Source organism: Sus scrofa, chromosome 1 (assembly GCF_000003025.6).
Source record: "Sus scrofa isolate TJ Tabasco breed Duroc chromosome 1, Sscrofa11.1, whole genome shotgun sequence".
In the NCBI taxonomy this organism is placed as follows: Eukaryota; Metazoa; Chordata; class Mammalia; order Artiodactyla; family Suidae; genus Sus; species Sus scrofa.
In genome coordinates this window covers 123,101,570-123,678,285 of record NC_010443.5, presented here as the reverse complement: position 1 = coordinate 123,678,285, position 576,716 = coordinate 123,101,570, and the positions used below count along the sequence as shown (strand labels likewise).

General features: G+C 38.8%; 6 protein-coding genes and 3 long non-coding RNA genes across 28 annotated transcripts; 5 read left to right on the top strand and 4 right to left on the bottom strand.

Moving 5' to 3' along the window:
• Nucleotides 5,907–28,128, bottom strand: LOC102162952. The gene is made up of 3 exons (XR_002345018.1): nucleotides 27,923–28,128; nucleotides 21,779–22,032; nucleotides 5,907–6,914 (listed from the first exon to the last, which is right to left on the bottom strand). It is a non-coding gene; the product is annotated as an uncharacterized LOC102162952 (long non-coding RNA).
• On the top strand, nucleotides 21,081–43,209 carry SLC24A5 (solute carrier family 24 member 5). Its single transcript, XM_003121523.4, has 9 exons — nucleotides 21,081–21,692; nucleotides 22,418–22,597; nucleotides 35,054–35,137; nucleotides 35,217–35,320; nucleotides 35,674–35,774; nucleotides 37,451–37,734; nucleotides 40,166–40,372; nucleotides 42,246–42,347; nucleotides 42,830–43,209. Exons 1-9 carry the CDS (start codon nucleotides 21,572–21,574, stop codon nucleotides 43,150–43,152), a joined length of 1,506 nt encoding a protein of 501 aa, XP_003121571.1. The 5' UTR covers nucleotides 21,081–21,571; the 3' UTR covers nucleotides 43,153–43,209.
• MYEF2 (myelin expression factor 2) lies at nucleotides 35,407–95,450 on the bottom strand. Of its 3 annotated transcripts, none has more exons than XM_005654449.3 (17): nucleotides 77,152–77,385; nucleotides 70,740–70,948; nucleotides 69,458–69,510; nucleotides 68,230–68,237; nucleotides 68,036–68,129; nucleotides 63,614–63,805; nucleotides 62,794–62,947; nucleotides 61,976–62,025; nucleotides 61,789–61,852; nucleotides 56,626–56,727; nucleotides 55,127–55,177; nucleotides 54,756–54,824; nucleotides 54,354–54,452; nucleotides 53,980–54,051; nucleotides 51,720–51,928; nucleotides 51,589–51,640; nucleotides 35,407–43,885 (listed from the first exon to the last, which is right to left on the bottom strand). In XM_005654449.3, the coding sequence occupies exons 1-17, from the start codon at nucleotides 77,310–77,312 to the stop codon at nucleotides 43,722–43,724; spliced, it is 1,803 nt and encodes a 600-aa protein (XP_005654506.1). In that variant the 5' UTR covers nucleotides 77,313–77,385; the 3' UTR covers nucleotides 35,407–43,721. The 3 variants fall into 3 exon arrangements, with proteins under 3 accessions (XP_005654506.1, XP_013840926.1, XP_005654507.1); XM_013985472.2 differs by lacking the exon at nucleotides 77,152–77,385 and adding an exon at nucleotides 95,328–95,450 and having other exon boundaries at nucleotides 36,667–43,885; XM_005654450.3 differs by lacking the exon at nucleotides 53,980–54,051 and having other exon boundaries at nucleotides 36,667–43,885; nucleotides 77,152–77,411.
• On the top strand, nucleotides 95,403–107,995 carry CTXN2 (cortexin 2). Its single transcript, XM_005654447.3, has 3 exons — nucleotides 95,403–95,540; nucleotides 101,943–106,769; nucleotides 107,911–107,995. The coding sequence occupies exon 2, from the start codon at nucleotides 102,000–102,002 to the stop codon at nucleotides 102,243–102,245; it is 246 nt and encodes an 81-aa protein (XP_005654504.1). The 5' UTR covers nucleotides 95,403–95,540; nucleotides 101,943–101,999; the 3' UTR covers nucleotides 102,246–106,769; nucleotides 107,911–107,995.
• On the top strand, nucleotides 106,631–196,394 carry SLC12A1 (solute carrier family 12 member 1). Of its 2 annotated transcripts, none has more exons than XM_005654446.3 (27): nucleotides 106,631–106,769; nucleotides 107,911–108,523; nucleotides 120,795–120,929; nucleotides 121,087–121,162; nucleotides 127,044–127,139; nucleotides 129,312–129,451; nucleotides 130,536–130,646; nucleotides 132,585–132,696; nucleotides 134,664–134,791; nucleotides 140,868–140,952; nucleotides 143,750–143,901; nucleotides 145,072–145,179; nucleotides 145,501–145,624; nucleotides 147,471–147,572; nucleotides 149,489–149,644; nucleotides 153,099–153,198; nucleotides 153,962–154,073; nucleotides 163,652–163,792; nucleotides 166,610–166,716; nucleotides 171,168–171,250; nucleotides 180,995–181,138; nucleotides 184,794–184,925; nucleotides 185,165–185,276; nucleotides 187,326–187,412; nucleotides 193,050–193,185; nucleotides 194,518–194,585; nucleotides 195,589–196,394. In XM_005654446.3, exons 2-27 carry the CDS (start codon nucleotides 108,104–108,106, stop codon nucleotides 195,722–195,724), a joined length of 3,303 nt encoding a protein of 1,100 aa, XP_005654503.1. In that variant the 5' UTR covers nucleotides 106,631–106,769; nucleotides 107,911–108,103; the 3' UTR covers nucleotides 195,725–196,394. The 2 variants fall into 2 exon arrangements, with proteins under 2 accessions (XP_005654503.1, XP_001926177.4); XM_001926142.7 differs by lacking the exon at nucleotides 127,044–127,139 and adding an exon at nucleotides 126,431–126,526 and having other exon boundaries at nucleotides 106,721–106,769.
• Nucleotides 129,343–216,974, bottom strand: LOC102161909. 16 transcript variants are annotated; one of them, XR_002345000.1, is made up of 11 exons: nucleotides 216,694–216,974; nucleotides 204,560–204,581; nucleotides 203,406–203,494; nucleotides 202,808–202,865; nucleotides 178,453–178,543; nucleotides 168,625–168,706; nucleotides 162,666–162,778; nucleotides 144,090–144,858; nucleotides 139,540–139,628; nucleotides 132,063–132,238; nucleotides 129,343–130,623 (listed from the first exon to the last, which is right to left on the bottom strand). It is a non-coding gene; the product is annotated as an uncharacterized LOC102161909 (long non-coding RNA). The 16 variants fall into 16 exon arrangements; XR_002344988.1 differs by lacking the exon at nucleotides 132,063–132,238 and adding an exon at nucleotides 147,983–148,145 and having other exon boundaries at nucleotides 130,340–130,623; nucleotides 216,694–216,973; XR_001302231.2 differs by lacking the exon at nucleotides 132,063–132,238 and adding an exon at nucleotides 147,983–148,145 and having other exon boundaries at nucleotides 130,340–130,623; nucleotides 144,090–144,275; nucleotides 216,694–216,972.
• On the top strand, nucleotides 216,019–227,079 carry DUT (deoxyuridine triphosphatase). Of its 2 annotated transcripts, none has more exons than XM_003353371.4 (7): nucleotides 216,019–216,157; nucleotides 217,192–217,330; nucleotides 219,036–219,127; nucleotides 220,757–220,801; nucleotides 225,734–225,808; nucleotides 225,954–226,024; nucleotides 226,954–227,079. In XM_003353371.4, the coding sequence occupies exons 1-7, from the start codon at nucleotides 216,133–216,135 to the stop codon at nucleotides 227,008–227,010; spliced, it is 504 nt and encodes a 167-aa protein (XP_003353419.1). In that variant the 5' UTR covers nucleotides 216,019–216,132; the 3' UTR covers nucleotides 227,011–227,079. The 2 variants fall into 2 exon arrangements, with proteins under 2 accessions (XP_003353419.1, XP_003353418.2); XM_003353370.3 differs by lacking the exon at nucleotides 216,019–216,157 and adding an exon at nucleotides 216,455–216,663.
• On the top strand, nucleotides 258,851–264,313 carry LOC106506735. The gene is made up of 3 exons (XR_002345016.1): nucleotides 258,851–259,072; nucleotides 259,204–259,293; nucleotides 264,227–264,313. It is a non-coding gene; the product is annotated as an uncharacterized LOC106506735 (long non-coding RNA).
• FBN1 (fibrillin 1) lies at nucleotides 318,637–576,275 on the bottom strand. Its single transcript, NM_001001771.1, is given in 65 exon segments — nucleotides 318,637–319,107; nucleotides 320,314–320,488; nucleotides 323,249–323,480; nucleotides 334,747–334,866; nucleotides 335,634–335,762; nucleotides 336,021–336,137; nucleotides 338,796–338,918; nucleotides 339,170–339,295; nucleotides 341,100–341,306; nucleotides 341,882–342,007; nucleotides 344,282–344,413; nucleotides 345,714–345,836; nucleotides 347,632–347,751; nucleotides 349,497–349,613; nucleotides 349,884–349,949; nucleotides 350,281–350,430; nucleotides 354,360–354,485; nucleotides 356,872–356,991; nucleotides 357,958–358,086; nucleotides 358,895–359,011; nucleotides 361,210–361,335; nucleotides 365,263–365,385; nucleotides 368,190–368,315; nucleotides 372,185–372,256; nucleotides 375,192–375,350; nucleotides 376,116–376,238; nucleotides 377,674–377,799; nucleotides 377,895–377,963; nucleotides 380,336–380,500; nucleotides 380,814–380,936; nucleotides 382,669–382,791; nucleotides 384,535–384,660; nucleotides 386,093–386,215; nucleotides 386,353–386,475; nucleotides 394,622–394,747; nucleotides 396,663–396,788; nucleotides 398,144–398,266; nucleotides 399,639–399,764; nucleotides 399,868–399,993; nucleotides 401,226–401,354; nucleotides 401,472–401,597; nucleotides 403,933–404,160; nucleotides 405,863–405,988; nucleotides 407,901–407,951; nucleotides 408,818–408,955; nucleotides 409,181–409,300; nucleotides 410,130–410,255; nucleotides 412,600–412,725; nucleotides 414,298–414,351; nucleotides 419,261–419,413; nucleotides 420,488–420,610; nucleotides 423,701–423,823; nucleotides 425,339–425,464; nucleotides 428,480–428,599; nucleotides 431,099–431,239; nucleotides 432,096–432,275; nucleotides 436,658–436,816; nucleotides 442,749–442,874; nucleotides 451,277–451,402; nucleotides 454,009–454,206; nucleotides 520,219–520,314; nucleotides 524,063–524,158; nucleotides 543,292–543,390; nucleotides 545,243–545,325; nucleotides 575,284–576,275. Coding segments are annotated over 65 exon segments (8,616 nt in total). The 5' UTR covers nucleotides 575,448–576,275; the 3' UTR covers nucleotides 318,637–318,717.

Sequence of the window (576,716 nt, the reverse complement as noted above, 5' to 3'; positions counted from 1 at the left end):
GGCTTGAAATGCTCATTTATAGTGGAGCCCTGCTGGCCTCTTCAGCCCCTCCCAGCCTTTGACAATCTATGCATGTTCTGCCTTCACCAGGAAGCTTATACCCACAACTGCAGTCTATACTGGTTTCTGCCCACAGGACAAAGAGCAGTGGCTCTCCATCCTGGATGCACATCAGAATAAACTCAGGAGCTTTCCAAAAACACTAATGCCCATCCCTCCTCTAAGAAATCTGATTGAGTTAGTCTAGGTAGGATTGGACATCAGAATAGCTTTTAACCTTTTATTGAAATACTACATACAGAAGATGCCCATGAGTGTTCAGCTAGATAAATGTTCACAGTGGAACACGACCATGTAACCAACACACATATCAAGACACAGAGCGTCACCACCCCCTCACGCCCACCCCCAATCTGTGCATCCTTCCAAATACACTCCTCCCAGGGGAAGCCCTTTCCTGACTTCTGACAGCATAAGATGAGTTTTGTCTGTCTTTTACCATAATGGAATCATACACTCCAACTTCTTTATATTTAAATAAACTTTTAAATTTTGAAACAGTTCAGTTTTTTTTTTTTAAAAAAAAAAAGTGTAGACAGTACAGAAGGCGCCAGTGTACCCTGCACCCAGTTTTTCCTATTGTTAGCATTTTACATTGTGATGGTAGGTTTCAGTTTGACACTTTTTGTCTGGTTTCTTTTACTCAACATCATACTAAAGAGATTTATCCACATTGTTGCATGTAGTTGTTGATCTTTCATTCTCATTGCTAAGTGGTACTCCATTACGCAAATAATCCATAATTATTTATCCATACTACTGTTGATATGCATTTGGATGGTCTCCAGTTTGGAACTCTTACAAGAAGTGCTGCTATGAACATACCAGTAGGCATCTGTATTTTTAAAAAGCTTTCCAGGGATTCTAATATGCAGCCAGAACTGGAAACCACTCACATAATCTAGGCCAAACAACTCATTCCTCCTTGTGCTGTTGTCCTATTATTTCTTATCTCTCAGTCTTTTCTGCAGGAGGGGGTGGGGGAGAGGAGTTGGAGCAGGGCATGGTGTTCTCTGCTCCCACAGGGCACAGGACAGCACTGGAGACAAAACAGATCTTCAACAAATGCCTGTGCAGACTCATCCATTGATTATGCTTTCCTATTTCACAACACGTTTTGTTCCAGGTTTGCAACTACTTCTGGGCTCCAACATCTCCCGCTGATGGGGTAAGCTGTTTGATGCCTACCTTTGCTTCATCTGGCCTGAAAGAAGCCTTCGCAGTGGTCCTCACAAACTGGGTCCTGAACATGCACCTTTGGGACACGCTTGAAAAAACAAATCTTGAGTAGCAAGTTGAGAGGAGACAGAACACACTATGAGCCCAGATCAACCAACCCATGGTGATATATTAGTTACTTGCTATTGTTCCTCTGTATATTGATTGTTTCTCAACTTCCCTCATTTTTCTCAAAGCTAATTATCTTTTCCTTATTGATTTTTTTATAGCAACTCTCCATCTATAAGGAAATTAACCCTTACTAACCTCCCATACATGGTGCACTTATTTGCAGTGTGCTTTATGCTATCGAATTCTGTATGTGGTGTCCCCTCAGAAACCTCATTTCTAAGCCTTTTTTTTTTTTCCTTTCCTGGTCTTCCCTGGTGTCCACACAAAGCTGTTATGTGCCTGGCATTGTGAACATTCCAACCTGTTCTCAGTGGAACATGAGACCCTGATTTCTGCCAGGACATGGGGCTGTGCCACTGCTCAGTTTTTCTACGTATTAGTTTCCTACTGTAACAAACTACTATAAAGTAGGTGGCTTAAAACAACAGTAATGTATTATCTCCCAGTGCAGCAGGCCAGAGCTCAAAATCAAGGTGTTGGCAGGGTTGGTTCCTTCCAGAGGCTCTGAGGGAGAAACCATCTCATGTATCCTCCCTCTGATATGTTTTCCCCTAAGATGGATCATTGCTTGAGTGCAGTAAGTGCATCTTACTCTCCTTCATCTTTCTCTTGGTACCAAGGACACAATAGATGTTTATGGTTAGTTGAGTGGACCACATTAGCACTGAAGACTGTGTGCCCACTTAATCTGCTCTTAGAGCTTCTCACTCACCTTTTTTTTATGTTGCACTGTTTGAAGTTCTTTTAGAGCCTGTTCTCCTAGCATTTCTCCTCATTATTCTACATCATCTACCTATACTCACCAGAAAGGAACTACTCAGCCACATCCCTGGTCCATCATCCTCACACCATGCTGGGTGGGGCCGGGTCACACTGGCACAGCTCTGAAAGAGTGAGTTAGCTACACCCCAAGGCTCCAATACTGGAAACCTCACCTTTGCCCTTGTCATTGCTGTTGGGCCTACGTTACTGCACACGCACATTTCTGGCCTATTTGGAACATGACGCATCTACCTGTAAACTGCCAATCTGAACCTGCTCAATCATAAAGATTGATTAACTTCTTAACCCAAAGATCTAAAAAACATAAACTGAAACATGATGGAGAATCCCGAAGTATCTGAGTTCCAACCCCAAACAGATGGTGATACAACCAACTAGTGCCCAAAGAGTGAGCCAGACGGCTGGATCCTCTTCTCCAGAAGCCCAACGTGTAAGAAGGCACAAGGTGTTAAAAATTGCCCCTGTCTCTGCTGAGAGATGATGAAGGATTTGCTTTAAGCATATTCCTGCATTCTTGGTGCAGTAGCATTTAGGACTGCTGGCTAGCAAGCAAGGTAGAAATTACTATCTCTAGACTTCCTTCTCCAGCTACCTTCTACACTGTGATGGAAGAGATCATTCTGAACTCTGACCGTTCTATGGATGCAAATGGCCCAAGGCTCCTCATCTCATACAAGGCCATGCATAATCCAGCCCAAGCTTCCTCTAGAGAAACGGGTCACTGGGTCACTCCATTTCTAACCACACTACTCTACTCCCCATCACCCAAACACAGGGGCTGTCACTCCTCTATGCCTTGACTTAGGCTAGTCCCCTACCTGTACTTCCACATTCTCTCATCCTGCTGGAAAATGCAAATGTATATAGGTATATTTCCACTGCAATGCATTGCAATGAATCAGAACTAGAAGCCATGGTAAACCTTTTTTATTTTATTTTTTTTCCTGAGGGGGTGGTGTTTTGGTGGGGAGGATAAGAACAAGTGTTACAAAAATATTCATAGCCTGTGGGATGGAAGAGCTCAGCAAATTCTGGGAGCATCTTTGACAACAGCCTCCTACCTTCCCCCTGTTCAGACTGCCTCAAGTTAGGGTACAGCCCAACCCACTGGTGATGGAGGCTGGGAAGCACGTGATACCTCCAGGGCTTACTCACCATCAGGTTCTCCATCAAGAACTCCTGTTATATTACCTAAACAACCAAATGTCCTCATGTGGTCCCAAGCCTACCTGAGGGCTGTTGCTAAAGCTTTGCTTATGTAAAACACCATACAATGAACCAGGCAATTTGAGTTTTAAAGGTTGGATTTTAAATGTGAATCTGCACAACAGAGAATCCAGGTCCTTACTCCATCTCTCATCTTACCAGCTTTGACTCCCTACTGTTCTGACCCCTCTGGAGCCTCACAGTAGCTCTTGCTCCTTCCTTCACCTGATCTCAGCCCTGATGAGGTGAGCAGCAGAGGTGTGGTAAAGAAAGAACTCGATATATAAGAGGAGGTGAGGTGTGCAGTGATGCATTGCTCATGGCTGTTATTTGGCAATTGCTTTAAAGATAAAAGTTTTATTAAAATTTTCACTCAGGTCAGATTTTTTGCATATCAAATTATCAGAATCAAGGTGTCATGTGACCAAAAAAAAAAAAAAAAGGAAAACAGTCATTGCTGTGGCCAGGGGATAGGGTTGGGGGGAACTTTAGTTTCCAGCATGTATCACTGATACTGTGTGCATGCATTACCTTGTCACCAAAACATAAATGAGGTTTTTTTGGTTTTTTTTTTAAGACTATATATGCCCTTAACAGACCCACTGCACCACGGTCCTAGGGAATAGAGCATGCTAACCCCAGGAGGGCCTAAGGTTAAATATCCAATTAATTCCAATATATTTGCACCACTGCTTTGTTGGAGATGAACATTTGGGGGTTCTCTTTTAAGTGCTTCCTCTTTCTCGTATTGGAGGTAGAGTCTAGAATTGCCTGTGAATTTGTAAATAACAAGAACATAGGAGATGGGTTCAACATCATTTCTCCGACAGGAAGCCAACAAATTACACAAATATGTATCTGAGAAGAAAAGGCATATTTAGGAATGCAAACTCACGTTTCCTGTTGGGGAACATTACAGTCCTGTAATGCAACACAAACGGTCAGCAATCTTCAATAGTAGGGTTTATTGGCTTAATTATTATTTGGAAACTAAACCAGCAAAATACAACATGCTGCAAATTTGTTTCATTTGCTCTCTTCAATCAACTCCAGATGAATTGTTAAGCTTGTTACTCTCTTATAGGCTATCAATAGTTTTTCCATCAAAAAACTATTTCAACTCATTATCGATACTTTTCAAAAACACCACTGTCTAGCCACCATCCTATTGACAGCAGAGGATAAAAGAGAAAACACCTGAGGAAATGTGAGTCAAATGAATTCTGTGAGTAAAACCATCGCTTTTGTTTTAATGTGGTTCATTACATGATCTCTGATGATGCAAGTAAACACAGCAGCATCTCCATTTGCTGGGAGCACTAGCAAAAATTCCCTATACACACCCTCTCTCTGCTCTTCTGAAATAAGAGAGTCGGTGTGGCTAAGAATTATGCTTTGCAGCTCAAGAGCCAGACTGAAATGCCCCACTGGCTCCTAGCTAATCACCTTGGCCAGCTGTCTTAATTTTTCTGCCTAAGTTTCCTCATCTATAAAATAGGGTGAGCACCTGTATCTCTCTCATGGTGGGTGTGCAGAGTAAATAAGATATCACATATCTAGAGTCTGGCAGCAAGTAGGTATGCAATAAATATTAGCTCTTATAATTACATTGTACTGCAACAGCTAGACTACGTGCTGTCCTACCTGGGAGCTTTCCTATCCAGGTACTTCGCCACAGCCTCACTGATGATTTGTTCTGTTCCTGGAGAGTGCATTTCTATTGGTCACCGTTCCCCACATTTCACTGCCTCATTCTGCCTCAGGTCTTTCCCATGTCTGGTTTCCAATACTTTATAGCTGAACAAGCTGGAGATTCAGACTCTTTTCTATCCCCTCCTCTGCTCTGCTCTGACATTGCTCTTCAATGAGGACCAGTGCTGTATCACTCCATGAGGTGAGGGGGGTCCCAACCTCCCCTTGCTCCCAGTCATCCTTCATCTCTAGAGAATGCCTGAGCATAAAATCTTCAGCTCAAAGGAATGGAAAGGAAAAAGGAAGTGGAATTAAAACTCCCCTAAAGGGAAATGGAACATGATTTTACCTTGTTCCAATCTACCCCAAACTCAGGCTTAAGATATGGTGGAAAAATATGGTGGCTTGGGTAGCCTGTGGATTATTTTAAGAAGCAAATCCACAGGCTTTAGATGCAATATTTCACCCAAAATAGACAGATGAATTATCTTTTCCCTCCTGCCTACATAAATCTTACACATCATTCAAGACTATTCTGTAAGTACTCCATCCAGGAATAAACTCTCCCTTCTTTAAATGCCATCATGCCTTGTAACTTGATTCTGGCCCCTATTAATTCCAACCTTATGCGTTTGTTACAGGTATTGGTGACTAAGCCCTAACTTTTCCACTGGGCTGTCAGATATCTGAGCTCAAGGCTCCTGCCTTTATTTCTCATCCGCAGCTTGTCATCCTTGTTCATTTTCATGCTGTGTCATCATTACTGCTCCAGCCTGAATTGATGGCCCCATTTGATGCATGAGCAACAACAATTAGAGATCCAGACTTACAGTGACTTTATATTATCACAGCTTCAGAAACCATGACACAAACCAAGAAATAATCAATGGTGTTGTTTTTAATAGTGCAACTAAAAATGGATTACCTGTTCTAAGCATAGAAAAGCAATTACAGGTGGAGCTGCTATAGAAGGGGAGAGCTGATGTTCAATAATGTGGTAGAGGAAACCTCAGGAAGCTACAAAAGTGGGTGATCTATTCTTAGCCCCAACTGGGAAGTGACTTTTTCACACATAGGGGTGCAAACCTATTAATATAACCACAGCCCTTAAGAATTCAGCTCCTGGTCCCCAAAGTCCTAATCCTCACAAAAGGAATGCAGCAGTCCAATCAATCTTTTCTTGGAGGCACAAAACTCAGAAATCTATATGAACAGAGGCAGCATGTTGGAGAAATATTGAAGGGAAACAAAGTCCTATAAAAAAAAATGTCTGGTGAACTCAGAGCCAGTGACATCAGAGCCAAAAACAGTATTTTCTTCTCATCAGTTTACATATATCTCAAAGCACATGTCATTCAGGGTTGGATATACATGGTCTCTCAGACTTGATTCCAGCCTTTTTCCCCTACAGTGTTTGGAAGATTGACGAGGAACCCTGAAGAAAAGGGTCAAGTCCTTATTTCTCTGACTTCTTCTGACATCTTCAAGATTCCTGTCCACACAGTCCCTTGAAGTCTGACTTCTCAAAGCAGAGAGCCCACGCCCATCCTGCCCAGGTGCTTCAGTGACCTTTACCCCAAAAGTCTTGCCCATCCCAGAGCTCTGCTAGGCAGGGGTCCCTGCTGCTCTCCAGCTTGGCCTGCCTCTAGACCAACTTAATATGTGAGATTTCCCTGCTCTCACCTTGTGCTTGAAGATGGCTCCCTCTGCATCCCTTTTCTCCAGAACACTCAATACCATCTCTGGGATGAGCTCAAGATGTTAAAACAGGCTGGGTGAGCTTTTCTCTCAAGCAGCTTCTCCTCTCTGCAAGTTTCAAGTTTCTAAGGTAAGGAAATATGAAAAACATTGTTTCTCATCTGAAAAAGGGAAGAAGGAGGAAAAAATCAAAAACTCACACCAATGAATATGTCAACCCTTTATTCTGCCATAAGTAAAGACTCTGTAATAAAGGCATAATAAGCAAGACACATACATCCCAGGGAAGATGGGAGACTTTTTGACAAAAGCAACATGAGACAGGCAGAAAAGAAACCAGTTTGGACCAACACTAGACGAGTAAATGGTTATCTCCAAGTTCCTTGTGGAAGAGGGAAAAGAGAAAAGGGCAGAATCTGTGGCATATTTTTCTTTTGCAGCTTGAGGCCTATACATAATAACAGTGAATGGTATTTACGTTCATTCTCCACAATACATTTACCATCTTCATAAAACCCAAGGTACAGAATCCTAAGAGTGTTAGAAACAGACACTAGATTTGGGTGATGCATACCTGAACACCAGAGTTCAAATCAGTGGACAAAACCAAGTGAGTAACCCCCTCTAAAAGGACTGGCTTAACCTCAGATTATTTCCACCTGTATACACAGAATAAAAATACACAGTTTTTGAAAGGGAATCCAGGTGTCTGGGTGAGACTTTTGCACGGCATAGATGATTTGAAAAATAGCAGATGCTTTTATCCAATTTACTACACCGCTCAGTTACTAAGGAAATGGAAATTCTGGAAGTGGGCCAGCCATGCTTAACCAAAAGATTTGCGCTTTCCAAAAAGGAGTGGAGATAAACCTAGCTTATCTTTCCCATCACAGACAAGGCCTACACAAGGCAGAAGTTTTCCAACCATAATATATTGTCCCCAAACTTTTTCATTTTCACTATTTGTTGGATAAACAGTCCTGGATGAAACAACTAAAGAATCTTAAATAAGTGCGGTAAACAAGCAAACCACCAGTCTGCACACACTTGGGGCAACGATATATAACTTCTTATTACACAAGTAATCAAGTAATGCTTGTTTACTGATAAACAAAATAAACCTAGAAATTATATGTCTAAGCCAATCAGAGAAATTAAGAATTGCCTATTATCCTCCCACTAGTGTAATAACCACTATTAACATCTTGGTATAAATTTTTCCATACTTTTTTCATACATACACATAAGTAGACTATATATCTAATTTTTATAAGATTAGGGTTATTGTACATATTATTCTATAACCTATTTTTTCATTTAGGAACATACTTTCATATAAACAGACTTTTATTTAATGATTTTAATACTGACAGAGGACCCCCATTGTACCATGATTATTTTATTAGAAAATGTAGGTTATCTACATTTTTTTGGACACTATAAACAATGTTACAACAGATGAATATACTCAAGATGCACTTCTGGTCATTCCCTTTGGACAAATTCTTTAAAAAGGAATTTGAGGTCAACACTGTTCAGATTTCATAGGTTGTTTTGAGGTACATTGCCAAACCGCCCTTGAGAAGAACGGTTCCAATTTATACTCCCACCTGCATGGTGTGGGTGAGAGTCCAAAACATTAATCTTCTTGCTCTGCCGTAAACACTTTGACAGACCCATCTTCTTATGGCCATAAGAAGCTGAAGCCCTTAAAACATGTCCATCATGTGCAAACAAACACATATAAGAAACAAAATGTTTATGATGATCAGCAGTGTGTGTGTGTGTGTGTGTGTGTGTGCGCGCGCGCGCGCGTGTGTGTGTGCTCAATCAAAACAAAAATCTTCAGGAGAGTCTCATTTGGCAATACCTCTTAAATCATACTCTCTTTGTAAATACGTAGTTTAACCAAGTCACCACATGAGTCTCAGATTCTTTATCAACTAGACACTCTCTAAGGTCCCTTTGGTTCCACAATCTATGATTCTATTCCTCAGATGGAGAGTAAAAGGCACAGGCCCCCCAGGATGGGAAGAGAGGCCTTTCATGGGGCTCTGTTTCCTCTCTAGCCATCTCTCCCCAGTTCCCTGCATAGGCATCTTCCTGCCCGTGCTCTTTCCTGAGGGAACTGGCCTCTCCTGAATTCTGTGGCTTTGGACACCCTATCCATCCTTAGAATATTACCCTTCTCTTCTTTCTCCCATGGCAAATTCTACTCACCCTTTAAGGACCACCCCAATAGCACCGTCTCTGTGAAGCTTTTTTGGATGTCCCCAAAGGTCACTTTCTGTTTTTTCCATGTCACTGTTTCTGCCTCTTTTCTGCCACCAATAACCCTGAAGGTGTTGATGTTCTTGTCTGTCTCTCCCATGCTCTCTGTGCTTCCTGAGTTAAGAACTGTGATGTGCATATTAAAGATGCTTTTTAAGTACTTGATAAATGTGCAAATGAGTGCACAGGTTATAATCCTTCTGAGTCCATTTGTGACATCTCCACAAACTTCAGAGATCTCCCCAAATCTACATCAACTTGAAGACAGTTATTTTGCCCACCCAGGGGCCAGGATTTCTTCTAGGATTTATCCTAGATCCATGCTCCTCTCAAGAGCATGCTCCTCCCTCCTTTTTTTTTTTTTTTTTTTTTTTTTTTTAGGGCTGCACCTGTGGCATATGGAGGTTCCCAGGCTAGGGGTGGAATTGGAGGTACAGCTGCCATCTTACACCACAGCCACAGCAATGCCAGATCACAGCTGCATCTGCGACCTACACCACAGCTTACAGCAACGCTGGATCCTTAACCCACTGAGCAAGGCCAGGAATCAAACCTGTGTCCTCATGGATACTAGCCAGATTTGTTTCCGCTGAGCCACGACGGGAACTCCTCTTCCCTCCTTCTGATGAACAGGTAGAAACTCCTAGGCTAGGAAAGCAGGGGCTTGGACCCAGCCCACATACACAGTGCCAAGGGGCCAACCAGGGACTATCTGCCATCCACATTGACGGCTCCAGGGGGAGAAGGGAATGTTGCAGGAATTCTAGCTGAACATACGTGGGCTGGTAGGTGTAAAGGAGACAGAGTCTTTACATGCCCTTTTAGCAGCCACCTGTAGCATGACAGGGAATAGAAATGAGAGATTAAAGGGGGAAACATGTTTCCCCTACTATCGACTTCATCGCATCAGACTCAGGCAAGGCCTAATGTGACTTTCCCTCAAGCCATGTAAACATTCTCCAGGTGCATCAGGTAGGGCTTCAGAAGTGCTAACACCCTACATGCGGTTCCTGAAGACAATCCCCTCCCACTAATTTTCTCACAGCAAAACAGATACCCAGCTGTTTTTCAAATTGATTTTAATCAAAGGTCTGCTTTTCCTTTTGCCAGGAAATTGCAGCCCTGTCACACAGCCATGGCTGGAGCAGGCTGCCACTGAGCCTTTGGGAGCAGCAAATCCTGGTGTGGGAAGCTGGAATTCTAGGAGCAGAAAGGCTACCTTCAAAACTGCCCTCAAGGCCTGCAGTGAGATTAGTCCAGAACTTTGAAACACGAAGTATAATGGTTGAAAAGTGAAGTTTCCGGAGCTTGATACCCTGGGCTTGAATTCCAGCTCAGCCCTTTTCTGTGTGACACTTGGCAGGTTGCTTTTCTTTCTTTGATCTTTGTTATCTTTTATTTATTTATTTTTTGCTTTTTAGGGCATATGAAAGTTCCCAGGCTAGGGGGCGAATTGAAGTTGCAGCTGCTGGCCTATGCCACAGCTGCAGCAATGTGGGATCCGAGCCATGCCTTGGCCTACACCACAGCTCATGACAATGTCAGATCCTTAACCCACTGAGGGAGGCCAGGAATCAAACCTCAGGCCTCATGGATACTAGTCAGATTCATTTCTGCTGCACCACAATGGGAACTCCATTATCTCTTTTATAAAACTATCAGACTTACTTCACTCTCTCACTGTTTATAAGTCTTTTCTCAAATGTCATCCCTTCCAGACGACTCTGTCTAAAATGGTACTTCCTGCCACTCCCCATCCGCTGTTCTAGCTTTACATTCCTCCTGGCATGTATTAGTATCAATATTCTGTTAGGTCCTTTGTTCACTGATCTCCATTAGTAGGGAGCTCCAAGAAAGCAAGGTCTTTGTCTCACTCTAGAAAAGTTGCCAGCACATATTAGGAACTCAGGAAACACTTGCTGAATGCCTGAGTGGGAACAGTGCTTGTACCTATCGTCAGACTGCTATGGGGATTAAATGAATAAGGCACAAAAATGTTTAGCATATTTCATTAGCATATCAGAGGTACACAGTGTATGATAACCGGTGGTTCTAATAATACTAATAATAAACATTCCATTCCTAGAGTCATTTTTTTAAAAATCTAATAGTGAAAATAGGACCTTATATAGTCCTTTTTTCATGTTCTTTATTGAATTACTTAGCTTCTCCCTCTAAAAAGGATTTTAGCTATCTTACAAAAATACGTAAAACTAGCTGTACCCACCTAACTTGCATCATTCTGGAATATTTTTTACAGTTGTTGATAAATTTTTAATGCATTTTATTTGCTTATTCATATAAGTCATGGTGAACACGGTTAACAGTCTCATTCTTCTCATACACAACACTTAGAGAGTCTAGTGTTCAAACCTTAGAGAAGGAAGTGTACAGCTATCCCCAGCTAAATAGACATGGTGGTCTGGTCTCGGCCCCTTGCCAACATGTACTCATTCTCTGCCCTACAGCTTCACAGCTCTCTCTGAGGACGGCAGCTCTTAGATGTCAGTTAGCGTTCTGGAATACAGTTTCCCACAGGACTGTATTTAATGTACTTAATGTATTTAATGACTCTCCAATATGGAGTATTGCAACGCTCACAGCTGTAACAGGTTCCCTCCATTTTTCCCTTTCACTTTCTATACAGCATGTAGACCTTTGGAATCAGTGTTCCCATGTGGTTAGTCCTGTAGAGTTTCACTCATCTTTTCATCCCCATTCACTCTTCTCATCTCCCAGTGGCCTTTGTCCGTATCTGTCATCCTGATCTCTGTTTTACTGCTGCCTATGCAGTTCTTAGATGGCTCCCAAAGTCTTTAGACATGATTTCTTTTTACACTCCTAAATTACTTGATTAAGCAAATATATGCCCAAAAATTCATAAAATTTCTTAGTTAAATTAATAAATACTCAAATAGGAGTTCCTGTCGTGGCACAGCAGAAACGAATCCAACTAGGAACCATGAGGTTGCAGGTTCGATCCCTGGCCTCGTTCAGTGGGTTAAGGATCTGGTGTTGCCGTGAGCTGTAGTGTAGGTCGCAGACTCGGCTCGGATCTCATGTTGCTGTCGCTGTGGTGTAGGCTGGCACCTGTAGCTCTGATTAGACTCCTAGCATGGGAATCTCCATATGTCACGGGTGCGGCACTAAAAAGCAAAATAGATAAATAAATATATACATACATACATACGTACTCAAATAGTCTTTGGTTTAATTGATAAATGCTCATAAAAGAGTTTACTTTTTGTAAACAATTCTGTACCTGGTATTGTCCAAAATAGATGATATGCTGAGTATTATGTATTGTAGAAATTCTAAGCTTAATTCAAAAAGATTAGGTCAGTGAATCCACAGAAACATGTATTATTTATACATGGTCCTAATCAGAATCTTCACTATTATAGTTTCTAACAGGCTTGTTTTCCACATGATCACCAGAATCTTGCACCAGTTGAAGTGGTCAAGAGAACATTTCATCTAGCTAAACTTTGAGAAAACATACTTTAGCATTAAATAGTCAAGAAAAATTCTAAAATAGAAAAAGAAATGTGAGAACAAATCACCAAGATGAGAAATCAAGAAGAGATAATCAGATAAAGCAAAGGGTAAAATAATTCCTAAGAAAAAGATATGTTTTTCTGCATAACGGCTAAAGTTAAGCCTCAGCCACAAATCTGGCTGCAATGTGTAAGGCAAAGAGGAAAACATATTCGCTTATGAGACTCACAAATTGTCAGTTCACTTATGAGAGTCACAGGACTGCCTAGAAATGCAATCCTAGAAAATTTCCCTTGTGAGTCCTATAATAAAGGGAATACTGCATAAGGGGGTGAATTACTTCCTCAGCAACCCCCTACATTAAATACCATGGAGAGTTAAATAGGAGTACTTCTTCCAGCATCCACAGCAGCAGTAAATGTCATTACCTACAAGGCCACTCACAAAAAGTGGTCCATGAGGAGTTGAGACAGCAGTGTCCCAGGATGTAACTCTCAATTCAGGAATAACTTCTAGAATTTTTTAAAGAATAGACTTAACCGTTCACTCAGTAAATACTGAATGGGTATTTAATGGGTCAGGTACCACACTGGGCATTAGGGAAAAAGCAATAACAAGACAAATGTTGTCCCATCCTTCAGAGAATAACATTACTTGTTGGAAAGATAGACCAACAACTATGAAATGTTGAGATGTGTGTAAGGAGAGGGCAGCCAAACCTGGGATTTTCAGCTCCTTGGCCATCTCATCTCCGGTTGCTTTTTCCTGCACTTTACTATAGCTGATGTAGTCTTACTATCATGTACTACCTGGTTATTACTGTAATCAGTACCACCGCCGAATCTGCTTGTGAAGACCCACTCTCCACCCCTCAGCCCCTCCCCAGGCCCAGGTCACCCCCGTGATTCTTTCACCTCACTGATATCCCGAAACCATCCGCCACATTCTCACTACCCACAATCAGTCCCCTCATTTTCTTATTCATTGAGATCACATAGTCTATAATTTATAATCACCTCCTCCTTTATACCTCTCTTTTCTGTCAACACTTGCTTGGAATAAAACATGCCTGGCGGAATCCAGTTTATCCACTCCCATATTTTAAAACTGGAGTATTTGTGAAGGATAAACACACGCACAAAATAAACCTAACCAATTTCACTTTAAATTCATGATCAAAAATCTGAATAAAACACTCAATACTCCTCTTGCGTTTTCTTAGTAAATTAACTCTTCTAATTTGTACTGATTATTTCACACCTTCTACAGTTTCTCTTCTCAATGTTTCTTTGAATATGAACTAAACGTGATTTTTAAGTCCTCTTTATGATGAAAAGAAACCATCAGATAAGGATTTATATATCTTCCTCCCCACCTAATCTGTGAATCTGTATCTATTTCTCTTGTTTCAAGGGAGTAAGCAGAGCTTTGCCAACAAATGCCCATCTACGCTCTGGAGCTCTAGAACCCTGACCTCTGCGCCTTCTCAAAGATTTCCTTCACTTCGCTGCATTTTCAATTTGTGCTCGTTTTTTGGATTATCCCCATCAATGCACAAACACGCTATAGAATGTCTTCTGGTAAAAACAGACAAACAAAACCCCAAATCCCTCACCCGATATTCCCCTCCAGCTGCTCAATTTCTCTTTCACATACAGTAGAAACAAACAGACCCTCTGCTCTTTTCCTTCTCATGGTTTATTCCAATTTTACTTCTACCCTCCGGACTCCATTGACATGTCTCTGTTAATGTCACCCATGATCTCTGTGTTGCCAAATATAATGGACTGTACTGCACTTCACCTTCACCTCTAACCAGTCCTCCTTGAAAACTGCCCTTCTTCAGCTCTGGAAATACCACATTCCTTTGGTTTTCCTCCTACTTCAGTGGCCTCCTTTCTGAAATCACTTACTGGTTCCTCTTTTTCTGCCCAGCTGCACCTCTGAGCTGTGCACACCTATATTCAACCGCCTGCTTAATACAGAGGTGTTGGAAGGACAGTGTAACTTAGGGTGGCAAGAGAGAGAACATCCTTGCCAGGATGCTACTATAGAAGCCTGGGCAACAGATGATGCTAGCAATGGATATGGAGAGAAGTGTGCTGACCCAAGAGATGTTTAAGAGAAAGAGTTATCTGGATCCAGGGATTGATAGGGGTGGCAGAGGGTGAGAGAAGAAGAAACAAAGATAACAACCAGGGGGGTATCTTTCGCTAAGATTAAGTTGGAAGGAAAATGGGTTGCATTCAATACATCCTTTAGAAGTTTGCCAGAAACCTACCCATGGAATCAGTGGCATTCATTGCTTCAAGAAAAGGATGGACACAGCCTAGAACAAAGGAATTGTCAACATTGAGTTTCAAATTCAATTTATTTTTTATACCCATATACGACATTTTTGAAAGCCAAGATTTGTTGAAGGAAAAATGTATTTTCTTAAATCTAAAACTCACGTTCACAGATCAAGAGCAAAGTGTGGAGTTCTGAGTATAAAACTCTGCCAAGCTATCAGGTAGGCTAGGGCCTGTCATAGATAGGATTCTTTGAAGCTGTCATTTAAATGGAATTTGGAGTGTTACATGTTTATTGGAGCTCAGCTCCTGTGAGAGGAAAGGAGGAAGGAGAATTTGGAGGTTAAATAAGTTGAACTTCAAGGCTGGTCCAATGAAGCCTTGCTCCAACCAGTGAGGAGTTCTCAAATGAGCACTGCCCAGTGGAGTCATCTGCATGGGGCTTAAATGGCTGGGCTTCTGCATCCCTGCCTTACATAGATTTGGGCTGCTCTGGGGAGGGTGTGATCTAGGATGAGACAGCTCGGCAGCTCAGGCAGTCCCCAAAGGGGCTAAGCTGGAGGCCATCTGTGATGGCACCCTGGTTGCTGGGGCAACACGCCCTTCTTCCAGGGGTATGCAGGAGATACACATCCCTGCAGGGAACTTCCAGTCTGGGGAAGAACTAGAAAAAGAGGGAGAGAAAGGTAAGAGGTGAAATAGGTGTGTTCTTAGGTTCTATAAAAAGGTATTATAGTTCAAGTCCTCTGGGAATATCCAGCCAAAGTCAGAGCAAGCAGACTGAGTAGCCCAGCAGTCTGGAAAGCAAGGGCCCTTTTCACAGAGACTTGTGCCAACCCTGCCAGCAGGAGATTGATTTATAAAGAGTGACCACAGTCACAGCACCAACAAAAGTCCTGGGCCACGTGGGCCTGGGGTTCCAAGCTATTCCTATGACAAAGGTCAGCCTTCTTGGTCAACTCCCCTGCTCTTCTCTAGCCCCATCCCATCCCTGACAGCAGTAGAGCTATGACCACCTCCACCTGTACTGGCTAAGGAAGGTCTTGGATGGACATGAAGTGATGTGGATGACCTATTCCAGCACGGAGAGAATTACAAGGCACTTACTGTCTTTCCCTCTTCAAGACCAGGGTCTCTCATGTTCAGTCCTTTCATGCTCTAGTGCTTTTGAGTTCTAAGCCAAGGGGAGAAATTCTAAGCCCAGCAAATTTGGAAGAAGCCCATGAAGTAGCTGCCTTCACCTGCTTATTTAGAGTTAAAGGAGGCATCCATCTCCCCCTTCAGGGATGGCAGCCTTCACAAAGCAGACTAAGAAAAAATGATGGTGCTAACTCAGACTCTGAGAGGGTTTATTATATTAAAGGGAAGAAAATAAATCCTCTCACTCCAGCATGTCTGAGTTAGCCCCATCCCATTTCTTGTCTCAGCTATCCCCCCCCACCAGGACACCCCAGCAAAACAGAGCTGGAGAGGATAAAGAAGTCAGACCAAGGTACTTGTTAAACCACCAAGTGCTGAAACACTTATGGAGGGCTTGTATTTGAACTCTGAGAATGAAGACAGAGAGTGAGGCTAGCATAAATTAAGGGGGGGGGGTAACAAGCATAAAAATGCAGGCTAAATTTTTGCAAAATTCCATTTTTTTTGGTAAATATAGCTAATGAAAATCCCTCATATATTCATTTTTCTTCCCCAGCTCATGGCCTGCCCAATGCATTCAATTTCACTGAGAGCTGAACACTCCGCCAAGCTCTGGGATCATAAAACGTGCCCTCATGGAGTGACAGTACAATGGGAAAGGTGACAAATATTTATATTCTAGGACTCTAACCACCTAGCCTTAAAAGCATGTGGTGCTATCTCCATTTGTTTTTCAGAAAAATAGAAGGAGACTTAACCCATCTAGCTAATTGTAAAATTATAATCACTCCAAAATGTGTTTTTATTTTAAATAATATTTGATCTGCAAAACTTGAACTCCCCCTTAGTATTCAAGGAACTGTGATATGTCCTCCAGTAATGGGGAAAAAGAACAAATTTTGAGAGGAATGTGAAAGCCCTCTAGGCATAGAAAATGTTTTCAATAATTCTCAACAAGTTGGACCCACAGAGCAGTGGATGAGTCCAGTCTGAACTGGGTGGAAACTGGAGATGTTAGGTCATGCTCTGAGCCAGTGCTTGACCCAATGTTTTGCTGGGTCAAAGGATGAGGGTGAGAGAAAGTTGGCAGGTACCCTGTGAACACGTAAACCACTGAGTAGACTGCTGCTCATTCACAGCCATGGCTATGGCCCCAGTTAGCCACTTCTGTGACTGCTAGAGACAAAAAGATGCGGGAGCTCGGCTCAGTGGGCTGAGCTGAAAGCTCCTTGTCAGGGATTCCCAGGCTGCTCTCCTAGGAAAGCAGACTGAGGCAGAGCCACTCATGGGACAGCAGCAACTGAGACACTGAGGGCTCCCTGGAACAATGACTTAAGAGTCAGCACTACTTCTACCCCGGCCCTCTCAGGTTGTTCTGAACACACTGACTATCAATCACTCACCTTATTAAGGGTTCCCCACGAGGCCTGACTCTGCATGTTTAACCAGCAAAAAGCAATGGTAGAATACGTGCCCTCTTCTGTAGGTATGTTATATATTTCAACAAAAAGTTAAACATTAAAAGAATAATAATGACAAGCTGGGAACAATCTTAGCCATCTGCTTTCTTTCCCTTCCTCTATCTTCATGGTAGTTGGAGCAACCTACAGAAGCCTTCATTTCAGGTTTGGGGTACAGATAATAAAAGGCAGGAGCTGGCCAACATTCCTAGCTCTCCCTCCATGAAAGTCAAAAAGCTCTTTTCAAATGCCTGATTTCACAGGGCTCCTCTTTGTAGATTTTCCCATATTCCCTCCAACAGAAGTTGGAAAGCCCGGGCCTGTTTGAAGTATCAGCAGGTGGAGCTGGAGAGCTAAGTGAGGCCCTTGGTTAGGGGACATTTCAGACAAATGCTTGGAGAACTGAGCAGATGGCGCTTGGATGGGAGCAAATAAAAGGGTCAATTTATAAAAGACGCTGTGTATTCTTATCAAGTCCAGTGGATGTTGTCAAGGAAAAGTCATTGCGGAGGTCCTTATTTTCTGCATTCATTGATTCCCTCAACAATATTAAGGAGATGCCCACCACGTGCCCAGGATTGCGTTGTACACTGTAAGTGCAGAAGGAAATTAGACACAGTTTAGCCCTCATGGAACTTATATTCGGAGGAGTTGGTTCACCTTACCTGCACGTAGGCATTAGATAGACCTTTATCTGCTTCCTGGCTCTGATACTTAGTTGGGAACCCATCAAATATATTTAAATACATTGATTCATAATGTTTATTTAAGTCAAATTGATTATTTGGGGGGGAAAACAGAGAACCAAGTATCATGAGAACTGACAAATAAAGAGAAAGAATCAAGCATGTATATTGTCTTTACTATGTACACTAAGTACTCCTGGGAATCCACCAAGTGGATGATAGAAATCATCTTATTGTAAAATATTCCAGAGTTCCTGTCATGGCACAGCGGAAATGAATCCAACTAGGAGCCATGAGGTTGCAGGTCTGATCCCTGGCCTTGCTCAGTGGGTTAAGGATCTGTTGTTGCCATGAGCTGTGTTGGAGGTCACAGACGCGGCTCAGATCTGGTGTTTCTGTGGCTCTGGCATAGGCCAGAAGCTGTAGCTCCGATCAGACTCCTAGCCTGGGAACCTCCATGTGCGGCCCTCAAAAGACAAACGACAAATATATATATATTTTCCAAGTAATAAATTTAGAATTTATAGATGTCATTCTTCTGCAAGCTCTAAAAAACAAATTTATTTAGGTAACAAGCATGAATAGCTGCTAACATCCCTAAAAGAGAGGCAAGGAGACCTCATGTGCTTTCTGAGGAAAGACCTCACCAACACCTTAATGGTGCCAAAGTATAGCCCAGTAGCAGGGCAGATTCTGAGCAAGCACAAGTAGTCTTGCCAAAGGGACAGAACTGACTCTGATCAAGCCTCTGCATCCAGCTGTCGATTAACAAAAATACAGAAGATGGCGGAACATACTGAGTTACCATAGGACACAGTCAACAAAATCAGGACTGTGGGAAACTACAGATCAAATGCCCTGGGTTTTTTCAACAGATAAATTATAAGGAAAAGAAGAGGAAGTCTTCTTTAGTCTTTAGTCTCTATAGACTAAAAGAGACTAAAGAGACTTTTTTTAAGTCTATGCTATAGTGTTCTAGAGATGTACCCAATTAAGGATGGGTGATAGACTATTAAAAATACACCCACACGGAAGCGACCACTACGGAAGTCAGGAGTCTGGTTACTTTCAGAGAAAAGGATAAACTGAGTTTGCAGCATGTGAAAGGATGCCTGCGGGGGTGGGGGGGGCAAGTTCTATTTCTTGACCTGGGGTGTTTACAAAGGAGTTCACCTTATAAAATAAAATAGCAACAGTAATGATATAACAAGAAATTATTCATTTCTTTTATGTAGCTTTTTATCTGTGCTTTATTTTACAATAAAAAGCTTTTTAAGACCCATTTGCAAAATGAAGAATAAATGTATAAAGCTAATCTAATTAGCCTCCTAAATTCCCTCTTCTTGGTACATCCTTGTTTTACTGGATAATTTGTCCAAAACAAGTACATGTGTGTTCTGGGAATGTGTTTTCAAGAATCACTACAATGTCATCAGTCAACAAATGTTCATTAAGTACTTAACTATGTGCAAAGTTCCTTTGTAACTGTTCCCTTGTAACTGACTTGTAGCTTCAGATATTTGCTCTATTTCCTGTATTAGCAACATACATTGTAAATATTCACTGAGGATTTGAGTTTTTCAGTTATTTTGTTTGTTTATAATGTTTAGTTTTGTTAATTGGTTGAACTATTGCATTTTGGAGAAGAAAGGCTCATGAGACACTTCCATTCACACAAAGCTAAGTAGTCTCTTCTCCTGAGCTTAGCCACTACTAGCAATGAGACAGTCCAGGGCGCCATCTCCTGCAGGTGTTGGCAGCCAGCACTCTGCCTGCTAAGAATCTGCTCTGTTACTGGGCGACACTTCAGTGACTCATCATTCCAGCGTCACAACCACATACACATCTAGACAGTCAGTTCCTAGAAATGATGGTTTCAGAGAGGTTTTATAATGGGTAACAATTCCCAGCAAAACAAAAGGATGTTTGAGAATTTTTACCAGTTCAAGTTCACAAACATGCGGAAGCAACTTACTCCTTTCCACCAGAAAAACCCAGTTTCTAAATTTAAAACTTAGCAAGCACATCAATTTTCATGCTTTTTCTACAAAAGCAAAGGAGCCATGAGAGTTGCAAAACTAAACGCAAAAAAAAAAAAAAATCCTTTATGGCCAAGAAGCTTCTATATTAATCAAAAGCATTATATTAATGATAATAATAATAATAAAGATGACAGGTATTGGATAGATAGATAACATTGACCATGCTGCAGAGGCTGTCCTAAGCAGATTATATGCATTGATGTATGTAATCCTCATACAACCTAAATAAAGGGTACTAAAAGATACCCATTTTACAGAAAGTAGAACAGAGGAGCAGAGAGGTTAAATAACACGGCCAAGGTCACATAGCTAGTAGGTAGCAATGTTTTGACTCAACCAGTGGTATGGCTCCAGAACCTGTGCTATTAGCCACATGTTACTCCACTGGCTGAATTCTTAACATCTTGGCAAGCCCAGTAAATGCTAGGGTACAGAAGATAGTAATTTATATTTGAGCACCCCCTGGCTTGTCAGATTTGTATGTTAGAACTTCTGGCAGAGGGCACAGCTAATCAGTAATCAAATAGCCTCCCCTCCACTATGTCTCTTACTAGTTCTTGCAGCTGTCCACTTCTCTCCATCCCTATTGCCATTGTTCTGGCTAAGCCATCATCATTTATCCACCAGACTATTGCAGGAGCCTCCTAAGTGACCTTCCCGCCTCTAGCTCTAACTGAAGAGAAGATGAAAGGCCAAAACAGAAATATAAAAGGGTACCAGGAGTTCCCGTCGTGGCACAGTGGTTAACGAATCTGACTAGGAACCATGAGGGTTGCTCAGTGGGTTGATGATCAGGCGTTGCCGTGAGCTGTGGTGTAGGTTGCAGACGCAGCTTGGATCTCGCGTTGCTGTGGCTCTGGCGTAGGCTGGCAGCTACAGCTCCGATTCGATCCCTAGCCTGGGAACCTCCATATGCCGTGGAAGCAGCTCAAGAAATGGCAAAAAGACAAAAAAAAGGGGGGGGGGAGGTACCAACCCAGCCAAAGAATGCATATACACCAGTTCCAACAACTTCTAGAAACAAAGGCTGGAGATAGAGAAATGAAAGTAGATGCAAACTCAGGTCCTTACAAATCTAGAGAAAGTCAAAAGCAGAGCCAGTATGAAGACATGAAATAAAACCACTGGCAAAGGGCAAGTTGCCTGGATCTGTCATCAGGGACTATAGGCCTCGGGACTGTTTGCTCTCGTCCTTACCTCCTCCAGCCTATCTGGGCCTTCAGGCTCCTGCTCAGAGAGGCTTGGCTTCCAATCACCCTCCCCCCTACGCAGGCCTTGCTGAGACGTGCCCTGGGCAGGGCACTGGGCAGGAAGCAGACCCCTCACATGATCCAGCTTAATCCTCCCTTTTTTCCCTTCCCAAGGCTGCATGCAGCAGCAAAAGCGCTGCAGAAATGCAGACCAAAGGGGGTCTGTGGTGGGCAAGAAGGGCCCTGCTCCTCGCCATCCTCTGGGCTACTGCACACCTGCCTCCCCCAGGGGTCTCTCTGCCCCAGCGTCACCCAAGGGCTACAGGTAGGTGGACACCAGAGTCAGCTACCCCTCCTGCTTCAGACACATTTGGATGAACCAACAAAGAGGGAAATTTTCATTGGACTCACTTTTGCTTACGCTTCCTGCAGTATTTGCTCTGATTTTCGGCACCTGATAAGATATCAAACACTTTTGATCCTTTGAATGAGTTCTCCAAGATAGCTCCAAAATAATTCATGGACATCATGAAGCAGGAGAAGCCCCAGTTTTAACTGTTGGAGACTTCATCATGAAAAAAAGAAATCTTCTTTCATCTTAGAAATTCTCTCTGCAACAGTGGATGATTCTCTGTGGGGTTTGGGCTCTGCAGACAACTTGGGCTCTGAAATGGGAAAATGAAATTGTGCCGATGTTAGAAATACTTATCTTTAGAGATGTGATTTCTCATTGAGGATGAAAAGGGGTTCAGAATTCCTTTCTAGAAATGAATTAGATAAGGAAGACTGATTTCATGATTTCCTCTTTTTAATTCTCCTGATATCATTATTTTATTTCACTAAAGCACCTCTTTCGGGTCCCCAAAACTAATTTTTTTAAGGATCCACAATTATAACAGCATGTTCAAAAATGCTTTACACATTTTCACCAGAGTTCTTAAAATTCCACCCAGAAACCCCGCAATTAGTTTTCTTAAGGAATTTCTGTTTGCGGGCTTGGAATGTGCGATTCTAACATCCTTCCAATTTTCACCTCCTTTTCCTTACCAGGAAATAGCACCCAATGTGTTATCTCTCCATCATCGGAGTTTCCTGAAGGGTTTTTCACAAAACAGGAGAGTGCAGATGGAGGCATCGTAATCTACCTCCTCATTATCCTCTACATGCTCATGGCCTTGTCTATTGTCTGTGATGAGTACTTCCTACCCTCCTTGGAAATCATCAGTGAATGTAAGTACCTGGAAATCCCCACATATATATATATAGTTGTAAGTAGTTGGAAACCCCCACATATATATATATAGATGTAAGTAGTTGGAAACCCCCACATATATATATAGTTGTAACTAGCTGGAAACCCCCATATATATATATATATATATATATATATATATATGCCACACACATATATAGTTGTCTTTGAAGTGGCTGAGTAACAATCCTGTCTATCCTAACCAGATGTGGAACACGGACCTCGGTGTTGCGGGGTCCTGTATCTTAAGGACTGGCCTGAGTGTGGTTTTTCTTGGTACCTAATGTGCAGCAGAGCATCTTTAAAAATGAGTTCAAAGCAACTATCATTTTACTGCCTGCCTATCTCCAGAAGCTTTCAGTTTGTCTACCGAACTGCTTAGCTGTTTGTTAGTAAACTGCTCCAAGTTTCACATATATACACTTGTCATATCCTTCTAATACTCTGGACTCCTAATACCTGCCATCAAATACTTCAAAAAACTTTTTTCGCTTCTACTCTAAAACCTCTGTAATTTTTTTCAAAAAGGTAGGCGATAAATAACTTTAAGGACTACTCTCTTCGCCCTTCCTCTCCCAGCCTCTGACCAGTAAAGAAATTAATTCATGTTTGTGAACCAATAAGTAAATAAGTCCTGCATCACAGGGAAAGTGATCTCAGACAGGAATCAGGTAATTAAAAATTAAGCTCAGGTACTGGTTTCAGAAAATAAAATCTACCAAGCTCATCACTGTCCCTTTAGTCACGTATATCACCCAGAATTCTGAGAATAGACCTTACATTGGTGCACTGGTCCCCGAAATCAGGACATCAGTGATGTTTCATGCCAAATAAGCTCAAGTATCGGCATGTCCAGTCTTGCTTGTTTAGTTTAACTCATTGAACATGCTCACTTCAGAGAAGGTCAAATTTAAGGGTTAGATTTCCTACTCTATACTCCCAGGATTGCAGAAATAGCATCCTCCTCTACACCCCCAAACCGCTGCCCGCCCCCCGCCACATACCCACTGCTAGCATTTCTTCACAGAGGAAAAGAGCATGAATGTAAACTTTCATCCCCCACCCCTGCTGAAACATAAGGAACATAAGGAAGGCACTTTTGTTCAACACAGTGTAGCCATTCCCTAGGCCTTAAAACAGGATCTGGCAATAGCAGAGGCACTTAACATAATTCTTGAACCAAAAAAAAATTACAGAAAACAGGTCAGTGTGAGTGTATTATTATTATTTAACTTGTATTTTAACATTGATACTGCATTTGACACAGACATTGGTATTTTTAATAGAAACTAAATTACTTTAACATAATATTTTTACCTAGATTGATAAAATGCAAGAAAAATAGAAGAAAAAAAAAAAACCTCTATAAGTTCCCCCACATTTCTATCACCCAGAGATCCCCACAGTATCATTTGGTGTATTTCCTTTTGGTCTTTTGGATCTTGCTATATTACACTCAGTTTGAGGCCTTTTCCTTTTCCTAATATAATGTTTCATTGTGCACATTTCCTCATAAGTATTGAATACTCTTCAAAAATATGATGTTTCATTTATAACATATGATAGATGTATGTATCTTATGTGTTTTAAGATATATTTTCAGCTGAAAAATTTGCTGAATATTAAATGTTATGATGCCTTTCACATTCATTCATTCATACATAACATTCATTTATAAATGAACATACATTTTGGGTATTCTGTTTAAGGACATTCCTGGCTCAAGGTATTTTGTCTTGCTTTGTCATGCTAATAGGTTAAAACTGATAGGTTTTGAAATATAAATTAAAATACAATTTGCCTGAACAACAAAAAAAAAAGTGATGTTGAAGAGTAGCACAATAGTTCCTGATTCTGTAAGTGATTTGAGCACCTAACATTGATCTTTATACATAATAAGCACCCAGTAGAAATTTATCACTATTTTGAAAATTATTAATCTCATTAGACATTTGATATATTAATTTTTTATTCTAAATAATGTTATGCTCATGCTCGTATCAAATCTCTGCAAACTTCTCTGATCATTTCCTGATAAAAATGCACAGCTATGTGTATTTCTAAGCTTTATCTTATACATTGCCAAAAGCATTTCACAAAGGGTATATACCAAAGTAAATCTGCACAGTGTGTGGTAGCTTCCACTCCAGAAAACCACAGGAGTTCGCATCATGCCTCAGTGGTTAACGAATCTGACTAGAAACCACAAGGTTGCAGGTTCAATATCTTGCCTCACTCAGTGGGTAAAGGATCCGGCATTGCTGTGGCTGTGGTGTAGGCCGGTGGCTATAGCTCCGACTGGACCCCTATCCTGGGAACTTCCGTATGCTGTGAGTGAGGTCCTAGAAAAGACAAAAAAAAAAAACAAAAACAAAAAAAAAAACCAGAAAACCACGAATAATTATCATTTAAATGTCTTCGTTAAATGCTTTAAAATGGAAGATTATTTTATAAAATTTGTATTTATCTTATTATTTGAGAAGTTGAACATTTTACATGTGAATTGAAATTTGTGGTTTTGCTTGTGTGTTTTTTGGTCCATGTTCTAATGGGGGAGTATTTGTCCTTTAAATATTGATTTCTAAGATTTTAAATATAGTGATATTAACTCTTTCTAATACAATTTTACATCATATGCTTTGTTTTTATGGTTTGTTGGTTTTATACTTTATATGTTTATCATGTTCGAATGCACATATTTTTAGGTAAATTTGTAAATATTTTCCTTTAGGATTTTCCTTTTGGTTTTATACCTAGAAATATTTTTTTATCTCTAGGTCATGAAAATTGTTATCTTTTATTCCACTTAAAGTTTTTTTTCTTACATTTTAAATTTTATGTTTAATATTTTTATTTTTTCCACTAAGAATTTGTTTTGTTATAGGATAAAATGCTATTTTTTCTAAAAATTGATCCATTTTCTATTTTCAAATCTTTTATAATGATCTATTTGTTCATGTTTGTGCCAGTACCATATTTTCATCAGAAAAACTAATCATTTCATTTATATAAAACTAAAAAAATTTAAATTCACAGTACTATATCCCCACCTAGAATCTTTCTCTTTTTGGAAAATTTTTTTAAAAAATCCCTTTTTTTTTTCTTTTACACTTCTAACAAGGACTTGACTGAAAGAATAAATCCATGAAGAAATTTTAAAAAATAAAAACCTGTCTTGGAAGTGGTGAATAAATAAATAAATAAATAACTTTCCTAGCTCTATAGTAGAAACTACTGCATTAAAATTTAGATTGCTACTTCAAAATAATATTCATTAAGTGACTTCATAGAATATCTGTAATAATGACTTCCACCATGCCACTTGTGGAATTACTTTGGAACTTCAGGAGCAAACATGCATTTCTCAAATGAATTGCTCTTTGGTCTGAATATAACACGTAGCTATAATGGATGTATGACTGATGGATGCCTGTGCCACTGCCAAATCTTCAGTAGATAAGAACTGACCCTGGTCTTAAACACTGAAAATACCAGCAACAAAAAGATTGAAATAGTGCTAGCTCGATTCATTTTTAAATGCCTATAAATTAATTCTGTCATTTCTCTTCTCAAGGTCTTAGCATGGTCTTGTACAAATTAGGACATAAGCAATTTAAAAAAAAATTTCCCTGGAATTTGTTTATATCCACAGAAACTAGCTTCAGAAAGTCTGCAAATGCTTTACATTTCCCCCTAGTTCTTTCTTGTGTATTGAGTTATAATAGCCCCACCCAACTGATAAGTATTAATATAAGCCTCAAAACAATTTACTGAGCATTCTACAATGTACTGGAATGTTGTTGTATACTAATTTTAGTTATTTATCATAAAACAATTATAGAAGACCAAGCATGGTTCTAAATTAAATACATATATAATTCTATTTAGTCATAAAAATTCTACAAAGTAGGGACTATCAGATTGGTTTTACCGATGAAAAACCTGAGGCTGAAAGAGTATATAATTTCTCAAGACTACACAGCAGTGCTCTGGTCTCTCATATGCCGAAACCCAAGAATGTTTTCAATTGCTATATGATGTAATTTTACATATCCTTGTTTTGAGATTAGCCACCATACTATGGTTGTTTCAGTAGACTTGTTCTTAAAAGGTGTTTCCCTACCAAGGGCACTGAAAATTTTGACCAAAAAAACACATCAAATACTTATTGTAAGTACAGAGGAAATATACTACAAAAGAATGAGAATCCACCGAGTCACTTAAAAAATCAGTTAAGAATTTTAGCAACGTATTGGGGTTGGAAATTAATGTTATAAACAGTTACCTGCAATAATTAGACTCTGAGAGCTAAACATTTTATCTGTGATGTACATGAAATCATAGTATAGTACTATTGGGCCATCTATCATGTATGCACTTGGAGCATGACATAAGGACTTTCTGTGGAGTACATGTTCTATGTCCCCACCTAGGATACCTGTGGTTGAATTGGCAGGCCCCTGGCCCACCCCAGCCCCATCACCCCATGACCCTCTCCTCAAATCACTAGCACTGGCTCATTTGGTTAGCACAAGGCTCTTCAGCAAGATGAAGACTCGAAGAGGCTCAGAACTGGAGTCTCCGTGTAGGGGGGTAAGTTGGAGGTGGTGGAGGGCAGAGCCTCTCGCTGATACCCTGGCCAGGCCCAGCTCAAGCAAGCAAGTGCTCTTTCTCTGTCTATAGCTATATATGTTGGCCTAGCAATTTCCTCTAGAACTACCACCACTTGAGGCTTCCAGCAAGGATTTTTCATAAAAGCTGCACAACGTAATAGGACAAGGTGCTGTTGCTACACCTCCTTGATCTAATCCTATCTTCTCTTTTATCCATTTAGGTTCTAAAGGAAAAGAGGTTGGTGATGATTCTTTGAACACGGAGGGCTGATGTGAAATTAATCCACATTATAGAGGAAATAAAAATCACACTCTAGTTGCCCAGGTCATTTCACCTTCAGAAATAAGATCTGGTTTCTGTGGTGGGAAACAGGACAGGGCTTTAGAGGGAAAGGTTAAAAGATGTCCTAAGAGGGCGAATAGTATCGGAAACCAAGTTAGAGCCAAAGGAACTACAGGTAATGGGGCAAAGAATAATCCTAAGGGGAGCTCCCTCAATCCCACCAATTGTGCTACTCTAGATCTGTATTTGGTGGATACTCTGAGGGGTGTGTGTGAGAGAGACAAACAGACAGAGGATTCCAAATACTGACAATGAAGAAAAGGGAACCTCTGCAGTCTCTGGCCAGTCATATAAGTCTGACTTAGGAAACTGTCTAATACTCTCAGGCCTGGTTTGTGACTCATTACCTTGCAGTCATATCTGGTACTGTTTGCTTGGGGCTTTTTCCACTTCCTTCTTCTCTATGATATGCATGCTGAATGGTCTATGACAATGTTGAGAATCCCTGGAGGTGCTGAAGGGCAAGAATGCTGTTATATGCTTTGTGTCATACTACTATAGTAAGATGTTTGAAAGTGTCCACTCTGGAGCCAGGTACAGTCTAGGTTCAAATTACTCACCATTTACCAGCTCTGATCTCACACAAAGTGCTGAACTCTCTGCTCCAGCCAGCTCCACTGTGCAACGAGGGTAATCAGAGTTCTCAGTTTGTAAAGCTGTGTGCCAAGTACAAGAGGAAATACAAGTGAACTGCTTACACAAGGACGGAGTACACAGTAAACATTACTACATGTTTGCTATTATATAGAAACAGATTGCAAAGATTAGAATCCCTTATTTAGGGAAGATGAAAGTAGAGAAGGTGAATGATCAAAATCAGTATGGATATATTTGGGGCAAATGCTAGATCTAGTGTGCATCTGCTAGAACTTGAAAATCAAGTTTAAAGCAAATAAAAGAAGTACTACCTCACAAGGCAGGAACCAAATTTATGAAACCCATTCTTTTATTTGATCTAATAATCCATGCAGTAACAACTTTAAATTATACCTTAAATATCTCTGTAATATTCTGTTTAGAGTTCCTTTCATTTTTTTTACATTAAAATCCATACCATTTTATTTCATCTTTAGCAATCCTTCATTGTTTAAAAAGTGATATATTTAGAGAACACTTAATTTAAATATAAATTAATATGCAAATTTTAAATATAAACCATATTAACTTACAGCCCAAAGTGTAGGACTACTACCTCTCATCTTTATAAGCAGGTTCATTTTTAGAAACACAAAAGCTCAGTGAGAAGCCAAAACAAATCCTTTTTATATATCATTTTGATATGTAATGGGGATCTCCTAGAGTTTAAACTACTGTCTAAGGCAGCCTTCTTTAACTTTTTCCAAGCTAACTACACAGAAAACTGAGAGCCCCTAGTGAATGGTCACTTGATATAACCCAAAGGCCATAATGAACCAGTTATGAAACTTTTCTTTTTAAATGTTACACTAATAGGCTCTTCAGTCCAAAAGTCTAATCCCTCCATCATGCTGATCCTTTGAGGTATATAACATGTCTTAAGTGAAAATGATCTTAATAAGGTTTGGGGAAACATACTTAAAATATTTACTTTTTAATTTAAAAAGTATTATTATTCACTCTGCACTGAACTAATATTGGCCCATGTTCTACTTTCTATTTCAGAAATAGACAATAAGAAGAAATGCAAGTTTTAATTCCAGGTAGAATTGCTTCTAAATTGATAACATTGGAAGGGAGTTGGATAATTCTGTAGGTCTGGCATTTGGATAGCCAACAGTTTCAGGGGATTGTTCCATTCTTAATCCTTATGAAATTTACAGAGGCAAAGCCTTCCCAAAGATCAAAGAGTCTAAGAATAGTGCTTCCTCCCTGCCGCAGAGGCACTCATCCTCCCCTTAAGAGCATTTTCATCTTCTCTGTTTTCCTTTTCTTTCTATGTAAACTAAGTTGAAGAAATAAACATATAAATATATTGTGGTCCCTTCGGATTGCATCTAAATCTAACTCAGGTGTATGGAGCTACGTAAGAGCCAAGTGGTCTGAATATTACCCCAACGCTAATGCAGGAACAGGCAATGAAGTTAATCATAATAAAGCTATGTATTAATCTCTTCACTTTACTTACGTGAATAACTAAAAGAGCAGATTTTTAAACACGAATAGATCTAGGTGCCCATCTCATCTCTGCAACTACTACTATGTGATCTTAGGGAAGTTATGGAGACCAAATCTCAAGAAACAGGAGGTTTGGAGATAAAATTCCTTGAGTATGCTTTATATGATAGGCTTAAGGCAGGTGGAAATTAATATTATAGCTGTTAGATTAGGACATGGGGGAGTCCTCCTTTTTCAGTGGAATCAGGCCTTTCAACTCTTTATACAGGGTTTCCAAATTTATTCCATTATATCTCAGACAAAATATGAGATGATAACTATAAAGCATTCAAAATGTTTTTATTTACTGTAAAAAGCATCACAGAGCACATACATGCAATAGTGCACTGAGAGGCTAACCATTTATTCCAATGATGCTGACTTTACCTAAAATATTTCCAGAAATATATTTGAAATTAATGTCAGAATCAATTTTGCAAATCATAAAAGACATTGTTTGCTGTCACCCTTCACTTTGGATACTAAATAGAATTACTGAGCATGACTCCCCATCCTGGTTACTAGAGTTGGGTCTGAAAGACTTTTAATTGCTTTCAAAACTCAAATCCATTCACATGCATGAAAATTTGCTATCACTGAGGACTTTATAAAATTATGCCAGAAGACACAAAATTGCATATAGCCTATTGTTGTTAACTCTATTAAATGTGTACTGTGAAAGGAACTAGAGATACATAAGAACAGTAGCAGTGGTAAAAATATAATGGTAAAAGTATAAATGATCCTCACCCTCTATTTTCTCCTCCATCTTCTAAATTCTCAACAATATAGGCTTTTTTTTTAATTATAAAAGGAAGTTACTTAACACTAAGAAGTAGTAGAGTCCTAAGGCACAGAATTCATATTTTACATTTTGAGTAAGAATTGATAGAAGATACCTTAAAGATTGTATAGTCCAACCCTCCATTTTATAGATGGCAGAATAAAAGGTTTGTCTGAATGACTTATCTTAAGTCTCACATTGGGGTACCAGCCAGGCCAGAATTCAGGTCTCCATTTTAGTTTAATACCTTTTTTTACTATATTATATTTCTGAAAGAGGATTCTCAAAAATTGTTGTAAACTTTCCAACATAGTATCATGGAAGAGAACATGCCTAAGAAAGAGTCTGATGAGTTTTAGTAATCAGTTCATTAATACAAAGTTGCATTTATATAAACAATAATATCTAAACCTATAAAGAAAACTCACCTTAAACATTTTGATGATATCCTGAAGGAAATGAGATTATTCCTTTAGAATAGTAGAGAGGAAGAAAAGTAATATCTCGGGGGGGGGGGAACCAGAACAATTTATCTTTAATAATAAACTATATCACAGAAAAATGCTACCTACCCAAAGGTCAGCAAAGACAAAGCCAGTCAACTCTAAAGTTCAAAGGCATAAACCATTTTATAAAATATGCTTAGGACCTTAAGATATAATTTGTTAAAACAGCTTTGAAGTTTTACACATCCATCTATACAGAACCTTTCTTTTCATAACTCAAATAGAACTCAGTGAATACCAACAAGCTTTGTTGTTACTGCCTTTTGAGAATGAACATATTCAAAAAGGGCCACCTATTTTCCTACCTTTCAAAAGCTGGATAGGCCACCTTTTTTCGCTTGACACTGAATTTTTCTAATGAAGCATTCTTTAGCCAGCATTAAACAAAGATTGGCAACTCACTCTTTGGCCGTTCCAAGTTTAGACAGTTTTTTCAAGATAAAGCATTTTGTTCTTTTTTCAATTTCCTCCACATATTATCTAGCCCTGATTTGATCTGAGGATTCAGAGTAATATACAATATCACTAAATTTAGACATTCTCTGGAATATGCTGAAAAACTTCCAAAGTATTCCTCATTCCTATTAGCTATCTTCCCACTAGGAAATAATGGAACAGGGGTAATTATGTACCCAGTGCCACAAGGCAGGGAAGAAAATGACTGTCACCTCCCATATTATAATTGGGCTGCCTAAGTGCCATTCGTTTTGTATGTTTGTTTTGTTTTTTTTTTTAATTGTCGTCGTTTCTTTTTCAGGCTGCACTCATAGCATGTAGACGTTCCTGGGCCAAGGATAGAACCTGAGCCTTGGCAGTGACAAGGCTGAATCCTTAACTGCTAGGCTGCCAGGCAACTCCCTAAGTATCACTCTTATATTGAGCTTCTCTGTTAAAATAGAAGTATCCTGGACTTTGAACCAGCAGACTTGGGGTTTATGACCTAAGTCCTCACATTTAAGATGCTAACTCTCCATGTAACTTTGAGGTACTTAACCTTCTAGACCTGTTCCTTCATCTGTAGAATGGAAGTATCACCACTCATATTTGAAGAGAGTTGAGATTATTAAATTATGTATATAAAAGTGAATTGTATTCCATGAATATAAGATATTATTTACTTCATACATAAAATGAAAAAAGTTAGAGAACAATATGCTTTATCTTGTTAAATGTTAAGTTTTATGGCCAATTGGTCCTACTACATATCAGATTTGTAGTAAGAATATAAACATTAAATGTATATGTATGTGTGTGTGTATGTGTGTGTGTGTGTAAAATCACTCTTACCAGTAAAAGAAATGCTATGCTATGCATGGTAAGTTATATATATTATTACTTCTCCCCTTCAATAGTCACCTCAGGTAGATGTTCATTAAGCAACAAGACCAAAGGCAAATAGTAAGGAATAGGATAGAGGGTCTGGATTAAACAATTCTGATGATCCTGAGGGGACTTTTCATTGGAGGCTTACCAGGGAGAAAAACAGCTCAAACTAGAGCTGGTTGGGCTGCTGAGACCAGACAACCCCATGGGGATTAAAAGAAGATGACTGGAGCTGATATCATCAGCAGGCAATATTGCGAATGGCTTTCTAAGCACGTCTCATATTTTTCACAATAAAAGCCAAAGTCCTTACTAGGAGCTACAAGTCCTTACTAGGTCTTACATGATCTGGCCACCTACTACCTTGACCTCATCACCTACAGTTCTCCTTCACACGCTTTATTCCAGACACTGGCTTTTTCTATTTCTTGAACATACAGGCTAGCTTTGACCTCAAAACCTTTGCGCCCACTCCATCTGCCCAGAATACTCCCAGGCCTATGTGCGGCTAGCTCCCTCACTTCAAAGTCTTTGTTAAGTTACAAGCTCAGTGAGATTCTTTCTGGTTACCCAATCTAAAATCAGTCTTTCCTCCACGGCATTTTATATCCCCCTACCCCACTTTTTCTCCTTTCTCTTACAGAATACATATTTTCTTGTCTGTTCTCACTAAAATTAAACTCTTCTGGAGTAGAAACATTTGTCTGTTTTGTTACTGCAACATTCCTGGCACAGAAAAAAAGCATCTGGTATAGTAGGTAGACAACAAATATAATAGATGAACAACAGTCAGGTGTTGCAATTGTCTATGGCTGCTTAACAAATCACTCCCTAACTAGTGGCTTAAAAGAACAATCATTTCATACCTCTCACAGCTTTGGGGGTTTATCGGCCCCAGCTAGGTGGTTCTCGCTCAAGGTCTTTTATGCTGACATAGTCTGAAGAGAGGGCTGGAATTATCTGGAAGCTTATTCCTTCATGCTTCCAGTGCCAGGGATGGAAAGACTCAAAACTGTGGGAACATCAGGGGTTCCTCAGGCATCTCTATTTCTATATGGGCTCTTCATGAGGCCTTTCCAGTATGGGGATTTCAAGTATCCAGAGTTTTTACGTGGTCGTTGAGGGCTCCTGAAGCAAATGTCCCTAGAGAGAGAACCATGAAGAAATTCTGTCAGTCTCAGAAATATTATGGCTCTGCTCATCTAGGCTTAAAGGATGTAAACTCCATGTTATTTTTATTTGTTTTTAGTTTTTTGACAAGGAATGGGAACGTTCTGGAAAACCGTGTGGGTAGAAATATCGTATTTCTATAAAATACAATCTGCCATACTAACAACCAAAAAGAAATCAGTAATGTTGAAGGCAGATGTCTCAGCAGAGTAGTAGAGCCTGAGCTGGACTAAAGGGTGAGCAACAGGTAACGGTTCCCAGTCAAGAAGTAATCAGAAAATTCTGAGCACAGGTGACAGGGACTAAATCAAGCACATCTGACTTTGAGGGTCTGAGAAAACTGAATACCAAAAATCAATAGTTATAGTAAACAATAAACTAGAGATTGCTATCCAAGTTTTGGAAAACTGCATGTTAGTTCTAACTTTGACACTTTGAGACTTAGGCTAAGTAATGCCTGGCATGCTACTTTTATGGGCTATTTTTTTGTCTGCCAGGAAAGACTGGTTGGGGATCTGATGCAACCTGCTCTCAGCCTTCCTAAAGCAAAGTAGTTTCTTCAACAGCTTTCTCTTTCTTTCCCATAGTGTGCCTTAGCTCTAAAGCTGAAAGGGCCACAAATTTGACTCTCATCAACCACTGGATAATGGATTTGCATGCTTTTAAGTCTATGGGAAATTCACAAACTCTTTGAATAGGAGTATTTTTCTCTTATTTCCTACTCTGGAGCAGTTTTGGTAACTCTGTATTTCAAATCAATAGACTCTTATTATAAATTGTAAGTCTTACTTGGTTTCTAGGTAGTTTTCTCTTATTTGTATTTAGCCAAGGTTGAAATTGCCAAATTGTTAACAAACTCTATAATTCAACATCATTTATAGATTTTAAAATCTACCTACATTCACTTTTTCTCCTCTTTCAAGTAGGATTAGGACTCCTGAATTACCTTATTTTCTCAGCTCCTACTGCAGCATTGTTGACAGTGCATTTTTTTTTTGTTTGTTTTTTGTTTCGTCTTTTCTGGGGCCGTACCCACGGCATATGGAGGTTCCCAGGCTAGGGATCTAATCTGAGTGCAGGCCTACGCCAGAGCCACAGCAACACAGACTCTGAGCCGCATCTGCAACCTACACCACAGCTCATGGCAACACCGGATCCTCAACCCACTGAGCAAGGCCAGGGACCAAACCCGCAACCTCATAGCTCCTAGCCAGATTCGTTAACCACTGAGCCATGACAGTTTTAAAGAAATCATGCTGTTGCTATCCACCTACAAGCCCTACAGCTAGAAAGCAAGCTTTTCTGGATCTGGAAGGATCCCATTTCATGGCAGTTCCAATAGTCTCCTAGCCTTCTGTTTCTACCGAAGCATTAAATAATGAATGTATAAAGCAAAAAAACAAAACAAATCTGAATTCCTTGTTTTTTAACCTGTATGTTATTTTTCCAGTTGAAGTTAGTATTAGTGATTTTTCTGTGAAGATGTAGCTTGATATCTATTTAGTTATGAAGACATACTCTTTCGTCAGTTTAACAAGCATAACAATTTCATTTGTCTTCAGCCTTTGGATTGTCTCAGGATGTTGCAGGTGCAACTTTTATGGCAGCCGGTAGTTCAGCTCCTGAATTAGTTACTGCTTTCCTCGGTAAGTATTGCTCCTTCTATTTTTTACTTACTCTGTGTGATTTTATCTAAGTCAACACTAACTTACATCCTGCTCACAGGTGTATTTATCACAAAGGGCGATATTGGCATTAGCACCATTCTTGGGTCTGCAATTTATAATATCCTTGGCATCTGTGCAGCCTGTGGATTACTATCTAATGTGGTACGTAAGAAAACTTTATTCAACAAAATTTATTGTCTTGACAAATTATAGTAACAGTTTACAGTCTAGAACAAACAAGGCACTAGTAATGTGTTCAACTGAATTTATTAATCAGTAGAAAAAACAACATGGACTCCATTTTAGGTTAACCCACAAATAGCTCTTGGTCAAATTTATGAAAATCAGAATAGGCTTAGAAACAGTTTTTCTTAAAATTCCCTTTTCTCTAAGCAATATGCAAAAGATAACAATATTTCAGCTACAAATATACAAACAATTTTAGTATTACATTAATCAAATACTTGAAGAAGTTACAGCATAATGGAAAGAGTAAATTAATGATCGTTTTACAGGTTTCAACACTATCATGTTGGCCCCTGTTCAGAGACTGTGCTGCATATGCGATTAGTGTAGCAGCAGTTCTTGCCATAATATTTGACAACCAAGTTTACTGGTAAGCATGAAATAATCATTACTCTTTTGTGAAACAATTACAAGACGATTTTTATAAAATTCTCTGTTGGCATTTCCTTTTTTTCAGAAATGTTATTTGTCACTTCTCAAGTTATCTGCCACTTCCGCAGCACTTTCCAGTAGGTTTCTGAGCTAACCTCCTCATCACAATTGCTGGTTGGATTCTTCTCCCTTCTTTATGATTTCTTTTCAGTCAAGTCAGTTTCCTTTTTTGTCTAAACACTAGATGTTATCACTTTTTTCTCCCCACTGATTGTTCAGAAAGTCTCCCAACTTTTGTCCATTAAAGGCCCACCAGGTGGCTTTTTCATTTATTGGGTTGTTTACCTTGCATTGGTTAGAAGTGGTCATGGTCCCAAGACTGAAAGGTAACAAAGGAAGCAAAAGAAGTCCCTTTAAGTTCCTCCCTCTCCCTGACAATCACTCTGTAAAAGGAACTACATAGTTATATTCTTCCTCTAAAAATAGAAAATGTTTAGTTTCAATACTAAAAACTGTTCCTTTCTTTATAATATCCCCCACATCTTGCTGTTTCAAGAAAAACAAAAAAGGAGTGACTTGGTGGACAGGTATTTTTTCAGCTAATAAGTACTAGGTATTTATTAGGTGTTTATCACTATGCTAAGAATCTATGGGATAAAGAAATGTAAAACATAGCCACATGGGTTGTACACTGTCCAGTGCCAGAGGACACCAGAAAAAGAGAACAATGTAAACAGTATCCCTCTGGAATACTACAGCTGGGCAATGCTGCATTAAAACTTGCTATCAAGAAACTTTAATAGGGAGCAAAATTTCTAAAGGAATCACCCTGAAATCTAGTCTGTCTCCCAAGGAAAGTCTGGTGGTTATGACTGGGATGTTTCTGGGACTTGGTGGTCGTCTGTAAGGGGACAAGGACTGTTAGAGTAACCAAGCTAATGCTCCCTCCATTAGGAAAATCAAGAACTCTGTGCTTTCAAGCGCTAGCAGAGGTTCACTGGCTTAAGGTAACAGGTAAATTCAAGGTTCAAATGTGATGGTATCAGCTAATCACAGCTCTTTAAACAGCAAACTAAAGTATAGGAAGACAGTTCTCAGTGCCTTAGGTACCATTTTATTTTTGAGAATATCTTGCTTTCTTGTGAATTTAAGCCAAATTCATTTACGTTATAATCATCAAAATACCTCTGCATAGCAACTGAAAATCTCCAGCCAAAGCCTAATATATTCTGAATATTTTATGCAAAATTTCTATATTAGAATAACTGAAATGAATAGTTACCATATTCTTATAATTATTATATTCTTCCAGTGAAATCAGGTGAATGCCTATGACTATTCATTAGTTTCACTTTTATTTTGAAAACCTATAATTATTATTATTTTCAAAGAACTTATTATGTCCAACATTTGGAAGGAAACTACAAATGAAGATGATGATTTTATAATTCTTGTTTCTGAAATATAGATAGGATAGTGTCAATCTTTCATCAGTAAGTTTTTAATAATGCTATAACCAAGTCTGGACACACCTATAAAACTAAAATATATTTGGACTATTTCTGATCTGTTGCTGCATTAGAAAATTATTAAGCAGATACTGCTCCAAAGCTATTAACTCTAAAGTAACTTTCACTTTTAATTTAAAAACACACAAATTTCTCTAATTTATAGGTATGAAGGAACTTTACTGATTTTGATATACGGATTATATGTTTTGGTGCTGTGTTTTGACATTAAAATTAACCAATATATTATAAAGAAATGCAGTCCTTGCTGTACCTGTCTTGGCAAAGCTATGGAAGAGAGAAGTGAACAACAGCCACTGATGGGATGGGAAGATGAGGATCAACCATTCATCCGAAGACAATCAAGAACTGACAGTGGAATATTTCATGAAGATTCTGGCTACTCCCAGCTTTCTTTAAGTTTACATGGTCTTAGTCAGGTTTCCGAAGGTAATAATCACACTCTGCCCACTATTAAGTTTATTCACTGGAAAAACATAATTTCAGTTCAATTCAGAAAGTACTATATACTTATATAAAAAAGCACTATGGGGATTCAGGGATGATGAAGAGGCAGACCTATCCTTAAAGAAGCTTCTAATAATATAGGAAAAAAAAATAGTTAAAATATGAAAGCTTAAGAGGAAAAAAAAAGCATAACTGTGGTTCTTGAATGGAATATATGGTATAAAAATGATGAGGATAGTTAGCTAGGAAAGGTTATCACAGAGAAGGGAGCAGTAAAACTAAGCCTTGTAGAATAGTAGGATTTTAACTAACAACCTGATTTATGACTAATAGGTAACAGCTTTTGAAGTCTTATTAGCTGTTATTTATTAGTCATAAATAAATGACACGGAGATATGAGTAAACAGTATTCCATGGATTGACAAAAGAAATACAATCAAAAGGCCTGCTCAAGTAGTAAGGGTAAGTAGAGCACAGAATGTGCATAGTGTGGAAGCAGAGAAAAAGTAGATAGAAAGGAGTAGGACAGAAAAGGTCTTAAATGTGACATAAGAGTATTTGCAGGTTTGTGAACAAGAAATTATGAGAAGTGAAATAAAGGACATGGAGGTCTGTAAGACGTTACTAAAACGATCGATATGTTTAGCTGACATCGAGACAGAGTGAAGACAGTAGGAATGAAAGAGAACAGAAGTGAGACAATACAGAGGAAGCATCACCAAGACTAGGCAACTGAAGGGTTACACTAAAGCTTTGGTCATGACTGAGAAAATAAGAACACCACTCACAAAAACTAGGAATTTGGGAAGAAGGGCTGGTGTGAGGAAAAAGAAACAAAGGAATGATACAAGTTTTAAATATGTCATTTGAAGCAGGAGCAAAAACATTTACTGTTTAGTAGGAAGTCAGATTCAGCGAGGGCCAGAAATATAAATTTATGGGTTATTTTTTATAAAGTGGTTTTAAGAAACAGATTCTAAACTTTCTTTAGAACATTAGAAAACTTATTCTAATTTATTACCTTAAAAAAGTAAAGCATGACTTTTCCTCTTCTTATAAAAATTACAGTTTCTAGTCTTTCAGGTGCAAGAGGTACACATCTCTTAAGTTAAATTTTGTAATGAGAAACTAAAAAAAAAGTCCCAAAATTTTTTATTATATGAAAATTATATCTAATGTTACTTGCTGGCCCACTGGCTGAAGCTTGGCAAAAAAATTTTTATGAGTTCTTGTACCAGCATTAGTTGTAAAGTGGTTTGACCTAATATGTAAGTATATAGTATGTTGTAAATGCCACACAAATTTTAAACAATTTTAAAGTGAATTCCTGGAATTCTCTTGTGGCACAGCAGGTTAAGGATCTGGCATTGTCACTGCAGCAGCTCAAGCTGCTGCACTTGGTATGGGTTTGATCCCTGGCCCGGGAACGTCCACGGGTCATAGGCACGGCCAAAAAAAAAGTGATTTTCCATTTTTATCCAATATATTATCTTCCATTATTTTAATAAAACAAATTGAATAAAAAGACATACTCAAGTTTTATAAGTTAACATTGTGGCTTCTATACTAGTTCCTATTTTCTTAAGGTTTTTTTTCCTAAGAATTGTGGTGAATTCTGTTTAGTAAATTAATGAAAGAAAATAATGGAACAAGCCCCCAGTCACTTACAATGAGAATTAAAATATCCAATTTAGGGAGTTGAATACGAAATGAATCTGACTACTACGCATGAGGACACAGTTTCAATCCCTGGCTTCCCTCAGTGGGTTAAGGATATGGTGTTGCCATGAGCTGCAGTGCTGGTCCCAGAAGCGGCTCGGATCTGGCGTTGCTGTGGCTATGGTATAGGCCAGCAGCTATTAGCTCCTATTTGACCCCTAGCCTGGGAACCTCCATATGCCACAGGTGAGGCCGTAAAAAATTTACAACTTAATAAAAAGATTATGCCATAATTACCATTTACTCCTTAAGTATACATTATCTGATACTCAGGGCAGGCCAGAGGTATCATCAATTTTAGAAAATGGAGATATCTGGAGTAGCTAAGGTAAGATGCCAGGTAATCTCATAAGCAAAAGTTACTAAAGACCACCCACACTAGAAAACCAGGAGATGCTGAACTGACATTTTATGAACATTACGTCTCTAGCATATTTAATACATGACCCAGGACATTTTGATGGATTTAAGTCCCCAAATCAAGAAATGCTGAGTATCTCACTTTACACTGTCTGCCCTAAAGTCTCAATTAGTTTCGTTTTGCCAGCAATATCAGTAATGAGGTATTCGAATGTTTCAAATAGCCCCTTAAAAAAGGATACAGCTAATTTATTTCAATATAGCTTTCTAAATGGACACTTCTGACTTAATTGGCCATTTGAGAACTCAAAATCATTTAATTTTTTCTTAACAGATCCACCAAGTGTTTTCAACATGCCTGAAGCAGACTTAAAAAGAATTTTTTGGGTACTATCCTTTCCCATTATTATACTACTTTTTCTAACCATACCAGATTGTAGAAGAAGGTTTTGGAAAAATTATTTTGTCATAACTTTTTTCATGTCAGCACTGTGGATATCTGCATTTACATATATCCTGGTTTGGATGGTCACAATAACTGGTATGTACCTTAAGTACAAGAGCATAAGTTAAAATTAAACAGTTTTACATAAGCACAAACAGCATATATTCACTTAATGTAGTCTAGTTAAAGAGCAAATACCTTTTTGACCAAAGACTAAAGATTACTGCTATTTACAAAAAGATTAAATATTAATATACCAACAAGATCATTCAGGTTTTGTGAGTTCCATATCAAATATCAACTATATTCTCATGATTACACAGCTCAGGGGTACAAATCAAAGGATCATGTTATAAATGAAATCGAATTCACAGCATGTGCATGGGTCCATAATATAGTCTTTATATTGAATTTCACTCCATGATAAAAATATACCAAGGTGCCAGTGTTTTGAGAAAACAATGGGTGCTCACCATTTAACTGGATTACATTTTATTTTGCTTTCTAATATAGCAATATAAATGTACTATGAAATAAGTAAAAAGGTTATAAAATAAAGTTTTAGTTTAGGTTTCTACTACCTTCATGATTAAGATTTAACTACTAGTGCTTGGGCATTAGCAGTTCTAGTCCCAGAGAACTCCTAGTCCAGAAGGAAACAGTGAATATAAACACAGAACAACAACAACAAAAAAAAAAAATGCTAATTTCTCCCCAAAAGCTTAACCTAAATGGACTCATATCAGAGGTGAGCAAACTACCACCTATGTGCCACAATAGATGTTTTTGCAAGTAAAATTTTACCGAAGTCACACTTATCCCTCTATATGTTGTCTATGGATGCTTTCACACTACCTGGCAGAGCTGATAAATGTGATGGAGATCATATTTAAGCTTGCAAAGCCAATAATAATTACTATCTTGCCCTTTCAAAAAGTTTGCTGACCTCTGACTTTTCCCAAATTAATGTGATTCTGAAGAGTACACTATCTAAGAATATTTCTTTTTTAATGAGTAAGATGAAAAAGTCCAATAGCTTGCTTTCTAAACTATATCACAACTGATATCAGGAAAGCAAGAAAAGAGCAAAAATCAAGTATTAGATTATAGAACAATCCCCAAGATGATAAATATTAGTGTTATTTATGTACATATAAACTTCGGCAAACCAGTAAACAAAAATTAACAAACAATTACAATTCCAACATCAATATATAAGCATGCAATAAATATGTTACTTGAAGATTTTAATTGAAATTTTAAGAAAAAAAAAAGATTCTAAAGCAAGTTTTCAATTACAGTATGAAGAGCAGTTATATGTACTTCAAAAAAAAAAAAAAAAACTTCCCTCTAGTTCTGTTTTCCAAAATGAACACATTTCTGAAAAACACTGAACTAACATCAGATTTAACAAAAGTACTAAAAACTGGGACCATAAAGTTAGAAAGACTCAAGCAGAATACTATTTTTTTTTCCTAATATTTGTGGTACTTTTCCAAAGAAAACACTAAATTAAGATATGTAACTAAAGCAGAACTTAAAAATGCACACCATGTTAACACATTAATAGTTTAAAAACAGCTATAAGTAATTTGCTTAAATCTGACCTCTTTAGAAAAATGTTTTTAAAAACAAAGAGAAAATGACCAATCTCATTAGCACATATTAAATAATAGCCTTGATGAGGTTATCAGTGGACACCCAAAACTTCTGCAAGCATACCAGGTACTTCTCGGTAGAATTTTGTCTTTTAAATATTTTTGAATACCTATCATTAAAAATCTGTGCTATCTGGGTTACCCAATTTACTAATATTATTTAAATATTTTGCTAACTAAAACTGAAGTACATATTGGTTCTGAAATATAAATGTGCCTATTTACTTTTTGTTCAGGAAAGAAATATATGCAAAGAAGAGTTAGTGAATCTATTTAAGACTTGTAATCTGCAATATCTATGTTTATTACAGGGGAAACATTAGACATTCCAGATACTGTAATGGGCCTTACATTATTAGCAGCAGGAACAAGCATACCAGACACGATCGCAAGTGTCTTGGTTGCAAAAAAAGGTAAGAACCAAACCCCTCAAGCTGCAATGCCCATTCTTAAAGCCTAGCTGAAATACACTGAGCAAAGGTACCTTTAAAATATTTATTTTCTCAGTAACATACTTTGAAGAAAAAAAAAAAAGAGTAACTCAAGAGGAAGGCTTTATTATTTAATAGCAGATTAATTTCACTAAATCTAATATTTTAAATAATATTCATTTGAAATGTGCATTAAATCATAATTAACCATGTTAGAATGAAAAGCCACAAATAATCTACATACCTTATTGAAAAATGGTTTAATAAATAATTATTATTAGATAAATAAATGTTAAGACTTTAAATACTAATCCCCCAAATTAAAAATACAAACTCAGTTAAGACTTTTGCTCTAATACAATTTTCCAAAACAAACAAAATAGGTATCCAGTGTTTTTCTTATGAAGCTTATTAATAAAAGACAGTATTGGTATGCACATTTTAACAGCATGCTTTTTTTGCAGGCAAAGGAGATATGGCTATGTCTAACATTGTGGGATCCAACGTGTTTGATATGCTGTGCCTAGGTGTTCCGTGGTTTATTAAAACTGCATTTATAAACACATCTGCTCCTGTAGAAGTGAACAGTAGAGGACTAACTTACATAACCATCTTTCTCAACATTTCGATTATTTTTCTTCTCTTAGCAGTTCACCTCAATGGCTGGAAACTAGACAGAAAGTTGGGAATAGTCTGCCTGTTATTATACTTGGGGCTTGCTACATTATCAGTTTTATATGAACTTGGAATTCTTGGAAATAATAAAATAAGGGGCTGTGGAGATTAACGTTAATAATGTTATGTGGAAAATGTGAATGATGGGGAGTGGCAGAGAAGGAAAATTCCATTTCTTCATTTAAGTCAAATAAAAAATATTCTGAACTAAAACTTACAGTAATTCTTTATCATCAACAAAACGTATTTTTAAAACTAACCAAAATCATATCCTAATTTGTCTGAGCCCTTCCTTTTCAAGGACAATTACATATATAAAACAAGTTTTTTTTAAAAAAAGAACCACCTACGTTTTACCTTACAGTAAGTTGATAAAAGCTGGGAACACTTGAACAAACAAATCCCGCTATGTAGAACTGAAAATAACAAGAAAATGGCTTATTTCATTAAAAATAGTATAACCATTCATTTAAACTGAATGACCAGACTTGCTGTCTTTAAAACCCAAACTTGAGATTAACAAAAATCACAGTATATTTAACACTATACTGTTAAAAGCTGGTGGGAGTTTTAAAAGTTCATCTTTACAACTTCTATAAGCATACAGTATTACTTTAAAAATGACTTTTACTAGGAGATTCAGCAAAACAGATGTAAGAATGTTCCAACCGTGGTTTCAAATTATGCATTACGATCCAAGCGAACATCAATTTCTCTGCCACTGATTTTTATGCCATTCATTATTCTGCAGGCTTTTTCAGCTGATTCTGGGGAGTCAAATCGGACTGTTCCACAGCCTTTTGACTTTCCATTCTCCATTTTTATTTCTGCAAACATTACATGACCTACAAGAGAAAAATTAAAGAATTACAAGTCAGTTTAAACAGGTTCCATTTCACCAGTTTTCAAATTTCTCATAGCCAATGAATGAATGAAGTGACAAATAACTTGGCTAAAAACATTAATGATTTAAAAATAGTTTATCATATAAGTAATAAATATATACAGGTTATAATATACAAAATTGAAGTAAAAATAAATTTTAATATTAATTAAAATTTTTTACATTAAGTCCTTATTTCTAAAGTGAATTTTATAGCAAAATGAGGTAAGCCAGCACAAAATGACATCAAGTCACCATGCCTAATAACAAATTTATAAATTTAAACAAAACTATTTTTAGAAAAATATTGCTGCTTTATGTCCAATTTTCTAATCTACCTTCCCTTTTATCCTCCATTTCATTCCTTCACCCCTGACAATAGAAGCAAATGCCAAGAAATTTAATTTTCAACAGACCACAAAGGGCTCCACAAATTCTGCTTTTCAATCACTGTGCCAAAGTCATTTATTCAGTATCACAATTTGAACTCCAAACGTGAGTGTGGCACCAAGTATGTTATATATACAGGCATGTGAGAGATACTGTAGATTTAAATAAATACAGGTTTAAAAAAAGTGATAATAAGAGCAGAAAGAACCTCAGAGAACCTTCCAGGAGGAGGAGGAAAAAACAGACAATTGTTCTGTATACAGCTAATATTATTATTGATTCTATACAACTGCTATTTGAAGTAAATGGATTTTATCAAAATACATGGCCATAAAAATCCAACATCCAAACCAGAAACTTCAGAGTAAAAGGGAGAGTTGTTAATTAAACACAAATAACAAATGTAAAGAGTGAAACTATCCCCAGGCAAATGGAAATGAATAATTACCCACTTGAAACAGATTTAGATGTGAGCTGTGTGACTACTTACCATAATATTTTCCTCCCCTTGAATATTATAGTTGCCAGATAACTATAGGCTAACTTTAGTATGGCAACAAAATCAAAGACAGATATAATTTGTTCTATAAAGGGAGAAAACAAGGAAAAGGGGGGAAAGTCAAAGGGCTTATCAAAAACTTGCATAAGCCCTTTCCAGGTGATGCGATAAATTTTTAATCTTAATGCCTAAGACTTTTTTCCCGTTTAAATTCTGATGTGAATGATTTCTACAACATCCTGGACTACTTTTTTCCTTTTGTATATTCACCATCCCCACTTTGCCCACCCCATTACTGTGTTATTGCTGCTGCTGTTGTTTTTCTTTTTAGGGCTGCACCTGTGGCATACAGAAGTTCCCAGGCTAGGGGTTGAACCAGAGCTGCAGCGCCAGCCTATGCCACACCCTCGGCAACACCAGATTCAAACCTTGTCTGCAACCTTTGCTATACCTAGCAGCAATGCCAGACCCTTACTTAACCCACTGAGTGAGGCCAGGGATCAAATCTGCATCCTCATGGATACCAGTCCAGTTCTTAACTCACCGAGCCACAATGGGAACTCCGTGTTTTTCTTTTTAAACCAACTGGTAGTTAATCACTTACCACTCAATACTAATTAAATGGTCCAAGTTAATAAATGCCACACTGAGCCAAAACCATAATCTGTAACCCAGGTCAGGCAGTCTTTAACTATGTTCTAAAAGTTTAATTAAACAGACTAATTCCTAGAGAAGTTATAATAAAGTAGATCCAAACAATTTTTAGCTAACCTACAATTGGTTAAAAACAAACACACCCCTGTGCAGTATTAGCAGGAATGTAAATTAGTGTTGCCACTATAGACACAGTACGATGGAGTTCTCTTGTGGCACAGTGAATTACGAATCCAGCATTGCCACTGCTGTGGCATAGCTTCAATCCTTGGCTTGGTAATTTCCACATGCCACAGGAATGGCCAAAAAAAAAAAAAAAAAAAAAAGAGTAAGAAAGAAAACAGTATTCCTCAAGAAATTACAGTCAGAACTACCATATGATCCAGCAATTCCACTCCTGGGTATTTACTCGAAGAAAAAAAAAACACTAATTAAAAAAACATATATGCAACCCTAAATTCACCACAGCAGTATTTACAATAGCCAAGATAGGGAAGCAAACTAAGTTTGTCCATCAATAGATGAATGGATAAAAAAAAGACACACACATACACACAGAAATATTACTCAGCCATAGAAAAGAATGAAATCGGGCCATTTCGTACAACATGGATGGACCTAGAGGGTATTATGCTAATAAGTCAGTCAGACAAAGACAAATACTATATAATTTCACTTATATGTGGAATAGATGAACAAACAAAACAGGAACAGAGTTGCACATACAGAGAACAAGCAGATGGTTATCAAAGCAAAGGGTAAAGGGGAGAGGAAAGAAATAGGTAAGGAAGATTAAGAGGTACAAACTTCCAACTGGAAAATAAATGAGTCATGGGTATGAAATGTATAGTGTAGAGAATAGTCAATAACTATGTAATTATCTCTGTATAGTGACTTATCATACCCTAGACTTATGGTGATGATTTGAAAAGTATGGAAATATCAAATCCCTAAGTTGTGTAACAGGAACTAACATAGAACTGAAGGTTCAACTATACTTCAAAAGTGAAGAAACAAATTCATGGAAAAAGGGATGAGACTTGTAGTTACCAGAGGTGGATGGGAGTGGATGGGGTGGGGTAACTAGATGAAGGCAGTCAAAGGTACAAACTTCCATTTGTGTGAAGTAAGTACTAGGGATGTAATCTACAACATGATAAATTAATTAATACTGTTGTTTGTTATATATGGAAGTTGTTAAGAGAGTAAATCCTAAGAGCTCTCATTACAAGAAAACATTTCTATTTCTTTAATTTTATATCTATGAGATGATGGATGTTCTTTGAACCTGTGATAATCATTTTATGATATCTGTAGGTTGAATTAATAAGCTGTACACCTTAAATTTATAGTGTTGTATGTCACATATTTCAACGAAACTGGAAGAAAAATTTTTTAAAAAATAAACACAAAAAATCACATTTTCTAATAAACAGAATAAAATGAACTGGATAATATATATTTTTAAAGAACTTTAAGGATAAATACAGAGCAACTTTCCGAGTCCTCTTAATATCTTGAATGCTGCGACCTAAAAAAAAAAAGCAATTTTAATTAAAGGAGCATATCTTTGTAAATGGCAGTACTTTACCGCAGTTTTTGAACAGGACTGTGGAGGAGACCTTCAAAAGCTTTTAAATGTTAAAGGTTCTTCATTATCTTTATTTTACCTAAAAACTTAGGGTTTTTCTTAGCGTAAGTATCCTACCATAGGTTAATTAACAATGGCAAGGTTTACTCAAGCAAGAAATCTTCAAAACTTCAAAGGAAAATATATAATTATCTCTCGCAAAATCTCTCTCAATCTTTTAGGACGTTTCTTTTTTTTATTCTCTTAAATTTTCTGTTTAGGAATCATCACTCAGACTCCCAAATTCCTGACCTCACAGTGATCTCAAGCCTTCTCTAGCTGACAAGGCCTCTCAGCTAAGATACTTGAACCTTCTTACAGTTTGGACACTCAGGCTTATGGAGAAAGTGGCTTAGAGATAACTTGTTACATGGTTAGGCAGCTCCCTAAACCCCACTAGGTATAGAAACAGAAAATTCTATGTTTTCTAAGTTTTTTCTTAATTCCATAAAAATACAAATTGACATATTTTCTTTTCTAAAGATAAATAATTGAGAAAAAATCTAGTTTTAAAGAATTAATTAAAATCAGACTTCCCTGGCTTTTTACATGCTCTGAGGATATAAATTCAATGACTTAAATATCTAATGATCTTGGGTCATTCCAAGAAAAACAAAATAGGGCTGCTATTTCAGTAACAGTATAGGACAAGAATAAACAATGAGAAATAAGTACTATAATAATAGCTCTTACACACACTAGCTATAAAAATGACTTCTACTGCAATAAAAGAAAATATTCCCTCTAATTAACCCAGTCTATTAACTAACCTTGAGGGCTATACGTTGAGAAATAACGTTAAAACTATACTCAAAAAACAGACAAAATTAAAGCATGCATAAATAAATAAATACAACATAAGTAAATATATAAATAAACATTTTCACAAATCTACTTCCAAAGTAAAGCTGTAACATAACCACGGGAGAAAAAAAGACATTCTATAAGAAATTATTATTATTATATGAGACAAAACCCAAAGCTTTAGTGTTTCTTTATCAACAAAAGAAAATGCTTCTATTCATGAACATTCTTCATGTATTGTTTTTACTGTTACTGCCTTATTTTCACTGTTAAGTTATTATGAAGTCCACTGGTCATGCTTGAAGCAGCATGCGCCTTAGTAAATAAAACCTACTACTAATCTCCATTTCACAGTTAACAAACATACTGATATAGAAAACTGAACAACAGAAATCTGAGGAGCAATGTAACATTTATTATGGTTTATAGCAGGAATAATTAAGAATAGGTTTTCATTGCCCTGTGGTTGTAAAATGTTAGCCCTGCATCATACTAAGCCAGAGTACAGTTAAAATGTATAGACAATATGGAAATTTGAAAGACTGCCTAGAACCTCATTTGCACAACCTGAACTTAATGTGGGGTCCAGCTCAGAATGGGTCAGTTATTTATACTCAGCCTTCTTAAGAATACATATTACTGAGGAATTACAGAGAGCAGTTCAAAAGGAGATCTATTTTACTATACTCACTTATTTCTCATCTTGTTATATTTGGGGATACCTAAAGATATTTCTTCCTGAATTTTAAATGCTGAGGAAATGTACTGAGTTACAGAATCCATAAAACAACATTTTCTCAGCCTCTGTCATGGTCCCATCAAGGACAGTTAACCACTACAGACATTTATTAATCAAAAAACTTGCTGAAGGGCCATTTACTGGCAGTTATGGTCTAGGGGTGAGCATGGAGTATCACTAAACTCTTACTAAGAAAGAACCAAGAAAATATACTTACTCACCGAGGGTTCAAGGGGTTAAAAAAACAGCAAAATACTGATGTTTACTGTGAAGGAAGCCACTATGGCCTGGACCAGGTAAAAAGAGACTTCTCATTCTAAGGAAGAAAAACTCTTAAAATTTGAAAATAAATAAAGTGATGTAGCAAAAAATAGATGGTACAGTTCATACAAGCCAAGTAACTTCCATAGTTGTCAACAGATTGACACTTAAACTTATTTTCCTTCCCATCAATTTCCACTGGTTCAAGGTTAAAAACAGGGAATTACTTGGTATGGCATTTCTATAATATAAATACAAAAACAGAAGCTTTTGCAATTAGAATTGGGAAAACAAAAAACAAAAAATCATTATTCTCATAGACTGATCAAAAAGGGACATATGAATACAGCTAAAATAATAAAGTTGTCTACTTTATTTATTGGCCAAAATGCTATACAGATTTTTTAAATATAGATTTGGTACTCATTTTTTCCTTTTAAAAGAATTGTTTTTAAGCTGTTAATGTCCTTCTGGCAAAACGATGCCAGAAGCAAGTATAGAAGACCACCAAAAGACCTCAAATTTGCTTTGCCTTGCTCAAATCTGAGCTCAAAGGGAAATCTGCCTACATATTATAAGGAACAGTCAACTCAACATTGGTCACATTTTCATTAATGTCATTTGTTTGACCCACTTTGTTTTTTATCTTATTTCATTTCTAGTTTTTAAAATAAAGTAATATCTCACTTGGGTTTTTTTTTTTCACTGAAACTACAATAGCAGGGATTATCTATACTTGCTGCCACTGCTCCTCATTTGATGTCTTTCACTAGGCCCTAATATGTTCATTCCCCTGTAGTCTATGGGATTCATGGCCAGATTCTGCTTACTCATTCTGGTTCTGACTCTTACAAAGACATCTCCCAGCACCTGAAAATAACTTGAGAAAATTCTGCTTTCTCTTAGTGATGACTATTTACCAGCTGACTTGTTTTCAACAACTTTTTTTTCTGGCTGCACCTTTGGCATGTGGGAGTTCCCAGGACAGGGAATGAACTTGAGCCAGAGTAGGGACCTGAGCCACTGCAATGATTTAACACCAGATCCTTAACCTGCTATACCACAAGAGAACTCCAACAACTTTTTTATCAAGACAAAAATTATGTTTTTCTTCTTTGAATAAAATATAAATAAAAAGATGACCAAAAGGAGCCACAGAACATCATCACAGACAGATTCATACTGTATGTTCTTTGAGGACAGGGGTAATATCTTACTCCCCCTTTCTAATCTTAATGACAAGCAGACTGCCAAAAAAATAGTATGTGTAGATTTAATTAATGTATAAATACCCAAACAAATGAATGAAACATCTTTGCAAAATGTTTTAACTTCCTCATAAACATTTAATAAACTCCTAATCTATGTACCAAGGCAACAAAAGGTGCTAGAATAAAAAGACGACAGTTCTTGCCCTCAAGAACCTCCATCTGGGAGGGAAGAAAACATGGAAACAGATCATTACAATAAAGTTAGGTACAAAGTACTCTTAGAACACAGCAGGTAAGAATATCTAGAGGAATCACTCTGATCACAAGTGATCACTATCATGTGATAGTGGCTATAAAGGCTGCTTCTGCAGGAGAACACTAATCCTTCATGACCTTCAAAAATCAAAGATATATTCCAAATATTCTTAACTTTCCATTAACTCTCAAAGGATGAATGTACCACTTTAGTCATTTTTCTTCATTTTATCCAACCTATATAGCTTACTATCATCACTATAGAATCTGACTTACCATACAACATCAGAAAAATATGAGCAGGAAATCTTGTTACTTTGTTCTATTCACACTAATTCTCTCATCATCATTTTAAAAAGGCTTTCTTTTAAAAGTAATAAAACAGAGTTCCTGTCGTGGTGCAGCGGAAACGAATCCAACTAGGAACCAGGAGGTTGCTGGTTCGATCCCTGGCCTCGCTCAGTGGGTTAAGGATCTGGCATTGCGGTGGCTGTGGCGTAGGCTAGCAGCTACAGTTCCAATTAGACCCCTGGCCTGGGAACCTCCATATGCTGTGAGTGCAGCCCTAAAAAGGACAAAAGACAAAAAAAGAAATAAAAAATAAAAATAAAGTAATAAACCATCTAATTGTCTATAAATCTAATGAACATATTAAGGTTGTATAGCTGGTGCTGTTATTGCCAAGAACAACGTATAAAAGAAACAGAAGGGCCATCAAAATATACCTATCTAAGGCATACCAGACACTGGGTTCAATGCTGTCAGCTAAGTTTACTGTGTTGTACAGGTAAAAGAGTGTGCAGAATAGGCCTCATCTATTAGGACCTTATTGGTTAGATATAGCATTTCACTGAGTCATGCTGACAATGCACTGCACTGCATGATAAAGAAATAAATATATCCACAGGGAAAAAAAAAAAACTTTAAATGTAAGCCATGATGATATATTAACCATTTAGAGATCAGACACATAAGCTCTTTCTTCATCCACATGACACAATGACAAGACTCAACTCTAGATTTTCCTATTTAGCAGTAATTTACAAAGCTGTACATCAGAGGATAGCAAAATAATTCATTTATTTGAAGTGGAATTAAACCTGTCTTACTACCCAGGAGTAAGCATCTGGACAGGTTAAGGTCTAAACAGGGTTTAAAAGCTAAAAATCAATTTTTGATTCATAATCAAAATCAACATATCTACAGTCATTGGTATACTTACCACACTGACTGAATTTTTCTTTTAGTTTCTGCCAAGTCAAGTCAAAAGGCAGCTAGAATGAAAAAAGGTATTAGTAACAGATACAGAAGGAAAAAAATAATTTTAAGTATCCTTTACATTTAGTTGCTTACATTTCTGACAAATATCTGGTTGCCTTTGGAGCCTATTCTTTCTCTCATTCCGCTTCCCATTGGACCCGATAAAAATCCTCGATCCATATCGATGCTCCTTTCCAGTATAGCTCCTATACCTGGTCCCATTCTATCAAAGCTGGAACTCATCCGATCCAGTCCCATCCCCATTCCTCCAGTCACACTGTTCATGCCACCCATTCCACCACCTGGATTTTCAAAAAGGGAAGGGAGGATTTGGGAATTCGGTGGGTTTATTTTAAAAACAGAAGGAAAAGGAGAAGGCAGAGGAAGGAGAGAAAGAGGAAGGAGAAAATCATTTTTGAGAAAGAAAGGGAGAAAAAATTCATTTATGAAATTAGACAATATAAAAACATAAAATTATTTCCATAAACACAATATAATAATCTTCCAAAAAACATATTTTAATTTGGTATATACTCAGCTGAACATTAATGTCTAACTGACTCTGTTAATTCTAGCCACTACATAACTACACTATATATAGAGATTTCTATAAAATTATATTCTAATCATAAATATACCATGTAAGTTATGTAAATTTTCTACCAATTAACTTTATCCATTAATGTTATAGTAGTTTTTATCCTCATTTTTACTTTTTAATAATATAAAGCTTAGTAATTGTTAGAACAAGATATATGGGGTAAATTCAAATAATTAAAACTCCAACACATCAACTGCTGCTCTCATCATACTCTCCTACATAATATTCTTTTCCTAGCTTAACCTTCACCTCACTATCTTCTATTTCACATACAATTTCTCCTTCCTTATCAATTCAATTTTCAATAAACACAGAAAAACCTAACTCTTAGTCTCTCTATTATAGGGAACTTGTGGAAATAACAAAAAATGGAATCACATCCCTTGAGCCAGAGCCTGAGAATCTAGTTTGCAGTTCGTACCAAACATGATTCTTGTTCGGTGCATCTTCTTTATTCCAGCCCTACTCTTTCTCAGATGTATTCTTTTCTCTTGTCCTTAATATTCCCATTCTAAAGATTAATATCACCCTCAAAGTGCCTTTCTGTGAATAACAAATATAAAGTCAGGGAAACAGAAGTATAAACACTGAGGTGAAAAAGGAAGGTAGCGAAGTTACAATTAACAGGAAAATGGCCAAGGCTGAAAAGACGATGAAAAAAAGGAATAAAATGAAAAGCAAGGTACAATGGTAGTTAGTATCTTCAGCTGTTAAGATTTTTTTTTAATTCACTCTGACAACATTCAAGCAGACTGTGCTTTTTTTTTTTTTTTTTTTTTTTGTCTTTTTGCTATTTCTTGGGCCGCTCCCGCGGCATATGGAGGTTCCTAGGCTAGAGGTCGAATTGGAGCTGTAGCTGCCGGCCTACGCCACAGCCAAAGCAACGCGGCATCTGAGCTGTGTCTGTGACCTACACCACAGCTCATGGCAACGCTGGATCGTTAACCCACTGAGCAAGGGCAGGGATCGAACCCGCAACCTCATTGTTCCTAGTCGGATTCGTTAACCACTGCGCCACAACGGGAACTCCTAGACTGTGTTTCTTATTTGCGAGATTTCAATCAATTAAAGGAAGTCAATAAAGTATGGAAAGCTCACAGACATGGTTCAGTAAGCAAGAGAGAACAAAAACTAAGCCAGGTATTAAGGTTTATTTAATATAAGGCCTAAAATGTGGTAGTGGAAACAGATGGAAGAAACTTGACATTCCCAAGTGTTGTAAAACAGTACCCTTTCTACCACAGGAAAGGTTTAAGAGAAGAGGAAATAAGCATCTCTTTCAACCTTGCCCTCAACCTTATGCGGTCTACAGAAGTGTTGGATTTGAGGCAATTCACTTGTCTATCAAAAGACACAAGATATTCACAGATGAAATAAGCTAGTCACCAAGAGCAGTTATAGAAAATAAGCAAGGAAACATAGTTGGGGCCAAGGTTATTAAAGTTGTTCCTAACATATGGTCAGAGAAATCCCCAGCTTCTTTTGTTGGGGGGGAAAAAAAAAACTCTTAAACTGAGTGACATTTAACATATATTCTGGTGTTTAGAAATGTTAAAGAAAATTCGAAGTTAGTTTAGAAATTTCGAACAGCAATAAAACAGAAAAGCTCAATAACTATCAGTTTCTCTAAATAATGACAACATATATTAACATATAAGAACAAAGTATTACTATGCTACAACAACTACTCTTGCAAAGTTTAGTGCAAGCACTCAAATATTACTGTAAAATTCTAGTAAAATTTAAACCTACTTATTCCAGATCCTACTGGACCCATGTTAGAAGCTCCTATTCTTCCTGCAAACCCTCCAATCATTGCACTGCCTAAACAAGGATGGAAAGATAATATACTAATTAATTTAAATAATCATACTTTAAAATCCCTAAGGTACTATGCTCTTAGAAGATGTATAATAACTAAAAAGTATAGAGTCTTCTAGAAATAGCATTCAAATACATGATATACTGAAAAAGAGTTAGTATATTAAAACCTCTAAGGTATTTTTTTTCAAGTAATAAATTACATGAAACATAACCTTCCAATTTTTCACATAAGGAAAGAGAGAACCAAATTTGGAAAAATATAACCTGCAAAAAGAAAAGGAGAAGCAAACAGCTAGCCCTACCAATTCTACCAAAGGAATCTCCAAAGCCTCGATTTATTCCAATATCACCACGTCCAAAATCTCTCTCCATGCTACTGGTCATCGCACCACGATATAGCTCTGAAAAGATTATGCAACAAATTAACCTCTTTTCAAGTATTATAAGTACACAGTAATCCATTTAGGTACTTATTGAAATTAAACTATAAAGACAGCAAAAGTCACAAATATAAAAAGTCCATGATTTATCCAGCCTACCTCATTTGCCACATATATCCCAATCCCACCATGTCTGTCCCTATGCCCTAGTGCCCATGTCTCCTGAAAACATCTATAGTACCCATTCCAAGTAAAGGGAGGAAATTTTTAATAATGGGGAAAACAAAATATAACATACACATCCCACTACATACATTTACCTACCTCCCATTCGGCCCACTCCTCCAAATCCTCCCATGCTATTCATTGCTTCCAGACCACCAAACCCAATTCCTATGGAATAAAAATTAATTTCGAGAATCAACTATCAGTTGTATAGCTGAAAGGTACATTTTATAAATATTAAATCTCACTAGTAAGCTCTTCATCCACCCTACCTTGTACAGCTGCTTCTTAACATAACACCTTCCATATCCCTTAAGTATGTACCAGGCTCAATTTCTGCTAGCAGCCTTAATTAGGACATGAGCCAACAATAAACCATGACTTCTGTTTTCCTTGAAATTCTCAACAGTATAGTTTCTAATTTACTAAACTAGTGATAGGTATATTTAAAAAAAGGTGTATATACATACCTCCTCCAATCCTATTCATTCCTCCAAAACCTGGACCATCCACTCCCATACCTTAAATAAAATACATAGTATGTACTTTCAGTAAGTCTTATTTTAATGACTAAATAATAACATAATGCAATAGCAAAATAAATACCACTGGTTGCCAGAATACTAGAGAAGCAGCAGGGCACAGGTGGGATGGTTTAAAGTGTTATGCCATGGCAGCTATTTAATAATGAGTCTTCCAAAAGGCCTCTTTAAATATTCATTAGCCAAGAAAACAAAATTCACTGGTCACACTCACATTCAGGTACAGAATACCTAGTACTAGGTTAATCTTATTTTTTTTCCCCAGCTCAGACACACAAATACCATTATATACATTTAGAGATTAGGTCAGAAAGTAAGAAGTTCTTTAAACGTGGGAGCTAAGGGAGCAGTAAAAAATAAAGAATAAAAATATTGTGTTTAGGAAGGTAGAGGACCTAAGAATAAGGGAGGAAATTTCCATGTGTTTAGATCAAAATGATAATTATAACTACTCTCACGATATAAAGTGTAGATTTAGTAGCTTAACAAAAATAGAAACAAACAGCATTTACTGGTCCTTCAGTTAAAACAGCAATTCTCAAAATATGGTCTGGGGACTTTTGAGGGTTCAGTTCATCAAATCTATTTCATTATTCAAATAATACTAAGATAGTGACTATTTTATTACCATTTTCTCATGAGTATAAGGTGAAATTTTCCAGGAACCACATGATATATGATACTGTAACAAACTGAATGCAGAAGTAGATATGAACACATGACTGTCTTGCATTAAGCCAAACATTAGAAATGTACAAAAAAGGTTAATCAATACCACTCTTCTCACTAACTTTTTGTGTTGGAAATTGCAATTTATTTTCTTAAAATTATATTTATGTTAACGCACAATGTGTTTATTATTTTAAATAAATACGTAATTTTTAAAAATTCTAAGTTTTAATTTCTAATACTGACAAATAACCACATAAACAGAAGTTAGGGTCCTCAACAAATTTTAAGAGTATAAAAAAAGGGTTCTGAAACCAAAAAGTTTAAAAATTAATCTTCAGAGATAAACTGTAGGTTAGTCTGGGTGAAGAGCCAAATAGCTATCCAAAAAGTTACCTTCCTAACTAGATATTAAAATTTAAATTGCTTATGATATGGTAGCATTTCAGCCATTCTATAATGCACAAGGCTTGTACTATGCTGAATATTCTCCTTCTACTTTAAAGACATTTCAAAATCCAAAGTGCTAAAAGTCTAGCTGGCTGGCCTCAGAGGAACCCTCCTCGCCTTTGCTCAATCTCTTTCATAAATGTTCTCTGCTCTCAAGGTTTTATTCCTATTTCAGAATAAAGTGACACTTTAAATATTCAACAGTAAAACAGAGTCCTTTAAACATTATTATAATCCAGTAAATATAAGCTTTATAATCTAGCAAATGTATCATTTAAAAAAAAATAATGAAATAAGAATATTCTTACCACTTGGGCCTAGGTTTCCCATTACACCACCTATGTTCAACTGGCTGGCACTAATAGGCTGTCCACCTGGACCAAGTCCCATTCCAATACCTCCAAGACCACCTAAAACACACATAAGAATAGTATTACCAACCCATATATGATCAACTAAGTGGCACTAAATTTTTTAAAGCTGTATTTTTTAAAGAAGTAGTTCCAAAGAAGTAGTTCCAAAATTTTGCAAATTTATAAATAAGAGTACCAGTTCAGTATTATTTTTACTTCTTCTCTTAAAATTAATTATATTTATTTAAAATAAACTATAAGCAGATAATTTGATGACCCTAAAGACAATGGGAACTGTTTTATTCTACTGAATCTGAGTTTTATTTTAACGTTCTTGCTAGTCAATGTAGCAATTAATAAGTGGTAAGGACTGAGGAAATCAAACTCTCTCTATATATATATGTATTTTTTTTAAGATAGAGTACAGAAGTATGCTGTATCAAATTGGAAAGATCAGTGTGAACTGGTAAAAGAAGTATCTTTTTTCAGCTCTGTCCCTAAAAATGGTTCAACTGAAACCAACAGCGCACGTGATTACCGACAATGTTTATGTTTACACCTAACACTCATACTTTCATCTGACATCATTTTTCAATACAAGGAACCAGGACTCCTTGAAAGTAGGCCAATATCATGTCTTGGATCAAGAAAAATCTTCACAGATCTGGGAAATCCTGTTTTTATCAGAAAGTAAGAATATCATAGGCATAGGAAATGAGGAGGCTCCAATTTGCCAGGTTATAATAATCTGAGCAAAGGAAGGCATGGGGAAAGGGAGAAAGGGAAAAATAGGGAGTTTAGTAACGATTAACTTAACTAAAACAACAAACTGATTCTGTCAAAATCTATGAGTTTACATTATGTCTCAATAGATAAGAGTATATAAAAACATAAATCTCAAAAAGAATAGATGTAAAAGAAGTATGAATAAAGGATTTTTATTCTAAATAAATTGAAGAGCACTAATAGTGGCAAAGTAAATCAGAAGCCTCTCCTTTATAAAGCCAGAATCATAAAAGGTGACACACTGAGTGATAAGATAAACTTGGTGGAGGCAAGAAACAGCTGGCATACAAAGGGAGAACAGACAATATTCAAAGACACATACGCTGAGAATTTTCCAGAATTTATTTAAAATAAATGATTTATCAGATTGTGAAAGCCCAATAAATAGTAATCCATACCCACACTGTAGTAAACTGCATGCCAAAGACAAAAATCTTAAAATCAGCTACATAAAGAGCACAGCTTACCTATAAAGAAAGGACAATTCAAATGGTAGCTGATTCAATAGCAATGATGGAAGCCAGAAGACTGTAGAATATTTTCAATGTGTTAAGAGAAAATAACTACCTTAAATTATATAACCAGTGAAGCTACCTTTGGAAATATTTATAGACAAACCAAAATTGAGAAAATTTACTGAAAACAGATCCTTTCATTGAAAGAGCTTTTAAAATATATGCATCAAGGGAAAAAAAATAGTGCCAAGGTCTGCGAAAGCAGAGAAATTAGAAGATAAATGGTAAGAAATAATAATGTCTAACTTTGGGGACTGAAAAAAAGCAATGCAGAACTAAAGCACTGAGCAATAAGAGCAATAATTCAGTAGGATTATTCAGGAGGAAAGTGATTAGGATTAGAGCACTCAATGGTCACTCTACTTTAGAATAAAAATTTCTAAAAGGCAGAAAAATAAGAAAATGGGATTTAATCCAAATACATCAATCAATGTGAATAAAGAAAACAAAGCTGTTGTAGCTACATTACTATTAGACAAAAAACTTCAAGGTGGTTACTGAAGATGAAATCACTCTACAATAATAAAATCTTGATTCATTAGACAAATATCAATTCTAAGCTTCTATGTACCTACAAAATTAGCTTCAAAATTGTTAAAGGAAAAGAAGAGAGACAAATTCATCACTATAGCATTGGATTTTACCATATATCTCTCAGTAATTGACAGCACAAGTAGACAAAATTATTAGCAGAGATCTAAGATAATTTAAGTGATTAACAAATTTTGTTTAGTGGACATATATAGAACAGTGTACTCACTATGCACACTTGTAATATTTATTAAAATGTACCATACATTAGGCCACAATGCAAAGTTCAAATTAAATCCAAAGAATCACAACCATAGAGACCATTTTCTATGACCACACTGGTTTTTGTTGTTGTTGCTGTTGTTATTGTTATTGTTTTCCTTTTTTAGGTATATGACGTTCCCGGGCCAGGTACTGAATCCTAGCCACAGCTATTGCAATGTTGGATCCTTAACCCACTGTGCCAGGGCCAGATATCAAACTGGCAATGCCATAGAAACAAGTTGGATCATTAATCCACTAAACCATGGCAGGAACTTTGACCACACTATTAAGTTAGAAATTAATAAGGAAAAAACCCATACATTTGGAAATTCAAAAAAAAAAGACTCAAGAAGAAATCAGGAGTTCCCCTCACAGTGAAGTGGTTAATGAATCCGACTAGGAACCATGAGGTTGCAGGTTTGATCCCTGGCCTCGCTCAGTGGGTTAAGTATCCAGCTTTACCATGAGCTGTGGTGTAGGTTGCAGACGCGACTCCATTCCCATGCTGCTATGGCCCTGGCATAGGCTAGTGGCTACAGCTCCGATTAGACCCTAGCCTGGGAACCTCCATATGCCGTGGGTGCAGCCCTAGAAAAGACAAGGAAAAAAAAAAAAGAGAAATCATAATGGTAATTTAATAGAAATTAAATCACAATAAAAATACTCAATAGCAAAAAGTATACAGTGGCCAAATTTATAGTCCTAACTACCTGTATTAAAAAAAAAAATGCTGCACATTAGTGAAGTAAACATTCAACTTAAGGAGTTAGGACACAAATAAGGGGCTAAACCCACAAAAACTTAGGGAAGAAAATAATAAAACTAAGAGCAGAAATTAAGATATAAAAATAAAATTCAGGAGTTCCCATCATGGCGCAGTGGTTAACGAATCCGATTAGGAACCATGAGGTTGCGGGTTCGGTCCCTGCCCTTGCGCCGTGAGCTGAGGTGTGGGTTGCAGACGCGGCTCGGATCCCGCGTTGCTGTGGCTCTGGCGTAGGCCGGCGGCTGCGGCTCCAATTCAACCCCTAGCCTGGGAACCTCCATATGCCGCGGGAGCGGCCCAAGAAATAGCAACAACAACAAAAATAAATAAATAAATAAATAAAATTCACTTCTTTGAAAACACTAACAAAACTGACAAACCTCTAAGAAAAACTAGGAAAAAAAGGGAAAGTAAAAAACCATTAGAATTTTTAAAAAGAATACTACAGATGTGGTAGAAATTTAAAGAGACTATTTTATGCCAATAAATCTGAAAATGACCAAAAAAGGTAAAATTCTCAGAAAAATAGAAATTACCACAATTGATTCAAGAAGCAATAGGAAATATGAACATAAGTAGTTAAAAATCTTCTCCCAAATAATAAACCAAGGCCAAATAGTTTTACAAATAATTTCTAGCAAATATATAGAGAACAGGTTATTCTAACAGAAAAAGAATAGTCTCCAACTTATTATTATTTCTAATAAAAAAAATCAGAATAACCTAAAAATAAAAATATATAAAATGTGGTATTAGCCATTAAAATGAAGGAACTGGAGCCATATCAACATAAATGAATCACAAAACAATGTTAAACCAAAAACAGCATGTTGCAGAATAAATAATAGATAACACACCAAATTTTAAATCCAGCAAAAAAATTCATATAATATTTACAGATATGTAAATGTGTAATCAAATTATTAAAATCTAGATGATAAACACTGTACTCATAAACTGTTTCCTCTAGGTAAAGTATCTGGGGGGATGAGGTAGGGGAGGAGAATCATAACTTTATCTGCAATTTTGTACTTTTTTTTTTTAATTAATTTATTTTTAGAGCTACACCTCCCAGGCTGAATCAGAGCTGTAGCTGCAGGCCTATGCCAGTCACACCAACATGGGATTCGAGCCACATCTGCAACCTACACCACAGCTTGCATCAGTATGGATCCTTAACCCAATGAGTGAGGCCACAACCTCACAGACACTATGTTGGGTTCTCAACTTGCTAAGCTACCACGGAAAATGCCCCAAATTTTATTTTAAAAGAAAAACCACCTAAAACAAATATGGTCTATGATAGCTAGATGAGTAATTCTGTATTTGTCTGTATATTTAAAATATTTTACAATACAAACTTTAATAATAACCAGAGAAAATACAGTAAAATAGTAAGAACAAAAACTAGTAAATACTAGCTTACATGCTACATGCTTACTTTGTGCCAGCACTGTTCTAACTGCTTTAAGCATAATATATATTAACTCATGCAATACTCATGCCAACCCCATGAAGTAGGTACTATTAGCATCCTCATTTTGAGGTGAGGCACTGAGACACAGATGCTAAGTATTTTACGCTGCTGTTTTATAATTCTTTGGAGAACAATTTGATAATGCTGATCAATGAGCATACCTGAGAACCTATATATCTAGTTCAGGATATCTATCTTAAAGAAATAACCAAAAATGTACCAAAGATTTATATATTAAAAAAAAGGGGGGGGGGAGAAAAACTCTATTTGTGATTAAAGGAAAAAAAGTTAAAACATCTACATATACAAAACAGTGAAACAGTAATGGAGCATCTATGATAATTATTACATAGCCAATAAAAAATTTGGAAAGAATTCTAGATGTAAAATAATTTTTATAATCTAATGTTTAAAAGCACAAAATTATTTATATAGTAGTTCTCATCTACATAAAAAATAAACACAGAAGGAAAGACTAGAAGAAAATGTACAAAAATGCTACAATGGAGGTTACTTACAAGTGGTAAAATTATAAGGACTTTCCCCCTCCTCATATATGAGCTTACCAAATTTTTTAGTAAATACTGTTTTTATAATCAGGAAAAACTACAAAAAAAAAAGTGTCACATATTTATCTTCTCATTCTTCCTAATCAATTACGCAAAACCATCCTCATAACTCTTCATACTAAACTGTTGAAAACTTGAAATAAAGAGTTTGCTTAGCATATAAAGTGAAAAAAATGGTCTGTATTATTTCTAATAATCACTTTTACTTACGTGGTAATTGTGGTGTTTTACTATCATGTGAACGGTAGTCTTCATGAGGGACAGATTTGTCATCCTAATTGTAAAAAAGTTTATTACATGGTTAATGTATAACTAAAAAAGAATTATAAAGCAGAAGAGAGCAGATAAAAATATTTAAAGAGGTTGGAGAGTTGAAGAGATAATATAGAGAACGCACCATTTTCACATGCATAGGTCTATCAAACAAAAACTGCCCATTGAACATAGCTGTTGGTTTAGTCAAGGAATGCCAGTTCAGATGACTATAAAATTATATTTGAACACACATTTTAATAATCTTATTTGGTGGCAGATATGTCTAATATTTTAATCAACATCTTTGAATATTTTACTTATTTGTATTAGTCCACATGTTCAAAGAAAAAATTTTAATTCCTTGTTTTATATAGTTTTATTTTATAAAATATCTTTTAATTCACTCATTGAAAAAATAAAAGTAACAAGGCATGTATACATACAATTAGTAGTAGCAGAAAGTGAAATCAGAAAAAGTTCATACCAGTCCTGTACACTATGGTTAGTTCACATTTTAAGAGTGACTTTGGTACTTGGAGAGAGCAAAGGTTTTAGGGCTGGAGACCAAATTATTACTTTTATTTATTTATTTACTTATTTATTTTTGTCTTTTCTAGGGCCGCACCCATGGCATATGGAGTTACCCAGGCTAGGGGTCTAACCGCAGCTGTAGTTGCCAGCCTACGCCAGAGCCACAGCAACGCGGGATCTGAGCCACGTCTGCAACCTACACCACAGCTCACAGCAACGCCAGATCTCCAACCCAGAGTGAGGCCAGGGATCGAACCCACAACCTCGTGGTTCCTAGTTGGATTTGTTAACCACCGAGCCACAAAAGGAACTCCTGGAGACCAAATTCTAACACACATTTCTAAGCTACGCAGCCTTAAATTCCCCCACAAAATAGTATCAAACTTCTTCGACTTTATTAAATAATGCTAAAAATGTAAATCAGGATACAAATTGCTTGAACTGCTTCAATTGCTTGTTCAAAAGTGACTGTGCCCATTCCTCTGCTCTTGCCATCTTTGTCTTCTTTAATATCTGCCCGCTTTACAGTTCCAGCTATGCTGAACACTTCCTTTAGCTTCTTCCAACCAACTTTGAAGTCAAGCTTGATATAAAATGATATAAAGTTACATATTAACCCTTCTCCCCATTAATAACACCAATCTTTTCTAAACTCTCAAAAATACAAAGCACTACAATTCTTATTAAACAGTACATCAATAATATTCAAATAAAAACATCTTAAGTTGTTAAAGATCAATTAAGCTACATTCACTTTGTTCCTTACCCTTAATTTTTTTCTAATGCCCAAAACAGACTCAGAACTGCTTAATCCTATTTTATACATTTGAAACTTCCACAACTATTTCTACTGGGAAATTCAGATTTTAGAAAGTACTGTTGCTATAACTGACTTTCAAAAGCTTAAAACAAATGACAAACCATCACAAATATCAAAGCTAAAGAAAGAAATCCATTTACCAATATGAACAATAGTCACATAACAAGAAAAGTAAATAATTTCAAGAACTGCTTAAGTATAAATTCCACAGTTCTCCTTTTAAAATATCCTAAATATTTGTATTTACACTCCAACCTTATATTTATGGACTTAAATTGGGTTTGCGTTTATAATAGTTACTGCTTCACTTACTTTAGATAACAATCAGCAAAATGTTCTATAAACTTAAAACCCATTCATCTTTAAATAATCTCATGATTAAAACTAGATATCTGAATGGCAAATTTTTAGCATAAAGCTTAAACTTACATTAGCAACAAAAATTGTGGAACCAAGTCTACCAGCCTGCAAATTAGTGATAACCTCAGGAGGAATGTTTGGATTATTGAGAATGGAAGGTGGTAAATTCATCAACCCTGATCCCATATCAGGTACATGTCCTCCTGGAAACGATCCTCCTGTTCGCTGCAATGCCCTACGAGCATTTTCTCCATCAGGATCCTATAACAGACATTGAATGTTAAATGACACTTGATACATCAGTACATCTGTATCACTAAAATAACAACTTCAAATTCTATAGCTGCTATCCCAAATGGCTCAAATTATTGGCCCTCCTGAAGAGTCAGCTTCTTTCTAAAAGCCTGTGGACAAACAAAAGATTTCGGTCTCCAGGGATGTCAATTAAAGACCTTTTCCCAATCACTAAAGTCACTTAAGAACAAGAAATTAGTTTAATTTTGCTCTCATACAAGTATATGGCACATATACATAAATCCGCATAACTCAAAGAGGAACAAATACTGTGACTCTTTTCAAAATGAAGTAATGGTGAATTCTTACCACTAGATGACCAATGAAATGCCAAATTCACACTGATTCAAAGCTTTCAACAGCAGAACATTCTGTTTTAAAACCCAGGAATAGTGGGGTAGAGGGAACTGTTATAATGCATAAATTTCATTTCTGAACAAAACACAATTATCCACCTCACACCTCTTTCCATCCTCAACAATGATTATGATCTGAGATGGAGGAAGAAGGGAGATTAAGAAAGGGTTGTGGGATGGAAATCCTATAAAATTGGATTGTGATGATCATTGTACAGCTACAAATGTAATAAATTCATTAAGAAATTAAAAAAAAAAAAAAAAAAAAAAAGGGAAGGCTAAGTGTCCAAGTGAAGAATGGTACTATACATTGTTTGGTCTTTTTTTTTAAACTCATTAACCTTGTAAGAGAAATACTCTACCTTTAAACAAAACAAAAAAAAGCAAGCTTAAACATATTTCTCACCCATCTCACCAGGTAAGAGTGCAAAAAAACAGAAACCACATAAACACACTGTCAAACTATCGTCTGCAATACCAAATGATTATGATCAATTGTAACCATCAACTCTACTCTGCTGGCCTCAGTCTAGAAATACTAATAAAAAGAAAGTTGGATGACTTTAATAAATTTTCTAGAAAGGCCAGGAGAATAGAAGGTGACGTGAATATAAGAATACAGGTATTATGGCTTCCAAAGCATTTCTTTACCATGAAAAAATAAAAAGAAATACGAAAGCAAAGAAATAAATGTTTTGAAAAATGCTATAAAATTTTGTAGTTAATAAACAATAAATGCTTCAGGTCTAAGGTGTCAAAAATTTGCACAAATACAAAACTTAGAATAGTGGTTACCTATTGGGGAGGAGGAGTTCATAGGAGGGGAGCTGCTTCATGAACTATTAAGACAGAGTATTAGTCCGTAATATCATCACGTTAATAAAGCATATTGCTATACTTCTGATTTTTTACGCATGTCATATAAACATACATACACAAAAATACACACACACATATATCATGTAGAATATATAAAACATGCATAAAATACCACTATGTAAAACTATCTATACAGCATGCTTTTTATTCCCTTTTTTCCCTTAGATGTCATCCTGCCAGTTATTACCTGCTATTGCAGGTAATAAGAGAGGGCCTGTAAAAAGCTAACAACTGTTACTGACCCTCACTTAATTAAATTTAAAAATGCAATTCTAATATGTTAATAAACAGTGCAAATATACTTTTCCCTAGACTCAAACTACTATGTCTCAGCACTGACCCCAGCTACCCATGTGTAAATCAGATAATTTCACAAGAAGGATTTTTAGAGATATTAATCCAAAAAAAGTTAAATGAATTAAAAACACCTCATCATTCAGCTAAGCCAAACTCAACCATTTTTCTCTTTAAGAAGTTAAAAACGAGAGTATTCTATATAAACCTGGATCACATAACTCTACTATAAGGTCTCTGAAACACTATTGAGGATTTACAATGTGCTAAAACTTAAAAAAAACACAAACAACATGGGCTTGGCCTTTAGGATACAATAAACTTTTCATCCCATTAAAAAAAAAAAAAAAAAAGAATTTGTAATGCATGCCTTTTGAAAAGGAGTAAGAAACACCATAAAAAAGCAAGTCATAATCCTCAAAATAATAATTTCCCAAATGACGGCTATTCTACAAATGTCACCCTTATGGGAAATTATTAGGGTATCAACACATTTCTGAACATTGATTCTGGCTTATACATAAAATTTGCCAAATAAATGGCTGGCACAGACTATAACAGTCTAAACTTTCTCTACCAATTCTCTATTTCCTTGTAAAAAATATTAAAAAAAAAAAAAGAAAGAATAAACTCCCAGGGGCAAGTAGAATTAGAAAAACTCAGAAGCTGACTACAATAAACAGATATGGGATACTTGTATATGAGACACTTGCATTTGTTGGCAGCATGGCCTTTAATTTTAAACCATTACCACCTCATATCCAGGAACAAGAGACCAAGGACCAGTAACATTCCTACATTGAACAGGAATAACAACAATCAAAATTATTATTAGAGGAGTTCCCGTCGTGGCGCAGTGGTTAACGAATCCGACTAGGAACCATGAGGTTGCGGGTTCGATCCCTGCCCTTGCTCAGTGGGTTAACGATCCGGCGTTGCTGTGAGCTGTGGTGTAGGTTGCAGACGCGGCTCGGATCCCGTGTTGCTGTGGCTCTGGCATAGGCTGGCAGCTACAGCTCCGATTGGACCCCTAGCCTGGGAACCTCCATATGCCGCGGGAGCGGCCCAAGAAATAGCAAAAAGACAAAAAAAATAAATAAATAAAAAATAAAAATAAAAAATTATCATCAGAGCTAACATTTATTATATTACAATATTTTCAGCATGTGCCAAGTACTTTATAATATCACAATTATAAGAAGCAGATAACTTTTATTAAATGTTTTACATATACTATTAACTCTTTGAGCCCTTATAACACTGTCAGAGAGATCTAGTATTACTCCCATTTTAGTGATAAACAAAGAAATAGAGAGGTTAAGTAATTTGCCCTGAGTCACGCAGATTTTCTGATGTCAAAGGATGAGTTCTTTTAATCCTCATAAATGTATCTCACTTAATACTTATAAAAACCCTATAAATACTAAGTTTAGAGAATAGGTAACATGGCTAGGCACACAGCTAAAAAGCAATAAAGCTGATATTTACAACAATACCATATTAAATTAAACCGTGACTCACAGTACTGCTCTACCACCAATGATCTGCATTCATGTTGGTGGAGACACTTTAAGGTCCCAAAATTATATCCCCTATCCTTTTTCTTTTTTTTTTTTTCTTTGTCTTTTTGCTATTTCTTGGGCCACTCCCGCGGCATATGGAGGTTCCCAGGCTAGGGGTCCAATCAGAGCTGTAGCTGCCGGCCTACGCCAGAGCCACAGCAACACGGGATCCGAGCCACGTCTGCAACCTACACCACAGCTCACGGCAATGCCGGATCGTTAACCCACTGAGCAAGGGCAGGGATCGAACCCACAACCTCATGGTTCCTAGTCGGATTCGTTAACCACTGCGCCACGACGGGAACTTACCTCTGTCCTTTTTTAATATAGACTTTAGCAAGAAATACATGCATAACTTGTCTGCAATCAAACTATTCAGGTAAGATTAACAACATGCACTAAAGAAAGATATGAAAATGACTGCTATTCAAGCTAATCATTTCCAAAGTCAATTACACTTAACTATAAATAGCTTTTTATGTATCTTCTGATCATTCTTTTGTCAACATATTTATCCTGCTACAATTCCATACAAAGAGGACATCTCCATTTTAGGGATTTCCAAGTTCCAGTTATAAATTTCACTGACAGAGTTATAATTTTTCTTAAATGTTAATCTGGCACAGTTTCAGGTTAATTTTATTAAAAGTGAGTATCAATTTTGTTCAAATCCATCAGGTATTTGCATTATTAAGCAAACTTTATCAACTAAAAGAATATCTACAGTATTTCTCAAATCAAACAACACAATCTAAAAACTGAAAATGTCTCTGTCAAAGTTAGCATCTGAACTTTGACATAACTATAAACCAACTATAATGGAAAAAATAATTAAAAAAATAAATATCTGAGTCCTCTAGTTTTTTAAATCATGCACCTCTGATTATAACTTGGAATAAATAAATTATATACAGGATACTTGCTTAAGGGCAAATAGGAAATCATGTATGAGCGAAACTATCATCAATTATATAATGCTTTAATAAGTATCCGTGCTTTAAAAAAAAATGTTATAATCACACAAATAACATTACCAGATGAAAATCCAAAGAAAACATGTTCTTATTTTTAAATCTTTAAATTATTCCCAATATAAGAAAACTTACCTCTTTAATATTCAAGGGTCTTCCACTAAGATCATATTTGTTCATAGTTTCTAGTGCTTTCTTTACAAATTCTTCATCTTTGAATTCAACCACACTTAACAGGGAAAAAATTCACAGGAAATGTTTATGTACTAGGATTTTTTTCCAATCAGAAGCTTAAATTTGACTTAAGATACTTAAAAAAATATTCTTACCCACAACCCTAAATCCAGGTAGATTTGTCAATATATGAAAAAGAAAAAAAGTTTTGGATCAGTAGACGAAGTTAATGACAGATTCTAACTTTTAAATCATTAAAAACAATAAAAAATTCAACCATTTTTTATCTTTTACACTTCCAGAAAGTAATAGGCAAGTGACCTCAAATTTTCTGTAAATTTTTAGATCTATCCATTTACGATTATTAACAAGCAAGGAGCACATTTTTACTTTTCGATGACTCTTCTTTAAAACTAATGTCATCACACAAATTCAATCAAAAGTAACTCAACAAAATAACTGAAGGCTCTCATATACCTATCCTTACGTTGTTACAAATATTTTTAAAAGATATATAGTGACAAATAGCTTTTAATGTAAATTTTTCCATTTTATTAAAATCAAAATAGGAAATATTAATCTAATTTTTAAAGAAGTTCTCTGTTAAAGAACTTTAACACAATTTATGAGCACCCAAGTATAAGTATGTTAAAAAAAAAATCTATGCCGTAGAAACAGATTAGTAGAATAATTTTCTAAATAATTCCTTGTCATTATTAGTGTTCAAAGTCCCATTGGAATGTGATGACAAAGTTTTTTATTTCTTATGCACCCAACCCAACCGGTTTTTGCTAATACAACTAAACACTGCTAAAAGGCTTCCCACTGTATTCTTTACTATATTGCTTTCTGGTTGCTAAAAATCAAAATCTACTATCAACCAATTCCTTCTATGTCAATTTAATCATCAATGTTTTTCATACCAATTGGTCAGAGCACTGCCTCTTATGTAGTCCTGCAGGCTACCAGATTAAGCTCTTCAGTTTAAGTTTCAAACATATATTCTGAATTAACACCTTTAAACTATAGCCTCTCATAGAACTCTTAGGAAATATTATCAGTTCAGTGACTTTTAAAATATCCTTGAAGACATCAAAACACAACAAAAAAAATCCTATATTAAAATCTGTTGGCTAAGAAGCATTACCTTAGAGCATTAGAAAAGTGAATGCCCTTTATGAGCATTTACAAAACCCTTCCCTTCAAGGCAGCTAGCTTGGTTTGTATAAGTGTCAGACTTGCTAGTATAAAGCCTCAAATCTTGCATAATAGAGTAAAACAAAATGAAACTTAAGTTTCCAAAAACTGGTACAAGTATTATACAAAAAGTAAACTGCTGAGGAACTTTTAAACCTCAAGCAGATTATTGCCCACAGCACTTACCCTTGATTTTCCTTCCGCATCCTTAAAGAGCTCCACGTATGTAACCTCACCAACTACATAAGACATACAAAAGGAAGATACCAAGAAACAATACATTTAAACACCAATATCTTGCTTTACTGCACACCTGTGCACAACTCTACAGAAAAGCACCTATTATTCACCAACAATCAAAACCAGACCAACATACCTCCTATCAATGGCTATGAAAATTTAACTAATTTTCAGAAATGTACATCATCCACATTCTCTGAAAAAGCTAACAACCATATTAACCTAATTCATGCTACAGATCATGTTTTGGCCAGCATGATATAGTTGGTGAACAAATGCACATATACATACAAATAGTCCCTTAGCCTATCATATTAAAAACATCAACATTAGCACTTTTCAAATAACTTTGGTCGCCTACACACAACAGCTGTTTTAAGGTGACTTTCTACCTGAATGTCTTCAATCATGTTTGCCATCAGTAAACTAAATTTACAAGTCATGCTTCACAGCAAGCCACACACTTTCTAAATAAAGTCAATGAATAAAACCAATCAAATAGTTGTCACCTTACAACAGATACACCAATGCAAATTTTTTTTTTTTTATTAGAAGAGATCAGCCTCAAAACCAAGTACATAATTTGCAGGACTGTTGAAACTCCATTTTTCAGAGATAACAAAACTAACTTTTACAAGATCAAGTATTAAAATTATTTTTCCCCAAAGCCAACCATGTATATAAAATGAAGGTTTTCAGGTTATTCTGGAAACAAAACTGCAACAGCAGTAACGCAATTTTAATATAGAACTGCAGAGACAGCATCATGGCATTCATGACAATGCAAACAAAATGAATTCCACAGCCAGATTCCAGACTCCACCAAGATAATAACAAAGCAGCTTTTGGAAAAAAAAATCAGACCTTATTATTCATACTTTAACCCGCTAAATGTATTGCTTATCTAATGCAAAAGTCCTTTAAAAATCTAAAAAAACTTCAACTAGACAAAACAATCACTTTAACAAAATTCTTGGTGGCATGCATATACTGGCTCACTACTACCCCACTAAAATGGCAAGGATAAAATAACTTCATTTATCTATACTACCTTGTAATGAAATTATGTCATGGGAAAGAAGAGGAAAAGATTAATTTATGAGTCAAGAAATAAACAAAAATCAATTCTCTGACTCTGCATGGCTAAGAGGTATAAAAAAAGTTTGCTTAGCTCCCTCCCCATTCTATATGAAGATTATCCAACAAGGGGTTTATCAAAAATAGTTACCTTTTTCTCTCATTAGATCTTTAATGGCTTGCCACTTCATATCGTATGGGATGTTGCTAATAAAAACCCTGTTACGATTTGGACCCTTCTTTTCTCCAGTGCCTGAATTCTTGTCTTTTGAATAAGGATGAAATCTATTGGCTTTCTTATTTCCCATAGATTTTTCTTTTAATTCAGATTTCTCTTCTTTGACTGGTTCATCATTCTCCCTATGAATCAAAAACAAAAAGAAAACCTCAGGGGTGCTTCTAATAATGGCAGTCTACATTAAATAAATATTTCATATCTATCACTTCACAAAATTCTCCCCTAAATTAGACCTCAGCAAAGCAGCTTGAGAGTAGGCCTACTGGCTTTAAAATCACTCAGTGCCTTCAAAGCAAGGATCTAAACATATCACCAAATTTCTCATTTAACAGTCCTCTTTTTTTCCTTATTAAATAGCTGCAGCACCCAAACAATCACCCAGCTTTTCTCATCATATTATGTAATAAATGTTACTAGAACCTAACAAAGGAGGAAAGTGGGTGATTTTATTCCTAGGGTATACTAAAACTGCCACTTTAATGGAAAATTAACTTTCTGGGCCTCACTGAGAACTAACTAAAAAAATAATATATAAAATGATACCCCGAAAAAGTTCATCTCTTAAAGGTTAATGGTTTCCTCCCAGAACTTTCCTACTCCACTGCTTAAAGCATAATTAAAACACGTAACATCAGTAATCTGGTTGGTTAGGAGTGATCAGGTCATGTGAAAACTGGCTTCTGTCACCTATGTTTATGAGTTTTAAAAGGAAAGCAGGAGTTCCTGTCGTGGCTCAGAGGAAATGAATCTGACTAGCGTCCATGAGGACACAGGTTCGATCCCTGGCCTTGCTCAGTAGGTTAAGGATCCAGTGTTGCCATGAGCCGTGGTGTAGGTCGCAGATGTGGCTTGCATTCCATGTTGCCGTAACTGTGGTGTAGGCCAACAACTACAGTTTGGATATGACCCCTAGCCTGAGAACCTCCATATGACATGGGTACAGCCCTAAAAAGACAAAAAAAGAAAAACAGTTATATCCATACACTCCCATATGACTCTCATGATTTTTGTCTATTCCCACTTGTGATCAACATAGAAAGTTGATAAGGTATCCACTTCTTTTCATGCACAATATTTTCTGTGTTTTAACCTATAAACTAAGATAGGGTGCTTTACAGAATCATGCTATTTTTATTACAAGTATTACCTGTAATGGCAGAATGGGATAAAGAAGGGAAGCAGTAAATAAATGCAACATGAACCAGAATTTCCTAAATCTACTTTTAGTTGTTTCTGTTGGTTTTTTTTTTTTTTTTTTTTGCTTTTCAGGGCTGCACCCTCGGCATATGGAGGTTCCAGCCTAAGGGTCAAATCGGAGCTATAGCCACCAGCCTATGTCACAGCCTCAGCAATGCTGGATCCCTAACCCACTGAGCGAGGCCAGGGATCGAACCCGTCACCTCGTGGTTCCTAGTCGGAGTGTTTCTGCTGCACCACGATGGGAACTCCTCATAAATCTACTTTTTTTTTTTGCCCTAACAGGAAAAAAATACATAATTTATAAGATTGTAATCACATTACAAACTATATGATACTATCACCCAAGCATCTATAACATGTAAGAAACACACTTAAAGTAAATCCTAAAGGCAAAAATCTGTATATACATTTTTAAAATGCAGTTTACGGAGTTCCCGTCGTGGTGCAGTGGTTAACGAATCCGACTAGGAACCATGAGGTTGCGGGTTCGATCCCTGCCCTTGCTCAGTGGGTTAACGATCCGGCATTGCCGTGAGCTGTGGTCTAGGTTGCAGACGCGGCTCGGATCCCGCGTTGCTGTGGCTCTGGAGTAGGCTGGCAGCTACAGCTCTGATTCGACCCCTAGCCTGGGAACCTCCATATGCCGCGGGAGCGGCCCAAGAAATAGCAAAAAGACAAAAAAATAAATAAATAAAATAAAATGCAGTTTACTTTTCAAAAGTAATCTTTTTTAATAGAAGTAACAATAGATTTAAGTTTCTAATTACTCTAGTGAACTAATTGTTTTTTATTATTTTTTTATTTTTTTTAGGGCCACACCCATGGCATATGGAGGTTCCCAGGCTAGGGGCTGAATTGGAGCTGTAGCTGCCGACCTATGCCACAGCCACAGCAACACGAGATCCGAGCCGTGTCTTCAACCTACACCACAGCTCATGGCAATGCCATTGAGAGACCAGGGATCGAACCTGCAACCTCATGGCTCCTAGTCAGATTCATTTCCACTGCACCACAATGGGAACTCCTACTCTAGTGAATTTAAAGCTATTTAATTAAAACTGATTTTAAAGCACTTTTTCACAAACATATACTACGAAAAATCTCTGGGAATGATATCTAAGAACTTAAATCTTTTAAAGCTTCCTGGATTATTCTGACAACCAACCAGGTTTCATAACCTAGGCTCTATATTATATTCTAAGCCAAGTGCCTGTGGGAAACTATATACTGCAGTGCTCCACACACACCTCTTATTGCAGTCTCTTGTTCTATGATATATTGAACTTTTCAAACATTACTTTTCTGGGTGGGTAACAACACAGCCATAAATATAGTATACAGAACTCTATGAGAACAAAAACTATCTGCATTGGTATCAGCATCACCTACCATGGCAACATGTACTTGACAAAGTTAACTTTTGAATGAATAATTAGTCAATTAAAAACTCATATTCATCTGAGTGCAGATGATGCTACTGTCTGCGAGAAAAACTGCTAAAATCAAGGAAGACACATCAGGACCAAACATACTTTGCCACCTTTTCAGACCTTGGAGCACCTCCACTATCAAATACCTTCCCTCACCAGAAATGGCACAGCCTGGAAGTGCTGGTCTCAACTGTCCAACTCTAGCAAACACCTACCTGTCTGAACAGAGTGGCACTCCTATAAATGGCAGCAAGCAGTCAAAAGGCACAGAGGCCTTTCCTCTGGTTTCTGGATACAGTAGATACAAGAACAAACCCTTCTTTGTAATCCCCTCAAGAACCTATTTACATAGTAGGCTGAATTCAATGTTTTTAAGATAACTAAGTTTCCATATAGGTGAGCAGACATCTATATAGTCTCTGGCCAAACACCTCTTCCCCTGCCTATTCCTGAATGAAACCAACTGTACAAAATGCCAAAAGTACTAAGCACTCGCTATGTTCTTTTATTTTTACATGGACATTGTAAGCTGTCAACAATCTGACAATTTTATTAAAAGCAGTAGTGTTATATAGAATATGTTCCTTAAAATACTACTCAAGGGATGACCAGAGGGAGAGATTTCTTTGAGTTTTTCCTGGTTAGTAGCAACTTAAAGATACTGCTAAAATGCTCATCTACAATGCATTAATAAAGATTATCTGTGGAAGATAGGTCTGATTATTGAGAAACTAAGCCATAAACACTTAAATTCTGAGCTCATTTTCTATGTCAAAATATACTACAGGAGAGACAGTAAAGAAATATGTGAAAATTCTTAGGGAAATGATGCTACTTATCAAATACTGGCACTATATCCAAAATTCCATGTAATAATCCCTAAACTATTCATCTAAGAAATCCTGCTTTTAATGTACTTGATATCAAGACTACGATGATTCTAAGTCACAAAAACACCATCTATTCTTTCTGGGGGGGGGGGGGACATGGGGTGGGGGCACTCCCGTGGCATACAGAAATTCCAGGGCCAGGGATCAAACCCACACCACAACAGCCACCAGGGCTGCTACAGTGACAACACAGGATCCTTAACCCACTGAGCCAGAGAACTCCAAGCCCAGTCCCATTCTTTACTTCTTAAAAAAATAAAAAAATAAATAAAAAATACTACTCTACTTCAAACACTACAACTTGTACCAATGCTTGATATTTTATATAAGTACGACATTAACTCTCAATGTCCACCTACTCCAAGGGTTACTTAGTCACACATGGATAATGAAGAGTTATAATATATTTTCACATTCACTTAAGAAATGGGAAACATGTTGAATTTGTCAAAAGATGTGAACATGCCAAGTAAGTCCTCTGTATATGAGTTTCATGATCACATAAGTTCACCCTGCATTTCTTAAGTGTTTACTGGCACTTTTTAAATACAAGGACTTGGGGATACAAAGATGAGTAAGACATAGTTGTTTCCTTCTTCAATTACTATGGATTAACCTTGGCAAAAATCATTTCAGTCTTGATGACAAGCAGCAGCACACTGCTCACTTTTGGGGGAAGGGGGCATTGAGCCCAGGGCATGCAGAAATTCCTGGGCCAGGGTTGGACCCCGAGCCACAGCAGTGACCTGAGCCACAGCAGTGGAAATGCTGGATCCTTAACCCACTGAGCCACCAGGGAACTCTGCATACTGTTCACTTCTAACCAATACATATTTTAAGACAACATATGGCAATTTTTATCATCTCTATGAGTTTTTATCATTAAAATATATGGTAAATTAACTCGAAGTTTATGCATTGAGTTGTTAACTACTCCAGTCAGTGTACAGGGTCAAAAAAATGTTGTTAGATTGATGCCAAGTAAATGTCCCTAGTTATTCAGTGTGAGTGACCCGTGCTGAACTGTATATGTTCTTAAGGAATAGACAGTACAAGAAACCCCTGCTAGTAAATTGGTCTCTTTACTCAACTTTGGGGAAAAGAAGGGAGAGAGATAAATTATAAGCAATATGAAAAGATTCTGCATTTGTATTTATTGGTAATATTTCTTAATTTCTTCACCTTATATTTTTTCTTTCTCCAATCAGAAGTGAAAGGGATTTTTTTCCAACCTGTTTTCTCCTGTCTAGTAAACCCCAATGAGACTTTAAAAGGGATTAGTGACTTTTAGATCTTATGGAGGTTTAGATACCAGCTTTACCTATACCAACACTATTATATTAATCATACCCAAGTATAGTAGGGTTTCTCTCCATAACGCAAGGCTGTATTTTTTGTTTGGGAGGACAGGATGGCAGGCTCACATTTAAATGTAAACAAAAAGCACGCATTTTAAGTTTATCATTCCACTGTTTTTCATTTATATTTATATTGCCAAATCCCTGAAAGCTCACGTTTTGGCAGGCAGGGTAGAAGTGCTTCACTCACTTTTTGGTTCTTCAGTTACTGAGTTGCACCACATTCCACCTAGAAACAAACTCCACTGAGGTCAAATCTCATATACTCACACCTCAGTTTTGCCTCGAAGATGCTACCAATCCTATTCAAACCCAAACAAGAGCAAGAGTGTCATAACAGAGCTGGAAGACCTACCTTATCTGCAATCAACCCTTAAACAGACTGGTCCAGGTCTTACATAGTTTTCCAAACATTCTTATACAAAAGAAAAGTAAGAATGACATTTACCTTTCCTATTTTAGTGTAAGTATTATGTTCACTACTTTCTACTGAAGCATAATTGAGAGAAGGAAAAGTATGTTTTCACTAAATTACTAACATACTTTCAATATCAGGTTTAAAGAGCTGGGCATATGCAAATAAATGCGACTTCATATACCCCTTTATAACAAGAACAAAGGGGAGTGCAGCATTTCCCTTTAACTAGAAATCATTTTGGATTCGAGTTGACTACGTTCTTTACTGGCACTGGTGACACCTGCAATTTTAAAAAGTAGTGAATTTTCTTCAAATAAAAAAATCTTATTTTATCATTTTACCAAAATTAAGATTCTATTATGATGCATTGAGGGTTTTCTTAAATAGCCTGCACCGCTGACAAACACGGGGAGGGAGTGGGGGTGCGGTGCTGGACATCACAGCTACCTTTTTAATGTACCTCTTACCAATTCAAGGGTAACACAATGGATTCAGTCTCACAGCATATTACTAAACTTCCTCTTGGTATATATCAGTTAAGAAATGAACACATACTTTAGAAAAGAAAAAACAACATAACAGAGAACTCATAAAGCTCAGAATGAGGCCGGGGAGATGGAGGCGATATTCCTTTTACAAACGTTCACGGTGGTTAAGAGGAAATGGTCCGATGATGTCATCCCTAGTTACTCCCTAGTGATGAACACTAACTACTGGCCTTTAAAAGAGGGACCGTCTTCCTGCAAACCGTGGCGACCGCCGAGCTCGGCTTCAAAGTCGGGGAGAGGGGGGTGCTCGCTGTCTGGGACCTGAAGCAGGGGAGGGAGCGCCGACCCCGAGGCCCGCAACCAGGCTCTCCTGGTTGGGGCGGGCGGGGAGGGCCCGGGAGCCAGCCGGCTGCACCTGCATCTCCCGCCGCCCACGGCACGGGGAGCGGTCAACCCCACCAAGGCTCAGCCCGGCTTTGGACCCGCTAGGCCCACTTCCCGCCCCCCACCTCGTCCCGGTCCCCGGAGAAAAAGACAATACATTTTAACGCCATTGGAGCTGCTGCTGTGCTGTGGCGGCTGTTTCTCCTGCTCCGGCGGGTGAGGTTCTCGCCGGAGCTGGCCAGGCGACTCCGTGGGCTGCTGATGCGAGCTGTCGTCGCCTGCGGCTCTAAGCGCTTCGGGCTTGTCGGCGTCCGCCATCCCGCAGCCGCGGCCTCCGCCTCGGCCGCCTACGCTGAGAGGCTCCGAGCGCGACAATGGCGGCGGCCGGGAAAGCGGTAACGGATCCCGATTTGAAAAGGCCCCGAGCGCTCAGTTGCCCGGATCTCGCGAGAGCCGATCTGGGCTGGGAGACTGGGAGATGGTGCGAGCTGGGGGATGGGGGAGCGAGTAGGGGGAGTGAGTGGGAGGGGATGGGAGGGGAGGGAAGGGGTGATGGGTCAGGACTGCCACTGCAGGCGCAGTAGACCCTGCTCCAGCCTGAGGTGGGTTTGACTTGTCCAGAAGCCCTTGGTGGGGCACTGTTCCGACCACCAGCCTCTCTGTCTCTTGGCACCCAATGGGGTCTTCGCTTAGAAAAGTCGGCTCTGGGTGTTAGAAATCCCTAGAGCTCTGAAACCCAAACTATTTTAATCATTCCATGCAGGGGCAGTTTAAATTAGAGAAGCAGACACCGTTGTGCATCTTTAAAAACTTCTGCAAATCTTCAGACTCCCCTTAGAAATCCTTTGAAAACTGCAAATAAATCACTTGCAACTTCAATGCATAGGCACTCTGGATATTCAATAAATAGTTATTGATGACTGGTTGCAATTCACCACAATGAATGGCTTTGAATTTCTTTGAGTTGGGTTGTTCTTGAGATTAAGGCTTTCCTTAGAAGTCAGGTATGAGCTTATAAAAAGAAGACTAGAGTTTTTAATTCTCCAGGCAGGAATCAATGACGAGAATCCATGCTTTTCATAAAAAATATAGTAGATTGGCTAATAATGGTCATTTTGCTTTTTGGTTGTGTTTATTATATGCTGATGGAAATTATATTTGACTCAAACAAATTTAATTACCTTATGGGGTTTTAAAATATAGTCACAGATTTGTTTTCCTCTAAGTATTAAAAAGAAACCCATTGAACTTAACTCCTAACCTGAGAGTACTATAATAATATTTCACATTGAAATAATCTTTTTCAGCTGAAAAGTTCAAAGACTTTACCAAACCTTTCTTTTCATAAAGAGACAAATATGTATGATTTATAGGCTTTGCGGAATATCACGCACACATTAGCAATACAGCTAGAACTAATACTCAGGGAACATATAATTTCCTCAATTTCCCCTATTCTTTGACATTTCAGTGTGTAGGTTTCTGCCCTCAAGTAAAATATGCCACAAAACATCCAGTCCTACACCAGAAGAGTTGAGCTACTTCATTAAACACGCACGCTTAAACATCAGAACAATTTTATTCATGATGAGCACACTTGGTAAAATACTGCTTTTTAGGGTGCTACTGACATTATTTCATAAATACAACACAAGCTATTGTAGTTCCTGCATAAATTGATTTTTCTCAGTCAATCCCCCAAAATTTAGCATTTGGAGTAGGAGAAAGGGCATTGAATTTTGACACCAAAAAATCTGGTTTAGAACCCTAGATCAGCCACTTTCTGCCTGTAACTCCTTGGGCAAGTCACTTAACTTCTCAATCTTTCCATAATATATAAGGATAATAATAATTAACTAGCAAGATTAAGATGAAGATTAAAAGAGAGCATGTTATGTAGGGCAGAGCTCTATATGAATATAAAGTAGTAGTACAAATCTCTCTGCTATGTCTACCTTTCTAGGCTGGGCAGGATTTTAGTCAAAGAGAAGTCAGGTGATTTTCCCATAGAACTGAATTGTAAGTACTTTCAAAACATTCATCACTCTGTTATTCTTCACTGTTGTTGAATTTAAGATAAAAATTTAACCCTGCAGTCTCTAATATAGTATACTCTTGCAAAATCTTTCATTAGGTTCAATTTTATACTTTTAGGAGGACTTCATGCTTAAAACAGAGTAGTAGGCACATGAGGAATCATTGCCTCATGAGGAATCAATCAATCATTCATGAGGAATCCAAAAATGAGTACAGCCTATTCTGGGAGAGAACAGTTCTAAAAAGCACTATTTAAGGGCTGTAATAGAGATAAATGTGAAGTATAATTAAAAGTTTATTTACAAAAACAGGAAGCTGTCCTGCATATTGTAGTGTGATAATTAAAACATTCAATTAAAATATTTATCTTGACCACTGAGTTTTTTGGCACTCCTTAAATGTTGTGCCAAAGACAAAACCTCCCTTACTGTACTGTAGCCCTGGTCCTGATAAATGCATAAAGGGAAGAGGTTAATTTCTATAAGGGAAATCAATGAGAGCTTCAAAAAAGAGCTGAATCTCAAAATACGGAGAGAGTTGGGGCAGCTTCTAAAGAGAAAATGATTAATATTATTACATCTGACTATTCTGTAAATTGATCTTTCCCCATCTCTTGCTACTAATATTGTACTTGACCTTAGCTAAACCTGCAAAAAAATTTTAATTTACTAACATCCTGTTGCTATATTCCATTTCTATATTTTCCTTCCTTCTTTCCTTTACTTTTTTTTCAGTCCATATACACATGCTGAAAAATTATTGAGTAATGCTTTAGCTTGTATCCTCTCACAATTCCTACTGCAAAATTCACCCTTTGCAATTGCACAAAATGTATACCTGGTATAACCTCACATAACCACCCAGTTTTCTTTTTTACAAATTAAAGTGTATGTGTTTACATGTGTTTGTGATAGAGTAAAAGAAGGAGGGAGGAGAAGAGGGGAGGGAGAGATTGAAAGAAAGAACCATTATACATATCTGGAAAATTAACCCTAAAATTCCAAAATATCTTCAATTAATACTTTAATATGTGTTTCATTTAGAAATTGTACTCACCAGCTAGTAACAGGACTAGAAATAATACTGTCTTAAAAAAGATCAAACTTGTTATTCTCTTAAGTAAAAACAGTGCAGAGGGAGGTATCCCAGAGCAGGATAGTAGCTCCAAAATTATCATGGACTCTAGTTCCTTCTGTCTTAACCTTTCACCATCCTGGTGTGTGGCTAACATTCTTAAGGCCACCCCATGGCCCAAGATGACTACTGGAGCTATAAGGTATCTTTTCCACACTGGGGGCCAGAAGCCATTCGAAAAAGAAGGATGCTGGAGTTCACATCTTGGCTCAGTGGTTAACGAATCCGACTAGGAACCATGAGTTTGAGGGTTTGATCCCTGGCCTTGCTCAGTGGGTTAGCGATCCGGCGTTGCCCTGAGCTGTGGTGTAGGTTGCAGATGCGGCTCGAATCTGGCGTTGCTGTGGCTGTGGTGTAGGCCGGCAGCTACAGCTCCGATTGGAACCCTAGCCTGGGAACCTCTATATGCTGCAAGAGCGGCCCTAGAAAAGGCAAAAAGACAAAAAAAAGAAAAAGAGAGAGAGAGAGAGATAAAGGAAGGAAGGAAGGAAGGAAGAAAAGAAAGAAAGAAAGAAAGAAAGAAAGAAAGAAAGAAAGAAAGAAAATAAGAAAGAAAGGATCCTGTCCAGAAGTCTCACACAACACTTTCACTCATGGGTCAGAACTTAGTCACATGACACACCCAGCTGTAGGTAGGTTGACAAATAATTTTTTAAGAGGGCTCACTGCCTAGGGTTCTGCTACTAAAGAGCAACTACAATGTGATCATCCTTTTAATTCGCCTTTAAGACTTGCAAGTAAAGGCCAATAATATGAAGTCAAAAAAAAGTATAGTATGATTTTTACAAAATTAAATGGCTGGATTTTAAGCCAGTAAATCTCCAAACTTTAGATAATTATAATTAAAAAGGAATTTATAACTTTAAAAAATACTAAAAATTGTATTTGAAATCCATATATAGTGCTGTACTTAAAAAAAAGTGGATGTGGACTTTCCATCGTGGCTTAGCAGAAATGAATCTATTATCCATGAGGATGCAGGTTTGATCCCTGGCCTCGCTCAGGGTTAAGGATCCAGCGTTGCTGTGATCTGTGGTGTATGCTGCAAACGTGGCTGGGATCTGGCATTGCTGTTGCTGTGGTGAAGGCCAGTGGCTACAGCTCAGATTCACCTCCTAGCCTGGGAACTTCCATATATGGCCCTAAAAAGACCAAAAAAAAAGGGGGGGGGATGTTATCATGAGGAGAAAAAGTGTAGATTTATTGTGACAATTAACCCCATACTATTCTCCCTCTCTCCCTCTCTCTCTCTACTTAGTTTCAAAGTCTATTTTTTAGCATTTACCATTTTAAAAACACATACTGAAGAAAGTTCTCTACTAGCCAAAAGAATTTTAGAATTAGGGCAATCATCTGAATAATCCAAGCAGAAATTCTACTTTCACCTCAATTATTCAAATAATTCAGATAATACCAGGAGTCTTGCTTGAATTCCTTAGATAATTGTTTCATTTTTCTAATTCACAATTCTAGGGTCATTGCCCATTAACAGATTAACTTTTGATTTTTGTAAGCAATATTGGGATGATTTTTTTTCTGTTAGGCTAAAGACTCCTGCAATTCCCAGGTATTTGTATGAGTTTCAATCTGTATTCATTTTCTAATTTCTTAACTTAAATCACTCTACCTTTTCCTCAATCTCAGCCCAGTAACTCCATTAAAAGGAGGATTAGAAGAGCAAATTTCTAAGAGCTCTGTCCTGCTTCCCTTCCCTCCCTTCCCTTCCCTCCCTCCTCCTTAATAATTCCATGAATTAGGCTCCCTCTATCCAAAGCCATGAACAGTGTAGGGTAATATTTTTAACTATTCTAAATTTGGTATCCTAACTCCAAGAGTATTAGTGAAAATGATTACTTTAAACAAATATTGTTTTTAATTTAAATAATTACCCTTTTTAGCAATATTACTCTCAATTTCCAATTACAACATTTAGAAGGGAAAATACATTTCTTAGAAATGAAAGTTTCAATCCACATGCTGTCCTGCATATTTTATTTTATTTTATTTTATTTTTAGGGCCATACCTACAGCATATGGACATTCCCAGGCTAGGGGTCTAATCGGAGCTATAGCTGCCAGCCTACACTACAGCCACAGCAACGCAGGATCCAAGCCATGTCTGTGACCTACACCACAGCTCATGGCAGTGCTGGATCCCACTGAGGGAGACCAGGGATCAAACCTGCATCCTCAGAGATACTAGTCAGATTTGTTTCCACTGCGCCACAACAGGAACTCCTGTCTGCATATTTAAAGATAATCCTATAAATGGTGATGATAGAACTAATAACTAACATAATCCATATTTCTCTTCTTTTTCGATAATGGAAATTTATTTAAGATGACTGTGAGTATTGCTAAAAGTCCATACTTCATAGCCTCGCTTGCCACTGTGCATGGCCACATGATTATGTTCTGGCCACTAAGATAAACACAAATGTGAGAAGTGAGTAGGAAGTTACTTAGAAGAAACTGGCTTAACGGAAGAATGGCCTTTTTGTTCTCTCTAGCCTCCTCCTGCTGACAGCTTGGAATGGAGAAATAATGTCTGTAGCAATAGCATCAATGATAGACCCTGAAGTGATCCTGTGATGGAAGCTATCTTCTAAGGATGGTAGAACAGGAAAATACAATTAGGGTCTCTGATTATCCCATTAAGTCACAGTAACAACTGTAACAACCCTCACATTCCTACCCCAAGTTTGTTTTCAGTAAAAGGAAATAAACTTCTGCCCTGACCAATTTGCTATTATACACAGCTAAACTTAATCTTGATGGTCATTATTTTTTATTTTAATAACCAGTTTACTTCGATAGTTTATTCTATACTGTGGTCACACAAACACAGCTTAAAAAAAATCTCCTCCCCCTCCCCAGGACATCATTTACATTGGTTTTTATTTGTTCCTTTTCTGTATGCAGTAGAACATACGTTTCCTGCCTGATAGCCATTCTCTCTTTTTTCTTATTGACAGAACCACAATTTTGCCTAGTAGCAATATGCCCAGCTAAAATACTGGGAGTGGCCATAGAACACAATTCTAAGAAGTTGCAAAGATAGATACACTTGGATTCTAGAAGGATCATTTCTAGTAAGTTTTTTTGCCTTCCTTTCTGTGAGGCTAGAGGGTGGAGTATCCCTGTGAAACCATGAGGTAACAGGTTTGAGGATAAAAGTCAACAAGCTAAGGATGACAAATCAGAAAAATTGGGATCTGAAATACTAATGATCTCACAGAGCCATTGCATAAGCCCTAGACTCCTATACCCAAACACCCTGTTTGAGGAAAAAAAGAACCTCCACTATCTTTAGGCAGTACATTGGATTTCAGTTACCTCAGGTTCATGTACATAATCCAAAAATTCTACCCTTTTGCAATCCTTTATAATCCTTACAGCATTCCTTATGCCTGTTTATGAGCCCAGTTTTTTTGAGTAGTATGCAAATATGTTATATTTTTTCCATGGTGTATTACAGAATGGTAGGCTGAAGTGATTTCATGTCATTATATTTCAACTCACAAACTGTTTAAACATGCTAAAAATATATATGTATATATGTACATCTATAAATTTATATATGTATACAAACAAAATTTCCCATGGTTTTCAGTACTTTATTCATTAATCAGTCAGGAAAAGAAATGAAGAGTTTGATTCAGTTGTAGATATTTCACACAGGATCTAATGCACAAAGACATAGAGGTTTACATAATAATTAGTAGAGCCGATGGAGTAAAGCTCTAGGAGCTATTGCTAGGGTTTGAAAAATTAGGAACAATAGGAATCATGGGAACCAATGATCTTTGTTTCATGTGGCAGCAGATAAGTCTCAAAACTTTCTTATGCCCAGAAGCTGCTGGCATAATATGTCATCTGTGTTTGCCAATACCTACAAGGTTATTGCTGCTGAGATGAGTGGTTTCTCCTCTTTATTCTCTTAAACTTTTTTTTTTAAAACAGTGCCTCTCATTAGTAGAATTTATGTTGGAATACCACTGGCCACAGAGTGTGAGAAATGTCTCATACAAGGGAGAGCTTAGAAAGGTGAGGATGATGCTGAGTATCAGTAAGTAATATTTAGCACAGTGTCTAAATCATTAAGTACATGTTCTGAGGTACACCCAAAACATAGAAAAGAATCACTATAGTTATTTGTTCATTCATCCATTCATTCATTGTATGGATGGAATCTCTGCACTTCCAAATAAGATTAAATATGTAAAAACACTTGTAATTTATGTTTTTCTATTCCATTAAAAAACCCCAATTGTGAGCTCCCCAAGGTATCATTCATATTACTAAGGATGCATGGCAGTACTGTCAGCATATAGTCCCAAAGCCTTGAGGAAATACAGGCTTGCATAAGTGTGTGTTTACTTCAATCTTGATTTCTGCATTTGGATTCCTAATATTTCTGGAAACTAGTGTTCAAAAACGTTTCTGAAAAATTATACCTTATTCTTCATGACTGTTTATTGCTTTGAACATCATCTTAAGTCTAGGAACAGTTATATAAGAATTACTGTGTATATAGAATACTATGTAAAAAATATTAAAATTAATCAGTACACAAAACATTAGGTTTATAAAGCCTTCCTGCTAAAATCTGGAACAAGATAAGGATGCCCACTCTCACCACCTTTATTCAACATAGTATTCAAAGTCCTAGCCACAGCAATCAGACAAACAAAAGAAATAAAATGTATCCAAACTGGAAGAGAAGAGGTAAAATTGTCATTGTATACAGATGGCATGATACTATATACAGAAAATCCTAAAGACTCCACACAAAAACTACTCCAAGTAACTGATCAATGAATTCAGCAAAGTAGCAGAATACAAGGTTAACATTCAGTAATTGGTGGCATTTCTGAATACTAACAATTAAATATTAGAAAAGGAATACAAAAATACAATACTTTTTAAAATCACCCCCCCAAATTAAATATCTAGGAATAAACATGACCAAGGAGATGAAACACTTTTATGCTGAAAACTGTAAAACATTAATCAAGGAAATTAAAGAGGATTCAAAGAAATGGAAAGATTTCCATGCTCCTGAATTGGAAGAATTAATTTGTTAAAAATGGCCATACTATCCAAAGCAATCTACATTTTTAATGTGATCCCTAGAAAATTATCCATGACATTTTTCATAGAACTAAAACAAACAATCCAAAAATGTATGTGGAACCACAAAAGACCCAGAATTGCCAAGGCAATCCTAAGGGGGGAGAAAACAAGCAGGAGGCATAACTCTCCCAGAATTCAAGACAATACTACAAAGCTACAGTAACCAAGATGGTGTGACCTGACCCCCTTGCTGTACAGTGGGAAAATAAAAAAAAAAAAAAAAAAAAAAAAAAGATGGTGTGGTACTGATTCAAAAACAGATATATGGACCAATAGAACAGAATAGAGAAACCAGAAATAATCCCAGACACCTAAGGTCAATTACTCTTCAACAAAGGAGGCAAGAACATAAAATGGGAAAAAGACAGTCTCTTCAGCAACTCTTCAGCAAGGAAAACTGGATAGCTGCATGTAAATCAATGAATTTAGAACAAATTCCCACACCATGCACAAAAATAAACTCAAAATTGCTTAAAGATTTAAACATAACACAAGACACCATAAAACTCCTAGAAGAAAACATAGGCAAAACATTCTCTGACATCAACCATACAAATGTTTTCTTGGGTCAGTCTTCCAAGACAATAGAAATAAAAACAAAAATAAACCAATGGGACCTAATCAAAACTACAAGCTTCTAAGAAAAAAGGAAAGCATAAAAAAGAAAAAAAGGGAGTTCCCGTCGTGGCGCAGTGGTTAACGAATCCGACTAGGAACTATGAGGTTGTGGATTCAATCCCTGCCCTTGCTCAGTGGGTTAACGATCCGGTGTTGCCGTGAGCTGTGGTGTAGGTTGCAGACGCGGCTCAGATCCTGCGTTGCTGCGGCTCTGGCATAGGCCGGTGGCTACAGCTCCGATTCAACCCCTAGCCTGGGAACCTCCATATGCCATGGGAGCGGCCCAAAGAAATAGAAAAAAAGACAAAAAAGAAAAAAAAAAAAAAGAAAAAAAAAAACCTACAGAATGGGAGACCGTAGTTGCAAATGATACAGCTGACAAGGGATTAATCTCCAAAATATATAAACAACTCATACAACTCAACAGCAAAAAACAAAAGAAAACAAAACAGTCCAATCGAAAAATGGGCAGAAAACTTAAAATAGACATTTCTCCAAAGAAGACATATGGATGGCCAATAGGCACATGAAAAATGCTTGACATCACCAATTATTAGAGAAATGCAATCAAAACCACAGTGAGGTACCACCTCACACCAGTGAGAATGGCTATCATTAATATGTCTACAAATAACAAATGCTAGAGAGGGTATGGTGAAAAAGGAACTTTCCTACACTGTTGGTGGGAATGTTAATTGGTACAAATACTATGGAAAACAGTATGGAGGTACCTCAGAAAATTAAATGTAGAACTACCACATGATCCATCAATCCCACTCCTGAGCAAATATCAAAACAAAACTGCAATTCGAAAAGATATATGCACCTCTATATTCATTGCAGCACTATTCACAATAGCCAAGACATGAAAACAACCTAAATGTCCATTGACAGATGAGTGGATTAAGAAGATGTGATACATATAGACAATGGAATACTACTCAACCATAAAAAAGAACAACACAATGCCATTTGCAGCAACATGGATGGAACAAGTGATTCTCATACCAAGTTAAGTGAGTCAAAGAAAGGCAGATAACCTATGATATCATTTACATGTGAAATCTAAAATATGGCACAGATGAACCTATCTACAGAACAGAAACAACAGACTCACAGATGTAGAGAACAGACTTGTGGTTGCCAAGGGGAGTGGGAGTGAGTGGGATGGACTGGGAGTTTGGGGTTAAATGATGCAAACTATTGCATTTAGAATGGATGAGGTCTTGCTCTATAGCATAGGGAACTCTCCAATCACTTGTGATAGAACATGATGAAAGATAATATGAGAAACAGAGTGTGTATAGATATATGACTGGGTCACTTTACTGTATAGCAGAAATTGACAGAACAATGTAAATGAACAATCATCAAAATTTTAAAAAAACATTAGTTTTATACTTTCTTTTTAAAATCTTCATAGTTTTAAGTATTGTTTTGTATAATAGCCACTAGTTTCAACTTATTTTATAGCAATTTTTATGTAGTATTGTGATAAGGTCACTTTGTAGGCCTTTCCAATCTTACTAAACACACATTTAGTTTAGTTTTGCTAATGAGAGGTGTGATGTTAGTTTGGCTAGCTTAGTTTTAGAATTCTGATATCAAAATACAGTGTTTCTTCTTTAACAAAATATGCATTCCTGAAAACAAAAACAAGAACAAATACTCATGTCCACTACAAAATCACTCCCTAAAAATATGTGGCAACTTAAGAAAATGAAAAGACAAATTCATAGTAGGATAAAATCTTTGCAAACCCTATATCTAAGAGCTATATTTCAAAACTGTACAAAGAACTCTTAAAATTGAAAGATAAAAAGAAAAGCCATCCAACTAAAATGTAGGAAACAATCTGAAGAGACACCTCATCCAAGAAGATATAATGATGTAAAAATCAGCATAAGATATTCAACATCTTCTGTCATAAGACAATTAAAAATGAAAATGACACTGTGATACCACTGCATAGCTATTAGAATGGCTAAAATACAAAATACTAACAATGCTAAATGCTGATAAGAAATGTGAAACAACAGGAATTCTCATTTGTTGCTGATGGAAATACAAAATGGTACAGCTACTTTGAAAGACAGAATCGTAGCTTCTTAAAAAGCTAAACATACCTACGATACAATCTAGCAATCACACTCTTAGTTATTTACCAAAATGTGTTGAAAACCCATATTCATAAAGAAAAGCCCACACATGGTATTTATAACACCTTTGTTTTCCATTTCCAAAAATTGGAAGCAACCAAAATGTCCTTCAATAGGTGACATATTGACATTTAATAGCTAAACAAATTATGGTATGTTCATGCAATGGGAAGTTACTAAGCGATAAAAAATTGAGCTATTAAGCCATGAGACATCATGGAGAAAAATTAAATGCTTATTGTTAAATGAAAAAAAGTCAGTCTGAAAAAGATAATAGAGTCTATATGACTCCATATAAACATTCTGGAAAAAACAAAACTATATAGACACTAAAAATATCAATGTATTCTAGATGTCAATGAAGTGAGTTAGAGGAAAGAGGAGGCATGAGTAAGAAGAGCACAAAGCATATTTAGATAAGTGAAACTATTCTGTTATGATGCTGTTATGGTGGATACATGACATGTATTTGTCAAAACATATAGAACTGTACAACACAAGAAGAGTAAACCCTAATGTAATCTATGGGTCTTAGTAATAACGTATCAACATTAGTTCATAGATCATAACAAATGACCACACTAATGCAAGATTTTCTCTCTCTCTCTTTACAGTCACACCTGCAGCATATGGAAGTTCCCGGGCTAGGGGTAAAATCAGAGCTGCAGCTCCAGGCCAGTGCCGCAGCCATAGCAACACTGGATCTGAACCTCATCTGTGACCTATGCCACGGCTTGATGCAATGATGGATCCTTAACCCACCGAGTGAGCCCAGAGATTGAACCTACATCCTCACAGACATTATGTCAGGTTTTTAGCCTGCTGAGCCACAATGGGAACTCCATGCAAGATGTTAATAAAAGATGAAACTATAGGTTATGAAGAAAGGTGGTATATAGGAACTTGGTGTGCTTTCTGCTTGATTTTTATATAATCCTAAAACAAATCTAAAATATAAAGTCCATTCAATTAAAAAAATATGGCAATATTTAGGAAAAAATTGTTGGGGGAAAATCAATGTAAAATGCATGCAACTTCATAAAAACTCTCCAAAAACATCTACAAGCCTATGAAAGTAGTAGCATAGTTAAAAATACAAGTTAAAGGGATATATTACAATATATCTAAAATTTCACAAAAAAATTTAGCTAAGAAAGAATGATGAAAAAGTATAAGAAAAGGTTGAATTATGGGGAAAAGGGGGGCAAATGCACAAAGATCAGGAACAACTTACTCAATATGCATTTTCAAAACAGAGTATATGGCCAAATCGAGCAAAGAGGAAGGAGGAGTGAATGAGTATTGTATACAGCACTGTTTTCCTCCACAGCTTTTTGCACTCAGCTGTGTTAGTAAGCATTAAGCTGCTTTTACTTGATAGTCAAAACACTTAATGTATTGGAGAAAATTATGTATAAATCAATTGATTTTTCTCATTCTTTTGACCTTCCTATTTGTCAGTTACATTATTAACTGATTCACATTACAAAAACATACTCTGTAGCAGAATAAACTGATTCTATCTCTCTGTTTCTTTAACCCAACAAAATAACTTAAGCCAGTTAAATATTATACTGTGGTTATAGCTCACACGTTCATGGAGATTTTGCCCAAGGTGCCCTATCATACCCATTAGACTCAACAGTAAATATGGAAGAGAACTTGAAGTATACTTTAAATGAAACAATTTAAGGCTTACAGCAGTAAAATTAAAAGCAATTAAATGAAACTTCATTTAAATAGTTCACTCTGAGCTGACACATTTAGTGCATTTTTCTTGGCAGAAAAGTTTACCAGCAAAACATATCTCATTTTCAATGGGATGCATCAAATAGACCAGCATTAGATCATTATCTGCACTGAAGTGTCATCATGCCCAATTCACTATGAGTCCACTTAGATAATTTCTTCACTGTTGACAAAAATCCCACAGTCATTTTCTAATCAAATTTAATCATCCTATTACAGTACTCTCTAATCCTATTTGAGCATATTCAGAATTGACTACTCTCTAGAGATCAGATGGTAAAATGACCTAGAGAAAGAACTCCAAGGAAAGAAAACAGAAAACTTACAGAGTGGTTTAAAAAATACAGGATCCTAAGACCTCAATACTTTGTTGCAAAACTAAGAATAAGAATATGGACCATTCATTTATAGCAGAAATTTTAAAATCACCCCTTAAATTACTTTGGGGTTATAAAATGGACTTCCAAGTGTCTGTGAATGCCCTGAATTGTGAATGAAATTTTTTGTGTATGTGTATTTTTAGGGAGAGGGCACATATTTCCTGCTGAAATTTCAAAATCATTCTTAATCCTCCACAAAGATTAAAACCACTATGTAGAAAATAAGGGCATGTGTACCTAAAAATGGCAATCAAAATAGGAATGTAGTGTTAAAAAACAAACAGGTGTCTTTTGGACATAGCCAATTATCTTACTATCATCTAAAGCTAAATAAACATTGGGTTAATCTTTTAATGTTTATAACAAAAGTAATTTACATTTGTCTTTAATATAATTTCTAAGTTTTGCATTTTAAAGTTATAGTATTCAGTTCCTGAGTAAATAGTAACATTTCAAATAAAAAAGCAAGTTACTTTCAAAAATTTTAACTCAGAAAGAATAAACAAACATAAGCCAGACAAAAAAAATAATGTAGTTTTCCATGAAAAGCTGAAGATAACATGTTGGCCTAATAAATTCAAGAGAGGACCCCACTATATAAAACCTGAGAGCAAGAAGTCAATTTGAACCAGGGTGGCAAGAATTCATAGTAGGCAAAATTTTCCTCTGAAAAGAATTGAGTTGGCTTGTTAGAGAAAATTCTTGCTTTCAATTCCTTTGTGATGCCCTCATTCTAGAGTATATTCATTAGAGTGGGGGTGTCATGTTTTTGAATTTCTATAGTTACCATGTCTTCTAACAAGATAATTAATACTTCTGCTCTCTGACATAATAAAAAGTTCTAGTCATACAAGGGACAGTAATGCACAGAAGGAGAAACAGGGAAACAATACGTTTTGCTATAAAGCTTATCTGTAGCTACATAAACTGAAATTTTCTTCTCCTGGCTTAACATTTACTATTTAGTCATAATAAATTAGATTTTTATCTTCCTAGCTAACCAGAATAACTATTTTTCTATATTTTAGAATGTTGTTAGAAACAAATGTATAAAACAACCATATATATTCACCCAGTAATCAACATTTTTGCCAAAAAGTGGAGAAATAAATTTATTTATTTACTTATTTTAAGTTTATTTGCTCCACTTCTGATTCTATGAGAATATTTATATGAGGACACACATTAAAACAGATAAAAGAAAATAATATACCCAATACCTGAGCATTGAAGAAAGAACACAAAGATCTCAATGTCTTATATAGTTACTAGTTGTTAGCTGTTGATTTGACCTTGACCTCCTGGTTTACCAAAAGAAAAGGCACATGTGATCAGCTACATGATATACACTGTACATAAGAAGAGAACACACTACTTACCTCGGGATGACTTAAGTGAAGAGGAGGGATATGAGAGTTCAAGTCATGAAGTAGATATTGAAAGAAATGTTTTCCAAGGGATGTCATAAGGAATAGTAAAGGATGTATTGGGCAAGTCTTCAATTTGGTAACAACCCCATAGCAGAATAGAGTGGATTGTGTAAGATGAGGGTTGTTTTATATAGTTGTATATAAGCTGGAAGTGTAAAGTCAAAGCGTAGTAAATTCAGTTCTTTCAGAAAAAGGTCTAAACAATGATACCCACATATTTACCTCTCTAGTAATTTGTATTATTCTGAAAATAAATTATAGACAATCCAGAAGTACATGTTAATGATGTGTGATTTATAAAAGCATTCATATATTTAATACCTTTCAACAATTTTTTAATAAAACTTGGGCAGCAGACATTGGCAAGAATCTGAAATACAGGTATTCTGGGTTTTACTATTTTGCGTTTCTTCATCACTACTTTGGTAATGAAATAAATGTTTCTATAGGACTTTGTAGAACTTGCCATGTTGTTTTGCAAAGTATCTCATGGCAAGCAGAAGCCAAATCTCATTAATCTTTGTATCCCAGTATATGGCAAAGGAATGAAACATAATTAATTTTTAATCCATTATGCTTTCCTAAACGAAGAACTTTGGACACTTTCCAGAACATCACCTCCATTCATATACCTTGAAAAAGGCCAAGGTCATATACTAACACCAACTAACACCTAGGAACCTAATTTATTGTCAAAATTTTCCTTTGGCATCAATTCAAAAACATTTAACTGAAAGCACTTTATAAGTGATGTAGATATAAATAAAAAATTAAACAGAAAATCATCCAGAGGAACCTTCAAAATCTAAGTATAACTGTATTATGTCAATTATATTCACAGATCAGATATCATTCAAATGGTCTATAAAACAATGGCCCTATTCCACTTTATAAACTGGGTAAGAATTAGACCTGTAATGTCCAGTGTTTTAAAATCAGTATCATGAACATCTGCTATGGAACCATATTTAAAGTTATGACAAGTCAAAGTTTCCAATCATTATAACAAATTCTTGGAGTGAGGCCCACACCTCAGTGGTAGAATCACATAATTTTGTTGTCTTTTCTTAAGCTTGCCTTATAGAAAGAATGAGTGATTTCAGATCATAGTATGGAAATACAGAGTAGAATAATCTGTAGCATGTGTCTGGACACTGTCAAAATCAATCAAATAATCATAAACAGTTTGTTAATTGTGTGCAAACAAATGGTTAGCCTCTGAACTTATTTGAATAGAATATTCTTGCAATAGTCTAGAAACATACATAGAATAATTGATGGAAGAAAATGACCTTCTTCTCTATACTCTATGATGAGTGCATCACCAGAATACAGTATCTCTAGAACCTTGTTAGTTGAAGTGTAGTCCTGATACAAGCAACCTCTAGAATCATCTGGGATTTTGTTAGAAATTCAGAATCTGGAGTTCCCGTTGTGGCGCAGTGGTTAACGAATCCGACTAGGAACCATGAGGTTGCGGGTTCGGTCCCTGCCCTTGCTCAGTGGGTTAACGATCCAGCGTTGCCATGAGCTGTGGTGTAGGTCGCAGACTCTGCTCAGATCCTGCGTTGCTGTGGCTCTGGCATAGGCTGGCGGCTGTAGCTCCGATTAGACCCCTAGCCTGGGAACCTCCATATGCCGCAGGAACGGCCCAAAAAATGGCAAAAAGACAAAAAAAAAAAAAAAAGAAATTCAGAATCTGAACCCAGCCTCACACTTAATGAAAGCCCGCATTTTAACAAGATCCCCAGAGGATTCGTAGGCACATTAAATTTCAAGAAGTGCTACTCTAGCACATAGCACCGAAAAAGGATGTGGCCCTTAGAAAGCTTAAAAAAAAAAAAAAAAAAAAAAAAAAAAAGTCAATAAAACTATGGCTATGAACATGTTCCTGGAAAAAGATACTTATTCCACTCTCTTTTGGTGGGTCTACATTAGAGGGTGTTTAATAGTTTATTTATTAATTTATTTATTTACTTTTGTTTTTTTAGGGCCACATGGCATATGGAAGTTCCCAGACTAGGGGTCAAATGTGAGCTACAGCTGCCAGCCTACTCCAGACACAGCAATTCGGGATCCCAGCCACATCTGTGACCTACACCACAGCTTACCACAATGCTGGATTCTGGCCCATTGAGTATTGCCAGGGACTGAACCCACATCCTCATGGATACTAGTTGGATTAATTTCTGCTGAGCAACAACTGGAAATCCCTGTTTAATAGTTTCAAATTTAAAAGAATAACTTTTTTTTTTTGTCTTTTGTCCTTTTTAGGGTTGCACCAGTGGCATATGGAGGTTCCCAGGCTAGGGGTCTAATTGGAGCTGTTGCTGCCAGCCTAAGCCTGAGCCACAGCAATGCCAGATCTGAGCCGCATCTACAACCTACACCACAGCTCACTGCAACACTGGATCCTTAACCCACTGAGTGAGGCCAGGGATCAAACCCACAACCTCATAGTCCCTAATCAGATTTGTTTCTGCTGTGCCATGATGAGAACTCTGTTAAAAAAAAAAAAAATTTGAGTGTAGTCTTGTATGAATTCACAGTTATACATTGCCCATTTTTTGGAAGATCATGAAAGTTCCTAATTTAGTAAATACCTTAACATAAATTTTGTCTTCCCTTTGTTATTGAACTACAATACACCTTTACTTATGTGTTTTCAGCATTTTTATACATGAACAATGATTCAATTCTCCATCTACACTTTTCCCAATTATTAGATATTTAATAATTCATGAGGTTAATAATTAAGTTTTTAAGGAATCTACAAGTGTTTGAGACTTTCGAGATCCGGATATAATATCCAAAGATGAATAATAGGCTTGGAAACTTTTAACTGAGTTTGGAGAAAGTGAAGAGCCCCAAGTAAGGATGAGGAGAGAGGGGTTTTTTGCTTGTTTTCTTGTTTTTGTTTCGTTTTATTTGCTTTAAATGAAGTTTAGATTTGATTTCTATATACTCAATACTGTTTAGAAAATGTATCACACACCTCCGGGTGGATTTAATCACAGCCTTGCTCGCTTGGTGTCTTCTGCCTTGTTTGTGGGAGCTAGATCGTACTATGCAATGTTTCAGCACCACGGACAGAGGTTAGATACCTCGTCTTAAGGGGAGAGTATTCTGTTGGGTTTTCATAGTAAAGGAGAAGAATAGGGAAAAATAACTTCAAGTGACGCATGCAGTCCCCAGCAAAACCAATACAGCGTTTATTCACATCTTTCCTTTATAGGATGAAAAGGAAAACATAAGAATTTAGTGCCTACTCCCTGAGACTGCGGTCACCGAGCTCAGCAAAATGCCCGCGGAACAGCCACAGATGCAGGGAGAGGAAGAAAACAAGGATTTTAACAATAAATTCACTAAACCCCCACTGCCTTAGAAAGCGAAATTGGTGATGAATTCCAATTGTTAACCTGCAGAGTGTGATATGAGTGAAAATGAGCCCCTATCTTTTTTTTTTTCTTTTCTTTTTCTTTTTAGCAGAGCTAAGGACTAAGATATAGATAGAGCCTGTTGCGGTAGCCAGTTCCCTCCCCGCTCTGATTTCCCATCTCTTTCTCTTACGTACACACACGGTCAAACGCCCTCACACACGTACACACCGCGGGCAAATATTTATACACTGCCACATCGAAGAAATCCATGCACATTTTCCAGCTAATAAACTCGCGCGCGCACACGTACTTCGCGGGCAGCCACGTCTTCAGTCCCTCACCGACCGATACAGACATTTACACACATAGGCCAGGAAAGAGCTAACCGCGGCCCTGTGCCTCCACGCAGGTTCCCAGGACACGCCTTTTACATTGTTACTGAACCGATCAGCGAACACAGACAAACCTGCCAACACTTAAATCTACTCGCTGGATTTCATCTCCATGGCAACAAGCATGGAAGGTGAGACTTCTCTGCCTGGGAAGTAACTTTCTCCCCCTACCCTCCGCTTTAACTGACAGGATTCCATTGCGTGGTCCAGATGAGAAGCATGTCTCATTTTCTTGTTATTTCTGAAGCTAGGGAGCAGGAAAGGAGATGGGGGAGGGGGAAGAGGAATGAGCCTGCAGGTCTGATGAGTTCAAATTCTAAAGGAGGAAAAGCCCTAATGTTGCTGCTGCTGCCAAAAAACAACAACAACAACAAACAAACAAACAAAAATAGATGTGCTGTGTGTGTGCTTGCTGATGCTTCTTCCACAATGTTTTGTAGGTGGTTTCTATTCTTCTTCAGTTTAATATGTCCAAAGAGAAATAGAGACAAACAAGGCAGAAGGATAATGACAGAACAGGTTTCTCTAGTGAGGCATTTTGAAAATTTTCAGACCAGATTTCCAGTGCTTTGGAACAACAATGTCAGAGTCCTTGAGGGGCCATTTAAACATTCTCTTAAGAGGGAAATTCTCTTAAGGTTGAAATTTGCAAGGTTAGGAAAGGGGGTGGATTCTGGGGCATATCTCAAGGTTTTGGATCCCTGGGAAGGCCTGAAATACTTGCACTTCATCATGATGAAGACCACTGGGTTTGTGATTTAAGGTTTTCCTTAGATTCCAACATATTCCTTTCCAGAAATTAACTAGCTCTGTGCAGACGTGGCCTCAGTAATGCTTCTTTTCCCTCTTCACTTTTAACAGGATTTAATAATCTTGATATTTGATGTGGTGTGAATATATTTGTATACGGGAGAATTCATTATTTTTTAAGCTTGGGCTTTCCTATCTGTCTCATTTCATTAGGTTATGAATGCTCATATCATTAGCATTAGAGATTATTATATCTAATGACCAGTATCAAAATACTTTTCACCCAGAACACCATATTTCACTATAATAGTTGTTATTTCAGATTAATTATTTGGAAAATTATTAATAGATAAATAAACAGTAGGAAAAAAACCTGTTGATTGAAATAAAATATAGAAGGTTTTTTTTATGGGCATATACTTTTCAATATTGGTTTCTGCAATTGCACATTGTTGAATATTATGTGATAACATTCACATATATGAAAAGCTATAAATAAGGTGTACAAATACTGTTATCTTTTCTTCACTACTCACAGTTGAATGATTTGTATGACTGGTAATAGAAAGACCTTGTTTATTTATTGGTTTCTAAACATAAAACAACTCAGTGAGATTTGGGCCTATTGGTATCTACAAATATATCCTTGGCCCAGTCCTATGACTCATCAGGACTTAGAAATCCCAGTTTCTAACAATTACCATTAAGGAAATTATAGGCTTTTCATTTTCTCATTTCTAAAGTATCCAAACATTTATTTCAATGAACACAGCTTGAGGCAATAATATTTTATCATTTGCAATAGTACCGTAGAAATATACTAAAATGCTCTATCACAAAACACTCAGACCCTGATATTGAAACTATACAATGTTGATAATTCTGTCCATTTTTTTGTGAGATAGCATATTTAAAATAACTTTTACCACACAATTTTACATTCTACTCTTTTTTTGAAAGTTTATTACTTTTGTCTCAAATTTTTTTTTGAGACAAAAAGGGTTTATTTATTCAGAGTTTTATAAATCCATGGTCTAAATTTTTCTCATATTTCTTTCATTTTCTATTTCCCTGTAAACAGGATATTAAGATGATGTTTTCCTTTTGAGTTAACCTTTAAAATGTCTGTTTTGCAAAATCTGCCTTTTTTTTTTTTTTTTTTTTTTTTTTTGCTTCTGTTCAAGGAGAAAATGAAAATGGAAGGTACCCAGCTCAGCAAACTTAATAGTATATTCTCAAAAACATTAGACTTGGTGTTGAAATGATGCAATTATTTACTTCACAGAACAAGCAAAATGGAAATTTGGGGCAAATATTTGAAAAATTAAGGCCTGAAAATATTAGCATTTTAACTGCTATATATATTGTTTAAATTCCCAAGAGCATTTATTTTCTGAACATGTTAGGCAATTGCTTCACTTTTCACATATTTGCTTGTGTGGACACAATTCTTGCAGACTTTTTTCAACATATGAATATTATTCTTTCAGATGTTCTCCATGGATTATATTTTTGTTTTCATCTTTGGTATAAGGTAGAATTTTAAGATAAATATAAAAATCTTAAGTTCTTCCTTTTAGGATGTTAAGAAAATACCTGTTCACAGGAACTTCTAAATCAAGAGTCCCCAGTCTAAGTTTGTTGCATCTCCCTCCTTCCCATTTAAATATGGGGCTTTAGAAGTGTTTCTATTAAATTTTACATTTTGGTTTCAATCCAGAATGCCTGTCATCAGAATTATCTTGAATCTTGATCCTATGAGCTAACTTCAGCTCCTACTGATCCTGAGTCTTCAGCTCAGGTTTGTGTCCAATTTAATAATCAACACTTCAATGTCTTCAACTTAGTTACTGTTCAAAAACACAGATGAGGGTATAGACAGCATTAGAACTTTGTGATAGTACATGGGAAAACTGTCTCTATGACTATAGAACCCAATTTTTTTGTTTTGTTTTGTTTTGTTTTTGATATTTTTAGAGCCACACCTGCAGCACATGGAGGTTCCCAGGCTAGGGGTCTAATGGGAGCTGTTGCTGCTGGCCTATGCCAAAGCCACGGCAATGCCCGATCCATAACCCACTGAGCAAGGCCAGAGATCGAACCGGCAACCTCATGGTTCCTAGTCAGATTCATTTCCGCTGTGCTGTGAAGGGAACTCCAAGAACCCAATTTTCATTGGGACATTTAAGTGAAATATGAATCTACACGAAAATATTAGCTAGGCATATCTCAACATCTTCCCCCTCCTACAAAAAAATATCAAGGGAGACTGTTAAATGGATTGCCATGCTATTTGCATGGACTAAACCATGTACATGCTACTTCTCTGACAGTCCATGTTTGTAGTAAACTTTCGAAAAAGGAAATGAATTTGGTATTACTTCTTATTAAATTCATCTCAACTTTTAGTGACTTCTTAAATGCTAACAAATTACCTGTTAAAATAATTAATTACAAAATTGTTACAAAGATTAATTCCAAGTTACCAATGTATAATTTTCTCATTTCCCCACTGCTCTTTCTGAAAATGAGATATTTGTCTGTCCATGTCCGTATTTCTGGCAGCACTCTATGGTCAGGCATTTCTCAAAGTTTTGCAAGTTTTTTGTCCATGCAAGTTATAAATCGTCTTATCCTGGGAATTCTAACTCATCTAATGTGGATAAACATTATTCTATTATTTCCTTGTCGCCTTTTATTGTTTGATTTTGGGGTCATTTCTAAAGAGCATCCTCCATTGTTTAAAAAGACCAAAGTAGATTAAACACTTCTGCCTTTTCTTTGTCTTGTGATACCATTAAACAGTCTTGCACAAGCAGGGAGTTTAAATTGTTATCAGTCAGTTTCTTTATCTGAACATATTGTGGATGAAACCCTCCTACCTCAAAGCCTGTGCAATGACTATTTCCTCAAACTCCAGATATTTTCATGGTTGTCTTCTTAACATCATTCAGGCTTCAGGTCAGATGTTATCTCTTTAGGGAATCCTTTGGCGATTTCTTTCATAAAGAAATGCCTTTTATTCACCATCATTCTCTTTTCTCTTAACTTGCTTTCTTTCATAGCATTTATGACTACCTGATATGATATATAGAGATAGATTTTTTTTGTTGTTGTCTTTTTGCTATTTCTTTGGGCTGCTCCCACGGCATATGGAGGTTCCCAAGCTAGGGGTCTAATCGGAGCTGTAGCCACTGGCCTGCGCCAGAGCCACAGCAACGCGGGATCCGAGCCGCGTCTGCAACCTACACCACAGTTCACGGCAACGCGGGATCGTTAACCCACTGAGCAAGGGCAGGGACCGAACCCACAACCTCATGGTTCCTAGTCGGATCCGTTAACCACTGCGCCACGACGGGAACTCCTAGAGATAGATATTTTTAAAATAATTGAGTCTGTTTCCAGCAGGTTTTAACACTTATTATGGCAGGTGCACATTGTTATGTGGTTCATTATTATACTCTAGCACCAAGAACAGTGCAGGAGCAAATATTCAATATAAAAGTGTGTTCAGTGAATAATTAATATATAACTGCTATATTCATTATTATATTTTAATCTCATTCAGCACCCAGTTTTGTCCTGTATTTCACTTATATTGGCACCAACAATAGGTAGTCAAAGAGGGCTTATAAACTATTTTAAAGCCACAAGAAAACCCTTTATCTGTTCTTCCAAGGTAGTATAAAAAATGGTGACTTTATTAATTTACTAACAGTGGTTCTGTACATCCATTCATTGTTTATACTATCCAATTCCAAAAGCTTTGGAAATCTCTTACCTATGTATCTGTGAAGTATTTTACCCTTCTTAGCTGAGGGTAAAAAATTTTTAATTAAAAATTAAAATACATTCACTATACCATATTTATTAGGGCAAAAAATGATTTGGTTTAAATTCAAAATGGGGTTGAAACTACATTTTTTCCTTCTAACAAATAAAAAAGTCAAATAACCAGCATACCCCAGAATATACTGAATATTTATGATACTTTAGGTTTGAAGGTAATGGTCTTTTGTAATCCAAACTGCTATAAAATAAAATATTGTTTGATATTAACTGGTGTATTAGGTGGTAAACAGTTTTAAAATCTATAAGGCTCATTCCTATTAATTACTCCCTTTCTCCATCCTTTACCTCCTATTCCTTGTTCTGTCTCAGTTGTTTTCTAAAAATTGAATCCAAAAAGAAAAAAACCCTGAAAGATCAGTCATTTCAATTAGCTTAACCTCTAAAATTTTCAAAAGAAGCAACAATAAAGACAAGAACACCAGCAGTCTATTATTTTTTTTTTCTTTTGTCTTTTTCAGGACTACACCTTCAGCATATGGAAGTTCCCAGGCTAGGAGTCTAATTGGAACTGTAGCTGCTGTCCTATGCCAGAGCCACAGCAGCGCCAGCTCTGAACAGCATCTGCAACCTACACCACAGGTCACGATAAGGCTGGATCCTTAACCCACTGAGGCCAGGAATCAAACCCGCAACCTCCTGGTTCCTAGTTGGATTCATTTCCGCTGTGCCACTATGGGAACTCCTATTATTCTCAATTACAAGCTGTTTGGTGACAGTTCTCTCAAGAAGAGTGGCTGTGAGTTAGTAACCATTTGATTTAATTAACTAAACTTAATTTTGATTAATTAATTTAATTAACATTAAGACATCAAATGGAAAAAGGTCTATTTTGCTTCAATTCAGCCCACACTTTCTGAACACTATTACTGTAGTTTCAAAATCTCAGTATGGTAGGGGCTTAGAGAAAGTGAGAAATAATAGGTTGGAAAGGGGTCTGGGGAGCTTGCCTTGAAGCCAAATTTCATAGAAAACATGCTGTTTAACTTGGATGTTAAGACCATTTAGGGGGTGAAAGCTAATGGAGATGGTGGGGAGCTGATTAATGGTTCACAGCCACTGCTGCTTGTTACTTGCAAGCTACTATGTTAGGTACTACTCTTTTTAATAATTTTAAAAACACAAGTTCTCTTTAAGAAATTAACATTTAGTGTATGAAGTGGTAGTGGAAAAGAAAATACAAGAACATACGTCTAATGGGATTAAAAAGAAAAAAGGCCTTATACAGAAAGATTGGAATCTATCAGACAAAATGACTTTGGTGATAGACCTTAAAACATGGACTTTGGAATTCCCACTGTGGCTCAGTGGTAATGAACCCACTTGGTATCCATGAGGATGTGGGTTCAATCCCTGGCCCTGCTCAGTGGGTTAAGAATCTGGCCTTGTTGCCCTGAGCTGCAGTATAGGTCACAGATGCGACTGGGATCTAATGTTGTTGTCCTGCAGCTACAGCTCTGATTCAACCCCTGGCTTGGGAACTTCCATATGGCACAGGTGCAGTGCCCCTTCTGCCAAAGACTTTAGAGAGCTTAACCAGCTTAACCAGCTTATACCCTGCAATTATTTGTGGTTTTATTGATACATGCAAAATGAAATGAAAATCAGATGAAAACTTGAGTCAAAGAGGCAGTGATGAAACCATGTCACAATGGATCAAAGCTTTTTGGGTTAATTATCTGACTATACCCCTTCATGCTTGATTTAATGTTTAGTATATATAGGTACAGTTTTATGTGTCACAAAGGCAATTCTGTAATTACTACAATAGAAGTAGCATCTCCAATACTAATTTGATTCTGATCCATATCTGATGATGTTTTTGAGTATCTTTAATGAGGCAAAGAGTTTGAAAACTGCCAAATTTTATAAAACAATTACCTACCTAATACCATATATGGATAAGACTAAACTGAGTCCAATTTTGTTTCTAGGCCAAGAGGTGACTCCAGCAGGAATTTTGAAGAGCCAAAATGATGTGACAGTGAATAATGAGTAGTCCCTATTGTGGCAACTCTTCAGCTAAGATGAGTGTCAATGAAGTGTCAGCTTTCTCATTGACTATGGAGCAAAAAACTGGCTTCGCTTTTGTTGGGATTTTGTGTATCTTCTTGGGACTTCTTATTATCAGATGCTTCAAGATCCTGTTAGACCCGTATAGTAGCATGCCTTCCTCTACATGGGAAAATGAAGTTGAAGAGTTTGATAAAGGGACATTTGAATACGCACTTGCCTGAGTGTCCCAGCTTTGCAGTTTTTAGTGTTATATCAGAGGGGCACAGGATGGTCACAACTGTAATTTCCTTCGGCATGCTGGAAGAGGCTCATTTTATTCACTGAATTCAATAAACATGGTTACTTTAATGATTATGCTGTGTAAATGATAAACCACTTTGGCATTCCTCACCCTGAGATTTCTGATTAATAGAATATAAAGATGGCTCCACCCATATATGCTATCTTTATTCTTATCTGGACCATCTGCCTTGAATCTCTGCTTCCTTTTTCAGCCAATGAACTGTGCTAGAGTCTTTCTGCATCTGCCCCTATGCAACACCCAGAAACCCACCCTCTCTCCATATTCCTGACCCCCTTGCACTAGAGAATTAAGTGTCAAAGATAAGGATCACCTCGGTCCAAAGAATAAAGAAATATGATTTTCTTAATAATAACCATAGGTCAATAATGTTCACATGTGAAAAAACTAACACACAAACCCTACAAGTAGCCATAGGCCATAAAGTTCCTCAAATGTCACAACTTGAAATTTCTGGTTCTTCTTATAGAATTTTTTGCAATAAAATCCCCTAGTTTAGGATCATACTGATACTCCATTTTCCTCTCCTTTTATAAATAGCATTAAGAAGGGAGTTTTCATCATGACCTGGTGAAAACAAGAAACAAGAAGTCCAGTCTCCACTCTGCCACCATTAGAGCATCAACTTTGGCCAAGTCATCTTATTTCTGTGGACTTCAGTGAGCAAGCTAACAATAGGATCATTAACATCCCTTTTAATTTTAGTGCCCTATGAACTCTACAAATATATCTGAAAATCCAGAGATCTGAGATGAATGAGGATTTAAGAAGTCATGAAAAATTTTCAATTTAGGAAGCTAAATTCTGAAATTTGAATTCTAATATTGGTCTAATCAAGAACAAGCATTATGATCTAGAAAGTTACCTAAAGGGAATTTAAGTTCTACATCTGCAAAACAAGGATAAAGAATCCTCTTTTAGGAATGTTGGGAGGACCAAGTGACATATAATGAGTAAGAAAGTAATTTGAAAACCAAGTAACAGTTTAAACATACCTTGCTATCATGTATTATCCCTGTTGGTTAATTGTTATAGAGATTTTCAAGCCTTAATAAGCAATGGCTTAGTGTAATTTATTCAGTCTCTCTAGTATTTATTCTCTTCATTTTATAATTTAAAAAAATTTAAATTTTTTTCCAAATAAAAAATTCTGATTCTTTATTATCACTTAATGGGGGAATATGCCATGAGATAAATAAATAAATACAAAAATGTTTGTGTCATTTGAGAACGCAGAACTGCCAAACATAACAACAACAACAAAAAAGAAAAAGAAAAGAAAAAAGAAAGGAGATTAATATCTACCAAGTATTAGCACTAAATTAGGGGCTTGCCATTTTTTACACAATTTGATATTCTTATCAATCCTTTGAGTTCAGTACTACTATTTCTATCTTACCATCTCAACATCACATATGGGGAAATGAAGCTGAGAGAGACTGAGTAACTTCCCAAGGTCACCAAGCTATGGAGTGATTGTATTAAGAATTAAAATTGGGCTATTATCTAAGTCATAGTCATTGTTTGCAAATATCACACTATACTTCCAGATACTCTCCTCAATATGGCTACATCTCTTACAAATATGATTATTGCTTGGGTCTATGGCACTCCAAAACCAGCTGTCTCAGTGAGATTCCCTGACACTTTTCATCTCCTAGTAGATTTGGAACACATCTGTGCTGACAATTGATTTTCTGGACCAAACTTACACCTCAAGGAAGCTCTCTGAACCCCAGTAGATATGGAAGTATCAGCCTGGGACACTTTGCAGCCAGTTAGTAATCTGGTCTAAGAACAGTTTTTTGAGCCAAGTCAGCTGGACACACTGAAAGTTGTAAATTTCAGGATGCTAGTCATCTCTTTTGTGACCCAGGCTTTTGAAGTGCTGGCTAAGATATATGCCCAAGTACCATTTGTTGCTCCATTTGTTTCCCAAGGAAGAGACCCAAAAAGACCTTCCATGTTGGTGACTAAACTTGTTATGTTAAAAAGCCAGATCTTAATTTCAAAAAGAAAAAAAACCTCCAAAAACCAAAGATAAGAAAATTTTATGAAGTATGGACATTGATCCTGAAAGTTCGACACCCATAAATTTTTCAGATATCAAAAACTTCGCCTTAGTATTATTTCCAACCCTATGAAAGAGAAATTCTTTCAACCAAAAGTGTCTTCCTTCATGGCATTTATTCATGGCCTATTATACGCCTTTAGAGTTTTAGAGGAAAGGGGAGAATAAAGACAGATTAGAATCTGTATTTTTAGAGACAGAAACAACAGAAGATATAAAGGATGGTTATAGCATGGAGAACTTGGAAATTTCCTGAAATGCTAACCCTTCTAGGAATAGATTGCAATGTCTTAACCAGATCATCCCCTAGCTGCCTACTCAAGAACCCTATCTAGGAGGACAAGAGGAAAAAAAAGTCAAGGAGCACCTCCAGACAGTTTCCCCCTGCTACCTTACCCATCTGGCTGAAAGGCCTTAAAAGTTGGCTTTATGGATGATGTAATTTAATCCATATCCCCCAAACCATTTCCCATCTGCTCTCTCATGTCTGAATGCCCTTAATATAAAACAAAGACTTTCATTTCACAGTTAGAGATAAAAGGCTTAGAATGAAAATGTCCAGTTGATGTAAGACTAAGACTAAAACCAATTCACACTACACTGTAGTCAGGTACTTAGTTAGTGAGGAAAAAGGAAATTGAGGACTATCAGAGGCATGCATAATCTTTGGTAGAGGATAAAGCTGAGAATTAATTTGGGGGGGGGGTGCTCCTGGAAGAGGGCCAGAGTTGAGGGAATGGTTGGAAGAAAGAGAGATTAGAGATGGCAGAAATAACTACAAGTTCACAGCTCCTGTCCAGGGCCAGTAAATAAGCCTTGTTTTAGGTCCTAGCCTCCTCTTGGCTGATCTGAATAACCAGCCCACCTAGCTGAGTCTGAAATGTGATTATCCCTATGCCTGCTATATTGGAAGTCAGAACTCTGTTGAACAGATAAATGTCTTATACCAGTGGCCTTTAAGAGCAACATGGGCTCTAGATACTTATTTATAATTCTCTCAGTTTCTGATACACCCTCATGACATTAGCCTGACTAATTAGTATGACATTTACCTGACTAAAAACCTCTAAGGGGTTTTACTTAGGTAACCTACAGACCCCCTTCTATAATCTGGTATCTATTCACCAACCTACCTTTCCCCCTATTTTAATTGGCATAGTACCTATCCCAATCTCTTAAGGATTCACCCCAGAATTTTGGATGACTATGTAAAAGTCCTCAGTAAACTGTAAAAATTGCCATTATAGTAAAAGAAAGTATTAACTACCAACGGTGCTTTCTAAAATTAGCACTTTCACCCCATATACAAGTTAACACAGTTAACCCTCACAATAAGTTTACAACACAGTATTATTCACAACTGCATTTTACAGAGGAGGAAGTTAAGGCACAAAGAGACTGATTAACTTGCCAGAGTTCACCTAGATAGGAAGTGGCAGGGCCAGAATGTAAATTAAGTACCTGGACTCCAGAGATGTGCTCCTAATTTCTACATTACACCACAACTGTGCTGCTCAGGCAACTGGAAATCACTTGGAGAGTTTCTGATAAACACAAGGAGGAGTCCTTCAATCATCCAAACTGAAAACCAATAACAGAACCGGCACAAAGGAACTGTCTGCTCTCTTAACAATTGGCACCTCATGTATTTGAGCAACATCATTCCCTTAACAAAACTGAAAAACCACGTTTGATAAAAATGTTTTGCCAAGAGGAGGCAAAAAGTTCATTTAGCAGTGCCACTGGGAAAGTTACCCATAGTTTGATTCCTGCTTGAAACAATTTTCCCATTAGATAGAAATACTATCAATGAATCATTGATCCTACTCTCAATCTGCTCACTTCCCATGCAGAGAAGAATCAAGATCATATCTACTACAAGCAAGATAAAATAATCTCCAGTACCATTTTCTAGTCACAAAGTATAGAATTATTTATACTTCTAAATACGAGGCCTGTATTTTGCTGTACAGGCTGAACAATAGAAGGTCACTAGGAATCACGTGAAATGAGATGGCAGTTTTCAAATTATTTGGCCTCAGATGACTGAAGCACGACTGATATTTTGTTGGATGACTGCTGTTGAGCAATTCAGCTCCCCTTATGAATTAAAGAAATTTTGACTTCCTGTCTACAAGGATTAATGGTTTACTCCTGGTTACTAGTTGACGTGGTACTGAAGGTTCTTCTGTGCTAACGACTGGGCAGGACCTACAGGACTATTACAGGCCAGCCACTGCTCAGTCATCTTTTAAAGACAGACTCTAACCAATAAGAAGAAGCCTAAGGTTTGGGGCTGAAAGCTACGTGCTGCATATATGCCTGGGTGATGCTGAAGCAGGTTATGCTGCCTGAGAGGAAGGCTCCTGGGGGGTAAGTTAAACATTTCTGGGCAGTGTATATTTCATACTTAATATTATGTCATAAAGTAGATTGTGAGGAGTGGAGTAAAAGGGAGGACATCAAGGACTATAAGAGAAATAAGATGTTCTATAAAAACTAAAGAGGTAACAGCTTTACTTATAATTTCTCCAGGAAGGATTATTTGAGAGTTGAAGTTGAAATTTTTTTTCTTTCCAATTCAAAGAAATAGCTTTAATAACTGCAGGAGAGAGGCAAGTTGTTCTTTTAATTTTTTAAAATCTGTATTTCTAGAATTTTCTTTGAAAAGCCAAATTATATAGAGAGATATTATTCTAAGGAAAAAAATGTTCTAAGATGGGCTTATATTGTGGATTGTGGAAATGATTATGTAGTCTATCTCATTATGTAGTCTATCTCACAGTCAAATATAAACCTCTCAATGAAGACTGAGAATATTTCATTAAAAAGAATCAGTAGAGCATGATTATTTACTAACTATAGTAAACAACTTTATTAAAGACTGAAATTTATTTCCTTACCCTGAACACGCCTGTTTTTTAAAAGGTTCCATAATAGCATTTGTTAAACAAATGTATGAACAGATGAAATGTTTTGAAGGCTAGTGAAAGATCCAAGAATTCACAGAGACATCTTAACAGGATATATTTTTATAACGTGACAAGAACGTATTTTTTTAGAAATTTTAAAATTATTTTAAAAATGTTTTCATCATCTCATGTGTATTAATATCAATCATAAAATACTCTGCAGTTTCAGCATTTAGTACTGTCCACGAACTGTGTTTCAGGCTGAGAATATTTTTTATCAGCTCTTACTCTATTTAATTGGTAGAATTGTATCTTTCCCAAAGTCATATTGAATCCAACTGCACTGAGTACTAGCAAATGCTACCAACATAGGCAACATTTTAATGATTCCATTGGAAATTCTGTTTGCTGAAGTAGGTCCCCAGTTATTTATTATGGGATTTAATTGTCCAGGTAACTAAGGTTCCTAGACAGGTAATTTTTAAGGAAATGAATTTAAAATTTTATGTCTTAACAAAAGAAAACTGTTCTCTCATACCTCCACCCTGCTTAAATATATTTATAATACTTGGAACGAGTTTAATTTTCCTTTTCAATGACAGCTTTGAAGAACATTCTGAAGATTGTATAGGAGACAATACATCAAGAATCTTTTGAGTTCTTCTAGATCAAAAGCCAGGGGCTCCTGAATGTAAACACATTAGTGTGTGTTTTGAGAAGGAAAATATAGAGATTTTTTTAAAAACCTACCATAAAGTAGACGGCGTAGTTAAAATAAAAAATTCACTTTGGAAGATGTCACTGAACAACTCTTCCAATGCATTTCTGGATTCTGGGCCTGGTAATACCAATCGCTTTCAAGTCAATGTCATAAGTGAGAGCCATGAGAGCAGTGCGGCTGTGAATAGCAACGCTGACCCTCCACACTATGAGGAAACCTCTTTTGGGGATGAATCCCAGAACAGATTCAGAATCAGCTTTAGACCTGGGAATCAGGAGTGCTATGACAATTTCCTCCAAAATGGAGAAATGGCTAAAACAGATGCCAGTTTTCATGCTTATGATTCTCACACAAACACATACTACCTACAAACTTTTGGCCACAACACCGTGGACGCTGTCCCCAAGATCGAGTACTACCGCAACACTGGCAGCATCAGTGGACCCAAGGTCAACCGACCCAGCCTGCTTGAGATTCACGAGCAACTTGCCAAGGTAAGCTTAAAGGTCAGGCAGGTGTCCCCCACTTACTCATTCAGGTGATTTCCTCCTCCTTAAGAACACTGTAAATGTGACAATGTCCAAAGAAGAAGTTTATTCCAAATGGTCTATCCTCTGTACACAACTGTCCCCAGTTCCCAATAAACAGAAAATACACAAATGTGTTTCACAAGTGTTTACTGACTGAGGACAGAGAACTGAAGAATTAATCCTGTAAGTTAGGCAATATGTGGTATCTTGTTTACAGTTATAGTCTACTCAATTCACACTTGGTTAAACATGTCAAACTGAATACTAAGCTGGCCTCATCTTAGTGTTATTGACTCCACAACAGTTGTTAAAAAAAAAAAAATCACTGAGGCTATTAACTGTTGTTAATACTGTGGTACTGGCCTTTAGTGCACATGGATATTTTTTACATTCTTTAAAGAGAGAGAAGAGATTTATAAGATTCAGCATTTTATCCCTTCCTCTTCAAAACCTTGCTTGAGGCTCCTGAGGGCACTTAAGCATATAAAAGTAACTAAATTAAATTTAAGTACAGAAGCAGCAGAAGTGGCTAAACTTTTCATTATTTAAGGAATATAGTCAATCTGCTAGAAGCATGAGGCAGCACTTTTTCTAATCTTGTTGCAAATCATTTATAAGTTTAGTAGATTTCTTCTTCCATAACTTGCTCTAAAATGTTGATGCACTTTACTTTCTTGCTCTTCTAGAACACAATTTCGAATGAATAGCATTCTTTATGGAATATAATTACTTGCTAAGAAAAATAATTAGTTGTCACATATCTAAATGCAGTCTACTCTTACCCAGGTTTTAAGGTAAGGGAAAAAAATATTGGAACAATTCCTTTCATATTCATTCATTCATTTATTCAACCATTTTTAAATTAAATGATTGCCCACTCTGGAGAGTTCAGAAACACTGCTAACATGAAAGATGCTAATAAAGGTGAAAGGCTCCCTTTAGATGCTGCTCATCCTTCTTTCCTCAAGAAAACCCCTCTCCATAATCTATTCCCGTTGGTTTCTCAGGGTCCTTGACTCTGGGTCCTACCACATGGGACTGAGTGACTTCCTGAGAAGGAGCCGTGCTCTGTTCCTACACCACGTCTCCCCACCCAACCTTAATTATGCTGTCTCCTATATCATATCAGCAACACTCTGCTAAATGGCTGCTTGCCTTATAGAAGTAAGGTTTAGATTCTATCTGATATATTTGGTGTCTTAAAAGAAGACAGTAAGGTAGTGATTTCAGATAAAATGGCAGCGCCCAGGAGGGCTGTTGAGAACAGGGGAATTAGAAGCTCCTGGAGTCAGACTGAGGTGTTACTTTCCATTTCTATATGAGAGGAAAGGGTAGAGGAAGAAAGAATAGGGAGAAGGAAAAGAGGGGGGGACATTTTGAGAGAAGAGGATAAAAATAGTTTGCAAGATGTAGGAAGGGTAGAAAGAGAAATTTAGGGTGTTATAAAGAGATTTCAATTAAATGAGCCAAAGTCCTTGTAGACCTGAAACCTTATTTCACCATACCCTACCTCATTACACATGATAATTTTTAAAGCTGCATCCTTGACCAACATTTGGATATTCTCACTCACTCCCTTCTCCAACTTACAACAGAAGAAAATAAAATTTTAACTCTATTAAAAAAGAAATGGCATAAATTCACATTGTTCTTAGTACTGATCTTCTAGAGAGAGGAAAGTAGCTGATTTATAATTTCTAAAGCCATGGCTTATGTGAATCTTTATATATGAGGAGAAAATCTCTGAGGGCACCGTTGTTAGTAAGTGCCTGCATGACCATACAGGAGGAATGCAATAGCTGCATTTGACAGATTTGATGACTGTTTGGGATACCATATTATTTTGAAAAGGTGAAGTGAGAGAGACTAAAGGCTTAGCTTTGGTATTTTTTTTCTCAGAAAGAAAGGAATGGCAAATTAAATATATTAAAAAATAAGTTTAGTCTCAATGCCTTGAATAATCATTCTGAACCACTATAGTTACTCTTTTTATAAACTTGAACCTCATTTATCTAGGAGTTCACATTGATTAAATTATCCAAAAGTATCCACGTAACCAAATTGGAAGCCGAATCCAAATGTAACCACAGAATCTACAATGGGCACATTCCTACAGCCTGGGCCATTTTAGTGTCCTTGAAGTTTTGAGCAGTTCTTCCACGTGTTTTCTTTCTGTGCTCTCCTTTACACATTAACAGTCTGGACCTCCTTCAGCTCATTACTTCCTTGCTATTGAATTTGATTCTGCTATTCCCCCACTTTTACCCTGCCTCCCAAATAAAAGATGAAGACCTGCAGTATAATATGGCTAAGCTGCCATCTCCTTGTAGTCCTTGACAATTTTATGGTAGTTCCTCAAATCACAGCTAGGAATGTTCAATAGAACGCACATTATATATCATACTCAGACATGTCACTGATTTTATACGCAAAAAAGATAAACAGTAGTGTTTACTTAAACAATTTAAAAGTAGGAGTTCCCTCATGGCTCCGCAGGTTAAGGATCTGGCATTGTCACTGATTTGGCTCTAGTTACAGGTTCGGGTGTAACCTGGCATGGGCTTGATCCCTAGCCTGGGAACTCCTACACACCATGGGTGCAGCCAAAAAAAATTTTTTTAAATAGAAAATAATTGACATAGTATAAGTTTGGAGATTTTTTTTTTTTTTTGCACCTGTGGTTATAATGCTTCAAAAGCCGTGTAGGAAGGTTACATTCATACTAAATGGCAGAACATATTTAGTCAGAAATCAGTTGTATTTTGTGCAAATCCTAGCTATAACTTCTAAAGTTGGAAGAATTACATGGCCAATTTGTCTTAATAGGTAAAATAAAAAATAGGTTTGAAAGACATGAAGTCTCTACCTTAAGCAAAATGCTAGGAGTGACAGATATTGACAGAATTTGTAATCCCAATGACTTGAGATCATACTGAAGAAATCCTTTTCATTTTCCTATGTAGCGAAGAGCTAAATGCTTATACGAGTGGCCATGAATTACAGATTTCTGGAATCTCTAGTTAAAAGCAGAAAAAAATGACTTCATCCCTTACTTGCTCTGCATAACTTTGATTGATCTTGCAGGATGCTTGTGAATATTAGTAAAGTCTAATTAGTAAAGTCTGGCACTTTGCCTATAAGAGGTAGAATGTCAATAAATGATTATTGATGATGGTGATGATCATTTTTATACCAGATACTTCTTTTAAATTTTACTAAAAGAGTAAAATGCACAATGAAAAAAATACTTAACAAGTACTGAAAATATATACTGAAATGTCTCTTATCTATAGTAAATCTTCCGTGACTCTCTCCAGAGCAATCATTGCTGACAGTTTCTTATAAAAGCTTCCAGTAATTTTCTATGCATATGCAAATATATACATATATTCCTGCCTGTCTAATTTTCGGTCTGTTCTTTTTGCAAAGTGTTGGGACACATTTTACAATGTTGCCCTACACTCTGTTGCTTTCATTAAACAATGTACATTGGAGATCTTTCCATATCAACACATGAATTATGGTTTTTAGACATCTGGAGAAAGTTAATCTAGTATTCCTACTTTGTAAAAGTAATTCTTTTTGTATCCAGCTTGTTTCTTGCATCCACCTTTTCTTACACAATTCCAACTACAGAGCTAATCAAAATGGAATTCCATTTTAGCCTTACTCACCACCATTTCTATTAGCACTAGAAAAAAAATGTTATTATAAAGACTGAGAAAAATATGTAAACTTTCCATTAAAGTCAGTGTTCTAATGTCATTGTAATAAACTGCCTATGAGAAGTATAAAATACTATGAAAATTAGGATGTAAATATTATTATTTTCAGTGACACCAACTGTATAGAAACTGATCTAAAACAAAAACAATGTAATGATTCCATATTTGGGTCTTTAGGCCAGTAGCAACTAAAAATAGTTTGTAGATAAAAGCATTGACCAAGTAGAGTCAATAACAGAAATTTTGAGAATTTTTTATGTGTCATATGTGGTGCTCACACTTGACAAATCCTCATTCAATCCTATCACATCCCTTAGGTACTATTATTGTTATTTTATAAATGAGGAAAGGTTTATAAAATCTTACAGATCTTTAAGAAGAGAAAATAAAGACTCAAAGAAGTCAATAAACTTCCAAGGTCAAGAAGCCAAGGTCACATGGCTAATAAGTTGAACCTACAACTGCATGACTCCAGAGTCCAAGCTCTTTTATCACTATTTTCCATCATCAGCTTATACTCCTAGCTTTGCCTCAGCTCATTCCACAGCTATATAAAATGATGGAACTCAGGCACAAAGAGGAAATCTCAGCTCAGTCATGTTGGGCTGGTCAGGAGATCCCAATTTCTTCCTTGTTTCAGGGCCTATGCCAAGAGACCATGTGGTTTCTCCTACATAATTAACTGTAGGATTTTTATTGTCATTATTACAAGTATTTATTAGCTATTTATTTACAGGAGCTACTGTATAAAATGAGTTACAGAGATTTGACCTCTATTCTGGAATTTTATTTTATAAGTCAAATGCTATTCGTATGGATATAAATAAAGGATACATAGTCTAGTTAACAAACATTAAACCACATAAATCAATGTATAAATGTTTATCTTCTGTCAAAATATGAAAAAAAACTTTAGCATTCAAATTGGGGAGCTCCAAAATTATAAATAATCACTAAGCTAATAACAGCCAGATAAAATAGGCCATAAATGCTTTGAAGGCCAGTGATAACCAGAAAGCACCCCTAAAATATTTATTGGAATGAAACTTTGCAGCTAAGGATTCATTTTAATACATGTTAGGGTTTCTTAATAACCAAGGCCAGTTCTCCTGGAAGCTCATACTGTAAAAATAATCTGTGGAAACAAAACAAAAAGTGATTAAATTCCCATTATAACCAGTTCAGTGGTAGGTAGTGAATAGAATGGGATTTCCCTGAAAGGTACACTTGGTAAATGTTAAGAATCATTTAATTTAATTTTCTTATGCTGGCTTATTATACATAGATACTTTCTGGCCTACCATCAAAATAGAGGTCAATTTTTACATGTGCTATGCATTTTCAGATATACTAAAAATACTATGATTGTAAAGTGTGGCCACTAGTGGCATGGTATATAGTAACTTTTAATAAAAGAAAAAACCTCATTTTCATAATTTAAAATATTCCCCTTTATCACAAAGGGATAGAAGTGTATAAACATAATAATATTGATTGATAACAAAATATGATTAGAATCATACATTTTTTACTCTGAAATGAACTTTACGAATTATCTAGTCCTTACTGGGATCAGTTTTAAAATTATCCAGTGGTAGGGGTGTGAGAAGTTTAAGTGGAATAATATCAGCCATATATCAATAATTTTGTTGAAGCTGAGTAATAATGAACATGTATTACTCTCTCTACTACTGCATATGTTTAAATATTTCAATAATAAAATAAACTTTAAAGTAATGAGGAGGGGATAAGCTAGGCCTAAATATTTATGGAACTGTTTCTCATTGATGGTCTAAGATTTCTGCCATCCTGAGATTAAAAGCTAAAAACTTGAAAATATGAATAGTAGCAAGTATTATCTCATTATAACTTAAAGAATAAACATATGCATTTCTTTCTTCTTGGATGATAGCTGGAAAGGCACCTGTCATTTTTCTGGGATCAGAAAAATAATGCATTTTATATTAAATAAAATAATTTAATCTTTCATCATCAAGAAAAATCCATTAGGAACTTACTTATACTGCTTGTGATTAAAGCTTTACTAGTTTATCAGTATTGGAGGGGGAAAAGTCTTTTATCAAATGAACTTTCCTTCTTTCTTTCCATGTACTTTATTTTACCTTCTCTGCATACTTAATGCACAGGTAAAACTCTTGGTAAATAAATAATCATTCCCTAAAGCTATGCAATTTAAAATGCATTTATGAAAGGTTGCAGGTCATCATTTATGGTAATGGAGTGTGAGCAAACAAATTACTTCAAAGCATGAAGGAAAAAAACTGGTTTCAGGCAGCAATCATAAAACTTTCAGTCTTTGAGACTTTGGTCCCAAGAACATGCACCAGCCATGAGTCTGCCAGTCCCTGGTTATAGCTCACGGCTACCAAGTCCCCACAGACCCTCAACCTGAAGTCTCATTCAGTACTTTGATGATGAGTTAACTTTAAAATTACTGTTTGGACTTACAAAGGAGGTATTTATTAAAGAGTAAAACCAGGTTTTGCTTTGCTGGGTTAGAAGAGGAAGATGGCAAACATAGAAAAATGATTTCGCCTGAGAGTAAACTACTTCAAAGTAAGATTTTTCAGAAAACTGATTGGATTTATCCTCATTGGCAGAATCCAGGAAAGGTTAAGGAACTTGCTGGAGGACAGCTCTGAATTAACTGCATAGCCAAAACCATATTCTAAGTCTCCTAGTTTATATGGTGCAGCGATGTTTCAGCTCTCACCCGAGAAAAGCAATTGAAATGGATTCTGTACTATCAGACCTTTATTGTCAATGGAAGAAATATACATTTGAGAGGTTTTTTTCCCCCTCTGTGTTATAAATATATTTAAAACTTTGAAACTCTGGCAGGTTGAATGTACTTATCCAAGAGAAACTTGAAGGTCCTACTGTGACACTATCTATTTTTGAATAATTTAGAAAATTATTACCTAATTTCTATATATAATGATTTCCTTGACATGCCCTCATAGAAAATTAGTTTTGCTGCACATCGTGATGTCCTGGTGATAAATTGAAGAACTGCTAAACTGTGACCAGAAGGGCATCCCTCAGAAATGTTCATTTAAGGGGAAATTGTAAATATCCTATTCATTCTTTGGCCTATTCTGTAAGGGGTTTTTCTGTTTTGTTTTTTGTTGGTGTTTTTTTTTTTTTTTTTTTTTTTTTTTTTTTGCAGTCATTGGTATTCTCATTAGTCCAGATCTAAGGGTCACAGTTACTATCAGAGTTCATCAGAGAGCAGAGCAATTTCCTGGACCAAACCCTCAAGTTCAGGTTTAATGAGAAAAGATGGGTTTTATTTCCAAGATTGCTTTTAAAAAGCGAGTGACTAAGGCTCCGTCTCTTGGGATCCCCAATTAACCCAGAGAAAGGAAACTGCCTTCTCCCTGATTGAGTAGCCACTGATAGTCTGGCCATGGGATCTTGATTAACTACAATATTGACAATTTTAAAAGTTTTGCTCAAATCAAGTCAAATAAATAAATTGCCTAACCAAATAATCTCTTCAGCATTCATGAATATTTTAACACATTCCTCAATTCCATGCTCTCATTGATTTTTCCAGTTACGCAAATTGAAAGTAACATTTGACCCACTCAGCTGCCTTATGAGCATAGAATCCTTTCAGAGAAAAAGAGGTTTTTTTTTTTTTTTTTTTTTTGTCTCTTTGCCATTTCTTGGGCCGCTCCCGCAGCATATGGAGGTTCCCAGGCTAGGGGTTGAATCGGAGCTGTAACCGCCAGCCTACGCCAGAGCCACATCAACATGGGATCTGAGCCGCGTCTGCAACCTAGACCACAGCTCACGGCAACGCCGGATCCTTAACCCACTGAGCAAGGCCAGGGATCGAACCCCCAACCTCATGGTTCTTAGTCAGATTCGTTAACCACTGTGCCACGACCGGAATGGCGAAAAAGAGTTTTTAATTGGAGAACAACATCAAATGTTTTTTTATCTGAAATTAACTATATTGTATAAACATATGAGATCCATTATGCAAGCCCTAGCCACATCGAACACTTGAAATGTGGCTAGTATAAATTGAAATGTGCTATCAGTGTAAAATATACACCAGATTGCAAAAACATTGTATGAGAACAATTATATAAAATATTTCATTAATATTTTTAGATTGACTATAGGTTGAAATGATATTTTATACAGATTTATTAAGTAAAGTATATTAAAAACAGTCTGATTTAGATCCATCCTGCAGAGGGGAGTGCCCCTGTGGCTAATGAATATTTATATTGCAAATAAGGCAAATATATTGTATAAAACTTAATTTAAAAAAATAAAACTTTTACGGCTGCACTTGCAGCATTTGGAAGTTCCTGGATAAGGGATTGAATCCGAGGCACAGGTGCAACTTATGCTGCAGCTTTTGGCAATGTGGGATCCTTAACCCAGGGAGTGAGCCAGGGATAGAAGCTGCATCCTCATGGAGACTACGTCGGGTTCTCCACTTGCTCAGCCACAACTGGAACTCCCCAAAATTAAATATTTTAAAATGTAAGGATCCATAACTGAACCCAAGTTATTGCACTAATTTCTTTTTACCTTTATAAAAGTAGCTACTAAAAATTTTTGAATTACATGTATGACTTTCATTTACAGCTGGGATAGATTACCAGTCTTTCCCTACTTCAGCCTCAGTTTCTATGGGCTTTGTTTATTTATCCATATCTTACGTTGATATGAATATAGCATGCCAACTTACACTTATCTGTGAAAACAGGGACTGAGGATACTTCAGATTAAGATATTTCTCAGGTAATTCAAAACTAAATTTTAACTCTGTTTCAATTTCCTTTGCCATTTAATTTTTTCCTTAATGCTGTTAGAAAATAACAAGATAATCTGGCTTGGGATTCATTCCCTTTCTCTTTCTTATTTAATGTGGCCAGCAAAGAGGAAAAGATGAGAAATGGAATAGCCAATAGGGAAGGAATAAAAAAGAAATAGGAGGCAAGCATGGATAAGATATCAGGTCACCTGCTTTTAAGTGGTAGAGATCAGGTGCCTTCAAGTCCACTTTATGGATTCAATACTGTTTATCAGTGGCCAGCTATATGGCAGGCCCTGTGTTGGCTTTGAGAAGTAACTCACACCATGATCTTTCTCCAACTCAGTTCACATGCAGTAACTCTCATCACACTGAATTACAGTGGCTACCCAAGTGTCATACTAGTATCATGAAACAAGTCTATGGGAGAACAGAATTAAGAGAACTCTTTGCTTAGAGGACTTGCTAGAAGAAAGAGACAAGAAGTCAAAGTCACTTGGAGTGAAGAGCTTCAGTTAGGGTTATCTTTTTTTTTTTTTTTTTCCTTTTCTATATATATATATATATATATATTATTTTCCCACTGTACAGCAAGGGGATCAAGTTATCCTTACATGTATACATTACAATTACATTTTTTTCCCCACCCTTTGTTCTGTTGCAACATGAGTATCTAGACAAAGTTCTCAGTGCTACTCAGCAGGATCTCCTTGAAAATCTATTCTAAGTTGTGTCTGATAACCCCGAGCTCCCGATCCCTCCCACTCCCTCCACCTCCCATCAGGCAGCCACAAGTCTTTTCTCCAAGTCCATGATTTTCTTTTCTGAGGAGATGTTCATTTGTGCTGGATATTAGATTCCAGTTATAAGTGATATCATATGGTATTTGTCTTTGTCTTTCTGGCTCATTTCACTCAGTATGACATTCTCTAGTTCCATCCATGTTGCTGCAAATGGCATTATGTCATTCTTTTTCATGGCTGAGTAGTATTCCATTGTGTATATATACCACCTCTTCCGAATCCAATCATCTGTCGATGGACATTTGGATTGTTTCCATGTCCTGGCTATTGTGAATAGGGCTGCAATGAACATGGGGGTACATGTGTCTCTTTTAAGTAGAGTTTTGTCTGGATATATGCCCAAGAGTGGGATTGCGGGGTCATATGGAAGTTCTATGTATAGATTTCTAAGGTATCTCCAAACTGTTCTCCATAGTGGCTGTACCAATTTACATTCCCACCAACAGTGCAGGAGGGTTCCCTTTTCTCCACAGCCCCTCCAGCACTTGTTATTTGTGGATTTATTAATGATGGCTTCTGACTGATGTGAGGTGGTATCTCATGGTAGTTTTGATTTGCATTTCTCTTATAATCAGTGATGTTGAGCATTTTTTCATGTGTTTGCTGGCCATCTGTATATCTTCTTTGGAGAAATGTCTATTCAGGTCTTTTGCCCATTTTTCCATTGCTTGATTGGCTTTTTTGCTGTTGGGTTGTGTAAGTTGTTTATATATTCTAGAGATGAAGCCCTTGTCGGTTGCATCATTTGAAACTATTTTCTCCCATTCTGAAAGTTGTCTTTTTGTTTTCTTCTGGGTTTCCTTTTCTGTGCAAAAGCTTTTCAGTTTGATGAGGTCCCATGGGTTTATTTTTGCTCTAATTTCTATTGCTTTGGGAGACTGCCCTGAGAAAATATTCATGATGTTGATGTCAGAGAGTGTTTTGCCTATGTTTTCTTCTAGGAGTTTGATGGTGTCCTGTTGTATATTTAAGTCTTTCAGCCATTTTGAGTTTATTTTTGTGCATGGTGTGAGGGTGTGATCTAATTTCCTTGCTTTGCATGCAGCTGTCCAGGTTTCCCAGCAATGCTTGCTGAATAGACTTTCTTTTTCCCATTTGATGTTCTTGCCTCCCTTGTCAAAGATTAATTGACCATAGGTGTCAGGGTTTACTTCTGGGTTCTCTATTCTGTTCCATTGGTCTGTCTGTCTGTTTTGATACCAGTACCACACTGTTTTGATGACTGTGGCTTTGTAGTATTTCTTGAAGTCTGGGAGAATTATGCCTCCTGCTTGGTTTTTGTTTCTCAGGATTGCTTTGGCGATTCTGGGTCTTTTGTTGTTCCATATAAATGTTTGGATTGTTTGTTCTAGTTCTGTGAAAAATGTCATGGGTAATTTGATAGGGATTGCATTGAATCTGTAGATTGCTTTGGGTAGTATGGCCATTTTCACAATATTGATTTTCCCAATCCAGGAACATGGAATATCTTTCCATTTCTTTACATCTTTGATTTCTTTGATTAAAATTTTATAGTTCTCGGCATATAGGTCCTTTACCTCCTTGGTCAGGTGTATTCCGAGGTATTTGCTTGTGAGGTGCAATTTTAAAAGGTATCATATTTTCACTTAGGGTCATCTTATAATGGGTTTGCCAATGGTACACCAGTGGCCAAAGAGGCAAGAGGCCTTGGACATGGCAAAAGCAAGAACTTCACTTGCCCCCAAATAAATCTTTATAATAAATTTCTTTCCCCATTCTAAAGAGGGAAAAATCCCTTGTCCAAAACCTCTTAGTAGGGATGTTGGAACACATCATCCTAGGCTTAACCCAATTTACAGCACTTAAAGAAGAGAAATTTACTCTTTAATAATGATAATCAAGTGCTGAACCTAAAAGACTCCCCAATGGTTTCAAATGCTCACTTGAGACGGGTGCTTTGGGAGAGCTCATTGGGATGTAGTCTAACCATTAAATAGTCAGGTAGTTGCTAGATAGGCTAAATTAAATGGATGTATCTGAAATTATTCAGTCAAATCTAAAAGAAAAACCACAGAGTTGTTCTTAACTTGAGAAACTAGCACTAGCAATTTCCTTCCATCTGGAATTCAGAGACTATCCTACTGACAGAGAAGTTTTTTCAAAATTAGGCCACAGTGGGGAAAAAAAAAAAAAAACCAACTAAATAAAGGTTTTGACCTTTTTTTGTTGTACTTACTCCTTATTTCTTCTCGGCTTACTTTTCTAGTAGTCAGCAGGGAGACTTCTTACCTTCTGTACAATACTACACATCCCAGGCAAAGACATATCAAATCTGAAACTTCCCCTATAGGAATAGCATCCTTGTATTCATACGGTGACTTTACACCTTTTAAGAATACTCTAAACCTTTTTTTTCTTCTTAAAGGAAACACTTCTATATGTTCTTTTATTGAGTCTTTTTAAAGATACTCTTATGTGAATAGAGATGTTTTATTATCATGATTTTAGATGAATATAATGAAGCCCAGGGAGATTAATGCAAAGAAGGCCAATCACTGCATTAATGAGGAAGGTTAACTTCCTGGCCCTCTCACCTTACTTCTAAAAGACCCTCATTCCTCTTGCATCCCCCCTTCTCTCTTCTGATCTTTTTGTATTTTAAATTTATCTAAATCTGATTATTCTCCCCTAAAGCAATATTCCCACCAGTAGAAGAACTGCCCAGGTTTCTTTAACACCCTTGTGGTCTTAGTTGTGCCTAAAATCACCCACAAAATGAGCACATCAGCTCCCAGGGCAAAAAAATAATCATCCTATTAAAATGATTAGAATATATTCCCTTTTGTGTCTCAAGTTTTATGTCAATTGTTTTGACTTTCTTTTGGAAGTTTTATGGACCCTCGTGTTGACCAGATACTGTGGTTTTGCTATCTATAAAAATACAGAATGTAGCAGTGGCCCCGGGTTCAGCTGATGTGGTTGCTAATGGAGATGGGATGCCTGGAGATGAACGATCTGAAAACAAGGAAGAAGAAGATCAAACCGGTGGTGTGAAGTTTGGATGGGTGAAAGGTGTGCTGGTGAGAAACCTCCTATGTATTACAAATGAAAACGATCTGTTCAGTGTCCTAGTGGACTAAAGTGTTCACAAGACCTGAACACCAGAATTGCAAAAACAGCTGGGTTTTGCCCAACTATTGCTTCTAACATCCGTTTCCATACTTCTTCAACCCACAGGTAAGATGCATGCTGAACATCTGGGGTGTCATGCTCTTCATTCGCCTCTCTTGGATTGTTGGAGAAGCTGGAATTGGTAAGCATTTTCTCCCTCCTCTGTGGTTTTCAATGTAAATTAAAAACTCAATGAGCAACTTGTTTTTTTACCATTAATGCTGAATGTGAGATGAAGGTTATAGAATTAGTCTGCACTTGGGCTCTTTTACTTTGCCTCTTTGACCATGTTTGTTAAAGAGGAAAGATAAAGTGCTAACTCCTAGGAGACTGGAATTTTCCAGCTTGCCAGCCAGATAAACACTCAAGTAATTAATTCTATCATTTCATAGAGTTTAGGTATACAGGTATATAGAAATACAGTCATTTTAAGTAACAGTGTTCCTATTTGGGGACATACTGACGTTTATCAGACTATCCCCCCATATAATTATTAGCAAAATTTCGGTGAACAAAAATAACTTGTGGGAAAACTAATGAAAATGTGACCTAATAAAAATGCTAAATTGTTGAACATTTTCCAAAGAAAATAATTGTGTCACTTTCAGGTACAAACAGTAGGAAAAAGGTTAATAAAGTATTACCAGATAGAAGCTTAAAATGAAAGATAAAATAACTAAGATAATCTATGTAACTATTGCTAATTTTTCCAAAAGGAAGATGGATAATGTTGAAATTATTTTGAGTGCTTTTTTAATGTTTTTAAATATTATATTCGATTTAAAGTATTGTCTCCTGTGGCAAATATTTTTATTGAGAGTATATTAGTAAAATTTATACGAGAATTTATTTGAATTTTTTCTGTTTCTGATTTAATGTGATAAAAATTAATGATGTTCTACTCTATATATGGAAAATACACTATAGATTCACATTAGGGGAATACCTATAAGTCATTAATAACAAGAACATAGGAGTTCAGATGTGCTCTCAGATTCTACTCCAAAATGTGTCTCAATTCACATTTAAAAGGTACTTGGTCATTATTTATTACCTTCACTCCTCAAAACACATTCAGAATCACCAGAAGACTAAGCAAAAAAGAAAGGGCTGGAACCAGTTCCCAAAGTTTTTTCTCATTGCATGTTTGGCAACTGCTGGGTTCCTGACAAAGGGCTGCTTGCTGGCTTTATGATGCATATCAAATGAACACTTACAGCCTCGGGGTCCAAAATAAGTATATGCTGTTCCATGGAAAATCTGCATCTTAATATTGCCAAGTAGTTGCTCCAGGGTTTCACGCAAAATTAGTTTTTTAAGGGCAGTTTAGTAACTTATTGAGATCATCAGGAAACATTACTTTGTTTGGAGGTGTGAGTGTAGCCCAGGGCAAAAGTAATTCTTTTTAACGCAACTTATTTAAAATCCATATGTTTGGGCAATCATCTGAGCTTTAATCAGATCTTACATAACTCTTCACAGTCATCTCAGTTTCATGTTTATTGCAAAAAAATTGTAGAATGTGAAGAATTCTATCTTCTGCTAAACTGTTTATTATACTTTCAGACATCAGTTTTGTATTAATAAGGACCTTTTATTTGAGTAGTCATATCCAGCTTCATAAGAGAGAAGCTTTCTACCTAAATGAGGGTCCAGTGGGTTTTCCTTTGATAAAAGGGGTTTTGTGTTTTATTTTTCAATTCTGGGAAAATAGACTTTAGTGAGTAGTAGAAACTTATTGTTACTCTTAGTTTCACTGGACTTTGCTAAGAACTTAAAGCTGAACAAGTTGATTAAGTCACCGTCTGGGTAACATTTAGGTTCCCTTTCTGGGGAGAGAAAATAAATACAAGCAGTTCCTTCTTGCTTTGGGGGTAGTTTAGGGAAGAAACCTGAGTATACCTTCAAGCCCAGGCCCTGGGAACAAAGCCGAAAGGAAGCTATACCCAGGTGCAATGGTAGCTACAGTCCTTGGGTAACTTACACACATTATAATTCCCATAAATTGCAGCTGCCTTGTCTCCAAAAGCATATGGTAGAGTGAACTGATCATGCCAACTAGTTGTTCTTTGTCCTGAATACCTTGGCTTGGGCATGAAAGTATCCAACAGACTTAACCATCAAGCAAAGAAGAAGGGTGTAAAAGGGGTATGACCTGAAGCGAGTCATTTATATTCTGTGCATTTCACTTTCTCATCTGAAAATGAGTAAGCTGGATTAATTGTTTCCCAATCAATTCTTTGAAGATAAAGCTAAAGAACCTTGCTGAACAGGCAGACACAAATTGAGATAGGCTGAGTGTAGCTCAATAATCAGATTGTGGGGTGCATAAGAATTATCTGGGAAGGTAGTTAAAAAACTGCAGAATCCTAGGATTCAATTTGAAAGATCCACTCAGTAAGTCTGAACATTTTTAATAAGCACCCCTGGCATTTCCTGAAGCAGGTGGCTCAGGGACCACAGTTTGAGGAAACTATGAACTGAATGCTTCTAAGCTGCTTTTACCTTTGGATTTTATGTTTGCTTGAGAGAGAGAAGCAAATCCCTTGCTATATAAATATATACAATTTTGTTCCAGCATTTCAAATGGTTTACAGAAATACATATAAGTCAGAAGGATAAATTAAGAATTATTGGAAAAATAAAGGCAAAGGGAATATAAGGGTAGGGAAATGATAAAAGTCAGAGTAGGCTTAATGCTATGAAGCACAAACTATATGGTTCTGTATGGTTGCTGCAGTGAGCTAAACATTTGATATCAAACTTCCTCAAAACAAAGTCAAGAGTTCAAACAATGTGCAAAAAAAAAAAAAAAAAAAAAAAAAAAAAAAAAAAAAAAAAAAAAAAAAAAGAGAGAGAGAGAGAAGAAGAAGAAGAAATCTACCTGAAACCACATAGTGATGTAGGGGTGATGGTCACCACACGATCCCTGCAAAAGATATAAAGAATTTAGTGCAACTATGTCTTACAATGCCGAACTTTTAAGGGCCCAAATCAATATAGTCCCAAATCTGCATCTCATGCCCACAGTTAGCCTCTTCCTACTGCACTTTAATCTGTAAAAATAGCCTAGAAACGTCTGCTAAAGCCAAGATATTACTGGCGGCATTAAATGGGCCAGCTTCCAATATCTCATTCCCATTTCTGTCCTTAGCCTCCCTCCACTTCCCCTTCTTCTAGGGCCTGGCCATGGAATCATGGCCTCTCTTGGCTAACTGCTGTTCTTATCACCCTTGGAACAAGGGAGTCTACCAACATTTGTGAAGCATCCACTTCATATCAGGGAGCACACCAAACAGGACCAGGGTAGAGCATTCTGGCTGGAGCCAAAGTGATTTCAGTGGCTGTGATCCTGAATTTGAAGTTGGCCTCCATTGAGGAGGGTATTGCAGGGAGGAAAAACTCTTTTTCCTGTACTCATTGGCTAGGGCCCGTAAAACTAGACTGACAACGTACATATTAACAAGGGGAAACGATCAGAAGTTTATTAACATGTGCATCGTGCATACACATGGGAATTCTCAGTGATGAGTAACTCAAGGGGCTTACATGAGCATCTTAACAAAAGAACAACACATATTTAGAGAAGTGACAAGACAGGAAAAGGACTGAGCTTCTAGAGTGTACATTGTGGGAAGTCAAATATATGGGGGAACTAATGGAATATAAGAGCTAGTTAGTGAAGCCTATGTGGATTTCTCTGGTGCCATCACCAGCTGTATCTGGTCTCTAGCTGATAACTGTCCCCAGTATAGAGGAAAGATAAGATAGCTTTACAGATTTATGTCCTGCTTTTACACAAATAAGGGAAGTATCTGCTTCTTTTCAATTGTCTTTAGCTCAAAATAATCTTTATGCTAAAGTGGCACATTTTGGGACAGCATATTCTGCTACCCTTCAGTGTCCTCCTGACTGTATTTCTTGAAGCTGAAAGCAGCCTTGCCTTCCTCTGAATTCTGGTCTACTTTCTCCCACTCATACTAAATGCTTCTGCACAAGATCCTTGAGGGCAATTTTTTTTCATTTTTCTATTTCCTTGCATTTCTCATACCACCCAACACAGCAGAACATATAGTTGGCTTTTAATAAACAATAGCTGTTATGATTTTTGTGGATATGATCAACAGGTAGTGCTATTGATTATGTACCGTGTTCTACGCATCATGCTACTTTACCTTACACATATATTCTGTCTTTACATATGCCACTGCTTTCTTTACACATGGCCACTTTACACATGCATTCTTTCTAATTTCATTGCCATATTTTGGCTCAGCAAACAAGTAATTTGCCAGAGCTCACATAGCCACTACATGAATGTAGTTTCACTTGATTCTTTCCACTTTCTACATCTGCCACATGAACAATTTTCCATACTGCATGTAATTTTCCACTCCTATACAATCAAATGTATGTAAAAAAGATAGTTCCCTGGAAGGATGAACATTTACTCTCTAGTAGTATTAATAGCTTGGGATTGTACAGACCAGTTATGCTTATGGGCATCTAGAATGTCATAAAGAGTGGAGTTCACGTTAAATTTTGACCAGCCATAGCTGTTCAGTTGTGAGCAACTTTGCACTGCACATCTTAGCTCTTGAGATTCTTGGATCTGTGTAAAGGCAGAAAGCTGAGCATTTAGTCTGGTGATTTCCAGACCAACTTGTTAAACTCAAATGTGGCCTTTTGGTGATTACTCTGGACTTGCTAGCTTTTATGTAAATGATCTAATGGATGGTTCCACCATTTAATTGCCTTTATTTTTCCTCTCTCAACTGAGGTCTTGGTGTGATTATCATCGGCTTAGCCGTGACAGTGACTGGTATCACTGGTTTATCAACCTCTGCTATTGCCACAAATGGATATGTCAGAGGAGGTAATTAAACTTGTGACCCTCAGGATCATTTGTAAGGTAAAGGGAACACAGGCTCAAATAGTTCAACACTGACCTTTCTGGACTGTTTTCAAAGGTAATCCAAGTTGGTTCATTTTTTTCCCCCTGCCAGGCAAGAGAGATGCAAGAAAAATGGAGAAGGATTTAACCTTTGTCAAACCCCCAACTTTCTCATTCAGGTTCCTCTCAAGCAAGAGAGAAGGTCAAATGTTATGTTTTCTCTTTTCACAGCTAGGGTAGTTTCTCTCCCAGGACACCTGCATAAGTCAACTTTTCCTTTCCAGGGCTGAATTTTAGATTGTGTTTACTTGTGGAAACCATCCTTCATCATAATGAGGAGTTCTCCGACTTGATCTTTACGCCAGGCAAACCAGTTTCTCCTTAGCACAAAGGAACTCCGCTGGGGCCCAAGTCTTGGACGTGAAAGCTTAAATTCAAAGCAGTATAGTTTGCAGCAAGAGGGAATCCAAGGAAGAAAAGTGAAATGTAATATCTTCTATCTTTCATTGCTAACAGGTCTTGGAGTTCTCATAATTCTTCTTTCCACCATGGTAACTTCTATTACTGGGTTGTCAACTTCTGCAATAGCAACTAACGGGTTTGTTCGTGGAGGTAAAATTTCTAAGATATATAAATGCTCTCATCATTTGCTACGGGTAGGCAAAAACTTTTTATATATTTCTTTTTGGTGGGAACAAGAAAGTGGTCCATATTCTTGAAGCCTGGCTAAGTATTTGGATGAGCTGGATGCAGAAGGAAACATAAGGTACTGTGTGTATTGTCTTTGTTTACTCTGGTCAGCTGTGGGCTCTTCTCTAATGGTCCTCTCTGGCACATTGCAGGCCATGGTTTCCAGATATTCAGATTCCTTGGGGAAATGTTTTATTTTTCAGCAGTGCACGCCTCTTGCTTGCATTTCTTGGAAAATGACTCTTTGACACAGCTTCAGTTTTAAAGTTTAATACATTTCAGGTGCTTCCTAGAATTTCCTAGACCTCGATGGAATGGGATCATTTAGAACATTTCAGGTTCTTCATGAGGAGACTGACCCTTCCTTGTCAAGATTCAGACTGTCACCTTCTCTTCTTGAAGTACTGGAGCCAAACACCTTTCTTGGGGGATTTTTCAGGTCTTGGAGTCATCATCATTGGCCTGAGTGTGGTCGTGACAACACTCACAGGTATTTCTATGTCTGCTATTTGCACAAATGGAGTAGTAAGAGGAGGTAAGCCAACTCATTTACGTGTGACTATAAGCTTTGGTTATGTAGTGATGTCTAGAGTTGCTTTAATGTTGGAAGTAAATTTTGCATATAGATAATTAGTCCTCAAAGCCTTAAAACAAACAAGCAACAGCAAGGCATGATACTTTTCAGTTAAAATTAAGAGATCTCCAGGAAAGATTTTTGGAGCCCATTTCCTGGGGTTAAACAATTTTCTAGAGAATGACCAGTGTTTTGGAAGAAAGTATAGAGTGTTACAGTGAAATATATGGGTCTTTGTGCCTTAGATGAGCCCCACTGGCTCTCTCAGGCCCCTCAGAAGAGAGCTTCTCCAATACCCCAGCTGCCACTTCCCACCCAGTGAGCCCTCTGAGTTCACCCAACACTATGCTCCCAATGGCCAACAAGCATGAGAAGCATTCTTTTAAAAAATGTAACAAACAAATAAACAGAGTTACTTTCAAATCATCCAGTAACAAGCAGGCCTTGGCAGAAAATGTGTGGATGAAACTTATCATTGCTCTTCTAACTTCTATTCCTCCCCCTCCTATTCTGGCTCCTGGGATTTCTACCTAGGAACCTTATCCAGGTATTCCTATCCAGAGCCTGTTAAAATACCATCCTACTCACAACCCAGCTCCTCTCACAGCTTCTACCTATCTCTCATTTTGACCAAGCCTAGTTACTGACTGCTAAGATACTGAATGTAATCAGGACAAAAAAGTAATGGAGATTTGCCCCACCTAAATGAAAGTTTACATTTTTAGAGATAATGCTATCCTCTTAACTCAAAGGAGTTAATATAGTGGAGGAAATAGTGAAAAACATTTCAGTGAAAGATAGTTTTGGTTGTAGATATGTGTGTTCAGTGTCATTCCCCTACCACTTCTGTCTATCTCTAAAGATAGCTCAGAATGGGAAGTCATTAATCCACTATGGTCTGTGATATCATCTAGTTATCTAGGCCTTTCAACATTTAGTCATTTTTACCTTCAGTAACCTGCTCTTAGTACTCTCTAGGCAGTTAACCACTCTGGCTCAGTCTTTTCTGTGCACGGAAGTACACAGCTATGTGCAGAACTTCCTTTTCAGGGTCCAAGGTAGAAACAATCATTCCTACCTTACTTCCGATTTGCCACTCCCGTGCACATGTGGGTATTTGGCAATAACCATGCCTTCTTGAGCTAAAACCATAAAAACTAAGTCTGATTTATAAAGTGGATAATATATAGCACTACACAGGTACATTTTTATGTCATAAATGTGTACCAGAAATTACACCAGAAAGGAAGTTAGAATGACAATGATAAACTTAACCTACTTCATTTTCTGCCTAGGCCTGCCTGTTCCTAGAAATTTCAGAAATGAAATTTTACTTCAGTTATATATTATTTTTTCTTTTTTTTTTATTATTGAAGTATAGTTGATTTACAATGTTTCATGTTCTGTTGTACAACAAAGGGACCCAATCACATACATTTCCCTATGCTGTACAGTAGGATCCCATGGATGGGCATATTGGGGGTGTTTTTTTTGGATGCAAAACTTGTATTTGGAATGGATAGGCAATGGGATCCTACTGTACTTAAGTTATATTATTGATTGAAACTCTCCAATGAAGTTTTTAAAAGAAAGAATTTAGGGTATTCTTATTTGCAGCATTTGTGAACTATAGGTTTTGATATATTGGATTTTGGAGTTCTCGTTGTGGCCCAGCAGTTAATGAACCCAACTAGTAACCATGAGGTTGTGGGTTCTATCTCTGGTCTTGCTCACTGGGTTAAGGATCCGGTGTTGCTGGGAGCTGTGGTGTAGGTCACAGACGCGGCTTGGATCCCCCGTTGCTGTGGCTGTGGCATAGGCTGGCAGCTATAGCTCTTATTCAACCCCTAGCCTGGTAACCTCCATATGCTGGACCTAAAAAGACAAAAAATATCTACATGTATTGGATTTTATTTAGTCAGGATAGTTCTATTGCAGATTATATACAGAATACAAGGAAGGACTAAGTTATTCATTAAGGTGATATAAGATTTCTGAAATTACTAGGATTTTTAATATTTTTATTAGAATACTTAGTATTTAAATGTTCTCAGACATTCAAAATTATTTGGTCATATGTACTAAGTCCTCTAACAGATCCTCAATGTAAAGCACATTCATTTCTTATTTCAGGTGGGGCTTACTACCTTATTTCCAGAAGCTTAGGGCCCGAGTTTGGTGGGTCTATAGGCTTGATCTTTGCCTTTGCCAATGCAGTGGCTGTTGCTATGTACGTGGTGGGATTTGCTGAGACTGTGGTAGATCTCCTTAAGGTAATTAAAAGCTTTGCTTTTCTTCAGCTAAGCAAGATAATTTGGTTTAATTTGCTTTTTCAGGCACTTGGGGATATCATTATGGCAATATGAGAGAAAATAGATTTATTCTGCAGAATATGGAAGCTGAATATAGTTGAAGGAGCCTAGGCATGGCATCAGAACTGGCTCAGAATTCTGGCTCTCACATTTATCAGCTGAGAGATTTTAGACCAGTACCTCTGCTCATCTGAAACTTGTTTTTCAAATCTATAATACGGGCTAATAATACTGTTCGAAGTCTTTCATAGAAATGTGATATAGATAAAATGAAATCAGGTACATGAAATATAAAAATATATATAGTACATATAAAATATGAAAGAAAAGATAAATAATGGGTATTATCAGCAGCAGCAATATTATAATTATGCTTATAGGTTTTCAAACACTAGAACAACTCACTGCGGGAAACTAGACATTTTTTAGTTTAGGTGCCCCATCTGGATGGTATACATGTGAGCACACTAATTAGCTATATAAGAGCTAACCTCTTTCTAGTCTTCCTTTCATGGTAGTGATAACAGACACGGAATTCAACTGGTAACAGTACCTCTCTTTGAAAATTAGATGAATAAATGCGTGGATTATATTGCTCATAGCACTTATTTTCTGATACTCACAATAGTAGCCACTCATCATTTTTACTCCTCTAGGATTCCTCTTGACACAAAAATAATTAGTCTTTCTTCTGAAATAAAACATGATACGTGTATGTATGCATACTTTTACTTCGTGCTACAATAGCTTCAAAAGCTGTGATTAGAATGATTCTCTAAAATTTCTAACTCCTAACTTTGGCTATAAAAGGCCTATTATTATAGGGAAAAAATAACATTAGATTCTTTATCTTCTCAAATTTATGAGCATTTCATTATTTTATTTTCCTGTGTAGCCCCAGATATTAGTGTATATTTCTTCTTACTATTAAATGCCACATAAGACATACAGGCCAAAAAAAAAAAAATCTCCATCTCTAACCATTTTGATATATATATATATATATATATATATATACTTTTTTTTTTTTTTTTTTTTGCTCCAGGAGAGTGATTCGATGATGGTGGATCCAACCAATGACATCCGGATAATAGGCTCCATCACAGTGGTGATTCTTTTAGGAATTTCAGTAGCTGGAATGGAATGGGAAGCGAAGGTGAATATCTCAAAATGATGTTATCAACAACTGCTGGTCAGTTTCTTGAACAAATTGCAGGAATAGAAGGAACCCCATATTCCAAAAGAATTGTTGTTATTACTTTCTGTAGTAAAAGCAGTCAGGTTAGCACTCAGTGTAACACCAAGCCCTCCAAGCACTAAATCCAGGCAGTCATAACTCATAGCTCATGTGATCAGGCCTGTGCTTGGTTCTTCTTTATACTATAGTCACATAGACACATGATTGCCGCCCCCTTCATGCACAGATGCATTATGATCATAGCAATGGTACATACTGGAAGCCTGTGTCTTTTAATCATATTCCAGGTATCTGTTTCCAAGCTTGCCGTGAGTGCTGAAGCCCACTAGAAATTACAAGTGTGTTATGAGAAGATAACAGAAGCAGAAGCTATCATTCTTCTCTGAAACCTAGTAATTCAGCCAAAATTTGAGGGCATCTGAGGCCCTGGAACTAGAGAATATCTGGAGTTAACTATTAGTAAACCAGTTAGTAAATTTCTGAAAGATGGGGAGCATGACTTTTGCTTGCTTTGTAACTCTACAGTGACTCGGACAATGGAAACTTCTTTGTTCCTATATGTCTTGGAGGTACAATAACTAGACCTTGGGTGGTCACCAGAAATGGAAAGATGGCCAGATCCTCCCACTTCCATGAGGCAACAGGAATGTACCTACATGGCATTTATGTGTGCATTATGTATTCATACACTATACAGAAATTGACAAAGTGCTTATTAGTGACGAAGTGCTGGGCATTCTGCTAGGCACTGGATATTCAGTTGTGACCCACACAGACACACAGGCACAATTCAGGCTGCAGTTGAGCATATGGTCTATGGGGATATGAGTAATAAACAAGTAGATAAACAAGTAAATATAGAATGGTAAATGTGAAGTGCTGTAAAGGAAATAAACAGGGCTCTGTGATTGAACATAATGGGGGAACATACGTTAGATTATTCCCTGAGGGAGGCAATGCAGTTCCATGACAGTAGAGGGTAGAATTTAGAGCTCCAGCTCTGTAGTTAGACTGCCTGAATTTGGATGTGGTTTATATCTATACAAACTTTAGTAAATTACTTAACCTCTCTGTGCCTCAGTTTCTTTATTGTTATAATGATTATAGCAGTATTACCTACTTCTTACAGTTGATGGTGGTATTATTTACCTGAAAAAAACATTGGTAAAGCTACATCTGCATCTGTTATATTGTAAGCCCTCCATGAATATTAGCTGTTATGATTTAGATTCAGTGGTCAAGAAAGGCCTCTCTGAGGAGGTAACTAATAATATATAATGGATGAAAAGAAAGAAATAATTTTGCAAAATGTAGGGAGAAATGCATTTCCAGCAGAGGGAATGGCACAGGGGAATGCCAAGTGGGTAAACATACCAAAATGTCAAAGGGACTAGAGAACAGTGATTGGGCTGGTCAGCCTTGCAGACTGCTTGCGCTGGACACATGCTAGTATCAATGGCACTAGGTGTCGTGAGAATTCTATGAATCATGCTGTGTTCTCATACCCCTGCAGTTAGTACTGGGAGGGGAGGAATCCATGGGTGCCCTGCCTAGGAAAGAAATCAGCTTCTATTAGTGTTAAATCTTTTGGCCCCATTTACATTCTTAAGAACACTGCAGTAGGCTTCCTACTTGTTCCTTAGAATGCTCTTGAAATATCACCTTCAAGTGCCCAAGCACATGCACCCATTGAAAGCATAACATCTACATTCAGGTCAAATAAGGCTTATTAAGACACCATTTTTTAAGGACACACTTATTACTTACTCTGGAGAGTAGAGTCTTAAGTGGAATTATCAGACAGGGTCTTTCTTAGTGGGCACTTATAACTTTTATAATTATGTAAAAAGTCACTAAATAGATCTAATTTGACCTCCTGTTGCTTTGCCTTTCCAGGCTCAAGTGATTCTTCTGGTCATTCTTCTCATTGCTATTGCAAACTTCTTCATTGGAACTGTCATTCCATCCAACAGTGAGAAAAAGTCCAGAGGTTTCTTTAATTATCAAGGTATGGAGTTCCCTTCGTGGCTCAGTGGTTAACGCATCCGACTAGGAACCACGAGGTTGCAGGTTTGATCCTTGGCCTCGCTCAGTGGGTTAAGGATCTGGTGTTGCCATGAGCTGTGGTGTAGGCTGCAGACACAGCTCGGATCCCGCATTGCTGTGGCTGTGGCGTAGGCCAGTGGCTACAGCTCTGATTAGACCCCTAGCCTGGAAACATCCATATGCTGCGGGTGCGGCCCTAAAAGGACAAAAAGACCAAAAAAAAAAAAAAATTATCAAGGTACATAATGACAAATAACTTGCTTTGCAATAAATGGTTTTCCATTGCCCTCCCCCATCCCCATCCCCATGACTTTGGCCCCAGCCAGTGAAGTCCCAGTATGACCCAGGTAAGAGCCTGGGGTTAAGTCAGGAGAGTCAGAGTGAGTCTCAACCCTGCTGCTCACCAGCTAGATGAGTCACCTAACATGGCTGTGTCTCAAATTTTCCTGCCAAGGTGGGGGTGATAAAAATAACTTTCTCAGGGGATTTTGCAAAGCAAATAAGTTAGCAGATGTTAAAGTGCTTTGAAAACCTCAAAGTGCTGGACGCATTGTTGTCTCTGTCAAGTAGTAGAAGTAGAAGGTGTACGCATGAAAGAGAACATAGCTCAGACAATATGTCCAACTACCAAGAGCACCAAAGTCAAACATAGTCATGTTTTCTTTCTGCTAGACATTTTTGCACCTTGCTTTCTTATAGAATTACCTAGTTGAACATCACTGTCAGGTTTTCAGGCATGAACGATTGTAGGGGTTATTAATATAGCATCCTGTGATAATAGCATGACACTGAGCATTAAACTTGACTTCTCTTTTCTGTTCTAGTCTGCCTATCTACTCTTTCCTATCTTTCCACTCTAGCCTATTCAACAACCCACTGCTGAATATTTTCCTTCATTATTTACTCAATTGTCAGTATTTGTTTCTTATTTACATCACATCACTTCTTTCTTCCTGATTCTCTTTCTTTGTAAAGACTGCCTTGTTGGCTTTGCAAGTTAACATCTTTTTCCTTCTGATTTTTTTCCCTTCCAGTCCCTGATGTAATTTTTATGATGTTTCAATTTTCTTTCCTTATTTTTGCATCACGCTAAATTCTTTTGTTCATATTTTTCTTCCTTCCTTTTCTTTCTTCCTTTTCCTTTGTTTTTCTTCTAGATTGCTCCTTTTTCATTTAAGTAATTTGGTGACAATATGTGGGATATTATTATTTTATGAGCAAACGTCCTCACTATATCTACACCTATCTATCTATCTATCTATCTATCTATCTATCTATCTATCTATCTATCTTTTCCTAAAATAAGAATTTGGCATTAGAATCTAAGTCCCATTCTCTAGGGGCAGAGAGATTAGAATATTAGTAACAAAAATATAAGATAGCCTTACCTATGGATTTCCTACAATTAAGAAAAGCATAGAAAAGCAGTTTGTTGATTAAGGTGTATATATATGTGTGTGTGTGTGAGAATGTAATTGTATGTGTGTAGGGCAATGGTGTAGTATATTTGTGAGTATGCCATTATGGTCATGAGAGAATTTTCCATTTACGTCTTTTTCAATCTTCTAGATTCAAAGAAGTCAGAGAGTGGGTTTCTGTTGGCATGAAAATTATTGATTTTTCAGAGTATGTCCTAGAGATCTAAAACCTTGTGACACATATTTTGACTCCTGGAAATATTAACATGAGTTTTGTCAAAAGTATACCAACACAAGGAGTTCCCTTGTGGCACAGAAGGTTAAGCTGTCATCAGGAGTTCTCATGTTGTCACTGCAGGGCCCCAGGTCACTACTGCTGTGGTGCATGTTTGATCATTGGTCTGGGAGCTTCCACATTGCATTTAGGGCTATGGATGGAAGCCAAAAGTAATTTTATCTCCCACCTATGAAGAAAGTTTGCATGACAGTTTCCTCATTATTTGTGTTGCAGCATCAATATTTGCAGAAAACTTTGGGCCAAGTTTCACAAAGGGTGAAGGCTTCTTCTCCGTCTTTGCCATTTTTTTCCCAGCAGCAACTGGGATTCTAGCTGGTGCCAATATCTCAGGAGATTTAGAGGTATGTTGTTTTCTCTGCTTTGCAGTTCTGGAAGGTAATGGTGCAGTTGGGCAAGACAAGGAGCTATAGGCAGCAACAGCGACCATGTTTCTCTATAGATCTCAACACTAAGATTTTTGCAAGTTTTCCTAGTTTTTTTTTTTTTTTTTTAAACAGCTGCACCTGTGGCATATGGAAGTTCCCAGGCTAGGAGTTGAATTAGAACTGTATCTGTAGGCCTATGCCACAGCAACGCCAGATCTAAGCCACATCTGTGACCTACTCCACAGCTCTTGGCAACATTGGATCCTTAACCCACTGAGTGAGGCCAGGGATTGAACCCGTGTTTTCATGTATACTAGTCAGTTTACCACTGAGCCATCCTAGTTATTTAAACAACAGAAACTCCATCCTAATTATTTTAAAGTCCTATCTTTTAACGACAGAATTTGCTGCCAAACAATCCTATTCCAGATAGTTCTTCCAAAAGTCTTATCCAGTGATATCAGAAGGACAGAGTATATTGACAGTGTGTCATATTTCCAATAAAATGAACACAGTTCAATGGAAAATAATAAGAACCACCTTTCTCTTTTAAACACATAATGGAAAAGAGCACAGAATACTTAAGAAAAAAACAAAAATAAAATCAAATCACTTTACTATTGAATTCCTATGCCATTGAATTCAGAGATACATTCACTCATTTAATAGGAATTTATTTAGCCCTCCAGTCACCACATTCTATGTCAAATACTGTAAGGACCATTGTATTAGTTAGGATGTAGGTTTGAATGTTTTATAAAAGGCCTGTAACAGTGACCTAAATAAGACAGAAGTTTGTTTTCTTAGTGCATAAATATTCATGGTCATAGGCCATTCACTGGAATAAGAAAGGTCTGTTCCAAAAGGTAGCCCAGAACTCCAGATGACCTCTCTTGTGTTAGCATTCCCTTGGGATTTGCCCTCATCTGCAAAGTCCAAGATGGCTGATCATTTCCAAGATCACATTCCAGTCTACAGGAAGGGGGATAAGGAAGAAGAGGGCAATCAATCCCCGGATCTTGCATGTATCACTTCTGCTGACATTCCACTGACAGGATTTAGTCTCTGTGACCTTACCAAGTTGCAAAGAAGACTGGGAAATGTAATCTCTAGCTGGACAGCCCTGTACTCAGACAAAATTTTAAGAAGTTTCTAGTATTAAAAGAAAGAAAGTGAGAATGGATATTAGAGGACAACTGTCTCTACTGCACATGAAAAAAAGTAGAAGACATGGGTTTTATCTCAATAAATTTATAATCAACTTTGGAAGACAAGAAATACTTTTAAGAGCCATCAGAAGATATGCATAAAAATGCATAAAAAACTGTATGCATTGACTAAGTGGATTATGAAATAAAAATAATGAAGAAATAATTATATTAGGGATGATTTTCTTGAGGAAATAACTTCTGAGCAAAGTAACTAAAAGCAAAGGTTGTATACTGATAAATGGTCAGGAAATGGAAGGGTGTTCCAGGCAGAGAAGACAAAAGAACAGACAGGAATGGGAAAACTGTGGAATCAGTAAGGGGTCTTTCATGGTTCAACTGGAGAAGCCATCACAGGCTGGATAACCTTATATGGTAAGGAGAAAGGCTACTAGAGGGACCTGAAGGAGCGATGCTTGCCCTTGGAATAGAACTCCATGAAAGTGGGGACTTTGCTTTTGGTTTTGTTCACTGCTGTGTCCTTGGTGCTAGCAAGGCTTCTGTAAATATTTATTGAGTGAATGAATAAAGGTATTTAGAATTGTTATATTAAGGACCACGGTGCCATGGTAAATTCTTGAGCAGAGATATGGCATAAAAAAGAGTATGCCCAGGCTCACGAAAATTAAGTAACATGTTCAAAATGATTCAAGTAGTAAGTGGTACTGCTTGGCAAACTTTAGCTATGAACATTGAGCCTCTATTTTCTCAGATTTGGAAAAGTATCAGAGTTCACTGACTTAAATTTCTATAACCTATAAGACCACATTTAAATTAAAGAATATTGTGCTTTCTTTAGACTCCATAGAAATAATTTTTTTTTTTTTTTTTTTTTTTTTTTTTTTTTTTTTTTTGCTTTTAGGGCCACACCTGTGGCATATGGAGGTTCCAAGGCTAGGGGTCAAATCGGAGTTACAGCTGCGGGCCACAGCCACAGCCATAGCCACAGCCTCAGCCACATCAGATCCCAGCTATGTCTGCAGACTGCAACCTACACCACTACACAACCTACATCCAGCAATGATGGATCCCCAACCCACTGAGCAAGGCCAGGGATCAAACTCGCAACCTCATGGTTCCTAGTGAGACTTGTTTCTGCTGTGCCATGATGGGAACTACAGAAATAATTTTTTACTATTAGATATTTAGTAGGCAGTTCAGCTCAGCCAACACTTACTACTTAGACCATGTATTGGAAAAGCAAAGAAGACCTTGATCATTCTCTCAAGGAGCTCAGGGTCTAAGAGAGAGACAGACTAACTCTACAAGAGTCATCAGAAACAGAAACAGAGTCATGTGCAAAGGAAAGATGAAAGAGTAATTGCCTGTCCCCAGAGAAGTAAGGGAAGACTTTCAGAGGAAAATCTCAATCCAGATTTGAAGGGATGAAGAGGAGTTCATCAAAAGGACAAAGAAAGGAGGGATATTTGGAACAGACGACATGGACTGCAAAAAGGCCCAGAGAAAAATGTTGTTAATGGAAATAATTTTATGCATGGAGTAGTATATGCAAGTAAAATCTTTCCATCAATGTATGAATAAACAGATCTTCTATGTGTCCTAAGCACTCTTGGAGTAAGCAAAGAACCAGAGGATATCCCAATCTAAAAAGGCAAGGCTTAAAATTACTTTCTCACAAGATAAGTGGTAACTTATTTAAGGTTGCTAGGTTGCTATATCAGTAGAGAATTTTATTCTTTATCTATCAGTCTGAAGGAGAAATCCCTGATTTTGAGTTTACATGCAAAGAAAATGAGTTTACATGTAAAAATGTTCTATCATGATTTTCAGAGCACATGTGGTCATTGTATTGTTGTAAAAAAGGTGAATTATTTCTGTGTAAAAAGCCTTTGGTGATTTTACAATTAAACTTATCTTTTAGCACACAGACTACTATATACTACTATGTAAGACTCTGAGATCCTTTAAACTGTGAGCAATGGAGTTTGGGTATTGTCCTACATCTAGCTAGAGACACTAAGAAAGTTAGGACAGAGAGTACCATGATTAGATACATGTTTTAAAGAGAGCTTGCTAGCAGCTTGTGAGGGATGGAATAAGGGGTCAAAGAGCAGTGATAGGTAGGGAGACCCAGAGGCAGAAAGATCAGTTAGAGGAGATTTCAGTAGTCTGGACAAGAAACTACATGAGCTTGAATTAAGGCCATGGCAGGGAAAATGGATCAAAGGGGCCAGCTTTGTTAAGAGCAAGAAGAAGAAATGGAAAGCACGCTTTTTCACTATGATCTGCAGTAAGGGAAACATTACACATGATGGTCAAGTGACCACATACAGAAATTTTGTACAGACAGTTCTTCACTTCTTACAAATTGTATCTTCTGATATTTTCACATGAGTTCTATTCTATTCTATCCTTTTAATGCTGGCTTCAGCTGACCGAATTGATTCCATGGTGAACAGAAGCTCCCATTTGGGCACTGGGGTCAAAAGGGCAGAAGGACATCTTGGGGGAGATGTCTAGTGGGTTGCTACATTTAGGAGTCTGAGCTCTGAAGAGGAAGTAGGTGAGGACTAGGAGCTGGCGTGGAGGAGCTTGTCCTGATTTGAGCAAGAAGGAGGAGGGAGGAGGACCAAAGTAGCACACAGAGGACATTGAAAGTATAAATGGTGTAAATGGAGTTCACGAAGAAGAAAAAGAAAGAACTAAGAGGTAGGCGAACCCAAGAGAAAAGAGTGGGGTCATACAAGTTGAGAGGAGAGTGCTCTGAGAAGTAATCATTGACATGATGGAAAGCCAGAGTGGTCAAGCATGATAAGGACTGAAAGGTGACTGCATGTTGGGAAGTGGCAAGGAAACTTCAGGACATGTTGATAATATTTCCGAGAGTGAAACTAGAACATAATAGATTCAGTTCAACTTAGCAAAGTTTACACACTTTGGGGATATGCAAGATGCTGCCTCTGCTCGCAGCCTCAGAATCCTTCTCAAGGTGGCTCTTGACAGCCTATAAATATATGCCTGGGACAAGATTTGGGAGGTGCTCAGGTCAAATAGGAGAGTTTAGATGCACTATCTGAGATGTAAGATTAGAATGTGGTTGACACTCAAAAAGCAGCAACCTAATAGACTGCTTGTACTCTGTCATAAGGAAAATAAATACTTAACGAGGAAAGATGATAAAAGGTGAGATTTGGGATTACTGCTTGAGGGATGGAAATCAACATTTAGAGTGAAAACTAACAATCTGTCTTAAGCCTTGAGCCCTGTCTAGGGAAAGGTATCCAGAGAAAACAATGTGAGTATATGACCAGATGTTAGGATACTGGCATGTTGATTTACATCAGGTCAAGTCTGAACCTCATGTAAGTCCCAAATAAGTAAATTAAAAGCTTGTAGCAAACAGTTCTAAATAAAAACTAAGTTTTTGTGTTTTAGGTAGAAGACTACTGTAAATCTTCATACATCTTTTCCTTTCTTCCCATTTAACACCAATTCTTCACATTTCACTCAGATCCCAAGAAATCCTTAATCAATAAAATAAAATTTGAAACATACCATGGATGGAGACTGAGGGCGTCCACTTCAGCTATGTAGACTTCTCTTTCTTCTATGTGCTACTCAGTTGCACACACTTGCCACATTCTCTGTTGGAGATAGTAGTCTGGAATGAAGAGGCTGGGTACATCTGTATCAAAACAAATCCTGTGCACAGATATTCCTTCAAGAGTGGGAAGGAATGTGTGAATACAGAGTGGCTGCATAGGGCTGGGTCATTCCCCTTGGGGGGGGGGCAGGGCAGGTTTGCTTGGTTTAGTTGATATTTCCAGATGTCAGGTTGAGTCCCCATTCACCATGAGTTGATAGTTCTGATGAATTTGATCAGCAGGTTTAAGTTAACAAAACACAAAACTCAGGCTTTGTTTGACTGCATTGATTGCTCACTTGTTCTGATGAGTTTAATGTCCTCTGAGGGAGGGGGGGAACTGATGCCTCCTGAAATTGTTTTTTCCTCCATTCAGTATTTATTGACTCCTACTATATGGCAGCATTGTCTTTCATAAGCAACGAATACATTGAAATCTCTATGTAATAACCCCTGTTAAGTTGAATTCAATTATTTAGAAGTTATGCTGCTTGAAAATTGATTATGCTATGATTTAGCCCCCCAAATAGCATATAAAATGGTATATTGTATATGATGTGAGCTCAGCTTGGTGAATTTATATACATTTATGAGCAAGAGAAAAGCCCATTTTCTGGTATAAGCTTAAATTTGCTTCTTTCTTTATGCCTGCTTATGGAAATTAAATATCTCCCATTGCAGTTATTCCTGAACTAGAATTCCAAATGGGAAATTTGGGGGATTGGAGAATGTAGCAGATCATCCTTTTTGCTCAGTCAAAAATGATTTTTTAAAAAAAAGCAAGCCTGAGCTTAGCATAAAACCAATACATGCAGAGATATTATCAATGTGTCAGGTATGTTTGTATGTCTCCCCTAATACTTTGGGTTTGACACATCTGCATGAAATTCACTTGAGACCATAAGTCAACTATACTCCAATAAGAATTTTTAAAAATTCACAGGAGATAAAGGGAAGGGAGGGGCATTAGGGGGTGAAATAATTGTCTCCTTTTGTATAAATATTCCCTCCTAGGTAGCGAGAGATCACCTCTGTTCAGCACAAAGTTCTACAGAGTTCTTTACTCACTCTAAACACCTAACTAGAGCTCACCACTTTGCCATTTGCTTGATTTTTTTTTTTTTAGAACTTGCCTCAGGAAGGGTAACCTAAAATTTTGAAAATACAGAAATAACTCCAAGTGACATCTGTTTCTTATTCCATGCAGTCTGCTCATTCCTCATTTACAATTTTTTCAAAGGATCCCCAAGACGCCATCCCCAAAGGGACGATGCTGGCCATCTTCATCACTACTGTTGCCTACATAGGAGTTGCTATTTGTGTAGGTAAGTTATGTGTCTCTGGTGTCAGAATGCCAGAATCACAAGGGGTCCAAATGTTTTTTCACATCCAGTGGGGTCTCCAAGGAATACATGTAGAAAAAATTTTAATATGCAACAATTTGAATTCCCTTCTTGGATGCTCTAGTGGTTTGAATGCAACTAAACTGTAACCTAGGTGTCTCTGGGTCAGGAGTAAGGTAGACCTGAACATAAAAAGATTCCATTCTGCTGCTCTAGGTGATAATTCCACTGCCCAAGAATCTACCATTTCTAGCATCCAGCTCCCTTGCCCTTAGGAGGCAGGTGAGGAAGAGAGTAAAAGAAGCCTCAAACAACAACAGCAACAACAACAACAACAAAACCCCAAAACAACAAGACAATAGTCTTAGGAAAGTATGAACGATATAGAATGGATGACTGTGTCTCCTCTTTCCACTGCTGTCCCTAATATGGAAATGTTACTGTCACCAATTGGCAGGCAATCAGAACTAGACCCAGCTGCCAGCAGTGTGGGTGGCCAGCCCCCACACTGCTCAGTGAGCAGAAAATATGTGGATTTGCCTGCAGTTCTTAAGCTGACTTTTGTTCCACCTGCTGCCTGCAGCCACACCTCCTCCTGGTTAGGGGTCATCTCAAACTTATGCCATTACTGGAGAGGAAGCAATGTGGAACATTCAGAGAAGAAAGCTTTTCTGTGCACGCTCAGGAATACAGCTCTAGGCTAAACCACCATGGAAGTCCAGATGACCATTTAAAAGGGCATATCCTAGTTGTCCTCTTCTTAATATAAGGGAAATTGAGAAAAAGCATACATGTTGAGTTGGATTACTTAGAAAAGAGCAAAACAAATAACTTAGATTCTTGCTTCTCTTACTGCCTCTTATTTCAGGAAACTGGATAATGTTGTTAACTATATTGTTGTGACATTTCCAAGTTTAGTTACACGGAAAGAAATTGTATTCCAATGCTTTAGGAAATTGACACATTTTAAAATGACAATGAAATCACCTAAAGCTACATTTCCCAAATGCTCTTTCTTTCTCACACAAAGTAAAAAGGAAGGAATGAAAGGTATAGACCTGACTTCAGAGATTCTTCTTTTTTTTGCCTTTGATGGGCAGAAAAATCTGTGTTTCTGTACTTTTCCCAGGATAGGAGAAGGATAGTCGTGGGAGTCCATGGCTTGGCATTAGTGAAAATGACATGGCTCAGGGCTTGGTTTCATAGGAATTTGGGGAATTCTACTTATGCAGAAGTTAAAACACATGATTTTAAAAAGCCAGCTCAACATAAATGGGCAATGCAAAAAGGTAAAATCTGAAATGCATGGTTTTGCTTGGTAACCAATATCCATAATTTTAAGTGTTTAAGTAGAGGTTGGCAGGGCTATGTAAAAAGGACTCCTGCACTGATTATTTTACATGGCTCTTTCAACTAGAAAATTCTACAATTTTTACGTCTTTCCCAGATTCGGGGTACAAATTCCATGTCTAAAATTGAGGGCTCCCATTAGTACTTGTCAGTGAGACCTCTCAAAATAATTAGCAAGGAATGAGAACTCACCCTGGCTGGAGGTTGAAAAGCGAAACGAACAGTTTCATTGACTAGCATTTAGTTTGTATTTATCTTTCAGGTAGTTCAGAAATTTTTATGTATATTTCAGGCCTATATTCATACCTTTCAATAATCCTATCAAACACATAGTGGCAAAGTTAGAAAAATTTGTAAGAAAAGTCAGTGATTAAAATATATATTGAGGATCTTTGAAAAGTTCCTAAGTCCATTTCTGGAAGTCTATCCTAGAGAAATACATTGAATTACAGAAGAAAAATTTTATGCACAAAGATGTTCATAGACATGTTTATAATAGAAAAATAACAGAAATACCCAAATGTATAAAAATAATGGAATAAACTGAAATAAATATTTGATAGAATATTATTTGACTATGAACATTACCTAAGAAATCTAAATATTTTGTTCCAAAATATTTTCTGTATTATTTAAACCATTAAAATTACTATTATTATTATTTTGTCTTTTTAGGGCCGAACCTGCGGCATACGGAAATTCCCAGACTAGGGGTCGAATCAGAGCTACAGCTGCCTGCCTATGCCACAGCCACAGCAACGCCAGATACAAGCTGCTTCTGTGACCTACATCATAGCTCACGGCAACAATGGATCCTTAAACCACTGAGTGAGGCCAGGGATCGAACCAGCAACCTCATGGTTCCTAGTTGGATTCATTTCTGCTGCGCCATGATGGGAACTCCAAACCATTAAAATTATATATAAAGTAAAATTAGAGCTGGGCAAAAAATTATGCAAGGGGTATCATTAGTTGAAAATAAGGACTTAGTTCTCTTAATTACTAGAAATCAATAATGTCCTCCCTCAGTTGTCTCACAGATGAGGAAATCAATCCTTCCATTTGAAAAACAGTAGGACTAACCTAGAAATTTGAATTGAAAACATATTATGTGCAAAGCACTGTTGTGTGCACTTCAGAAAGTAACAGAGTCTCAAGCCCAAGTGTCTTACAGAGGCAGGGCAAAAAAACTAAAACTTAAAACTATCCAAGTCAGGAAAGTGGCAGCCTCTTAAAGACAGGGGTTGCTCCCAGGTCTCAGAGGATGGGACTTCCTGGTCACATGTCAGAGGAAGCATTGACAGTGAAGACAAGACAGGCAATGGACCTGTTCAAAGTCAAGGTAAACTATGTATGTTTTCAGAAGAAAAACCTTAAGGGAACAGAACCCTTCCTATAAAGAAATGACAAGCCATGGTTGTTTTCTCAGGGGCCTGTGTGGTCAGAGATGCCACTGGAAGCATGAATGACACCATCATTTCTGGGATGAATTGCAATGGTTCAGCAGCCTGTGGGTTAGGCTACGATTTCTCAAGATGTCGGCATGAACCATGTCAATATGGGCTGATGAACAATTTCCAGGTTCGAACTTCAAAAAAAAAAATAATAATAATGTTTATTTTCTATTGGTTTCATTTTAAGGACACCATGTATAATGAAACTTCTGACTCTGCAACAGATTAGTTATTGACTGATTCGAATTCAGCAAGGAAAAATCTGTGTGGGAAGGAAGGGAATCACATAGGCATTAATTATGTGGTTACACTCACTGTGGTGAGGAGAGAACAGGCACTTGTGTGAATTGCATCACCAGGGAGATTACCACTCGCCATTATGTATCTTCCAATCAATTGTACAAGATTTCTTGGTGGGGAGATGGAGAGGCTTCGATTAGTGAGCACTTGCAATGCATTTCATGCTTGGGCCTCAGCTTAGGAAACGCCTCTGTGGTGGTCCTGGAGTGCATAGAGGACAAGGCCAAGAGGGAAATTGTGAGTGGTGGTGGGGGAAGGTAAACGAGGTGGGAGGAACAAGGGAAGTTGGGAAAACTGTAGAACTTGTAATGTATTAATTTGTCTGAATGATTGGTGAGCAGAGGGAGAAGCAAATTTGTCATGAAGGCTTCATTCATCTATTTTAACAACCAACAAAGAGAAATTAACTCAGCTGAAGTCATTATTCCAAAATATGACTTCAATTGATAGAATCTCATCAGGTCTCAGATCCAAAATTACGTTTAACGAGTGCAGAAAAAGCAAAGGTTTGAAAAGCTTCTATGTGCAGGAAGAGCAAGAAAGGCTAATGCCTTGAAAAGACTGGTAAACAGCTGGCTCCCTCCCCAAACCTTATTAAAGTACCACTTTCTGTTGGATGGAATTTCTCATGGTCCAAGAAACAAGATTCCCGGAAAGGACAGAGGGGAGAAATTGTTACCAAGTAATCATTTCCTTGTTTACTCTTCCCAATTTCTTCTAGATGTACTGGGTTGAGCATTTATTATTTTTGTAAAAAACAATACCAACACCAACAAGGCCATTCCTATTTTGAAAAAAAAAAAAAAAAAAAAAAACAACTATTAAGAGCTTGAGAATGAAGCCGGGGAGAAAAAAATCTGATTAGAAGCAATTAACTTTTAAAAGAGATTTCAAATCTCAAAAAGTAGAAAGGGAAGTATGTGCATAAAAATTTGGCTTATTTTTTTTTTTTTTATTCTGTTGGATGAGACTCCTTACTTGGCCCTCTCTCCTCAAGGTCATGAGCATGGTGTCAGGGTTTGGCCCCCTCATCACTGCTGGCATCTTTTCGGCGACACTCTCCTCGGCCCTGGCCTCCCTTGTCAGCGCACCCAAAGTGTTCCAGGTGACAACAGACACCAGAGCATGTGTTTTCCCTCCTGCTGTTGCCACTGAACATGGATCAAGTGGAAATATCCATTCTCACTGGCAATCATTTTCCATCATTTTCTGAAACAGTTTAATGTTTGCATCTGGCTCAAATGCTATGTCTGCCACATAGTCAAGATCGATTCAAATAATATAAAGAATGATAAACTGCAGTGTTAACTTGTGCCTCATATTGTGTATCACTTCGTCTTTTCCCAGATCTTCTTGTTTGAATCACCCAGGGAGAATGACTGTGCATAGATAAAAATGACGAATTTCTCCTCTTCTTTTCCATTAGGCTCTGTGCAAGGACAACATCTACAAAGCCCTGCAGTTCTTTGCAAAGGGATATGGGAAAAACAATGAACCCTTGAGAGGATACTTTCTCACTTTTGTTATAGCCATGGCGTTCATTCTTATTGGTTTGTAGTTTTCTTGTTCTTACTGAAAGCCAAAGAATTCTGCTGATTACTCATAGCATTTTCCTTTGAGCTTGAGAAATTACCTGTTTTATGTTTAATACCCCTTTTGGGAATAGTGGAGTCTGTCTAAGAAGGAAATGAGAAATCCTTGTGTGTAGAGGGCCTTTGAGGACTTGAAGTAGGCTTTGGACTTTAATCTCTTCTTTGAATCTGAATGTTGGAAATCCATCTGACCAAATACAACTGAATCCTTCCTCCAACCTGCCCCAAATCATCTAATCCCACAGTGTCCCCCAGCTGCCACCTGTCATTACATCTCCAGGCATGGCAGCCAGCAAGAGAGTTGAAGAGTCTGTTCCCAAAATGTAGTCCATTGACCACCTGTGTCAGAATGAAAATCACCGGTGAGTTTGTTAGAGTGCACATTTGTCAGGCCTAACCCCAGAGTTAGAGTCAAAATCTCTAGTGATAAGGAATCTGCATTTTTTTTTTTTTTACATTTCCCCAAATTCATTAATCACTAAGGTTTGGGAACCACTTGCCCCAGCTCTTTCTCCCTAAGCAATATGGACACAGCTACATAATCTTAGAGAGGCACATGTGTCTGTGTCAGTCTGCACCTTCATTTCCCTCTAGGGTACCACCATTGTGGGTGAGCATATCAGAGGAAAAGAAGAAAAAGACAAGGAGGATGGTAACTCTGCAAGACGAGCAGAGCCAAACTCAGTGGTGCCAAACAATGAGGGCTCTTCCTATCATATAAACTCAGGAAGTGACTACAATTCATGAATCCTTCCTCCTAAGATTCCTACAAGGCTGAAGAGGGAAAAACATGACTCTCTGAGTCTATATATAATCACTTTTTGGTTTAATTTTTAAAAATTTTATGTTTGTTAGATTTTTAAAAAATGAAAAAAGTGATTATTGGTAGATAGGTTTCAATTATGTCATTTAAGCCTTAAGACTTCAAATTATTGTCCTAGACTGCTCTTGGGCAAATAGCCTAAAATTTCAAAAATCATATAAATTCAATATTCTTAAAAGTCACTCTTTCAGAACCCTCTGGATTGGCTTCATGGCACCAGCTTTGTGGCAGCTATTTTTGCCTACTTTCTTACTGGTATCCATATTGTAGAGTCACACTCAGATGCCACCTGCATTTGCGTCCATGAGGCTGATAGCTGTCTGACCTTCAGAAAAATGAGAATGTCTCTAAATTATTTTTATACTATACAGTAAACAGCGTAGCTAGGACTAAACCATACAGGATATTTAGCTACTGAGGTAAAACTTTTTTTTTTTTTTTTTTGGGGGGGGGGGGCAAATCTTGAGAGGTAGAACTCTCCAGAGATGTAGAAAAGTGCAAATGACTAACAAAAGTTCTGAAAGTCAAAGCAAATGAGCTGGCTATAAGCAGAGATGTATCCAATTAAATTGTTCTGGTGCCCTGGTATTTAACTAACCTGCTACCCTGCAGAACCTTTTGATTATATACAAAGCAGATAACGAATGCTGGATTTGGTACCTCTGCCATAGCTACAGAGGAGTTTGTCATCTGCCTGGTCCCCAAGCCCTCAACCCACTCTCACTCAAATTTTCTGTAGGTAGAGATCTCGTCTATTTTCTAATTGGTAAGTTTTCTTGTTTCTTACATTAACCCTGGTTAAAAATGTATTTGTAAAGGAGTGCAGCCTCAAAAAAAAAAAAAGTAATAACTTCTTAAACTTTGACAGATGCTAGCTATGTTTTCAATTTCCAAACAAAGTCAAGCTTCCAGGCTGTAACAGCTGTTCAGCCCCTGGTCTCATCACTCATATGTACATATTCAATTCTGCTTCGTTCACAGCGGAACTGAATACCATTGCTCCCATCATTTCCAACTTTTTCCTCGCCTCATATGCACTTATTAATTTCTCCTGCTTCCATGCTTCTTATGCCAAATCTCCAGGTAAGTTGATTTTTCAAAACTAAAATAAGCAAACACTTAGTTTGTCTCAATAAAATGAAATGTCAATGAAAATGTGCTTAATTTGTGTTTATATGTTTCCTTATATCCTAGTGGGCAGTGTAATTCACTTTATTTTGGTAAGTTGGGGGGATGACTTCTGAAATAGAAAAAGAATCATTTGAGCAATGGCCTTTTTGACCAACCGTAAAGTCAATTTTCTCCTGCGGCAATAAATTATTCATTGCAAGAGAAACCACATTTATTTCAGCAGTAGAAAAACACCACTATTTATTTCCAGGGTGAAAGTGACCACAGAAGTGGAATGAATGTATATATTTGAAACTTCCTTACTATCAATTTGTTTCCTGCCCATGGTGCAGAAGAGAAGGATGAGTAGTTTCCATAATTACCTGCTGAGTGCAGTCAATGCAGATTCACACTGAAGCTGGTGACACTCAGCACTCCTCAGACTGTGGTTTAAAGTGGTACAAAATTTCCCATCAAAGAACCTTCTCCTGTTTAGTCATCCCTCACCTCTTCTTTGCTTCCACTGGCCATTAGAATTTCTTCTGCCTTTCCACCAGAATAGAGACTTGTTGTTATTGACCTTCAGAAAGTTCTTCACTATGAGGACTTTTATCAGGGATATAAACACATCTCCACTTTTTTATGGTTTGCCAGGATCTCAAACCCCTCCTTGGAAAACCAGATGCCAATAAAACAAAATATAGATGGAAGGAGAGCCCTCATCCACCCAAGACCCCTAGGCTCCAGAAGATAACTGAGGAAATTTTGTTTCTGTTTTATTGCCTGCCTCTAAGCAAAGAACAGAAGGTTCTAGTCAGTAAATACAGGGATCATAGAAATGCGTGCCTCCATGCCATGTATGTCCATTTTTAAAAAACAAAATGAATTAATAGAGGTTGGCAGGCTTAAGAGTGGAAGAAAGGAGGGAAAGAGGAAGAGGGAAAAAGAGGAAAAATAGAAAAGCATATAGAGACACACAGATACCAAACCTAGGAGATGACTCCCCCTTCTTTCTCTCTCTCTCTCTCTCTCTCTCTCTCTCTCACACACACACACACACACAAACTCTCAGAGAAAAATAAGGTCATTTCCAGTATTGTTCTCAAAGTGCTATTTCCATCTTGTGGCCACTTTGCAAATTGCTCCTGAAGACTGAAAGCTCTGTTGTGTTTTGGCAACTCTAAACTTAAAAATATACCTCAGCCATAGGGCAAATGTGCCCTTCAAATCAGAGCTTCTTTACCCTGACCATACTGTCTCCCAGCTTCTTCATTTCAGGGAACTGACAGAACACAGGAAATCCCCATATGTGAATGGTGAGAAATGTTTTCATTGCAAAATGCATGACATATCAATGCATCAGGTTGAAGAAGACATTGCAGAAAAAGTTCTCCCTCTTTTGCCATAGATTATTATTTCTGAAAGGGCAAGGATGATCCTTTTAGGGTAAAAGAAGAAGTAGTATGAAGTCAGTGGATTGACTTTTGATGACTGCTCTGCCTTCTCCAAAGGAACAATAAACCCATTTGTGTATCTTTGTTGGGAGACCAAATTGTCCCTCCCCCACTTCCTCTGCTGTCCCTCACTCTTTCCATCTCTCCTGCCTCCTCTCAACTCCTGATGGCATAGATATCAGATCATAGAGTTTTGCAGTTTTGGAAGACCTCTGGGCATGCAGGAAGTGTGGAGAGACCAGGAATTACATGTTTTCTGCATTTCATAGCATTCTTATTTGGTGCAATTATACTTTCATAGGCCGGGGGCCAAGATCACAGGAAGCTAGGGGAAAAAAAAAACATGTTACCTGCATTCTAATAATATACAGTGGTATGATGGTCACAGTATGGAAATTTTCCTTGCACACATAGATTTTGTTTTTCTACTTGCAGGATGGAGACCTGCATATGGTATTTACAACATGTGGGTATCTCTTTTTGGAGCTATTTTGTGCTGTGCAGTCATGTTTGTCATCAACTGGTGGGCAGCTGTCATTACCTATGTCATTGAGTTCTTCCTCTATATCTATGTGACTTATAAGAAGCCAGGTAAGATAAGGACTGTGGAGTGGGGTTCCCCAAAACACTAACTACCTATCCATTCACTCAACAAATATTTATTTGGCAGCTTCTATGTGTTTAGGGGTGCTGTGTGTGTATGGTAGGTATTAATAACGTCATGTAATATGATAATAGTTAACCTTGTTGAGCACCTATTGTATACTATGCACTCATTTAATCCTTGGAATAATGGTGTAAATTAGGTATTATTAGTCCCATCAATAGTTGAAGAAACGAGTTCAAAGAGGTGACCACTTGCTGAGGTAACAGTCAGGATGTAATAGAGCTGATATTTTAACCAAAGTGTATATGATACCAAACCCCACAAGCTTTCCGCTATATCACCTTCTAAAGTCCTGATAAAGGAGATATAGTCCCTGTCCTCAAGGAGTTCACAGACTCACAATAAGCAATTAACTATATTATAATATAGCAAAGACCCATAAGCGTGACATGAAGTTACTGATGAAAGAAGAGGAAGTGATTAACTGTGATTAGAGTTGTCCAAGAAAACGTCCCTGGTTCATAGCTTGTGTTCCCAGGGTCAACACCTAGTAGGCGTTTCATAAATATTTGTTGAATGACCAGATAAGCTTCTTAAAAATAACAGTAAGAGACAGGGGTTGGTTAATCAGATAGAGCCAGAGAAAGTTATTCCAGGAAGAAGGAAAAGTGTGAGTGAAGTTAGGAAGCGTGAAAGTATGTGGCATTTTTAGAAAGCATCAGGGCCTTTAGCAAGATGGAGGCCTCGAGTGTTAAGGAGAAGGAGCCTGAGGTGGGCCTGGAAGAGTATCTTGCCCAGATAAACAAGAGACTTAAATGTCATGCTAAAGAATCTGGAGCAATGAGAAGCTGCCATAGATCAATCAGTTGGATCTGAACTTTAGATGTTACCTTTAGAACCAGTGAGAAGGATGGATTGAAGCTCGGAGAGGCTAATGATGAAGGGGTGCAAGACTCAGAGGTTGGGTTTCAGGGGCCAGACAGGCTGTGAGCCACCCCGCACTCTCTTTACTCTTACTCCACAAGGAAAGTAGAGAAGGTAGTAACTACTTTGGAGACTTTGGGTTGTTTTTCTTCATTACTTTATGCATTTTTAAACATCTAGTGCAATTTATGTGTAGTAATATTAACCCCCTTATAGATGTATAGTCGGTAAGTTTTGAGACACTTATATATACAGTCTTGTAACCACCATCACAACCAAGACAGAGGACATTTCCATCATCCCTAGAAGATCCTTTACACTACTCCTGTGTAGTCAGTCTCATCCTCCCAACTTAGCCACTAGCAACCACTTTTGTGATTTCTGTTCCTACAGCTTTGCCTTTTCCAGAATATTACGTAAAACCATTTAGTATATAACATTGGTGTAAGCTTTCTTTCAATTCACATGTTTTTAGATTCATCCATGTTGTTGCATTTATAAGTAGTTTGTTCCTTTTTACCACTGAGTAGTATTTCATTGTATGAATATTTCTCAAATTTTTAAAAAATGTATTCACCAGTTGATGGACGTTTAGGTTGTTTGCAGCTTGTGGTGATTATAGCTAAAGGTGCTATAAACATTCACATACAGGGCTTTATGTGGACCTATGTTTTCATTTCCGTAGGAGTGGCATTTATTATTATGTAAGTGTATACATAATTTATAAGAAACTGCCAAACTGCTTTCCAAAGTAGCAGTATCATTTTCCATCACTAACAGCAATGAATGAACGCCCTAGTTGCTCCACATTCCTGGCACCACTTATTATTATCAGTTTATTTTTTATTTTAGTCGAAGTAGACTACTACCTATTGTGGTTTGGTTTGCATTTTCCCAGTGACTAATGATGTTGAACATCTTATTTACCATCACACCTCTTCTTTTGCCAAGTGCCTGTTTAAATCATTTGCCCATTTTTTGAGTTGTTTGTTTTTGTATTATTCCTTAGTAAAGATCTGTGAGATCTCTTTATACATTCTGGATGCAAATCCTTTAGCAGTACATGTTTTGTAAATGCTTCTATAGCTCTATGACTTGTCTTTTCATTTTCTTTATAGTTTGTTTTGAAGAGCAGACATTCTAATTCCTATAAATTCTAGTGTATCATTTTTTTTGGCTTTTGTGGTTTGGCTTTTTTGTTTCTAATCTATCTTTTCCTAATTCTTCTCAAAGTTTTAGTGCTTTAGATTTTTTTTTTTTCCTTTGGTCTTCTTAGGGCCACACCCGTGGCATATGGAGGTTCCCAGGCTAGGGGTCAAATTGGAGCTATAGCAGCTGGCCTACACCACAGCCAGGTCACTGGGAACCAGGCCACTGGGAACTCCAGTGCTTTAGATTTTTAATTTATGTCTTTTATCCATTTTGAGTTAATTTTTGTATATGGTATGAGGAATGGCTCAAGGTTGACTTTTTTGCGCATAAACATCCAGTTGACTAATAGAATTTTTGTAAGAATATAATAACCTAAGGCATGCTAAGTGCCCAATACATAGTCAACACTTAATTGATGTTAATATTCTTTATCTTCAGATAATTACCTCTCATCATTTTCCTGACTATTCTGAGCAAGACTAGGGAGATGGCCCTGTCTGCCATCTGGGGCGAATCTGTACATTCCCATCACGGGCTTATAAAATTTAGAGGATCCATCTAACATTTATTTTGTTTTTAAAGTCAGAACATGGTAGTGCTTACTTCCCTTATTATGAAGATTAGGCCCTAAAAAATCAAACTAAAATGCTTGACAAAGAATGACCCTGGGAGTTCCCATCATGACTCAGTGGAAACAAATCTGACTAGCATCCAAGAGGATGCAGGTTCAATCCCTGGCCTCGTGCAGTGGGTTAAGGATCCAGCAGTGCCGTGAGCTGTGCTATAGGCTTGGATCCTGGGTTGCTGTGGCTGTGGTGTAGGCCAGCAGCCACAGCTCCGATTTGATCCCTAGCCTGGGAACCTCCATATGCTGTGGGTGTGGCCCTAAAAAAATTAAAAAAAAAAAAAAAGACCCTGTTCATGGACATCCAGAAGTAAGAAATTTCTGAGCTATTCAGTTTTATCATTCAAAATATAAAGATTGTTGCCCTCTATGTATGCAGAAATGCCTCTTTTCAATTTAAGAATTTGTGAAGGCCTCTTGAATTTTTTCGGGGGCTGACCATTTTCCAAAGTCTATCTGCCAGCAATGTGGATATAACACAGCCTCTCCCATTGAGTAAGGTTTCTCAGGCTGCAGCTTTAAAGTCTGATCCTTAGCTGGAAAGAGGTCTCATGTCTAAGAATTCAGCAAGTGTTCACAGAAGCGTTCTTTCTAGGAAACACTACATTATGTTTTCTCTCATTTGGGCATGTGTCACTGCTGCCATAGCCAAGGAAAAGCATAGAAGGGAATGGCTTAGAAAATATAGCCACATTTACAGAAGGAAGCTCAGTGTTTTTATGCCAATTTCTCCACAGATGTGAACTGGGGCTCCTCCACGCAGGCTCTTTCCTACGTGAGCGCTTTAGACAATGCTTTGGAACTAACTACTGTGGAAGACCATGTGAAAAATTTCAGGTAAAATTGGCTTCTTAGGCATCCTGGTGTCATTCCACATTAAAAGTAGCTTTCCTTTACAGGAGACAAATGCACTAGTTACATGCTTTATGGGAATATTCTAACTGCCACATTTTCACAACAGAACCTCCTGTGAATTGATGCTTCTTCTCTTCTACTCTGAACTCTGCCCATCCCCAAATATAAACCCTCATGGTGCTATCTGTGGCCCTTCATGCACAGAGATAGAGAGGTGATCTCCATGACATAACTTCAGAGAGATGTCCCCAAATCCCCACACACTTTAATCATTGTTGCTGTCTCCATTCAGCTTAAGGAATTTGTGGCTTACTGAATTCCCTTAGAAGTTACACTTTAAGCACTTCATTAGTTCTGTCTTATTTTGATTGGAACATCAAAAATACAAACTTTGCAAGAAGGGTGAAGGAAAATAACATGAAAATACTGGCTGAAGAAGGACAGGTTGTGTTAGGGACTCGGGGTAGGGTGATGTCCAGAGGGAAAAGACAAGGGGAGACCAAGACTACCTTTTCCTTACTTTAAATTTCTACTGTCACTAACTAAACTAAGAATAGAAAGATAGCAGGCTGGATAGGACGTCATGATGATCCAAGACTTTTAGTAAGAAACCTAAGAAATGTCTAGGAGAACAGTTGTCTCACTTTGCCAAGCCTTCTGTACCAACCCGTTCCATTGGGGTGTCTCTGGGCTCACAGCCTTCTTGCCATGATCAGTTCTCACATCTTTTCTTCTCCACTTCCAGGCCCCAGTGCATTGTCTTAACAGGGGGGCCCATGTCAAGACCTGCTCTCTTGGATATAACTCACGCCTTCACCAAGAACAGTGGCCTTTGCATCTGCTGTGAAGTCTTTGTGGTAAGAACCACTTAATCCCCAGAAGGTGCTTTTCCTCCCTACTCACCTGTGTTGAACTTAAACAAGTGGATAAAATGTGTTTCAGATTTCACAGGAGACTAACTAAAAGTGATAAGTATTTCTAAATGATGGCCTTTGAGTCAGAAAAAGAGAACTGGCTCTGAAATAAAATGAAAACATTTGGGGTATTAACTGTCCCCAGAAAAATGACAGGATAGAATAGCCAGAGAGCGCTATCATATAGATTAACTGATGAGGAGAGAGCCAGATATAATGGCCTTAAATGACAGCACGTAGAATTTAAATTAAATATTTGGATAAACTTGATGACACTATAGATAGCTAGGGAGTTAAACCAAGTTTTCCATGCCCGAGATAAACATTCAGAAGTGCATGAGTTCCTTTTTATTCAGGAATTATGTAGTAGACTAATGAGAATTTACTGGTGGTTTTCCCAGGAGGTATTCAAAGTAGATGCTAGACATTTAACCATAATTATTGACCAATCACCAATCTCTAAAGTGAGGAGAAAGCATTACAATTACAACAATGTAATAAGTCTAAGTCCTCCAAACCAGCCTACCTCTACTTGAATTCCCACACCATGCTCTCTCTCTCTCCCACACACACACCACTCAAAATCTTCAGCAGCATCAATGTATTATCATAGTACTTACCTATTCTTCAAAGTATTTTTCTACAGTTTTTATTTCATCTACATAATGGTCTAGTGAGGTAGAAAGGGGGAAAAAAAAAGACCTGTTCTCATTTTACTGATTAGAAAAGTGAGATTTAGGAAAATTAAATTGTGCACAGCTTCCCATGACAAGAAAGTGGCAGAGCCAGGATGTCAGTCCAGGTCCCCTGATTGTGCTTGGTGTTGGAGCATGAGGAGAAAGCCTTAGCAGACCTGTATCCCTCTGAGTGCTGTTAGGGTTGGGCACCCCCACCTAAACTTTTAGTACCTGCCAGGGAATAGGGCTGTCAGGAAGCTGTGTAACCCTGGGGCATTCGATTGTGCTATGATGCAGGGGCTAATTTACCACACATCATCATGGCCAGCACTTAAGCATCTTTTACACCTGGCAGTACTCTAAATGCAATATGAAGCAAGCTAGTCATATTCTTTCCTCTCAGTGCTTATGTGATGGTAACGCAAACAACTCAATAACTCAATGTAGTTATCCCATGGGGATAGAGGGAATCCTACTGACTACGTAAGATTGACAGGTTAAGTAATGACTCACAGTGACTCCAGAGGATTTTTAAAAATCTGATCAAGCACGCTTCTCTCATATTATCAACTTCTGTGCCCTGGATTAGTGGATTTCATTTTGGCCAATATAATACAGAAGCTGGTTTTGATGGAATAAGCAGTTTGGGGTGTTTTTCTTCTCTAGCTATTTAGAGAAAACTTAGTTTAGCAGGCAATAAGATATCTTTAGGGCAGGAGAAATGAACTGGGGGTATAAACAGTCATATATTGGCAAGGGAGAAAAGGTCTTTTTATAGAGATGCGATATTACTTTTAAGTAACTCTTTGCTGCTCTAACTATAACAAAAGAGTATGGTTTTGGAGTATTATTTCATGTGAAGTAGGTACTTAAGGCTGTACCTCTAATGGCCCTGTTGTTTGATATGTATATTAGGACCATGCCATCCATCACTATGCTGGTCTTTCTGAGTAAGGCCCAAGAGCCTTCTTTGCTCCCAGGTACTGAGGTTCTCTTGGGGACAGAAAATAGTTACTGTATCAGTTAATGACTTTCTAGTTAGTTACTTTCTGTGAGCTCCTGGGGCTGCAAATGCTGTCAGCATTTTTCAATTCCATGCTCATTTGTCAATCTTCTTTGCAAAAAACAGATGGAAGGGGATGAAAAGAAAGTCGGCATACCATTAAATTTCTGTTCCAAGAGCATAATGATTAGTGGTCAGGCCAACCTTGTGGAAAAGGTTAAATGGTACAATGATGTGGAGAGACAACAATTTAATTTTTAACTCTAGGAAGCTGGTGCTCATGGATTTCTGAGACACAGAGTCAAGCTCTGAATCACTGTTTTGTCACCTATTAGCTATGAATTCTTTGGGCATATAATTTAGTCTTCCTATGCTTAAATTTTCTCAGTTATAAAATGGAATAACATTAAAAAATAGTAATAGTAGCACCTATGGTTGTTACAGAGTTGTTAGAATTTTGTAGGATAAGCTTTCTAGTGCTTAGCTTAGTGTCTGTCAAACAGGAAATGCTCAATTAATTTTAGTTGTTATTATTATTATGTATTCTTTGGTACACTAGTTGCATTTTCATTCTGAAAATATATCCCCTTCAGCAGAAACCTAAAACATTCTTAGAGAAACCAGGTCCAGACACTGGATCCTGGACCTTTAGGTATACATCGGCTTGATCATGATGGAACAGTGAGATATCCATTCCCACTCACTAATCACAGGATAGCAGGCTCTATGCTCAATCCCTCTGGTGACCTTCAGTTACTTGAAGTGCTGGTTTGAAGTACTGGCTTGAAGTGCCATACACTACATGGAAGGAGCAAGACTAAGAGCTCACTAGCATTTCCATGGTGGTGGGTAGACATAAAGCCCGTGACTCCAGTTGCCATTTCCTGCAAAGAGGCATTTTTAAAGGACCAGAAGGCATAGCACTCAAAGCTGCTGAAATTGAAATTAAGAATCATTCTTTTGCCTGGCCCCAAGCCCACACTGTAGCCTTCCAACTATTCAACTAACTCTTAGCTCACCCATTAGGGCCTTTTCCTCCTCTTGCATTTTTCTACTTGGCCTAAAGATTCTAAATGAAAGACCCTTCATCAGAACAAATTGAGGGGAGGGGAGATCCTTTTTAAGGAATCCATTGTCTATGCTTCCTTGAATTCCCGCATAATAAATCAGTGACATAATTTATATTCAACATGTAAGTAATTTTCTTCTTGTGTGCCTCACTCATCCCCTATATGAAGACTAGAGGGAATGGGATTCCATCTTCTGGCATTCCCTAATATGAGAATTTAGCAACAGACAAATATTAAGTTCAGTGGATTTAGCAACAGACAAATATTAATCCAAAAGTTATGACCCCCACCAATTCTATCCATGTACCACGTTATACAAAACAAACAAACAGAGAATTCCCATCATGGTTCAGTGGAAAGGAAATCTGACTAGTATTCATGAGGACACAGGTTTAATCCCTGGCCTTGCTCAGTGGATTAAGGACCTGGCTTTGCCATGAGCTGTGGTGTAAGTTGTAGATGTGGCTTGGATCTGGTGTTGCTGTGGTATAGGCTGGCAGCTGCAACTCCAATTCAACCCCTAGCCTGGGAACCTCCATATGCTGTGAGTGTGGCCCTAAAAGGACAAACAAACAAACAAACTGCCTTTCTTTGTCAATCAGTTTCCTTACTTATTCATAGAAGTTGGAGAGATAGTAAAACCAACCACTACAGATAACTTAGGTTGGATTTATGTACTCTTCTCTGAGTATACCACATTCAGTTCTAAAAACCCTACAGCATTAGCTCATCATATGACATAGCATTGTGCTTCAGCAGTCACTTGCTCATGTGCTTCTCAATTTTGCATTTAAAGGTAGGGTGTTTTTTATTAAAACATATATACCTTAAAGACAAAAGGTGACCCAACTGATCTGGGATTTAGAATGCCAATCAGGTAAAGCGTTATTGCCAAAAAGAAAAAAAAAAATGCAACACTACCTCTTTTCTGAATTTTATTTATCTTAAAATTGAAAAAGGCTTTCAAGTTTACAGTGCTGTCCCTTTTTGTTGTTTGTCTTTTATGTTTTGGTTTTTGGTGCTTTTTGTTTTGTTTTGTTTTGGTTTGGTTTTTTTTGGTTTTTAGGGCCACACCTGTGACATATGGAAGTTGCCAGGCTAGGGGTATAATTGGAGCTACAGCTGCCGGCCTGTGCCACAGCCACAGCAACACAGGTCTTTGACCTACACCACAACTCACAGCAATGCAGGATCCCCGACCCACTGAGTGAGGCCAGGGTCCCCTACCCACTGAGTGAGACCAGGGGTTGAACCTGCCATCCTCACAGATACTTGTTGGATTGGTTTCTCCTGTGCCACAACAGGAACTCTGTGTCTTTTATGAAGTGCATTTTGTTGTGATGATAACTAAAAAATATTTTTTAATTGCTTCTATTTTTGTTTTTAAATATTAGGTTGGGGCTTCCTAACTAATTAGGTTGGAGTTCGCTCAGCAGGTTAAGAATCCGACTAATATCCATGAGGATGCAGAGCCGACCCCTGGCATCACTCAGTGGGTTAAGGATCTGGCATTGCCATGATGCAAGATGTAGGTTGCAGCTACGGCTCAGATCTGGCATTGCTATGGTTGTGGCCTAGGCTGGCAGCTGCAGCTCCAATTCAACCCCAGGAACCTCCATATGCTGTAGATGTGGCCCTAAAAAGAAGAAAAAAAAAAAAAAAGAAGAAGAAAAAAATTTTTAATTAAATTCATTAGGTTGAATCATGTGAAGTTTACATTTTTGTATGTTGAAAGCTGTTGAACACTGGTGATTTTATATGATGAAACTATAGTCAATAAAACAATACCCATATTTTTTTCTCCTAATTAATAACAGTTAACATTTTTGTCTTAGATGCTTCTACTCGCTTTCTCTTTTAAACTGGAGTATAGATGATTTATAATATTGTGTTAGTTTTTGGTGTTCCACCCACTTTCCAAATGAAATAAACCATCACAGATCAAGCTAAAGTCCTCTTTATAACCACTTAGCCCCATGGCTCTCTCCCCCTCCAAAAGCAAAGGTGTATGAGTTTCTTTGGTGTTCTTTTAGTCATTTCACCTATGTGTACCAAGATGTAGCTATATTTTGATTAATCTTTTTCTACTATTTAATATTCTTTAATACTCAATTGTCCTGTTCTGCGCTCTCACTGGAAAGAAGAAATGGAATAACGCTTGACCAGCTTTCCCATGTAGATTCCCTTTTAACAAGATTTCACCCTAACTCTTACCCTTTCTCCTTTTTTTTTTTTTTTTGAAAATTTACAAAATATCTTAATAAAACCTAAAGATCTCTTTCAACTCAAAAAATCTCTTAAGCTTGTGGTTGCCTGATGGGAGGGGGAGGGAGTGGGAGGGATCGGGAGCTTGGGCTTATCAGACACAATTTAGAATAGATTTACAAGGAGATCCTGCTGAATAGCATTGAGAACTATGTCTAGATACTCATGTTGCAACAGAAGAAAGGATGGGGGAAAAACTGTAATTGTAATGCATATATGTAAGGATAACCTGACCCCCTTGCTGTACAGTGGGAAAATAAAAAAAAAAAAAAAAAAAAAAAAAAAAAAGGCAACAAAGAAAAGTAAGTGGAATATTTGGGGCAACCAAGTATGCTAAAAGTGATATTGGGGACCAAAATGTAAATAAAAGCATGTTTATCAATTCAAAAAAAAAAAATCTCTTAAGAAAAGTCAGGGAATACAACCAACTTTTAACTCTATGCCTAATGGAGGCCAGTTCAAGCATAGATAACCCAGGGAAAACTAAAATTCTCATTTTTTTTCCCCTTCTATCATTATCCTTTCTTTTAATCTCAACTTTCACCTCTGTCAAGAAGAAAATGCTTTTTTAAGATGCATTTATTCTTTTGCAGTTGTTGAATCTCTGTCATGAGATTAATAAAAGAGCGATATAACAAAATATTGGAAGAATGAAATGACCTTTGAGTGGGCACTAGGATGCATGGTGAGATGAAATATGTACCAGCTCAGAGAGAGAATTTTCTTTCCCACAGTTCCAACCAGACAGGCAATGAAAGCTAAGACAGAGCAATAGGATTCAATATTTTAAAATATACAAGTTGGAAAGAACACTGCATTTGGCCCAAATTCCTCTATTTGATTCCAATATATTGGAAATCTTTTGCAAATTCTTTCCATAATATTCATTTATTTGAAGTACTGTCACATCAATTTCTTATCCAGACTAAATAATTAAAATTCCTTTACTGCTTTTTCAACCAATGTCGAAGTTATATTACATACAAAAATCTTAGAGCTTCTTTATTCAAATTCTAAATTAATTTATATACTCATATTTTGGATCTAAGCTAATCTTTATATTTTAGTTGGATGGTAAAGTCCCTGTTTGTGATTATGACATATTTGAATGTTGAATAATTACATTCCAGTATGTCTTCCCTTTTTTTTAGTTTGCTTTTCTCATACTACATTTGTATTGCAGCCTTGCCTCACATTAATAACTGTGCTACAAGGAAATTATAATCACTTTTAGCAAAAGGAGATTCTGCATGAAATATTTTTATGACTTCTCAGTATGGCAAATTAAGGCATTAAAGTAAATTTCTTTGTTACAATTAATGTTTAATTTTGATTTTTGTAATACTCATAGATATACATTAGAACTTATTTATTTAAATAAATGCCATTCTCCTCAGTGGGCATAGTCACTGTGGTTCAACTCAATGTACTGATGTTCTGATACATTTTCTAGCTGTTGGTTTTTCTTCTATCTCATGGCTCTTACTGTCATTCAGGTTCCTTGAATAAAATATTTCTTCTTTTGCAATTGATGGTATAAATAATGCTCAGGAAGGGTGGTTCAAAATGCATTGACAATTTAGAACCCTGAGCAAAATTTGATGTATAAGGATATATCTTTTATCAGCCTAGGTCTTCTGGTTTGATAACTATCTTTCCTACCCTTTCTATATTTTTATCTTCTCCATCCTCATTGGAGGTTCTTGTTTTTTAAGTGAAACATAAATTACCCAACTGTTTTTTTTGTTTTGTTTTGTTTTGTTTGTTTGTTTTGTCTTTTGTCTTTTTTTTTGTTGTTGTTGTTGTTGTTGATATTTCTTGGGCCGCTCCCGCGGCATATGGAGGTTCCCAGGCTAGGGGTTGAATCGGAGCTGTAGCCACCGGCCTACGCCAGAGCCACAGCAACACAGGATCTGAGCCGCGTCTACAACCTACACCACAGCTCACGGCAACGCCGGATCGTTAACCCACTGAGCAAGAGCCGGGACCGAACCCGCAACCTCATGGTTCCTAGTCGGATTCGTTAACCACTGCGCCACGACGGGAACTCCCCCAACTGTTTTGATATGTTGGTGTGGTCTTAAAAATATTCTGATAAAAATAAGTACATAAATAATCTGACCCAATTTCAAAAGAATATTAAGATGGGAGAAATCCCAGAGAACATCTAGTATTGTGTAATAGAAGTATAACATGTGCTACATATGTAATTTAAAAAATTTTAGTCGCCAATTAAAGTACAAAGAAACCAGTAAATGCAATGCATCCAGAATATTATCATTTCAATATGCAATCAATACAAAAATATTAGTGAGATGTTTTGCATTCTTTTTTCATACTAAGTCTTCAAATTCCAGTGTGTGCTTTACATTTCCAGTACATCTCAATGTGGACCAGCCACATTTCAAATGCTCAATAGCAACACATGGATAAGGGCTATCATACTGGACAGTGATGGCCTAGATAATTTTCTTATTCTTATAAATGTAGAGCCCACAGAAGACAAATGGCACACTCAGGGTATCATTTCATCAGTGCCAGAGCCAACTCTAAACCCAACACTCTGCTCCTAGTTCAGTGCACTTTCAGCTCTGTTGTAGAACAAACAAAAGGATGGGATTAGGTTTGGGATCTCGACAAGAGCACTCGTTTACTATAATAAACATCAATTTCTGATGAACACATACTATATTCCATACATCATAGTAGTCACTTTATCACGACTACTTGAAAAAAAACCTGCAGAATAACTATTTGTTCTCTATTTCAGAATAACATCAAAACTCAGAGATTATTAATTACCTCCAAAGTGGCCAAGTTTACAACCCAATTCTGCCTGAATACAAAACCTGGTATTTTTTCTTCATATACACCAAGCCCTTTCTCTTCAATCCAAGACCCTCAAAGACTATGGCTCCAAGCATGGTCTAAGGATCAGCAGCATCTGTGTCACCTGGGAGTTTGTTAGAAATATAGAACCTTGAGACACACTGCAGTTCCTCACACTACATTTTACTAAGATCCCAGGTGGTTAGCAAGAAATCTAAGACAATCAATAAAATACCAAATCTCTCCATGAATTGAAAGATTTCCTAGGAAAATGGTAGATTTGTAGCCTTGTCAGTCACATAGTAGAAAATCAGAAATACCTTTGGGGTTGATTTGAAATATGCAAAGTATAGAGCTAGGATGGATCTTTAAGGAAGGAGAAACAAGAACCAAAATTTTAATTAAAAATGAGTTTCCAGAACTCAAATCTTGAAATTACAAAATGCTTCATTTACCACCACCTGCCTCCTTCTCTCCTAATTTGTTCTATGCCTCCTATGCCATAGGTATGTGAACTTTTGTTCCCACCAAATTCACGGATGGGTGTGAAATTTCAATTTATTTGAACAGGAGTACATCAACATAACATAGGGAAGAGTGATGCAAGGGTGTCTTCACCGCTCACAAAAAGCAATGAAAGGGCCTCTTGAATTGTCAAGATGGGATGATTGTGCCAGAATTTGAAACTCACCATGTTTTGGCTCACAAGAGTGCTGTCACATTTCTTGAAACTGGGCTCTAGCTGAGATTTCCTTGGAGTTCCTAAATGTGTGGCTCTCGCTATTGAGTCAAAGGTTGTGTTGACTGAAAAAGAAAAAAAAAAAAGCACAACGTGAGGGTTGTAAGTTAAGTTTTATTTGGGACAAAATGAGGGCTATAGCCCAGAGGCAGCATTTCAGAGAGCTCTGAGAAACTGCTCCAAAGAGTTAGGAGGGAAGGTTGGTATATGTGTGATGAAGGAGAAGAAGGGAAGTACCTGAAATCAGGCACACAGTTGACAGGAGGTTGCTGCTAGTCTCCTGAAAGCTACTTCTAGTCGTGAGGAGCAGATGTCACAATGAAGGGTTTTAGTGTATTTAGGGTTTTAGATATGAGGGTTTTAGTGTATTAGGGTTTAGTGTATTTAGGGTTTTAGATATGAGGAGATGCAAGAATTGGACGCATAAAAATCTCCTGAAAATAATCTATCTGAAGAGCTGTTCTGCCCGTTTTCCCAGAATATAGAGTGCCTCACCTCCTGATCTCCACCCTGAACTCTTCTAGGGGATGTTGAGTGTCAGTAGCTATAGCAACTCATGATTTAATTCTTGTAGAGGTAGATGGCAAGTGCCAATTTCTGTTGACTGTGTATTTATCCTCAACTTCTTCAATCACATTTTTAGTATTTTCCTCATGTACCTCAATGCCCTCAGCTCCTTCTTTCATTTGGTATGAGGCAATTAATTAAACAGGTGTTAATACATCTAGACAGTCTGCATGGAAAGCGAATAATATAAGCAGCCCAGGTCCTTTCCAAAAGGTTGAATTTCCGAGAACCCTGTTTAGTGAGATGTTTTTCCCTCTTTCCCATTTCTTAACTCACTTGGGCATTGCTGGCTATTTCCGTCCTTTAGAAAATGACAGCAGTGTGATGTACAATAGCAGGACTTCTAACCAATATTTCATTGTGTCATACAGGGACCGCGCAAGCTGTGTGTTAAAGAGATGAACAGTGGCATGGCAAAAAAGCAGGCCTGGCTTATAAAGAACAAAATCAAGGCTTTCTATGCTGCAGTGGCAGCAGATTGTTTCAGGGATGGAGTTAGAAGCCTCCTTCAGGTAAGGCTGGCATTGAGGGAATGAGAACAAAGGCCAAAGGCAATTAGCACTCCATTTTAATGAAGTTCCCACATGGAATGGCTCCAGGTAGGCAGATGAGCATCAGAGATCAATGCAGATGGTTAAGGAATTCATTTCGAATTCCTGGGGATAGGCAAAGCTACAACAAAAGCAGAGAGGTTCCATTACAATGAACTATGGGTGATACACTGGAAATGGAAAATGAGGTTGCCTTTGGCCAACAGCATACATTCTGTCCCCATACTTATTGAAATGCAAATTTGTTCTGTTAGTTGACGACATTCAAGATCCTATTAAAACTTCAAACTATTTTTACATCTCATACTGCATATAGCAATGCTCAAGTCAGGCATTCTTTTCCTTTTGTCTTTTGCAAATGGTGTGAGGGCAGCTGCAAGACTCGACTAAATAAATGCCTGGTGATCTGGATGTAAAATCTCTCTCTCCTCCTAAATTATTTCCAGAATATTAAATAAAATGTAATAATCTCTATGGTTGAGCATGGAAGCCCGTAATTCCTCCATTTTTTTCTCCCTTAGTCTTTCCTTTTTCTCCCCTTCTATGATAAATTATAGAATTTTTCTCTAGTTCTGATTTTCATAATCTAAATTATGTCAGAGAATTCTAAAACAATCCAAGAGAATCTCAGAAATTGTAGGCTTTGCTTTCTAATAATTTTGGCTTTAATATGGTTGGAAAAACCTGATTCTACATATAGCAAATGATGTTTTTAGCTTTAAGAGTTGTCATATACAGGAGTGTCAAAATTCAGGATTGCATCCAGGTAACTCTAAGAGCTTATGTAGGCAGGAAAGGAAAAAAAAATTGATTAAATTGTAATATTTTAGAGAATAAGAGTATTTGATACATTCCTGTCTCTAATATACCTGAAGAGCACTTAACAAAGTAACTGCACATTAGGGAAACCATTTCTGAAAGACCTATTACCCCCAATGAGTCTCTTTTCATCTGCTATTAATTTGCTAAAGCATGGAAATAGATGTCACTGCAAGATTCTGATTTTTCTTTCAGTAGTGAGTTACCACTTTTCAGTAGCTCTTTGGTTAGATACATTGAAAAGGTTGTACATTTAATGTAAAATTATCATGGGAGATTAGTAAAATAATAAAAATCTCAACTAGGAATAAGAGGACAGACATAGAATAAGAATAGGGAAACAAAAGACATTGGTATGGAAAACAATTCGTATATTAATCCTGAAGAAATTGTAAAAAGTTGGACAATGCACAAAGCTTGTTCACATGAATTTTCTCAAAGAAAAGTGGAGTACAGAGGGGTCATGACATAAAGGGTAGGACATGGTGTGAAAGGGAAGCACTGAAAACTCTGCCATTTTTTATAAAGCCTTCTTTGCACCTAGGAAATCGTGATACAAATGACCATATCCGCAAAGCATAGTCATGGAAAAGACTATATCCATATGTCATATATCTGCTAAGAGCCAGATGATAGCATTAAGAAGCTGTCTTACTACCTGTACTTTTTTTTTTTTTTTTTTTTTTTTTTTTTGCTTTTTAGGACTGTACCTGTGACATATCAAAGTTCCTAGGCTAGGGGTTGAATCCCAGCTGTAGCTGCCAGCCTACACCACAGCCGCAGCAATGCTGGATCTGAGCTGCATCTTTGACCTACACCACTGCTCACAGCAATGCAGGATCCTTAACCCACTGAGCAAGGCCAGGGATTGAACCCACAACCTCATGGTTCCTAGTCGGATTTGTTAACCACTGCACCACGACGGGAACTCTGCTACCTGTACATTTCTAAGGGCGATACATCAAATGCGGTGGAGGCAACCACACAGGAACCCTCTATCAACGCCTTCTACTTGCTACTGTCCCCTTGAAAATGTCCCCCTTTGGTCACTTGTTTCACTATTCCCATGTCTCAGAATATCCTTCCTTCACTTCCACTGCTCTCCACACATTTACTTGGCAACGTCCAACCAAACTGCAAGATCCAAAACAAATGCCACCTCTCCCGCAAAACTACTCATGAGTAGTTCTTTAGCCAGAATTCAAATTTTCTTTCTTTATGCTTCCATATGATTTCTTACTGCATTTGCCCTTGAGTTATAATTATTTGTATGCATCTTGTCACCTCAACCTTATTCTAAGCTCCTTCAGGCCTCACAACTCTCTGTCAGCACCTAACATAGCACTTTGCAATTAATAGGTGTTCAGTAATATTGCTGGATTAAATTTAATTATCTGGAAGCCATATCTTGTCATCTAACGGGGGAATGAAACTTCTGATATGGAAGATGGCTATTAATGATACTGTTATGTAAGAGGATTAGGTTCTGGAAACATAGTTCAGTTATTCTTTAATACATAAGTAGAAGTTTCAGTGATCTTTCTATGTAAGAATTTTCCAAACATGGATTTTATTGCTAATGACATTATGGATACAGCAGGTAGAAATGAGCTTTGAACCACTAAGTTACAACATGCATGCCAATAGTGAAGCCGACCCTCACTTGATTTTAAATTATTGAACCATTTTAATGAGTGTATCAGAAGAAATGCAAATGACTGCTAATTTAGAAAAGCTACATTTCTGTCATCTAAAATCCATTTATGGCTGAGATAATTTAGAACTAATCTTTCTATTTTATGCTTGGGTACGGGCATGAAGGACATGCACTAAAATGTAATCTAATCTTCAGAATCTTCAGAACATTACTTCAGTGCTCTTTTGGACATTATTTTTCATTTACAGTGGTAGTTTCCTAGTCCGGTAAGGACTGCCCATATGTTTATCTCCTCTGTTTAGGCCTCGGGCTTAGGAAGAATGAAACCAAACACTCTGGTGATTGGATATAAAAAAAACTGGAGAAAAGCTCCCCTGACAGAGATTGAAAACTACGTGGGAATCATACAGTAAGTGATGGCTTTCAAGATGTGCTCTTGTTGATAAAGCACTAAACAGAGCAGTACATAACTGACACTGTCATACAGAATAAACTGCCCAAGAAGAGAACATTCCCCTGGTACTCTGAATTCTTTACTAAAGTGAAAAAAACACTGCCAAGAACAGAACTTGAGGGAATCATAGCATCAGAGGAGGTAGGGTGGGAGAAGTTTCAGGTCCAAGAAAAAGGTAAATATTAAGGGCTACAATCTTAAAACCTATTTATTTATTTATTTATTTTTAGGACTGCACTCTCAACAAATGGAGGTTCCCAGGCTAGGAGTTGAGTCAGAGCTGTAGCTGCCGGCCTAGGTCACAATCATAGCAATGCCAGATCTTAGCTGCTTCTGCGAACTACACCACAGCTCATGGCAACACTGGATCCTTAATTCGCTGAGTGAGCCCAGGGATCAAACCCACATCCTCATAGATACTAGTTGGATTCGTTTCTGCTGCACCACAACAGGAACTCCTTAAAACTTATTTAAAAGATTAAAAACAAAGGCTACCTAGGTAAGGAAGGCATTGTTCTTTCCAAACCCTTGGAATCTCGGGCAGGCTGGTGTGCCCAATTCAGTCACTGCCTTATCTCGAGCCTTGGGTAGAGAGTTTTCAGCCCAGAGCCTCAGCTCTCTCTTTGCTGATATGATAATTCAACATATCAGGTGCCTCGGCCATGTTGCAGTGTTGGTATAGGGATGAAAAGTGAGTTTTAAAAGGTATGTGACATCTAATATTTAAGAGTTGAAGAAGTCTTGGGATAGGAATAAGAATGATAATCCTCAAAAGACTAGCCAGCACCAGGCTATTGTCCTTAAAGTGTCTTATCCCACTTAATTCTCACAAGGAGCCTTTAAAGTAAGTACTGGTACTGTTCTCATTTTATAAGTAGAGACACAGACATTAAAAATTAAGAAAAACGTGGCAGAATGAGTTAAGGATCCAGCCTTGCTGTAGCTGTGGCATAGGTCACAACTGCGGCTCTGATTCAGTCCCTGGCCTGGGAACTTCCAGATGTCCAAAGAAAAAAATTAAGAAAAATGCAGAAAATGACAGAGTTTTATAAGTGACAGATTCCCACCCAGGACCAACCAAATTCAAAGTTTAAACTAATGACCACAATGCTATGCTATCTCCAAAAGCACATGTATACCCCAAGTATTACCTGGCTTGGTTTCTTCTTTGGGGCAAAAGAAAACAATTTCTACATATACAGAGAAGCTCAGGGTATCCTCAGTGACCATCTAGAAAATTGAGCCTTTCTTCCAGCTTGAAAATATTTAACCAGCTTGGTCTCAAGGAGGGATGTGGGGGGGCAGTGTTAGCCATTCCCAACAGCCATCATTTGGGTCAGGAGCTCCTGAAAATGGGAAATTTCCTCTGTGTGGGGTCTGACTTCACTCTAATTTCATACTACAGGATAGAGACTGTGCTGAGAGGTCTGGCTGCACTTAAAAGTCCCCTCCCCTTTAAACAAAGCATATACACAGGGCTTCTTATATGAGGCTCTGCCCTCCAGGTCCTTCCAGAAGGGGCATCATATTTATCATGATTGGAGGATTTTAGGGAAAATAGCAAAAATATTCTAAAATTAGTTCTACTAAAAAGAAGCATAAGAAAATAATTTTCATCTTCTGAAATTATAGGCATTATTGACAAGATAAAAATTCACTTAATAGTCCTCCTAACCTGGGGAACCAATATATTAAATGCATTCTACTGAAATGTGTTCCCTAAACATAAAAGGCCTGGATGCCACATGCTGTAGTCTAGCTGCTGCTCGTGCTCTAAGCTCAGTAGGTTAAGGCTAAACCAGGTGATCAGGGACAGAATTTTGCCAGGCTTAGCAAACAGCATTCTGATATATTTAGACTCACAGTCAATCGCTGACCAGATGTTCTTGGAAATAGATTAGATCTGCTCTGTCATCCAGATTCTTCAGTAGAATTTCATCCTCACCTTTGGGAACAAAAAGGAGTGGAGCAAATAGGAAGAATTAGGTAAATCTTCAGAGAGTCCATTAGTTGATACAAAATTATCTGAGTACTTCTTCCAATCTCCTGACCATCTGAAACATTCTAAAAATTTCAAAGGACGAAAATAATCAAACCTAGTAATATTACGCTGAGGAGACTCCTGGCTTTTATATGAAATTAATAATTGGTCTTTTTGGTAATAAAGTTTTGTGTTAAGGTGGCTTAAATTTGTATTAGTATAAAACTTCGCTGGTTTGGCAAAGTGAAATGACTTCATTACATTATTGAAATTACTTCATTATAGCAATGGATGTAACACATCCATATTTTATTTTCCTTTCTAACTTTTTCATTTTGTTTTATTTATAACAAAGCGAGTGTTATTATTAACGTAAAGGGGTATCACTACAATAGTATAATATTTTACCATTTTTCTTTGAATAAAAAATTTTTAATTTATGGAATATTCTTAAGTATGGTTTAATTTTAATTAGAATCTGTATTAGTTTCACGGGCTGCTGTAACAAATTACCTCAAATTTAGTGAGTTACAAATTTGTTAGCTTACAATTATGTAGATTAAGAGTCTGACACCATTTTCCTGAGTTAGAATCAAGGTATGGGCTGGGCTGAATTCCCTCCTGGAGACCCTAGGAGAGAATTCCTGGCCTCACCTCTGCTAGGTTCTAGAGGCTGCCTATTGCCTGTGGCCCCTTCCTCCATCTTCAAGGCTCTAGATGGGTCAAGTCCTTCTCATACCACATTAGGCTGATCTCTTCTGCCTCCCAGTTGCATTTTTAAGGACCCTTGTGATCACACTGGGCCCACCCAGAATATCCAATATAGTCACTCCATTTCATGGTTCTTAACTTAATCACATCTGCAAAGTCTTTTTTGTCATGTAAAGTAAAACATTCATAGATTCCAGGGATTAGAATGTGGATGCCTCTAGGGATCTAAAATTATTCTGCTCAACACAGAACCCAAATATTTTTTGTGGAACACACAGTCTACATTTTACAATCAAGGACAATTAGAAACAGATTTATAAGGAATTTACTTTGTTTACTTTGTGGCAATGCCAGATCCAAGCCATGTCTATGACCTACAGCACAGCTCTCAGCAATGCCAGATCCTCCACCCACTGAGGGAGGCCAGGGATTGAACCCATGTCCTTATGGATTTGTTTCCACTGCACCACAACCGGAACTTCTAGAATGGATCTTTTTTTAAGTGAAGATCACTTATGGTTCAAATTTAGAATGGATATTCATATTATACTGAACTTATTCATATCGTTATTTGAAAGTTCAGGTTTACCTTGGCTAGAGACTTGTTTGAGTATTGAGAGATAATTACAACCTGAATTATGTCTGGGAAAGGGCAATGGAACAGAAATGTTCCCTGGGCTTCTGATCCATGAAAGATTGAACAAAGGAACTCACAAGAATACTTCAAATGAACTCAAAGTACTAATTGATTTGCCCAATATTTAAAGGGGAGAGAGAAAAAAAATGTCCTACAAGAGCAAAAATAAGAGTTCCCATCATGGTGCAGTGGAAAGAAATCCAACTAGGAACCATTAGGTTGCGGGTTCAATCCCTGGACTCGCTCAGTGGGTTAAGGATCTGGTGTTGCCGTGAGCTGTGATGTGAGTCACAGACAAGGCTCAGATCTGGCATTGCTGTGGCTGTGGTATAGGCTGGCAACTGTAGCTCCGATTCAACCCCTAGCCTGGGAACCTCCATGTGCCATGATTGTGGCCCTAAAAAGCAAAAAAACAAACAAACAAAAAAAAAGCAAAAAACAAAACAAAACAAAACAAAAAACAAAGAAACAAACAAACGATAAAACAGAAGTAAAAGAGCAAGGCTTTCTTTCCCTTCTAGATGATCTACTAATTCTGTTGGGCTGGGTTAGAGAAGGTACAACAGCCAACTTCAACAGGGTAGAGTTGCCATAAAAAAAAAGTGTTGTTACTAATGTGTTTTCAAAGTCAATAGTGAAAGTCCTTTAGAGGAACTAGAGACATTTTTAACTGGGATGTTATGATGTTATGATGTCAAACATATTGTAGGATTCCTCCTCAACGGGTAAGAGGTTTGACTGGTAAGTTCAGAGGCTTTTTGCAGCCTTGAAACTTCTAAATATTTCAGTGATTCCTTTGTTTACAGTAGAAAAGAATGAAGTATTTTAAATAATAAAAATTCTAATCTTAATCAAAATTCTAGTTGTTTGAATGAAGTAGTTACCTTTACTCACAATACATTTTTTTAAAGGCATAAAGGGAAAACAAACAGAAAAGGCATCAGCTCTTGACTATGTTCAAAAGTGAATTTTTGTAGTTTAATTATATTAAGTCCTAGAAGCAAGTTTAGTATTAGTCCGAATCCTGAGGATTAAAGGAGTCATTTAAATCACTAATAACTTTGCTTCCGCTTTCAGTGATGCATTTGATTTTGAGATTGGTGTTGTCATAGTCAGAATCAGCCAAGGATTTGACATCTCCCATGTTCTTCAGGTGCAAGGTATGTACTTTCTTTATTCAACAAATATTTATTGAGCAACTCTTCCATGCTTGGCATTGTTTTAGGTGTTGGCAGTGGTGGTGGAGAGGGGGGATAGTGCAGAGTCCAATACAGACAAAACCTTCTAACAATGCAACTCCTGTTCTTGTGCTCACTTGAGGTGTGTACACTTTCCCTGTGTTTCCCAATTGCCAGCACAAGTGGCCTTTGTCCTGCTAACCAGAAATATACAATAATTCAGGGAAGTTTAAACTATTCTTCTCATCCCAAAATCACAAAGCCAGTATCACTGAAAATAAATACCTTCTATAAAATAAATTGCCAAATTAATTTTTGCAAGATGTTTCAGAAAAATTAAGATTAATTATGTCCTTGGAAAACCGTGTATTTTGTTTTTAAGAGCCTATGATCTGGTTTGTCACTAACAGGGAAATGAGCCTGAAGGTATCATGCTCTGAATCACTAATTTACATTGGAGGCAGAAACACTAATTCAGATTAGTGATTCTAATTTTTCCCTGTAGAAGATTCCATATACTACTTGTTTAGTCTTAGAGTTTAAATACATCCTTTCATGTATGGAGTGAAGGACACATCTAAAATATTAGGGGAGGTTAGTAATTCATACTTATCTCTTTAGCTGAACTTCACAATAGAGTCCACTGACAAGATGACACTAAAACAAAAGGATATTGGGCAGGGGGTGGTCTCTCTTATGTATCAAGCAAGGTATATGTGTCAGTGCTGGGTAGACTAAGACTGATAAGAATCTGTATCTTCAAAAGACTCAGTCTCATAATGGAAATGTATGTACTATTAGTTTGATAATAGGTATATTAGTAGAGTATTAGGAAAATAGAAAAGGGGCACTCTCAGAAGGCCTCTTGAAGGAAATACCTTTTATTTTAGATCTAGTGGATGAGTAAGAGTTAACTAGGTAATGTTGGGGGAGAGGAAAATGAGAGTTGGAGCAATGGTATTCCTGCCAAAGAGGAGAGCATTAGCAAAGATATGAAGACAGGGGACTCTGGAGGAATGTGATATGTGGGTAACCAGAAGCCAACTGGTGTTACTGAAGTGAAAATTATGAAACAGACCATAGTGAAAGATGAGGCTGCTCTTATAAGATCCTGATTTTTTTTTTGCAAAATATGTAGAAATATTTAATTACATTGGTAAAGCTTAATTAAATGATGATCCTGATTTTTTTTTTTGGTCTTTTTGCTATTTCTTGGGCCGCTCCTGCGGCATATGGAGGTTCCCAGGCTAGGGGTCGAATCGGAGCTGTAGCCGCCGGCCTACACCAGAGCCACAGCAACGCGGGATCCGAGCTGCGTCTGCAACCTACACCACAGCTCACGGCAACGCCGGATCGTTAACCCACTGAGCAAGGGCAGGGATCGAACCCGCAACCTCATGGTTCCTAGTAGGATTTGTTAACCACTGCACCACGACGGGAACTCCCTGATCCTGATTTTAAAGACCTCATTTGCTGTATCAAAAAGTGTGTACCATATTCTGCCAACAAGGAGGATCCACTAAAGAGATTTAAGGGAGGGAATAATATGGTGAAATTTGGGTTTTAGATCTCACACTATTTCAGTTACACAGGGAACAGACTAGAAGAGGACTGAAATAGAGACAGAAACACAAATCAAAATGAGTTTTAAAGTAATCAAAACAAGAGAAGGTAACAGCCTGGACTAGAGTGGCTCCTCTCAGGGGATGGGGAGTAAAGGACAGAAACACTGTGGAGGTAAAAAGAGCAACATTTGGGGTTTGAAAGGATGTGTAGGATATGGGAGAGGGAGGAGTGAAAAAAGATTCCCTGGCTGACCAAATGAACGGTGGTGCTACCACCAGAAATGGAAAACAGAAGAGGAAGAATAGGTTTAATGAACAGATGCATGGTTCAGTTTTTTCCTGTGGGAAATCCTACTGGAAATAGCCAGTCCTAAAAGAGAAATCTGAGCTGGAGTGGTTAGAAAAGTAAAGGAACCAGGAGTGTCCAGTGTCATAGAAGCCAAGGGAGCTGAGTGCTCAAAATGAGAAGAATCATCAGCATTGTCAAATACAGCAAAAAATACCTGTAAGACCGTGAATGAAATATAACTGACATGGCGTAGATAATCTTAGAACAATATCTGTAGAGCAGTGTGGTCAGAATCCAGAATGCAGTGGGTTAAGGAGAGAATGTGAGAGGATGAAGCAGATAACATGGGTAGGGCCTACCATCATGAGAAGTTAAGGAGCCAAGGAGAGGAATGAGGTTGAGGAATTTTACTGCAGGAAGACCTGTGGACATTTGAGTGGGAGAAAGTCTTGTTTCCAGGCTGAAAATATGGGCTCAAGGCAGTAGGAGAAATTGAAGATGAGAGTAATGAAAGAGATGAAATTTAAAAAAAAAAAAAAAGGAGAAAAAAAGGAAATAAAAAGAGATGAAGTTATGGAGCAAGATTCTGGAAGAACAGGAAGAATCAAGGGAAGGGCATGAATGGAAGAACCGGCCTGATTCAGAAGAAAAATGTTTCTTTTTCTAAAATCAGAATTACAAGGTGGAGCTTGATGGAGAGCTATGTGAATACGTGAGAGTCGAGTGGTAATTGAGAGAGATCATGCACAATAATCTCATTTCTCTCTGTGAAGTTGAAGCAATTTTGCTAGTTGTCCACTTTTTTCTCTAGTGGCATTTGGTCTCCAGGGTAGAGAGGATCAAGGTTTTGCTGGTAGGTTCACAGGAAGGAGACACATGCCAGAGTTTTGAGAGCGTAGGCTCCTGATGGGCTCGGGTTCAGCTTGGTCGTTTCACAACTGACACCATCATAACAGAAGGGAACTGAGTGGATCTGGTAAATTTTCTGATCCAACAATTCTTGTATTGCAAAGGAGGAAGAAAATGAAGAAATTAGAAATCAAGCATTTGTATAAGATGGAGAACCACTATCTGATATATATATTTTATGATTTTGTATGAAGAGTTTTAAAAAATAAAACTGAGAATTTCTTTTTTTATGCCCCTTTTCTCTTTCATGGACCTTTTCTATCTCCAGGTCAGATATATTCATTCCGTGTGGTGTTAATGATTAATTTACATTCCTTCTTAGTAGAACTTAATCCATTAGTGGCAACAATAGCTAACATTTTTGAGCACTTACTATTCACCATGTATTATACTTCATGTTCATATATATTATAACAATTATCATTCTGACTACCCTATCAGGAAAATATTATCATTGTCCCCATTTTATGGCTAATAAAATTGAGACTTATCTAAGATTCATAGCGCTAGTAATTAGTTGAGCTAAGAGTCAAAATGATGTCTGTTTGAAGGCTCTATTCTGCCTTTTTAAAGGAGAGCTAGAGAGGACAGTGATTTACATAATGAGAAACAGAGGTGAAATCTGAGAGATGGAGATGGAACAAGACTATTTCCAACTATTCCTGTAAAAGCCCAGCATAGGGGTTGCCTGTCTATGGTAGGATCGACATGACGTTAAGGAAAAGTACAAGAATCTAATATTAAGAGACCTTGGAGTTCGCTGGTGGCCTAACACTTAAGGATTTGGTGTTGTTATTGCTGTGGCTCGGGTTTGATCCCTGGCCAGGGGACTTCTACATGCCATAGATGCAGCCAAAAATACATAAATAAATAAAATGGAGATCTGTTCTGTTGTTAACTTTCTACATTAGACTTTAATTTTTTCTGTCTTTTGTATTGTATTTTTCCATCTGAAAAATGAGGATACAAAATACAATTTGTATTAAATTACACATTTGCTTTGTATGTTATGCTGATCTCTTAAGCTGAAAGATGTGATATAGCTCCTACCCCTCACTGCTCTGTCTGCCAAAAGGCACCATCAATTTAGTTCTATAATGCAATACAGCAAGCAAATTCTGTATGTTTCTGAAAAACCCCTGGCAGTGAACTGCATCCCCTTTTAATTTCCCATGGGATGTATCTGATTTATATCCACTTTGATGTTTGAAATATTTCTGCTTCTTAGTCAAGAAAGGCAAAATACAGTTGGATGCTAATAAAATAATTATAAGTACCAATTATCTGGAGCAAACCAGAAAACAATGTACACAAATACATGAACATACAGAAAAGCAACACCATAATGATAAAAATTAATTTTACCCCACATTTCCACGCATTGTTTTGAAGTTTATGCAATTTATGACACAATCTTCACATTAGATTTTGAATTGGAAGAAACAGGCTTGCATTTCATTGTATTATACTGTAATACAGGGCTTAATAAAAGCCGGATAAATCTTAAGTATTGCTTTACACTATGTTAATGATTACCGTGATAGCTTTTCCAACACAGATGCCATAGTGTCATCACAGATTATAAGTTAAAAGAAATATTAGCAATTCAGAGCACCCATATATGGTAGTTAATAAAGCAGTGAATAGAAATCAACTTTACAGGTAATTTACCAGCTAATGACAATTATTTCTATACTGTACACAGGCTGATGTGAGGAGAATAACTTTCTATGTAAATAAGATTGATGCTCAGAGCATTATAAGTTGTATACTGCAGTAATTAGTCCAATACTGATGGCTGATATTTTCTCTTAAGAAATTAATTTATTACATGACAACACAAAAGAATTCAGTATTTCACATTGTTCACTCCCCATGAGTATTTAGCAAGTTTGCCAACTACAACATAGAGTCCAAATTGTACTGGTAGGAAATAATGTGATGAAATGTGATTTGCAATATATTGCGATCAAGCGTTCTGTGTAAGTACTGCACAATTTACAGCCATCTCAGAGCAGAAGATTCTGCTGTGTCTGATGGAGTGGCTTAGCAAAATAAAGACAGATGGAGTGTAGTAAATAATTACTTGATTGGAAGGCGACCACTACATTATTGCTTCCTGCTTTCAATTCAACTAGACTTCAACTAGGGTACGGCGCATTGATTCATGTGAGCATTTAGAGCTTTGAGTTGACTGACCAGGAAAGAATCATAATTTAATAATTAGTAAAGAAAAAAGATGCTGTGAATTCAGAGGGGATGTGATTCCTCAGTGGGTTTCCCTGCTCTCCCTTCTGTTGTCAGATAATTGACTACTCTCCATTCTTAGGATTCAAACTGAACTGTAATGTGTAGACTCCTGTCTATTGCTAAAAGTCATTGTTAAAAAAAAAAAAAAGACTGGGAATAAACCATTCGGGAAAATCTTGACGAGGTTAAATTTCAAAATAGTCACCCCAGTTGCTTACCATACAATCAATTTATAAAGCATTAGAAAATAAACTAACCACTGTTCAAGTGGCTTTGGCATTTGCATGAAGATACAGCTGAGGATTTGTTCTTTGTTCCTCCTGTGAGAATGTTTTGGGATTATGGATGAAGACCTGGTTAGAAACTCACTCTGAACTAATAGATCCTAAAAGTCTGAGCTTTTTCCTCCATCATTAGAACCTCAGGGATTCTCCTCATCTTGGAATGAGAGAAGGGCAGGTTTTACTCTCTCTTCCAGCAACATAGCTTTGTAGATAGTGATATACTATGAAATTATTTAATATGCAAGATTCAAATTCCTACCATATGCTCAGGTGGTAACCTTTCTAGGGAAAGGACCCCTTTCCTTGACTCTCATTCTTCAGATGAATCCCGCCTATCCTACCTTCTGTTTCAGACCAGCCTGGTTTATACTATCAGCCACTATCAGCCCCTCTTTTTTAACTCTGTATACAGTATTAACTCTACTTCTTTCAGTTTCTTTCAAACATTGTCTTTAAATTTTCCTCTTTGCATATTTTACACACCCCCATGCCTGACAGCTATTCATTTGTTTTGCTTCCTATATTATAGAGATAATACTTGCAAATGTTTTGTACTATATTGAACAAAATTGACCTGTTCTTTTAGTTCAACAAATTATTCTTGAGTGATTATGGTGATGGGCATTAGCAAGGCATGGGCACAACTAAGAATATGGGAAGGTGTGTGGGAAGCCTAAGCACAGGCTCTGGAATCAGAGGGATGGGCCTGGGTTCAATTTCAGTTATTCAAATGGAAATAAGTATAGTACCAACCTCATAGATTTGTTGTTTCAGATGAAAGTATATGATGGCTGCAAAGTATTTGGCCTTGTACTCCACCCAAAATAAACCCTCAATGAATGTTGTAATAAAATATGACATAAATTACCCTCCAGGATTCTGCAGACTAGTGGGGGCTACAACAGACCTGTATGTCAAAACTCTAGTCCATGTCACACAGTTATAGTTACTGGAATGAAGGCTGAGGAAGAATACTGTGGAAATGTGGAGTGTTGTAGAAATTTTTCTGACTGAGAAATTTGGGGATGGTTTCCTTAAAAAATGCAGACTGGCTATTTTTTCAACAGGCAGATTGGCAGTCAGAGCATATCACTGATGAGGGATGGTAGAGAGATGAGCACTAGAATTGGAAACAGAAGACTTGAGTCATCAGCTGTGCAACCTCAGACAAATCACTTGAACTGTCTGAAGCCAAATTTCCTTCACAGTTAAGGAGGGAGAATGCTACTAACGCTGCCTGCATCCTAGTAGTGGTACCGGGATGAAATACGATACTGTTGGAAAGGGCATTGTGAATCCTGAACACAAATGCAGTGGTGGTGGTGGTGATGGTAGCAGTGATAGAATGAGTAATTTTTGGTTAGCTTTGTGGGAATCAGTTTGTATCTCTCCATTCCTCCTTCCCTTGCCTTATCTCCCTTGTGACTAATGGTACACTTTTGCAAGTCAGCTAGTCTGTACTCCTGCTGAAAGAAGTGTTTCCGATGAAGTCTACTTGTGATTTTGTATGCAAATGGAGGCAAGCAGTAGGCCAGATAGATAATTCAGAAGAACAGATAATCAAAATGTCACTTCTACTTAGCACTGAAAAGGGAAAAGGAGGGGGTGGCCAGGAGGAGGCCTTAGATCACCTACAAAGTGATTAATTAAGAATTAACTTTAATAAGAATTTGCAAAATCACTGCAAGAGAGCATATACTATGTGGATCTGAAAATCTAAGATGGCCAAGCAGGCAGATTTTAGCCTTTAGAATTGACTCTGTCAACCTCTGTCTCTGTCGTCTTTGAGGGAACTGCTGAATCTGACTCGTTTAAACAAAGTCTGGTTTTGTCTCTCAGGCCTGGGATTTTGCAGTGTACTCTGTCTAGGATGGGCTTTGTACATACCTTCGAGTAAATTGTTGGAGTAGCTCCCAGTTCACTCAGCCAGCTGATTCCTTACAAAGGAGGATTTATTCTTTTTCCTCTTTTATCCAACCTAGAGGACAAAGAGCATGGCAACTAGTGGCTAATCACAGGGTATGCTCGAGCCTGCCAAAAAACGAAAAGTAAAAGAACCCCCTCCTCAGTGCAACCCTGGCAGTGGTCCCCAAAGCAGCTAATAAATATGCACCTTCCAGATGACTGCAAAGATCAGGTTACCCCATAGCTGACCCCCCACAACACCCCCACAGAGGGGGCAATAGCTAGGGGGCTGTCATCCAGGACAGTGATGTTGCTGTCCCGAGGCAGCCAGCCATGTGTTCCTGTATCCTTAGGGTCTTCTCTTTAAAATGAAAATTTTAAGGGGGGCATGGTTTGGGGGGATTAACTTGGCATTACACCATTTGCCTGAGAGTGTTTACATTCAACTGAAAATGAAGAGTTGGAGGTTAATAAAACAACTCTGAAATAATAGCAACAAGCCAACAGCACAAAGTCCTCGTGGTGGAAAGCACACAGGATTTGGAGACAAGCAGACCTCTTTGCCTTTGAACCCTGTTATTTGCTGGGTGACATCAGATAAATTATTTAATCTTTCTGAGTCTGAGTTTCTTCATCTATAAAATGAGGATAATAATAGTAACTTTCTCAGAGTCATTTGGGAAGGAATAATATACAGCACAGTCCCTGGCACCCAAAGAATGTACAATAACTATTAACTGCTAAAATAACTTCCAGGTTTCTCAAAGTACTTGATTTGCTTTATATGACTAAGCCCCTTTCCAGAAGTTGCACAAATACACTCCCTATAGAAATGCATTTGTTATTTTGTTCTATAAGGAACAACAAAGCACTGTGCAGGAATTGCTGTTTTTTCTTTTTGCAAAGCTGGGAGAGAGAGAAAGGGGAAGGGTTACGATTTTCCATTTCGCAGATAGAAAATCAGAGGCATAGAAAAAGTAAATGACTCGCCTAATGTCACATAAAGCCAGCAGCAGAGCTGTAACTGGTCATGACCCCCAGTGCAATGCAGCTTGTGTTCACTTTTTGAAAGTCAGAGGTAAGCAACTCCTGTCTAAGCTTTAATACCATCTGTCTAATTTCTTAGATTTTCTGCAGCTGCTGGTCTTGAGAACCTTTGAAGCTTTGGGGAAATCACATGGGTGATTTGACCTTAAATCACATGCCACTGGCAAAAGATTAATTGCTAGGACCTGGAAAGGGGCCAGACAATTCCGTGTTGCTGAATAACAGTACCGTCTTGGGATGTGACTGTCCTGACAGATTTAGCTAGTACATAATTGATAAATCTAGAGTTGTATAGCTTTGCTTCCTATATAGATAAGGCAACGGGCTCTGAGGGTTGACATTTACAGAAGCCCTGCCAGTGTTGTGTAACACTGAATCCAGGTTTTCTACTATCTTCCTTGGAACGTGGATCATTTTCTAAGGCTCTGTTCTTAGTAGGCAAGAAGCGGGGATGTGACAAGAGTGCCCTCTTACCACAGTGAGAAAGAATGCCCATCACTCTTTAGCATGGTCATACGACTGCCTGCCTTTAACGTCTTATTTGCCCTAATCCAGTGCAGGTTGAGGTCAGAAAGGGATGCAATGCATTACATAACAGCAGTAAGGAATTTTTTGTCACAGTAAGAATCAAAAAAAAAAAAAAAAAAAAAAAAAAAAAAGAAAGAAAAAAAGAAAGGAAAAAGAAAAGAAAAGATAAAAGGCAGCCAGATGCAACATCAAAGCTTGGATAGTGGGTCTAAACCCTTGACAGGATATTTTGCACAGCTTAACTCTTATTCCAGATTTGAGTCTTGTGAGACTCTTTTCAGCGATATGGACTCTGACAGGGGCACAGGAGCCTCAGTTTTAGTTTCTTCCACTTTGGTCACTCACTCCAGAAAGTATTTCACTTATAGGAGAGAATTAGGGTGGTGGATATTTTTCATTGTAATTTGTATATGGAGCCCACAGAGTTTATTATTAGATCCAGTGCTCTTTCCTTAATTCTTGTTCTTTAGTTTTATGTTTCAATTCAGAGGCATTGTGGTGTGCCTGATATACACCTAATATACTTCTGTGATTTTGTCGCTCCCAGTTGTAAAATATCTGGCCCAGTAGCTTAGGCCAACAAATCAGTGGCTTTTGGTATACAAGATCTTATATACACTGGATCTGTTTTTTGTGCTTTTTTGGGGGAAGAGGGGTGTGCTACTAGTGAATAAAGATGGAATTATAGCCTCCCTCACCCTCACAAATAAAAACCCAGTGTCTTCATGTGTTATAACTTAACACATAGAGCTATTTTTCTGAGCTAGTTACAATTTTTCTTAATACAATTTTCTGATCCATATTACTTTTTAATAATCGTTCAGATAAATCATATTATGTATAAATAATCTTACCGCTTAGACACCATTTTTAATATTAAAATCACTTATAAGATTGTTCCTAGAAACTTGCCTGCTCTGAGTTAAGTGATTTTGTCTTCTTTCATTAGATGAGTTGGAGAAATTAGAACAGGAGAGGCTGGCTTTGGAAGCCACTATCAAAGACAATGAATGTGAAGAAGGAAGTGGAGGCATCCGAGGCTTATTTAAAAAAGCTGGCAAGCTGAACATTACTAAGACAACTCCTAAAAAAGGTAAGTGCTTTTAAAACTTAGAAGAACAATTACAAAAAGATCTATGACTTAAGTGTCTGTAGGGGTCAGTAGGTCAGCACCTAAGATGTTGAGGGCACCGAGTATAGGTAAGGGCTGAAAGACATTACCTTAAAGAAGGTAGTATGGCTAAACAGTAGAAGCTATTGTCATTTATCACCCCTTTGTACCATCTTACTGTAAAAATTTTGTTTTGATGGAGTTCCCATCATGGTTCAGTGGAAACAAATCTGACTAGGAACCATGAGGTTGCAGGTTTGATCCCTAGCCTTGGTCAGTGGGTTAAGGACCTGGCATTGCTGTGAGCTGTGGTGTAGATCGCAGATGCACCTCAGATCTTGCGTTGCTGTGGCTGTGGTGTAGGTGGGTAGCTGTAGCTCCGATTCGACCCCTAGTCTGGGAACCTCCATATGCTACAGGTGTGGCTGGCCCTAAAAATCAAAAAAAAAAAAAAGTTTAAAATAATAGGAAATTCTAGGAGTTCCTGTCGTGGCTCAGTGGTTAGCGAATCCAACTAGGAACCATGAGGTTGTGGGTTCCATCCCTGGCCTTGCTCAGTAGGTTAAGGATCCGGCATTGCCGTGAGCTGTGGTGTAGGCTGCAGAGGCAGCTTGGATCCTGTGTTGCTGTGGCTATGGCTGTGGCTGTGGCGTAGGCCGATGGCTACAGCTCCAATTAGACCCCTAACCTGGGAACCTCCATATGCCGCAGGAGCGGCCCTAGAAATGGCAAAAAAGACAAAAAATAAATAAATAAATAATGAAATAAAATAATAGGGAATTCTCTGTGGCTCAGGTTTGGTCCCTGGCCAGTGAACTTCTGCATGCAATGAGTGAGGTCAAAAATAAAATAAAATGAAATGAAATAATAATATTTGGCTTGGGTGTCATATAGTGCTTAAGTAGATTCAATGCCATAAAATTGAAAATTCTTTGTTAAGATTGAAAGAGGATAGACATTTAAGTACCCAAACTGGTTTATACACAAACACAGCCTACACACATACACCTTGTAGACATTTCAGGAGATTAAAAGTCAACTGGTATAGATAAATAAGGAATTTAACTAGAATTCTAATTTCAAAAATATATCTATCACAAAACAGAATTCTGAACTTGGAACTTTACTGACACTAATTACTTGCAAATTTTGACAGAATGGTACACTTATCTCTGAATGTTTAGTATAAATCCTGGGAATGGAGGACCACAGAAAGAGACCTTGTTATAAGTTTTCTAAATAGGTGATTCAAGTAACTGATTTATTTCAAAAATTGCTTTCTTTCCAGAAACACCAAAGGTTTGAGTTTAACGAGGTCCACAGCAACCTCTGCTGGTAGAAAATTAGAATGCTAACATTCATTTTTTTCATGCACAAATTAATCCTACAGTTACTGAAGTCATTCACTGGTGTGAGGTCCTGGAAAGATTGTTTCTCTGGTAGGGTCTCCAAATCAAGTAGCAAAATCCAAACTGAGATTCCACAGACTGCTGGTCTAGCTTGACAGGAGCCAACCTTTCAAAGAGGCCCTTCAAAAAAGCCAAATCATGCAAACTATTGCATTTGGAGTAAATTAGCAATGAGATCCTGCTGTATAGCACAGGGAACTATATCTAGTCACTTGTGATGGAAAAATAATGGAGGATAATGTGATAAAAAAAATATATATATATTCATTTATATATATGAATGACTGGGTCACTTGCTGTACAGCAGAGATTGACAGAACGTTGTAAAACAACTATAATAAAAAAAATTTTTTTTTAAAAGGCCAACTTCTACCCTGGAAAAAGTTTGGTTCTGTTTGCTTATTTTCTTACTATAACCCAAGGACTAAATTTCACCAATAATACAATATTTTTATATATTTACATAGAATTATATGAAAGCCAAATATTTCCCACCTTCAAATATAAGAGGTACCCTTGTGTGCTAGGAACATTCCACCTGCTAGGGAAGAACCTACTGTGTATTGCTCTCCTTAAAATTACATTTTCTAGAAAAATGATGCATTTGAAGCTAAAGTTGGAGGTGTATCAGGATTTCAGGGTATAAATATTAGAATAAGATCATCGGAAAGGAAAGTTTTTGGTGGATTTGTGAGAATTATCTATCCAGCGAATCTGCTCTATGCAACGGAACAGTCTGAAAATCAATGGAAAATTCAGAAGTCATAGCCCAAGACTGTTCTCCAGCTGAAAGGGAAGAGGGAAGCATTAATGTCCTTATTAATGAAAGCAAGACTTCTTTATTACAGAACCCTGTTTCTGCATCACAGTACTTTTTGGTAAAAAATGCACACCTCTGAAAGTCAAAATGTATACTGTTCAGGAAAAAAAAAAAAAAAGATGTTATGCCTTGTTTCTAACACCTTAATTATCAAACAGAGCTCTGAAGCAGACCCTTTTGCTCCTCTGGGCAAAGTTGACTACTCTTGAGTTTTAGATCAGGACTGACTGCCTCCAGGCACTCATACTTGAGTCCTCTGGATGTTTTGATTTGCATGTAAGTGGGGGCAGATTTTGGTCCATTTTGTAAAGATATTTGCTTTCTCCCTTAGCAGTTCTAGGGAGATAGAAACAATAAGAGATAATTGCTTCAGAACTGACAGATCCAAACATGGAAACAGCCAAAGAGAGAACAAAGCAATCTCAGAACCTCTTAGATCAGAGAGGAAGCTCTGAAGAGGCTGTCAGCTCTACTCTAAGCACTGTGTTGACACCACCTCTTTGAAATAGAGCAATGAAGTCACAGCTTTCAAAGACGTGGGGGAAAAAAATATATATATATGTATATATGTGTGTGTATATATACATACCATATATATATATATATGGTGTAGCAAATAGGAACAAGAGTTCTGCTCAAACACTGCCCTAGTTCCCTGGTACAGTTTCATTGTGTCCATGTTACGGTGGGAATTGCATTAAAATTTATTTTTGAGTACTTTATGTGCATACTTAACTATAACTCAAGAAAATGTATTTTTATCCATATTTCTTGGCTTCTTCATTTCATTCACAGAGATTCTAATTGCTCAAATGGCTTTACCTAAGATTCACAAGATTCCTTGAAAAAGAAAAACAGGAGTAATGGTGCCCATGGTGCCTGACACCTTTGTAATCCAGATATTCATGGAATTTATAGCAAAACTGCACTCCAGTGAACAAATTGTCTAATGAAGGAATCTTTCTGAATCTTTTGCTTATCTCTAGAAAACCAGGAATCACATGTCTACTTTTAAGTACATCTGAAAATATAAGTTGAGTTATATCTGAAATCTGGAAAAATTGGAATATTTTGGCTTTTGCCTCAGATAATTTGGTATTGTCATATCTCTAAATAATAGTTCCATTCTGAAACAGATTACTAAGGACCTGAAGAAAAATACACGGTGTTAATGAAAACTGTAATCATAAGATCAATGTCAAATTTATCTGAACAATTAAAGGTGATCTAAATTATTGTGGGATTCGAACTTTCTCTCTCCTTTTGTGGAGAATAGGGCTATTTACCCATAAGTATAAAAAACACAGATTCGAGACCCTTCCTCTGTCTTCCTCAATAGATTTATTGGAAAGTTATTTTGTTTCTTTCCTGAAAAGACAAATGGATGTACTACTTTCTCTTGTTACAGACAGCAGTATTAACACAATCCAGTCGATGCATGTGGGGGAGTTCAACCAGAAACTGGTAGAAGCCAGCACCCAATTTAAAAAGAAGCAAGGAAAAGGCACAATTGATGTTTGGTGGTTGTTTGATGATGGAGGTAAAAAAAAATTTCGGGATATACACTAGGGAGCAGAATTTCTATGTTCATAAATTTAGCAAATTGAATGGGAAGGTTTATGAAAACAATATCAGCTAAAGAATAACATTTCTGAGTTCTCCAAAGATTTAAATTATTTAGGATCCATGAATGTAGGAATGAATAAAGATATAAGGCTGTCCATTTCCTTTCCGTTAGATACACTCATCTTTTCTGTCATAACTTACTCTTTTTTTCAGGGTTAACACTCCTTATCCCCTATATCTTGACTCTCAGAAAAAAATGGAAAGACTGTAAATTAAGAATCTATGTTGGAGGGAAGATCAATCGCATTGAAGAAGAAAAAATTGCGTAAGTAACTTATCACTCATGTGTTAAAACATTTTGGATGTTTGTTGTTTTAATGCTTTAATTTTAAGAACTTAAAGTGTCTTTAAGGCACAATAAATTTTAAGACAAAGCTGCTGAGGTAGGTCTCATGCTTACTTGGTTTCTGGTCAATAAATTATCTGTGTAGTTTTTCTAATCATTGTCTTCAAGTCCTTTTATCCTTTTCTACAAAGGCTTTCAACAAGCATTTGGCACAGAAGCCTCATCTCAAATCTTGAATGAAAGTATCATTATCTTGGACAAGGTTTATTTTGTTCTGACTAGTACATGCATCTGAGAAAGGAAGAGCCTGAAGGAATCTGTGTCTAATAGTTTCTTCTGGGAGCTTCACACCTGTTAATTCATGGCAGTCACTCGAGCACAGCACACTTAGAAGAGAACATAGAGACTGCCTGGATCCAAGCCCCTCTGCCACTGATGAGCTGGACTTTGCAACAGTCACTGCTCATTGGGCCCCTGTTTCTCACTCGTAGTTTGAAAAGGTTTAAATGGATGACCATTAAAAACTCTTCTAATTAAAAAAAATAAATAGTCCCACAGTGTTAAGTCTGTATCTCTTATTAATTTAGTCACAGAGAGTCAATCTGTGGTTGTGAGAGCAACAAACGTGCTTGCTGGAGTGTGGTACATCCAAAGGTCTCTGACGGAAATCTGGACTAAGACCTTTGGCGGCCCTTGGTCCTAGCCCTTCCTGGAACTGCTGCTTCCAGAAATCACAAAATAATGACTGGCTTTTATTCCATAATCTTTCATGTTTCCTCTTGCTCTTATAAAGATATTACATATGTTTATTCCTCATAAGGAGAGTCATACGCAAATGGAAACTACATGGTATCTACAATAATTTATATTTTCTTAAAGCCTCCCATACTTAAGTTCTCGAGAATTGGGCAAGTGATAAAATTTGAAAATGGCTGATGGATAAGATGATAGTGGCACCAGTGTTAAATTTCCTGATTTCAAAAATTGTACTCTGTTTACAAAAGAAAATGACCCTGTTCTTAGGAAATACCCACTGTAGTATTTAGAGGTAAAGGGGCCATGTTAAAGTAAGTCAGGGGCTTGGAAAAGGCCAGCTCACGATACCACACCAATGCTCTGCCTCTGAGGAACCCAAGGCATGCCGAAACCCAGTGAAAACTTACTTTACATGGCAAATACGCACAACTTACTTTAATATGGCGAATATGTGAGAGGTAGAAAGCCAGCAAGCAAGAAAGATTAAAAATAGACAGATATGGAAAGAGAAAAAGAGAATGACGAATCAAATGTGGCAAAATATAAATGACTGGTGAATCTGAGCTTTCTTTGCAGTATCCTTGTAACTCTTTTGTAACTATGAAATTACATCAAAATTTTTAGTTGCTGGGGAGAAAACCCTAATATGTAATATATAATAATTATTAGTTTGTCAGTAACTCTATAAAAATTATTGTCAATAGTCAATAAGTATTGAAACTTTTTTTTTTTGCTCTTTAGGGCGGCACCTGCAGCATATGGAAGGTTCCAGACTAGGGGTTGAATCGGAGCTGCAGCTGCTGGCTGGCCTGTGCCACAGCCACAGCCACGCCAGATCTGAGCCACATCTATGACCTACATCACAGCTCCGGCCACGCCGGATTCTTAACCCACCAAGCGAGGCCAGGAATCGAAGCCGCCACCTCAAGGTTCCTAGTAGGATTTTTTTCTGCTTCACCATGAGAGGAACTCCCTGATGATAAGGAAGAGGGAACAACTCTGCATTATCTTCCCTGGAACATGAATGCAGAGCTTGGTTTGCTGTTTCCAGTGACTGTACCTACAGAAGTTTCTCTGCCTTCTTTGGAATAATTGGGTCCACGCTTATCCATATTCATCAAGTACTATAATGAAAATCAAACACTAACCAAAGCCTTTGTCTGAAAGCTAAGCTGAAATAAGACATGATTGCTTTTGATATCTTAAACACAAAACTCTTTGATTGAAAATAGTTAAATATGCAATGGTGAAGTGTTCCTCTCATCTTTTCAGAATGGCTTCCCTTCTGAGCAAATTTAGGATAAAATTTGCAGACATCCATATCATTGGTGACATCAACATTAAGCCAAACAAAGAAAGGTATGAAATATTTAACAAGATCCTTGTTTATCCGTAGTACTCTCTCTTTCTCTTTTGTGTTTATTATTAGAAGGTAAAAGTGTTATGGATTTACTGCAGTGACTTCCTGATAGGATATAATAAAAAGAGATTTCATATCTTTATGACAGGGCTATCAGGTTCTAATGGAAGGAAAAGGTGTTAAGGTGAAGATGAGCTTGAGAGAGAGAATTGTTGAAACACAGTTTTAGTTAGCATTTTAGAATTGCCCTCCATGTTATTGATTTCTTTGGTGGCAAGAAGAGCAGGAAGCACAAGCTCAGACAATTTAGACCTGAGTAGTCAGGGCAAGTTTTCATTATTATTATTTAGACCTGAGTAATCAGGGCAAGTTACGGGTGGGGCATCCTGGTTGAGGAGCAGATGAGGGCTGCCAAAGGAGGCCTTTAAAACTACCTGAAGCCTGGCAAGAAAATATATTGGTTCCAAAATTTAAAAATGAAAAAAAAAATTGAAAAAGTTGTTTAAATGTCTTCAAAACAACATTATTTTAACCTCATTAATTGTTAAATTTATCAAGTCCATGACATTTGAAAACAACTTGTAAGTTAGCTCTTCACAAAAGTTCCCAGAGGTGCAAGAAAATTGTCTGGAAATTGTAGCGGTTGTAAATTAAACTATTTAGAGCAATAACTCAACAATCATAAAATGTTTTCAGTTGCTTACAGTTCAAAATCATATGTATTATTGCATCTGGATGCCGTTTAGTACCTTTGATTTGGTGTAGAATGGGGCTTCCTGGAGGGGAGAGTAGAAGGAGACACAAAGGTTTCCACATGGCTTAGGTCCTCACTGGCCTCTTGGATCCCTTCTAATTTCCATTGACCATCATTTCTCCTTCCTCCTGCAGTTCTTAATGGGCTGCAACTCCACATTCCTAAAGTTTCTTACTCTTCCCTTATTTTGATTCGTTGTTATCCCTTGAGTTTAATATCTAACTGAACATCATCCAGATTTAAGATGCATTCTTATTGACCAAACAGCAACCTCAAACTTCCTATCATTTGAAGGTATTTATGATTCCTCCAAGGCTATGGGTCAGCTTGACAGAACACCTTATGTATGATAAAAAGATATAATTGACAGGGATGACCTGGATTATTACTATGGAATATTTCCTTACAGCATGTATACCACTAATGCCTTGCATCCCTATATTTCTGCAGTTATAGATACTTAAGAAAAATTAAGATTTATCACTCTCCTTGGTAAATGGTATTAACATTCTAATATGAACTGAGTTGTCATGCAGTAACCACTGGTAGCCTTCCACATTTCGTTTGAAGAATTTTAATTTCTAAGTCGTTGCTTTTTGGCATTTGCAGTAATGTGATCAAACAGGCTCATCTTATGGCTCTAATTGGTGGAAATGTATTCTCTTTCATAGCAAAGTGGGTCCAGTGATTCCCTAGTATGTGCCACTTAGCAAGAGGCCAGAGCTTGCCAGTGCTCTGCAAGTACAGGACCAATCCCTGCATAGTCACAGTGTCTCCTCCTGACTTTGGATTTTTCTATAAGCTCTGGCTCAATGCTGGGCACAAATTGATCACCAAGTTCTTGTAGTGAATTCTTCTTGCAGCTGTTTGTTTTATCAGCAGCTAAGGCCTCTCTGTACTTGCTAATTAATTTGTTTCTATATCCTTTGCTTCTTTACCATCAAGATGGTTTTCTCTACCCTAGTCCGTTTCCTTCCCTCTCTTTCATGCCAGTCTCTGCCCAGCAGCCACAGTCACCTGCTGCCTAGCCATCCTTTCTGTCCTATCACTGAGGATGTTAATATACTTCTTCCCCTAACCATATCTCTTCCTTCTTTGAGTGTCCATCACAGCCTCAACACTTCATCCTATTGTCCCTGACCTTTGTTCCATGGTTTCCTTTTCTCAAGAGCTAACTCTAAGCACAGTTGTAAGAAACAAAAGACCCAGGAATTTGTGCTTTTGTCTCGGTATCTAAATTTGATTTTAGACACCATTTTGATTTGATGTTTCTTACGTATCATCAGCATTCTGCAATGAAGAGCTGTATTTTCTTTCTCAGGAAAAAAACCATGAATTAGTTTTCAAAATTGTGGAGATTTCCTCTGATATTTCAATGAGTTGGGAATGATGAATGAAAAAAAAAATCCATTGTTACTAGAATAACTGCAGTTAATATACCCTGGTGTGAATACCAAAGGCCACCAAAAAGAGGTGTGCTGGAGGTGCCATCCATCCTTCTCTCCTCAGTCTTCTGCTAGAATTGATGCCATATTACTTTATAAAACAGTCATGTGTCTGATGCTGGCAGTGGCTTTTCCAATATTTCAAGGTGAATTTTAGAACAGAAAATGGTCATTCAGTGAATCTCCCAAATGGCCACTGGTGGTACATCTAGCACTTTTGTGCTAATTTTTAGAAGGCAGCCCCTCCGAGTGGTTTAATTAGAGAAAGAGCTCTTCCTGTGAGCTGATGCAACCCCAGGCCCAGGACCCAAAGCTTGCAGTGGTGGCTCAACTTCAACTCTCACATGGGCCTTCTTGACCAGGTAGCATTTATCTACCATTAACAACTATCTCCTGATCACTGTTCTTTCCTGGTCACCAGGTGACATACAGTGTTGAAAACAGTTTGTCAATGATTTCCATGTTGGAGGCTAATGTTAAATGCCCTTCAATTGCCTTTAATAGGTCTTCCACCTATCCAGAAAACATAAGCCTTGATGGAGACATTCTATCATAGGAACATTATCTATAAATATGGTAGAGCAAGGGTCAGAGGGAGTACAAAAGCACAGTTAATGAGAAAATAATTGAGCCAGGGGAAACTAAAAAGCTCTTGTGGTTACATTTCATTTTGTATTGTATAGACTGACTTAAAAGTTGCAAGCCAAAAAGATAGCAATCTTCATACAGAAATCAAAGAGCAACTAGAAGCAATTAACCAGATAATTTAAAGATACTAGTGTAATCACTAAAACAATAAATACATTAATTTGAGAGAAAAAATCTTATATGAATTTATGGGGAAATATTTATGCAGTTAAAAAATTTAAACTTTGGGAGTTCCCGTCATGGTGCAGAGGAAATGAATCCGACTAGGAACCATGAGGTTGCGGGTTCGATCCCTGTCCTTGCTGGATTAAGGATCCAGCATTGCCATGAGCTGTGGTGTAGGTTGCAGGCTCGGCTCGGATCTGGCATTGCTGTGGCTCCAGCATAGGCTGGCAGCTGTAGTTCTGATTAGACCCCTTGGCCTGGGAACCTCCACGTGCCATGAGTGCAGCCCTAAAAGGACAAAAAAGACAAAAAAAAATTTTAAACTTTGTCATTATGAGGAATGAAGATGGGAAAGAACCAGGAAGCTATAAGCTAACTTTTTAAATTGAATTAATTCTCACATATATTTAATGCTATGTATAGATGGACTATTCTAGAGTCAATTAAAAACTACTTATGAGAAAAATCAGATTCAATGATAATCAAAATAGAAATCATGAGCTACCTTTGGATCTCCTAGCTAGGAGAATGGAAAATGGCCAGTTCAGGGGTGAGCCTTAGGATGAAGAAATCGAGGATGAACATGGACATGAAGCAGTAGAAGTTTAGAGAAAAATAAATGGACAAATACAGGCCCACGATAATCTGCTGTGTCACTTGGCATGTTTCAATTTCAAGTAAAAGAAACTTAACTTGTAGTGACTTAAATAATGAAAATTACTATCAAACTTATGTCTCTTTCTCAGTGGTTGAATTCAGGTCACAGGCTCCATTCAGATTGGACCAAGCTAGGTCACTGAGTCACACTCATTGTGGCCACTGGACTGCTAGGTGCCTATCAGTCAAGCTTGCCTGGATTATGTACCTTCCCTGGCCAGTCACTCTGGCAGAAGGAATAATTTTGTTCTGACTGACTGATACTGGGGGTGGAATCATTTCCAACCAAACCGTAATGGAGAAACATAGCATGGGTGCCGGGGAGACAACAAGCAACTTCCACTCCACTTTCCATTCCTTAGGAAACTATTTTTGAACTGGTCTTTCTAATAAGCATCTGGGCTGAGATGCAAAGAAAACTCTCACCCTGATCAAAATAAGTGTATGTAGAAATTAAACAGGGAGACTGTCAATTGCTACCCTTAGTCCTGTGACTGTTGACTAAAATGAAGGCTTTGCTTTTATATGGCCCTTCCTACTTTTCAGAGCACTGTCACCCAAATTGTCATACTAACATCCACTAACCTCATGACAGCTCTGAGCAGCCATTATTACCCCCTTTTTATAGGCAAGGCCATCCAGATCAAGGAGGACAATGGAAGAGCTGGAGCAAGAGTCTAGGCTCTCCTCTCCTAGGCCAACCCCTTTGTACTGATTACTTCCAAGGTCTTTGAAGGCATAGCACTGTTGAGAGGAAAAGCAAATAAAAGTATTGTGTGATTGAAAGAATAATAGGGCTATCAGTCTTATTCCTTCTCTGTTGGTTGTCTACCATTCTAAATTAGCCAAAGCATCAGAAATCAACTACATCAAGCATCTCTTCAATCCCTGAACAAAAGCACACTAGAAGGGACATCTTACTCCTTTGTAATCTCTGTACTTTGATCTGCAAATTCTAAATCAGGTCAACCGGTGAGATCATTGAACCTATCACTTCATTTTTAATTCCTTAATCCAACAGCACACTGATTCTCATTATAGTTCATTCCGAAGTAACTAAGTCATAAGTAAGCTATGTTATATAAAACCAAAGAAAATTGCTTATATGAGAAGACAACTATTTCCATAAATTATAAACTCAATTTTATGCTATAATTTAAAAAATAAATCTTATGAGTTTCTTATGGAAAGAAAAGAATAAGATATTTCAATAATTTTTTTAAATATTCCACAGCTCTGAGATATTGCTCTTAGTTTTTCTATTCAATAATTTCTTCTTAATTACCCTAAAATGGCCTCAGATTTGAAAATATTATTAATTTTTTGTTTTTTCCTCTAACATGCACCTGAACAATAGCCATTTGAAAATCTCAGACAACATCAGACACCAGAAGGACAAACGCTGCATGATATGCAGCAAACACTCAAATTGCTCTATAGCCACTCAACTCATAGGAGCACTTTCCATTCTCCTACCTGCCCACAGCCTCCTGTCCTGCATGGGAGCTGCCATGTGAACTAAGGGTGAGGAAGGCAACCCTATCCAACTCTCAGGGAGGCTAGCCATCTCCTATGTTAATTCATGAAATGCCTCCCATAAAATCTGTAAAATAACCAGATGGAAACTCATGGGCTAAAGTGTCTACATTACAACTTTACTACACTATGTTGGAAATGTATTTGCATAATAATTACTATCTATGTGTTTATATATTTATATTGAAGATCAAATAATACCTAGTAGGCTAATAAGGCCTCACACATATTAAGGGCTTATCTTGAGTAGGGAGGCAATACTATAGCCATAGTTTTACTTACAGAAAGTCCCCTGCAAAGATTTTTCTTAAGAGATTTGCATGACATTCAGCTCTGATTCTGCAGCCAGCAGAGCCAGTCATACCTGGAGTATCTATGAAATAATGAGTTGGTTTCCCACTGTGAGGCATCTTTTATAATTCCAATTTCAGTTGGAAAGTCTTTGAAGAGATGATTGAACCATATCGTCTCCATGAAAGCTGCAAAGATTTAACAACTGCTGAGAAATTAAAGAGAGAAACTCCGTGGAAAATTACAGATGCAGAACTGGAAGCAGTCAAGGAAAAGGTAAGGACTTGTCTTCCTTAATTTTTACTTTACTGTCTAACTGGCTGAAAAGAAAACAGTGGTTGATTTAAAGATCAAGAAGTAATGTATCTATTATAGAATTCTGCTATTCAAGATTCAGGCTTTCTGCATAACTCAAGTGTTTTTTCAGTCATTTATTGACTATAAGGATTTAAAAAGCTGTTTTTAAATATAAGATCAATTTTTAAGTTAAAAATCAGCTTATTGATTTAATTTTAGAGAACATTAGACAGACCTATCAGTCTCAAATAATTGTAATCAATATGTATGCAAAGTAGATATGGATTGACTCACAATTTGACATAATAACAAAGAATTTTAACCTCATAAATACAGCTATAAAACTAATGTAGGGATCTGAGAAAATACGTAATTGGAACAATGAATATAAAATTTGGGTAGGGCATATTTTGTAGGATGGATGTAAAGTGACGAGCTTTTCTAGAGAACCCAGTAAGGTGAGAGTTACCTGCATCAGGCCTGAGCTGAATGAAGGTGAAATAATGAGGATGATGAAAAGGGTAGGGACATAATAGGCAGAAGAACTGACAGCTGAATTAGATTGGACTTTCAAGGAAAAGGACCCTAAGAACCTCTAAACTACAACATTTAAATTACATCAGGAGCTAAAGTTAGAACAAATTAGAGGAAGAGATATTAAAAGCTTTTCAGATTTAGTGGAAAAAAGTACTGAGCTAATAATCATAAATTATTTGTGTGATAAACTGACCAGTTCTAACAAAAACTCTTCATATAATTTAGCAAGCCACATATCTGAGTCTTGGTTTCTGAACCAGTAAAATGTAATAATAAATATTACTCTCCTTAATACAAAATTGTTAATGTAGTTATTTTTCTGAATGTGTCTTTTGGTGGCTTTTTCACTAAAACCAGTCTCCCAAACTGGTAGACTATTCAAAGAGCTTAAAGAAACTAGGATAAAATCTACGTTCTTAGGATATCAAATTGGCATCAAGATTAGGTTCGTTTTCTTCTACTGCAAACCTGTTCGCCAGCTCTGGCCACTCTCAGCTTCTTTTTACTGTTATCCATGTTGCTTGCTTGTTTCTTTCTTCTAGAATTTAATAAGCCATTTTGTAGCACAATGATAACCTAGGCTTATTCTTTTCATTTCTAAAATTTCCTATGGCTTTTTAAAACACTGTAAGTTTCTAAACCTGAATGACGTGATTGTGTTTTTTTTTTAAAAAAGTGGGGTTTTTCTACTTGTTCATAATTTGAGGTAAGATGATAAATTCTCATTCATAATTGGGAGAACTTCCCTCTGCAAAATTTGCATGTTATCCACAGAGTTACCGCCAAGTTCGACTGAATGAACTCTTGCAAGAGCACTCAAGAGCTGCCAATCTCATAGTTCTGTGAGTACCACCACAGACATTTATGACTGTTACAGAGAATGGGTTAATCAGTTTAAAAGCTTCCAATTATTCAGGGGGAAAAGATAAGTTTGGAAACATGTGATTTTAGACAGTGAGAGAAAATAAATGCCATCCTGACACCCTGACAACTAGGGCTTTAGAGGGCCTCATCTGGAGTGTCTGCCAGGCGTGCTCTGCGTACAGGGACAGGAGCACAGCACATGCCCACCCAGAACCCATCTCTCCCTCTAGATCCCTCGGGCTCCAGAAACTTGAGCCTGGAATTCCTTGCCTAATGAGCCCCAAGTAAGGTTCACAGGCCCCTTTCCTGGATAGCTGCTCCTAAGAGGTGGCATCCACAGCATGTTCATGAGGATCTTGGCCAAGCGGGAGGAGGCCCAGGTGGGAGAAAGAGGAATGGGCTTTTCTATTTCCATTCTTCGCCTTCCATCCCACAAATGTTAGGGGTGTACATGCTGCAATTATGAATATTTACCTAAAGATTTATTGCTAAACATGAAAAACAACAATTTCACATTTATACCTCATGAACTGACTTGTTTGTACAAAGTAAGTACATCTTCAAGCAAGGTCTACACTGGAGGACTTTGTGTCTAGGACACAGATTGGTCTCCTAAATTGGGTGGTAGGCTTCAAACAGCTGTTTTCTCCCAAATATAAGAGCTTTAAACTATTAGGAAGTATTATTTTTCCAAAAAGGGGAAAAGGTATTGGTTCATCAAATTTTCTACTTAAAGAACAGTGAAAATTTATATTCATGCTTTATCTCCACTCTATAATGCCTGAGCCTATTTTTCTGTTTGTGTTATCTGGGAAACATATCAGTTTAATATATATATTCAAAATAATTCCAAGTGCTTTCATTTTGTAGGGGAGGCATATAGAAAGTTCAAACCACTTATTACATACTGCAGATAACTAGTGGTGTTACTGCCTATAGTAATTGTCACTTTTGTTCTTTATTTTTCTTCTATGCCATCAGGAGCCTTCCAGTGGCAAGAAAAGGATCTATATCAGATTGGTTGTACATGGCTTGGTTGGAAATCCTCACGAAGAACCTCCCTCCTGTCTTACTAGTTAGAGGAAATCATAAAAATGTCCTGACATTTTATTCTTAAAAGATAAAGGATTAGGATACATTTTAACATAATGTAAGAATAATTAGGAAATGTGTTCCAATTCTTTATGTTCTGACCTATAGATACACAAATCTCTGAAGACTACCCTACCGGATTCTAAGTAAACTTTTGTCTTTTTTTTTTTTTTTTTCTTCAGTATTATTCGTCAATGGGAGCTATTTTTTTTTTTTTTTCTATCAGCTTACAGGGGTGTCAAAACCAGTACTACCCCTAGAAAAACAGCTCTGTCATTGCTGTTGATAAATATGAAAATTAATCAAACCCATGCTGGCTTACGCCCATGAAAGCCATCAACTTATTTTAAGTTTTTCCAGGCACACCTAATCTTCTGTTTGCTTCAAGGCCCTGGTGGAGGCCTCAGCCCCACAACACTTTCTCATTAAATGCTTATTGACAGGCTAGTCTAGTAACCATGGGTGGTTATCAAAGGGAAAGACCAGCTGGGAAGGAAATGTGATTAGGCTTGGCGTTCTGAGAGGCTTACACCTACAAAGAAGATTTGAAAATCAATAACTGAAAACTTTGAAAAGTACTTGAGTCCACACAATGTTTAAAGCAGTTATCTAAATAAGGTCACTTAATGTAACACAGATTATATACTTAGAGTGTGGGTGATCATTAATAACATATGGCTTTAATTTGGGGCTGACTGAAAAAAATGTTACCTGTATTAGGAGGCAAAATATATTGCAATTAAATGCAAAATGTTTCATTTTTAATATATAGATTTTAATTGCTTTTCTTACTTATATTTAGAAATTTCCAGCATGGTATTACTTTGCATATTTTTTCTAATTAAATGGTTAGCACAGAAGAGATCTTCATAGATGTCTAACTGAAAACCAAGAACCACATACTTTCAAGTTGTTATAAAGAAATATATCCTGAATCATATAGTTACTTTTACAGTGATTGTATGGGTTAAAAAAATAATTAAAATGTGAAGTGTAGAAACTTGCAAATTTGGAATAGACAAGTACTGATTTTTTCATTTGTTAGTACTCCTACTATATTTAATCACATTAAAAAACAACCAAATAGTTTTTTTTTTTTCCCCTGATGGATGGCTTGATTTTTTTTTTTTTTCTAACATGTTATGACTGTTTATTCTAACTGATAAAATATGAGGAGGGAAAAAAATCAACTTGAAATAAAAGCACTCAAATTCATTTGCTCTGGCCTAGCTCATGATTTCACCTTTCAGTCACTAAAATCATGGCGCAATGGTGTATCACATGTGAGCCTGAAAATTTGAATCAGTTGCCTCAGCTGCAGGTTGTTCAAAGTTGGATTTCGAGATTAGGACTTCCAAGCCAGACTCTGGCCTCAGCAGGATGACTAGGGAGGAAAAAGTGAAACAGCAAAGCTTAAGCAACAGGCTAACCCTATCCCAAATTTGACACTATTGGACTTAATACAGGCCCAGATTAACCCTTTCTCTTGAGCCCTATGGACCTAAAATGCAAATGACTAGATACCATCCTGGTGACCAGGATAAGGAGCACCCAGCTTTATCTGGGCCTGACACCTCTCTGAAACACTTGAGAGGTCTCTGTAAAAGGTCAAAGTAACATGACTTCTGTAATAGGAAATTCTGGCTCTTGTTTGAGAGGCTGTTGCAGGTTGGGTTCTCTAGGAAACAGACTCAGAGTTCAGCCTGGAGCATGTTTATTATGGAGTGCCCTTGGTATCAACAGCCATGGAAGGGAGGGGAAGAAAGCAGGAAGGGTGAGGAAAAGGTAAGCTGTGCTACAAACCTAAGGACAGTCTCAGCTACCCTACAGTGTGCCGTGGAGACAAAATGTCCCTTCAGAGCAGTCCAGAGCAAGACTGAGAGGGCTAAGCCTTTTTACTCCCCCAGTGACCAGTCACTGGACTTGGGCTGCCTGGGAAATGGTGTGAACTTGGATGAGGCAATTCTCTGAAGCTGAAGCATCCCCAAGGGCCTGACAGCTGAAGTCTGTCTGCTGACAGCACTCCCAGTTGCTATGGAAATAAGTCCTTCATTAATAGGATCTGGCTGGGGCATCACCTTGCCAACCGCAGGGCCATATAAAGTAGTGTTAAAAAAAAAAAAAAAAAAAAGCAAAAAACTCAGACTAGCTTGCGTTCATATCTTTGTTTCACTATTTATTAGTGGTATTACCTTAAACTAGCCATTATTAAGTTTTCGAGAACTACTGACACGAGAGTGGTTGGGGTGATGCCTCTTTGGCTCCAGGTTAACAAAGAAGAACATGGACTGAGAAAAAGAGGAATAGGTGGCAATAAGGGACTGGTGATTTTGAGGTCAAGAGCAGCTATACTGGGAACAGGTTAGAGCAGCAGAAAATTGAAAGGATGGAGGCTATGGTCAGATACCAGAAGATTTTTGTGGCCCTTGGTGTCCTGTCCTTGGCCTTTGATTCACCCAACTTTCTTAATCCAACCACCTCCCATCTCCATGTCCACACATGCTTCTTTCTGAGCAAGAAGGAGAAAGTTGCACAACCATGTTCATTGATGTCTGGCCTTCTCTGTCCCCTCACTTTGTGCACATTCCTCCTCATCAGCATCCCCACCCTTTCCTCACAATGACTTTTCAGCATTTTCATAACTTTTTCAGCTGATGACCCTGACACCATCCCTATAACATATCCGTGTACATCTAGACATAAAACTTTCCTATGAAAGGAGGACCATGCAGGGAGCAATGTCTTTTGATTTCTTTCCTTAATACTCAATTTTAGAACTCTTTCAATGGAAGCTTTGAAAAAAGATTATAGATTCTTGAGGACTTCCATAAGCCTACTAAATTAGAATCTACAGGAGAGGGATTGAGCAATCTGTATATTCTGATGAGTCACAAATTTCTGGAACTACTGCTTTAGGCAGTCTTTCCTACTCCTGTGACTTGACTCCCACCACATGCTGATGGCTCCCAAATTTATATGTCTAACCCAGGTCTCCCCTAAGTCTCAGACCCATATATATTCAATCACTAATTTCCATGGTGTTTCTTTTTGTAGGTCCTGCAGATACTCTAAATACAGGATGACCAGATTTCTATTCAAAACAAAACAAAAACTCAGCAAAGGCATCTAATTCTCTTTCTCCATTGTCTATTGGATCCCTCCTGAAATGAGCAAAGAAACATAAAAATAGGATAGTTCTGCATCACAGCAAGAAATTAAGGAAGCAGGCTATCCACACGACATTTTTAGAACTACAGCCAAGCCTAGAGTTTACATGGAATGAGATTGATGGAAGCTAGAAAAGGTTGCTTGCAACCAATTCTGAGAAAAATTAAACACGTCGTAGGAAATAACTGCCAGATACCATAGGAGAATTCCACAAGCCCCTCCCCCCAGTTTGCAGGTGGAGGTGAGAAGCTGAACGGAAGACAGAGTGTGACCCTGGGAGGGATCCCTTTTGCTGGGTACTGGGGTTATTCAGAAGAGGCTGCCAGGGAGGCCAAATGATGTGCTTGGTGAGTGCTGGAAGCCGAGTCGAGTGTTACAGTGCAGCATCTCATGGGTGTCCTTGAAAGGCACCAGAAAGATATGCACCTGCCCTAGAGCCTGAGCCAAAAAGAAAATCAGCACTTGCTGCACAATTTCTCCTAATACAGAGAAGAAAACTCAGAAATGGATGATCCTGTCCCTGGATCTTACTGTTGTTAGGCTGCTGGGTTATTATTAACTGGCACTGCCAGTAGCTATCAACTAGGCCTTTAGCTAAAATTAAGTAGGATTGTAATGATAACCAGGTGGGCTGGTGGAGGTGCCTGTGTCAATCAGAGATCAGCATATATACTTGTGTCAAACTTGGCATCTGGGGTACTTGCTGGCTAGCTATTGCCACATGGGTCACCTGGAGCCAATCCACCTCACTATTTCTAATGTTTTCTTCGGCAGAGATTTAGGAGATAGGTTGCCATAAGGAAGACATCTGTCTGGACTCCCAAGGAGGGAACAGGGCAATTCCTCTCTGGGTATGATCAGGTGTCCCCATTGCCAACAGATCAGGGGATCTCCATGAGTCATAGTTACAGCCAAGAGGTCAAGCCAAGAGTCCTCATCTGACCCAGGCATTCCTACAGGGCCACCAGTTGCCCCACAGCCAGCAAGTCCTGGTCTACAGGTGAAAACTCCTCTCCATGGGAAGGTGTGTGGTCAGACTTACCTCTTTAAGATTTCTGGTGCTGAAAAAAACCATCTCAGTCTGCCCTTTTTTTGTGCAGAAAGTGCTTTATAGGCGTTCCAGTTGTGTCTCAGTGGTAACAAACCCGACTAGTATCATGAGGTTGCAGGTTTGATCCCTGGCCTTGCTCAGTCGGTTAAGAATCTGGTGTTGCCATGAGCTGTGGTGTAGGTCGCAGAAGCTCAGATCCTGAGTTGCTGTGGCACAACTGCAGTTCCAATTCGACCCCTAGTCGAACTTCCATATGCCGCACCTGCAGCCTTAAAAAAACAAAAACAAAACAAAACAAAAAAAGCAAGAAATAAGAAAGAAAGAAAAAGCGCTTTGTCCTTCGACATTCCCCCTATCCTGGCACTTTTTTTTTTTTTTTTTTTTTTTAAAGCAGAAAACAGTGTTCAAGTTTATTGAAGGATAAAACACAAATATACAAATTTGCAAATAAGCCAAGAACTATAGGCAAAACTTTGTGGAAGAATGCCCTTTAAACCTCTACTCTGGTAGAATGTTAAATTCCAATGAAATATGTCATTTTTTTAGCAAAATATAAAGTACTAAAATTAACACATGTTTGAATACTTATTTGTAACTGTACAGAATATCTCTAGAAAGATGCATAAGAAACAAATAAGGGTTGATTCTTGAGAGAAAAACAAGATTAATGAAGGACAGGGGTGAGAGATTTAACTTACTATGTACCAATAATTACTCAAAATAATATTTTTAAAAATAAATATGTAAATAGACAAATTACTTGCCTGCTAGGCTGTATTTAATTATAAATTCATGTTTGAAGTGACATATATTGTGAGGGTCATAGGAAATAAACTTTTAAAAGTTTTACAAAGTGTTACAAAATTTAAGACATTATACTATCATATTTTGTGCGCATCATTATATTTTACAACATAATAATGAAAAGTAACTAAAATATTACTATAAAAAAAAGTTGACCTCACCACACACCAACTGATAAGTTTAGTGTTATTCCATTTTTTTTTTTAACATGAGATCTTTTTTTTCTAACTTATTCTCTCCTGGGTAGAAAAAGTAGTAGGCAAGAGAAATGTTGGGTTGGATTTCCCACTATAGCCCTGCATATTTTACAAGGTGAAGCTCAGGAATGGACAAGTATAATCCCAATAGGTTCTAGAGCTTTATTTCCTGAGCTGAATAAAACTCAGGATTGATATTATACATAGTAAGGTAGAGTAGATTAAGTTTTTACGAACCTATGCATTGCAAGTACAGTATGGTCTTTTACCCTTTTAAACACAAAATCCAAATAGGATTACTTTTTTTTTTTTGGTCGTATTCTAGGGCCACATCCACAACATATGGAGGTTCCCAGGCCAGGGGTCTTATCAGAGCTGTAGCTGCTGGCCTATGCCACAGCCACAGCAAGGAGGGATCCAAGCCACTTCTTCAACTTACACCACAGTTCACAGCAACGCCAGATCCTTAACCCTCTGAGTGAGGCCAGGGATCAAACTCGAAACCTCACGGTTCCTAGCTGGGTTCGTTAACCACTGAGCCACAACAGGAACTCCGGATTACTACTTTTCTATATTAATTTTCTATTGCTTCATTATAAATTATCACAAATGTTTCATCTTAAAACAAAACCCATGTATTATCTCACAATTTCCATGGGTTGAGTATAGGCATGGAACTGGGTTTTCTGCTCAGGGTATTACAACACTGCAGTTGAGGTGTTGGTAAGGGCTATGTTCTCATATGAGGCTCAGAGACTTCTTCCAAGCTCATATGGTTGTTAGCCAAATAAATTTCCTTCCTTCTATAGAACTCATGGTAGTTTGCTCCTTTAGGGCCAAAAGAAAAGAAAACTTTTTACCTCTAGATCATCTTTTAAAGAGCTTAAAAGATGATTAAGTCAGGCCCACCTGGGTCTATCTTCATTTTAATTAACTTTAACTCAATTAACTAAGGACTTTAATTACATATTCAAAGCCCCTTCACCTTTGCCAAACATATGGGTAACCCAATCAATGGAGTGGTCATCCCACCACACTCACAGGTCCTATTCCTATTCAAGGGGAAGAGATTACACAGGGTGTGAACATGAATGGGGCCTACTTACAATTCTGTCTACCACAAATGCTATCTCACATTTCTGTAGGTCAGATATCAGCTACTAGGAGACAAGCTGGGAATCAGGTAATAAATTAAAAATGGCCTGTGAGTATCCAAATAAACAAGTAGTAACTAGCAATAGATGACAGCAGGGATGATGCAAGACATCAAAAACGTTTTTAAAAGGAAATATAAGCCTCAAAAACATAAGAGTTTTGAGGTCTTAGAGTAGGAGGCACAAACTCCACATGCCTCACTAGAGCCTGAGGGCATCATCACTTTGTAAGAGGACAGCCTAATGTCAGAGAAGTTCAATTTTGTTCTACGCACCATGGTTAAGAAAGCAAGAATGTTTACAGTTCATCCTCAAAAAAAATTTCCTTCATGTGGTTGGCATCAAAGGACCGCTAAGCTTCAGTTACCTGGAAAATTAATTTACATGGAGTGACTCTGCAGTGAAGCAGTGTTTAGAGCTCTTGTGTGAGTGTATTTTCAGGATGGGTGGTTCAAGATGAAGAATGTAGATGGATGTAGATGGGGAACTCAGAGGCTGAGCCCAAGATCCAGGGTATGAATTTCATCACTTCAAAGAAGGTGACAAGCAATGACATCTGGAGCAAGGAGCCAGGCTTGCTTTCTCAGCGTAGAAGATCTCTCCGCACTGAGTTTTTTGGGGCCAAAGCTAGGCAGTGGACTTTTAGAATAACACATGATAACTGCCAAGCTATGGATTCAGATGCAGAGCCCTGGGGGCCAAAGCTAGGCCTTTGTTCTCATGCAGCTCTTTACCTAAAGCTTGTGGCTTTCCTCAGCTTCCCAATTCAGTTCATCAGCTCTTTTGGATGCCCTAGGAAAAGGAGATATTTCACATACAGATTTTTCTGTTATTATTTCCAAAGCAGTTATATACATGGATTTTCTAATTTTCCTGTTGTAGTTCTCCCATCAAAGAAGTAGAAATACTCTCAGGGAAGGTGAGAAGTTCAGAGAAGTCAGCAACAACAGGTCTTGAAAGATATTAAACTAATGCAACTAGCACATTGGAGGGATATGATCACCAGTTCTCTAAGTTCCTAATGTTCACAGGTACATTTTCAAAATGAGTTCTATTAAAAGCAGTATTACTTGTGTACCTTGAAGTTACAGTGTCCCAAATTGAGTCTTGATTTTCCTCCCTAAAGCTGCTCTTTTAGCACTCTTCCAAATCTCAATAAATGGCAACCCCATTCTTGCCACAAACCTTGTAGTCATCCTTGACTTTTCTTCCTCACCTCACATCTGGCCCATCAGCAAATCCTACTGGCTTCAGAAGATATCCAGAGTCTAACCATTTCTCACTATTCCCACTGCTACCTCCCTGATCTATGTTCTTTCCACCATTTCTCACCTGGATCGTGGAGTATCCATCTAAAGGGTCTTCCTGCATCAAGCCTTGATCATCTTCTGTCCCACTTCAAAATAGCAGCCCAAGTAATCCTGTTAAATGACATAGAACATGTCACTTCTCTTATCAAAATATCCCAATGGTTTCCCATTTCACTCAGTGGAAAAAAGCTACTGTCCTTACAAAAGCTTATAAAGTCATACACCAGAAACAACCCCTGCCCCCTATGATCTATGCTCTCATCTCCTACAACTGTGTATCCCCGCCCCTCTGTTTAGACCATGCCAGCCTTCTCATAGGTAATGCACCTTGGGACCCGAGTGCTTGCTGTGCCCTCTGCCTATAATGCCTTTCCCCCAAATATCACTTCCTTCATGTTTGGTTAAATGCCCTCTGCCTCCATCCCCACACCTGACACATAGCATATTCTCACAGAGGCCTTCCCTGGCTATTCTCTCTAAATCCCAAGCCTATATTTCAGGTGTCATACATCTGCTTTGCTTTTCTGGACAGCATCATTTATTTTAATCACTTCTATTTACTGTCAGACTTATTTTTGGCTGGTCTGTTATCTGTTATGTTCCCAGAGTCTAGACCAGTGCCTGTCAAATTGAACACATTCAAAAATATTTGTTTGAGAGAAAGAATGCAGCCACTGAGGGGAATAGGAGTACAGAGCCCCACATCCTTTGAGGTCTAGTCACTGGTTCACTGTGGAGCCTCAGAGCCCATCCCCCAGGAGGCTGCCCCACAATCCACACATATCTTTGTGTGTCTCTGAACAAGTAGATCCTTCTGCCTAAGATGTTTGACTCTCTTTTGTTTATCTGACTATTGTTTTTATCCTCTTTTAATTCACTACCAGTAAGTTAATTACTAGACATTTTCTCATGAGTTTATTGGTCATCTGGTATTGCTTCTTTTGTCAATTTAATACAAATGTGAAAGCTCTAAAGATATAAAGATACACTGTTCTGAGCTCAAGGTATAACCATTTTCCGTGCCCTCAAAAAGCTTATGGACAAGCAAACAAGTATGCAAATTAATTATGGATTATGAAGAATACTGTGAAGGGAAAAAAGAGGAAACTATGACAATAATGATAACTATATGACAATACAAATAACTATGAGAATAATGGAAAGGGCAGTACTTACATAAGGTATTCAGGGAGGGCATCTATGAAAAAATATTTAAGGATGAGATGCTGACAGTGTTGAATTTTACCTGACCCTTATGCTTCCAGAAAACAGTTGGTTAAGAAATCTCCCTAAACTTTTTTCCCCCAAATGCCCCACCCTTTTGGGTTCTAGAAAATGGCTAACTGCAATGAACCACCCTTTCCCACATAACTTAGAAAGGACTGGCTATCTGCTCTTCCTCATGATTCCCATAAGATTTGTAGATGGTCCCATTTTTACTGTTGACAAAGCCAAACCCAAACTGTTTCCCTTTTGCCCACATCTGTTGACAGTCAGACATAGATCTTCTAATTTCCTTATCTCATGAATGATTAGCCAAGATGAGAATATTTTTTTCCCCTGAAACTAGATAAACATTTCCTGTTCCACTGAAACTTCTCTTGATTGAAAAACAATCCCAACTACAAGTAAGCCCACCTGTAACTTGTCTGCTCTTCTATAAAAGTCTAAGGCAATACCTCCTGTTGAGACATACTGTAGGAAGCTGAATAATGGTCCTGAAAGAGAGCCAGGTCCTAATCCCTGGAATCTATATCTTACCTTACATGGAAAAGAGTTTTTGCAGATATAATTAAGGAGATTGAGTGGGACAATTATCCTAGATTATCTAGCTGGACCCTAAATAAAACAGCACATATCCTTGTAAGAGGGGAGTAGGAGACTTGACTGTTGATAAAAGAGAAGCAGCCATGTGATGGAAGCAGAGGGTAGTCAGAGAAAAGATGCTACACTACTAGTTTTAATGATAGAGGAAAGGACCCTGAGATGAGTAAATCAGCTGTAGATGAGGGAAAAAGCAAGGGAACAGATTCTCCCCTAAAACCCCTCCAGAGGTGGTACACCTAGCCAATGCCTCGATTTTAGCCACCTAGGATTCAGTTTAGATTTCTGGACTGCAGAAGTATAATAGAGTAACTTTCTATTGTTTTATGCCACTAATTATACAGTAATTTTTTACAGCAACAATAGCAAATTTAATACGTAGTCTAGTCCAGATCTGAGGTGCTTTCCTTATTGAAATAGCCTGAATAAAATCCATCTCCTTATTTGTTTTTTGTCTTTGACAGTGCTAACCATGCAAAGAGTGGGGGTGGGGGAGCAGGGTGGGTCAGAACAGTCCAGGCAGAGTGAACAATATGGACAAAAGTCCTCAGGCAAAACACAAACTCTTGCATTCTAGAATCTAAGAGAGGAATGTGACTCAAGATAAAGTTGAATGTTAAGAGTCTGATCATACAAGCCCTGGGCCATGGCAGGGAATTTGGAATTTCTTATATCTGTGATGGGAAAATTTTAGAAGATTTTAAGCCATGGAGAGTAGATATAGAGAGATTGTTTAGAGGTCCTGGTAAGAGATGATGGTGGCTCCAGAATATGGGAAGAATTTAGATGTAGGGCTGGATGAACCAGGTTCTGTTTCTGTTAGGGTTGTGATATGCAACAGAGCTCAGTCGAATTAGGATAATATGAGGACTATTTACTAAGGGGGTTATTTATAAAGGTTTGGCAAGATATGGGAAACCAAAACCATAAAGGAGAGTCAAGTGTCTTAACTGAAAGCTTGTCACAGTACAGGCCTGAAGGGAAAGGGGGAGAAAGTAGTTTCTAGAGCCTGGAAGAAAAGACAACCATGACAAGACCAGTGGTTTTCAGTGGAGGGACCCTGAAGGAACACTGACTTTACCCTCCACCCTCCCTCTGACCTCCTGCTGAGCTCTCTATTGGCAAACCCAAATGCCAGCCAGCCATCAAGGGAGCTTATCAGTGAAGTCCCTAGAGGGCACCCCCGCCCCCAACCTCTGCTCCTGGGACAGAAAACAGTGTGGAGAGAGACAAAGGGCAAGAGTGGGTATGGAGGGGGAAAAAGAGACTGCAGAGAGATGTTAAAATTAGTCCAGTTTATTAAAAGAAAATGAGGATACCTGAATATTCTACATTATCTCCTTAATACACAGTTTCACCTATCCTATCCAATGGACAAAAAACAAAGGCCTTTCACAGTCCTGACTTTTTTTTTGAACATTTACAACTGCTCTTCTGTCCCAAAAGCAATCTGGAAAGACAGTGATTAGAACACTTATGAGGACCAATAATGCTATCTTCAAAATTCCGTGAAAAAACTCGTTTGTTAAAATGTGTAGAATTTGAGGAATTGTTGCTACATGAAAACTGGGTAATATTCACTTTATACTGAAGAGAATTGCATTTGTGCAGGCTGGTAAGTAAAGGCTGTTTCAGAGGGGCAGAATATTGAATCACAATCAACTGAACCACAGCAAACCTAATTCATACATCTCTATGCATGGATACCCATATTTTAGCTTGTTTTGGTTTCTCTCTCTTTTTTAAAAATATTATTACTCTGGAAGATAATTCAATTTGCATTGCACATTTCCTCACAGAAATTTTGAATCTTATGAATATAAAAATCATGGACTTGGCCCAATTTTATTTTAATCAGTTTTTCTGTTTCTTAATTCAGGATTAACTTCCTAGGATATATGCAGAGATTTAGTAGCAAGAGCGACAGTGTGCACATTAAAATATGGAGAGTTTCAGCAGCAATTTGAGCTATGGTAATTACTGGGTTTGTTTACACAGACACAGATGAAAAGCATAACCTTTTTGTTCCTGTCTCTTTTTTTTAATTGGGAAAAACTATGTGTTACCAAAAGAAAAATCATACAACAGTTGTTCATTGTCATGGAGGAAATCAGGTGCAACCAACGAGACCAAGAAATAAAGAGATCAAAACTGTCTAAGGTAGTGTCTTAACTAGGCATCCTTTTTCCTGGAGCAAACTCCAATGCTATGGAAAGGCTGCTTTTCACATTCTGCTCAGAATAATTGCCACAACATTCGCTGCACTCAAATCAACTTCTGGTGGGTCTCTACTCGCATCTACCCATTCCAGTGTAGCCCCAACAGCAACTTCTGCTTCCATAGTCATTCTCCATATCCTGGTACCATTTGCTTCATCCAGGAAGTAGCCCTGACCAAGATGGGGCCCATGTGAGGGGAAGGGAGAAGAAGGAGGCAGATGATCCCTAGTGGAAGCTAGGAGCCAATGGGAGAGGCACCAGTGCTCTCAGGGAAGGTGAGAAAATAAGTCCCTGCTGGGAATATTTGGGGGGGAAAAAAAACCCTATTTTGTAAGGCTAATTGATCCCAGATCTGGAACCTTTCCCAAGACATCCATCCTTTCACAACAACCAGGTTGTTCCTCAAAGGCCCTTGGCAGACAGACCTTCATATGTCTTAGAATGGTTGAAAAGGGGCGAAATGACCCAAATGACTAATGTTCAATCTCAGTATCTTCTTCTACTTCCTCCAACCCATATCCATACCAACCCATATCCATACCAAACTACTGATTGCTTAAAATATCTGTTCTAGGAGTTCCCACTCAGTGGCTCAGTGGTAACAAACCCAATTAGTACCCATGAGGACTTGGGTTCGATCTCTGGCCTTGCTCTCTGGGTTAAGGATCCAGCATTGCCATGAGCTGTGCTGTAGGTCACAGATGTGACTAGGAGCCCGAGTTGCTATGGCTGTGGCATAGGCCAGCAGCTGCAGCTCTGATTCGACCCCTAGCCTGGGAACTTCCACATGCTGTGGGCACAGCCCCGAAAAGAAAAAAAAAAAAAAAAAAAAATTCTGTTCTAGGTGTTTACAATAGCCATAGTAATGGCCCCCCCAAAGACATCCATATTTTAATCCCTGGAACCTTTAAATACATTACCTTAAATGGCAAAAGGGCCTTTGCAGATGTCATTAAGATTACTTGACTTTGAGTTAGAGGAATTATCCTGGATTATCTGGGTGGGCCCAATCTAATTACTTGAGTACTTTTTCACCCATGGCATGTGGAAGATCCTGGGTCAGAGATTGAACTTGCACCACAGCTGCTACCTGCACCACAGGGGCAGCAATGCTGTATCCTTAACCTGCTGTATCACATAGGGACTTTCTAATCACATGAGTTCTTAAAAGTAGAGAAAACTTTCCTAGCTATGATCAGAGAACCAGAGAAATAGCAGCATAAGGACTCAATCTCCTTCAAAAATTGCTGTTTTTGAAGATGGAGGATGGAAGTCATAAGGCAGGGAATGTGGTCAGATTCTGGAACTTGGAAAAGGCAAGGACATGGGTTCCCTCTTAGAATTTCTAGAAATCATTGTAGCTTTGCCAACACCTTGATTTTAGCCCTGTGAGACCCATGTCAGACTTCTGACCTAAAGAACTGAAGATAATATATCTATATTGTTTAAGCCTCTAAGGTAATTTTGTGGTCATTTGTTATGGCAGCAATGAAAAACTTATAGTCTTCATCACCTCAAGCTTGGATCAGCACAATACAAAATTTTCCAATTTACCCAGCTTCTCAGGTCTCTGGGTCATCTTAGAAACTCTTACTTACCAAACTCTTGTCAACTGTCATTCTACTCATTTAACTTCTCTGTTCAAGAGAGCCTACAAATGGAAATATTTTCAAACCAAGCTCCTTCAAACATCAGAACTTCTGGAACTGCCAAAGTTCGAGACGGAAAGTTAGTGAATTCTGCTGAAGATGACCTGAAAAGATTCCTTGAGAGACTGGTCAACAGAAATTTCCAGGAGCTTCTTCACCAAACATGGTTAACAATAGGAATACTCAGGTTGGTCTATAAAGTCTTGCAATATTTACCAGTTACACTGCCCTACTGATAAAATCAGTCATGAGCTAGAGTGAAATCAGTGCTGCTACTCTGGCCAGAGTGGACCATACAATTAAATCTCTGAACCAGGGGCTAGTCAGTAGGGATGGTTATGTGACAACACATTATATGGCTAATTTTCCAGTCCTATCAGATGCTCTTTGAAGATGAAACAGGGAGACATGATTTGAAAGAGATCATGTAAGCCAGGAGAGACAGTGGAAATATAGAGCTAAGTTTTTGAGTAGCTTTCTAGTTTAGTTCATATAATCCCCCTTCCCCTTTGCTCTTTGCCTAGTCTTGCAATTGTCAAATATATCAATTTTTATTGCTCAAAATTTCACTTTACATTCTACAGTAAGTTTCAGCCTTTTTGCCCTATTTAACTGTTGGTGGGATACCTTTTGTAACCTGCTTTAATGGCCTCCATTTGGCTTACCCAAGAAACAAGCAGAATATTTGCCTGGTCTGCAAATATTCTTAGTAAAATTAACCTACAAATTTATTGCTAAGAACAAAGGCCTTGGACTTGTCTCTATATTTAAGGTAATAGAGTCGCTATCAAAACAATCCAGAGTACAGTGATTTTTGATAAAGTTTGTAATATTGATTAAATGTGAAGGAAGTCTTTCCAGCAAGTCTTGACCCCACCAGATTTTCCAGAAATAAATTCCCTAAAGCAGTGGTCCTTAGCCAAGTGTGAGCAGCAAGACTCACCCTGGAGATCCCAAGTAGTCAGCTAGTAGTGGGGTTTGGACATGTGCATTCGACCAAGCTTCTTATGTATACCCTGCTTTTAAGCCATCTGCTTTTATTTTCTTCCTGAAAATTTGATGATGCTTTAAAATGAAATAGCAGTAGTCCTTCTCTGGGCTATAATTACAGAAATTTCACCTTCTGGTACTCTTACCCACAATGGCATAATTCAGAGTCAGTCTTGCATGATTATGTTAATTAAGAGACTAAATGCATTAGTGAGAACTATAGTTGTGAATTTGTATATTAACTATTCTGATCTCCTTGAACTTTTGTGGCAGTAATTTGTTAGTCCAAAGTAGTTTTGTAGCAACGAGCTTGTTTTGTTAACTATCTGCTAGTTTCTTACTTGTTTTTTTAATTGCTCCCCCCCCATTTAGTGTCCATCATGGGAGATATTTATATGCTTAAGATTCATGTGTTGCTTGGATGAAAGTGAAAGGCTGCATATATATATCTGATCTTTGTGTTCTTTGCAAGAGCCTGGTGGGAACAGTCTCGTGGGTTTTACAAGCTAGATGTTAGTGTTTTCAAACTGGGCTATAGATACTCCTAGGGAAACAAAAGATATTCCAGGAAGTATCTTGATGGCATTCCGAACCAAGCAATATTTATTTATTTATTTATGCTTTTTAGGGCTGCATCCTTGGCATAAGGAAGTTCCCAGGCTAGGGCTCGAACCAAATCACATCTGCTCACGGATCACAGCAACGCAAGATCCTTAACCCACCAAGCAAGGCCAGGGATTGATCTGGTGTCCTTATGGATTCTAGTCAGGTTCCTTAACCCTTGAGCCACAAAGGGAACTCCCTAGACCAAACAATTTTAAAAGAAGGAACTTCTAGATTGTTATACCTATGTACTTTTTACTAAAATTGATCTGCCTATATACTAGTTCTTTTCCATCTCCCTTATTCCAATTGCCCTTTTACAAAAGTAGGCATGTGCCTCACTCATCTTCAGGTTTACTCTTAAGCTTATCCTTCATATAAAAAAACCCTGGGCTTGAAACGAAGAACTTCTAAATTTTGGTGCCAGAACCCAAAGTATAGCTTCTGGGTTCCTTTTTGGCTTGCACACATTTCTAGAAGAGTTGAATGGTGGCATGGTAAATGAACTATTATGGCCCGTGTTGGAATGCTCTGAATTCAGCGACAGAATTGTGCATTTGGGAGAGTTTATGATAGTTTTCCATTAACATTCTCACCTCTACCATTCCTGAATGATTGTCAAAGAGTGCACTACACCTGAGGAAGAGTTCAAGAGTCTGGTTCAAACTGACAAAAACTGAGAAAATTCATCTACAGGAGAACCTCTTGATAGGAAGTTTGAGCAAAAGGACAGCAATCTGAGATGGAGGTTTGAGATGCAGAAAGAAAAGCAAAAAAGTCATAAAAGTCTGGGTAAACAATTTTTTTAAATAACTATAAAAAGCAGTAATATAATGCTTATTGGGATTCAGCGAAAAGATACATTTAAAGTACTAGACAATAATAGTATATATGACAAAAGAAGAATTAATGGAGTTAAAGCATTCCAAGGTCCTTGTATTACCCAGGAGAAAGATAATAATTTTGTTTTAGATCTTTGATATTGATGAATTAAGCATGATGTTTTAATTTATCTAAAACAACAGAATTAGAGAGTAAACTTCTAAATTAGGAGAAGTGAAATAATAAAGTAATTAAGTTAATTTAAATTAAATTAATAATATAATAAAATTTAAAAAGAAGCAAGAAGGGTTAAAAAGAAACAGAACATCTGAAAGAAACCCAAATTAAAGTAGATTTAAATTCATTATGGAGCTTACATGCTAGTGGAGGACTCATATAAGTGAAATGAATAAATATGTACATAATTTCATGTACATTGTGCTATGAAGAAAAATCAAACAGTGTAAAGCATGAAGTGGTGCTTAGGAGAAGACTATTTTTAGGTAAGAGATGATCTGAGAGAAAGAGGAAGAAATACTCTAAGATTCTTCATCTTGTGCAAGAGAAAAGGTCAAAAAGAGAAAAGAAGACAGAAAAGAGACTATGAGAGAGCAGGTGAGGTGGAAAGAAAACCAGAGTGTGTCCTGGTAAAGAGGTGTGTCAACAAGGAGGGTATGATCAACCATGAAAATAAGAATGCCTGGTTAATTTTCTACACACATCTTTCCCTGTGTGAAAGACCTGGATAACATAGACAGCAGCAGGCTCAGTATTAAGAAGAGTTGTTACAGTCTCACTAGGCAAATATAAACTCAGAGAGGGGCTAAGTGCTAGCACTCTGAAGCCAGACTACCTAAGGTGAATCTGGCTCCATCTCTTTCTGGTTTTTAAGCTGTGTGATCTTGGGCAAATCATTTAAACTTTCTGTTCTTTGGTTTTCCCATCTGTAATGGGAATAATAGCACTTGTTTTTCTCTGGCTGCAGTGATTAAATGAATTAATATTTATAAAGCACTTAGAAGGAGCTCCTGCTGTGACACAGTGGGTTAAGGACCTGGCATTGCCAAGCTGTGGTATAAGTCACAGCTACAGCCTGGATTTGATGGCTGGCACAGGAACTTCCATATGCTGGGGTGTGGCACCAAAAAAAAAAGCACTTAGAATATACCTGGCTTAAAGTAATCACCATGTATGTTCTTGTTAAAAAGAGAAAAATCCCTAAAATGGCAGATAGGAAGGATGAACTTGTGTGTTAACTATGGACTTGCATTCTCAGTAGGTTCATGTTGGCACAAGCCTTAATTAATTATCAGCATGACTGATAGGATAATTATGTTCTTAAAAATATATATCCAGAAAATAAATTATTGCTGGAACATATCCTAATTCTTCTTTACTGTGGGCCCTTGAATTTAAGGTATTTTCATATCAAATTCTATTTCACTTGTCATAATGCTTCTATTAAATGCTTAATGGTTCAGATCCCTAACCTGTTACTCTTTTCCAGTTGGATAATGCCTTTTTCTCTTTTCAATCTAAAATAAACTCAGGTGAAAACTGACAATAATTCCCCTTTCAGTATCTATAGTAACAGAAGAAACAGCTAAATACTTTCTTGGTGCTAGGTATTATAAGGAGCTAAAAAAATCATTTTTGTGTAAAACACTGAAGTGCTTTGAAGGATTCATAAAAGTCTATGACTCTTACTCATGTGAAAGATAAAATGCATGTATTCTGATAATTACACAATGGGAATATGTGGCTAATGAATAACATGGTAAGTGTTATAAAAATAAGCAACCAGAGCTCACAACTGGTTGTAAAGAAGTTTCATGAATCAAGAAAGATTTCTGTTTGGGTCTGGGTAAAGGGAGTCATTAGTTTAGGATATGCAAGGACTCAAACTATCTTTAATGTGAACTTCCTTAGGAAATTACTGGAAACCATACTTCAGCAAAATGAAGACATAAAACTAAGAGGAAGATACTAGATCCATAAAACCACTACTCCAATATAAGAGAGAGGCAAAGGGGAGTCCCAGGATGACAGCCATTCAGCAGGACTAGAGAGTCAATTGCCCAGACTGGAGCAAGAGAATAGAGAAGTGAGCAAGGAGAAAATGGAACTGAAAAGGGATTTTAAATCTCAGTGGTTCATTTGATGTGACAGATGTTTGAGGTATGGGATTCCCCAGGAACATTTGGAAAGAACAAGCAATGGGTGTTCCAGCAATATACTACCATCAATAAATACAAATGGGAAAACAAGGTAATTATTAACATGAGAGGACAAGTGTAAAAAAAGGAAATAATCGTATTACTTTTGCAGCAGTCAATACTTACTGGTCATGATAAACACTAGCTACTGACTTATAAATAAAACTGTTACAAAACTATTGGCAGAATGGGGTGGAAAGGCAGTTAAGAGACTTGATCCTCAACTACTCTAATTCAGAAGATAATTTCTAAGCCATTAAAAAATAGCAACATCTGGAGTTCCCGTCGTGGTGCAGCAGAAATGAATCTGACTGGGGCCCTGAGGTTGCGGGTTTGATGCCTGGCCTCACTCAATGGGTTAAGGATCTGTCGTTGCCATGAGCTGTGGTGTAGGTCCCAGACGTGGCCCGGATCTGGCATTGCTGTGGCTCTGGTATAGGCCAGTGGCAACAGCTCCAATTAGACTCCTAGCCTGGGAACCTCCATATTCCGTGGGTGCGGCCCTCAAAAGACAAAAAAAAAAAAAAAAGAATAGCAACATATAGTTTAGAAACTGGGAGAAAAATGCTAATAAAAAGCCAAATGGAAGTATTGTCATTGAGGAGTGAGATTTGGGAGAGGGTGTCTGTGGAGGGGTTGGGAAGGGACTGATGTTTTTCATTGTGGGCCTTGAAAATGCATTTTATGGGGGAAAAAAAAACCTTTGATTAAAAACTAAAGGAATGGAGTTCCCATCATGGTGCAGCGGAAACAAATCTGACTGGGGGCCATGAGGTTGTGGGTTCGATACCTGGCCTCGCTCAGTGGGTTAAGGATTCTGCATTTCCGTGAGCTGTGGTGTAGGTTGCAGACATGGCTCGGATCTGGCATTGCTGCAGCTGTGGTGTAGGCCAGCAGAAACAGCTCTGATTAGGCCCCTAGCCTAGGAACCTCCTACTGCCACAGGTGTGGCCCTAAAAAAAGACAAACAAAACAAAATTAAAGGAATGTACTGAAAAATCAGAACACTATGAGAAGTGATCATATGCAGGGTTCTGATGGAATAGGCAATGAGATTCCTTATCATTCATTCATATAACAAATAGTTATCAAGTAACATTCTGAGCCAGCCATTGTGCTGGGCTCCAGGAATACATTTGATCCCTGCCCTCACAGACCTTATGTCTACTAGAGTAAATAGACAACAAACATGAAAAAAAAAAATGTGTAAAAGAAATACAGATTGTAGTAATAAGTGTTGCAAATAGAAAAACAAAAAACAAAAAACAGAAAAAAAAAAATTGCTCTGATAGAAAATGGTGATGAGGGGCAGACTGTGCAGCTACTTAAGTTTGTCAGGAAGGCCTTCCTGAGATGAGTGAGACTGGAAACACATGGAGCATAAACTGCAAAAGGATGTGTAGATTCCCAGGCAGGAAAGTCTGGTAGGTCTAGAAATTGTTAGCACCCACTGGGCCAGCAGTACCAAAGGTGAGCCAGATGATGACTGCAGAGGAGATTGAAGAAGAGGGCCCAGATCATGCTGCTACAGGAATAAATTTGGGGAGTCCTCAGGGTACAAATATTTAATGCCATGGGAGAAGATTGTAAATAGAATATAACCTATAACTTAAGAGAATTCGAACATTTAAGGAGAGACTAAAAAGGTGGGGCCCGTAAGGAAAGGCACAGCAAGGTAGTTTGAAAACTTGTGCAACAATACCCTAATTTTTTTTTTTAAATGGGGGCACCCACAACATATGCAAATTCCCAGGCTAGGGACTGAATCAAAACTGCAGCTTTAATCCACTGTGGCTGAACGACTGGCCCAGGATGGAACCCATGCCTCTGCAGGACCCTAGCCAGTTGCAATTGGATTCTTAATCCACTGTGGCTGAACGACTGGCCCAGGATGGAACCCATGCCTCTGCAGGACTCCAGTCAGTTGCAGTCGGATTCTTAACACACTGTGCTACAGCGGGAACTCCCACCCTACCATTTCATGTCATTTTCTAAAACTGCCCCATAGTTTGTATTTCTTTTAACAAAATGCATTACAACTGTGTTTTGAGATTTTAGCGTCAGTTCCAGAAATGAGTGAAGATACCCGTACTCTAGAAAAATCAATTTACAATTACCTGAAAAGTTATTTACCCAACCCCATTTTAAGTTATAGCAGTGTGGCCCAGGATCTTTGTGCGAATCACAGAATCACAGCCACGGGGTCCTCCCCTGAGCTCCTGCGGGGTCATCCGAGAGTGCTAGGGTTTCAAGTGAGAGGTCCCCTCTGAGACTGAACAACACACCATCTTGCACTTTCAGAGGAAGGAAATCAGACACACTGCCTTGCCCACCACCTAGGGCGCAGCACTGAGCACAGACCGTCTCCCGCATCGTGATGCGGTCACGATATTTTGGACGCTCCCGAGATTAAAACCTGGAGAGTCATGGCTGCGGGAGGCAACGCCCCAGGTAAATTGACAAAATGCGGGGTCTGGGGCTCAGAAATGTGGAAAAGGAGAGTCGAGAGAAGGAGAGAGAGGCAGTCGGAGGCGGCAGCGAGATTCAGGACGCCGAGTGCGCCGTTTTCTGGGAAGACCTGGGCCTACGCCTGCCCGAGGGCTGTCGAAGCGCCGCCTCCGTGCACCCCTCGTCAGACCGCACGGTTACTGCTTCCGAGGTCATCTGACTGAGACGCGGCTTTTGGGGGCAGACCCGCCGTGCGCCGGCAGGAGCGGAGCCAACTCTCCGCCCAAATCCCAGGCAAATGACTTCCCTGTGCCTTCGCCCAATGCTCGGCTACCATTTCCTTCCGTCTTGGCCTCGCTTGGTGTTTAACCGCGCGCGCACCACAAGGCCGGGGGCTGAGGCGGCCGGGCTCTCCGGGCCAGCCTCTCCCCTGGACCCCGCCCCGCCGGGAGTTCTGCAGCTCCCGCTGTCCAGCACCCGCAGTCTCAGCCGAGGTTGCCGCGGCGCCAGTAATGTCCGGGCCCAGTCTGGAAGGATACGTTTTCCAAGGCGTAGCGGGGGTTGGGAGCCTGGCCAGCGACCCCCGCGCCCGCCCGGGCCGCAGACGAGGCGGGACCAAATAGCGCTCCGGATTTCCGCGGTGGGGGAAGTGGGAGGGCGCGCAACCCCAGTGGTGCGAGAGCGAACCATTCGAGTCCCCCCTTGGAGGAGGGGAGGGGTTTTCTATTGGGGGATGGGGGTGAGGCCGCCGAAGCTGCAGCTTACGTTGAATTCATGCATTGAGTTTGGAGAGCTTTAATAGGTTCAGTATTTTTCTTTCCCAAATCTCTTTTCCAAGAAGGATTTCTAGCCCCAAATTTGAGGCCAGCCTCCCTTTTTAAGCAGAACTGTGGGCTCGTCCGGAGGGGGGAATAGGGCGGGGCGGGAAGTTGTTGGCGGGAAATTTAGAATTTGTGTGCGGGGCTCATCCTGCTCTGTCTTGTTCCCCCTGCTCCCTCTTGTGCTCACGTTCTCCCCTGCCATGCCCTGCTCTCAAGAGACACAAGTCATCTCCCCCAGCAAGCGGGCCCGGCCTGCGGAGGAAAGCCGCAAGCGACTCCGCTTTGCCCGGCTCTCAGAGCACGCCACTGCCCCAACCAAAGGGTCTGAGCGCGCCGCGGGATATGACCTGTATAGGTGAGTGGGAACCCCGACCGCCCTTCCCCCACCCTCTCCTAGACCCCTGCGGCCGAAGGAGTGAGAGGTCCGCTTTCTATCATCTCTACCCCTCGCAGAGAGTTCCTAATGCCCAAGTTACAGAGCTCTCAGGTTAGTTTACAGGCCGGCCCTCTGCTCAAAGCTTGAAACAGTCACTTAAAAGTATGGAAACAAACGCTTTTTGCATTATGTAGGGCCGCACCTGCCACATACGGATATTCCCAGGCTAGGGGTCTGATCTGAGCTGCAGCTACTGGCCTACACCATAGCTCACTGCAACCTCGGATTCTTAACCCACTGAGCGAGGCCAGAGATCAAACCCGCCTCCTCATGGATACTAGTCGGGTTCGTTTCTGCTTAGCTGCAACCAGAACTCCCCATGTGCTATTTTATTTAACCCTCACAACAATCCTGAAATAGATGAGCGAGCCTTTTTACTGATGTGGAAGTTTGCGAAGAGGTGAATTGACTGCCTTTGGGCTTGAACATAGTAAAATTTATGACCTTGAATTCAGTGCTTTTTTCCCTGTTGACCACTGTCCCCAGTTCTTAGAACCATTAAGGTAGGTGAACAGTGATATTGTGGGAAGGGGGTGTTTATTACATGACTAACTTCCAAGGCTTAGGATTTATTTTAAAGCATTCCGAGTAATTCTAATGTGAGAACCCCTAGTCTTCAGTTCTAAGTCCAGGAGAAGGGGAGAAAGAGTATGTGATGGTATCGGGAGAAAAGAAAGAAAAAAGTTAGATTGTAGACTGTTGGACTGTTGTAGCTAAAAGGGATATAGTTTAGTCCCCTAATTTTAATGAATAAAAGTAGAGTGGTGTAGATTTGACTACACCATACCTAGCACTGTTGCAAGTGTTAGGAGAGACTTGATAAGCATCCTCCTAATAAACACATGCGACTTTCTATATACAGAAATAGACATGGAAATAACTGACCTCTTCAATACATTAGATTTTCAGCTGTTTCAAGACAAAATTCCAGTGAAAGAAGTAAAAATAGCACTGCTTTACCAGTCATAATTAAGGGCTCCAAGGTAACTTCCAGCTCTGCTTATTGTAAAATCTCTTAAATTCCTATCAAGAAGTGAGCTATAGTAAAGCAAAGTAGCAGCATTTGGTGGGTGTACCTTAGAGAATCAGTTCCTCAGTAGTGTCCATCTCCAGATCCTATTCACAGAGGTCAGCCCTCTCTCCCTCTCAGCCAGTGAAGTTCATGGCTATCACCTGGTAAGACTGATAAACTTGTAAACTACCAAGACCTGAACAGATGCAACACAGCTGTACCCCTTCCTCCCTGTGCTTATGTCATCCATCCATTTTCTCCTTTCCTTCTGCATGTTTCCTTTTTTCCCTTAGAGGATTGTTATGAGAATAAAATGAGTTATACAAAGCAATTAGAGCTGTGCCTGACAATAGTAAGAGCTTAATAAATGTTAGCTATTATTAGCAATTATCTAACCTTTTTTGGTTCTTCCTCTTTTCATAACATGTTAGTAAAGCATATACCTATTAAAAGCCTGCTTTTTAGCCCACTCCTGCTAAACAGTTATCTCAGTTTGCTAACAAAATTTTGTTCTGAGGAGAATACATTTACATGTTGTCATCTCTTTCACCAAGAAAAATGCACAGAGAATTGCTATATCTAAATACCAGTTATTTTTCTATATCTTCCTAGTGCCTACGATTACACAGTACTGCCGATGGAGAAAGCCATTGTGAAAACCGACATTCAGATAGCTCTTCCTTCTGGGTGCTATGGGCGAGTAGGTAAGAGATACAAGATACAGGTAAACTATTAGTGAGGCTCTTCTTTTGTGATGTGTTCTTTCATCTTAGTTTCACTTGGGGTATAAATGAGGAAGGGATATTGTTCCGCCTGTGTCCTAAAATAAACACATGCCAACTGTGATGGCAGTTGCAGCCATTTGAAAACTGTCCTTTACATGCCTGCTTTTGCTTTTATTTCTTTGCTCTTCCCCACCCCCCGAATTCCTTATTTAAGCTTTTAGGAGGTTCACATTGGCCCAGGAGGTTGTTCTCACAACTGCTCACTGAGAAAAACTGAAAATAGAGGTGATTTTTAACTTGAGCTTTTCCAGTCTTACCACAAACTCCCCCTTCAAGGATCAGATTGCATATGAAGTCAGATTTCTTTGTGAAGACAGTGATGAGAATAACCAATATTTATTTTTCTAAGAAAAAGAATCAGGCTTACTTAGGATAATGGTACGTGGTATCCATCTCATCCTAAGTATGAGAATAAAGTTTCTAACCCCTGAGTATCTCAGGCCCCTAGCCTTTCCCCCTGTGGGTACCCTCCCATGGGGTGTGCAGGGTAAAAGTTGATCTTCAGTGCATTAGAGGGAGACACCTCTCGGTTGGGGAAGGGGGACAAAGTGCAATGCAAGCCAACAGGTTCGACTTTTCTGCAGTCAGTCAGTTGTCACTGTAGGGAGAGTTTAAAACATCTTTTCAAGAGCATAATTACTTGCTGACTAACATAAGGGTGAACATAAATGAGCAGATGGAACTGTGATCCCCAGGGGAGATTTTACTAGTCTGAGAACTGCTAATAGTTCATCCTTTAAAAGAAAAATGAGATGATCTCTTTGTCTCTTTTTGGCAGCATTGACTGCATTTTTAGTGTATTTTGAGTTGGGCGGGGAGGGGGGATTAGGAGATGGGGTGAAATAGCAGTGAAGGCAGGAAGAGTGTAGCATTTATTAACAAAATGCCTGATTTAAGTTATTCTGGAAGAAAATACTAGAAGTTAGGGTCATTAATGATAGGCTTGATGCTCAAGTCAGCAAGAATAAGATATAAACTTAGCTTCCTACTCTGGTTCATTTGTTTCACACAGATGCATATTTTGGCATCTGAATTAATGAGTAGGAGTCCCCAGTTCTAGGCTAAGCTCTGCTACTCTTTGGTTGGGTTTATTGCCTCTCTCTCATTCTGCCTTCTTCCCATCCACATTGCAAAGTGGTCAGATCTCCAATCTTAAAAGTCCTCTTCCTCAGCCCTGTGCCCCTGCCAGCTACCATCCTACCTTTGAGGCCAGACTTCTGGACAGAGTTGTCTGTGACCGTCCCCTCTTGCTCACCTCTCAGTTCATTCCAGCAGTCCATGGCTCTACTGCCATCGATCCTCATTTGCCTATAGACATGCTGGAGCAGTTTAAGTTTGTTTTGATTGAAACCTTGTCAGAATTTTCTAAACTATGCTTTTCTACTTTGATAATACACAATAATAAATACATTCTTTAATTCAGAAGCATTTGTTAAGGTTAAGATAGGATAGCACAGGAGATGAGTGACATGCTTAAATGTTGTTCATTATATCCAATATTGCCTTTTCCCTCTTAAAATAGTCAATTTCTCCTTTTTGTTTTTGTAGCTCCACGTTCTGGCTTGGCTGCAAAACACTTCATAGATGTAGGAGGTAATATATTTACATTTTTATTCTGTAAATATTTGCAAGAGTTTACATTGTTTTTGCTTAAGAGGTGGTACTCAAGTGACAAATTTTATTTTTATCATCAAGAAAAGAAAATGACTTTTGTTGTGTTTTGCTTTTTAGAAATTTCTATCTCTGAAGCAACAATTATGATGGAGTTTCACATGCTATTTCAATATGTATAATTTTTTAATGACCATTATGTGAAATGCATGTTATTTTAGTAATAAGCTAGACACTATCTGGCAGATAGAATTTTTTCTTGGTTTAGTGATAATCTGCACTTTGTCCAAAAATGACTTTACTCATAGAAGAAAGTTTGTTATCATAAGGGAAAGGAAAGCTTTTATGTCATTATTTAAGCAGTTGTAATGAGTGCTTCACTAACAAGACATTTGGCTCTTGGATAAGTGAGTATGCTAAATTCTCCACCTCCTGCCCTTTTTACAAAACTCCTTTTTAAGACTAGGAAACTGGCTTAGACATGAGTCCAAGTTGACACATTAAAAACTGGAAGCTGGAGTTCCTGTGTGGCTCAGTGGTAACGAATCCGACTAGTATCCGTGAGGACATGAGTTCAATCCCTGGCTTTCCTCAGTGGGTTAAGGATCAGGTGTTGCCATGAGCTGTGGTTTAGGTCACAGATACAGCTCAGATCCCACATTGCTGTGGCTGTAGTGTAGACCTTCAGTAGCTGCGATTCAACCCCTAGTCTGAGAACCCCCATATGCTGAGGGTACAGCCCTAAAAAGACAAAAAAACAAACAAAAAAACTGGAACCCATCCATATGATTCCAATACCCTTGTTCTTTCCACTGCAGTTAAATGCTGTTGGTCACCCTCCTCTGTCCCTCCACCAACAGAGCATGTCCTACATCAGCTCACTGTGGCCTGCTCAGCAGGCTGAGGCCTTTCTCTGGGCTCTTTCCCCATGGTGCCACTAGGTGGTGCTGTGGGGCAAGGCAGGAGCCCAGAAGTGATTCTTAGGGACTGAAGAGCAGCTGAGTGATCCAGCAGGGATGGGCAGCCTGCTGGAGTTGAGGATTGTCTGGGCTCAGTTGTATCTGACTTTCAATACTTGTACAAGGTCAAGTATCATCACTTAGGATTATAACTTTTTAAGTACATTTCAAAGAGTTGTGAAAGGAAGCTGGACTTTGGAATAACAACTGAACTTGGGTCCCAGCTTTGTTACTAACTAGCTAGTTATTACTTAACTTTTCTGATCCTCAATTTCATCATCTATAAAATGAAAACTGTGCTTGCCCCTGACTGATGGGAGGATTGGATGATAATTATCTAAAGCATTTAACATTGCTTGGCAGTTTGCTGTCCTCTGGGGACTTCTCAGATTTTTTTACATGGAAACTCTATTTCCCCAACTTTGTTACTAATTTTTGCTCTATTTAAAACAACCCTTAAAAAAAATCATGTAAAAGAAATGGAAAGTTAGTTTGCCTGGTGGTTGGTGTGGTATTATTCATACAATCACATTGTGGTGTGTTCTTGGATGCAGAGTATCTTAAAAATGTCTCTTAGGCACAAGTTTATCATCATTGGCCACCGTTTTTATTTCAGAAGAGGGATGTTGTTAGAAATCTCAGGCTGTAAATAAGGGTCAAAGGGAAATGTTGAATATGCAGGATTCTGTTCAGAATTCACATCTGGTAGGTGTGGATCATTTTCACTAAAGACGGTTTCCAACAAATGACGTGCCAAAGTCTTGACACAGTAAAACCTTTGCCTGAAGTCAGTTAATCACGCTGCCAGTTCCAATGCATGATTTTTCCAGTGATAACTTCAAAATACTGTCTGCTTTCTCATGAAGAGAAATATCCCTGATGTTTCTATCCCTTATGTAGAAAAGGAGTAAGTCTTTGGTTTTTCTTGAAAGTCAGTTTGCCTTTACTAATAAGGAATAAATGAACTTGAAACTCCTGGATTTTTTTAATACTGTTGGCATTCATGCTTAAAAAAAAAGTATTAATTAACCCCCTCTTTTTTTTCCCCATACATTTTAATTGACTTTAAATGGTTTCATTTCTTTAGTTAAGGACTTTTCACATTTCTGTGTGCCCAGCATAAAATCTAAATAGATCACCTGACTTTCCAACAGTCCAAGACACACAGCCAGAAATGTGATAGAACTGCTTTACAGATAATATACCAAAGGCTTTTACAAAAAGGGAGTGTTTTCATATTACAGAAGATACCATAAACAAATACTTGCAGGTCATATGAAAAATGGTTAAATAAACAAATAAAAAAAAAAGACTATCAAATATAGAATAGGATATTAAAATGTTCAACAAACACAGAGGAAAAAAGTTCAACCTCCGTATTTATCAGGGAAATGCAGATAAAGCCATGAGATACCATTTTTTACTGACCATATTGGTGAGAGTTTAAAAGCTTGCTACTACCTGGTACTGCCAAGGACTTAAGAAATGGGCATTCTTAAATGTTGCTGATATAAGCTTGAATTGCTACAACCTTTTTTTGCAAAATTATCTAGCAATATTCTTTAAAATTTAAAATGTACACACTCTTCAGTCCAGGGAAGTGCTCTTCTTTGAAACTATTTGATGAGAATAAAAAGCAATAATACACAAGAATGTATATAAGGGGCTGCTTTGTTTATTTTAGCAAAATGTGAAGACAACCTGAATGTCTGATGATACCTAAGGAAAGAGTTACGTAGACATTACGGTCCTGTATTTCCATATGTTGGATCTAAAAGAATGACTGAAGATGTAGAGTATTAATCTCAAAGGGTATCTGTGATATTTTACGTGGAAAAAATAATGTGTAAAATCTATTAGTGTAACATTGGCTGCCTAAGGGAGGGTCGGGGAACATTAGCTTTTACTTCATATGTATTAGTACTATTTGGGTTATCTAAATTTTTTCTAGTAAAGTGGAAACGAGTTCAGGGGTGATTCCACGTCATCTTTACCTGACACATTCTAGGTAAATGAGTGCTGGCCTGTTGTTCAACACACTCCCTTGGCAATGCCAAGGCTTCCCGTGTGTGTGCATTTGTTCTGGCCTGGGAGGCATGGAATGACCTGCTGCTGAGGGGTTTCTTCATTAACTCTGATCTAAGTTGTTCCTGAAGTCGAAACTTTCTGCAAAGAAGTAATATAGAAAACAGCTGATCCCATCTTTTTATCAATTCTTTCAATACTAAGGACTAATTTAATGATCAACTGCAAGTGGGGAAAGACTCCAGACTTCAATATTCTTTGAATTGGTCAAAGTTTTATTGCTGTAGAACTGGAAAAGAAGAAACTGTTTCCTTCAGTCTAGATATGATATGAACCACTTTCAGCTACTTTTATACTCACTCTTCTCACTGTTAAAATGTGTCTATCTTTAATTCAGACTCTTAAAACTGTTGTGTCAGGAACCTTTTAAGAAGTGCTTAAGTTCAAGTTAACTTATCCCTAGTAATTCATTCATAAAGCACAGGGGTTCATTTAAACTTTTACTATAATCCACTGGAAAAATCTAAAATGTTGGTTTTTCTGAGTATCCTTCCCTGTGGTGGAACTTTTTAAACATTTTGCTTCCCCCCCCCATATGAGAGAATTGAAAGAGAATGCTTAGCCTTGTTCTAAAAAAGAAAAATAAAAATGTTCTTCAGTTGACCTTCAAACAATTATGAGTCTGGCCAACCAGCATTAGTACCCACTGAATTAAAATCCTGATTCTTTTTTTCTAGATAAGAGTTTTTTATTTATTTATTTATTTATTTATTTATTTTTTTAAGAGTTGAGGTGTTAAGAAGATGATGTAAGACATGACATGGAACTACATTTAATTAGATTCACATGAATCCTACCCAGCATTTTACTGACTGAGGGCAAAGAATTAACATGTATAAAAGGAAATTGACATGTAGGGGGGAATGGGAGGATGAAAGGGGTGACTGCTAATAGGTGGTTTCTCTTTGGGGAATAAAAATGTTCTAAAATTGATTTGTGGTCATGTTTGCACAACTCCGGATACACTGAAAACCATTGAATTGTGAATTATATCTCAATATGGAAAAAGGAAATGAGAAGGCCTGGTGCAGCTGTATTATCTGTGCTTGTGTTTATGGAATGTTTTGGATTCTTGGCTGAAAGATAAATGCTAACAGGTTTGGTATATGTACTTCTCTGGGCCAGGATAAGACCCTGGCTCAAGTTTCTCCCCTGCAAAGATTTGCTGCCCTCATGTTTATAGTATCAAACAAATACTAATTGCACAGAATTCTATGTAAGAGTATACTCATTGTTAAACTTACATGCTAATATCTTCTGAGAGGTCATGTCTAAGAAAGGATGGTGGCTCAAATTAAGGAGAGGAAGAATGTGAACTGAATGGTCCAGCTCCACTTTCATTCTCAAAATGGAATGTTCTGATATTTGCTAGACTGCTCCTTACCAATTTGGACTTATTCCAGTGTGGACCTTCAGGCTTTTTGACATTTTTATTTATGACTCAGTCTTATTTCAATCTGGTATTAGCGGGAAGCTGCTACTAGGAAAAAACCTTTAAAACCCAAATCATAATTTTCTCCTAGGCTTCCTGGCAGGTGTGCTGCAGATAAACAGTAAGATTGGAAAGAGCAATTCAGGATGATTCATCTGAGATGCTAAATGCCTATTCCCAGTTAAGAGTAAAAAATGGTCACCATTTGTAAGGATGGGAGGTTAGAAAACTAGGACCACTTAATAATTTCTTCTTCTTTGTGTTTTAGTATAATAATTATAATTTCTTAGTTTTGAGGCTTTACATAGTATCAGCAAGATTCACATGTTTGTTGTAAGTATAAAAATCCCAGCAATGTAAGAAGGATTTTGAGGTAATCATATATCCTTAGTGTTTTGGTATCATAAACAAGGTTAATGTTATTTTCCTTTTCTCCAGCTGGTGTCATAGATGAAGATTATAGAGGAAATGTTGGTGTTGTACTATTTAATTTTGGCAAAGAAAAGTTTGAAGGTATGTTAACTACACTCAGTCACATAAGTGCAGTGTGTTTTCTGAACTAAATATACTAACTCCTCTAATTGTATTGTACAAGGCAGGGTATAGAGAATGTATCAATAAATATCAGTAATTGTTTTGTTTTTTTTTTCCTTTGAAGTCAAAAAGGGTGATCGAATCGCACAGCTCATTTGTGAACGGATTTTTTACCCAGAAATAGAGGAAGTTCAAGTAAGTATCATAAAAACGGAGTAGGGAATAAATGATGTAACCTCTTCAAGTGAAGGAAAAATAAAATTTTAAGGATTTACTATGCTATTTATAACAAAATACAGATCTTCCTCAGCTTAACAATGGGGTTACATCCCAATATTCCATCGTAAGGTAAAAATATCCTCAGCTGAAACTGCATTCAATACACCCAACCTACTGAACATTATAGATTAGCCTAGCCTACCTTAAATGTGCTCAGAAGACTTACATTAGTCTACAGTTGGACAAATCATCTAACACAAAGCCTATTTTATAATAAAGTTGAATATCTCATGTAATTTATTGAATACTACACTGAAAGTGAAAAATAGAATGCATATGTGAGTATGGAATTGTTGTGAGTGCATCAGTGGTTTACACTAGTGATGGCATGACTCACTGGCCACTGCAGCTCTGCCCTGCCCAGTATCACAAGAGGACCATACCAAATATCACTCACTTAGGAAAAGGTCAAAATTCAAAATGTGAAGCAGTTTTTACCAAGTGCATATTGCTTTTGCACCATCATAATGTCAAAAAATCATAGGTTAAACCATCCTATGTCAGGGACGATCTGTAGTAGAATTGTATGGCTAGTCCTATTTTAAGCAAAGTTGAAATCTTAGTTTTAGGATTTCTTAAAATGTTGTCCATAGCTATTATATAGCATTACTTTGAATGCTAAACCATTTAAATAAACTGTTAAATTCTGTTATTCTCTTAGTTTTTTTGGAAATTATTCAGTATTTTAATTTATGAAACTTTTAAAAAATTTAATTTTCTTTCTCTAGTCTCCTTTTTGAGAAAATTGGTAGCACAGAGCAAAAGTCTTACAAATTAAGAGCTGAAGAGAACTGAAAGAGGATCTGAAATTAACTCTATGGCTCACTACCTTTATGTCTTTTTAGGTTTTGGATGACACCAAAAGGGGTTCAGGAGGTTTTGGTTCCACTGGAACGAATTAAAATTTACGCCAAGAACAGAAAATGAGAAAATGTACTTTTTCCTTTAAAATAAAAACTTTGCTTCAAGTGTTTTGGTGTTTTGCACTTCTGTAAACTTAATAGTTTTGGCCTCAAAATATTTTGTTCTCTTATGGTCAAGGAAAGGGTACTTCTGTTGGGATCACATAGAAGCTTACCTTACCGAGTTTTTCTGCATTTGATTGTTATATAAATCTGACCTCTTTTTTTTTTAATTAAATGCACATCAATTACAGATCCCCCCAAAAAACCCTGTATTATTTAATTCACTATGTATTGCTCCTTCAGTAACTTAGTTGTTTTATAAATAATAAGCAATGCCTTTCATTCAATAAATTTAAATTCTTTCATAGATTCAAATTATTGCATAAACTGAACTAAAAGGCAATAAAAAGAAGGTAAAGTTATTTCTGATTGTTCCCTTCTCTTTAGTTGTCTGAAAAACGTTTTTTTTTTTTTTTTAATTTTTATTTACTTATTTTTTTTAGGGCCACACCTGCAGGAAAAGGAGGTTCCCAAGGCTAGGGGTCAAATCGGAGCTGTAGTTGCCAGCCTATGCCACAGCCACACCAGATCTAAGCCATGTCTGTGACCCACACCACAGCTCATGGCAACGCCAGATCCTTAACCCACTGTTTGACACCAGGGATCGAGCCTGCATCCTTGTGAATCCTATTCAGATTCGTTTCCATTGAGCCACAATGGGATCTCCTGAAAAACTTTTTTTAAACTTAGATTCTTTGTGAAGGTGGGAAGAAGAGAATCCTCAGTTTATTTTTAAAAATTTTTTAGTTCTGTTTTGTTTTTAAAACTTCCTTTTTGGTAGATCCCAACCCACGTTAACCGGGTAGAAGAGTCTTTGTGAAAGGAAATGTAACTTGGGAATTTCCAGTTCATTTGTTCTGAATTTCATTTGGTGGAGTAAACTGTAGTGATGTTAGTTTTTCTCACTGAGGTAACAGTAATACACCTTATAGAAAATACACAATTTAATGGTGATAACATAGATATAATGAGGGATGCTTACGTTTGGACAAACCAAGTACTTTTGAATAAGTATGTCTAAGCAGCATGAATTAGCTTAACATCTGCAATCTTGTTGAGGCGCTCTCCTTTTCTGCATTCCCCAGGCCCCTTTGCACCAGGGATGGGTGTCACCTAGGCTTTGTCATTCAGGTGCACTAGTGTGAGACTCAGGTGGCATTTGACAGGTGTGGGCCATACAGATGGAGTGCTTCTTGGCCACCCAATTCCTGGAAACACAAGCTAAAGTTAGTTTCTTCTATCTTTCCAGTGATTCTCTAGGCCATTTAATGCTTGAATGTAGTATTTTCCAATGCTTTGGAAATCTAACTGTAGGTCACATTTCATTAGAATCATGAAGTCAATTCAGTGGTTCATAACTAGGATTTTTAAAAATGAATAGAAAAACAAGACCATATATCGGGTAAATATTGTGAAGATTATTTGAATTACCATATTTTTATTTGTATTGTGTGATGGGATAAATTACTTATGAAATCAATAAAATCTAAATTATTTTGTGCTCATTTAGCCAGAATCGAGTTCTAAACCTTGACCAATACGTAGTAACAGTTGAGTAAGAACGGTATGGTTTGACTGCTAAGAGAGAGGGTCTTCATTTACTGACACTGTTAACGTTAAGTCCACCATATTAAGCACTTTTACAAACTGCTCATTTTTCTCAAGCCTACCTATGGGAGAATAGATAAAACACTTCCTTTTACTGATGACAAAAATAGACTCAGAGACATTTAGAACTTGCTTAACATTTTAGCTAATGATGACCACTATTAAAACTCAAGTCCTTTGGCTTCAAAGTCCATGTTCTTTGCAGTATCTTCAGTCTTCCAAATGGTAGAGTATAGAATGGAAGAGATAGTTAATGAAAATCTTCCTCTAGCTTGTTCATACTTAAAATATGTTCCCATCTGGGTACCATACTTAAAGGATGATCGGGTCTGAAGCTACTCTAAAGTTAGAGACTTGGAATGATACCACGGGGGATAAAGGAAAGACCTAGAGGGGTTTTGTTTGGAGAATTGTATTTGTTGGAATGGGAGGTATGGAGGTGGGTGCAGGTGACTAGAGAAGGTCCTTGGGATATGATAAAAGTTCTTAGATTCTAAAGAGTCAGGGCATTAGATTTGTCAGATGTGACCTGAGGGACTGAAGATAGGATCATTGGATTTAATCTAAGGAAGACAGTGGCTGTGAGATAATAGAAAATATATACTGGTCTCTGACCCGTTCCTGGCACAGAGCACCTAAAGTCTTTGTAATTTATCCTAAGTGATAAGAGCACTAGGAGCATCTCTTGTTCTATTATTGGTCTTTGACCTCTGTTCCTGACACAGAGCTTCTGAAACCCTTGTAATATTGTGGGTGTTAGGAGTGTCTTGTTCTGAAGTGTGTGTGTGTGTGTGTGTGTGTGTGTTGGGGGGAGGGGTGTCAGTCTTAAGGGATGAGCCCTTAACCTATGGGATCTGAGGCTCTCTCCAAGTACTCAGTGTCAGAACTGAGTCAGCTGGTGTCAGAAAATTGTTGTGGGAAAAAGCCCCTGCACATTTGCTGCCCAGAAGTGAAGTGTTTTATACAAATAGTAAAGGAGACTCACAAGGAAAAAAGACATGATAGGAAAGAACTGGGTTTTTCCCTACATGGGATGGAAAAAAGCTGTTTTTCCTTAACAATTTCATTGGACAGATTCATGGAACTTCCCTAAAACGGGGGGGGGGGAAGCAAAGAATATGCAAATGCCATACAGAAGAGTAGAATACATTCTGTTGGGTTGGAATTATTGGAGGCATTTTCTATGTTATACATGCAAAGTTCAAGTATTTTGTTCTGTTTTTGCTTTTATTATGAAATATAACATTTAAAAAGTGTATAAGACAGAAGTGGATGATACAGTGAATAACTATAGAATAGGAATACCTTAATAATGTTCTGGAATAGTTTTCTAGGAAGTAAAATCCTATGCTTAAAAAGTCTGATTCCTGAGCTCATTTCAGCTTTGCCTTATTTCAGTTAGTTTGATTCACTGTGTAGCAAAGGAAAACCAGGGAGCGTCACTTTATTAGGGCAAGACTTCCTTTCCACTAGAAAGGAAACTTTTTTTTTTTTTTAAACTGATGGCCAAAGAGAGGCATCGTTTTCACATGTAGGGCTGCACTTTTATGATGATCAATTAACTACAAATTGAATAGCAGTTACCATTCTATCAGTTTCTTCCCAGGCAATTTTCCTCTCTCTTCACTCATTTCTGCCTCACTCACTAATGATGATCACTATCCACTCCTGACCTTGGTCCTGTAGACATCAGAAGAGAAAACGGAGACACTTAAAAACGAATCTGATGCTCCATCAGTTAATTTACCTTGGTGGCTATCTGCAGAGGAAGATGCATTCTAGTATTTAAACAGGTGACTTAGGTAGTTGAGGGGTTGGTTGATGGTGGAGGCCCAAGATTTGGATTTCAAAGCACCTTCCCTACGAAGTATTTCTTGCCACATGACCAACTTCATCTTTCCTGGCAGGAGATAATAAATGATTATTTCTTCAAATTCATTTTCCGTCTTGTCAATAGAACTAATGGTGGAAGGCTAGAGGGCTGAGATACGTATGTACCTGGAATTTTGTGTTTGGGGTTAATGGACTGTGGATCTATTGACATAATTATGTCAGTGCTGAGTCCAAGTTTTCATAAAGAACGTTTCAGCGGAGTTCTTTCCTACCCCAATCCTCTTGTTCTGCCCATCCCCAAGTCACATTTGGCTCTGTTTCTCATTTGCTTTCCCCAGCCACATCTTCAACCTAAGCTGTGGTCCCTGTTTGGAGAGAACTAATATCTTCCCACCACCCAACAGGAGCTCTGGGACGGAGGTTTGATCCCAGCCGGGCCTAATGGGTTAAGTATCCAGCATTGCTCACAACTGCCGCTTAGATCACAGCTGTGGCTCAGAATTGATCCCTGGCTTGGGAACTCCATATGGCATGGGGCAGGTGGTCAAAAAAGAAAAAAAAAAAAAAAAAAAAAGATTTGACATTTCTCTTTTCCTTACTGGAAAGAGAATGAGAAAGGGGGAAAACAAGTGGAATGGGAATTTTCACAAATGGAATATTTTCAAAAATTATATGAAGAAAAAAGTATATTAAAGATGGTCTCCTTAATCAAAACTAGCTTAAGTTTGGAGAATTTTTAAAGATCGAAGAGGTCTCCTAAAGAAAATGTCTGATAACTATTTGTGAAAGTAAGATTATAGAGAGAATTTAAGGATAACAAATTACTAAAGTATGTCTTGGTTTGATACTAAGTTTTTATAATTTTTATAATTTTTTTTTTTTGGTCTTTTTTGTCTTTTGTTGTTGTTGCTATTTCTTGGGCCGCTCCCGCGGCATATGGAGGTTCCCGGGCTAGGGGTCCAATTGGAGCTGTAGCCACCGGCCTACGCCAGAGCCACAGCAACGCGGGATCCGAGCTGCGTCTGCAACCTACACCACAGCTCACGGCAACGCCGGATCGTTAACCCACTGAGCAAGGGCAGGGACCGAACCCGCAACCTCATGGTTCCTAGTCGGATTCGTTAACCACTGCGCCACGACGGGAACTCCTGATACTAAGTTTTAAAAAAAGGTTTTAAAGAAATCTTTTGGAGAATATACTCAAAAATAATAATTATTTCTGGCGGTTGGAATTGCTTTTTGCATTATCTATATTTTAATATGAAAACTATACCACTTGGTTAGAAAAATGCTTAAGACTCTATGATGAAATGTCTGTTTAATTTTTTATTATATTTACATTTAATGAATATTTTAATGTTGAAAATATGTGGGAAAATTATGACTAGAAAGTCTAAATTTGAAGAAAAATATACAAATTGGTCTAATGGTAAAACACTAGTTTTGGGAGTTTTAGACCTAAGTTTAAGTTATCTTTGACTCAAAGATCTTGAGTAAATAAAATAAACTTATGGATCCTCAATTTACTTAGCATAAAATAGGGAGAGTGCATCAGATGTAATGTCCAGGGTCCCTTCTTGCTCCCCTATTCTATTTAGTGAATATTGAAACTAGACTGTGCAGCTGTGGTGGCAAACGAGTGCCACCTGGTGGCAGTTATATAAAGTTGGGGGTTGTATTCAAGGTATGAAGTCATCATCATTCATTCATTCGCGTCTATAATTGCTTAGCATCTCTGTGCTGGGCAAGTGCCCGCATCTTCATTCATTCAGTTTAATGTTTTTCTAGATGATATAGGTGGAACAACTAAGATATGCGCTGTCATATGCTAACAGTATGACTTTGAGTACATTTAACCACTCTTGAGAATCTTCCCATCTGAAAAATAAAGATAATAATACCTACCTTCCATTATTAGAAAATCTAGAGTTGGTGGATGTAAGGTATCCCATACAATCCTTGGCAAAATATATTTGGTTAATAAATGGTAGCAATTATCTTCAGGAAAGTTACCATCTAGCAGGGGAAGGAAGATAAATCTCTGCAGTATGTAATATGTCTTGAAAATACAAAGGAGACAAAAGGCATATGCAGTATGTGGCAAAGCCAAGGTTCCAATAGAGTATTGTGTAAAGAACTTGTAGGAAATTGCTGATGAGTATTCCGGAACTGTAACTTGTAGGTTCACTCTGGAGGGTCTTTAATTGCCAAGGGAGCAATGGTCAGCTACGGAAGAGTTTGGGGCAGACAGTAACATCACCAGAGCTGAGGTTCAGGATTTGATATTAATCTAATGTCTGTGACAATGAGCCAAAATAGCCAGGCAATGAGTACAGAGTATGGCAAAGGAAAAATGGATAGAAATGACACTGAGAAACACCAAAAAATAAAATTGTGACTGAGTCTTTTTAAGCCCACCTAAGAAATTGTTAGATTTCAAATGAACTGGCTAAGCCTAAAGGGGGCTAGGATGTGTTTGGGGCCATGAAACCAACCAAACACGGCAGTTGTAGGGCTAGGCTCCAGCTCCCTGACTAAGGGTCTAGTACCCCTTCTCCACTCAGGACAGATGTTAACCCGACATTCCACTCAGGTATGAACACTGAACCAAATATGAAGTTGGCCATGTCCTCACACACTGTAAAAGTATGTAGGAAAGAAGCAAGCTTTTTTATGACTATTTTCTAATGTGGCAGTGGGCTAGAGGGGAAATATTATGACAAAATACTCTTCTTCAAGTTCAATCTCTTTGAGTATTAGAAAGGGCATTATAGGAGTTCCCGTCGTGGCACAGTGGTTAACGAATCCGACTAGGAACCATGAGGTTGCGGGTTCGGTCCCTGCCCTTGCTCAGTGGGTTAACGATCTGGCGTTGCCGTGAGCTGTGGTGTAGGTCACAGATGCGGCTCGGATCCCACGTTGCTGTGGCTCTGGCGTAGGCCGGTGGCTACAGCTCCAATTGGACCCCTAGCCTGGGAACCTCCATATGCCACGGGAGTGGCCAAAGAAATGGCAAAAAGACAAAAAAAAAAAAAAAAAGGCATTATACTTAGAAGAAAATAAAATCATAAATGTGCCCCCATTTAAAAAATTGTGGGATTTATGACTTAACTTTTAGTTGACATTAAATATTTTTTTCTAGCATCTTAGAGAAGCAGGCAATATCAGAGATGATGTTTTGACAAATAGTAGCATAGATCAGGACAAAGGACAAGGAGTTCTTGTAAAATATACTTTGACTAGAGCAAAGGCAAATAATGACATAATCCCCTGCAACTGTATGTTTGGAATGGAAACATATTGTTGGGGATGATAGGGAAAATAATGTTACAAAGAGACTAATGCCAAACAGGGGTCCTATCAGATGGGGAGTGTAGGATAAGTCCATGATATGTGCAATAATACAGTTCAGAAAAAAGGAGGTGCCCATTGACTGAGACTGTGTTTGATTATCAGAAAAGAGATGAAACACTTTTTCATGGTCAGAAAAATCAATATACAGCCAAAGAAGAGAAGCCGTTTGATGATAAGGCAATAAAAACTTCAAAGGGTAACTTGAAAATGTTTCCTAATTCATTTCAGCCTAAACTTATCCCCGTGCTGTCTCACGCTGTCCGCCAGCTATTTCAGTGGAATATGTTACCCAGTCTCCTTGGAATGGAAACTGTGTCAGACTCCGGGGGTGAGTAGGAGGGAAAATGGTGCTGGCAGAAGGAGAGGAAGTGTTTTTTCAATTTAGAGCCAGAAGTGAGTGCTGACATTGTCTCACATGTGTTTGGGGACAATGGCACATGCCAATGGTAACACGTCCACTTTTCCAAGTCCCTTGCTCAGAGGTGTTTGGCAAGTGGCTGCAGAAGCCACAGCCGCTTCTGCCTCCCTGTTCCCAAATCTCTGAATCCCTTTTCCTTCCTCTTGGGAATATTAAAAGGGGGAAGGAGGCACAGTTTCCACCTTTGTATTGTTAGCATAATCCTCCAGAGGGAATTCTTTTATTCTTTCCTGCACATGTAGTTTGAAGTGAAAAAGTCTTTTTCCTTATATGACTTTGTTTCCTCTCTTTACAAGCAGACCTTTGGGGGTGAGGGGGTTTGAACAATCTCAACGAACTTCAGAGCAGCACTAAGCAAAGCCTTCCTTTTCTAGGTCGAAGTAGACAAAGCTGAACGAGAAGATGCCAATTGATGTTAAGATAGGAGACAGGCTGGTTAATCACCGTAGCTCTAAGCTTCCGGTGCCCCTCCCTCTCTTCTTCCCTCTCACCAAGCTGGGGCCAGGGTTCAGACTCCTCAGGCCTCCAGTGCACCTCTGAGGAGCCTACTCAGCCCTTGGTTACCGGAGTAGAGTAGCAGAGAGAGAGAGAGATTGTTTATTTTATATATACTTTTATTTCCGTATGACACAATGTCTTCACTGGTCCTCTTTTGTTAAAAGGCAAAAGTAATCACCCCTTTGCCACATTTTACACTTTAATCTCCCCAAGAGATTATGTTTATAGGCATAGAATATGATCTCTGCTGCTTTGTCCTGATAGACTTCTCTGTATTAACTTTTGTTAGAATCAATAGGTCAGGACCACATTTAGAATATAAAAAGTAAGAGGAAGCGAGGGAAATTTAAAAAAAATACTTTCTATACTCCAGGTGCTATGGTAGTTGTGTTACTTTTGCCTGATGGTGTTGTATAAAGATAAGGCAGAATTTCTCTCAGGGTGAAAACTGGTTTCTTTATTTTTAGAGTCAGTAAACCGTTCTGCTGGGCTGTCTCAGTATTAGAGTGGGGTTCCAGAGCTCAAGGTTTGCTTGGGCAGCCTGAGAAGGAGGAGGGGCAGTGAGACTCAGAAGCTATGGTAGGAGACCCCAAAATGTGGTAGGAGACTAATCAGAGAAGGGACTGGAAGCCAGAGAAATTTCCTGCATCAGGGAGGGCCAAGGAACTTTTTCTTTCAAATATTTATTAACCGAATTTCAATCATTACAAAAGTAGAATTTGTTATATGATGAACCCTGTGTACTCATCACTCAGCTTCAACATTATCAGCTCTTAGCTGATTTCGTTTCCTCTGTAGCCCCACCTATTCCCCCACCCTACTCCCACCCCCAATGAATTATTTTGAAACAAAGCCCAGATTTAGTATCACTGCATAGATTACATTTTTAAAGTATAGTTTATTTACAATGTTGTGCCAATTTCTGCTGTACGGCAAAGTGACCCAGTCATACAACATATGCATTCCCTTTCTTATATTACCTTCCATCATGGTCTATCCCAAAAGACTGAATATAGGTCCCTGTGCTATACAGTAGGGCCCCATTGCTGATCCATTCTAAATGTAATAGTTTGTATCTACTAACCCCAAACTCCCAGCCCATCCCACTCCCTCCCCCTCCCCCTTGGCAACCACAAATCTGTTCTACATGTCTGAGTCTCTTTCTGTTCTGTAGATAGGTTCATTTGTGCCATATTTTAGATTCCACATATAAGTGATATCATACAGTATTTGTTTTTCTCTTTCTGACTTACTTCACTTAGTATGAGAATCTCTTCTTGCATCCATGTTGCTGCAAATAGCATTATTTCATTCTTTTTATGGCTGAGTAGTGTTCCATTGTGTATATGTACCACATCTTCTTAATCCATTCCTCTGTTAAAGGACATTTAGGTTGTTTCCATGTCTTGGCTATCGTGAATAATGCTGCAGTAAACATACATCTGCATGTATCTTTTTGAATTGTAGTTTTGTCTGATTATATGTCCAGGAATGGAATTGCTGGATTGTACGGTAGTTCTATATTTGGTTTTCTAACGAACCTCCATACTATTTTCCATTAATTCCACATTCTCTTTTTTTTTAATTACTCAATGAATTTTATCACATTTATAGTTGTACAACAATCATCACTACCAAATTTTAGAGGATTTCCATCCCAAACCCTCAGTGCATCCCCCACCCCCAACCTGTCTCATTTGGAAACCATAAATTTTTCAAAGTCTGTGAGTCAGTATCTGTTCTGCAAAGAAGTTCCATTGTGTTCTTTTTTTAGATTCCACATGTAAGTGATAACATTTGATGTTGGTGTCTCATTGTCTGACTGACTTCACTTAGCATGATAATTTCTAGGGTCCATCCATGTTGCTGCAAATGCCATTATTTCTTTCTTTCTAATGGCTGAGAAATATCCTATTGTGTATATGTACCATATCTTCTTTATCCACTCCTCTGTCGATGGACATTTAGGTTGGTTCCATATCTTGGCTATTGTGTATAGTGCTGCAATGAACATTGGAAGTCTTTTCGAGTCATGGTTTTCTCTGGATAGATGCCCAGGAGTGAGATTGCTGGATCAAATGGTAATTCTATATTTAGTTTTCTGAGGAATTTCTATACTGTTTTCTACAGTGGTTGCACCAATTTACATTCCCACCAACAGTGTAAGAGGGTTCCCTTTTTTTCCACACCCTTTTCAGCACTTATTGTTTGTAGACTTTTTGATAATGGCCATTCTGGCTGATGTAAGGTGGTACCTCATAGTGGTTTTGATTGCGTAGATTACATTTTAATCTGTTTGCTGAGCTACCTGGACTGTAGCTTCCCTATTACCCAAATTTCAAAAAAGACTACACAAACTGCTTAAGTGTCACTTTGGTGGGGAAGGGGCGAAAAGCAAAAAAAAGCCTTCATTTGGCCTAAAGTGGATAAAGAATAAGACAGTATATTGAGCTTGGTACTGAGCTGAGATTTAAAATTTGCAGAGCTTCCAAATATTCTTGAAATTTTTATTGGGGGTATGAAAGGGGAGAAAGGGATGCTAGATTTTCTACAGAAGTCAGAGGAGGGCTTCATGCAGGGTGGTGTGTGTGTGTTTTATTTTTAAAATTAGGAGTGACTCTAAAAGTCTGGAAGACCTGGGGACAGCCAGACAGCTGGCATTTGGGTTACAGTTGCATGTTCCAAGTTTTCTTTCCTTTTAAGGAAAGAAAATACTAAATTTAAACAGTGTCTTTCAATAGCTAGTCAATACCTTCCCTTTCTGTCTCGTTTACAAATACAGTTTCTAGACATCAGTGCAAGGGATTTATTCTCCACAAAGCCTTTCAGACGTATGAAATCTATGCAGGGGAATTGTTCAGCATCCCCAATCCCAACAAAGTTTTCAACTGCTTTCTGTGTAGGCTAAGTTGCTGTTTTCAATAACTTGGAGTGAACCAGCAAAACTGACCAAAGTTTATGCAAAGTAGATCTAAATACTTGCATAATTCTCCTACAGCATTCTCAGGGAAAATAGGGACAATATTTGGACTAAATATAGATTTGCTAGATTAATAGTGGTCTTTAATATTATAGACAAAACAGAGGAACTTAAGACGTGAAATATCATCTCTTAAGAACCATCTACACAGTTAATAATGGCCAGAATATAGCCAATGTTGGATACACTGTGATCTTTTTTGGGGGGGTACACTTATAGCATGAGTTACAGGTGAGTAATTTCCAAGATGCTTTATCTTGAGAGTTGTTACTCGTATGCTAATAGAAAGAGAAATTTTTCTTTGAGAAAAGAAAATGACAACTTTCCTATCCGATAACTTGTCTTTCTGTCTTAGGAAAAGAGAGAAGCTCTATCTGAGAAACACAAGTTATAAGATAAGATATTGTTGAGACTATTGCTATTCAGAGGCCTTAGAAAATAATATCCAGACATCCACTAGATGTCACTTGATGTTTGCTTTTTGTAAAGGTAGAATTTTTTTTTTTTTTGAGGTTTATCTGCAATTATAAATTGATGACTCCCAGTGGGTCCAAACTGGCAGAAAACAAGATGCAGCAATATTTGAGTGAAAGCAGGCAAGAGTCATTAAATGAGAACAATGATTATAACTTTAAGATTTGGGTGGTTGTGGGGTTTGCATAATCCCTCCTGGCATTTGCAAGGACTGAGAAAAGCCAGCAGCTTTGCCCTCCTGCTGTGTTTAAACAAAAAATGGAAAATTGTAATGAACAGCTAGATTTTTCCTATCTCCCATTTTCTTTTTTTCTTTCTCTTCCTTTCCCCATTTTTAGGAGAATACAACTTTTAGAATGATTGCCCTTTAATGACACTATTTTGTAACATCTCAAGACTGATTTTTCTTTGTTAAATTTCTATCCACAAATCAAAACTACTTTGATCCATGTTATCTCAGCAAAGGGCACATGAGAAAAGTAAATGGGGAAGTGTCTAGAAATTTTGCGATGGTTCTCTGGGGTTACCCACTTCCTGTATTTGCTCAAAATCCAATAATCAGTTCCAGTAGAGACCATGTATCCTGGGGTTTTATTTTGTGTAACAGCTATTTGTTTATTTTATTTTTTTAATTGTCATTGTGTTTTGGCTTCATGATGGTTAAATAAGACTCGGTATTAAGTAAACTTCTCCGATCCTGCCTATTTCCTGTCTTGTCAAACCTTTCCTTGTAAGAATAACAGTGTTCTTTTATTTGGTAGTGTGCAGCATGATATTTTTGGCATGCTCAACATTTTTGACTTGCAAAAATTTGTGACCTCAAGTGTGAGAGAAGTGAATGCTTGCTTTAGTACCTCATAGTGTCCCGATCTTAAAAAATGGTCCTGCTGAATATATGTTAGAGTTGCAAAAGAATTATCAGCATACTTATTCCCCAAACATCACAAATAATAATTAAGAATAGATTCTTTACTAAATCACTAAAATCATTAAACCAGTGAATATTTTGTGAACACTTCGCTCCACTAAACTTATTGATCTAGCCATATAAAGATGTAGTGCTTTTGTATGCTGTGTTCTGTCTACATAGTTCATACTTTTAAAAATATTTTTTCAAACCAATAAACATTAGGTGGCTGAGGAAGTATTGTTCTTCCAAGTAAAAGATGAGAAGGAATATCTTAGTTGCTTAATCTTTACATATCTAGATCTAAATGGCTGTTGAATGGGTTCTATAACATAAGAACCACCAAAAGCAAGACTCAACCAAGGTCAACCTCACCCTTTATTTACATATATTTTTAACTGCTGCACCTGCAGCACATGGAAGTTCCTGGGCCAGGGATTGAATCCCAACCACAGCTGCAACCTGTGCTACAGCTACAGAAATGCCAGGTCGTTAAATCCACTGCACTGGGCTGGGAATCGTACCCACACCTCTGGAGCAACCTGAGCCACCAGATTCTTAACGCACTGCGCCAGGGCAGAAACTTCCCATTTTTTTTTTTTTTTAAAGGGTGGCTATTTGAGAGCACTTTCTCTGTCTTGTAGTTTGTCTTTTATTTTTCAATAATGTACATATTATGAGAGTAACAACCATTGTGAATGTCTCTTTCTTTTAAAGATAGACAACTGCTTAATACTTGTTTCGAAATATTGAGAACTAATTGGAACATGAAGATAGTAGACTGGATTGATTTGAAGATGTCATGGAATAGATTTTTATAATCATATATCAGTAATTGTGTTTATTTTCTGAAAGTCTCAGCTAAGGATAATTTCCTAAATATCTGAAGCAGATGGAGTTTGATAAAAATACTGCCATCAGGCAGTTCTGTTTTTTTCATCTTTAGTCTAGAAATATTGTTCTAATAAAAAGCCTCTGATAGGCAGTAACAGAAAAAATTGATGCCTGAAAAGACACATTCATCATCCTGATCTGGAATACTTTTTCTCTAAGAGGCTGAACCACAGAGCTATAACCTCAATTTAAGATTGTCTTAAACTTGTCATCAGATTTCCCTCCATTGTTCATTGTCGTTGGGCACTTCTTTTTTTTCCAAAGCTGAAATCTAAAGATTTAAATAATATTATCAAGATTTATTGCATTTGTACCCCCATACACACATGCTTTCCTATATTATAGTCCAAAGCATATTTTATTGTCGTCCTTTTACAGAAATAAAAAAGTACAGTACTAGAAATTTCTTTACCATCTTTTCCACTTTTTAATAAAGGCTTTAATATGACAAGAAAATGAAAAGTATTTTAGAAAATTAAAAACCAGCTTGTTTTAAGAAAACGTCCTTCAAATAAAAAAGATGAAAATCAAGAATAAAACCTATAAGTTCTTAGCAGTCTTAGCTCTATCGTCAATTAGTTGAGGGTATGGATTTTGAATTCAGATTGCCTAGGTTCAAAGCTTATCTCTACCACTCTCTAGTTGTGGATTTGGGTAAGTTAATTAGCTTTTCTGTGCTTCAGTATCCTCTTCTGGTAAAGTGGGAGAAATCATATGGCCTATGTTCCTTTTTTTGGAAGAGTATGTAAATCCTATTTGCAAAATGCTTAGTACAGGGCCTAGTTCTTGGTAAGTGTTTAATAGGATCTACTATCATAATCATTATTATGAACCCAGGCAATTATGACCTTAAATATTTTGGCCATTTTTATATCGTCTATCATATTTGTCTTGATAAGAGCTTTGCAAAGAATTGAATGTTCAGGGTCAAATTTGCTATGCCACTGAAGCACTTGAAAATACATCTCAAATTCAGTTTGTGACTAGTTCTATTACCTTAAATACAAGCACAAAAATCAATGAACTTGATTGTTATAAATCCTTCATATTTGTAATAGGTAAATAAATATATATTTATAAATACTTTTTTAAAAATTGCCCTAGCACCTGGTAATTGCTACTCCTACTGTTAGTGATATACTTGTTGATGGGAAAGAAGTAGTCTTACCAGTTTAATTCTTGACTTGAAACAACTGTGGATTTATCAACTAAGTACATTTTAGCCAAAAAATAAAGTGTGATTTCTCTGTAACACGGTGTTTCAAGTATATTGTTTTGCATATGACAATTTTTTTTTTTTTTTTTTTTTGGTCATGCCCCTGGCACATGGGAATTCCCTGGCCAGGGATCAAACCTGTGCCACAGCAGTGACAACGCCAGATCCTTATCCGACTTAGCTACCGGGGAACTCCTGCATATGACAGATTTCAAAGATAAAAATGAAAAAATAAACATTGCTATAGGACATCTATTAATTTAAAGGATATTTTGCAAAACAGTTATTAAATATTGGTTGCTAGTTGGGTTCCTTAACCACTGAGCCATGATGGGAACTCCACCCCTTAAAATAGTGTGGCAGTTATGCACACAGGCAGGCCTGCCTCAGGAGTGGTAAAAGGAGTCAAAGGTAGTATAATTTTTCATTCAGTTATATAGCTTTACATTTTAAGTGTCTTATACTTGCAGCTAAGTATAATATTTGTCACTTTCTTCTATATTAGAGATGATCTTAAATTATAAACCGAGGCAGCTTTTTAAATTTTCAACAGTTTTTCATATTCTTCTCAAACTGCCTTATATTTACTCCTCATATGTACTAAAACAAATAATATCTGTTTTAATCTTCAAGACCACTATGCAATGTAGACATCATTGTCCCTTTTTTTCTATAAATAATTCAACCTAGGAATCTCAGGAGAATCTGATCCTACATCTTTTGACCTTTGGAACAAACCCTTTTGATCGGACCATAACTACTTATTTTTTTCTTGTCATGCCCACAGCATGCTGAAATTCCCAGGCCATGGACTGAACCTGCACCACAGTGGTGACAATGCCAAATCCTTAACCCACTAAGCCATAAGGGAACTTCTGTATCATAACTATTTTTAAGTTACAGCTTGGTATGCTTTGGTTTTCCCCTAGACTGGAGTTGATTTAGGGACTTTCTTAGGGTTTGCCTATTATTCTGAGATCACTTGATTTAGTCAGGAAACCTAAATTCTTTTGTTTCACCAGAGTTTTATATTATCCTAGTCTTTATTCTAAGGAGAGACATGATTCTCCCTACCTTCAACTTATGGAAAAGTCCCTGTTTGTTCTTCCATATATCCTGCTGTTCTTGATTTTATTCAAGTTTCAACAGGAATTTAAAAAGTAAGAATTTTAACATAGCCCTATATGGACTATGTGACAATCTTAAGGTGGTCCGTTTGCAAATGCCAATACATTCTGCTCTCCCTTCTTTTTAAGTAACTTTAGGGACATGTGTTGTGGTTTCATCTGTTTCTCTCTTCCTTTCCCACTAGCTTTTTGCTTTCCATTTAAGCATCAATATGGTCCTAGGAAGGTGAGCCCACTTGAAATGCTCCAGTGTATCCCATCTGACCAACACCTTGTTCAAGAGTAGACATGGGACCTAAGCCCAGTGCAAGCAAGTTCGAGACCTTGACTGGAAATTATCAGTTAAAGATAACCATTCTTTCTCAATGGACTTGAACTAGGAAGCATTAGCACCAACAGAGAATAGCAGCAATCTTAAGATAGGTGCCAGCCTTAGGATAGAGCTGACCCCATAGCATGTAAAGCAGAAAGCAACAGAAGGAAATTGGATACTTGGTGACATCCTTGATTTAGCTTTGTTTGGCATCTCTCTACCTCTGAGCATTTTAGATGAGTGAATAGCTTCCTTTTTTTTTTTTTTTTTTTTTTTTTTTTAATTGTTTAAGCCACTCTGAGTTGAGTTTTTTGGTTGTTGGTTGTCTACTCAGCATCTTTGCTAACACTACCCCTTTCCCCACATTGGTGGCTCTAAAGACCTGCAAAAGTTGCAAGACTAGGCCCTTCTAGGTAAAGATTGCCTTGTTTTATTCATTTGTTTGTTTGTTTGTTTTGCTTTTTAGGGCCAAACCCGAGGCCTATGGAGGTTCCTAAGCTAGGAGTCAAATTGGAGCTACAGCTGCCGGCCTATGCCACAGCCACAGCAATGCAGGATCCGAGCCATGTCTTCGACCTCCACCACAGCTCACGGCAACCCCAGATCCTTAACCCACTGAGCAAGTCCAGGGATCGAACCTGAAACCTCATGGTTCCTATTTATTTCCCCTGCGCCAGATGGGAAACCTAAGACTGCCTTGTTTTAAAGGGACTATGCTCTCTTTAAAAGAACCAAATTTTGTAAAAAGCACATTTAAATTGCACATTCAGGATTTAAAATATTGACAAAAATGATTATATTTAAAAATTCTGGGATACTATTATCATGCTATTAATTGTAGTAGAGTTGACAGCTGATAGAACTTTTTTCCCCCCTCATGACCCTATTTTCTTTGTGGTAAACATATGAGATTGACAGGGTTTGATGTCCCAGCTTTTTTGGATCCCCCAAAAGATTACAATATGATTTTGCAATGTGTTATGAACCCCTCCTCTACCAATGAAAGTTACTAGGTACTATAAATGTGTCTTTAAAAAATTAATTGGATCAAAATTTACTTTTAAATGAGTTACTTTATTTAATTTTAGATTTCTTAGAGTTTTCTGAGATGCCTTTTAATTGCTTCAGCATGCTGCTGAAATACTGTATGCATGTATCTTTAAAAGTCAATGATATAACAAGGTGCACAATGAAAAATAGCAGTCCTCTGCCTACCCTTCTGCAGCTTGAGTCAAAACAGTTTCAACTATTCATCATTTTCTTTGCTTTCATGTTGCTATATAATATGCAGCTATTTCCTTATTTTTTTTTTCAGATTTAGTCACTTTCTATCAGTTTTTCTGGGCAGCTGATGAGAATTCAGTTCTCTTACCATACCCCTTTGCTCCACGCTCCTCTCACCCCACTTTCCTTCTTTCCATCCTCCCAATGTAATTGTATACTAATATTTTGCTAAATTTATAGCTCAGCCATAGTTAATATGATAACAGGTTTATGTAACACATTTGCATTAATAATCACCTTTTTTATATTGTTGCTTAGTTTTTCACATATTTATCACTAATTCTTCCACAAATTCTTTGATAGAATAGTAGCATTCCCTTGAACAGAACTGAACACTGAGATGATCTGTCAGTTTTTTTCTTTTTTCCCCTTTTCTAGATGCTTCTCTTTGATCCCTCTGCCTTTGGCTCCAATCATAACTCTCCAGCCTATTGTACAGCTGCCATCCTGGGGCTCACCACCTTCTTAGGAATTCCCTTCATTTCTGTCCTCTGGGGGCTTTCCTATTGCTTGAAATCCTTGCATTCCTGTGTTTGGCTTATGTCCTCATTTAGGTGAATCATAGTCTCCAGTAGTTTAAAAAAACATTTTTTTTTTTTTTTGGGTTGTGGTATGACAAACTTTACTAAGTGGAATAAACTTAAGTGTTGGGCCCAATAAATTTATATTTATACATTTATATATATACACACACATATATATAGTATATATTTTATGTATTTTCAGTGGTTTATTTTTTCCCATTTTATAGTTGCTTTTGGTTTTTAAATCTGCCTTTCAGGAGTTCCCGTCATGGCTCAGTGGTTAATGAATCCGACTAGGAACCATGAGGTTGCGGGTTCGATCCCTGACCTTGCTAAGTGGGTTAAGGATCCGGCATTGCTGTGAGCTGTGGTATAGGTCGCAGGCGTGGCTCGGATCCCGTGTTGCTGTGGCTCTGGCGTAGGCCGGTGGCTGCGGCTCTGATTAGACCCCTAGCCTGGAAACCTCCATATGCTGTGGGAGCAGCCCTAGAAAAGTCAAAAAGACAAAAAAAAAAAAAATCTATCTTCGCAGTAGAGAATTTCCCTTCATACACACACACACACACACACACACACACACACACACACACACACACACACACATATTATTACACACATACACACATTACATGTAACCACCATCTAGATCAAGATACTGAATATCTCTAATGCTTTCGGGATTCTCTCATGCCCCTTCCCAATGTCTACCACCATCACACCAACCCCAGCAAGGTAATCACTATTCTGACTTCTATCACTATCAATTGAGTTTTGCCTGTTCTTGAACATCATGTAAAAGAATCATAAAGTAGGAGTTCCCATTGTGGCCCAGTGGAAATGAATCCAGCTAGTATCATGAGGATGCAGGTTCCATCCCTGCCCTTGCTCAGTGGGTTAAGAATCAGCGTTGCCATGAGCTGTGGTGCAGGTCGCAGATGTGGCTCAGATCCTGCATTGCTATGGCTGTGGTATAGGCTAGCAGTTGTAGCTCCAATTCGACGACCCCTAGCCTGGGAACCTCCATATGCCACAGGTACAGCCCTAAAAAAAAACAACAAAAAAAGAATCATAAAGTGTATACACTTTTCCATCTGACTTTCTTTTACTCTTCATTATGCTTGGGAGAGCCATCCCTGTTGTTTCATGTACCAGTCGTTTATTCTTTTGGATTTTGCTGTGGTATGTAGTATGTATGCACTCATTTCTTTTTGGTATATCACCTAGGAGTGGAATTGCTAGGTCATAGGGCAGCCATTAGCTTCTTGAAAAATGGTGCATTTAGAAATATTTTGGTAGGTTGTGTATTAGGTTAGGCTAGACTATTGCAGTAACAAATAAGACTAGCACCTTAACGGTTTACTATATTACATCTCTCCTGGCTCACAAAATTCTCCTGGGGTCGGTTAACTCTCCAGAGCAGCTATCTTTCATGTAGTGATTCAGCGAGCCAAACTGCTTCAGACTTGTCAACACCATCTTAACACAGGGCCTCTTTAGATAGCATGGAGCTCATGCTTCTCCCTTCAGTGCTTTGTCTAGAAAGGGGAAGATGTTACCTCTGGTCACAACTACTTGATCAGAGCACATGGCCCCACCTAACCTGGAGAGATTGGGGAAGTATTGTCCTCTGTGTACCAGGAAGAAAAGGAGAAACGAATATTGGTGGCCATAAATGTGTATCACACTTCACATATCTGACAATACCTCTGTTCTATGTCATACTGAAATGAAAGTCTGGCCAGGTATTAAATTCCAGATATAAAGTAATTCTTTTCATTGGAATCTTGAAGCCATTTCTCTGTTAACCTTTAGCTTCCAGGGTTACTTTTAAGAAATCCAATACTATTGCTATTCTTTGTGGGAAGTGTTTTTCTCTTTGGAAGTTTTTAGGGTTTTCTCTTTATCCTTTCACAATGATATGCCGTGGTGTGGGTATTTCACTTTCTAATATTTCATCATTATATCTTTGTAGTACCTTCTGGAAGATTTTCTCAACTTTACCTGCCAATTCTTTGCTGATTTCAAAAAATAGTTCTACTTTGATATTTATAATTTTCAAGAGATTTTTATTGTTCACTTATGATTCCCTTTCTATTACATCCTATTGCTTTACAGTTGTAATAACTGATAATTAATAATGTGGTTTCTTCTATGTTTTCTTCCCTTGCATTGCCTTTCTTTTTTCCATGGTTTATTTTTCCCCATGTATTTATAGTTGCATTTGGTTTTTAAATCTATCTTTCATAGTAGAAGATTACCTTGTATCTCTGGAAATCTTTGGCTACCTGTTTACATTTAGGTGTCAAGGAACAAAAAGCTGATAGAGAGCCCTTTGAACATGGGTAGGACTTACTGACTAGTAACCCTTTGTAGATTCACAAGGTGGAATCCAGTCATTTTGTTGGGTAACTCACAACAGTGTTAGTAGTGTTTTCTTTGGGGCTGGTCACTTTCTCCAAAGGAGTTGCCACTCTCCTCAGTGGGGAGTTTAAGCTTGGATGTCAGCATTCATGGAGCTAAGGAAAGATTTCTAAATCTTACCCTTCACAATGTGGATTTTCACTTCACCCTATTTCTGTCTAGTTTCCTGGTATCACTGAGTCCAGAACCCTGTTGGTTCAGCATCTCCAGAGAGCAAATGTCTGGCTTTCTACCAGGGCAGGGGAGAGATAGTCACTTGGCTGGGGGCCAAACAGAGGGCCTACTATGTATGCAGACTTTCAACCAGTTCTTTGGGGATTTGCTTCACCCATTCCCTTCATCTTCTCAAGCACCAGGGACCATCAATCACTGACTTTTCCAAAATTCCTTAGAGTAGCTCACCTTACCCCTTCTTGGCTTCTTCTTCTTAGGTTTTATTAGGCTTTTAGCTTTTATTAGCTTTCTCTGCTCAGTCAGCTACTCCTCTTCTTTTGGCTTTCTGTCATCCAAAATGCAGCTGATAACTATTGTCTGATATTTTCTCTACAGTTCCTTGGAATTTATACCTTTATTAAGTCCCTCACTATCAATTGTAGAGCAAGTTTATAAAATGCTTATTTTTAACTTTTTATGTTTAACTTGAATCATAATTATTTTCTAAAGCTAAAATGTAATCATATCACTCCCCTTTCTAAAATCTTGTTTATAAAATGGCAACACCTGCAGCATTAATTCTAAACTTGTGTTCACACAAAAATATTTTTATGATTTGATTCTTGGTAACTTTTCTAATCTTAACCCACCAATCCTGAATATGGTATTACTTACTATTTTTCAAAGATGGCTGTTCTTTCTTGTTGTCAAAGCCATGCATAAACTGTTTCTGTTTCTTGGAGTCTACTTTCCTTCCCATGAAACATCTACTTATTCTTTGCCTCCCCTATGAAGCATTCTTTGACTTCTTCAGATCAAAGTAGCTCTCTTCCTATGTGTTCACATAGCACTTAATATACCTGCATAAAATAATTTCAGGGAGTTCCTGTTGTGGTGCAATGGAAATGAATCTGACTAGTATCCATAAGGATATGTGTTCAATCCCCGGCCTTGCTCATTGGTTTGGGGATTTGATGTTGCCATGAGCTGTGGTGTAGGTCGCAGATGCGGCTTAGATCCAGTGTTGCTGTGGCTGTGGTGTAGGTCGGCAGCTGTAGCTCCGATTGGATCCCTAGCCTGGGAACTTCCATATGCTGCAGGTGTGGCCCTAAAAAATAATTTTTTTCCCCCAATCCTACAGAATTTGGACGTAGAATTTAGATGTTGCATTTCCCAGGCCCACAATGGAGGCCTGCTGCACATAACATCAGATCCCAAGGGCTAAGGTTTTGTCTTCTTTGAATTTTCTAGCTCTTGGCAAAAGGACTTTCATATCTCAGACATATGTATCTCAGCATATATGTGACTAAGGAATGAATGAGGAAAAGATAATGCAAGACCTCTTGGGTGTTGTAAAACAAGGGTACCAAAGTGCAAATCCTTTACCTGGCAGTCAGGATTTCCAGGTCCTGATTTTTACCTGACATGGGCAGTATATAATAATCTAGCATAACTCACTCCTGTCTTTCCACTCTCAAATGTGCATACTTACAGAGTAGGGATATCTCTCAGAATGTCATCACATTTTGGAGAGGGGTTAAAAAAATGCTTTGAGTCTTGAGACAGCTATTATAAAGTCAGGAGCACCTCTGTTTCAAATGCTGCAGCTGAGTTGATTTTTAATTATTCTAAATAAGGTTTTTCCTTCCAATACCTGGAAAGCAAGGGCACCCTCACTGGTGAACGTCCGACACTATAAACAATCCTCCACCAGGGCTGTGCTGTTCTCATTGGCAGTTTCCTCCTTGGGTAAATTGTACCAAGGCTTTTCACAAGATGCACTCTCTTAGCCTAATCTTGTTTGCTCAATCCTGACCTCAGATGAGGCTATGCACAAGTCCCACCCTACAGCTGTCTTTCTCAGTAATCAGGTTTTAGGCCAGAATTTGTTTTGTAAAAGATCCAGCTGTTTGGAAAATCCCAACAATTGCAAACACTTAGTGGAATAGAATCCGCAACCTTTTGCTGCTGAGACTTTCAGGTGGGAAAACCTGCTGAAGATCAGTCCCTCTCAGAGCCCTTCATCTTTGCACCAGGAAGCCTCTCTGACTGCTGCCTGACTGCAGAGCCGGGGCGGGGGGGATAAACATGTTTTTCCTTCAGTCTTCCTTTAAAGAATCAGCTCTGGAGCCAGCCAGACAAGGGGTTTTTGCTCTTTTTTTGCTTTCTAACATTGGCAGGTTAACTATTTTGAATTGTTTGCACTCTGTGAAATAGGACTGGTTGTGAGAATCAAATAAGATTGTATAAAGCCACTAGCTCATAGTAGGTATCTCCTTCTGGCATTTTTCCTTTTAAAAAGAATGTCAGAGTTCTCTCTAGTTCTTTTCTTTAACCATTTGCTCTTTTTAAACATTTCAGGTAGTTCCCTAGCAGTTAAGGATCTGGTATTGTCACTGCTGTGGCTCAGGTCACCACTCTGTTACAGATTTGTTCCCTGGCCTGGAAAATTTTGTGTGGTGTGGCAAAAAAAAAAGAAAAAAAAAGAAAACTGGAGAGTATTTGGAGTTCCTGTTGTGGCTGGGGATGTTAAGAACCCAACATAGTGTCCATGAAGATGAGTTTTGATTCCTGGTCTCACTCAGTGGGTTAAGGATCTGTCATTGTCCCATGCTGGGGTGGAGGTCACAGATGTATCTTGGATCTGGTGCTGCTGTGGCTGTGGCATAGAGTTTTGGCTGCAACTCTGATTCGACCCCTAGCCTGGGAATTTCCATATGCTTCAGGTATGGCCCTAAAAAGAAAAAAAAATTATGTCTTTTCCTATTCTATTCATGATGTTGTCTTTTTTCATTCTTCCTTTTTTTTTAATTGTGATGTACATTTTTTAGCATAAATGTCACTTTAAAATTTTAAACTGAAAATTTTGTCTAGTTTGTGATTATTTCCTTCTTCTTTTAAGCTAATATTTCCTTTCTTCTTTTGGGCACTTTGTATTTCTCTTGGTTTGGTGTCTTTAAAGGAAATCCCAGATAGAACTAGAGAGACTTTTTTCAGGCAATCATCTTTATGGTGGGAAGGAACAGCAAGGCAAGCCCACTTTTGGAAGGGAAGTTGTTGGGAGTGATGGTAGGGAGTGTGATGGTTAGGAAACCAAGCAGGGTCACAGGGATGCAAAAACAAGAAATGAAGCACCACAAGAACTCTTGGGACCCAGAATGTTGCTGGGAACCAAAACCATTCTTTTTAGTAGTAGTCTTCCCTCCCCGCTACCCTTCCCTTTTTCTGTATCTGTTCTGTTCTCTTCTCATTCAGCATGTCCCATGGTGGCCATCCCAGCCCTCTGTCTACATGAGCTTTCTACAGCTCAGTTTCCCAAACATTTCAGGAAAGGAATCTAACTGCATCAGCTCCTCTTTCTCACCAGACCATATGTCACTGGCCTTCGTATGGTTGCGCTACCCTTATTCAGAGTAACATTCTGATCCAAATGGATATTGTTGAGAGTACAGGACCACTTGGAACTTCTGTGACTTCCTGGCCTGCCCCTTCCAGCTGAAAAAAGTCTCCAGGACACAGTGAGGCCAGGGTTTACAGCTTTAAGCCTAGCAGTGCTCTGCCTTTGTTACAAAATATAAGTAGTAAGATGCTGATTTCAAGAGAGAAAATTTAAAAATCCAACTAATATTTCAGAAAGAGACAGTAGCCTGTGGTATAAAGTATTTGGGAAAATTTCCTCTAGTAAACATTCAGATAACGGCGTGATCATTCTTCTTCCTTTGGATATTTTCCTTCATGTGAGAGCTGTTGGCAAATAGTTTAGAAGTGACACCATCCCAAACTTTAAAAATCTCACCTCCAGAAGTTCCCGTCATGGCTCAGTGGTTAACAAATCTGACTAGGAACCATGAGGTTGCGGGTTCCATCTCTGGCCTCACTCAGTGGGTTAAGGATCCAGCATTGCCGTGAGCTGTGGTGTAGGTCACTGATTTGGCTTGGATCCCACATTGCTGTGGCTCTAGCATAGGCCATCAACAGCAGCTCCAATTAGACCCCTAGCCTGGGAACCTCCATATGCCGTAGGTGCGGCCCTAGAAAAGACAAAAAGACAAAAAAAAAAAAAAATTAAAAAAAAAAATCTCACCTCTGGGTATCCTAATATTGGGCATCACTTATCACATGTCCAGTGGCTGTTCCTCTAGCTCATTTAAGAGGGAGTGGCCAAGGGCCTGTGTGACATCTGAGCCAGTTTCTCTGCCCATAGAGTCTGAATGGAAACAAGCCTTGAGGTATGTCCCCTGGGCACATCCCTCACACAGGTACACTCATGCTTGCTGAGGAGCTCCCAAGGGAACTAGGCCAAAAAGGGCCTTGCCCACTATCAGTTACCTGAGACCTCTGTGAGACCAAGCCAAATCTAATACCAGCATTAAACATATTGTCCAAAATTCTCCTTTTCCAGAATGTATGTCTCATGTTTCACATCATGCCTAAAGTTCTCCTACATATATCTGGAGAGATACAGTAAAAGAAAAACAAAAAACAAAAAACTCATAAGCTTTACTGGGTTCTTCCTCTCCCCTCCCCGTCCTCTAGGCAATCCTCTCTCCATCTCTCTACCCTCCTCTCCTGTTCCCTAAGCTCCCACTCCCAACCTGGTCATAGTAAATCTCTGTTCTTCAGCTCCCTCAACACGGCTCTAGAAGGACATTTTCAGGCTATCTGTTTAGAGGAGCCCAACCCCCATAAGTTATTTGAATATTCACTCTGAGGCATGGGATTACAGCTTGTAAGGCTCAGACTGACAGTGTTGCTGCCTCTGGGATATGACATCCAATTTCCCCCTTTTCTTCTCTTCCTAAGTATCTAAAACAAGTCCCTTGGGCTGAATCATGAAGATGCTCTATTCTGCTTCTTCTCCTTTCTTTCTTGTTTTCTCAAAGTCAGCTTCTGTGAGGGGTGGATGACTAGGCACAGGGAATTTGTTCATGTCACAAGCATGAAAACTGGGACTCAAAACCCTCCTTACTTTACCCTAGCCATTTCATTTATTAAGTGAAATGTTACGCTAACTTCCCCAAAAGAACAGTCTTTAAACAAGCTAGGTGACATATGCCATTTGGAGAAGGGAGTTGTTTATTATTTTGGGCAATTTTTTTTACCTTTTTGACAAGAGTCCTTTGAAAGAGATAGATTAACTTCATGCTGCTATTGAAAAACTTCCTAAGGATGGTGTTAGTATGTTAGTCTGTTTTCTACACAAAGGGTGATTTGTGAAAGACACGCCCAAACAGCACAAGACTAGAGCTTGGGAACCTCAATCTGTTCCAGAAACCAGAGTTCCCACATAACTACATAATGTGCCGCTATCAGGTTACCAGCTTGCCACAATTGCCTAACGTAGCAGTGCTTTCAGGGCACTGCCTTGGGGAGGAGTAATTGCCAAGGGGATGACTTAGGCTGAGTGGTTCCAGTCCTCAGAAATTAACGTGCACGATTCATAGGCAAGCCAGTGCTCCACCTGATATTCAACCCCAGGCCAAAGACATCCAGGATTAAACTTTCCAAGGTCTTTTCCTCCTCTCCTATGTAATATTGTATGTCAGCTGTTGTTTCTATGATACGAGGGGTCAAAAAAAGGATAGCATTTAATTGCATTGCTCGTCATGGCTCTGAAATGTCTTTATTTCAGAATCACCAAAATAATTTCTGACAAGATCCCTGATTTTTCCTTTGCAATAAAAAAATTGTTTGTTGACTCTCAACAGGTTCAGGGTGCTGCTACTGTTGATGTCTTGTGACTAAATTCAGTCACCTTTATATCAAATTTTAACCCGTATCTATTCAGGTTCCTAATTCTTTACCTAGTCTCAAAACCTGACTTGAGCCAGGCTTGCTAGCAGGATTTAGGGAGTTCAGCAGTCTAGCCAGATGACAAGGTTGAATATTGATTTCACGCATTTATGAAAGTGGCAAGTTAAAAATAGAAGACAAGACCCAATTCTATGTAATGTGGTTGGTGGTGTTTGCAGCTGAACTTAGTGCATGGAGGCTCTGGGGAGTGAAGCTCAACCTGGATCACTAGAAACTAGTAGAACTCTATTACAGGTGGTGAGGAAAACCTGGAATGTGATCCCTGACATCCATTTTCAGTTCCTGTTCACACCACACATATTCTCTGACGTAGTCCTGCTCAACTCAAGAGTTCCGACCATCACAGCCTTAGTGGACCCCCCTCCTCTGACCCTGGATAACCACATTCCTATGGCTTCTAAATCCTATGTCTCAAGCCTGATCTTTACTCCAGATCAGAGCTCCCTCTGTGTCATTATAGGTGATAGTTACCTCTTTTAATGGCAAATTCCTTGGCTAAAAATTATCCAGATGTCCCAGGGAAATAAATAGGTAAGAGGCTAAATAGTCATCATAGTTTTCAAAGATTTTTCCTAAGTAGAGGAATGCTTTTTTCTTCAAATACAATTTTGTGCAGCTGCTCTGTCTCTAAAGCAGGTGAGGTGGCATTGCAGAGGTGGTCCACTGTACAGTCAAGTTAACCCTGAGAACTTTGACCAACTCCAGAGCTCCTCAGGGCATGGATTGGAAACCACTAACATACAGGATTCTGAAAGGGAAGGGGAAGCCAAAATGTTTGCGGCCCGTTTCAACAGCTGTTTCCCTTAGTAATTATAGCTTTATTCCCAAGACCCACTTCTGAACCCAAGCTTCCTGGATCCTATTCAGAGAAAGGGATGGGTATGACCCATGTGAGGCTAACTGCCCATCCCTTTTACTCAGTTTCTCCCCTAAGTTATTCTCCAACTTCTTGCTCTTATCAATTCAAAGGATCTACATTCCAGTTCAGTTCTGTTTCTTTCTAGCTCTGTGTGAGGATCCTTTGAACTACCTAAGACTTGATTTCTTCCTAGGCTGATAGAGATAATTATACCTCCCTTAACTGGTGAGGATGAAAACCAAAATAAGCTAATTTTATAAAAAATTGGGTATGCTATGCATTCTATATGTTTTAACATTATCATTAATACCTATCAGTTCCTGTTCACACCACACATATTCTCTGACGTAGTCCTGAGTGTTGGAGACAAGAAGTAATCATCATTCTTAAAAGCTTGATGGCTAGGGAGGCCCACATAAATGACACAGATTTAGGGGAAGATTACCTGCCTTTTTTCCAGCATCCTCCTAGTGCTAGGGATACAGAGTTGACCTTTCCCCTATAGTCATGAATCTCAGCCTGTGCCAGAGGAACTTTAAGGAAGATAGACCTGTCCATCAGTCATCTGCCACAGAGCAGAGGATGGTCTCCTAACTCAGGTCTCTGGCAGTACTGAGAAAACAGTGAATTTCTGAACAACCATTGGAGGATGTTTGACTGAGCACCTATGTGAGGCTGAAGAAAAAGCCAGGCATGTTTCAGCATCTCTCCTGGGTCAGCTATGTGGAAGTTGCCATGGAGCCCATGACTGCTTCAGTGACTTCACTCAGTCACACTCCTACGAGGGGAGGTGAGGGAGGAGAGCAAGGTTATGGAAAGGCAGCCACAGGGCTTTAGAGGGGAAGAAGAAAAGGAGGGTGGAAGAGATGGCGCATTGTCACGACAAGGTGGACTCCACAGGCCCACAAAGCGACTGTTACAATGTCAATCAGACAGATTTGGCAACAACAGCTGGATCTACCCTGAATGTTTTCTAATAACTTCTTAATGTGCTAAGCTTCTTGATGATTTCAAGTAGCTGTGCAGCCCAGGGGCCATGCAGCAAGTCTCCTGCAGGAGAGCCATGAGTCAGTGCTCAGAGTCTCCTGTATGAGCCTGCCTGGACTCGGGCCATCCTTGCTCCTCTCCTCCTCCTCCTCTCCTCCTCCCAGCCTCTTCCCAGATGGCTTGGTCCACTCCCCCGGCCTGTCTCCACTTCGGTGATTGCCTCAGCTTTCCCAGGCTGCCATGATCCATCCTGACCGCCATTCCCGCCTCCTCCTCTCCCCACCCAGCACCTCCCCTCACTGTGGGCCTCTCTATTCTCATTCCCACTTCCCTTTTCTGTAGTAATCCTTTACTTTCCATCCTCCTTATTCTTTCCTGAGTTGAACCCTTCCTTATTCATCCCAGTTCTCATTTTTTAAATTTACTCCTCTAGCCACTTTCTTCTTTTTAAATATTACAGTGCTGAGTTTTAAATTCAGAGGAAAGTATCTTTTTTCCCCTACACTGTCCTTCAGAGCACATCTTCTCAAAGTGTTGGCATTTCTCACCATGATCTACATTCCAACACTCAGTCTTTCTTGTCCCCTGTTAGACATACATTCTTCAATGCCATGTTCTAGAGCCCAATCTCATTTTTTTTCCCTTTTTCTTCTACTGGATGGGACAGGAGGATGATGAAGAAAGGGCACACGGATCTAGAAACCGCCTTACTGGATGATCTCTATCATCCTGTGAGCTCTACTGTTCTAGAAGATGCATTTGACTTCACTATTTGAATTCCTGTCCCTCCACATTATTTCTAAGAAGGCCCTTACTCCTCTACACATAGAAGACCCAGTTTGGAGAGGGAGAGAATGGTTTTCCTAGTGAAAATCTTGGGCCAATTGCTATGTGTTTATTATGTTAGGGGAAGTAAAGGGATGAGGATGAAAGGAAGAAATAGTACTTTCTCTCTCTCTCTCTTCCCCTCCCTCCCTCTTTTATTCATCTGCACAATGAGGGGTTGGAAGCTGAACTGTAAATGTTAGACCAGCTTAATCTAGTTTCCAAAGACTGAGTGAATTGGGTTTCTTGGTGGTGGACAACCTGTTACCAAGGAGGGCCCATTAAATATTGTAAAGTGGCAGCTTGTCTTCTCTGCCTTATACACACAACTTCATAGATCCATAGTTGTCCCCAAGCCACAGGTACAGAGCTGAACTAACAGGATTCATATGTCAAGGGTCTGTGCCCCCATGTATACACAGGATTTCAGCCTCCCCCCAGGTATTTCTGGGCATCTCTAGGGGACCACACCTGTACTCACACCTAGTTCTGACAGTCAGTGGTCCATTCTAGCCTCCTCACAGTATTTGCCACTGAATAGTGCTTCCTGCATGGCCCTGCCCCTGTGAGAGCTCTGTAGAGCCAGTTCCCACCCCATGGTGCTATTTCCTGGTGCTCCAAAAGCCAGCAGCCTGAAGGTGCTAACATGACAGCAGGCTCCTCTGGATCTTGGCTGCAATGGGGACTTCTGCGTTCCCTGTAGGAAGGTAGAAGGCTCTGGTACCTGTTGGTCTGTCACCCGAGCCCTGAAGCCTCTCTATGGAGCACAGAGAAGGAACTGCAGCATCCCCCCAGCCAAGGTCTTGATGCCCCTTACCTGGGTGTGCTCTGAGTGCTCCCTTCCTCTCTCACCTATGCCCTCCTGAAAATGAGCACATTTATAGCCCTTATGATGGTCGTGGTTTTATGGGTATATATTTATCCCCATACCCATTGGGTTGTAAACATTAAATATGTACAGCTTTTTAGTTATTTATTTATTTTTTGGCTGTTCCTGCAGCATGTGGAAGTTTCTGGCCCAGGGATTGAACCCACACCAGCAGCGACCTATGACTGTACTGGATCCCTAACCTGATGCACCACAAGGGAGTTCCAAATATGTACAACTTTTTACATGTCAATCATACTTCAATAAAGTGATTTTAAAAATATTAGCCAATCAACTCACTGATAGGCAGGACCCTCTACTTTTGATATGAACATTGATATGATTTTGTATGAATGATGATGTTAACATATTATTTAAAGTCACAAATGTAGCCAATAGAAGAAACAAAAGTAGTGTCTGGAGGATATTAAAAGTCTGGAGGATATTAAAAGTCTGGAGGATAAAGGGGAGGGAAAGAAATATTCTATTTCCTCTTTCTCCCCATACTCCATTCTGATCTCTCACATCAGGTGCTACTTCTCCTCCTCTGACCTCACTGGGCTCCTGTTCTCTTGTTTCCCCTCATCTCTCCTGTTGCTGTTAGAATCTTCAATTCCCAAGTGCCTGAGTGGGAGGTGGGGGATTTTGAATCTTGAATTCAGACAAACTACCCAGTATGTATAAGGTCAAAATAAAGATCTTTCCAGAAAAGCAAAGACATCCTTGCTTGAAGTTTTTTAAAGATGTGTGTTAGAAAGAATGAGAAAGAAAACTAAGAAAAAGGCAACATGGGATACAGGAAAATGAGGCTCCAACCCAAGAGTACAGTAAAAGGGAGATCTCCAATGCTAGTCTTGAGGATGTACTGATTAGAGAAGCAGCCTTGCTAGCTTGACTGAGGGATGAACTTGAGGAAAATGTGAAAGCACATTATTCTTTTGTCAATAAGGAAAAAAGGCAAAGGCTATTAGAAATTCCAGGGAAAACAAAAGTCTTGCCCAGACATGACAAAAATAATAAAGAGGTATGCTTTTAAGCAATTGATAATGGGTAAGAAAGAGTCCTTTTGGCTTGATACTAAAACTGTTTCTCCATACACAGCCCAGAAGACCTGTTAAGAAGAAAATACAATCTGAGTATGCTATTTGGTTCAGCAGTGAGCAGTATTTACTCACAGTATAAATGCTGTGTATTCACTTTCATCTTTTAAAAGTAGTCAATAGAGAGCACATACATGCCTGGCACCAGAGCATAAAGAAATATTTACAGCTTTGTTAATGCAAAGATTATACTTATAATTGTAGTTTATTCTATGAAAAAAGGGACTAAAATATTGACTACGTTTTTTTGTTTTGTTTTGTTTTTGTTTTTGTTTTGTTTGTTTGTTTTTGGTTTTTTTAGGGCCACACTCATGGCATATGGAGGTTCCCAGGCAAGGGGCCAAAGCAGAGCTGTGTCTGCTGGCCTATGCCACAGCCACAGCAAAATGTTGACTAAGGTTGATGGAGAATGAAATAGTGATGTAAATGTGTTACTTAAAATTACAAAGGTGGCCAACAGAAAAACTGATAGGAATGTAATTATTAAAGATCAGGAGGATACAGGGGAGAGAAGGTGAAGGGTAATATAAAAGAGCTAAATCATCTCTTTAAGAGTAAATTGGTGGAGTTCCCGTCGTGGCTCAGTGGAAATGAATCTGACTAGTATCCATGAGGATGTATGTTCGATCCCTGGCCCTACTCAGTGGGTTAAAGATCCGGCATTTATGTGAGTGGTTGTGTAGATCCTGTGTTGCTGAGGCTGTGGTGTAAGCCGGCAACTGCAGCTCCGATTTGACCCCTAACCTGGGAACATCCATATGCCTTGGATGCTGCCCTAAAAAGACAAAAAAAAAAAAAAAAAAAAAGAGTAAATTGATATAATTTAGAGTTGATAGATCAAGAAACAAAAATTAATGCTTATTACCCAGGAATACAGATGTCAGAGTGCTTGCTTCTGGGGCATGGCATAGGGGGGTAGGCTGGGAAGGGTGCAGGGAAAAACTATTGCTTTAAAGCTCTTCTCCATGCTTTTAAAACCATACTTATTCTTATTTTAATTAGATATAAAATTATAATTAAACCAGGTCCCATTTTGTGTATTTTTGCCTACTCAAGATGGGGAGTACTCAGCAACCATCAGGGATTAATTTTTTCCTTTGCATTTACCACACACTACATGTTCATTTTCCTTTTTTGTACCCCCATTGTCCTTGGAATAAAGTAGCTGAGGTACTGACTTCTGGCACTAAATGTCATTTCTTAGAAAAAAAACATGACTGTTTCCAAGCTGGGATTCTATGATAAATTAGGTCAGAATCCTATTTATTTGCCAGGTCTAGTACAGCTGGAATTGGATAAGAGGGCCAGGAAACATCATTCCAAATGCCCACATGCCTTTGTTTTCTTTTCTTGGGTGATGACACTGACAACATTCTGTTTTTACAGGTGGCCTCCTTGCTGAAATGTAGAGAGAAAACTGTAAACAGCAATTTGCGTCCTGTTTACCCATGTTTTTCTGTGCTGTAGTTCCCTGGCAGCTCTGCCAGACATGGAGGGGAATATAGGCAGTAGCAGAGAAGGGTTCCCTCTCACTACTCCGAGGTAAGGCCGGCTTGGAAGGGCTGAGTTAAGCCTCTCACACTGGCCAGTGAGTGCTGGTCTTGGCTCAGGTGCTCAGAAAACATTAAGGCCATTAAGAAGATGTACTGCTGTTGTACCCCCTCTTTCTCCAGATCCCAGTGTGGCAACAATCCAGTAACAGCACCAGCAGAATGCAGAAAGGGCAGCACTGTACCTCCTCCATGAATGGCCTGAGACCATTGGTGAGCTGCACCATGTTAACTACCTATAACCTAGTGTCTTGGTTTCTCTGAATGTCAGGGTACAGGTATAACAGAGCACATGAGACAGAGCAGAATGACCCAATGAGCCCAAAACATATGAGATAGGATCTTGAATTAGAAGAATAAAGGAAAAAAAAAAACCTGTCTAAAACTGATTCTCACAGTGCCTCCTACAAAGTAGGTTCTCGTAACTGTAAGACAGTGTTATCATTTGTAGTGTTACTGCTACTACTGCTGCTGCTTTCCTCCTCCTATTATGAATCTGCTTTTTATAAAACAGCACAATGTTATAATGAAATGCATTTTAATGATAATATTAATCAGAATGCTTTTGACAGCAAGTGACAAAAGTTTTACCCACCTCAAAATGGCTTATGTCATAAAGAGATTTATTATCTCATATAAGAATTCTAGTGGTGAGACAGTTCAACACCTCAGCTATGCAGTAAAGAGTCTAGTTCCTTCCACCTCTTCTGACCTGCTTGGTTAACTGTGTTAATTCAGCACCTCAGCTATGCAGTAAAGAGCCTAGTTCCTTCCAACTTTTCTGACCTGCTTGGTTAACTATGTTAGTTTTTACTCTCAGGCTAACCCTATAATGGTGAGAGATGTCCAAGGCAACTTAAGCATCATGTTCTCACACATTCATATTTGATGCTAGAAGAGCAAACCCTATTTCCCTGTGTCCCTTTTGAAAAGCTGAAGAAAAACTTCCCAGAAACTTCTCTGCAGACTTCACCTTCTTCTCATTGGCCAAAATTGTAATACATGACCATTCCCAAACCAGTGACTGGCAAAAGAAAATATAATTCCCATAACTGCTCTGGGGGAAGGGAGCCTATACTTCCTAAAGCCTGTGTACTCCTGATACCTGAACAAAGTCAAGGTTTGGTTAACGTGACAGGAATTGGCCACTGGATACACAACCAGCAGTGTCAGCAACAATGATATTGCTGGAGCTGTTTCTCAACGTAAGCAAGCTGATTTCAGCCTGCCTGATCCTTCACAAGTCTTGAGAATGGTACTAGAGTCTTTTTTATCATTAGAGTCCCCCCAAAGTACTCAAAATAGAGTGAATTTGTAGTTGAATAAAGTGAATCAGTTATATATTTTCCCATGGTATGTCTTGTCTTCATTACTGAGATCTTACTGAGCTAATAAAAACAAGATCTCCAATGATTACTGGTCCCCCAGGGACTTTTTTTTTTAAATGTCCATACTGAGTTAAGAAAGCTTAAGAAAGCATGGAACTGTCTTTGTTAGTGTTGAACATTACTGTGAGAATAGAGGGTGGAGAGCTAAGAAAATTATGTAATCAGAAATGTCTTCTTTCCAGTCCTCAAATATTTATTATCAAAGTTTCAAATGCACGGGAGGTAGTAGGAAGAGAGACTACTTTGGGTGTTTTTTGGTATCAAAATACAAAAAAAAAAAAAAGAAAAATAGAAATGGCCATTAGACTAAAATGATTAAAACTAATTTTCATGGAAAAAAATGAAACAAATATAAGTCCCTAAATCAGAATGTTAAGATTTTGATATTAATATATTTCTCTTAAAATATATTAAAAAAAAAGGTGGTGTAGGGGGATATGTAGGGTGGGAAATCTGATTCTACTTTAAAAAAAAAAACCTTATACATTGAGTTAGGAAAGTTTAGTTTATACTGCAATAACAAATAATCCCCAAATCTTGCACATAACCCAACAAAATACTTTTTACTCAAGGAAAGTGTACTGCATGTCCAGGCAGTGTGCCAGGGCATCTGTCTTCCGTGTGTTAGCTCAACATTCCAGCTTGATTCAATCCATGACACTTCCTAATCAACACATATATTAACAATTGCTGTGATGGGAAAAAGTGGGCTGGAAAGCTAAGAATGAGTACTTACATGCCTTGACCCTGAATTGACATAGGAGACCTCTGCTCATTTTTTATTGGCCAAAGCTGGGCACATGACCACAGCTAATTTCAAGGACTGGGTACATGTGCTCCTTTCATGTGCCTGAAGGATGGAGCAGAATGGGCGACTAAAAACCAGAAATATTACCAATTTGCCTATTACATACTCTTTAATGGGAAATAAATTTGTTATGAGTCCAAAATACCATAAGGCTGTTGGAAACATGTAAATATGAGGCTACATTCATAGAATTAAAATCTCAGAATGATGCTAATAATGGTGTTACTGTCCTTCCTTGGACAGACTATTTGTTGAGTATTGTGCTCATTTGAGGGATTACACTTTAGGAGGTCCCCTCAAGGTGTTCAGGAGAAGAGCTAAATGCAGGATGATCAAGAACTCTATGTTTAGACTGGAGAAGTCATCTGAGGAAAAAAAAATAGCCATTCATCCTCAAATATGTGAACATTTGACCTGCTTTGAGAGGATGTCGGTGATAATTTACAGGAATAAAGATTTTGACTCAATTTAAAAGTCTTTTTCAGTCAAAACTCTATGGATTGGACCAAGGTGAGAAGAGTTCCTTCCCAATGGTTGACTATGAGCACGGCACAAAGTTTGGAGGAAAAGGAGAATTCAAGCATCATATGGCTCATTGACTAGATGACCCTTAAAGATGCCTCTAGCCCCAAATTTGATAATTGGATTGTTCCTAAGTTGCCCACAACTCCCATCAGGATGATTGCTCCCAGACCTCCAAAACCACTAGCACTTGCTTGAACTCCCTTGCAGGGTCCTGGAGCAATACATTGCTGGCATCTGGCTACACAAATAAGAAACTGATGACATATCCCAAAGGTGAAGAGAATGGGGTGAGGTTCTGAACCCTGGGATGCTGTACTTTATCCACAATTGTATTCACAAGGTTGCTCCAAGACATTCCAGAGCTAGCTGCGGAAATACACGAAAAGTCACACACCCTATTGTCTTCCTGTAATGAATCTGGGCTGAACTAATGCAAACCAAATTTGACTTACCACCTCCCCTCAAAAAAAAAAAAAAAAAAAAAAAAAAAAACCAAAGAAATTCTTGTCAGGCAGAGCCTTTTATGTCGTTTTATTCTTGAGTGAATTTTTACAGCTGAGTTGGAAAGTCCATCAAATAGGAATTAGAACTTCTTTGCCAACTGTGATGTACATCTCAGCCACCGTGTGTACATGGACTCTGCAGAGCTGCCCTCTTAGCCACCAGGGGTTAACTGCATTCTTCACTCTAACCATTTCTTTACATCCTCCTGACCACTCTCTCTCTCTCTCTCTCTCACACACACACACACACACACACACACACACACACATACACACGTATTTTTTCTTTTTTCAATTCATGAGTTGCACTTTCTTTGTTACTATGGCTGCAAATTGTTGATACTGGATTCATCATTGAGTTTTTATTCCTTTTTGTCATTTTTTCCCATGAACTAATAAACCGCGGTGGAGTTAACAGCATGAGTTGATGTGAACCTTACACAAAGCATTTTTATATTCCGTTGCCATTCCCTTCTCACCCTTAATCATTTAGAGTTGTTAACATAAGAAAATGAAAACGTTTGGCCTCCTCCCTTCCCCCTCCTCTTCCTTCTCATTTCCTAAGCTTCAGAGGGAAGAACTATCAGCCATTTCCCATCAGTACTGTTTGCAGAGTAACACATGTCCTCAATTATTGGGATCAGAATCTGAAGGCACCTTTTGGGCTGGTAATAGTTGGCTGCTTGGCCCTGCTCTCTGTTGAATATGCAACATGAATGCCACAGTGGGAATGGCTTGGCAGGGTAACATTTTCTCTCCTGTGATTCAGGCTGCTCTTGTTCTGGGCCATAGACCCTGTTCACAGTGGGTGTGAGACCAGTCCCAGATTGTGTGTGAGCCACCCCAAGAAGAATCCAAGCTCAGAGCTCATATCATAGAAAGAAGATCTCAAACTGAATCAAGAGGAGACATGCATGAAGAATAACCTTTTAGGTGGAAAAGGAGTAGGTTCTAGAGTAGAACCACCTGGGTTTGAAAATTGCATTTAACCACTTCCCAGTTGCATGAATTTTTGACAAACCATGTAACACTTTCCTCAGCCTCCCTTTTTTTTTCATCTGGGAAAAGAAAATTAAAAATTGTATACCCAGATTTGGCTCATCATGTTAGGAACCTGACATAGTGTCCGTAAGGATGCAAGTTGGATCCCTGGTCTCACTAAGTGGTTTAAGGATCCAACATTGCCATAAGCTGTAGTGTAGGTTGCAGATGTGGCTTGGATCTTGCATTGCTATGGCTGTGGCATAGGCTGGCAGCTGTGGCTCCAACTTGACCCTGAGCCTGGGAACTTCAATATGCCACAGTTGTGGCTGTAAAAAGAAAAAATAGTAGCCCCTACTTGTCATGGTGATCATTTTGAATGATTTGAAGATCACTATGTTGTGCACCTGAAACTAACATAATATCATATGCCAAATATACTTCAATAATAATAACAATAATAGTCCCTATCTCACAGAGTTATCATGAGGGTTAAATGAGGTCATCCATGAAAAGGATTTAGCATGCTGCACAACACTGAGTATGTGATCAATAAAAGTTAGCAGTTGTACTAATTAAGAACCTTTTGGTAGGAATGGATGAAAAAATAGCCCAAAACTTAAATACAGAAAGGCACTTACTGACTTGTGGAAGGCATAGATGTTCTAGGGGTTCAAATGGTGTCAATAAGACTCAGTCTCCCCCTCCCTCTCTTGATTCTGTTATTGGATAGCTAGCCTCTCAGAGGGCTCCCAGTGATCTCTGCCTTCTGGTAGTCCTCTTGTGTGGTCCCCTCCCACGCTGTACCAGAGTTGGTCAATGTGACCAATAGAATGTGGTAGAAGAGATAGCATGTTATTTCCAAGTTTAGGTTCTAAAAGACACTGTAGTTTCCCTCTTAGTATTTCTGTCTCTGTCTCTCTCTGTCTCCCTTTCTCTAGTGATTCACTCTGGGGAAAGCCATTTGCCATGCTGTGGACGGCACCATGGAGAGGCCCGGATGGTAATGAATTGAAGTCTCCTGACAAAAGCCATATGTGTGTGCCATTTTGGAAGTGGTCCTCCAGTCTTAGTCAAGCCTTTGGACTACAGCCCCTGATGACAATTTGATTGCAATCTCCTGAAAGATCCTGAGCCGGAGCTAAGCCACTCCTGGATGCCTGACCCTCAAAAATGGTGTGAGATAATCTGTGTTGTGTTAAGCTGCTGTTCTGAGGTAATTTTTTATGCAGCAATGGATACCTAATGCAACTGAGGTTGGATACAAAATACTCTGATACTTTCACTCTTAGGTAGATCTCTCTGGTGCAGCTCTAATACCATCCTCCCAGCTTGTAATTCTAATAGAGATCCTCCCTTTCCCCCAAATGACAACACACTCCCTGGGCTGAGTCTCATTGGATGGACTTGGCCAAGTGTCCTTCCATTAACTAATATTTTCCCCAAAGTAAAAAAAAAAGAAGTATTACCAAAATAAGGAGGATTTTAGGGGCACAGAAGAAGCAATACATGTCTGCTTTGGTTATTATTACTAATCACAATACAGTTATTTTGTGTCAGCAAATATGTTTGATAGTAACAATACTGGCTAACCTTTATTGAGTGTTTCCTGTATGTCAGGCCCTGTTTTAAAATTTTATGTTTCACTCATATAATTTTTGCTATGAGCCTATGAATTTTGTACTATTAGTTTACATATTTTCTCTCCATTTTATGAGTAGGAGAGGCATAGACAATTTAAGTAACTATCCCAAAGTCACACAGCTAGTAAGTTGTCAAGCTGGGATTTGAACCAAGACAGTTTAGTTTTAGGGTTTATGACCATAAACCACTCTGCTGAAACACCAATAACCATCAAGTGTTCAGTTGTGATTTTAGGTATTTTTCTCCTTAGGTCTCTGTTTTTCATGGATAAAATATATCTTCACTGATTTAGAAATGGAGATTACTCAGCCTTACCCCTGAAGTGATAGACAGCCATGTTTAAAAACCTGATCACAGGGTGGTGGAGAGGGATATATAAAGACCTTCTAGTAATGTGCATTCCAAGTTTTGCTGCCCAAGTGCCTCCAAACTGATCAACCATTCAGACAAACATCTTTTCTTTTCCCATCTTATACCATTGACATAGAGTGAATATTTTTTTAGAAAAGGATCTTTTGGCTGAATATTTGTGGGAAATGTCACTAGTTAGGACCCATTTAATCCATTTAGGTGCATATCTAGCCCCTAATCGGAACATTTTTGTTTATTCCAGCTAATTCTTGGACAACCTTCTCCACCTGCCCATGTCAGCAGGAAATTTGGTGTTTCCTTCTGAAGCCTTTGCCCACAACTTGAATTGTATAGAACTTGTTCAGTCTACATGGGTTGGTCTAGCTTTTAGCTCCAGGATGTTTGTGCTGCCAATGCCCTGGCATGGATGGCAGCATCCATTGTGTTCTTGTCCGCTGTGGTGATGGGGCCCTAATGAGCCCTGCACTTGCTCTGGGTACAACTCACCCTTGGGCTCCAAGGTGCCGGCTGTTTTCGGTTATATGCCAAGGATTGGCTCTTGCTTTCCAAACACAGCAACTTCACCAGGATGGCTGGTCTGAGATGAACAAGTAGGCTTGTAACACCAACTGTGTTCCTGGAACTAGCTCTTCTCACAAACAGTAGCCCTATCCACTGATCCAGACTCCTCCAAATGTACAGGGAGGTCCTCTCTGCAGCTCTTCATGTCCCAGTGAACCTCTGTCAAAGTCATCTCAATCCATCAGAAGGGCTTTAAACCTGCTGAACTCCACAAGCATCCCAGTGGTTGGAGATTGGCATGTGTAACACACCCTTCTCCGTGGAGAGCAGCCAAGTCTGCTTCACTAAGACCACTCAAGTGTTACAGGGAAACATCAAAGATAATCTGTCCCAGGGTGATTTTCTGCCTCTATCTGGGCACAAAGGCTGTATGCAAGAAAATACATAAAAAATATGTTCAACTTATATAAGATTTTAAATACATAAAAATGTGTTCAAGTTATGCTTCTCTGGACATCCTGCTAGAGAAATATGACAACTTTTCAGGGTATCAGAATGTTGGGCAAACTCTCAGGTGGGAAGACCAGCCTTTCTGTCACAACAAGATCTACTTGGTTAGGCAGTTTCTCCAGAGAGAGTACATAGTCCCGGAAAAAAGAGAGGGCAGATGAAGGGTGACCAATACATTTAAGAGTGTGTCTATGGCTGGTTAACCCTGGGCATGTAAGAGGGGAAAACAACCATCTATTCAACTCTAGCTAGTCCTGTTGTCATTGTAGAAAACTAGGTATTGCCCCTCCACTTATGTCATTTTTACTGGAAAAAAATTAATTTTGAGTTGAATGAAATTTGAAAAAAGTATATAGATTCAGAGTTAGGAGGAACATGGGAGCTATCAAACAGATCTCACTGCCTCAAGATCAAGTTCTCAGTCTCTTAGGCCAGTTCCTTTGGGAATAGAGGGCATCAATTCCAACAGTTAAGAATAAATGGGTAATTTACATACTGGGCAGTATCATCTCAGAAATAAGAGGGCACCAAATTGAGCACCAGAAAATGCCAAAATTATTTGAATGACTAGAGCTGAAAGGAGAGAACTCACCATCCCTACTCTCCTTTTTCACCTTCTTTCCCTCCCCACCTCCCTTTGAGTGAACATGACATTGAGGATTAAAAATGTTTGGCAAAAGCATTTCCCTTTACAGCAAAGGGGAAATTAATATTTTTTCAGGGGGTGCGTTGGAGGAGGTGTAAGCATGAAGCCAAGTGTTGATGATATCTCTGCAAATACGAGAATTTCTAATTAAACGCTGTCCGTTGCACCAGTTTGTGGCCTGTGGGAAAGCAAAGAATGAAAGGTTGAGTAGAATGAAAAGGCCTGATGTAATCACATTCCACTGAATGCAAATCCTTTCCTGCAGGTAAATATTGTCCCAGGAATATCATGCTCTGTTCCTAACAAATTTTAGCAGGCACAGACAGAGACATATCACCTAAAAAGGTCTTCAAATGACAGTAGTTCCTGCACACAGGAACTAGAGCTGATCTCCCACTAAAGTAGGTCTGTCTCTTCAGCAGGGTTCCTAGGTTGCTGTCATAGAGAAGTTATTTGCTGACTCATCTTGATATTGGAGAATTTTCAATTTTCCATTGTACACAAGTTGTGTCTCTTTCTAGAGGAAATCTCTTTAAAAATAACAATTTTATGTAACATATGTGAACTATGTTTCACTGTTTTATATTCTAATAAGAAATGTCAGTTGTCCCTAATTCCATAAAGGGGAAAAGACTCAGTTTTTTGAATCCTTCTCAACTAAAGTGTATAAAAAGCATGATCTATGGACATTTAGTGACCTAGTTTTCTGAGACAAATGATTAAAAATGCATCTTCTATATAAGTACTGCCAAATTTTTAGTAATACTTTTTTTGCATCTAGATGTTTAGATTCTATTTTTTTTTCAATCTCTCTCTTGAAGCTCATTTACCTGTGCAATTAGTTTCAAAAGTTTTTTTTTTTTTTTTAAGTAAGAAATCAGCTTCCAATAACTCATAAGTTACTTTTAAACAAACTCTTTCTGTTCAGATAAGTTCCATTCTTCCTGTCTTGAGTCCTGGCTCTGATCAGGTGACTGATTCCAGGATTTGGGAAAGGACCTTAGAGACCTATTTTCCATATCACAACCACTGAATGTTGTGTCCACACCCAAGTGGTCATGTGGCCTCTGCTGGGCATTCAGTGATGCTTCTATTTTGTGAGGCTATTATCTAGAGGAAACGAACTCATTTTCAGAGACGGTTAGGACAGATAGACTAGATAAAAAGTCACCTGTCATTTCACGATTGGATTAGGAAGATGTGGTATATATATGCAACGGAATACTACTCAGCCATCAAAGAGAACAAAATAATGCCATTTGCAGCAACATGGATGGAACTAGAGACTCTCATACTGAGTGAGGTGAGTCAGAAAGAGAAACACAAAAACCACATGATATCACTGATATCTGGAATCTAATATACAGCATAAATGAAACTTTCAACAGAATAGAAAATTATGGATTTGGAGAATAGACTTGTGGTTGCCTAGGGGGAGGGGAAAAGAGTGGGATGGATTGGGAGTTTGGAGTTAATGGATGCAAACTATTGCTTTTGGAATGGATTAACAATGAGATCCTGCTGTTAAGCACTGAGAACTGTCAGTCACTTATGATGGAGCATGATAATGGTAGAGAAAAGAATGTATACATGTATGTATAACTTGGTCACTATGCTGTACAGTAGGGAAAAAAAATTGTGTTGGGGAAATAACAATAATAAAAAAATTTAAAAAAGAAAAAACATTGTAAATCAACTATAATAAAAGATTTAAAAAAAATCACTTGTTCATCCATGGATTCCCTCATTCTTTTGACAAATATTTATTGAGCATCATCCTCACGTCAGGGAGGTCTTGTGTTGGCTCTGAGGACAGAGGTCAACAGAGTAGATGTGGTCCCTGTCCTCATGGTGTTCCCAGTAGGGGAGATATACCTTAAACAACTAGGTGCACAGAAGACTAATTACACTGTTTACAATGATGATAAGTGGATGAAGGACAAGTAGAAAGGGTGACAAGAGCCAATCATAAGGAGACACACCCTAGACTGGGAATCAGCTGCTGCAGCTTTAATTAAGACTCTTCATTTTTCTCCTATTTCATAAATGAAGCTGAGGTATGAAAGTATGGGCTAGAACTTCTTAAAATAACTACATGTTAGAGGAGTCAAGAAGGGTCATAAATGACACAGTACTGTTATAATGTAGATGTTCTCAACAAAGAATAGTTAGGGTTTTATTTTTCCTTTTTATGGCCACATCCGCAGGATATGGAAGTCCCTGGGCCAGGCATCCAATCAGTGCCACAGCTGTGACAATGCTGGATTCTTAACCCTCTGTGGCACAGTAGGAACTCCCAATAGTTAGTTATTTATAATATATACTATTTGGCAATATTATATAGCCTTAAAATTAGCTTGGAAAAGGGTTTTTATGAATTTCATAAAACCTTATGTCTACTGTGGTTTAGTGAGAAAAGTTGCAAATGCAGAAATGTTAAATATTATGTATATAATAGGTACACACATATATTATATATGTATATATCATATGCCCTGAAAATATGTGGAAATTATTTTAAAATGTTTTCCTTTAATTTTTATTGCTAGCTGTAAGTATGCAGATAAAATATATTTTTAGTGAATATATATCAAGCAAATATATGTCCAACCACAGCCAGATCAAGGACTAGAACACTGGCAGCACCCAAAACTCCCCTCCCCTTCCTTTTTCCCTTGTACAGTGTTTATCATTTATGATAAATAATCCTCTCTCTTTTTTCCCTAAAAGTAAACATTATTCTTACTTTTATGATAATTGTTACATATATATCCTGTTTGTATTATTAAGCAATACAAAATTAGTTTTGTCCAGTTTTGAATTGTGTATACATGGAATCATACTCTTTTTGTTTCTTTGGCTCCACATTATGTTTGTGGAATTCATCCTTGCCATTTTGTCATTAATTCACTTCATTGCTTTAGTGTTCCTTTGTGTGAATGAACGTAGCACAGTTCACTTCTCCATTCTAGCATGGGGGGGCATATGAGTTGCCTCCAGTTTGGATCTACTACACACAACAGTGCGACCACCATTCTTGTACATGCACACTGTACATAGCACTTTGAGCTTCTTTACTGTTTAAAATCTCTTAAGTGCACATATTGCTCATGGGAGATTATTTTTTTCTATCCTCATGTCCTTGATCCATTCATTTTTTCCCTGCCTTGCTTTGTGTCTTTTAATGAACCATATCACCAGACGGCCTTGCCTCCAGCTTTTAGTTAGATTTTGCCAATGGGACCCAACAGTATGAACCTGGATAGTGAAAAGACTCCTTGGAGTATGAATTACCCTGACTTCCTCTCTGCCTCTCCCCGGTTCTGGAAGTGGCTGCCCTGAATTTTCTCTCTGTTCTAGTTCTAGCTCTCACAAGGCTCTGGTAAGACTCCTCCTCCTGCCACCTCAGGCCCAGCAGTGGTAAGTCCCCAGTGGTTTGCCATCCTTGCGGTTCCTTTAACCCTGTTCAAACCTTTGTAAACAGTCCTTTGTTAAACTCTTCACTCAAACATTTTTGAGCATGCCATGTATTTCCTTTCATTTAAGGTGTATCATTCAATTTTTTTTTATTGTCTTTTCTAGGGCCACACCCATGGCATATGGAGGTTCCCAAGCTAGGGGTCTAATCAGAACTGTTGCTGCCGGCCTATGCCAGGGCCACGGCAATGCCAGATCTGAGCCGCATCTGCGACCTACACCATCACTCACACCAATACCGGATCCCTAACCCACTGAGCGAAGCCAGGGACGGAACCCACAACCTCATGGTTCCTAGTTGAATTTGTTAACCACTGAGCCACGATGGGAACTCCTCAATGGCTTTTAAATTATTCACATAAGTGTGTATCCATTACCATAATCAATCTTAGAATTCTTTCATTACCCTAAGAAGAAACTTTGCAGCACTTAGCTATCATTTCTAGTTCCCCTACACTCCCCCAGCCTCAGTTAACTACTAATCCACTTTCTATCTTTATAGATTTTTCTATTATTGATATTTCATATAAATTTCATATTTATATATGTTTCTTATATATATATTATAAAGGCTAATATCTATCTATTTATCTATCGATCTAGATATATCTATATATATATTTAGATCTTTAGGCCACCCAGAAATTTTATGATGATGATGGCATGATGGTGATGATGGAGAAGAAGAAGGAGGAGGAGGAGGAGCGGGTGAGGGAGGAGGCAAAGAAGAAGAAGAAGAAGATAGAGATCTTCCAGAAGATTCAGTTTCTCTTGACAAATGCCCATCCAAATTGTCTCATCACCATTTATTGAAAATTTTCCTTTCCCTGTTGATCAACAGTACAATCTTTATTTTTAAGTTTGATTCCCATATGTGATTAATCTCAGAAAAAATACTATTTTCTTCCTTACAACTTTCTTGTTCAAATTTTCCAGAGTGAGGCTATATCATTTACCCAATTGGGGGAAAAAGTTTCTAGAGAATAAAATGAAAAAATTTTTATCTAAAAAAAAATTGAAGATCAACAGCAGAGGACAGTTAGAGATCTTCAGACTCCAGAGGAGGACTTCTTTTTACTGCCTTTTCTACTTATGTCCCAATATTCTCATTATCAGTGGCCAACAGCCAAGATCCTTCTTGTATCTGAAGCATCGAGCAGAGGCAGAGCCTCCTGAATAGCATCCAAGAAACCTGGGTCCTCAGCTTAGCTCTCACACACTCTTTCTCCAGGTTTGTATGGAAGACACCTTACCTGTCCACTGGAGATTTTTTCCCCTGAGCTTTGCTCTGATCCAGGTCCAGAATCTATGATTCTAGGAGGAAATCATCTTCTTTGTGAAACAGATCATTCTCTCTCAGTACCCAGATTCTATTGCTCATCTAATAATCTAGTAGGCTCTCTCATCCCCATATCCCCTTCACCCACCTTCTGCTTCTAACCCAGATAGTCCAGATATTCATGAAGCTATTTTTCACTCTCTAGTGATATTTGGGTTCTAGATAGGGGACCTAGATTGGCACTAGTGGTAAGTGGCTGTCTGGAGTCAGATTGCCTGCGCTTCCTGCTCCAGGAATTTATTAGCTGTGTAGTCTTGGAGAAGTTACTTTACCACCTTACCACTCAATCTCTTAATAGAGAATTTCCTAGTCTGTAAAATGATGATAGTTGTTAGGATAAAGTGAATTATTCTCTCTAAATTTCTTAATAGTGCCTGGCACAAGGTACATTCTCAATAAATGTGAGTTATATTGGTGGTTTTTTTTTTTTTTTTTTTTTTTTTTTTGTCTTTTTGCTATTTCTTGGGCCGCTCCCGCGGCATATGGAGGTTCCCAGGCTAGGGGTCTAATCGGAGCTGTAGCTGCCAGCCTATGCCAGAGCCACAGCAACGCGGGATCCGAGCCGTGTCTGCGACCTACACCACAGCTCACGGCAACGCCGGATCGTTAACCCACTGAGCACGGGCAGGGACCGAACCCGCAACCTCATGGTTCCTAGTCGGATTCGTTAACCACTGCGCCACGACGGGAACTCCTATATTGGTGGTTATTTGATGTTTATACTAAAAAAAAAATTCACCCACTCTCATGAAAGAGGTATCATATTTTGGCACATGCAGTAACAAAGTGTTCCCTCCCTGAAAAAAATCCAAAGCAAGCAGATATAATAAGAATAAAACGTTGTCATCTGTAACAATTGCTTTACATCACCATGATGAAACCTCTCCTCCATTTCGCCTCAAACCAAAATCTTTTAAAGGTTACTTTGGAAGTGGGAGGGGAGCAGAAGTGTGCAGAAGTTGGATGGAGGTAATTATGTTTGATATCTGAGTCAATATGATGCAGACACAATATTCTGGAAAGTAGATGCTTAAGTGGCAGGGGAGACAGTGGTAATATTCAGGAGTTCATAGAAATCTAAGCAAGAATGTTGAATTTCCCCAATCTAAGTTGGCATAAAGGCCAGGATAGGATTCAGGACTCTTGGGCCGGATCTAAGGAGCAGAAATACCCCATCTGAGTTCCTCAAGAGGTAGAGCCCCAAATGCATTGCTGGTGCCACTTCCCCAGGTGTTGGCTGCTGAGCAAGGTACTGGTAAATCTTCAACTGCTCTCCTCTCTGCTGTGCTCTTTCTGGGCAACGTCTCTTATGGACAGGCCATGTGGGCAGCTTTGGATGCTGTATTTGCTTTGGCTGGTAGTTTGCCACTTACTTCCTGTTAACATTCCTCCATCCTCACCCTAGAATCTGGGTGCTCCAGAGCCACCTGCTCCTTCATTTCTCTGTAGCCATAGCCTTACTCTCTGATTTCTCCATCAGCTATCTGGCTCTTGTCTGGGACTCAAATATAACCTCTGTTCAAGTATTTGCCATCTGAGCTTCTCATTTGGAGCCCATTGTGTTTCACTGTGGTGGGCCTTTGTTGGACTAGAAGGTGATCAGGAATAACACTTGAAAAGTCAATTTTATGTATCCAGATGACTTTAAGTGAGACCGAATAAAGCCCTTATTCCATGGCTCTCTGTCCAAAAAGCCTCAGGCAAATATGGCCAAGGAGGCTAGTGCTGAGTTTGAGGCCAAAAACCAGCCTAGGAATGGATTGAGGCTCATAGCTTGCAACATGTTTTAGATTCTCTCACATTTATCCTCCTCAGTCTTCTTAACCTAGGTCATTGGCCTAATAAAAGTGCCATGTCAAGCTGTAGTCCAATGTCAACATGTGTCCTAAACTACCACACCCCATGTACAGCATGACATGTCCTGGCTACTCAAAAAACCACTGGATGAGATGGATACTGGATGGAGCTCAGATAAGTACTTTCAGCTTGCCTTTCTCCACATAATTTCCCCACTTTTCCCCAGGTCCAGGAGTTTAAAGAGAAACACATATACCTATTTAAGGAGCCTCTTCTCTTGACTGACTTGGATGGGTGTCTCAACCAAGAACACCATGTTAGCAGGATGGAACTGTGCTGTGTTGTGAATCAGGTGTGAGCTTAAATCCCAGTTCTACCATTTATAAGCTGTGTGGCCTTGACCAAATCCCTTTGAATTACTCTGTTTCCTTATTTGCGAAATGGAGCTAATAAGGCAAAGGGGTGTGAGACTCTAAAAAGATAACCCCCTAAGAGTAAAGTGTGTGGTTCCCTGAAAAACTTGTCTTACTGAGACAGAAAATGGGATTGATGTTGTAAATAAAGAGGTGATCCCTTCTTCAATGTTTAAGAGATAAGATCCATAGCGTAATAGAAAGTACAAAGGGTACTGAATTGGGAAAGATAACTTTCTGTGTGAATTCAGAGTGCTCTGTACCAAAATCAGAGCTGTGCCCTGACACTTGATATTTGATGTCTAAGGGTTTCTGAGTCGAGGTGACATGGACAAAGGACAGTAAAGCATAGCATGTGCATGTTCTAACATCCACAGTACTTTTGAACTTATTCCTGTTGCTGAAAATGCCCTGGAATGGGCAGTGGCCACCTCGGATACCAGGCCATTGACTTTTTTTAAGGGGATTTTGTGGAATCTTAATAGTGACTGCTAGCAGTGGCAACCACAGCCAAAAAGAATGAGGTTCCCTGGCAGACAGAGCAAGGTTTGGGTTTAATGCCTTAAGGCAATACTAAACTGGACTGACCCTTTGGACAGAAGAAGTCTTCCTGGGGCCTTGGAGCTCTTGGGCAGACATAACACGGATACAGATGCATTTAATGTTCGTGTTTGAGAGACTGTGATCTCATTTTCTGTCCCACACTGGCAAACCGGTCACATTTGTAACATGGTTAGCATGCTGCCTGGCACATTTGAAGGGCCCCATAAATGATGCTCATTATCATTAAGCACACGTGCCACAGGAGCAAAGGAGCCAGAGGGCAGGGCAGTGCTCCTTGGCAGCTGGAGCTCCCTAAGGGCAGGGCGGCAGCTTAGGAGCTGAGAGAAGAGAGTGGAATCATTTAGCAGCTGACACATACCCAGTCACTCCAAGGAATCTCCCATCCCAGCACAGAAGTCCGACCCGATTTGCTTGGCCTCCAGAGAATCTCTGGTTCCAGGCTTAGATCTGAGGTGCAAGCATCCTTCCTCTGGGTGGGCTGTGGTTGGGAGAAGGGTGGACCGGAGCTCACCCGGATTTGAGAGCCTTGAGCACTAGCTCATCTCCTCCAGCACTCTCTGGGGGTGGAAAGGCTGTGAGAAAGGGAGGAGAGAGGGTGGGGCACCCCACGTGGTCAGGAAGGCCTCTGCTCCCTTGGAACACACAACAGCCAGGTCATGGGCTCATAGGGTTGTTTATCAGCCTCAGACTGAGTGAGAACATGCCCACATGACAGTGCTTTGCAAGCTAAGAGGTACTTTCCAAATGTGCAAGACCTTAGCCTCGGATTCAGCTATAGGACTTTTTTTTAACCCTGGAGCATAGCTCCTGTGTCAATTCTCTCAAAAGGGGATTCGTATCACTTAAGTCATATTGAGTGGAGGTGCCACATTAGCTATTGCAGTTTGCAAGGCTTGGGATCCATATTCTTTCCAGGACTCTTTCTGTATCTCTAAAGAAAGCAGAATATAGAGTGACAGGGGTGGGCCCCACCAGGCATCAGATTCTCATAGAACCTGAGAGCTGGAACACAGAGTGTGGGGCACAAAGGAAGGAGATAGGGCAGCAGGTAGATGTGGGAGGTCATTCGCAGTAGCTTTCAGGAAGAGCTGTATCATTCCCTTTTAACTGAAGCACGGAAAGCCTCACCTAGATCCACTCACTCAGATCCACTACCTAACATGATGCCTCCTCTTGCCACACTAGATCACCTACTTCCTTTTACCCTGGAGGCCTTTTATAAGCTTAAAACAGTTTTACCTCCCATATGGAACTTTTTTTTTTCCAGTCACCAAAGCAAGATTGCCTTCTATAATCATCAACTTCAAATGCACATGATGAACACATGTGTCTTGTTTCCATCTCTCCCACCTCCCCACAGCATCCTACACTCAGTCCACAGTCACCAAGGCACCCATCACCTGAAGATGTCACCCATCCCAGACACTTTGAGGCCTTGGTCACACTTGCCTCATTTTTCCTTTCTTCTAACAAGTTCTTTCTCATACAAGCCCCTTTACTTTTAGTCTTCCTAAACCTATATAACCCTTTATAACCTGTCTCCTCAGTGTTGATGTGTAGGGAAAAAGGTAAAGGTGAAAAAACAGAGACAGGGAAAGAGGTGACTCTCCCTAGGTCATGCAACAGAGCATCAGGGCAAGGGAGTGACCTCTCTCCTCATGGGTGCTCTTGAATCTATTTCTTCCCTTCCACTCCCCAAACCATGACCCTGCTGAGGCCTTCTGCCTGGATTTCATTCTTTCAACAAATGATTGCGACAGAAGCCCTTGCTTTTATATCTAAATGCCCAGTGATTATACATGAGCAATGAAAAAAAGGGAATTCAGAGGCTTCCTGATTTGTTCTACCACCTCAGTCTTTCAGCTTTTCAGACAGTCCTATACACTCCTGCTATTCCTAATATTCCCCAAATAACTCACTGCATTCCAAATTACTCTAGATAGGCCTACTAGCCCCTCCATGATCAAAACCTCATGGCCCTACTTCTTTGACACACTGTCCCTGCCATCTGGCGTGGCTGCCCACTCTGTTCTTGCCCACTTCAGTCCGCTTATAAAGGATATTCTCTCTATGCAAAAGCCCGGTGTGGCTGCCAAATCTTCAAGAAGCTTACACCAACACCTCTGATGAAATGATCTTCTGATTTTCCACCACCTCCACTATACACTCTCTTACTAACTTTTAGGACTTCTTTGGTGGAAAAGGTACTTGTTGCAAGATTCTAGGAATTTACAACCTCCCTTAGATAATGAAAATCTCAACAGTGGGTAATGAAAATGGAAGACCTTGCATGATCCACTTCTTGGGACAATTTGGATAGCCTACCCTTGCCTGTGAAAATTCACAGTTCATCTTTTCTGAACCATGGCCAAGTTCATGGACATGTAAAACATGTCCCTGGCCTCTGTGAGTTTTACATTTTAAGAAGTCCCCGGGAAGGCTACAGTCTATATCAACTGAAAAGCCCTTACTAAGCCCTATTTTTTTCTTTTTTTTTCATTTTATTTATTATTTTTTTAGGGGCCACACCCATGGCATTTGATCCCAGGCTAGGGGTCAAATCAGAGTTACATCTGCTGGTCTATGCCACAGCCACAGCAACACCAGATCCGAGCCACGTCGACAAACTATGCCACAGCTCATGGCAATACCGGATTTTTAACCCACTGAGTGAGGCCAGGGATCGAACCCATAACCTTATGGATACTAGCTGGGTTCATTACCTCTGAACCACACCAGAATGCCAAAGCCCTATTTTTTTCAGAGAGCTGCCCTCCCCTGAGATCTTAGCCTGTGATTACGTATCACTGCATGTGACACGCCTCATAAATATATCTCATCATATGACTAGGATCATCATTATTCTCCCCGTTTTGCATGTTCACTCTTCTTCGCAGCCAGAAATGTCCTCCTCATGCCTGCTTTTCAGCACTCTACTCAGGTTCCCTTCTTTCTGCTCCAACCCTGTGATCTCCCACTGCTTTGAACTTCTTTCAGAAACTTGTAATTTTGCACCACATTATTTAGCTCTTCCTCAGATGGTTCAGAAGTGTGATGATTAGTGGCTTTGGAGTTGTAGCAGGGAGAGGTAGCTGACCGCCAAAGATATCCGTTCTCCTTCCATTAGGTCAAGTTTTTTCTGGAACACATCTACCCAGCCATTCCATTTCCCAACTCTTTTGCATCTTACTGGGGCTATGGAACTAATTATGGTCAATGAAATAAAAGTGATTTGTATTGATTTTGGGCAGGGGTCGTTAGAGTGTCTCATGTACCATCATTGCTCACCCTTCCTCTTCATGGATGATTTTGGAAGCCAGAAGTAGGAAATAGCAGAGCTTCAGGATGGAAGGGCCTAGATTCCTGAGTCACCACCTGGAGAATAACCTTCCATGAAAGTTCAGCCAACTAGGACCATCTTCAGACACTGGGCAAGAAATAAACTTTTATTAGGTTAAACCACTGAGATTTTCCCTTACCAAAACATCATTAGATAAATCTAGGACTGAATCCTATCTCTGCCACTTGATCACTGTGTGATGTTGGCAAGATTATTTACCCTTCATGGGCCTCAGAGTCTCCATTGATAAGAGGGGATCAATAGCACCTAACTTTGCAGGATGGTTTTGAGGCATAAATACGATATCTCTGAAATACTTGAGACATTGTAGAAACCAAGTATTTTCTGTATCTTTGTATGTATATGCTCCCATGCAGTGGCTTCATGTGTGTTCATCTTTCACCTAGACTGTAAACCCCCTGAGTAGTGGTTTGATGATGTAGATCCCTTCTGTTTGCTGTAAAGTACAAAGCCCATAGAAGGTCTCAATAAATGTTTACTAGGAGGCAAAAAACCATTTTGGTTTAAAACATAGGAAAAACTATTTTCCTGTGCTACCTCGTGATGGTCTCTCCTTTTAGGATGTCCACCACCCACTCCATCACACAGTACCTTTATTCTTTTCCACCTACCACCCTCTCCCACTGGTCCAGTTTCCTTGGCTTCCCACCAACCCACAACATTTCTGTGTAAACTTGTTGCTCAGCATGTGAGTAAATGGGTGTATCTATTTGGATAAATTGTTTTTGTGGTTTGTGACCAATGCAGCAGAAGCCAGACGGGGAAGGGATGGGCTCATTATGAGCTCTTTGGAAACAGATAGTGAGGAAACCATGCTGGAGGTGACCTTGTTTCATATTTTCATAAACGAGCTCCAGACACGAGTTATATGATGAAATCTCCAAGTTGGAAGATGTTGCAAAACACTTCTGCCCAGTATAAAATATCAAGTTGATGAAGATCAACCATCTCATCAGATTGGTATGTTGAGCCTTTGGGAATTTTGTCAATGTGCTTTTATTTTATTTATTTTTTATTTTTTTGCATTTTAGGGCTGTTCCTGCAGCATATGGAAGTTCCCAGGCCAGGGGTCAAATTGGAGATGTAGCTGCCAGCCTACACCACAGCCATAGCAATGCCAGATCCGAGCTGCATCTGTGACCTATACCACAGCTCAGAGCAACACCAGATCCCCGACCCACTGAGTGAGGCCAGGAATCAAACCCACATCCTTATGGATACTAGTCAGATTCATTTCTGCTGCGTCATGAGGGGAACTCCCTGCATCAATGTGTTTTTAAAAGGAGGACACATATTTAAAGAATAAGAGCGAAAAAGAAATGATGGAACATCTGAAGTCATTTTAAGCCTACACAGTTTAGCTTATCTTAAAAGAACTCAGACTGTGACTCATACTGCTGAAAAGACAACTGAAGTTCCTTTTAAGTCTCATGAAGTTTGACATGCATTTTACATGTGAACATATCTCCTAACCCCTTCTGACAAAAGCTCTAGAAGAAAAGGAGAGTAACACCAGAGTATTCTAATAATAGTAGGTAAAGGATAAATGCCCAACCAGTGGGAGGCAAACTTTTTTCATGAGGCCCCAGTAAAAAAAATTCTTTTAAATGTTTGGAATTCATTTTTAAAAGAGTATACACACACACACGAGCATGTACACATACCATCAGGAAATGCAACCTCTATAAATGTAGTAAAGCATTTAAAAAATTATTTTCTTGAAGTAGGTATTTCATCTAAGAGAGAGCTAAAATTTCAGAAAACAGCAAATTTAATTCGAAGACATTCCAGTACTTTTTGGAAAATTTGGGCCTCTGAACACATTTTGTGAGGTGAACACTGGTGGTGGGCAGCGGAGGCAGGCTGGGAGGCATAACTGATGGATTTGAAAGTGAAGTGCATGTGAGTCAGTCACAGACCAGGAAGGATAAACAAAGAGACAATCCATCAGGATGTCACTACCGGAAGTATGGTCCACAGGCTGCACTGAGGGCCAGGGCAAGGCAAATAAGGCACTCTAGCTGAGTACCCTTCCTTACACTCAATAACCAAGATAGGTAATATTGTAAAAATTCAGGAGTTCCCATTGTGGTACAGAGGAAATGAATCTGACTAGGAACCATAAGGTTGCGGGTTCGATCCCTGGCCTTGCTCGGTGGGTTAAGGATCCGGCTTTACCTTGAGTCATGGTGTAGGTCACAGATGCAGCTCAGATCCTCCATTGCTGCAGCTGTGGTGTAGGCTGGCAGCTGTAGCTCTGATTTTACTGACTTTACCCTTAGCCTGGGAATCTCCATATGCCATGGTTGCAGCCCTAAAAAGCAAAAAGAAAAAATAAAATAAAACATTCCTGGGAAATAAACATAGAAACTGGGTAATAAAAGAATGGTTTTATCATATAGAGGCCCACGAATGGGCCAACTATTCCCATCTCCCAGCCATTATTGGGGCCAGGATGTATTACACAAGAAAATTGAATGTTTTTGGGTTGTAAATTATACCCCCCAAAACTTCCAATTCTGCAGGATGTACCCTAATGGGCTAAACCCAAACAAGGGGGACCCTGGAAAGGAGAGTTCCTAGCAGTCCCCAAAGGGAGATGGAATGGGGATCCTGGTCACTACCCTCCACGGCAGATGGTCCAAATAGATGAAGAATGATGAGGCTGGGTTATATAAATTATAAGTAGCTCTCATATAGATTGAGAGCTACTCTTCTGATGGGAGATACACTGGTGATTGATGTTCCCCTAAACAAGGGGCACAAGATGATAATATTAATGCTAAGAACAAACCTCCACAGACAGAGCCAGTCAACTTCCCTGGAGTAAATCCCAAGATCTGGGTCAGGGACAGGTGGGACCAGCCACAGGAACCAGTTCCATGATAGCCCACCCACAGTTTCGACATACATATCCCAGTAGAAAACAGTACCCTCTCCATCAGGAGGCCTTGTTGGGTATTGTCCCCATTATGCAAAACCTAACTGACCAAGGCCTTATTAGACCATCTGGTCAGCTTATCATACTCCCATTCCCCCCATTAAGAATCCCAGTGGGGAATACCAGATAGTATAGGACCTCAGGGAAGTCAGTGAAGCCACTGAGGATATATATCCCATAGTCCTTAATCCCTACACCCTGCCGGTCACTCTACTGTCCACCAGGCCTGGTATTCTGTATTAGGTTTAAAAGACACTTTCTTCTGTATTTCACTAGCCCCAGAGTCACAAGAAATATTTGGTTTTGAAAGGCAGGACCCAAACATGCAATAAAAATAACAATACTGCCCCAAGGTTTCAAAAATTTCCCTACCATTCTTTTCCTTATATTATCTTCCATCATGGTCTATACCAAAAGACTGGATATATGTCCCTGTGCTCTACAGTAGGACCTCATTGCTTATCCATTCTAAATGTAATAGTTTGCATCTACCAACCCCGAACTCCCAGTCCATCCTACTCTCTCTGCCCTCTCCCTTGGCAGCCACAATCTGTTCTCCACGTTTGTGAGTCCATTTCTGTTTTGTAGATAGGTTCGTTTATGCTATATTTTAGGGTCCACATATAAGTGACATAATATGGTATTTGTCTTTCTCTTTCTGACTTAGTATGAGAATCTCTAGATGCAGAGGGAAAAAGGCTGGTGGGATAAACACTGACCTCCCAGGCCCAAATTGTAGAGACATGGAGCTTACCCCCAGGGACTTCAGCCCAAAAGTCAGAGCTGATAGCCCTCACCTGAGCCTTAAAACTTGGGACAGGGAAGATCTTAAATGTTTGCACAGATTCCTTGCATATATATATATGCAAGGAATATATATATATATATATATATATATATATATATACACCATCCTGCATGCATATGAGACTATTGGAATGAAAGGGGTGTACTTATTGCAGAGAATAGGCTGGTGAAACACAGCTTAACATACAGAGGGCTTCTAGAAACAGTGCAACTTCCAAAAAAAAAAAAAAAATGGAAGTGATTCACTGAAAGGATCATCAAACAGGGAATGTAGAGGTAATAAAAGGAAGCAACAAAGGGGATACAACTGCCAAAATGGTAGCCCTAGAACAAGTAATTTGGCAATTAGCTCTCATACCTAACAGATCAGATCCATTCAATCACTCCCCAGTCCATATAAAGTAAGAATTAGATGAAGTGGAGAAAGGAATGACCATGGACAATACTTCATTCCCCAAACTGTAGCTTGTCAAACCATCAGGGAGGCCCACCAGGGAAATCACTATAGGAGGGGAAACCCTATATATTTGGTTACTTGCGGTCATGGCAACTCCTGATATGAAAAGTGTAATCAGTTGGATAACGGAAACATGCCCCATCTGCACAATGAACTACTCCAATCCCAAACACCACGTCTCCTACAACCAGAGGCCTCCAGATAAAGCCCATTCAGACCAGAGGGACATATCCTGGGAATATTGTCAGATTGATTCCACTGTCATGCTGAGAGCAACAGGCAATTTCAGATACCTCCTAGTGCTAATGAACACGTTTTCAGGGTGCCCACTAGAACTGAAAAGGCAGCTGAAGTGTTACTAAAAGAAATAACCCCCAGGTTTATGTTTGGGATCCCAGGATCCTTACAAAATGATAATGGCCCAGCATGTTTTTCAATTGACAAAAGGAATAAGAAGAGCCCTGGGCATAAAATGGACCTTGCACTCAGCCTGGAGACCCTAATTACTGTGGAAAGAAGAGAGATCCAATAAACCTTAAACTGAATCTTAGCCAAGTATGCTAGGAGACTCAAGAAAATTGGATAGGAGTTCCTGTTGTGGCTCAGTGGGTTAAGAATCTGACTAATATCTTTGAGGATGTGGGTTTGATCCCTGGCCTTGCTAAGTGGGTTGAAAGATGTGGCATTGTGGTGAGCTGTGGTGTAGGTTGCAGACTCAGCTTGGATCTGGACTTGCTATGGCTGTGGTGAAGGCCTGTGGCTGCAGCTCCAATTTGACCCCTAGTCTGGGAATCTCGCTATGCTTCAGGTGTGGCCCTAAAAACAAAAAAGAAAAAAAAAAAAAAAAAAAAAAGAAAGAAAGAAAGAAAGAAAAGAAAATTGGATAAAGTTACCCCCAATTGCCTTACTCTGTATGCAATTAGTCTCAAGAGACAAGGTAAATGCATTTGAATTTATGTATGTAAGGCTATTCCCCAAACCTGAGAAAAGGGACAACTTAGCCTCTTTGAAATGGAACAACTCAAATGCAGTTTCCAGGTAAGGGAAACCATGAAAGCCTTTATTGAATATGGTAACTGGTTGCTGCCTGCATCCACAAACCTGGCCCTCCACCCCTTCTTTCTAGGTGACTGAATACATCTAAAACCCTGGAAAGCTGGCAGTCCTCCAGATCAGCTTATTCCTGAGTGGGATGGACCCCAGTTGGTGATTCTGCCCTGGGGCAGTAGAACCATGGATTACTCTGTGGACCTCTCTCTGACACGAAGCTTCTCCCCCAAAAACAATAATGTGACTAGGCATGTTCAGGCCATAGCAGTGAACCTCGACAGCAGGGCACACGTTTGCCTACAGGCAAAAGACCTAGATACATTCATTTTTAGGAAAAGTTTGACACATGACCAATATTCTCTTGCTAATACTTGGGCCAGGCATTCAAAATTGTCTGATGTCCTTTGTCTCCAAAAGGTTAGAATTTATAAAACTCCAAATGGTGGTCGCTCAGGGGTATGAACATTTCGGGCTAAGTTTTGGTGACCATCAAACATATCTAAAGGCAGCTGGGGAAAAGTTCTGCTTCTCCACCCAGGTTTATGACAATGCCCCAAATCAGCAGGAAGTACTTACGGAAGATGAACCAAGTACCTCTCAGCATGCCACCCCACTCACCCAGAATGAAGAGCAGGGCAAAAGGCAGAGGAGGGGTTTGTTACCAGCAAAGCCCATTAATAGGTCCCGGGTAAGAGAATCTGGGTAATACAATAAAAATCTAAACTTTTTTCCTTTGTGCTTGGTCTGGTTTCACTTGCTCATAGTGATAGGGGTGGAATTAGGATAGTTAGAAGTCCCAATAGGGGACCATAGATAGAGAGGGAAACGTAGGGAAGTTTGGGGGATAACTGTAAGTAAATAATCACTCAAGAAAGCCATCAGAACCAAAGCAAGCTTACCCCAAATAAAAGCAAGAGATATGCCTCAAGCCATTACCTTTAGGACCAAGGGCCAGAGTTTAAGGACCACCCTTCTGCTGATTTGAATAAGGACCTTGACAATCCTAGTTTGACCTTACAGGGTCAAATACTCCCTTTCCAGATACCAAGGAGGAGCTAGTCTTTCCTCACCTCCACTCCCCTTGGATTATAAAACTGGAGCTCATCTAATCCTCTGGGCAGAGCCTCCTTGCCTGCTAGCTTGCATCTGTGGAAAGCGTCTTATCTAAATACATCTATTTCTTGCCTATCACTTTGTTTCTTGCTGAATTCCTTCTGTAATGAGGCACAGAGAAGCTGAACCCCAGAAAGTCCAGACACAGGGTGAGTGATTCTAATTTAAAAACCGTGGGTCCAAGTCCCAATGTGGGTTTAGACTGGGTTCCAGTCCTAAGTGTGGTCAGTTTTAATAGGATACTGGTTGCAGTGATCTTTTTCTGGTTATTCAGGTAAGAGTTCTTAGTATGAAACAGCTGCGCTCAACACTAGACTCTGGCCGGCCCTGTGAACTGCGCATGACACTGCAGTTCAAGATGGCTGCCCTGAGTCGTGCACGGAGACATGAAGCCCAGAGTGCAGCAGCTGCACCATTGGCGTTGGTGTTCTTTTAAGGAGGGTTTTTCGGGAAAGTCTCTACTCTAGGTTGCTAGCTGTCACCTCGCCATCCTTTGGCTGAAGAACAGAGCTTTCCTTTGCTTCTGATCTGAGCTGAGTCTCATTCTATTGGTGTAAGTAATGCCTCGTTGGGGACTAGTGAGGGAGGGCTGGCAACAACACTATCAACTGTGGGCTGGCTGTGTTAGTAAATAAGGCTTGATTGGTACAGTATTGGCAGCTGTAATTGACAGAAATGAAGAATCTCAGGCTTCACCCCATAACTTTAAACTCATAATCTGCATTTTAACAGATGGGAGGCTAATATGTATGTTCATTAAAACTTGAACTGCTCTAGAGAAGGCATGCATTAGAGATTTCAAGGAAGGCTAAACTCTAGGCTGCTCCAGCCAGGCTAACAATTTGGCGTCTTCAACTAAATATTGCTTAAGTATTACTTAACATTTATTAGGTTGAGACAAGAGAAACAGTTTTTTTTTTAATTAAAATGGATCTCTTCAGATTCAACACAGGGAATTTATTACATGCATTGAACATAACACAACAATTAAACTTTCTCGGAATGATTTATTTCATATCTTTTCCATTATCTTGTAATTGGATGGTCCTTCACACGTGAAGTACATGGGAATATAAATTCAATCGTACTTCACACATGAAGTAGGTGGGAGTATCACTGAGCATTCTTACTCAAAATATATTTTATAGTTCGTTTTTCTGACTCATGTTGGCAGCAGCTTCCCACTTTTATGTTGTCCTGCTTTGTCTTCAGTTTTTCTTTTGTGGTTTTCTGAACCAGAAAACTTCTTGGGAAGTATGTTAAGAGGTTTAAATTTTAGGTAACAGACAACATCATCAATTCCTGGCCCCATGTTGTCATTTCAGAGTTGAGTGGTGTGAGTTTTGAGGCAGGTCAGCCGGCTTGGTGGCGGCCAGGTCCCAAATCCCACTGTGTAATTTGCATACTCTTAGTAAAAACCAATTGCTTATTGAAAAGAATGTTTCCATTTCACTCCAGATAACAAAACTGCCTGCTTCAAAGAAACAAATTGATATTTTCTAGTTTTGTAAATATCATGTGTGGAAATGAGCTAATTGGACCATGTTAAGATTTAGATACTTTTAAGGGGGTTCCCTAAAATTTTACTATGAACAGACTTCAAACTGAAGATGTTGACTCTCTGAGAATTGCTCAGTATGGAGGCAGAAATTGCAGTCTTGCTCTAAGGCTAGCTCAAGTGATGATCGTGGGATAGTTTAATGAGTCATGTCAACCACTGGGTGACATCCACACCTCACTGCTGCTGGATTGTTCCCTTCTGATGCTGCACTCCAATCCAGTGAATAGACACAGTTTGCAGAGTCAAGAAATGGCAAGGCTAACTTTATTATGTGATAACACAACATCTTTTAGACTAATAGTGTCAACAGGGGATGGGATGCATATTAGAATTACCTGGTAGGTTTTCCTAAGAAAATTATCTGGTAGATTTTCCCACAGTGCCTGTGTTTCACAATGAGCCTATCGATTTAGAATGATGGTTCTCTCAGGCTTGGCTGCAAATTGGAATCACCTGGAGAGTTTTAAAACTGACAATGGCTGGGTCTCAGCTCCAGAGATTCTGAATTGATGAATCTGGGGGGCAGCTTAGACACCAAGATATTTTAAAAACTACTTGAGTCATTCTAACGTGCGGCTATGATTGAGAACCAATGATGTAAATTCTTTGTAGTGAAGAAAGTAGAGAGGTATATCATTTATATATTTATATATAAATATAAAATTTATATTAATATAAATTGTCATAATGTAAAATTTATTATAATATGTAATTTATATATAACTTATATACTTCTATATATAAATGACCATGACAAATACAAATCTATTAATTACCTTAATACAATTATATATGTATATTTATAAATATGTATGACTCTAGATAGCCTAGACAAATAAACATAGGTAGAGATATACATGTTTATAAATATAACAAATATACACCAGATAGTAGGAAAATATCAGTAGTTTATCAGTAGTTTAATGCAATAAACTTTATTTTAGTAAATTTTATTTCTTGTGAGGGTGGAGGATTGTGTACATGTGCTTTTGGCTGGACCTGGAAATGGCATATAGCACTTCTGACATCTCCCAGCCTCAATGTAACTGAAGAGGAAGTTAGAAGATGCAGTCTTTCTGTGGGTCCAGAAGGGGAAACAGGGTTGTGTAAACATCTAGTCAGTTTCTGCCATACATAATACTATGAAAATATTTTAATTTACTTTTCTGACAAGATGTTTATAATGCCCTTATTTAAGAACCATGGGCTTAGAGTTTAAGTGTGAACATTTAAAATTAACTTTATAAATTGTCTTATATTTTAGAATCAGTAAGACTTTTCAGTTATAATTTTCTTTTTTTTTTTTTGGTCTTTTTGCTATTTTGTGGGCCGCTCCCGCGGCATATGGAGGTTCCCAGGCTAGGGGTTGAATCGGAGCTGTAGCCACCGGCCTTCGCCAGGGCCACAGCAACGCAGGATCTGAGCCGCGTCTGCGACCTACACCACAGCTCACGGCAATGCCGGATCGTTAACCCACTGAGCAAGGGCAGGGACCGAACCCGCAACCTCATGGTTCTTAGTCGGATTCGTTAACCACTGCGCCACGACGGGAACTCCAGTTATAATTTTCAATAAGAATCATCTGCAGGGAATGAGTAGTGAGACCCAGGCTTTCTATCTCTGCTTTAACCCAAGTAGCTCTGACTATAGTTTTTATGTTAGCTTTCAGGGTAAGTTTCATTTAAACTTAGGAATCTAACTCACCACTGAAAAATCACTACTTTTCAGCATTATGTGGGGGAGATATGCTAGAATGGTGTTTCTAATTTTGTTGTTGTTTTGTTTCTAGTTTCTAATGGTGTTTCTTTATGATGTAATGCAGATCATGAAGATCTGGACTTGGAGCCTTGTAGGTGTCATTTACTATAGACTCATACCTTGCCCCCTGTCTTCTAGGACTGTGAGAAGTGAGGACCCCTACACCCTGCTACTTTGTTCAGGAGTCTGCAAAGTCTACCCATGACCTCATCAAAGATACAGCTGAGAGAGAGATGGTCTGTCTGGAAACCTGGCTTCACTCATCTTTGCCCCAGTGCTTCACACAGGTGGCACAAGGCAAGTGCTCAGAATATATTTTCTGAGAAACACTAAAAGGAGGAGAGATAGAGAAACAATGGAATGGGTTAGTCTTCTGCATGAAGTTTTTGCTATTTTCACTTGTAATTTTACTACTTCTACTCTTAAGTCATTGATTCCTTCACTACATATTAAGTGCCTACTGTATGCCAGTTTTTGGTCAGGGCATTTGAGATGGCTGTTCTCGTGCTCTTTGTATTTGTTCTGGACCAGTTCCTGCTTCAACTACACCTACTTAGGTAAACCTGTTTGCCCCCAGGCCCAGCTGGTGATTGTCCTAATCTTTAGGTCAGAACAGCTCCACCCATTAGTTTATTAAAAAAAAAACCTCTGCTCTCAGGATGGTCATTAACCTGAGAGGTTGTGAGGGACACTCCCCAGTCCTGGTTTCCCTGGTAACTAATAAGCCAAGCTGACATCAGTTTTCCTGTAAATGGTAGCCTCCCTCTCCCCTGAGTAGCAAACATTGCTGCCATGTCCTTCCTGCCATTCTCCACACACTGAAGCTGTCACTCCAGGACATTTTGCTGTGGACCTGTAAGATTCCCCCGTCCAGCTTACCACTGCTGTCTTTTGTCACTATTTCTGGGCTCTTTGTTCAGTCTCAAAGCTGGGCAATTCCAAGGCCTGCAGGCCTGTAGGGGGTAGCCCAACAATTGGCAAGCCAGCTGGGAGGCTGGGGAATCTCCTGTTGAGTGTTGCGATGTTGGGAAATGGAAAGTTGTGGGGACAATCCCAAGGTGGCCACCCACTAGCGTGTGGGGCACTGTGGCAGCTGATGACTGTGTCTTTGTCTTCTATTATATTGATGATATCCTGCTAACTTCAGAGTCTCTTTCCAGTTTAAAAGTAGCAGCCCTGTGCTCATTTGACTGCTTAGGAATGGCTGGTGTGTACAAAGTGCAAGTGTACCCCCAACCCACCACCCTTAAACAATGGCAGACACAGGCTTTAGGGATATTAACTCAGGTACAGGTTTGTGAATTGATGTTGCCAGTTAGACAGAAGGTTTTTGTTGGGGACTGTGTCAAGGGCAAAATAATAAGAATATCCTTGGGCTTCTGGTCCCAGCTATAGAAGGGGGCAAAGCAATGATACAGTGTGATAAAAGAGCAGCTATATGCAGCCTACACTACCTACACAACAGGTGAAAAACATTACAAAAGGCCTACCTGAGTCAGTAAGCAATACAAAGGAAAAAACACTATGCAGGATCTAGAACACCTGTGTGTGACTTAACCCCCCCCCCCCATGGACATTGATAGTGACCAAAGAATCCACTTTACTGGCCATTAAGTTCAGGAATAGGCTGATAAAAGTGACATACACTAGCATTTCCATCTGCTCTACAACCCAACTAGTGCCAGGCTTATGGAAAGGATGAATGGGCTGCTTAACAACTGAGGTGGGAAACCTGCTCTCTCAACATGTGGACCAATAGGCTACCTACCTCAAGCCCTACCAACTATAACTGTACATCCAGGAGCAATTGTCCAGTGCCTACACCATATTACCCCAGAGGCAACTAGTCAACACCGTCCTAGTTGACCATGGAAGGACCGTTGTCAACTATTGGTCGGAACAGTAACTCACTTTTGCCCTTGCCACCTATCTACCCCCAGGGAAACACACTATAAAATAACCCTGAGACTGGCAGTTAAATCCCTGGTGGTTTAGATTTGCTGTCCTGTGGGGAATAGGATTACAAAGGAACTGAGTTGTTTCACCTGTCTTCTTCCCACCCCCACCTAATTACTAACATAATTAATCCGGGCCCCCTACTGGAGAAAGGCACCATTATATTGACCCTGTGGCCTGTTTTTCTAGTCCATTTCCAGATTTCACCACAGCTGTGGAGGCTAAGGATGGACAGGCGGGGTGGCATTATCTCCAGGCACCATTACCACTTGTATTTTGCTAAATGGTCATGATATTCCCTGTATAGTGTGTGTTAAACATCTCATATTTTGTCCCAAGTCTGAGCAAAGTGGGTGATAACAGTGGCCTCACTACAAAATGAGTATGATTGCGGGGTCTATAGTAATGCCATTGTTGTCCTCTGGGCTTGCATGAAAAACCGAGCCATTGAGTTCCTGGCTTACCCTAGATACTCTTTAACTACTGTTACCTGTATTGCATTTTTTTTTTTTGTATTTGGTTGCAGTGCACCTCTACATACCTGACCCCAGGGATATCATGGAAGAAAGGGGGACCAAGGTTGTAAGGGCCGTGTAGGGGAAGTAGGGGTGAAGTGTGTGTCCTCTCAAGACAGCTGTTCTCTTGTTCTTTGTCCATCTCCTGCTTGACTGGCTTTCCCTACACCCTACTCACATGAACATGCTTGCCCCCTGCCCCAGCTAGTGATTGTTCTAATCCTTAGTCTAGAATGGTTCCACCTGCCAGTTTTCTAAAGGGAAACTTCTGCCCTGTGATGGTTGTTAACCTGAGGAGCTCTGGGGGACTGAGGGACATGCCCCAGGCCTGGTTTCCCTGGTAACTGATGAGCCAACCTGACATTCCTATAGATTGCCCTATAAATGGTAGCCACTTCATTGCCTGATAACAAAGATTGCTCCTGTGTCCTGTTTGTCATTGGTTGTACATGGTAGGATGTCACTCCAGGACCTTTTGCTTCAGACTTGGATAGGGACACTTGCAGTAAACCATTGATGTCTGTTTCTGTGTCTGGACTCTTCAATCTCAATATTGGGTGACTACAAGGCTCACAGGCCTGTGGGGTGCAGCCCAACAGTCCAAGGCTCACAGCAATGGGGCAAAAAGGATAAAGCTGACTCTGCCATCAGAGGTCTCATATGACACAGGGAAGGTATCAGTGAATTACAAGACCATGATTTGCATTTACTGAGGGTAAGGGAGGTGGAGTAGGGAAAGCAGGAGGGCTGAGCCAGGTGTGGTTCATTCTTTGCTCTGGCTTTCAAAATTGGTTGCTGAAGGAGGAGAGTGGAGACTAGATGTTGAATCATAAATTTAAGTTGTACCTTCACAGGTTCCTGTTTTGCTTTCATACATTCTGCTCATTCTTTGGCATGTACAGTGAATCGAGTACATGCAATGTTGTCAGGTGTCAGGTTTTAGTCTCAGTTATACCTAAGTGAGAGACCCCTGGCAAGGCACCTGAACTTGTGCACAATGAGGATAATTATGAGGATTGGGATGAGGTTCAGAGATACACTGTTCACAAGGGCTTCTTTAGGGGGCTTAGATTTAAAATACATATTGGTGAAAAATCTGCCTATAACCTTATCGGGGTTCCCTTGTATGTTACTTGTTTCTTTTCCCTAGCTGCTTTCAAGATTTTCTCTTTGTCTTTAATTTTGGTTAGTTTGATTAATATGTGTCTCATGGTATTCCTCCTTGGATTTATTTTATATGGTACTCGTTGTGCTTCCTGGATTTGAGTGAGTGGCTCCTTTCCCATGTTAGGGGAGTTTTCGGCTATTACCTCTTGGAATATTTTTTCTGTCCCCTTCTCTCTCTCTTCTCCTTCTGGCAAGGTTATTGGCAGATTTTTCAGCAGAAACTCTGCAGGCTAGAAGGGGGTGGCATGATATACTTAACATGATGAAAGGAAAAAAACCTCCAACCAAGATTACTCTACCCAGCAAGGTTCTCATTCAGATTTGAAGGAGAAATCAAAACCTTCACAGATAAGCAAAAGTTGAGAGAATTCAGCAACACTCAACCAGCCTTACAACAAATACTAAAGAAACTTCTCTAGGCAGAAAAGAAAAGGCCAGAATCAGAAACAAAAATTCCACAAATGACAAGGCTCACCAGTAAAGGTATATATACAGTAAAGATACGAAATCACCCATGCACAATTATACCACCAAAATCAGAAATCATGAGAAGAGGTGGGTACAAATGCAGGACATTGGAGATGAACTTGCAATTAAGAGAACGACAACTTAAAACAATCTTTTATACATATAGATTCTTATATCAAAACTTCAGAATAACTGCAAACCAAAAATCTACAACTGATACACAAACAAGGAATCTCTGAAGAAGAAATATATCTCATAGTAAATAAGTGCATAATCCACCATGAAGGGGGTCATTTGACATCATTCTTGGAATGCTGAAGTCTTCTTAGAACTGATCTTGACTTTCTCTCCATCAAAGAATTTATGATAATTATAAATAAATAATGCAACTGTATGAGTAAAAATAAAATAAAATACATATTGGGCAATGCTGATTCTCTGAGGGCATAGGGAAGGTGTTATTATTAACCTAAAATTCTTAGGAGGAGAACAAAATTCAGACATTAAGGAGTTGCCATGGTCAAATAACTTAAAAAGGAAACTAAGACTTGAACACAGCTTTACTTTTTCCAACTTTTTTAGATATAGTTGATGTACAATATTATATGTTATAGGTTACAACACAGTGATTCATAATTTTTAAAAGCTATGTGCCATTTATAGATATTTTAAGATACTGGCTACATTTCCTATGCTGTGCAATGTGTCCTTATAGCTTTTTTATTTAATACGTAATAGTTTGTACCTCTCAATTCTGTACCCTTACATTGCTCCCCCTTACCTCTCCCCACTGGTAACCACTAGTTCTGCATATTTGTGTGTTTCCTTTTTAAATTTTTTTATTATTTTGTCTTTTTAGGGCTGCACCTGCATCATGTGGAACCCCAGGCTAGGGGTCAAATCGGAGCTGTAGCTGCCAGCCTCCACCACAGGCACAGCAACATGGAATCTGAGCAGCATCTGTGACCTACACCACAGCTTACAGCAAGGCTGGATCCTTAAGCCACTGAGCAAGTCCAGGGATTGAACCTGCATCCTCATGAATACTAGTTGGGTATGTTACTGCTGAGCCATGATGGGAACTCCTATTTCCTTTTTTTATGTTAAGTGTTTTGCTGTATTTAGATTCCACATAAATGATATCATGCAGTATTTCTTTTTCTCTGACTTATTCCACTTAGCACAATACCCTCCAGATTCATCCATATTATTGCAAATGGCAATATTTCACTCTTTATGGCTGAGTAGTATTCTATTACATACATCATCTTTATCCATTCATCTGTTGATACTTAGGTTGGTTCCATATCTTGGCAATTGCAAATAATGCTATGAACACTGGGGTGCATGTATCTCTTCAAATTAGTGTTTTCGTTTTTGTTTTTTCAGTTATATACCCAGGAGTGGTGTTGCTGGGTCATATAATAATTTTAGTTTTGATTTTTTGTTCTCCATGGTAGCTGTACCAATTTACATTCTCACCAACAGTGTGCTGGTGTTCCCTTTTCTCCACATCTCTGTAAACATTTATTATTTGTGGACTTTTTTGATGATAGCCATTCTGACAGGTATGAAGTGATATCTCATTGTGATTTTAATTTGCATTTCTCTGATTACCAGTGTTGAGCTGCTATTCATGTACCTGTTGGCCATATGTATATCTTCTGAAAAATGTCTATTCAGGTCTTCTGCCTATTTTTAGTGAGGTCTTCTGCCTATTTTTGATGTTGAGCTGTGTGACCTGTAAATATACTTTAGATGTTAACCCCTTATTGGTCATATCTTTAGCAGATGTGTTCTCCCATTCAGTAGGTTGTCTTTGTGTTTTGTCAATCGTTTCCTTTGTTGGGCAGAACCTTTTAAGTCAAATTAGGTTCCATTTATTTTTGCTTTTCATTTCCTTTGCTTTAGCAGATAGATCCCAAAAAATACTGCTCTGATTTATGTCAGAATGTTCTTCCTATGTTTTCCTCTAGGAGTTTTATGGTTTCCATTCTTATATTTACTTGGTTTTGATTTAATAAAGTTTTATTTTTCAAAATGAGCAGTTGCTAGGACCTGTTCATGCATCTTCACCAGCAGCTGGGGCATCTCCACCCTTGGTGTTTCTGGCATAAATGACCTAAGCTCTGAGCTTTGAAACAAGTTTAAGTCTTTTACTGAGAAGCTCCTGAAGGGCTGCCTTGGCTAGGGAACTATGAGTCTTCAGTCTCTCAGAGATAGTAGCTGGGGTTATAAGCTTATAGTTGGGAACTTCTTTACAGAGCTTGTCATATGTTGCTTTGTCAAACAAGACTAGATAATTGAGACTGTCCTGAACCTTGCCTCAGATGTTCCCTGGGTCTTTGTATTTCTTGGCCAACTTCCAGCGTCTATCCTTTTGTCCTTGCATGGCATAGCAGGGAAAGCAGCTACTTCCACTGCTGCCTCACTAAGGTGTCTGTCAAAAAACAAACAGCAACCTACTTTTAGATTTTTGATCTTTATTTTTCTATATGGTGTTAGATAATGTTCTAATTTTATTCTTTTTTTTTTTTTTTTGCCTTTTCTAGGGCCACTCCCGCAGTATATGGAGGTTCCCAGTCTAGGGGTCTAATTGGAGCTGTAGCCACTGGCCTACGCCAGAGCCACAGCAACGCAAGATCCAAGCTGCGTCTGCAACTTACGCCACAGCTCACAGCAACACTGGATCCTTAACCCCTGAGCAAGGCCAGGGATCAAACCCGCAACCTCATGGTTCCTTGTTGGATTCGTTAACCACTGAGCCATGATGGGAACTCTTCTAATTTTATTCTTGTACATGTAGTTGTGCAGTTTTCTCAGCACCACATATTGAGGAGACTTTTCCCCATGGTATATTCTTTCTTCCTTTGTCATTAACTAATTGATCATAAGTATATAAATTTATTTCTGCTCTCTATTCCATTGATCTGTATGTCTGTTTTTTGTGCTAGTCCCATACTATTTAATGATTGTAGCTTTAAAGTACAGTTGGGGGAGTATGATTCCTTCATGTCTGTTGTTCCTAAGATTTTTTTTGGCTCTTTGGTGTCTTCTGTGTTTCTATAAAAACTGTAAAATTCTAGTTCTGTGAAAAAATGTCCTTGGGACTTTGATAAGGATTGCATGGATTCTGTAGATTTCCTTGGGTAGTAGTTCATTTTAACAATACTAAGAGCACAGTATATTTTTCCATCTATTTGTGTCATCTTCAGTTTCTTTCATCAGTCTTACTGTTCTCCATGTGCAAGTCTTTTTTTTTTTTTTTTTTTTTTGGCGGGAGGATACTTTTTAAGGCAGCACACGTGGCCTATGAAAGTTCCCAGGCTAGGGGTCGAATCTGAGCTACAATTGCCAGTCTAGGCCACAACCACAGCAATGCAGGATCCTTAACCCACTGAGCAAGGCCAGGTATTATTGAACCTGCATCCTCATGGATACTAGTCAAGTTCATTACTGCTGAGTCACAACAGGAATTCTGCAAGTCTTTTTTTTTTTGGCAGTGCATATAGCATGTGGAAGTTTCTGGTCGAGGGATCAAACCCATGCCACAGCAGGGACCTAAGCTGCTGCAGTGACAACACTGGGTTCACAACCTCCTTTACCACAAGGGAACTCCTCCAAGTACAAGTCTTTTGTCTCCTTAGGTAAAAAGACTCTTAATTTCTCCTTCTGATAGTTAGTTGTTAGTGTATAGAAATGCAACAGTTTTCTACATACTACTTTTGTATCTTGAAACTTTACCAAATTCATTGATGAGGTCTAGCAGTTTTTGGGAAACATCTTTAGGATTTTCTATATGTAGTATTATGTCATCTGAAAACAGTTTTACTTCTTTACTCATTTGGATTCCTTTTATTTGTTTTTCTTCTCTGATGGCTATGGCTAGGACCTCCAAACCTATGTTGAATAAAAATGGTGAGAGTGGACATCCTTGCCTTGTTCCTGATCTTAGAGGAAAAGCTTTCAGCTTCAATGTTGAGTATAATGTTAGCTGTGGGTTTGTCTTCTATGCCCTTTATTATGTTGAGATATGTCCACTCTATGCCTACTTTCTGAAAAGTTTTTTTTTATCATAAATGGATGTTGAATTTTGTCAAAAGCTTTTTTGTATCTGTTGAGATGATTATATAATTTTATTCTTCAATTTGTTCATGTAGTGTATCACACTGATTTTGCAGATACTGAAAATTTCTTGCATCTCTGGGATAAATCCTGTCTGATGATGGTGTATATACTTTTTTATGTATTGTTGGATTCAGTTGGCTAATACTTTGTTGAGGATTTTTAAAATCTATATTCATCTATGACATCAACCTATAATTTTCTTTTTGTGGGTGTTTGTAACATATTTGTCTGTTTTTGGTATACATGAGATACTGCCCTCATAGAACGAGTTCTGAAGCATTCCTTTCTCTGCAGTTTTTTGGAATAGTTTAAGAAGGGTAAGCATTAACTCTTCCCTAATTGGTGGAATTCAACTGAGAAGCCATCTGGTGCTTGACTTTGGGGTGTTTTCAATGACTGATTTAATTTCAGTACTGGTAATTTGTTCATTTCTTCCTTGTTCAGTGTTGGGATATTGTATATTTCTAAAAATTTCTCCATTTATTCTAGGATGTCCATTTAATTGGCATATTGTTTGTAGTAGTCTTTTATGATTCTTTCTATTTTTGTGGTGTTGGTTGTAACCACTTTTTCTTTTTTTTCAGTTTTATTGAGGTATAGTTAATTCACAAGGTTGTAATAATTTCTTCTGCACAACAAAGTGACTCAGTCATACATATACACATACCCTTTCTCTCTCAGAATCTTTTCCCACATAGATTATCACAAAACAGTGGTTAGAGTCCTCTGTGCTATAGAGCAGGTCCTTGCTGGCCAGTTAATCCGTATACCTCAGTGTGCATATGACAATCCAAAACCTCCAGTCTGTCCCTCTCATCAGCCCCACCTGTCCCCTTTGGTAACCATAAGTTTTTCAAAGTCTGGGAATCTGTTTCTGTTCCTTGAAAAATTTTTTGCTGGAATCTAATATATAGCACAAATGAACCTTTCCACAGAAAAGAAAATCATGGACTTGGAGAATAGACTTGTGATTGTCAAGGGGGAGGGGGAGGGAGTGGGATCAATGAGGTGCTTGGGGTTAATAGATGCAGACTATTGCCTTTGGAATGGATTAGCAATGAGATCATGCTGTGTAACCCTGGGAACTATGTCTAGTCACTTATGATACAGCATAATAATGTGAGAAAAAAATGTATACATGTATGTGTAACTGGGTCACCATGCTGTACAGTAGAAAATTGACAGAACACTGTAAACCAGCTATAATGGAAAAAAAAGTTCATTTGCATCCTTTTTTTAAAGAATCCACATATAGGTGATATCATATGAGGTTTGTCTTTCACTGCATAACTTCACTTAGTATGAGAGTTTCTAGGTCCATCCATGTTGCTGCAAATGTCATGCTTTCATTCTTTTTTATGGCTGAGTAATATTCCATTTCATATAGGTACCACACCTTCTTTATCCATTCCTCTGCTGATGGACATTTAGATTGCTTTCATGTCTTGGCTATTGTAAATAGTGCTGCAATTGGAGTGTACATGTCTTTTCAAATTATGTTTTGTGCCAGTACCTTACAGTTTTAATATGTGTAGCTTTGTAAGTTACTCTGAAATCAGTGAGCCTCATTTGTCCGCCTCCATTTGTATTTCTCAAACCTGCTTTTTCTACTTGGAGTTTTTGTTTTAAATTTTAATATATTTTAAGGAACCCAATGTATCTGCAATATTTTGACTTAATCAGATAATTAATATGAAGATGACTAACAAGGTGTTTGCATTCTTATTTTTCCACTTTAGGTTAGTCTGATATCTTTCATGTATTTTTTAATCACAGTAGTAATAAGCCACATTTCATATGTCTTTTATTTATTTTTTTATCAGATGGATTATGGGAAGGTACTTTTGGTTTTTTTATTTATTTTTAAGCTGTTTTTATTTTTTTATTACTCAATGAATTTATTATATCTGTAGTTGTGCAATGATCATAACAATCTGATTTCACAGGATTTCCACCCCACAGCCCAGGCACATCCCCCCACCCCCCAAACTGTCTCCTCTGGAGACCATAAGTTTTTCAAAGTCTGTGAGTCAGTATCTGTTCTGCAAAGAAGTTCAGTCTGTCCTTTTATCAGATTCCACATGTCAGTGAAAGCATTGGATGTAGGTGTCTCATTGTATGGCTGACTTCACTTAGCATGATAATTTCTAGGTCCATCCATGTTTCTAAAAATGCCAGTATTTCCTTCCTTTTAATGGCTGAGTAATATTCTATTGTGTATATGTACCACATCTTCTTGATCCACTCCTCTGTCGATGGACATTTAGGTTGTTTCCATGTCTTGGCTATTGAAAATAGTGCTGCAATGAACATTGGAGTACATATGTCTTTGCGAGTCGTGGTTTTCTCTGGATAGATGTCCAGGAGTGGGATTGCTGGATCAAATGGTAGTTCTATGTTTAGTTTTCTGAGGAATCTCCATACTGCTTTCCACAGTGGTTGCACCAATTTACAATCCCACCAACAGTGACATAGGGTTCCTTTTTCTCCACACCCTTTCCAGCACTTATTGTCTGTAGACTTTTGGATGATGGCCATTCTGGCTGGTGTAAGGTGGTCCCTCATAGTGGTTTTGATTTGCAACTCTCTAATACTGAGTGATGTTGAACATCTTTTCATGTGTTTCTTGGCCATCTGTATGACTTCTTTGGAGAATTGTCTGTTTAGATCTTCTGCCCATTTTTGGATGGGGTTGTTTGTTTTTTTGGTGTGGAGTTGCAGAAGGTGTTTATAAATTTTGGAGATGAATCCCTTGTCAGTTGATTCACTTGCAAATATTTTCTCCCATTCTGTGGGTTGTCTTTTTGTGTTGTATAGGGTTTCCTTTGCTGTGCAGAAACTATTAAGTTTAATGAAGTCCCATTTGTTTATTTTTGTTTCTACTGTCATTACTCTGAGAGGTGGATCTGAGAAGATGTTGCTGCCATTTATGTCAGAGAGTGTTTGGCCTATGTTTTCCTCTAGGAGTTTGATAGTGTCTGGTCTTATATCTAGATCTTTAATCCATTTGGAGTTTATTTTTGTGTATGGTGTTAGGGAGTGTTCTCATTTCATTCTCTTCCATGTGGCTGTCCAGTTTTCCCAGCACCACTTATTGAACAAGCTGTCTTTTCACTGTTATATATTCTTGCCTCTTTGTCATAGACGATTTGGCTGTAGGTATGCAGGTTGAATTCTGGGCTTTCTATGCTGTTCCACTGATCTATATGTCTGTCTTTGTGCCAGTATCATATGGTTTTGATGATTGTTGCTTTGTAGTATATTCTGAGGTCCAGGAGCCTGATTCTTCCAGCTCCATTTTTCTTTTTCAGGATGTGTTTGGCTATTTTGGGTCTTTTGTGCTTCCAAACAAACTTTACAATATTTTGTTCAAATTCTGTAAAAAATGTCCTTGGTAATTTGATAGGGATTGTATTGAATCTGTAGATTGCCTTAGGTAGTATAGTCATTTTGATAATATTAACTCTTCCAATCCACGAGCATGGTATATCTTTCCATCTATTTGTGTTGTCTTTGATTTCTTTCATCAGTGGCTTGTAGTTTTCAGAGTATAAGTCTTTTTTTTTTTTTTAGGTAGGTTTACTCCTAGGTATTTTATTTTTTGGCTGTGATGGTAAATGGGATTTCTTCCCTAATTTCCTTTTCTGCTCTTTCATTGTTAGTATATAGAAACGCTGTCAATTTCTGTGTATTGATTTTGTATCCTGCAACTTTGCCAAATTCGTGGATAAGCTCTAACATTTTCTGAATAGAGTCTTTAGGATTCTCTAGGTATAGTATCATGTCATCTGCAAATAGCAATAGTTTTACTTCTTCCTTTCCAATTTGGATTCCTTTTATTTCTTTTACTTCTCTGGTTGCCATGGCTAGGACTTCCAGAACTGTGTTGAAGAATAGTGGCGAGAGTGGACATCCTTGTCTTGTTCCTGATCTCAGCGGGAATTCTTTCAGCTTTTCACCATTGAGAATGATGTTCTCTGTGGGTCTGTCATATATAGCCTTTATCATGTTGAGGTAGGTTCCCGTTATACCCACTTTCTGAAGGGTTTTTATTAGAAATGGGTGTTGGATTTTGTCAAAGGCTTTTTCCATGTCTATTGAGAGGATCATATGGTTTTTATTCTTCAGTTTGTTAATGTGGTGTATCACACTGATGGATTTGTGGATACTGAAGAACCCTTGCATCCCTGGGATAAATCCCACTTGATCATGATGTACAATCCTTTGTACGTATTGTTGGATTTGGTTTGCTAGTATTTTGTTGAGGATTTTTGCATCGATGTTCATCAGTGATATTGGCCTATAGTTTTCTTTTTTTGTGGTGTCTTTGTCTGGTTTTGGTACCAGGGTGATGGTGGCCTCATAGAATGAGTTTGGGAGTATCCCTTCCTCTGCAATTTTTTGAAATAGTTTCAGAAGGAGAGGTGTTAGCTCTTCTCTAAATGTTTGATAGAATTTTCCTGTGAAGCCATCTGGTCCTGGACTTTTGTTTGTTGGAAGATTTTTAATCACAGTTTCAATTTCAGTTCTTGTGATTGGTCCACTCATCTTTTCTATTTCATCTTGGTTTAGTCTTGGAAGATTGTACTTTTCTAAGACTTTGTCCATTTCTTCTAGGTTTTCCATTTTATTGGCATATAGTTGCATATAGTAGTCTCTTATGATCCTTTGTATTTCTGTGATGTCCGTTATTACTTCTCCTTTTTCATTTCTAATTTTATTGATTTGAGTCCTCTCTCTTTTTTGCTTGATAAGTCTGGCCAGGGGTTTATCAATTTTGTTGATCTTTTCAAAGAACCAGCTTTTAGTTTCATTGATCTTTTCTAGGGTTTTCTTTGTTTCTATTTCATTGATTTCTGCTCTGATCTTTATGATTTCTTTCCTTCTACTAACTTTAGGTCTTGTCTGTTCTTCTCTCTCGAGCTGCTTTAGATATAAAGTTAGCTTGTTTATTTCAGCTTTTTCTTGTTTCCTGAGGTGGGCTTGTATTGCTATAAACTTTCCTCTTAGAAGGGCTTTTGCTGCATCCCATAGGTTTTGGAGTGTCATATCTTCATTGTCATTTGCTGCTAGGTATTTTTTAATTTCCTCTTTGATTTCTTCAGTGATCCATTGGTTGTTTAGTAGCATGTTGTTGAGTCTCCACGTGTCTGTGTTTTTGCAGTTTTTTTCTTGTTGTTGATTTCCAGTCGTATAGCATTGTGGTCAGAAAAGATGCTTGATACAATTTCAATTTTCTTAAAGTTACTGAGGTTGGATTTGTACCCCGGCCAGGATATGCTCAATCTTAGAGAATGTTCCATGTGCACTTGAGAAGAATGTGTATTCTATTGCTTTTGGATGAAATGTCCTATAAATATATATTAGGCCATCTGGTCTAATGCTTCATTCAGGGCCTGTGTTTCCTTATTGTTTTTCTGTCTGGTTGATCTGTCCATTGCTGTAAGTGGGGTGTTAAAGTCCCCCACTATGATTGTGTTATTGTCAATTTTTCCTTTTAAGGTTGTTAGCAGTTGCCTTATATATGGTGGTGAACCTATGTTGGGTGTGTAGATATTTAAAATTGTTATATCATCTTCTTGTATTGATCCTTTGATCATTATGTAATGTCCTTCTTTGTCCCTGAAAATACTCTTCATTTTAAAGTCTATTCTGTCTGATATGAGTGTTGCTACTCCAGCTTTCTTTTGATCCCCATTTGCATGAAATATTTTCTTCCATCCTCTCTCTTTCAATTTGCATGTGTCCCTAGAAGTGAAGTGGTTCTCTTGAAGACAGCATATATATGGGTCTTGTTTTTGTATCCATTCAGCCAGTCTATGTCTTTTGACTGGGGCCTTTAGTCCACTCACATTTAAGGTAATTATTGATATGTATGTTATTGCCATTTTATTAATTACTTTGGATTTGTTTTTGCTGCTCTTTTTCCTTTCCTTCTTCTCTTGTTCTTTTTTGCCTATAGAAGTTCCTTTAGTATTTGTTGTAAGGCTGGTTTAGTGTTGCTGAATTCTCTCAGGTTTGCTTATTTGTGAAGGTTTTGATTTCTCCTTCAAATCTGAACAAGAGCCTTGCTGGGTAGAGTAATCTTGGTTGGAGGTTTTTTTCCTTTCATCACGTTGAGTATATCATGCCACTCCCTTCTGGCCTGCCGAGTTTCTGTTGAAAAATCTGCCCGTAGCCTTATCGGGGTTCCCTTGTATGTTATTTATTTCTTTTTCCTAGCTGCTTTCAAGATTTTCTCTTTGTCTTTAATTTTGTTCAGTTTGATTAGTATGTGTCTCGGGGTGTTCCTCCTTAGGTTTATTTTATATGGTACTTTTTGTGCTTCCTGGATTTGAATGAGTGATTCCTTCCCCATGTTAGGGAAGTTTTCGGCTATTATCTCTTGGAATATTTCTTCTGTCTCCTTCTCTCTCTCTTCTCCTTCTGGCACCCCTATAACATGGATGTTGGTGCGTTTCACGTTGTCCCAGAGTTCTCTGAGACTCTCTTCATTTGTTTTCAATCTTTTTTCTCTTTTCTGTTCTGCATCCGTAATTTCCACTAATCTGTCCTCCACCATGCTTATTTGTTCTTCTGCCTCCTGTATTCTGCTGTTAGCTGCTTCTAGTGAATTTTTTATTTCAGTTATTGTATTTTGCATCTCTTCTTGTTTAAGTTTTATATCTTGTATCTCTTTGCTCAGTGTTTCCTGTAAGTTATCCATCTTTGCCTCCAGTTTATTTCCAATGTCTTGCATCTTCTTCAGCATCAACAGTCTAAAGTCTTTTTCCTGGAGGCTGAGAATCTCCTCATGGCTTAGCTGTTTTTCTGGGGTTTTTTTCTTTCTCCCTCATCTGAGTTATAGTCCTCAGTCTTTTCATTTTTATAGGTTTTTGGTGTGGTGACCTTCTTACAGATAATAGAGTTGTAGCCTCTCTTCCTTCTGATGTCTGCCCCCCCCATGGCTGAAGTTGGTATGGGGGCTTTGTGTAGGTTTCCTGATGGGAGGGGCTAATGCCTGCCCCCTGGTAGGAGGAGCCAATTCTAATCCCTCTGGTGGGTGGGGCTTAATCTCTGGATGGGATTAGAGGCAGCTGTGTGCCTGAGGGCTCTTTAGGTAGCCTGTTTACTGAGGGGTGGGGCTGTGATCCCACCTGGGTTGTTGTTTGCCCTGGGGCTTCTCAGCAGCTGACTGATGAGTGGGGCCAGATTTTCCCAAAATGGCCACCTCCAGAGAAAGGCACTGCTGCCGAATATTCCCGAGAGCTTTGCTTTCAATGTCCTTCCCTCACAAGAAGCCACATTCACCCCTGTTTTCCCTGGATGTCCTCCAAGAACTGCGGTCAGGTTTGACCCAGATTCCCTTGGAGACTTTGCTTTGCCCTGGGACTCAGTGCACGTGAAAGTCTGTGTGAGCCTTTTAAGAATGGGGTCTCCGCTTCCCCCAGTCCCGTGGAGCTCTTTTGCCCAAGCCCCACTGGCCTTCAATGCCAGATGCTCCGGGGCTCTTTCTCCCTGTGCCAGATCCCCACACGTGAGAGTTTGATGTGTGGCTCAGAACTCTCACTCCTGTAGGTGAGTCTCTGAGAACCAGTTAGTTTCCAGTCTGTGGAGCTTCCCACCCAGGAGGTATGGGGTTGTTTATATCGCGAAATCGCCCCTCCTACCTCTTGATGTGGTCTCCTCTTTTTCTTCTGGAGTAGGGTATCTTTTTTAAGGTTTCTGTTCCATTTTGGTGAAGAGTGCTCAGTCTTTAGTTTTGAATTTTGTTGTTTTTAGGAGAGAAGTTGAGCTCCAGTCCTTCTATTCTGCCATCTTAATCCCGTCCTGGAAACTTCTAAATGCCACAGATGCAGCGTGAAGCTGAGTGATGGGTACACATGCAGGAGTGCTGCTCAACCGTGCCCCGCAGGGGCTGGGAGCCAGGGGAAGATCAGTGTGGGGTGTCACTCACGGAGCCACCTGGAGTTGGAGGACGTGGTCCTGGAGTGATGGGTGGGCTCTGGACCTTGCTGTTGGCCTCCTCTGTACTTAGCGCAACTTCGCCTGCTCACAGCGGCCGCTCACAAATGTCTTGCACCCGGCCTCACAGACCAGAGCTCCTGATGCAAACCCGCTTCCCTGGCCCCTCAGCTCCATGTGCCTCATTTTCTTCTTTGTGAAATCACTGTCTATTAGACTTAAGAGATCTGCTGCATTGTTTGCTTCTCAGGGGAATTCGCCTACTCATTTAACTTTAAATTTTCCTCTGCTTCTACATTTTGCTTATATTTCTCTTACTCTGTGAGTTTAGGGACACAATTATCTATCGTATCCTTGGAGGGCTATTTATATGAAGGAGTCTCCCTGCATAGCTTGCATGACTTAACTAATTTTTGTTGTGAGGGCTGCTTTTGGTTTGGATATTTGCTGTCTCCTCATTTTATGCAGGCCATTATCTACCTGATAGTGTGTGGGTATGTGGCCTGTGCACACTCCTAGGGAGGTAGGGGCAGAGGCTGGTGGCTACAGCAACCTCCTGAAGAGGGAGTGTTGGCAGGTGGTGCCTGGTCATGGGACCCCTAGCGGCAGATGGGTTACACCCACCTCTGGAGTCTGATATGGCTTCTGTGACTTGCACCCATCCCTTTGACCCCCATAAGTTGTGCCCTGCTGCCTGAGTGCCCACACACACAGAAAAATTCTTATTGCAATCCCACTCCCTGCCTCACACTCCCCAACAATGTTCCCTGCTTCTCTGGTGGGCCCAGGCCTTCTCCTGCATTACCTCAGATGTGATGTACCACACCCTGGCCACCTCAGGCTAATTCTACACAACCAACCCTAGTCCTCTCCCTTGATCTAAACTCTGAAGCCTGAACTTCAGCACCCAGTCCCTACTTTCCTCAGCAATTGAGCATCAGGCTGTGGTATGGCAGGTGGCAGCATTGTCTTTGAGGCTCTCTGTCCACTTTGTCCTCCTCAGACTGGTTACTGCTCTTTTCTCTGAAGCTTTGAAGCTCCCCTTTTGCTCTGACTGATCTCCTCACCAGTCCAGAGCCCTCCCATTGACCAGAAACCTTTCCTTTTTCAGAGCTCCCTTTCATGAGTGCTGATCTTCTCCTGATTTCTTTTTCTCTCTTCTACTTTTTTTTTCCTTTTGTCCTACCCAGTTATGTGGAGATTTTCTTGCCCCTTTTGGAAATCTTAAGTCTCTTGCCAGCATTCAATAAATGTTCTGTGATAATCATTCCACATGTAGATTTTTTTTTGATATATTTGTGTGAGAGGTGAGCTCCATATCCTACTCCCCCACCATCTTCATCAGATCCTATTCAGAGTCTTTTGTATTTCCATACATATTTCAAATTTTTTGTAGTAGTTTTTTGATACCATCTTTAGTATTTTATATCTAGAGTATAGTATCATCTGCAGTGACAGTTTTACTTCTTTTCAAATATGGATTTTTAAAAAATTTCTTCTCTGATTGCCAAGGCTAGGAATTCCAAAACTATCTTGAAAGAAAGTGGCAAGAATGGGCATCCTTCTCTTATTCCTGATCTTAGCAGAAATGCTTTTGGCTTTTTCACCATTAGAATGATTGTAACTGTGGATTTGTCTTATATGGACTTGATTATGTTGAGGTATGTTCCCTCTATACCCAATTTCTGAGTAGTTTTTTTTTTTTTGTCTTTTTGTCTTTTCTAGGGCCGCTTCCCGTGGCATATGGAGGTTCCCAGGCTAGGGGTCGAATCAGAGCTGTAGCCACCGGCCTACGCCAGAGCCGCAGCAACTCAGGATCCGAGCCACGTCTGCAACCTACACCACAGCTCACGGCAATGCTGGATCGTTAACCCACTGAGCAAGGTCAGGGATCAAACCCACAACCTCATGGTTCCTAGTCGGATTCATTAACCACTGCACCACGACGGGAACTCCGAGTAGTTTTTTTTTAGATCATAAGTGGATGTTGAATTTTGTCAAAAGCTTTTTCTATATCTATTGACATTATCCTATGTTTTTAATTTAATTTGTTAATGTGGTGTATCACGCTAATTTGTAGATATTGAAAAACCCTTGCATCCCTGGGATAAATCCCACTTGACCAGGCTGTATAGTCCTTTCATTTATTGTTTATTTCAGTTGGTTAATATTTTGTTGAGTTTTTTTTCATCTATGTTCATCAGTGTTACTGGCCTGTAATTTTCTCTTTTTTTGTGTGTGATATCTTTGTCTGGTTTTGGTATCAGGGTGATGCTGGCCTCATAGAAAGAGTTTGGGGTTGTTCCTCCTCTCAATTTTTGGAATAGTTTCAGGAGGATAGGTGTTAGCTCTTCTCTAAATATTTGTTGGGTGCCTGTTAAACCATCTAGTCCTGGACTTTTGTTGGTAGTTTTAAAATAATGTTTCAATTTCATTACTTGTAATTGGTCTATTCTTATTTTCTATTTTTTCCTGGTTCATTCTGGGAAAATTGTACCTAAGAATTTATCCATTTCTTCTAGATCATCCATTTTACTGGCCTATAGTTTCTGGTGGTAGTCTCTTACGATCCTTTGTATTTCCATGGTGTCAGCTGTAACTTTTTTTTCTAATCTAATCTTACTGATTTGAGCCCTCTCTCTCTCTCTTTTTTTGGAAGAGTCTCTCTAAAGGTTTATCAATTTTGTTTATCTTTCCAGGGAAACATGTTTTGGTTTTTTTAATCATTTCTTTTGTTTTCTTTGCCTCTATTTTGTTTATTTCTTCTCTAATCTTTATAATTTTTTTCCTTCTACTAACTTTGTGTTCTGTTCTTTCTCTAGTTGCTTTAGGTGTAAAGTTAGGTTGTTTGAAATTTTTCTTGATTCCTGAGGTAAGATTGTATTCCAGTAAACTTTCTTCTTAGAACTATTTTGGCTAGGTCTCCTAGGCTTTGGACCATTTCATTTTCATTTTCATTTGCCTTTAGTTTTTTTTTAATGTACTCTTTGATTTCTTCACTGATCCATTGTGTTAAGTAGCATATTGCTTAGCCACCAAATTTTTGTGTTTTTTCACATTTTTTACTTATAGTTGATTTCTAGTCTCATAATGTTGTGACCAGAAAAGATAGTTGATATGATTTGTTTTCTTAAATATACCAAGAAGAGTGTGTATTCTGCTGCTTTTATTTATTTATTTATTTTGACCATGCCCACTGCATGCAAAATTTCCCAGGCTAGGGATCAAACTTGAGCTACAGCAGTGACAATACCAAGTCCTTAACTGCTGGGCCACCAGGGTACTATAATTCTGCTGTTTTGGTATGGAATGTTCCATCCAATAAATATTAATTAATTCCATCTGGTCTAATTTGTCGTTTAAGGTCTCTGTTTCTTTACTGATTTTCTGTTTGGATGCTCTTTCCATTGATGTGAGTTGACCGTTAAAGTCTCCCAGTACTTTTGTATTACTGTCAATTTCTCCTTTTATGGGACTTAGCATTTGCCTTATATATTGAGGTGCTCTTTTGTTGGGTGCATATAAATTTATAATTGTTCTATCTCCACCTTATATTGATCCTTTGATCATTATGTAGCGTCCTTATTTGTGTTTTGTAACCATCTTTATTTAAGTCTATTTTGTCTGATGTAAATATTGCTACTCCAGCTTTTGTTTAATTTCCATTCTCATGTAATACCTTTTCCATTCACTTGTTTTCAGTCTGTATGCATCCCTAGATCTGATGTGGGTCTCAGATGATGGCATATATATGGGTCATGCTTTTGTATCCATTCAGCCTGTCTATTTCTTTTGGTTGGAAGTTTTTTCCTTTTTCTTTTAAGGGCAGCACATGTGGCATATGGAAGTTCCTGGCTAGGGGTCGAATTGGAGCTGCCAACCTACACCACAGCCACAGCCATAGCCATGTCTGTGACTTACACCACAGCTTGTGGCAATGCTGCATCCTTAAGCCACTGAGCAAGGCCAGAGGTTGAACCTGCATCCCTCATGGATACTAGTTGGGTTTGTTACCACTGAGCCACAGTGGAACTTCCTAGTTGGAGTATTTAATCCATTTGTATTTAATCCATGTTGATATGTATGTTCTTGCCGTTTTGTTAATTGTTTTAGGGTTTTTTGTTTTTTTTTTTTGGTAGGTCTTTTTTCATCCATTCCTCTTTTATTCTCTTCTCTTATGGATTGGTTATTATCTTTAATGTTGTGTGTGTATTGCTTTTTCTTTGTGTGTATCTATTGTAGATTTTTGTTTGTGGTTACATTGTGGTTTTGATAAAGTAGTTTATATATATATATATATATATATACAAGATTGTTTTAAGTTACTTGTCTCTTAATTTTAAGTGCCTTTCCATTATCCTGCATTTTTATTCTCCTCATGATTGGTGGTTTTGATAGCATATTTATGTGTTGATCATTTCGCATCTTTACTATATATATATATATATATATATTTTTTTTTAACCAATGATCTTTCCCATTCATGATTATCTTTTTTCTAGTTTTGGTTTCTTTTTTCTCACCTAGAGAAGTTCCTTTAGCATTTGGTATAAAGCTGGTTTGATGGTGCTCAATTCTCTTATCTTTTCCTTTTTGTAAAAACTTTTGATTTCTCTGTCAAATCTGAATGAGAGCCTTGATGGGTATGGAGTTCTCAGTTGTGGGTTTTCCCTTTTCATCACTTTAAATGTGTGGAGTTCCTGTTGTGGCGCAGTGGTTAACGAATCCGACTAGGAACCATGAGGTTGCGGGTTCGGTCCCTGCCCTTGCTCAGTGGGTTAACAATCTGGCGTTGCCGTGAGCTGTGGTGTAGGTTGCAGACGCGGCTTGGATCCCGCGTTGCTGTGGCTCTGGCGTAGGCCGGTGGCTACAGCTCCGATTCGACCCCTAGCCTGGGAACCTCCATATGCTGCGGGAGTGGCCCAAGAAATAGCAACAACAACAACAACAACAAAGACAAAAAGACCCCCCAAAAAAAATGTTATGCCACTTCCTTCTGGCTTTCATAATTCCTGCTGATAAATAAGCTCATAACCTTATGGGGATTTTCATGTATGTTTTTTGTTACTCTTCCCTAGTTGCTTTATATTTTCTCTTTGTCTTTAATTTTGGTCATGTGGATTTATATATGTCTTGGCATGTTCCTCCTTGGATTTATCCTGTATGAGACTTTTTGTGCTTCCTAGATTTAAATATTTCCCATGTTGGGGAAATTTTCAGTGATTGCCTCTTCAAATATTTTCTCTGGCCCCTTTTCTCTATTTTCTTTCTGGGATCCATATCATTCCAATGTTGGTGCCTTTAATGTTGCCCCAGAGCTCTTTACACTGTGCTCATTTCTTTCCATTCTTTTTTTTTTTTTAATTTTTTTATGGCTGCACCTGCAGCACATGGAGGTTCCCAGGTTAGGGATCAAATTGAAGCTGCAGCTGCTGGCCTATGGCACAACCACAGCAATGCCAGATCCGAGCAGCATCTGCAACCTACACCAGAGCTCATAGCAATACCAGATCCTTAACCCACTGAGCAAGGCCATGGATTGAACTGCGTCCTCATGGATACTAGTCAGATTCATTTCCACTGAGTTGTGATAGGAATTCCCTCTTTCTCTTCTTTATTCTGTTCCACAACAGTGATTTTCCTAAATTTGTCTTTCACTTCACTTTTTTGTTCTTTTGCCTCAGGTATTCTGCTGTTGATTCCTTATAGTTTATTTTTTCATTTCAGATATTGTTACTCATTTTTTTTTTCTTTTTTAAGGGCTGCAGTCACGGCATGTGGAAATTCCCAGGCTAGTGATTGAATTGGAGCTATAGCTGCCAACCTATGCCACTGCCACAACAACATGGGATCCCTGACCCAGTGACCCAGGGCAGGGATCAAACTCATATACCCATGGACACTATTTGGATTCATTTCCACTGTGCAACAATGGGAATTCCTGTGTTGTTCAGCTTTGTTTGCTTGTTTTTAACATCTACCTCTTGTGAAAAATTTATTGTAATTTCTCATACTGTACCTCCATTTTTTTTTCCAGAGATCTTGGATTATCTTTACTGTCATTACTCTGAATTCTTCTTCAGGAAAGTTTTCTATCCTACTTCACTTTATTCTTCTGTAGCTTTGTTTTGTTTCTTCATCCAAAGGTATTTCTCTGCCATCTCATTTTGTCTACCTTTCTGTGTTTGTGGTCTCCCTCTGCATATTGCTGGGTTGTCGCCCTCTTGCTTCTGGTATCTGTCCCCTCATGGGTGAAGATGATATTGGATCTTGTGCAACCTTCTTGTTGGGAGGGACTGGTACCTGCCCAGTGGTGATTTGAGCTGGATATTTTACTTCAGGTGGACAGGGCTATGTTCAGTGGTGTCTTTAGAGGCAGTTCTGAGCTTAGGACAACTTTAGGCAGCCTTTCTGCTGATGAGTAGGGCTGTGGTTGTTTGGCCTGAGGCTTCCCAGCACTAGAGCTGTTGGTTGGGGCCAGGTCTCATTTCCAAAATGGTGACATCTGGGAGGAGCTTTCATAAATGATCATTCCCTGTGGCTTCCCCTCCAGTGTCCTGCCCCCACAGTGAATCACAGGAGACCCCTGCCTCCCCAAGAAATCCTCCAAGGCTCACAAGTAGGTATGGCCCAGGCTTTTATGCATCACTTCTCTTCCCTGGGATCTGGTGCATGTGAATGCTTTCTGCACCCTCCAAGAGTTGACTCTGTTTTCCCCAGTCCCATGGAGCTCTTCAACTCAAGCCCCACTGGCTTCCAAAGTCTAATGCTCTGGGGGTTCTTCCTCCTGATGCCAGATACACAGGCTGGGGAGCCTGACATGAGGCTCAGAACTCTCACTCCTGTGGGAGAAGCTATGATGGTTATTTTCCAGCTTGTGGGTCCCCTGCCTGGCAGGTATGGGATTTGCTTATATCATGAAAGCACCTTTCCCTAACATCTCACTTTGGCTTCTTCTTTGTCTTTGTGTGTAGAATATTTTGTGGTAGTTTTAAGTAGTCTTTTTTTTTTTTTTTTTTGGCAATGGTTCTGTAGTCAGTCATGATTGTGGTGTTTTGCAAGAACAGGTGAGCTCACAATCTCCTATTCTGCTATCTTCCCATTTTTTTCCTTTTAACATTTCTTATAAATCTTGTTTGGTCATGCTAAAATCTTCTAGCTTTTGCTTGTCTGTAAAGCTTTTGGTCTCTCAATTAAATTTGAACTAGAACCATGCTGAGTATTCTTGGTTGTAGGTTTCTCTGCTTTCACTACTTTAAAAATATTGTGCCACTACCTCTAGCCTGCATAGTTTCTGTTGAAAAGTAAGCCAATAGCCTTATGGGAGTTATCTTGTACATAACTTGTTGCCTTTCTCTTTCTGCTTTTTTTTTTGTTTGTTTGTTTTGTCTTTTTAGTGCCACACCCATGGCATATGCAAGTTCCCATCCTAGGGGTCTAATTGAAGCTGTAAGCTGCCTACAGCAGAATCACAGCAATGTGGGAACCGAGCAGTGTCTGCAACCTATACCACAGCTCATGACAACGATAGGAACTTCCTCTTGTTACTTTTAATATTTTCCTTTAACTTTAATTTTTTTAATAGTTATTTCCCCAATACAATTTTTTTTTCTGCTATACATCATGGTGACCCAGTTACACATACATGTACACATTCTATTTTCGCACATTATCATGCTCCGTCATAAGTGACTAGACAAGTATTTGTTTGTTTGTTTGTTTACTTTGTCTTTTTAGGGCCTCACCCGAGGCATATGGAGGTTCCCAGGCTAGGAGTCCAATCAGAGCTGTAGCTACCAGCTATGCCAGAGCTGTAGCAACTCCGGATCTGAGCCATGTCTGCAACCTACACCACAGCCCATGGCAACACCGGATCCTTAACCCACTGAGTGAGGCCAGGGATCAAACCTGTGTCTTCATGGATGCTAGTCAGGTTCGTTTACCACTGAGCCACAATGGGAACTCCTGTTGTGGTGTTTTTTTTTTTTTAATTTTTATTTTCCATTTTAATTGCTGTGCATCTTAGGTAAATACTGTTCCTCCTTAGGTAAATACTGTAAGGAACTTTCTCACTTTTTAGAACTTGGATATCTGTTTCCTTTCCCAGATTATGGAAGTATTGAGCTATTATGCCTTCAAACAGGTTCTCAGCCTCTCTCTCTCTTCTCCTTCTGGGACCCTATAATGTGAATATTGGCCCAGAGTTCTGTTAAATGGTTCTCATTTCTTTTCATTCTTGTGTCTTTTTTTTTTTTTTTTCTGTTCAGCATCAGCGATTCCCCCTACTGTTTTCTAGCTCACTGATCTGTTCCCTTTTATTGTTGAGTTTACTGTTGATTCCTTCTAGTGTATTTCATTTCTGTTATTCTTCCTTTCTTTTTGGTTGTTCTTTTTATTTTCTTACTCTGTTAAAAACATCTAACTTCTCATTCTGTGCACACACTCTTCTCCCAAGTTCTATGATCATGTTTGTGATCACTACCCTGAGTTCCTTCTCTGGTATTTTGCCTAAATCCACTTCACTTACTACCTCTGGGGTTATTATGTATTTTTCCATTGGAACATGTTCCTCTGTCACCTCTTTGCCTAAGTTGCTGTTTTCAGTTTTATGTGTCTGATAGGTTGGTTATCTTTCCCTGCTTTGGAGAAGTGGCCTTTTGCAAATGACATATTTTGTATCCCAGCAATGCACTTTCCTCTTGTTACTTGAGGTATGTGCTATAAGGTTTTCCCCCTATGAAATCTGGGTGGGTCCTTCTATTGCAGCAGAGTGACTACATGCGTGACCTAGTAGGTTCATTTGGACCCTGGTCCAATTGGTTGTCAGGCCCTGCCTTGTGTGGAGGCTGCTGGTTGCTGGTTATTGAAACTGGGTCATATGGCAGCTAACAGCAGAGCTCGTGCTGGGTCTGGTGTGTGAAATCACAGTTCAGAAGACTCCAGGGCTTTTGCCTGCCCATTGGTGAGTGAAGCCAGGTTCTGGGGTTAGCATTAGCCTACTGGTAGGCAGAGTTGAGTTCTGGAATCTTGTTGCAGGATTCAAGGCGTCACAGAGTTAGTGTTTGACCTCTGTCGGGGCCAATTCCTGACTTGTTTGGGTATGGGGTCTGGGGCATCCCAAAGCTTATATTGTCCTGCTAGTGGGGAGATCTGGGGTCCAGCTGATCCCAGGGCAGGGTCTGGCCTTATGATTGGTGGGCTTGGTCTGACAGCTGTAGGATTGTGGTTTTCTTGAGTCTAGAGTCTGCCTCCTGCTGGATGAGGCTAGCGCAGAGGCTAGAACAGCCTCCCTGGAGGGCAGGGCCGGGGGCCAAGGAATTATGGGACTGGTGCCTTCCCACTAGTGGGTTGAACTGGGTCCTGGGCCCTCTGGTGGACAGGACCATGTCCAGAGGAACCTATGGGCTCAAGGTGTCTTAGAGCAGCCTCTCTCCTGATGGGTGGGGCTGTGTCCCTATCCAGCTGGTTGCAAAGCCTGAGTTCTCAGCACTGGCTCCTACAGGCTGTTGGTAGGTCTAGGTTTTGGAACTGATGAGCTAGGGGGCGTGTTTCACTGTGGCCCTTGCAAGCACCGGTGGCCACATGGTAGAAAGTTCAACCCACAACAGCTACCATTGGTGTCTATGTGCCCAGGGTGAACTGCATTGCCTCCCACTTCTCTGTGAGGCTCTGCTAATATCAGCAGGTAGGTCTAACCCAGACTCCTCTCAAATTACTCTTTCTTCCCTGGGTATCAGAGCATGTGAGATTTTTGTATGCACCCTTTTAGGATGAAACCTCTATTTACTTAAGCCCCCTGGCACTCCCCAAATTAAGCCCCACTGGCCTTCAAAGCCATGTGTTCTGGGGGTTTAGTTTCCTGGTGGAGCACCCCTGTGCTGGGGAGCCCGATGTGGGGTTCAGACCTCTCAGTCCTTTGTGAGAAGCTCTGCAATGTAATTATTCTCCTGTTTGTGAGTTGACTATCCAAGGGTATGGAACTTGACTGTATTGTGAGTTTGCCCTTCCTACCTGTCTTATGGTTCCTCCTTTGTGTATGTAGTTGAAATCTTTTTGGGAGGTTCTGGTCTTTTTCATTCGTGGTTGCTCTGTGGATAGTTGTTACTTGGGTGTGACTGTGAGGGAAGGCATGGTCTTTCTACTCAGCCATCTTGGTCAATTGCCTGAATGCTGCTTTCTGACCCCAGATTTTCTACAGTGTCAGAACTCTAGACCAGGTGTTCCTAAGGACCTCAGGACAGGTCTTAACTCTCAGCAAACTTTTGTTACATGACAAAGAAAAGTCAGAGCTCTGTGAATCAAGAATCACAGGCCCTGAGGGAAAAAAAAAATCCTTGAAACTGAGAGTATCATCTTTTAGGAATGGTGCCACCAGCTTCCATGCCCTCTCCTGGTGGGTGTGGATGTAATGGGCATAATCAGGAGCAGTTTTCTCCTAGGGAGCTGGTTCTGCAGCAGACTGACTCCTGGACTCAATAATTGTTATAAATGACCCGCAAGAGAGCCTGCTATGGTCAATCTACAAGTGTGTAGGAGGCAGTAGGCCTCAGAGGAGCTTGCAGCCCTCCTGAGGTGTAGCATCAGTGCAGCTGGATCATGGAACTGCCCTGGAGAGGTATAGGTAACATGCTGAAAAACTGAGGAGTATATGCTGTTTTAATATAACAACTAAAATACATGGACACAAACTAAATCCATCCTGTCATGTTTTTGAAATTCTGGTGTATCAAGGTCCCATTAATCTTGCCTGACAGATCTGGGCCTCTACATAGCAGAGTTGTTGGGAAAACCCAGAGCAGAGCTTGCCATGGAGACACAACTACACAGGTCTGTGATCTTGCTATGTAAATGGCTAGTGGGATCAATGGGATGTTTGATGGTCATCAGGATGTTTTCAAATGTCTCCATTTCCAGGAGAAGCTAAATCTAAGTCATTCAGGTTTGATATAATTCTCCCTCAGAAGAATTTTCCATTAGAAGGAATAAACATCTTCTGATTTTTGCGACTCTCAGTACAGCTGCAAAGGACACATCAAGTGGGGTATGAAAGTTACCCAGAAACCACTGAATGGAGTAGCTGCTTTCTGCCAAATGTTCTACCTTGTTGTTTAACTTTGAACCCAAGCTCAGGCTTCTATAAATACACTGAATGTGATACCTTCTAGCTGACATCATAGCCAACCCTTGTGGCCCCAAAGGGAACATAGAGAGGGTATCTGCATTGATTTATGAAATGGAAATAGTCACAGGGATCAAAAATGATGGCAAATAGTTGGAACAAAAATGGATAGAGAGCAGAGAGTTGAGCTGGGGGAAATCAGACCCACTTACCTACTATGACATTTTTCAGTTAAAAAGGGTGCAACTTCCACTGTCTGATAACAAAAATAAAATTGACCTCTCTTTGAGAGGTCATAATTCAGGCTTGGATCAAGGATGCAAGACAGCCCATGTCCAGAAAAGTGGTTTATGACATTGCCAATAAAACCATTTTGGATTCATTAGCAGTTAGTTGAAATAACAGATATTGTGACATTGCCAGGTCCTGCCAAATGTATGTCAGGTGTCAAATGTACAAGACCCTCATGTTTATACAGACACTTGTGAGAATGTTAGAACCTCTCCATGAGACCCAATCCTATAAGTGAACCCAGTCTTGTATACACATGGGAATTTGCAAAATCATATTCATAGCCTTGTTTCCCTATAACCCTAAATTCAGAATAATATTGAGAATATTTTTTGTAACAATACATAACGTTAGGTTCACATTGGGTTTCAAAAAGTTTAACAAAGTAAATTGGCTTTTTTTTTTTAACAAAGTGCTCAAAATTGGCAAGTTGAAAATAAACTTTGTCTTCAGCTATGTATGTGAAGCTAATTCTTCTCCCAGTAATACTCTTCTAACATTAAAACAATGTCTTTAACCATTACATTTTACAATTGTAATATATCTCTAAGAGCTACAATTAAAATCAGAATCAAGTACATTCTGTGTACAGAGCTTACTGTGATTTTTTTTAAAAAACTAATAATTTAGATATATAACTTTTAAGTACACTAACATAATATCAAGCTAACTGTCCTTTATTTTGGCTCATCTAATTTACAAACATGATTTCTGAAGTTTAACAGTATTTGTAATGGCAATGTCCAAAGCAATTTTGGCTAAGTCAAGTGATATTTGTTGAACAAAAATGTAGTTGTTTGTGCAAGTTTAAACATTTCATAAGGCCAGCTGAGTTCATTTCAACCCTACTTACAAAATAATTATTGGCAAATGAAATGGGCTGAGGAGTAGAGACAAGACATTTTTAAGATTCTGAGATTTTTAAAACCAAATTCTTCAACCATTGAAACTAAAAGCAAAAGGTCACAGACAGTTAAAAGGCACAGTTTTAAATCTCAGGATTAAAAAAATGTTCGGACAAGAGAAATATTTACAGTGGAACAATGAGGAAAATGTTTTGTTACAGTCAGAAACATGAAAAATATGGCGTTGAAAATTGTTGGCTCTGAAAGACATAAAATCCAGACCAAGACTATTAAAAATATCAAAGTGATCTATGTGCCAGCTCTATTTTGTCCTGTTTTTGTAAAGAAAAGCCGTTGTTGAATATAATGCAGTCCTGCTTAAATTATCAAAGACATTTTCCATTTGCAAGCTGTTGTTTACCGTATGCTATATATTCTTCTACAATTTTAGTACACTTCCATCAGAGAAACATAGGTGCAGAGATAAGAGGGAAATTATGAGTCATACTTCAACTTCCTAATCAAGGTACAAACCCTTTCCAAACTAGTTGTTTGACTCATCTCAGTTGAGTATCATTTATGAGCAAGGTTTCTTTTTTTTTTTTTGGATGGAAAAGTTACAGATAAAAAATACTTGGAGGGAGTTTCCACTGTGGCTCAGCAGGTTACGAACTCAACTAGTATTCATGAGGATGCAGGTTCAATCCCTGGCCTCGCTCAGTGGGTTAAGGATCAGGTGTTGCTGTGGCTGTGGTATAGTCCAGCAGCTGCAGCTCTGATTTGACCCCTAGTTTGGAAACTTTTCCATATGCCATGGATATGGCCCCCCAAAAGACAAAAAACAAAAACAAAAAAACAAAAACAAAAACCCCAAACTTTGAGATGTAATGGACTGTTGGAAAAAAGCATCTGTGTGCAGTGGCTGCCTAGACTGAAATCCTCTAGTGCCAGAGAGCTCACCACATTGCAAGGAAACTCTCTCAGTGGGTAGCTTGACAGTGAGGAAGGTATATGCTAAGTTGAGCATTACATCGACTGACCCTGGGTTTATCTTCTAGACTAGACCTACTCCATCTTCTTTAGCCTAGTTTTCTGAAGATTTTGAGAGGACTTTGCTGTGTTCTGTGTGGTTTCTTCTTCCTTCATGCGGGAATCTCATTTCAACTTTGTTTTCATTACCCTTTACCGCCCTGAGGGGTTTAAAAACTTGATATGAATTGAATGAGCTTAACTGTTAAATATTCAATATTACAGTTAAAACATCATTTTCAAATTATGACATTCAGAAAACAAGAGGTTATAGCATTCAATCGAATTTAATTTGGGATTGTCCCTTTGTAACGAGACTAGCACTGACTAGCAACAGATGTTTAAGGAGGAAAAAAGGATGGAATTGCCTAATCTTGCCAACACTGTGTGTATTTGAGGGGAGGGGGCCTGATACTTTTTTATAATGAAAGGCACGTGCTCAAAGACAATCATTGAATTTGATGTTTTTAAAGTACCGAAATCTATTAGGTTAAACAAGTCACAGGATTAATTAGGCCATGTTTTAGAAACCATGCTACAAATCTATATATCTTGTTAAGAAATAACTCTGCTGTCTTGAAAGAATAAAGGACTGACTCACAAATGTTAAATTTTCTTCTAGTTGTTAGATATTTGGTACCTTCAGAAGCTGTCACTAACAGATCCAGGATAATTTAATTTCAGGAGACTGTCTCTAGACTGGCCCCTCCAATCCCACATCCATGCAAGAACACAAAGCCAAGGGGTACACTAAAAAAAGAGACTGTTTTATTGTGACATTTATGACATGGACCCCTTGTTGACGGCAATGACCGAGGCTAATCTTGGCATATTGCACAGGTGTGATGAAGGATGCACTGATGCTCCTCTGGCTGCTGAGGTTGTTTCCTGGTCCTCCCAGACCTCTGCGCGTGTGGGCCAGTCACAGAAATTTCCTTACCACTTGGTGTATACATTTAACAAGTCTTTGGTCTTAATAAGCACCATTACAAACCCTCACATTAAGGGCATTATTATTCTAGTTTATAAATGTTTCAATGATAAAAAATAGCACGATTACAGTATACACACACTTAATTTACATGTAATGTATTATACTCATAACTGAGATAAGCTACTGAACTAACTTTGGTTGATTGAAATTAATGAAGTATTTGAACTGAATACTTGTAATTTGGTTTCTAAGTTGTGTAAATATTACAGTGCATTTATAAATCTAGTTTGAGAATTTACTAGCACCAAATAGATATTATAAATGGCCAACCTAGTACTTGTATTTGGAGAAGCAAAGTTTTACAATTTGAAAAAAAAAATAAAAAGAACAGTCCATCAATTGAAAGCACATTCCTGTACATCTGCTGGAAGGATGGCATGTCAGCATGAATGGCCAACCCCCAGTGGAAATACATGTCCCAGTTTTTGAGAATCAACATATATGACAAAGTAGCTTAGCTACATACATGAGAAGCCTGAGAAAGTGGTTGTTTTGAACTAGGGGAGTCACCTGTACCTTGCTTTGGTAATACAAGAATAGTGCTTATTTATAGAAATTTATGTGGTGAAAGACTGTACCTATAATATGAAGATTCTGATTGGGGGAAAAATTCAGGTCTACCTATCTATCTTTGTTTTTTAATTATTTGGTCTCTGGATGGTGAATTAATGAAGCAAAATCTGAATTTTCATCTTCAGATTATCACCCAGTTCACCACTGAGGTAGTCTTTGTCATATTTATCTTCTAGCTGATTAAGTTCTTTCTTTTTGTAAAGTGGAGTACTACTGATTTGTAATGAATAGGTTCCAGCCACTGGCTTCTTCTTTGTGAAGTGGAGGTAGCTGATCCCTTCCTTTTGGTTGATTTTAAAGAAGCCGTTTTCATTTCCAGATTCAATCAAGTATCTGTTGTGATTCGTCAGAGTTGTAAGGGCTGGAAGGAGTTCTAGGATTCGGACCTTGTTACTGATGTGGGAAATATTGAAAGCAAACACGGCTGTCTTCTCCACATCCCAGCTCGCAAGGCTCACATTGGATTCTGTCTCAGGCTGATCCTGGAAAGACATATGGCAGTGTGTTAAATAAAAGGTAAATATGCCACTTATTACAGAAAACATGACTCAAATCTCACACTAACACACCTTTATTCTCCTGTTGTATATACTACCTCGAAAATGAATATTCATAAGACACTGTTTAGGCCATAAATGTTAAAGTGGCACATATTTATAATATTAAAACATAAACTTATGTCAAGAAGAAAGTCAAGCTGAAATCACTTGTATCTGGAGGTCTTCTACTGCAGAGGTCTGAAAGTGTGATCCCTGGACCAGCAGCATCAGCAACACCTGGGAATCTGTTAGAAATGCAAGTTCTCCATGCCACCGGAGACTTACTGAATCAAAGACCCTAGGAGTGTTTTCCAGAAATTCATTTTAATAAGCCTTCCAAATGATTCGGATGTACATGCAAGTTTGAGAACCACTGTTATAATAGATTGTTTTCTTTCCAAAGACTTATCTCATTTCCCAAACCACAGTGGGATGGGTTGCAGGACTGATGCTAAGAAAGAACCAGTTTATTTCAGTTTTGTTCACTGACGCAAAATCATCCCCACCGAAGGACACACCTATGAACCTACTTCCTGACTCTGATGATCTGCTAATATTCAATGCTTTTCACCTGGCTCCTTGCTTGCCTCTCTGGGACCACATGTGCTGGATTCTCTGGGCCTGCAGCCAGAGGTCTGGTGAATAGCTGTGCATTTCTGAGTTGACTGAAAGGCTGCAGCAGCCGTAGGCAAAGAAAACGAGGCTGCTTGAGCTCCATGTTGTTTTTGTCTAGAATCCAATTTCCCTCACCCTCCACATGGCTCTTTTCAGTAGAGGAGCCTCTAGCTTTCAGAACTTGGCATCCTCATGTAGGGAGCCTATGTCACTTCACTGTTCTGCCCACTTGCTGTCCTGGATCTCAGACCTTGTCCTCACAGCAGACTTTGGGTGGGTGTTTGACTTTCTTTCTGGCGAGACAGAGGAAATGAGCAAGTATGTGAAAACCTTTGAATGGCCACTCCCTAAAAGCAGCAAGAAACTCCAGAGAGCCCCACAGACTTGTAAAATGCAGCCTAGAGCTCAGGGAATGTCTGGATTTACTCCCTAGGGAGTTTTTTCACACTTTGGAGCATCCTCAGAGGAAACCACAGGAATCTGGAGGGCCTTTCTGCCACAGAAGACATGGGGAGAAACCACCTTCTGACCTACCTCAATGTTGAAGGCATCTGTTTCGTTCGTACTTCTCCGCTTCCTGCCCCGTTTGGGGTAGCCATTGATCTTACACTCATAACAAGCCTCTGGGGAGAGTGAGTTGTCATCCATTTCACCACTGGCAGGTGGCTCTGGGCTTCCTCGGCCCATGCCCATCCCAGAAACACAGTGCCTGTGGTAGAAGGGGAACACAGACATTCTTCATTAGAACTGGGAGATGAGATGCAAGAGTTCTGGTGAAGGCTGGACCTGTCTAGCGACATTTTAGCCCTTGATTATCTGTTCACTGGATGATCAGCTGGTTATGAGAACCACACAGAAATCTTCTGAATTCTCAGTTCCCTGAGTTGACTGATTTCTTTTTACTATCTCTAAAGGTCCTGTTTTACATATTTATTTGCCCCTTCATTTCCCAGACCTAATGTGGCAAGCAGTTTGCTCTACTGCTGGGGAGGAGACAGGGGGTGGAAACGAGACAAGAACAGAGGATGAGGGAGACTGTGTGACTTGGGAGGTTGAATAAACATGCCTTTTTTTTATGAAGAGGGCTCCACAGGACTGAAAAATGAATGAGACACCACTGTTCAATCCATTGCCCTTTTCGTGCTTAATCGATACCATTACTTCCATCTCCATTTCCACCAGCACCACTGTCACCAGCCTTCTCCGCTCCAGCTCCTAAGCCATTTCCCCTATTATCAGACCTCTCATTTTGGTCTGAAGCTCCTGAAGATAGGAAGAAAGCTCTGAGTGATAACTGAGGTTGATGTAGAAATAAACTGTGAAGATATGCAATGTATATAAAATACATGTGTCAGAGCTTGCCCAAATGTGGGAAATGGTTTCAAGTCATTCAAAACCACTAGGTCCATTGGCTCTGACCCATGTGAGGCTGGATAAACAAACCCATGCCCAAGAGAGAACTAGTTCAGCTGTTTTTCTTTGCTTTTCAGTTTTTAAAGCCAAGTTATAGAGAGAGGCTTGCATGTTTCACAAGTACTTTGTTTTGTTATTCTGCTTACTATTTCATAGGCCACTTGGAAACCAGGCTCCTCTTTCAAAGTATGTTGAAATATCTGAATGATCCTAAAAGAATCTTTATACTGGGATAGAGTCCACTCTAGTGATTCACAGAGGAGCCCAAACTGTTATAAATGGGTAGATTTCTACTAATGGGTCATACTACAGAGCAACTACTATTTCTCTCGCTTAGAAATAGTATCAGTTGACCTATTTTTATAGCTCATTTTCATTTACACCCTAAAGATTTAAAATGTAATGCCAATAAGCAGAATACTGTGAGTATTTTGCAGCAATTTACAGGTTTCTCTTGTTTTCTGTGATCCCGGTGAATCCAATACATTGTCTTTCCTCATCCTTTGTCTTGTACCATGAAATGTGTAAAAACAATAAAATGGATGAAATGATAAATGCTCATCTTGTGTGTGTGTGTGTGTGTGTGTGTGTGTGTACATTCACATAATGCTTAAATTATTGGAAGGCAAATTCCAAATTTGCAGGCTTTGGTTCCTTTCTCAGAACTCCTTTCCAGTATTTTCATATCCCTGGAACACCACTTACAAGAAGTGTGACTATAAAGTCCCACTGGCTAGAAGCCAGTTTGGAGTGTCACAATTTTTGCTGGGAAAATGGTTTTGGCATTAAACTCATAAAGAATGAGTCTACTGAGAGCCAGACACAAACATCTGGGAATTTGAGTCCTATTGCTGGCATTCTGTGTGCTTCCCATGAAACATTCTTTTACCTTCTACACGCCCCAGAATGAATCACTGGATGTTTGTGTGTGGAGAAATCAAAGACTACAGAATTAACGATTTGATATATACATGTATGTGTGTGTTGTATAATATGTGACTTTGCGTGTCAGTATGTATGTGCATATATATATTTAATGTCTCTGTGTTCCTAATTAACAAGTTAAAATTTGAGATCCTTCATAGGAGAGCCAAAACTAGATAGACAACCAAATCCAGATTAATTTAGCAGGGAAAAAGACCTCAACACTAACTTTTCAATTACTGAGTAAAATAAAAATACAGTTTCTCTGTCCCAACTCTCACACCTACGATGTAGTGAACTACTCCGCCTGGAAAATACAGCAATTATGTTAACTCTTTTTTTTTTTCTTTTTCTTTTTAGGGCCACACCCACAGCATATGGAGGTTCCCAGGCTAGGAGTTGCATCCAAGCTACAGCTGCCGGCCTACACCACTGCTCTAGCAACATCAGATCTAAGCCATGTCTGCGATCTACACCACAGCTGATGGCAACACCAGATCCTTAACCCACTAAGTGAGGCCAGGGATCGAACCCGCATCCTCATGGATACTAGGCAAATTCGTTTCCACTGTGCCATGAAGGGAACTCCTGTTAACTCTTATATTTAAGGCTGTTTTGCTGATTTTTAATGTCAATTTAAGTCTGAAATGTAAAGTACACTTTAAAACAGTAAAGGACTCCACAAAAAGGTATCTTTTTTGATTTATTCTAACAGGAGCTAGATGAGGAGGCATTTTAAGCCACGACAGAATTCTGCTTGCCCCGGGAGAAGGTGGCATGATTATCATGCAGTGTGAGTCCAATTCTGTCATAGGTCCTGGCCTCTGTACTCCTGAGGTATGAATCACTTTCCAGTGAGATGTGAGGATCAAGAGAATGAGAGGAATAAGCTGTATAACAAGGTATTTCCTATGCAGTTTCATTATTTTGACATTCAGTAAATTTCCAGAAATCAAGATGTCCTCTTTCAAATAAAATAACCTAAAACCTTTGCAGAACTAACTGCAATTAACTCATGGATCATAAAAGGTATGGTTCTAGTCTACTAGGACAGGTCATTTTGAGTTAAATATACTTAATTATGTTATGAATGAGACAGGCTTGAACCACGACGATGAACAGCAGTACTTACCCTTGGCCTATTCGGAAGTAGCCCGGTGGACAGCCACACAGGTAGCCGCCCTCAGTATTGGAACAGCCATAACTGCAGGGGGCCTGAGAAGAGCCACATTCATTGATGTCTTGGCACCCCCCACTGAACTGTTCATACTGGAAGCCAGCAGGACACATGCACTTGTAGCTCCCCAGGGTGTTGTGACAGGAGGCTCCTCCGCAAATGTGAGCACTGAGACATTCGTTTTCATCTGCAGGGAAAACAAGAAGGCACCATGTATGTGATACCAGCTAGAGGTTTCTAGGAGGCATCTGGGTCAGGCCACTTGTTGCTGATCAGCTGGCCCTTACCTAGGCTCTCAGGAAGGTATGGCAGGCACGGGTGGCTGGGGTGGGAAAGGGAACAAGAGAGAAAAATGTGGAGACAGATGTGGCCTCTTGCCCTATGGTGAGTAGACCTGATCTCTGAGGTCATGTGCACCAGGAAGAGTTCATTAGAGGATGGCATTTTGAGGACCAGCAGATTCCAGTCCTCACCTGAAGCCAATACTAGTATGTTCTTCTCCACAGGAGTATCCTGTGAAGAATGTGGGGATGGTTCATGGCTGAGGTTCAGGGAAGGAGGGAAGAAATCTGGTAGTTTTCTGTGCCTTTGCTTCACAAGTGCCACAAGATGAACCATATTCCTAGAGACTGCTTTCCCAGGCCTCTTTTTTTCAGGATGAGTAGAGCTGGCAAGAAATGATATCCTGCAAGTAGTGTCCAGCCCACTTGCACTTCCTTTTCAGAAGTCTCTAAAAGCCCCCAGGTGCTAGCCCTAGGGATGAATGGTGCCTTCTGGAATGTCTGCTTCCATCTCTGAATGGGCCCCCTTATCCAAACCAGCCTCCTGCCCAGAGTGTCTGGGCCATGTCTAAAAGTATGGCTGGAAGAGATTCAGTGCAGATTCCACCAGCAATAATTGGGGAAAACCCACAAGAGAGACAGATGCTTTAGAACCAGCTAGCCACAGGGACCAGCAAAGTCTGATGGTAATAAGTAGGAAAAAGAAATCTAACTTTTACAAATCAACTCAAATGGAAAAAAACAAGTTTCTCATTATTTATGATTTATACTTTTTTGAAATCTCCAATATATTTTTGCAGACCTGCCTTTGTAGGGCAGGATGGAAGCTGGCTGGTTAAGACTTTTTTTTAATTGCTACAGCCCATTTTCAGGCATATGCTCATTTGAATGCACGTAGATTGACCTTCTTCTTACTTGGTAAATACCTGCGTTCAATGGAGTGCCACTTAACCTGCCTAACAATCACAGAGGTAGGTGGTAAAATCTTTGTTTTCCAGATGAAGAAAGAGAGGCTCAGAAAGCCCCTCCACAATCCCCCAGCAACAGCAGCAGGGCAGAGATGCCCACTCAGGTCTGTCTGACTTATATAAAAGTCAGGTGCTTTCTTGTATATCACAGTGTTTCTCAAGAGACTCACCCACATTCAAACTGATACTTCCTTGCTCTTTTAGTTTTACCTTATTTGCCAAGATAGATTCATTTTTAAAGAACAAAGTTGATTACGATGTTGTGGTAGTTTCAGGTGTATAGTAGCAAAGCTATATTTAGATATTATAGTTTTTCAGATTCTTTTCCCTTATAAGTTATATGAAATATTGAATATAGTCCCTTGTGCTACATGGTAGGTCCTTATTGGTTGTTAATTTCATATATAGTAGTATGCATATTTTAATTCCAAACTCCTAATTTACCACCTCCCTTTCCTCTTAGGTAACTATAAGTTCTCTGTCTGTGGGTCTATTTCCTGTTTTGTATATGAATTCATTTGTATAATTTAAAATTTTTTTTTTAGATTCCACATATAAGCAATATCCTATGATATTTGTCTTTGGCTTTCTTAGTATGATAATCTCTAGGCCCTTTCTGTTTTGTTTTGTTTTCACTAGGAAAACAGGTGGGTAAAAATGGTGAGGACAGAATACTTGCATATATATATGTATATATATATGTGTGTGCATGTGTGTATATAGACACATATTCATAATGCCTTCCATCCTTCCTTCTCCTTTCCCTTCCTTCCTCGACCCGCCCCTCTTCTTTCCTGTGATGTGGTTACAGAGAAGAGGAGTAGATCCACAGTAAGAGAGCCATTGGCTGAGCTGCCTGCTATGGTTTGGTGCCTGACTATGCATCTCTATAAAATTCCTGGTATCCAAGGGCTCTCAAGTACTCACCCAAAGTCTCTTAGGCTCTAGGCATCCTAAAACAAAATAATTCACTATGCTATTGCTTGTGCTCTTTCCCCCTTATTTTAAATCAGAGATGAGATGTGTTATAGAGACCAGTGGAAACCATAGACATCTAAGGATGAAGAGCCAAGGGTGTTTAATTTGGTGAAGGGAATATCTCTGGGCTGGATGTCTTCTCCTTGCCCCTTGTGTCCACCTCTATACTTCTCACCTGCTCCCCAGCCCTACAAGGCTAATCAGAATGGGGCATCAATAGGCTCCTCTCCTGTGTCCTGTACTTTTGGTTGGCCTCAGCCATCTTTTACCTGTTGGGACTCGGATTAAAATCCCTAAGGTGTGGGTATATATGGGGAAGACCTATCAATACAGACTTAAACTTTCTTTGTTTTGTCTCAAGGGGCAGAAATAGGACCAATGGTTAGAAGTTAGAAGGAGAAAATATTCATTCTTCATGAAAAAGATGTTCATAACAATTGACATTTTCTATACATAGATTGGGCTATCTTGGGAGAGGGTGATTGTCCTTCCAGGATGGAGAGGGATTGATAACGTTAGGAGAGAGATCAGACTAGATCAATGTTAACGTTCTTTCTAAATTTGAGTATCTGTTCCAGTTAAGACCTCTCCTTGTTCCCTTTTCACATTCTTTTTTTTACTTTATTATACTTTTTCCCCCCTGAGAACTGAATGTAGTTCAAATTAAACTTGCGTATTTGGGTTAGAGAGGTGGGGTAGAGTGGAACACTAATTAAGATAAAAAAATTGGCAAATGTTCAGTGTTTAATGCTTGAAAATAGCCTGTTTGTGCATTCACCCTTTCTATCACTATACAGATAACATGATTTGTTTAATCTGTTTTGCACTTTTCCTGATCTTTTTCATCCTGTATGTGGACCCTGGAGCAGATGACTCCACAAGGAATTTTTATACACCCTAAAATTTTTGTTTTACTCTTTCTTTCTTTTTTTTTTTTTTTTGTCTTTTTTTGCTATTTCTTTGGGCCGCTCCCGCGGCATATGGAGGTTCCCAGGCTAGGGGTTGAATCGGAGCTGTAGCCCCTGGCCTACGCCAGAGCCACAGCAGTGCTGGATCCGAGCCGCGTCTGCAACCTACACCACAGCTCACGGCAACGCCGGATCGTTAACCCACTGAGCAAGGGCAGGGACCGAACCCGCAACCTCATGGTTCCTAGTCGGATTCGTTAACCACTGCGCCACGACGGGAACTCCTGTTTTACTCTTTCAACTGTTACTCAAATTGGTGATGGTTTTGCTCTTTTCATAAAACAAGAGAGAATTTTAGGAGTTCCCATTGTGGCTCAATGATAACAAACCCAAGGAGTACCACTGGGGATGTGGGTTCGATCCCTGGTCTAACTCAGTGGGTTAAGGATCCATCATTGCCAGGAGTTGTGGTACAGGTTGCAGATGCAGCTCAGATCTGGTATTATTGTGGCTGTAGTGTAGGCCGGCAGCTACAGCTCCGATTTGACTCCTAGCCTGGGAACCTCCATATGCCACAGGTGCAGCCCTAAAAAGAAAAAAAAAAAATTCTAATTCTAATGAAATAGCAGTAGAGTCTCTGAAAGACTCTCCTTAAAAGCAGATTTAAACCTACCCACTGTCTTCTAAAATCAAAATTTCCAGCACCAAATGTTACATAATGAGGTAGCGATGGTTTTAAGGGAGAGCCACTGGGAGAATTCCAAATGTAGAATGGTCTTTATTAATTTTGTCGAGGTCAAGATAGGTCAGCTCCAACTTCAAGGTGCAAGTTTGACATTTTATAGAAAGCAACACACACACATCTTAAATCAATCATATGTTGATGAACACTTAGGTTGTTTCTGTGTATGGCTATTATAAATAGTGTTTCTACGAACACTCGGGTGTAATGTGCCTTTGTGCATTAGAGTTTTCATCTTTTCAGGATATGTGCCCAGGAGAGGGATTGCTGGATGATACGGTACATCTATTTTTAGTTTTTAAGAAACCTCCATTCCGTTTTCCATAGCGGTTGTGTGTTTACATTCCCCACAACAGTGCAGGAATTTTCTCCAAACTCTCTTTAGCATTTATTATTTGTAGACTTTCTGATGATAGTCATTCTGACCATTGTGACAATACCTTGTAGTTTTGATTTGTGTAAACAAGTAGCAGTGCTGAGCATCTTTTCTGGTGCCTGTTGGCCAGCTGTATGTCTTGTTTGGAGAAAGGACTATTTGAGTTATCTGCCTACCTTTTGAATTTTTTTTATGGCCACACCCATGGCTAATGGAAGTCTCTGGGCCAGGGATTGAATCCAAGCCACAGCTGCCACCTATGCCGGTGGCTGGGCTGGGGATCAACTGCTGCTGCAGTTGGATTCTTTACTAAATTTTTTGCTTTTTAGAGCTGTACCTGTGGCATATGGAAGTTCCCAGGCTAGGGGTAGAATCAGAGCTTACTGCTGCCAGCGTATGCCACAGCCACAGCAACATGGAATCTGAGCTGCATCTTGTGACCTACACCTCAGCTCATGGCAACAGCAGATCCCCAACCCACTGAGCAAGGCTAGGGATCGAAGCATATCCTCACGGATACTAGTCAGATTTATTTCCGCTGCACCACAAGAGGAATTCCATGCAGTTGGATTATTAACTCACTGCACCATAGTGGGAACTCCTGGCTGTCGGTTTTTTTTTTTTTTTTTTTTTTTTTTGAATACTGAGTTGTAGGAGCTATTTGTATATTTTGGAGATTCTTAGTTGTGTCATTTTCAAATATTTTCTCCCATTCTATAGATTGTCTTTTCATTTCGCTGATGATTTCCTTTTCTGTACAATAGCTTCTAACTTTGATTAGGAATATCTTTTGTTTATTTTGGCTTTTATTTCTTTTATCTTGATAGACTTAACCAAGAGAAATACTGCTGTGATTTATGTCCAAGAATGTTTTGCCTCCACTTTCTTTTAGGAGTTTTATGGTGTCACGTCTTATATTTAGGTCTTTAAATCATCTTGAGTTTATTTTTGTATATGGTGTGGAGTGTTCTAATTTCATTGATTTACATGTAGCTGTCCAGATTTCCCAGCACCACTTGGATTGTTTTTTCTCCATTGACTGTAGGTGTGTGGGTATATTTCTGGGGGCTATCTGTTCCATTGATCTGTATGTCTGTTTTTGTGCCAATACCATACTGGATTGATTATTGCATTGTTTTAACATAAATAGTCTGAATTCTGGAAGGATTATGCCTCCAGCTTGTGTATTTTCCTCAGGATTGTTTTGGAAATTCTGGGTCTTTGGTGGTTCTGCATAACTTTTAGGATTATTTTTCCTAGTTCTGTGGAAAATGTCATGGATATTTGAATAGGGATTGCATTAGTCTATAGATTGCTTTGGGTAGCATGGCCACTTTAACAATATTCTGCCAGTCTAAGAACATGGGCTATCTTTCTGTTTCTCTGAATCATCTTCAATTCCTTTATCGGTGTTTTATAGTTTTCATCATATAGATCTTTCACCTCCTTGGTAAAGTTTATTCCTAGGTATTGTATTATATTTTGGGTGCAATTTTAAACAGGAATTTTTTTGCTTTCTCTTTCTAATATTTCATTGTTGGTGTAAAGAAATGTAATAGATTTCTGTATGTAATCTTGTATCTGCTACCTTGCTTCATTCATTTATTAATTCAGCAGGTTTGGGGTGGAGTTTTTAGGGTTCTCTGTATAAAGTATCATGTCATCTGCAAATAGTGACAGTTTTTCTTATTCCTTCCAATTTGGATATATTTTATTTCTTGTCTGATTGCTGTGGCTAGGACTTCCAATACTATGGTGGAGTGAGAAGTGATGAGAGTGTGCATCCTTCCTTGCCTTGTTCCTGAATTTAGCAGGAAGGCTTTCAGCTTTTCATTATTGAATATGTTGGCTGTTACTTATCATAAATGGCTTTTATTATGTTGAGATATATTCCCTCTATATCCACTTGGTAATTTTTTTTTGTATTTTTAGGGCTACATCCATGGCATTTGAAGGTTTCCAGGCTAGGGGTCTAATTGGAGCTATAGCTGCCGGCCTATGCCACAGCCTCAGCAATGCCAGATCTGAGCCATGTCTGAGACCTACACCACAGCTCACAGCAATGCCAGATCCTTAATCCACTGAGCAAGGCCAGGGGTTGAACTTGTGTTCTCATGGATACTAGTCATATTCTTTTCCACTGAGCCTATGAAAAGAACTCCTGGTTAAATTTTTTTATCATGGACGGATGTTGAACTTAATCAAAGTCTTTTTTTAATGCATCTGTTGAGATGATCATTTGGTTTTTACCTTTCCTTTTCTTGGTGTGGTGTAACACACTGAATTTGTGTGTGTTGAACCATCTTTGTGACCCTGGGATGAATCCAACTTGATCATTGTGTTTGATCCTTTTTATGTATTGTTGCATTTAGTTTGCTAATATTTTTGAGGATTTTTGCATCTATTTCCTTCCAAGATATTGGCCTATAATTTCCTTATTGTGTAGTGTCTTTCTCTGGTTTTGACATCATGGTGATGGTGGCTTCATAGAACAAATTTAGGAGTGTTCCTTCTTCAATCTTTTGAAATAGTTTAAGAAGGTTAGGATAAGTTCTTCTTGCTATATTTGGTATAATTCCTTAATGAAGCCATCTGGTCCTGGACTTTTGTTTGCAGGGAATCTTTTTCATTACAAATTCCATTTTACTTACTGTGATTGGTCTGTTAAAATTATCTGTTTCTTCTTGACTCAATTTTGGCAGGCTGTATGTTTCTATAAACTTGTCCATTTCTTCCAGTCCAATTTGTCAGCATATAACTGTTCATAGTTTTCTCTTAGATTTTTTTTTTGATTCCTGTAGTATCACTTATTTCTTTTCTTTCATTTTTTATTTGGTTTATTTAGGTCCTCTCTCTTTTCTTCTTGGTGAGCCTGGCTAGAGGTTTGTCAATTTTGTTTATCTTTTCAAAAAACATTCCCATTGTGGTTCAGAGGGTTAGGAACCCGAATGTAGTATCCAGGAGGATGTGGGTTCAAAGCCTGGCCTTGCTCAGTAGATTAAGGATCTGGCATTGCAGCGAGCTGCAGCATAGGTCACAGACATGGATCAGATCTGGTGTTGCTGTGGCTATGGCATAGGCTGGCAGCTGCAGCTCTGATTCAGCTCCTAGCCTGGGAACTTCCACATGTTGCAAGCATGGCCCTAAAAAAGGGGGGGTGCTCTTGGTTTTATTGATTGATTTTTGATCTTCATTTTTTTTCCACTCTGATCTTTATTATTTTCTTTGCTGACTTTGGGTTTTGCTTTTTTTTCTAATTCTTCTAGGTGGTAAGTTAGGTTGTTAATATTTGAGATTTTTTTGTTTTGTGAGGAAGGCTTATACTGTGAACTTTCCTCTTCAAATTGCTTTTGCTGGATCTGATAGACTGTGTAAGGTTGTCATTGTCTGTCTCCAGATATTTTCTAATTTCCTCTTTGATTCACTGTTGACCCATTGGTTTTTTAGTAGTATATTGTTTAGTCTCCATGTGTTCATTTTTTTGCCATTTTTCTTTCTGTGGTTGGTTTCCAGTTTCATACCATTGTGGTCAGAAAAAATGCTTGAAACAATTTCTATGCTCTTAGATTTGTTGAGGCTTGTTTTGTGACCTAATATGTGGTCTCTTCTAGAGAATATTCCATGCATGCTTGGAAAGAATGTGTATTCTGGTGGAGTTTTTTGGTTAAATTTAAAAATTTTTTTTTGGATGTAGTGTTCTGTAAATATCAATTAACTCCAACTGGTCAGTTGTGTCATTTAGGGTCTCTGTTGCCTAATCTGGAAGATCTGTCCATTGATGTCAATAGGGTGTTAAAGTCTCCCACTATTATTGTATTCCTATCAGTTTCTCCCTTTATATCTTTTAGTTTTTGCTTTGTATGTTCAGGTGCTTCTATATTGGGTGTATATGTTAATAAGTATAATATCCTCTTCTTGTGTTGCTTTATCACTATATGATTTATTTCCTTGTCTTTATTTATGGAATAAATAAAGCCTATTTTGTCTGATGTGAGAATTGCTGACTGTGTTTTGTCCATTATTCTGTCTTCCAGATCACTTATTCATTCTTCTGAGTCATTTAGTCTGCTATTCATTTTTTCTAGATGTTTTGAATATCAACAATGAGTTATCTAATTTTGACTAGTTCCTCTTTATAGTTTCTACTTTATTGTTATAGTAATATACATTTCTATTGATAACACTTTTTAATTCTTTAGGATTTGTGTTACCTCCTTTTTGAACTGAGGTCTAGTAGACTGATGAAATCTATTTAATGATGTGTTCTTTCAGAGGTTCTATTTTTTTTTCTGGCATGTGGAAGTTTCTTGGGCCAGGGATCGAACCCACACCACAACAGTGGCCCAAGCCACTGCAGTGATTATGCTGGATCCTTAACCCACCATGCCACAAGAGATCTCCTCTGTTTTTCCTTTAGTTGGAAGTGATTCCTTGGCCTTTTCATTTTACTTAAATGTTTCTTCTAAATTCATAGAGTAAATTATCTATGGTGGTCTGGAAGGCATGTTTTTAGTATAAGCATCCTGGTATAATATGTGTGAGGCCAGTATTTTTGGTGCAGTGGCTATTTTTTCATATGGATGCCAGCCACGTCTTTTCTCAGAGTGTGCTCACTGTTACTCCCTTGATAGGAAATATGACTAGTGTTGTGGTAGCCAAACCCTGCACTAGATGTTATGTGGTGTCTCCTCTTTGCTCTGTGGCTGTTATAGCCTTGTTAGGGGTGGTGTCTGTTCCCAAGTTGTTGGAGTAGAAGCCCTGAGGGTCAGGTTTCATAAGGCACCATTGCCCTTGGGTGCATGCTCTATTCTAAAGGAGGTGACCACTAGCAAGTGAGGCCTTTATGGTCACAGAAAACCTATGTGCCACCTACACAGGTGTCCACCGTTCTGCCAAGAAAAACAGCCCAAGATTGTATCCCTTTCTCTGTTGTGTTCATCCTAGATCTAGTGCTAGGCTGTGTTGTGGTATAGGCTGGTTCTGTGGGCTGCAGTACTGTGGATGCAGGAATGGAGGTGGTTACATGGCTCTCTGGGACCTGGGCTGCCTCTGTGGCAAACCTCTCCCAGGATTTGGCTCCCTGCTGTGGTGTGGAAGAGGTGGAGCCAGAGTGCTCCTGCTAGGGCTTGTCAACCCAAGCCAGAGATGTGTTTCTGTGGTACCACCTGGTGTGCGCTGACAAAGTCTGCTGTTGCCAGACCCCCTGCTGTATGTGTGCTGACAATGAGCTCTGTGGTTCACCCAGATCACATCCCATGCTGCTAAGGCTATCTCTTTGCAGCTAGACCAAGTCCTCTCCCAAGGATTGTCTACTGATATTTAGCACCTAGACACTGCTTGTGCTGGCAGCTCTATCCAATGCATGTTTCAGACTGAGAAGTGGCAAGGTGGTTGTCATTAGCCCTGGTCTCTCTCCATCATGAGTGCTAGCAAGTCAGCATGTGTGCAAGCCTCACAAACAGAGTCCAGGCCCCTCCATCTGTCCCAGCCGGCCTCCAAGCAGGCAAAGAAGTTTCCCAGGGTGAGGGCTGTCTCGTCCACCTTTCCCCCTTCACAGATCATCCCAGGGGCTCCAGTCCCATCCTAATGCTTTATTCTTCTTTTTTTTCCCCATCCTACCAGTTACATGAAGCTTAAAGCTTTCTTGAAGCTTGAGTTGAATAAGAGATCCTCTGCCAGTTTCCAGTGGTTTTCCGTGAGAGCTGCTCCACATGTAGATGTATTTTTGATGTATTTGCCAGGGGGAAGTGAGCTCCACAGCCTCCTATTCTGCCATCTTGATCCTCCTCTCTCTACTTCTTGCAAGACTTTTTCTTCTACAAGTATCACCCAGGATATGATCTTCACAGGGCCAAAGTAGAATCTCCAGGCAACAAGGGCATGACCTGGCCATCTCTACTATCTCTAGACTGAATGTAGGAAGAGGATGGTAGCATCCAGTAGTAGTTGACCTAACCTCTTTTATACTCTTCTCCACAACTCCAGACTCATTCAGGGGACCTACATAATAAGGGCAGACAGGCTCATACGCTAGGTATTGAATCAACAAGGCTAACGCTGGAAGTTCTATAAATGGTGTCAGAAACTGGTGATGAACAGCCAAGACCTCCCTGAGCTGATAATGAGCAAAGGCATTTTTATTAAAACCAGACAGCTATTCAGCAAGTTGTGTAGCCTAAACTCTAGTACTGGGGTCATTTTAGACAACTCTACTCATCTCTGCAAAACAGTGTCTTCTCTTGCAAAGAATCAAACCAGAGGAAAGAGATACATTTTTGATAAATGAACATAGACCCAATTTGGAGGAAAGTCAAGCATTGCAATGTGAAGCTACATCCAGGATGCAGTCACTTTTTTGTTTTTGCCAAAGAGAGTGGTAGCTGAACAGGTCACCAGAGCACCAAGCTTGCAATGCTGCTTGCTTGCTACGAAAAAAAACAAGTGAAGGCAACGCTAGAAAGGCAGCCCTAAAACATGAAATTAAGAGCTTTGGGTCCTTACCAAAGAACCGATAAGGACAGACTGCCTTCCCTCCCTGGGCTTTCAGGCCTTCATCAATAAAACAAAGGGCTTGGGCTAAATGGATTGGAGTCTCTCTAAACTTGCACTGTTGGGATTCTCTGGTTCACATTGAGAGTTATTTTCCCATGACACCATGGAATCAAAAAAATTTTTCATTTTGAGAGAATCTGTGCAACTTCCTTAATTTTCAGAAGAATTTGATAATCCTGAAAAAATTTGCCATGTTTGCTGCTTGCATTCTGCCCTAAAGACATGTAATGCTGAATGGACCCACTTTTGCTTCTGAAGGCCAGAAGCTGCTCAAAATAGCCTCTAGCTCGTAATAGCCTCTAGCTGGCTGGTAGTTTTCAGTTAGAAGCAAGATTTTGTTGGCCTTTAAGGTGAAGAGAACTCCATTGTGGGCTGATGGCCAGCAGTGAAGCAAAGAGCAAGAGGATACTGGTAATCTAGGAATTCTGAAGGAATTTCATTTCAAATATCCTCAAAGTACCCCTTATTTTCTTAATTTGATATTCTGCAGAGGCCATAGCTTCCATCTAGTTTCAACCTCTTTTTAAGGACAACTTAGAAAGAGTATTGCTTCAATGACAAGTTGTTAAAGTTTTCAGAAAGAAAGCAGTATTCTGACTGATAGGAGCTGATAGCAATTCATTTTGTTAACAGGGGAAAAGTACTTGCCAACACACTGGTTCCACTGGTAGTGCTGGAGATACCCCTGAGGGCAGCTGCACCTGTAGCCCCCGATGATGTTCTGGCAGCCGTGCTGGCAGCGGTGGTTTCCTTCACACTCGTCCACATCTGAAAAAAAAAGGCAGAGTCATCTTTTGGTCACAATCAATGCTTGTCATAGAGGCTTTCTCTGAAGCAACATTTATATGCATGCTAAAGTGAAAGGCAATTATAGTAAGAAATCTAACCCCTAAAAAATTATTCTACCACCCAAAACTTCAAGAGTATTTACCCTGGAGCTTTTGATAAGTCCAAGGAGGAAAACCTTCCTATAAAGGTAAAATCCACAAATAAAAATAATGAAGAAACTAATGCAAGATACAAGAGTACTCTATGGGATAGCTGTGTAAATTATTTGTATTTCCTTATTTGTGCCAGAATTAGAAACCAAAATGTCAATACAAAAACAGAGTCCTAAAAAATAACTTGGAAACTTTTAAGTATACATTAGCAGAAGAGTTACTCTTCATATATTTGATTCACATTGAGAGAATCCTTTTAACACTGTGGACCTAATGGCTAGAAAATTAATCAAAGTCAGGAATCTAGCTATTTTTCTTGAGGGTCATTCTCCATTATACTAAATTAATAACTTGAGCAGAAAAAATCTTGTTATACTTAGGAAAAGCAAGTGTTATGGACATGATCAAGCATGAAACAGGAGATGCATCTGTGGGACCTGTGCAAACTAAATGAAACATTTCCTATCCTCTGCTGGTTGTCTCCCTGTGCTCAGTTCTGATGTCTCATAGAGGACAATAATGCAGGCATGGATAGTCACTTAAGCCACCTCCACAAGGATGGACCAGCTGGATCAAGCTGAGGGCGAAACTCACCTTCACAGCTGGCGCCACTCTGATCAAGTGAGAATCCTCGCTGGCATTCACAAGTGAAGCTTCCAGGAGTATTTTGGCAAATGCCCTTAGCCCCACACAGGTTGATGTCAGAAGTGCATTCATTGTTATCTGTAAGAAGCAATGGGGGGAAGGAAAAGGTTCGACTTCCCTGAAGCTCTCTTTGTGTTGTTGAAAAGGAAGAGAGAAGGGTGATTTGCTCAGAAAAGGCCAAGTGAAGTCATTAACTTTTCTAATACATGCACACACATACCAGAACTCACCTATTTTTTTTTTAATATAATCTTATTCCAACAGCAGAAGCGTTTGGAAAACAATCTGTCAGAGGAACAGCTACACTCCATACAGGGATTTTCCCCTCCCACTTACCAATGCAGGCAGTATGGTGCTGGGTAAATCCAGGAGGACATTTGCAAGCGAAGCTGCCAATGGTATTGACACACAGAAACTGGCAGTTGTGCTGCTTAGTTGCACACTCATCAAGATCTATAAGAAAATGCAAGATGGAGACTGGGATTAAGCTGAAGCCCAAGTACCTAGAAGCTGCCCTGGGAAGCAGCTCTGAGTTTTCATTTCTACATCTCAAATGACCTGGTCAGAGCAGAACCACAGCAAATGGCTAGGAGGAACCCAGGAGATAAGGGTTTGAAAGATAAAATGAGGTTCCAAATGAGACCCCAAAATGCAGTTCTTTGGGGATCCAATTCCTTTTAGTTATAGGAATGCAGGAATTTCTCAACAAAGATATGTCAAATAAGTTATAAAATTTAAATAAATTGCAAAATGAAGTAAAGGATTAACTCTCAAAAATTTCCAGAACATTGAAAATATGTATTCAAGTTGAAATATAAAAAGAAATGTTGAGGCTGGAAATGAATTTCTTTGCTTGGTTTTTGGCTTCCTGTTTTTAATCTTTTCAGATGAGATGGTCAACCAAATCAAACGAAACAAAAACGACTTCTTTGTTTAGAGATTCTCCTTTGGATAAAAGAGAATTAAGCAATCAGGAGGAAGGAAACAAACAAAAATATTCTGATAAGCTTAACAGCATTTAAAAAAAAAACCTTTCTACAGTATTTATCCAATATTATTTTCCCCTCTCAATGAAACCCTCAGCTTTGAAAGGGCCTCTTTCCTCACTGTGGGAACTTGTAAGCTCATTCTGAACTGCGTTGCTATTTAAAACCTTCAAGAGATATAAAAGTGTATTCCAGCTTTTTAATTGAATTTTAATGGGAAAAAACCCAACCCACAGTGAATTCAGGAATCTACCTACCTTCTTTCCTGCTTGGCTGTCTGCCTACCTCCCTTTCTTGTGATCTTTTATCACTGAGCAGAACTGTGCTTGGAGCTGCAGGTCAGTGCCAGTTCCTGGCTAGAGTAATATCTGGAGTGGACCTAACTGAAAGAACTGCCCATATTTCTCCCAGTGCTGACATCTCTTAAAATGGAGCCAATTTTATGCTCTTTCCACTACTGGGGAGGTGCTGTTTCTGCTTTTCTGGTTTCTGCATTATTGACAGCTATGTCTCCGGCCAGCAGGTGACCTGCCCTCTCTATGACCCACCATCACACATTTGCTGAAGATTACCTGCAAACAGGTGAGGCGGACAGCTTGGTGATTTCACATCCAGGAATATCTTTTTTTTCTCTCTTACCACCTCTTATTTGGATCCTACCCATCTCTTATGGGCCAAGTGCTGGTCCCACATTTCCTCTGGGGCCATCCTCCTAGCCTCTTTCCTCTGTTTCAATAGTACCTGTACCTGCACCACTCATTTTGCTATTGAGTCATATATACCAAGTATATAGAACTTGACCTTATGAGAAGAATAGGAGAAAAGGACTTATACTGTAAATAGATCTATACAAATCATATAGCTGCTTTTTCTATACCTTAAACCGTAAAGTGAGCATTATAAATGCTTTATATACATTGTGAAAGAACATAATTACTAACATACATTTTCTTCCCTCACAAGTTAGAAAAAATGCTGTAAATTTGTTTTGCTTGTTAGAAATAATATACACACAGATATTTTTTCTTCTAAATTTGGTTTTTCATTCCCATGATGAAGTTTGTACTCTGAATTGTAGCCTTACCCTGCCCAGAACTTACTGTGATCCACAGATGTAGAATAAGTTCTATGTTTAAGGAGAACAAAGCTATGAGCCACTCTTTGTTTAAGACAGCATTTTCGAGTAGCTCTCTCAATTTCCTCTCCCCAAATTACAGGATTATATAGGATTCATTGTTCATGTGTTATCCTGTATTACCTGCCTTTTGACTCTCCCCCTTTCAGCAGACAGGAATGAGGGAGGGCCCTACTTCTCTTTGCTCTCCTCTTCCACTCCATCCTATCATTTAACTTCCTTTGTTTCCCTTTTTCTCCTTCCACGCTTCATGGCAGAATGTGCTAACTCCTATTCTGCCATCTGGTCTACCTTTCCTTCTCCAAATCCCTCATTTTTCAAATTATTGTTAACTCTGACTCATTTGTGCTATTCATTCAACATGCGAAATTCTTCTTGGTGGGGTAGATATTTACAAGAGTAAATTTATACCAATAAAATCTTGCAAAGGATAACATCTATGAGGAGTTTCTGCATAGAGTTTTGCTGTTTCTTAATTCTTTGTGATATTTACTTCTCAAGCTGCTGGAGGGCAGGAATGGCCCTATTTTGCAGGACAAAAACCTGGACAAAGTGGGTACTTAGGTACAAGGTTCTCTAGGGTCATGACATTGATTAATGTGAGCCAGGCAGGACCATGATGGAGATGTAAGCTATATTATTGTTTGAATAGATTGATTACATCCTTTCTGCTTCCTACATTGTGTTAAGGTAATCAGTTAGGTATCTCGAGCCTTGGAAAGCTGGCCCTGCTGTCTCTGAGACCCTCATGGATGTTCTCCATGGATACCCTTGGGGCCGGCAGTGAGGATGGCTGCTGCCACTGGTCATCTGCAACCTCCCTGGCCTCAGCCTGCCTCCATCCAGCATAGGAGGTGTGTCAGAGGGAGACCCCAGGGCAGCCCTGACCCCAAAGCAGCACCTTGTGCCTATGGATCCCTCAAAGGCAAATGGGTATATATCCCCGTGCCCCTGCGGCAGATGAGTGGGAGAAGGCAAGTGCTACTTTACCTTTACAGCTTCTTCCATCTTCCTGCAGGATGTAGCCTTTCGGGCATGAACACTGGTAACTCCCTTCTGTGTTCTTACAGATAAAGTTGCAGGGCTTGGGAGCCTGGTTGCACTCGTTAAGATCTATTATCAAAGAGATACAGTGTGACTGCCCATCTAAAAAGATAGGTAAATGCTCAATACCCACAGTACCTAACAAAGAATCTTAGTTTTGAGGAAAGAAAAGGTAAACTCTATGCAATCTTTGATCATTGTTTTATGCTTCCTCATGAAATTACACAGGCTTTTTAGAGTTTTGGTTTGAGGTTTTTTTTGTTTTTGTTTTTGCTGTAATGTACAATTTCTACCCAGGAATGAACCAACAGAACACTTACCTACACAGGCAGTTCCAGTAATATCTGGAGTGTAGCCAGTTTTACAAATGCAATGATATGATCCTCTGTCATTGATACATTCCCCATTTCGGCAAACATCATGAATAACCTTGCACTCATCAATATCTATAATTTAATAAATAAAAATTAAAATTAGAAAGATATTATCAAATGGATGACATTAATATGTAGGGGTCATTTCACTGTAAATACTAAAACTGTGTTACTATATTATGGACCTAAGAAATTAAACCAAAGGGATGACAGCATAAATTTAATATGTAATAGTAACATATTAAAATGTAAATGAATAACTTCATTAGACTATAAGAGAAAGCTTAAAAAATCACTCTTCTAACTTTTTGTTTTCCTCTTTTGGGTCCAAAGAACAACCATCTCATCTAGACTTAACTCCTGCTCCATCTCATGCCATCAGTCTTACCTCCTTGCAGACATCTCATAAGTGAATCATAGCAGTAGATCCTTTCGATAAGGAAATAGTGTTTTCTTCTAATAGAGAATGCCCAAATTAAGAAGGAAAGTTTTTTTTCTATTTTTTTTGTTGTGTTTAAAGTTAATACTGAAAAATAACAAGTAGCATAATATCAGAGAAATGGGGCCAAATTTCCCTCCTTTGGTAAGGGAGGCACTAGTGGATCACTGGGAGGGGTTTTTGCAGCCTGCTAAGGAAGAGAGACCCTTAGTCACAACTCCACCGTAGGGAGAAAGATTTAGTCAGTATGCCCTGTGGGGCATTAAAGACACTGTCCCCCACATCTTGACCCATCTGTTGCTTACTGTTTGGTAAGGTGCCAATACGAAATGAATTCTTAGCTTTTGATTGCCAGAAAACCATTTTTTATCAACAGTTCTTATTTTTCCTGATTTTTCTCAAGTTTACTCTAAAATGCAATAAAGCATAACCCTCATTGGTCTTAAGAAATGAGTCTTTGCACTATCTTGCTTTCACATCCTCTAGAGAATTATAATTGGTTTTGGTCAGTCCATTTAATCTTTCCAGTTCTTTTATCACATCCAGTTCTGTTATCCCACCTTTGGCCACATCTTTCTAACATGAATACAAATTATATTTAATCTTTTTTGTCTCACTTCTGATTGCCTCCCAAGGCGCTCAAAAAGTCTCTCTCCTTTCTCTTTTATGACACTAAAAACAACTGCAGTTACTATTGATAAACATAGGCCTGGAAGTCTTTTTCAGAGCTGCCTCAGACTCTTGACAGCCTCCTCATTCCTCTCAAATTAAAGCAGCTTACACTCTTCCAGATACACTTGTGTCTTAACACAAGGACAGGTTTTCCTCCATACCGAGGGCATTTGTTCCAGGACCCCTTGCGGATAGCAAAACCCATGGACACTCAAGTCCCTTATATAGAATGATGTAACAGTTGGTACACTACAGCTGCAGGTTCAATTAACCTCAGAATGATATCAATCCAGGATTTGTTGAATCTATGGATATGGAACCTGTGCATGTTGAGGGCTGTGTATCAGCCTTCTTTATGTGTCTTTCATGCAAATTGTTCAGACAATTTCATGTTAAAATATATAATGATAGACTAGCTAAGGAATTTAGTGACCATTTATTCCAAAGTTTATCTAAAATATTATATTCTGAGTAACCTGCTAACTGATTTATAACAAATTTCAACTTAAAAAGTTGAGGACTCCTTGGAATGCCATCGTAAGAACCCAAGTACACACAATCATACCAGGGACACTTGGGCAACATGGCCTTGAATATCTAAAATGCCATGATGAAGAATTTTTCTCAAACTAAGCTGGGTTTAGGTAACTCAGCCTATGGCCATATTATAGATTCTGTATTCTCGTCTGTTCTTCATAAAGCAAATTCTGGGCCATAAATGAAGTATCTGATTCATTGGTTAAAAATCAGAACAAAATGAAGTACCTGCTCCATTGGTCATAAACCCTCGGCCGTGGGGGCAGAGTTTTTTGAAGGCCACGGTGCCCTGGAAAGGGCATATCTCACAATGGGGACCCCAGCCTCTCCCTCCATCACAGCAGCATTCAGACTTGGTGACGGGGTTCCTGTTGCTGGAGCCGATCTGACACATGTTTTGGAGCACCTCCGTGAAGCAGTACCCTTCCCGGTTGTCTGGAAGGGACATGATATTGCCAACAGGATTTTAGGGAATTTTAGGAGCATAACAGTGTATTCAGAATGTGGTCAGATTAAAAAACCCAAAAAGTATGTAACACTTTACCCTGAGTGAGAAGGAGCAAGAAGGGAAATCTGGAAACATCAGTAAGAGAGAAAGGATGGCTTCTGGGGAAAACAAGACAAGAAATTCAGTAAGTGGGCAGAAAGTCACTGGCCTTAACAACATTATAACTCTTAATCTGCTCCCAGAAATAAAGGAGAATAGTCATGCTATAGAGAGGGGCAGAGAAACATATGGAAACTGATCCTAAGCATCAAGGGCTTAAAAAGGCATCTGAAAAAGAAATTCCAAACAAGTGATGCAGTGATACAATTAGCAAAGGAGGAATGTAGCTTCAGGGTGGTGCTAAGTCCAAAGGACATAAGTCATTGAGTCATCCTCAAAATATGAACATTTTTAACCTTTCCTCAAATTTCAACAGTTTCTATTATTTTAAATAAGATATCTGATTTCAGTGTTCCCAGCGTGGAGGTTGGGGTTACAAAAGCATCCTGTGGTCTGAACTCACCAAGGCACTCGTCTTGGGTAGGGCTGGCCGTGAAGCCATCATTGCACTCGCAGGTATAGCTCCCCCTGGTGTTGAGGCAGCGCCCATTCTCACAGATCCCAGGCTTGGTCTGACATTCATTCTCATCTGCATGGTTTAAAAACAAGAGGAGTCATTGTTCTGCTTTGTACAAAGACAGTTTTTTTTTTTTTTTAAATCAGTTTTTTGAATAGGTAACCTATACATGTCTCTAAATCAAAAGGTATAAAAGAATATTCAGCAAGAATGCCCCTCCCTTCCCTTTTTCCCCAGCCACCAAACTCCCTGCCTAGGAAGCAACCAGTGTTTCTGCCAGTTTGTAAAATATCCCTGTAGAAAATGAACTATGCTGTACAAATACAAACATATGTGTATTTATCTCCACCCTTTTAAAAACATAATTGATAGCATTTTTATATACTTATACATAGATGATAGCATTTTAGGTACACTAATATTTTTCACTTAAAATTTAAAACTTTCCATATCTTTAAAGGATTCTCATATGATTACTTTAAATGAACAAAAAAACCCTCAAGATCAATGTGTTGAAGAAATACTACAGAACTTCACTAGAATAATATCTGTGATAGTTTTGACCTGAGAGGGTTTGTCTACACTAATCTTCTGACTTAATGTAGATTATGCTTATTATAATACTTTAACAGTATTAAGTAATCATGATTCAGTCTCCTAGGCTTAAAAGAAGCATTAAAATAGCTGGAGAATCTTATGATTATTTGGAAAGATCATAAATAATTTGCCTAGAGGCTTCCCATCAAGAATAATTCCAAGCCCCTGAAGCAAAGATATCTTTGTGAGAGGCACAGAGTTGGAACATGACATCCAAAGCAATGTTAAAATAGCTTCAGGAGTTCCCATCGTGGCTCAGAAATGAATCTGACTGGCATCCATGAGGACGTAGTTTCAATCCCTGGCCTTGCTCACTGGGTTAAGGATCTGGCGTTGCGATGAGCTGTGATGTAGGTCACAGATATGGCTTGGATCTGGCATAGCTGTGACTGTGGTGCAGGCCAGTGGCTACAGCTCCAATTTGACCCCTAGTCTGGGATCCTCCATATGCCTCAGGTATGGCCCTAAAAAGCCAGAAATAACCAGATTTGCATTCCCAATGTGCCAGCTGCCCCCATACGAGTGAAATCAGAGTATGTGGGGTGGGACCTGAGCTCGCCACGTGATTCCAATGTGCAGCCGAAGGTGAGAACCTCTGATCTAAGAAGATATGGTGTATGATCATAAATCTACATACTTTTCCCATACTTTTTCTTTTTTTTTGGGTAGAGTTGATAGCATGTGGAAGTTCCTGGGGCAGGGATGGAACCAGCACCACAGCAGGGACCTGAGATGTCTCAGTAACAATGCCACATCCTTAACCCACTGCACTACAAAGGAACCTCTCTTTTCTGTGTTTTTAAAGTCTGCTCTTTAACTTCCATTTAATTCCTTATCTTAGAGAGTAAGGGGACAATGAAGTTCTTAAGCTTCTTAATTGACAACATAAACTATGCTTTCCTGATGTCACTGATTATTCAAAAGGAAAAGGATGCATGTGGGTATCTTCTAATACTTTTTCTTATGTTTACTGACTAAAGATCAGAGGTCAGAAAACTTTCTGTAACTAACAGCAATATTATGGTATTGCTATATAATTTATAGCCAGTATTTTAGGCTTTGCAGGCCATACGATCTCTGTTAAAACTACTCTGCTATTGTGGCATGAAGGCAGCCATGGAAAAATAGTGAATGTTTATAGCTATGTTCCAATATAAGTCTATTTACAAAAAGAGGTGATAGGCTGGCAGGCTGAATCTGGTCCTAGGGCTGTGGTTTGCTAGTCCCTGGTCTACTAATGGTTTTGATGCTGGACCCACATTAGAATCACCCAGGGAGCTTTTAAAAATACCAGTGCCTGGGCCTCCCTCTGGACAAGACCAGATTCTCTGGATGTAGATGTTCCCAGTCCACAGGGACCTCGCATCTGTACTCAGTGGGGCAGTAGAAGCAAAGTTAAGTCAATAGAGAGCCATTACAATGTGGTGGAGAGAAAGGATCTCCACACAACAAAGGAGCATAAGCAGTAAATGAAGGGACTAGAGGAAATGCCTTGCCTTCCAATCCTGGTAGCAAAATGAGCTTAGAAAGCAGGCAAAGGCCATTTCAGAGGGGAGAAAGAAGTTTCTGGTGCAATTCATAGATAACCAAGAGGTAAGGGGGCCTCCACAGAAAGTCATGATATGAGGTACCAGAGGCAGAATGGCCCTGGCCATGAAGGACACAGTGCCCACAGGGACTCAGAGAACCACATCCCTTCTGTCCTTTGTCACTTCCAACTCAAAGCTCCTTGGGCAGGGATTCCCTTACCTACACAGCCTTCTCCATCAGGTCTCCGCTGATACCCAGGTCCACAGATGCAGATGTACATGCCAATGAGATTCTTGCATTCCATTTGCTTTTCAGCACAGTCATGTTTCCCCTCTTCACACTCGTCCTCATCTGGGAAGAATGCACAATCACAAATTCATAAAAGGAGCTGCATTAATTTCCTGCCTTTTAAACACAAAATGGTATTAGGTAACCAATTTTCACTGACACTATTTCAGCGTCAACCTACTTCCTTTTGCATTGTTGGGTACTGGCCTCTCCTCTTAAAAATGGGAAGGAGTCTTCTACCAGCCTTGGAAGTGAATGGAGAAATTGCTAACTGATAACCTCTTCAAAAGCAGGGAATGTGATTTCTAGTTCTTCTTGATAAACTAAAAAGATCTTAAAGCTTTCATAAAATGATGATAATTACAACAAAACAACAGCATTATTACAATGTATTATAATTACAAACCAAAGCTTCCATTATACAATACTTACAATAAAAATATGAGACTATATCAATATCATAACATTAATATGATTTAATGTTAGAATCATTGTATAATGAAAGTTTTGGCTTTTATATTTTGAGGAAAAGGTAAGCATGAAAAAATAATCTTCTCTACTGTTTCTTCCCCTTTATTTCCTTTTTTCTGGTGTGAGGGAAGTCTCCCTCATTCTTTACTTTCTGTCTTATTGCAATTTCCTCTTATTTATCTTTCCGCTTTATATGGTCTGAGCTGAGAACATTGGACCTAATGCTTCATGTGATGTGGAGCTCTCCCTTGGGAAATCTTCCTACCTTCAGGAAAAAAATTTTCTTAAGTCTTCTGAATAGGTATCTGCTCATTTAAGACCTTGTGAAGAGCAAGTTACACCTCTTCAAGGATCCCCGTGATTTATCCAACTTTGTATAACAGAGCCTAGTCCATTGCTTTGGCAATTGAAGGTGTTCAGTAAGAATTTTTAATGGAATTTGTTTAATTAGAGTCCATGTGCTACCCCATTCTTAGAAGATAATATTCCTTTGTGATGGGGATTATCTTTTAGAATTCCCATTCCTTTCTTTGTGTTCTCAGTTCTCACAGTGTAATATGACTATTTATCTGTCTCAACCTCTTCATATTGAGCTTCTTGAATGTGGGGCAATGTCATCTTTATATCTTACAGAATGGCAGGCATGTCATAGGCATGCAATGCATAGTGAACTGAAAAGGATTTGTAGTGCAGTCCTCAACTTAGCTTGATGTTGCTTCAAGCTACAGTGCAGGAGGAGAGGTAGCAATGACAACCCCCATGTTGTCCACGGACTGCAGCAATGTTCCTCCATTCTCAGCCTTTCTCTACTAATGGAAGCAGAGGAGAGACATTTCCTATCACAGAGTTAGGGCTCCCTGGCTTAGATGGATCTTGAACGTGAATTTCTCACCTTTGCACATCCTTCTGTCTTCTCTCAGAACATATCCAGTGGGACATTTGCATTCATATGACCCATAAGTGTTTACACACCGGAAAGCACAGAGAAGGGGATTCTGGGCACATTCATTTATATCTGTAGCAGAAGGCAGTAAGAAAATAATGATTCATGGGCGTCAACCAAAAAAAGTAATACACTTTTACCAAAAGTTGTAATGCTGCATTTTCATAAACATGGATGGATCAAATAGTCTCTCACTTTTAAGGAATTATAGAATGAGTTGGTCATTTTATAATTGGTACAAGTAGCAGTTCCTGTTGTGCTTCAGCAGGTTATGAACCTGACTACTATCCATGAGGACATGGGTTTGATCCCTGGCCTTTCTCAGTGGGTTAAAGATCCAGTGTTGCCAGGAGCTGTGATGTATGTCGCAGATGTGGCTCAGATCCCACATTGCCATGGGTGTGGCATAGGCCAGCAGCTGCAGCTCTGATTCAACTTCTAGCCTGGGAACCTCCATAAGCTGTGGATGCGGCCTTAAAAAGACAAAACAAAAAATTGGTACAAGTAGAGTGATCATGTATCTTGGTTCTCCCAGCACAATCTCGGTTTATGCCTATTATCATGGTATAATTACTGTTATTTAGGCAGATGAGAAATTATAGGTCACCCTCCAGAAAGGAAGCTTTTCTGAAATGCTGGCTTTGAAACCTCAAGTTGACCAGTTGTCACTTCCTAAAGTCACATGGAGTGGGGAATAGTTTTACCCCATTGAGCCAAAACAACTGCTAGGTCAACTGCCATCAGAACAGAAGCAGTCCCATCCAGTATCATTAACCACCTCCCCTTTCCCACTGTGAAGTAACAGTGATTCTTATATCTAAGAAAATGGTATTCTGAATAATTTTACACTTAGAGAGATAGTGAGTTCATACTGATACCCAAGTTATAGCCTTAAACAGATAGGAATGATAGTAATAGACTAATAGTTCAAAGTGATATCTATAGATTTCATAGTTTGGAACTATCAGAATATGTTCTGTTAAAACAGACTGTATTGATCATCATGCTTCTCCCTAAGGCCAGTGATCCTGAAAGAACATCTGTGAGACCCCAGATCATGTTTTAGTCACAGCCTTTAAAGATTCACCAACAACTTGGACTATGGGCATTAATGGGTCATATCTCTACTGAAAAGCTCACTTTGCCTTCACCTCCCCTTCACGCTCTCCTTAGACCAGCAGTTCTTAACTTGAGAGAGTGTCTAAACTACCTGGAAGGCTGCTGGGTCCCACACTTTAGAGTTTCTGACTCAGGAGGGTCTGGGATGAGGCCTGAAAACCTGAGTTTCTGACAAGTTCCCAGGTGATGCTGATGTGGCTGATCCAGGGGCCACCCTCTGAGAACCACTGTTCTAGACATTCCATCCCCTGTTCTTCATTCCATACATCCTTCCAGGTGTACTGAGAGGTGCAAATAGAGAATGGACAACCTCTTTTGCTGTGGTTGCCCCCAAATCACTAAAGGATATTGGTGGTTATCTCTGTGTAAATGCTTCTAAGAGTAGAAAAGAAAAAGAAGAAAAGAAAAATAAAACATAAGATTCAAAGAAAAAAGCATGAAATGGAAAATAAAAAAGAGCGTAGTAGACAGAATAGCTGTTGTATGTAAATATGAGCAGTAGAGACATCAACAAGAACTCTGCATGAGATTCAGTGTAACTTGTGCCATAAACCGGATACATCTTTTTTAGAAACTATATGCAGAGATGAGGCCACGCAGAGAAGAAATTATCACATGGCCTACCAGGCCCAGATTTTCTTGATTTTATATACCTTTAGCAGAATTTCATATTAAGAATTTTAATCGACCAACTGCTGGCCCTGTGATCAGAACATCTACCCAATTGTTCTATTTTTAAGAAGCTTACCTTCACAAGTCATCATTGGACCAGGCTCAAAGCCCTCCTCACAGGTGCACTCAAAACCTCCAATCACATTCTTGCAGGTTCCATTTCCACAAGGATTGCCCACAGAACATTCATCAGTGTCTGCAAGTGATCAGAAGTGTAGTCAAAACATGATACATTGAGAGAAAATGGACTTGGACTCATATAATACCGTTCATTCTATCAGAGTACTCTGATGGCTAACATCTTGTTTTATTCTCATTCTGTCCTTGCAAGAAAGGAGTGCATGTGTCATATTATCACTGATTTATAGCTGTGAAATTTGATTTGCTAAGTGGCCCTGGCAGTAACAGTAACACTACCTGGGCTTCTAGCCCTTGGCCATGTGCCTGTCTAGCCTCCTACATTATGAACAAGTACATACACAGGGAATAGATATTTGAAGGGTTAAAGTGAGGCTTCTCTCACAGTCAAAAGTTTTCACTTACTTAAAGCTAGAAATTCATCTCCAGTTGGGTCTTACATTACATCATTCTCCAAGAAGCCTTAAACATGATAGATTTTTGCCAGATATAAAATAGAAGACTAAACTTACGCAAAGTAAGAGACCAGAGGTTAAGCAAAATTAATACACTGGATAAAGTCAAGATTCAAGTAGATTTTGTTGAAACCAGATGGTTTACATTAGGCAGAGGAAGGCTAGAAAGAATTATGTTTAGGGTATGATCTCTCTAAACAACTGTGGAGAGAGAAAAAGTCTTCCCAAGGAAGTCTAACAAATTCGTATGTGTCCTAACCCACCCACCCTGAATAGCTTCCTTTGGGAAAGGGACATTTTGGAGAAATAACATTGCTATCTTAGCTGTCTAGAGCACAGAAGAGCAACGGATTGCTACCAGAGTGGTGTCTTGTGTTAGGTTCTGAGGTCAGACAGTGAGGGCAAGAGGGTGCGGCAGAGAGACCCTGGGTGATAAGGCTCGTCTCTCACATACATCGTAGCACTAACTGAAGGTACCAAAGGGAAAACACTGACAGTTCTACTTCTGTCCTGCTACAAGAGTGCACTTCACTGTCAAGACTATTACATCTCCTTTGAGTTAATGAAAATCACAGTATCATTGATTTTTAGAGCTGTACGGTAATTAGAAATATTTTGGTCCAACTGCATGATATGACATTCTGAGGCTTAGGCAGGTTGACAAACTTGCTTAGGTTCCCACAGCCATGGCTGTAGGTGAAAACCTCAAGCCCTGCTTCCCTCTATGGAAAGAACACTTTCTAATGTACAGAGCTTCAGAATTTATGCCACTATTAATTCAGGTCACATTGCATGGCTTTGGACTTCCTAGATAAATAGACATAATACTTGTATTCCATTGGGAGCTACTCATGAATTGAGAGGTCAAAGGTCAGCCATAGGAGCCATTCTTTGACATTTTAATAAGGGGGTTAAAACAAGAGGGATTTACATAGGGTACACAGCCTTTCATAGTACTGAGTGTAACAAAATCTGGGTACATTTTGCATGTGGAGAGAATAAGACTATGACCGTTAATGATTTTTTTTTTAATTTTGAAATTCCCCAAAGTCTTTCATTATAATGCTGTCCATCCCATATCTCCAAATGTGTTCAGTGCCTTCCTCATCTGACCTTAAGATTCAGGGAAGGACTGTGTTGGCTTGGTTCAGTATTGCAGTCAAAGAACCTAGCACAGCGCCTGGTAGATGGTGGGGACGTGGCACATATTGCTAGATGAATGAGGCCTGAAGGAGTGAACAGAACTTACTTCTGACCCTTCTTGGCACTTACACTTCCTAGTGCAGATGCTGAATGGCTTTATTTCTAATTGGTAAAATCCCAAAAGGAGAAATTGCTTGGTACTCACCCACACACTCATTCCCTTCCAAAATGTAACCAAAGGGACACTCGCAGCGGTAGGAGCCATCGGTGTTGATGCACTGCCCGTGTTTACAGACATCCGGTTCTTTGCACTCATCCATGTCTTAAGCAAAGGAAGAAAAAACAGTGAATTAGAAGGCAATTTTTTTTTTGAAACACAAAGGTAAATCATCATTGATTATTCTAATCGATGGAATATCTAGTATCACAATACAATATTAACATACCATAGAATTAACATGAAATAGAATTGGTATCCTAATGAAAAGACCAAAAAACAGAGCTTACTTTTCTGAGATAAATGAAAAAATGACCAGGAAGAGGCTGGTGGAGAATATTAAGATGTGCTGAGAACCCAGCACAGGCCACTCACCAACTGCTGAATCATCAGGTCCCACAATGATCCCGCTTCCATAGGGACAGATCTGGCGGAAGGCCTCTGCGGTGGGGAAGAACCCTCATTAGTAGGCAGACCGGTGGCAGTTGGCTACAGGCTCCTCCCCCAGTATCACGTGGAGCCCAAAGTGCCACATATCAGAACAGGAGGAACAAGCCAAGCCCAGAACCAGAGGAAGTTAACCATGCTCCCAGAGCTGGTGTTGTCTCCAACTTGGGCAGCTTTGAGTCAGAAACTCATTCAGAAGAAAACAACTACCTCGGCCTGAGATAGAATGATCTTAGTGGACGTTTTAGTTAGCAATGAGATTGTCCTACCTTCTGAAGGCCTGCACCTGGAGAGACCCAAAGAGAGATACAGATGGTAGACGTACCGTCGGGTTCAGTAGGGCACAGCTCACAGGGATCTCCCCAACCTTCTCCCTTCAAGGCGCAGCAGCATTCCTGTTTGGAGTGATTTCTGGATTTGGGTGATGAACACTTTCCTCCTTCAAACTTCGCATAACAGTAGCTCATTCGCAGATCTGCAGCAGAAATTCAAAAGACCCTTCAGCTGCTTTCTTACTCCATCACTATTGTATAATACTGAATGAGAAACAGTCCATCCTGTAAAATGGGATCTCCACTCCTTACTAAAGTCAGACTTTTTAAGGGATGATCATAGTCCCTGAGCTGAGATCTTTAAAGTCATACATAGGTCACTTTTGTAGTGAGATCTGATGAACAAATCTGTGTGGCTTTTACTGTATTATTCCTCACTTTATCCAATTTTCCCAAATAACCTGATGTGAATAATAAAAACCAATACTGTCATGTTTCAAAGCTGACATCATCAGTGACTTCAGGATGGGGATATTCAAGGACAGAATCATTTGCAGGATCCATTCATTGCTAGCTCTGCTTGCATACATTTTGGATAATACACAGCAGGTTAAGGTAGACCTCCCAGTTCCAGTCCTGTGATATCACACTACCCTGTTTATTCTGTGTCCCCAAAGCCCTGGAGTCAAAAGAAAAACCCAGACTATAGGCATAGAGCAAATAAAGATGTGGCAATTTTGTGGACTGGCAAAAATACAACTCAATGGTCATTCACTGAAGCAGCTACTCATGAAGCTTCTGTTTACAAAATACATTGAGGGCTTTCTACAGATTTTATCTACACATGTGCACACACTCACAGGTAAAAGCTTGCTTAGCTCAATTCTAGAAAGAGGAAAGGTAAAGAGGAAGGCAGGGAGATGCAGGATGGGAGGGAGACAATATATTTCTTTAATATCAGTTATTTCCTGGTGACTCCAACATGGAACATGGGATCTAGCTCCTACAAAATTCTTCAATTTTGCTTGACATAATTTTGGAAACTGACTTTTCCATTTCTTACAGAGCAAACTGGGTGACTCTTAAAAAAAAAAATAAAAAAGTGAGCTCATCCAAGAGCCCGGAGTGTGTTTTCCCTCAAACTTGACTTCCAAAAAGGCTTGCTTTTGGAAACTAGGCTAAAATCTGCAGATTTTAAGGTAATGCTTTGATATTCATTTTGCACAATTCCCATTTAGGTATGATCAGGGCTGCTCTCTCCTGTCACTGTTTTTTGAATCCAAGTAGCATATTATTATAGCCATTTATGGTTTCTGTTAAGAAAATTTCACCATCTTTTATTTCATAGAAAAAGAGACAATGTAAGAATAACTGAGTTGCCCAAGATCATAGCAGAAAAATTTTCATTAATTAAAGTGAAAATATCATCCAATCAATCAACCATATTTACTAGGCTCCAGTAAGTCAAATTCAGTTGGACTTTGCAGTGAACTTGTTCACCTCTTAATGGCTACCAACTTTTCCAGATAAACTAGCTCTCTAGCTTCTACTCCACTTTCACATTTGTTATGGCTGGGACCTAACAGGCACCTTTCAGCAAACTATTCTTCTGAAGGTCAAGAGAAATAAAAGCCTGACCTTGGCCTGCAGCATCTCTGCCATTTAAATGTTTGCTTTGCTCAGAAGCTTCAAGATTGAACAATTATAGTCTCTTGAAGGACACCTTTTGACTTGCTTTATTTAAGTTCATTGTCACAGTGTTTTGTGTTTATTGGTCTGGTTTTTATTATTTATGCTGTAAGATATACTTTAATGACTACTCACAAAAATGTCTCAACAATTATATCAAAATTTAATTCCCTCCATTGTCTTCCAGCTTGTAATATTACTTTTAAACCTAGATAGACCCATGTTCGCTCCTCATTCTCTCTTCCTTTTATTACTGACCCTCTTCCATACCCCTGCCCATCTCCCCAACACCACTCTACAACTTCACCTTCAAAAAAAATCTAGGCATCAAGTTTAGAGTGAGCCTAAGTGACTAATTCCCTTCACTGAACTTTGTAAGTGGGAGTGGCTCATTTACATCTGTGGCCTTCAGGTGACAGGATCTTGTTCACCTGAGTCCTAGGTCACATTTGTTCCTTCAAAAACATTATCTGTGGTTCTGCGGAATTTCTCACTTTACAGGCAAGAGAAGCCTGACTTCTAATTTGTCATCTTATAATAAAAACCCAGCTCTTAACTCCCTGGCTCCAGCAAAATCTGTGCTCTGTGGGAGAGTTACATTTGCTTGTGGTGATTCTCTAGAATTGGTTTATTAATCAAAGGTGCCTTGCATTTGGAAAGAGAGCTGTGCGCACCCACATCCTTTAACTAGGCTCGCTAGGATGCCTGTTTACCAGTCCATCTGCAAAGAGCCCCTAATGACCTTTGAAATTTCACCAGAGCTACAAAAGTCACTTTCCCTGCTTGCATTCCTCAATTCTGGCTCTGCCTCTTGGAGCTGAGCATGTGGCAGGGCTGCTCACAGCTGGGCTGATTCTTCCTGCAGCGTTAGCTTGCTCTGTGACAGGCCAGTGCAAATTGAATTAATAGCCTATGAATTTCCTCTGGCCTGCCACATCGGCAGATTCACACCTGGTTTCTCACTGCTTTCTTTCCAAACTCAGGCCAAGCCAAAGGCACACAAAAGCAAGGCAGTAGGAGCTAGAATTTATCTGGCTAGTCTGTACCCGACAGATGGCATATCTGCTTGAATCAAGTACTGCCCCACCTGCAATCCCGAAATCCACACAGACCTCTTAATAGCTATGTACAAGATCAAACCAACAGAGAATTCTTAACTGTCCCCCTTCACACTTGTAAATATTGAGTGGCAAAATGACCAGTTGAAAAGTAAAAAGTTAATGAATTCAAATATCAATAACAAGAGTATGTGAAGGACTCGGAAATGAACAAAGCTTTGTCACGTATCCAGTAAGACTGGTTGGGCAGGTATTATTGTTGCTAAAAATAAGAAAATTGAATTCCTGCTGTGGGTTAAGAATCTGACTGCAGTGGCTTGGGCTGCTGTGGAGGCATGGGTTTGACCCCCGGGCTGGCATAGTCCATTAAAGGATCCAGCATTGCTGCAGCTGTGGCATGGGTTGCAACTGTGACTCGGATCCAGTCCCTGGCCTGGGAACTTCCAAATGCCACAGGTGCATCCATAAAAGGAAAGAAGAGAAAACTGAGCTTCCAAAAGATTGAATGACTTGTGCTAGGCTAGAAATGGCAAGGCTGAGACCCCTAAACTCAATTTTTAGAATCTTAAAATGATATGCATCACCTCCCATTTGGTAATATGGAAGCAAAAAAAAAAAAAAAAAAAAAAGAAAGAAAGAAAGAAAAAAAAGACAAAAACAGCAAGAAAAAAAAAAAACTCCAGATGGGAGGAGATAGATACATTTGCGTGTGTTTCTACTGTCCTGAATTTATTAAACTAGTCTGTATAAGTAGACACACACAATTGTATTATTCACTAAAATCTACATAGGTTCCTGAGACATCATAAATTATGATGCTTATGTAAAGATTTCTTTTGACTTTTTTTTTTTTTTGAAGTTCACAATTATTCCTGAAAACAGACTGTGGATCAGCAGGAATCCTGGTCAGTTCAAATTTATTTTTCTGTTTTCTTAGAAAACTTGTGATGTAAGAGATGGGCACTCTATCCTGGAAGCATGTGAGCTAATCTGCCTTTTTCTGTCTGAAAGTGTCGGTTTTGGCCCACATATACACAGGTTACCTCTCCAGAGGCTGAACTTCCCACAGGCTTTGCCCTATTCAGTGGCTCATGGCTGAGCCCCCACCGACAGATCTATCAGCATCTGTGTTCTTAGGGGGAGAGACAAGTTTAAAAGTGCCAGGACACTTGTACAAGCAACTATAACTTGATGGATGAGTTTTTAACCTCAAAAGTAAAAATGAACTTTCTGACATATGGTAATCATTAGATCTCCGGGTGAATGAACACTCTCCATCTTTTCTTTTACAAAGAATCATAGATTTGCCATGTTTAAAAAATAAAACCACAGCAAGTAAATATAGGGTAATGAAAGTCTAAAGCCAAAAGTCAAAAAGCACTTACCTTGGCACCTTCTTCCAGTGGAGGACAAGGAGAACCCATCTGGACACAGACATTTAAAGCTGCCTTCGGTGTTACTGCATGTGCCCAAGGCACAAATTTCTGGCTCTTCAACACACTCATCAATATCTAAAAGAAATGCATGCGTCAAAGTCACAACACAGTGAGACACCATCAGATACCAAATGCAAAATGTCAAAGTACACAGTGTAACTGAGTTTCAAAACTCTTCCAATAATGAAAATTTCTTTCCTATATCGAAATGCTATGGGGAGACTTCTAGGCTGTGATGATTTTTAAAAAAATTATTTGTGATGGTTCTTGTAAAAATGGACTCTGTAAGTGCCCTCTTAGGGATGCAAAATGAGAAACATCTTTTACCCAGACTTGAGTTTCTTGGCTAACTAGAAAAGTTGGAATAATCTCATACCACCCTAAACTAGGAACGAGGCAAGAAACTCTAGATTCTGACCTCACCACGGCACAGTAAGGAGAAGCCCTGAAATTTCAATTGTGTTAACAATGAGTTACTCAGAGATGCAACCTTCTGAACCTTTGTTCCCCACCACAGCGCTTTCCCCAATACCCTAGGCTATAACCCTAAAACTGTGTCTTTTACAAGGATGCTAATACTCATGAAAATAATCCTGTGCAACACAAACGAAAGATATCACAGGAGATGAGGCACCTGTTTCTAAGTTGCAGGTTAATTTTTCTGAAGACACAAAATTATCTTCTGTGTATAAACTATAGGTTTTCTTTTGCCATATAGATAATGGGAATTTGACACAAATGATTGTGACCTGTCTCCCTTAGCATATTAAAATACCTTAGTTATTGTAAAGGGGTCATTTAAGATGGTATGGGAAAGTCTGAATGGCTTGGGTAACCAAATGTCCTAGTTTGTCTGGGAGAATCCTAGCTTATGATTGTTGGCTTGGCCTCATTATTAATAAGGCCCCCTCAACATTGTCCTTTTTTTGGTCAGTAAAGTACACGATGACTCTACTTATGGAAAAACTATACCCACTCTTTCCAAGAGACTTTCCCACTTTCCCCCCTGACTTTCAGCAAGAATTTGTAGTGAAAAAGAGGTAAGTCTTGATTCTGAGCCATGCTATTTTTATGGAAATGCTTTTTTTCTCCGAACAAAACAGATCTCTCTTTTATCTTGGGACTCTTTATTTTCAGGTTTGTACAATGAGTTCTACCCACACCAAAATGCATTTGCATTACATAACTTTATTCCCATGAGGTCCAGCTAAGAGGAAGTTAAGAAATTAAATTAGTTATCTTGACTTAATTTTGTAAATACCACACAATAGAAATGGGCAGTGCAAAGTGAGTATCTTGCTATTCAATGCAAAACAAGCCTCTTCATCACTCCCTGTAATTATGTTACATTTATAATTGCATTATGTTTCCTGTGGTTTATTAAGGAATCTGAACTGCTGATGAGGATTGAATTATATTCCTACACTCCCTCCACCCCCACATTCCAACCTTTTACTAAAAGACAACTTTTGAAAAATGCTCAGATGTTTCCTTTTGGTGGTTGTTTTTTGTTGTGGTTATGATTCTTTCTCATATAGTAGAAATTAAACTGTAGGTGCCAACTTCATAAGAGCTGGGACAAATATTTAGACTGAGCACATTTATTGACTATTTGGGAAGTCATTTTTCTTTCTCTATATGTTCATTCTGTTCCTTTTAGAATAATTTTTCATTAATCATGCTGTGAATAAGGCTAATCGCTAATAGAAGTAAAAATAACTTAATAATCTGCATTTAGGCCTCATTTTGATAAAATATTTTCATTTGGAATATTACCCCTTGACTGAGATTTAAAATTAGATATATAATAAACATTTCTCATTGATGATATTAAAAGTGGAGAAAATTCTTACTTATTATGGATAAGTTGTAGACTTGCTTAAAGGTAGGAGCAAAGACTAGGTGACTGCTCAAAAGTCCCTTCAACCTTATTTACAAAGTTCTAGCAATTAATGTCCTTCATTTAATGCAATGATATATGTATTAAGGAATTCAATGCTATAAAATTTGCTGGGACTTTAACTGTGGTTACGCATTTATACTTCTTTACAACTCAAAACAACAGGTAAATTATATGGCCACGTTTATCTAACCTTGACTGTGATCACTTAGAGATTTTAACTGGAATCAGGACAGTATTTTTAGTTGCCACCCGTTGGCACTTAAAAACATGTAATCCAGGATTTTTTACAAGCTGTATAAAAAGCACACTGGAAAAGGGTCAGGGTCACGTGACCACCCACAGGCACAGAGAAAAATAGCTTCAACAGAAATTTGCATGAGAATTTTTTGTTCTTGTCTCACCATCTAATGAAGAGCACATAAGTCATACCTGACCCTTGGATTTGTTCCTGATATAGTCTTCCAAGATGAAGACACCATCACACCATCTTAAAAAGGTGGCTTTGCTACTGTCAATGCAATAACCAATACTAAGTTCACATATTGACCGTCCTCCTACCTTCACACTTATCATTCTGGAGACTGTATCCAGGTGGACAAATGCACCTGTAGGACCCATCCAAATTTTGACAGGTGCCTGGTGCACATTTTCCAGGTTCTAGGAGACATTCATTGATATCTGCAAAGAAAAGGGGAAAAGGAGGAAGAGGTTCCAGCTAGCATGATTTCCATCAGGCAATTAAAATTCAGAAAAACTGGAATCGAATCTAAGAAATACACAAAACTAAAGTCCCCCAACTCTACCATGGAGGAAAATGAACAACTCAATAAAAATCAGTTTTATCAGCTTCCAGAAGTGTGCAATGTAACAACCACATTTGATTTCATATACAGCAAATTCGAGGAGTTTCCTGGTGGTTCAGTGAGTTAAGGACTGCTGTGGCTCAGGTTCTATTTCTGGCCCTGGGAACATCTGCCTGTTGGAGGCATGGCCTCCTAAAAAAGTACAGTTGTGGAAAGTCAGTAAATATGAAGATTTTTGAGAACACCCAAAACATTACGTAAGAGCTTACTACAAAGCAGTTTTGAAGGACAAACAAAAAAGGAATTACAGTTGTTTATAGACAAATCAACAATGTAACTGTTGAAATGAACAATTCAACTGTTCTCTGTAAGTACAAAAACAATTTAAAAGATGAGAGGGAAAAGTGGTACTATATACACATAAGGCAGAATTAGGGCAATTCTACTCTGATCTTTTTCCTCCAGGCTTCTGAAGGGAGAACTGTGATGACTGCAGGATTCCTGGAGTGGTCTCAGGGAGTGACCTGTTTTTTTTGTTTGTTTGTTTGTTTTGTTTTTTTGTATTTTTGCCATTTTTCTTGGGCCACTCCAGCGGCATATAGAGGTTCCCAGGCTAGGGGTCGAATTGGAGCTATAGCCGCCGGCTTATGCCAGAGCCACAGCAATGTGGGATCCAAGCCACGTCTGTGACCTACACCATAGCTCACGGCAACGTCAGATCCTTAACCCACTGAGCAAGGCCAGGGATCGAACCTGTAACCTCATGGTTCCTAGTCAGATTCGTTAACCACTGAGCCACCACGGGAACTCCAGGGAGTGACCTTTCTGAAGTAGCACTCACCCACACAGGTTCTCCCATCTGGAGCCACCTCATAGCCTTCATTGCATTGACACTGGAAGGACCCCACTGTATTGATGCATTGGCCATTTCTGCAAAGGTTCCCATTTCCAGTTGCACATTCATCAACATCTGAAAAAAAAAAATTCCAAAGAAAATGTCACAATACCATCAGTGACAGAAACCTTTAAAGGGAAAAATACTTATTCTGAATTTCAGTGGCCTTTACTAGCTCAGATAAACTTAAGAAATTCCAGGGATAATCCAGTTTATGACATGGACCTGGGTTTATTTACCTATCAAATCCTAACAAGATGACACAATTCTACTAACCAGAGATTGATAAATTAGGATTTTATCAGAGTTTCACCTTGATCTTCCTTTAGATTTCGTTCTTGAAGGTTAAAACTGAATTACTAATACACAATACAGGTGAGGGTGTTACTAAGTATTCTTATATTCAGAAGTATATAAAATGTGCCTCTAGCATAATACAAAATTTGGTTCTTTACCCTTGCTTGTGAATAACATGGTTTGTTTTGTAAGAAGGATTTTATAGATTCAATAATTTACCTCTTTGAAGAGAGGCTATAGTGAAACATCTAGAAAAGTAGGTACACACTGCTCCTGAATTACATAATTTCTATACAAAAGATCACTTTTGTGTGTTTTAAAATATATTCAATTTATTTCAAAATGTATTTAATTCACAGCATAGTAGACACAAAAAATTATAGCTGCAAATGAACATGTTAATAAAATAGATGTAGTGACTATATTTGACAACTAGCACATTATATTTGACAAAATTTTTAGCCAATTGTCATACCTGAGATGGCATATATTTAGAAAGATAGCCGGCACACTGGAGATGATGCTGATTACCAAGAACACACACAAAACTGCCTTCCGTGGGTAGCCAACTGTTTTACACACTCACCTATGCAGTCGTTATTGTGAGAAAGGATGAAACCATGGTTGCAGCGACAATTGAAGGAACCAATGGTGTTTCGGCAAGTTCCATTCCCACAGGCATCTCTTTCACACTCATTTATGTCTAGCAGGAGCAAAGGACAGAGAAAAACACATTTATTAACAGAAGAGAGTATGTGGTCACCTGGGATTAAAGGGCATTTCAGAGTTCACAACATGATACACTTAGGCTGAGAACTTCTAGATTCATGTTGGTCTTAGTCCCAGCAGTGGCAGCTCCCTGTGAGAAACCAGCAAAAGGCAAGGTTCTAAACCTTAGGAGAAAATCATTTCCTTGGTTGGCATGTGAAAGGAGGCAAGCTAAGGACATGAGAACTGGACAAGAACAATTTTATTCTATTTACTTCTAGAATTCTCCACCCTTGCCACTTTTCTCAAATATTTTCACTTGGAAATGGAAAATTCTGTGCGCATCTGGGTCTTGATTTGCTGCCACCTCTGGCAAACGTCAGCCTTTAAGATTCTCACTCCAGTTTACCAAAAAGCAGTGAGTCACCTGATATTACCCCAAAATCAGCAACAAAATAAATTAGCTTTTTAACTCACCTGGAATTTCAGACATCTGTTCCCTTTTTTCCCAGTCCACCCCAAAATCTCCACAACCACTTCCACTAAATGGTGACTTATCTCTCTTCTAAACCATCCCACTGTGATGGCACTTAAACTGGCTCTTCTCTTGCAGTATGATTTGTCTTTATATTGGTCTATGACTTTTTTTCCTTTGATTTTTAGGGCTGCACCTGTAGCAGATGGAAGTTCCCAGGCTATGGGTCAAATTGGAGCCACAGCTGCCAGCCTATGCCACAGCCACAGCAACACAGGATCCGAGCTGAGTCTGCAACCTACACCACAGCTCATGGCAATACCAGATCCTTAACCCACTGTGCGAGGCCAGGGATCGAACATGCATGCTCATGGATACTAGTTAGATTTGTTCCTACTGTGCCACAACAGGAACTCCCTGGTCTATGACTTTTCACTCTATTACATAAAGTTTTTTGGTGTCTTATGTATGTCTTTGCATCTTGTAAAGTCGACATCTTTCTCACAAAGAGTGGGAGCACATTACATTAAGGAAGAAGAATTTAAAATGAAAAAAAGTTGATATTGCTGGTTTGCCAGGGTGAGGCAGGATGAAGAGGGCAAGGACAAGGGATGGAGTAGGAGTGGGAGGTACCACTTCAGGTTAGCAAAAGGTAGTGTTTAAGGTTAGGAGTTCCTTTCCTTTCCTGGTTTGGACATGAAGATAAATTCTCTGTGATCCTGAATGAAGAAGCGATTCCTGAGCCCAGTGTGACTCCAACATGGGTGTTGGTGTTGAAGACTGCATCCAGATGAGTCACCTTGCCAGCAAACAAGAACTTCTGCCTTGAGTCATTTTTAGCCAAGCAAATGAAGTTCTTTAGTAGGGAAAGTTCTTTGGCAGATAATTCAGATGGACGAGGAAGAAAAAAAGTTGAGCAGAGTTTCATTAATAGGCAGGGGTTATCTCTGCAGTGGTGAACAGGGCTGGTTAAAATCCTTTAACTTAAAACTTGTTATCTGCTCTGAAGATGACAAAACTTTATGGGAATGTTTCTTAATGGATGAATTCATATAGCTAAAGGCAAGCACTTTAAACATTGCTGTATTAATTGTTCTTTTTTTCCAGCTATGAAACTGATTCATGTTCGTGAATTCCCCCATACACTTAAGGGATGTTGCTTTAAAGTAGAAAGAAAAAGGCGGGAAAGAGAGAAATTGATTACAGAGTTGACGTTTATTCTAAATCGATATTTGTGATTCAGTACTGAAACCAAGGAAGGAATTTAAAGTTGTGAGCTCTTTTCCTCTAGGAAAATGATCTCTAAATTTGCCTTTGAGGATCTGGGGCAACTGCAGACCTTTCTCAAAGAATTCTGATACTCAACACTCAAAAGCTACACTCTGTTGCAATAAGGCAAACCCAAATAAATATTATAAAAGAATAATAGGCTATTAACATTAATAGAAAGTATTTTTTTGTCTTAGTATCTTTCTCAGCTTATCCCTTAGTCAAAAGTGTTTCTGAACTGACAGCCAAATGAATATCAAGAAAGAGGTTTATGATGTTCAGATGGCCAAAGATTAAATATCAAAGGATATTAATGCTACGCACCTGGTTGTGTTTTATAAATAAAACAGCTACTGAAAGGTTTAGTATTAACTTTTATATAGTTTCACATACAAATGAATTTTTTAATAGGCTATAAAGAATAAATGAAATGATAGTTACATACTCACCCAAACACATGGTTTGATCAGCATTTGTTTTAAAACCAGTGTGGCAAAGGCAGTAAAAGCTTCCAACTGTGTCAATACACTGTCCATGGCTGCATATATTGGGGATCTCTTGACATTCATTGCGATCTGTAGATAAAAAGCATGTTAAATGGAAACTTGGAAGACAAAAACAAACTGAATAACTTACTTCTAGGTATTGCTGTCAGGATTAATCCTAGCTCTAAACTAAGCCAGTAGAACAGACACTGACATATTTATTTTTGCCTCAAAATTGGTTAAAACTTACTCCTATTTATTGGGCATACTCAGAGTACATTAACATTAAACACGCAATGAAAAACAGGGGCAGTATCCAAAAAGTCCTCTGAAAGATGAGAAAACTTAGAAGTAGAATGGGGACAAGGGATCCAAGCTGGGAGAGCATCCATTTGATTATCTGCCTCAGCAGTATCCTAGACTGTAGAATTAATTATTTTGTCTAGTCAGGATTTGGTGCCTCCAATCATGACCCCTTCCCTCTGAAAATTTAAACCAAAGTCTAACAGATCCCATTGCTAAGAGGTTTTCACAATGGACGACCCACACTGTCCTTTGTTCCAGTTTCACCTCATTATTTTGTCTCATTCCTGCAATCTTTTGTTCTATCTTACCCAAGATTTCCTCTCTACACATGGTTCCTTTCAGCATTTGACAATCCTAATGAAGTTTCATTCTTTTTATTCATATTCTTTCAAAAGGAAGCCCTCTCATCTTGCTCCTGACATTTTTCAGGCTCTAAATCTCAATTTGTATCAAGTGAATACTTATTGCTTTCCTGAAATCTTATTATCTGAGAGGCTGAATTCATTGCAGGAATCCACAAATTATATGATTATATGCCTATTTATGTCTCTAATTTTTTAAAGCTCTCAAGATTCTGTTTAGGGAAAATATAATCCAAAGAGCACGGTGTCATCCTGGTTTTCCTGTTGTCACAGAAGAAAGCAAATAGGGAGTTCCCACTGTGGCTTGGTGGGTTAAGAACACAACATAGTGTCTAAAAGAATGGGGGTTCGATCCCTGGCCTCGCTCAGTGGCTTAAGGATCTGATGTGGACAGAAGCTGTGGTGGAGGTTGCAGATGTGGTTCAGATCTAGTGTTGCTGTGGCTGTGGTGTAGGCTGGCAGGTACAGCTCTGATTCAACCCCTAGCCTGGGAACTTCCATGTGCCACAGATTCAGCCTTGAAAAAAAAGAAAGAAAGCAAATAGCAGAATGCCACCTTGGGTGTAGATGCTATAAAGTACCTGCTCTCAGTTAAATAACCCAAACTTGCCATTTGCCTGCCCTGTCAACTGAGAAGGCAGCAACTGGAAACAGGGTCTCTTTGCTGCACAGAGCAGCCATGCCCATGCAGGAAAAGAGTACATCCCCTCTATTCCATGTGCTCAGGCTGCCATTGTCACAACTACTTCCTTCCAATTCACAGAACATTTAGAGTTGATGAATCACCATATCCTTTAAAAGTGGGACTGAGTATATCATGAAGAAGGGAAAGGTGGATAGAGCAGCTCAGGAACTACAACTAGCCTGTCCAGAAATGCTGGTGAGCAAATTATGATAATGCCCATTGGAGAAAATTGATTGCAAATGAGCAAGCAGCTCCCTGGGATGTGCAGAGGAAATTGATTTCCATTGCCAAGCTCCATGGAGGGAGGTGATTTCAAGGAAGGGTAGGTATCTCGTGGTGGTGGTGGTGGGGTGGTACCACAATTGGCCCAAACCTTGGGCACCCTCGGGTAGTACTGAACCTACAAGAACTGGGTCTGTCTTATTTCTGGGACCCATGGGAATTGGAGGGCATTAAGAATCTTATTAAAAAGGGATTCTCAATTAGGAATTTTCTTTCCTATGTTGCCTATTTTCTGATGATTTTTTAAAAATAAGACTTGGATAATGTTCTGTTGGTGAAACAGAAAGATATAAGTCTAGAGAACTTAATCGTGAAGTTTACTTTGTCTTGAGACCAGAAAACTAGGTTTCTATAAGCACCAGGATTTAAACTCCTAGGAGATTATGTCTGAGGTTGAGAAAGGAGCTTTAAACAGGGGTTGCGGGGGGGCGAGGGCAGGGAACATCCACAGAGTCAGTGGAGATGGAGGACACCATGAGGAAGTGGCTGGGAAGAAAATGTCTTTAGCTGGGCAAGACATTTCAGAAGGGGCTACATTTGCTTTAACTACACAGCTTCCAAGATCAGACCAGTTTCCTGGGCTTAAACACCTAACTGTTCTCTCATATCTCTCAGTAATAATGTGGGTATTACGGCCAGCTGCTGGGATGAGGTACTTCTGAATGCAAATAAAGCTAAAACGATGAGAAGGATATTTTAGTTCTTTCCATCTTAAACACAGGAAGAGAGGAGCATTTTATAGTATGCCTGAAAAATGCCATATATGGGATGGTATTTAAAGACATTTTAAAATGTTTTTAAAGTAAGATAAAGATACTCTCAGAATGAAGTCTCTAGCCCTAGAGGCTGAATAGTTGCAAAACTCAAACTCAAGTACATTGCCTTTCTTGTGAGGATTTCAATGAATGAGGGAAATGGAGCTTTGGCCACAGGCAACACTCCCGTATAGTACTTATCGCTGGTCGACACTTGATGAGTTCTGTTGTTAATGTTCTACAAGAAAATATGAGAGACCTTAAGCTCCAGCAGACCCTGGTTGGACATCTTGTCTTGATGTATAAATAATTTGTCCCACTTCTTGCCTGAGCATGAAATGGTGTGAAATGACACGTTCTAGATTATCAGCAGTTCCTTATTTTGATTGGAATTACTTCACCCAGTTTCAAAGAAATATAAATTAAGAGCAAAATGCAGGGAAGTGGTGTGGATGCCAAGTTTCACGAGGTTATTGTGGCTCATATCAGAGACGTCCTCACTTTTCCTGCCTTGTTTTTTTTTTTTTTTTTTTAAATACATGGATAACAACTGCTCTGTTGACAAAATGCTAAACACTTGCACATGTTCCTTTAAACCTGAAAAACAAGTCTTGATTCTCAAAGTGAGTTTTTGTTCTGCTCTTTCACCCTCTTCCCACCAAAGTCTCATAAAACAATACAAAATACCCTACGGAGAGCAGTGCACTTCCTACCACTTAATCACTGGTGGGCAAGGAAATCCAAGGAAAAATTGACCACGTTCCTTGGTGTTGTTTCATTCACAAATGCATAAAATATCCAGGAAACTCCTTGCGAAATGAACCGAAAAGCAAAATAACACATTCTTCCTGACCTCCTTGCTAAATATACAATGATTTATAACTAAAAGACTCAGATGAAAATCATTCTGTGGAATTACTTTGCTTCTGGGCTAAAACACCAGTGTTTTTATATGGATACCACTGGTATAAGATAATTGTCCGATACTTAATAACGTTACCATCAATTTAAGTTGATAACTCACTCGTCTTTCTTATTTGTACCACATCCCTGACAAAAGTGAACAACAACAAAAATCTAACCTGTAAGAGATAGCTTTTCATTTTGCTGTAGCTGTCACAGCTAATAAAAGGCTATTAATGTTTGCTGCCCTCAGTTTTGTAAGATGTTGAGGAGAAAAAGTGATGCTGCTGGTTCTTTTTTGCTTGCCTTGTGCAGGTTAATCTGGCCCAGCTCAGGAGAGCTTTGCTATATAGATTTGGGGTATGTGGCTAGGACGGTAATAAAGTGAAAGGAAAAAAAGAATTTGTTTCTGAGCATTAGTTGGGAAGTGTGTGTGTGTGTGCACACGTGCATGCGCGTATATGCGTATGCATATGTCCCTTTGTGGGAACGTGTGTTTGCAGCAGGGCAGCAGAGAGGCAAATTTGAAACATCCCATCTCTAAAGAGAGAAAAAAGCTGTGTTATTTCAACAAGTTTCCTTTTTTCCTGTTTAGTTATTGGAACCTAGCAATCTAAATCTTAACTCATGGGTTCTTCAACCTAAGCACCTCGAAGAAAGCTGAGGATCTGCAACTTGATGGAGCTGGCCCACGGGGTGGGGGCGGGGGGTAGGGACTACTTGCCATTGCACTGGCCCGTAGAGGTGAAGCGGTAGCCGGGTTTGCAGTCACAGCGGTAGCTGCCCGCCGTGTTGATGCACTCTGCATTGCGCTGGCATACTGGGCCATTCTGGCACTCGTCGATATCTACAAGCAGGAGAGAACTAAGTGAGAACTAGAGCAGAATCTGGTGTCAAGTTGATGAAGCCTCTTGCACAACATGGATTTACAGTTTTTTATTTTGATGGGTTCTATCGAATACACAATGAAAGACAGGAAATTTATTTTCTAATTTTTCTGCTTTACAGATACTTTTCGTAAGTGCAAATACCAGATTTATCACCACGTACGGGTTCTAATGATGTTAATGTCTAAAAAAAGTTGGGAAACTCAGCTGCAGGGGCCAGGGCTTGACATGGGTAGAGACTAACATCCTAGGAAATCTTATATTTGCTCAATGCCTGGGATTTTTACGATTTACTCAAGGTGGTGAGGTCTGCAGAGCATCTCCAACCTCAATGTACATATGAACCACTTAGGACCTTACTGAAGGGTGGATGCTGATTCAGCATGTCTGGGGAGTGGCTTGAGATTCTGTGTTTCCAATAGGCTCCCAAGTGATGCTGGTGCTCCTGGTCCACAGACAGTGCTTGGAGCCGCAGGGCTGCAGAAGCTCCTTCTTAAATCTCTTCACATGGCAGTCAACTCAAGGAGACTAAACATTGAGAGGCTGCACATAAAACCACTGAAAATAACCCAACCCTCACTATCAAAGGAAAGAATAAAACGGACATTGTATACTCCTGAGTGTGGATTATGCTCAGGGGGTTGTATATCTTTTAAAAATTTTAACAGCTACCTAATACAGTTCAAATTCATGGTATTGCAAATGTTACCACACAGTCTAGGTTATATCATGGGGCCAAATACATGTTCCCTTCCCCTGCTCCTATAAGACATTCTAATTCAGTCTACACCCAGTAAAGGGAAGAGCCTGTAACCTAGGTGGGAGTCAGCTCTCAGCCCCTAGTACTGGGATTTTATGCAGAAATTGGCTCAGCCAAAGAAGTTCCTACAAGCAGGGGTTGGGGGGGGGGGCAAATCCACCAACCAAGGCGTCCTGGGTGTGTGCTTTTGTGGCAGGAAAACCTCAGGACTATTTGAAGTCAGTGGGAGTTTCTAACATGGGGTGTGCCTTTGTGTGCAGCAGACACAGGAGCCCAGGGAGATCCACCCTGCCCTGGGTTACAATGTATCCAGGACCCCACATCACCCTCTCCTGCCCTGCTCTCAATTAAGGGTGTATGGAAACACAGAAGGTAGCTTTTAGAAGTGGAGCATCTCTGTGATGCATCAGATGCCTGATTCTATGCATTCTTGGGGAGAGCAGACACATAGATGGTCCCTAAGTCATTTCTAGAATCTGTCCCAATTTCACTGTGGCTTATGCATGGACTAAATCAATCTTCCTTTTCTGACTCTGAGAGCTTAGAGTGTGCTGGGAAGCAGCTGACCTTCGACTAAACATTGACTCTGAAGATGGCTACCCTGTGAAATGGAAACCAAAAGGGCAACTGTAGGTTTTCAGTCTCACAGGTGACACAACTGTAGGTTTTCAGTCTCACAGGTGACACAAGGTCTAGGTTGACCTGGTGGTCATGGGTGGCCTTGCCTATGGGTTTTGGCCAACAGCGGCTGCTTCAGCAAATGTAAGTATTAAAGAGGTGCCTAGTTACAGTAACAGCTCTAAACAGAAAAGTAGGGGCGATGCCACAGGAGGTGGGGGGATCCTGAGGCACAGCCAACAAGTGGGAGGGTGGCTGTGAGGAGACAGCCTCACCTAGCACTATAGCCCTGCTGGGGCTCCCTTCCTTCCCACATCATGCTTCCACCCCAGGCACCTGGTCCTTGACAGCCTCTCACACCACAGGGCCCCAGCCACAGCCCAAAATGACTCCTTAGGAAGGCACTCAGCATGGCTGTCACCCCATTCCCACTCCGCCACAGAACAGGCAGAGTGAGGAACACGTGCCAACTTGGCTGTAAGAACCGAAAGCCTGGTGAAGAGAATGAACAAGCATGAGCTGAGGGCTATAACTTTACTCATGGTCTATAAGCTGTCCCCAGTTTAGGAGATCTTTTTTAACATTACAGTGTTGACCTACATGCTGTAAGGAACAATGAGCTTTTCTAACATGAACAAAAACTCTGCTAGAGGCCCTCGGTTGAAGTATTAAATAGAACATTATTCTAGCTATTATCCTAGGGGCCATGATACATTTAATAACCAGTAATGTCCCTTTTACAAAAACGTAAAAGCGTACTATCCTCCCCAGATGTTGGAAAAATATGAAGTGAGGTAAGGAATGCGCAGACTCACAGTACATACACATGGCAAGGGGAGGCAATTTGAAAATGAAAAAAGCACCATATGCACGTGTGCCAACATTCTTCGTATAAAATCAAATTTGCTGTTCTTGCCATTTGGAATTCTCTCACGCATTTGAAATATTTGCATTAACCTTGTTTTCACTTGGGAGGAGCATAGTCTCCATGTGGAAGAGAACACTGATTTTGAGATTCAGCTCGAGATGACTGCCCACTAGCCATGCTCACTTTCAAGCGACGTGACATGAAAGCCACCTATTGGACACACCCAGGATCTCAAGGCTTTTTCCTATCAGCTGGGAAATCTAACACATTGTGTCAGGGGGAGGGGCTGGGGAATGGACATCCTGCTTTTCCTACTGGGAGTTAGGGGATTTTTTTTTAATTTTAATTTTAATTTTTTTTAACATGAAATGTCTGTTAATCTACACCATGCCCTTCACTGCTGCTGGAGTTTGCTGGAGTTTGTTTTCTGAAATTCCAAAGTTGTGGAATTGGCCAAGTCTGTGGGGGGGTGGGATGTGGCTCATTTCTGAATGGGACAGACTGCCAGAATCTCTTACCTTCACACACCAACAACTTGTCGTTATAGAAGAAGCCCACTGGACATTCACATCGGAAGCTGCCAACCATGTTGATACACACACCATTTTCACAGACCCCTGGGATCTCCCGGCATTCATCGATATCTAGGAACAGAGCAGGCATGTGTGAGGGATGGCACAGCACGTGGTCCTGTGCAGGGTAAACTGGAACTGAGGTCAGCTGCTTCCAACTCATTCCATGTAAGGTGTAAAGCTAAAGAAGAGAAACTATGTGTGTGTGTGTGTGTGTGTGTGTGTGTGTGTGTGTGTGTGTGTGTGTGGCTTGGGGTGTTAGAACTGGGGGACATCAATGAAAGCAAAGTGAGATAGCTAAACCACATGTGAGACACTCATGTGTCTCTCTGATTGACTGCCTATCTTTTTTGTTTTCTTTCAAAACACCAGCTTTGTTCAGGTAGGAGCCATCTTTATACCCACTGGGCAACAGGCACTAACTACCTGCCAAGGATAGGTGGTCTCTCAACCCCAGGTGTGTGGTGGGGTTTGGCTGGAATGGGAAAGGAGAGCTGGCGAAGAACAGAGAAGGAGCCCATGGTCACAGCCAACTCTCATCTTTCAAATTCCATTTCAACACCCCTTTCCTTCACAGGGCTTTGGAAAGGAGGTTAAGTCAGGTCTGGGGATACAAGCCATACCTGGGCTGACTGTGAAGATGGAGCCAGCACTGCAGAAGGACTGTCAGTCTACTGTGGCTTCCCAAGACCTGGGGCTGGTGGCTACACCACAGTATGTTACCAACTCCTAGCATACTGTCTGACAAATGTGTCAATTAAAATGTATTCAGGAATTCCTGTCATGGCTCAGCAGTAATGAACCTGACTAGTATCCATGAGGATGGAGGTCCGATCCCTAACCTTGCTCAGTGAGTTATGGATCCAGTCTTGCTGTGAGCTGCGTAGGTCACAGATATGGCTTGGATCTTCCATTGCTGTGGCTGTGGCATGGGCCGGCAGCTGTAGCTCCAATTCGACCCCTAGCCTGGGAATTTCCATATGCTATAGGTGTGACCCCCAAAAGACATAAAAAAAAAGGAAAGTATTCAATTAAGAACTAGTACCTGGAAGTGAGGCTAGTGAGCATTAAAACAGAACCAAAGTAGGCATGGGAGCAGAGCCAGGAACCAGGCTGCTAACATGCTGGCCAGCTGGTGAGGGAGCCATGGGCAAGTGTTGCCTCCTCACCAGCCTGGTGGGTCTACTCTCTGTATGACCTGCTATGAAGTCCTGACCATTCAGTGTCCTCTAGGATAATGATCGTAACAGTGATTATAATAGTAGCAGCTCACTTGCTACATTCCTGGCATGTTTCTCCAGTATTCAACCTGGTTGTACTCACCAAATTGTGATCACAGCCACGCTGTGAGGTGGTTTCTAGGTACCCTGACTCTCCTCATGATACAGATGATGGAGCTGAGCCCAAGTCATAGGATGAAACTTGCCAAAGACCATAAAGCCAATAAGAGGCAGAGTCGGGACCTGATGCCAGGAATCCACTAACAGGCTCCCCTGCCTCCCTTTTGCTTTTCCATATTACAGTCACACAATCGGTGCAAAACCATTATGGAAGTGCTTGTTATCCCAGAGAGTCCCTCTGCCAGCCCTGTGGCAGAGTTTCACAAAACACTTCAGGAGCTGGGAAGGGATGTAAATTCAATAAGTTTCTGTAAACTATTGTTGAGATAAACTTTCCTTTACACATTAGAGTTTAGAGCCTCTGCACGGGGGTACTTTGTTTGCAGAAGCTGTAAGATAATGGCCATAGACTTAAGTGGAACCTAAAGCTGCTGTGGTTTCAGAAGACTCACACTCTAAAGCCAATCCATTTTAAAGGAGAAATTTGACAGACCGTCGATTTACTGTTAGAAATTTTTCTAAAGGGTTTGATTTTGTTTGAAGACAAATTGATCTCTTTAATGAAAAAAAAAAGTTTAGAGTTATCAAAGGGCATGTTGCTACTTTGAATACAAGTAATTATGTTTTTAACTTTTTCACACATTTGTCATTCATATTCTTAAAAAGTTAGGCAAAGTAACATCACAACCACATACCTTCAGCATACAGCAAAATAAATAAATAAATAAAATCAGGCATTCTTGTACTACATATATGGGTTAAAACATGAAGTATTATGTTCCCATTCATTTAAGTATAAGTGATGTATGATCAAGTTTAATAATAACAGGCTGGGTCAAATTTCTAGCCATTGTTAGGCATAAAATAGCAAGGGCATATATTAAAAATTAAAAATCATATTTTCTTTTCTGGATTCCATTTGAACTTTAACTGGGAGAAGTTTATATTTAAAGACAAGATTAATAAACTTGCTATAGTTTTAGCCCCATATGAATGGGTTCTATATGCCAACAATCCTCAGACCTTTCAGAAGGAGAGTATAAAGCTTAAATAAAACAAAGCTTCTCAGTCATCTAAATATTTTGTCATGCTGGAATTTGCTAACAATAAGTATACTGCTAACTATCACATTCCCAGTTTTTAAGAGCTAGAGGCAAAGCAAGCTGTGAGTCAGAACTGGATTCTGGTCCCAGCTCTGTTATTAATTAGCCAGGTGACCTCTGCTGAGTCCCTTCCCCTGTCTGGGCCTCTGTCCCCTCAAGTGTAAGGCAAGGTGTTTGGATTGGAGGATGTCTGAGGCTTTTCCAGCTTTATTAATGGAGAATGTTAATGCTGTTTCGAGTCTTTGCCTGCTGCCAACCTTGGAGGCAGACTTCGCTGGGGTCCATGGTGAATCATTACTATTAAAGACCACTTATCCTCAGAATGGAGATTCTAAGGAGATGAAAAGATATGTTTTGAGAAGAGGAGAAACAAAGCAGCAAGGGCCAGGTGTTTCATGCCAATGTCATTTAGCAGTTTTTCTTTCCAAACCATGAAGTTTCTTTGGATGTTGACTAGATTGTGGAGCCATATGGATTTGGCACTGAGAGAGCTGAGCTGATTGCTGGACCAGACCCTTGTTTTCTCAAACAAGGTCACTGGAAAGGCTGATGTGGATTTCAGTTTATTTATTAGGAATAAGGTGGAACAAAGCAAGTGGGGCTGTGTGCTACTAGACACAATTGCTCAGAATTAAGAGGGGCATCTAAGGATCCATATAAATCACACTGGGGGACAACTTGAAGAATGTGACTGCTTTCCATCTACTTTTTGGTCATTTGGTTTTAAATCACAAAGGCACTGCTTCTGTTGGTTGAATGCTGTGCAGTACGTCTACATCTTGCATAAGCATCTCAAGCACTGCAGTGGTCTCTGTTCCAGTTGCCAGATGGGGCCTCTGATTGGAAAGATTTTTTTGGCTGTGCCCACAGCTTGAAGAAGTTTCCAGGTCAGGGATCAAACCTGCACCAGAGCAGCGACCTGAAATGCCGCAGTGATATAATACTGGATCCTTACCTTGCTGTGTCACCAGGAACTCCCAAAAAGTTTTTTTTTTTTTTTCATTTCACATCTAAAAATCCCAGAGTAGATGACCTGAGGAGATTCCGTATAAGATAAAACTAATCCACCAAAACAGCTTTATGTGAACAAACTACATGTAAGGATTGATGTACGTTGTCCTACTAAACTCATGTCTTAGACAGAAGGATTAGGAATTATAGTCAAATCAAATGTCAACTGGCCCTACTCCCAGAATCTCTCTTTGTTGATGCCTAGGGTTGGTTTAACTAAGCGTGATTGTAACTTTGTGAGATTTCCAGTCCCCTTAATCATGACCAACAAATGCTGCTGCCAATTAGGAGGAGCTACATGGGGTGTCTGTACAGTTTGTTTCAAACTAAGAATCAAGAGTTTAAACAAAGCTAAATGGCACTGTGAAATGATTTTTCCTTCTAACAAAAAAAAAAAAAAAGGAAATTGAGAAAATAATGGTATATACTTCCTTTTCTTAACACACAGGAAGAGACAAAAAGTTCCAATAATGGCACTATAACTCACCAACAGGTAAGCCGGTATAAATGTCGATGACGAAGCCTGGCCTTTGACTTCCACAGAGTGTAGCAAATTCATCTGCAGTGATTGAACAAAGGTGGGGTTAGCGGGGTGGGAATAGGGGGTCAGCAAAGAGGAATAATAAGGCTGAATGAAATTACTTGTGAACATTCATGAAAGGTGATGATCTATATCCTAAGAATTTAAAATAAATAAATCTGAAAATTCCTGCAGATGGGGTAACCTTGGCCTTAAGACCAGCACCAAAGGAGACATGACCTCCTGTTGACACAATAATGAGGCAGAAGCAGAGGTCTCTATATCATATGCCACTCATTTATATGAGTTTGCCTGTGGGAATTTGGGTTTCTATAAGGATGTTGTTCAGCTCTGAACCCAGCAGCTGGCACAAGTGCCTTTCTCTACTCTGCATTAAGGGATCTAGGATTTAAAGAAAGCATACAAAAGTCATCTCCTTGGTAGATTTGGGGACACCATGGCAAATCTAGTCAAGTTCTTGACATCAGGTGTATTAAAGACTAACTTAGATCAAACAACCAACTTACCTCATTCCTTCAGTTTTTGGTGCTGGACTTCTTTTGGTGCAACTCTCCTGTTTGCTGTTGCTCCCACCCCTGGCCCTCTATCTTTCTCTCCCTCACCTGAATGCATAAAAGTTGATAATAAAGGATGCACCAGATGCCATATGTGGTCCCTTTTAAGTCTGAGATTCTCTAATTCCAGATCATGAGTGTAACTGATATGGCATGGTATCAGTTTAAGCTCAAGATAGCCATTGCATTAGGGTTCAAACCTATGAAAATTAGTGAAAGCTTTCTTGAAGCAATTAGAATACTTCAAAATATTTCAAGTTTTTCTCCTAATGCTTTATTAATCTATGAGTGTCTACTTCCAAGAAGCATCATGCCAACTCCATTGACCATCCAGACAAATTTCAGGGACTCTTAAAATGTGTGCAAACTGCATAGCTAATGAAAAGCCATGACTAGATTTGGCCAATAGTCAACACAAAGAAGAAATCTTGCATTTTATATTAAGAGTATGAAGATTCTTAAAACTCAGACTGATATTTCTGAAAGTAAATGACAGTCTTTACCAGGGATCTCCAAAGTGGTCTTCAGGGGTAGGCACAAGATCCATTAAGATAAAAAAGAAAGTACTAGGGCCTCTATTTTTGTAAAATCTAATTTAAAAATAATATTTTACAATGTACAGTTTATGAAAATAATGCATTTTTTCAATATAATTGAAAACAAATATAGAAAGACATACACATATATTTTATTTGTAAATATATACACCAAATGTGTATAACCTCCAGGTTTTTTTAATAACAGGTATGTATGATCAAAAGATTTGAAGGCCATTGGCCAAGATCAGGGGTCTGCAAATCTTTTTCTTTTTCTTTTGTCTTTTATTCTGCCACACCGGAGGCACATGGAAGTTCCCAGGCTAGGGACTGAATTGGAGATACAGCTGCCAGCTACTCCACAGCCACAGCAACTAGGATCCAAGCTGTGACTTTGACCTACACCACAGTTCACAGCAATGTGGGATCCTTAACCCATTGAGCAAGGTCAGGGATCTAACCTGTGTCCTCATGAATACTAGTTGGGTTTGTTACCACTGAGTCACAACAGGAACTCCCTGCAAATTTTTTCTTAATGGGCCAAAAAAGTAAATATTTTAGGTTTTGCAGGCTGTGCAGTCTCTGTTAAAACTATTCAACTATTTCATGAAAGCAACCATAGATGATATGTAAATAAATTAGTGGGGCTGTATTCTAATAAAACTTTATTTACTAAAATTGGAAGTTCATAAAATTTTCAGGTCATGACATATTATTCCTTTGATTTTTTTTCCAACCATTTAAAAATGTCAAAATCATTCTTAGTTTGAGGCCTTACAAAAATAGGAGGCAGGCTGGATTTGGCCCACAGGCTCTAGTTTGCCAGCCCCTGTACTAATGACATCCTGCAGAGTGGAGATGTAAGTCTAGGTGGTGGTTATTATACTATTTCTGGAGTAAACAATGGATGAAAAAATAATCTTCTGTTTCATGCACCAGACAATAAATTTAGTATTATACCTATCACTATGGAGAATGGAGTAGGTTCTATATAATTCTCCAATCAATACTTTGCAGGGTAGTTCACTTGATTTAAATCGTAACATTAGTAATGACGTCAACATGATCTATATCATCCACTGTATAAGAATGGTGCACCAAAGTGTTTGCTTCATTTACTCTTAGGAGGTAGGTTAGACTTTTTTTTCCCCAGAATAACATTATAAATATTTTTCTCTATGAGGATATGAGAAAAATTACTCTCAGATACCAATATCAAAGAGTTGTGCTTTCCTCTAGTGTTGAATTTATTTTGTGGTGATTGAGACTCAGACTTAACCACATCTTTCTTTTTATATGAGCTGCCAGGTTTCGAGCCCAAGTTATTGCTCATCACTGGCAAGTGCGTAGGAATTCCCAGCTTGGATCTTGTAATTACCCTTGCTCCTTGCTCTAAGTTTCTTACCCTTGCTTGCCATTTACCTTAGGCCTTCTCATATCACATGTGCATCTTTTTGGGCCACCTTGAATTCTTTTTGGAGCCAGATTTGTCATACATAAGTAAAAATCACAGGAATATGGCTTGCTTATGTCATATCACTTGGCCCAATGTTTCCAGACATTGAGTTACCTGGCGAACTCCAGAACAGTAATAATGATGTTAATATTTTTGTGATACTCTGAGCCTCTAAATCTGGTGAATAAACTAGTATATAAATTAGAAAGCATAGTCTGTGACTCAATTTTCAGCTAAAAGGACCAGGATCCACAGGGAATTTCAACATTTGTCTTTGTGAGCTAATCTTTTCTTATGAAGATAAGCAAAGCACCTTTTTTTTTCCCTTGTTGAGATTCATTTCCCCAACCATCCATGGGCACCGTATCAAGAGATCTCTTTTTGGTAACAGTGAAACTCAAACCCACCTGTGCTTGGGATGGGACACTGTTCGCAAGGCTTGTTCCAGGCCCGACCAATGTTGTAGGAACAACAGCACATCTTCTTGGTCATATTGAACAATAGCTCTCCGTCACAGGTCTGGTTGTCGGCGTAATAGTTCCTGTAGCACAAACTTCTCCTCATATCTAGAAGAAAGAAGGAAGGAAGGGGCTGGGAATGCCACGAAGAACTCATGACAGGGAGATTCTATGAAGATACTTGGGGCATGAGTTCCTTTTTTTAAAAAAAAAAAATTATTGCAGTATTCTGTCACTTTCTGCTGTACAGCAAAATGACCCAGTCATATACATACATTCTTTTTCTCATACTATCTTCTATCATGTTCTATCCAATCTTTTGTAATTTGACTTCCATAAGGGCAGGAAAAGCCTACTCTTGTGCAACTCTCCATCTCCCTGTGCTGCTCCAAGGACGAGGACTCTGAGAAATATATTCCCCGGTATTTTGTGCTACAGAACTAAGTCATTATGTAGCTGCAGTATGAATAAACTTTACACGACATTCCACCCAGTCTCCTAGTAACAATTCTCCACTGCTATTTGGCAATGATTTTCTCATTTCCGACTCATGATGTTTTAATACTGTAGGTCAGTGTTGTAAATATAATTGTATAAAGATACACCCAAAGTCAAACAAAAGAAGTACTATTAAACCTTTGTTTGGGATTTTCCAACATTACATTTTAAAGAAAACTCCCAACCACCCACACGAGGTGGTACAAAAAGGCCAAGCTTATGGTTTACAGGAGAGGAGGCTCTCACGGTAAAAGGAGGGCAGCCCTCACTCTGATGAGTAACATGACACTGAGAGCTAACTGCTGGGCCTGGAAGCTCTTTTTCTCTTTGCAGATGAAGACTAAACCCGTGTTATAAAGCAGAGCTTGGACTTACCCATGCAATTATTCCCCCCATTCACTTGCATGTAGTCTGGAGGGCAAATACAGGTGTAGTTGCCAACGGTGTTGTAACAGGTCCCTGGACCACAGATTCCGGGAGTTTCACATTCATTCACATCTGGAACCCGAAGAGAAAGTGGCATGTGAACATGGAAACCTGACTCTTTGCATGGCCTGTTTTTTTTTTGTTTTGTATTTGTTTGTTTGTTGCTTTTTAGGGCCTCACCTGCAGCATATGGAAGTTCCCAGGCCAAAGGTTGAATCAGAGCTGCAGCTGCTGGCATACACCACAGCCACGCCAAAATCCTTAACCCTCTGAGCAAGGTCAGGGATAGAACCCACATCCTCATGGATACTACTCATGTTTGTATCTGCTAAGCTACATTGGGAACACTAGGAAATGTCCTGGTATTTAGTGTCAATATAAATGTTAACAGTAGAGGAGAAAATCCACAGGACACTTGGCAATCCGGATAAGAAAAAATGGATGTTGAGTTCATCAGTGCCCTTAGTCTGTGCTAATTTCTGCATTTTCATGAACCAAGATTTTGGAAAAGGAAATTTTGCCTTCTGATAGGAGTTCCTAATAAATGAGTCTATGGCATATGCAAACACATGCCATGATGGAAATGTAGAGAAATGATAAATCTCAAATATTTCCAAAAGCCAACTATATACTTCATATGTTCACAAAATCTCAGGAAGGATATGATATATCCTGAGGGCAGCCAAAACTGGCTTCATGAATCTGCATTGGTAATTCAGCACAGAAGTAGGCATATCATGCCTCCCTCACCATTTTCAAACCCAGAGGTTGATTCTAATTTTTGTTAACTCCATGAGTTTTAAGCTGTGTCACATATATTGCGATGTTTGAATAATACTCAACAAGTTGGTCACTGCCAAGGTCACCTAATAAGCACTTTGGAGAACCAGAGGAGTATTTCTCCTCCAGGATATAAGGAAGTCTCTTCCCTAATCAATTGTGTTATTCCTGCATGTAGATGAAAACCACTTCCCCATGCTGAACAATGGTCCACCTGCTCAGAAAGCTAACAGTGGTCAGAATTCTCCATCTTTCCAGTAATGCAGGATGAACAGGTGTCATCTCTTACATCACAAAACCAAAGGGACTGCATTTGAAGGAAGTTCATTTACACTCAGAACAAAAGACACGTGTAAAGGACAAGAAGAAGAGTAGCTCAGAACTGCCCAGAATATAGACGCTACTGAAATGAGACCTGTGCTACTGTAATAAAGATGTCTTTTCTGAAGAGCATGGAAAATTCTTCGTAGGCATAAATAGTCTATGGCATATGCGCTATGGCCCAACACAACAAAGCACCATTCTTCTCAGGAAAAGCAGAGAATTTCAGGGGTACTGGAGATAGGCGAGCTGCCACATGATGGGCATATTTACCTGGCCATGTTCACATTAAGACCATTGTGCTTTATTGCTAAAGTCTCGGCTTTCCTGGTGACTGACTATATGCTGGTTTTCGAGGTCAGTTCATAGCTGAAAGAACTCAGCATCCTAGAAGGGCCACACTTACCATCACACACTCGGGTATCTTCATTCAAGTAGTAGCCTGTGGGACAGCGGCACTGGAAACTGCCAAAGGTGTTGATACATTTCCCGCCTTGGCACAACCCTGGGAGCTCCTGGCACTCATCAATATCTATCAAAAAGAGAACAATGGCATTTCCTCAGTGTTGTAAATAAACCCACAAAGTTCAAAAGGTGCACACTTTAAAATAAAGCAAACGGAGTTACCTTCCAATATAACAGTGATAGGGTTGGGTCGAAAACCTTCTCCTCCAGGACAAAGAATTTTGTACTCAGCTATGGAAGCAAAAAAAAGAAAAAAAAAAGAAAAAAGAAAAACAAATTGAACTCTTTTGAATCTAAATTTCTAGAAACAGTAGCCTCCAGAGAAAGACATATCCAACTGAAAATATTCATTTTCAGGAATCTTTAGCAGTTACCCCACCCAATTCAAACAAGTTAACATCTTTGTGTGTGCCTGTCTCTTCAAATGGCTTTTTTCTTTTTCTTTTTTGGAACCACTTTATTTTTTTATTTTATTTTATTTTTTTGAGTGAAATACTTAGATGACAGAATTAATAGGGGGAATCAAAAGACATTGGGAGAAGCTGGTTTTGGCAACCAGGGAAAATCACTTCTGCCATCAGTAGAAACAGAGTGGCAGGAAAGCTTTCTGGTCCTGAAGGAGAGAAGAGGGATGGGAACCAAGAAAGAATAGCTTTTCTTAAGGCTCCTTTTGGAAAGGATTTGGGAGATAAACTGACTAATCCAATTAAGGAAAGCTGTGATTCCCAGATTCAGAGACTGAGGGCAGTGGCCACACATAGAAAAAGACGTTTTAGTAAATCACTCAAAAACACTTCTTTCAGGGCCACGACCCAGCGGTGTGATCCATACAGAACAGGGGATGAGGATGATCCTAACCTGCCGCATCATCCTAAGAAGCATCTATAAGAATCAGTCTTTTCATAATCATCATGGTCTTTCCAAATCTGATCATCCCTCTTTTGGCTTTCTGAAACTATTAGGTTTACATGCATAAATGTATGTATGCACATATTCCAGTTCTAGCTCTGATTCAGTTTGAGGTAGGGTAGACCTCTACTGCTTGGCTAGTTGTGATGACTCAATAGAACCGACTCCCTCTCCCCAAACCAAACACCTTGGTTTGATTCTTTCAACATCAATGAAATTAACAATCCTCCTCTTTTCTCTCCTCCTCTTTCTACAATCATCCATTCTTTCCAAGTGCCCTCTTTCATGTCACATCTTTCTTTCAAGCTCCAATTTAAAAATGCATCATGTAATCACCACCCTCTGCCAGTCAGAACTGGCTTCCCTTTCTGAAGAGAGCAGAAGAGGCGGTGTCTGCCAAGCAGGCATCCCTGGGCTGAGTGCTTTACACACATGATTTCATTTAATCCTGTGAGGCATTTTATGAATGAGGAAACGGGCTTGCTGAGTAATTTCCCCAAAGTTACACTGGTGGTAAGTGACAGAGTCCAAATGGGAACCAGGTGTGCTCTTTCTACCACTCATGGCACCTAGTCTGCCCTGCCTTCTTCCCTCATTGGTGTCTATGTGAAATTATAGCCTTCATGTTTAGGTCAAATTGCTAGACTGCATACTCCTAGAGGGCAGAACCGGGTCATTAGACTAGAATTATCCATGCAGCATCACCTTTGCACACCCAAAACACATACTCTAGGTACTCAACAAGTAATTTTAGAAAAAGTGCATAAATGACTTGTCAGTAAGGAAAGAATCATTATCTATCCCAATATACCCTGTATGCAGCAGCCACTGGCCTTTGCCTATGAAGCTGCATCTGACTCTGAATCATAATATAGCACCCACTTAGAAAATGGAAAGCCTTTTGTTTTTTTAGAAGACTTATGATTTATGTCCTTAACATCACATTCTAAAGCTTTCTTTAAACTCATACCATAAGAATGGAGTAATCTTCCATTTCATGTTTGCTTAACTAATTGATTCTTTTTCACCCAGAGACACTCCAGTCTATCCTAGAGCTTCTAAAACTAGCCCACAAATGAGAAGAGAGGTCAATGCGTCTCAATATGATATAAGTACTAAGCCTGGAAAATCATCTCTCTCTCTCTCTCTCTCTTTTTTTTTTTTTTTTTTTTTTTTTTTTTTAGGGCTGCTCTTGCAGCATATGGAGGTTCCCAGGCTGGGGCTGAATCAGAGCTGCAGCTGCCAGCCTATACCACAGCCACAGCAATGCCAGATCTGAGCCACGTCTGTGACCTACACCACAGTTCACGGTAATGCCAGATCCTTAACCCACTGAGCAAGACCAGGGACTGAACCTGGATCTTCATGGATACTAGTCAGATTCATTTCCACTGAGCCACAAGGGGAACTCCTAGAAAATCATCTTTAAAGTAATTCTATTGGCCTTTCACTCAGATAGAAGTGAGATATTACCTGCCCCACCAGACCTTTCAGTGCAAGCCAACTGGGGACACTTTCTGACTCCCAAGAGGGAGTACAGTTTCTCAACAGGGCTGAAAGGATTGATCCCCCTACCCTGACTGAAAAGCAGAAACCAGTGGTAGCTCCCACCCTCTGTGGCTTCTATTCTCTGGAGCTAGAAAGGAGAAGTGTACTGAACTGGAATAGTAATAAATAGGAAGATGTCCACTTACACGTGTTCACGGGAGGGCACTGCTCACAGGGAGTTCCCCAGGCTTTACCCAGAGAACAGCAGCAGGAAGCCTTGGAAACACCAACTCCAATTTCATTGCTACAGGCTGTATCTCCATTGTCTCCTCGAGGTCGAACATCCAAATAGCAATTTCCAGAGCGGGTATCTGTTTACCATACACACACACAAAAGTGTCAGGCAAATTCTTCTGATGTCAGGGTTGAAAAATCAAATCTCTTCAGAGACTTTTAAAAACCACAGTTTACTAAGAAACTAAAAAGGGCCCTAACACATATACTGGAATTTACCAGGAGAAACACACACACACACACACACACACACACACACAGTATAAACCAGATTTAGGAAATGTTTAAATTTTTATACTATTACTTGTTTAAAATGCGAGAATGCAATGTTGAATGTTGCTTTTTAAAATAACAAAAGTATGTTTCTTTGAAAAGTTTGTAAGATCTTACCAACACAGCCAACTCGAGTTGGATTCAGCTCAAAATCGGGTGGACAGTCACAGGTATAGCTGCCTGGAGTGTTGACACAGTTTCCACTGATACACGTGGTTGGATCCAGACATTCATTAACATCTAAAACCAAACAGCAAGGGACAGAGTTATCCCCCAACCAGTGGGGGGCAGGCGTCACCATAAAATGGTAGTGCCAAATCTAGGGCTCCCAGCTAGAATTTTTAAGAGTTACTAGTTATAATTACCCCTAGCAATATAGTCTTCCACTTTTGAAATAAACCCCCTCAGGAAGGAAATATGTCATAGGCTTTGGTCTTTTTCCCCTGGAACATATTTAGCATTCAAATTTGTCATCAGGAGAAAATATAACTTTGGAACTCGGAAAAATATTCCAGTGAAGGTAACTGAAAGCAAAACATTACTGTGACCTCGGTCAACCAAAAATTCAGACACAGGTTTTAAGAAAATATATTTAATATGTGCAGCTTGTTATTTTATCAAATTAGAGCAAGATGTCCCAGGGAGCCCTCAGGAGCGGGCGACTTCTGCTGCTTCCCCTGCCGGGCGTGCTGGCCCTGGGCCGGGCCGGTGCAGCTGATCACAAGCGCAGACGCCTGCGAGAGGCTTAGCCTGTTCCTTCAAGCCAGCTCAGAGACTCTCTCCCATCACCCATGCTCAGTAAAATATTTCCCTTTCAGTTTCTATTCTAAAAACATGTACAGAATTCCAAATATCAAGGACATGCGTTATAACAAGTTCCATGCGTGTGCAATCCTTTTGTCTACTTTGAATACTTGCGAAATATTCAAGAACAGACAAGCTGACTCAGAGAGGAGTGAGAAAGGAAGCAGGAGGATCCCTTCCCTGGGTCTAGAGCTCAGACCTCTGACCCTCCTGGAGGTTCCATCACAGAGAATTCTTTGGCTCTAATTGAATGTGAACTTTCAGGGACAGTGCAGAAATCAGGGCAGGGGGGAATGATGCTGGTGGTGATTCGGGGCAGTGAAGAGAGGGCTTGGACCATGGAGAGGCAACTTCCTGTGGTGTGCTAGAGCCCAGCTTGGTGTCATAACAATTTTTAAGAAAAAACCAAGAGAAGAATGTGTACCTGGGAGAGAATATCTTAGTCCAGACCAATCTGGGGGAGATGGTGGTGGTGGTCATAATTGGAGAGCCGCTGAGTTAAGGTTTGTCTGGGCAGTTGGAAAAATTAGGCTTTTCCTGAACTCTTGAGCCCATACAAAATGGAACTTGTTTCCTTAGTATCCTTGAACAGAAGGGGAGACTAGGATGGAGAAATGAAAACGACTCTCTAAGTCTGAACTCAGAGCCAAAGTGAATCAGGGGATGGTCGATCTACAGAGAACCTACAGCTTTTCTAACTTTTTTCTTATATTCCTGGAGAGTGCTTTACTTTAGCAAAAAGTGATGGGAACACACTAGAAATGGATGGCTGAATTCTATGCACCATGTTCTCTGGTAACCACCAACGGGCCAGGGCTAGGAAGGAGCAAATGTCTCAGTAGAGAAGCAGAGGGGGAAACCCATGATCCCAGGGCATGGCTCGCAAAAGGAAACCCTCTGAAAATGCACCCAAGAAGAAAGGCATGTGGCAAGCCCGGCACATGCCTCTGCAGCCACGAGTTCAATCCTAAGGCTGATACCTCTGCTCCTTCAACCCTCTTTGACTCTTTCCTCTGCATCCTCATGTGTACTCAGTTCCAGGTCTGAGGAAATGGAGGCTGTGATCCATAATGCTGCCTCGCTGCTTTGCTTTTGTGACTCTGTGGCTATCCTTGTGTGGTTCTCGGATGCACCTGGGAGCAGGTTTCCACACCAATGGACGCCTTACCTGTGCAGTTCCCGCCACTTCTGTCCAATTCATAGCCGATCTCACACTCACAGCGGAACAGACCGGGGAGGTTATGGCAAGTTCCAAAGACACAGATATTCGGAAGAGAGCACTCATCAATATCTTGGGGAAGGATGAAAAAGGGGAGATATTACTTTTTTTGGCTAAAGAAGCTGCCTAATGTAATTAGGCAAATGATGTTATTATTAAGAACCTGAAAACTATCTATCACCCTTGGTCCTTCTCCAATAGACTTTTATTAGATGTTTTGTCACCTATAAGAAAGTCTCCCAGGTGAGAACTTAACTCTTCTTAGCCCCATTACACACAAAGCAGTGGGCTGAGCATTTCATGTATATGACCTCATTTCTGGTGTTTCACATAGGTCCACATGGCTTTTGTAAATTTAGAGCCAAACAAGCCACCTATACTAAATTCTTTGGCTGTTCTTATCCATACATAAATTGTTTTTGCTGTGAGTTAAAATGTTAAGAACCTCAAATGTTTTGTGGTAACTTCATCATTAGTTTTATAGTCTTTGCACTCCTAGTGCTATGGTGTGTGTTTGCAATTGTTGATGGAGATCTAGAAATAGCAGATGCTCTTCCCAGGCCTCGCGCTTGTAGAATTGACACACAGGCACATTTTCAGCCTTGAGATTGGACTGGCTTTAAATAGCCATGCACACTCTGCCCGTGATGTTTAATATATTGAGAACAAGCAAACAAACAAAACTTTCCATGACAGCATGAAAGGGAAGCAAACTTTCAGTGTGCCTATTGGTGTTCCCAGAGGTGGCACTGTACCTGTTTTCGTTGGATGGTCAGAGCAACAAAAGTAAACCACACACTAGGCACATGATCAAGCGCATAATATAGTTTCTTGCCTCACAGGAATTTTGTATCAAACTTTGCCTATTTAATATAAACTGTATAAAGAACATTCAATGGTCCCATAACAAAGAAGACTATTTCCATAGAATTATAGGAGGGAATTAGTATACACATCATAGCTAAAGATGGGTTCTGAGTTAATGCCCTATTAACTAGCAACAACTATTTGTTAGGACATTAATCGGGGTCTTGTTTAAACCTCTACTGTCCATCGTTATCATGTGTTTATTTCTATTGAAATCTTTTCAGTGCACTGTGGTCACTAATTCCTCTCAATGAGGGATAATGTGCTTAAATTTGACAAGTGTGGGTAAAGAGAAGAATCTTGTGTTTCCCAGGGGTATCCATCCTCGGCCAGCAGGCTCTTGGGACTCTTCCTATTTGACCCAACTCTTTGAAAAGATGGAGCCTTATGCTGAGAGACATCACAACACAGAGCATTATCCCCACTGAACAAATTTGCAAAAGACTGTTCCTTGCTCATATATATTAGATATTTAGAGACCAGGTAAGACATACTTGGGCCATTATTCTACCTATGGACAAAACTGTCTGCTCTGCTGTTATTTTAAAGGTTTGATTTCTAAAAACTCAACCATAGCAGAAATTTAAAAATTATGTTTCCATGTTTAAAGAGAATCCTTCACCATCAGGGCACCAGTGCTTGGAGTTCTTCCTCCCCAGCAATGGGGGTGAATACGCTACACTGGATTGGTTATCCTCATTCTCTTATGACAAACGGGTGTACCCTTGTAAGCCATCTGGCAAAGGCTGGATGTGCAGCTTTTTTCTGCACAAAGAGAAATGGTCCAGCAGGAGACCTAATCCCTTCACAAACTGAACTGACCAGGTTAGATGGTCAAGTCACACTTCAGTGTAAAAACACCAAAACAAAGACCCTATCAGGAATGTTTACATAACCTGATCTCATCAGGCCCTGCAAGGCCCCTCAGCTTCCCCCTCAGTTACTTACCTTCACAGGCTTTCCTGTCAGGACTGGGCACGAAGCCCATGTCACATTCACAGCGGTATCCTCCTGGAGCGTTTAGGCACTGGCCATTGCCACACAGATTCAGGTTCTCAGAGCATTCATCCAGATCTACAGCCAGGAAGGAAAGCAAGTTACTCTTCCTTCATTAAGAGCTTGCTGATTTCTCACATCCAACGGTTCTTAACATTTTCAACTTCTTAAGGGTTGTGGTGTTTCATCATTTCTCCGCTACACATTTAAACTCATTTTTCTCTCTTGGATATTAATATTGAATATTTAGTGAACCTGAGGTTCAGATATGGGATCTTAAATGCTAAATTTTCTCCCACAATGTAAAATGGGTAATAAATCAAATGGATCATTCACACTAAAGCTTCTGCAAGCAGGGTCATCAATATGAGACACTTCCATGACAGGAAGTAACATGCCCTGGTTTGTACCTGTTTCTCAGGCTTCAGGCTCAGCTCAGGTGGGCAGCAAATGACCCAGAATAGCAATTATAGAAGAGACCACAAATTCCTACCTGCTTAAACTCTTCTGCGTTTTGCTAATAATCACAAGCATTAACTAGGAAACACATGAACCATATTTGCCTGATACATGAAACTCAGTATTTTCTAAAAAGCAATGAGAGGCTTATGATGACAAAGTTTCACTGAGTTAAAAACAGTTTCAAATATGATGACATATTTAGTGAGTTAAAAAAAAATTCCAGGTAAATCACTTAATGGGCCCTAGCCTCTTTTATATATAAATGACTTCTTGTGAGCAGAGTGCTCAGGATAAATTAATGCTTCAAGTCATAAAAGCAGCTATGCTACCTGATGACCAATGAGAAATGAACCTCAATATCTGATTTAATACCAAAGCCCTGACTTAAAAAGTGCTGTCTGTATATACATGGTCATGCTAAGTGTATCATGTATGTATACAATCATGCTTATAATCATACATATTTAAATATAGATCATAGTTCACATTAATTCTATGACTATTCATTAGAGTTGAGAAGAAAATGTCATTAATATATTGTAAAATGGGAAGAGAAGGAAATCCTTTCAAAGCCATTACAAAATTCTTACACCAATGTGGAATGATAACAATGATGGCTAGTGGGAGAAAAAGATGGACTATTGATCTGATTCAGAACATATAATTTCTCTTCCTCACATAGTTTCCTACAGCAAGTTTATTCTTGGGTTTCATATGGAAAACAAATCAGCAGTGAGAAATAGGCCCCAAATTATAAAGGCTAAGGATGATAAAAGAAGTGTGATTTGTTTTAAACTCATGACATCATTACACACATATACATCAACTATATAACTAGAGATACACATATGTAACTATATATTTAGTTTCTGAGATCACTCTAAATTCCCATTCCACACGGATGTAGTTTCAAATAATTAATCTCTTCTGTTTCAAGTTGTTTATAACTGACTCAGCCTTCAGCAAAGACTTAATGGTCTGGAAGGCATGGAGCACCTTGCTTTGCTGGCTGCCATTTCCACAGCTATTTCTAACAGGAGCCTCCTACCTGTACAAGTGAAGCCATCTCCGGTGTAGCCCTCCTTACAGAGGCAGCGGTAAGAGCCCATGGTATTCTTGCAGTCTGCATGCTGGCTGCACATGTGTGTTCCATTGGAGCATTCATCCAGATCTTAAGAGTGACAAACAGAAAATGTGACATTTAGAACCGATAATACACAAATTTAATTTATCTTTCCAGCATTGATATTTTCATATCTATCACCCATGCAGTTCATAAGAAGCAATTTCTGTGATTTTCCAACCCACCAGTACACTTGATGCCATCTCCGATCCACCCGGGGCTGCAGCTACATTTGAAGCTTCCTGCCGTGTTGGTACATACAGCGTGCCTGTCGCAGTTGTGTGCTCCAATTTCACATTCATTGATGTCTGGAAAAATAACCAGTGGTTTAGGAAAAAAAAAAAATGTTTAGCACAGATACCTTTTGGATCTTTCAAATAACTTAGCAATATTCAAAAGTTGACTTGTTTTCATACTTCTCACAATATAACATAGATTGGTTTAGCATCCACATGTACATTCTACATAAATCAAACAGTTTTAAATTTCAGTTTATAAAGAACAACAAACATGATGCTGCTTGCTATTGCTGACTCTAATTACTTTCCATTATTTTAATGAAAATGTCCAGTCATTGCAAAACAAAATGAACCTCCTTCCAGTTGACAGTCTTAAGTGAGTTGCCTAGCCTTCCATCCTATTAACACTCACAGTCATGTGTTTCAATTCCCAATATCTTTATTAAATCAACCACAGAGAAATGTGCACATTGCTTTCGTATCTCATACAGATGAAGGAATACAATGTTGTTAGCTTGTTAGGAAACTTTTTCAATCATATTGTACATACTAAACATGATTTCATTCTTAAATATAAAACTATTATTTCATCATGCTTTATTTCTATAAAAGTTTTACTTTAGATATTGTTCATTCAAGCATTTGCAGAGAATATTCCGTAAGGCAGTATGTGAACTATCTTTCCTCTAGCTTCTCAGAGTCCTAGCACTTTGGGACCCAAATCTTCTTGTGTATTTCCTGTAAAACTCAAATCAATTCAATAGAGATTTTTCTGTAAAGGAGAACCAGACTAGGGGTCACACTGCTAAGACTCCAAATTCTCAAAAATTCTCCATTCTTCAAAATTCCATTTCCAAATTCATCTAAGACAGACTCTAAAATATAGAAGTGTTACAGAAGAGCAGATAAAGTATAAAGCAAAACATGTTTGTTTCCTGTGGTATTGTGTTATAACGAGAAATATACATTTGGTCTTCGTCCTGTTTCTGGCACAGAGTTCCTAAACCCTTTGGAATTTCCTAAGTGCTGAGTGTGATGAAGGTGTCTTTTGTTATGTTAATGAGGTGACTTTTGGAAAGCACGGAGGATGGGGGCTGGTTGCCAAGAAAACCAACTACATGATTAGAAGGTTGGAATTTTCAGTCTCCCCTACCCCACACCTCTACGGAGAGAAGAGGAGCGGAGGTTGACTCCATCTTGAATCCATCACCGAAGGCCAATAGTTGAATCAATCATCCATATGTAATCAAGCCTCCATAAAAAGCCAAATGGGTAGGGTTTGGTCAGCTCTAGCAAAATCAATCAAACCCAAGGAGGGGAGGGTGGGAACCTCTGATTTAGAGACAAATGGTCATGTAACAAACAATCCGGACTTGCAATTGGTATCTCAAGTAGGGACAACTTTATGGGGCTGAGCCCCTAACCTGTGGAATCTGACCCTATCTTCAGGTAGATGGTTGTCAAAATTGAGTTGCAGTAAAAGACAGTGAGATAGTGCCATAATTGGAATTGGCACCAGAATCTTATTTCCCCAAATTCATCCATTATATAGTGAAAGAGAGACACTTAACCTCATAATCAACTTTTTCAATAACTAAGAATAAGAACTCATAGGTATAGATAGTATGATTCTACATGGAAACCAGTATCTAACACAAAAGTTAGGTTAAGAAAATGAATTTTGGCATATGAAATGTTGCAAGAATTTTCAGTGATCCCTTTATAGTGGCATGAAATGGAAAGGGCAAGCAACTTATGTTTACCCTTTTGTTTACTTAAGAAGCCCAATTAAATGATTTGAAAGTGTTTGGAAACATGCTCTTTGCCAAATGTTCCATCTGAAGTTCTGAAATGATCCTGAGATCTCTGGCTTCTTTATAACTTCTAGAGAAAACACAAAATTACATAATGTCATTTTTCCCTACAAAAATACTTTGTAATATCACTAATAATTATACAATGAAAACATGCCTGGAAGAATGTTCTTCCAGTACCAATGTATTGTATAGGTGAGTTTTAATGTAACCTTGGCAGCTATGTGAACTTATTGAGCTATCAAGGCAGGTCAGGAGAGGCACATACCAGGCAGCTTTAAACTTGTGACTGGGAGCTTTAACCAACTGACTAATTGAGCATGAAACATTCCAAGGAAATGAGGGGGAAGGCCAGCCCAGGGATAATAGTGTAAATAAGCAGGAGAACTCAAGAAAGCAAGCCTGACCTAGGGGTTCCCAGGCCAGGGTCAGGGACACTTCTTTCTTTCTCAGATAATCACTTGCTTAGAGATAATGATGCAAAGCACTAGTCTTGCAGTGTCCTGCCTTATGTCCCTCCTTTCTCTGTCATGATATCCGAGTTAGGTAGAAACAATGAACTCAACTGCCTAAGTACCGAAAACTTTAGATGTTATAGAATCAAGGCATTTTCTGAGTGCCAAGACTTTCCTAATCTTCAGTTTCTCAGAGGAGGAAACAGAGGTCCCCAAAGGCGTGAGAACTTGCCAGGGCCCCAAAGTCAGTAAGGGGCAGAGAGGGGAGCACCTGGAACTCACCTTCCCCACCCCCAACTTGGTGCTCTTTACTTGGGGCACAGCTGCCTAATCAGGCTAATTTCTTTAGTCACATTAAGACTGTATTCTAAGTCCAGCTTAGGAGTCCTGCTTTCAAAATCTTGGTAAGTATGAACAGATTTAGAGAAATATTCTCTAGCACAATTTTCAGAAATGATCATAGCCTGTCAATCTAGTAATCCTGTTATCTTTTTCTTTTCAATGTTCTAATAACCAAAGATACCCTTATTTTCACAGGGAATTTTTACCTTCCATATTTAACCTTGCTATTAGGAAAATAACCTTTTTTTAAATTTTTTTTTTTTTTTTTTTTTTTTTTTTTTTTTTTTTTTTTTAGGGCTGCTCCTGCAGCATATGGAGGTTCCCAGGCTAGGGGTTAAATTGGAGCTACAGCTGCTGGCCTATGCCACAGCCACAGCAATGCCAGATCTGAGCCACGTCTGCGACCTACACCGCAGCTCATGGCAATGCCGGATCCTTAACCCCCTGAGGGAGGCCAGGGACCGAACCTGCAATCTCATGGTTCCTAGTTGGATTCGTTTCTTCTGTGCCACAATAGGAACTCCTGGAAAATAACTTTATTTTTTTTTAAGGAGACTTTCTCTTCTTTTGTTATCATTAATAACATATTAACATAAATTTCCAATTCGAGAAAATATCTGCAGCTTTATCACAACATTTTCAGGGTGAAAAGAAATTATATTTGCAAGAAGCCATGGATTAAGGGCTTTGGGATAGGAGGAGAGAATAATTCGGCAGATAATATTCAATTATCCATTTTGTGAGTATTTGTAGAAGTCATTATCTCAATGGCTGACATTGCTGGTATGTAACAAGGGAATTAGACTTGATCATAAAGTGTAAAGAGATCTCTGAGAAAAAGGCTTCTGCATGTATGTGTGTGCATGTGCCGACAACTACTCATTCAATTGTTTCCATGGCAGACTTGGACCTAAGATTGCACCTGATTATAAAAGCAAACAGAAGGGGAAACTGAGCCATAATGGAAACAAGCAAACAAAAATACTATATGCAAACACTCAAGTCTTCAATAATGTGAAAGAAACACAGCACATGTTTGCCAAAAACATCTCTTCCTGTACAAATGTTCTCTTTCCCCCACAAGTTTGCTCCAGACAGAAAATTCCTTTTTAAGATTAAGAACAAGCATAAGCCAAGAAAAGCAAAGAAATTCAAATTCGGGGCTGACACTGCAACCTCCCTCACCCCACTAAAGCTCCCTTAAAGAGACTCAAAGGTCCTACTTGCATGGCTCTCTTGAAGGGCAAGGGTATATAGTCTGAGAAGACCTTACGCCTAGGTTCTGAGTGTGTTTCACTCAAATCTGATGCTCGAGGGAGAGTGCTCTGAGCTGCTCCGGCCTCCTCTTGACAGTCATGTCTCGAGAAGCTGTGTCACCAATACCTGCCTTCCTGCCATCTGGGCCTCGGTCATGAGCACCCTAACCGGGCAGAGCCAGAATCTCCTTGGTGAGGCGGGGAAGAGGACGTTAGAGTGAGTGGAGAGGCCAAACATGAGGGCTACTAGGATTTCTCAGTTTGGACCCAAAATGAAGCCAAGGGTCTTTTGCTGAACACCCACAGAGTTTTTCACAGGCTTACAGCCAGTTGAGGACAATTAGCAATGATAAGAAGCTGGAAGGAAATGCGAGTGGATTTTCACTGAGAGCTGGTGGTTCCAAGGTATATGATCCTCTTTCATGGACTAAGTAAGACCCACAGCACCATGACTCGTGCGAAAGGCACAGAGTCTGAGACATGGAACTGCCCAGCAATCCTGCCATTTTAACTAAAAACAATTTTGACTCTAATAGTATGCCTTACTCACTGCCTGAGGGAGCCCAGGAAGAGAGGGAGGTCTTACAGATTCGCTTATGAAAGCCAGGACCTGCCAGGGGTGGCACCAGGCAGCAACCCAGTTTTTCTTCATCCAATTTGTTGTCTGATTACAATTATGGAGCATGAGTGTCAGAAGCCTTGACAGCGTGGGCCACAGGAAAAAAAAAAATGTAATCCAGCCCCCTTAAGGGAAGGATACAAGGGCTGTGTTCTAGGTTTCAAGGAAATGTACATTCTTCCTCCATCAAATCCAATGTTACCCTCAGCCATAGCCATGATGTGAACAAAGCTTAAGGAGAAAAAAGAAACCCTTAACATCTGTGTGGGCTGGGAATGTAAGTCAGTGGGTGGATTCTGAACACTGCTAAAGTGATTGGGGGAGAAAAAAAAAAAAAAAAACATGTTTATTTGTTAAAATGGAAACAATCAGTAATGACAAGGGAGCTGAAATATTTAGACAAAGCTGTAATGGAACCCAGAGGACATTTTTTAAGTTCTCATGAAACAAAGTCCCTCCCTATGAAATAGCATACATATTCTTAGAATTCCTTTACAAATTACTCATTAAAATATATGCAGACATATTAGATGTAGGCATACACACTGTAAATGTGTAGAAATAGATGTAGATACATTTCTTTTGTCTGACGTCAAAACAGAGTTCCGGGTCTGTTCCCTACTGTTATTTGTTGTGAGGCTTGCTTATCCCATTAGGGGAGATACATATCTCTATTTACATAAGTTGCCTGGGACATTATAAACACTTGTCTTTAACATGACTATCACCAAGGGAACCTGATGGTATTCTAAATTGTGAGTGACACTAATTTTAAACTAAAAGCAGGCCAGAAGAGCCCCAGTTACACGGGATTAAAAACATTTTGGCTCAGATTTTTAAAAACTTGTTTTTAAGTATACCCAACTCACTGCCAATTCCTGTTTGTGTAAGTCATTTTCAACCAAATGCAATACTTCGAGTTGTTAATAACAGTATTTAATAACAGTATTTGAACAGTACTTACGGGGACTTCTTTTCCTTCCTGCCTGAAGCCCCCCACCCCACCCCTGTCCTTCCAAACTTCACTGGAGGGCTGCTTCCCCGGTGGGAACACTTGCACAACGGCAGAGCACCCTGGTGAGTTCCTCAAGCTCATGGCTACTATGGTATCAAAGGGGCCTTGAAATTCAATTCTCTCTACAGATGAAATTGCAAAATCATTTAGGCCACCACTTACAAGTGGGAAAGGGGGATGGTGGCCCTTGGGGAAAGATATAGAATATTCCTTGAACTTTGCTTCTCTGTTTCTGTTCATGTGATTTACTAAAAGACTGCCATTCTGAATGTCAAACTGGTGTCATCTCATCTGACGTGGAATACACATTGATCATCACTGCAGTCTTAGTGTCTGTGCAAACTCAATCATGAAAAATGTTTTTGCATATACAGCATAAGTTTTCTTTCTTTAAATTCATTTCAAGCATATCAGTAAATAGTAGTATAGAATTTTGCTAGACTAGAAGTTATGTTTTTAATTTAAATGGCTTCTAGACACTGTGTCTATGTGTCTCACTTCATAATGGCAACAAATAGCTGTGATTTACTGACCAGCTACTGCATGCCATATACTGTGCCAAGGATATCACATACATTATACCTTATTGACCTAAAATGATAATAATGCCACTTGAAAATTTAAGCTTTCTTCATGGTATGAGGTCTAAAATAATCAGCCTCTGCATATGCCTCTTTTAGCTGGAATTTGGAGCATGAAATTCTAGAAATCTTTTTCTTATGGGGAACGAAGACTGTCCCATTAGATTAACTTTTCCCTTCATAAAGATCACAGTTCTCTGGGTTGAATTTCAGTGAGTTCAACTCAGCCAGACAATGGTATTAGCATCTATCAGGTAAAATGTAATATTGAGCAGTCCTACCTTCCCTTATCAGACTAACACCCCTTATCCTGAGTCCTATATTTTTAATGGAAGCTAAAAATAAAGGTTCAACCACAGACATACTAAGCTAAGCATCATTTATATCCCAGAGACCACGTGAGGACCTAAGATTTGAAACTCTGTGCCTTTTATCAGAATGGACCCCGGTCATGCTTCACATGAAGACTAATATAGTCAGCACGAAAATACTCTAACTTCATGCTTCTTTTTATAATTTTGCTAGATTGTCATTTTTGAACCAATAGTAATTTATTGGTGAGATCTGTGTATGTATATATTTAAAACATGACATTATTGAACAGTTTACAATGATAATACATATATTGGAAACTTTCTTAAGAAATGTCAATATTGGAGTTCCCACCATGTTGTAGTGGGTTAAGAATCTAACTGCATCAGCTAGGGTCACTGCAGAGCAGGGGGTTAGGTCCCTGGTCTCAGGCAATTGGTTAAAAGATCTGGCACTGGAGTTCCCATTGTGGTGCAGCAGAAATGAATCCGACTAGTATCCATGAGGATGCAGGTTCGATCCCTGGCCTCTTTCAGTGGGTTGAGGATCCGGTGTTGCCATGAGCTGTGGTGGTGTAGGTTGCAGACGTGGCTCAGATCCCAAGTTGATGTGCCTGTGGTGTAGGCCAACAGCTGTAGCTCTCATTTTACCCCTAGCTTGGGAACTTCCATATGCTATGGGTGTGACGCTAAAAAGCAAATAAAAATAAAAATAAAATAAATTTAAAATAATAATAATAAAAAAAAGATCTGGCATTGCTGCAGCTATGCATAGGTCACAGCTGTCGCTCAGATTCAATCCCTGGCCTTGAAACTTCCATATGCCACAGGTGCAGCCACCAAAAAAAGTCAATATAATTAAGGATATGTACATTTACCACATTGCTGATATGCAAATATTTTAATGTTTAAGTCACAATGGCTTGCCAAGCTGGCTTTTGAAATTAAAATCTATTATCTGTAAAGAAATTATGTATTTACCAAATTCAAGCTCACCACGGTCTCCATTAAGTTTTAAATTATGCTATATGCCATAATATGTTTTATTACTATAGAGAACTATAGTAAAACTTCATTATTCTACATGCTAAACATCACTGCCTCAAGGGTGAAAACATCAACTAAACACTTAAAAACAACATTATTCACTCAGAGTGACTTCTTCCATTTGATATTTAATAGAATAATCTATAAATATGGGTGAAAAGAACTTCTTATGCACTGTTGGTATTAAACAAACAAAACTAATGGTTTAATTATTACTTTATGAGATTTGCTAAATCCTGAGCAAAATCCCTAATAAAAACTTATTAGGGCTAAACCAACTTAATGCTTTACAAGCACACTAATTTAAGGGACTGGAAGATTGATGAGAACTTATGAAATATATGAACTACAGGATGTGTTTTTAAAAAGCAATTCCACTCATAAAACCTTAAATGAAAGTGTTGGCAACAGAGGGTATTAAGAAAGGTCTTCTTTAATAAAAGGGTACAAAGTTTGGTAATTAGCATGTTAACTACTTTGATATAAAAATGTTATTTTAACCTCATAAAAATGTTGATATTGAAAGTGTTATTTTTAGTGGTAATTTATCCCATATGCCTTTTTGTCACAGGTAAAGGAAAAAAACAAAATCTAAACTAGAGTATGTCAAGTTTCAACAACATACAGGCTAAGTTAATGAAAAATATTATTACACAAAACACTTTACCATGCAGTTAAAATATTAATAGTATTAAAACTTGTATTAGTCTATAATTACGGTAGCAATCTCTTAACCACTTAAGGTTTTACTGTTCAACTTGAAAAAAAAACATACCTGTACAGCCAGTTTTTCCTTTTTTGCCTGAATATCCCATATCACAATGGCAGATAAATGAACCTTTAGTGTTTTCACAGGTTCCACTTAGGCAGATATTTGGATTCAGGTCACATTCATTGACATCTGTAAATGGCAGATATTATTAATACATATAACCATTTGTTTGATATCACTGAAAACTTTTTCCCTGAGATAAAGCAACTATGACAAGTAAATAGAAAAGATGAAATATTTTCACTCATAAAGGAAAGCGTATCTACATTGTTCACTCTCGTCTGCTTTCTACATTGCAGACTGCCTTTTTATCTAGGCCATAGCTAGTCAAGTAATCAAATAAGCTGATTGACTGTGGGCTGGGGATAGAGCCTGCTTATGTGACAGTCTAGAAAATATTTTACAACAGCATATTCTGTTGCCAGATGAAAATTTTAATTCAGACTGCACGATGCCAATGTCTTGGTTCCATCTTTTAAAAGAAAAGATAGATGCAGATAGTTAACAATCTTCACTTCTTTCCCAAATTAAAAATTATCCTTTTTTTTTTTTTCATTTGCTTTAATTCCTAGAACTTCAGTGAGGGTTTTTGAGAGATACGTATGTGATGTAATTTAAATATTTTCAATCTTGACTTTCATTTCTGGCTAAGATGGAGTAATAGGAACCAAATGTAACTTCTGACCTAAAATAACAACAAAAAGGACAATACAGGCAACAAAAGCAGTGATCCCTGAAAGAAGACAAACTAGGTGAGTTCTACAAATGCTCCAGGTTACTGTGTAGGAAGAGTTTTAAGGCAATGGCATAGAAAGGGTGACAGGTGGAACCAGGCAACGTCCCTGAGTTGAAGGCCAAGGTTGCTAGAGTTCACAAGGGTGAGTAAAGGACAGAAAAGAGATGTTTAGAAAGAGAGACAGAGAGACATCTTTCTGTTCCAGAGATCTGCAGAAGGCTGAACTCAAGTAATCAGACGAGTAGTGATCAGTACATTCATGTAATGAAGCTGGAGAAAATACCATCCAAAAGAACTAGAAGGACCAGAGTCCTCAGAAGGCCTCGAATTGTGCCTGTTCCTATCAGCCAGACTGGAGAACCTCATAATTCACAGGGAAGCAAGTTGAGCATCCAGCAAGGTCTTTCTTTAGCAATAGAGCAAAGTAGCCCTACCCTCACTGCTGCTTAAAAGCTTAAAAGCAGGACCAGTCCATTTCCAAATAACTTAACTATGTTCCGAAATAAAGCTCAAGCATATTTCTAGGAGTACAAAAATATTCAGCACCTAGTAAGGCAAAATTTATAACATCTGGCATCCAATCAAAAATTACTAGGCATTCAATGAAGGAGGAAAATAGGGCCCATAATGAAGAGAAAAATCAGTTTATTGAAATGATCCACAACTGACACAGGTGATAGAATTAGTAAACAAGGAAATTAAAACAGTTATTATAACTATATCCCCTGTGTTCAAAAGCGAGATAAATGATTGGACATTCTAAGCCTAGACACAGAAGATATTTTTTAAAAAGACTATATCAGACTCTTAGAGATAAAACTTCAATGTCTGAGATTTAAAATATACTAAATTGGATTAAAGGCAGGTTATAAATTGCATTAAAAACTTTAACAGATTTGAAGACAGTAATAGAAACTCTCCAAAACAAGTACAAACAATTCTAGAATTGACTTCATTCTTGTAAGAAATAAATTTTGCTTGCCTTTAATCAAACATTTCAAAAGCCTAAACTCTCTAGTTGGAGCAAGGGAATGGTTAAGAGGACAGAAATAATACACAAACATAAAAGAAACAGCCCTCTAGACAGTGGTTAGCTCAGTTTATATAACACAGCTAACAAGACAATCACATCACAGGCATAAGAAAGTTGCTTTTTGGAACACTGGCCTTGGAATATTATTAGTACTATGTCCCAAAGTATCCTTGCTTTTCCCCATAGATCTACCCACTACCCAAACAAATCTTTATGTAACTTAACAGAGCTCGTGAATAACCAGACAATTAGAAAATTCTGTCTTCTTTGCTTACCTACACAAGTCTTCATGTCTTCAGACGCCATGAATCCATCATAACACAAGCACCTGTACTCTCCAGGTATGTTTGTACACTGACCGCCATCACAGATATTGGGGTTATCTTCACACTCATCAATGTCTGCAGAGGAAACCAACAATGGCATATTGTTGATACTGGCTCATTACTCAGTTACGAAAAGTTAACTAGCCTAAGACAAGTAAACTTGGTCCACTCCCATATAAGACTATTAGCTCTCAACTCCAAATGAAGATCTATATAAATTGTCCCATCAGGTTATCTTGGGTAAAAAAGAAGAGAACCATTTTCAAGGTTTTTAATATTTGGAAGTTCCCTTGTGATGCAGCAGGTTAAGGATCCGGCATTGCCCCAGCTGTGGTTTAGACCACAACTGTGGCATGGATTCAATCCCTGGCCTAGGAACTTCCACATGCCACAAGTGTGGCGAAATAAAAAAAATACGTGTGTGTGTGTGTATATATATACATATACACACACACACACACACACACACACATATATATACACATACACACATAATTTACAACATACAGTTCAGGGTGGAGGTCCACAACCATGTAAAAAACCATCATTTAATTAGCACTTTTATCTCTGATATAAATTTATCATTCAAAATTTATTTTCCTGATGTCAAATTTAAATACCTAATGTCTATTATCTGCTGTTTTAAAGATATTTGAAGGTAAAAATTGCTCTAAATAAGCATATCTACTTAAGTGCATTTTTAGCAAAAATATTTATTTTCAAATTTTAATTTTGAGAGCCAAATTTATATCCAAGGCTTTTAAGGGATATTTTAGTAGGTCCAATAATATAATTTTGGTTCCTAAACCTAAGTATTCTTACTCTGAATGCAAATGAAAACTGGTATTACCCACCTCATTTCCTATCTCTAACTGAAGACATGGCTCTTTCTAGCACAGGGTGATACAACAGCATGTGTAAATTAGACCAGCAGTTCCCAAATTTTAGCATGCATCCAAAACCACTTGGAAGGTTTGTGAAAACAGATTACTAAGATCCACTTCAGGGAGTTTTTGATTCAGTAGATTTAGGATGGGGCCTGAGATTTTGCATTTCTAACACAATCTCAGCAGATGCTGATGCTGATGCTGCCAGTCCAGGAAACACACCCTGAGTAGCACAGAAATAAGCCATAAGATCAGATTCTTCAAAAGTCTGACCAATAAAGAAAATGTGTTTATATTCCACTCACTGAGCATGTGCCAGGTACTATACTGAGTGCTGTGCATACTCTTCCACAAAGACAATCTGAACCCCGCTTTATAGATGAGGGGCTGGATGCCAAGGATCTTAATTAAGAACACACAGCTAAAACATGGAAAAACAAAGATTTGAACCCAGGACTGTCTGACTCCAAATCCCAGCCCCTGAACCACTCTACATAGGGGCTTATTATTGAGAGAGTTCCCAGGAGGCCAAGACCTACTTACCAGTACAAGACCTCTGGTCAGGCATTAGTGCGAATCCCGGCTGACAGCTGCATTCATAGCTGCCTTCAGAGTTTGTGCAGAAGGTCTCACAGCCACCATTCATTATGCTGCATTCATCAATGTCTAAGAAAAAGCAAAATAATATCACTTTCCTCTGTGTTTGTGATGATGGTAGCTGTGTAAAGTTTGCAGGTATGCATGGGTTCAAAAAAACAAAACAAAATACAAAATTATAAAATCATCCTAGGGCAGCTGAAAGTCACTGCATCGTTTGGTTCCTTCAACAAATATTAACCATACACCTACCATGTGCTAGAGATGAGAATCTACTAGTGAATAAGATGGACACTCATAATGCTTATACTGCAGTCAGGGAGTTACATGAATGATTAATTATGCAATATATGGCATGCCATGTGCAATGTAGGAGAAGTGCTGGGTGCTGGGACATAGCTCAGTGATAACAGTGGGCATGCAGGTGACATTCCCTGGGGCACAGACTCCATTCCAAACTTGACACTCAGTTTGGCTGAGGTTCCAATCTTTTTCAAGGACCCGAATTGGAGTTCTGAATTGTCCTGGGACATGCTTCAGAAGAATCTGGGCTGATTTACGATTCTGGGTGGAAACCATGTAAGACTTGGCAGTTCCACATGGGGTCTACCCCCAAACAGGCAAAACCTGGCAGTTTCCACAAAGTTTCACTTTGACTTTGGGCACAATAAAGCCACAGGGCTTTCTGTGCCACTCTTCGCAGCACAACTAAACCTCCCAAGGGCCAGCCACAAAGCAAAATGCTTGTCCCACAAAACCCCACTTTAACACAGCCCCAGACCTGGCCTCTATTGCACTGTGAGCAATAGACATACTATGGTCTTGCTCCCAAGAATTATTCTTTGGAATCTTTGAGCTGCTCTAAAGCACTTGAGGGCAGGGATCACAGCTTCTGCTTTTTGTCCTTCTCTGGCACTCTCCAGGCTGTGTTGATTTCAGGTGGTTAGTAATCCCTTGCTGCTTTGCCTGGGTGTGCAGGTGGAGACAGAAAGCATGGGCTGCTACCGTTTCTCTAGTCAAAGCAGCACAGGTCAAATTATACTTGCTAGAGCTAAAACACTCCATAGCCTCCTTTGAACTGGTTCTTTTGATAGACAAGGGAGGTGAGAGCCAGAGATTGTGAGCCACCATGAGAAGAATTTCACTTCCAAGAAAGCAGGCATGATTAAGTAAAAGTAACTAGTGATGCAAACAGAAGTCAGAGAACACTGCTTGAGTGCTTTAGAAGAGACTAAAGACAACAAGGTCCTACAGCACAGCACAGGGAACTATATCCAATCTCTTGGGATTGAACGTGTTGGAAGAAAATATGAGAAGAAGAATGTTTATATATGTATGACTGGGTCACTTTTCTGTACAGCAAAAATTAAAAGAACATTGTAAATCAACTATACTTTAAAAAATTTTAAATAAAATAAGTAAAAGGAAACACAGAACTTACCAACACAGAACAGCCTGTCAGGGGTTGAGTGATAGCCGGGGTTGCAGGCACACTGATATTTCCCTATGAGGTTCACGCAGCGGCCATGGGGGCAGAGGTGGGCGCTCAGTTCACACTCATTGATGTCTGTTTAGAAAATAAGAAGAGTGAATAGTCAGCCATAAGCCTCTGACCCTAGCAGAGATGCAAGCCGAATGACTGACCACAGCGAAGCAGGCTTCCTACTTACCTATACACGCTGAGATGTTGGGAGACAGCTGGTGACCAGAAGGACATTCACAGCGATAACTTCCCTCGGTGTTTAGGCACACGCCTCCCCGGCACAGCAGGGGATCTCTCTGACACTCATCGATATCTGCAAAACGGAGAGGACCCCTGTTGAAGATGTGGGAGGCATCCTGCCCAGGCCCCCATGACCAGGCCAGTGCACCCACCGCCAGTTGCTGGAAGTCCTGGCTGCTGCTGGCTCATAGGCTCCCTTCTTGGAAAGAACTGCCATCCACCTCACTCTGACAAGGCTAGGCAGTGAGCGGTTACACCCCTCCTATGCTGGGGGCTGCCATGGCCAGTAACTGAACTGACCTGGGAGCATAAAATCTCAGCCTCCCTGCCTGGCGGTGGGAAAACTCTCTGGCACAATCACACTCCAAGGCCTCTATGGGGTCAGATTAAAACTAAAATGCAGCTGAACAACTGGCCTCTCTTCTTCCCCTGCCCTATGCTGTTTCCCTCACTTCCTTACAGGTTCCTCATAAGAGCACTCCCTCGAGGAAAAAAAAAAAAAAGGCCCTGTTTCAGGCTTGTTTCTTGGGAACCTGACTAATGCAACCACCTTTCCCCCATCCCACCTCACTTTACTGCCCTCTGCTTTATTGGGCTTCATAGTATTGTGGCTTTTTTTGTTGTTGTTGTTTGTTTTTTTCTTTTTAGGGCTGTACCCGCAGCATATGGAAGTTCCCAGGCTAGGGGTAAATCGGAGCTGTAGCCACCAACCTACACCATAGCCACAGCAACAGCAGATCCAAGCTGTATCTGTGACCTATACTGAAGCTTGCAGCAACGCCAGATCCTTAACCCACTGATTGAGGCCAGGGATCGAACCTGCATCCTCATGGATACCAGTTGGGTTCTTAACCCACTGAGCCACAACAGGAACTCCATAGTACTGTGTTTTTTACAAATTGAAAGTTTGTGGCAACCCTGCATCGAGCAAGTATATTGGCACCATTTGTCCAAAAGCATTTAATGCAACCATCTGAATCAATCTCCTTTTTCAGAAATGATGAACAGAAACCCTATAATGTGGCCCCTAATAGAGCTTATATCTGGTTCTCTCTTTCTTGGGGTTTCTATTCCAGGTGTTAAATTCACTTCTCAGGGACCCATACCCGGTGTCTGAGGCCACCCACCACCGACAGCATGCATCCCCTCATTCCTTCCACATGTCAGTCTCTCTCTGCAACTGACCAATTGCTGACTCACTGGTCAGGAGACCAGGGCTTTAGGGGAGCAGGAAGAACTGGGAACACAGGAGATGAGTCACCAAAGCTTCTTAGAATTTGTATGATCAAAGGCTCACCCACTTACCCATGCAGTTCTTCATCATCATGAATCCACTTTCATAGCCTTCATCACACTTGCATTCGAAGTCCCCAGGGGTGTTCACACACTGGCCTCGGCCACAGAGGTCAGGAGAAATGCGGCATTCATCAATATCTGCACAGGAGCAGCAAGGGCAGCAAATGAGCAGCAGGAACGCTTTCCTTCTTGAGGCAGTGGGTTAAAGGCGAGGTGTCCCAGGGGATGTCCCTCTGGGCTAAGCCCCTTACTGACCTGTACAGTTCCTTTCTTCAGAGTCCAGAGCAAAGCCACTGTCACATCTGCACTTGAAGCTGCCGATAGTGTTCCTGCACTTGCCGTGGGTACAGAGGTTGGGGATCATCTTGCACTCGTTGATGTCTTCAACAAAAATTGAATGTGGGAAAAGTCCATCAGTGATCAGTGAGGAGGGCTCAACACCCCATTCTAAACCCAGGAATTAGAGGATCTTGATTTAAGGTCTTGGTCATACTCAGTTTTAAAGATATGTGATGATCCGTGAGAAATAGGATTCCGTAAACAGTTCTAGACTTTTAAAAGTCTACATTTTAGAAAGGCGTATTAAAGAAGTAAAGAGTGTGTTTACTTGGACTTCTAAAGCCCAGGGCACTACCTTATACACACTAAACACTGAAGTAATTGCTTGTAAGAATAAAAATTCTAAACCATTAGCTTCTGTATCTAAAGCATGTAGAAGATTTTTAAATAGATTGCCTCAGAGCAACCAATTGAGTATGTAGTGGAATGAGATATTCATTTATGCTTTTTTACACCTAAAATTTAGATTAAAGGAAATGCCATTCATAATTTAAATCATTTACAAATGATGTATACTATTTAACTTTTTTCTAAAAAATATACACTAATTTAACATAGTATCTCAAATAATATGCATATATTATATATGATTGAGTTCCCTTTAGAGGGGCCTTTCTATCCTTTTTTTTTTTTTTTTTTTTTTTTTTTTTTAAGGACTGCACCTGAGGCATGTGGAGGCTCCCAGGCTAGGGGTCATATCAGAGCTGTAGTCACAGCCACAGCAATGCCAGGTGAGCCACATCTGAAACCTACACTACAGCTCAAGGCAACACTGGATCCTTAACCCACTGAGCATGGCCAGAATCGAACCCGCAACCTCATGGTTTCTAGTCGGATTCATTTCCACTGAGCCACGACGGGAGCCACTCAAGAGATATAAGTTCATTTCTACCAAGTGTCATGAGAGACGTTAAATCTCAAGACCATCCAGACCTTCTGTGGCAATGGAATGCCACAGCCTTTAAAAGCAAATCATTCATGTTCCTTTGCATTTACTTAAGAGACATTTCAGAGGGCTGTCTAGAAACTGTCTCTCCAGACAGTACAATTATATTCTCAGGACTTCTTGAACCAGATGCTCAGTAGAGAAAAAAAAAAAAAAAAAACTCCACACTTTTAAATGTAAGGATATTTCAACAATCCCACTCTTGGGCATCTATCCAGAGAAAATCATGACTTAAAAAGATACATGCACTCCAATGTTCACTGAAGTACTATGTAACAGCCAAGACATGGAAACAACCTAAATGTCCATTGACAGGGGAGTAGATAAAGAAGATACACAATGGAATATTACTCAGCCATTAAAAGGAAAGAAATAATGACGTTTGAAGCAACATGGATGGACTTAGAAATTATCATGCTAAGTAAGGTCAGTCAGACAGCAAGATACCAACATCATATGCTATCACTTACATGTGGAATCTAAAAAAAGGACACAATGAACTTCTTTGCAGAACAGATAATGACTCATAGACTTTGAAAAACTTATGGTTTTCAAATAAAACAGGTTGTGGTGTGGGGGGATGCACTGGGGGTTTGGGATGGAAATGCTGTAATTGGGCTGTGATGATCATTGTACAGCTATAAATGTAATAACGTTCATTGAGTAATTAAAAAAATAAATATAAGGATATTTATATACTCATTTCCCATTTTTATATATTCATTTAGGTATGAAGTATGATAACTAGGTCCAGACACAATAGGTAACCACCACAAAACTCTATACTGGGAACATAGGCTGGGCCTCCCTGAAGAGTTGGAATTCTGAGTAGCCAATTATGATTTTTCCATATGCTAAAGTAAGCAAGTTCTGTATCCTTGTGCACAAAAAGTTAACTCAATTTTTATATTAACTCTATGATGTCTTACTTTTTATAAGGGTTTTATATTATAGCATAAGAAAATAAAATTTGGAATGCCATAAGTCATGGGAATGTATTTGCTACAGGAATGATTTCACTGTATTTGGACAAAGAGTATCTGTCACTGGGTCTCTCTCACCATATTCTATACTCAGGTTGACCACAGTGTCACAGAGGCTTCAACTTAGCACATAAAGGGCTCTAGCAGATGGCATACAAATTTCCCAAGACCTTTCTTTGGCTTATGCTTAGCTGTAGGGTAGTATTAAAATCTACTTTAATGCTTAATCATGACTCGATGGGACAGGCAAGTGACCTCAAAAAGTCCTGAGAGGTTGAGAAAGAAAATCTGTGACAGATATAAAATTCAGACCAAGGAACGAATACCGAGATGATCCCAATGGCCACATTGGTGACATGCGCTAATTCTGTCAGTAGACCTCAGGGCTCAGGAAAATGCATGCTGCGGATCTCAAAGAAGAGCAATCAACCACTGGGAACCACTGTACCTTTGAAGAAGGGTTTCCCATTGGTAATTTCTTTTGTGGCAAATCCAGGTCCTCTGGGACAGAGCTCCTCGTACTCGGGTGTGTTCCTTGGGGGACACTCCTCACACTCCTCAGTTCCCCAGGCCGCTCCCACAGAGCAGCAGCAGGCATCCATGCGGTGGCGGCCAACCACGGGTAGGGTGCACTCCTCATCCTCATACCTCAGGAAGCAGGTTTCCAGGCGTATATCTGCCCGAGGGAATGGAAGGCGAATGAGGAGAGCTATTTTGTATATGCTGCTGCAAAGAGCCAACATTGTCTTAGGCACAGTGCTGTATACATACATATAACTGTACAGACTGAAATAAATTTTTTTTCCCCTCAAATGAACCTAGGCTGTATTCACACTTAATAAAGGCTCTTCTCTGGCAGCTAAGATTTGTTTGCAAATCTGCTATTGTGGAAAGTATCCTTTCAACTCAAGGCAGTTTCTGAGAATTTTATAGAAGAAGCAGTGTGTTGAGAAATCCTACTCTTTTGGAGATGTTTTCTCCCTGCTTATTAGCAACACATGCACTCTACCATGTCTTGACATCTCTCTAGCTGAAAGCAAACTGCCATCTTTACTGCTGGAGAACATCTCAGCTAGCTCCAGCAGCTTTTTCTCAGATCCACTTCATTTTTGGAGAGGTGGAATGGTAAACGCTGAAATAAGGACCGCCCTATTTACAGTTAAAGAGGAAAAACAGCACAGAAAAGGCATTCACTCCTATTCCAGTATTTCTTTCACCTCGCCATGTACTTATGTACATAGTCTCTGGGAGCCTGTGCCTCCTTTAATATTACAAAGCTTCTGAAACCATCTGAGCAACTTCACGTTCAAGTTGCCTATATTAAGACGGGTAATTTCAAAATGAACCCTACACACAACATGGAAGCATCTTCCAACTGAAGAACCTGGAACAAGGTTCTCATTAAATGCTGATTCTTCCTAAGCAAAGCTAATACTCAGAGTGGGATTAACTAGCATCCATAGTTATGAAAAGACTCTAGCCTCTGAATTACAGCTCTTCTATTCTGTACATTATACATTATACACCATAAAGTTTTATGTTTCAAGGCTGATTAGTTCTAATGCATACAGGATCCAAATCATTTAACCACATGCCACTCTTTCAGCCATCTACAGTGATCCTTCATTGAGGATGCTCTTCAGAGTCATAGGGTTTCAGACACACAATGTGGCCGAGTATCACTTCCAGGTCATGGACTCAGAAGCCAGGGATCCAAAGGACAAATTCCTGGCAGGCAGATGCCATAGTAGTAATATTAGAATAAGCCCAAGACCCCAAAAGCATGACTGTGGGACCTCAAACCTGCTGCCCCTATGAGTCCACAGGGCAGCTTTCTACAAACTCAGGGCTTGGGGTTCAGGCTCTTCCACATCATCTTCACTTGGGTTCTAGCAGTTTTCATGGAGAATCTCACCATGACTGGTATTGATGACAACCCTCAAGAGTTTCCTACAAAGACTTGTCCTTCTGGCTAAGGGCAGGCCTGCCTGGCAGGCAAAGGCTATAGTTTTCAACTAAGCAAACATGTTCCCCTCACCAATCATCTAGTATCCTATGCCCATTTCATATGGGGGCAGATTTAAGAGCTCTAGAATAATAAATGTGATGGCAGTGATTTATGGAAGAGCCATGTATCAATAAAGAACTAAAGATTCTCTTCGCTGACATGTTCTCTACTTTTTAAAATAAAGAATAAACAAAGACCTTAGTCAGGAAGGCTACTGGTCAACAAAACCACCATGAATCCTAATAGACATGCTGAATTTGGGATGAGTGTGTCTGTACTTGGAACCAAATATTTGGCTCTCTCTTGTTTACTGAGTTTCCAATAATCGCTAAGAAATGTTCATTACAAAAGTAATGAACTCAGTATTTACCCAGGCAGATCCTTCCTGTGGCATCCAGGGTCATCCCGTTGGGACACTGACACTTAAATGATCCCTTAGAGTTAACACATAAGCCATTTTTGCACACTCCTGGGAACACTTCACATTCGTCTATATCTATGAAGAAGAAAAAAGCATGAAGTTAGCATATGGTATCACATAATTCCACTTGATTCCACTTATGGAATCATGTTATTCTCACACCTAAAATGGCCTTTTTTTTTTTTTTTTTTTGTCTTTTTTAGGGCCAAACCCACGGCATATGGAGGTTCCCAGGCTAGGGGTCTAATTGGAGCTGCTGCTGCCAACCTACACCACAGCCACAGCAACACAGAATCCGAGCTGCGTCTGTGACCTACACCACAGCTCACAGCAACACCGGATCCTTAACCCAATAAGCGAGGCCAGGGATCAAATCCACAACCTCATTGTTCCTAGTCAGATTCATTTCTGCTGCATCACATGGGAACTCCTGAAACGGCCATTTTCATCCTAAGTTTACAAAACTGGTTTGTCTCCAAATAATTCATGTAGAATTTCTGGGATGTTTGAAAAGCAACCAGACTGAGCCCACCTAATACCACAGATGTAAGGGTTTCTCCATCAGTCTCAGGGAGTAATTTTTGAGTTGTAAAGACAGGGAGCTAGTGAGAGTTCTTGGGGACAGATCTGGGTACTGTAAATATCTCAGGTAAGGCTCCCAGGGGCCATATAATTAGCTTCATGAGACCAGATGTCTGGAAGTAAGTAGAGAAACAGAAACCTGGTCTTTCAAACTAGCTAATTTTTTCTTTGCTAGTCTGCTAGCAAAGAACACATAGTTTGAAGGGGAGCATAAAAAAAATCCACCATTGGGATTATGTGGGGCTAGTCAAAAGAGTCTCCTTTGAGAAGGACTGAGAAGTCCCAAGAAAGTGTATCCCATTCTAACTCAGCAATGGTCTCAGGCTATTCTGTCAAAGTCTTGGTGGTCCCAGCTTGAGTTGGGGAGAGGTCAGAGATGCTCATATTCATTCATTCATCATTCATTGCATCTGCCCCAAACGTCCTAGTCCTTCCCAGTTTGCTTAACAGAAGCATGATATTCTCCATGCTTTTTTGGGGAAAAATATTCACCATCAAGTTAACCCAAAGAAAGGCACTTACTTGCAATGCCAAAAAAAAGGAGCATTCATCAAGAAACTCACACACACAGTGTCTGTATTGAGAAGAAATAACTTTTCAAGCTAGGGATGCTGGAAAAAAATATTCTAAATCTTTCCTTATAAGAGAAATAAATAGGGAGGGGGAAATTTACCTTTTTTGGGTTGTTTTGTTTTGTCCTGGCCACTTGTATACTAAAATGTGCTGCTGAGGTCAGATAAGTTATTAAGAGTGGGTCTGGACCAGAAAAAGGCCAAAGGATTCAGTCATCATTTGGAAAGCAAGACCTTGGGTGGGGGTTGTAGTGTTCCTCTTTATTTTAGCAGGGAAGAAAAGTTCATTTCATTCCACATATGGGACTAATTGCTGTTTTTAAAATTTTTCAGCTGCTGTGTCATGTCAGGTTGTGTTAGTCACCCTGACCTATGTCTATCTGGGACTCCATGAGAAAAAAATCACAGGCAAATGGAGAGAATCCACATAGACTTTCAAAGAAGAGGCAACAGAGTGTATCTTTCTCATCATCCATGACCATGAAACAAACAACAACAGCAAACCAAGATGAACCAAAAAAATGCAAATTTTATAGCCTCATTAAAAACTTGCCTTTTTTTCTATTCCTCATAGGCAGAATTTTCAAAGTACAGTCATTCAAAACTATGGTCAACCTAAAGCATTTTCAGCCACCCTGCCCTTTGGCCATAATGATCTGGCAATAGAACATATACTTGTGAAATTCACATCTGTTGTGTTTGGTGGGTCTCATTATTTTTTTCCCTGCTGCATTTTTCTCACTGGAAAGTTACATGACAGCTTTATCCAGTCCACGTTAACACAAGCATTCTTTGTGCACACAGAAATTTATGGTTTATAAATAATCAAATACCTTCACACTGTGTTCCTTTAATTCTTGAATAGCCTTTACCACATATGGGATCTGTACAAAAACAAACAAACAAACAAAAATAAAAAGCCAAAAACAAATTTGAGATAATAATATCCAGATTTTGTACAACATGGTATAAGAAATGCAAAAGAATTCATATAGCATGAATTTGATTTTATTACTATGAATAAATCTGAGACAAAGCGTTTCTGATATTGCATAGGTAAAGAAAAAGAATGAAATGCCTCCTTGACTAAAGCTCAGTTCATCTGAGATATCCTAAAAGACCCAAAGCTATCCTAAAGATCAAGCTAAGGAGATGACTAAGAAGGAAAGTGACTCAATTTCTCCCCTACCATTAGCCCTAAGATCCAAATCACACTATAGGATTACTCTAACATGAATGTGGAAAACAAAGTCTAGAGCTGAAAGATCTCATGCCATGCAGCATTCACACTACATAAATCCACACATTTATATATCCGGAACATCAAATCCACAAAATCACCAGCAAAGCACTCAAACCTAAGCTCTGCAACAACTTTAGTTTGGTCATGAACACTGGCTCCTTTATATCCATCATTTTGGGGGGAAGAAAATCTGTACCTGTAAAAAGCTCAGGACCCCTAATCATGAGGTTCTTGAGAGAGCCAATAGGAAATGCTGCTAGGAAATCTACACCAGATAATCATGTTACAGTGTGGTGTTAGAAAACACTAAATTAATCAAATCACATAAAATCATTATCCTTGTCACTTCTTTTAGTTTCTTTCCCAGTAATATGTTTTATTGAGGTCATCAGAATGAAATCTAAAATTCCCAAGTAAACCTAAACGAACAAAGTTCTGGGCTTCCCCTTTCTAAGCAAAGTGTCCACTGGGATGGGTATAGGAGGCCTCTGCACCCACTTCTCTTACCGACTTGGCATGGGGTGCATGGGCTCCCCCAGGCAGCACCGAGGGAGGAACAGCACTGGGACTTTAATGTGGCTCCATTGATGTTGATCTCACATCTTCCATCAATGATAGTCTGCCAGCAAGTGCCCTTGATGGTTTCTGCAGGGGCGGCGGGGAGGAGATGATATTTAATATACTCCTTATAGAATGCATATCAAAAATTCAAACGTGCATTGGAATCACAGCAAGAATAGCATCATGAAACAAGGGATAAGGATCATTCAAAAATGTATTCTTCCATATGGTAATTCTTTTGCAATAAAAGAAGACATTAAATACAACACCATTGATAAACAGGAAAATCATTCTCAGAAAGATAAATACCTATGCAAATGGTTTTTGTTGGATCCAAAGTACTTTCAGAAGAACATTCACAAATAAAAGAGCCTGGGCTGTTCTTGCAGACCCCATTAATGCAAGGACTTGATTCACATTCATCGATGTCTGAAACAAAAACAGGTCTACATTACTGCTAAAAACTAGTCTTGGGCACGAAGACACATGTAAACTTTGGCCTCAATTGCTACCATATATTCTTCATTAAATAGTAAAGCTGACCTTGACAGATTTTTTTGCTAGACTGAATGAAATGCCAGAAATAATAATTGAGCACATCTCTATATTCAGCACATGGCTGAATCTTTTATATAAGATTTTTATAATATATATATAATATATATATATAATGATTTTTTTCCATTATAGCTGATTTACAGTGTTTTGTCAATTTTCTACTGTACAGCAAGGTGACCCAGTCACATGTACATGTACACATTCTTTCTTCTCACATTATCATGCTCCATCATAAGTGACTAGATATAGTTCCCAGTGCTATACAGCAGGATCTCATTGCTTATCCATTCCAAAGGCAATAGTTTGGATCTATTAACGCCAAATTCCCAGTCTATCTTTTTATTCAGAAAATCTGGAGCAAATGTCAGTGTGATTTCTGAATTACTAACTCAAACAGCATATATCTAATATTTTCTTCATATATTAAATGATGGCAAATAAAATGTCAACTGCAAGCAAATATGAAATGAATACTTTTAAATGGCATTTTAATGCAAAATAAATGGCAAAGAAAATGCCAATTGCAGGTAGGTACCATCAGTAGTTTACAAAGTACACACAACTGTCATTTAGGACCACAGGATCTCCAACTTAGTGACACAGTTGTCTAAAACAGAAGCAATTCTAATTTATCTTCATGGTTTTCCAATGGCATTCGAAAGGCAGCAAAGTATGTGGTGTAAGAACAAAAATACCTTACCTTCACAGGTTTTTAGGTCAGGTTTGTATATAAATCCCTTGGGGCAGGTACAGACAAAACTTCCAGGAGTATTTCTACATTGTCCATTGTCACAAAGTAGACTATTCAGTACACATTCATTAATATCTGGAAAACCAAAAAACATAAACTTTTAAAAGATCCCACCCTTTGCATGCAGTTTCTTTGAATTTTTGGGTTAAGTTTTAAAGGCTATAATGACATGATTAATTCAAAGAAAGAAGCAAAAATCCCTGTATTGATGGTTTTTGCCAAAATTACCTTTTTTAGGAAAATAGAGGCTTGATCTGATGATCTACACTAGGTATCTACAAAGTCTAAATCACCAGGCATTATTTAGTTCACGTCTTTCTTTAGCCAGAATAAAACCTAAAATTTCTGGAAATCATTGATATTTATATAATTGTTTCATTAAAAGCACTAATCTTATTGGATTAAGGAACTAAATAAATATTTTAAAAGTATAGTCCCTCTTTGATATGTGTTAGTTCTAGGATAAATGCTTCTTCTTTAAAAAAATTTAAAGGGTCTCCAGTTAAGGTTATAAAGTATGAAGCAATCTGTAGAGTTTATAATTGCCATGAGGAATCTGGACTTAAGATTCAGAGAGCTGAGGAAAACTCCTTGCTTTCAGATGAATAGGCCCATGTGATGCAAAATCAAGGTTTTTATATGATTAATTAGATAATTTAGGAAGTGTAGAACTTAAACAGTTTGTTACCCCTCTTTGAGCTAAACTACATCACACAGTCCACTAAGTACACTACACATTGACAAGGAACTTTTTTACACATTGAGAAATTCTGCTTAGATTATAATTTGACAAGCTAGTGGCCTTGACATAGAGAATACACAAATTCAGCACTGGAGTGCTGCATGGGTTCACAGCAGTAAATATACTTAAATCGGCTACAATGGTCCCTTGGTATTGTCAGGGGATTGGTCCCAGGACCCCCAAGGATGCCAATTCCTTGGATGCTCAAGTCCCTTATATAAAATGGCATGGTATTTGCATATAATCAATACATATCCTCTCATATACTTTAAATCATCTCTAGATTACCTAAAATATCTAACAGGCTGGGTGAATAGCTGATGGTGAAGAGAAAATTTAAGTTTTCCTTTTGGGGACTTTCCAGTTTTTGTTTTTGTTTTTCAAATATTTTCGGTCCGAGGTTGGTTGAACCCATGAATGCCAAACTTGCAGACATGGAGGACTGTGTTTATTAAATACTTAAAATATGAGAAGATCAAGACTAAAGTTATGTTCTTGTCTGAGCAAATAGCATACTGAGAATTCTGTCAAAATCATATAAGGAATGCTAACACTTCCCCAAAGGGTCAATATGGCATTTCTTAAATGTTGATGATGTCAGAAGAATCTGGAACCTTACACAACTGAAGATTAAGATATGAAATAGCCAGTCCGGGGAACTCTGTGTGGGAAGTGGCTGGAGTGGCTCTTTGAGTCCTAACTTCACACCTCTGACCATTATCTGAAATATGAGCAAACTTCTGACCTGAGGATAATAGGTCTGACTTTGGAGTATATATGAAAGCACTACAGGCGGAATTGCTACTGCCTCCAAACTCTCTCTTTGGCTTCCCATGAGGTGATTTTTGGATGAAACGAAAACATGTCTGTGTCTTTCTGGCCTTCCCAAAGAAAGAGAGGCTCTGGAAAAACGAAAAAAATACAACTTTTTTCTTTTTCTTTTTCTTTTTTTTTTAGTTGAGTTTAGTTTGAAAGTACCATGGGTACTCAAATAACAAATGTACCTCCAAAAATGAAGATGTGAAAGAGTAAGAATTCATTTTTCAGAATTCAATGTAGACCAGAAAGAAGGACGGGCTGGGTTTGGGCCAGACGTAAAAATTAAATAGAGAGAAAGAAACCTGTAGTCAAAAGAAGAGGGTTTTGGTGGTAAGTTTCTATCCTCTGTTTTCTTAGGTAGTTGTTTAGCCTGAAATCAGGGTGAAAGCTAATTTAAATGGGGGCAGAGATGATGCTTTGACTTACCGTGGATTCTTTTTGTGTGAGTGTGCCACATATTAAGAAAGAAAGGAGGTGAAAATATTCAAAGCAAGGTCGCTGCTTTTTCGAAAATAATTCCTACATCTATTTTGCCCACAATGACAATTAGCAGCTGCCCTAATAATAAAGACATCTAATAGGTACAGCTCTCCACTTCAACCTGCAAAATTACAGAAATGTATGCTGAATGAAAGAGACAGGTGCCACATCCCATCTTCTAAGTGTTTAAACAAAAAGATATAAATTCTCAGAGTTCAGCAATGTAAATTTTTGTTAAGACATGTGTATCATGCTGCCACCCAAAATATAGAGCATCCATCTGTCCATCCTTTAAGTTAAGAGCAGTTTCCTCCAAAGCCACAAGAGAAAGAATGCATGATGCATGAAATGTCTTAGAGAACAGATGAGACTTCTTACCGACACAATTTTTTCCAGTTGAATCCACTTCATAGCCTGAATTGCATATACATTTGTAGGTCCCACGAAGATTTTCACAAATTCCATTTGGGCAGATATCAGGATCTAATGCACATTCGTTTATATCTGCACCACAAAAGAGTTCAAAATCAATAACATTTTAAACTAAAAATCACATGAACTATCAAAAAATAACATGACAATAAAAATTAGGACCCAAGAGCCTCATGAAAATTAAGTTTCTCTTTGATGGGAAAGCTTGATTCCTTTTCTTACTACAAGATATAATGAGTCATATCTTCCTTCCACCAGTCCCTGAGAGGAACTTGGCATCTGAGAACTACAAGATTACCCATCCTTAATCAAGAGGAGAAGCTCTGAACTTTTTGTCTAACCCCTGGACTTCTCATCTTTCCATCTCGATGGTGGAAAGCTGTATCAAATACAGAGCCCATGTTCCTACAACTGGTCTCCTCTCCATCAGTCCATCCCTCGTCAATCAACTGTCTACTGCAGGCAAACGTAATATCCTAAAACAAGGCAACTGTGTCATTCTCATGGTTCAGACTTTCCTAGGTTCAATAATACTCTTAAGATTAAATTAAAATATGAACTCTGTTTATTTGCTTGAAATCTCTTACTCTGCCAGGAACATATAATGCCCTCTTCACTCTGTCAGAAATGTCTGGAGCAAGCCTTCTCATAGGTTCAAGGCCTGCTCAAACACCACCTGCTCTGGAAGAACCTCTGCTACCCTGGCCACATGAGGCTGGGTCCTCCCTCTTCTGTGTGCTCAAGAGTGATGCAGAGTGACAATCAGTGGGTGGCTGGTCTTCAATCTTGTTGCCAGACTCTTCTATAAATTAGGGTTCACCTCTTCTTTTCTTCCCCAGGTCCCTAACACAACTTTAAATAATTTTTCCCACAAACTCCTTATTCATTAGACATTTCCTACTTCTCCTTTCTTCTCCTCCAAATATCCACCCCACCCCTTCTTTATCCACACATGATGATGAAAATCAATCAAGTGAATGAAGTGACAATCAGTTCCAGCCTATTTTTTCAGAACTACTCTTGCATCAAATCATTTAGTTTTATATTAATAAAATAATCCCTTTCTCTTTCTTGTCACCTATTTTTACATTTGTTCCAATGTTCCCCTTTAATTTTAATTTCTTTTATGGCACTGATATTTCTCTAGTTCTAACTTAAACATTTCATTTTCTTTCAACTCTGTTATCACCGCCCACTACAAAACACAAGATAGCTCCCCACTGCCACATGATAATGACTGAGCACCTGAGAGTTAAGAAAGCATACAAAACGTTCATAGGTGACAGTCTGATTGCTCTCATAACCCTGAACTGTACTTGACAGCAGTAGATCCAAAGGAGGGTTAGGCTGCCACTTCTCATGAATGAGCAACCACAGCTGCTATATCCTGTCTACATCAACTACCCTGGGAGAACACCCAACCCTTGAGTCCAAGCCCCACAGTCGCACCCAGCAATCCCAGGACCCATTGTGCCATAGCTGCTCTGCCCCTGGGGGTTTCTTTGTCCCAGATACCTCATGCAGTGATGGCCACAGAAGGGGTCATAACAGACTAGTGTAAAGGGACCAAGCGGAAACCCATAGGAAGGCCCAGTGCTGCCTCTGGACATGCTTAAGGCAATAAATTTCAAAAGAAGTCCTTACCGCTGCCTGCTGACGTCATTCCTGGCCCACTGCTGCAGAGTGCCTGATACTCCGCTGCAATAAATTAACAGATAGTAAATGATTCCCTTGTTTGCAGAACAGGTCGATCCTGCTCTTGGCTTTGCACACATCATTTCCTCCAAAGTGAGTGGAACTGAAATAAAGTGGTAATGGGAAGGAGGCATCTCCCGGGGGTCACACCAGGCTCCCATTTTAAAGGCTCCTCAGTCACCGTGGAAAACGACTTATAAGGATACAGACAAGTTACAGCAATTCCTTGTGCAAAGCACTTTCGGAAGAGGTGTTTTTCCTATGACTTGATTTTGTTCACCAGGGAACACTTTACACTTACAGTGAAATGTGCCTGTTAAAATGTGGTTTCTTAACTGTTAATAAAATTTTCTCCCATCATCTTGGGAATAACTTTTTTTCTTTGTTCTGAGCTTTTTTTTTTCCTGGTACAACCAAGTTCTTAACATTTTCTCATTTCTCTCTGCAAATTCTCTATCTTCCCCTCACAGGAAAAATAGAGTGTCTATACTTGCATTTATAAGTACTTTTAAAGTTACTCTTCACCAGGATACTAGATGCATTCTATATGATAAATCCATGGGGAAAGTACTGCATAATATTAAAATTGGATCCTATTGAAGAAATTAAGGTATATAGAATACGTTCCCAAATTTGTGATAGAATCAGATTTTTATTTCTTAAAATTGACACAATATTTTATAAACACTTCCAATAATATTTAGATGAACCTAAGAGTGAAAGATGAGAATGGAAAACTAATAGGAATCACACTTATTCCAAGGAAAGTAAGTTTCTCTTAGTTGTCCATGGTTTCTGGCAACTACAGAGCCTCAGGGCAAATGCAGATCATTTGTCCTTAAGCACCAGGAGAACTCAACATTAGTGATGGGCCTTTTTTTCCAGTACCTTGGTGCTGAAGCAAATGGTTCCTATACTTCCCCATGCTAGCACATTGCTTTTCTGGTGACAGGGCATGCAAATGAGCTATACAGATGAAAAAAAAATGAAGGGTGACTCCTTCAGAGCCTCTGGCGTCCAGCAAATGTTAAATTTGAGAAAAGTGGTAAAATCTCTTAATTTTTAAATCATCTGAAAAGGAACCAAAAAAGTATCGAAGGGGAAGGTGGCTGCCACTGTGTTTGAAAGCCAGGGGCCAAGGGCAAAAAGATATACATCCCCTTTACTCTTTCATGTCAGCAATTAATTAAAACACTCATGAAATAGTGTTAAATAATAAGCAGGAAAAATACAATCATGCCAGTTTTGCCCAAAGCAGTTTTATAATTAGTGCTAAATTAGCTGATACTTGGCCTAAATGGAAGTAAATTACTATCATTGTTCCTTTCCATGTGGGCAGGATCTGGTGCTAGACTAGATTTTGTAGTGAATTCAGATCAGCACGGGTTTAAATGCTGATAACAAAGCTCATTGCTAGGGGTCCTGACAGCAAAGCCCTTTCCCTCTTCTAGTTCTCTCTTCTATAAATTGTAGAAAATGATACCCAACTCACATGGCAGTTCCATGGGTTTACTGAGAGAACATTTAAAGAACCCAGCACAACTCAAGCACTTAATAAATGGTAAGCATTGCTGAGCTAGCTCAGTGTTGCGCCCAAGAGATGGTACAATCTGGATGGAAGAGGAAATTCCCAACCATAACTCTTCTGTGGGTTTAACTGACCAATTTCTCATAGCCAGCAAGATGTGTCTTCATATATAGCTTATTTGACTTCCAGAGCACAGAGATGAGCTTTAGATGTTGAGTGGTTACAATTTCTCATTAAATCAACTTAAGATGTTCCTTTTGGATATTTCCAGTACCTTTTAAAATCCCCCTTCCCTTCTGAAATAGGGATCCTCCATTTCAATCGTTCATTATTAGGCATTTTCATCTACCAAAGAGTTGGAGAAACCATACTGAATGAAACCACTTCCACATGTGGACCTCTTTTGTATAGATTCACTCAAATATAAAACAAGCCAGTGGAACTGAGCTTCAAATTTAATTCTCCTAAAGGGAACCCTCCTGCACTGTTGGTGGGAATGCAATGTGGTACAACCACCATGGAGATCAGTATGGAGATACCTTAGAAATCTATACATAGAACTACCATATGACCCAGCAATCCCACTCTTGGGCATACATCCAGACAAAACTTTCCTTAAAAAAGACACATGCCCCCAAGTGTTCATTGCAGCTCTATTCACAATAGCCAAGACATGGAAACAACCCAAATGTCCATCAACAGACGATTGGACTAGGAAGATGTGGTATATATACACAATGGAACACTACTCAGCCATAAAAAAGAACAAAATTACACCATTTGCAGCAACATGGATGGAACTAGAGACTCTCATACTGAATGAAGTAAGTCAGAAAGCGAAAGACAAATACCATATGATATCACTTATATCTGGAATCTAATATATGGCATAAATGAACCTTTCCACAGAAAAGAAAATATGGACTTGGAGAATAGACTTGTGGTTGCCAAGGGGGAGGGGGAGGGAGTGGGGTGGTTGGGGGGCTTGGGGTTAATAGATACAAACTATTGCCTTTGGAATGGATTAGCAACGAGATCCTGCTGTGTAGCCCTGAGAACTATGTCTAGTCACTTATGATGGAGCATGATAATGTGAGAAAATAGAATGTGTACATGTATGTGTAGCTGGGTCACCATGCTGTACAGTAGGAAAAAAAATGTACTGGGGAAATAACTATTAAAAATAATAAACAAAAATAAAAAAATTTACATTGCACTCCAATTTCAGAGAATTAAAATGTAAATAAATAAATAAATAAATAAATAATCCTCCTTAAGCTTTACTGCTTAATGAAATCTGGTCTCTTTTGGTCATCTTTTTATAAACCTACTTCATTTTCCTATTATCCTAAGAATTCTTTGGAGATATACTTAGTCCAGAGGAAAATGCAAAAACAAAGAATTGTATGTACCAAGGGTCTCAAGATTCTAAGTCATGGTTCTTCTACTCATTCAAGACATGAATAAAACCTATATTCTTGTGCACTAGTTTTCACGGTACTCATCTATCTTATAAATTCAAAGTAGGTAAGGAAAGTACTTTGAAAAGTTAAATTAACATACAAAAGGATGATATTAATAATATAAGACTACAGAGTTATAGCGAAGTAACTTTGTTGGAAAGAATTACATTTATAGATATATAATTGGGGTATTATTGTAAACATATATTAAATTCATTGGTAATCATATTAAAATGATAATTTGTATACATTCACTGGGTGAAGTAATCACCCAGAATAAAGCTTGCTTTCTTTAACTGGCATTCCTCCATTTCTTTTAAAGCCTTCCATTTAACTTTCTCTGACTTTTTTTGTATTTTTAGGGCTCCACCCACAGCATATGGAAGTTCCCAGGCTAGGGGTCAAATCAGAGCTGCACCTGGCAGCCTACGCCACCTGGCAGCAACCTGGCAGCACCTGGCAGCAACGCGGGATCCGAGCTGTATTTGCGACCTATATCACAGCTCATGGCGACACTGGATCCTTAACTTCACTGAGCAAGGCCAGGTATTGAACTCTAGGTCCTCATGGATACTAGTTGGGTTTGTTACTGTTGAGCCATGAGGGGAACTCCCTAACTTTCTCTAACTTCTTAGAATACATTTTAATTTCTGTCTGATTTCAAATATTATTATTTTCAAAATGGCAAATGTTTAAAAATTCTGAGTTCATCTTTACTTCATTGTATCTAGGCCAGAAATGAACTAACTGAATTGTAGATATAAACCAACCAATCAGAGCTACATGTTTTCAATATTAGGACTAACTCAGTTTGGGGACATTAGAAGTCAACTGCCAAGCTATCTTAAAATTTGTCCAAATGTTGACAGTCTATTGCTTCCCTTTCAATAAACTATTTTTGCCTTACAAATAGAAATAATTTACAACCAGAGAGGATCTTCTGGATTACTTAGGACAACTCATTTTGTAGATAAAAAGTAAGGATCCCTTTTCCATATGGTTATTATTATTATTATTATTAAAGCCACACGCACGGCGTATGGAAGTTCCCAGAACAGGGACTGAACCCAAGCTGCAGCTGCTGACCTATGCTGCAGCTACAGTAACACTGAATCCTTTAATCCATTACACTGGCCTGGGATAGAACCCATGCCTCCAAAGCAACCTGAGCTGCTGCAATTGGATTCTTATCTCATTGCATCACAGCAGGAACTCCACCTTGTTCTATTTCATAATTCTATTAACTAATGTTAAGCCATCTCAAATCTTTTTGAAAGTAGGTGAGAAAAAAGTCCTAAATAAATAAGAAAACAAAAAAGCAAAAAAAGAAAAACCACACACCTGAACCCTCCAATAAGTAATTTGTCTGACTGTGACTGGGAAGAATTCTGACTCACCACTTTTCTTTTCACTACACTATGTCGCTTCGAATAAGAAAAATACTTTTCCCCAGGGTTGAATAAAGTCACTTAGGAAAAGCACACCTAAATCTACCTGAAGGTGGTGAACAAAATTCACAAATGGCCTTTTGAAAAAAAAGTTGTAAATCTTCAGGTAATCTGAAAATTACCTTTACATGGTATAAAATTCTGCTTTTATAATAGTTCCTGCAAAATGCAAAGACTGTAAAACTATTTTAGAAAACAAGGCAAGCTGCGTGTATCCTCAAGGGCATGGATGTTACTGAGGTGGAGGCATTCAGACAGGAGGCCCAGATGTGCTGCCTCATCCGAATGATTGCTGGTGGGTGAGTAGCATGTGATCAGAGCCTGAGCAGCCCCTGCCCAGAAAGACTCCAGGAAGGTACAGGATGTACCTGAAGAGCATAACCTAATCTTTCCCTGTGACTCCCACAAAGGCAAAGACTGCAGATGCTGGCAGAAGGCTGGTTGTGCTAAGGCATCCCCATGACACCACATACCTGAATTCTGTGAAGGACATGGTTGGCAAGGTTCCCCAAAGGCATACTCGGTGCTGGCACAACAGCATTCAGATTTGGTAACAGCACCAAACAAGGGTTTGACACACTGGCCTCTCTTGTATCCACCGTAGCATGTGCTCCGCATGTGTGTGTCTAAACAGGAAGAAGCATCTGTCATCATACTATCGCTTCAAACAGATGGGAAGCCCCCAGGTCAGAGTTGAAGCTGGCTTTATTGAGCCATCATCCTTGTTCTAACTCACAGAGAATGCCTCTGGTATTAGGTCTCATAGAAAAAAAACAAAACAAGACAAATCATTCAGCATTCAGCTACCAAGCACTGGAAACCAATTACCAGACTCTGAGTTTTCTAGAGACTATTATGGTTTACCCAGCTGTGAGGTCCTGAAGGGCTAGAATTATATCTCACTCAATTTTTTTTTTCCCCAGGCTTATACAGAGAAGGCACTTAATAAATGTTGAATGAATGATGGCTGAACATTCAGTCTCATCTCATGATAGATAAGAACTTTCTTAGAAATACAGCCCAAAATAAACATGCAATTACTGAATATCTGAATTAGATGTACTTTCAAAAAAGAGCATGTTTAATCATAAAAGATTTACACAAATCTGTAGATATTGATCAACCAAGCAGTGTCATCTTTACCACTGAGGGGATTCCCAACTATGTCCAGTTCTCTTCCAATTCAAAACGTTTACTGAATACCTTTCTTAAAAATAATATGGACACAATTTGTATCAATTGCTACATAATTCCCCAACTTCTCATGAAGCCCATAAAACTCTTATCAAAGAAGTTTCTTGATTATCCATATCCTCCTTTGCATTATATACCTTTATTTGGACATTTAATTTCTCAGGTAAAATGAAATGCTCACCATGAGATAATGAGCACATAAACAGGACAATTTCAAAGACCATTATCAACAAAGGAGGAATGGAGAAAACCAAGGACAGCTATGTGATTAGGAAAGACAGGGAGAAGGAGATTCCCTTGGTTTTTCATTTATCACAGCTCATCTTTCTATCCCTTAAATTAGCATCCATTTTCTACAAGAAGAGAACTGACCCTGCTGGTTGGTCGCCCCACAAATATTAATTGTATCATATAAGCTACAGTAGAGTGCATTTGTTATCCATGGATTCTAGTGATTGACAGAGGGTATATCTCTATCATACATCTAGTCATGGCTTTAATCTTACCAACACACACACGTCCATCCAGACCCACGGCCAGTCCTGGAAAGCATTCACATCTGTAGGAGCCGTCAGTGTTGACACAGCGCCCATTCATGCAGATTCCAGATGTTTCACACTCATTAATATCTGTGGTGGAGAAAAGCACTTATTGAAAATGAAGTGACTTTATCTACAACCATAACATTTGCAGTTCAAAGACTTGAAGATGGGGACGATTAAAATGATATACGGCATCAACAATAAAAGCTCAATGAGATGCATTTCATTTTCCTTTGAGAGAAGAATAATAAGAACTGAGAGAGATAAACTGTCTGAGCTTATTTCTTTTCCAGAGAAACTATTTCAATGGCATTCTCTTGAGATTTTTTTTTTAATCCAAAGTAAGAATCACAAAGGCAAAAACAGAACTGAAAGAAGAAAGGAAGTGACAGCCAAAAGACAAAGGGTCTCATGTAATGTTTCACATGTCTTCCAGGACTGTCAGAAATCTAGCTTGATAATAAACTGCATCTGTGACCTGGGTGGGAAGCTTCTCCTTTTGGCATCCAGCACCCAGACTGGTGTCCATTCCCGTATCACTCATGCCTTAACTCTCTGGGACAACTAGAATGACATGAGGAGACAGAGACCGAAAGCCTTGATGGAACACCATAAAAAAGGAACAGAAAATGAATTTAGATGACGTTGATGACAATTCCTAGCCAACAACAGCACCATAAGCAGTTGGAACCTAGTAAAGAAAAATCTCTTTTAAGCATGACAACTATTTTATAGTATCATATGTGTATACTTGGGGATGTTCTGGTTAAAGACTTTATTGGGCACAGACTAATAATAGCAGATATCCATCCCCCCCCTTAATATGGGGCAGTAGAAATGGTAAAAAATTGTGTTTTGGAAAATGTAAGACTTAGAAGCCAGTCATTTTATAACAACTCCTTTTATAATATACAACTAGTGTATGTGAATATTTCCTTTCTTCTGACCTTAAAAAGGCAAATTGAGACTGAAACACCTCTGCGTTTTACTTAGCTTGTGTTATTTGGCACCAAAGATATTTGGATGATCCAAAATTCCGGGTATGGATTGTATTTTAAAACAGCAGTTATATTTAAATACAGGAACTCAAATTGGTTCAGTTATTCAGGTCACCTTCTTGTTCAAGTTGAGATCTATGGTAAAACAGGGGTGACCACAGCTTGAAAAGTCATACAAAGGCTTTTTACTGGAGACAGAGATGCAATATAAACCCAGAGGCCTCAACCTTCAGTGAATGATCAGGGAGGCCACACTGTTCATCAGATTAGTTAATTGGAGAGATTCGATTAGCATTATTTATTCAGCTTTGAACAGTCACATCTTTGTGGGGTCAGAATTGAGTGCTTGGTGCTAAGAGAAAATCATATCCCATGATATCAAGAGAAAAATTATGGAAAAGAAATTCAGCATGCAAGAAATTCCTTGTTTATTCTTATTACAGTGTGTGTGTTCTATCTTCTCTATACATCAGAAAAAAGAAGACATAGGTAAGAATGTGGAGCATTCTCCCTCTCCCTCTCTCTTTTTCTCTAGCTCTGATTCTTAAGTCAGCATGCTAAAGTCGGAGGAGACTTTTAATCATCAGGCACTTTCAAATGAATGCCATAATCCATGTATCAATAAGATTTTTAGTTCACTGCTTGCTAACAGCTGCAAAACTCTAGTTTCACCTACAAGGTCATAAGGTCTTTGGAAGTAGTTCTATCAGCATTATCTACTGGACACCCTCAAGTGGCTGTGGTCTGGGTTACCAGCAGCCTATAGGTACTGAAAGTGATCTTAGTGTGCTCTGTGGATAGGTAAGAGGAGCATGTGTTCTCTAAAAAGGTCTGTTCACCAAGGGGTTTTCACATTTCCTTCTGTTATTTTATTTAGGAGCCTGGTTCCAAATAGTCTAGCCATAATTCCTTTCCCCTTTCTTTTTTATTTGTATGGCACTGAATCGGCACAATTTGGTGCTTTGTTCTATGTTGTCCTAACACTGTAGCATATATCCACGTGTTAATCTTGTCCTTCCAACTGTAAGTTCCTCTCAGCACATAGCCCAAAAGTACAGAAATCAATTTCCTGCTTCCAATTTGGAAAAAAAAGAATGCTTTCTCTGGCTGTGAAGGCAGATTTGTACAATATTAAGAGCCACTGATATGAAGGTCACAGAGAATGCAGGTAAACAACCAAGGGCTAGAAGCTCTTTTAAGGCTAGAGAAAATATAGATCATGCCAAGGACTTAATACAAGCCTTTGTAACATAACGTCTTTACCAGAGCTGCCCACCAGGGGCACCCTGAGGAGAGGCACCACAGGACTTTCTCTTGCCTTCTTAACCTTGAATAACCTGATGTTCACACTTTTACATCTGAAAATATGAGCAGAAGACTTTGAGTGCAGTATTTTAGCATATTCCTGGACCTGTTTTGCATATGAGGTACCTTGAGAAGTCTGGTTCCAACTTAGATCTTAGACACAAGCACAATAGTTACTCATCTTTGACTACCTAAAGCTAGAGACACCAAGAATACATTTATCTCTGATGATTCTTCTCAGGACCCCATTTTCAACAGCACAAATGAAAATCTTCATTTTGCCTCACTACCTGGAATAACGGGATTATTTCAAAAGTTACCAACCTAACCAATGGCTCCTGCTTCCTTTATTTCTGCTGCTTAATTCGGTTTCCCTTTTTTGCTTAGGATACTTGGCAAAGCTTAAATAGGTTGTATTTCTTAAGGTATGTGGAGGGTATTAGGACAAAGAGCTCACGGCAATAAGAGTCTACCATATTTTGTCCAGGTGAGAACCTAAGAGATGGCAAATGACAGCCCTCAAGAAGCCAACTGCCATTATTTCTCAAATGCAAGGAAGAGGCTGAACTAAGCTTATTTAAAAAGAGGCTCACATCTGTTGGTAGTCCAAATGGTAGTCTAGCTTTTCATTCATTTTTACAGCCTATATAGCCCTTTTGAGCAGATACCAAACATCCTTTCTGGAATAAGAACAGGGTAGAAACCATAGCTCTCTGGATGGCTGGATTTAAGAAGGCATTCCAGTTAGGTTTCCTAATCCAGAATTAGGGGTACTTTAAATAAGGAGAATCAATAAGGGGAGGTGGTAGTTCTAAGTAATGCAGAGAGGAGAAACAACAGGTGAAGAATAGATTTAGAATTTCATAGCACAAACCTTTACAATAACGCCCATCTGATGCCAGCTGAAATCCAGGTTTGCAAATACACTTAAAACTGCCATCTTCATTGATACACATTCCATTAAGGCACATGTTCCTTATGCTGCATTCATCCATATCTGAGAAACACAAAAGATACATTTCCTTATGATCAGATGAATAAGCTTACAAAGGGAGCCAATATGGATCAATATATTGTTTCTTCCCATTTCTTTATTTTTTGTGATCATCATCTAAGGCTAATTTTCTTCCAAATTATAGTAAACAAAGAGAAGAGGGGCCATATAAAATATGTACCTCAAGCTCTCAATTTTTGACAAGTGCATACAAACTATAGGGCTATTTATTTTATGATGTGCATATATGTATACACATGCACATACAATTGTATGCATATTTGTATATACACATATATTAAATTAATATAGAATTATCCATATGAAATCTCAGGTAAATATGAAATTTGACTCAAAATAGCTACCAAGGCTTTTTTTAGGAACAGCAGTTTACAAACTGAAAAGTGTGTAAATAGCCTGATGGTTATGTTTACAGACTTATATTAATTCTAATACATTGAAAAATAAAATCAAAACTAGGAAAGATTAAATTTGAAATGTATTTAGGCTTCTTCTTGATTCTTTAAAAAAATGGAAACCAGAGGGCTACCTGTAGTTTGAAGAAATTTTAAATAGGGGTAGGAAAAAAATATATTTTTAAAATGCAAGCCTCGACTATGGAGTATAGCCACACCCTCGCTATTTTATTTAATGTTGCAGCTGTCTTCAGAGGCACTTGCTCTTCTAGACACAGTGTGTTTTCACTTACAGGCTTTAGTCAGACCAAAGTAATTTATGACTTTTTTCTCTTTTTAAAACAAGATTCTATCCCAACTGAGAATTTTGGCATTAAGTCTTTGAATTGAATCACTGAGATAATATTCTGCCAAAAATGTTTCTAAGAACAATTTTGAAATTCTTTTAATGTATGAATAGATTGTTAGGAAAGATGATAAGGAGCATTCTTCTTCCTTTTTTATTTTTTGCTGGTCTAAGAAGTGGAAACTCATTAATAATTGTCACATGTTCAATTTATGTAAAAAGGGCAGGAGAAAAGACAAAACATTTCAAATCAATTCAAAGAGAGGTGATTAATTCAAGAGGCAGTATAAATGGCTGGCTCTCAATAGTCAACATTTCTCTAAAATTTTACATTTTCAGATACTCAACAGCAGTATTTCACTACTACACAGATACTTTAAACAAAAGAATTTTAAGTGAATAAAGAATATATGGGACTAGGTGTGCTCTTTTTTCCCCGAACATACAATTTCTGATTGTGTACAATTTGTAAGTAACAATTTGTGCTACAAAAGTTTCATCGCCAGGAATCTTTAAATAGAAAGCTCTGCTCCTACATTGAAAATGTTGTTTGGCTCACACAAATGTGAATTAAAGTCATGGATACTGCTGAAAATTAGGTTTCCTCTTAGATAATAATAGGTGAATATATAATTGGTATTTTGACCTTTCATTCAATGTTTGGCTTGCTCTTGTTAAAGCCTTTTTGATATTGAAAATGCAATGGAAGGAGGGGAAGAACATTATTATTCTGTAATTATTATCGTACTATGTTACCTTCACAATTCTTCCCATCTCGTGTAACATGAAATCCTGCATTACACACACAATGGAAACTGCCATCTGTGTTGATGCAACGTCCGTTATTGCAGATACGGCCATTCTGTAAACATTCATCTATGTCTAAAATCAAAGTTAAAAAGGAAGAGATAGCTTTATTTAGGTGATTTAAAATTATTTTATTTTTCCCACTCACCATCTCCAAACTCATGATTTTGTCTTTGGTTTTAGTTACCAAATAATATTTTTCAGCATAAATTCAGAATCAAATAACATGAACCTTAGGATGACTAATAAAAGTTTTGAAGACATAAGAAAGAAAAAAATGCCAACAAAAGAGCATTTGATCGAACTCTAATTTCTTATAAGACTCCTTAACTCTCAATTCTGTAAACAAAATAGATTCTTCATCATCTTCTTAGCTAATTTAATGAGCCAGTATAGATTATTATTTACATTGAACTTTGGCAGGTATCTTTTAAATACATGATCAAAAAGGCAGATCTGCTAGCTATATCAGAACATTAAAACAGAAATGTCATTTTAAAAAAACAATTAAAAAACTTAATTCCATCCAAAACCCACCAGTCATTTGACTCTGAAATATCTACCTTTCTTATGACAGTTCTGGTCCAAGTACAGTTTTATTTGTTTATATATTCTTAGTCTCTTTAATAACTTTATAAATATTCCACCTGCCAAATAAAATATTGGTAGTATGGGGACATTTCTCCCTTTTTCTTTCATTTTTAATATTATGCCAGAGTAAACAGCAGAGCATGATATGGGAGTGTTAAAAATGACAATAACACAAATAACCTGCCTCTGATCTCTCATTTAAAGATTACTAACCATGATGAAAGATTAAAGATTATGACTGGGTCACCTTGCTGTACAGCAGAAATTGCTACAACACTGTATATCAACTCTAATTTAAAAAAAGATTAACTATTAACATAAAGCCGACTACAAGGTACCCTGGATTATCTATTCCCCTTGATTTCTAGGCTATATGCCTGGATGAATTTCAAAGAGGATGAACACAAACTACCTTGTCTATAGAGCATACATTCTTTGCCAGGGCTCATTCCCCAGGAGACAGAGGCCAGGGGACTGAGCAGAGCTGGATGGAAGCAGACCTATCCATGCAGAGTGGAGGCCACGTGGGCTTGCCTGTAAGCACCCCAAACATTCTCTGGACGACAAGAATGTGCACTCATGGCACCCTGGTTATTCTGACTGTCTACCCTGTGTCGGCACGGTGTCTTGTGGTTGACCCTCAGACGCACTTTCTTTCTGGGCAGATCCAGCAGCGGTTTCCACACGAGTCATTGGACTAGCTGAGGCAGTCTGGGCTTTTCTTCTGTCTGATCTTGGTGCCAACAACCTCCAATCTTTTTCTCTCTCGTTTATTTCTTAATCCTTGCTAAAATCTGACTTGCTCCATGCTCCAAAAAATAGTGAAAGCCACATATTCCTGAGCAGACTTATTTTTTAAGATTCTATAATCTACTTAAAAAAAAAAAAAGGATTCTGTAATCTATGGAGGCCCAAGGATAAAATAAACAGGAGAAAGAGTTCAGCTTTTTCTCTCCTCACTGATTTAAAAATGCCATCAGGCTCCCACTGCCTTACAAAAACAAATAAAAAGCTTGCCATTCAAAGTCTCTGCTGTGCTTCTGTGTGTTCCTACCGTCCCCTTCTGTTCAGGTGCCTGCATCTTTCTCAGCCAAGTACACAGCCTTTCTGACCATCCTATGGCAACTTTGCATCGAACCCCAGATGTGAGCATGTTATCAATTTCTTGTGTTTGGGATCAGCTTAGCACAAGCTCTTAAAGAAGACAGTGCCTGAGACTTTCAGGTAATCCTCGATGTCTAATAAACTAAGTCTCAGATTGATAACAACAACACCCAGCTACGCTGGCTGGCCCCTGCCCCAGCTGATGCTCTCAATACCATCTTCTATTTGCTGACTTAGCATGATCTTCTGAAACCCTGGTTTTGGTTTTCTTTCCACTGTTGCGAAATGCCTAGTACACTGTTTGTATGAATTGATTCTTTTAAACCGTAGTTATGACATAAGGGAGTTTCTAACCTCAGTTAAAAATTCAACCTAGCCATATCTGTAATTCAGTAAGTAGGCCATTAATAGAAATACAGGTTGAAATGCTGTGCTCTGCATCTCTCTGCTCAAAATTGCCATATATAAACAGGGCACTGAAATATGCCAATGGCAAGAAATTTCCAAGTCAAAGATTTTGAAAAATCATCATGAATAAAAATAAAAACATCTGTATGTCTTCAACTCATATGAAGAACTTTGCTAAAAGAGGCAAATAGAATTAACTCATTAATGGCTGATTTTTAAAGTGATACACACCTCCCTACCTTTCCTTGAATTTAATTTTAACAGAGAGTTTTCCTGCTTTTATCTGGCTTTACTGGATCAATGATAACAGTTCATTCTGTGCCAAATTTATAGAGAGGCAGGTATTTGAGTCCTCTGACATGGGAAGCAGATCTTAATTATTCCTGTTTCAGAAACTCAGTACAACAAAATCATCTAAAAACAAGCATACTGGGTGGCTTAATAAGTCAAACAATAAACTTTAAGGGAAATGTTTCTAAGCAAACTTTATAGCAGTGCTTCTCAAACTTTCAGGTGCAGATGGATCACCAGAAGAAGATTTTGATTCAGCAGTCCTGACATTTTGCATTTCCAACCTGCTTCTGCAGCTGACCACATTAAATAAAGCAGCAAGAACTTGCAGGTTCTTCCTATCCTTTAAGGCCTTCCCATTAAGTGATTAATTGCGTAAAATTTCACTCAAAAATGTCCTCAGCTTCTGTGTCAACAAAGGACAACCCTATGCCCTATTAAAAGTTAATCATGAGGCAAAAAAAAAGTACTAAAAAAGATATTCTCATGAGCACAGAAGCATCTTTTAAAATAATCTGAATGTCTGCCAGATTTTATGATGTTATCCTTCCGAGTAACAGTATCTGGAATTAAGTGCAGCAAGCAATGGGAGCATATTAGCCTCTTCTGGCAAGGGTTATTTAAACTCTACTGAATTCCTTCAAAGCAAACTCCTAATTTAAAGTACACGTCCCACATGGCAAGCAAGGACCATACCTCGGCACTCTGTCCTGGTAAGTGTGCTCTGATAGCCAGGCCGGCACTGACAGGTGTAGGAGCCCTGGTTATTAATACACTCTCCGCCAGCGCAGGGGTTCTTCTCACATTCATCCACATCTGCAAAACACGGTGTATTTTAAGTAAGCAAATTAGACAGCCATAACTCATAACTCTAGACCATTTTATTGTTTTCCTTTGCATGTTAAAACACTTTCCTTCTAAGAAATAAATCACATCATGAAGAGATCTTTTTCATTCCACTACAATAATGGTGTCATCAGCCACCTCAAGACTGGAGGAGCAGCTCAAGTGTATTCTTTTCCTGTGTCATTTTTCAGAGAAAAATGCCAAATATGTAGCAACTCAACACTCCAAGCTAATAAACATCTTTTCTTCCTTGAGTCTGGCCTAAGGGAATCCGACTAACATTTCACAAGTGGCTTCTGGATAGGAGTCTACGAAGCTCATTTTTTTCAATAAAAAGACCTAAGTGTATCTAAGCACCCCTTGCTAAGTTCCACTAAGAACATGATAACAAAGCATGAAGCAGCTTTAAAAGGCAAGTCTCACCCACCATTGAGGCTGCGACCACCAACACCCTATCTCCAGACAGGCTCCTACTACTTTCACAGTCATTTAGAACTATCTGTCTACTTAGAGGTGAATTGGTTTTTTTTCTCTGCTTGTGAAGACGAGGAAGCTAAGGCTTATGGGAGAGAACCCACTTGCTGGAAGTCACGTGCTGCCGTGACAGCTGCAGGTCTGCTCTCACAAGCCTGAGCCAGACTTTCCCTTCCCTACCAGCTCTGGTTGCCCTCTAAGGATTGAAGGGCCTTCTCCTAATGTGCTGCTGGAAAGGGGTTTTCATACCACCAGGGGACTAGAGAGCGTGAGAAACCAAGAATACCTTATCTCTGCCTGATTCGTAATTGAAATTGGGATTTACCACATAACCAAGACAGCAATTTCTTTTTAAAAAACTAGATGGCAACTGGGTGTTCTTATCCTATCCAACAAATTAATGATTCTTGTCTTAACACTTCCACCCTTCACTAGCTTAAATGCCTTGTCAACAACTTAAAGTTCCTTGCTTTGGTTTTTAATGACTAAGTAGCGAAAACTGGTAAGTTATCCATTCAAGTTAGTGAAATGTGAAAAGTTTCATAATTTAGGGATATTTTTAATGCTTTATTTTAATGGTCCATGCTACTTTCAATGAGTGTCGGCTTGAGGTAACATACTAATTTTCTACTCAGGAATTGAACCTGGGCAGCCTGAGTGAAAACCAGGAATCCTAACCACTAGACTAGCTAATGCAGAATTGCCCTGATTCTTGGCCCCTGTTGAAAGCAAGAATGTTTCAAGGAGGCAAAGACTGTAAAAACAGGTACAAAGTTATTGTTAGAAACACAGTACAACATGTAGGGAAGCACAGAGAGAAGTAGTCTATTTATCTAAGGCAGAAGCAAGGCAATAATACACACTGAAAAGAGGAGTGAGGGTGTGGGTGTTCTGAATGAAGAACTTGCCAGAGAGGTGATTTAAATCATTTCTATGAGGCAGTACTTCTGGGCCTTTGTTTTCGTTTGGCCAATTATCTTGTTTTATTTCTCATACCTGACTGGGCCCAGGGCCTTCCCAATATGTGTGCTCATCTGTTGGCTAAGATGGATTCTAAAGCAAAAGGTTTGGGGATGGTATCAAGACTTATTATGGCCTGGCACCCGCTCCCTGTCTGACCCAGAGGGGTCTTTGTGTGCACGTGGAGTTGGGGTCTTCCTGAACACAAGGATAGGAAGTATATGACCTCTTGATCTTTTGCCCAGGCAGGGCTTCACCCCTCTCTGTCCCAGCCATTACCATTATTTAACATGTCTACAGAAGACAAGCTCCAGTTATTTGCCTTGTGCCTGTTGGTATTTCTATCTTGAAGTACAGATAGGTGGCTGGTTGTAAATGTCTATCCTGGAGCCCATCCATCTTCCTGCTTCAAGGCTTTGATAAGTGACTTAAGTTGGAGTTACCGGCAATGCCTTGAATGTATTTTACAATGCAAGTTAAAATTCACTACAGTAAGCATAATAATGGAACCCCAAATACCTTCATGTCCTAATCCCCAGAACCTGTGAATCTGCTTCCCCTTCATGGCAAGGGCAATTAAGTAAAGCTGCTCATCAGCAGAATCTATTCCTCCTGGAATATACAGCTGGGTCCTATGTAATCACAAAGATCCTTAAATGTGGAAGAGGGAATTGGAAGAGAGAACCGAGAACCAGAGTGCTAGAGAGAGAGATTTGAAGGTACTACACTGCTGGCTTTGAAGACGAAGAAAGAGCCCTCAGCCATGGAAAACAGACAACTTCTAGAGGCAGGAAAAAGTAGAGAAATGGATTCTCTCCAAGAGTCTCCAAATGAAACACAGTTCTGCCAGCACCTTGATTTTAGTCCAGAAAAGACCTGTGTTGGTCTTAAAACCTATAGAAATGTAAGAATAAATTTGTGTGGTTTTAGGCCACTAAGTTTAAGATAATTTGTCACAGTGGCAATAGAAAACCTGTAGGCATGGAACAGAATTGCAATAGCCTCTTGATGGCAGTCTAATGTTCTATCACATACCAATGCACTCTCCACGGAGGTCCAGTTGGAATCCTTTGTTGCACTCACACCGGTAGCTCCCAGGAGTTGGGATGCAGCGTCCATTTTGACAGAGATAGCGGAACAGCTGGCAGTAATCAGTGACGTTGACAGGCAGCACCCCTAAAAGGAATAACATTAAACCCCATTAAAGTTATTTACAACTGGGACATTTTTGTTTGTTTTGTTTAGGGCCACACCTGTGGTGTATGCAAGTTCCCAGGCTAGAAGTCAAATTGGAGCTGTAGCTGCAGGCCTGCACCGCAGCCACTGCAACTCAGTATCTGAGCTGCATCTATGACCTACACCACAGCTCATGGCAACACAGGATCCTTAACCCGCTGAGCAAGGCCAGGGATTGAACCTGTGTCCTCATGGATACTAGTCGGGTTCGTTACCATTGAGCCACAACGGGAACTCTTTCATAAGCATTTATTCTGTTAAGAAGGGGCAAGATGCTGAATCATGAAGGAAGGAGGATACTCTTTGGGCAAAGGTCATCTGGCATCTGTAGAGCATGTTTCCATTCCTGACTCCAGAGAGCACCTGTGCACTCATGTGGCCAGGTACCCCGCCCCACTGTAGCCTGATTCTCTGCCTCACTCTCAAGACTCCAGTTTGGAGAAACAATAAAGGCAGAGAGTTATTGGTATTTAAATGCTTGCCAAACTGCTTTGTGTAATACATAACCCAAAGCATAATTTTAAACCTCCACTATGAATTCATGCCGTGAATCAGATTTAAATTTCTACCACACCATCAATAACAAAAGGACATTAGTCTCCAAAGAAGATGCAACCGCTCATTTTCCTCTATGCAATAGGCAAATTGAGAAACTTCTATATGACACTATGTAAAACTAAATATTTAAGAATTGGTAAACCAACTTCATGACTTAAGCAGCATAACTAAAAACAAACAAAAAAAAGTTAACCTGATTTATGCAAGAAAAGTAACTAGATGACTTTTGAATTCTTACTTGGTGGTTCCCGAGACGGATATGGATATTCCACTGGTGGTCGAGGGACTGGAATTTGCGGTCCAGGAGGAAAGCCAGGAGGAACAGGGTGAACTGGAGGAATGGGGCCGAGGGGTGGAGAAGGATACCCTGGTCTCTCAGGAACTACCATAGGGACAGAGCACAGCTTGTTGAAATCCTCTGGAAAAAAACACAACACAACACCTGAGCTGGAGCACAAGTTATAAGTCCATGGAAGTCACTCTCAGTTTTTAAAGAAGTCTCTAAATAAAATTGATACTCAAACCACAGAGGTCAATTAGGGAAAAGGAAAAAAGCCAACTGACTTAATTCCCATTGCTAATACCTATAGCAGCAACCGTACTGGAACAATCATTCAAAACCAGAAAACAAACTCCCCAGAGTGTGTACCACATGCCCCTCTTAAAACCTACGAAGTCTTCACCTATGTCAAAATTCACCTCAAGGAAGAATGGAATAAAACACCACTTTCTCCACTCAGTCTTCCCATCTGTGGATCCCACGGGACTCTCAAAGAGCATACTTTTTAGTGCTTGGATTTTATTTTATTTACAATGGGAAGCCACAGGGAGTCTTTAGCAGGGGTGGGACATGGTCAGATGAACATTTTCAGATCATTCTCACTAGCATACAGAGAATTACAGGAGAAAGGCAAGGCTGCTGCAGAAAACCAAGGGCAAGACAAGGATGGCTGGACCAGGGAGGCAGTGATGGAACAGGACAGAAGTAAGCACATTTGAAGCACATTTTAGAGATAAATGGGCTGTGCTTGGTGAAGGAGTAAATGTCAGAGCTGAGGGAACAGAAAGTTAAAAATGACTTCTTGTTTTCCGGCTAAGCAATTGGGTCGATGTTGGTGCTGTCAGCTGAGATGGGAAAGGCTGTGATGGGAGCAGGTTTGGTGGGTAGAAGCCAAGTTCCATGTTGAACATAGGAGTTTCGAGACGTCAGACATCCATAAGAGATGTCACACAGCAGTTTTATAAGAGTTTGAAACCTAGAGAAGTCAGGGCTGCTTAGAAGTTTGGAGGTTATCAGTAGACAGGTGGTATTTAAAGCCATGGGGATGGATGAGCTCATGTAAGGAAGGTGTAGAAAGTGAATAGAAGGGAGTAAGGAGACAGAGCCCTGAGGAATATCTATTTGTGAGAGACAATAAAATGACAGAGAGGACGCAGGCCATGGGGCAGAAGGGATACTAGAGGGTGGTGGTCTGATGTTAATGCTGCAGAATGATCCCCAGAATTAGTACACACTGACTTAGTCAACTGTTTCCCCTGTGATTACACAGGTGGCTTCCTACTTCTCACAATGCCAGGTCTTTATCAGAATAAATCATCTTCAGATGTGTGACACCTTTCAGTGGAGAGAGGCTTCCAAACAGGTGTTTTTAAACAGTGTGCACGTTTTGAGAAATGTCTTTACTTAACTATGCATTTTTCATGTTTCCTACAAATAGCTGTGTTTTGTCATAGTTCCCTTCTATAAGTAAACTATATGATCTTTAAAATTTCTTTTTTTCCCTCTTGCCAGAATATTGATAATTTTAATACCTCTTGCACACAAGGATTCTCCCATGGACACTTTCTATACTAGCTTCATCCATTAATAGAAATTAGGTTAGTATGTTTATTTTCCTTGTGGACTAAAATCTGACTTATTCTTCCACACAGTAATATGTCTTACTGAAATGTATTTATATTTCAACCTCATGGGACATACTGTCCATTTACATTTGACTAAATATATCTAGATACCAAGTACCTTGTTATTATCTGGTCCATTACTAAAACTTTTTCAATCATACTTGACATTTCCAACTCAGGTTAAGTTGATGTGTTCAGAAAATTCTACTACTTTATTATTTATCTAGAATTTCAACCCACAGAGATTCTGTAGGACTTGAGTGTATTTGGAAAGGATTCACATATTGTTTATGCTTCCCTGAATCAGGATGCCACAGTCCCTCTCATTAAACCACAATGATCTTTCTTATAGAATTATCACCTGCATCTGCCATACCCATCATTTCCGGGCTACCTGCTTTCTAACAACTCCCTACCACTAAGACTGTGCAGTTTTGAAGTCAAGGATCCTATCTGACTCACAACTAATTTCCACTCTTAGCCTCACCTGGCAAATTGCACACAAGAGGATTTCATTAACCATGTGGGTTTTAACTGAATGGCAATTATACTTAGGGGCCTGCTTTACTTCCAAGCACCAACCAACCTTTTTTTTAAAAAAAAAAAAAAAAGTTTTTTAGGATTTGTATAAAAGAAGTTGGATAGCTTATCAGCATTTCTGCTAATTAGGTGGGTCTATTACTTTAAACATACCATTAATTCCTCTTAACTTCTCCAGCAAAGTATATCAGACTGGATTCCGTACTTTTGCCTGCTTTCTTCAACTTAATAACTTTCCACTGAGTCCCTTAACATCCAGGATCAGCAATCTGAAGCTAATTTTGTTCAGCTGTTGTCCTGATAGCCCTCCTTCCTATCTCCATTTAACCTGGAGGTGACACTGATTTTAAGTGAAAAGCTGAGCAATCTAAAACAGTCCTTCCAATATCATCACCCTCCAGAGGCCAGGGCTCTGTAGTACTGGAACTGGAACATTTGAACAAACAAACATACCTACCTGCAAATTAGTTTGCTCTATCCACCTGCTCTGCTCTGGGCCTCCCTCAGGTTTGTACATCTTTCTGTGGTATCCCTAGGAGAGCAGCTCCCTGCAAAGCCACATAGTGGAACCAGGCCTTCTGTACCACATGTACCAGAGTAAGTTTTCGGGCATCTAAACCTGCTCTAGTCCTCACTCCTCTATTCAAGGCCTCAACAAAGAAAGGAGTCCACATAAATGCTGCTGATTCCTAAGTTAACGCATGTATTTAAAAAACGACTCTCCTGTCCTAGTAGAAAGTCACCTGCTTCTAAACAATGACCCATTAAATAGTGCCCTAGTGAATGAAGAAGGGTGTGTTATATTTTTAGGCCACAGACTATAAAGCAACTCAGACAAAATATATGGCTTGTTATATGTTGAAATATATTAAAAGATTTTCTTGCTTCTTTAATTCACACACATAATTCTCAGTAATAAACAAAAACTTAAAAACGACCTCTGTGAGCAGGTCTGTAAGCCATGATAATGGAGTATTCGTGTTCTGTGAATAGCACACTCGGAAGTATTTCATTAATTTTGCATTCATCTATCCTCACCTTGATGTTCTCTCCTAAAATTTCCTGATTTAAACACATTTTTCAGGAACCAGATTGAGAAGAAGATGTAACCCCAGTTTCCACTGATAGAAAAGCTGTCACCTCATAAATTGTACACTCTACCTAAATTCTTCCCACAAGCAAGTTTTTGCTAAGTATCAGGGAAATGTTAAAAAAGCTGAAGGAATAGGAATGATGACGGATGAGATCTATCAACTGGTAAAAAAGAAATACATGAAGACACATAGGCATAAAGCTGCACAGATGGGATCTGTGCCTTAGCAATAGCACAAACCCAGAGCACTGAGCAAGCAGGCAGCACCTCCAGCTGTGGTTATCTTGGTATGTGCTTGGATTAGGTCATGTATCAGTGGAAACTAACCAACAGGCTGGGGTATAAACAGGCTGGGGTGGCAGGGATGGGGAGTAAGGACATGAACTGCAGAAAAGTTTTCAGAAAAAAAAAGAAGATTTGAATATAGAAATGCTCAGACTGGGTTCAAGGAAAGCTTGATAATAAAATATAATTAGAAAATAAAGCTACTATAAGGAAGAAGAATTAAAAAATGAACTGGGCTCAGATTTGGGGACTCTAAATGTTATGCTAAGTAGTAAAATTTTATTTTTAAGAAATGGAAGGACTTGGACGACTGGATATAGCCTGCATTCATCCTAGGAAATTTTTTTCTGGACATCTTTCTCCACATCTTCCCTAGACACAATTTTCAAATAATGAATTTCAGATGAGTTATGCTTGGGGAAAGATATGTGGCAGCTGTGGATTTCATAGAGACCAGTTAGGAGGTTACTGCAATAGTCCAGATGACAGAAAATGAGCTTTACATGGAAATAAGTATGACATAAAAGAGAAATAGAAAAGAAAAAATTTCAATAGGATTTGGCAACAAAGAGGAAAGTGTCAAATGCTAGAAAAGGAGGAAATGGGTATCCAGAATAACTCACCTGAAAGGCTCTGAGCAGGTTGAGTTTTATAGTGCCGAGCTTTAGAGGATGAAATGAGCCAAAAGAAATACACAAGGGTAAGAAGGAACAAGTTCTTCCTGACAAGTCAAGTTGCTGCTCAGTGGTAGTATGCAAGCTAAGTAAGATTATGGTACCTCAAAACACTATTAATTTGTATAGACCTCTATATTTTCCCTCTTCATTATTTGGGGAAATTTCCAAATTGTTGTCTCCTTTATTTTCTGGAATCTTATTAACTTACCCAGATTTCCACTAAATTTGCAGCATGCACATTGCCTCTGGGCTTGTGGGGGTTGAGCTGGGATACAAGAGGATAAATGGAAGGGTTCTTACCAGTTGCTCTGATGGGACACATCTCAGGGGTGACAGTGACCCCTGGAGACCAGCACCGGCCAACGTCACAGCAGCACTGCATCTTGGTTATGGACTGTGGCAGCTGGTTAGAACAGCGTCCGTTTGTTAGTGCCGTGTAACAGTATCCTGGGCGGACATCTGAGAGGACAAAGAAACCCCCATACACATCATTGAGATCAAGTTTATTAATGATCCTCTCCCACCCCAGCACCACCACATTTCCCACTGGGGCTGGAACAGGATGAACTGATGCCCTGCCCTGGAAGGGAAACTGCGTGCACTGCTCGGCAATGATGCTCGTTGTTTGTCCCTGTGAACTGCTGCACTTGGCCCACATTCCATCCCCAAGGTGGGAACGAATGATTACAGCCATATAAGCCATAGGAAAAGAGAGATGAAGAAAATCACTGGTGGTGACAGTTAATCAGTTATACAAACATGTTTCTATACTGAAGGGAGACTGTGTGGTCCTTGGTTTCAAACGACTTAATTTGAGCCACCTGAGGCAAAATTTGATATAAATCCATTTTGAAACAACATGAACTCTGCACTATCATCTCCATTTCTAGAAGATCTTCATTATTTTTCAGGCTGAAATGGTTAAGTCAGATTTGTGAATTTTTTTTTTTGTTAAAGGAGCAAGCTACTTTGCAGGCAGATCCAATGCTTGTTAGTCAAGATTTCCTCTTGTCCTGGGGCCCTAATTGATTTTATTTTATTTTTATTTTTATTTTTTTGAATTTTCCAACCATATAATTATATCATATGCATTAAATATAATAATCACATTTTTTCTCATTTTTATACTTATTATATCTTTCTCGACAATTTGCATTGGCAAGAATTTTTATTTTTATTATTTATCTATTTATTTATTTATTTTGTTATTACTCAAGTGAATTTATCACATCTGTAGTTGTATAATGATCATAACAATCCAATTTCACAGATTTCCATCCCACAACACAACCTAATTGATTTTATAAGGTATTTATTATTTACAAGTTCAAAATGTACATGATTTCAAGTTCTTAGTGCTATAGGATCCAATAGTTCTTTACGTTTTTTGGGTTTTTTTTTTTTTTTTGGTTTTTTTGCAGAAAGGTTATCTTCTCAAAGCAACAGGAAAGACATTTTTCTATATGTCACTTTTATTGACTTTCATGACAACACTGACACACAGTACAATTCTGGGCTACCAGAAAAGGGCCCGTGACACAGGAGAAACCTCACTGTTTCATGGGCCTCTGATGTCATGCTGTGGAATAAAGAAGGCAGGTAGCAATGCAGAACACCTTGATATAACTGTCCTAGGTTAGCAGTGGTCCTCTCTTCAAGTAAAATATATCTGTGTACAGTTCCTATAAGATAAAGCTTTAAATCTAACTAATATTTTAAATATGCTTGTCGTTTGAAGGAATATAACTGGGAAATCCTTTTTTAAGGTGAAGAATTTGTGCATAGTCAAAAATATGTCCCTATGTTTCCTGTAAGTCTACATATTAACCATCGTTTGATCAGAGAGGGTCATACCTATAACTGCTTTCATCTATGTCATTCTTACAAACACAGAGGCTTAAAATCTTGAGGGTTTCCATAAATTAACAAAATGAAATAAAATGAAAAACCAAAGCTAACTTAGAAACACTTAAATTATTAATGTCAAGGGAAGACGGCTACAACAAACCTAGATAAACCATAAAAGAAAATTATGGGTCCCACTTTAAAGGATACGAGATTATTTGTAAAAACTACTTGAAACCACTAGTAAGTATACATGTGCTTTCCAGAAATTTTTTGTGGTCCCAAGTTCCTGCACCTCTGGTCAAACTAATAGTCTCAGCAAAGAGGCAGAACAAGTCTTACTCTAGCCTGTTCCAGAGCAAATGACTAGAGAGGGGAGTGCAGACAAGGAATGCTCTGTGGAAACTTGGGTGGCACCTCCCCTAGGAAGAACGGGGGCAGAAACAGAACTTCCTGCTTCCTAATTTGCATTGCCTTAAAGCCACTAATACTGCATATACTCCAGGATTAATATGTTGGGCATGGAAACTGAAGGTTGTTAAGAATGGGAAGAGATGTTCAAAACTGGCTTACATCCCAGCTTCAAGTGAATTTGGTGGTCAAAACCCAGTATAAACACTTGACCAAAATTTATATATACAATTTTCAGTGTGGGCTATCTTTCAGAGCAAAACTGGGACATACAGCTGCCAACAGCAAATGCTTAATGGGCTAATGTCTATTATTTTGCAAATTCTCTATGATATTCTTTTACTGATCAGCTGGCTGACTTATATGATAAATCATGGGTCAGAGACTCTTGAACAAAATGGTGACTCTTGGGACTGAAGGAATTACCAGCCACATTTGGGTTGCTGGCAGTCCCTGATTTATAAATGGCACCTGAACATACAATAATCACTGTACTAATTTATTTTTTTCAGGAGAGTTTTGTTAAAATACACACATTTTCATTGCTTATAGTTGTAAAGAAAACCAATGGGCTAATAAATAAAGAAAGGGACGAGTTGTAAAAATGAGAAACCATTCAGAGGATCTGACCCTTGGGCGCACCAGCCTGAAGTTCCCCATGTTATCAGATGGTAGTGCCAAAGGAAGTAGAAAGGAAACCACTGTTGTGCTGGATCACTTTGCTTAGAGGGTAGGGGGTGGCTTTAAAGCAATCTGAAGGTCTATGGGACATGAGGGAGAAGAATGTTAAGATCTAGAGGAGATAAAGGGAGGTAGGAGGAACCTAAGACACCTTCACCTATTTTATTTTTTTATTTTTATTTTTTTTATTTTCCTACTGTACAGCAAGGGGGTCAGGTTATCCTTACATGTATACATTACAATTACATTTTTCCCCCACCCTTTGTTCTGTTGCAACATGAGTATCTAGACATAGTTCTCAATGCTATTCAGCAGGATCTCCTTGTATATCTATTCTAAGTTGTGTCTGATAAGCCCAAGCTACCTTCATCTATTTTAAATCCGCCTTGGCTAAGATATCTGGCAGAAAAGGAGTAGGAAAGTTTCTTCCTTTCTCCCCTTCTGAATCACTTGGTCCTTACTCTCAGGACCCAGAGATCACATTACATCCAAACAAATAAATTATGGATTAAATAGGTGTCTACAGGTCCTCCCAGCCTATCCACAGGTCTCCCCTAACCAATCACTAATATCAACCAGGAGCTAGGAGTTGTGAGGCCCCAACTAGGTACAAGGCATCTTTCAGACACCTGGGAATTGATGAGACAGACCACACTACCATGAAAAAAACAACCCTACACAAAATATTATAAAGTGCCAGAGAAAGGTTACAGAACAAAAAATAAAATGCAATATCACTGTGAGAGCTTAGAGGACAAAGGGAGAGTTAGGACTGGTGAGATCTGAGTCACAGAACGTTGTAACAGAACGTAACAGCTGGGATATCACAGGTAAAGGAAATGTAAAAGGAAGATGCTACAGACCACTATCTACATGTGGAATTTCCAACTGGTTAGATGTACTATTCCAAACAAGCAACTATATATATTTTTTTTCCCACTAGGGATAATTTGGGGAGGAGTCTCTGTGATTTACCCTGGCAGGAACTATCAGCAATCAGTAAGGGAGAAATGTCATTGGGATCATTTTATGTAACAAGTTGCTAATTATGGGTACAACAAAGTAACAAAGTTCTCCTGCCTAGGGGTATGGCAAGCCAACATTTAAAGCATCCCCTGCTCATTTGGAAGGAAGCAATGGGTGGAGTCCAGACTATAGACTCAGCCCAAGTTGGAATCCCATGCCCTCACTTAGTAACTGCTTAAACAATCGGACCAAATCTTTGTCTCGACTTCCTAAACCTCAGCTTCTTCCACCTACAGGGAACATTAAGCTTCTTTTGAAGCTTCCCATCTACTGTTTTGAACATTAAGTCACATAATTTCCATAAAATATCTTACGCCTAGGAGGTGACCCACAAATGTTAGTTCTCTTCTTTTGTAAACAGAATGAATATATTAGTTAAAAGGAAAGAAATTAAAAAATGTAAAGACTGATACATCAATGTATTAAAATTATTACAGCCAATTATTTTAATGTCATTTGGGTCTCTCTTTGAAGGTTAAAAAAAAAAAATCAGAGTTCCCGTTGTGGCTCAGTGGTTAATGAATCTGACGAGGAACCATGAGGTTGTGGGTTTGATCCCTGGCCTTGCTCAGTGGCTTAAGGATCCAGCATTGCCATGAGCTGTGGTGTAGGTTGCAGACGTGGCTCGGATCCCACGTTGCTGTGGCTATGGTGTAGGCTGGGGGCTACAGCTCCGATTAGACCCCTAGCCTGGGAACCTCCATATGCTGCGGGAGTGGTTCTAGAAAAGACAAAAACAAACAAACAAACCAAAAAAAATCTACCTATTATCTGGCCAGGAAACAACTGCTGCTAAGCATATGCACTGGAGTTCATGTGCTAACTGGGAAAGTTTGAGGAAAAAAGGGAGCTCCATGAATTTGTAGCATCCTTTCACTGCAGTTTCAACATTTATGGATAGATTTTGGAAAATCAAACAATCCAGGCACCAACGACCATTGTTTCTAAGGAAAAGTCCAGATAGGCTTCCCTCATGAGTTGTTCTTACTCAAGTATCAACTGTAAGAAACTACCCTCAGCTTTTATTATGTGTGACTAACTAAAAAGGAATTCAGAATTTCAAGTGCAATTCTGTTTTGGTCTGAAAGTCATGGCCTGTGGTGAAGATGTGAAGCTGAGAGTCTTTGAAAATATGGGCCAGAAACAAACATCAAAAGACAGCATTTCATTTTTCTCCAAAGCCTTTTGCCACAGACTTCCCAGCTTTGCCCTAATAAGGGGGAATTACTTATCTTGACATTCAACATTTATTGAGTGCCTACTACATGCAAGGAATTATGCTGAGAACCACCAGGAATATAAGGAGAGTAGATACTGTTCTTTAAGGAGAACTTATACCTTACTTAGGGAGATAGAAACATAGAGAAACACAGAAAGTCCCTATAAGACCATTAATAATAAGCATATCCTTAGGTTCAGGAGAAACGCTTTCAGGTAAGCTGATCTCTTCAAAGATAGAGAATCTGAGTAGAAAGTGTGAAAGGGGGTCTTGAGTTGGAAGGAGCACCTTGAGTGGTGCAACAGGAATGGCATGAAGGAATGAATGACCCATCTGGGGTGAAAAGCAGGGACTGCCCTGACTAGTCAGCTAGGCTGGAAGGGTCAGAGAACAAAGCTCCCTCATTATCAGGATGTCTATTCTCTTGAACTTGATTCTAGACTTGTGGGCTTTGAAGGAAGTCTGAGCAGCCATTCAATTCAACAGTTTTCAAAACTGTTTTTTAAAAAACAGGAGCTCTTATTTAATTGATATTTTACATGGAAGGCTAACTTCCACCCAGATAAAAGCAAAACTCCCTGGAGTGTGTGTATGGGGGTGGGGCAGGAGCCCTTTCCACAGAGCCTCCTCCATTTCCCTGTCCCTTTCTCCCACCCCAGCAGCCTGAAAGGGCTTTTCAGCACCTGGAGATTCCATGGGACACAGACTGAAAAACACTAACATCCAAATCCTAGTGGAAAACTACCAGAGGTTTTTGAGTAGGAGAGTTATTTAATCAAAGTACTATTTTAGGAAGATAAATCTGACAAGATGGATTGCAGGGAAGCCAGGAAGCAGGAAGAACAATTAAGAGATTATTATAAAATTTCAGACCTTAAATTAACATAGGTCCTGGGAAATGACTGGAAGTGGGGGTAAAAAGAGAGAGGAGTCAAGGATAATTAACTGTAAAATTAATTTATAGACTGAGTCTATCTGTAAGGTCTCCTGGATCATCTCTTTACAGAAAGCAAAAAAAAAAAAAAAAAAAAAAAAAAAAATCCCCAAACAAGACCACAGGCGCCTCTGTTCTTTGAGAGGGTGGTCAACAATTTAATAAATTTCCATAAAAGCACATTTTACATCAAGTGACAAATTACATATCTCCCTTAAAAAATTATTTGGAAGTGATTTAAAGAAACCATGCATGCTGTTTATAATTACACCTACCTATGCATCTGGTACCATCAGGAGAGGTGTAAAAGCCGGGGGGACATTTGCAAAAGTAACTGCTGACTGTGTTTGTACATTCACCCCCATCACAGATTCCAGGAATAGTGCTGCATTCATCAATATCTGGAATGAAAGAAAGTGTTTCAGTATTTGTAGAACACCATATAAAACTGTTTATCATTATAAGAATTCAGATGTAACACTCGTCAAATCCTATTCCCAGAAAGTGATCTTTACAGAATACAAGCTACCTATAAACTAGTTAATGCAAAGAGTGGGTGTTTCTTCTTTTAACATAGCCTTACTCAAAGAAATTTGTCAAGTCTGCAAGATTAGGGCAAAATGAAAGAAATTCTGCCTTTAAAATCTAAACCTGTATTGTTGTTTCACCAAGTCCTCACAGTATGCTAATATTCCTAATATTTTGTTTAAAATTTTGTATTCCCTTTTCTCTCCACATTTTGCATTGAGTTGAGCTGCCTTTCTTTTTCTTTTCTTTTTTTTTTTTTGGTCATGCCTGTGGCATGTGGACATGGCCAGTGATTGAACTCACGCCACAGCAGCAACTCAAGCCACAGCAGTGACAATGCTGGATTCTTAATCTGCTGAGCCATCAGGTAATTCCTAAACTCCCTTTCCATTCATTCTATATTCTGCATAACTTCCTGCATTTGTTTTTGATCTGAGTGTCCACAAAACAGGTACCGAAATCCTACAGAGAAGACCTTGTGGTCTGAGTACTGACCAAGATGTGGCCAGCTTGGTGTGTTCTCAGAGGCTCCCAAACTGCCACTAGGACTGTTTTCTGTGGGTTCAGAGAGTGAGCTGTGGGTAAGCTTGGATGCTCCATCCAGAATCCTCTTCAGGGAATAATTCACTGTCCCAGATCTGGAGGTGCTGTCAGGAGATGGCCTCCAGCTCTCAGCTCCCTCCAGTTCTGCCTGACCTGCGGAGAGCTGCCTCACCCGGGGTTATGTCCTTCCAGGAGCCCACATCCACCCACCGATAATGGTCTGGTCATCGTGCCCCAAAGGGCACAACTCTGAAAACCACTCCAACCACCCAATTCCCCAAGGGGTTGGCTGAGGTCAGAGCTGTGGTGAGTCCTCAGGGCCTGAGGCCACTGGGTCTCCTTAAGGAAGCAGCAGAAGTCACGTCGGACAAATATCACCATTTCCTTCAATGAGAGCTTTCCAAGAGCCACAATCAGACACTGACAGTTGTCAATAGATGTGACCTTACTGAGGGGAGGAAAGAAATAGAGATCTTCCTGCTTAGGCTAAAAGTGAATTCAGGAATTCCCATTGTGGCTCATTGGGTTAAGAACCCAACATAATGTCTGTGAGAATGCAGGTTTGATTCCTGGCCTTGCTCAGTGGGTGAAGGATCCAGTGTTACCACAAGCTGCAGTGTAGGTCACACACATGGCTTGGATCTGGCATTGCTGTGGCGACAGCATGGGCCAGCAGCTGCAGCCCTGATTCAACCTCTAGCCTGGGAATTTCCATATGCCATGGGTGTGGCCATAAAAAAACAAATAAATAAATTTTTGAAAAAGTTAACCCAGGGAATTCCCATTGTGGCACAGCAGAAACGAATCCGACTAGTATCCCTGAGGATGTGGGTTCGATCCCTGACCTCGCTCAGTGGGTTAAGTATCCAGCATTGCCATGAGCTGTGGTGTAGGTGGCAGACTCTGCTCAGATCCCAAGTTGCAGTGGTTGTGGCGTAGGCTGGTAGCAGTAGCTCCTATTTGACCCCTAGCCTGGGAACCTCCATATGCTGCTGGTATGGCCCTACAAAGAAAAAAAATAAAAGTTAACTGAGGACCCAGGGTATCTGTGTGGACTCCTCTCTAAGACAAATGTGGCTTTCTGCACTGACCTAGGGAGGGGGACAGTCTGACCCAAGCCTCCTGGGACAATTGCAATGGCCAGACTGCCAACACTAGTAGTTTAAAAACAAGAACATTTCTTATTTTTAAATTTCTCCAGTTTAAGTACTGCTCTTTTTTTTTTCCTACATTCTATTCCATTTCTTTTGTTTTTAAAAAAAATTTTCATCAGAATATAGTTGACTTACAAAGTTGTATTAATTTCAGGCATAACTACTGCTCTTCACTGGTAAAACAAAATAGAATTCTAAGTGGATCAGATTCAAGTATCTTCTGACTCAAGTGCAGCCTGCTAGGCAAAAAGACAGCAGTGACACTGTTTCCATGCAGTTTAATCTTTTTTAAAAGCAAAACTCCCATTCTTCTATGCTAGGCTAGAAGCTAAACCAAACAATTACACTGCTTATGTTAGAGTCAGTGTGCACCCAGGCAGATCGTCCTTGTGGAGTTGTGTAAGGGAAAAGGTGATGTTCTGCTGGGACAGATACAAATGTCACTGTGGAGTCAGTGACAGTCAGGAAGAGATGGCCGAGCACAGAGCCTAAGGCTCTGATCTAACCTTTCTTTAACCACCACCTCAAGGCTCATTGTAAGGTAATTATTTAACATCGATCCTTCAGCCACACCCCCCTACTTAAAACCAAAAAAAGGCCAAACCAGTCCATCAAAGAGCCTAGAGGATCTAATAACCTCATCTAACAATAGAGGCAGTTATAACACCAAAGTATTAAGACCAATGCATCTTTCTCAAAGTGTCCCTAAAAGGTAATGTTCGAGTCACACAACGCCTAGCAAAAATCATGTGAGGAAACAGTGTCTATTAAACATTTTCTACTTGTATAAATAAGCCCTACCACTCTTATTAAGGCCACTTAAAAGACATCAATATCAAAGAGGTTATTTAAGTGACAGTATACAGTAGGAAAAAAGTTATTTATTAAAAAATTTTTTATTATAGTTGATTTACAATGTCTGTCAATTTCTGCTATGTATGGCAAAGTAACCTAGTCATATATATGTATGTGTGTGTATATATATATGTATATATATTATTTTTCTCATAAAAATTATTTAGAAACAAGAATTAACTTTGGCAGGGTAGAGGAACCTTCTTCTTTGACATGCTGGCTATATTAGAGTTGGACTCTTTACTAAAGATAATAATAACAACAACCACAATAAAAAGAGTTAATTTGTATTGAGTGCCAGGCATTGTCAAAAATGCCTTATGTGTGTCAACTTCTCTAACCCTCAAAGTAAAGGTATGACCGTAGGACCTGATTTCCATAACTCTGGTGCCTAGGCACAACTCTTTCATTACCCTGAAGCCTTCAGAAAAAATGGAGTGAGTAAAACTGGAAATAAGAGCAAAGAAGTTCATGCATAAAGTGATGTTAAACCTAAGCCTTTGACTGTCAGGGGCGGGGGCAGGGTTTCCACTCAGGTCCACACCTTCAAAGGTCAGCGGGTCAGGAAATACACTGCAGTGTGCACCTCCCTACTTTTCACACAGATAAAGCTAAAAGTGCCAGGCCAAATTGTTCAGTTTGAAGGAGTTTAAATGGCTCTGAATCCCCTTCAACATCCTCTCCTCAGTGACACGCCTTTTCCTTCCTGTGTCTAGGGCCTCTCTACTTTCCTGAACCACCCTGCTTCTCAGTCCCATTGCTTCCTGGCAATGGAGCAAGTTCTGAATCCATGAGCAGGTTGTGGCAGGAGTCCCTGACAGGGAAAATCTGGAAGAAAGCATTTGAATCAAAATCACTTACACTCTGAAACTCAGTCATACTAATCTATTATTTTTTTCATGCCCTTTGCACACTGTGTAGATCTCCTTCTAACAGACTATCATGGACCCCACATAGGAGAGAATCAGAGATGATTCCTACCTGCTGCCTCTGCCCTCTGTTCTTCCTTCTCATCCCCCTGTCTCATCTGCCCTCCAAAGGCATTTTTCCCAGCCCTTGTCCCTATCCTAGGGCTCCTGGAGTAAGAGGGGGAGTAGGTAGGGCAGATGGGATGGAGCTGGGTCCCAGTTACAGGCAGATATCCCCGGGACACTCAGCTGTCCAGGAGCTCCCTCCAAGAGCATGGACATCAACCATGATTGAGAAATGGGGGAAACCAGTTAACTTGACTGCCTAGATCCTGACAGTCTAGATTACTAACCAAATGAGAAAAAAAATAAACTAAAAACTGTTGCAGCTATTGAAAAGCAATATATGACACTAATAGTTATAAATGCCACAGAGCCTGAGAGTTATTATTGCCTTATTAGACATCTGAAATCAGTGTAACATATGCAACTAAAGAGTAAATAAACTGATTCTTTGTGTCATGTCAACAAATACTCATCCGCCATATTACTAGCTTATGGTCATGCACACCAGTTTGCATGGTTTCTCAGTCATGCAGCACCAGCTGCCTGATCCCAATGGAGAAACAGTGAGAAATGAGAAGAGGGAGAATAGACGGCAGAACTGGGAAAAAACCCTGGATATCATCTTGTTCAACCTCCTCATTGGAAGGCTGGTGTCACTGAGAGCTGGTAGCTGACCTGTCCAAGATCACACAGAGAATAAGGGACACTGCCAGGACTAGGTCACGCCAACCTTATTCCTGGGCTCTCATGCTTATACCACAGAGATTTTGTTCAGCGACTGGATAGGGAGCTGATGACCTTGAATGTGACTCAGAGCCTGTGCCAGCTGCAGGGGATGGAGCCCCATCAGGGGCAATGTCTGAAGCAGCCCCAGGAATTCTCTCCTTGGTGCCTTGAGAGGATAGGAGCCTCTAATAGCAACTGTCCATCAGATAAATATGCCATTATTGTAGAAATGGGAAGTCTTAAGGATTGGGGCTCACATATCAGGGAATGCACAAACTTAAGAGCTACATTTTGAGAAAATCCTTTGCATCACGCCTTGTTGTAACTGCTAAGGGCTGGGCTGGGGATAATCTAAATCCCAAAATATTAGTGGTCAATTAGGAATCCAAGGGACTTCTTCCAGAAATAAAACTTAATCCTTTAATTACACTTTTTATTTCTTAATTTCCTCCCACAGTAACCTATGCAAATATGGACTTGGTTTCCAAAAAGAAAAGACTCGTGTGTTCTTTCAGGGTGCATACTCTCGAGTCACTGGAAAAATCAACAACCAAGGTGGGTATGAACTCTGTTTCCCTTTTTCTCAAATCACAGCTATAAATCTCTTTCTCTTAAGTTTATGAAAATTTAATAATTTTTATTTAATTACTTCAGCTTGTTAATTTCCATTTCAAAGGTACCTAACTTGAATGTGTGGATATAAAACTTGACTTTTTAAAAGTTTTGGGGAAAGAGGGCTATTTTAAGAAGTAAGGGAGAATTCTGTAAAAGGTCTCACACAAAGCCACAGTCACCATCCCTGAGGATGTAAAGGTTAACATCTTATAAATTGGCCACAATTAATTTATTGATTGAATTTTTTTAAATGACTGTGGGCTTCCAGGTACCTAGTTCCTTCCTAAGTCAAGAGGAAGATACATTTAAAAAGCTACTCAAAAATCTAAAATGTGGCACAGATGAACCTATCTATAGAACAGAAACAGACCCACAGACATAGAGAACAGACTTGGGGTTCTCAAGGTGAGGGGGGAGGGGAGTGGGATGGACTCGGAGTTTGGGGTTAGTAGATGCAAAACTATTACATTTAGAATGGATAAGCAATGAGGTGCTGCTGTATAGCACAGGGAACTATATACAATTTCTTGTAATAGAACATGATGGAAGATAATATGAGAAAAAGAGTGTGTAAATATGTATGACTGGGTCACTTTGCTGTACAGCAGAAAATGACACAACATTGTAAATCAACTATACTTTAATAAAACATTTTTTTAAAATGCTACTCAAAGTGATGACAAAGGTGCCAGGACAACCTTCACAAGGGTACAGAACCCCTGATCATCTTTCCAGGGTACCTAGGATGGGCTCTTGATCTTTTCTGTGGTGGGGGCCAGATTTTCTGGGATCCCTTCTATTGCTCACCTGGAGCTCACCCTGCACCCAGAGTCATGACATCCCATGGCCTGGTGCTGGAGCTGGAGAGGAGCCAGTGAGTCAAGGAAGGGACCCAGCTCACCCAGCAGTCTCAGAGGACCTTCTGACTACTTTCCTACCAGAGGAAGGCAGGGCAACAATGCCCAAACCAGCCTCCAGGCCAGAGTACACATAGTAATAATGGAACATTCTCTTCCAATATCAATTTTGCATAAAAAAATTAAAAGGAAGAGGAAAAAAAACCATCATCTGAATTTAATGTAACCATAGATGGCAAAGGAATAAAAAAAGGTCTAGCCAAATTATTGTTTTTATCTTGCTACTGACTTCAATATGTAGCTGGGGAAAAAAAATATTTGTGGAAAAGGATTAAGTAATTTTCAGTCTGAATTTTTGGTCCATTGGGTATACCACCATAATAGGTTTCTTAGCATTAATAAAAAGGATTTTGAATCATTTTTCTTTCAGCCTGGGTATTAAATCTGTGCATCTTCTGTCTAGCTCACAACAAGAGAAGGTGTTCAATACTGACTGATGTTAACTGACTAGTGTGAGGGAAAACAAGGGTCACAGAAATTAATTCTGGTTTAAACTGGAAGCTATCATAATTTCAGAAAAAGAAGCACAGACTAGACAAGTCATATAAGCAAATTGCCCTAAATCTTGACTGCATCTCTTGAAACTGAATACAGTAAGCTGAGAAATCCTACAAATGACCCATTGTTGATGTGGAGCTTGCATGCATAAACCTTCATAGCTTATTAATGTCATAAAATATATTATGCTAATACCTGGAAGTCTATACTATAATATTTTAAATATTTCAAAATATTAGGAAATACAGCTATTAAAGTAATGGAGGTAATGGCTTGCATCCAGGAAAAAAGACAATATGGTACAACAAGCACCAGCGAGTGAGTCAAAAGAGGTAAATTTTAGCACTAGCTGATGACCTCACTCAGGGTACTTAACGTAGCCAAGACAGTTCCTTAATTTATAATGTGAAAGGATGAAACCAGGTTAAGTTCTTTGCACCAAACTTCTCTGCTTCTACCTTAATCCACAATATAACTTCTAAATTACATTGGCCTATAGAGAGTCAACTTTATCATTTGTCGACACTTACAATGTTCTCAAGAAGGAAGCCCTACTTCCTTCGAAAGAACTCAAATATTTTTCACAGCTACCTCGACTATTATAACATGTTCAAGAACATATTATAAATTATATGATGATTAAGCACTTAAAAACAACTCTAACCCATAAAGATAATTTTGCTGGAGTTAGATTATTCAGTTTCAGGGCAAGTTGACGTTAAACTTCTTAAATGTAATTTATGAATTATTGCCCCTTGTATTCAAAGCTGCCTTTCACATATATGATATACCCTGGCAATCAACAAATAAAGATTAATTGGAAAGCTAAGAGATTCTAAAAATGACCCATTTTTGGAAAATTAGAAAGATCCAATTACAGACAAATAACTCAGAATGAAGTAACCTTCATTTCTAGGGTTTAGGAGCATATAGACAACAGCAACTACTCTCAACAAGTGTTTGCATCCAAATGAAACTTTAGGAGTTCCCACTGTGATGTAGTGAGTTAAGATTCTGACTGCAGCAGCTTGAGTCACTGTGGGGCAGTAGCTTAAAGGATCCAGCATAGCTCTCAGCTGCAGCTTGGATTCAATTCCTGGCCTAGGAACTTCCATATGCCATGGGTGTGGCCATAAAAATAATAAATGAAACTTTAAATCACCCCAAGAAAAGTGAGTTGAGAATGAAGGACAAAGTTTTCTCTGCTAAGCTTGATGAAAGTTGTTGCCTTAAGAATCAGGCTGTTACACTATCATCAGACATTATATATATATATATAATACATGAACTCACCAAAGAAAAGAATTCAATGCTGCCTACTTATTTCCTGGATATTTCCCTCTCATGAAAAAAATATTTATTACCCTTGGAAGCCAGGCCTCTTTTGGCAAATCACACGAGAGGTGAATATGAACATATTCTCTGTACACACATTTTTAGAAGTTCAATCTATAAACTAAATGCAAATATATAAATTTACCTCAAGTTATTTTTCTATTTGATTAACATTAAAAGGTTTCCATTTGATAGGCAGAAAAGTCTAAACTTGTACTAGGAGCATAAATGTAAGAGTTAATAGATCTCTCCAAAGAAAAACAAAAAGCAAACATATATTTTAGCTAGAAAAACATCAGAAGATACGTCATTCTGAATGATATGTAATGATCAAATTTAAATTCATGTCTCTAGAACTATGCAAAAACATGTCTTGAACATTTTAACCCAAATATTGGTTCAAAAATATTTCATGTTTTAATATTTAATTTGATTCAGATGGATCTCCTATTTTGGGTCTATAAAAGTGGAAAAAGCTGCAGGCTTTTTCTGGTTCAACAGCGCAAAAGCATATTATTCCTGGTAAGAATATTATATTTACACATTCACGGGAATGACAAAGACAGAAGGATTTAGAACAATTTGCAAAAGAGCTTGTCACTGATTGGGGTTTTGCCTGCCCCTCCACCCCTTAACTGCAAAGCATGATATTTCTTACCTTCACATTTTTGTGACACTTCATTAAATTTGTGTCCAGCAGGGCATTTGCACTCAAAAGACCCAACAGTATTAATGCAATTTCCTCCTTGACAGAGCCCAGGGATGGCCTGGCATTCATCCACATCTGTTAGATTTTAGAAGCAACAGAAAGAGAGAGAGAGATTCATATAAAGTTCATTGCAGACAAAAATGTGACAGTTTGTCCACAATTATAGTATCACACTAATCCCAATGAGTTATTATCTATCACAGTGTTTGAAACATGATGAGAGAAACTGTTTTTCACAATTACATGATGCAAAATAAATTACTGAGTAACACAACTTGGTCAATAATGTGCTATTAGAAGTCAAAAGCATTCTTTATTTTCCCACCTTTCATCTTCCCTCATGCAGAGGGGAATGTTGGTATTAGCTTTTGTGAGTTTTCTTATGCATGCTGCAAAGTACAAGGATACTACGATAAAAAGACTGACAGTAATAACCAGAGGTATTCAAGAAAGGCTTAGAATCAAAACACCACACAATTCTATGATAACACTGTCTTTAAGACTTGTATTGAGTGATTCAGTTCAAACAGAATTTACTTGAATGAGATCACTCAGACTACACGAGGCAGCTAATGTTTTTATACAAATGAAATGGAAAATGTTCACTGTACGTTCTGGAGAATTGTCTTGCACAATAAAAGTTAAACAACCTAGGAAATTAGGCCAAGAAGGGAGAGCAAAGCAGCTGCCAGAGAGAACTTTTTAAAAGGTAAGTCGGATCATGCCCCATCTCAGCTAAACACTCAAGTCCATGCTGAGTCCTGGAAGAGTTTACCTGACCCATCTACTCTCTGTTTTGGTATAAAAACATCACTGTTTTAAATGGAATGTCCTGGCTCAAAGTGAAATGAATGACAATATGTGAGTATAATTAGATTATGTTTTATGGCTAACCTCTATTTTGTCTTACACCAGAATTTTCTATTCCTGATATGTTGACTATGTTCATTAAAATGTTATCTGAAATTTAAAATGGACATAGAAGCCAAACTAGATAGTCTTGCCAAACACAAATTTTGACCAAAAGGAAATATCTATGAGGGTACTTCTCTGCTGGCCATACATTCCAAGGCTGAAGACAGAAGCTCCTTTCTGAACCCAGTACCCAGAGTCCCTCACATCTGGCCTAAGGGCTAAAAATACCAGCAAGGAGATAGTGCCCCAAGCTGATAACAGACTCTCTATGAAAAAAAAAAAAAAAATGAAGAATTTCATTCTCATAGTGGCAATATAACTGCCATTTTGATTCCATGGGCTTTCATAGATTTTCTTTTTATGAAAAACTTTTTTCTTCCCTTGGATGTTGAATAGCAGAGTCAGGAAGGAAAAAAAGAAAATGCTGGAAAAGTCCCAATTATAGGAAATGAACATCAAAGCTAAAGAGGAGCAGCTCTTCCCTTTCCCTCTTCAATCTTTTCCAAAGCATTTCTTTTTCCATCTCATTCTGTGAACACCTCAACCTTTGACTAGGGTTCATGGATGGGGAGTGGGACACTGATAATCTGGCTTTCTGAGCACTGTCAGTGAGTTCATGGGTGCTAGCTAACTTCAGAACACCAAGGCCAAGAATTTTTTTCAAAACCCCCTAAGACTTTCTTAAGGATGAGAAAAATAAGAAGGCACCAGGGAAAAGGGGGAACTAAACTTACTCTTTTTTTTTTACTGAAATCGTACCATCTACCCTTTGTAATTCTAGGGTTTCAAAGTGACTTTGTGTGGCTGCTAACAGTCAGAAGGATACATTCAAGGGCATACAAGAGAGTTGTCCGTTGTATGGGACTGGGTGGAGGATTGAAGGACAATTTAATGAAGATCCACAGAGATGAGTGATTAAGCTCAAGTTCTATTTCATTGCACAATATCCTTAGAATTAACCTACAGAACAAACCGAACTAGGGATCTGTTTGCCTCAGAAGAGCATATCTTGAATTTTCTGAAAATAGTGCAACTTGCTAAAAAAGCTCTGAAGATGTCTGAAGGAAACGGAGACAGCCTGGGAGCTTTTAGTCCCATCAGTTTAGTGTGGAGCTGCCTCTGTTCACTTCCTCCTATTTCCTGCCAGACATCCAGACAATAAAAGAATTTGTACAGCTGGAAGAACAGGAGGAAAAGCCAAAAACAGAGTCAGGGCTTCTATGGGAGGCAGGAGAAGAAGCAAGCGGGTGACATCTGGGGATATTTAAAACCATGAAACAAATCCTAATTTATTTCTGACTTGTTAAAAAAAAAAAAAAGCATAATGTAGTATGTAAAATGGAGAGAGTAACAATTTTCTTCAGGTCAACTAAGAATAACCCATGAGACAGAGAGAGGAACTCCAATAATCTCAAATGAAGGGAAAATAAATTAAGAAAAACAAACTACCTTGTGCACAAATTTTGCTGTGTGTTTATACACAGCACTGCTATAATGTATGGTCTTGCTGTAAACAGAATCACACCATCCCCGGGAAGCACTTCTGGGGTCAGAGGGGGGAACTACTGGCAAGGAAAAATCCAGGGGGACCAGCTGCTCTCTCTTGAGCCATGCTCCTAATGCCTGAGTTGGATATCATGCCGTCAGCGAAATCGTGAAGTTATGCCTCTGACACTGCTTTTCCATTCTCTCCAACTTCACTGGAGAGTGGCTCTCCAGAACAAATAAGATGAATCCATTAATAACTCCATCGGCCCGGGGTTTACCTTGACAAGCTCCTGTGCGGATATTTGGAATGAAGCCTCGGCGACACGGGTGGGGCTGGGCAGGGCACATCTCACAGGGGTGGCCCCAGGCGCGTCCGACTGTGGCACAGCAGAGAGTTTTTGTGCAGACGATCCCGCTGAGCTGTCCCTGGCACATCTGGTTGCTGACCACAGTGAAACATGGACCTGTCCTATAATCTGAAAAATACAGAAGGAGAATTCCATGAAAGTCCAGAAAAGCAGGAACCATCACGCAGAACAGCAGAGCCCATCTTGCTGCACTCCAGGCTGGGAAACGGTTTCCAGGGATAGAACTCCCTTGACCCCATCACTGACTCTTTGTGAAGATTCAAGCAGACCATTCCACCTTCGAACCCATTTACTTCACCCACAAAATGAGGATGAAAAAACACCAGTTCCTATCTACTTTGAAGATGCTGCTCTAATGATCAGATGAGCTAATGGCAAATACAACTGTGATATGCTATGCAAACATCAGCTAATGGTATTATTTAAACATTCATTCACATAAGAATATGTATCAGTGACTAATATGAATCAGTCCCTATGCTTGATATAGATGCTTTAGTGATTAGAAGAGGCCAAATCTCTGCCTTCACAGAGCCTATAGTCTATGATTTAGGTAGGAGAAAGCAAAGAATTTCAAAACTTGCAATGAGGCAAATTTTGGCATCTTCTTACCCGGAGCTTCCTAACAAAAAGAAAATGGTTACCTGTTTCTTTTGGATTGAGTCCATCTTATTTCAAAAACAAAAAAACAAGCAAACCAGGGGGGAAAAAAAAAACCCACCTTATTCAAAACAAAAAATAACCACCAAAAAAGTCAGCAATGGAAGAGACAGCAGATATTTAATTTAAAGAGTGAGAGCACTGATCTGAAATCATTGTACCCCTTGGGCAAAAGGATCATCTTAAAGCAAACAAAGATAAGCTAAGACGGAGGGAGAATTTCGAAGTCACCTCATCCAATACAAAATCAGTCTCTCTCTCTTCCCACTCTCCACCCCCAAAGAGAGAAAGTCAATCTAGATCAGCAGCCAGCAAACAAGAAAGATTAAGATGTAGTGAGCTCAGAGGACTAAAGCCATGCTGTCCCCAGCCTCCCTGTGAGGGAAACCAGGTCCATAATAACCGTTTCTGTTCTACTGCGGACTTGACAGATAACGGAGGCTGGGCTGTGGCAAGACTTATGGGCTTCCATCCACTACCCAACACCGCATGCTTCCTCACGCCATTCCTGGAAGTGCATGGATGGAGGCTTTCCTATGAGAGGGCAGATGGACTAAATGATCCTGGTAAGTTCCTTTCACCACTGAATTCTGCAGGTTTAGGAAAATCACTGTGTGTGCTAATGAAACCACGGGGTTATATTCATGTCTTTCTTTCTCTAAGTAGCTCATGGGACACGATATGCCATTTACTAAGGACAACTCTTTAATACAGGACTGATAAGAGTGAACAAGCTAAACCATAACAACATTTGGGCAACAGCTGACTCTTACCAGCTAGCATCCCTCTATCCTGGGTATTCTCTCCTCATTTCTCTCTGTTGCAGTTATGAACTCATCTGCTCCCCATCCCTAAATGTTCCTCCTCACTCTCCCTTATCTCCCTTCCAGGTGGCTGGAATGAGCCACCTGTGGTCAATAGCACTGCTCTAGTGCCCATGCTGGAGGATGAGTCTTCTAAAAAAATTCCTACAACAAAGCTTCACCTGGTCAAGTACAGACAGAAAACCAGACCCAAATTATGGCAGCACTTGAGCCGTGGACAAAGTAACCAAAACGTCAAGTCCTCACCTCCACAGATCCCTCTCTCCATGCCAGAAGTGTGCTATGTGTATCAGTGATGGCAATATATTAATTTTAATTTAAAAATTAATTTCAATTTAAAAATTAAATTAAAAATCTTAATATTAATTTTAATTTGTATCATTAAAAAATACAAACATACCAGACTCATGATTTCACAGATATGTTTGCTATGATAAGAAAGAATTTAAAAAAACCTTTTAATTCAATTTAAAGAAGAAAATTAAGTAAATACTAGTACAGGATACCAAAACAGGGCAAAAATTGTGTAAATTGGTGCATAAATCCCACCAGAGTTATCATTCCAGAAAACTAACCTTAGTGCTGCCCTTGAGTCTGGAAATGCTCTGGCCCACCTTCCCAGCCCTATCTCCTTACAGGTCCTCAGTTTATTATCATCTTTTTACTTCATTTCTGCATTTTTTGCCCTGATTATTTTTTACTTCTAGATTGTCAAATTCTAAGTATATTTTAATATTCTTCATAATATGACAGATCTATTCCAAATCTGTTATTGTCTTTCATAGATAGTGAATTCAAACAAGAAAACAAATGCTTAAATGCTCGAGCTGTCGAAAAAAATCCTTGTCCTCGGTTCATTCTGTCAATAAAGAAAATGTCACTCAGCAACATGGCAGTGGGCAACAAAATTGTTCCTGATTACCTCAACTGCCTGGACAAAGGTGAATGCTGAAGTCATCCTCCCTTTCTTCAGCTCAGTTCTTCCAAATAGTACTTAGAGGCATTTAATAACTACTCCTCTGATAGACAGTACCTCTCATTTATTTTTTTATTTTTATTTTTTTGATTTTTAGGGCCACACCCGTGGCATATGGAGGTTCCCAGGCTAGGGGTCAAATCAGAGCTACAGCTGCTGGCCTACGCCACAGCCACAGCAATGCAGGATCTGAGCCGAATCTGCGACCTACACCATAGCTCATGGAAATGCCAGATCCTTAACCCATTGGGTGAGGCCAGGGATCAAACCTGTAACCTCGTGGTTCCTAGTCGTCTGCTGCGCCATGACGAGAACTCTTTTAAATTATAATATTTTATATAGTTCTCTGATTCTAAAATAATTATTTCAGACACTCAGGAAAAGGAAGTAACATAAATAAGGAAATAAAAATCACACATAATTGTACCTAAACATTTGATATCATATTAATTATATTATTTTACATAACTTATACATATATATTTTTATTTTGTGTCACAAAATAGAAATTATGCCAAATATACAATTTTGAATCCTGCTGGGATTTTTTTGTTTTGTTTTGTTTTGTTTGTTTTTTGCTGTTTAGGGATGCACTTGAGACATATGCAAGTTCCCTGGCTAGGGGTCGAAATGCAGCTACAGCTGCCAGCCTACACCACAGCCACATCTGAGCCACATCTGCAACCTACACCACAGCTCACGGCAACGCCAGATCCTTAACCCACTGAGCAAGGCCAGGGATCAAATCCGCATCCTCATGGACTCAAGCCAGATACGTAACCTGCTGAGCCACAATGGGAACTCCCTGTGTTTTGTTTTTTTTTTTTTTTTAAGTTAACTTTTATTTTATATTGGAGTACAGTTGATTTACCATATTGTTTTTAGCTTCAGGTGTTGAGCAAAGTGATTCAGTTATACATGTACATATGTCCATTTTTTTTCAGATTTTTTCCCCCATATAAGACATTACAGGATATTGAGAATCCTGATGTTTTGGGGTGTGGTTTTTTTTTTGTTTTTTTGTTTTTGTCTTTTGTCTTTATAGGGCCGCACCCGTGGCATATGGAGGTTCTCAGGCTAGCATCTAATTGGAGCTGTAGCTGCTGGCCTATGTCACAGCCACAGCAAGGCCAGTTCTGAGCCGCATCTGTGACCTACATCACAGGTCACAACAATGCCGGATCCTTAACCCACTGAGCGAGGCCAGGGATCAAACCTGCATCCTCATGGATAATAGGCGGATTCGTTTCCACTGCACCATGACAGGAACTCTGAGAATCCTGCTGTTTTTTCACTTAACTTTGTCAGAAGCATTTTCCCATGTAAATACTACTCCAAAATGTGACTTTAATTGCTGCATAATTTTTCATTAAGTTATAACATAATTTATTCAATAATTTGCATACCGTATTTCATTTAAATTGCTTCCAATTCCTCATTACTACACACAGCATTAAGTGTACATCACTGCTGAATTCTTTAGGGATGAAAATGTTTAATCTTATGCAACAGCTGTCAAGATTTTTATGACTATACGTATCTTATTTTTCAGACTGGAAAGATCACAGCAACATAATCTTTTATTGAAAAAAACATAAAACCTTCCATGTTAGGTAACAGGGAAGGATATTTAGGTTTATTTCCTGTTTTCCTCTCTGAATGAGACAAATGCAAATACACTAATCATACAGGGGCATGTTCGTATGCCATTTTTCAATCTTTAAAAAACATAATGGAGCATGAATTTTAATTTATAGTTCTCTCTTCAACACCACTTGGATTTATTTTTCCTCTTCATTTTGCCAAGATACTCTTCAGAATCATCTTATAAATGAGGACTGCAAAGATTTAGGGTAGATGCAAATACAGTGTTTTGTGAGTGATACCAGCAAAATCAAGGCACACTAGAAAATGCTAGGAAAATCTGAGTCAGTCCTGTCTCACACTGGTTCATGACATGAATTCCTCACTGGAAGGTTTTCATCAAAAGAAAAATAACCCTTAAGACTTTTCCAGGGTCAAAAACTTTTTGCCCTCATTTCAATATGAAACACATGGAATAGAAAGAGCATTTGTTAATTCTGACGATATTCATTAGGCATCTCTAAAGCCCATAGGGAATTCATCTTTATTAAATATACTGTTTGGCAAATAGTTTTGAATATGTATAACAGAATCTACAGACTTAACACATTTCCACACTAGATCCTTATCAGTGCAGACAAGGAGAAGAACCGGTTCATTTGACAGTGTGGCTTAGTATATGGACATAACCGTATTTGTAGAGTCAAACTTTCAACAAAAATGGCTGATTGCAGAGGGAGAGGCATAATCTGGCTGAAACAGAATTGGATCTAAAAATCTTTTGGAAGGTAAATGCTGTATTAACGTGGTTTTCAAATGTCATTCCGATTTGGCAGCATGTGCTTTTTGTCCTGTGCTTCATTTATATTGCCAAAGTTATGCTGTTTTTAGTCCAATACTCTAACCACAGAAAAAAAATCTGCCCACACTCCCAATTCCTCACTAATAATCCAATTATTTACAATTATTCCCATAGCACTTATGTGATATGAGGCTAAATTTACATACTCTTTTTTTCAGAGAGTCCAAGCTCTAGACAGGGAATGTGCCTAATCCAATGTGTGGATAATGTCTGACTCATTCCCTCCATGTAAATCATTATTTCTAATGCAAATAAAATATAGCATTAAAAATACTTTCTGTTCTCAAATTGCTCTACAATCACTTCCTTATAAGACCTCCGTGAACTAAGGCAATAGGCCAAGACTTTCTAAAATTAAAATACAATTTTAATTGTTTTTAACTGGCCTACTCTAGTATGGCGAATTCATGGGAAATTCTGCCTTTGCATGTTCCCATTATGAGTGGTTAGTCTCAAGGATTGTTCCTCAGTCCCAACAGACTTGGCCTCAAAGCTTGGGATCTAACCCATGTACGTCTGCCACCTCCGACCCTCAGCCCCTTCCCAGCTCTGCAGCTCAGGATGCTGTGTCCTACGGTTTTACTTCACTTGCATTTGTAATCAGACTTTGCCCTGAAGCAAATGTATCATTCACAGAAAAAGAATATCCTGTGGTACAATGAATTCTTGTCACTAAACCACAAACTGCAGGGAAGGCGCAAGGATATAATTTGGGGCACTAGGCTCCAATTATTATAAATCCATCTTTTCATAAAAATTACAAACAAGAGAGTGAGATATCAATCTATCCATGACAGAGAGGGTCACAGCATGCTTTTTCCTTCCAGGTAGTTTGGTCTGGGTCACATTAGGCTCCTAGTGTGTGGGATTTCAATATGACCTTCTAAGGGAAGAGTTCAGAGAACTTTGAGTCTGAGGGAAATTAAAGCAAAGAAGTTCCATGATCATAATCAGTCTCCTAATTGCTGCTATTGCTTCTTACACCATTCATTCTTAACCTTAGGACATGACTAAATCACCTGGGCATGTGTTGTAAAATACTGATGCCTGGGCTTCACCCATGCCCTCCCCCATGGAACGTGATTCAGTAGATGTGGTGCAGAAACAGGGCACCTATATTTTGTAGAAACCTCCCAAAGTGATTTTGCAAAGTGTATGCAAGATAGCTGACAACTTACCTAAAAGTTTAACCTTAGAAATGTGAGACAGCCTGTAAACTGGGATTGATCACTCTCAATTAGCATAACTCAGTATCTCTCAACCAGGACCGATGTTCTAATCACAACAAAGTAGTATTCATTTCCACAGTGTTGATTATGAGGCACTTAATTGTACTGACCACAAACTCATAAAACCAAATAACAAGACAAAATTTAAGAAGGCGAATCACCACCTACTCCACTGTCCTAATAGTCAAGGGAATCCCCATTTCCAAGCTCTCCCTTCCCACTGTTACAAAGCTCATTTATATACATGACATCACTCCACTACCATGAACTCCCACTTCCAGCTTCCCTGCCCAGTGTGGAAACTGGCACCTGAGTGAAATTCAAGGGTGATTCTCCAACTAGGATCCAAAAACACATTGATCAAACTGAACATCAGTAATACCAAAAGTTAACTCAATTTCCTCCAGAATTGCACTATCACAGACCATTTTGAAATCCTTCCACACAGCTGTTAATATAACAAAATATAAAGTACTAAACGTTATCTAGGAAGTGTATATCAAAAATAGCCAAACTTTAAATCAAGTCTCCAGACCTAACTTCCAGTCAAAAGGGCATGCATGGATCAAAGAACAAGATAAATACCACCACAAAGAAGCAATCAGAAAACTCAGAATGTGTGATTTTCAAGGCAACTGGCCTGGATTTTGCCAAAAGTAAATGACTGCTCACACACAAAAAAGAAGTTAGATTGATTGATTTTTACTTTTATGGCCACACCTGCAACATATGGAAGTTCCTGGGCCAGGGACTGAATTTGAGCCACAGCTGCAACCTACAATACAGTTGTGGCAATGTCAGATCCTTTAACTCACTGCAGTGGGCTGGTGATCGAATCTGCACTTCTGCAGCAACCTTCTTAACCCATTACACCATGGTGGGAACTCCCAGAGTTATTATTTTAGATTAAAAAGAAATAATAACAAAAACTTAACAAGTCACTGTTTCAAAAATAGACCACTGGAGAAATTTTTTTTTTTTTTTTTGCCGTTTTGCCTTTTCTAGGGCCGCTCCCGTGGCATACAGGGTTCCCAGGCTAGGGGTCCATTTGGAGCTGTAGCCGCCGGCCTACACCAGAGCCACCAGGATCCAAGCTGCATCTGCGACCTAGACCACAGCTCACGGTAACGCTGGATCCTTAACCCACTGAGCAAGGCCAGGGATCGAACCTGCAACCTCATGGTTCCTAGTCAGATTCATTAACTACTGTGCCACAGTGGGAACTCCTGGAGAAATTTTCTATGGACTGAATATTACACGATATTGTGGAATTGTTGTTCTCTTAGATGTGATCATGGTATTATGGTTATATACAAGAATGGCCTTACTGTTTAGAGGTGAAGTGTCATGATGCATGCAACTTAATTTTCAAATGATTTAGCAAACCGAAAAACTGCAAAATATATAATACACACTAATATATAATTATTGTACATATATAATATATACATATGTAATATATACTCTATATAATTATACAATATATTATACATACAAATTTATACATAAAATCATATATAATATATAACTAGAAATAGAAATAAAATGTATATATACATAATATATACATTTATTTATATATACATAGAGAGTATTATGTGTATAAAAGTATAAAAATGTTAACATATTTTATATAGGTAGAAGGTATATGGATATATTTTATATTATTTTTTCAACTTTAACTTAAAACTTCGGCAGGGGCAGGAATTCCTTTCATTTCCCACTTTTACTATATAATAATGCCTTTCACATTTCATTTAAGCTATTTTTTAATGACACAATAAAATTTGAATCTAGTTTCCAATACAACATTTCTTTAAAATACTACATGCAAGATTACCTATTGAATATTGTCTACACAATTATTTGAAGAATATGACCTTTTGGCAAATTTTTACTTAACTACATTATGCAAAAAGATTTATCTGAGGCATGGCTTAATTGCACTAATTTGTTAAAAAGCATTTTAGGAATAAAGAATAGGAATAAGCACAAAACTATTCCATGTTACATGTGGAATCTAAAAAAAGACACAATGAACTTCTTTGCAGAACCGATACTGACTCACAGACTTTGATAAATTTATGGTTTCCAAATAAAATAGATTGGGGGTGGGGGGATGCACTGGGGGTTTGGGATGGAAATCCTATAAAATTGGGTTGTGATGATCATTGCACAACTATAAATGTAATAAAACTCATTGAGTAATTTAAAAAAATTAAGTTTTTTAGAAATAAAATATCACATATTCATATAAAAAACTATTTCTATGTTAATATTTTCTCTGACTCGCAACTTCTTTAATTAACAAGTTGAAAGCACTGCCATATAAACTTTAATATAAATATCATTCGAAACTGCAGAAACAAGGTGACCTGTGGTACATCATTTAATCTAACACACAGATTAAAAGATTCACCACAATCCAGGCCATAGTTCTGGGGACCCAGTTTTGTGTGTCAGCAATTCAACTATGGAAAATTATTACCACATTTCATTCTGTTTCATGATAAAGAAAACAGTAAGCAATCTTGTTCAGGGAAGAGACTATCGCATTGCTAAATCAACACTGACCTGACATTATTCATTCCCTACTGTATGTTCTACAAGTCATTACTGATTTCCATTTTTCCCCAAAGTTATCTCTCAATTACTTTTAGCAGAAGGAACAAAATATTTAAGATACAGATAAAAGTCAAATTTTGGTTTTGGTGATATATTTACCATCATGATAATAAAATTATAGAGAGCATCTTCAGTTTTAATGGTTTGCAAATTCAACTTGAAAGAACCAGCTGGCTCTGATTTATTCACTTTTAAAATGGCTTGTATGAGTGCCACGTTAAACCAAACTGCAGTTTCACCACAGAGCATCAACTATTGAACAGCAAGACAAAAACAATAGTATTACATAACAATTTGATTTATTTGTTCTTTTGTATTTTCTTCAAAGCCAGGAAGTATAAAGCATTTGCTACCACCCAAAAGCAAGATTAATGATGTAATGATCAATGACAAATGATCACTGATGATCAGTGATGTTCAATATAAAAATTTCCAGGACCAATGTAATCTTAGATCAACTCATATACCTCAAAAATGCCTTGCAATACTGTTTAATTTCCAAATATAAGGTCTACAAAAAGTGAATTGAATTTCCAAAATATCCCAAGAGAATGTTTTATCATTAAAACTGGAAAATTATTACTATAAATGAAATGTTTTACCCTTGGAGGGTAAAGGCCTATGTTAGTAAAGGGGCAATAAGAACAAATTGGTAAGAAATATTCCACTGCAAGTTCTATTTATATAATGGACCTAGAATAGTCAAATTCATAGAAAGTAGAATGTGGTTGCCAGGGGCTGGGGGGAGGAGAGGACTAGGAGTTTTTATTTAATTGGTACAGAGTGTCACTTTAGGAACATTTAAAATTTTGGAGATGGGTGGTGGTAGTGGTTGCACACAGTGTGAATGTACTGAATGCCACCAAAGCATGTACCTAAAAAATAGTAAATTTTATGTACTATATTTCACCACCACAAAAAAAAAAAAATCCCTTGGCATAAAATTAGACATTCTGAGTTCAATGATCAGGTTCAATGAGTACACTTCACAACTATAAAATGTAATCAGGGTTCCTTTACTCATTCAATAAACATTAATTGTGCTATATCTATGAGCAGCATGGGATAAAGTCCCTGACCACGTGGACTTTACAACTTGGTTGGGGGAGGCAGTCAATAAACAGGTAAATACATTAAAAATAATTTTATATTTGAGGTGGGAATTTAGTCTACATGTGAAACACGCATGCTGCTGTGCTAAAAAGTAACTAGGGATACCTGCCTTGGTAAGAGTTATCAGAGAAGACTTCTTGGAGGAGGTGACATTGAAACTGAGGCCTAAAGGCTGAGAGCCAGCTATGCAAAATGAGAGTCAGTGCTTTCTAGGTTTAAGAGACACCTGGCAGATAGCCTGGCTTCTCTAGAAAGGATCTAAGGCCACAGTGACCAGAGCTTAGAGAGGAAGGGGAAACAGGCACATGGTGAGGCTGGATCAGTAGGCAGGGACTGCATTACACAGCCCATTCCAGGCCACGGTAAGGAGTTTGGATCTGGCTCCAAATTCAACAGGAAGCCACTGAAAACACAATGTGTTCTTTTTAAAGAGCTCTACTTAGAAGGTTCAAGAGTGAAAAGGAGGTGAAATGTGGTGGAGACTAGATGAATGTGGTGATATAGAAATGGAGAGAAGCCAGCAGGTGGGGAATGTCTGGGGGTGAGGGGGGCAAGAGCACCTAAAGATGGATTGGGTGAGAGAAACTGAAAAGACGGGGATGGTGGCTCCTGGGTTTCTGGCTTCCATAGCTGGATATATGGCCAGTCATTCACTGAAATGGAGAATCTGAGGAAGACTAGGCCTAACTACCAATAACTAGTATAAAATTTCTTCACACTTGCCCAATCAAGTTCCATGTGAAGCACAGGTGATTTGAATCCATGAGGCCGACCCTGCCTAAAACTGTACTATCTGTCAATCTCAATGCTATCAAAACAAAACCTACAAGGAAAGTATATCTTGGTCTGTGTAATTTAGCTTTTCCACTAAAATTCTCATCTTTTCCTTCCTCTTTGTGCACAAGCATCTAATCGTATCACATTCAGATATTTATATATAAACTTTATGGTTGAAATTCTTACTTCAAACACATTTGGCCCATTCTCACAGAAACCTGAGTGTTAAGTACACATGGCTCAGACCAACAATCTGTGACGGAATCCTGGCGTGGTGGGTGGGATTTCCTCCAGGGGAACTTCAGGGCTGCTTCCATGAAATGACAGGGCAAGGGAATCCAAGACCGCTAGCATTCTAGCTGCCAGCCCTAAGTTCATTCTACAGGAAACAGATACATACCACATTCCAGTGATATTATCAATTCTCTGAGATCTGGTGAAAAACTTAAAGCAAGGACAAAAGTTCAGCCATTTAACCACAACTGAGAAGTGCCTCATATAAATATGGGCTTTCTGTCATATCAAGAGACTGCGAGATAGTTTAGATATACTGGTCAGTAAGTGTTATTTCTAGAATTGGCTTTTTACCAAATACTCATTTGTTTATGGGTATGTGATACACAGGCTGCTTCTCTCTCTCTCTCCCTGCCCCTCTCCCACTCCTTCTCCTTCTCTCTCTCTCCCTCCTTACTCACTCACACACACTCACTCTCTCTCTCTCTCTCACACACACACATACACACACCACTGAACTATGCTAATATACTATCAAGTAATTCTCAAGGTGACCCTCCTATTCTCAGAATTTTTCTTTGGAAGAAAATGTCTGATGAATGAAAAATTCCTGAGACTGTTTCCAGCTCGGGGTCTGGCGCTGAACTCAACCGAAGACAGACAAGTTGGAAGAAAGTGCAAGCATTACTCAGAACACGTGAGTAAATGGTGTAGAAGACAGAAACTGAAGCTGAGGGGATGGGTGAGGCTGGAGTACCAAAACCCAATCTGCAGGTTTAATTAATCAACCAAAGAAGACTCCTGACAAAAACCTATGTGTGCTCAGATGTCAAAACATGGCAGAGACCAAAGTCTACAAGCATGTGTGCCTCAGAAGGGCATTTTTGCTGTGAGGGTACTGTCATCCATTTTTTAGAATCTACCTTCTAGACTGGAAATGTGTCACTAACCGGACAATCATGGTGGCTTCTTGGCAGCTTCACTGGTAACATAAATTTTGATGTTCTGGGATACTTATGTTTGTAAGAGAAAACTATTTTACAGCATAGAACAGCAATTACAACACAAATATGTATCATGCTCTTTGGAAGTAACAGTCATGTATTATTATATTAACCAGACACCCCAGGTTAATGATCTGAAGAGCTGAATATCAATACTACACTCTCCAGGCAAATAGGCCCATCTAGTTGTGGTAAGTTTTACCTAGTGCCGCCAGTGGGAGAATGCTGTATGGCTCAGACATTTCCATTCTATTGAACTGGGGGGAAAAAAGTCTAAAATTGTGCCCGAGACTATGAGGTCTACAACTATTAAATCGTGTCCTGTCTGAACACTAAAGGGGCATGGTGTGACTCTGTTCTTTCTTACCACTTACTCAAGATTTACATCAGCTTGGCCAGACATCGGGGTTTCATCTGAGGCAGCTAGTTAGATATGTGTGGAAAGTGCATATGGTTAGAAAATAATAAGAGACAGCATTAAAAGTGGTTTAACATGCCCCCAGAGGCAAGCTGAACACCACAATTTTCTCCAACTGTGGAAGAAAAAACAACTGGAGCCAGATTTTGGCTCTCTGGATGTATGAACAGGTCTATATTGTATTCCCTGGGATATTTACGAAGCATGTTAACAATAATTAAAATTGAATTTCCAAACCTTGAAGGGTAAAAGTTAGGAATATAATATCCACGACCTTGGAGAGTGTTATAATTCAATCTACACCAAATTCGCCATTCTGGGATTTAACTACTGATATTTAAAATTCACAACTCCTAACATGGAGCAAATGTTCCGAAGCTCTGTGCTTATGCAAATACCTTCTACTCAAATGCACATTCCCTTTCCTTCCATCCATTGTTTTCCAGCTTAGCATCAGTGCTGCTAGGCTGTTAGTATCCAGATTTCCCTAGCCTGGGGCTCTTAAGTGGAAAACTACATTTGAGGCTCAGGAGATCCAAAGGTTCCCCCAAATTGTATGTAAATCACACACAGCAGCAAGGTAGGCTGGAGACACAGCAAAGGGGACCCAGTATCTGAGTGCCAGGTCTCAGCAGGCCAATCAGACATTTTCTTCCAGAAACTTCGAAATGATATTGAAGAGCACTAATCATAATTTTTGTCAAGGGCTGGAGCCTCAGATGATGTCACTTGGAAGTGTGGGCCAGTATATGCACAGGAAGCAACACAGAGTGGGCTGTTTGCATGGAGAAGAGACAAGGTCTGCAGGACAGAGAGCATGTTGCCCCAGGAAGAAGTGACAGAGCATTTGGCCCTTGCTTCCAGCCATCAAGAAAGCCCTTCTGCACCACTGCCCTTGAGGTCCTGGGACACCCTGAGTTCCTCAGGACAAATCTCCCTTTCTGTGCAAGCTACTTTCATCACAACCAACCAGTTTCACTCAACGCATGTGTATCTTTTTGGAGGGAAAGGATCCACATCTTTCATCAGATTCTTAAAAGTATCCATTGCTCAAAAAAGGCAAGAAACCTCTGCACTATTTAATAAAAAGTCATTCATAAGAGTGTGGCACTTCTTTGATAATTTCTCCAGATTTATTTGAAAGGGTTTTATAAAATATGTAACTTTTCATTCTCAAAGTGAAGAAAAGCCCTCCCAGCTGGCAACACAAGCCCAAACCAAAACCATGTCAGCAACTCATCCTCTTACCTCAATTGTAACTCAAGAGGGAGAAACATAGAAACAGAAAAACTTACAGAAAACTTATCACAGACACCTACAGATCGGTAGCTAAATCCTAATTACACACAAAGTTCTAGCTGATTATCCCCAAATGGCAGCAGGCATCTATTGATGATTTTTTAAATTTATTTTCTTTAGGGTATAGTTGATTTACAGTATTGAGTCAATTTCTTCTGTGCAGCCTCGTGACCCAGGCATACATACATATATATATATATACACACACACACATTCTTTTTCTCATATTATCTTCCATCATGGTCTATCCCAAGAGACTGGATATAGTTCCCTGTGATGTACAGTAGGACCCATTGTTTATCCATTCTAAATGTAATAGTCTGCATCTACCAACCCCAGACTCCCCATCCATTCCACTCCTTCCCCTCCTCCTTGGCAACCAGAAGTCTGCTACCTGTGTCAGTGCATCTGTTTCTGTTATGTAGGTAGGTTTGTTTGTGCCATCTTTTAGATTCCAGATATAAGTGATATCATATGGTATTTGTCTTTCTTTCTGACTTACTTCACTTAATATGATAATCTATAATTGCATTTGATGGAATACTACTCAGTCTACTGATGATTTTCCTCACCTGCTTAGGCAGACTGCAATGCAGAGACAGAACTGAAAAGCAGCAAGCCCTAACAATCAGACCTGCCTTCCAGTTTCAGCTCAGCAACTAACTTGCTATTGACCTTGAGTCAGACACCCCACCTGTCTAATGGACTTCTAGTGGCCATTCAGATGCCCTGGTGGCCTTTCAGCTGGCCTGAGTTAGGACAGCAGCAGCCGGGCTAGGGAGGCAAGGCTGTTTCCACTGCCCAACAAGGGCTGAATGTGAGTAGAGGGATGTGTCTGACAGTTCATTTTTCCACGAGACTTGCTCCTCCCATATTTGTTATTCTGGTGAAGGGCATCACCACAGATGATGATGGTCCACAAACCTGGGTAGGGGTGTCACAGAAGCCCTTGCACCCTACACTCAATCGACCCCACAAACCTCTAGAATTTACCACCCTAATAGCTTCTTGTTTATTATTTTATCTTATTTTCATCATAGTTGTGTTGTGTCAATTTCTGCTGTACAGCATAGTGACCTAGTCATACATACACACACACACACATTCTTTTTCTCCTATCTTCCCAGTAGTTTTTTTTTTTTTTTTGGTCTTTTTGTCTTTTCTAGGGCCACATGCATGGCATATGGAGGTTTCCAGGCCAGGGGTCAAATCGGAGCTGTAGCCACCAGCCTACGCCAGAGCCACAGCAATGCAGGATCCAAGATGCATCTACAACCTACACCACAGCTCACGGCAATGCTGGATCCTTAAACCGCTGAGCGAGGCCTGGGATCAAATCCGAAACCTCATGGTTCCTAGTTGGACTCATTAACCACTGAGCCACAATGGGAATTCCCCCAGTAGCTTCTTAATTTGCTCTGCCTCAATTTGCTGCTGCCTTGCTGTAGATGCCCATTCTCTCTAACCCAGAGGAGAGAACTGAAGTTAGAAACTAAGGTGCTTTGCAAAAAGGTCTCTATCTAGCTCTGTCTCTTGCCACTTCCCTATGTGCAGCCCCTCTCTAGCAACACTGGGTGAAATGGTATTCCTCAACTCACGGTGCTGTTTCCAATCCATGTGCCTTTGCAAATGCCATTCCCTCTGCCTAGAATGCCCTTCCTCCCCTATTTTCCAGGTAAATTCCTTGTCTGGACCGCTACTCTCACTACTTTCCTCCTCTTCTCTGTGTGGCACTAGTTAAACTCCACAGTAATAGCTGGCTTATAAAACTATCTCTCATCAGACTGTGAGCCTTACGGATAAATATTCTATCTCATTAACTTTTACATCCCCAGGGCCCAGAATAGTTTGTGGGTCCAAAAGAAGCATTTGAGGACTTATGAGTGAATGAATATGAAAAATTCAGTATCTTCCAAGTTAGTCTAAATCCATACTCATTTACACTATTCGTTCCCTTGGCCCAAGGTAAAATTAACTATGTGTGATTCCCCAAATCTATCATACTTGATTAGTATCTTAAATCCCAAATAATCAATGTGGCAGCGAGCAGTGACCCTTTAAATCAGTTTCTTCTACCTCCTGGGGTTTCAAGAGTAATAAATAAAAACATGCCTATAAAATATCTACCAGAGGTCCCAGTTCTTCTATTTTTCCCTTTCTCCCACACATACCATGGTTACAGACTGTTGGTCTATTCAGCTATTGTTAAAAGACAATGCCACTGACCCAGAGATAACAGGACATAGACCTTCTAATCTGTTTTGAAGAGCTGATAGATTTGTCCAACCATCTCTACTCTCTTGCTTGGCCCTCTCTTGTGAACAATAGTTGGGATTTGCAAAATAAAGCAAAAGGAAAGGCCGATGTGCAGATCAAGTCCAAGCCTGGATTCCTGAAGCCCTTGCCCTGTGCATGTTGAAAGGGACAAGTGCACAGCCAATCTACCCCACTCTTCAATGCTTTTCTCCTTAGCCAACTTCCAGCTAGTAGAGGACATGTGCCCAGGTCTGGCCAATAAGATGCAAGAGGAGGCCTACAGTGTGGAGAGTCAAGGAAAGCTTTTCATCCTCTGAAAAAATGAGACACACTCATCCAGATTCCCACTGTCCTTTATCCTTTTCACTTTTTCACAAAGACACGATGCCTATAAGTTCATCAGCCAATTGGCAATCATGAGGACAAAAGCCCATGCAGTAAGGGTGGTAAACCAGAAAGAACAAAGCCTCAGTCCTTACTGACCTTTTTGATACTTCCAAACACATTTATGACATACAAAAAATTAACCCCTATTTATTTAAGCCACTGTGGCTGGGTTTTCTATGACTTCATTCAAACTTATTTCTGAGACACTGAATATACATGGATGTTGTTAATCATTCAACATATCTCTATCTATATATGAACGATATGAGAATTAGATACTGCATTTCTGGAATTTTTATATAGTGTATTTTAAATATTGAGAGCAAAAAAGATTGAGAAAAGCGGGTCAAGTGTATAAATAAATTTCACCCAAATTCAAAAGAGAATTCCAGATATTATTCCTTCATGAACTCATATTCTAAAAATCAACTTAATTTTCCTTGCTGGCAAATGGATAGGGTGTCTAATGTTGGGACACGAGGAGTCCTGCTAACCTGCCTTAATACTCTGCTCTCTGATGTACACACATTTTAAATTAATCAAAAGAGAAATGGTCATATGCATCATCACCATCACAAGAGGTACTGCCAACTCTCATTTGTAAAATACATTCCATTTTTTAAAATAAGTTCACTGATACCTCTGTTTGAAAAGATCATGATTCTCTATTCTATTTTCTGAACAGTTAAGATATTCTTAATGTGATGTGTCCCATATACATCCTGTAACTGAAAATAAAGACCACTATCCCCTCCTCTATGTCCCCAATTGTTACATACATTCGATCTGTTGCCATAACAATTATAAAAATATAAACAAATACAGAGGACATCTGGAACTAATGGAATTCTGGAGCTATTCCCAAACAGTGGCAATTTCAAACTATATGTCAATGAGAATGTACTGAACAGAAAGCAAAGAACTCTGTAAAGGCTGAGGAGGTTGGTGGGGTAGGGAGAGACTAAAGGGTGGTTATTGTATTTGCATTAACATGGGGAATTAATCAGCTTGCTGATCCTCTGTGCAAACCCTATATAACCAATAAAAACAAATTCTTAACTTCATAATCTGTTTTTTTTTTTTTTTTTTTTTTTTTTTGTCTCAGAGAAGGGGACGGGAAAGGGTGGAGAACGAACTTTTATCACAGTTTCCTTTACACTCTTTTCTTCTCATTCCCGTGAGTGAGTGGAACTGGGTTTTGTTTGTTTTTGAGCCCTAGTTGTTGTTAATTTTAAAATATTCACCCAGACCTTGCAAAATCTTCTAATGACAAGTCTGATTGGAAAGAAATGTTCAGTCCTTTAACACAGGAAATTCTATAATTACAAGCTGGTATGCTGCAAAAGTTTATGTGTAAGATGAGCACTGGAACTTCTTATTTATTTATTTATTTATTGGCCATGCTTGAAGCATGTGGAAGTTCCCGGTTGGGGACTGAACCCACACCACAGCAGTAATCTGAGCCACAGCAGTGATGATGCCAGATCCTTAACCTGCTCTCACCAAGCCACTGGGAAACTCCCAGGAAATCTCTCATTTTAGAAATGCAAAATAAATAAATAAATAAATAAATAAAAAACTTATAGAAGAAGGAAAAAGAAACAAACATTTACAGAGCATTGTGCTGGCTACTTTTTTCTTCTTTTTTGTCTTTTTAGGTCCACACCCACGGCATATGGAGGTTCCCAGGCTAGGGGTTGAATCAGTGCTGTAGCCACTGGCCTACACCACAGCCACAGCTACATCTGTGATCTACACTACAGCTCATGGCAATGCAGGATCCTTTACCCACTGAGCAAAGCCAGGGATTGAACTGTGTCCTCATGGATACTACTCAGACTCGTTTCCTCTGAGCTGTGATGGGAACTCCATGCTCTGACATTTACATGCTGTCTCACCCAATTCTCAACAACAATTCTCTGAGAGATGTTTCCCCCATTTTATAGGAGAGAAAACTGAGGCGCAGAGTAAAGAAAACTGCCCAAGGCTATCACTGCTTAAGAGGCAGAATAACAATTCTAATGTTGGTGTTTCTGATTCAAAAATCTGTGCTTTTCCCACTACACTACTTTGACTTTCTCAAAGAGGTCATATAATGTATACAAAGGTAAATTAAAACTCAGAGAGGTGAAGTAATTTCTCAATTTCATAAGACAAATTAATGGCAGATGGAACTAGAACTTCGACCTCTCAAATCTTGGATCAGGCCCTATCTGTTACTTCATACTTCCTCTTAGGCCTCGTCTGTTTGTCTTCCTGCACCCCAGGATTAAATCACAACCCTGAGATTAAGACAATGAGTGTGCATCAGTGTGAGTAGCCTCCTCATGCTCTTCAATCCTGAGTTACATTTAAATCCTCAGGACAGCGTTGAGGTGTTTACATGAAACGAAGATTGCACCACGAAGATTACACCGATTCTGATTTTATTAATAAATTCATTCTAAAACCATGATACACAGAAGCAATTTTGGTGTCAGTTTTGAAAAAATACAGGTATTAAAATTGATAACAGAGGTAGTTACCTCTGTGGAATAAAGCCAGAGATAAGACTGAGAAGCCTAAATAGGTATTGGGTTAGTTCTACTGGTTATGTTGGGTGGTGTGTATTCTTTTATTAGCTTTGCAACTATATGATATGTCTTCTTTAACTGTGTCATAGGTTGCATTGAAAAAAGTATTAGAAAGAGAAAAAAGCTAAGCCACATACACTCACCCACACTTCATATCACAGCTTCTACAACTATGTGACCAAGGGCAAATTACTTACTCTCTGATCATCACTTTTCTTAATTATAAATAGGGGTAATAGTAGCCAGGGTGCTTGTAAAATAACATGAGATCAAGTATGAATAATAAAACATGGAGAATAATGTGAGAAAAAGAATATATATATATATATATATGTATATGTATGTATGTATGTATGTATGATTGGGTCACTTTGCTGTACAGTAGAAGTTGACAGAACACTGTAAATCAACTATAATGGAAAAAATAAAAATCATAAAAAAAGAAAAAAAGGAAAAATAATTCATCTTCTGATAGTAGCTCTTTCACCCCATTCTGTGACAATGATACTGTGTTGCCATTATTGGATTGCTTTCTTCTGCATTGGATAAAAGGGACCCTCATTCAAACATAAGACCATATATAATGTATCTATATGTGGTATTTATATCCCTTTTTATGTAAACTTCACACACTGTTCCTTCATGTCTTATTCCCTTCCCCACCCCTTTCCCATGATCTCTCCTTGATCCAAGACTAAAGACTCCCAGCACTGAAGATCTGTGCCCATTTAAAGGCTGTCATGCTTATCCCAGCTGTTCATGACTGAGGAACGCACACAATCCCTGTTAACCCAGCTTGAGCTTTAGAGCTCTGGGCCACCTCTGCAGACTTACCCCGCCCCACATCTACACACAGGACAGGGATCTGGGAAAACTATTTGGCATTGTCTGCATTAGCCAAGAACATGTCTGGTTGTCTCATCCCAGAATGCCCTTCCCCCTTCAACAGCCTTCTCATCCTTCAAGCCCAAATTGAAACACTTCATTTGGGGGGAAGCTTGAGGAATGCACACAAATCCCTGTCTCAATCAAAATGAACATCTTCATCTTCTGAGCTCCCCCTGTGCATTGCCTTTCCATTGCCTATTTGGCACTCACATCATCTGGCCTTGTGGCACAGAGGGAAGCACACAGGTAAAGCCCATGGAGTGGTATGTTCACCAGACAAGGGAGAACCTCTTGTATGTCTCTGAACTCTCAGTCTCTATCCACAACTACCAGGAACAGAAGACCCTCAATACATATGTTTGTTGAACTGAACTCTTAACAGGGTACAGAAACTGTTTTTGCTTCCCTTTGAGTCATGCACAGCTACCAGCAATTATACACATTCCTTAGATGAGCTCATGTGAAGTTAATTAACTCTCCAACTCAGCAGGTTATCAGAACTGAATGTACCCAACTCATCTACATGCTAACATAATAAACAAGCTATTTCCCCCACGACATTTCTAATGGGACCTCTGAAAGAAACTTCCTGCTAGCTGTATAACTCAAGTATCTCCCAAATAGAAGATTCGAAGCTCAAGGGCTTTTTAAAAGTAATAATATACCTAACCTCCACAAATACCTTATCTTTCAAAGACAATTTTGCTCTACATCATTTCAGGAGAAAATGCAACATTTATTAATTTAGTTTTTTACCCTCATAGATTATAGTCATGCATAGTTCAACAGCTGAATAGGGTAAGGTTTTAGCTGAATACAATAAACTTCAAAGGTTAGCGGCTCTCTTTTTATATCAGTGGAATCCTGGTACTGTTTTGGAAGAGTCTTTATGACTCACCTTCAATTTCCATCCACTCATAGAATAAAACCACCATGAAATAGTGGTTGGAAAGAAGGATTTAAAATCAAGCTTCAACCATGGTAGATTCAAAATCCAGCCAATGCCAGCCAAATATGAGCTCGAAAGTGCTCATAAGAAGAGAGTAGGGTTTACAAAACAATCCTCTTTGATGAGTTAAGCACAAGTGAATCAGAAACATATGGGTTAAATTCCCCTTGAAATACCCATGGATTTAAAATTAAGTGGAAAAGTGCTTGGCACGGCATAAATTCCAAGCATCTGAAATGTAGTTAAAGATCATTTTCTTTGAGACCTTAACAAGAGTTTCCCTGAGATTTCTTGCACAAAACGCCAGGTACTTCTTATGTCAATGGCAGGTACTTTTCACAGCAAAGGTAGTGGACAGAAGAGTCTCATCTGAATTCCAGTCCTGCCCACCAGCGGCACTCTGCCACTCGGTTCCTTCAAGTGTCAAGTGGAGATGAGAGCTTCTTACATGGTTGTCAAAGTTTAGGTGAGATACTAAATCTTAAATATGCAAAATACCCAGAAGGGTCCCCAGTACATAGTTTTTATTAGTGACATTTTAAAAATCATCACCCAGAAAGGGGCTGATGATACAGTAACTCAAGCTTCTTAAAGTAATGTCAAACATCCAAGTAAGATAAATTAATAAGAATCACCTACCCCATCTTCCAGATTTTTTTTTTTTAAGGATGCACTTATTTGTAGCAGACTGTACCAATGAAGGAAGGGCTTTGAGGTTCCCAAGCCCAAGACTAAGAGGTGGGTGGAATGCATACTACAAAACTATAACAGAGAGGGTCTGTGTTTTGTGGAAGGAAGCAGTGTGGTAAGTGGAAAGATTGGTACTTAGAATCAGAATCTCCATTCATTCAAGGGTTTGTTAATATTACACGAATCTCTGGCTTTTAGGATCAGAAAGGTCCTACCTTTTCTTTATAGATGAAAAAACTTATGAGGGCAGGGAAATGATTTTCCCAAGGTCACACAGCTAGTGAAAAGCTGAGCCAGCACTAGAACTCATTTCCTGCCTCCTAGTCCAGTACTATTCTCACTAAATCATGTTACTACTCTGGATAGGAGCCTGATAAACTCTGATGCCAAGTGGCAATTGGTTTCTCCTTCAGGGGAGCAATGAAAGGGGCAGCAGAGTCCTTTTTAACCTTGGAACATGCCAGAGATGGCGTCAAGAAAGCCAGGTTTAAACCAGGTCAGCCAGAAGGGTTTGTCTAAAGCACAGCTGAGCAAGCTCCACTCAAGCCAGGATTCCGTCAGTACAACGGGTGTGTCAGCAACAAAGTTGAGCGAACCAAGCTCAAGCCAAGTATTCATTGAGAAGGCTAGGCAAGATGGGTCCAGGTTGGGGAAGGGAAGAGAAAAGGATCAGGTGAAATTGTAAGGAAAGATACTAGGTGACTACTGCATTCTTCTCTATAGCGTCTTTTCTCCACTGGGGCTGCTCCCAGCACGTACTGCTGTTTGCGGAGGGTCCCTCAGGACACTGGCCATCACTTAAAATGCAAGGTTCTCACTTAAAACTAAAACTTAGGCGTAGTGTCTCACTTAGGCAACACTATGCCTAAAATATAGTTTAGGCACCATCAGGAGATGAAATTGCCGGGATAAGGCTTTGAGGTCTGTTTAACTAGGCTTCCCTATTGATGGCTAAGTCACAAGTTGGAGTGGCTTAATTCTCCATTTAAATATGCTTTCCTATAAAAGAACAACTCAAATAGGCTAGGTACAAGTAACAATTCATACCCCAAGCCGTCTTGGCTAGGCTAAGCTCCCACCCAACTCCATTTCCAATCTCCCATCTAAACTGCTCAATCCTCGATTCCACAACAAGTTTCATCACATTCAATTCATGCATATTTGTTTCCTCCAACTATTTCCCATCCCAGAATACCATCCCTTGGTTTATCTAAGTAGCATAGTTCGGGATATAAAAAATGATAAATACTCGGGTCTCATTTTGAACATCATTTCAACATTATTACCATGAGGCTTGGTTTTTTGACATCTTGGTAATTCCAGGAGGGAGGGTTTAAATTATTAGAGCAATTCCAAGCCAGGATATACAATGCTTTCTAAGCAGGTACTCCCTAAAGTGTGGTAAAGGGAAGCATAAATTATCTAAGTCATCTTATAACCCAGTCAAGCAAAGCATAAAGTTATTCTGCTAAAGTAAAAGGCTATTTTGGCACACTGACAACTAGCTTTGGAAACTCTATACCTATGAAGTTGGGCAGAATTATGAAAAGGCCAAAAAATCATATAAAATATCTGGCTACAGTATATACTACTATAAAAACAGCAATATGAATAGCAGAGGGCTCAGATTCAGAAAGAAGATTAAGTGGGAATGGACATCAAATGTGTTTCCAAAGAAGAAAAGCCTGTGGGGTGATATAACAGGGTCCGTTTTTCCGATAGCTAATTTTTATAAAGCCACGTGATCTCTGAAGACATGTTACTGTAGCTATAGGTGCTATATAGCTGTGCCCTTCTCATTAGAGCTTATTCAGTGACCTATGGAGCGGTGCATATACAGTCATACACACACCCTTGTAGAGAAGCCCACTTACCTGATTTTCCATAAAGAAAGCTGTTTCAGAGCTCTTGGAATTCACACTGGGAACAAGAAGTACTATTATTCAGACCAGGAAGCAGGTGAATAAAAAGTCCTGCCCGCATTCAACATGTGCCCCAAGGGTTTTTGGTAAATGCAAAGAGCAGAAACCAGGGGTCTGCCTAGATGTAAGTTTTACTTAGAGTTACTGGAAATATTGAACGCAGAGCACCAGAAAAGGGAGTTAGAGGATTGTGCACTGCAAACCATTTTCTCTATCTTAGGTATGTGTTCCTTTGACAATTTATTGGCTGGAACAGCCTGGTTCCTTTCTTAACAAATTGTAGCCACAAATATATTATGTCTAAGGAATTTTGAGACCCCTTCGAAAGGCAGCTCGATCCAATCCTCCAGGCTCCAGGCACTTTCAGCATCGGCAGAGAGCTCTCCAGGAAGTCTGGCGGGTGGAGGCTGGGTTCCCCCAGACTGAAACCCAAGAACTCTCTCATTAGAGGAGTCTGACTCAAGTAAAAGGCCTGCCGAGGACACAGACCGAGAACAGGCGGGCAGACCTCTTCGAGGAGCCAGGGTCCGGAGCACAGCACAGATTTTACAATCCTCTGAAGCTGTCTGCCAACCCAGACAAGCTACGAACCTTGCCTGTGTCCATGTGAACTAAGGAAACAATGTAAACCATCCCAGAATGACTGGGTAAATGCTAAGACTCTGAACTGTTTCACAGTGTTCAAGTGCAGGACGGGTTCACTCTGGGGAGGGGGAAAGATTCAAAGAGATGGTGGCATATAAAAAGATAAGGGTGAGAGAGGAAAATTTTTTCTATCTGATAGTAGAAAAATAATGAACAAATTATACTGACGAGAAAGACTAAAACTACTTTATCCACAACACTCCCTCCTTTTTTTTTTTTTTCATGGAGACAAAGCCTGTCAAATGGTTTCATCTGCTCATCATTTGCTTTCAGCCACGTCCAGCCGGAGTTCGTCTATTTCTATTTCATATATGTGGAAATATGTCTATTTCATATAAAATGAAGTAAGAGGTTACACAACGAGGTAACAACACAGGGGAAGCCAGGCTGATGGCATACACAGTTCTGAGGCACGAATGCAGACTGTATGAGCCTGTCTTTACTGATGAGCACACCAAAGGTGACTTAAATTGCCATTGTATGAAACCAAGCTTGCCCTTGGTGTTGGCAGGGACTGGTTAGGTATCCTCTACAACACAGCCTTATCTGAAACCATCCTCTGCCTTCTCAAACAGGAAGATGAAGCAGGCACGAAGTAAAGTTCACATGTCTAAAACCAGTGAAGGACCCTGGTTAGTGACTTGGCTCTACCATCTACAATACAATTACTCAAATCACTGGATCTCTAAGCTTCTGCTTCTTATCTACAAAAGCGGAATAGTATTTTCCTCAGAGGATTGTGGTGAGGATTAAATGAGTTAATACATAACAAATGTTTACCCCAGTGGGTGCTCAAAGAGCAGTTGCTATTATTATTATTGATGGAGGGGATAGTATTCACTGGGAATTGGAAATCCCTACCCTCTTGGTAGTTAGGTATGCAGTTTGTTCTACATAATATGAGAACTTCTGGTATATTTATAATTTGTATTTGATCTGTACTGAATTTGGAAGTCCTCTATGGTCATCAGCATGTTCTAATACTATAATTATAATGCGTGTTCTTAAAATTGAGGACCCATGGCTTCAATTTCTTTTGGATTTCTCCAAAAGATTTCAACAAAAGTTGACTAAGCCCTGAATAGCTCATATACTCAAAGGCTTTAATTCTAGAAGGGGCCTTGGAAATTGTCCAATCCATGCCACTTCCTGTCATGGTAAAAAGAATCTGGTAGTGCAAGTTAGACGCCCCACACCTATGTGACCCTTCCTAAACCCACTAACCTCTCTGGGTCATAACTTCCTGACTGAACAAAGGAGATGGTAACCATACTACCCGCCCCCACAGGGTTGTTGTGAAGGCTAAATGAAATAATGGCAAATTGAAAAGGAATGAGCCTTCATCATTATTATTTCAGACTAGAAAACTAAGTCTCAGGAGGGTTGAGTGATTTGCCCAAGGTCACCCAAATTCCGTGATAAGTGGTCAGGGACGGCTTGAAGATCAAGGGTTTACACACACAATCACCATGACTTATCTTTTCAAGCCAATTAGTGATTTCCTTAAAACTAGCTGGATCGACAGTCTTTCCCTTCCTGGCCTTGACCTTTAGAAATGTTCATTGCCTTCCCCTTTAGAGAGATCTAGATTCCAGAGCATGTGCTCATGTAGCCTGGACTGAGGCAGAGCAGTCACTTGCTAAGTCTTACAGTGGATTTCAACATTTTAAATCTTTATTATTTTAAATGTTAAACCCTGGCAATATAATTACAGGGTTCAAAATTCAGGGAGCATAGGAAGCATTCCCTTAAATCCTTCTCCCATTTACCCTCCATCCTGTCCCCCCCACCACACAGGTAACCACTTTATTAGTGCCCTCAACATTCATCCATAAAGGTTTTTATGAAAACACAAGCAGATGTGAATATATTAAATATCAATTCAAGCTTCATTAGACTGAGTTCAAAATGTTAAAGAATCACATTTTTATCTTTTCAGATTTTACCAACAATTCCCAATAGAACCACTGAATCAATGACCTTCAGAAGAAAAATGCTCTACTGTTCACTGCAGAAAAACAATCTCTCTTTCCCAACTTGAGATTTCACCTCTCACCTGAGTAATAATTCTTAGGTCATCAAAGCTCATCTTTAAATGGCTGATACAGTCAACCTATGCAGCAGAACAAAATATGAAGGCAGGTGGTTTTATAGACAAGGAGGCTGCCTAGTTTAAGCCCAAATTTTAGTGTACCAGAGAATAATCGAGAAGATTACACTGCCAATTTCTGGACTGGACTCCCAACAATTCTGATTCTTTTGAGGAACGGGAATTAGATTTTTACTAAGAAACCCTGGCAAAAGTGGTTAACAGACCACATTTTAGGAGACGTTAGACTGGGAGGTAGAAGGATAGATTCAACTCCAGACTCCTATTCATTAGCTGTGTGACCCCTACCTAGTAACTTTGGTTCACTGGATCTTCACAGCATACTCCACAAAAGGTAGAGGCTGAGCCAATTGGTTATAAGGCTCCTCTCCAGAGGTCCATGCTGTGATGCTGTGACACCTTATGCAACTATGATGCAGAGCAGGAGATCATGGGTTACTGTGATGTGTCTACTTCAGAGAAATGTTCATATTCTGAAAGAGCTTGCAACATAGTAACCTACGGTTTTTCTTTGCTTTCATAAATTTATCTTTGTGCCAAGTGGTGGCTAGGTTGTGTATTACAGATGAGGAATTGAGTCACTGTCAGGAGACTCTAAATGAGCATGAAAGTTCTGCTTTCTGCCATCAGCAAAGGGAAATGTGCATGCCTTTAAACAAATCCAAGACTTGGATTCATTAGGAACAGAAACATATTTTTAAAACCGAAGCATTTTCATTTTCAAGGATAAAGTTCTGCTATTTTTAGAGAAGGCACTTTGTGATGGCCCACTGGATGATCACCACTCAAGCCCGGGCATGCCAACTTGAAAACAGGCAGAAAGGGTCTGCCCGCATGTGGGGAAAGCATCGCCCCTTTAAGTGTGGGGCCACAGTGTCTATCAGTAAGAGAGTGCAGCCCACTCAAGCCCCTTGCTCATAATCTCTTTGATCATAGCATTTAAGTTAGAAAGGAAAATTTCATTGATTGTATTAATAAATATTTTGAAAGACCAAAATTTTTAATTAAACACTTTTTTGTTTGTCCTTTCTTTAATGGAGAGTTTGTAATGCATGCTAATTAGATGTGTTTTCATCTATGTGTAAGTTCTTTCAGAGCAAGATTTACCTAGTAATTAGCAATATAGTCCTTGGCAAGTCCCAGGTCCTTGATAAATGCTTGAGGAATGAATGAAAGAATAAATGAATGAACAAATGAACCAAGAAAATATTTTCCTCATATTCCTATCTATAGAGATCTTCAATGGACCAAGTTTTATTATCAATATGTACTAAGCACTTACTGTATGCCACTCCCTGTTTTAGGAGTGAAGACATAGCAGAAAATAGGCAGCTAGCCCTTGATTTCCTGAAGCTGACTTTTTAGAGGGAGAGATACAATTTTAGGTTTAAAAAAAATTTTAATATAGTAACATGATAAAGAGGGAGTGGGGAAACTTTAGACAGGATGATGAGAGAAAATAAAGGGGTTAGTACAAGCAAATTAAAGAGCCTCATATGAAAATATTCTTTCTTATAAATCACCTGTCCTGAAAGGAGTGTTTGGGAGGGGGTAACATCCATTAAATCTGTTTTGAACAAATGATTGCAAAGCCATAGACCACAAGTTGAACACCGCACAGCTGCCAACTAAGGTGGCCTAAGTTCCAACTGTACACTCATTTCCAAAAAATGTATAAAATGAGACTTTTTTAAACTGGCAAACAATTAGGCATTAAACTATAATAGGTTATCTGTATGTAGCCAGTTCTCTTCTCCCATTTTGCACACAGATACTCCACACGCATCTGGTATTCTTTTCTTGTAGTTATCACTCTCTTATTCAGTATGCTCCACTCTCTCCTCTGCATGTCCCATCTGCCTTTGGAGCTCAATGTGCATGGACATGCTACAATCTGTTTATATCCTGCTCTCTAGGGAACAGTGAAGAAAGGTACAAAGTCAGAAAGGCACAGAGACCTTTGAATCAAGTACAATCTTAAAATGCATATTTCAGGAAATAGATTTAATCTCGATATACATTTTTAAATGCTCTGGCAAGGAGTCTTGGAGATGAAGCTTGATCTCTCTAGTCAGGCAGCTATGTAAAAACCGTGCTCAAAATCGAGAAGGACAAACGAGAAGGTATCATGCGTGCTCTGCACTTCACCCGTTCTCTTTCTCAGCATCTGGATCCTTTTATATACTATATTGTTACAGTGGGTGGTCTGGAAATTTCAGGGAGGCTGTAATGTTTGGTATGGGAGGCAGGCACTTGGAAAGCTTGAGAGGGATGCTGTGGCTGCTGAGCTATAGAACAATAAGCCTGTGATTAGCTGAACTTTGCCTGCCCATCGTCCTCGTCATCACACAGACTCCAACACTGCCCTGACTATTAAATGATGCCCTTAGAAGGCTTTTGATTGTATAGAATTATTTGATGGGTGATAGCCCTTGTGACCATATCAATAAGGCACACTTATTAGAATCATATGCCAGGAGAGGGAAGCATTTCTGTGATATGAAGCCAGTGGGGGGTTATGTGTGCTTTGTTGTGAAGTCAGAGAAAAGATATTTAGGAGACAACTGAACTTAAGTTCCTAGACTCAGTGTCTTCTTCTTCACTGCTTTTCAATGATCCAGTACATATTTTTCCTACTTGTATCTTTGTTTTCTCAAATGCTTATTTTCTATTAATAATATAAAACTAATTTAGCCAAAAGACAAAATGCCAGGTGGCCCTCACATGTCTACAAAATAAATAGCTAGAGTTGTACAACTACAAAATAAATCCTAGTTTCTCACTATCCCACATGATACAAATAGGAATGCATTCTCAGAAAAATCCCAACTAAAACTTGGCTTAGGAGGAACTAAGGTAATAGCCCAAAGTGCCAGGAGTGGTTCTTAAAGAGATGCCATGCAGGAGTTCCCATCATGGCTCAGCGGAAACAAATCTGACGAGCATCCATGAGGACGCAGGTTCGATCCCTGGCCTTGCTCACTGGCTTAAGGATCCAGTGTTGCCATAAACTGTGGTGTAGATCACAGAGGCGGCTTGGATCCCATGTTGCTGTGGCTGTAGCTGTGACCAAAGCTAGCATTCCAATTCGACCCCTAGCCTGAGAACCGCCATATGCCACAGGTGCGGCCCTAAAAAAAAAAAAGGATGCCATGTGGAACAGCAACTGCAGGTATGAGGGAAGCTCACTTCACTGGAACTGATTTCACTGGGAACACAGTCTCACTTTCTCCCAGAGCTGTGCAGCTCTGGAGATAATAACTTCTCCATCACCATGAGTGTTTAAAGCACAAAAATAATGGCCAAAGTTTCCTATGTGCCAACTACCAGACCAAGCACTCTACATACACGATTAATTAATATGTATTAATTAATCTCAATTCATCCTCTCTAAAATCCCACAGGAGAGGTGTGAAATTACCACCAGTTCACAGGTAATAACAATTTATTGGAGGTACCATTTATCAGTGCCCACTAACCATACTTTGGCAAGATGATGACTAGAACCAGAGCTTATACAGGATAATCACAGAGTCTAATGTGCCTCACCACCCTAGACCACCAAAATGCCTGGCATACAGTTGGTGCACCATATATATTAAATACATACAGGAAAAGTTCTTTCTAAAGAAAAAAAAATTAGAAATTCCTGGATTTTGTTAATTTTTATAGTGTGGGCTTCATCATTTTTTAAAAATGGCCTTGGTAGAATATTCAAAAAAATACAAAAAATTGCAGAAAATAGAAAGCAGAAAGTTAAATTCCAGTATAATCTCACCACCCAGAAAGAACCAGTGTAAAATGTTTTGATACATGTCCTTCCTAATATTAATGGATGTGTCTTAGCACATAACATAATAAAAGTTTAGTCAATTAAAAACAAAAAGGTCTGCTGAGCTGACCCCATTATTACTAAATGAATAATAGGAAATCCACCAAATAAAATATCTTGCAGACCAGCCAAGAATAACAGAAATACAGTAAGTATATTATTCAAGTGATGTTCAATGTGTTAAATGAAAAAAGAAAAAGAAAATTCTAACTTTCCACTAATTTCCTCAGAAAATAAAAACTTCTACATATTCTGGAGACCTCACATTTCTTCACTAAAGAAAACAATTGTTAATGGTGTATAAAAGTAAAACAAAATTGTCTTACTGTGTGAGGTTACACTGCAAACTTAAGTGTAACTAAACTGATAACTATTTCTCTTCACAATCCTAAACAACCATGTTAAGAAAATCCTGGGAGGCAGGAGTCTGGTCTCAAATTGCATAGTGGCACCAAATGCATGATCTGAATTCGAGACTGAAGAATTAAAAACTCAGTAAAGCAACTGACTATCTTAAATCTTTTGGAAGAACTGGCAAGAGGGATATGAACTCTCGCACACCCTGTAAACCATATTTTTTTTTGCACTCAAAGAATATGTTATTCATGTGCTCTGTACATTAGGTCAATTATTAGTCACTTTCTTTGGAGGCTAACCAAGGGCCTCCACCCTTCATTGCAGGGTGTGCTGTAATCATTTGTAGTAAGAAGAGCAGAATCATGTTAATATGGGCTGAAGATTGAGCATATGGCCCCTGGAGGTTTTGACAACACAGCTCTACCACTGATTTACCACCCTTTTCATTCGCTTTTAGGCAACAGGGGGAAATGTTTCAAGTATCTCAGTAAATAAAATGAAATATAAAGGAAAATGAGATCATTTCAACTTGGCTGAAATTAAAGCCTCTCAGCTATTTTGTGTCAACTTGAATTTCATAATATAAACACCTATTTTACTTGTCTCTCCACGGTTTAGGCGAGTCAATTATTTTTTAATTAGATTTCCAACTATAAGCTTAAACAAGGCTTCCACCCACTTTTTTTAAGACTTGGACATGGAAAAATCCTTGAATGTTGATATTAATCTTTCTGCATTATCCAAAATTTAGTAAGGCATGTTTACTGTTAGTTTTTAACATCTTGCTAAGAACTGTTTTAACACAGACGTTGGGTTCATGCTTTATTAGGTTTATACAAAAGGAAAATGCAAATGCAGCCATAATTCTCCCTTGACATGGATGCCTAAAATCAGACTGTGAGATCTGAAAAAGACTTCAGAGATCTCCCAGGCTAACGCCCTCGATTTATAGATGAGCAGTTGGAGGCCCACAAAGGTGAGAGGCCAAGAAAAACAACTGGTATCTAGACAATCGTGGCTGTTGAGTAACAACCCAACAATCTCTGAAAAACCAAAATATGGCCCAAAGCAATTTATGATAGGGTCATAAAAACATCACATTTCTTTTATTATCTGTGTTACATTTCTTAGCCTTAGTACTCAAAGTGTCATCTGCATACCAGCGGCATCAGCATTACCTGGGAGCTCAACAGAAATGCAGAAGAATCCCCGGCCCCCTCCCAGACCTACTGAATCAGAATCCATTTTAACAGAATCCCCAGGTGATTTCTACACACATTCAAGTTTGAAAAGCATGGGTCTACACCAGTGCTACTCAAAATCAATTCTCACAAAAATTGGGGAGAACTATTTATGTCCAGTCCGTGATGAGGCAATAAATACAGAGATGAAGAGTAATAAGCTTCCTGGAAATTACTAAGAGAGTAAATTTTAAAAGTTCTCATCACAAGAAAAAAAATTGATATATAGGATGGATGAACAATAAGATCCTACTGTATAGCACAGGGAACAATATTCAATATCCTGTGATAAACCATAATGGAAAAAGAATATGAAAAAGAATATACATATGTATATGTGTGTGTGTGTATGTAATTGTATATGTTTAATTGAGTGACTTTGCTGTAGAGGAGAAATTAACACATTGTAAATCAACTATACTTCAATAAAATTTTTTTAAAAACCAAGAAAAAAAATTGTATTTATGTTTAGTCTTGGATGTTAACTAGACTTATTAAGGTGGTCATTTCACAATATACACATATATTGGTCATTACACTGTACACCTGAAATTAATAAAATATCATGTCAATTGTATCATAAATTTACAAGATGTAATAGGACTCTAGAAAGTTTTGTATCCATTTGACAGAGTAATTTTATATAAACTGAATCTGTTTTAATAAATGAAGCTTATATTTGTACATTTTTGTGTAATTTTTCTAGTGATTCATTTTATTGTTCACAATAGAATGAAAATAATTTTTAAATGGAATTCCACCATTAATAGACTAAGAAACACTGTTCTATACCATCTTTCCCTCCTCTCTACTGAGACTAATTGAAAAACAAAAAAATCAATTGGCTCTCTTCTCAACTTATTCCATGAGCCAGTATTACTCTGATACCAAAGCCAGACCAAAAAAAAAAAAAACACAAGAAAAGAACACTAGAGACCAACATCCCTTATGAGCAGAGAAACAAAAACCTTCAATACAATACTAGCAAAATGAATCCAACATCATATAAAAAAGATTATCCACCATGACCAAGTAGGATTTATCCCAGGAATGCAAAGTTGGCTTAACATCTGAAAATCAACAAATGTAATACACCATATTTATAAAATGAAGGACAAATAAATCCTTCATCTCAATAAATTCAGGGAAAACATGCAATAAACTCCTATATCCATTCATGAAAAAACTCTCAACAAAATATAATTATTTTGAGCTTCCTCAACCTACAGCTAATATCATAAATAATAGTAAAATAATAGTTTTATATAAGATTAGAAACAAGGCAAGGCTGTCTGTTCTTGCCACTTCTTTTGAACATTATATCAGGGGTTCTGGCCAATGCAGTAACACAAAGAAAAGAAATAAAAAGCATATACTTTAGGAGTTCCTGTTGTGGCTCAGCAGAAATGAATCTGATTAGTATCCATGAGGATGTAGGTTCAGTCCCTGGCTGTATTTAGTGGGTTAAGCATCCAGCATTGCTGTGAGCTGTAGTGTAGTTCACAGGCGTAGCTTGGATTCCACGTTGCTGTGGCTGTGGCATAGGCTGGTGGCTGCAACTCTGATTCCACCCCTATTCTGGGAACTTCCATGTACCTCAGGTGCGGCCCTAAAGCATATATTTTGGAAAGAAAGAAGTAAAATTATCTTTATTCACAGACAAAAAAATTGTGTATGTAGGAAATCCTAAGGAATCTACCAAAAAAAAATATAACCAATAAACAAGTTCAGCAAGGTGACAGAACACAAAATCAACATACAGAGAGCAATCGTATTTCTATATACTAATAATGAGTAATCTGAACATGAAGTTTAGAAAACAATTCCATTCACAATTACATCAAAAAGAATAAAAATTTAGGGGAATAAATTTATTTTTATTTTTATTTATTTATTTATTTATTTTTTGTCTTTTTGCTATTTCTTTGGGCCGCTCCCGCGGCATATGGAGGTTCCCAGGCTAGGGGTCGAATTGGAGCCGTAGCCACTGGCCTACGCCAGAGCCAAAGCAACGCTGGATCCGAGCCACGTCTGCAACCTACACCACAGCTCACGGCAACACCGGATCGTTAACCCACTGAGCAAGGGCAGGGACCGAACCCGCAACCCTATGGTTCCCAGCCGGATTCGTTAACCACTGCGCCACGATGGGAACTCCTAGGGGAATAAATTTAATAACCTAAGTGTAAATTTGCACACTGAAAATGACAAATCACTTCTGAGAGAAACTGAAGAAATTTTAAATAAGTAGAGAGACATTCCATGTTCATGGAATGGAAAACTCCATACAGACTGATGCATAGATTCAATGCAATTGCTATCAAAATCCTAGTGTTTTGTTTTGTTTTTTTAAGAAATCAACAAGCTAAGGCTAAAATGTATATGGAAATACAAAGGATCAAGAATAGCTAAAATAATTTGGAAAAGAAGAATAAAGTTGGAGGACTTCAAAACTTATTGTTAAATTACAATAATCAATAGACTATGGTACTAGGGTGGGATAGAGATATAGAACAATGGAACAGAATAGAGACACCAGAAATAAACCCTTCCAATTATGGTCAATTGATTTTCAACAAAAGTGTCAAGGAAATTAAACAAGAAAAGTTTTTTTTCAACAAATGGTACTAAGAAATAATGGACATCCACATGCAAAAAAAGGAAAACGATTCTCACTTCACCTCATTAAAAAAAATAATTTAAAAGGGATTATACTTACATAAAATATAAAACTAGAGAACTACTTCTAAAAGAAAACATGAAAGAGAAATTTATATTATATTTTGGATTCGGCAAGGAATTCTTAGACACAATTCCGGAAGCACAATTCATAAAAAGAAAAGAGGCTACTAAATCGGACATAGTCAAAATTAAAAACTTTCATACTTCAAAAGACACCATTAAAAAACAAAGGCAGGTAAAAGACTGGGAGAATATATTTATAGTATCTGATAAAAGACTTGAATCAAAAAGCAACTCTTACAACTCAATAATAAGAAAAATAATGTCAGCTCTCGGGGACAAAAATAGGCATTTCACCAAATAAGATTTATGAATAAGCAAAGGAAAAGATGTTCAGTGTCATTAGTCATGAGGAAAATGTAAATTAAAACCACAAGGAGACACCATTTCATACCCACCAGAAGGACAACAATGTGAAAGACAGACAAGTGGTGGTAACAATACAGAGAAACTAGACCCATCACATTGCTAACAGGACTGTAAAATGGTATGACTACTTTGGAAAACAATTTGGCAGTTTCTTAGAAAAATTAAACATAAACTTAGCATATAATCCAGCAATTCCATACGTAGGTGTGCACCCAAGATAAATGAATACATATGGCCAGAGATTCATACCTGAATGTTGACAGTGGGGTGATTAGCCGCCAACTGAAAACAATCCAACTGTCCATCAACCAGTGAATGGGTGAATAAAATGCGATAGAGTCACACAATGGAATATGATTCAGAAATAAAAAGGAAGAAACTATGGATACATAGTACACATACTATACTGTCATGCAAAGTAAAGAAGCCAGATACAAGACTATACATTATAAGATTCCCTTTAAACGAAAGGTCCAAGACAAATCTATAGAAATGTAAAGTAGCTTGGTGGTTGTTGGGCTGGGGCTGGGGCTGGAGGCAGGGACTGTCTGCAAATAGATATGAGATCTTTTTGAGGGTGATGTAAATATTCTGAAACTGGATTATGGTGATGGTGCAGAACTCTGAACTTACTAAAAAGTTATACCCTTAGAATGAGTGAATTTTATGGTATATAAATTATACCCCCATAAAGCTGTCTTAAAAAAATCAATGGGCACATTAATACTTAAATTTACCTAAAAGATGCACATATTGTCAACTGATATAGTCATATAGTAAACCCTACAAGTCTGAAGTTAGATGTTCTAGTTCTATCTTAGCTACATACACTTCATATTCTTTGTGCCTTTAGCTTACTGGGTGAGTAAGCTTTGTATTTCTAACCACATGAGACAGATAACCCATTTTCCCACTGTATTTTTCCTATATTTTTTAGAATTCATTTTTCCAAAACTGACCATAAAACTTTAAAAAAAAAATTTGTTTGGGGCCTCTGCTACTATAAATGTTGGAAAAACTTTGAGAAAAACAAAAGAGGTGGGAAATGAGATGCTCGGATAACTCAAGAACCTGAGAGTGAAAAGGTTATCCTTATGATATGTCTGATTCCCCTACACTCCATTTCTTAAAATGTTTCCCCATCTCTACTGAATATTTTGGGTGAAAGGACCTCAGTGCATTTAAACTGAGTATTTCCCAAAGTCTTGCTTAAGTTAAAGTCAATTCTTGATCAGTTACTGAATCACTTGCCCTATACTCATTCCTTTAAAACAGAAAAACAATGTTGTTGCTATAAACAGAATTTTTGTTTATTCTGGAGCAGAGGAGCTAGAAAAAAAAGGCTTTCAGCCAGCTGAGGAGGGAGAGCTGGCCTGGATGTGCTGGCAAAGCCAGGCAAACTGGCCTCTGCTGGCCAGGCCGCAGGAGATGGGTGAGCAGGTCCCAGAGGAAAGGTGATTGGAAGGCATCCTGCCTGCAGATGAATGACCCTGTGTTTTAGACATTCCAGAGCCCAAGGAAAATGGGTTTGTTGACTAATGCCGAGTGTGAATTGTCTGCTGGAAGGCAGAGATCACAATTTCAAGAGAAAGGCCAAAGACCAGCATGAACTAGCTGGAGAACAATCAGAGAACAACAGCAGTACAGCCCTCGGGGACAAATGTCAACATTTTAGTAACATCTAACAGGTTCATCTTATTTAATTTAAAATTTTTAAATTTGTATTAAATTTTATTGGAGTATAGTTGATTTAAAATGTTGTATTATTTTCAGGTGTACAGCAAAGCAAATCATTTATACTTATACATAGCTCTCTTCTTTTTCCCAGATAGGTTATTACAGAATATTGAGATTTTCCTGTGCTATATAGTAGGTCCTTGTTAGTTATTTATTTTATATATAGTAATGTGTATATGTTAATCCCATCCTCCTAATTTATCCCTTCCCACACAGTTTCCCCTTTGGTACCCATAAATTTGATTTAAAAAATCTGTGAGTTCGTTTTTTATTGATTTATTGATTTATTTAATTTTTTCTTCTTTTTACAGCTTCACCTGGGGCATATGGAAGTTCCCAGACTAGAGGTCCAATCAGAGCTACAGCTGCCAGCCTACAGCCACAGCAATGCCAGATTCAAGCCACATCTGTGACGTACACTGCAGCTTGCAGCAACACCAGATCCTTAACCCACTGAGTGAGGCCAGGGATTGAACCCCCGTCCTCATAGACATTAAGCCACAATGGGAACACCTTGTTTCTGTTTTATAAATAGTTTCTTTTGTATCATTTTTTCCCAATAGCCTAATTTAAATAATACTTCTAATATGAGTCAGGTACAAAATAATGTAAAATGAATCCTGGAATTTATCTACGTACCCCCCTATATATCACTGGTTTAAACTAGGCATGGCAGAACAATGGTACTTTAGTAATGTCTCAAGCCTAAAACAAACCCAAATTGGACTAAAACATCAAATATATTTAAAAAGCAAACCATAAAAAATAACTGGAAGAAAACAAATCAAAATATTTATCAAATCTGCCGAAGCAGGCTTCCAAAAGCCTTCTCAAAAGACTTAAAAAAAGCCATAGATGAAATCATAAGGAAAAGAGTCACATGTAACATTAAAAAAAAAAAATCTGTATACTAATAAAAAACAAAAATATCTGGGAAAATATTTAAAGTAAATAAGATGAATATTTGAGAATTTAATATATGTGTGGGGGGGGGGGCATATGGAAGTTCCCAGGCTAGGGTTGAATAGGAGATACAGTTGCTGGCCTACGCCACAGCCACAGCAACTTGGGATCTGAGCTGACTGTCAACCTACACCACAGCTCATGGCAATGCCAGATCCTTAACCCACTGAGCAAGGCCAGCAATCGAACCCATATCTTCATGGATCCTAGTCAGCTTCGTTTCTGCTGAACCACGGGAACTCCAAGAAACTAATTTTATAAAGAGCTGATGGCTACTGAGAGGAATGAGCAAGGATTTATTTTCTTTTTGATTACATAAAACGTTCATATGTTGGTAAGGATGTGGGAAAACCAGGAACCGGTCACTCAGAAGCCCACAGGACCACATTGGCAGTATGTATCCGGAGCTTTAAGGTGCCTGTAATTCCATTTTATACTAAATATAGGAAAAGTTCTATGTACAAAGAAGTTACACATGGTGATATAACAGGAAAAAACAAAATCTAAAGGTAGAGCCCAAATGGGAACACAGAGTTTTGTCATATTTCTATATGTTTATGTGTGGATAAACATATAATCCAAACTACAGTTATGTCCTGATTGCAAAGAAAATAACTATGTAAAGCAAAAAAAAAAAAAAAAAAAAAAGAAAGAAAAAGCCTAAAGGAAATAAAGTCAAAGAATTATTAACTGTGATTATGTTCGTAATGTTAAGTAGGTAGTAAAGTTTTGCCCTTATTGCCCTGCACTCTCCATATTGTCTCAAATGAGCATATTAAATATTAACAATAGTTGTCCAAGGGCCTGTGAATATTTTTTCCTATTGCTTTGCACTTTTCTTACTTTTTAAAAATGCTTTTCACATTGTCTATTATGAACATGTTTTACTTTGACATCAGGATACATTTATTTATTTATTTATTTATATATATATATATATTTTTTTTGTCTTTTTGCTATTCCTTGGGCCGCTCCCGCGGCATATGGAGGTTCCCAGGCTAGGGGTCCAATCGGAGCTATAGCCACCGGCCTACGCCAGAGCCACAGCAACGCGGGATCCGAGCCGCGTCTGCAACCTACACCAGCTCACGGCAACGCCAGATCGTTAACCCACTGAGCAAGGGCAGGGACTGAACCCGCAACCTCATGGTTCCTAGTCGGATTCGTTAACCACTGCGCCACGACGGGAACTCCTCAGGATACATTTAAAGTGAAAAATTAACATTTTAAAAGGGCTTCAAGAATAAAATTCTAAACCCAATTGAAAGATTCTCACTGTTATGACTACCAAGTTAATGAAACTGTAATATGATTCCTGTGAAAAAAGTATATGTAATTAATATCTATATTTGTGGGAGGAGGGAGATGGGAAGAGGGAAAGTCAATCAACTTTCCCATTAAAATTTAAAGACTTTCAGAAAAACCTCTGTGCCAAATCAGAAATTTTAGAAAACTTTTTTTTAAGTTTTTTTAAAAAAACAAGCAACAACTGAATTTGTTGGTTAAAAAACAAATAAAACAAACAACCCTCAAACCACAGGAATCAAAGAGCTCCCAGAGAGCAGTACTGGCGATTGTTTAAATCAACCTTCTCTTAAAAATCTGGGGAGAAAGTATACAGGAAAATTCACACATTTACAAACAGCCATCAGCTATTTTGTATAGTGAAGTGCAGAGATAAAAAACTACAAGACAAATTCATAATGACAGTTGCCTCTGGAGGAAAAAAAGGCAAAGAAACTAGCAAGGAAAATAGTTAGACATTGGCTTTTTTCAGCTGTGTTGCGGTTGTTTATTTCATATAGAGGAAAAATACATAAAATGCTAATATCTGTTAATCTCAGGTGGAAAGTTTACATACACTTGTCGTATTATTCTCTGTATTTTTCTACATTTCAAAAAAAAATTTTAAAAACAATAGGCAAAGGGCACTGAACCGAGACAAAGCCAACCAATGTTGGGAAAAACCTTGTAAATGTGAGACAGCAGGACAAAGAGAGGAAGGAGGTATGGCTCCTCAGACAAAAGAAGGGTAGCTGCAGGCAGGGAGCCCAGGAGGAGGGGCTGGCAAGGTAGGCAAGGACCAGATTTGAGAGGTCTTGTCTGCCAACCTCAGGGGTTAGAACAATATCTGAAAACAGGAAGCTATTATAGCATTTCAATTAAGAAAGTAATCTTTCCTTGAGATATATCTTTTGGGATTGTCTCAAATGATTTTCGAAAGTCTGTATTTTTGCACATATATTTATATCTACATGGTCTGCATTATAAGACAATGATGGCCCAGAATACATGATACAACTCAAATTAGATGTTAGGACGTGCATAGTTGTAATTTATAGATGAAGCATATTTACCTCACATGGCACAACGAATGGCATCTAATGACATTTCTCTACTACACACCACCATCACTCATGATATTCTAATAGAATCTAATAAATCATAAATTAAACAATGTGGCTTACTATGTCATAAACAATAAAAAGCACAATGCCTATTATTATAAACCGGTAGGCTTTTATAAAGCTAAGTGGACAGGCAGTTGGGTATTAAGTAATAATCTTCAGCAAATGTAAAGTCATTGTCCTAAGGAAAATAATGTCTGTTATGCTCCTAAGACATGGTTCTCAATTACTGTTTGTGGCCCAGCAAGGAGAGCTCGGATTCTCATCAATCCCTTGAAGTCTGTCATACTTCCTTTAACCAGATGCCTGGCAAACAACTAAAGAAAACCTGCAAACAAGACTTCAGGCTTCTGACTGAGCCTGATCTCTCGGGAAAGACTTTGTTGGCGAGAAACCAAGGGCAGCACCACCCAAGGACTCTTCTCCGAAGACAGCCAGCTGGGCAGACAGGCCAGGACCCCATGGCTTTCTAGAAGCTGGCAACGGCCACTCCTCCCTGCAGATGTCCTGACATCTTGAGCCTACTGATCCTGCCTGCTTGTCCCAAGGGCTCCTGTCCTCATGGCGTGGAGCAGGGGCCATAACCTGGGTGACTTTGGCTCTGACACTGGCTAAGTCACCTCATTTATTATTCAAAGCATGCTGCTGAGTCCTTGCTATGATCAGAATATTAGACCCTAAGACACAAAGGTAAATTAAAGTCTCTGTCTTGGGTATTCAACTTAGATGAGGAGATAGGTACATAAAGGGAAATGATGAGATGGACGTTACATGGAAGTGTTTACAAGACATTTTGGAAATACTGAAGAAGTCATTATTCTGGAGTAGGGCTAAGGGGAAGCTTTCCGATCTGGTGTGCTAGTAAAAATTTGTTAGACAGAAAGGAAAAGGCATGGAGCTGGGAACATGTATTGCAGAATGTGAACTTTTGGTTGTGACAGACAGAGATAAGAACAGAGTGGTCTATGAGTTCCAGACTGCAAATGGTCTGGTGGCTCTTTGCAAAGGAGTCTGGACTCTTTCCTAAAAAGAGTGGGAAGCTGCTAATGCTCAGATGTATGCTTTAAAATTATCTCATACTTGCCATTCAACAAATATGCACTAAGCATCTACTTTGTGCAGGCACCATGTATAGATGCAATAGAGCCTAAACACCTCCCATCCTTTTTATCATTATAAAAAAGGAAGATACAAATCTAATGAGTTAGAAAATATTCCAAGAAATGCTAAAATGATTAAGAACATGAGAAAGGTCAAGAGTATGCAGTGGCTTCCAAATGACATGAGATCAGGACAATTAGGAGTTTCTCATTTGGAAACTCAAGCAAGACACGAAATAGCACCCACTTTTAGGAAAATCACTGTTGCTTTGTTCACTTAGTTTTAAATATAAATTGAAATGAACAAATATGAATAACAACTACATCATATATAAAGATATCAATACTAAAAACTAGTAAAATTTGGAGGTTGTATGAGATCCAATTAGCACAAAACCACCACTTTACTCAAGAGCTGGGCATTCGTAGAGGCTAAATATAAAAACGGGTTCTAGAAGAGAACATGTGCAGATTAGAGATTGGAAACAGTTCATGTATAAATAACACGGAAGGCAAGAGTACTCTCTCAGAGATCGCCACGCCCACAATCACATAAGACAAAATTAGGCTGAAAGGACCTTGATCCTAACACAGACTCTACAGCCTCACAACCAGTTATTATAAGCTAAAATGAACGTCTCCACACTCCAAATAACATACTGGCAGGAAAATGGCAATCCCCCTTTAGAGGTTTGCTTAATCCTTAGCTGAGGCTATCAAGCTGAAAAGCAGAAAATAAGAAGCTGGGAAATGAAAAGGTAAAATGATCATAGTGAGTTTTGTGTCACCTCTTTATTTATCTGAAGTATTATGAAGTCTCAGTATTTTGACTTATCCAATGAAAACACCCAAATACCTTGTAAAGCCAATGATTGCTTTTAATTTTTAATTTTTCAAAAATTTTATTGGCATATAGTTGACTTATAATGTGTTAGTTTTGGGCATACAGCAAAGTGAATCAGTTATACATATACACATAACCATTCTTTTTCAGATTATTTTCCCATATAGGTTATATTTCAGAGTGTTGAGTAGAGTTCCCTGTGCTATACAGCATGTCCCTGTTACTTATTTATTTTATATATAGTAGTGTATAAATATTAATCTCAGCCTCCTAATTTATCCCTCCCCTCAATGTTGGTAACCATAAGTTTGATTTCAAAATCTTTGAGTTTGTTTCTGCTTTGTAAATAAGTTCTTTTGTATCATTTTTATTAGATTATATATATGTGATATCATATGATATTTGTCTTTCTCTGCCTGACTTACTTCATTTAGTATGATAATCTCTGGGTCCATCCATGTTGCTGAAAATGACATTATTTCATTATTTTTATGGCTGAGTACTATTTCATTACATATATGTACCACATCTCCTTTATCCAATCCTTTGTTGATGGACATTTAGATTGCGTCCATGTCTTGGCTACTGTAAATAGTGCTACAATGAACAGAGGGGTGCATATACATTTTGAATTATGGTTTTCTCCAGATAGACTCTCAGGAATGGGATTGCTGGATCATATGATAGTTCTATATTTAGCTTTTTAAGGAACCTCCATACTGATCTCCACAGTGGTTGCACCAATTTACATTCCTACCAACAGTGTAAAAGGGCTCCCTTTTCTCCACACCCTCTCCAGCATTTATTGTTTGTAAACTTTCTTATGATGACCCTTTTGACTGGTATGAGGTGATACCTCACTGTAGTTTTGATTTGCATTTCTCCAATAATTAGTGATGCTGAGCTTCTTTTCATGTGGTTTTTGGCCATCTGTCTGTCTTCTCCATGATTTTTAAGTTACTCTCTGTTTGTCTTAGCTCCAGACTCCATTTGCTCTGGCATCATCTCTCCATTCACAATGAGATAGATACCTACAGTTTCCCTGATGATGCTATCCCGTTCTTCCAGGACAAATCTTTTCCTTCATCAACTCTTCTTCTAGGTTCCATAAATCCTTAAATTTCAACCCCTTGAAAAAAATCTTCCTCCCAGTCTGACTCAAATGCTTTTGTTTCTTCGACTCTCGTTGTACCTTGTGCACATGTCCACCCCAGCACTATCATCCTGCATGGGACTCCCTCACTTACACATGGACTCTTTCCATTACATTAGATTTGTCCCAACAGACTGTAAGCTCCAAAGTACACGAATCTTCTTTTACTGGTCTTTGTGGCGTGATATATCCTAGTAAGTACTTGCCAGAAGAAGGAAGGGAAGGAGGTGGGAGGGGGGATGAAGGAAAGACAGACTAAAATGAATTTCTGGCTCATTCTTTTATTCTTTCAACAAATTTTAACTGAGAGCCTACTATGTGTCAGACATCATTCTGGTAGCTGAGGATACAACAAAGTAGCTGAGGGTGGCAGGCAAAAAAGTAATCCCTGTCCTTATAATGTTTAATAATGTAGTGGAAGAGCTACATTGTAAATAAACTCTACAGTGTGTTGGGGGAAGAAGTGGCCAGAGAATTGTGAAGCAGAGAAGGTGGATAAGGGGCCTTAGAAGAGAGGATGGCTGTGAAAAACAAACTACTATGCCTTCCATTCAATGCCTCTCCATCAATCTTTATTATTTTTATTTCCCTTCATATAAGGAATTCATGCTTTCCTTCCTCAGCCTCCCTTCCAATGGCAATTCTTTTAAAGCTCATAATTCTCAAGTCATTTTTTTAACCTCAGCCTTTTTTTCTGATGCCCAACATCAATTGGGCTATAAATCTGTCATATATGACTACTAGTTTAGGCCTCTCCAAGTTATAACCCGTGTGGTCCAGCCAAGATACAGAGATTCCCAAAAATGCTTTCATCATATCCCAGCTGGAATCTCTTAATTCATTATTTTCAGGTCTAGCCAGTACCTCCTATGAGCACTTGCAGTACCAGAATAACTAGGTCACAATCATGTTCTCGAGATTCTGAACCCCTAATTACAATTCTCCCGTAATAAAGGACTCTGTGTACGAATTTATGTGAACCAAGGGTTTTCCTTTCTCAAGCCAACTAATATTTTCTCCTGTGGAAGTGGAGTCAAGTTCAGTTCTCGAGATAAAGTATTTTAGGTTTATGAACCACTGATTAATTCTAAGGGAACATTCAACCATCTACCACCACTCTTTCCCAGCCCACTTAAATTATAGCTCCCCCTCACCACCCATTTTATCCATTGTAATACACTCTGGCATTTGCACAATAAGAATGCAATCAGGAAACAGATAAATGAGCCTCTTCAATAAACAAAGGCTGTGCTTTCTCAAATTAAGTGGTCCAAAGAATGCTCATTGCCCCTCCTTTCCCAAAGATTCTATAGTCAACGGTTTGTGATTACTCAACAGTGTCATTTTTACTTTTCTATTTCATGCATTGGTGACTTTCCATTATGCGTGAATGAATCAATAAAAGTTAGGAAGTGAGCTAGCCAACGCAACACGACCATTCTATTTGCAACCCCGTCCCTTAACGTCATCGAGATGGCATAACAAATTAAGATTAGTATTTTTATGACATACATTCTATTGTAAAAGCAGTCTTGAATTGGCACCAAAGGATTAATTTGTGCAGCTTAACAATTCAAAAAGACATTAAGCTGTTATTATACAGTCGTTACTAAAATAATAGTGCTCTTTATACCAACAAAGGACTTTGGAATAGGCTGTCTACAAGATGAACTGGAAGGTCAGAATACATATCTTTTTAGCCAAGGATGGGAGTGGGGAGTTAAAAGGGATGCTATCAGTTCAAGTATTTGAGAAGAAAACAATATTTTAAATTCAAACTTTCTAAAGTTGGCAAATAAACTCATCATTAGCTCTTTCATTAAAAGAGAAAAATAAGGAGGAGAATTCAAATCTCCAAGGTAAGAAGTACAGGGAAACTATGTTCACATGTGTGCTCAAAAAGTATGTTCACAGGGACAGTGACTGAATGTTATGGACAAGACAATGCTTTTGCTGGTAATAATGTTGTTTTTCTAGGCTGTGTAGCAATGCTGTGAACTGGACTGGCTAGACATGTTTGCAATTCAACTATCATCCTCTGTAATGTTCCCTTTCTAGACCTGTGCACTCCAGAGTGCATCCTGGGATTAATTTTCAAGTGAAAAATGTCAGCTGCAAAAAAAAACAAAAAACAAAAAAAAAAACAAAAAAAAACCTGCATCTCTAACTTGGTGGATCTTGCAGACACTTCCAGTGACCATGTACTGAAGTGGTGAACACAGCTCTGAAAGGAGAGCAGGCAGTGCAAATGTAGAGTGAGGGACAGAGATGCCACCAGGAGCAATGTAAAGTCTTATGGGGTGTCATGATAAATGCCTGAATGTAGCAATTATGGTATAGAATAGTAAGAAGTTATTCTTTGTGTGCTTGCAATGGATAATTCCCTGTCAAAAATAAATTCTTAAAAATATCATATTACTTGAATTTATGACTAATTTCATCTATGAAACAAAATAGCTATATGATTACTGGTATGTCTGTGACTTAGTTTTAATATTGACCCTTCATTTTTGTTTTCAGCAATGGCAATGTGTTTTCAGCTACATATAGTTAAACGTATATTTCTATCACCCTCTCAAAAAAGCAGGGAAGGAAGAGAGTTGATATTTTCATTTTTTATCTTCTATAAAGTCTCAACTTCTCAGAAACTAGTTTTCTGAAGCCTATGGATGTTTGGACTAGCTCAGGACTCTGAAGAACAATGAGGAGAAAACTGGAGACAGTCTTCTGACTTAAATGTGATCTTTGAACTAATCTGTAAGTCTTACTTCCGCCCACCCTGATCCAGGAGCCGTATCCTAGGAAGTACTCCTACTCAGTAAATACCTCTCTCATATTTAATCAAAGCCATGCACACTTATATTCAATGCATCCAAATTTCCTTAAATGTGGTAGGGTGCATATCCTTTGCAGCAAACATTAGGACTAAGAGATCTACCAGTAGTATTAGCTTCCTGAAGTTAAAAAAAGGAGTGCATTAAACAAATAACTTATTTATTCTAAAATCAGTGAGTCCTCTATTAATAAAATGTTATTCTAAGATGAAACAAATTAATGGAAGGTAATATGGGAAAAGAGCCCAAACAATGAGTCTAAAATAAGTTTGTGAGGGATAAAGGAACAAGTTCTTCCTTATTTCTAAAGACAGTAATCACCCCCCCCACCCCATAGTTTCTTTGAAATATTTTGGATAAGAATACTTGCTGTGATAGCATAACCTCATGTTAACAATTTATACTTATTTAGTGAAGTTTTTAAAATACATTTAATGTTGTATAATAAGAGCTTAAAGAAGAAAAAGAGTCAGTAGATAACCACAAAATGTCAATTTTAAAATTGAGGAGATAGATTGTAAGTCTATAACATTTGTGTTTCTTCTTTTTTTTAAGTTACTGAAGTTAAAAAAAAGCCTGAAATATCTGCTCTTCTGGTTCTTTCTCAATCCAACATCTTATTTTAATTTTCTTTTTTTTCCTTTCCAGTTTTCCCAGTTGCTTTTCAGCCAACAGATATTCATACCTACCCAGACCGTGACACTATCAAAGAACATATGGTCACTCTGCATGCACCATGGCTAAAAGAAAACACAGTCTTTTGGACCATTAGTTCTTGAAAATCTAATGAATATGACATTCATATTTCTTGGGGCAATTAAAAAGCATCTGTTAAAAATCTTCAGTTTTCTAGCACCATGAAATACAAAATATGTCCCTTGCCCTTTGGAGATCAATCAAGCAATCAAATAACCCATGGGCCTCTTTCTCTCTCAGCCTCTCCTTGGAAATTCCACATTATATACCCTCTGATATTAGCTTTTCAGGCATTCTGAGATGCTTCACGTAGTATTATATACTGCCCCAATTATACTCCATAAACTGGCTCTTCCATGAGACTTGGCAAGATAATGCTCAGCTTATGGAGGACAGATAACCTTATAGTCAAGATATTGGATTGGGTCCTTTTGAGCAACCATAGTAAGGGCATGGGAAAAACGAATCAAAATCTACTTAGACCATTCCAGTGATGCTAGATGATGCCAAAAGCCACACAACCCAAATTTGAATGTCTCCTGAAAGCCAGATCTCCTTGTGACCAAATGTTTCTCAGGAGAAGAAAACTGATAGCATTTTAATCCATGTCACTTCAGGCTACTCAAAGCAATCCATTTTAACTCTTTTCATTCTTATCCTCCTATTTGCAGCCACAGATTAGCTATTCTGTCCTACAGCATTAAACTAAAGCTAATTATAACTTCATACCATCAAGAAGAGTGAGTCAGAGGAGTAGGAAGCAATCCATTGAAACAGTGAATGGAACTGCATGTGCTGGTATAATGGGGCAGACAAGAATCAAACCCCAACCCCCAGCTGGCTTTAGCTGACTATCATTGAGCAAGTGAGCTGTTAGCACATGTATCATTACAGGCACATATTGGTCAATCACTGGGTCCACAGTGAAACCAGTTCTGTCACTAAAAGTTTCAGGCTGGGTATATGCTAGGTCCATTCTTTTATTCAACATGTACTGAGCATCTACTGTGTGCCAGGCATTATTCTAGGTGCTGTGACAAAACAGGCAAAAATTCCCATTCTCATGGTGCCTGTGCTCTAGATGAAACAATTCACCTACTCAAAATTCCCAGTTATTTTTATGAGAAGAAAACTGCAAACCTCCTAGCTTGTGGATGAATAAAAACTCGTATAAAATGAAACCAAACCTTTCCCTGAACACATACTCCACCATAGCTGGTCTAACTTCATGATTACAGAAGTTATGGCAGAGCAGAGTAACATGGCAGCAGTACATTCATTCACACACATAGATTCTCCATGCCTGTGTGTAGTCAGGTTCCATTGGGACTACATTCTCTTCCAAAGAATAGTTCAGTTCACAGTTCAATTTCAGCTAAACTCCCACATCCATTACTATATACATCTTTTGCCTAGAGAAAAGTGTTTTCATCACACAATATCTACTTACAACTAAAGACAAGCTCTTCCCAACCAACTTAAACCAAGAGATTTGCCAAGTCACCTAAAATTTAGTATTTTAAAACTTGATCTAGAGACTGAGAGATTCAGAGACACAGAGAATGGAAATGCCCAAGTATCAGCAGATCAACTGACAATCAAGGAGATATGTAATGAAAAACCTTGACTAGCCAAAACAGTCTTGAAAATAAAGAACGAAACAGGAAGTTCCAAGTTCCCTGACTTTAGACCAAACTACAAAGCTACAGTAATCAAAACAGCATGTTGCTGACACAAAACAGAAATATAGGTCAATGGAACATAATAGAGATCCCAGAAATAAACCCATCACTTATGGTCAATTAAGCTATAAAAGGAGGAAAGAATATACAATGAAGAAAAGACAGTCTCTTCAACAAGAGGTACTGGGAAAACTAGACAACTACATGTAAAAGAATAAAACTAGAACATTTTCTCATGCCATATATAAAAAATGAACTCAAAATGGATTAAAGACCTAAATGTAAGACCTGAAACCATAAAGTTCCTAGAAGAAAACATATGTTGAACATTCTTTGGTATACATTGTAGCAACATTGTTTTTGGCTCTGTCTCCTAAGGCAAAGGAAACAAAAGCAAAAGTAAATAAATAGGGCCTAATTAAACTTAAACACTTTTTCACAGCAAAGGAAACAATTGATGGAACAAAACAAAATTCTACTGAATGAGAGAAAATATTTGCAAATGATATGACCAATAAGGGATTAATATCCAAAATATATAAGCAGCCATACAACTCAATATCCAAAAAACAAACAACCAGATTAAAAAATGGGCAGAAGACTTGAACAGACATTTTTCCAAAGACATACAGATGGCCAATGGGCTCATGAAAAGATGCTCAACATCACTAATCATCAGAGAAATGCAAATAAAGACCACAACGGGATATTACCTCATACCTGTCAGAACAACTATCATGAAAAATATGTCAGTGAGGATGCGGAAAAAAGGGAAAACTTGTACACTGTTGGTTGGAATGTAAACTGGTAAAGCCACTGTGGAAAACAGTATGGAGGCTGCTTAAAAAAAAAACTAAAAATAGAACTGCCATATGATCCAGCAATTCTGCTCTTAGAGATACAGCTGAAGAAAATGAAAACACTAATTTGAAAAGTACATGCACCCCAGTGTTCATAGCAGCATTTTTTTTTTACAATAGCCAACGTGTGGAAGCAACGTAAGTGTCCATCAACAGATGAGTGGATAAAGAAGATGTCACATACATATGCATCACACACACACACACACACACACACACACACACACACACACTAGACTAGACTCAACCATAAAAAAAAGAACGAAATTTTGCCATTTACAACAATATGGACCTGGAGGATATTATGCTCAGCAAAATAAGCCAGATAAAGACAAACACTGAATGTTATCACTTATATGTGGAATCTTAAAAAATGAAACAAACTATAGAATACTAAAAAAAAAAATAAAATAAACAGACTCAGATAAAGAGAACAAACTAGTAGCTACTGGTGAGGTGAGAATAGGGAGGAGGGGCAAGATAGGAATAGGAGATCAAGAGGTACAAATTGATATGTATAAAATAAAAAATCTACAAGGGCATGTCATATAATACATGGAATACAGTCAATATTTTATAATAACTGTCCATGAAATATAATTTGTAAAAATGTTATAATATTACTATGCTGTATACCTGAAAGTCAACTACACTTCAATTTAGAAAAAATTAAAAATAAAATAAAAAACATAGAGGTGTGTAAGATGGAGAGGAAAAAAAGGATAGAGCTAAGATAAAAAGAACAAAAGCAATTTTAGAGATGACTGTCAGTCTAATAGCCAGGCAAATATTTGTTGGAAAATATGTATGCACCTCAGTCTGGGCTTAGAAAACAGAGATCCCTTGGAGTTCCCTTCGTGGTGCAGTGGTTAACAAATCCAACTAGGAACCATGAGGTTGCAAATTCAGTCCCTGGCCTTGCTCAGTGGGTTAAAGATCTGGTGTTGCTGTGAGCTGTAGTGTGGGTTGCAGACGTGGCTTGGATCCCACGTTGCTGTGGCTATGGCATAGGCCAGTGGCTACAGCTCCCATTAGACCCCTAGTCTGGGAACCTCCATATGCCACAGAAGCAGCCCTAGAAAAGGCAAGAAGCCAAAAAAAAAAAAAAAAGAAAGAAAGAAAGAAAGAAAGAAAACAGAGATCACATTCCGATGCACCTGCCTTAAATGAAACACAATCTGTTTCCTTTAAAGTATCAGTGGTCTCACAAGAATGCTCCAAGGACCAAATGAGGCTATGTGTGTACATCTATAAAGCACAGAATAGGTGAAAAGGATCACATAACTTTGGCTTCTCTGAAGTATTAAGACTTTGCAGAATTTGCTTGTCTATATTTGACACTCCTCATAGCTTAAAAAAAAGGCCAGGAGAAAACCATTGATTAAAAGGAGAGATGATAGATCACTCATTTCTTATTTGTGGTCTAAGAAATTCAAGAAAAAAAAAAACTTTTCCTCAGAACTATTCACTTAACCATTTATCTATTCAACACATACTTATGGAGTTACAAGGTGGCCCAAATTAGAGATAAAATGATAGACAATATAGACACAAGCCCTTCCTTCATGGAATAGAAAAGTACTAAAAACTAGCAAAAACACCCGTACACCATTCTTATACAAAGCCACATACCATGCAGCATGATTTCATGTATTGTGCACCGTGGGCCTCCACCAATGCTTGCTATTTCATTTTCAAGATATATTAGACACAGTTTATCCATCCAAAGCCCACAAAACCACATGTGGTATTATAAAAATGACATGACCAAACAGTATGTTGCTAGGTGCTTGTTGTTATTGTTCACAGAAACCATTACAAATGTATCTAGTGACTGAGGTGGTAGCCATGACCTGTCCAAATACTAAATGATTTATTGATAGCAGAATTGCTATTATGACATCCAAAGGAATTCCCTGGGGACAAGTCTGCATGCGTCCACTCAAAAGCATGCATTATCTCAAAATGCTTGCTGTCTGAACATACCATTTTCATGATGTGCTTGTTTTATGTATTTTAAGGGCATCTAAGTTCCAGTTGAATTGCTTTCCTGGGGGAAATCTGGGGGTCAGAGTCTTATAACAGCACAAGATGACAGGAAAAGCAATACAAGGAACATAAAACAAAATCCTTTCTGGTCCTGAAGGGCATAGGAAATCTACAAGAACTCTCCCACCCTAACTGAGTTGGTACTGAGGGACTCTTTAGGATAGATTCTCATGGGCAACCTGAATCACCAGGCTTCTAGTGTCTGTAGAAAAATCTACAATGCTCGTATTATTCTCCAGTATGGTGTCATGGCAGCACTGCATATGTCTTAATGTGCCATGTGCACTGCTCCCCTATGATGTTGCCCTGATCACTGTTAACCATCTCGTCTCTCATCATTTTTTCTCACTGTCTGAACTCTGTCCAAAAAGCTTTCTTTATCTCTTCAAACACACAGACATGTGCCATCTTAGGACCTGTATGCATATTCTTCCCTCTAACTAGAAAGCTTCCCTTCACTTGGCACATGGCTGGTGACTTCTCATCCTTCACAAAGTGACCTCCCCAGACCATCAGTCTGTACGGGTCACTATTCTCTGCCGTCTATTTTCCTTCATGGCCTTTGCCACAGTGGTACTTAGGTGCTCCTGTGTTTACTTATTTAATCTCTGCTTCCTCCACTAGAATGTAACTCCAGAAGGCAGGGGTGGGGTAGTGTGCTTCATGTACTCTTATACATCCCCAGCCAAAGCACAGTGCCTGGGACATAACTGATGCATGATAGATAAGTTTACACCTCTGCTTCTTAGAATGCTTTCTTTTCACCTTACTATCAAAGCTTTTCATGGATATGTTAAATAAAACTCGAACTCTAATGAGTGAGGTTGGAAATGTACAGGTTTAAAATACCCCAGCATTTTGGCTTTTCTAGCTTTAATTCTCTGGGACTAACACTTGTGGTCCTTTGCAATTGAAGAAGGGCATGTGGATTCTACAAGTAAAAGCATCTTACCACACACCAAAACTGACTATGTCGTATTGATAAATTCAAGTTCTCATGTACACCTAGAAAGTTAAACATATACTTTATATGGGTGTTTAGTTTATTTGCTAGTGGATAATTTTCTATGACCTCTCTTTGACAACAGAATGCTACATTGCTAAAACAGCTAAGTACCTCTTATATTTCACTTCTGGCCTTTTACGAAGAGACAGGTTCATCCCCTTTCTGCATCTGTATATCGAAGTAAGCAACATCTTTTGGTAACCCTTGGTCAGTTGTGAAAACAAACGTTTTTCAGGGCTACAGTCACGACATTTCATGGAAATGGTTTTTAGACACCCCTTTGCTTTATTACCATTTGCACTATTGGGCTGTTAGCCTTTGCTACAGTTGCAACAATTGAATGTATACTAAAGAAAAGTATAAGGGTGATGTATCCAAATAAGAATGTTGGGTTTCATCTGTGTAGAAGATCCAAAAAAGTATGTTGTTCCACTAAGAGAACAAAACTTCCAAGTGGACAGCAGTCACAATGAGGCCTCTATATTTAGGTTAACTCTGGTAGCAGTTGAAAGTTTCATGGTACTGTTTATGAAACAACATTTTTTAAACAAAATCACTTTCACTTTCATGAGAATGAGAATGTTAGTAGTAAACATCTATTAAACACGTATTGTGTACATGCCAAACACCATGCGAAGTACTTTGTGTATTATCTCATTTAATCTTTCTAACAATCTCACTAAGCAGGGACTATTATTCCCATGGTAAAGATTAGGAAACTGTGGCTGAAAGACCAGACCTCACAACCAGCAAATGGCAGGATTGACTTTAGACTCTGAATTCTTAACCAGGTAATTTAGAAAGCACAATGTCTCATAATTAGGCGTCTTAAATTAAAACATTAAAAATTACTATCATTTATAGAGAACAAACTTGTGGTTGCCAAGGGGGAGTGGGTTTGGGGAGGGATGGAGTGGATGGCTGGTGTCAATGTAAGCTAATATCACATGTGTGAGGGGATAACCAACAAGATCCTACTGTATAACACAGAGAATTATATCCACTGTCCTATGATAAACTATAATGGAAAAGAATATTAAAAAGAATGTATATAGTGAGTCTGTGTATGTGTGTATAACTGAATCACTATGCTGCACAACAGAAATTAATACATTATAAATCAACTATAGTAAAAAAAATAAATTATTGTAGTGTGATATTGACAATTTGGAAGAAGACTCCTTTGAAATAAAATTTAGTGAAAACAATTTCCCTATCATTTCCTCTCGTTCAGGGAAAAAAAAAAAAAGAATAGCACCTCAGAAACCATGAGAACAGAGGAGACCCATGCCCACTTCAGGCTGACTCAGTAAAGGGCCACAATGACTTCTCAGAGTCACTGCCTTCTATTTGGTTTTGTGATAGCTGGTTCTGCTTGGCAGTGTGTAAAAATGTAGAAAGAAGTGAATACTAAGTAAGGTTTGAAAAGAAACAGCTCTATCCAATTACACATGATGCTGTTTTTTAAAAATTAGAGACTGTCCTATGGTGTTTAAGAGCTGTTTTCCTCAAAGAGGGCAATTCAAACTTCTATTACACACTGCTTTCCAAAGCCAGTTTTGTAACATTAAGATGTACGTATGCCTCTGATTTTTATGTTTCCCAGTGCAACAAGAAATTTCCCCCCAAATATTCCCCACTCTGCATGTGAAGCTTATAAATCATCATACAAAGAATGAATCAAAATTTGCTTCTGGAAGGTCATGGCTTTGTCTTTGTCTTTTAAAGCACACTAATTTAATTTTAAGACTACTTGACCAGAATCCCTAACAGAATATATATAAGCTTTTCCACTGGGACGTTAGAAAAGAAATGATCCCTAAGAGCTAATACATATTCAAAAGAACATTCTCAACTTAGGTAAAATTTACCCCTAAACCTGCAAAGTCTTCTCTTTTCGCCTGCTTGAGTGTCCTACCACAGTGAAGGTCAACAAAGTCTCCTAAGAGAATGCAGGCAAGAGGATAAGGGCTCACCAGGGACAGAGGTAGAAACAGGTCTCTTTTATGAATTGCACCATTAGAACGTTTTTATTTCCTGAGGAAACAAATACTCCACTGATAAAGTTTACTGTTTACTGATAAAGTTCTTCTGAAACCATTGAGAGGAAAGGGCTTGCTGCAGAGGCAATATGGTAAGAAAGCTGGAAAACATTTTCTTTCAAGTGTCCCACAGAATTCACTTCTCACATACTTCAGTTATCAACAGCTACACTTTTATCACCATAGTAAATATGGACATATCTGTAGGTACAGTTTTGAGTTCCTTTACAAAAAAGGTGTTAAGCAGATATAAAATTGTTTTAAGATATATTTCACATTTAAATATTCTCTTCCTCAACCTCAGTATCCCACAGTTAAGTAAATCAACAAAGATGTAATAAACATCTACTCTCTTCACAGCACTGGGCCTGGTACCCAATGAGGTAGGAAGAAGTGTCAGTTACAGTTTTTATTCTTTGGTCTATGGGAAGGATCATTGCCTGGCTGGAAGACTATATATCAGCATTTCATGAGCCCCCAAACTAGGACTAGATTAGCAAGTTTTATAATTCCCAAATCATGGGATCTGGCAGTCCTAACTTAATTTTTAAAGAAAATATGGAATATATATATATATAATATATTCATATTTGTTTACACACATATACTTATAAAATGAATGTAATTTGTGTTTCCTTTTAAACTTAAAATATTATAACTTGTTTATAAAGCTTCCTAAAAGCCAGGAAATAAGATACTTGATCGCTTTATGCTGATGTGTATGATGTATATATTTCAACATGAGAATCAATACATGTCACAGGGAAAAGTTTTTTGACAAGATGAATATGCTCATTCCTTACCTCTTAGTAAACATCATTAAGAATCATCAGTATATATCCCCAAAGATTAGGATGAGGTCACCCAATTATTTTAAAATGTAATAAAATTTGAGAAAAAAGAATTAGAGTAAGAAAAATATGAAAACGGCTGATTTGACCTAAATGAATGACAAAGACCAAAAGTTTAATATGTATATTGACCATCAACTAGAAATGTGAATGAGTTCCAGTCAGCCGGAGATGATGACATCACTGAAGTTGCAATGAAATTGATGAGGTTGGGTGGTGGAGCTCCCTATGGTCAGGAAAGGCGTGGGGAAGGAATATGTCTTAAACTTAACTTGGCAAGAAAAGAATTTAACCTATCTGTGAAAGGAAGCTCTAGCTTCAAGAATATCTGATACTCCTAGTTCTGGTAAGTAGTATCCCCAAGGGTTGAAAAGAACCAAATTGCATGCATGCCAACCACATCAGACTTTTCAGGAGTTCCCATTACTATGCAGCGGAAATGAATCTGACTAGGAACCATGAGGTTGCGGGTTCCATCCCTGGCCTCGCTCAGTGGGTTAAGGATCCAGCACTGCCGTGGGCTGTGGTGTAGGTCACAGACTTGGCTCAGATCCCGAGTTGCTATGGCTCTGGTGTAAGCTGGCAGCAACAGCTCCAATTAGACCCCTAGCCTGGGAACCTCCCATATGCTGTGGGTATGGCTTCAGAAGGACAAAAGACAAAAACAAAAAAAACAAACTTTTCAGAACTAGGAATTTATCACTATTTAATGAGATAGTTCACTTTGCCTAAGTCATTCTGTTTTTTAATTAATTGACGTATAGATGATTTATAATATTGTATTAGTTTTAGATGTACAACATAATGATTCAATATTTTTATAGACTATACTCTATTAAAGTTATTATAAAATAATGGCTATATTTCCCTATGTTGTATAATACATACCCTGTTGCTCATCTGTTTAATACAGAGTAGTCTGTATCTCTTAATCACACATCCCTATTTTTTCCCTCACTCCTTCCCTCTCTGCACCAGTAACCATGCATTTGTTCTCTGTATATGAGTCTGTTTCTGTTTTGTTATATATATTTATTGATTTTATTTTTTAGATTTCACAGATAAGTGTTAACATAGAGTATTTTGTCTTTTTCTTTCTGACTTACTTCACTTAGTATGATACTCTCTAGGTTATCCATGCTATTGCAAATGGGAGAATTTCATTCTTTTATGGCTGAGTAATATTCCATTGCATTTATTTACCACATCTTCTTGATCTATTCATTTCACACTTTAGAACATTTGAGAACCAAACTCCAGGGATTACATTTAATTTAATTAATTAATTCTAAAATGAATAGGTTTGAAAGTGCCGAGTTAAATTACATAAAAACAGTTACTTTTTGCAGGACTCCTAAGAGCTGAGATGCTAATACATCCAAAGTCTCTTCGAGAAGAGGACATGGTAGTTTCCAAAATGCAATTGACCACGGAAACATCATTTCATAGAACCCCCATGGGACTAGTGGTCTACAAAAAGTACTTTTGCTCTTTGGACTCCGAAGTCCCATATATTTGTTCAATATACATTTATAAACCAAAAATAGCACAGACTCTCTAGAGGTCATAACTACTAGAGAAAATAAACACTGAGCTTTTTTTTTTTTTTTTTTTTTTGTCTTTTTTGCTATTTCTTTGGGCCGCTCCCGCGGCATATGGAGGTTCCCAGGCTAGGGGTCGAATCGGAGCTGTGGCCACCGGCCTACACCAGAGCCACAGCAACGCTGGATCCGAGCCGCGTCTGCAACCTACACCACAGCTCACGGCAACGCCGGATCGTTAACCCACTGAGCAAGGGCAGGGATCGAACCCGCAACCTCATGGTTCCTAGTCGGATTCATTAACCACTACGCCACGACGGGAACTCCAACACTGAGCATTTTTAAGGACTCTCAGTTGAGTGTGTAAAATTAGTAAAGGTCTCCAGACTGCTATCCACATGATTAAGATAGAACAGTTTCAGATACAGACCAGTCCACCCACTAATTTATATAGACAAAGGAGAATTTTTTAAGATTCTGATACCATGCCTCATACAGAAACTGTCCAGGAGCACAGTATACTAGAATAAAAGGACACCACAGAGAGATGTGAAACAGACCTTCCCTTCTTTGGAGCTAAGAAAGTTGATGTCACTCCACATCCCTTTCTCTTCTAAGGAGGTCTCCAAATACAGACAAGCTGGCATAGCAGGAACTTCCTAAGGGTGACCACTTCTTCCATTTCCCCCTCATCAATTCCAGCCTCTGCGTCTTTGTACTGTTTCTTCCCTTCATCTATAGAGCTTTTTCTCATCTACTCTGCCTAACTAAATCTTTGTCCTGCATAGTTTTTTAACTCTTTTATGTATGCATTTCTGTCTTTCCAAAAAATGATTTTAAGTCCCTGATGACAAAAACCATATACTCCCTTCTGATTCCATCAGAGTGCCTAGCTTAGGGCTGAGCCTTTATGTAACATTTGCTATAGTTGTTATATCTAGTTGATGTGACTATAAGAGATTTTGTTTATCACTTATATTTGAATAAAATTCCAGTTAGACAAACATTCTGAGAAAATAGACTCTAATCTGAGGTCCCTTACTCTAATTTTTTCCCCATTGATTTATTTTCACATATCAACACAGCCTGTGATTTTCTAAGATGTTGCTTTCTTTTCTTTTCTTTTTTTTTGTCTTTTGTCTTTTTAGGGCCACACCTGTGGCATATAGAGGTTCCCAGGCTAGTGGTCCACTCAGAGCTGTAGCCACCTGCCTACGCCACAACCACAGCAACACAGGATCCGAGCCATGTCTGCAACCTATACCACAGCTCACAGCAACACCGGATCCTTAACCCATCAGTGAGGCCAGGGATTGAACACACGTCTTCATGGATGCTAGTCAGGTTTATTAACCACTGAGCCATGAAAGGAACTCCTAACATTAAAAGTTGAATAGACAGCAGCAGGAAAAAAAAAATGGAGACCTAATAAAGACCTTAGGTAAAGTGATGATGTGTATTACTAGAAACAAAGCTATCCAATATGGTAGCGACTAGCCACAGGTGGCTATTAGCTGGCCTAAGCTGAGATAGGGCATAATATATGCATCAGAGTTCAAAGACCTAGTATGCAAAAAAGAATGTAATATATTTCAATAGTTTTTAATACTGAGTATCTATTAAAAGAAAACTTTTGGATATATTTGGTTAAATAAAATACATTATTAAAATTAATATTACCTGTTTCTCTTTAATTTTTTAATGTGGCTACTAGAAAAGTTAAAAAATTATGTATATGGCTCATGTTATATTCTTATTAGTGCTGCTCTAGTGTTTTGAGTATCCACATTCTAGGTCAAGTGTGACACTATTACACAGAATTTGCAAAGGAGGTGATAACAACCTGGCCACAGGGCTCATAAACCCTCATACACATCAAGAATATAAAAACATCTGAGGGCATTCCCATTGTGGTGCAGTAGAAACTAATCTGACTAGTATCCATGAGGATGTGGGTTCGATCCCTGGCTTTGCTTGGTGGTCAAAAAGCTGGCGTTGCCACAAGCTGTGGTATAGGTTGGCAGCTGTAGCTCTGATTTGACCCCTACCCTGGGAACTTACATATGCCACAGGTGTATCCCTAAAAAGAAAAAAAAATCTGAGGTAGTAAGAGATGGGAAGGGAGTTATGGGAGAGGGCAAACTGTCACTAGCTCTCTGTAGGAAATTGGGGAAAGACCACATTATGATGATAAGTCATGAGCGGAGCTTCAAGAAGACTGCTTAGACTGTGTGATGTGTAGTATGTATCTGCTGCAGTTTGGCCAGTGTGGACTGCTAATGCCTGGAAACTGGCTGGCCAGATGTTCAGACATGGTTCAAAGGAGAGGCTGGTACCGTGCTAAAGTTGATTTGCACTCTGGCAATTTATGTGGTGCAAAAAATGCATAAGTGTTTCCTGCTAACTAGTTGTTGGCCAGTGCAAGAGAAAGCTGATGTGGCGTGGGTTTAGATACTTTGTCAGAGGGCTGCCTGGAGCAGAAAAGAGGCCTCAAATGGCTGGAGGCACCGGTGGACATTCCAGGTTGACGAAGGAAATAAAACAGCCAATAAGAACATAGATGCCTTTCTTCATGTGAAAGACCTGCAGGGGAGAAAGTCTGAAAGGGACCAGAAAATTTCATTCTAGCAGGGGGAGAAGTAGCCCACTGAGTGGGCTGAGAGGGATGATGATTGGGAGACAGAAGTTAAACTGCCTCACGATTGCATCCCACCAGTCTTTCTGGTTCCTACCAGGCGAGTACAGCCTTAAGAGGCATGGTAGCTATGTTCTTTACATGCATACAGCTACTCAACCACAGAAACTGAACGTCTATGTCAACAGATGTATTTCCTGGAACTATTCTAGGAAAATCAAGTTTATTCAATGAACCGCCAACTGCCAAGTGTTGCAATACCACTTTAGATGCATAGTAACATGTAAGGCATTCTGCCTCTGCTATCTACCCATTAGTATTTACTCTCCATTTAGACTCAATCCCAAAAGCCAGGCTCCTAGAGGGCTTCGACATTTTTTAAGTTTATTTAAACAGTTTATTTCATGTTACCTTCTTAGAGAAAATAAAATAAGCATAATTCACAGAGTTCTGCCTTCCAAAAACACTTTGAAAAGGGGAGTTAGCCTATGAGTATTTCTGAAAACTTTAATAGCCACCTAAAATGTAAAATTAGTATCATAAATGCAGCTTTGTAAAACTTAATTTCAAATGATGTGGGGGTGGGGGGTGGGGAGAATCTACATTTCATCAAAACCTTCCAGAAAAACTACATGGAAAGAAGCACAAGGAAATCAGCTCCTGAATCCATGAAACCATCTAGATGGGCCCACTGAGAGTATGTCATGATTCTACTTTCTTTTTATGAGGCAAATGTATCTGAAATGCACCACCTGCTTATTATATATTTGGATCATTATATGTTAACCCTTCCCGTTCATTAGACACACTGCAGACACTGCTTTCCCGGCTTTACAAAATAAATGCTTATCAACTGCTTTTAGGATCATTTTCTGAACTTTGTTCAATGAAATCATTAAAAAATGATCCACGTGAAAAATCTTCATTTGTAAATCGTTAGAGAAACTATTATAAAGATAATGGTGTTTCTCATCTATAAACTGCACATAGAGAATGAAGAATTATAACCAGTCTTTGCGTCCTCTGTTCCATTCTTCCATTATCATTATCAGAGAAAAAAAAGCAAAAACAAACAAAAAAACTAAACAGCTTTTCCAGCTCCATTAACACTGGAATTCCTTACGAGGGCAAGCAGGATGGGCGGAGTTGGTTCACTTTCCACTGTCATGCTTCTCTGATGGACTATGAATAATCACCATGCTTTCATTTTATTCTACTCCATATTTGCTCTCCATCATTGTCCTTTTTCTTAAAGCTATCAGTTCAGTATTACTTTCCTCTATACTTTTTCTACCAATAGTCAGCAGAACAGCCAAAAAGACTTTCTTGATTTGGCAAAAATCCAAGCATTGTCTTCACAGTTTAGACTTGGGTAGGAACTTAACACTGAACAAATGATTCAGGATTTCAAAGAATTCGTGTCCATGCTTACGTTCAGACAGTTATATAATGAAGATCTCCAGATGGAGTAATGACAGAAAATTTATTATGAGTATTTATGCTTCCAAAAGGCTTCATACTTTGGTTCACATAAAATTTGACATCAAAATATCAATATAATTTTACATGCTTTAAGAGCCATGCTGGACAATTCTGTTCACCTCTTTTCAATCTAAGTAAATTTTCAACCCCAAACAACTAACATGTTTGACTCTTCACTATTTTAGGCTGTTTCTAAAAACTCAAATGATTCCCATAAAGGGGGAAAAAATGGTGAGTACACATTTGAATGAATTGCTGACTCTGAAAAGGTAATTCCAAAAACAGTTTCCGCATATGGTTTGAGGAGTTGCAATATTGTAGGAAAACTATATAACCTTCCATGGTAACTGCACTAAATGACAATATTCATTTTGTACGTTGACATTTAAGAATGTTGGTTCAGTCATTTGGAGTTGATTTATATGTACTGCAAACAGACAGGAATAATCTTCTCTCCAAGAGTGGATTAGTATATTTAAAATATCAAAATCAATCAAACAGAGAAATAGCCCCAAACTCTGCATTACATACACCCAAACAATACTTAAGACTCCTTCCCCTTGGCTTTTAAGATGATTTAAAAGCAACTTACCTCAACTCTTCCTCCGGAGAGGAAAATTACCTACCTAGCCAAATTTCCTGAAGGGCTTGTTTTCCTCTTAATCTATAACTTCTACTCTAAAACTTTTAGTTCTAGATTTCTTAAAACTCCTCAGAAAATTCTCCATGGTAACTAATAATCTCTTTCCAAGTGCAACTCAAGTAAGCCACAGTGCACAGGCTTATGAGCCAGACTGGCTGAGGTCAGCTGTGTTTTTGTTTTTTTGTTTTTTCTTTTTACCATCATGCCTATGGCATATGGAAATTCCCAGGCTAGGGCTTGAATTGCAGCTGCAAGTGCGACCTACACCACACCCACAGCAACACCAAATACAAGCTGCCTCTGCTACCTAAACCTCAGCTTGGAGCAATGCCCGATCCTTAACCCACTGAGCAAAGCCAGGGACTGAACCCACAAGCTCATGGAGACAATGTTGCATCCTTAACCCACTGAGCCACAATGGGAACTCCTGGGTTCAGTTTTTGATTGCAGTTACAAAATATCTGATCTCCGGCAAGCTCTTTGACCTTTCTTTGCCTCTATTTATTCCTCTACAAAATGGTACTCACTATAGGACTTTTCTCATAAGGTTGCTGTAAATTAAGAAAGTGTCCAGCATACTGCCTGGCCCAGTCTAAGTATCCAGTTCATGTCACCTGTTATTACAGCAAAGGGACACTTTGTGAATCTTTCTTTCTTTTTCTTTCTTTCTTTTTTTTTTTTTATGTCTGCACTTGTGACATAAGGGCTAGGGACTGAAGTGAATTAGAGCTACAGCTGAGGCCTTTGCCACTACCATGGCAACACTGGATCTGAGCCACATCCACGACCTACACCACAGCTTGCAGCAATGCCAGATCCTTAAGCCACTAAGAGAGGCCAGAGATCAAACCTGCATCCTCAGGAAAACTATGTTGGGTTCTTAACCTGCTGAACCATAATGGGAACTCACTCATTCTTTCTTGTTCCCTTGAAGAGGCTAAGATTCCCAGGCTATTTCTTAAAGTCCTTGCTTTCCATTTCCCTGGCTCAGTGTTCTCCTGATTCTCTTGCTTCTCTTCATGTTTTCTCAGTGTCTATCTTTTGTTTTCTTCTCCCTTGAGCCTGTTCATCATTAACACCTCCCCATCTGCAAGTTCAGGTCTATTTATCATTCTTCCCTCTTTTTTCATTACCTTGAGAAGTCTCATCTGATCACATGATTCACTGTGTTTAATATAAGAACCTTTAGCAGGATTTTAAATAGTCTGCATTCTGAGGTAAGATGGCAAGAGAAAGTATGATTCCACATAGGCTTGTTGGCAGTAACTATGGTAATACACAACTAGCTTATGTTGTCACTGCCAAAACAGGCACTGACCTCATTTCAATATTCTAATAACAAGTGCTAACATACCGTACCATTGAGCTTAGGCAATGATAAGTTTTATTGGTTGCTCAAGACCCAAGAAGAGAGAAGGCAAAAATGGGAGGGGGGGAGTAATCGAGAAAACCATAAATGTAAATTTACAGAAAAAATATGTAAGAGGAAGAACAATGAAAGAAACTTGGGGTATGGAAGAAAACACAAAGAGAGGCAATCTTTGATACACAGTGGAGAAGGGGGTGCAAAGTTGTGTGCCCAAAGGGGCTAAAACATAAGCTAAGTGAATAATGTGAGCAGGTGTATAACAAGAGGGAGTGGTGGGGACAGTGGCAAACTACAACTAAAGGCATTCACATTCAGTTTTTTAAAAGTAAACAATACATGCCAAACAAGTCACAGGCCTCTATTTTTCTTCCTCTGAATGTAAAGAGACAGGCAAGAGTATCATTATCACCCACATAGTGAGGCTGACTAGCCAAAAAATTTTTTTTAAACATATTTATTTCCCTGGGTAAAAGCTACAAGAGAGACAAATTTGCTTCAGAGCCTGATTGCATTTACTGAATGAATGTTATGATTCATAATTCAAGCACAGATCCACTGTCTCCATCACAAACCAACGCTCTGTTCATGAATTATTAAGATTCACTTATTGGCTTAAAGAGATCCAAATCCTGCCAGTGTCACCTCCCCAAAGGATATTTTACACTTCTGCTGGCTCTCTGGGGTAGCTGCAGATCTAAAAGTTCCAAAGTCTCCCAGGGACAGAGATATTTATCCTGAGAAATACTTATTACTGACATTTGAAATGTCCCCTTCCATGTACATTACATCATGACAGGAAGTTCTTTGTTTACTGCCATCTGGTAAAGGTCAAAACATACCTTCTTTTCTGCATCCTTGCAAACTGAAAATTGACAATCTTGTGATTCTAAATAATCATATTTTTGATAGATGAGGCCAGACTCAATTAGGCATCTACACTGCAAGCTCTGCTTAATATGAAATCGATGAAAAATATCCAGAACTGTGTGCAAGTAGACTAAAAGTAATTACTTTCATGAGATACTTGTCCATTATCTGATAATCATATCTCCAGTGCTTGAAAATATGTTCAGTTCAACATTTTTGGCCATATCCTATGCATCAGGCATTGAGCTTGGTGGGAATTTATAAGATGATGAGACTATGGCTGCTGCTGAAGAGCTTATACTTTCATGGGGGAGATGGACATGGAAACCTACTATTTCAACATAATGTAGTAAGTGCTACCAAAAGAGGTGTGGAGACAGTGCTCAGGGAGAATGCAGAAGACCTAGGATTCCTATCAGAAGGAAAGGAAATTAGCAAAGACTTCCTGGAAATTCATTTTTTAAAAATAAAAATCTACATTCCAATTAAAACATAATGCAACCAGCCTAGGTAAACAACAAGGATATCAACCCTCCATCGGAAGTGACACTGAATACTTCCCCACACTTCAGGATGGATTTGTCCTGACTGTTCTACATTTTTATTCATCACTCTTGAAATCACAAGCATTTGAGTAGAATGTACTGCGTCTAAATCTTTAAAGAGGTAAAGAGATCTCTTCCATAGAAGCAGAAAACATGAAGACTATAAATGGAAATACAGTTCTGGAATCAAAGAAATATATCTTTCCCATGTGGTGAGGAAAACTACACTCATGTTTTCCTTCTCCTATTGAAGATATGGGACTATATCCATGGATATCATAGGCAAATGTTAACAATTAAGGCAAGTCTGCTTCCTCCCCAACCCCAGTCTCCAAAACCACAAATGCCTGATAATCTATCATTTATGGATGAATTTTATTTAATCACCGTTATGAAGATTCTATGGGGCCAAAAAATATTTACACCTTAGTGCAAATTTCAAGATAGTCTTATCATGGAGGAGAGCAGTTAAAGACACTCCGAAACTTAGAGAAATCCCTGCATAATATGCCAGTTTTGATTAGTAGTTTCATATCATTCTTAATTTTGGTTAAGAATGGTGAAAAAAACATTCACATATTTTCTTAATCTTGGTCAAATACCAAGTTTTTGAAAAAAATAACTGTGGAATAGTTAAGTATCATGCCCTCTTTATTTTAGACTATCTTATCAATATCTGAACTATGGGAATCAAAATGCTTTGTGGCAAATGATTAACCCCTTTCTTAGAGGTAAAATGCGCTGTAACTTCATTCTATTAGTGATTTTTCTAAAACAAATTAAATCTACTGTTATCATTTGAGGAATTATTTTCTTCAAGTGACACCACTGCTCAAGTTATATGTTAACAATCTTAATTATAAACAATTTAAACCATGTATCATCTTCACTGAGTAAATAATGAGGCCAAAAAAGTAGTCTTTATTACTCTTGATACCATTAGATATACATTACCTTCAAGACAACAAAAATACATCAAGTTGTAAAGAGAAACAGTTTTAAAGACAAACTCCAAAGTGATGCCAAGAACAATTGTAAAGGCCAAGAGAACATGACCTGAAGCATCACACATCAGTAGCATGCAGTGGCCTTGTAAACAGAGATACAATATAATTTATTCCGTAATAACAGTTACTTGCTAAAATATGTATTGCTTTCAACGAAGAACTGAATTTAGATGAACTTGTAAAAAACAGAAACAGAAAACAATTTCTCACATGCTGCTCTCTGATCTTTGTTTTTAAATAACATATTCAACATTTGCTACTGAGGTTTTACTTTCCATCTTAGACTAAAATGATCATTACGCAACTTTAGATAAAGTGGTGATTGCAATTGAAAAAGTTCATGAGTATTTTTCAATGAGTATTTTTTTTCAGAGTAGTTTCACAGTTTCATATGAAATGAACCTCCTAAACCTTCACTACAAAAGTGGGAACGATGATATCGTGCCTATGAACGTAGAGACAAGACCATAAATAAAGCAAAGATTGGGGATGCACATATTAATAATATTGCACATCTACATACATCTCCATATCATATTCACATATAGGTAGGCAAATCAGGTAGAAATATCTGTTAAGAGCAACAGTATGCATTAGACTTGAATACAGAAAACCCACATTCAAATTAAAACTGCTTATTATGTGTGTGACCTTAGGCAGGTCCCCTGATCTCCCTGAGCCTTGATCTTCTTATATGAAAAACATGAGGATGAGTGTACACATGTCTGTGGGCTGCACTGAGGACTGAATAAACCACATGTGTGAAAGCACAGTTTCTCAGCTATCAATTATCTAGTGATCTTTGAATGTTAAGCTTGTATGTTGCCACAGCCAATAGGTCCTATAGGTCTTTAAGTGTGCGTAATTTTTGTTTCCTTCTGAATTTCCCCCCTTTCCATACAGATGTTTTGTTTGGAGCCACTTCCCTAATTTATTAGGATAATAACAAACTCATTCCTTACTCCCTGGAAAACTGTCCTCCTTTTATCTTGATGCCAACTGGTACTGCTGCAAAGGCTCGCTATTGAGTCCTGAAGTCTGCTGTCAAGAATTACTGAATAACATGCATAGACTTAGGGCCATTGCCTTGTCATCCTAGGAACCTTCCCAAGGACAATTCAGAAACCTCCTCAAAGCTCAGCAAAGTTCGCAAAGCAGCCGCGAGAACCCAATGCAGGTTTAATCAATGATAGCTTTAGCCACCAGAACACCTTTAGAAAGATACATTTTTAAAAATTACCTCTTTCACACTGAGGTCCAGTGAAGCCGTAAGTGCATGCACATCGATTTGGTGCCACACACCTGCCTCCGTTGAGACAGCCACTTTCGCAGACAGCTGTAAAATAAAGACAGAGAAGTTGAGAGCCTGCGAGGTCTTACCTGAGAGTATACGCTAATAAAGTAATACTATCCCCTGAAAGCACAACAATTTTTTAAAAAATCTAAACAATGACCCTGGTATTTGTTTTAAACAGTTGAACAGTGCCAGCTCCCTGGATGTTTCTCAGTCAACTCAGGTAAAACTACCTGGAAGAGGTGAGTGTGCACCCATGTTAATGCTGAAACCTTCATTCCAGGAAGCATCTGAGCAATGCTTTCAGTTCTGCATCGAATATGGTGGTTTAATAAGAGAACCCCCTGATGAGAACTGCATTTTAGCAAGCTGACTCTTTTGCTTATGATTTCAATTTAATTTCCAGGAGTCTCTCATGAGGGAACACACTGGCCCCGCTACTGTCATCCTTACAGAAAGGAAGCATGTTCAATCACACACTGAACTGCAAATGACAAAGCAGGAATACGCATTCGATACTGTATGCACTATAATGATGACCCAATTCAGGGTTTTAACAGGAAATCTGTGGGCGATATTGGTAAGATAAGTCCAGAGATCATTGAGGGAAGGCATTCTACTTATCAAGAAGGGCATTAAAATAAGATCTGAAGGCTCATGCCCTGAACAACTTTTCTCTGTACAACTTACTGCAGCTCAGTCATGCATGGCCTCTTTCTGGGCATCTTTGTCCACTGGCAGTAGGGCATCCCTGCCAAATATGCCAGTCCCACCCACTCTTCAAAGCCCAGCTGAAATCTCACTCCTCCATGAGGCTTCCCTAACACCTTCATTTAGATTAATTCCTCCTTCATATATTTCCCACACATACTTCCTGTACTCCTGTGGCAGTCACAGTGTTGAACCACTCAGATCTCCCTCCAAAAAAGCCTACTATAAGGAGCTTAGCTGGCCAACAGCCTCCAGCTGCTGTACCTCCAGACCTGCTACAATGTTCACGCCAAGGACACACTCTCCTGGCTGCGACCATACATGGTGGGGTACTGGAGACTGGATATTTCTGCTTATAATGAAACGGTTCTGATGGGCAACCTTTGTTCTGGGCTCCCCGTCAGCCTGGACCAGGCTTTCCTGGAACTGCACCATAGTCTGAGGCTCCTTCTCCACCACTGTAATGGTCTCTCCATCCCTCCCTCCTTGCACAGGGGTCTGACCTGCATTATGATCGGAAGGTTCTCTCCTCCAACTCCTGCTTTCTCTCCCCTTTATTCTTCATAGGCTCTTCCCCCAATAAATCTCTTGTGCATCCGATTCTATCTTGGCATCTTTAGGAATCAGAGCACCCAAACCGATACAACTCTTTACAGCCAAAAACTATGTCAGTAGTCCATCTTTCATGACAAAATTATAGAGGTTTATTTTATTCATGGTTCCAATTTGTCTCTCAATTTATAACCAGGGGAGAATGAAGAGGATTTAAGCAGAAGAGAAATTTGGAGACTGCCTAGGCCAACCCTCCCATTTTACAGGTTAGGAAACCAAAATCTAGGAAAAGTTTTTAAGTCTATAGATATTACCTGAATGCCTGCTGTGCACTGAGCGTTTGCCTCACCTCCCTCTTGGAGGATCAAGGGGAAGCAGGAAGATGCACAGTGGCTCCTCCTGACTCCTCTTCTGAAAATGCCTTGGAATCCATCCCCAACCCACCTCTGGCCATAGCCTTAGTACTAGTCTTCCTGTGAACCAGTTCTTCTCCCTCAAGTTCAACCTCTGAGCTGTGGCTGCAGTGACTTTTCTCATTGTAAACAGCTGTAAGTGAAGTGCATTAAGCCAGTACGTCATAGCATTAAACGTACGGGCCATGAAGTTAGATTTCTCAGGTACAAATCCCAACCCTGCCGATGACTCCCTGCACAGCCTTAACTGAGATACTGAAGTCCCTGTGCCCAAGTTTCCTCAACTCAAAAAAGAGAATAAAGTCCTCTAACTCAAGGGCTGTTGTTATGTTAAATAAATTAATCCATGTAAAGAGTCTGAATGAATGCCCAGCATAAAGTAAACAGAGTAAATCGCTCCACAGATAAATGTTCTTGGCTGTTGTTACCTTAGTCCCTTTCCCTGGTGAAAATGATATGCATAAAGGCACTCCAGACCTGGCCCATGACTTCCATTTTGACCTTATCTCCCTTCTTGTCACTTCCCTCAGCACTTAATTCCTAGTGACACCAAAGCACCTACTACACCCAACATCCTATGCAATGTCCTATTCCAGTGCTTTGGCCAACATTGTGCTGGCCACCTAGAAGGCCCATCTCCCATTTTCTGACAAGTGAATTCCTATCCAGTCCTTAAGACTTGGCTGAAGGGTCTCCTACCCTGGAGAGGCTGGCCTAACTCTCATTTCCTTCTTGCTGCTGCTATGGGCTGTAAAAATTCAATCATCATTCTTACCACACTGCAGTGTGCAGATAGTTAGGAGGGAATTACATGAACTTTGGTTTATTTATAATAGCGTCATTCATCATAGCAAATACATATATAATGCCAAAGTCAGAAATAACATGAATAAATGCTCATCACTAACCATTCACTAAATAAAGAGTAAAACATATATAATGGATCATGATGCAACTGATAAAATGCATTTTTAAGTGTTTAATAACATGGAACATATTTCTAATAAAATATTAAGTGAAAAAGTTATATGAAAAGTTATGCATACAATGTGATCTCATGTACCAAATATGCATTAAAAAGACTAGAAAGTAATATCTGGAATGGTGGGACTGTGGATAATTTTGTTTTTTTATACTTTTAAACATTGCCAAATTTTCTGCAGGGTGTATATATATATATATATATATATACTTATTTATTTATTTATCTTGGTGTAATAACAAATGAACTCTTTTAAAGGAATTTTATCTCTACAAAGCACAGGGACAGATACAGAGTACACACACACAAAACAGTGGCTATGAATGAACCAACACACTGAGCAATGTGGTTAAGCATTGGGGGCTTGGGGGGCAGAGTTTTGGTGTGTGTGTGTGTATGTGTGTGTGTGTGTGTGTGTGTGTGTGTGTTTAGGGCCACACCTGTGGCATATGGAAGTTCCCAGGCTAGGGAGCAAATCAGAACTGCAGCTGCCAGCCAATGCCACAGCCTCAGCAATGTGGGTTCCGAGGCATATCTGTGCCCTACACCACAGCTCACCGCAATGCCAGCTACTTAACTCACTGAGTGAGGTCAGGGATGGAACCTGCATCCTCCTGGATACTAGTCAGGTTTGTTACTGCTGAGACTCAATGGGAACTCTGAATGTGGTAAGTACTGTAATAGCAGAATCTAGACTGGAAAGCTAGAGAGATGCAGTCACCATTAATCAAGAAAAAGGACATGTCTGAGGAAAAAGATGAGGCTGCATTTTGAAATACTTTATTGGAGAGGCTTCTTGAAAATCCAGGCAGAGATGTTCAGCAATCAAAGGAAGGCGTACATCTGGAGTGAACAAGAATTCTGCCCTTGGTTGGTGACTGTAAATCAGAGATGAGGCCAGCAGGGTGGGGGAAGGTCAATGAAAGAAAAATGAAGGAACTCATTTCCAAGGTTCCAATCAGAAATTTGGTGCTAGATGTGTTGGGCAAGTGGTCTGTTCATCTGTAAGAGTCACTGGACATGTGTACAAATGCCATGTCCCAGGTAATCAAGGAAAATGCACCAGCACTTATCTCTGTATTCTCTGTGTCGGTATAGGTTAAATGTAGAATACTTAGAATGGCTTACTTACGTTGTCCACAGTGCGTTCCTATGTATCCTTTCTGGCACAGACAGTGGTCATCACTGCAGCTGCCTCCATTCATACAGCGGATGTTACAGTGTTGGACTTGAAAAGGAAAAGGGAAAAAAAGACTTCTGTTTTTTATTTTTGCAATTTAAGTACATGGACTGCAACAGTTCACAGGAGTTGATGCAGTGATTTAAAGAAAAAATCAAATGATTCATGGATTCATATATTTATGCATAAACAAGCTGACAATACTAAACGTGTTTTTGTGTGCAATTTTACAGTGCAATGTAATTGTTTCTTGGATATTTACTTTCATAGTGCTCCATGTCTTTCCTAATTTAGCAGAACTCACCACTCAAGGTCATTTCTTTATACCAGCCAGAAAATGGTGTCTTGAGTAACTGAACAAGACAAGATTACAATGGCAATAATTTTCCTGTCAAAAGACTGAGAGTCCAGGTAGGTGGGCAGGAAAACAGGGTGACAAATTCCAAGGAACTGTATTAAGGGAAATTATGGAGGCAGAAAAAAGCAGGAAAAAAAGACATTTAGTAACAAGACTGATTGATAAGGAAGACAGCTGGACTTGGTGCAGAAAGAGCTGCTTGTTGACACTGTAACATTAAACTGACTAAGACCCCCAGTGTTTGAAATGCACTCTTTATCACACTGCCACCTACAGAAGTGTGAGAGCTTCAGTGTCTAGGGCAGGAAGAACACAGGGTTGGCTGACTTGGACTGAGATGATGAGATGCTATAATGAGCTGGAATGAGAGATACCTGGGAGGAAGAATTCCAGCAATCTGTGCTCTGGTTACTCCAGGGCTCCAGCTGCCTCTATTTGGGCACTCTAGTAACACTTTCAAAATGCCAGGCTGTTCCTAGGTCCTTGAGAAACAATCAACTACCTTACTGGGAAAACACTAAAGGCTTGATGGAGTTAATCATTAGTCATTGTTGACACATCCCTACATGAGAAGCCAGAATTGGGCATGGAAATTTGGCTTACTCTACCCGGTCCTCTAAGCTGTGGGAGTAATTTCCTAGAGAAAAAGTTCAACAATTTCATGTGAAAGAAGGGAAGCCCTTCTTCTGTGTAAGAACAGAAATCAGCTGCTTACGCTTGCTCTTCTGTGCATCCTTCCTGGAGCACAGGGAACAAATCTTTTCCCAGGAGCAGAAAGGAAACTTCTCCCTGCAGACACCTTCTTTAGTAACCCTAGTCAGGATGCTCAGTGTGGTAACCCAAAGAGGCTGCTGGCTTCAGGCCAAAGGTCCATTTTCATAAGGCGCTGCATAAGTCTTAGGATAACAACAGGGAAAGAAGGTGCCAGGACCCAGTAATTACTAAAGCCCTCACAGAGTACTAAAGGGTTAAGTAGAAAATGAGGTACCTTTTCAAGAATATATATCACATACTTCCTGAAACACCATCAGAGGAAACCTATCTCTACTGTATTAAGAACCCTCTCCACCTTGGCATTCAAAGCCCTCCATAGGGTGGTCCCACGGGCCTTTCAGATCTCCTCTGCCTACTCCTAATACATCTCCCGACTCAGTCTCCACTATTATCAGTCACTTATTCACTTAACAAATATTTCTGAGTGCCTCCTAAGTGCCATAGCAAATGCCAGGTACTCTGTTCTGGTGTCTTCATGCAATCTGCTCTTTAGCCTGTCTCTTTGCCCCTCTCAAGCCTCAACATACAACATACACAGTTCTCACCAAATAATGAAATCCCACCTATGCCCAAACCCACTGCAAATATCTCTTCTTTCCTTTGAACTTTTCTGGTTTCTATTCTCTCCTCCCTCTCCCACTAGATAGGAGCCCTCTTTCTTCTGACTTCAGAGTACTTTATGTTTCTCTTTGGAAATTTGTATTAAATAATCCACCTATTTTTTTGGTCCTCTCTCCTACCCCCAGCCCATTTGTGTAAAAGCATCATGAGACTAGGGAGTAGGAACCATCATGATTAGTAATTATATCCCCATAAGTGCTCAGGGCATCCCTTGCCTGTTTGTAGGTATCATATAAAACTCTGCCAAATTAGTTTCTGTTTACTTAACTTACACTCCATGAGAATGACACCAAAAGCTATTCTCGAAAACTGAGACTATGAGGTTGCCCATTGTGCCCTAAGCACTTGTAGAGCAATAAGTAGGTTGCTATTAAAAATATTTCTATTGGAGGTCCCGCGGTGGTGCAACAGGATCAGTGGCATCTCTGGAATGCTGGGACGCAGGTTCAAACCTGGCCTGGCACAATGGGTTAAGGTTCCGGCGTTGCTGCAGCTACAGTGTAGGTGGCAACTGCAGCTTGGGAACTCCATATGCCATGAGGAAGCCAAAAAGAAAAAAAAAATTTATCTTCTATTCCCCACATATGAAAGCAGAAATAACTTTTGCTGGAGCATTGTTATAGAAATCAACCAACCCAGGAAACTGATTAAAACAACCTGTTATTTTAGGCTCCTACAATTCTATTAAAACATTTCAGCCAAAAGGTCTTTTAAGTAAAAAACTATTTATAAGTACACAAGAGAAATGATTGGGGGAAAAATTTGGAAAATATTCTAAGTAGGTCAGGAAAAGGTGTAAAGCTGCTTTAAAATATTAAGTTAAACTTAGCCTCATCCTATCTTAACAAAACAGTGAGGATTGGGGAAAGCACAGGAAATGATGTCATCCGTCAAGCAGCATAGGAACTCAATCTACAAATTGATTTCAATTAAAGTGGTTCATGCCAAGAGCTAATTTCCATTCCCACATGAGCAACAAAGCCATTTAACTACTTTGAGATAAAAAAGCTAACAGTAGTTTAAATAGTGGCTTTACATTATTTGTTCAATTTGAAACATAGAATGAACTCTTCTTTCTGGGAAGAATGATAAGATTGCATTTAAATGTAATATAATAAAACCCTCCCTGATAGCTTTATACTTATTTCTACCCATTCTTTCAGGTGAAATTTTTCCAGCTTAAAATATTCTTTAAAAAAATAACACAATTATATTTTAATATACAACCAAAATATAAAACACCATAGTAAACTGATGACATAAATACATGGTATTTTATTTGCAATGCATTTTTAGTCATAAATGAGTTCTTAGAAATCAGTAACACAGACAGTGATATTCCAAGGGAAATGGAAAAAAGGAGGAAAATGAAATGATACAAGTGACCAGTAAAGATTAAACATACATGAAGATGACTGAGTTGAACAATAATAGAGATGAGCAATTTCTCTGTAATCTCATATTGTCAAAGATTAAAAATGTAATATTTGTACAGTTTTAGGAAACAGACTTTCATAGGCAAACACTGGAGGACAAGATTGATGTGGACCCATATATACAGTTGGGGGAAATCTGTAGATTGTATCAAAATATAAATTTTGAATATCCTTAGTACTAGCAGTTCCACTTCATAGGAATTATTCCAATAAATTATTTGGACAAATTACAATAATTTATAAATAAATCATATTTACTGGAAAGAAAAAATTGTGGCTAGTATATGGACCCCAAAAATGACTTACATATTAATTTATCATTACACATTATAGGATTTGTAGAATTAGGAATATAAAAGGCAAAGTAAAAACACATAGAACTACCATATGACCCATATGGGCATATGTCTGGACAAAACTTTCCTTGAAAAAGACACATGCACCTGCATGTTCATTTCAGCACTATTCACAATAGCCAAGACATGGAAACAACCCAAATGTCCATCAACGGATTATTGGATTAGGAAGATGTGGTATATAATCACAATGGAATACTACTCAGCCGTAAAAAAAAACAAAATAATGCCATCTGCAGCAACATGGATGCAACCAGAGACTCTCATACTGAGTGAAGTAAGTCAGAATTCTTTTTTTTTTTTTTTTTTTTTTTTTTTTTTTTTGTCTTTTTGCCTTTTCTATGGCTGCTTCCGTGGCATATGGAGGTTCCCAGGCTAGGGGTATAATTGGAGCTGTAGATGCCGGCCTACACCACAGCCACAGCAATGTGGGATTCGAGCCTCATCTGCACCTACACCACAGCTCACAGCAATGCCAGATCAAGGCCTGAGCAAGGCCAGGAACCAAACCCGTAACGTCATGGTTCCTAGTTGGATTCTTTAACCACTCTGCCACAACGGGAACTCCTGCAGTAAGTCAGAAAGAGAAAGGCAAATACCATATGATATCACTTATATCTGGAACCTAATATATGGAACAAATGAACCTACTATAGAAAAGAAACAAACTCATGGACATAGAGTACAGACTTGTGGTTGCCAAGGGGGAGGGGGAGGGAGTGGGATGGACTGGGAGTTTGAGGTTAGTAGATGCAAACTATTGCATTTGGAGTGGATAAGCAATGAGATCCTGCTATATAGCACAGGGAACTATATCTAGTCACTTGTGATGGAACTTGATGGAGGATAATGTAAGAAAAGCAAAACAAAACAAAATACATGTATATATAACTGGGTCACTTTACTGTACAGCAGAATATGACAGAATATTGTAAATTAACTATAATTTGAAAAAAAAGAAAGAAAATTGCTCTGTTAAATAAACTTACCAAAGCATTAAAAATGTTTAAAATAAATAAATTAATTAATTAAAAAAACATACTTCACAAGCTCCCATGGCCTTTGAAATCTTGAAAAAGATGATTTTTTTTTTATTGCAACTGAAACTAAAATATTCTTTCTCCTTTAAAAAGTAAAACCAGGAGTTCCCGTCGTGGCGCAGTGGTTAACGAATCCGACTAGGAACCATGAGGTTGCAGGTTCCATCCCTGCCCTTGCTCAGTGGGTTAAGGGTCCGGCGTTGCCGTGAGCTGTGGTTTAGGTCACAGATGTGGCTCGGATCCTGCGCTGCTATGGCTCTGGCATAGGCCGGTGGCTACAGCTCCGATTCAACCCCTAGCCTGGGAACCTCCATATGCCTCAGGAACGGCCCAAGAAATGGCAAAAAGACAAAAAAAAAAAAAGAAAAAAAAAAAACAAACAAACAGTAAAACCAATTCAGATGGGCTTGTGAAACAGTAAGGCATGGTTACTCCAGTGATCTAAATAAACCAACGAGCCATGAATCTTCAGGCCAGAGGAGCAAGCTCATCAGCAGATAACAGGATCTTAATCACCTGCTTTGCCACAAACACATTTACCAAATTCGCATTCTTTGTGAATCTTAGATCTTCAGGGGGAAAAGTATTTTCTTAAAGATAGGAACAATTACTCAGGATCTCTGCGGGGAAACAAAGGGACTAGATATGTGTCTTTACTACACAAAAAGAACAGTTTAGAGGGAATATATATATATATATATATTAATTGAGTCCTGTCATAGATGCATATTCTAAATTTAATGTGAGCAAGAATTCCAGAAGTCTGGCATTTAGGAGACAAACCTCTATGTGTCTAGAAGAGCCAGCTAAGAAATAAAGGTTCCACTCAAACTCCTAGGATGCTCTAAATACTTCAAGTTAGAATATATTCATAAACTCAATCTGTGTTAAGATTTTACCAGAAACTGAAAATACTAGGGAGTTTAAGTGTCAGTGTACAGGACACATGCAGTCAGCCCCAAGGAGAACAGATAGCCTCAAAGGGTTTCAAGTAAGACTCAACATCTAGGACTAACAAAGACTACCATTAACCTCTACCCACAAAGAGTTTCAAACAAATTTTATGCTCATTCTAGAAGATATCAGCCAGTCATTTCAGTCATTCAACAAATACTGATTGAATGCCTTCCATTTGCCAGGCATCAGAAAGAGTAGAAGAAAGGTTCTTTAGATTACAACCCAGCACAGACTAAATCTTAAAATAAGCAACCAGAAGAGACCAATGTGAGCACATCACTGGAATAACAGAGATGCAAGGCTGGCACTTAAGTCTACATACATCAGGTATGATTTTCTTTGGGATACATTAAGTTGGGAATGATTCTAAAAATTTCCATTATCTTGGCAGTCACAAGGGGCAGAAAGAATACTGGGAGCAATTTGCAAATAAGTATCTGTATGGCAACATGTGATTTTAATTGAGGCACTAGGAAAAGTACAAGACAAATTAAACAGCCCGACTAACTTCTGGACTCCACATCTGAGACAACAGTCTATAGAAGTAGTCAGAGTCACTGCAGGACGAAAATGATTTTCACTGGGAGAGAGAACAGTAATGACATTTTCCTAGGTGTATCAATAGCCTATGGTGCATAGACACACCATTTAGAAGAGCAACTTCACTATAGGATCACAAAAAAACACCTAACAGAGCTGCAAAAAGTTCAGAAAAGATAAACTATATGATAGCAATGATGAAGGCACCTCCATAGATGGCAACCTAACTAGAAAGCAAAGAACTCAACCGTTTCTAGGGACAAGTCTGAGAAGATTCCACACATAGTCCTCTTCCTCTTGTCCACATAAATCCCACACCTCCCTGGAAAACTTCTCAGACTAGCTACACTACCACTTTCCCATCTTCTGAGTGTCCTTATACTTTCAGCATGTGTTTGCACCATCTTCACTCAAACTCACTAACACAATGCTCTATAATTGTTCTGGCCTTCTGACATCCTTAGAGCTTGGCTTTGTGTTGGGAGTACCAACACCCCAAATTCTAACTACACTGAAGAAAAGTAAAAATGATAAAATGTTATCTGAGTACAAAGAGTTCCAAATAGTAAAACTGTCAATACTCCCCAAATTGACATACACGTTTAAAGACATTCCTACCAAAATCCTAGAGATATTTTTTTATATATACAGACAAGATGAATCTAAAATGCAGATGGAAAGGCAATAGAACTAGAATAACAATTTCAAAAAAGGATAAAAGTCAGAGGAATTAAGCAACTCAATTATTAAAACATAACATGTAGCTGCAGAATTTGACTATATGGTATGGGGGAAGGGACAAACATATGGAACAATGGAATAAAACAGAGAAACCAGAAGTATATCTACACAAATAACTCCAAGTGATTTTTCTCAAAATATGAAAGTAATTTAATGGACAAAGAATAGCCTTTTCAGAAATAAATGGTGTTGGAGAAATTGGACAACCTAGAGTATCAACTACACCTAAATCTCAACCTCATACCTCATACAAAAAGCATCTCATTGCAGATCACAGATGTAAATGTAAAATATACAACCCTATTACATTTTTTTAAAAACTGGAGAAAAAGTCTTTTCAGCAAGTATTGCTGGGAAACATTGAACAGCTGCATGAAAATCAATGAAACTAGAACACACCCTCACACCATGCACAAAAATAAACTCAAAATGGCTGAAAGATTTAAACTGACAAGACACCATCAAACTCCTGGAAGAGAACATAGGCAAAACATTCTCTGACATCACCTTATGAATATTTTCTCAGGTCAGTCTCCCAAAGCAACAGAAATAAAAGCAAAAATAAACCAATGGGACCTAATCAAACTGAAAAGCTTTTGCACAGCAAAGGAAACCAAAAAGAAAACAAGACAACTTACAAAATGGGAGAAAATACTTTCAAATGATGCTATTGACAAGGTCTTAATCTTTAAAACATACAAACAACTTATACAACTCAAAAGCAAAAAAGCCAACAACCCAATTGAAAAATGGGCAAAAGACATGAATAGACATTTCTCCAAGGAAGATATACAGATGGCAAACAAGCACATGAAAAACTGTTCAACATCACTGATTATTAGATAAATACAAATCAAAACTACTATGAGGTACCACCTCACACCAGTCCAAATGGCCATCATTAATAAGTCCACAAATAACAAATGCTGGAGGGGGTGTGGAGGAAAGGGAACCCTCCTGCACTGTTGGTGGGAATGTAAGCTGGTACAACCACTATGGAGAACAGTATGGAGGTACCTTAGAAATCTATCCATAGAACTACCATATGACCCACCAATCCCACTCTTGGGCATATATCTGGGCAAAACTTTCCTTGAAAAAGACACATGCACCTGCATGTTCATTTCAGCACTATTCACAATAGCCAAGACATGGAAACAACCCAAATGTCCATCAACGGATTATTGGATTAGGAAGATGTGGTATATAATCACAATGGAATACTACTCAGCCGTAAAAAAAAACAAAATAATGCCATCTGCAGCAACATGGATGCAACTAGAGACTCTCATACGAGTGAATAGTCAGAAAGAGAAAGACAAATACCATATGATATCACTTATATCTGGAATCTAATATATGGCACAAATGAACCTTTTCACAGAAACGAAAATCATGGACTTGGAGAATAGACTTGTGGTTGCCAAGAGGGAGGGGGAGGGAGTAGGGTGGATTTGGAGCTTGTGGTTAATAGATGCAAACTATTGTCTTTGGAATGGATCAGCGACGAGATCCTGCTGTGTAGCACTGGGAACTATGTCTGGTCACTTACGACGGAGCTTGATAATGTGAGAAAAAAGAATGTGTACATGCATGTGTAATTGGGTCACCATGCTGTACAGTAGAAAATTGACAGAACACTGTAAACCAGCTATAATGGAAAAAAATAAAAATCATTATACAAAAAAATAATAGCAGGTGGTAAAACCACATGATCAGAGATAGGAAATTTAAAGACACTAAGTTGATGAAGCTGTGGGAAAAAAGAACCTCTTTTGCTTTGCCAGAAATAGAGCAATGAAAATTCACTTGAAAAGTATTCTGACAATATCTAATAAAGTTGTAAACTTAAGCATCCCTTTAAAAAAATAAAAAATAAATAAATCTTCAGGATCTAGGGCTAGGCAAAGAATCCCTGGACTTGAGACTAAAAGCATGTTTGTTTTTTTCCGTTAAAAGAAAAATTGATAAATTGGACTGAATCAAATTTTAAAACTTTTGTTCCACTAAGAAAATGAAAAGAGACTCTGGCAAGATAGTGGAGGAATGGGATGTGGAGCTCAATTCCTCCCACAAGCACATCAAAAATACATCTACATGTGGAATGATTCTCACAGAGCATCTAAGTTCATAGTGATACAGGCCTCAAAAAATAAGAAAAATTATCAAATAAACAACCTAATCTAGCACCTAAAAGAATTAGAAAAAGATCAAACAAAACCAAAAGTTATACAAAGGAAGGAAATCATAAATATCAGAAAGGAAATCAACAAAATCGAGATTTAAGAAATAGCAAAAAAAAAAAAATTAATAAAACCAAGAGCTAGTTCTTTGAAAGAGTAAACAAAATTGACAAGCTTCTGGCTAGGCTCACCAGAGAAAGAGAAAGAGAATCCAAATAAACAAAATAAGAAATGAAATAGAAAGAACTGACTGAAATAGGACAAAATAACAAAATAAGAACTGACTGAAATAGGAGAAATCTCAACTGATACAGCAGAAATACAAAAAAAAAACTACATAAGAATACTATGAACAATTATATGCCAACAAATTTGACAACCTAGAAGAAATGTACAACTTTCTATAAACATACAGCTCACCAAAACTGAATCAAGAAGAAATAGATAACTTGAATAGACAGATCACTAGAAGTGAAATAGAATCTGTAATTTTAAAATTCCCTACAAACAAAAGTCTAGGTCCAGATGGCTTCAATAGTCAAATTGTACCAAACATACAAAGAAGAACTTTTAATCAACCATCTCAAACTGTTCCCAAAGACTGAAGAGGAGGGAATACTCCAAAAGATATTCTGTGAAGCCACTATCACCCTGATACCAAAACCAGACAAAGATAACCAAAAAAGAAAATTATAGGTCACTACCTTAAATAAATATAGATGCAAAAATTCTCAACAAGGAGTTCCTGTTGTGGCACAGTGGTTAACGAATATGACTGGGAACCATGAGGTTGTGGGTTCGATCCCTGCCCTTGCTCAGTGGGTTAAGGATCCTGCATTGCCGTGAGCTGTGGTGTGGGTCACAGATGTGGTTTGGATCCTGTGTTGCTGTGGCTCTGGCGTAGGCCAGTGGCTACAGCTCCAATTCAACCTCTAGCCTGGGAACTTCCATATGCCATGGGAGCAGCCCAAGAAAAGGCAAAAAAGACAAAAAAAAAAAAATTCTCAACAAAATATTAGCAAACCAAATCCAACAACACATTAAAAAAAATCATACACCATGATCAAGTGGGATTCATCACAAATTGACAAGAATAGTTCAACATACACAAGTTAATCAATGCAATACAACACATTAATAAAACAAAGTCATAAACCACATGATCATCTCAATAGATTCAGAAAAAGCATCTGACAAATTCAAAATCTATTCATGATAAAAACTCTTACCAAAGAGGGTATAGAGGGAACATATCTCAAAATAATAAAAGTCATTTATGACAAACCCACAGCCAATAAAATACTCAATGGAAAAAAGCTGAAAGTCTTCCCTCTAAAATCTGGAATAAGACAAGAATGCCCACTCTCACCACTTTTATTCAACATAGTATAGGAAGTCACAACAATCAGATAAAAGAAAGAAAAGAAAAGAAAAGGCTGTCCGAATTGAACGGGAAGAGGTAAAACTCTCAATATATGCAGATGACATGATATGATACATAGAAAACCCTCAGGATTCCACACAAAAACTACTCAATCTGATAAATGAATTCAGCAAAGTAGCAGGACACAATTTAACATTTAGAAATTTAGCTGCATTTCATTACACTAACGATGAAATACCAAGAAGAGAATATTTAAAAAAAACTCTTTAAAATCATACCAAAAACAAAATAAAATACCTAGGAATAAACCTGTCCAAGAATGTAAAAGAATTATATACTGATAACTATAAAATATTAATAAAAGAAATTAAAAAGGATGGAAAGAAATGGAAATATATCCCATACTCTTGGATTGGAATAATTAATATTGTTAAAATGGGATTACTACCCAAAACAGTCTATAGATTTAATATGATCCCTATCAAATGTCCCATGACATTTTTCAGAACTAGAACAAATAATCCAAAAATGTATATGGAACTATAAAAGACTCAGAATTGCCAAAACAATCCTGGGGGAGGGAGGGGAAGGAGGCATAACTCTCCCAGATTTCAGACAATATTACAGAGCTACATTCATCAAAACAGTATGGCATTAGTGTTCAACATAGTTTTGGAAGTTCTAGCCACAGCAATTAGAGAAGAAAAAGAAATAAAAGGAATTAAAATTGGAAAAGAAGTAGTAAAACTATCACTGTTTGCAGATGATATGATACTATACTTAGAAAACCTTAAAGACAACACTGAAAAACTGTTAGAACTCATCAATGAATCTGGCAAAGGCACAAGCTACAAAATTAATACACAGAAATATATTGCATTTCTATATACTAATAATGAAAACTCAGAGAAATCAGAGAAACCATTCCATTTACAATCACATTAAAATGAATAAAATACCTAGGAATATACCTACCTAAAGAGACAAAAGACCTATACTCTGAAAAAAATAAAATGTTAATGAAAGAAATCAAAGATGACTCAAACAGACTGAAAGATATACCATGCTCTCAGACTGGAAGAATCAATACTGTCAAAATGACCACACTACCCCAGGCAAACTACAGATTCAAAGCAATCCCTATCAAATTACCAAAGACATTCTTCACAGAACTAGAACAGAATATTTTAAAATTTGCATGGAAATACAGGAGATTCCAAATAGCCAAAGCAATATTGAAAAAGAAAAATGAAAATGGAGGAATCAAGCTTCCTGACCTTAGACAATACTACAATGCAACAGTGATCAATATGGTACTAGCACAAAAACAGAAATATAGACCAATGGAACAGGATGGAAAGTCCAAATATAAATCCAAGTACTTCTGGGCAACTAATCTATGACAAAGAAAGACAAAATATAAATAAAGATAGCCTCTTCAGTAAATGGTGCTGGGAAAACTGGAAAGCTACATGTATAAGAATGAAAGTAGAACATTATCTGAAACCACATACAAAAATAAACTCAAAATGGATTAAAGACCTAAATATAAGGCCAGATAGTATAAAACTCCTAGAGGAAAACATAGGCAGAACACTTTTTGACATAAATGACAGCAACATCTCGTTTGATCCACCTCCTAGAATAATGACAATAAAGACACAAATAAACCAATGAGACCTAAAGAAACTTACAAGCTTTTGCACAACAAAGGAAACCATTAAAAAAACAAAATGACAACCCATAGGAATGGAAGAAAATCTTTGCCAATGATGCAACAGACAAGGGCCTAATCTCCAAAATATACAAACAACTCATGCAACTCAACAGCACAAAAACAAACAGCCCAAATGGATAGAAGACCTAAATAGATATTTCTCCAAAGAAGATATATGGATGGACAGCAGGAATATGAAAAAATGCTCAATATCACTAATTATTCGAGAAATGCAAATCAAAACTACAATGAGGTAACACATCACAACAGACAGAATTGCCATCATTAACAAAACAACAAATGATAAATGCTGCAGAGGGTGTTGAGAAAAAGGTACCCTCCTCCACTGTTGGTAGGGATGTAAACTGGTACGACCGCTATGGAAAACAGTATGGAGGTATCTCAGAAAACTAAATATAGAGCTACCATATGATCCACCAACTTCATTGCTGGGCAAATATCCAGACAAGACTTTCATTGAAAAAGATTATGCAACCATATGTTCACAGCAGCACTATTCACAACAGCCATGACATGGAAACGACCTAAGTGTCCATTGACAGACGAATGGATTAAGAAGATATGGTACATATATACAATGGAATATTACTCGACCATAAGAAAGACAAACTACCACCATTTGCAGCAACATGGATGGAGCTAGAGACTCTCATACTAAGTGAAGTAAGCCAGAAAGAAAAAGACAAACGCCATTTGATATCACTTATTTGTGGAATGTAAAATATGGAACAGATGATCCTATCTAAAAATAACAAACAAACAAACAAAAAGCAGAAATAGAGCATGGCCAAGAAGAGCAGACTTGGGGTTCCCAGGGGCAGGGGAGGGGAGGGAGTTGGAGGGATGGGCATTTGGGGGGTTGGGGGGATGAAAACTGCTATATCTGGAATGAATAGGCAATGGGATCCTACTGTACAGCACAGAGAAATATGTGTGATTGGGTCACTTTGTTGTACAACAGAACTTGAGGAAATACTGTAAACCAACTATACTTTAATAATAAAAAAAAACATATGGTATTAGTAGAAAAACAGATATATGGATCAATGGAACACAACAGAAAGCCCAGAAACACATCCAAACACCTATGGTCAATTAATCTTCGTCAAATGAGGCAAGAACATAAAGTGGGGAAAAGAGAGTCTCTTCGGCAGGTGGTGCTGGATAAGCTGGACAACTGCATGTAAATCTGTTAAGTTAGAATACACCCTTACAGGGAGTTCCCATTGTGGCGCAGCAGAAATGAATCTGTCTAGTATCCATGAGGATGCAGGTTCGATCCCTGGCCTTGCTCAGTGGGTTGGGAATCCGGCATCGCTGTGAGCTGTGGTGTAGGTCGCAGATGCAGCTCAAATCTTGCATTGCTGTGGCTGTGGCATTGGCTGGTAGCTTTAGCCTCAATTTGACCCCTAGCCTGAGAAATTCCATATGCTGTTGGTATGGCCCTAAAAAGAAAAAAGAAAAAAAAGAAAAAGAAAGAAAAGTAATAATAACACATATTTACACCATGGCAAAAAAAAAAAAAAAAGAACCTCAAAATGATTACAGATTCAAACATAAGATCTGACACCATAAAACTCCTTGAAAAGAGCATAGGCAAAACATTCTCTAACATCAACCATACAAATGTTTTCTTAGATCAGTCTCCTAATGCAATAGAAATAAAACCAAAAATAAACAAATGGGACCTAATCAAACTTACAAGCTTTTGTACAACAAAGGAAACCATTTTAAAAAATTAAAAACCTACGGAATGGGAGAAAATACTTGCAAACGAAGCACTTGACAAAGGCTCATGCAACTCAATAACAAAGAAACAACCCAATCAAAAAATAGGCAGAAGACCTAAATAGACGTTTCCCCAAAGACTTACAGATGTCCAGTAGCCATTTTAAAAGATGCTCAATATCACTAACTATTAGAGAAATGCAAATCAAAACTGTAATGAAGTACCACCTCACATCAGTCAGACTGATCATCATTAAAAAGCCCACAAATAACAAATGCTGAAAAGGATGTGGAGAAAAGGAAACCCTCCTACATTGTTGGTGAGAATGTAAGTTCATGCAACCACTATAGAAAACAGTATGGAAGTTCCTCAGAAATTCTCAAAATAGAATAACCATATGACCCAAACAAAACAATGATTCAAAGGGATAATGCACCCTTATGTTCAATGAGGCACTATTCACAACAGCCAAGACTTTGAAACAACTTAAATGTCCACCAACAGATTAGTGAATAAAGAAGATGCAATATATATGTACAATGGAATACTACTCAGCCATAAAAAGAACAAAATAATGCCATTCACAGCAACATGGATGCAACTATCATACTAAATGAAGTCAGAAAGAAGACAAATACCATGTGATACCACTTATATGTGGATGCTGAAATATGGGACAAGTAAACTTATCTATAAAACAGAAACAGACTCATAGATCATGATGGAAAATAATATTTTTTCTTTTTTTTTTTTTGACCACTACACTGATAGCATATGGAAGTTCCCAGGCTAGGGGTTGAATCATAGCTGCAGCTTAGGGCTACACCACAGCCATGGCAACACTAGATCCAAGTTGTATCTTTGACCTTCACTACAGCTTACAGGCATGCTGGATCCTTAACCCACTGTGCAAGGCCCAGGACGAAACCCGCACCCTTACAGAGACAACATTAGGTTCTTAACCTGCTGAGCCAAGAGCAACTCTGAAAAAAATATTTTTTAAAAGCATATATATATACATATATGTATATGTACACACACACATATGTATGAGAGTCAGTGTGCTATACAGCAGCAATTGTGCAACACTGTAAATTAAGCATACTTTAATTTTAAAAAATAAAACAAAAAAAATTGCCTCTCCAAGACCAGGAAAAATAAAATAAAATATGGCACAAATGAACCTATTTACAAAACAGAAATAGACTCACAGACATAAAGAATAGACTTGTGGTTACAAAGGGGCGGGGGGAATGGTTTTTAGGGCCACATCTGTGACATGTGGAAGTTCCCAGGCTAGAGGTTGAATCGGAGCGGCAGGTGTCGGCCTACTCCACAGCCACAGCAACACAGGGTCCGAGCCACATCGGCAACCCACACCACAGCTCATGGAAACTCCAGATACTGAACCCACCCAGGGAGGCCAGGGATTGAATCCACATCCTCATGGATTCTAGTCAGATCCGTTACCACTGAGCCACAATGGGAACTCCCAAGATATCTTTTAATGGGTGAATGGCTAAGCAACTGTGGTACATCCAATACTACTCAGCAATAAAAGGGAACAGACTACTGATACACATACAATACAATAAGATGAATTTCCAGAAAATTACACTGAGTGAAAAAAGCCAATCCCAAAAGGCTGCATGATTCCATTTACATAACACTCTTGAAATAACAAAATTACAGAAATGGAGAACAGACTAGTAGTTGTCGGGATTTAAGGAGAATGTAGGAGAAAATGGCCATAAGAAAGTAACATAAAGAGTCTTTATGGTGAAAGAAATGTTCTGTATCTTGACTGTATCAATGTCAAAACCCCGGTTGTGACACTGTTCTGCAGTTTCACATGATGTTAACACGAGGAAAACTGGAGAAAATGTACATAGGATCTACATACTATTTCTTACAGTTAAATGTGAACTTACAATGATCTTAGAATAGCAAGATTTATTTTTTAAAAAATCCTTTAAAAAACATAAAAAGAATAAAAAAGGATAAGTATGAAACTGATCTCCAAATTCTAAAATATGAAATTTAGGGAACATCTTTTATAATAACATATGTATACCATTTAAGAAAAAAATCTATTATATATTTATACGTATTTAAGAAAAGTTTGAGTAAATTCATGAGTCACCCATGACAGATGTTCATGAGAATCAGGATTGCTCAGGACCCATTTCTAGACTCAGAGACAGAGAGTAGAGAGGAGTCCTAATAGACCTAGAATTAAAACTCTAGAAAACCCACTGTTCTGACCCTGTCTAGCCAGTCCTTTTTGCCCTGGTGCCTCGATGACTGATGGCAAGACTCCCAATAGGTTAAGAAAAGCCAGGAATTCCTATGTCCAAAGGAATTATTGGCTGGCAGTTTAGACTTTCTGGAAATGCAATCTCTCACTCAGGCCACTAAGAGATCATTTCCTATTTTAAAAGCCACAGGACACAAGTTGAAAACAACCTGAAAGCAAACTCTCCTTTCATTCTTTTTATTTTCAAACAAGAAAATGAAGGCCTCAGAGGTCCTACAAGTTATCTAGACCTCCTTGACTCCATCACATAAGTGCAGTTTCTCCTAGGAAATACTGGTAAAATGATCCAAGTTTACTCCCTCTTAGGAGAACCACAGGTAATGAACAGAAACATTTCAGTGAGCTGAATTATCCTTCTGTTAGCAGGAGAGTTAGCAAAATGATATATCCCTATCTGTCTACCACACAATGGCCAGGAAGTCCTATAGGATGGCAGAGATGCCCTCAAGCATCACTTCAAAATATTAGAAATGAATTCTGATCATCTCCAGCTACCCTTAACTTAAAACATTCTACCATCTTTGATTTTGCAAGCTGCCTGGACATTATTAGTTCAGGTAGAATCCAAGCCAATGATTTTAAAGATCTCAAATACCTCAAAAACCCTGATGAAGCCAGATTTCCCCCCCCCCCATCACCACTCTCATCCATAAGCTACTTGGAGAATTTGTCTAGTGTCTAAATACCATAGATGAACCCAAACCTCCCCAGAGAACATCATCTACATGTCTAAGAATTCAGCCTCTACCCTAATCTGGCCCATGGGACCTTACCACTATGTTCCCTGACATCACTGCTAGCTTGAAGTCTACTAGGACCATGGCTTTCCCCTCTGATTGAGTTTTATCCTTCTTCCACATCTCATGATTATTATTATTATTATTATTTTGCTTTTTTAGGGCCACACCCACAACATATGGAAGTTTCCAGGCTAGGGGTTGAGTAGGAGCCACTACAGCTGCCGGCCACAGCCACAGCAATGGCAGGATCCGAGCCACATCTACGACCTACACCATAGCTCATGGCAACCCAGGACACACTGAGTGAGGCCAGGGATCAAACCTGCATCCTCATGGATTCTAGTTGGATTCATTTCCACTGGGCCACAAAGGAAACTCCCCACATCTCATGATTTTTAGCTTGACTAAATCATCAGCAGCTCACAATATCATTAAAGACCTTTCCAGACAGACAACCATCTGGCTATATTTTCTTTCCCCGGAGGAGTGCGGTGCTGTTGGCTGGTTCAAGGACCAATCTGAGAGACAGTTCTATTCTCATTTTTACATGTAATCTCCTCCCCCACCTGAGGCCACCACTCTGCAGAGGCAGTCTGGAGGTGATCCTAGTGGAGATGAAGACATCCAACGTGTTCCCAAAAAATGCCACCAACTGAGTTCTCTGCCTCTTTCTATTCCTCCAGCTCAAGTGATTCTATTATATAGAATTAACCTACTGTTACTTAGAGGTCACACATTCAAAACCAAGCTGAAATCAAATAAGAACATGCTACACTCACTGTAATAAGCAAATGAGTGCCAGCCCACAGAGGAGTTTCCAGCTCAATCTCAGCTGTCTGTGCTTAGTACTAGGCTGTCTCTGGTTTCTACTAGAAGTAAATCCTGAGAAATAACTCAAATGTGAGTAGTTTATTTTAGGAGTAATTTCAGGAAACACTGGTAAGAGACTGGGAAAGTGAGACAGGAAAGAGAAGGAAGCTAATAAAGTACATTATCAAGCCTACTCCTACTGTAGGCAGCTGGGGCTCAATGCCACCAGGGAACTTCAGAGAACAGTACAGAACACACCTCACAGTTATGCAAGATGAGAAGCAAGAAAGCTTGGGCACTTGTCCAAAATGCTCTGTTTGTCACTGGTTAAAAGTTGTTTTTAGGGATGTTAACCACCCTCGGCCTTTCCAGCTTGCCCTGCGTGCTCCAGCCAGAGAGATGTCACCGAGCTCTCAGAGTCTGTATGTGTTCACCCATAAGTGCCAAGGTATGTGGGCACCTCTTGGTCTGTTACTCTGCACTATCTTCCCCATCCTGTGAACTGAGGTATGAGAGCCACAGTTAAATATTAGGACTCTTAACAGGCAATGAATCTAGACCATGCTGAAGTCTCTCCATGAAACAGACAAAAGAGAATGCACTTATTCCATGATGCTTTTCCTTAAAATTGTTCAAAACCAGAACATACTGTAAGGGGAGTGTTACTTTTCTCACCAGAAATGAGAAATGGAAAAGGAACATAAGTTTTTTTTTTTGCCTTGGTGATGTTCAGAGTGTTGAGGGACTGTTTATACAGCCATGAACTTCAACGGTTTTAACAACCAAAGACTCACCAGCCCCCACATTCCCCCTAATTCACTGCTGAGCACCCCAAATTTAAAAACAAAACAAAAAAAAAACAACACAACAAGTAAGCAAAGGCTCTGAATGATGAACTGTGACTATTTAGTTGACATCACAGAATGAACAAAGTGGTATATTTCTGAAAGGGAAAATATGTTAAAGCTTCATGATAAATTATCCCCAGCAACTGCCACCATGGCTTCTCACATTTTCTTCTAGCAAAGGAAGGGTTCTCAAGTTGTAAAAAGTGTTTAATCAGATTCATATTTCAGTCACAAGGAAGAATGCCTAGTTTTCTTGAGCCAAAAATGTTCATTAAATAGTCATTTCATTGAGCATCTTTTATGATGTTTACTTTGGAGATTCAAGGAGGAATAAGGTGATACCTACACAGAAGGAAGGCATGATGTTTATTATTCATAGGAACTTTGCCCCATAGGTAATTTCCCTATAAAAAGTGAAGAAGGGAAATGAAAGGCCAGATTGAGAAAAGCCCTTCCAAGTATTTGGGCATAACAGAGAAGGCAGATGTTCTAGTGAAAAAAAAAAAAAAAAATGTATTGCAGGGAAGAGAAAAGCCAAAAGCAAATTTAGGATAAAATAGGGCATAACCACATAAAATAATATTATATATAATGACATGTTATACTCACTGGATCTGGAGCCACAGGAAGGAGCTATCTGACCAGATGGGCAAGTGCACATATTTGGCCTAGAACAGAATCCATCCCCACAGGAATGCCGGCAAATGGCTGTGAATAAAACCAGAGGTCTGTTAGCACATGGCTTCAGAGCACAGTGATTCACAGGGACCCAATCCTCAAATGAGGAAATCTGGCCAGTCAGGTTCCTCGTTAACTTTGCCATCATGACCTATGTGACCTTAGGCCTCAGGTTTATTCATTTATAAAACAAATCTGTTGGTCTAAATAAACTCTGGCTATAAGATTCAGCAACTTCTTTATCCATATCAGTGGATCTCCAGCCTCACTTTGCTTATTCCAAAATTCTCAATCTGTCAAAAATCCTAGGATGTTCTATAAAGGGGAAAAAAAATCCTGCATATATAAAAACACTGTCCTTCTAAGACTACTTCACTAGATCAGATCCTGCCAGTTGAGAACATACAATCTGTGGAGCAACATGTATCCTACATCTAGCCCTGCTGTGGATCGTGTCAACAGCCTGAGGGGAGAAGTGTGAATCCAGTTCAGTATTACTGATTCAAGAGCAGGGAAACCATTCATCTTTTAGAGAATTATTAACATTTTCAAGCCACCCAGAGATTAATATCACACTGGTACCTAATGCTGTGGTATTCAACAAAAGAATAAGTTCAAATGGCAAATAATTTATATTTATCAGAAGACTAATATTTGGTCACTACTTTTTATACTCATAGGCTTGACTCTTTCCTTAAACTCCTCCACAAACTTGCAGGAGGAAAAGCATACATGCAAGGCTAAAAATAATACCCTTGATAGAATGTGCACTGAAACATCAGAGGAGCTGAGGATGGAGATTGAATACTATTAAGAAATAATCTGTCAAAGGGTCCTACAAACATTTATTTAAATACCTGAAGTCAGCGTTTCTCAGAGATTCTATAGAACACTAGGTTTTGTTGTCAAGTTCATTTAAAAAATTCCAAATACCACTATATCCCTCTCTTAGTTTTGATCTTGAAATAAACCACAATGTGCCAAATGTATAGGTGACTTTTTGTCAAAATCAAGAATTGGGAAAGGATTGACATTTTTCAGGTGACTAAGAGTACGCTGGTTGAAATAAACTCTTCTGCTCTACAGACCACTCTTGGCCAAATGAGAATGGGGAGTAAGTGATTCCTTAGTGTCCTTTCAGCTCTAAATTTCCCCATTATACTAATAGAATTTTCTGAAAAATGAAAATTCTTTCTAGGGATGATGACTGCAAAAGTTCAAGGAGGACTGATGCCATAACTAATTTGACTTAGCATCTCCACTAACTGACATGTGATTTGTTTCTCAGTGTCTGTAGGATATGATGAGAGCTTTGCCATGGAAGCAGAGTCAGGAGAGGAATCTCTGGTGCCATCTGCATTCTACTCCTGGTCTTTCCATTCATGTTCATCTGATGTTCTCTCTGCTTCCTTTCCTCTTTGTCTGAGAGTCAGGTCTGCTTTTGGCCTTAACCACCCAAGTTCAACATACAAGGTTTAGGTAGGCTCATGGGTGGCCAACAAAGTTATAAATTGCAATAAGGAAAGCAGCAACGATAAACTTTGATTTTCAAAATCCCATCAAGGTGATTACAAAGTCTAGGCATCCAGGCACAACATATGTAATGATGTGAAACCCTAATCACAGTATCCTTTGGTTCCATTCCCTCTATCTCAGAAATATTCTAAAAGAAGTCACTGAATTAAAACAGAACAGTGGTTTGACCAAGTGAACATAATTCCCAACCTGGATTCAGATAAAGTAGGAAAATCTCAGAGCTGGAAGGCTCTGACATAAACATATTTGTGGTATGCAGTTACAAAGGACCAAATAGCAAGAATCACCATGCAACCAAAACAACAAAAAAGGAACATGAAAAATGACAGATAGTCTATTTACTTACGGACAATACATTGATTTCCACCAGGTAAGGTTTTCCATCCAGGGCAACAGTAAGCATTATAACGTGATCCACAGACATTGGGTCTGAAACAAAAATGCAAAAATTCAATCACAAGAATTCCATACTTAAAAAAAAAAGAATATATGACCAAATAAAAGTAAAAAATTCCTGAGTTATTAGAACAGTATGAATCTTTGCAGACAAGAAAAGCAAACTCATGGGACTCAATGCTGGCTTAGTAGTTTGGGACATTTAAACATGATACCAATAAGGACATGCTTAATGTCACCTACGCACACAGCACATCGAGAAAATAAAAACCAGAGATACAAAATGCAGTGCTTTCTATCATAATGCACAGATTCAAAATTTATGGAGCCATATGAGACTAGTTTAAATGATAAATTTACCAATATAGTCAAGAAAAGTCATCATAAAATCTACTGAATATGAGGTTTTAAATTTCTACTCATTGAAGTTGTGTATATTCTTTCCTATGGCCCAGCTTACTTCTAGTATGTGACCAACATTTTTCCTTTCACTAGAAGTAAAGGAATACAAACTCTGACATTAGTCAGAAAAAAATAAAAGCCAAAACATGTAAATATTTTTTTAGCCAAAGTTTGGAAACATAGTTGATACTGACAGTGACAGGAAAATAACGTCAATGTGACTCTGGGTTCCTTGTTTATGGACATTTCATTACATATCTTGGAGGAGAATTTTGACTCAGGATCCAAATGATCTTTATTTAACAATTTAAGGGAGCAATTGGGTAAAGACCAAGCTAATTTTACACTGGAGACTAAGGCAGAGTATGTAACACACAGAGATCCAAAAGAAACGTTTCATTTTACTTTGCCATATCTGAGGGCCTGACCATTGATGTCAGTTCCTCAAGTTTAGGGGGCTGATAAGGCAGATCAAAGGTTTTGCAATCAATTTCATAAACTTTGAGCTATCCCAAGGAGGCCTGGTGGTATAAAGACTGTATTCCCGTAAGTATAAGCCTTTATTTAAAAACAACTGCAGGGCTAACATGTATTTGCAGTTAGGGTGCATTCACGCATTCTCCCTGTATATGCATGGAATGCTCCTGCATTGCCTGTGAACCGAGTACTTTACCCACATGAAGCACTGGGAGGCAAGATAAAGTCTCTCCCCTGTCCTGTCTCCTTGTACAGCCCCAGAGAACCTGGAATACTCTGTGGGGCAAAATGTACACTTCAGACAAACTGATGCTGAGGTCAGAAAGAGAAACAGGAAGAAGGATGGAGGAGCCAGGGAGAGGGCCTGAAATCCATACCCCACAGCCTAGGGTTTCTCCAGGCCCAGAGAGAAAATGATTAGATAGAGCCTTAATATGTGCATGATGTCAGAGCTGCTCTGAGCCTTAGCTTTTTCTCCAAAACTTGGATAATGAACGGTCTGCCTTGTCCATGTCATGTGTGTGTCTGTATATCAGATGAAATAATGAACATGAAAAGCTTCTATATGCAAAAGACAGTGAAAACACAGAGCAGCAGGATGGAGGAATCATCTTCAGACCTAAATTAGCTATTCAGCTAAAGGAACCGTAAGAGAATAAGGAAGAGAGAAAGATGTTATGAGAAATTCTAAGCCCAAGGTTTTTAATCCTATGTCCCTCCTGTGACAAAGCAGTGGCCAAAACTTCAGTTCAGAGTGCCTAGAACATCCTAGGGCAACTCAGAAACTTGGAAAGGAGAGTGAGAGGAAAAGACAGGGTAGATGGCAGGGGCCAAGGGGCCACTCAAAGCTTCCAAACTTCATAAAAGTTCTCTCAATCTGAAATGATAATCCAGGCCAAAGTCAACCACCTCAAACCTCCCCCACCAAGAGCCCATTACAACAATGCCACTGGATTTAGTCCAAGCCCAAACCAAACCCTGGAATAGCTTCAGAGGACCCCTGAGCCTTTGTAGGGTATTCTGTGGTTGGAGTAACTATGTTTTTCAAACAAAAATCAGGACATACTGTCTGACAAGAAGGAGTGTGTTTATGGAGCAACAACACATACAACAGGGTGAAAAGGCTAAGAAAAAAAGAATCCAGAATCAGTCCTATCAATCCTACAAAAGCAAGATATTCAAAACATTTTCTAAGGTATTTGAAAAATCACAGCAATATAGACACTCTTTATTGTTTATTCAATGTTTAGAATCAACTTACAGACAAAACCTGGAAATTTTACAATTTACAATGATTATAAAACAAAATGTACCTGCTTTCAACCTTCATGTGTCAAAAATCAGGAAACAAGTTGGGAATAACGGTATGGAGAGAAATGAAGCAGGTGATCCAAGAAAGACAGGTTTAAGTATATAATGTTTTTAAATACCAATAACTAAAAGTCACTCAATAATTATTTTTTAAAATGGAAAGAAGAAAGAGTAAAAGGTATTGATCTAAGTGAGCTATGTCCCCGTCTTCCATGGCAAGAAATCAATAGGTACTGTTTAAATTTAGACACAGAAGTACACACACAGTATGTGGTGTCATGGGAATAAATATGAGAAGAGCTAAAAACAGAAATCATTAAAACTGGTTGCCTTAAGAGATAAGGATGTGGGGAAATAGAGTTCTTTTGCTATTTCATTTAATGCCCATCCAGAAGTGTTCATTTTTTAAAGATGTGCTGTTATACTTTGATCATCATTTTTGCGTACTTTCTTTTTTTCTTCTTCGTTTTTTCTTTTTACAGCTGCACAAGGAAGTTCTCAGGCTTAGGGCTGAATCAGAGCTGCAGCTGCAGGCCTACACCACAGCCACAGCAACTCAGTATCTGAGCTGCATCTGTGACCTACACCGCAGCTTGTGGAAATGCTGGATCCTTAATCCACTGAGCAAGGCCAGGGACTGATCCTGCATCCTCACCAATACCACATCAGGTTCTTAACCTTCTGAGCCACACAGGAACTCTATCTTGTATTTAAAAGAACAGTTTTACTTTACAAGTATGAACCTCTTATCTCATAAACAACGTACTTTCTACATCCTTAGAATGAAACATTCATGGTTCCTGTTCATTGGTTATCACATTTTCATTTCATTACATTCTTTAAAATTCTATATAATATTGAATTATAATTTATTTTGCTTTCATGCTCTGATTTTTTTGAGTTCAATAACTTTGTCCTTTTCAATAAGTAATATATTATTTAATTTCAATTGTTTCAACCAACATCTTCAAATGACAATTGTTTTAATCTTGTTACATTTGTTAACAACACTAAACACATACTACTATGTCTTGTGGCTTAATGAAAAGTATTACAAAGATATTAAGATTTTTCCTCTGCTGACTTTGGTCTTGAAAACTGCAAATTAAGACATTCAAACAAGCTGGGTGGCATTTGTTCTACTTATACACAGAAAAAAAAAATCACCTTAATTCTAGAAATAAATGAATGTCTTATTTACGTTGGAAAAACTAAAATATGTATAGTCTAAAGCAGACATGTTGGATGGTTTCCATTCTAAAGGATTTTACTCAAAGCTTTCAGCACAAAAAGCATAAACAAAGACAAATCTTTAATGAAGTTAATTTTTTGTGTAAATCAAAGTGTAGCATTCATACCTCTTCCTCTTCCTTTTCACTTTGACAGCCATACCCAATTTACCACCAAAAAAAATGTCAAAGTATTTGTGCAAGTGGCAATAGCTTTCAGCAAATTAAAGGTAGATTTCAAAGGGAAAAGATCTACTAAGTGCTAAAATGCATTGTTTGATTTTCATAGCAACTCTCCGAGCTAAATTGTATCATTACTGTCTTTAACAGTAAGGAAACTGTGACTTGGGAAGATTAAACAAAACAGCCAAGGTCCCATAGCTTGGAAGCAGAGATGGGGATTTGAAGTCAGGAAGTCTTATTCCAGAGTACACTGTCTTAAATCCCTATGTTAAAACAAAGATAAATTTAAGGGACAAGATAATATTCACCCAGTGACATTCATGATGACATGGTTAACAAAAATCACAAAACATTCATCAATGGACCAAAGATAAAGCATAAATTGTTTTTTACCTCTATCTTAAGAGTTCATAGGGTAAAGGGGAAAATATGTTTTACATTCTACTTTACCATTGTTTATTACATTTTTAAAATTACTAAGTCTTTATCTGTAACTTTTACCAGTTGCTTTGAATGTTGTGCTCTGCAACCACCCAGCTCCAATCACTCTGAGGGCTGAGTGAGCCTCAGCAGGCGGGGTGTTTGGATCCAGTTCAGACACAGCACTCAGGGATTGTGTGGGCTAGCTAAAGCCCCTCTCAACAGAGCAAACAGCTGCGCTCTACCAGGTCTGACCACATCATTGCAGGAACTGGCCTCTGTGCAAGATGTCTGCAGTGTGTCCATATCTCTAGCTAGGACCTACTTCTGCGAGTCTGGCCTCTCTTATAGCAAAAGAGCCTCGCTGATTCCTATCCCAAATGCAAACTCCTTTTTCAGACAAGAACACGGCAATAATAAATTCAAGGGGCTCTTATTTCATATGCATGAGGCTCTCAGCCTATGGAGTGATAAAGCATTGGGCAAGGAGAATGACAAGCAGTAGGTAAAGGTTAATGAGATAGACTTGATTTTTTTGACCTTTGGGGAGAAAAGTTATGATTTAGTCCTCTTGAGTATAGATGCCCTGATGTAATGAAGGGTGCCCAAATGGCCATGCCACATGCCTCAAGGTAACATCCCAATGTCCCACTGTTTCAGAGAAATGAACAGTGAAATGACTTTCACTGTTGAAAATGAGATAAATCATGAAAAAATTATAAAACACAAATGTGCTATATATATTGTGAACCGCACATTGTTATTACATTGGTTCTTTGACAAATTTTTATCAAAGTAAAAAGAAAAACTATGAGTACTAGCTGATAAAGAAATCCACTACTCCAGTAAGCTTTGAAACATTCCCTCCTTATTTTATTCATTGTGGCCCTCTTTGCTGCCTTGAAGGCAGAGGTCAGATCTCCCAGCACTGACTTGAATACCACACGTGACTATTCCAGGCCACCAACCAGTCACAACAAATCAAGTAAGGAGAATTCAAACCCAGGTGATGAATGCGGCATCCATGGCCTCCTCAAGCTTTAGCAGGGCTCTCCAGACCAGAGACTCAGTTCTGGATTGTCTGGGTGAATACTGGCTGGGACATGCACAAGCCTGGCTTCCTCCTTTGAAGATACAAGCCAGCCAGCCAACCTCTCTAATCCACCTCATGCAGTTTTTCTTTTCTTTTTTTTTTTATTTTATAATGATTTTTATTTTTTCCATTATAGCTGGTTTACAGTGTTCTTAATAAAAATGATCTCAAAGGGAAGAGAAAGAAGAATCATTTGTATGCTGGTTTGCAAGAGATTTACCTCCTTCTTGCTCTCTCCCATCTCTGGTAGATTAGTGACTCCATTTTCCTTTTCTCCAAAGCTAGTGTGTGTTTCTCAAGCCCTCCATCCTACTCTCTCTTCTCCTCTCTTCCCTCACTTTCTTTCTCCCCTCTCTCTCCAATTCCTACTCTCGGGGCATTTAAAATCAAAAGTTCTATTACCACCTCAAATTCAAGGGATCCAAGATCATATAACTCATCTCCCTGTGTAGCCAGTAGCCAGGAAGTTCACTGCTGGGCACAAAACAGGGCACATGAATAATCACCTTGCCCACAAACACAAAGCCATTCAACAATGTTTAGTGAGAATCTATTATATGTTATGACTATGTTAGAAAAGAAATAAAAGTGACTAAGGGAGTTCCCATTGTGGCTCAGAGAGTTAGGAACCTAACTAGTATCCATGAGGACGCAAGTTTGATTCCTGGTCTCACTCAGTGTGTTAAAGGATGTTGCATTGCTGCAAGCTGCAGTGTAGGTCAGATCTGGCATTGCTGTGACTGGCATTGCTGTGACTGGTAGGTTGGCGGTTACAGCTCCAATTTGACCCCTAGCCTGGGAACCTCCATATGCTGCAGGAGCAGCCCTAAAAAGACAAAACAAAACAAAACAAAAAGACTAAGACAGGCATACCTAACACCCAGATCTTGGTTTCTAATACCATTCTCTAATAAAAGCCCACTAGGGCTCCAGGAACACATGGCTGACCCCAGGACTGGGCAAGAAATATACAAGGCTGGAATAGCTTGTGGTAATAGAAAATAGAAAGTAAGAAAGTACCAAAGAAACAAATATCCACAATGGCGGAAGCATGTCAGGGATAACCAGAGCCAAACGAAGAGCTCCCAGTGGCCAAGCTAGAACCATTTAGGCAACAAAATAACAAAAGTAGTATTGGATTGTAATCCACAGTATAAAATAAAATGTCTATGGGTCCAGATTAATAAATAAATGACTGAATAAATAAATGGAAGAGAAGAGAGAAGTTTCCTGTGCTGGTGAATTCCAAATAATTTATGCAGATACTCTGCCTTCAAGGAGGTAAAGCATAACGTCCTACTCCTTAAGTGTTGTTCATAGTGACTTCCTTCTAAAAGAATCCCAACTAAGGAAAAATTTACACAATTCCTGACCAAAAGTCCTCAAAACTGTCAAGGTCATCACAAATAAGGCAAGTCTGAGAAACTGTCACAGCCTAAGAAGACATGGTAACTAAATGTAACTAGTTATGTATCATGTAATCCTGGATGGGATCTCAACATAAAAAAAGACACTGGAACTCCATAAGGAAATCTGGAGCTCCCACTGTGGCTTAGCAGGTTGAAAACCTAACATAGAATCTGTGAGGATGTGGGGTCAATCCCTGGCCTTGATGAGTGGGTTAAGGATTTGGTGTTGCTGCAAGCTGTGGTGTAGGTCACAGATGCAGCTCCATGTTGACCCCTAGCCCAGGAACTTCCATATACCACAGGTGTGGCAGTTAAAAAAAACAAAAACAAAAAACCCACCAAAAAAAACCCCTAAGGAAATATGTATAAAGAATGGACTTTAGTTGACAAAAACATAGCAATTATCAGTTCATTAATTATAATAAAGGTATCAAACATTCCAGATGATAACAACAGAGGAATTTTTGTCCAGGGTACATGGGAATTCTCTGTATTGTCCTTGTGAAATTTTTGTAAATCCAAAACTGTTGCAAGATTAAAAGTTTATTAAAAAGTAAAATAAAAATAATGTTGTTACCATGCAATTATAAATACACTGTTATCTTCCTCCTAAAACTAAGATGGTCTTTGGTTGCAAAAGAAGATAGACACATATGCAAAGCACATCAATATGACAGGAAAATATTGATGTCAAGGTCTTCCTGGGAAGCTAACAGAGCCCAGAACAAAGGGCGTTAGCCTCATCATCCAGCATAAGCTCCAAAGTGACCTATCTGAGCTATGACCTAATGTTTCCCAGTTGCTAAGAGGGCCTCTAGTTTTATTTCATCACACTGCTGAAATAACTCTTAAATTCTCTAATTCCATAGTAAAGCCCTTCTCCAAATACTGGTGCTTCATTGTTTGATTAATATCACATTCTTTTTTCCTGGCTTCCTAGTTCCTCTCTATTGCATTAGGCAAGACAATGAGGCTGAACATCTTTTCCTGTCTACCATGCTTAAATCTGTTCTTCTATGATACAGAGATTCACCTTTGTTCTCTATAAAATGTTAAACACCTCACTATTAGCTTCAGAACTAAGTAGGCCTCTCCTACCTGCCACACTCATCGCCATCTGCACCTTCAACTTCCACCCTTCTGCTCTGCTCTTCCTCATCACCCACTTGGCCTTCACTAATGCACACACACTTCCCCCACCCCCCACCACTGCACACACACCTAAATCTAAACTTTTCCATCTCTATATTAGCTCTTCTTTCTCTTTTAATGCATAATTCCCCCTCCCCTCATAGTGTTAATCCTTCTTCCCTAATTAACCCCACCATGTTTCAATCTACCAACACAATTCCAGACATACTTCTCAGAAACCTACATATGCTATACTGAATTATATACTTTAAATAATTACACATCTATATCCTCATTTGTGAAACCTACCCAGCCCCTTGGACCCCAGTCTAATAGTTCTCTAAGTTGAGAAACAACGTTTGTTACGCCCAACAGATCCTGGAGTCCATTTAGAAGTGCACAAGGTAACATTGACTAAATGCCTTAGTAAGTACAAAGCACAATTAACAAATATTAATACCATCTCTTTTGTGTCATGAATAGGGCCACTATAAATGGCACCAACATGGAAAACTGTCTAAGAGTGAGAACTAGTTCTCATAAATTAACCTATTTAATGGAAGACTATTTCATGCCTATTTAAAAGGGTATAAGCAGTTAAACAGTAATGTACAATGGTTTCACACCTTGGTTATTTTGCTGACATGCTGATCATTAATTTATTCTAATCAGTGAAGTTATAAATGTTTATGACTCAAGGATCAATACATTTCCTTTGAGAAAATACAAAATTAACATAAAGAAAACATTCATATATAAATATCTGATTCTACTTATTTCATTAGCAGAAGAAAACCAAAAATCCCCAAAGCAGCTCAACTCTCAACTTTAATTTGAGTATAATTGTTTATGGCAAATTATTGTGACTGATCAAAATCATCGATGGAGACAGCATGTGTGGCCAGTTCCTAAAGTCAATCAACTACAAGTTAACAGGGGGGCTCGAGAGGTTCATCCAGACGTGCTGTTTGAACTGAGGCCTTTCCCACTGCTAATCAGGGTCACTCAGCACCAGCAGCACAGAGAGGGTATGGCATCCACGGCTTCACTGGCTGAACACCCTAAGTTGTGTTTCTGTGAGGATTTTGTGTTGATCAAAGGGAACAGCCCAAGAATTTAGGTGATCATATCAGGGACACACACACACACACACATTCCCTCAGCCTTTCTTAGCTAAGGAAACAGAGAGCTGCAAAGGCAGTTTCCCAAATCCAGGAGGTCATTTTGGACTGCTGGCCAACTTAAATCCCGCTGGAATCTTTTATAGGTGACTGGAACATATGTGTTTCTTTGAAAAGGGGAAGAATTTTAAGCCACAGGGTGCATTGGAACAGGAAACTAGACATTGACCCATGAAGACCAGAGAGGCACATGGGTGTGAGTCCTGACCCCACTGAAACCCAAGGCACTTTCTGCCTCCGGTACTCTGGATTAAACACCACTGAGAACACACACATCTATGCAGACCACTAAACCACAAGAGCAGCCCCCCAAACTTCTAAGGCGATGGTTTGACTCACTTGCTTAACTTGCACTAGAGCTCCTTCTCTCTAAGGAAGGGATCTGTGTCTGGCCCACTGGTATCGCACCCCTGGTTGGGTATATTAAAAGGACCCTTTTCTAAACAGGAGAGGTGTATTCATGGAGTTTAAACTTTATTATTTGATTCTAAAAGGATGAAGGGAGATTTTCTTCAAAATGCAAAAAAACGAAAAACAAAAACAGTGTGTCTCAAAATTGCATCACTCCAGCCCCTTAAGAGGATTTGACCAATGGCATCATGAAAGCCCATGGTGCCTCTGAAGAACTGCCTCCCAGAACTCTGCAATAACTTGGATTTACCTATGAGTTTAAGACTAACGTGATACTTTCTTGGACTGGGATATCTGCTCCATTTACTCAAGCCAAAGCCACACTGTACTTTTCTAAAGGGTGGGCAAAATTTGAGAAATGACTTAAACACAAACAAGTAAAGTAAGCAGGTGATCCAGAACCTACATAGTGACAGGCAGGCCCAGGATGGTGTCTGTGGAATTCACTGCTTGCAAGATCCAACTGGTCCCTTCCTACCTCTTTACCATTCACAGAAGAAATAGGGGATTGAAATAATGATTCTCACCACTTCCCAAAAGTTCCCAAACCAAGAGCTCTGTCCAGGGAGATCATATCTTCTGAATGTACTGGCAGCCCCAGGAAAAGACAGGAAAATCAGCCAATGGGGTTAGACTTAGAGGAAAGAAAGGCATCCTTCAGGAGCCCAGAGTGTGGAGTAATTCAACACTCCAGTTCTGAGCACTGGCAACTCCCACTGACAAACAGGTAGGGCTCCCAAATGTCATTTCTATATTGGTATTTAGAGCTTGGAATGGCTCTTCCAATAGAAACAATGTTAATAGGTGGTGGTTTGGTCCCCAGGCGAGTCAAATAGCAGTCTCTCAGCTACATTATCAGCTAAATAGGCTATTGTAGGCTGGTCTGGGAACTTGACCACAACTTAAAATGTTGTTTCTATGGGAAAACACATTCCACGGCAGGCAACCAGAGGGAAACTTGGCCACTCAAACCCATGGTCCCTGCAGCTATAGCAAGCTGCCCAGCGAGCTGTAAGAACCAACCACCTTAAACTCAGGCCTGGGAGGGCAGCCAGAATGGACGCGTTCCCAGGCCCAGCGCCATCCCCCACCCCCAGCAGGAGCCCATTAGGGCCAATGTGGGATATCCCTAGGTCCATAAATCAGGAACTTAAAAACCGGGGAGTAATTACATATTCTCATCCTCAATGTGCCTGAATTATTTAACAAACCAGAAGATCCCACCCCACCAACAACTGTGATATAAAATCAGGACCCAGGACTGGTTCAAGGCCGAGGGTTCCGTGAGACATTTACAGAAAGACTGGCTTCCAAATGAAGCAAGGAAGCAGGTTAGTTTGGAACTCTATCTAGTGGCTTCACCATTATACTCAAGTTATTTGAGCATTTCCCATCACCTGGAATCTAGGAAACTACCCTAGATTTTGGAATAGAACTCTTTAAACATGGAAAGTTTAGATGTATCTTTACAACCTAGCACCTAGCACAATACCTGCATCTTAAGTGGAAAACAAAGTTTAGGACTTCAAATGTACTTCCAACTAAGACAACCTAAGTCAGAGAGAATTCTATCAGAATGGTGCTGAGTATTTCATTTAGGAAAAGATAAATATGTCTATAAGAAATTAAATAATAAACTAAAGGGATGAAAAGATAATTGCTATTAAGAAATCAATATCATTTCATCCACCTTTTTAAAATTTTCATTTTCATTTTAATAATGAAAAATCAAATACATAACAAAGGACACCCATAAGTGGAATTCATGGCATAAGACAATGAAATTTTTCCAGGTTTCAGATGCATCATTTAGAAATATCTTACAGCTTCAAAAGCTTTGAACATCTTGTATCTCAAACTCTTTTCATAAGACTTAATAGGCAATGGGTTTTTTAAAAACATTTCTTTACCAAACCTCTTCATCACAACAGAGACAACACTGTTGCTAAGGAACAAAAAGAGGAAAGTAAGTCATTGATAGACTAGAAGTTTCTAAAAAGTCAGAGAAAGTTAGCTAAGAGCATGCAGTGGTTGAGATTATTTCATAGAAAATAATTCAAAATATTAGGAACCAAGAACTTGACAAGTTTTGTTTGTTTGTTTTAAGTTTGCACTTGAAGCCAAGTTGTAAGCATTTATTTCTAAACATTTAGATATCTGGAAAAATTTTAACAAAAAATATTCTAACTTAAATTTGAGCGAATTTGACTAAATTGGGAATTTATGTAGTCCATGTGAAGTCACATGTAGAACGAAAATAATAATAAGCAACTTTTAGAGAGCTCTATAACTTACAAAATGATCATGCAACTCTTTCCCTAAATCATATCAAGAATATGTATTGTTAAGCTTATTTTCAGATGAGGAAACTGAAATTCAGAGAAGTGAAGTAATTGGTCAAAGGCTACAGAATGGAAACATGTCATAAATCACTAATTAAAACCAAAAGAATTTATTAATAAAACATTCCAAGGCTAGTACTAAAGATTTTTAGATTAGAGATTAGAAAGATGTTTCTATAAATACTCCAAAGAGAATGTGTTCCTTTTATATAAACTTGTCTGTCTATAATATTTTGTGCTCTGGTTTTCTTTTCTTAGGTTCTACAGAAAACAAATTTATTAAGACAGATCTTACAAAGTATATTGGAAAAGCAAAGCAATGATAAAAGGAATACATTTTAGGAACACTCACTCTTACAGACCAGTACTTCTATTTCTGAAAATTTATACATGGTGAATACCCTGCCTTGTTCCCTCTGGTAAGAAATATCTCTCAGCTCTCTGCATGGGTGGAGTGGATAGGTGGGTAGGTTTGAGAGAGTGGGTGGGTAGGTTTGGGAGAATAGATGGGAAGGGTCGGTGCATGGGAAGGAATGTAGAGACCCAAAATGTGGATAATTCAAAACCTATTCATGGCTGGCACTGGAATATATTTTGTGTACCAACTTGAACATGGGTATGTATGGCTGGTCTTTTCAAAAGTAGCTGCAAGCAAAACCATTGGGTCATGCTGGCAACAATCTGACCCAGCTTAGGAGGACAATAAGCTGCACAAAGGCCAAGGTGACCCAGATGATGTTCTTAAAAACCCTCCAGATTCATGTACCTATGTCTTAACTCAGAGGCTGCTGGCACACTGTCCATTACATGGGGAAAGTGGTGACTCTGATTCCAAACACCAGCACAGCTCTTCCCTGAAATCCAGTCCAAAAGATGTCCCACCATGAGTGATGCCAGCACTGTCCTCTCCACACATTTCAGGCTCTGGGAAACATGTGACAATATTCGTGCTTCAAGTCATCAAGTAGAGTGGGTCCTAAATACCAGACAATGCTTCCGTGTCCACATCAAGACGGCATCTGAGAAGGAGACACGCCAGTACATCCACCTATTCTACCTCCGAAAAGGTTCCAAATCTCTGGAGCAGCACCCAAAGACAAGGCTTCCTGTTCTAAAAAGTCAATTAGTTTCCCTGGGAGCTTGATACCAAGTAGTAGAACTATGTCAGTCCTCAAGGAATGGTACACATCTTTCACTGAGATGAAACACACATGTGCACACACTCACACACTCACCCGCACCTGCGTGCGCATGCACACACACACACAATCTCCTACAAATACTCAGAGTGAAGCTACTGGGGCAGCTCTTATCTCTGTCTACCTTTCCCAAGAGGATTGGGATATACTAGGATTTTTGAGAACCTTTCATTTGACTTACTAAAGTTACATTAGTTCTTATTTAATTGAGATATAATTGACATTTAATTGACTATAAGCTTAAAGTGTGTAGCATTATTATCTCACATATATTATAGAATGATTACACAAGTTTAGTTAAAAGCATGTATTTCTTAAATAAAAAGTGTTCCTGAGATAGAAATGCTAAAATGCACGTACAGACATCCACTTCTGAATGTTAAAATGGTTGACAACATCTTCTTTCCACTTATGGTCCAAAATCTCACCAACTTCTTATAACCCTTTGCCTGAAACTCCTACTGTAAACAAAACTAATTCTTCAAGTGTCTCCATCTTGACTCTCACAAAAGATTGTGGGCTGAGAGGAGATGAATGGACCCTTGCAGAATTATATCCTTCCTTTTCTGCCCCCTCGAGTGCCTGGCTCCCTCTGTTTAAGTTTTCCACAGTGTTAGACCTCATAATTGCTAAGCCTCAGCATTGCCTATTAAATAATTTTTCCACAACCCTCAAAGACGTGGGTCAGTTTAGACAAGTGCAGATAAAGCATGTCCAGCAGCACTGCAGACATTGTTGGCTGTGAAGCATCAAGCATAAGTTCAAATTAGATGTACAACTTTACAGTACTAATAAACAAAGAGGAAATGACAGAATCCAAACATTCCCATTCTGCTACCGTAATAAATTAATGGACCTAAATGATGATCAACAATGGCTGCTAACATCACAAAAAAGAGAGATTAGCAGACACGATATGCCTTCTAATAGAAGTGCAAACACTGCTTACAAAGTCTTCCTGCCAAAAAGTTGAATCTGAATTGATGCAAGCTTTTAGTTCTAACTATCAAGTCGCAGAAAATACAGGGTACAGAGGAACAAAATAAAGCACCACCACCTGAATGCAGCCATCAGTGGACTGTGAGAAACCCTGCAGCTGTATACTCCAAGTGTGGTTCAAGGACTGGCCAGTGCTGGTCCACACATATATATTACTGGTTTATAATGAGATAGGGAGCTTAAGCTGGAATGTAAATCATCTCACTGCTTCCTTCATCAAGAAAGTCCCACTAGGAAAAAAATATCAGCTCAGCTAAATAGTGTGTTTAGTGACATACTGGCTTTATATTCTGGCACATGCTTTTCATTTCAATGTGGACTGATAACAAGTAGTTAAAGGACTGGCATTTTAAGTAAATAACACTGCTCTATAGGACATGAACCAATTTCTTTTTTTCCAGCTTTACTGAGATATAATTGACAATATAATATTGTTTAAAGATTACAGTTTAAATTGTTTAAAGTATACGACATGTGGATGTGATTCATTTATAGACTGCAAAATGATTACCATTTAGCATTAGCCAACACCTCCACTTGGTTACATAATTACTATTTCTTTTTTTGTGGTGAGAACATTTAAGATCACCTCTCTGAGAAACTTTCAAGTATATAATATAATATTATTAACTATATTCACCATGCTGTACATTAGATCCTCAAAACTTGTTTATCTTATAACTAGAAGTTTATACCCTCTGACTAATATCTCCCCATATCCCCACCCCCTGGTCTCCATCCCATGGAAACCATCACTGTATTCTTTGTTTCTGAGTTCAACTTTTTTTAATATTCCACATAGAAGTGGTTTACAGCATAAACCAATTTCTTCAACAAATAAATTGCAAGAGAAAAAAATAACAGAGGGACAATCTGTATATTTTAAAATATTTAAGAGATTTAGCAACCAACTACAAAACATGGACTTAATTTGGATCCTGATTTGAATGAACTATAAAAAAATAAAATTTATAACCTCATAAGGGACATGTAAATATTCACTGGATATCTCATGATATTTTTTAAATAACTGCTAATTTTTATGAATTTACTTATTTATTTTTAGGGCCACACCCACACATATGGAAGTTCCCAGGCTAAGCTTTGAATTGGAGCTGTAGCAGCCAGCCTATGCCACAGCCACAGCAACATGGTATCTGAGCCACACCTGTGACCTATACCACAGTCCACAGCAAAGCTGAATCCTTAATGCACTGAGCAATGCCTGTGTCCTCATGGATGCTAGTCAGGTTCATTACTACTGCGCCACCATGGGAACTCCAAATCACTGCTAATTCTATATGCTAATTCTATATGTGATAGTAGTATCCTGTCTGTTTCTTAAAGACGCCTTGTCATTTAGAGATGCATACTGAAATGTTCATCGATTAAATTATTTTTCATGGATTTACTTCAAAATAATCTGTGACATGGAAGAGAATGAATAAAACAAGATTAACCATCAATGGATAACTGCTGAAGCTGGAGCTTCCCTGTACTACTCTCTCTAGTTTTATACATGTTTGAAATTTTCTGTATTAAAAAGTTAGAAAACAACAACTTTGCAGCAGCATCTGGCCTAGTTCATCCTTTACCATACTCTTCTCCCTACTGTAATAACACCACACTTCTGCTTTCTTTTCCCTTTCACATAAGAACCATTTCAACCTGTTCTGCAACTCAACATTGTTGAGCAGCATGGGGACCACCTTTCAGAGACAATAACGGTCCAATTCCAACATGTTTACCATCTTAAGCAAGTAGCAAGAACTAACCAAAATGCTTCTATGGGAGTTCCTGTCATGGCTCAGTAGAAATGAATCTGACTAGCAACCGTGAGACGTAGGTTCAATTCCTGGCCTCACTCAGTGGGTTAAGGATCTGGTATTGCCATGAGCTGTGGTGTAGGTCTCAGATACAGTTCAAATCCCTCATTGCTGTGGCCGTGCTGTAGGCCATCAGCTATAGCTCTGATTTGACTCCTAGCCTAGAACCCTCCATATGCCATGGGTGTGGCCCTAAAAAGACCAAAAAAAAAAAAAAGCTTCTATGAATCTCATGCATGTGGCTGCTCAATACGGTTAATGCTCCTTATATGAGGATCCCAAGAACAAATGACTTAATTCCACTTGTGCTAATAATGAAGCATATCAGCCAGGGGATGGGCTCCTATGGGCACTGAACATGATTCATTTTTACAAGAACACCATATCTTTCTTTATGACAAACATAAATCCACCAATTAACAAAAGAGTTTAGGGAGAAAAGGGATTGATTTGTATCAGGTCTATAAAAGGGCTGAATTCTGGCTTCTCTGTTCATGAAGGGAAGAATTCTTATAGTCATGGGAAATATGAAGTGAAATGAGGAAATAATTTAGCAAGGAAGCTTGATATTCTTCTCTGATTCTTCAATGTGTGACAATGTGTGTCAGCTTATTTTCAAGGCGAATGCAAATGAGCAAACAGGTTAATCCAGGATCAAATTAGAAACCCTGTTGTCTAGAATTCTGCCAAATGTTCAACAATGTCTGTAATAAGTCAGAACTGCTCACAAAAAGAGAAGGAAAAATTGGCTTGCATAACCTTGTAAAATTCCTGAAAGATTTTCAAAACTTTAAAAAGAAAAGCTTATTTTGTTATTTGAGGTTTATTTATTTCCTGGGAAGATAGAAGAGCAGAGAAAGTACCTGGTATTTGTTTTCATATTTTTGCTTTTTTATAAATTTCTATGGCATTGGTGGTCATGAGATTACCAAGGGAATAAGAGATATTAGGTAATCTGAACATTTTTAATGACGGGTAGAAAAATAACTATAATTTGTTTAAACTATTCGTTATTTAAAGCAGGCTTACTTTTATAGGCTGTTAATGAATACGAAACAACCATGACTTCGTAGAGTTTATTGCCAATCAGTTAACCAGAGGTTATAAGGGTGAAGGATATAGAAATTCTACCAAAGCTTTGCCTAAATTAGGATAATGCATGTTTGGGTCCACTTTCCCTTATGTTCAATAGTGTAAGATCTCTTGAAAGCCAACTCTTTCTAAAATAAAAATGGGAATCATTTAAAGAAAAGGAAAAAACTAAAAAGATTTTTAGTTTCTCAAAGAAATAGGGCACAGAAGAAAAACAAGTAAGGATCGCTTTGTATTGATGGAGCATTACATTGCTGCAAGGCGTGAGGCCAGAGGAAGGGAATGATCAGTTGGAAAGTGAAGGCCACAGCTCTTCTCAGGGGTGGCCCATCTGAGTCAGCCTGGCCCCAAATCACACAAGCAAGGCCTGTCCACAAGGCACTCAGAGAGAACAGCAATGACAGAATGAGATGAAGGAATACTGGGTCTACAGAAAAGGGAGATTTCTCAGTCCAAGTGCAGATGTGTTGTGTTTCCCACTCAGCATCTCCTCCCCTTCTTTGCTACTTTAAGTCCTCTTTCCTAAGAAGAACCCCTTACACATCCACATCCCTCAGTCCTGGCCAGCCTGAGTGCCCCACTTCTTCAGCTACAGTGACACGCACATGACAGGATCAGTACCAGGGTTCTCCATGAGCTCAGATGTGTGGAATCTGGGAAAGAGTTTCTCTCCTTTTACCTCTGAGGTCATGAGCTGGAAGGCAGTAGGACTTGGAATTACCAGTGGTCATCTTGTCTACCCCGTCATAACCAAATCCACACTCTGATAAAGGCAATTAAAGTGGATTTTCAAAATGGCTAATCACTTCTTCACAAAACATCCTAACTCTCAGGGCATCCCTCTGCATTACTGCCAAAGAAAGTGGTTTTCAGGTCAGTCCTTCCATTTTCTAAAATCTAAATTCCTTTCACAAAGGCTCTTGAAAAAAACTGTTCCAGAAGGAGACAAGGCCGTTTTGCCAAATCTGCCAATAAAAAAATACAAACTTCTCTGGAGGAAGTGGGGAGGGGACATATTAATTAAAAAATGATACTTAGTAAGTCTACTTCCCAATAGAGGCAACACAGTTTGGGGGAAGTGGAAATACCCAGAAAGGTATTATAATCTAGTTTTACAAATGAGGAAACTGAGGCTCAGATAGGTCAAGCCTCTTGTCTGATGTTCCTTCCTAGTAGGTAGTAGAGCCAAGATTTGACCCCAGGCATGTCTGTGTCCACACTTCCAAGCCTCCTTGAAAACACAGCCAATGGTTATTAGTGCTCATTGAAAATGACTCCCAGGTCCTTTCAAACATAACCCCACAAGCAATACCACTCTACCCAGCTACCCACAACCGGCTCAAATAGGAAACAGTGTGAGGTAATTATAACATATACCCCAGCCACTAGCTCTGGGTTTTTATGACTGAACTGCCAAGTCATTCCTAGCCAACTCCTCAGTAAATGTGCAGACACTTTCTCAGATTCCAGCTAAAACATCAACGATGTGGCCCTGGGGAGCAGAGAGTGCACAGGGTGGTAATGGGATATAAAATTTGCAAACTTGAGGTCAGTGGCCTAAACTCTGGGGTGTGAAGCAGCAGCAGCAGTCCATGAAAGATTAAAAACTAGTTGTTGACTAGAAGGTTGCATATCAACTCCTTCCTTCAAAGACACTTGTTCACATTACCTCAGACATTGACCCCATCAGTAAAAGGAGAGAAAGATATTCCACATGGAGTTCTATCCAGAGTCATTGGATAGAAGATAATAGAATCAACAGGCTTGAGACAGGCTGTCCATTCTGAGAATTCGGCATTAGGCCCAATTCAAACACAGCTGATGCTCAATAAATAGCTTGTCACTTGGAACTGTCAAATATTCCACAAAATTGGTGGGATGGATGACACAGAAGAAAAGACAAGAATTTACATTTTTTTTTCTTCACTGGCATGTTTATTGCATAAACTCTGAATGTAAAAAATGATATTGTAAATAACTGAGTCAGCAAGATATTAGACAAGAATCTGAGTTCACAGAACTAGAATTGCCATGGTTCATCCCCTGACATCAGACACTCTAACTGCTAATTATTAGTGGAGGTGGTGGGAGGTATCCATCAGATTCCAAGAGAAGATGCCCACTTCTCTTTCTCCCACATCCTCACCCTTACTGGCAACTACCTCCCTTAAAAATCCCCATCCCACTCAATCCCACCTAATCTGGAGTCTTCAACTGACAGCAAAGTAGAACTGTGGGGATAAAACTCTAGGGCCCAGCCTCCCATCAGTGTTGACCACTGGGATACTGATGACACTGCCTAAGGCCAAATGAACAAGAACAAGAAAAACATCCAGGCCCTCATGATGCAGGAAGTTTGCTTATTTGCAGGACAGTTGAGGACCTATAGATACCAGGCAACCACCCTTTCTAGGACATGAGACAAAGAAGAGGCATAATCTCCCGTCCAACAACACACTTCTACTGAAATACTTTTTTATCACCATATGGCTCAGCTTCTGACCCTATGAACCCTATGAAGTAGATAAGTAAATGAGCACCTGCTTGTTTTTGTTTGTTTTGCTTTTTAGGGCTGCACCAGAGGCATATGGAAGTTCCCTGGCTGGGGGTCAAATTGGAGCTACAAATGCCAGCCACAGCCACAGCAAGGCAAGATCCAAGCCATGTCTGCAACCTACACCACAGTTCACGGCAATGCCAGATCCTTAACCCACTGAGTGAGGCCAGGGATCAAACCCACATCCTCCTGGATACTAGGTGGATTCGTTTCTGCTGAGCCATGACAGGAACTCCCACCTTGAGCACTTTTCAGTGAACTCTGGGCCTCTACTTCAGCATCTATAAATTTCTAAAGTCTGTCCCACTGTAACTATCTTGTAATATTTTCCCAAGCATAAATAGCTTGACTATGAAGGAAGACCTGAGTCATTAAAAAACAACATCTATTTTTTTGGTAATTTTTATACTTAATTTTTTCATTAAAGTATAGCTGATTTACAGTATTGTGTCAATTTCTGCTGTGCACAATAGTGACCCAGTCATACATATATATACATTCTTTTTCTCGTATTATCTTCCATCTATTCTATCCCAAGGGATTGGATATAGTTCCCTGTGGATATACAACAGGACCTGTTTGCTTATGAACGTTGTCTTGGTCAAAGCCTAACAGAGGAAGCAAATCTGTTTCCAAAAAAAAAAAAAAAATCATATAGTGCATCTCAAAGCCTATGTGATCAAAAAAATCTATAAATAAAAAGAATCTTTAAAAGTTACTCATTAAAGGCAGCAGCATATTAGGGTCTGATTACATGATTTTATAAACTAGCATCAAAGAGGTAGGGGAAATGGTAGACCATAAACCATCATCCATGGGAAGAGGGGGGTGCACCAAACTCTACATAGCATCATATCATAATAAATGATGGATTAACCTGCTTTTCCACTACATTCCTCTAAATGTTTTTGCAGGAATCTTTCCTGACATCCAAGCATCTTTCTTTCATACCCTGACTTTCCTCCAAAAGCCCTGGTCTCCTGAAAAGCCTGGTATCAATGCTGCCAGGAGTGAGGGAGTTGTCATCAGTATCTGTCTGACTCCAGCACCTGCTCTGTCTAAGTCAGGTCCACTGGCTGATGGACCCCCATTCCAGAACTTCCTCTGAACTCTCTCCTCCTGCCTCCCTCAATCTTTCTCCTTCCCTCCCTAATTAAAAAAACTTAACTCTGCCTTTCTTTTTGAATACCCCAAAGCCCCCAAGTTAAAAAAAAAATGAACATTTTATTTGGAGTTTAATTTTCTTAATGTTTTAACCCTTGTTTGATGTTCTTATTACCCCTATTTTGTATGTAGCTCAGCTTATAAAGTTATGTGCAAGAAAAAGGAAAAAACATGAGATGATAGCGATGAAAAAGAAAAGAAAAAAAAGAGGAAAATGGTGACAAAAAAAGAGGAAAAATGAAGAGGAAGCAGGAAAAGGGAAAGAAACAGAAAAACAAAAGCTTGTCTCTGGAATATATCTCTTTATAAAGAGATATTACTATACTCCAGTTCAAAATCAAGAACTTAACAGCAGACATAATGTGTCCATAGGGCCGACATAAATCCTCTCTCCCAACACCAACATCACAAAATGGTTGTACTATATTTGGACTGAGATGTGTTTAGATACTTATATTTGAATGTAAGTATGACTGATGGTCTAGGAATTCACAACCCTTCAAAACACTGAACCAAATCACTTGTCTAATGGAGCGGTTCCCCCACTCTGGGCCTGCTTGCCGTCTGGAATACATCTTCGGCTGGGAATGGTGGAGATAGCGAACTGAATTTTTCTCTCTCCCTTCCGCTCTGAGGGGGCTGAATAAATAGACTCAGTGATAACTTGAACAAAAAAAGCCCCTGGAGGAAGCAGTAAAGTCACAAGAACTTAAAACTAGGATTTAATATAATAAAGCACTGGCTGTACAATCCACACTTGAGTTTTTTTTCTATTAAGGATGCAGCTACTCCATATATGCAAAAAATAATAATAGAGTTCAGCTTACTACAATACCCATTCTATTGACAACTACACATCTATTTTTATTTATTAATTATAATCCCTGATTTCCAAAAAAAATGTTTATGAGGTGAATTATACCAACAGATATATGGAAATGGTGCTACTGATAGAAATTGAAAGTAAAACATACCAGATACCTAAACTAATAAATTAAAGTGATTGTGCATTAAATGTATCTCTGAGTTTCTTAGAAACTAAAGGAAATGGGGGGGGGGAATGTTAAGAATTTTATAATTCTTACATTTGAAAAACAAAATGTGCCACCTTATTAAGAATGACGATCTTATTCTTGGAACTTGTGAGTTCTTTAGATGTGAAACTGCGGCCAGACTAAGAACAACACCCTTAACATTAATCTAAAAGATCACAGAGATATCTTATTCATGTAGCATTTTGCATTCTGAGATCACAGTAAGCAAAATACACTGAAGCATCTTCAATGGGAAACTCAGTCAATCAGACTCAATCAAGTTAGACTTAAAACACTTCATAATCATCCTCAAAAAACTACTGCCTCACTGTGATAGCTAATCTCCAAAGAAGTCACCCCTCCCTGCAGACACAGGCTGCTCCTCACATCCATCAAGAGACAGTACTTATTAGTCCATGCCCTTGAATCTAAGCAAGGTCTATGACTTGCCCGGAATTTCAGACCAGGCTAAGTCTAAAGAAAGTCCGGTCGCTTCCACATTTATGTCCCTGGTATTCTGGTTGAAAGTCTGGCTATGCTACTAGATGGTCCACGTGGAAAGGGAGACAATCTGAGACTGTGTGGGGGAGAACCAAGGAACCCAGCCAACCCTGATAATGTGTGAGCCCATTCAAGCCTTTCCAGCCAGATCTTAGCCATTCAACCCAGCCTGTGGTCAACATATGGGATTAAAACATGTGACCAGAGATGAAGAGGCTATTGTTCAAGATCCAGTCCCAACAGACATTTACCCTGAACAAGGCCTGGTAGCTGCACCTGGGGCTCAGTTTCCCCATGTGCAAAAACACACTCAGCAGCCCTATCCCCAGGGGCAGGCCCAGGCAGATGTTCATGGAAGAGAAAGCTTTACCATCTGGAAGGCTCCCAACAGAGCCAGGCTCTTTGCTTCCTTAATTCCACTCTTCTGTCCACCCATTTAGATCAACCACACCAAAGTAAACAGGGCTGCAGGCGCCAGTCCACGATCACAGAACCAGAAACCCACGTGGAGAAGTCATCTTACTCATTCCAGACCCAAAAGACATTGTGGGAAGCAGAGACAAGATTCCCCACTGTGTCCTGTCCAAATTCCTGGCCTGCGGAATCACAAAAAATAATAAAATTGTTGTTTTAAGTCACTAAGTTTGGGATAATTTGTTACATAGCAATAAGATAACCAAAACACTCACCAAAAAACAAAAAAATATTAGCTTGTTTCCTTGTAGTAGAGGGTATGGAATGACTTTGTCTCTCTTTAGTTTCCCATTAATGATGCTATAATATTTTTACATAATAAGAAGTTTTAATGTATTTGGAAATGGAAGCATCCTACGTGCCTCCTCCCCTTTGCCTCTTACAACCAAAAGGTCAAGTACTGCTTGTGTTGCCTCCTGGTATGCCACTTGAGCCTCTTCCTCATCCTCTCCACTGCTCTTGCTCTGGCCATTATCCACTCTCACCTTGACTCTATATATAGAGACTCTGGAATCTCCCTGCCTCTAGTCTCCCTACTCACTAAACCATACCCCTCATACACATCAGCCAGAGGGCAGAAATCTGATCATGTCCCCATCTCAGAACTCTTTAATAGCTCACCATTCTCAGCTTTCACAGCAATCAGATAGTAACTTCACATGTCCCTTAGTCCCTCCTCCACTCCAACCTATGGGCAGACACACATGGCTGCACACTGCACAACTCCAGGGGGCACTACTTTTATAGGCTACATGATGAGCCATGCCCCCTGGAGCCAAACAATGCAAACCCTGAGGCATGCAGTGCCAACCTGGCCCATTGTACTCAATGTCTTTCAATGCCAAACACCTTATTTTCTTTATGCTTCATGCCTTTTTCACTCAAACTTTTCCTTTTTTCTCTCCTATACTTTCTCCAAGCTCTAATTTATATAATTTGCTTTACCCGGTCAATCAGTCAATTAGAATTGGTCAGACAATCAAAATTTGTCTAGTGAACACTATGTGCCCAATTCCTAGATATCCCCAGTGAGAAAACAAAGAGAAAACTCAACCTTCAAGAAGTTCTCAGTCCTACTAAAGAGTCACTTATTTATCATAGACCAGCAGTTAGCAAACTTCTATAAAGTGCCAAATGGCAGATAATTCAGTTTTGCCCAGCCCTCCTATCTTTGTCACAACCACTCCCACTGCAGCTGCCACTGAAGTGTGAAAGCAGACACAGATAACAGGTAAATGAATGGGCATGGCTTTGCTTCAATGCAATTTTATTTATAAAACAGGCAGCATGGTCCACAGTTTGCTGACCCTTGACCGACTTTCACCGTGAAGGCTTTTCTGATTAATCCCATTCCTAGAATGGTGCTTCCCTTGTCATGAAACTTCATCTGCCTTCGATAAATGCTGAATATTTTTCCATAGCAGTGGTAGAAGAGTCTGGGAGAAGTGAAGGTAACAAAGCGATGGGAGAAAGAAAGAAACTTACCAGGTATAGGATTTCTTGTAATTGAGAATCATTAAAATATACTGGTTGAGGGCACTGACTGCAAAGCCAGAGTTACCAACTCCCTCTCTTACTAGTTTATGGCCCTGGAGGAACAGCTGAAATCACTGAAAAACTGTATCCTTCAGCTTCTTCATCTGTTAAATGGGCAAGTAGGTATAGTCCCCTCATAAAGGAGTTGTGTATTAAATGAACAATACATGTACAGTGCAATAGAGAGTGACACACCAGAACTCACCATTCTTTACCAATTTCATGCAATTTAATGTAAAAAAATCATACTATATTCATGGCTCTGAGCTTAGAGGCAACCAAGATGAAAAAAAGACACAGGAAAAAAAATTAAATGACTCTTCGTATCGTTGAAAACTTGACACCTGCCAGTTTCCCCTGGAAAGAGAAACATCTCTGGCAATTCTATTCTGAGAGAAATTTCTCACATGGGACCTGAGAGCAAGAAACTATCCCTGGGTCAGAACCATCGGCAATGCAGATGAAGGGTGCCTGTGACGGTTACCTACCAACCTCAATAAAATTTCAAAGTAGAGTGCTAAAAGACATGGTCAAGCCAAAGACCCCACAGCTCAGACATTCTATAGGTCCTTCTGTGTTTGATTAGTGTTTCTGCAGAAATATCAGAGAAAGTTTCTTATTGGACAAAATATTATATTACTAAGTTATTAACTATACCTGGGATTTGTGAACTAGCATGAAGGAATATTAGGAATTTTAAGTGGAATTTTACCAATGTCTTACCATGGCATTTTTCTCCAGAGGAATGAAAACCAAAACCATAACTAAAATTAATGGAGAAAAAATTGTAATATTAAGAATTTGCCTTTAAAATGTAACATTTGTGCACCTCAGCACTCACAGTTGTAAAAGGAATGAGCTATCACATGTAAAACACTAAGAACAATGCCTGGCATATAAATGTCACCTAAACATCACCTACCACTGCTACAAATGTCATTTTTATTTATTTTTAGGTAATCCTAGAACCCGTGTGCTTTCCTACCTTTCTGTTGCCTCCTGGGTCCTGCAATGCATCTGATTCTCCTACCCAATATTATGCCCCTCCAGGCTGTAGGCAATACGTCTCTGGCATTCCACAAAGCTAAATTCAAGCTAGCATTCAATCTAGCTCGAATAAATTTAAGGCTCCTTGAATTACTGAACTCTTTGAACCCCATCTTAGACAAGTTAGTGTTAAAATGTTTATGATATGATCCTTGCCTTTGATGATTTCACAGTCTAATTGGAACAAACTTAACAAACCGGAAACATTAAACTCACATATGCCTGCCGTATTACTCAGGCCTGATAACTTATTGATTTCGGCTTGCTTTAAACAATTTCAAGAAAAAAAATTCTAAGTTTCTAGAATAGGCCTATTTTGGGGGTTAGTTTCTAGAAATAAGAAGTTGTTAATATAGCTTATTTCTATTTCAAGAAAACATATTTAAATTTTTATTTTCATCCTGAAAATTAAGGCTAAAATCCACAAATTGGTTAGGCTTGTTGCTGGGTTTACTGTAGGAAAAAGCAAAAAACTATGTATGAATATCCTAATAATGTATCTAGTATTTTGCCTGATCAGAGTCAGTGGCATAATACTATAATCTTTCAAAGTATCTGCTATGCAAGATTACAAAGGAATGTTTCACTATTTTTTAAAATTCCAGATAAGCTTGTTGGGATGTCTATACTTTCATTTCCATCAGCCCTAACCTTGTTTCACTGTAAGTGGATTTATGTTTTAATTAATTTGTGATATCAACAAATTACACATTTCTGTAACGATCGCTACATCTTAAATGTAACAAAATGAAACACATAAATGACTACTTTGTCTCCATCTTCTTGTTTAAAACCTGGAACTGCTGAAATCTTCTATTTACCAATATCACTCTTTTTTTAACGGTGACACAATACCTTAGCTAAATCTGCTCAAAAATGAAAGGACAAACAATATCACTGCAGGAGTTTCTCCCCATATTTAATTATTAGCCTCTCTGACTGGGGATGAAGTCTTAAAGTCCTTTTTATACAGTAAAATGGGCTTTATGAAGTGTACAGAACTTTTTCTGTGTACCCTGTTAAAGGTCTTTATTTTAATAACAGACTTCTGTGAAATTAATCCCTCAGAGTTTGCCATCATAAACCTATCCTGTGTATGAACTGTTCCATGTATTTTTTTCTGGTAACAAGACCCCTGGGGGAAAAAATAAACAAATAAAGACCAAAGGAAACACACACAAGGAGACAAATTGTGTGAAATATAACCAGTCTCATAAACTTCCAAACCAGGCAATAAGGATAGAAGTTCTCAATATATCTTATCAGAGATTTGGGGAAAGGGAGGTTCACCCTAAAGAATTTTTCCCTTTGACAGGAAAATGTAATATTTCCTTATTTAGAAGCTAAAGCAATAAGGCAAATATAAACAAATGGGCATAACTACTGCTATTCAAGTGGAGTTGTTTTAAAAAAAAAAAAAAACTGGATTGTCTCCCACTCTTTTTGCCTAAAAACAGAAGAGTTTAGCTGAGAAAAATTCTTATGAACTGAAATTCAAACAATAAAGCTAAGATTTTATCATTTCTCATTAAGTTGCTTCACACATATTAAGCAATACCCAGGCAAATACTATACATTATTTGAAATCTTGCAAAATTCTCATTTCAAAAGAGAGGGAAATGCATTTTTTGCAGAGTGAATGGGGACCACACTCATTCCATTAAAAAAAAAAAAAAAAAAGATTTCCTGTAAAAACAGAAATTGGCTATTTGCTCTAAGAAAACACAGCGAAAGCGGGGAAGAAACTTGAGGATGCTTAAATTTCCACTGTGGAACAACTTCTGCTGCCCAGTAGGAAGGAGGGGGGAAAAAAAAAAAACACCTGCAATAGGATGGGAGGAGAGGAAGACAAGCTAAGACTACACACCCAGAGAGGGAAAAACTATGCAGGTCCCTAGTCTGTGAAGCAAAGGAGCTGACAGGAAAGGAATACTTATCCTAAGAAAAATACCCAGGCAGGAAAATTCTGTAGTCACCTGTCACATCAGAGAAAGACAAGAAGGCAGTCATTTGTGGGATAGCCCAGAGCCATGCACAGCAGACAATGATGAGTTTAAAGCACCTTTTCACTAGAGGAAATATTAGTGAGGTGCTGAAAGTTGCTGCCACCAACTGGGCATCAGGCAGACCTAGGGGTTACAAATCACTTTCACTTCATAAACTGTGCATCCGAATGGTAAATACGTTTTACTGTAGTCAAAGAGGTGAGTTTGAAGCTGGTAATATTTTAACTAGCAAAAATAGAAATTTTAGGCAATAACTGGAAAAATAATGGAACACACAGCTGCTCTTCCTGATGATTTATATAGCACAGCATGGTTAAAAGACTTATTCATGTGAAACTGTAATAGCAATAAGTAGAGAGCACACATTTTAATTGCTATTCAAAGTGAAAATCAGAATTGTTATTTGTTTAAAGTCTACAGGAAAACCTTTGATCCAGCAATTCTATTTTCCTTGATTTATATTATATATAAGTATCACATGTACACAAATAGGCATGCAGAAGGATGTTGGTAATAACAAAAAATTAATATAATCCAAATAGCCATCACTAAGGAATGATGTTCCAGCCATATTATGTGATTCTACATGCCAAGAGAATGCATGAGCTAGATCCATGTGAGTTAAAAGATGAACGCACTAAAGATATATAAAAGTAAACAAGGTTTAGAACAGTATGTACGGTATAGTCCACATATTAAAAAGGATACATACATCTATGTGTGTGTGTGAATATATATTATGTACATGTATTTATATATGTATACATATTTACATAGGCATATACATGTGTACATATATATATATGCCAATACTATTTCTAGAAAAATAATAAGAAAATGGTCTCTGAGAGGTAAGAGGGAAATACTTTTAATTGTACATCATTTTAAATTATTATTCTTACCCCAAATATATATGTAATATATATATAATAGAATATATATAACATATAGAGAGAGCATTATAGATAATATAATAATTATATACATAAAAACCTTTATGTTATAAAGGTTCATTATTAAAGTATATTAATGTATACTGTTATACCAGAAAGGTCAATTGTAATTTTTTTCAGCTTTTCATAGATATATAAAATCTAATAACACGAGAATTGGGAACACTCATAATTAATGTTCTATTAATACAATGTTTGGGGGAAGGCTGTATGAATAGTTTGCAATAGGGTAACGTCCACGTCAGTGAGCAAACGCTATGAGGAACACAGAGAGGTGATTCTCTACAATCGTAAAAGAAATCAAAACCCCAAAGACATAAGTACTGTTCTAAGTTAAAGCATGGACATCCTGTTAAGCAACGAAGTAAAGCTTAGTTTCTGTTTTCACACAGAGTTTGTGCCTCCTGAGGAAACATGCTGATTGGTGACAGCATCTAGAGATGAGACAAATGTCTGGCCAGGCCTAATATCTCCCTGCAGACCTTCATCCACAGAACTAAACCCCCACTTCCCCTCTCTCTCCATGGGAGTAATGCCATCAACCTTCACTATTAAGATAATATATAGAGCAGAAACATTTTTTTTTTGAAGAAAAAATGCTGGACTAAATCAGGTCCTTCTGAGAACTGATGAAAATCAGAGTTTTCTATCTACTGAACTTGCCATGGGCCTTGCTCAGTATCAGGCTTAACATGATAAGCAACTTTCCTTTCCAATACTGTTGGAATCCTGGATTTATTTTCCAAAAGACCAAGATGAAAATAAATTAATCATAACTACTTCCTAGGGTCAAGCAATTTCACCGTGGCCTAAGTGCTTGGCTCTGACAATCATGTTACCCAAGATCTGGACCAGGACTCAAAAACTGGGCCATTCAGTTTATTGTACTTTTTTCTACCCATACCTGGGTCACACAAACACAAATTTCACTACATATATATAATTAAAACAGCCCACAACAGACAAGAATACGTGAAATGTTCAGCCACATATCCAGCTGGACACCATCACTTGGTCACTTAGGGCCATCAAACTACAGATCTACTCAAAAAAGAGCAACAGTGAGAATCATAAGAACTCAATAGAAACTTCTGTATATTTACTGTCTGGGTTCATTACAGGCTTCTTCAGGCAGACAAAATGGGTCATTTACAATCCACCCTGCTGCTTCTATGGAGGCTTAAATTTAAACACTCTCAGAAAGAGATACTTCTCTTTCAATGTGAAAAATGTTAAGGAAAGTGTACTGCCACTTTTCTTCAATTCAGGAAACTGACAATCCTTATATAGTCAATCTGCCTAATTAAAAAACTTCCTGCTGAAACATCTTCTATAATAGGGGCACAGGAAGCCAGGGAAATGCTCAATTGCATGTGCCTAACATACATACAGAACAGATTAAAAATATTCGTGAAGGCCGGCCCCAGGGCAGCATTACTGCCCAGGTGAAATTAAGAGCTTTTTACAACCCCAAAACAAGTTCTCAGAAACACTTGCCCTGCTCTGCTTCCAGCATAGATATCTGAAGGAAAAAATCAGTTCCCAATTTTAATAAGCATAACTTAGAAGAGAGCCAACTATTAATTATGTGTCTTCTCTGCCTTCTCTGACTGTCCTTAAATCCCTTTCTCTCCTTGCTCGCTTATAAACAGAGCATCTACAAAGATGCCCACAAGGCAAGTACTCTCCCTACACACAACCGGAATTGGTATGAAGGGAAAGGATGGGCTGCTCCTCTTCTCAGTCGCAGCTCCTCCCCCTTCTTCCTCAAAGAACCCTCTGGCCTCCCAAAATCTGCCTCGACAATGGCCCAAGATTCTTTTTAGCCGTGACCTATCTTCTGTGGCAGAAATCCCTAAAGAGTGGAAGCAAGGCGGTTTAGTTGCGAGGACGGGTAACCCTTGCATCTCTAGGATGACCCCAGGAGGTCTTGTCAAGGAGGCTTATACTTAGATCCTGATACTCAGGAGAGAGAGGGGACACCCACACCAAAGGAGCTGGCCCTTTCCATTACCCTTTAAGCGCGTCGTGTCCTCCGCCACCTCTTCTCTTGGCCCGACTGGCTCTGGTTTCCTTCCCATTCCCAGCCTCCAAATTGGCGTCTGCCCCATGGCTCGTGTAGGACGCTAAGAGCACGGTAAATCCCAGGGCGACCTCCAGCAGCCTCCCTCGCCGCATGATGCCGAGAGGCCACCGGCTCCTGCCGCCTCTAGCCGCGTCCCGGGCTCGGTCCGCGGCCGCCGCTGCGCCCTGGAGCGCGCCGCGCCGCCGGGGTCCCGCTCTCCCGCCGCCGTCCCCCGGGCCGGGCTCCTCCCGCCTTCTCCAGGCGCTGCTCCCACTTCAGGCGGCCCCTGCCAGCTGCAACAGACAAATCGCCGAGGCGGGGGAGACATTCATATTCGGGGCATCAGGATGCTGAAGCCACAGGGTCCCCATTCCCGAGCCCAACCCGCGCGCCGCCTGCGCGTGGCGCAGTTACTTTGGGTAAGTGAAGACCGTTTGGTCTACAGCTGGCTGAAAAGCCCAGGCCCCCGGCGGCAGCAGCTCCAGCCAACCCCTCGGCCTCCCGGGCGCCGCCTGAAGAGAAAGCCGCAAAGTCCCCATGTTCCGAGCTGCTCTAAACCCCGAGGCGAGCTCGCTGGGTTTATTTTTCACTGGCACGAATTGCGCACGATGCGCGCTCTGACGCCCCAGCTCCCCAGCCTGTCCTCTCCGCCAAGCCGCCGGGCTGGAAGCCCGCCGCGCCATCCGCGGCCGGCTCCGGGGGCTGCCACCGCCCCCCGAGCATCTGACGCCAAGCCCGGCACCGGGAGCCCCGGGCCAGGAAGCTGTCAGGCAGGGGAGGGCCAGCGCCAGCTCTGGAAGTTCCGAGACAGCCCCTCACCCCAGTCCCTGTCCCTGCCCTTAGCGCGGCGCAAACGCAAAAGCCTCCGTGGCTAGAGATCCAGCCCCGGTGGCCGCCCGACCCCTATCGGGACCCCGGCTGCACCCACTGGAGAAGCGGCGGCTCCGGCTCCTGAGGCGGCGGCGGCTGTTCCTCGGTCCTGGCCGCGGCAGCCGCTGCCCTGCTCCGCCCGCAGCTGTCCCAGCTGTAGCCGCCTTTCCGCCTGTGGCACCCACAGTCTCTGCCGCGGCTCCCGCGGCCCCCTCCTTTCCCCACCTCTTCAAGTATCGTCTGCGCAGCGGTTTCTCGCGAGAGAAATACTTTTAAAAAAAAAAAGAAAAAGAAAATGACACCCCCTCCTACATCCCCCTCATCACCACCCCACCCCTCGGCCCCATCCATCCTCCCTTTCCACTCCCCTTTGCCAGCCACCGCCTCGGCGCGGGGGCCTCCCTCGCTCGAAGGATTAGCGCAATGGGAGGAGGCAGAGGTGATCGGGTCCTGCCTGGCCTGGGATTTTGCGTTTTGGGGTGAGGAGTTGAGGCAATGGGAAGAAGTGGAGT

Bases quoted from the DNA above. Each gene is read 5' to 3' on its own strand.
- SLC24A5 (XM_003121523.4), top strand. From the start codon at position 21,572: ATGCAGACCAAAGGGGGTCTGTGGTGGGCAAGAAGGGCCCTGCTCCTC. The intron at 22,598-35,053 runs GTAAGTACCTGG...ATTTGTCTTCAG, and splicing joins CTTGGAAATCATCAGTGAAT to CCTTTGGATTGTCTCAGGAT. The intron at 37,735-40,165 runs GTAATAATCACA...TTTTCTTAACAG, and splicing joins TCTTAGTCAGGTTTCCGAAG to ATCCACCAAGTGTTTTCAAC.
- MYEF2 (XM_005654449.3), bottom strand. From the start codon at position 77,312: ATGGCGGACGCCGACAAGCCCGAAGCGCTTAGAGCCGCAGGCGACGAC. The intron at 69,511-70,739 runs GTAACTATTTTT...TGTCTTATGTAG, and splicing joins AGATCTAATGAGAGAAAAAG to TTGGTGAGGTTACATACGTG. The intron at 51,929-53,979 runs GTAGGTTTAAAT...TTGAAAATCCAG, and splicing joins TCCAGTAGGATCTGGAATAA to GTGGTGGAATGGGTGGCATG.
- CTXN2 (XM_005654447.3), top strand. From the start codon at position 102,000: ATGAGTAGTCCCTATTGTGGCAACTCTTCAGCTAAGATGAGTGTCAAT.
- SLC12A1 (XM_005654446.3), top strand. From the start codon at position 108,104: ATGTCACTGAACAACTCTTCCAATGCATTTCTGGATTCTGGGCCTGGT. The intron at 121,163-127,043 runs GTAAGCATTTTC...GGGATTTTTCAG, and splicing joins TGTTGGAGAAGCTGGAATTG to GTCTTGGAGTCATCATCATT. The intron at 143,902-145,071 runs GTTCGAACTTCA...TCTCTCCTCAAG, and splicing joins GGCTGATGAACAATTTCCAG to GTCATGAGCATGGTGTCAGG.
- DUT (XM_003353370.3), top strand. From the start codon at position 216,477: ATGCTCGGCTACCATTTCCTTCCGTCTTGGCCTCGCTTGGTGTTTAAC. The intron at 217,331-219,035 runs GTGAGTGGGAAC...ATATCTTCCTAG, and splicing joins GCGGGATATGACCTGTATAG to TGCCTACGATTACACAGTAC. The intron at 220,802-225,733 runs GTAATATATTTA...CCTTTTCTCCAG, and splicing joins ACACTTCATAGATGTAGGAG to CTGGTGTCATAGATGAAGAT.